The 410,428-nt window shown below is 45.6% G+C and overlaps 7 protein-coding genes, 1 long non-coding RNA gene, 1 other non-coding gene and 5 pseudogenes across 19 annotated transcripts; 8 read left to right on the top strand and 6 right to left on the bottom strand.

Annotated features, from left to right (window-relative positions):
• Positions 1–40,166: 40,166 nt before the first annotated feature.
• On the bottom strand, positions 40,167–48,041 carry LOC119043411 (uncharacterized). Of its 2 annotated transcripts, XR_005081396.2 has the most exons (4): positions 47,954–48,041; positions 44,763–44,982; positions 42,771–42,984; positions 40,167–42,671 (listed from the first exon to the last, which is right to left on the bottom strand). It is a non-coding gene; the product is annotated as an uncharacterized LOC119043411 (long non-coding RNA). The 2 variants fall into 2 exon arrangements; XR_008392312.1 differs by lacking the exon at positions 47,954–48,041 and having other exon boundaries at positions 44,763–45,082.
• A 3,702-nt stretch (positions 48,042–51,743) lies between these two features.
• Positions 51,744–189,261, top strand: FLNB (filamin B). Of its 5 annotated transcripts, XM_037137385.2 has the most exons (47): positions 51,744–52,222; positions 103,548–103,796; positions 107,988–108,085; positions 110,872–111,019; positions 124,548–124,666; positions 125,525–125,602; positions 127,123–127,285; positions 128,188–128,385; positions 130,835–130,972; positions 132,499–132,625; positions 133,599–133,735; positions 135,079–135,272; positions 136,483–136,596; positions 137,210–137,353; positions 137,615–137,738; positions 138,073–138,233; positions 138,991–139,081; positions 139,365–139,534; positions 143,878–143,995; positions 145,983–146,245; positions 147,516–148,113; positions 148,381–148,554; positions 149,373–149,535; positions 150,144–150,304; positions 152,511–152,678; positions 153,722–153,814; positions 154,599–154,722; positions 155,727–155,883; positions 156,924–157,113; positions 158,747–158,994; positions 161,457–161,528; positions 162,248–162,350; positions 163,294–163,434; positions 165,673–165,801; positions 166,532–166,705; positions 167,816–167,974; positions 168,272–168,475; positions 169,487–169,639; positions 169,733–169,855; positions 172,192–172,458; positions 173,346–173,483; positions 174,523–174,638; positions 177,681–177,813; positions 180,425–180,601; positions 185,430–185,648; positions 186,545–186,748; positions 187,635–189,261. In XM_037137385.2, exons 1-47 carry the CDS (start codon positions 51,931–51,933, stop codon positions 187,820–187,822), a joined length of 7,902 nt encoding a protein of 2,633 aa, XP_036993280.2. In that variant the 5' UTR covers positions 51,744–51,930; the 3' UTR covers positions 187,823–189,261. The 5 variants fall into 5 exon arrangements, with proteins under 5 accessions (XP_036993280.2, XP_036993282.2, XP_036993281.2 ...); XM_037137387.2 differs by lacking the exon at positions 153,722–153,814; XM_037137386.2 differs by lacking the exon at positions 161,457–161,528.
• Positions 88,858–91,247, top strand: LOC119043359 (RNA-binding protein 8A-like; annotated as a pseudogene).
• A 20,519-nt stretch (positions 189,262–209,780) lies between the features above and the next one.
• Positions 209,781–231,595, bottom strand: DNASE1L3 (deoxyribonuclease 1 like 3). The gene is made up of 8 exons (XM_037137398.2): positions 231,028–231,595; positions 226,112–226,200; positions 223,943–224,029; positions 223,229–223,341; positions 220,543–220,655; positions 217,331–217,488; positions 211,272–211,368; positions 209,781–210,970 (listed from the first exon to the last, which is right to left on the bottom strand). Exons 1-8 carry the CDS (start codon positions 231,163–231,165, stop codon positions 210,848–210,850), a joined length of 918 nt encoding a protein of 305 aa, XP_036993293.2. The 5' UTR covers positions 231,166–231,595; the 3' UTR covers positions 209,781–210,847.
• On the bottom strand, positions 231,410–238,504 carry LOC119043363 (calmodulin-1-like; annotated as a pseudogene).
• Positions 238,505–241,974: 3,470 nt separating this feature from the next.
• LOC119043362 (60S ribosomal protein L10-like) lies at positions 241,975–249,235 on the top strand (annotated as a pseudogene).
• Positions 249,236–256,018: 6,783 nt separating this feature from the next.
• On the top strand, positions 256,019–301,030 carry ABHD6 (abhydrolase domain containing 6, acylglycerol lipase). Of its 3 annotated transcripts, none has more exons than XM_037137367.2 (10): positions 256,019–256,206; positions 274,023–274,091; positions 275,198–275,341; positions 282,186–282,342; positions 286,191–286,304; positions 287,544–287,676; positions 290,613–290,770; positions 293,714–293,768; positions 293,971–294,071; positions 297,853–298,200. In XM_037137367.2, the coding sequence occupies exons 3-10, from the start codon at positions 275,223–275,225 to the stop codon at positions 297,874–297,876; spliced, it is 861 nt and encodes a 286-aa protein (XP_036993262.1). In that variant the 5' UTR covers positions 256,019–256,206; positions 274,023–274,091; positions 275,198–275,222; the 3' UTR covers positions 297,877–298,200. The 3 variants fall into 3 exon arrangements, with proteins under 3 accessions (XP_036993262.1, XP_036993261.2, XP_036993260.2); XM_037137366.2 differs by lacking the exon at positions 297,853–298,200 and adding an exon at positions 299,552–301,030 and having other exon boundaries at positions 256,025–256,206; positions 274,023–274,087; XM_037137365.2 differs by lacking the exon at positions 297,853–298,200 and adding an exon at positions 299,552–301,030 and having other exon boundaries at positions 256,026–256,206.
• Positions 294,082–297,549, top strand: LOC119043379 (60S ribosomal protein L6-like; annotated as a pseudogene).
• On the bottom strand, positions 296,258–296,362 carry LOC119043413 (U6 spliceosomal RNA). Its single transcript, XR_005081398.2, has one exon. It is a non-coding gene; the product is annotated as a U6 spliceosomal RNA (small nuclear RNA).
• A 13,645-nt stretch (positions 301,031–314,675) lies between the features above and the next one.
• Positions 314,676–323,402, top strand: RPP14 (ribonuclease P/MRP subunit p14). Of its 2 annotated transcripts, none has more exons than XM_037137364.2 (6): positions 314,676–315,085; positions 319,232–319,329; positions 319,433–319,517; positions 322,294–322,370; positions 322,777–322,855; positions 323,315–323,402. In XM_037137364.2, the coding sequence occupies exons 2-6, from the start codon at positions 319,253–319,255 to the stop codon at positions 323,369–323,371; spliced, it is 375 nt and encodes a 124-aa protein (XP_036993259.2). In that variant the 5' UTR covers positions 314,676–315,085; positions 319,232–319,252; the 3' UTR covers positions 323,372–323,402. The 2 variants fall into 2 exon arrangements, with proteins under 2 accessions (XP_036993259.2, XP_036993258.2); XM_037137363.2 differs by having other exon boundaries at positions 319,211–319,329.
• A 77-nt stretch (positions 323,403–323,479) lies between these two features.
• HTD2 (hydroxyacyl-thioester dehydratase type 2) lies at positions 323,480–324,344 on the top strand. The gene has a single exon (XM_037137361.2). The coding sequence runs from the start codon at positions 323,484–323,486 to the stop codon at positions 323,988–323,990; it is 507 nt and encodes a 168-aa protein (XP_036993256.1). The 5' UTR covers positions 323,480–323,483; the 3' UTR covers positions 323,991–324,344.
• A 6,926-nt stretch (positions 324,345–331,270) lies between these two features.
• PXK (PX domain containing serine/threonine kinase like) lies at positions 331,271–400,941 on the top strand. Of its 3 annotated transcripts, none has more exons than XM_037137311.2 (18): positions 331,271–331,479; positions 354,735–354,785; positions 357,235–357,282; positions 367,678–367,864; positions 373,901–373,978; positions 374,468–374,541; positions 375,184–375,258; positions 378,269–378,373; positions 378,924–379,025; positions 380,365–380,526; positions 380,950–381,067; positions 382,256–382,334; positions 384,902–384,950; positions 388,668–388,745; positions 389,267–389,353; positions 389,812–389,881; positions 392,454–392,513; positions 399,731–400,941. In XM_037137311.2, the coding sequence occupies exons 1-18, from the start codon at positions 331,378–331,380 to the stop codon at positions 399,940–399,942; spliced, it is 1,737 nt and encodes a 578-aa protein (XP_036993206.1). In that variant the 5' UTR covers positions 331,271–331,377; the 3' UTR covers positions 399,943–400,941. The 3 variants fall into 3 exon arrangements, with proteins under 3 accessions (XP_036993206.1, XP_036993204.1, XP_036993207.2); XM_037137309.2 differs by having other exon boundaries at positions 331,272–331,479; positions 392,451–392,513; XM_037137312.2 differs by lacking the exons at positions 331,271–331,479; positions 354,735–354,785; positions 357,235–357,282 and adding an exon at positions 357,923–358,012 and having other exon boundaries at positions 392,451–392,513; positions 399,731–400,940.
• On the bottom strand, positions 376,312–376,454 carry LOC119043418 (uncharacterized; annotated as a pseudogene).
• A 484-nt stretch (positions 400,942–401,425) lies between the features above and the next one.
• Positions 401,426–408,771, bottom strand: PDHB (pyruvate dehydrogenase E1 subunit beta). Its single transcript, XM_037137313.2, has 10 exons — positions 408,673–408,771; positions 408,528–408,581; positions 407,135–407,242; positions 406,981–407,043; positions 406,849–406,884; positions 406,428–406,713; positions 405,557–405,667; positions 403,048–403,139; positions 402,152–402,293; positions 401,426–401,934 (listed from the first exon to the last, which is right to left on the bottom strand). The coding sequence occupies exons 1-10, from the start codon at positions 408,712–408,714 to the stop codon at positions 401,789–401,791; spliced, it is 1,080 nt and encodes a 359-aa protein (XP_036993208.1). The 5' UTR covers positions 408,715–408,771; the 3' UTR covers positions 401,426–401,788.
• Between the last annotated feature and the right edge of the window lie 1,657 nt (positions 408,772–410,428).

The following is a 410,428-nucleotide window of genomic DNA, read 5'->3' as shown; positions in this document are numbered from 1 at the left end:
TTTCATAGCAAAAGTCCTCAAAACCTGTTAGTTTAGTTATCCATTGTTGTATAACAAATTACCCCAAAATTTATCAGCTTAAATAGCAAATATTTATTATCTCAGTTTCTGAGGATCCAGGAGCTGCTTAGTTGGACAGTTCAGGACCAGGGTCTCTAATGAAGTTGTAATTAAGCTATTAGCTGGGTCTGCAGGATTCATTTCTAAACTTATTCAGGTGGCTGTTAGCCTGAGGCTTCAGTTCCTCACCACTTAGGCCTCTTCATAGAATTGCTTAGAGCAGCCGGCTTCCTCCAGAGCAAGTTATTCAAGGGAGAGAAGAACACAAGGATAGAAGTTTTTTTAAACCTGGAGTACTACACCATCACACTGCCATATTTTATTGGTTATACAGGCTGACTCAGGTATAACAGGGGTAAGGATGGGGTGGCCAAGAGCATGGATACCAAGAAGCCTCAGGAACCATTGGGAGCCAGTTTGGAGTCTGGTTCCTCATCCAACCTCTCATTAGGAAATTTCTGAATTGTCGGCTGACTTGATCTTATAATATATATCAAAATGGAAAAACTAAAGAGACTTCTGTAAGAGTTACATCCTAAGGAAGAACCTTTGACCCTCCCCCTTATCTGCCTAAAGGAACTAAGATTAAAAAACCTGCTTCAGCCAAGAGAGTCCCAAAGAAGTTGGACCCAAGAAGGAACACACCAAGGCACATCATCATTACATTAGCCAAGATTAAAATGAAGGAGAGAATCCTAGAAGCAGCAAGAGATAAGGGGACAGTCACCTACAAAGGAGTTCCCACCAGACTGTCAGCTGATTTCTCAAAAGAGACCTTACAGGCAAGAAGGGGCTGGAAAGAAGTATTCCAAGTCATGAAATCCAAAGACCCACATCCAAGATGTAGGTCTATCCAGCAAAGCTTTCATTTAGAATGGAAGGGCAGATAAAGTGCTTCTCAGATAAGACCAAATTGAAGGAGTTCACCATCACCAAGCCCTTATTATATGAAATGTTAAAGGGACTTAGAAAAAGTTTCTAAGAAAAAGATAAAAAAGATGAACAGTGAAAGGACAGCAAACTCAGTTATTAACAACCACACCTAAAACAAAAGCAAACTAAGAGGACAGCTAAATCAGGAGCAAAACCATAGAAATGAAGATCACATGGAGGGTTAGCAACAGGGGAATGGGAGAAGGAGAAGGGGGGAGAAGGTACAGAAAATAAGTAGCATAGACAGTAGGTAGAAAATAGGGGGGGCAAGAATAGTATGGGAAATATAGAATCTAAAGAACTTGAGACACGTGGTCATAAACTAAAGGGGGCAATGGTGGGGGAGGGGGTGTGCAGGGTGGAGGGGAATGAAGGGGGGAAATAGAACAACTGTAATGGCATCATTAATAAAATATATTTAAAAATTAAATAAAAAACCTGCTTCAGGAAGGAAACCTCAGGATATTTACCCTCATGTATATGAACTAAGTGTGGCAGACAGGGAGAAATCTAGCAAAGCTTGTTTGTTGGACTCCCCTGTGTCCCATTGTTTCTGGCACATTTGTTTACCATATGTCTGCTCTTTCTCATCTACCAGTGAATTGCCTACTTTCCCTTTGAAGTTCCAAACCCCTGCACCCCCTTCTTAGTCCAGATGGCGTGAAGCCTCAAGAGCCCAGTGCAGCCTCTGGCCTCATATTCTTATGGAGCCCCTGCGTGTACATATGTAATACATTTTGGACATTTTCTGTTCATCTGTCTCATGTTAATTTATTAGCCAGAAGAACTTAGAAAGATGGGAGGAAAATTATTTTTTGTGTCCCATACTTTGTATCATTTATATTGATTCCAAATAAGCTGTGTAATGTCCAAAATAAGGGAATACACTTAGGAAAAGCATTTTTTTAAGATAAAGAATTATCAAGGCTGTGTATTCTCAAGATAGCTGTAATACCTAAAATTTACACTTAGGAGTTTTTATCAAGGTTTCTCAAAGTAGGCAGTTTTCTTAAATTATGTCCTTTGCCTTCTGCCACTGTGTTAAAAGCCAGGGGACAGTTTTTGTTGGTCATTCTGGGCCAGGTGTACCTCTCTTCACATCTGTGGCTCCCTCAGGGCTACTACAGGGGCTTTACTTGCTTTGGTATATCTAGAGCCTCATACAGTGCTTAACATATATTAAGATATTTGTTGGATAAAGGAAGTAGAAGCCAAGTCTTATGTGGACTTGAAGCCCTGCTTTCTAGTGGTAAGTGGTAACCACTGGTAGGTAGTCTGCTGCTGTGTCCACTGGTCTGGAATAAAATCACCCAGTGGCAGTAAATCTTTTATTACCATAAACATACCTCTGACTATGGAGGAGGACCTTATTTAAAGTATACCCTTAAATGTCACAGTGAGAAAAGCTGGACCTAGTTTTTACCAATTACCTTGTTAAAAGGTACTGAATAGGCATTTATTTATGCCCTGCCTTGTTTCTGTGTCTGGCCTAAATGGGTAACTAAAATATGGAATAACATGGTTAAAATGAACAGGGGAGGAGGAAAGAAGAAAGTAAAACGAGAGTGAGCACACAGGCCCGGCTGATGTGGTTCAGTTGGTTGGGCAATATCCTGCGAACTGAAAGGTCACTTCCCAGTCAGGGCACATGCCTGGGTTGCAGGCTGGTTCCTAATTGGGGCACATGCAAGAGTCAAGTGATCAACGATTCCCTCTCTTTCTCCCTCTCTTCCTCACTCCCTAGAATTAATTTTTTTAATTTTTTTTAAAAACAGTGAGTGTATAAAACTGAGGGAAAAAAATTACTCAATACCCCCTGCACATGTGGCTCTTAACTTTTTAGTAAACAAACCAAAAATCCTAGTCAGTTACCAAAGTCAGTGTTTATAAGAGTAACAGTAAATTTCTGAAAAGTGTGAAAATGAATCTTGCAGAGCTTTTTTTAAAAATGCATGCTATATTCCATCAAATTTTGCTGTGAACATAAAATTTCTCTTAAAAATCTATTTTTTAAAAAGTGCATACTATATGATATAAGGAATCCTGAGTATCCTCTTCAAAAGTATTCAAAGTAGATGAAAATTACCATTTATCAAAACCGCAGAAAGGTAAATGGGGATTCATTATACTATTTGCTCTATTTTTGTATATGTTTAAAATGTCCTACAATTGTTTTTATTTATTTATTTATTTATTTATTTATTTATTTATTTATTTATTTATCTATTTTGAGAGAGGGGGAAGGAGAAGGAGAAAGGGGGGGCAGAAACATCAATGTGTGGTTGCCTCTCCCGCGCCCCACACCGGAGACCCGGCCCACAACCCAGGCATGTGCCCTCACTGGCAATCAAACCAGCAACCCTTTGGTTCGCAGACCAGCACTCAATCATCATACTTAATGGGATCACTTAAGTAGCATTTTTATTAAAGTCAAGAACTGGACATAATACCCATTCTAACTCCAAATTCTCAACATTGTACCAGCCAGTGCTATATAACATATAAGAAATCTAGTATAGGGGCTGCAAAGGAAGACACAAATCTGTCATTTTCAGGTGTTGTAGAAAACCCAAGGGCATCTATCAACTATTAGTACTCATGAGAATTTAATAAAGGCTGTTCAGTATAAGATCAACATACAAACATCAATAGTGTTTCTAAATACCAGTAATAACTAATTTTAATATGTAATAGAAAAAAAGCCCATCTGATAATGATGGAAACTAAGTTCCTAGAATAAAGCTTTTAATTAATAAATAAATATGCCATAAAGGGAAAGACTCAGTGTCATAAAAAGTCAACTCTCCCAAAATGAATTTATAAGTTTAATGCAATTTCAGTCAAAATTCCAATGGGATTTTTCCTTGACTACCTGTAAAAACAACTGATATATTTATGAAAAGATGTAAAGATTCAAGAATTGCCAAGAGAGAACTTTTGCAAAAGAAAAAGGACAGACTTGCTCCATCAAATTTCAAGGCTTTTAATAAAGCTATCGTGATTTAGGATGTAGTGTTAGGACAGAGCTAGACATACCTCAGTGGAACAATAGAGCTTAGAAACCAATCAAGCACCTATGGAATCTTGGTGTATTATAACAGAGGTCATGTTATGTTATAAATCACAGAGAAATAATTCAATAAACAGTTTGAGGACAGTTGGGTTTCCATATGGAAAAGAACAAAAGCTAATCCCTATACCTTACACAAAAATAAATGCCAGGTGAATTAAAGACATAAAGCTATTAGAAAAAAAGGAGAGAGGGACAAATTATTTTATTACCTTGGTGTTGTTGGGTCAACCTAATAAAGGTAAAAATAAGTTCAACTACCTTAATGTTAAAAACTTTGTACCATAAAAGACATTTAATAAATTAGAAGACAAACTGGGAGATAATATTTGCAACATATCTAACAAAGATTATTATCTCTATAAGTAATAACAATCTGGTAAGAAAAATTGAAAGGAAAAATGGTCAAAGGATATGAACTAGGAAGTCTCAGAAAAAGAATGCTGATGGCCAATAAAATATAAAAAGATCAGGGAAATGCAAACTAGAACGCCAATGAGATATCATAAAAATTGCCATCTTTATTTTGCTTTTAATTGTGCCTGTTTTTAGATGTTTTAAATGCATCTTTACATTTAAATTTTGAAGATCTGACAATGCTAAGTATTAATGAAGGTATGGAAAAGCAGGGGTTGTTCATTGCAGGCAGGAATGTAACTTGACATGGCCACTTGGGAGAGCAATTGAGCAATATTTAGTGAAGCTGAAAATGTGTAACAGGGACCAACAACATGTTCATCGATAAGGAAAGAGCTGAATTGTGTTATATGGTTGTGATGGAACACTGTACAACAATTAACACTAATAAATGGGTTGATCCTGGAGGAAATGAGGCGTACTGGGTGGAGGGGGCAGAAGGGGAAAATTGGGACAACTAATAGCATAATCAATAAAAGATTTTTTTTTAAATAAATGGGGCCCTGGCTGGTGTGCCTCAGTGGGCTGAGTGCCAGCCTGTGAACCAAAGGGTTGCCAGTTCAATTCCCATCAGGGCATGTGCCTGCGGTACAATCCAGATCCCCAGTGGGGGGGCGCATGAGAGGCAACCACACATTGATGTTTCTCTCTTCCTCCCTTTCTCTCTAAAAGTAAATAAAATCATTTTTTAAAAAAATGAATGGATTTACAGGGAGTAATACACCAAGGCACATCATAATTATATTACTCAAGACTAAAGATGAGAGAATCTTAAAAGTGGCAAAAGGGAAGGAGAGAGTTACCTACAAAGGAGTTCCCATTAGACTATCAGCTGATTTCTCAAAAGAAACCTTTCAGGAAAGAAGGGGCAACTCATGAAAGGCAAGGACCTACATCCAAGATTATTCTATTCAGCAAAGCTTTCATTTAGAATGGAACGGCAGATAAAGTGCTTCCCAGATAAGGTCAAGTTAAAGGAGTCCATCATCACCAAGCCCTTATTATATGAAATGTTAAAGGGACTTATCTAAGAAAAAGAAAATCAAAACGAGGAACAGTAAAATGACAACAAACTCACAGCTATTAACAACCAAACTTAAAAAAAAAAAAGCAAAAACAAAAACTAAGCAAACAACTAGAACGGAATAAAATCACAGAAATGGAGATCACATGGAGGGTCATCAACGGGGGAGTGGGAGAGGAAGGGGGGGAAGGTACAGAGAATTAGTATAAATGGTAGGTACAAAATAGACAAAGGGAAGTTAATAGTATAGGAAATGGAGAAGCCAAAGAACTTACATGTACGACCCATGGACATGAACTAAAGAGGGGAATGGGGCGACTATAATAGCATAATCAGTAAAATATATATTTTTTAAATGAATGGGTTTATATGCATCAACTGCTAAAACTCAAACAACATTGAAAGACAAAAACCACTTTGTTTTCTATGTAGGAAAATTGTAACTAGCAACAGTAGAATCACTAACTTCATATATTTGCTTCTGGGGTGGTGCTGCAAGGAAAATGAGATTTAAAGAAGCAAAGGAGAAACTGAAGGGACAGCAGCTTTAACCGAGGTGATGAATGCTTTATTTCTTTTAAAAAAAGGCACATGTGGCAGAATTTAACATTTGTTTATTTGTGATGACAGACACATAGATGTTTCTTATATTGTCTTCTGTGCTTTGTATTTGAAAAAAAGAGTTCTGTCTATTTTCACGAACCAGACTGTCTCTGTAAGAGGGGCATATTTTACCTGTACAGTGGACCCTCTTAACTGTAGGAGACACCTTCCACGATCCTCAGTGGATGGCTGTAAGTGCATATAGCACCAAACCCTATGTTTTCTCCTATATTACATGCCTAAGGCAAAGTTGAATTTATAAATTAGGCACAGTGAGAGATTAACAACAATAAAAATAAAATAGAACAATTATAACAGTGTATGTAATAAAAGTTACAGTGAAGGGCTTTGGGGCCATTATTAAGTAAAATGAGGGTGACTTGAACACAAGGACTACAACTGTGTAACTGATCTGATAACCGAGTGGGCTACTAGTGACTGAGGGTCAGGGAGCATATACAGCATCAATACGCTGGACAAGGGGGTGACTCACATCCCGGGCAGAATGGGGTGGGACGGCTCAAGATTTCAGCATACTACCCAGAATGGCATGCGATGTATAACTTATAAATTGTTTATTCCTGAAATTTTCCATCTAATATTTTTGGGCCATGGTTGACCATGAATAACTGAAACTGTGGAAAGTGAACCATGGATAAGGGAACCACTGTACAAAGTGCTATGACCAAGTGTTAGTTCTCTTTGGACAGGTGTAGGTTGGATATCCAAAAATCTCTACTTTTATTTTGCTTTGTATTATGCCTGTAAAAATGAAAGCAAGAGAGAGAAAGATGTTTCAAATGCACTAATACCAGCTTTTAAAACTTTTTCCTCAGAATATACGACTGCCATCCTTATAGACAGAAGGCCATATTCCATACAGGCTTTCAGCAGCTGGGCCTCAGGCAGGCTCTGACAATTGCTGCTTCTGCAGGAGTTTCTGTGAAAGTGAGAAGGAATTACTAATCAAGGTAGATTTTTTGTTACCAGCTAAGGAGTTCACTGAGTCTGACAAGTTGCTGTTGGCCCCCTGCCTCCCAGCACCCTCTGCTCCAGGCCTTCCCTGGAACAGCGCCCTCCTAGTCTCCTGTGGAGGTTTTGGCTAGGGCACTGTTCCTACGTGAAGCGGGTGACCAGCAGTCCTGTCCTGGGAAAGGCCGTCTCCTCTGGTCTGTGCATTGGCAGTGAACCAAAGTGGGTGTTCCAGCACACAGAGGGGTCAGCTAGAAAGCGAAGAGGGCCACCAGTTGATTGTGTGACGTGCAGGACTGTTGTCAATAGCTTCCGAATTCTCAAGACAAATAAGACTTTATTATGTTCACATTCCAGATTGAAGGGGAGGAGAGAATGCACTGCATGAGTCAAACAAAGTGTGCCTGCAGGCTCTCTGTGGCCAGTGGGGCTACCAGCTGGCGAGCTCTGTTCTAGTCTGGCTCAAGTTCGTAAAGCACCTGTAGTGCCTTGTGCCAGAGTTGGGCTTTACAGAACAATAAAATGTTCCAGAAATTCCAGAGCTAAACTAGGGCTGCCAACTTCTCATTTTACCAAGAAATAACATTTTTATTTAAGAACACACATACATAGCTACTATTTACTTTCAGCATTTCATTAAAGAAAGTCCATTTCACATCTTAAAAGTGGGGTGCACTTAATAGTGGCCCCCATTTCTTATAAAATCCTGGAAACCACATTTGCTTTGGAATTGGAAGTTTTTTACATTTTTGAAAAGTAATACGGTACATATAACACTCCACAATAAAATGTAAAATTTCTGAAGTGAACCATATGAATATTCAGCTAACCGGAATCAATAAAGGCTATAAATAACTATATGTCAGTTCAGGACAGGATTTTCTGCCAAATGAGTTTTGGTGCCAAACCCAAACACCTGGTTTTCAGACCTTTTGGGACTGTGGAACTGTATCAAAAAAAAAAAAAAAAGCCCTTTAAATACACCAGCTTTCTGCAGATGTCAGCATGTGCCCGTATTTACTCAGGTCACTGTTGGCCCCTGGAGACTGCCCTAATGGTTGGACTTTTGGGAGCTGCTTATATATGCAGAGACAAGTCTTGTGGGGGTTTTTTTCTTCAGATTCTATTTATTTATTTTAGAAAGAAAGGAAGGGAGGAAGAAAGAGAGGGAGAGAAACATTGATCCTATGGGCCCTGACTGAGGACCAACCCCACAACTCAGGCCTGTGCCCTGACCAGGAATCAAACAAGCGACCCTTCCCTTTGTGGAGTGACACCCAACCACCTGAGCCACACTGGTCAGGCTGGAGACAGGTCTTTCTATGTTTCCCCACTTTCACCTGGCTCCCTCTTGCAACAGGCAGCACACGACTGCATAGGGCAACATTTTTTAATGTAACATGGTCTTCTTTGCCATGGGCATCCTAAGGGCTGGTGTCTCCAAACCTCACTGGTCCTAGTTCTAAAAAGTCTTTGCTACCCAGAACTCAACTCCTGCTTTCATGACAGCTCTTCAGTTACTGGAATGTACGTTTCCAAGCTGGCATAAGTCCCAGCACGTTTGGCTCCCTTCGTTCATGTGACATGGTTGCCTTCCATGCTGGTCTCTTCTGCACCAGCCAGCGTTGGCTCGTCAGGGTTTTCAAGAATGGCTCCCAGAAGGATCAGAACTGCAAAGCATGTGGTGGAATTGGTCAGTTCAAAACAGCTTTCCGTCCACGCATCCTGAGGGAGATTTAGATGTTTGAACAACCAAGTCATATTACTAATGGCTCGTATTGTTTCACAATCAAATGCCTTCTCCAGTGAGCAGCTTGAAAAATTGGAAGGGACGAGACTTTGCATACAGGCCTGGAAGGACAAGAACAATTTGGGCTTGTTGGGGATGCAACAGGAAGGCATTGCAAGGAAGGTGGGAGAGTATCGCGTGTGTGAGTGGTCTCATGCAGCCTGGGGGTGGGCCTGGAGGAACAGTGGGGTTTGGGAGGAGCCTGGGGAGACAGGATTTCAGGTGGAAGAAGTGCTTGAGATAGAGGGAGCCGAGCGTGCATCCACACCTCCAACCACAAAGGCTGTTCACACTTCGTGTAGGGAGGAGCCTGCGGGGCTGGTGTAAGCGGAAGGGAATTTATCAGGAGGGGACACTGCAGGCCATTCTCCTTAGAGAATTCCAAGCAGCCTTCCTGCTCTTGCCCCTGGAGGACTTTTTCTGCGACCATGCCAGGAGTCACATGTGCATAGCTTCTCTGCCCTATGAAACTCTGCGTCGAATGGCAAAGCCATGACCCACTTGCCTTTGCCGCCCTCCAGCCCCCCGCCCCCACTGCCCCGCGTTACGGAGTGGTACCTAAGGTTCCCCTTCATGTTATATGCTCCAACAGCCCCTTGCACAGATTCCAGTGTCAGGCTCCAGGCATTTACTGCATTTTTATGATCAAAGCTCTTGTCCAAGCAGGATGTTTTTCATACCGGGAAGCTTAAGAGGATCCAAAGTGACCCATGGGGAGAGGAATGAGGTGATCACCGTTTTCTCCAGCTCCTGGGTGGCATTAGCACACGAAAAAGAATTGGACCCTTCATTCAGCTTCTCTGAACACCAAGCCGATCAGCTTAGTTAATTCAGCACACGCATACTTTCTTTTCTTTGTAACTTTTTGTTTTGATCTGATTTAAAACCTAGCAGAGCCCTGGCTGGTGTGGCTCGGTGGATTGAGCACTGGCCTTTGCACTGAGGGGTTGCCGGTTTGATTCCTTGTCCTGGCGCATGCCTGGGTTGTGGGCCAAGTTCCCAGTTGGGGGTGTGGGAGAGGCCACCAAATGATGTTTCTCTCCCTCTCCCCCTTCCTCTCTCTCTGGAAATAAATACATAAGATTTTTTAAAAAATAAAACTTAGCAGACCATTGCAAGAATAGCACAAGGAACACAAATTTACCCTTCACCCAGATTCACTAATTGTTTACATTTTGCTCATTTGGTTTTATCACTCTACATATGTCTATACACACATACTTTTTTGCTGAGCTATTTGAGGATGTCAATTCATTCATCACGTTCCTTCACGTTTGTGTTCATTTCCTAACAACAGGATATTCTCTTGTTTTCTCACTTCTTGCTGGGAGTCTTGGTTTCTTGGCCCTGAGAAGGTGCGCACTGAGAACTGGAGGGTAGGAGAGGAGCAGCCCCATGGAGCCGGGCGTTCCTTTCCCCCAACTAGACCCCGCAGGGACAGAAACCCACAAGGGGGTGGGGGGAGTTGTCTTAGAAAAGTCTGCCTGCTGTTTCTGGGTGGAACTGTGAGCCGTCTCACAGCTCCAAAGCCAAGTACGATTTGGGGGGGCTGGCATCAATGAGGCGAGCCAGTCTCAGACCTGGAAGCATGTTTACTGCCCGTGCAGTGCCAGAGTCCAGGAGGAAAAGGCACATAGCTGCGTGTGTGGAAAAAGGATTCTCTTACATCTTTGCCCTCGCTGCCCCTGGTAATAGCTGCCGTCCTCGCAGCGGGCCGGGGCGCCACCTCCCTGCCATCACCGTCTGTCACAGGGGTCCTTGGATCTCTCCTGCTCTTCACCCGCTTCCCGAGCAGCTGAGATTCAGAGGCTCCCAGAAGAGCCTCCGGCAGCCTTTCACTTTAGGGTCCCCACTCTTTGGTGATTCCTGGTGGGTGGGTGGACAGGTAGGTCCATTATTATCTTTTTCTGATTATAAAATGAATACCTGCTTATTAATTTAAAAATTAACTTTAAAAATTGGAAAAGCCTGAATACAGATCGCCAGTAAGCCTCCTACAGTTCCGGTGTCCGTCCTTCCAGACCGGCTGCAGCGGGAATGAGCACAGGATGCGGCCAGGAACCCACACTCTGCTCGTGAGAACTACATGTGCTTCTGGCTTGGCCATTATTGCCTAAGTAGGGGACCAAACTTTGAGATCCATTTTCCTTCTCTATAAAATGGGATAATATTCCCTGGCTGATGTGGCTCACAGTGGATTTGAGAACCAAAAAGTCACCGGTTCAATTCCCAGTCAGGGCACATGCCTGGGTTGAGGGCTGGGTTCCCAGTGGAGGGTGAATGAGAGGCAACCACACACTGATGTTTCTCTCCCTCTCTTTCTCCCTACCTTCCACTTTGTCTAAAAATAAAATAAATAAAATATGTTTTTTAAATGGAATAATAATAGTACTTGCTTAAATAAGCTAATTCATGTTAAAGGGCTCAGTCCAATTCCTGGTTCAAAGCAATTGCCAACAAATGTTAGTTCTAAACAACAACAAAAGACTCATGCCATACTACTGTACAGCAGCCTGCTGTGTTCTCCTTACAGAAGTTTATTCATTCAACACATTCTTGTCTGAGCACCCATTGCACATTGGGCATAGTGCTATGTGTCCTGGCAAGCTAACTACAATCTTTGTCGTCTTGGAATTTGCATTCCACTGGGGGGGAGAGAAAACAGACTTGGATATCTCATAAAGTACGCCACGGCCTGGTAAGTTATCTGGAGGAAAATTTAGCACGATTCAGGAGACAGGGACACCATTGGCAGGGGCTATTTTATAGGAGGTGGTCAAAGGCCTCGGTGGGAAGGTGGCATTCGAGCAGAAGTGGGCAGGAAATGAGGGAGCTGCGTGCACATCTGAGGGGAGAGCACATCTGGCACAACAGCTCATGCAAGGGCCCAGAGGCGGGGCATCCTTGTCATGTTTGAGGACCAGCCAGGAGGCCTGTCCAGTCAGGGCAGAGTGAGTGAGGAAGACAATGTTAGGAATGGAGGTCAGAGAGGAAGCAGAAGCCCAGCTGTATCGGTTCTAAAGTCCATTCTGAGAATCGTTAACTACTCCCCTGAGTGCGATGAGGACTTGGGAGGCTTGAGGCAGAGGAATGATATGATTGGACCCTCAACAAACCTCAGTACTTGTGTTGTAGATAAAATGAAAAGCTGCATAGCTCCTCTGATTCTGTCAGCCAGCACCCCCAACTTCGTGGTCCCCGCCCCCCACGGGACCTCGCTCAGTCCACTGCCTGACGTGATGCTCCCCCTACACTCCAAGTTTTTCTGGGTGGGACTTACATCCAGGTGACATATCCAGATGCTTCCAGGCTAGACCATACATCCAATCTTACAGTAAACCTCTCCCTCTTCATAACAGCTAATGGCTACCATTGCAGCATGCAATGGTCCGCCAGCATGCACAAGGTGGTGGAGCTAGCGGGGGCAGAAGCCAGGACCCCAGCCAGTCTGTCAGACTCGCAGGGTTAGAGAACACGGCCACCCACATGGCAAGAGAGAAGGCTGAAGGAATCATGCTGGCCGTCCCTCTCCAAGCTCTCATTCTGTTGAGAAAATGTCTGAGAAAGCATTTTTGCAAGTTCGGGTAAAGCATCACACAAATATGAGAGCAGTTAGAAAGATGATTGGAGTCTTCTCCAAAAACCAGATCCCAGGTTTTGGTTTGGCTCCTGGGTTTTCAGATCGCTGCCTCCTCCTAGGCGTTGCATGTCAACCCCAGACACCTGACCTCCCCCTACAATCTCAATGCATTCCCCAGCTTCTCCTTCACTTTGTTTGAAACAAAGCAGGTCTTTTATGCAGCGAGGGGGGCTGGCCTTGCTTTGGGGAACATGCTTTCACCTCCTTCTAGTTCACTGTTTTCATACAAAATTCCAGGCGCACAGGCAGGCAAACAGACGTCTCATTCATAGCTGGTGGGCCCCCGGCCGGTGCGTTTCCCACCTCCTTCCCCTTGCCTCTGCTTCAGTCTCCTGTTGAAATGGTGATCCGCGAAAGGCTGGGGAGGCAGGCTCAGAGCAGGGCAGGTTTTGTACAGGGCTGAGGCGGGTGGCAGGCATCCCTGGGAGGCCCTGGTGTGGAGGAGGAAGGAGCCCTGCGCTGGCTTCCTCCTCCCGACTAAGAGCCCCGACTGGTTTCCAGGTTGGTTCTGCGGACTGCTAGTCAAATGACCTTGGACAAGTCACTTTCCCTTTCTTCCCTGAAAAATGTGGTTTTCCAAGTCAGTCCAGTGCCCCTGACAGCTGCCAGTTCAGAGTCGACACGTGCTAATTATGAAACTAAGTGCCTCCCCCTTCCCAGTTTGGTTAAGTTGGCACAGAGCTAAGCGTGAGGGCTCCTTGGTGGTGCCGTTAAATCATATAATGGGTTAAAAAGCCTGTCCTTGCATAAGACACACATTTCTGATATTCCACTGCTTTCCCTTCTCGGGCCCTGCACATCCCTGATTTTTGTCACTTGCAAGTAGTAAAGCTACAAACTGCACTGCGCATACATTTTTTTAGAGGCTGACATCATCGACTCCCAGCACATGGCACCACTATGCAGGCAGAGCCGGGCAGCGGGCAGCACCAGCCACATGGGTGGGGGGTGCCGGTGGGGAAGGTGTCTGATCACAAAATCCAAATTTGTAATGTGTCGCCATCTTTAGATGAGCATTAATTTGGCTCTGGTGCGCTGGAGGAGGTGTGGGTAACTGGTCTGAGGAGATTTGCTGGGCAAGTAAAGAGAATGAAAACAAACGTGCACTTTCACACAGAGCAGCCTGTCTTCAGGGTGGCGGTGCTCTGGAATTCCGGAACCTTTACTAAGTATACTTCTGTGTGTCTGAATCTTGTACAATGAGTGTGTATCAATTTTAGACCACATTTCCTAAGTCTAAGTTGCCAGCGATTGAAAGGCACCATTATTTTACACACTGCCATGAAAACAAACGGCTGCCAATTAAACTGCAAGTCACCAGCCCGTGAGACACACAGTGCTGAGAGGTTTTTGAGATGTTAAAATGTGAAAAAATGTGCATCTTAGAATTAGTGGAATGCAGCAATGTTTTTACATGAAAAGATATTTTCCATTTTGGGGGAAAGAAATGACAAGTTGCTTTTACCTCCTGCCCTCCTGTTTAGAGTGATTTCCTCAAAAACAAACAAAAAAAAAAGCCAAGGGAGTATTTGAGGATGACTTAATGTTACTTTATTTTTAACCATTTAGATGCCAGTTTCATCCCAAACCCTTTCCTAGGTGAGTTCTTGTCCCTGAGGCCATTAAGGCCTCCTGGGAACTAGTGAGAAAGGTGGTCATTTTCCAAATTAGGAAAATGATGGTCAGATTCTTGTTGCTGATCACACAGGGAGTAAATGAGGAAGATGGGACTCAAACCTGCCCACTGCCCTACCCGCTTTTCATCACATGCCTCGGTTCTGAAGGTGTCCTGAGAGAGGAGAGGTGTCCTGTCCAGTTAGCAGCTGGGCCTTCGACCGGAAGCCTTGCTAAGCACGGGATGAAGGACTGAGCGCCCAGCTCCCTGGCCCACCCTGTGCACCCGCTTGTTTCTGGTTCAAGGGGAGCTGACTTCCTTCTTGCACACTCTTTGCCAATTGGAGTGAGTCAGCCTCGGAATTGCCTGCAAGCATTTTCTCTGCCCTGCTCCTCAGATGTGGCGAGGTCCAAAGGGATTGGTTCCTCACCTGGCCCTCCACCGCTCGGCCTTGGGTGGCGAAGCTGGCTTGCCCTCCAGCTGCAAAAAAGACCAAGGCTTAGAGGGCTGTTTCCCTCCTCACACCGTCTGGGTTACTACCATCCCTGCGGAGCTGGGGGTTCGGCCTGGATTTTCCCAGGGCCTGGGACAGAGGGGTGGGCAGTAGGGACACTGCCCATCAGACAGCGGACGGGTAAACTTAAGTAACAGCTCTATGGCAAAGTATAATTTTCAGAAGGATTCTTATACAAGTATATGGTGACCACATGTCACCATTTATTTAACTCATTAATGAGGAAACCAGCAAAATGACAAAGCTGGGTGAAAAGATTTGGAAAAAAATAGTTTGCTAGGGCTGCCATAAGAAATTACCACCAACTGAGTAATTTATAATGACCAAAATGTATTCTCTCACAGTTCATAAAGCCAAAAGTCCAACATCGAGGCGTAGGCAGGGTTGGGTCCTTCTGCAGCCTCCAAGGCAGAGTCTGTCCCATTCCTCGTTCCCAGCTGCTAGTAGTTGCTAACAGTCCTTGACGTCCCTTGGCTTGTGGACACAGCACGTAATCACAGTGACTTCTTCCTTGTGTGTGTGTCTATAGTTTCCAAATCACCCTTTTCCTTATAAGGACACCAGTCCTGACTTTAGAGCCATCCTAACCCACCATGACCTCATCTTAGCTTGATTATGTTTGCAAAGAAGTTCTTTCCAAATAAGGTCATTTTCACAGGTGGCAGTGTGTGTATGCTATGACTTGAACATCTTCTGGGAGACACAGTTTAGCTTGTAGCAGCTCCCTTACCAAATTCATTTCTGATTACTCAGCAGCACAGAGCCCTGGCTGCACAGGGGCATTTTGGAGTGCTGGGAGGAGCAGAGGCACCGGCACCTTGGGGCAGCTTTGATGGGTCTCCAGTGTTTTGGGATTGAGTGTTGGCCTGTTAACAAGACTCAGGGGAAGGCGGGGCATCTCCATGGCAGAAGTCAGCACTGCACAGAGCACAAAGGGAGCCAACTTCCCGAGTTCAGCTCCCAGAGCCGCCCCCGCTGTGTGCGACTCCTCACTTCTCTTCACCTCTCTGGGTCTCAGTTTCCTCCTCTGTGCAATATGGGTGCAGTGGTACGTACTCCGTAGGACAGCACTTAGAACAGCACACACGAAGCTCTGAGTGAATGTTCACTGTTATTGTCATTATTATCCTAGTCATGCCCACACACAGACTCAAAGCTTTGCTCGTTTGGGGGTGAGAAAAGCTGTCCCACTGGAAGTACTGGAAAGTTCCTCCTCCTCCTAGGCCTCGTCATGACAGAAAAAGGAAATTTATAGTATGCCCCCAGTCTCAGGAAACACAACAAGTTCCCGATTAGGACAGAGGAGGCCTCTGTGGTTTCACCTGCCCAGGTGATTTGGAGGCCAAGGTCGGCCCAGCCCCCAGCCTTGCTTCCAAACCCACCCTGCTTTTGTGAATGAGCTCCTTTTTGGCTGCTTCCTCTGGGTCTGGTCTACTTTGGAAGGTGATTTTCCTGGTAACTTACAAGTCTGTGCAGCTGGCAGTTTCCTTTCTGAACACTTATAACCCGTGGAGAGCTTATCAGGGCCCAGAGGCAGAAACTGGGCACAAGAGCCTTTCCAGCTGGCACTGGAACTGGCCGGCCCGAGGGAGCTGGCCTCCCTAGGCCCAGCAGACACCAGGCCCTATCTGTACCTAGTGAGCTCTTCATACACTGGTCCTGGGCAAGCCGGGACCTCCTGCCATCTGATTTCAGACCTGGGGTAGCTGACATGGCCAGGCCAGGCCCTGAGTAGGACATCGCCACTGCCGCTGTCCTTATCATCTGTGGAATGAGGGCGTGGGTTGGTCGGACTGAGGAGCCCCCTATCCCCGGGCCTCTCTGACCCTCAGCTTGTGCACCTCGGACCGGGGAGGGGGCGTGGGGGGTGTCAGGCCCCACACTCTCCAGGCTCCTCACCAACATGTCTGATTTGTCCTCAAAGTCTTCCCCATCCAGGCCTGAGACAGAGCAGGTCTCTTCCTGTTTTGCTTTGTTTTTTTAAGAGAATAGAGATTTCTAGAAAAGGCAAAATTATAGAGACAGAAAGCAGATCAGTGGTTGCTGGGAGAGGGGGGGTCAGGGTTGACTGCAGATGGGCAAATGGCGTGATGAAAGTGCTTGCACACGGTCTGTGTTGGTGGTGGGGCCGCTGAGGAAATTCACTCATCACACAGTGTGTTCACTGTGGGTGAGCTCTACAGCATGTAAATTACTCTTCAATATAGCTGTTTACGATGTTAATATGTACATATATAAAAAAGAATTCCCTTAAAACACAATTGGTAAGGGATTACCACCATCTAGGTACTTGATAAAACATCCTTAGTCAATGGTTGCGGACGTGAACAAAAGTGGAGGGGGACCTGAATTGGAAGCCTTTACGTGACCTAGGGCAGGTCCAAACTGTCTGGATCTCAGTTCCCCTCTGAGACATCCTGAGTTGCTGCCCTTAGAAGGGGTGAGAGGTGCCGGGGTGACGGAGCCTCTGCCGTGATTCCCCTGCCCAGCTCTCCGTGTGCAGCAAGACCCTTTGATTGTACCAGGCACCGCTGTGAGCTTTGCCTTTGCCACAGAGCACCTCTGACTTCCTGTCTTTGTGCAGAGAATTTCCTCCCACCAGCCCAAGGCGCAAACATACAGCTGGGAACAATTGGAAAATCCGGTTGGCCTGGCTTCGTTTCCCCCAACCCCGGCCCTGTCCCTTGACCCCGACCAGAGACGCAACCAAGAGACTGCCCCAGAGAAAAGCCCTTCGCACCAAGTGGCCCGAGCACCCACTGGCCACTGACACGCGTTGCAGGCTTTCCCCTCCCCTAGCAGCCCTGACTGCTGACCTCAGCCCAGTTTACAGAGAAGATCAGAGATAAAGAGACATTTGTCCAAGGTCACAGCTGATAAGCGCTGAGCTTCCTGCTCTTTCCAGTAGAAGCCACTGGGGAAGAGGGCCAGGCCCCTTGCAGGGAGAAGCTGGACGAATTGGAGTGGTTGGCTTGTTTGGAAGTCACCTACCTGCCTCTCCTTCTTGTCAGAAATACCAGGACAGCGCAGATGCCACCTTCTCTCAAACCTCTACTCATGCACCCAGAAAGTTCCTGTACCCACCCTCCTCGGTCCTGGCAGCGGAACCCCAGAAGTGTGAGGAGTTCCCTTGTAGGGACCGTGAGGAGCTCCGTCTGGAACATGCTAGGAAGAGCCCTGGGATCAGAACAAAACCTGGCCCCTCCCCCAAGGGCAGTGGGGGACTACAGGATTCTTTTTTAAAAAAACATTTTTTCTTTTATTTTTTTTGGTTGGTGCTGTTCAAGTACATTGTCCCCATTTCCCCCCCAGCCCACCATCCCCACCTCCCACCCTCGATCCCTTTGGCTTTATCCATGTGTGCTTTACACATGTTCCTTGACGCCCGATTCAGAAGAACCTCTGCACCCCAATGTTCATAGCAGCACAATTTACAATAGCTGAGTGTTGGGTGCAACCTAAGTGCCCATCAGTGAATGAGTGGATAAAAAAACTATGGTACAGAAGGGTTCTGAGTAGGGCAGGACAAGCAGATGTGGCTTAAATAGGGTGGTTCTCGCTGCTGGGAGGATAGTCAGACAAGAGTGGGGCTGGTGGGAGGCTGGGGAGGCGGAGCCCCAGCTGCTCCTGTGCAGTGCTGGGCGGGAGGGCGAGGCCTGCCCCTCCAGGTGCTGTTCTCCTCCCTCCTCACTCTGTTCCTGTTCCTGTCCCCGTCCACCTCCCTGGGCCCCACGCGAGCCTGCCTGTCTGAGAAACCCCAGGGAGTGATCCACTACGTGCTGCGGCTTCTCCCGGGGAGGTTTTAGCTGGTTTCCTCTGGGGACAATGCCAGAGGGCTGAAGGGTGGACCGAAGGACAGCAGGACAGTGGAGAGCCCTCAGGCGGGGCTGGGAGCAGGCCTGAGGCCAGGGCCAATTATGCAACAACTGGTTACTCCAGACTGAGTCAGACCCTCCTGCTCCTATTATCAGGCCTGAGGAAAGATAAGGGGTCAGTTCCTGCACTGTGGATTCTAGGCCTTTGTTTGGGGCCGCCAGGAAGTGACTTGTGGGTTTTACTGTGTCTTAAGGAGTGGGGCTGACTCACAGGGTGGGGGCCTGGGTGTGCCAGGGGTGGGGGAGCCTGCAAACACCAGGCCCTGCGCCACCAAGCACTAACTGGAGGGAGGTCCCTGGTGCATCTGGCCTCCACACCCACCTCCTCAGCAGCCCTGGAGGATTCCTTGCCTCCCTAGTTCAGGATGGGAGGGGTGGCCTGGGGCGTCTCCTCTTTATTTTTCAAACAGAAAGTATTTCTAGAATATTGTTCCCCCAAATGTTGACTGTCTGCTAAGCACCAGACACTAAACTAAGGGTTTCCCCTATACTGTCTCCTGTAAGTTTTACACCAGTAACAACCTGGGGGGTTGGTGTATCGCTCTCCACATCTTGCTGGTTAGGAAACTGAGGCTTAGAGGGAAGTGAATTGCTCAGATTTATTCATCCAAGAGGCAGCAGATTCAGGATTCAAGCCCAGTTCAAAATCCACACATAACTCCCTTGAAAAACCCCAATACAGAGACGATAGGCAGGGCAGGGATGGGCATCAGTTTCGTGGACCCCCCAGGGCCACCTGCAGCTTCCATCAGGCCTTCAAAGGAGCCCAACCAGACCACTGCCCAGGGGATCCTGCCAAGGTGGACGTGGAGCTTTTCCAGCTTCAGTTCCCTCATCTGTGCGAGGGGATGAGAGGCTGGCCCAGGTGTTCTCTGGCAGCCAGACAGCAGGTGAGTTCATCGATGAGTAGCTGAGTGTCCCCGTGGTTGGTGGATTCCTCTTCTCAGCTCCTGGCGCTGGAGGGTGAGATAAAAGCACAGGAAATTCCCAACCCAGTGGCAGCCAGGGCCCTCTGAGTCAAAGCCATTCCAAAAAAGGGAAGGCTCTGATTCATGTCGCTGAACATCTATTTGTCGTCAGGGTTCTGCCCTGTGGGCGTTTGTCAGGCCTGAGGCTCTCTGCACACCCCTGCCTCCTGTCTGGCTACCTCCCTGGTCCTACTGGAAAGAGACAGCCTCTGGCAGAAAAGTCCCAGAGAGAATTCCGATCGGTTTATCTTGAGTCACAAGCTTCCCTGACCGTGGTCTGAGGTGGGGGTTTCGGATTGGCCGAGCCTTGCCTTGCATGCCCTTTGTTGCACTGGATCTTGTTGTGGGCCTCGGAGCAGCAGAACCGTACGGAATGGTGGGAGTCAGAAAGGGGAGAGGGGAGGCAGGCAAAAGCCAGGGGACTCCAGGGGCTAGCCCCCCAACCATCAGGCTTGTCCCTATCCTGGTTTTGCTGGGCCATTCATGTCAGGCCAAGGATTGAAGGGGCCATTCAGTGTCTTAGTTTATTTTATTTACTTACTTACTTACGAGAGGGGAAGGGAGGGAGAAAAAGAGGGAGAGAACTACCGATTGGTTGCCTTCTGCCTTCAGCCAGCACCCCAACGGGAGCAGAGCACAGAGACCCACAACCCAGGCCCTGACCAGGAATCATACTGTCACCCTTCTGGTTTGCAGGACAACACCCAATCACTAAGCTAGGCTAACCAGGGCTCAGCGTCTTAGTTCAGTCAGGAATTTTCGACCTTAGCACTGTTGGCATTTATGCCAGAGAACTCTTTGTTGTTGGGGACTGCTCTGTGAGTCTAAGGAAGTTTAGCAGCGCCTGTGGCCTCTATCTACCAGAAGCCAGTAGCATCTTCCCCTCTGTCAATGAAACAATCAAAAAAGTCTCCAGAGCTTTGTGGAATGTCCCTGGGGACAAACGGCCCCAGGCTGAGATGATCCCAGAAGCAGATCTCAGGGAGCATAAGCAGGAGTGTGAGGCGGTGAGGCTGGAGAAGGCGGCTGAAGCCCGGTGTGTTAACAGCAGGCTGTCGCGGCGGGCGACTGGCCACTGAGGGGGCCCTGGCAACTGGGAGAAAGCTAGTGCTGGCAGCTGAAAGCTGGGCCATGACCACTGACGTGCTAAATAAAGGACTATGGCATGTGGGAACACATTTAATAACGCCAAACAGAATTTCCCCCTCCTCTTCCCTTGTTTGTCCCCTTCCAGCAATATAACCATGGAAGGAAGGACTTGCCTCTGAGGAGGGTTTGCGGATCCTCCTTCAGACCCCTCTGAGGGCTTCCTTACTCCGGGGTCTTCACGTTTAAGTTCCTCTTTCCCACCGCTGCAACCATATTGGTCAGTGAGAATCCTGACCCTCCTATGTCCAGGCTGTGTGACCTCGGGCAGGTTTCTTAACCTCTCTGGGCTTGGATTCCTTCTATACAGGAAGAAATGGGGCTAATGACACCTTATACATGCTTCTGGGGGTTATGAGGCTTAACAGAAATAATGTGGTAGACACACAAGTAGCTTCACTGTCCTTCCTCCCATTAGACTGAAGGAATTTGGGAGCAACTTTCCCCTTAGCTACTCATACTAGAGCCCACAAGCACCCGTTTGCTCAAGGTGGGGTACCACATAGAGAAAGGCTGAGTCCGCAGACTGCCTAGACTGGGAGTCGGGAGCCCTGAGTGCTGCCGCCGGCTGATTGCAACACCAAGGTGGTTCTACCCGAACTGATTCTTGATCAGAGCCGGGGGTGAGAGGACAGAGTGGTGCAGCCTAAGGACCCCAGTCAAGCCTCCCCACCCCTACCCAGTGTGACTGGGGGCAAGTCCTCCACCTTTCTGTGCTTTTTCCTTTCTGAAAAATGGAGATAACTAGGAGGTCTTTTTCTTTCCAGAGGTGAACAGAGCATTACAAAATCTGCCATTTATTAAGTACCTGCTGTATGCATGTTTGTTACTGAATCGTGACAGTGTGAGGCGGCCCCTCTTGCTCTTTTCCCCATTCTACAGAGGCCTCAACTGAGGCCTAGATAAAATAAACTGTCCAACTCCTGTCAGGCGCTTGTCCATTTGACAAATATTTACTGAGCACACACTCTGCCAGGAACAGTTCCCAGGAAGACCTGGGAGCTGTCAAGTGGGAAGCCCCTGTGGGGTGGGAATGGCAGGAGCCCAGAATGTGGGTCCCTCCTTCTCTCCCCCACAAAGGCATGTCCTGGTTATTGCCCCGATAGATGCTGGGGAGAAAAATGCTCTTGGTGGGGCCTGCCCAGGTTCCTGAGGTTCCTGTCATTATGCACAAAGTCAGAAAGTCTAGGCAGGAGTGTCCAGCCTTTTGTCGTCTCTGGGCTACACTGGAAGAAGAGGAGTTGTCTCTGAACATACATTAAATACGCTGCAACCCAAAACCATCAAAACAAATCTCATGCTTTAAGCAAATTTACGATTTTGTGTTGGGCCGAATTCACAGTCCTCCTGGGCTGCACGTGGCCTGCGGGCCGCAGGCTGGACACCCCTGGTAGAGCCTGCTTGTGTCTTCCCGGCTCTTGAGCTCTGTGGACCCCATCGCCCAGCCCCAGGGAGCAGCAGAGTCTAGAACTGGAAGAACACAGGGTTTGGCGTCAGACACACCAGGGCTCAAGTTCCACCTCTGCCTGTTTCCAGCTGCCTGATCGTAAGCAAGCGACACTGTCTCCCTGTGTGCCTCAGTTTCCCCATCTGGGAAGTGGACATAATAATAGTATGTCATTGATTTGGTTGTCATGAGGACTGAAGGGGATGATCCATTTAAAGGGCTTGGCGTGCAGTAAATGCTACTAATGTTGGCAGCCCTCACTGCATGTCTGTTTTAGGTGGCCCGTGTCTGGGTCTCCCACTGGACCCAGCTGACTTCCACTCTCCACCACTCCCAGGCTTCTCTGTCTCCAACCGCTCTCCTTTGGCTGATTTAAGGTGACCTTCAGGGTCTGTTAGGGGCCTTGCATTAGGTTCCCAAGGTGGGGGCTCTCTGTCCTCTCTTATTAGGAGAGAGCATGAGCATTTTCCGGTTCCTGGACAGGCTGAGACCCTAGACAGGCTGGATACAATGGTCCTTGCATGGAATCTCATCGTAGTGGGCATCCGTTAGATGTGGCCCCTTGCTCACGCCAGATGCTGGGGCTCATGAAAGGCTTCCTTAGAGCAAGCTTGTGCCCTGGATCCTGTGCCTGTCTTCTGAGTGATGGGAAATATGCTGGGTCAGGGAAAAGGGAAGTACTGCATATGGGACATGACATGGCCACAGGAGCCACCATTGAACTATGTGTGGAAAAACACCACGTGCACCACAATGTCCACTTGCCCTTAATGCTCGGTATATACAGGTAAGTGGGTGGCTCCTCTGACTAGTACTGGACCTCGACCAGGCCTCAGATGAACAGAATTAAAATGGAAATAGTATTTGCCATATCCACACTCTCCCTTTCTTCATGGGCACCAGCCAGAATGCATTTCCCAGACCCCCTTGCTGTGAGGAGTGACCACGTGACTTGTGTTGAAGAAGTGCCAACTCCAGGCCTGGGCCCTGATAAACCTCCCCCGCACCACCACGGCCCTTGTCCCTCTCCTACTGACTCAGCTGAGAGGATTTAGAACACCTGGAAGAGGTGGAGCCACGAGGTGGAAGGAGCCTGGGCCCTTGAATGACTGCATGCGCAGAGCCCTCGCCCTGTCTCTCTGACCTGCGCCCAACCAAGATGTGAGATGGGCTGAAACTTTTAATATGATAAGTCATGGAGATTTATCCTTAATAATGTTGTCCTTAATAAGACAAGAGAATAATATGATGCAGTAATACAAGAGAATAATACTTAACTGAACATTTCCTACATGCCTGGCACTTAACCTCATAAGCCTTTATCTACAGATGAGGAAACTGAGGCACAGGGCAGCATCTGCAACTCAGGCTTGTGGTGAGGACTCAATGAGATAATGCAGGCAAGGCTCCAGTATGGGCCGAAGCCCACAGAAAGTGCTTTAGAAGTGTTCGTCGTTGTCGTGATGACTGTGACTAAGTGACCCCACAGAGACAAGAGGCTGTGAGATTGGCCTCAGTCGGGTTTGAGCTCCCCCTCCACTGTCTAGATGCGTGACCTTGGGTAAGTGTCCTTCTTTGTCTGTGCCTTAGTTCCATCCCGTGTAAAGTTCATAAGAGTTCCTACCTCAGAGACCTGGGATGAGGGTTACATGAGCAAATGCTTGTAAGGCAGGTCAGAAAATCTCAATACAATGCACTATTACTCTACCATTATTGCCATTATTAACGCACTATTTCACATATCACTTGGAATGGTTTTCTTAGTAGCAGTCATTACTGACTGCTGTCGGACTTGGGGCAGTTCAGTTCCTTTCTCTGACCTCATGATCCTCACCGGTCAAACTGGGCTTCTGGGAGACCTGCAAGATTAGTATCAACGTGGGGTCAGGTACCTGGAGGCCACTAGGTAAGTCCCAGAAGTCATCCTCCTGCCTGGCTTCCAGCCCAACATGCAGCAGGTCAGGAAGGAGTTAACCAGAGCCCTGAACTCGGCCCCTTGCTGCATTCCACTTGGTCTCTGCATTCCATACGGCCTCTGTGCAGCGCATAAATCTCTCTCCGGGCGGGTGGGAGACGGAAGGGCTGAGGTAGGAAGGAGGGGGTTGAGCTGGCCTCTACCTGTGCGCCAAATTAATTGTGCTCCCCACATCCAGAGGAATCTGGAATCCTCCAAACATGCAACAACTGCCCGGCTGCAATTTTCTGGAATTATACTGATTTCAAATGTTTTCTCTCATTATCTGTATAAATCTCCCAAATGATCCAGAAACCCAATACCTTGGCATCCAAACTTAAGTGTCCTGACTACGTTTTTCATCCAGAAGTAACACCCAGCACACATCAGAAACCTTTTGATACTTAGACTGGAAAATGTGGTAGGTGTGGGAAGAGTGGTCTTTGGTTTTTAATTAAGAATGAAAGTGGGGGTGAGAGTCGTGGTACATGTGAAGGGAGGGGGTGCTTCCAGAGCCACGAGGGCAAAGTGTAGGCACTGAGTCCCATCATGCCTGCCCCACCCCCACCCTCAGCATTCACTTCAACACATGCCATCACCCAATTCAGAATAATAAAGAAATGGCTTTATGGACCTCATAACTGTGTTACTTTAAGAAGAAACAATTCTATTTTGGTGGCAGTGTCTCTACTCTTCATTTGGGGAAATATCGAAGATGGGTGTATCATTTAGCCTTTTCTTTGCTGCATAAAGACATCACTGCAAAGCACAGTGGCTTGAGACAACAGCAATTAATCTTTCTCCTGATTTGGTGGGCTGGTTGGGCAGTTCTGGTCTAGGGCAGCTGGAACATTTGTCCCTCTCTCCGTGTGGCCTGCCATCCTGCAGGAGACCAGCCTGGGCCTCTTCCCATGGTGATCTAAGTGTTTCCGGCAGCAAGAGAGAGCAAGCCCCAGGGTCCCTGCACTTTTCAAGCCTTTGCTTGCATCACTTTAGCTAAGGATCCATTGGTTGAAGGAAGTCACAGGCTGAACCTAGATTTAAGGAGGTGAAACAGACTCCACCTCTTGATGGGATTAGCTAAAAATTGTGGTTTTATTCACTTACTTGTTTAATCCACTGGAGTCATATGGTTGTGTGTGGTAGCCTGACAGCTTGTGTCTGGGCCAAGCTTCCCATCGGTGCCAGGAATTGTTTTCACAACTTAATTTAATAGTTTGTTTTTATGAATTTATTTTGTCTTGTGAAATGGTGAATTATGGCACTTGGTGGTAGACCTCTGGTGGTGAGTTAAAATTATCTGGGGAGATTTTTAAAAAATACTAATGCCTGGGCCCACCTCCAGAGATTCTGATTTCATCATTCTTTAGAAGGTGTTATTTTTTTTAAGGATCCTTGATGATTCTAATGCACAGTGTGGCTGAGAACCGCTGATGTAATCCGTCCTGTCTGGGTCTTTGCACATGCCGTTCCCTCTGCCTGGAAGACTCAGCCAGGTCTTCCATGGCTGGCTCCTTCTCATCATTCAGGTCTTATATTCATTTCCTAGGGCTGCAATACAAATTATCACAAACTTGGCAGCTTAAAGCAATAGAAATATATTTTCTACAGTTCTGAAAGCTGGAAGTTCAAAGTCAAGGTGTTAACTGGACTGATTCCTTCCAGAGGCTCCAAGGGACAAGCCGTCCTATGCCTCGCTCCTGGTTCCTGCCGGCAGCCTTTGGCACTCCTTCGCTTGGGGCTTCTGAACTCGGGCCTCTGCCTCTATCTTCTCAAGTCCTCTTTACTCTTTGTTTTGTGTCTTCTTTCCATTCTCTTAAAAGGACATTTACTGTTGGATTTAGGGCCCACCCTAATCTAGGAGCATTTCTTCTTGAGGTCTTCACCTTCATTACATCTACAACAGGGGTGTCAAACTCACTTTCACCAGGGGCCACATCAGCCTTGCAGTTGCTTTCGAAGGGCCGAATGTAATTTCAACTTCTTATCAGTTAAGGAGTAGTTACATTTATACAGTCCTAAAATTATTTCGGCCCTTTGAAGGCAGCCACAAGGCTGATGTGGCCCCTGGTAAAAATGAGTTTGACACCACTGATCTATGATAACCTGTGTTCCAAATAAGGTCACATTCTGAGATTCTTCATGGACATAAGTTTTGGGAGCCCCGATTCAAACCACCGCATGTCTCATCCTCTTTCCTCACCATCCCTGCTAAACTAGCCCCCACCAAGTCTGTTGTCAGTGTCGTATATTCTTCTTAGCATGAATCACTGTCTAGACATATAAGGATGTATTACGTATCTCCCTCCGAGTAAAATATAAGCTCCAGTAGATTAGAGACCCTATTTGTCTAGTTCTCTGCTATATCTTTTTTTATTTTCCTTTTTTCTTTAAAATAATTTATTTTTATTGATTTTCGAGAGAGAGTGAGAAAAAGAAACAGATTTTTTGTTCCACTTATTTGTGCGTTCCTTGCTTGATTCTTGTATGTGCCCAGACCAGGGGTTGAACTATAGCCCTGGTGTATTGAAATGATGCTCCAACCAACTGAGCCACCCTGCCTGGGTTCCTCCACTTCCTAGTACAGGGCCTGGCACATAACGAACACCCAGTAAGTATGTGCTAAATAAATAAACAAAGTGTCCTTCTTCACCTTGCTTGCTAGGAAGCTCAGAGCTAAAAACGACTTGTCTCTAGTAAGTAGAGGTCTGTTCTATTTCAACCTCAGTCCTGGCCTCCTTTTACTCTCATTTTCATTTCATCTCCCCTTCCGTGTTTATTTTTAACGTATTTTATTTTGTTATATTGCATTTGGATATCTTTTTATTCTGCCCCAAATTATTATAAACTCATTCATTCTGCAAAGACTGACTGAGCCTTCCAGCTCTGCCGGGCCCTGATCCAGGCCCGCAGCCACATCAGTGAACGGAACGAGGTTCCTGCCTCTGCAGCTCATGGTCAAACGAGGGCAGGCAGACAATATGCAAAAGCACAGTAAGTTATGCAGAGCAACTGGAAGCGAAAAGCAGAGTGAGGTGTGATTATGTTTGTAAAAGGGTAAAGTTATAATTTTGAAATCCTCTAAGAAAAAGAGTATTGTTTGAGTCAGTTCATTGTGTCAGGTGTGATTATAGAATTAAGGCTACATATGAAGAGGTCCACATTTTTTAAGAGACAAAAACTGCTGTAGGGGTGAAATGACAATATCTGGGATTTGCTTTAAAGTGGTTTTTAAAAATGAAAGAATAGAGAAAACAGGGATAAATGAAGCAAGTGTGGCAGAAATCTTGGTTGAATTTGGGTGATGGGTATATGAAAATTCATTGAACCATTTTTTCTACTATTGGGTGTATTTAAATTTTTTATAAGAAAAATTTGGGGGGCCTTTTTAAAATTTACCTCTCTAACCCTTTCTGACTATATAGTTCGGTAGCATTAAGTAAAATTCATTCACTTTGTTTGGCAATCATCACCACTATCCACCTCCAAAACTTTTTTAATCCTTTTAAATGAAACACCAAATCAAATGAAATTGTCTGTAGAACACAGTATCCAGCTGGGGTGGTTTGGAACAGGGATAGAAGGAGAATAGCCGTGCAAAATCTGCAAAAAAACAGACTGGGGAGGGATCAGGTCCCAGACATTGATAGGATGCCCCCACCATCCTGCTAAAGCCACCCCCAGTCTCTGCTGGGTCTCAGGCCAGTGAGGTGTCCAGGCCGGGAGGGGAGGATCCCATGAAGTCATCCGGTCCAGCCCCCTGACTGGAGGCGGGACAGCCTCTATCAAGGCTGGGGCTGACTCACCCTCAGCTGTTTACTGGAAGGTTAAGCTGGTCCCTTCTCATCCTGCCTTCCAGGAAAACCTGGCTTTTTGGAAACCCAGGCTAGATCTTGCCTCCTCTAGCCTTGGGGGTGGGGAGAGGGGAGGAGAGGCTGGGGAAGGAGGAGGAGTTGGGGGGGGGCTGGCTCACTCTGATCTAATCACATGCTTGGAGCCAGGGAAGGTGGGGCCAGCCCTCCTCCAGCCTCCCAAAGTCTGCTGCTGTGATTTAGGGTCTGGCTTCCAGACTGAAGGAGAGTCCAGTGGGCCCCAAGGACCCACTGTAGGAAGGAACTTGTCTGCTTCCGTCTGGGGCGGGGAGCACAGCACAAACCTGTCCCCACGCTGCCATGTTCTACTGTGTGACCCTGAGCAAGTTATGTAACTGTCTGAGCTCAGTTCCCATCTGTGAAATGGTGGTATCTTAGGGTTGCTTTGATGACTAAATGAGATAACTTAATCTTTTGCATAGTTCCTGGGGCATGGGTTTCACTCAGTAAATATGAGCTAGATGGAAAGCTAACATATTTGAAGACAAAGCTCTTTTTCCTTAGGTGGTGGGGGCACCGGGCACCAGGTCAGAAGAGCCAGACCTGCTCTGGGCCGGTCTCTGTCTGGTAGTGTTCCCTGCTGACCCAGATGGGACCTCGTTTCTGGCCGCCCAGCGTTGCCAGCAACAAACACGTGGCGCCATGACTCAGATCACCTCATCGCTCTTCTCGGGGAAAGCCACCTGTCAGCAGCGGAGCGAATCTTTTGTCGAAAGGTGCCTTGTCGATGCTGAGATGGGAGGTAAATCTGTCCTCGGACAGGGAGCCCTCTGCCCACACGACCATCCCCCAGAGACACGTGGGGGGCGGGGGTAGGTTTCATCTTAAATACCCATGCAAAAAAAATTCCAAAAATGGGTAGATGGATTTGCCAGTATTTGGGTGGCAATCCAATACTTGAAATTTTGAAAAATACCATATTTTTTGGACTCTAAGACATAACCCCCAAATTTGGGAAGAGTAATGGTTGTTAATGCTGCTGTTGAGTCCTGTTCACATTTACGTTGGTGAAAGATTATGTCATTTATGTTATTAAATATTTTACCACGTTTCTTGCTTCAAAAAGTTTTTTCCTATTTTCTTCCTCTAAAACCTAGATGTGTCTTATGGTCCGAAAAATACGGTAAATGTTCAGATCATACCTTTAAACTAGACAAAAATAGACAGAACTCTAAGGAATAACTGAATTGATGTTCTGTCCCGTGCTCCACATCCTGGTACTGGAGGTCTCATAATTGGGCATCAGCTGTGTTGACCAGGACTACATAACTGAGTCAGTGAGATATGAAGCAAGCTAGCAACTTTGCCTCTGGAATGATAGCACAATTCAATATCAAGATGCTGCTGCTGCAGGGATTCCAGCCTATCCCTACTTTGGAAGAATCAGCCAACAGCCTCTCTGTTCCAGTCTTGATCCTGTTCCTTTGTTCTCCTTAGATCAGACAGGCAGAGACCTTCAGACCCTATATAGGTAGGGACCACAGGCCTTGTCAGCAGGAAGCAGTTACTGAAGACATACAGTCCTCCCTCATAGCCCCTAAAACATTTCAGGGATGGAAGTCTCTGAGGGGAAAATGGGGCAGGATAGTAAGAAGCTGGGAAAATTCCTTGACAGGTGGAATGGGGAATCTGAGACAGATAGCTCAGTGAATTGGCTGAGCAATGTACAGCCAGATATAGAAGGCCACGAGGGTGGACAGCCCTGGGTACCGATCAGTGGGCAAAACTGGCATCAGACCTCACCCCCAGGATGGCCTTTCTTCCCGTGGCATATCACTGGTCTTGTGGTCTAGACCCCCCTGACCTTTCCTCCCTAGAGATAATATCTAGTCCTCAGTTGTATTTCAGCCCCAGGCCCAGAAAAGCAGCAAAACCAGGCAGGTGACACCAGGACTAGTTGCCACGACTAATGACCCCCTACCCTAGCACCAACCAGTCAGTGAGGACCATGCCCTGAAAGGCTACACCTGGAAAAGCTGATGAATAGTCTATTGAATTGCTTTCCTAAGACCTCCCCTAAACACCCACCCTTTAAAGCCCTCAAGACAAAGGACCCAGTGCATGCACCCCTCCTGGGGACATACCTGCTCCTTTCCTTTCTCATTCTTCTCCCACAGGGGAGCATCTCCTACACTCAAAGGGACCCCGAGAGACTAGCAACCAGGGGAGCGAGGAGCAGCAGCGGCAGCTCATCCTGGGCTGAGCCCCTGAACCTGTCTCCAAGGCCCCCCTTTCTCTGACTCTCCAGTCAGCTGACAGCAGCCCTGCTGTGGCTCTTTCTCATAAGGCTTCTAGAGGGAGCGCCAGAGCAGCCCGGCCTAGTCTCTCTCCTGCTGCTGCTTCTCTCCTAGGCCCTGCCTTGTTTCACTGTTCCCAGCTCTAGTGAACGTATTCTCAAAATAAAAATGAAAAACGGGCTCCAAGTTTTAGTGAGGAATAAAATAAAACCAACACCCCTACTATAAACCTTTTTGAATAAAAGTTTTCCTTCTATGGTCTGTGGTCTCAGGAGCACTGAGGGTGATGAGTCAGCGAAGGATGGGGACAGTTCCCGCACTTCCCTCAGCAGTTCCCTTGGTGGAGGTCTGTCTGGGCCTGGTGTTTGTGTGGGCTTGGGTGGGGCCGCTTCAACGTGAGAAAATGCTGTTACTCTAGAAATAATAGAAATGGCCTCAGTGTTGTGGTTTGCATCATTTATGCATTCACTCTGGTGTCTGGGCTCTTTTTTAATGGAAATGGCTCCAAGCCCAGCGGGTCTGAAGGCCATGGTGCTAGTTGTGTATGCCACTGTCAGGAAGGTGACAGCTCGGGTGGGGAGTGTTTGGATCTCAGTTTGCCTCGCTGTAAAATGGGATGGCAACTGTTCTCTCATAAAGAACGCGTGAAAGCACTTTGCAGAGGCATGATCGGTTCAAGTGGGAGAGCTCAAAATTTTCTATCGTGGGCGTAAGGGTGTGAGTTTGGGGGTCAGGGTGGGACTAGCCCAAAGCAGCCATCCTCAAATATGCTTTGTGTTTTTGAGGGGGTGAATCTCAGGCTTTGGCTTTAAAATTCTTGAAAACTTGGTGTTCTAGTCCCTGTGGGGCGTGCATTAAGGGCCGGGTCGGCTTCCCGGGCACACGCCCTTGCAGTCAACAGCATTCTGCACTTAGGAGGGCCCAGCACTTGATTTCATGCCCTGCTGTCAAAGTCTTGAAATTCTTCACAATTTCCCAACCAGGCACCCCGCATCTTCACTGGGCGCCAGGACCTGCAAGTCATGGAGCCAGGCCTGCTGATGGCACTCTGTGTGTGCACACGAGAGGCCAGAGGGGCAGCGAGGAGGCATGAAGCCGAGGCTTCAGGGAAATGGTTCCTAGCGGGGGAACTAGACTGGGAGGAAGGACTTTCAGGAGGCAGGACATTCAGGAAGTCTTGCCACACTAAGAAAGTTGCTTATTAAATTCCTAAGAAGCCTTCAGTAAAACTTTCATTTTTGACTATGGGTTGGATTTGGTTTTGAAGGGAGAGAGTGTCAGGATTGGGTCCCGCTCCACACCCTGCTGGGGAGGAATGCTGGAAGCGTTTCTTGGGTGTGCACTGGATAGCAGCTGCCATATGGGGCGTGTTCCCCGAGAGAACAAACCAGTAAAGCGGGGCTAAAGGGCCCCACTCACTCTCCTGGATCCCTGTGCTAGGCGGGCTGAGTCCAAGCAGGGGGTCTGTTATTTCCTTGAGTCTCCATGCTCTGGCTTTTGAGGGGTAGGGGTGAGAGTTCCCAGTTGAGAGCTCAAGTCCTTTGGGTCTTTGAGGAAGGGAAATCTGGCTGACAGGACAAGAAGAGAGCTCAGGTCCTGGCCTGGGCCTCAGCTCTTGCTGTGTGTCTGACCCACTTGGAGGCTGGCCAGCCCACTTACCTGCTCTGACTTTATCCCTGGCGCTGCCCCTGGCTCGGGGCCCACAGAGCCCCGCCCAGCCACACCTCCACACCTTTGCCCCCACCTGAAGCTCCGCCCCTCAGTGCACCAGTCCCAGCCCTGCCTAGTCCTGAGTGCAGGCCAGACCTCCCCCACCTGAAGGCCTTTCCAGCTTCTCAGGGATCCGCCCATCCCTCTCTCCCAACACTCACAGCATGCCGGCTGGCACTCTGGTGTTTGCCAGGCCACTGTCTTGAGGTCCATTTGTTCTGCAAGGGTCCACGTCCACCTTGCCCACAGTCCCCATAAAAGTTCAGTGATGGACCTTTAGTGCAACTTAGTAAATGACCAAGAGTGTGGGCTCTGAAGTCAGAGACTTGAGTTCAAATCCTGGCTCTACCAGAATGATCTTGGACACCTTACCCGGAATTCCTGAGCCTCAGTTTCCCCACCTATAAGGTGAGAATGGTGTCATGGGGTCGCTGAGAGAAGGTCCGAGTGAGAGGATGATCGACAGTGGGTGCTGCTGTTATTGTTGTTGTTAGGACCAGGTATGGATGGGGGACCCTGAAGACCCAAAGATTACAGAGTGTGGCCCACACGCACTTGCCATGTTCCGGCGGTGCTCTACGCACTTTATGTAGGAGTGACCCTGTGAGGCTGACGTTATTTTCCCCGTTTTACAGAGGGGGAAACAGAGGCCCACGGTTAGTAAGCATGTCCCCACAGCACAGGTGGAGCTGGGCTTTGCATGCAGCCGCCCACCGGCTGCCCCGCCCCCACCACACAGCCCGCCCCGCCCCCACCCCAGGAAGTGCAGGTTCTTGACTTCATGCTGGAAAAATTTCACATGTCCAGGTGATTTTGAAAGTACATTTATTAAAGGAAGGGCTTTGGAGAGAAGAAGCAACAGGAGCGAGGCTCGGCGGGGCTACTTTAGCTCTCTAAACGTGTTACAGGAAAGAGGTGAGCCAAGGCCGCTGCTGTCCGCTCACTGGAGAGTCCGAGAAAAAAGGGCCTGGGGGACGGGTTGAGGGGGTTCCCTGGGGACAAGCTGCTACTGCCCACTGCTGCCACCACCCCACCCCTGCCCGCGAGTTCCTGGGGTTCCTCAGAATTTCGGAGACGCCTGTGGGGGAAGAAGCAGGGGGAGGGGAAGGCATGGGTGTGCTGCTGGGAGGGAAAGCACTTTTTTCTTTTAAAGTGAAGTTGTCATCGCGGAATCACTTCAGATCTACAGAAAAGTTGTGGAGGCTCCTCGCCCCGTTCGTGTACTGTTAGCAGGTAACATGCCATCGTGTATTTGTCCAGCGAAGAAACCGACAGTGGCATATTGCTGTTAACAGTCTCCAGACTTGATTTGGTTTCCCCTGTTTTACCACTAATGTCCCTTTTCGGTTCTGAGACTCCATCCAGGGAAGCACATGGCATTGAGTTTTCATGCCTGTCCTTTTGACAGTTTCTCGTGGACAGTCTTGAGGAGGCCTGGAAGGCATCCTGCAGAATGTCCGCCAACCTTGGTGGTGATTCTCTCCTAATAAGACTGGACTACAGGTTCTTAGAGAAAACACCCCAGCGTGACGTGCCCTCCTTATCGCATCTGTGCCGCCCCCACGACACTACTGGCCAGGCTGGCCTCGAACTTCTGGTTACGGTGGTCTCTCTCTGGCTTCTCTGCCGTGCTGTGAAGTTACTGTCTTTCACTTGCCGGACTCTACTCTGTGTAAGTAAGTCAGTAAGTCTGAGCCGCCCTCAACGAGGGAGGGCGGGGACTAGCATCCACCTCTGGGAGGAAAACTTAATGTTTCAAATCTTAATTTAATTAACTTTTTTGGGTGTTTTGTGTCGTGTGTTGCTGTCCGTCTTGTTGTTGCTTTCTTTTTATTAAAAAAATCTATGATCCTGGCTTAAAATGCAAAGGATACAGTTAAAAAGCCTCTCCCCATCTATGTCTCTAAAAATAACAATGTTACCATTTTCTTATTATTCATTCCAGAGGTATTCCATGCACAGACTGGTAAATACATATACATTTTTTTCTCCAGCTTTTTTTACACAAAGGTGGCATGATGGCCACTCGGATCTGTGCCCACCCACAGGGTTGCTTGCACTAGTGAGACCTTATAAACCACTCAGCTGTTTGACCGTGATGGATGGTTAAGAAAATTACATTACTGTTTAACGAGGGCCTGGCCACAGCCACCAGCAGTTGCACAGATAAGTGGTATCAGGAAGAGAAATATGTCAAATTAAAATAAAATTGACTGCAGAGTACGTATGATTTCTACTGAGTGGACACTATTTTTCAGGAGGATAAAGTTCAGAAGGAGGTCACAGGAAACTGTAAATCCCTGAGATAAAATGGAAGACTGGAGTATGACATTTTGCCATGTAGTACAAAAGGAAAATAAAAAGACGAGGCTACAGGCTTCGGAAAACTCAATCTTGAGAACCCTGAAGCCAGCCTGGGTGGATGGCGGGGCCCTGTCACTCTTTCCTGGTCAGGAGCTGTTTGTACTTTCTAGAAACTGTCTCCATGGATTAAGGGTGTTTGCAGTTAATTTGTATAGTGGAAATAAGAGTAGAGTAAATATCCCACAGGGGGCCACGACAGGATGTAGATTTTCCACGTCACACATTTGTGAAGCCCTGCACGACCCACAGCCCAAAGTCTAAAGTGCTGCCCTTAAGTCTGGCACCTGTTCGTTCATTCATTGACCCATTTATCCATTCATCACTTATCTATTCTTCCATCTATGTATGTACCCATCCATCTGTCATCCATCCATCCATCCATTCATCTACTTGTTTTCTTTATTCATTCAGCATTTATTGTTTGGTTGACCCTGTGCCAGGTGCAGGGATGAAGCTGTGGCTGAGATGCACACAGCCATCGGTCACCTGGCTACTGAGTGACAGAGGTGGAGTCAGAACGCAGGCTGTCTGGCCTTCACTGCAGGCTGCCCTGGATCAGGGAGACTAAAGGTGACTCTGAATTCTTGTCTGCTCTCAGAGGACAGAGGAGGTTGTATCTACAGATCATTAGGCTGAGGGTGTGGGGCCCGATGTTGGAGCAGCACCTCAAAAAAGGGTTTTTAAATTTTTTTTAAATTTTATTTCTTCATCTTTAGAGGGGAAGAGAAGGAGAGAAATGTCAATGTGTGGTTGCCTCCCATGCGTCCCCTGCTAGGAACTGGCCTGCAACCCAGGCATGTGCCCTGACTGGGAATTGAACCGTGATACTCTGGTTCACAGGCCCACGCTCAATCCACTGAGCTACACTAGCCAGGGCCAAAAAAGGTTTTTTTTAAAAAAAAATCTTAAATGAGGTCAAGGCCTATCTCAAATCCCAGGCCCTAAGCAGCTGGCCAAGCTGTCAGCTGGGCTCTTCCAGGGTTTAGAGCAAAGACAGAGCTGGGAAGGTGTTGGGGGTGCAGTATCCCAGAGCTCTGGCTGGATGTTCTAAACAACCCCATTCCCGTGGTCCCACGTCCCCACTGTGAGCTACCTGCTGGTGCCCTGAAATGGGAACCAGCCAGGGCTTCCAGTCAAGAAGGTGACGTAGGCAGACATGGCTCACCTTTTCACACAATCACGTCAAAATTACCACTACAATTTAGAACAACCATCACTCAGGAATATCAGAAATCTAGTTGAATGAAAGTCTGACAAAGACAGAATTGAAGAAACCACATCTATCCAGATTGGTCGGAGGAGCCCAGATGCGGAACAGGCTGGTTCCACATCCACGTGGATAAAAATTTAGGAGGGTTATCTCTGGAGGGAGGAGTCCCAGACCCTCATGGGGCCCCTCAGCCCGGGATTCCAGAGCCAGGAAGATAAGTCCCCACAACTTCTGGCTGTGAAAACCAGTGGGGATTGAGTTGGTGGGGGAAGCTGCTGGAGCCCTAAACAGGGGAACCCACACACGGACTCACCTACTCAGACTCACTCCCTCTGAGCTTCAGCAACTGGGGTGGCAGCTTGAAGGGCACTAGTAATACACAGGGAGAGATTGAAGTGTCTGGCATCAGGGCAAGCAGAGGCCCTTGTCGCTTTGCTGAGCCCTCCCCACACAGAGCCAGTAGGCTGGTACCATATTTGAGACTCCATCAACCTAGCTAACACTGTGTGACCCACCTTGGAGATCCATAGAGGGTCTACCCCACCCAACTTACATGCCCACTCAAGCTGCTTCTCCATAAGAATGGGTGGTCTTGACTCCTAAATCCTATCAAACAAGCAATAGCTGGCTTTAGTTAGCTCTAGTGGTAGCCAGATTAGAGTCGCAGTTTGGCTTCACCTGGGAATCTCCAAGCCCAGCACAAGTAGCAGTCATCTCAGATTGCTTTACAGCTCAGGCAGGGAGCCCCAGGCAAAATACAAGTGGGGGCTGAGCGTGGCCTGCATCACGTGGAAACCCCAGGCCCAACAAAGCCAGTGGACAGCTACAGACCATGTCAGAGCATTACCACCCTGCCCCTGCACAGCTGATCCTCCATGGAGGGCAGAGGTTGGTGGTCAGTGGTCACAGCCAGTCCCTGCAGCTGAATGGCCTGGGTAAATCCCTCCTATTGATTTGCCAACAGCAGTCAAGGCTCACCTACAAGAGGAGGGGGGACTTAGCCCACACAAAGGGTGCACATACAGTACCCAGCTTGGGTAGTGGGGGCGGGGCTATGTCACTGGGCCCTACAGGACACCTTCTATATTAGGCCACACTACCAAGATAAGGAGTCGAAGCAGCTCTACCTAATACACAGAAACAATCACAGGGAGGCTGCCAAAATGAGGAGACAAAGAAACATGGCCCAAATGAAAGAACAAATCAAAATTCCAGAAAAAGAGCTAAACAAAAAGGAGATAAGAAATCTATCTATCAGATGTGGAGTTCAAAACCCTTATTATAAGGATGCTCAAGGAACTTAGTGAGGACCTCGGCAGCATAAAAATGACCCAGTCAGAAATGAAGAATACACTAGTTGAAATAAAGAATAATTTACAGGGAAACAGCTATAGAATGAATGAAGCTGAGAATCAAATTAATGATTTGGAACATGAGGAAGAAAAAAAAAACCCAGCCAATCAGAACAAAAAGAAGAAAAAAGAATCCAAAGACATTATAGTATAAACAGTCTCTGGGACAACTTTAAGAGGTCCAACATTCACCTCAAAGGGATTCCAGAAAGAGAAGAGAAAGAGCAAGAAATTGGAAATTCATCTGAAAAAATAGTGAAAGAAAACTTTCCTAATTTGGTGAAGGAAATAGACATGTAAGTCCAGGAAGCACAGAGAATCCCAATTATAATGGATGCAAAGAGACCCACTTCAACACACATCATTATTAAAAGGCCAAAGGTTAAAGATAAAGAAAGACTCTGAAAGGCAAGAGAAAAGAAGTTAGTAGCCAGAAGGTTGCCAGATGGGAGGGGGGGAACGGGTGAAGAGGTGAGGGGACTAAGAAGTACAAATAGGTAGTTAGAGAATAGCCATGGGGATGTAAAGTATAATATAGGGAATGGAGTAACCGAAGAACTTTTGCACATGACCCACGGACATGAACAACGGTGATGGAATTGCCTGAGGGAGTGGGGGGTGCTGGGTGGAGGTGGAGAAAGGGGGAAAATTAGGACAAATGAAATAGCATAATCAATAAAATATAATTTAAACAAAAGAAATGGGGACCAACCTTCATCCTCTGTGCTGGGAGAGATATGGTGGAGGCCTCAACTCTGCTGCAGATTAGCTGGCTTTTCCCCATTTCTCAGGACTTCTCCCCATTTTCCTTTCTGAGTGCACCCCTACAGTCTAGCATTATTCATGCCCAACGTGTCTCAGAAAACTACATCAGCCTTGCCCTTTACCCAGGATTCCACAGCCTCATGGTTCATGTTCTTTTAAAAGGCCATCTTCTTCCCTGCCCTCACCATTTTACCGCCACCCCCACCCTTCCTTCCCACGCCCTTCATTCTCCTCTGCTCTGGGGAGGGAGCAAGGATATGACTGGTGTTCCAGCTGCTTGGCTCCCGCCGGGAATTCACCCACAAACACCACCTTCCTATCAGCCTCTGGGGCCCTGGGCAGCCAAGCCAGCCTTTCAACCACCTGCAGTCAAGACCTCAGCAGGACCCGTGGGGATCTGTTAACATTTCCACTCAGCCTATCCTGGACAACACCTGTATTTTGTGGAAAGTAAATGCAATTGGGCAAGAGTCACTCCTAACTGCACAGAGGGGCCCAGAAGGCTCAGGCCTCAGTCCTGGGCCTGGCCATTCCCAAGGTGAAGAGGCCACACTCTCCTAGGGATGCCGCTTTGTGTAGGCACCAGATCCTGGTCCCAAGGATCAAGGCTCCCAGGCGGGGATGGGCTTGCGTGATGTCTACAGCACATTCCCGGAGCCCACCCACATCCTTTCAGGCTGTGCCCACATCCGGGCACTTTTGCCCAATGACTTTCTAGTCACCTGGTTGCTGGTGAGTGCTTTTCATGAAGTACCTTGTTTAGTCATCACAATTACACACTCGGCTGGCACACTCAGTGGGCCAAAGGGGCCTCTGATGAATGGCTCCCTGCTCCCCAGGTAGGCCCCGTGGTGATGTGGAGGCTGATCCCCACCCATCCCTCTTCCTGCCCTCAGGGCCAGCGGCCCCTCATTAATGCAGCCTTTACGGAGGGCTTCCTTCCTTGCCAATCTCACTTCCCACCTCCCCTGCTAGTGCTTCCTGGGACCACTTCCCAATAAATGTCTTGCACTTGATTCTTGGATTGGGAGCCTGCTCGTGAGGAAACCCCGGCTAAGACAGTATCTAACTGCCAGCACTTAGCGAGCACTCTCTTTGTGCCAAGCACCATGCTCAGTGCATCACGTGTCTTGCCTCACTCAATCACGACAGCCAGCGCTTTGAGGTAGCGACCATCCTCGTTTCTCAAGGAGGCAGGAGGAGGACACCATCTCAAAGGACTCTTGTGATTATATCAGGTCCATTTGGATAATCCAGACAATCTCTCCATCTCGAGATCCTTAACTTAATCACATCCACAAGGTCTTTTTGCCAGAGAAGGTGACAGCCACAACCTCCAGATGTAGACATCTTGAGGGGCCACTGTTCTGCCCACCGTAGGGGTGACGTGCAGAGGCTCCAGCTGGGAGACCTGCTCTTGAACCAAGTTGTTCACCCTCTAACTTGCTGACCAAATAATTTAACCTCTCTGCCTCAGAGGGCAAAGGGCAGGAGGTGAGCTACCACAGCAGTTTGAGGAACCAAAAGCAATTCAGGCTGGCTAGAACATGGGTTCATGGGAGGAGTAATTTGGCCTCAAGCCCTAGCTCTGAGTCAGTTTCTGTATCTGTAAAGTGGAAATGACTGGAGTCCCTACCTCACAGATCGACAGATGTGTGCTCAGTGCACAACTGGCCATGTGTTAAGTGAGTGAGCGAACACTGAGGTCTCCAGCAGTCTCCTGTGCTCTTTAAGTTTCAGAGCGATTGTGTGTTGAGGGCCCTGCTTCCCTGTAGGATTATAGGAACTTGCAGGGATTGTCCGTGTGGCTGGGGAAAGTGCCCTCTCTCCATTCTCCCCACTGCAGGGCCTGACACCTAAGTCTGGGTCCTTTCCAAGATAGGATGAGTCTCTGCTCAGGGCGGGGGTGCACCTGCCCCACCGCGAAATCACCATCTTCCTGTCCGTGACCCACACCTCCTCACCAGGGAAGATCTCAGGTTCTGCTTGGAGAGCAGAACTAGAAAAGGGTTTTAGAGCTAGAGTCCTAGGAGCAGCCCAGGGCTAAGTGTGCTTTTATCAGTCCATTTTACAGTTGAAGACACTGGGGCCAGAGAGGTTTTCCCTGTCCTCAAAGCTGGGACCCACCAAACACAACTCAGAACTCTTTTCTTGCCCCCAAACATTGCTTCCGCCTCCTTAGCCACTTTCCATCTGGTGTCCGCATATTTTTCTGGCTGTCTTGCCCTCTGATGCCTGGATACTCAGATTCCTTATGATTACTCATCCTTGCTCTTAGGTCACAGAGAAGAATGTCTGGCTACATCTGGGCCTGTGACTCTGCTCCATGCTGCGTGAGCTGTGCGCCTGACGTCGTTCCTCTCTGGGCCTTGGTTCCTTCAACCACGGCAGTGAGGCTGGCCAAACCTGCTCTCAGACTTTCCCTGAGGACCAGGTGACGGAACACGTGCAAACACCTGAGACAGTAAGCCTCTGTCGAAGCATTCAGTGAATGGCATTTTCTTCAGAAATAGTATTTATTGTACAGTATTTCTTGCAATGAACTAGGGGGAAATGTTTCCCCAAATAAGTAAATAAATAGGACAACTTTAGAAACTATAATTTCATCTAAGGTTTTTGTTAGTTTTTTTTTTTGCTTTTAAAAAAATCCTCACACAAGGATATGTTCATTGATTTTTCTGGAGACAGAGGAAGGGAGAGGGAGAGAGAGAGAAAAAAAATTGATTGGTTTCCTCCCCTATGCACCCCGACTGAACCCACAGCCTAGGTATGTGCCCTGACCAGGGATGGAGCCTGCAGCCCTTTTGTATGTGGGTGATGCTCCAATCGACTGAGCCACCCAGGCAGGGCAATTTTTTTGGATTTTAATTTTGAGGTCTTTACCTTTGTTGGGAGAAGAGCAGGACGGGGGTGGTGAGGCAGTTAGTGTGTGGCAGGGCCGATTCTTCCTGCTGTCACTCTGGCAGATGAGCTAGTGTCAGGTCAACGCCCCCCCTCCCACCACCACCAAGAACACCTAGAAATTGCCCAGAAGGACAAGCCTGAAACTGAGAGTTCACTTTCCCCTCAAGGCATGTGCTGACTCAGGCAGCAGAGCCGCGGAGAAGCTGACGGAAGTTTGGTGTCTAGGGGTCCGGGGGACAAACACTGGAGTGTGGGGCCCAGCATAGTGGTGGCTTTTTGATAAAACTCCAGGCTGGAGGTGGGACTCTAATAACTGATTAACACATTCAGGAAGTTAGATAAGAATTTCAGCAGAAAAGTGGAAACCATAAAAAAGAAGCCAGTGGAAGTTCCAGAGCTGAAAAACACAATACTGAGGTTAAGATTTGCAGTTGTGCAGTTGTTCGGATCGCGTGCTCTGAGCTACTGCCCAGGCTCAGGTCCTGGCCCCAGCCTTTACCGTGGACAACACCGGCCCTGTTTCTTCTTCATGGGGGTGAAATTCACAAGACACACAATGAAGCATTTTAAAGTGTACAGTCCAGTGGTATTTAAAGTATTCACAATGGTGTGCTAAAGCCAGTTCTCCCTAGTTTCAAAATGTTTCCATCACATCACAGAGCACCTTGTATCCATTGCATTGTCCCTCCCTGTCCTCACCGCCCCTCCCCTAGCAGCCTCTAACCTACTGGCAGCCTCTGTGGATTTTCCTATTATGGCTGCAACATATCAGATAAAGCATACAGCACATACATTTGGTGTCTGGCTTCTTTCACTTAACATGCTTTCAAAGTTCATCCAAGTTGTAGAATGTGTCAGTATTTCATTCCTTTTCATGGCTGAATAATATTCCATTAATGTACCACCTTTTGTTTATCATTCATCCACCGATGGACATTTGAGTGGTTTCTGCCTTTGGCTAATATGAATAATGTTGTTTAAACGTTTGCATACAAGTTTCCATGTGCACATTTTCATTTTTCTTGGGCTTATACTTAGGTGTGGACTAAGTCCTTGTTTTTCAACTTTTTGCAACAGTTTTTTTTTTTGTCTATAAAATTGAGCTGGTGGTGATACCTAATACATAGGGTTATATGAAACAATTAATGCAAAGTGCTTAGCTTGATAAATGATTACTATAGATCAGATTTTGTGAACCAAGTGGGTTGTAAGCATTTGTTGACTTGTCTGTCTGCTCAGCTAGGTCACAGGTTACTGGAGGGCGGGGGGCTTCTGATGCCCATCTGTACCCCAACCCGATGCCTGGCATCCTGCTGGCATGGAGCTGGCGTTCAGTAACTGTTCCTGGAGTATTTGGAGGTGGCTCTTTCTCATACAAGGCCTTGCCTGTCCCGTAGGCTCACCGGGGCCATGGAGCGTGAATACTACTGCTCTTTTTCAACCACTGAGGAAAATGAGGTTCCTGGAAGTTGAGTTACTTAATGTTATGGACTGCAGAGAAGCAGAACCGGAAGTCTAAAACCTCAGGCAAGGGTTCATTCATTCATTCAATATCGAATATTTACTGAGCACCTGCTGTATGCCAGGCAGGTTCTAGGCAGTGGTGTCTTCATGAATTACTTGGGAAGACGATATAAACGAGATAAGTGATGTATCTAGGCGATGTGCCAAGAAGAAAACTAAGGCCAGAGAGGAGGATAGGGAGTCACCTAGGGAGGGGGGAGGGGGTTGCAGTTCCCACACAACTCATCAACGGCAGAACGGGCATTCGACCTTGGATCTGCCTGGAACTCGTGTCATGCCTGGCCTTGCCATGGTTTCCTGGGAGGTAGCGCGGTGCTTCAGAGCTTGGAGCTTGGAGGCTGCTCGCGTAACCTCTCTGGGCCTCAGTTCCTGCCTCACAGAGGTATGTGAGGGTTCAGTGCGGCGATAGATGTAAACCCTTGCTCAGTACCTGGGGCGGTTGTTGTTAGGACCACCATTGCTAGTGCTGGAGAAGTTCTGAACTCTGGAAAGCTATCTGGTGCGGACTCCCTCTGGTCCTGGCCAACTGGGGATCACGTGACTGGTCCACTGTCCAGGCCGACAGAAGTGCAGAGGAAAAACCAAACCTTTCACCTTTGGAGGACAGGGACCCTTCCAGGGCGCACGAAGTTTGGCCAACCACATTCTGATTGTTCTCAAGTTACTTCTCTAGAGCTTTTAGAGCCAACTGCTCTCCCAGTTTAGGCTGTAGGGATAGCAAAGAAAAAGGCTGGGTGGTAGCACTATCCCCTCCCCCACCCCCACTCATAAAGACCTACGCCGGACATTCGAAGGAAGGACTGACCTCCAGCTATTTTGGAAGGGCCTATCTTCTGTCAGGGGCTGATCCTGGTCTGAGTGGAGAGTGTATTTACTGGCCAAAGTCTGCTCCAAAGTAAACATGTCATCGCATTCCGCACAGCCTGTAACCTCCACGGGGAGAAGCCCTGGCCATCACAGAAGAAGGGTGGTGAGGAAAGCTCATCGGACTCCACTTCAGCAGGATCCCACTTAGTTCTCTGTGGGTGGGGGACACAGGGGAGGGAAAGAACCAGTCCGAAATAAGCTGAATGAAGAACACATTTGGTGCAGTTCTTCTCTGCAGTGGTGGGTAGGGGAGAATAGGCTTTTTAGAGGACAAACATGTTATGCAGTGAAAGAGCACGCATTTTTATGTGGGTGCGCCTATCAGCTATCATTGTTGTTTTTTTTCCACCCAGAGATGTACACCTGAAAGTGTACAATTTGATGTTTTTACACACCCACCCATGTGCACACACATGTATTCATGAAACTGTTACTGCAATCAAAATGGAGAACATGTGAATCACTCCAAAAAGTTTCCTAAAACTTTTTTGTAACCCCCCTCCCTACCCCCTGCATCCCTAGGCACACTCTGGTCTGCTTTCTGTCAATATAATTAGTTCGCATTTCTTAGAATTGTGTATAAATGGAACCATACACTATGTGTTCTTTTTTTTGCCCAGCTTCCTTCACTTAGCATAATTATTTTGAGCTTTGGCTATGTTGCTGTGAACATCAGTAGGTCCCTCCTTTGTGCTGCTGTGTACCGACTAGTCCATCGCGTGGATGTACCAGCTCATTCATCCAGCCTCCTGCTAAGGGACCTTCAGTTCATTACCAGTTTTTGACAATAACAAGTAAAGCTAAGTATGAACAGTCAAGTACAAGGTTTTTTACATCCACACATGCTTTTATTCTTTGGGAAATTAGTTAGGAATGGGAGGGCTGGGTCACATGGCAGGTGTGTATTTAACTTTCTAAGACACTGCTTTTCACAGTGGGTACACCCTTTCATATTCCCACCAACAGTGTATGTTTGCAATCATTAAACATGTAAGTCAGAAAGAAAGTCTTTAAGATAGAAAGTAAGTTCTTATAATTCTACCTCCTAATGATTGGCCTGCTTAACTGTTTACTATACATCCTTCCAAGGTTCCTTGGTTTCCTGTCCACATACAGACCCAGCCTGAGACATGGAGATGACCTGGGCAGGCTATTCATTTAGCATGCCCCCAACTTGACGTTTTAAAAACAGCTGTTCAAAATTTACTTAGGCAGGATGTAGAGAAACTGATTTTTGGTTAATTAAATATATTATTCCTCTTTCTTTTCAAAATAAAGGATTTATTACATGCATGGAATGAAACCTGTCCTTTTAATTTATCTGGAATGGTCCCCATATTGTAGTTATCCAAGCTTTGGGGGGACTGAATTAAAGGACATACGATTTGGCTTACACACTAACAAATCGCTAGGTCTTGGTGCAGCATGCAGCTCTGACCAGGGATGAAGCTGACATGACCAGAGACTGGAGAGAATTGTCACCTAGGTGGACTCTGGCGTGGTGGCACAGCCAAGAGTCGTCCCTAGTGATGGGAAGAGAATGTTCCAACTTCTCCCAGAGGGTGCCGTTTGCCTCTGACCACTGGCTAGGACAGGTGTGCCCAGTGTGGAGCCCCAGGGCACTGGCCCTGCGTCTCCATCCAGCCCAGGACTCCGTGGCTCCCTTCCAGGCTGGCACCTGGGAGGCTGCCTGGCCGCTCATCAGCTCCGCCGTGTACTAATACACATCGGCGTTCTTCGTATTTACAAAGTGTGTATACAAATTGGATCATACACATTCACGTTGGTTTGTAACTTGCTCTTCTTTTCCCCCACTTACCAACAAATTCCGAGATCTTTCCACATCAGTCTATGCAGATGCAACACAGTCTTTTAAAAAGCACCAAGGAAGGTTGTCTGCCTGACGGGTGTCCTGTCACGCAGAACTTACCAGCTTGAGTGAGGAGCACACCATCACCTTGGGGATCCTGCTGAACTATAGCTTCTGATTCGGCAGGTCTGGGGTGCCGCCGGAGGTTCTGTACACTCCCTGGTGCTGCCCAAGCTGCTGGCGGCACCATACTTGGAGGAGCAAGGCTGGGGTGCATGGAGGGGCCACCGGAGGGGGCATCTGGGCCGTTATGAACAGCCACGAACACCCAAAAGGAGCACTGGAAGGTAGGTTTTAGAGTCAGAAGGCAGAACACTGAGCTCTGGCCCTGACACTGTGTGACTGAGCTGCCAGCCGGTGCCTCCTCCCTGGCAACTCAGTGAGCTGTCACAAATGCCTCCTCTCTTTTAGATCCTGGGGGTAAAAACAGATCGTCCCTGTCCTTGAGCCTCCAAGAACAACGACAGTAATCCTGACTTGGAGAGCACTGGGGGGCGGTGGAGGAAGTGGATGAGATAAGGACGGAAAGGGCTTTGTCGCTGCGTAGCCCTGCTGCAGTTGGAAGGCAGATGGGGTTTGCAGGTGAGCTAGATAGGGTTTTCTTTAGCAGAAAAGTGCTCTGTGGCATTTGTCTGCACTTAAAAAACAAACAAACAAGCAAACAAACCAAAAACAGACCTGCTGGTAAATCTTCCAAAGAAGCCAAAGCCAGACTGGGTGGAGGAAGAAGACCCAATCATTTGCAAATTAGTGAGTGTGTGTGCGCCTGTGTGATTCCACCAGGACGTGGGTAGGGCGTGGGGCGTGCTCTGGCCAGGAGTTTCCACCTCGGACTGGGAAGGGCCTGAGGGAGTAGGTCAAGGCCCTCAGCAGGCCCTGTCTCCCTGCCCCTGCTGAGTGAACAGCACACATGTCCCTGAATGGTGGCCACTGCCTTCATTCTTTCACTGTCGCCAGGCAAACTACGTTACTGTGTCAAGGCCTGGGGCTCTGAGGGACTAAAGAGCTTAGAGACTCTGAAGTGGCCTCTGGAGTTGGTCAGAGCAGGGTTTGAACCAAAGGGACCCTGAGCCAGTGACTTGATTTTTCCTGGTAGCCTCAGTTTCTCTACTTGTAAAATGGGGTGACAATATTAGCCCCAAGCTCACAGTGTTCTTGAGAAGATTAAAAAAGATAACTCATGGCCAGGTGATGTGTAGCTCAGCGCCTGGCCCCAGAAAGTGGTGACTTGTAGGATCAAAGGAGATAATATGGAAAAATCCAAACAACCTCATTCTGAGCTCCACCTTAGCAGTGGGTGAGTAGGGTGAGTAGGGAGAGTAGGGGTCACGGCCAGTGCCTTCTCCCAGCAGCCTGCTTCCCCGCCGGCCTCACCTCATTCCAGGGAAGGGCTGACTGCTGGTCTCTGGGCCTTCAAAATGCCATTGCCTTGCACTGCCCCTTGGGGAAGGCCGGCTGCCCCCGCCCTTTTCCTGTGTGTGTTTGTGTGTGGGGTTGTCCTCCCAGCACCGCACCCACATGGTCCAGGGACCTCTGCAGGGGGGCTGGCAGTCGAGGGTGAGCCCTTCCTGCTCTCCAGGAGCTGCTGCCAGAACCAGCTCCTCTTCCCCTAACGGGTGAGAAAAGAGCAAATATTTTCATTTGCACTATGCTTTCTGGCACTTGGTGTAAAATTACAGCTGAGAAGGCCCCACCCTGGGAGAAAGATGCAACTGGGAAGGACGTACATTCATTTTGCAAGTCTTCTTTCTCCATCTCTGTTCCCTTTGGAAAGTGGGCTTCTAAATTTAGAACGCTCAGTCTCTGCTTTTTGATGGTGGCTCACAGCACAATCATGATATCGTCATCAGCATAGTAATGGTGATAACAGCAGTGTTATCTCTCAGCAGATACTTACACACTAAGTGCTAGACACACAGTTTCTCATTTATTAGAACCCCCCGGGAGTTACACTGTTCATGTAGGTTAGGTAAGGAAACGCAGTCAGGGGCAGCCCCAGGTCCCTGCTCTTAACCAGGACTATTGCCTGTTTTAGCCTTTTCATCCTGTCCCGTCTCTGTTGCTCTGTGACTTAGGCATGTGACCATACCTCTCAGCCTCAGTTTCCTACCTGCTGAATGGGGATACAACCACACCTCCTGGGGTGGTTGTGACGATTGCATGTCGGTACTTAAGAAATGGCAACTTCTATTATTATTATTTCTACCATGATGAACACCGAAACATGCTACCGCAGTAGTGGGCCCAGGATGCCCAGGTACCACAGAATGCGGGTTCACCTGGGACCCCCGTGGAGCTGGAGTTTCCAAAGTGTGATGGTGGGTTTCACATACAGGGGAGCGGTTCCCGAGTTTAGCACCCCGGCGAGAGCGTTATGGGTCTCCAGCTTATTAACTGGCTTATTTCAGTACCCAGCATGTGTCTATGCTGGGCTGTCTAATTTGAGAGCCACCAGTTGCCGAAGGCAGCTGTTGGTCTCTCGGCAATATGCTGAGTCTGAACTGACATCTATATAACATATTGATTGTATATTAAACTCGTAACTCTTTGAATATATTGGGTAGTGCTGTGGTAGGCAGTTAGACAGACAAAACAGAGCCAGGACGATGGGCCAGGTGTAGAAAGTCACCAGGGCAGGAAGTGCTGGCTGCTTAGCAACAGGCAAAACTGGGAAAACTAGGACCTCACCGCCCCAGGGTAACCTTTCCTCCCCTAGCATGTCGCTGGTCAGGTGGTTTAGCCCCCCTGACCTTTCATATCGCTGGTCATACAGTTCGGACCCTCCCCTTACCGCCCGCCACCCCCGCGGCATGTTGCTAGCCATGCAGTCGTTTCCCGTGGAGGAGGGACAAGGCCCTGGGGAGTGGTCTCATGAGACTCCCCTGCGTGCGGGCCCTTGCATGACCACTCCTTCAGGCATTAACTCTGAGGGATAAATCTAGGCCTCAGTTGTGTTGCAGTTCCAGGACCAGAGAAACAACAAAACCAGACAAGCAATGCCATGGCTGACGCCAGGGCCAGCTGCACTGACTCAGGGGCATTGACCCCCTGCCCTGGTGCTGACCAATCAGTGAAGACCACGATCCTGAAAGGACACACCTGGAAAGCTGATAAATATTCTGTTGCAATCTTCCCCTGAGACCTCCAGATAAACACCCTCAAGCAGGAGGACCCAGCCCCACTCTCCCCCAGGGAGCCGGTGGGCACCTTTCACTGTCCCCCCTTCTTCCCCACAGGAGCATGACCTTTACCTTCCTCTCTGCGAAGCAAGAAGGGCCCTACTTCTGCCTCTGTAGCTTGTTTCCTGTCCCCTTTCTTTGTGGCGGCTCACTTCTTCCTCTGTGACTTTCTAAATAAACTTTCTCTTCTAGTTTGAGTCTTGGCTCTGAATTTTTTCTTGGCTAGAACTCAAGTACGGAGGTTGTTGAACCAAGGTCTGGTCTGACTCCAACTTACTCTGATTTGCCAGAAACACTCCTGGTTGGAGCACTGAAGTGAAATGCCTGCAACCCAGGAAACTCCTTAGTCCTGGGCAAACTGGGACAGTTGGTCACCTTATTATTGGTTAAAGTCTATTATAATTAATTTTAACTGTTTAGTTTTACTTTTTAAATCATACTTAACTATTAAGTGTTATTAGACAGTTTAAAATTACAATGTGGCGCTCATTATATTTGTATTGGAGAGTGCCAGCTCTCTAAGTCTTAAACCCCAGACTATACTCTGCAAGGGGACCGAGGTAACAGTTTCCCTCCCTGAGCAACTGACCACAGAAACAGCAACTATACTTCAGCGTAAAACAAGTCCTGTGACTGGACAAGCTGTGAGAGTGAGGGGACTTAAAGGATGGGCATGATTTTCCCAGGTTGGAGGGGAGACATGAGCGCATTCTTGGCAGAGGGCCGGAGCAAAGGCACGGATGTGGAATCAAGGGAATTATTACTATATACGCACACTTGCTTGATTAGAAGAACTCTTTCCAATCCCACGCAGCTGGGCTGATTGGCAATTTGTGCAGCTTTGAGAAGTAGGCTGGCTCACAGTGCTTCACCCTTTCACCCAATGTTTATCCTCAAGTTCAGCTCGTCCCTTCCTTGGGACACCTCTGCGCATCTGCTCTGTCTTGCCAGGTCTGTGCTGATCTCTCGGGGCCGTGGCAGACTGGCGTCATCATCTGTGGGTAGCAGACATGGAGGGGAGCCTTGGCTCCTTACAGATCATAACTGGAGTCTGGGGAAAATGAAGTTAATTCCTGATTTTTCAGGGACTGCTAATTTTGCCTGGTTTCCAGCTATATTTACTGAGCGTGTACTGTGTGCCAGGCATTAAGTAGTTTTGCTTGCATTATCTAGTAACCAACCCTAGGAGTGGGGTCATCTCCATTATCTCTCTTTCCCAGATGAGACACCTAAGACTTGCAAGACCACAAAGCCAGGCCAGCCAGAATTCACACTTAAAGACAGTGCTTCTCACTTCTTTGCACATTTCCATTCTGGATGGTTCCACCAAGAGATCAGAGATGCCTGGGACAAAATTTGGAAAACAGGTATTGGGTATTTGTTAAGTGAAGGCCTTATCAGGCAAACCTGTAGAATGTTTTGGCTAAAATGCTCCCTGCAGAATGGCAACCTTGAGTTGTTCAACCCTCATCTTTTTATCAGATGTTGGTGAAGAGCCATCTGAAGACCTTGTCTGCTTCCTCTCCTAGTCTCTGAAGCCACTGGCCACCCTCCACCAAAATGTTGAGTCTCTTTCACCATCACCTCCCAAATTGCTCCGTAGAGAACTCTTAGGGTGGTTCTGATTGAATGCAGAGAATCATGGCACTCATCCTGAGGTGAGGATGTCTCAGCTCAGAGTGAAGTGGCCTGGATATTTACATGCAGAACTTATGTAGTTATTTGTGTTGAGACCTGATGAAAAGATATATTTCATAAGAAAGGGGAATATTATCACACTAGCAGCTGATGATTGAGCTGAGTTGATCACCTTAGCTGCAGTCTCCTCTAGTAAGGTGGTGGGTCCTTTGGGAGTGGTCCCATAAATCTCAATGAATGAGTTTGGGTGGAGGAGAGCAGGAGATGCCAGGAGCCTTGGGCATAGGGGAGGTGAAAATTACAACACTGTCTCTAGGGAATCTGCTGCTCAGGTTGTAAAGACAGAGCGTTGGGAACACCAAGCAGGCACTTAGGCACATTGCAGACTTTGGAGTCACACCCAAGTTCAAATCCAGCTTTGTCTAGTTCTTAGCAGTTGACCTGTAGCAAATCTCTTCACTTAATCATTAAGAAGGGAAATGAGCCTTCAAATAGTTACTGTGTTCCTACAGTGGGCCAGGGCTAGGGTGAGGTAATATACTATCCGAGGTCCTCTCTCCACCTGCCCCCTGACCCTGCCTGTTCTGAGCATTTCCACTGGGTGAGACATTTTGTCTGAACAAAGCACTTCATCATTGTATGCAAATGTCCTATTATAAAAAGGTCCAACCACAAATCTGCTTCCTTCTCCTGGGAAATGGCTGGGCTGGAAGCCTTCAATCTCTATCCTGCTATACCCTTCTTCCTCCAGAAAGCCTGCAAGCCCTCCCCCCTCCCCCCCAATCCTGACCATCGTGGAGAGTTAGGTATCCCTTGTTGAGCAGGGCTACCCGATGCTTCTCTTACAGACCTGAATTCCAGTCCTGTTTGTGCTGTGTGCCCTGAGCTAGTCACTTTGCCTCGGTTAACTCTTGTCAAATGGGGCCAAGAGAAAAGAAACTGTTCAGCACAGCTCCTGCTTGGCCCAGGGGCAGAGCGGGTAACTCATGAAATGCTAGCTGCTGCTACTCTTATAACTACTCAGCTCTTGACAGCAGAGATCTGGCCTGGCTATCTGCTACATCCCAGCATCTAGCACAGAACCTGGATGAGGACAGAGCAGGTGCTCAGTACATGGTGTTGGTAAGCAGAATGATGGTCCCCAAAGATGTTCACATCTATTTCCCAGAACCTGTAGATATTACCTTATGTGGCAAAGGGAAATTACCATTGTAGGTGGGATTATGATCGCTAGTCACTGATTTACAAATATTCTGGCCTTGGAGGATGTAGCTCAGTTGGCTGGGTGTCCTCTGGCAAAGCTAAAGGTAGCCGGGTTCAATTCCTGATCTGGGCACATGCCTGGGTTGCAGGCCTGGTTACCTGTTGGGGCATGTGTGAGAAGCACCCCTGATTGATGTTTCTCTCCCTCTCTTTCTCCCTCCCTTCCCATCTTTCTAAATAAATACATAAATTCTTTAAAAATATTCTGGATTAAGCAATTGGGCCCAATGTAATCACAAGGTTCTTAAGAGGGTTAGAGAGAGAGGTGACTTGGGAGAACCAGAGAGAGACAGAGTGAGAGATTCAGCTGACATTGCTGGCTTTGAAGAATGGAGGAAGAGGCCACAGCCAAGGAATTCAGGAAGCTTGTGGAAGTTGGGAAGGCAAGGAAATAGATTCTTCCCTAGAGCCTCCAGGGAAGAGTGCATCCTGCCAGTCCTTTGATTTTAGCTCAGTGAAACCTGTGAGGGACATCTAAGCTACAGAACTGCAAAATAGTACGTTTGTAATTTTTTAAATTATGGTAATTACTGCAACAAACGGTAATTTGTTTGCAGCAGCATTAGGAAACTAATATATGCATAGCAAATTACTCTTAATTTCTAATACTACTAAGCAGTTCGTGATAGTTCATTTGTGCTTTTCCCTCCCATTACTCTATGAACTTCTCAAGGTTAAGGAATAAGTTTGTTTTTCAGCTCTCCACTTCTGCACGTCCCCTCACTCCGGGACTGGAGTCGTCCGATACTTCTCCTTAAGTATCGGATGTCTCCCTCCTAGCTTCCTTTCCTGGAGGCGGTGAGCTCAGAGCCCTGGGTTCCAGGACGCCCTGGAGGCCGTGGAGCGCAGTGCCCGCTTTGGGCGGCAGGGGACGACCGTGGCCCGGGAACTCCCATCAGAAGGTGGGGACGGGGCGGGTCTTCGGGGCGGGTCTGCTCAGTGCGCAGGCGCAGGGCCAGACGCCCCGCGCGGCCGAGGGCAGACGGCCGCAGAGCAGACACCCGCAGAGCAGACGCGGCCGCGGATCCGGTAGCAGCGAGTTCGAGTCCCACACCCCCTCTGCTTCGGTCCTCGTTTCCTCGGCCTTTGGGCCTTCTGACCTTAGCCACCGGCAGCTCGCTGCTCATTGCGTTCTCCCCGCCGCCAGGATGCCGGTAACCGAGAAGGACCTGGCGGAGGACGCGCCGTGGAAGAAGATCCAGCAGAACACGTTCACGCGTTGGTGCAATGAGCACCTCAAATGCGTGAACAAACGCATCGGGAACCTGCAGACCGACCTGAGCGACGGGCTGCGGCTCATCGCGCTGCTCGAGGTGCTCAGCCAGAAGCGCATGTACCGCAAGTACCACCAGCGGCCCACCTTTCGCCAGATGCAGCTCGAGAACGTGTCCGTGGCGCTCGAGTTCCTGGACCGTGAGAGCATCAAGCTGGTGTCCATTGGTGAGTGTCCCGACCCGCCTGGCTCCGACTCCGGTACCATCCCTCCCCCGCGCGCGCGCTCCGGCGGAAGGCTGGGCCCCCTGCCGCGCACCCCCACTCCGCCCCGCAGCCCCAGGCTGGTCGTGCGCCCCGCGGCCGGGGGGCGTCGTTCTCCGGGGCTGTGGGGCCGCAGAGGACCTAGGTCCGCACCATGGTGCCACCCCCTGGGCAGCGACCTTGTGTGCTAGCTCTCCGCGGTGCTCCCCGCCGTGCGTCCCGGCAGTGCGTCTCTGGAGAGCTGCGGTTGGGGACTTGGGTTGGGGCCGCACGGGGTGCGGTGGGACTGTGTCATTTCTCTACACCTGGGGTGCCCCTGCCGGAGCTGGGGGACTGGAACATCTGGTCCGCTGTCCCTCGGAGTGGGGCCCTAGGCCGCTGTTCCCCGGAGCTCTCGCCCTGCTGCGCCCAGGCTGGTGCGCTCGGCCACCTCCAAAGGGCGTTGGCTCAGAGGCCCGGGGTGGAGATCTGGGGAGGGACCGTTCTCCGAGTCTGGCGCCTCCCCTCCCAGGTGGAAACCCGGACCTGGTACCCTCCCACGCCGTCCCCGGAACGGGTGTGGGCCTGGAGGTGGGCAGGGGAACCCCGGGGGGTGTGTCGCCCTCGCTCTCTCCGCTCCCCCCTCGGCTCTGGCCAGCGCCGCAGGGTGAGCCCGCGGTGGCCGCTGAAGTTGCCGTTTAGACTTGGTGGTAATGGGAACTGCTGCTTTGTGGGGACCCCAAACTAGCGAGCGCTGTCTGCCAACAGCCTCCCAGTTATCCCAGCCCTTACACATCCCGCGAGTTGGGGTGTCATTAAACCCATTTTGCAGACAGGGAGTCCAGAGGACTAAATGACTCGCCCAAGCCATGAAAGAATTGAGGGTCTTGCTGAGAATAGAAGGAAGTGGGTTGCAATGAAAGGAGACTTTGCTTTCCTCTCCCTGCCCTCCCCACACCGGGGTCTTCCTGAGAGGAGGGACGAGTCAGTGTTGAGTTTCAATCCCCCAGAGCTGGGGAGGAAGAATGAAGGTGAGGTCCCCACTAAGACCCGGGCTAGAGGATGGCTTCCAGGAAAGTCACAAGGCTGCTCAGGGTGTGGACCGTCACACAGCATGCGTGTATAGGGGACATGTATGCAGAGAGGGAGAGTGTGTGTGTGCATGTTCTGCCAGGTGAGGCTCGTGCCGGAGAGGAGTTGGCCCAGACCTGGGTCTGGGGTCTCTTCCTGAGGAAACCAGGCCAAAACTGTGACTCCTGGCAGGAAATTAGGGTGGTGGGTGTGGCCCCTGAGACTTCTCCTGCGTGAAAGGGGTTCCCTCTGGGCTGTCTCCTCCCTTCTCTCCCTCCCCCACACCTGTCCTGGCAGGTAGACCTGCTTCCTGGGTCCAGGCAGCTGCCAGCACCCAGCCAGCCTTCCCAGTCGTCAGGTGGCTTCTCTGCAGAGGGAAGCCGTGTGGCACGCTCTTATTTCCCTTTGGGGGCCCATCTTCTGTAACTGGGGGAGAGAGAACCTCAGAATTCTCTTAAGAATTCTTTCATTTGCAGAGGCTAAGTTTCCCTTCTGAGGAATCTGAAGGCCTGGCTGGGCTCAACTTGGATCCGTTCTTTGTTTTAAAAATGTGTATTTACTTAATTAACCGAACAAAGAAACTTAAAGTAAACCAGGAGTATCCAAATATGACATGAAATCGTTTTTAAAAAAACAAATGAAAAACCCAAGCCACAGCAGCAGAAAATCCTGGACTGCCTGGTTTACCAGCTGTTTACAGAGGTTGCAGCTGCTGCCGGGATGGCTTCCCACCAGGGCCGGGGACTTGAGGGTCTTGTTCTAGACTTTGTGTAGCCCCTTAGAGTTTTCTACCTAACCCTCATGATTTTCTTTTGTGAACCCACCCAGGCCACAGTGCCTTCCGTCGTCCTGACATTCCGTTGTCCTGACATTCCAGCGTTAACCTTCCCTTTCCTGGCTGTGGGCCCCGTGGGCTGTTATTGGCTGCTTCTGGATGTGGCCCTCCTCCCACCACAAGTTACATTGTTTAATTTAATTTAATTTAATTTTCTCCTTTTAAATTATTTCTTGGATCATGTTCCCCAAAGTGGCATTCCTGGGTCAAAGGGTGGGACCACGTTTATGATTCCTGTCGTTGGCTGCATGGTAGCTCTCCCAGAAAGATCTAGAAGCAAACAGGTTTTCCAGCCTCTGGAGAAGGAGGGAGGGCCAAGTGCCAGGACTCCTGTGGGGGTAATGCCTGAAGCCTCTTCCTTTTGCTCCAGGACTATTCTGGGTGATAGCCCTTCAGAAAAAAGTCCGTCCAACTCAAGTATTCGATGTTCCTCCTGCGTTGCTGCTGTGCTGGCGGTGATGCTGTCTCCAGTCTGGGGGCTCGTTAAGTGTATGCTGGCGATCACCCCGTGGTTCACCACCCAGAGCTCTCCAGTGCTTTCCTTGTCTATAATCTGTTTCAGCAAGTCCGGGGGAGCTTAGGGGCTTGCCCCAGTCCTGATGACCAAGTACTGAGGAAATGGTTGCTGTTCTAGCTGCGATTTAAGTTAGTATATTATCTCCATTTAAAGATGAGGAAACAAGTGAGGTAACCAGCGAAGGTCACTCTGCTAGTAAATGGGGATGAGAACCCAGGTCTGCCCATTGGTTGAAATCGAGCCTTCACTGACCTGCCTTCCAGTGTCAGAAACGAGTGAAATGCAGCCCCTCGCCCCTGACCAGAGAGCCCCAGTAACACCGTGTTTAAGTCTGGTTGTTGGAGTAGTGGCCGGACACCCATACTTGGAGCCTCTGGCCTTGAGCAAAGAAGGGATCTCAAGCAAGGCCTTGAGTGAGTGATAGGATTAATCCTCTGAACTGTGATGAGGGAGCCAGGAGATGAGTGTTTGTCGGGAGGTGAGCAGAATCATTTTGCATCTTCGGTCTTGTGTCGAGGCAAATTTGTTTAGAGAATGGCTGCCCTGTCTTCGCTGTGTTTAGGGGGTGGTGGGAACTTTTCTGCTACTCAGTGGATGGTGTTTTACTCCATAATCTGGGAAGGTATCCTTGAACGAATACAGAGTTTTGTATGGCTTGGATAACTCTCAGCAGTATGCATGGTGGGAATCGTTCGAGTTGTGTACACCTAGGCACCCAATTCTGAGATAAGGGAAGGTCAAAAGCCTCTAGAGGACTGCCTTTTCTGCTTCGAATCCCCCGAAGGATAATAGCCTTGGCTGTTTATTCACATTTGTGATTCGTTATAAGGTGGGCCCATCCTAGGCTCCATCCAGAAGTTAAAGATTTTCTTTGCTTTCTTGCTATATCTTGGGCAGTTCATAGTGAGGCCTCAGCATATTTAATTCTAGTTGTCTGCCAGAGCTGGCAGTTTTAGTTACTTAGTTTTCCAAAAAACTCTCTGACGTTGGGCAGCTCAGCCAACTTGGAGAAATAGGGGTCTCCCAGCTCAGGAGCGACCATCGAGGCTGCCTAGAAGTTCAGGCGCTGTGTTTTGGTTTGATCTTTTAGAAAAAAGGAGTTTTTTTCCTTCTCAGAGGATGCGGTCTTACCCTAATGTTTACCTAAAGTGCTGGTGCCAAGCCAGCACCCCAGAGCAGGCGGGGTGTGTGTTCCCAAAACCTTGGGTCACTGGGTAAAGTGTCCAGGGTGGTGGGTTACCGTGTCACTCAGCCTCTTTTCCTTCCTTTTGTCCTACCCCCACCAAAATAACGTACAAATAATCCTAAATTCTACTCCTTTCTGCGCTACCTAGCAAATGCCAGTGTGTCTTTTAGGCAATGTAGTTCAGACTCAGAGAATGCTTAAAAAGTGAGCACAATAGCCTGCTTTGTCAGAATTAACAAGTTTGGGGCCATTTCCAACAAAGTAACATGTTACTGTCCCCAGTGGCTCTTTTCCTAGTAGTTAAGAGCAGCGATTGGTTCTAAGCCCACTTGCTACCAAGTAGCTATTAAGACACTTCCCACACTTCTGTGCCTTGGTTTTCTTATCACTAAAATGGGGACAGTACCTGCTACCTCTGATAAAAATTAAACTCGTTAACATTTTAAAAAGTGCTCAGAACAGTTTGTGGCACACAGTAAGTGCTACGTGAGTGTTTGTTAAGTAAATCAGGTGCTATCCAATAATATTTGCAGAAGTCGCACTGGAGGGTGTGCACACTGAAGGACATTTAAATCTGTGCTGCTGGGGAGACCAGCTTGGCTGGCTAGTGTTAGTTCTGTTTGCTGTGGTAGGGTTATGGACTGCCCAGAGGGTGCCCCCTCCTCGGAAAGGGGTGCATGATCCCTGGTTATGTTATGGCTGCCACTGGGGCCCATTCACACCAGCTTTGTTTCGGAGAGCTGGACAGGAGCTCCGGGTGGCTGGTCATTCCAACCTCCCACCCCGTTCAGGAATCTCTGCGCCAAATCACTTCCAGATGGCCGTTGGGCCTCTGCGGACTCCTCCAGCGGCGGCGGAGCCAGCTTGCCAGTCAGCAGCCGCCTTCATTCTTGGAGAGTCTGTGCTAAAGGAGGGCTTTGATTTGGAGCCAGGTTACATCTGGCAGCAGCACCCCCTTCCCTGCTCCGGGTCCTGGTTCTGCGCTGTGAGGCGAGAGTCACTGCTTAGTTGAGGGAGACTCAGGCTCTGAGCCATTGTGTCCTGCTTGCAGGGGCTCCACGGTCAGGGGACCGCGTCATCCTGCTTCCTCTCTAAGTGGCCTCCAGGTCAGCACATACCAGGCTAGACCAGATACAGTGGAATTCAGGGTATAGACTGCCAGGATTCTAATCTCCTCTCTGCCTCCTGCAGCTGTGCAGCTCTGGTCCACTGCCTCAACCTTTCTGAGCCTGTTTCCCCATGAGTTAAACCGAGGAGAGTAATAGTTCCTACTTTAGAGTCAGTGGGAGCATTATATTGGGTTGGCCAAAAAGTCTGTTTAGTTTTTTCCGTAAAGTAAAAGACACTATTTTTATTTTCACCAATAACTTTATTAATATGGATATTTTGAGTTTGTCGGCTCTCTCCCCCTTGGTGTAATGTTGATTGTTCTCAATGTCTCGATTTGTCTCAACTTCAGCTGGTCGTCCTGACCATGGGGCATTGTCCAGTGAGAAATTTCCAGCATGGAACTGTGCAAACCACTTTTGGCATGTTTGGTCAGTCATGGCTCCTTCTCCATACACTGCACAAATCTCTTTGTGTTTCAGTTGCATTTTTACCTCTCATGAAATAGTAAAGCATAATACACTGAAAATGTTGCATATTTTCTTCCATCTTCAAAATTAGAATGACCGCACAAAAATTCACCAATTTAGGTTTTTTAAAAATGCATACTGATATGACAGCTGTCATAACACAATCTATCAAAATTGTTTCAAAGCCCTGGCTGGCGTAGCTCAGTGGATTGGGCAAGGGCCTGCGAACGAAAGGATCGTGGTTCGATTCCCAGTCAAGCCAGTTCCCAGCAGGGGATGCACGAGAGGCAACCATACATTGATATTTCTCTCCCTCTCTCCTACCCTTCCCCTCTGAAGATAAATAAATTTAAAAAATTGTTTCAAATGAAGTTAAAGACAACTAAGCACTACTAGAGCCATCATGCAGAAGGCACCATATGAACTTCTTGGCCAACCCAATATTCGATTAGGTTAAGTTACAGCATGATGCTAGCATTATCATGAATATTACTGTGCTTTTGAACTGAAGTCCTGGACTTGGTCTTGTCTTCCATATGTTCTCTGGCCAGTCCTACCACTATGCTGTCATTTGGTGTATTGGCTGTTCCCTTCCGCTTAGAACAGGGGTGTCGAACTCATTTTCACCGGGGCCCACATCAGCCTCGTGGTTGCCTTCAAAGGGCCAAATGTAATGTTAGGACCGTATGAGTGTACCTACTCCTTAACTAGGGGCACTGAGCTCTGCGCTGTGGCCGGGTGGCGTAAGGTGCGGCCCGAGGGCCTTGTGTTTGGCACCTGTGGCTCAGAACCTGTGGTGAAGATGCTTCCCACGATCTTTTTTCCTTCCTTCATGCAACAAATGCATGAAAGACCAACTGCTGGGGCCACAGGAGTAAGGAGCGTCACACCCCTGGCTGCGTTGCACGCTGCCCAGTCAGGGGGAGACCACGTAACCAGGGAGTGTCCTCAGGCTTTTAGGCACACACAGATCACCTGGAGACTGTTAAAAATGCAGGTCCAATTTAGGAGGTCAGGGGTAAAGGCTGAGCTTCTGCTCTTGTAGCCAGCTTCTAGTTGCTGCTGTCTGTGGACCAGGCTGTGAGTAGTGAGCATCAAGACCAGGAGGAGCACCTTCCCTGAGGTGGAGTGGGGTGGGTAGTCTGGAGGGCTCCTTGGAGGAAGGGCCATGTAAACTGAGACCTAAAGCCTGACTAGAATGCAGCAGGTGAACAGTTAGCCAGGTGGGCACAGGCGTAGAATTGTGTGTCAGGTGGAAATCAGAGGGGTGGTGGAGAGTGGGGGCCCAGGGGCTGGCTCACGAACTAAGCCTCCTGAGGCTGTGGAGCTGCCATGAGAGCATCTCCTTAAGGGAGCTTGGGGGAGGGTAGGTGAATCCAGCTGAAGTGGATTAACTGTAGCTTCAGTCATTTCTTTCAGTAAAAATTTGTGAATGTGGCCCTTCCTCACCTGTATGTACTTGTAAGTTATATACCTATTACCACTGTCCGTCTATGTAGTAAATACTAGTAAAGCTTAGTTTCTTTTTAGATGACAAGTTCAAATACAGGCTCTAGCTTTTCCTGTGCTCCACGGTTTTTACCTTGTGTGCCCTTGGGGTGCGTGTGCCCTGTCGGGAGGCCTCTGAGGGCCCGTGTTTCTACGTTTCCTTTTTGGTCCCCCCCACCCCGCCTAGTTCCTGTGCTGCATTTAGTTTTCACCTGTAGTTTACCTTCAGTGAAGGAGCTGGATCTATAATTATAACCCCTTCCTCCAACAGTAAATTGAATCCAATAAAAAAAATCCACTGGAATGGGCCATTTTAGTCTAAATGCGGGTTCTCTCCTGCTCTTCTAATGGTTAAAATTGCCTTTCATTCTACTGACAGCCACCTTAGTTACTGCTGTAAATCTCGTCACTCATTAAACATGCTCAATAACCACCAGATTGGCTCCACTTGTTGTATAGTAAACAATAGCACTTTCTTCTTCTGGGGCTTGGAAAGTGACCTTGTGTTTTTAAGGTGCCTCGCTCACTTTGCCTGGGAATTTGAGTACATGGTTAGGGAGAGAGCTTCTTGGGAAAAATGACTTAAGAACCAAACTGTTCTCTTCATGACTCAAGTGATAAAACAGTAGGTGAGAGTAGTTCTACATTTTATGAAGGATGGAACTATTAGGTGTTTTAATTATGCCCACTTAGATCATGGTTTTTTTGCAAGAAAAATACTGAGCTATATATTAAGTTGCTGCCCTTCTTCTAAGAACCTTCCAGTGATTGCCATAAATGGATTCATTTGAGAAGGTGTAAATAGATGGTTGCCATCTCTTCTGCAAACTGTTCGGTTATGAAAACAGTTTGATGAAATTCTACTAATGCTCATTGTCTGATTACAAAATTTACCAAAGAACTTTTGCCTTCCTTCCCTGATGCCCGCTGACCAGCCCCTGTGCAGAAGACTGCCCTCGGTCATGACTTTCTTGTACGAACTATAAGCCAAGGAACAGTTTGGTTTTTCACTTTGTCAAGACTGGCCTTAAGACTGAATTATTCTGACAGAGCTTCTGACTTCCTCTCTCCCCCATCAGAACCTGGCGCAGGTAGACAGCTTGGCAAGGAGGACACTGTCTTCCTCCTGCTTATTTCCTGACTGTTCTTGGTAGTGACCCCCCACTGATGATGCCATTTGTTTACTGAAGGTGGTGCACGCCCACCTCGGACATCACATCCTGCATGTCCCATGCCCGCTGCCTGCGAGCATTGTCCTGAGTGCCTTACCTTCATTAGTTCTCACCCTCATTATGAACCCTGCAAAGCGAGTGGCTTTATATCTATTTCCATTTTACAGATGAGAAGACTGAGGCTTGAATCTGCCTCACTTCACAGGCCAGGCACGGTGCTTGCTTGAGTCAGGCTGTATTTTTTTAATGTCCAAGTTAGGTTCCACACCTATAAAGTAAAATAGATACATTGTAGTGAGAGACGTTAGTTTGGTTTGCTTTTATTTTGCTGGAAACTTGACTCATTTGAATTAGATTAATGCAAAATTTCCTACTATAAAACAGAACTTTTTTTGGCCCATTTGCCTTATCTTTTCCACACCTAAGAGCTTTCATGGGACTTGCTCTCCAATTCTGGCGACATTTCTTTGGTGCTGGAGATACCTCTATTGCTCTTTCCCTGCCTTGTTTGGTTCCCAGGGGCAGTGCTTTCATGGAAGGTCCCTCTGTAGTAGGGACAAGCTGATGAAGGCTGCTTTGGGGAGCCAGGCAGGGTTTTGTTTGTGAGGTCTGGAAGCTGGAGGTGAGGAGGAGGTGCTCCTGGGATTCCTCCTGGCTGAGGTCCTGTGGGATTCACAGAACATGTTCGGTGGATCTAAACAATAGGAGATCTCCCGGCTTTGCTGGGAGATCCTTGGTGACAGCTAAGCTACCATTGGCACAGCTCTGCTCTGTCAGAGTGACCTCATTCTACATCCTTTCCTTTGCTACCTCTCTACGTTAACTGGTGGAGAGAGCATGTTGGGTGGTGTTTGCTGGTGAGCAGAACCTTTCTTTCCGGCTGGCACGTGGCCTTTATCAGTCTGGCAGCTCTGGCACAAGCAGCTGCTTGCTCCCCGTGCAAGGCGGTGAGGCGCTGCCTGCTCATCCTCAACGAGCTCCGTGGGCAGCCCTTTGCTCTGGACCACAGTGCTGCGCTGTGCGCGCCAGAGCTGGACTTGTGTCCCCAAGAGGGCTTCTCCTCGCAGCAGTTCTTCTGAGAGAGAAAGCTGGTCTGGCTGGCCGGTTGACTCTGCGCGCAGCTCCCCAGCAGGCGCAGGGCTGGCCTGTTGAAAGGTCTGGGCGTTAACACAACACTCCTGTTCTCCCTCTCTGAAGGCCCTTTATGCTGGCATGAATTCCTTTTCTCATGGAGATCTGAAAGCTCTTTTGACTAAATGGGTCACCTTTCTGAGTATTTTCATAAGGCTGGTCAGCTTTTGCTACACTAGACAACTTTTCTGGAATTTCCGTTCAGATATAAAGGCAACCAAAGAGGTTGGAATTATTTGGAACACAGTGTGGAATTTTGGCTTTTGAGCTATAGGGAAATGGGTGGGGATTTGCAGCAGGGACTATGTAAATTTGCTGCAGCCCATAAATTCAGATTTTAAGATTAAAAAAGGCAGGCAGCAGTCAGCTTTCATTCTGACAAACGAGAATGGCGTTACTTGTGGCCACATGCTGCCTGTGACCCAGGCAGAGAGGCGGCCTTCCGTAGAGGCTGGGGCATGAAAGGATTCTCCAGGGCCTGAATCAGATTCCTCCACCTCCCCTGCTCCCCCAAGAAAGTAACCAAGTTCTCACGATGCCGGTACCGCACTGCTGGTGTGAATCACCCCATTTCCCCTGTGTCTCACTGAAGTGACTTATCAGATATTCCAAGGAAACTAGAATTACTTGGCATTCTATAGCCTGTCGGGAACTTGACTGGGCCTGGTGGGGCCTGGTGTTTCTTGCTCAAGAACAAAGTGACTGTTCCCTGGGGGGGTTGGGGGAGGGTGGGTATAGGTCTGGGGCAGGCCCTGACCCCCAAGGGACCTCAGGTGCTGAGGAGGCCTTGGGCTCAGACCCCAAAAGGCCTTTGTGACTTGGTGGTTTTGTTAATTGAACAGAGTTCTGGGTTCTGTTTATAAGATTTCTTGTCAGATGAGGCTCAGGTTGGAAGATCATGGATGTGCTTCTGGTGGGATGGGGCCCTCAGCGGAGCCGCCAGCACCGCCTACAACCCCCCACTCCCAGGCAGAGCCCAGAAAGAGTTTTGAGAGGAGGAGCCTTGGTGGATCTTGGCTTGGGCAGTGGCTTGTCACATTCCTTATCTCCACTAAAGGAGGCACTGCTGGCTGGCCCCTGGGGACTGCCCTCTGGCCGGGAGTCCTTTACAGGAAATGATCCAGGTGTCATGTTACACTTCCTGTCGGGCATGTATCTCTTACCAGCATTGCCTCTCCTGTCCCTGTTTTTTCCTTGGCACTCCTATTTGAGATCATGGGGTGTCACACCTGAGGTTAGAAGGCTTGAGGCCCTCTTCTGGAGACCCCAGTCATCGCTCTCGCTCACCCCCGACTCCCCGCCCTGCACCATCCAGTGGCTCATCATGTATTGGTCTCCTGACTCGCCTGTCTTGCTTTCCCCGGCTCAGGATGGCTTTAGGGACAGGTGTAACTACTGTGCACCTCTGTGCCCCCGAGCCCGGCATAGGTGGGTTGAAGAATAAGATACTAAATCTGGTGCATTGATTTGTAATATATTTGCTTCCGGCAAATGCAAAGTAGTGGATCTTGGCAGCCTACAGTGTGAAACGGGAACTCGGTGTAGTGAACAGCTGGGTCTGGGGACCCACTAAAACACCTCGTTTTTGGAACAGTGATGCTGAACTTGGGGTACTTCATAGTCATTTTATGAACATCTGTGATTTGCTTTAACTGTTAGAGAACAAGGCCTTTTCCAAGTTGTCAAGCGAGGCTCAGAAAATGAGTATAAAAGGAAACCACTGAAACTCACTATAATCACAGTAATAGTTCTGCTAATAATAGTTAATGTTTGCTGAGCAATTACCAGTACCAAGCATTGTGATAAATGTATTTCAGTGATAGCTAAGTGACTACACCTCATTGTTGTAATCCCCGTTACACAGACAAGGAAACTGAGGCGCACCCAGGTCAGCCATTGAGTGTGTGGCAGACTGTTACTCACACCCTTGTCTGACCTTTTAATCCCCGAAGGAAAGCCATCAGTTCCACATGCCTTTAAAATTCACTTCTAATACAGTTTTTTTTGGACATTAGAATGTTGCATTTGTAGTATCTTATAAAAATAATTGCAAGAATGTAAAGAAATACAAATTAAAAACACATCACCTGTGAAGAATCTTACTTAACACATCTCTTTTTACTTTTAGGGAGTTTTGCTTATAGCTGCCTTTTTAAAAAAAGGTTTTATTTATTTACTTTTAGACAGAGAGGAAGGGAGGGAGAAAGAGAAGGAGAGAAGCATCAATGTGTGGTTGCCTCTCATGTGCCCCCCACTGGGGACCTGGCCTGCAACCCAGGCATGTGCCCTGACTGGGAATTGAACCGGTGACCCTTTGCTTCACAGGCTGTCGCTCAATCCACTGAGCCACACCAGCCAGGGTTTACAGCTGCCTTTTGATCAGATTGGGAAGGAGGAGGTGCATTTTCTCAGGAAGAAGACTGGATTTAAAATATTTTGTGATACCATTTTGGTCACACCAGTGGTTGTAACAAGATTCATTCTTGAGTTTTTACTGAGCTGTCGCCAACAATAAAATTGGAGGTCTTAACTGAAGCTTGTTGTGGTTTGCAAGTCACCCTTGGTCTAGAAATATGTTTTGGTGAACCACCGGGTGGGAGTATTCCAGCCACTTTCTGTCTTAAAAACTTTCAGGACCAACTTTTATTGGGACCAGGGGGTCTCTTGCTGATAGTTACTATGTTTGGTAACCATGGCAACCTTGCTTCTTGGTTGCCCCAGCACAGAAGTGCATTGACCTTTCAGTTTCTCAGCTCCATCAGCAACTTAAATATGTCTCCATGTGCCCCTAACATAGTGGTAGTTGGGCAGGTGGGTTCACCCTTGTCTGCAATAGAAACATTTAAAAGACCCTGAACAGGGGTGTCCGAACTTTTGGCTTCTCTGGGCCATACTGGAGGAGGAGTTGTCTTGGGCCACATTTTGAATACACAAACACTAACGAAAACTGATGAGCTTAAAAAAAAGGTTATAAGTAAACTTACGATTTTGTGTTGGGCTGCACTCGTAGTCACCCTGGGCCGCATGTGGGCTGTGGGCCGGGGGTTGGACACCCCTGTAAGGTCTTTCTGGTTTTGATTTTTTTGAGACTTTATATTCTCAACAGCCTTCAGGACACCGGGCCCATGGAATCATCTTGCCTTGGCCTTGTTTGAGGCAAAGGAGGTGGAACAGAAACCACTTTTGGGTGGATTGAGCCACTTAAGTGTATGGGTTAGTTAGGCCCTGCTACTTACTAGCTGGGGGACTTGGGGCAAGGGGTTCAGTCTCTGAGGTTCAGTGTCCCAGGCTACAATGGTGCCCCACTCAGTGTCACTGAAGATTAAATGGTACAGGGCTGTGAAGCACCGGGCCAGCCCTCGACAGACAGTAAGTGCCTTGTGAAGCTGGTTGTCACCTGCCTTCCTGACACTGCCTTTTCCTAACTCCTGGACCTGTGGTGCCCCCTCCGATGGAGGGAAAGTGCCCTAGGTATATTGGAAGGGAAGAGGTGGGTGGAAATGCACACAGAAATTGGTCAGATACTTCATCCCTAACGGGCTGTTTTCAGAAGTAACCTGGATTTTTGAGTAATTATCAGGTAGGAACCACAGGCCAGTGGCCTTTCCTGGTCTTCCAGCCATGCTTCCTTTGAGGATAAAAAACAGGTGTTAACTGTTTTTCTTTCTTTTAGTCCTCACCAAGGATCATTTTTATTACTGATTTTAGAGAGAGAGGAAGGGAGAGAGAGAAACATCAATATGAGAGAGAAATATTGATCGAATGCCTCCTGTACCCTCTGTGACTGGGAATCAAACCTGCAGCCTAGGTGTGTGCCCTGACTGGGAATGGAATCCGCAGCCGTTCGGTGGTGCACGGGGCAGTGCTCCAGCCAACTCAGCCGCCCGGCCAGGTCAGGTGCTGACTGTTCCTGGTGTCTTCCCTCACTTTCCCTTCTGTCCTGTTTGACTCATGGCTCTGGGTCTTTCACCAGCCCCTTTGCCTCTCCTTTCTTTCTTTGATCCTCTCTTTTTGTCTCTGAGAATGTCCTTTCCTCCCATTTCTTTCTTCCCTGGTTTTTCTGTCTTGGAAGTTTCTGTACCGCCTTCCAGGTGATATGCTTCCTCATGGGTCTGCGTCTCGGCTCTGCCCCTAGAGAGCGGGCTGACCCCAGCCAGCCGTACACCTCTAGGAGCTTGTGTTCTGTATGCAAAGGGTAGTGATAAAGTGCTCTCTGCCTTACTGAGTTATACGGTGCAGACAGAATGTGCATCAAAAGCCTTTAGCACCTGGCCATGTGCTCAGCAAATGGCAGGTGCTGCTATTGTGGTGCAGCATCAGTGTTGTTACTGTGGAGCCCCCACCTCCCACTTAACCCTTTTCAGGTCTAATCAGGGAGGTTGAAGAGGGAGCAGCCGTGCTGGAGGTGAGGCTGTGCTGACTGCCTTGTGTCCTCTCAATATGGATCGAAGGGGGCTGTATCATCTGCTCCCTCCACCTCCCACTGGCTTGTCCCTGGGCACTGCTTTCTCTCCCTTCTGGTCCTGGCCCTTTGACCTTTGGGATCATCCCAGAGGGGCTGCCTGTACCGTCTGCCAGGACCGTTGCCCTGGGTGCGGTCTTAAACCCAGCCCTGTCCAACCTCCTGTCTCAGAGCTGGTGATAATGCTTTTACAGTCGTGCTTGGAAACTGGACTCCTGGGGTCACACCCTGTACAAACAGCACTGAGGTTGCTGGGCCTGGGTGACTGGAGGAAGCTGGCAGCAGCAAAGCCTGTAGTTCCTGAGACCGAAGGGATGCAGGAAGTTGGGGGTGTGCATCATTCGCAGTTCTTTTCATGGGCACACTAGGACTAGTCTGTGTCTGGTGTAACTGCCTGCTTCCCGTGGCCGGGCCCCATGTCACATACTGCAGCCTTCGAGAGGGGTGTCATTTTTAAGTTGTCTCTTGTGGGGGCAGGGAACACATAGCACCTTTCCCAAAGGTGAAATTTGTGAGGGTGTTTCACTTGAGGAGTGACTAATGCAGATACTCCTGTTTTCAGGATAGGAAATTAGTCAGCCTGAGCGCCATTTCCCTGTGACAGGGCAAAAATTCACACATTTGCACAATAGCTTTTGTTTGGCCAGCTATTAAAGTTGACCGTCAGTTAGGTGTTATCTGTACGATCAGCAGATGTTAACTTGCTCTGCTTCCGGAGGGTCCCGAGAACACCCAGAATAAGCTGGATTTGGCAAGATTGCCAGTCCCAGGCAGAGGGCAGGACCCAGACTCTGGATCTTACCCTGGGCCTGCTTCTGCTGGCGCCTGGCAGAGGCCCCATCTCCGTCTCGCCCCGGTTTCCCCATCTGTGAAATGGGAGAACGGGCCTAGGTCTTTTCCCAAACTTTAGTCATTTGTAAAGGAACCACTGTTAAAATTTTTGTCCTAATCCCATGGCTGCCCCTTCCATTTCATTTTTGCTTAACATTTTCTCCTTGCAGTTGACTCACTTTTAAAACAAACGTATTTGAAAAGGAGACTTTGTGTCACTCTCGTAACAGAAGAAGTGGTCACTAGGTAAATCAGAGGTAATCGTAAATAAACCCAAAGCAGTGTTCTTAAATCCTAGCTAGCGCTGTTGCCTGTTCTCAGGGAGAGACCACTCTTTTAGTTTAAAAGGAGCATTAGCCAGAGAGAGAGAGGTGTTCAGAGTAACCCAGCCACACAGAGGATGGAGAAAGACATGGAAAGAGAATAGCGTCCTTTCTGTCGTGCAAAGGGTCATAGTAGCTCAGAGCAGTGATGTGTAGGTGCTTGGCCCACAGTGCTTGTGAAGCCTTTACCCAGTGCCGCTGACCTTGGGGAGTTCATGGTCACAGGAGCAGACTGAATGTAAGTGAAGAACAGGGCAGGCCACAGAAGTTACAGTAAGAAAACCACAGAGTTAAGTTCTAGAGTGTGTGTGTGTGTGTGTGTAGGGGTTGTTTAGAAAATAAATTTTTTTTAGTTTTTGAAAAGGACAATAAACCTATTTTAGTCCAGAATGATTCTAGAGAAACTAAGTATATTAAGTTGTATCATTGCCATTCTTATGGTGTTAAGACAATGGTCCATCTTAACCCTTCCTATCACGGTAACCAACCTTCTTTTCCTAAAGTCTGGTTTGAGTTTGGAGCTCGTTTGGAGTCCATGTCAATGGTAAATAGTCAAGATAAAACAATGCCTGGTAGACCCTTTACAACACTAATTTTTTTCTCTGATAAGCGTGTCCTGCAGTTTCTGTAAAGCAAGATGTACCCCTGAAATGCCTCAGGCTGGTCTCCAGGAATGAATGGTGTGTTTGAGGTGGTGGGGTATGAGGCTGCGCCTGGCTTTTCTGTCCATCTGCTAGCCTCGGGCACCACCTGCTTCCCTTGGGTTTCTGGGAGGAGGAAAGTTGTCGTTACCAGTGAGCACTTGGGAGTCAGACAGCTCTGGGTTTGAATCTGGGATTTACCGTGTGACCTAGGATTGAGTTTCATGATTACCCTGGAGCCGCAGTGCTCTCCTGTAAACTGGTGATAATCATAGTTTCTGCCTGAAAGAGTGGGTGTGAAGATTAATGAGCCAAACTCTATAAAGTACTTACCTCACGAGAGATGTTCAGGAAGTGCTAAGAGGTAATCAGTCCCACACTTTTTCAGCTTGAAGGGGTCAGGTTTTTACTACTCCAGGGTGGTAGTGAGTGAAGTTGAAGGGGCGTGTAAAATTGGGGGTTTGAGTTGATTATGCTGATGGGTATCAGGTATCAGGACATGCAGAAGAACTGTGGGATTCGGAACAAATGATGCTGCTGTGACCCCTATGATAAGGTGTATGGGTTGAATCAAGATGAGATGGACCCCAGAGGAGTGAGCCTTGGTCGGGGGTGGGAGGGGTGGCAGTCAGAATCCTTTCAGCTGCAAAGGATGGGACCCAAAACTGGTTCAGCAGAAGGAAATTGCTTGGCTCGTGTCAGTGGGAGCACAGAGTGGCTTGTGGGTTTCTGGGTCCAGCGGCTCGGTGCTGCCGTGCAGGACCCAGGGTCCTTGGGTCTCCGCTGTCTTGGTTTCAGCAGTCCTAAGGCTGATTCCTTTGTGGTTTCCCACGGCAGAGAGTTCCTGCAAGTTGAGAGATTGTTCTTTGGAATTCCTTACAAGCCAAGAGCAACTTTCCTCTCCTTATGTCTCGTTAGCCCAAGTTGGATTATGTGGCATTTTTGAACCAGTCCCCCTGGCAAGGGGGATGGATTACCCTCAGACCAGTGAGGTCTTCTGCAGAGCTGGGGTGGAGTCACTTCACTGGGGCCCCCCAGGTCCTGTTTGGAAGGTAGATCCAGACCCTGCTCAGGACTCTTTGACGAATGATGCTGGGCAGGCCTGTTGAAGGGGGTGGTATCAGAAAAGGAGGTAGATGTCCTTGGGGAGCTGGAGGAGTGTGATGAGGAAGGTGTGTGTCTTACTTACTCCAGAGCTTCTTCCTGCATCCGTCCACCTTCCCCCAGCCCCTCTGCTCCGTACACAGGGGCCCATGCCCACGCCCTCTGTTTGTCCCTGGAGTCCTGTGGCACTCCTCCCCCTCCTTCCACATGACCTCCTCCGTGCTGATGTATTGTGGCAATACTACTGACGTCAGTTGTACATCTGTCTAGGATTTATTATTTTTTTCCTAGTTAGCAGATCCACTTACATGCAATTTTTTTCAGTAATTATGTGTACCGTTTTCTGTCCATGGTTGGGAGTCTACAGGTGTGGAGGGCTGACTGGAGGCCTTGGTTTTGCCATTTTATATTGAGAACTTGAGCACCTGTGGATTTGGGTATTCTTGGGGGGGGTCCCGGAACCAGCCCCCTGTGGACACCAAGGGACAAGTTAAGTTTTGGGGGAGTTGAAAGTTACCGTATTTTTAGGACTGTAAGATGCACCTGACCGTAAGACACACCTAGGTTTTAGAGGAGGAAAATAGGAAAAAATTTTTTGAAGCAAAAAATGTCATAAAATATTTAATAACCTGTGACCCCACTCCACCGCCACCCCCCCCACCCCCACAGAGAGCCAGGCAAGCTATATTCGGACTATAAGATGTACCCCCCCTTTTCCTTCCAACTTGGGGGGTGCATCTTATAGTCCAAAAATACAGTATATGTGGAGTTATACATTGGGGGGTCAGTACCCCTAACCCCCCTGCATTGTTCAAGGGTCAACTGTATATGTTTTTGCATAGAAATGGGAAAATTACATAAAAATAGTAGGAGGAGAATTCACTTGTAGTTTCACTGTCTAGAAATAACAAAGGAATTGTTAATAATTACCTTTCATTTTTCTGTACACATGTATGGACTGTATGTAGTTGGATATTCTACCAATTAATGATAATTTTTCTGTCATCAAATATCACTTAAAAACTTGATTCCTTACAACACTGCAAAGGGTATATCCTGTAAAAATAAATTATGTCAATAAAAAGGGAATGCAGAGCAATAAAAAATGAATAAACCAGGACTCAGCTTAGTTCTGGGTCTAGTTCTCAGCTCAGCTGAGAGTAGGCTGGCTACAAGGACCAGCACCCAAGTAGAGGTACCTTTTGGGGGCAGGAGATCCCCGGTAGCAGGAGGGAAAAACTGTGAGTGGGCAGGGAAGGAAGAGACACCAGTGTCAGGGTGAATTTTTAAGGGTTCTGCTGGGGCTCAGTTCTGCTGGGACCCGCTGAGAAGTCCCTCTTGTATGCAGAGTGCCTCTGGAATTGCCCCCTGGAGAAGGAAGGACGGCAGGCTGGACGTCCCCTAGCTCCTGTGCCCCAGTGATGGAGGCATTAATTCTTTTGAATTTCCAGGCTGGGCGCCCATGCGTGTCAGCTCTGCTGCAGCAAAGAGGAAAAGAAAAGGCCTGTGCTTGAGTTGGTACGTTGTCTCGGGAAGTGATCTGAGCTGGCGCAGAGTGGCCCCTGTAACTGAGGCCGGAATCAGACTTGGGCCAAGGGAGGGTGGCTGCAGGCCCCACAGCGTCTCCAAGTGCATCTCCCTGGATCAGCTTCACAGACCAATGCTGAGCAGAAAAAGCAAATTGCAGGGAAATACATACACTATCACATTGTTATACAAACTTGCACGAATGTAATAGATGTGCAGATTTGTTCATGAGAACCATCACCAAGCTTTGGGTAGTGGCCACCTGGGGGGGCGAGTGGGGCACACCTCATGGAGGGGTGTGCTGGGCTTGCAGCTCTGCGTACCGTTTTATTCTCCAGTTGCACTGGTGGTTATATTGTATTATTTTTCTGTCCCCCCTGTTGTGTGTGTTTTTATTGGAAATACTTTCCTTATAAAAAGTGTATCTAAAATTAATGTATTACTGAGCTTAACCAGGAGAAGGAAACAAAAAGGTACCTACTTTTATTTTTTTGTTTGTTTGTTTTAAAGACAAGCTTGGGCCCAGTTTGTAAGAAAGGAAACAGATCATCCTCAAGCTGTCAGGATGATACTAAGACAAAAGACATTCTCACTTAGCAAGATTACTCCCTCCCACTCTCCAAGTATATGTTGAAACTCCAGAGCTAATTACCTTAGAATGTGAGGTCCCTCCCACTGGGTAGCTTATGAACTTGGCAGACTTGAGTTTCTTAAAGGCAAAGAGCTTTAAATATTTGTATCCAGGAACTTTTAGTCAGTTGCTTTTTGTCTAAGCAAAGGAGTATTTATTTCTCAAGGAAATATCTCAAGAGACTCCTGAAATACTGCATTGCCCTTAAAAGTACTAAAAAGCCATAGAAAGGGATGTTTCAACAGAGGAATGAACGTGATGAGAGAGTTGAATCTGAGAATGCCCTTGCATCATGGCTGAAAGCAAGCCCGTCCCCGTTGTGGTTTGGCAGTCCCTATCTAGGGGGCTGTGGTCTTGGTGTCCCAGGTCCCCAAATGTATGAGCTCAGTAGTGTTTATTTTTATTTTTTCAAAAACCATGCTATTGAGGTATAATCGACATACAACAAATGACACATTAAAACTGTAGGGTTCGAAGACGATAAAAGTAAAAATAAATAAGTGGGGTGATATCCAGCTCAAAACTTTCTGCACAGCAAAGGATTCCATGACCAAAATGAAAAGGCAACCTATGAATGGGAGAAAGTATTTTCAGGCCTTATGTCTGATAAGGGGCTAATATCTAAAATATATAAAGAACTCTTACAATTTGAGCAAAAAAAAAAAAAAAGAATCTACCTGAAAAACGAGCAGTTCATCTAAATAGATGTTTTTCCAAAGAAGCCTTACAGATACGAAATGTGCTTGACATCACTAATCGTCAGGAAGATGCAAATCAAAACCTCAATGAGATACCTACCGCCTCGCACTTGTTAGAATGGCTATTATCAAAACGATAAGAAATAACAAGTGCTGGCAAGGATGCGGAGAAAAGGAAACCCTCGTGCAGTGTTCATGGAGATGTAAATTGGCGCAGCCACTGCGGAAAACAGTATGGAGGGGCCTCAAAAAAATTAAAATTAGAACTACCATATGATCCAGCAGTTCCACTTTTGGGTATTCAAAGAGGACAAAAATACTAACTCAATATAGCCTGCGCCCTCTTTTTTTTTTTTTTTTTTTTTTTTTTTACTTTTTTTTCTTTTATTGATTCCACAGAGAAGGGAAGAGAGGGAGAAAGAGAGGGAGAGGAACACCAATTGGAAATTGAGCCCGCGACCTTTCAGTTTGTGGAACGATGCCCAACCAACCAAGCCACACTGGCCAGGACTGCCCTCGTGTTTACTGCAGCATTATTTACAGTAACCAGGACATGGATTATTTACAGTAACCATCCTTTGATGGATGAATGTGATTGGTAGTTGTCAGAGGCAGGAGGTGGAGGGTGGACAAAATGAGTGAAGAGGATCAAAAGGCACAAAATTCCAGTTATAAAATAAAGAACTCATGGAGATGTGGTTTACAACATGGCGACTATAGTTAGTAATACTACATTGAATATTTAAAAGTTGCTAAGAGAGTGATGTATTGCATCTTAAAAGTTACAACTAGAAAAAAAATTGTCACTATAGATGATGACATGTTAATGACACTTATTGTGGGGATCATTTTGCAATATGTACAAGTATTTTTTTAAAAAGATAAAAATGATCATATCCACTGAACTGAAGGTAAATCGTAAGTTCTCAACATCAGTAATGAGCCTTGTTTTCCCTATTTTGCTCTGACTCTCTGATTGTCAGAATGTTAAACAAACTACAGTTTGTTTTGTTATATATATATATATATATACATCTATGCACACATTCATTCATGTATGCAAACATTGGGAAATCATTACTGTAGCCAAGATAGTGAACATACAGTCCAGGCCCAGAAGTTTCTTTGTGCTCTGTAATTGTCCCTCTCAGTCTTCCCCGCACACCCTGCCCCCAGCCACCAGTCTGCTTTATGGCACGACAGGTCAGTCTGCCTTCATTAGAGTTTTGTGCAGTTGGAGCCATACAGTGTGTGCTCTTTTGCTGTTGTCCATCCCCCTTCACTCAGCTTAACTGCTGTGAAAGTCACCTTCTCATCGCCTGTGTCAGTGTTTCATTCCTTTCTTAGTGCTGAGCGGAGTTTCATTGCACGGATTCACCGTAATGTGTTTATACATTCTTCCGCCGATGACATTTGGCTTGTTTCCAAATACAGCCACTATGAACATCGTTGTACAAGTTTATGTGTGGACATAGTTCCTTTTTTTCTGAGTGGGTGGTTAGATCGTATGGTAGGTACGTGTTTAACTTTTTAAGAAATTGCCAAACCGTTTTCCAATTTTTCCATTTTCTATTTCTACCAACAGTGTATGAAAGTTCCATTTCTTGTACATCCTAGCCGCAAGAAGTGTTTTTTTCTAAAAGAACAGTATTTTTTAACTTGGTTGGTAAAAGCAGCTGTGGTTTTAGTCACTTTTTAATTTCTCTGTCCACCACCACAAAGCTTTTCATTTTCACTGTTAATAGATTCTGGTCCCGGCTGTCTCGGGAAGGCCCGAGGCGCACTCTGACCAGGCTGGGTGGGTCACCTGCCCTCTCTGCAACCGATCGCTGGCCAGGGTATTTCTTGGGATTGGCTTAACCTAGATCACGTGCCCTAACTGCCTACCGGCAGCCCCCAAATCTCGGACACTGGGCGAATGGCCCCCAGGGAAGCCTCTCATGCTGGACCACTGCTCCACTAGGTTGCTATTTGTTCTTCAGAACCCCCCTTTATTTTATGAAACTCTGGTGTCACTGGCTGTGGTATTATATGGCCTGTGACTTCGGGTAATCACCTCTGTCCCCTCCTTGAAGCAACATTACCTCTTCACCTCACAGGCAGATCAAAGAGGGGGAAAAAAACATGTAAATTTTAGCAAGCTTGAGGTTTCATTTAAGCTGTCTATATAATTACAAGGTGTTAGTTAACCTTAGATGTAAAATAAAATCTGACTTTAAATTTAAGTGGCGTCCATGCCTTATAAAAATACCAGGTACCTTAATTTGTGATCCTTAGTCTTGCAGACTTGTTGGGTTTCCATCTAAAGAGGGTGCAAAATGGCAGTTTCGTGAAAACAACAGGTCCTCCCATCCCCCCTTTTTATGAGAAAGAGTTGGAAGAAAGAATGAATGTGTGAGAAATCGGGGGTTTGATTGCCTTCCAGGATCCGTGTCGAAGGAGAGGAAAATGTTGCTCAGCCACAGTGACTTTCCCCAATTAAAAACTAAAAAAAGATCGTGGTTATGGGGTTTGGACTTCTGACAAAGCAGCAGCCTTAGTCGTCTTGAGTGTTATTCCAGATTGGAAGATTCTGTTAGGAGGCAAGTGGAAGCTTCGAGAATTCCTTGTCCGACAGTTAGAGTGGCTGCTCATCACAGTCCCCGCTGAGGAGGCCACCCTGTCCCCGATGAGCTGACCACGTGTGAGGTTTGGCCCAGCACAACGTCTCCGCGTGGGGCAACAACACTGCAAAGGTTTTTATTGGGAGTAACTTTCTACAGTGTTGCACTTTCAGATGAGACCATCCTTTTCTCACTGGTGATGTCAGCAGGGCCTCTGTTCCACAGAGCTTAATTGTTGTGGACCCATACAGTTAAGCCTCTTAATTAATTGACTCAAGACTTAGAGAGCAAATGTGCTTTTTAGAATAATGAGTCCGTGGCCTCAAGTGCTCCAGGCTCAGATAGAAATGGATCCTGGAACATGGACTAAGAAGAACATGGAAAAAGCACACCTGGTCCTTGTTCTGACTGTGCTCTTCATCAGCTCTGTCTTCGGGCCTCAGTTTCCTTATTTGTAAACTTTGAGCCAACCCAGAATTAGGGTTGGCAGACAGCTGGCTCTGGTGCTGCCTCTCTTCTCCCCCCGGCAGGCCTGAGGCTCTTCCCCACTGACCATGGTGCTCCATGGGGCCGTGCGGTCCTGGATATGAAACCCAGTTAAGGCCTCCATGAAACTTTGTAATGGTTTGATTTTTTAGCCTGTGAATAGCCTTCAGAATACATGACGTCCAGTGGGCTGCCGGTGTTGGCCTCAACGCTCATTCACATCAGCTGCACCGAACCCCATACTGCTGATGGCACTTCTCTCCTTCACCCCTCTGTGGCTCGGCCTTCATCTTCCCTCTGCTTGACTAGTCATTTCCCCGGAGCTCAGGAACCAATTCAGATGCCTCTTCCCTTGTAGGCCCCGTTCAAATCCCCATATAGAGTTAGCCATTTCCTCTCTGTTGTTCTCGCAGCACTGTCCACACAGGTGATCCATATAGTGGTAGTGCAATGGCCACGAGACTGTTCCTGACCACAGCCTTCCCAGAGCAGCCTCGAAGCCCTTTGGTTTTCTTTTCTTTTTTTAGATGAAAAGACATTTCATTATTATTCTGCTATATAACATAGTAGTGAGTATACTTGATTCCATTTTCTCAAATGGCAAATGAGACCCAGGGTAACATTTCTGTTTGATTACTGCAAACCTCAGTATCATCTGTCTCTTGGAGGATTCAGTTTCTTACCACGTCTGTACTATCCCCTAGCAGTGCTCAATAGTAAAGAACGTTTTGCTACATTGTTCTAGCAACACTTTGGAAACAAAGTGTTCATCTTTTTCTTTTAATCTGTTTTTCAGTACTTGATCCTGTAATAAGGATCAAGTTTCTTCATAGTATGCACAGGATCTGGCTGAGGGGTAGGCTTTGCATGTTCATATAGAATGTCCACAGAAGGAGGGTAGCAAACTATCGCCTGCCATCAGATGTCAAAGCTAGCTCCACTTTGCAGTTACAGTCATCTGGAAGAGAAGAACACGTGGATTTATGACAAACACAATGTAATTGTCATAAATCCACTGTAGGGTTGCCCTACAATGGATTGTCAGTGGATTGTCATAAATCCATTTCACGACAGCAACTACTTCTGTGCAACCCGGCTACCGCCACTGTGGTGACTCAAGATGCTTATCAGCTGGTATGGAAAAAGATGATTTGAAGAGAAAAGGCTTTTTAAAAATTGCTTCTAGGCATACCTACATTTATTTATTTTAAAAGGAAATTCTAGAACTGGATCACCAGTAGAAAACTATCACTTGCCATAAAGAGCAAGTGATTATAAAAATAAAATCAACGAAAACAGCAGTGGTAATAAATTCTTGAGACTATTGTTGGAGACTCTGAGGTTGAGGCCTGCTTAGAATCAAAATGTGGTGCTTTGTGAATCACCTCAGTTCCAGTCCCGCGGTCATCTGCTTTGTCTGTTCTGCCCCTTCCTGGGCACAGCTGCGCTCTCAGCAGGACCTAGCACCTGGGAAAAACTCAGATGTTGTTGACTAATTTGTGCTAATAGCAGCAGCCCATGTAAGTGCCTTTGCTGACTACTGGAAGTTAGAGTTGTATAAGGATTGTCACAACCATGGAGTTGACAAGCAGACATGCGTGGCTTTGGTTGGTAGAACTCATTTCTGTGCTTTGCTGCATTAGGGTTTGATAGATAAAAAAATCATATAGAAAACTGATTCCACCCTTGAGCAAATTCTCATGAAAAATGGTCTCTTGGGTCTTTGTTCTTTGCCATGTAGGGGAGGGCCCATGCTGTAGACACCCCATTTCCTAGGTGGGAAAACTCTTGCCCAGAGGTTAACAATTAACCTGGGGCTAGTCCGACTGGGTTGAAACTAGGTTACCTCCCACATCTTGTTTTCCCAGCTAGTGCACTTCCTACCAGACTTCATTTCTTCTGTAATTCAAGCTGCTGAGTGACAAAAACCACAGTGCCTAGACCGAACAGAACTAGCCTTCTTGGGCTCTGAAAATGGAAACTTATTGAGTGTTCTTTTCCTTGCTAAGGATTCAGAAATACTCTGATTTGCTCTTGGAAGGATGCCAGTAACTGTATTCTACTTTTTGCCTAGAATAGTACCCTGTTTTTGTTTTTTTTGTTTGTTTGTTTTTGTGGGTAGAAAGTCTCAGGTTTTGGCCTCAGCTGTTCAACAGCAATACCTGCTCCCACAAGGAGGTGAAATCTCACATTGTGAGGAACCGTGTAGAAGCAAGCCAGCTCCTTGGGTGCCGGGGTAGGAAAGCCCCCAGTGCTGTGCTGAAGCGTCTGACTTGTTTAGCTCTCCTGCAGGATTAGTGTTTGGTGAATAATAGTACACTTTGACCCAGGGAGCAAAAGCAAATAGGACAGCCACTGAAACTACAGGGGAGAGTGAGTAAAAAGTTACGTTCTACCCTGTGGAGCTGGCTTCTGGCCTGCAACCTGGTGGCAGTTTTACGTCCTACTCATGGAGCCATTGGCCTTCTTGTTAAGGCAGGTGGACAGCCTCCTAGTCTGTGCCTGCCAGACCTGATTGTGTGTGTGGTGGGGTTAGATCTAAGGACGTGGTTCCTTTAAAACATAGTCCCCGTCCATCCCGTTCATATATGAGAACTATGTATATCTTATTTTTTCTCTCTAAATTTTGCCCTAAATCTTTATTTCTTTTTTTAAGATCACAAAATTGACACATACTTGTTCTTTTTTTTTTTAAAGATTTTATTTATTTATTTGTTCATTTATAGAGAGGGTAAAAGAGAGAAAGAGAGGGAGAGAAACATCAATGTGTGGTTGCCTCTCACCTGCCCCCTACTGGGGACCTGGCCTACAACCCAGACATGTACCCTGACCGGGAATCTAACCGGCGACCCTTTGGTTCACAGGTCAGCACATAATCCACTGAGCTGCACCAGCCAGGGCCTTGTTTTATTTCAGTTTGATCATTATAGAAACTTAATTAGAACATTATTTGAGTGCTAACCATACATAGTGATTGGGCTCCTACCATGTACCAGGCAGTTTTTTATGCCTCATCTCAGTTAATCCTCACTGGAAGTCTGAAGAATGTTGTTAATCCCCATTTTACAGATGAGAAAACCATGGTTCCATTTAAGGTCACCCAGTGTGTAAGCCAGTGGCTGAGCCCAGCGCCAGGTCTGGAGGAACTCTGGAGACCAGAGCTCTGTGTGGTAACAGAGGATTTAATTTGATTTAGAATCATTTTACTTATATTACAATGAAGAAAAGCCATAGGATTATTCTCATTTATAAAACAATAAGGCATGTTAGCAGGGATTTCCAAAGATGAGTTGTCAGGTGTGTACATCTCTCTGAGGCAGCAGAGTGTCCCTGGATTGCTGGGTTAGTCTCTGAGCCAGAGGGTAGTAATTGGGCTAGGATGTGGCAGGTCTCGGGGTTGGGGTGGGCTGGGTGGGAGGGTTCATGTCTTTCTGTCTTCTCTTTCTTTCTTTCTTTCTTTCTTTCTTTCTTTCTTTCTTTCTTTCTTCCTTCCTTCCTTCCTCTTCCTCTTCCTCTTCCTCTTCCTCTTCCTCTTCCTCTTCCTCTTTCTCTTTCTCTTTCTCTTTCATTTTATTTATTTTTAGAGAGGCAAAAAGAGGGAGAAAGAGAGGGAGAGAAACATGGATTGGTTGCTTCTCCCAACCCAGGCATGTGCCCTGATTAGGAATTGAACCCATGATTTTTTGGCATGTAGGATAATGTCCAACCCACTGAGCCACACCAGTCAGGGCCTCCTTGCTATTCTTGAACAACCCTCTCCCACAACTCACACCACCTGTGGGACAGGCCCTGAGCTCTAAGCCAACCTCTTCATTCCTTAGGTTCCAAGTAATAGGTAACTTATCCACCCCCATTGCTTTGGTATCTTAGGCCACTTGAAAACAGACATACCTGCCTTAAATATGTGCCTCGAGCTAAACAGCTTTAACTACAGCCTTGGAATCTGCAGACCCTTGATTTAGCAAGTTGAGATTAAAGCAGTTGTGTGATTGTACAGGGTCATCTGGTCTGTGCTTTTCAAACCTACCTCACCGATCCTTGTTGGATTGTCGTTGTGGATTCCCCTAAGAGCTTGCAGCCTGTATTGACTGAGGCTGGCTGGGTGGTCCCAGCTGACAATTTAGCTGTTTAAGCAGCCCCTGTATGGGGCTCACCCAGCTGGGTTGCCCTGAATGTCTTCACGGCTTGCATTTTTAGAGTTCTGAGACTCATTAAAGGGGTTAGATTTTAGCATTCTTGAGATTCTTTCTGTGGCCAGTTTGGCAAAGCATTTCATTTCTTCAGTTTCCCAATTGACCCCATTCTTCCCCTTGCCCTTCAAGGGACTGTCTTAGGTGCAGGCCAATTTTGCATTCTTGGCAAAGCCGCCTGTGTTTGGTTTGTGTGGGTTTTCTGCAACCTGGGTTGAAAAATCTCCTAAAATCCCCAACAATTCTTGATTCATACCAGTCTGGTTTTCCAAATTGTCCTGGAAACCAGCTGTAATGAACTTGGCCTCCTCATTCACAATGGGTAAACCTCAGATTTGCTTTAGCTCCGTTTGATTAGTTTTTGTTGTTGTTTGTGCACCTTTCAGGAGCTTCATTGTCTCTAGATTTATCCCCGTTCATCTCAGGGCACAAAGCAGTTCTCAGATCTTACCCAGTTGGCTGTTTTGTGCTGAGAATGTTTATAGCCATAGCATAGTGCTATGAGGGAATTAATCTCAGGGAGCTGAGGACAGGACCATGTCCTGTTCTTGTCCAAGGTCATCAAACTTCTCTTCAATTCTCCTGATGGGGTTGGGTAGGAACTGGGGTTGGGTGCAATGTTGGGTAATTTTGAGAAAAATATGTCTTAAACTCTAACTATATAGAATAGATAAAACATATTGGTAATTTATCAGGTACCGTTCTTTTAAGTACAGGTCAGAGGAACTTAGTTGAGCTATAAATTAAATGAAAAAATTGTTGTTAGGATGGTTTTATTAAGATTTTTTCTTTAGTGGCAAGTGGTAGAAACCTATTTGAAACTACTTAAAGACAAAAGAAGGGGACTGCTTGCCCAGTAGCTGAGGAGTCCCATAGTAGGGCTACCCTCAAGTGTGGTTGGGTCCCAAGGCTCAAATGGGTCATCAGAGTTTGATCTTTCTCTTCATCTCTACTGTGTCCCCTTGGGCTTTACATGGTGGCAGGAAGGCTGCTGCCTCTATGGCCCTGTAGGCCGCCCTGAGCAAGCCCAGCGGGAAGAGAAAGATCGAGTGAAAGTGACAAGCACAAAACTCTTTCCAGCCGTTCCCATACAAAGTTCAGGATTCCCTGATTATGCCCCTTCGAATCATGTACCTAGCTCTCAGCCAACCACTGCTTAGGGTGGCCTGTCTCAAGCACCCCTCCCCCACTGTACTAGGTGGCCATCGGAAACAATTATCCGTATAAAGAACCTAACCAGCGATCCTTATCGTGGGTTCTCAGACCTAGGGCAATCCTACAGGGGCCTCAGGAAGACGGGACCAGGAAGCAGAAAGCCAAGTGTATGGCCTCTGGTTTCCCTGGTGTGTGTATCTTGTTCCCCTCTCTCTGTACACAGATTGGCTGCTCTAGTACCGCACACAGCGTGGCTGCCGCATGGCTCCTGGCCGTTTACAGTTTACTCAATCCAGCCATATGCTAGGACCTCAAAGGAGAAAGTGATTCATCTCCCTTTGGAGGTTCCACCCCAATCCATTCAGCTGTGGAGGCTGGGCCTGGGCCCTTACAGACATATCTGGGGGTGGAGCTTATTCTTGGGGAGGTGATGTAGGCTGGTGGTCCAGAAGGGACAAACGGGCGTTTCTCCTTATCTTACTTATTGTCAACAGCTTGGACGTAGCTGTTGATATAAATAGTACCTAGGGCCTCTCTCCCAAGCTAGGAAAATGTTGCGTAAAGTTCCCAACATTAAAAGTGCCCAGCTACGTGGATTCCTGCTTCCTGGAAGTCAGGCCCAGGATTAGCACTTTGGGACCGTCTGAGCACTCCTCTCTGCTTCTTCCTATAGAGTAGATGGCACTGTCCTAGAGCTATGAATGGGAATTTCCTTCTTTCAGGCCCAAGTCTGCATGGCTTCTGCTGGAAAAACCAAGTCAAAGAGTGCACTTAGGCCAAGGATTTCCCCAAACACTAATCAGCACTGATTACTTCCAGCATGTTGCCTTTGGCTTTGCAGAGAGTTTTGTCCACTGTGGCTGCAATGTCTGGCTTCTGCTGCCCAAAAGATGACAAATAAGTTTGTAGAGATGAGGCTGGGTGAGAGGGATGTGTCCTTTTGCCATCCTGAGCTTTACTAGGTGTGGAAAACCCTAATTAATTACCAGGCCTGTGGGTCATTGGCTGGCCTCTCCTCTGGCATTCTCACTGGGGTTGGAGTGGGGGCTCATGATTCTGCTTGCTCAAAGGGAATCCTGAAAGTGTGTTGGAGATAATGTCTCTTAAAATCCTTGCTCAGTGTTGAAAATGACCTTCCTTCCCCACCTTTATGTCTTTTGAATTGAATCAGAATGCTAAGGATGAGGACAGGTGCCATGTTATCAAAGCCCAAGACCACTAAAGGATCATAAAATTTTGTAAACTTGAAACTGGACCTTCGGTGAACCAAATGAAGTTTTATCATGAAGTTAAGGGAAGTTCGATAACTTTGCTGTTTTAAAACAGTGGTAAAAGACTCGTAGTTGGTCCTCAGAGAATGTCGTGGAGAAATTGGAAATACTTCCTGGTCCAGCCCTGAGTTTACAGGCTGGAAGATAAAATCTGAGGGAGGGGCAGGACGTGCTCAGGGTCACACAGGGAGCGGTGGAGGCTGGGCCGGAACCCAGGCCTCTGGCTTCGGGTCTGGGGATTTGGCTTGTTGTAATCCTGCCTGCAACTGCCTTCTGCTAGGAAGAATAAGGCAGACCTCATAGCCTAGAGGAATATATAGAATTTTTTTTAAAACACAAAAAATAATACAAGCCCAGCTTTACTGAGATATAATTCACACGCTGTAAAATTCACATCTTTAAGTTGTTCACTTTTTAGTATGTTCACAGAGTGTACAGATATCACTGCGATGTCATTTTAGAACATTTTTATCCCCCCAGAGAAACCCTGGTGCCCGGTTAGCAGTCACACCCCCCACCCCCACCCCCACCCCTGGCAACCAGCAACATGTTCCTGTCTCTGTGGATTTGCTGCTTCTGGACATTCATGTGGTAGAATTAGGCAACATGTGGTCTGTTGCGACTGACTTTTTTCACTTAGCAGAATGTTTTCAAGGTTCATCCACGTCGTATACATACTTCATTCCTTTTTATGGCCAAATAAGGGAATGTATAGGGCATGACTTTGAAAACAGAGCTGGGAAGTTTTCAGATTTTTCCTTCGCCTGGTAGGCGTTTTCCTGGAAAGCCAGTCTCTACATGTGGAGATAAAATGGGGGATTTTCTCAGCCTCCCTGAACCTGAGTAGCTGCTACTTTTCTTAAATGTTTTCACACCTGGGAGAAAAGTTGGTTTCTTGGAAGAAAGTGTGTTCTTTCTTGTATTGCCAAGAAAATTAATACATGTTAATTAACACAAACACTCAAGAACCAGAGTTGTAATGAAAATTTTTATTATATTTATTTTCTTATGTTTGACTTATGTATCATTTTTTTAATCCTCACTTGAGAATATGTTTATCGATTTTAGAGAGAGAGAAGAGCGGGGAGGGAGAAAAAGACAGGAGGAGGGAGGGAGAGAAACAGAGAAACATTGATGAGAGAGAAACATGGATTGGTTGCCTCCTGTAATGCCCTGACTAGGGATCAAATCCACAGCCTGGGTATGTTCCTTAACTGGGGACTGAACCCACAGCCTTTTGGTTACAGGATGACGCTCCAACCAACTGAGCCCCCCCCCCCCCCCCGCCAGGGCCCAATGCTTGACTTATTTAAAGTGTAATTTTAGCAATAATGTATTTTTCCCCCCCTGAAATTCACTGGAAACTTTTAACCCTACAGATAGCATGAAGGAATAGTGTAGACACTCCAAAATAACCTCCCTGTACAGTCTCCATTTCTTAATGGTTTTGGTGAAGTGCACGTTCGTGGGCCTGAGAATGTGCTTCTGCCGGAACTGCAGAGAATGCCGGTGCTCGCTGCCTGCGCACGACACGTGGAGTCGCGGGGCGTGGAGTGTTCCCTGCGCTGTAATGGATTTGCCTCTTTGCTTGTGATTAAACTCGAGTTAAACATTTTTGGCAAGTTCACTTCCAAAGGTCAGGAGTGCTTCCAACTGCATCACACACTCCAAGAGGGAAGGCACATCCGACAATTTGTCCAGCTGTCAGGGATGCGAAGTGCTATCTCTTGGTTCAGGTGGTGTTTGCCATTTGCACACACTCACACTAAAACATTACTTGCTGGTTATCTGAAATTCAAATTTAACTTTTTAGTGTAAGTATGTTCCAAATACGGCAGACAGTTCTCTCATGTTACAAGTCACTGAGTGAGACATATTTACACTAAATACTTACTGTTTATCTAAATTCATATTTAATTGGGTGGTCTGTATTTTATTTGCAAAATCTGGCGGCTCTCAGTCCCGCTGCCTGCTCAGCGGGGCCCGGGTGTTCATGTTTGCTGGGAGCGGCGTTAGCGGAAGCTCTGTCTGTGAGTGTCCTGGGAGAGCTGCCGTGGCATCTCAGCACGCTGCAGCTTTGGGTGCTGGGGAATGGTCAGATTAGGAATTAGCTAAACACGACCTCACCCCTGTGGAATGTGCTCTTGCTAGGTATTAGTGAAAAGTTAAACCTCTCTGGAGCCATTGTCAGAAGCCTGTCAGTGATGTCATTAGCTGGAAAAGCCAGCTTCCAGGCCTCAGGAAAAAGCTAGAAAGCCAGGGCTCCAGTTTTGGTAATAAATGGAAATGGAGTTTCACAGGTGGGGTGTGGAGGAATTTATTACAACAGGAAGCCTGACGGAGCCTCCCGCCTGCATGCAACCCGCAGCCAGGTCTCCGCGTTCTGACGAACAATCAGAAGCTTCTGGTGCAGCATGTGATCACACTGTTGGCCCAGTGCCTTGGAAAAATTGGCTCGTTCTCCATGGACACTTCAGGAGCTGCAAAGGGGGTGTCAGGACTGTTTTGCAGCTCTGAGTGGGGCCCTTAAATTGGGGAGGAAGGGGGGCTGATGTGGAAATTGTTCATTAGGCTGTTCAGAGTAGTTCTAGAAATGCATATTTGGTACCTGCTGGGCCCCCACCATCCGCCTGGCCTGGCCCTGTGCTGTGGGAGGCCCCTTGTGCAGAGGGAGGGAAAGTCCTCTGGATTTGGACACTGACTAAACCCTCTCTGCCTTGTGAGTTGGAAGAAATAGACGGAGCTTTACAATTTTTTAAATTTTATTTTTAAAGGGTAATTTGTTGTGCATGAGTGGGCTGTCACAGACTAGAAGGGGTCCTGACTTTACTCAAGTGTTGAGTGTGGTAACTGTAGCCATTTCACTTTATCTGAAATCTCCCATAAAACATTGTGGAAAAACGTGGGTCCAGGGCTGGGGTTTCTGGTCCTGGGCTGGGTTTTGTACTCAGGTTTCTCTGGCCTGATGGAGGTCCCATTTAAGCAGTTACCCAAGTTACTTTGGCCTGGCTGAAGTGCTAATGGCCTGCACACTTTACCAGGTGTAAAAACTCCCTGGTGAGCAGGTGAGGGGCTCAGAGCTTGGCTACAGAAGGCCTGACCTCCAGCTCACTTGGCTTTCTTGTCTAATTAGAATTTGGAAGCATTGACCCAGAGCCTTCAGGTTGGCTCACGTAATGGGGAGGCTAAAACAGATTCTCCTTAGCCCATTTTTCTTCCACATCATCCCCCTGGGGCCCCACCACTCACCTGTACATGGGCCCTGGGCAAATAGCTTGGCCTCTTGAAGCCTCTGTTTTGGCATCTGTAAAATGGGATAATATTTGGGCCTGTTGCTCACGAAATACTGCATTCAGGGTGTTTGGATATATGAGTTGTTACTCTGTGAGTGGCTGATATCAGCTGGGCACTTGGAGGAAGTCTTCCAGAGAGTTGGGCCTAATCACATGTCTGCTTTAAATATATATAATCTTCACCTGAGGACATGCTTCCAGGGGAAGGGAGAGAGAGAGAGGGAGAAAAACATCGATGTGAGAGAAACTTGGATTGGTTGCTTCTCACACATGCCCCAACCAGTACGAAATCTGCAACCCAGGCCCATTGCAGATTATTGAACCCAGGACCTTTCAGTTTACGGGACGACACTCTAGCCAGCTGAGCCGCACTGGCCAGGGCTCACCTTTGCTTTCGAGTATGCCTGACCGTTCCTCTGTCTGACCCCTCTGTGCAATGGGCCCGCTGTGGGCAAGGCTTCTCCAATGAATGACTTTTCTCTCTCGTCTACAGCAGCTTCTAACCCTCTGTGTAAGATTTTATTATAAATGGGTGTTCTTTAAAAAAAGAAAAACTGAAGCACAGTTCTCGGGAGGACCCTTCTGGCCCTCTGCTCACCACTGCAGCGTATTTATTCCAGGGGAATAGCAGCAGCATCTTTTTCTTAGAATGTGGTTTCATTCTTTTGAGAAAAGTGGCCTATTGCATCTGTGTCTGTGAGAGAGGAGGCTTGACCGAATAGCCTTGGGCGCGGTGAGTTCCCGGTACACTTGCTTTTCTCTTCCCTCGTTTACCTCTCTTGGGGTTTTTGCCTGAGGCCCATTTGCAGTTGAAGAGAGGGTTGTCCTCTTGGGTGAGGATTTTGGTGTGATCACATTCATGTGAGGTCGGGTTTCCAACAATGGTTCCGAACCCTGGCTGCATGGGAAGCTTTAAAAATTGCTGACCCCGTGGCCTGACCCCCAGGGAACACTCATTTTTGTTTTCTTTTGGGAAGAGGCAGTGCTGCTTCTTTTTCTTCTTTTTTTTTTAAGTTAAAAAAAAACCACCTTTCCAGGTGGTTCCAGCATGTAGCCAGGGTTGAGACTCGAGTGATTTCTGTGAGCCACAGAAGAAGTGTTGAGGCTTGAGAAAAATGCTGGACAAGCGAAGCCTGAGGCAGGTCCAAGGTGGTCGGCATTAACAGCAGACCAACCCTGACCTGTATGGATGGGGTCATGGGGAGAGACTCACATTATTTTACCAACACTTCGAGTATAATCAGAATTGATTGCAGTAGGGTATTTTATAGTTAGGAAAAATGGATGATGACTAGGAAAAAACACTTCCTATATGAGGGTTAACCCCTGAAAAGCCAGAATTATCTTCTGGAGGGTGGGGCCCTTGTAGTACAGGCCTCTCCACTAGGGGAGTGTTCTAGGAACCCATCTGTATCAGTGTGCCAGCTGGCGTTGTTGTGAGAGGCTGCGTTCAGCTTCAGTGATTGTTTTTCAAAACTCAGCACATTTGCCCATTTCATGATGGGTGATTTATGAGTGCAACTGGCCACACTGCCCTGAGCGTTCAGCAGTTTGTGACCCAAAACGGCAGGATCACTCTGCTCCACCCCCCCAATTCACCCCATGTAGCCCCGAGTGACTCTTTTTGTTTCCCCAAATTAAAAAAGCCCTCAAAGGGAAATGTTTTACCGATGTGGAAGAGGTGAAATGAGATGACAGAAGCACTAAAAGGCATCAAAATCAACAAGTTCAAAAACTGTTTTGAGCAGTGAGAAAAAAGTCTTGATGGGTGTGTTGCATCAAATGGAGAGTGCTTTGAAGGTGATTGAAGTTTCAATATGTAAGCATAAATACACAATTTTTAATAAATATATTCAGGTATTTTGTGGTCCCCCCTTGTATATATCAGCAGCAACTTATGACATGACTGGGATTCCTTCAGTTAAGAACTTCCAGCAGGGCGGCCACGGTTCAAAGCCATCCTTTAAACCGAATTAGGTTTAAAATGGCCCCAGCCCACTCTTGAGCTCCCTCCTCTGCCGTGTGTCTCCCTCCCGCCCTCCCTCTGAGGGCCGGTTTGATTGCTAACAATGGCTCAGTCACTGGGCACCCAGCCTGGTGAGTAGGACAGCTGAGTAAAAGGGGTTGTAACAGTGCCTCGGTCAGAAAACTGGGATAACAAATGGCCAGATTTTCTTATCTGTTCAGAGAATTCCCAGTAGCCAGAGAAACTGCAGTTTAGTGACTGTTTTGTGTGCAGCAGCCTTGACATTTACGGGGGTGGCGCTTTGTCATCTGAGCAGGCAGAGCAGCAGCCCATAGCTTCCTGGCTCTGGGGCTGGTGGATGCCTTCCGTGTGCACTGACCAAGTGACTTCAAGTGCTAGTGCTGTCAGAAAACAGGGAGCACAGCTGTTGTGTCAAGGTCATGCCCACTGGTCCTGAACGAGACTATAGGAAAGGCTGGTGCTGGAATCCCATGGCCACCATGGTGTTTCTGCACTTCCGCCCCGGCCAAGTCTAGTGGATATGCCCCCTCTACCCCCTGTGTTCACGGGGCATTCGTAGCCACCAGGAAGCTGCCATTTATATCTCTTGGCACTGTGCTGAGTGCTCGCCATTCCTGCCAGGTGTAGGCATTTTCAGCTGATTTTACAAATGAGGATTTTACCAATGCTTCGGGCAGGTGAGCTCTTATGCTGGTGGGATGGGATGTTAACCCAAATGGCTGAATCTCCCTTTGTGCTGTAGATCTGAAATCCATCTGGACTTTAGACTTTCTACTGTAATCTAGTCTCTAGCCATTAAAAAAAAGTTTTAGATAGCTTGTATTAGGTACTCAGCTATAATTAGTGTTCATTTTACACATTTAGCGCATTCTCGTTAATTTTAAAAACCCTGTGGTAGGGGTGTAGCCTTATCTTTAAAAGTCTTAGAGTGAAGGAAAGCCGACAGAACGCGTACACTAGCTGCCGTGGCACGTTTTATAGGATGAGGGTCATGATACCGCCGCCCAGAGAGGCATGAATTCCGAGCAGCACATTTCACTGGGGTGTCAGGGAAGGCGGTAGCAAAGGTGGGGTGGGTGAACAGTGCTGTATAAAGGGATGGATTCAGGAGACACAGGATGTTCTGGGCCGCAGAACTGCCAGGGCAGAAAAGGGCCCAGAGTGGGAAGTGCAGGAATGCGACAGTGCCCGGGACCACCCACTGACTGGCCCTTGGTGAGGTTGGGATCATCCACTGTGCTGTTGACTGTTGACGGGTGTGGAGAGCTTCAAAGGGGGGTGTCAAAGAGCTTCAATTTGACTGTGCTGTCCACTAGCCACATGTGGTTAGGTAAGTTTAAATTAATTAAAATTAAATAAAGTTTATAATTCAGCACCCCAGTCACACTGGCCACATTTGGAGCACTCAGTCACCATGTTGCTTGTGGCCACTGTTCTGGACAGCGTGCATACAAACAGTGCAGTCACCACGGAAAGGCCTGTTGAACGGTGGTGCTGTTAGACAGTGATGATGCTGTGCAGACTACGGCCTACGGGCCCTGTCCGGCTTTGTTTTCTCGTAAGTAAAGCTTTATTGGCACACAGGCCACACCCATTCATTTGCATAGTATCTCTGGCCACTTTCTCAGTATGATGGTATATTTGAACCGCTGCTACAAAGGCTGTATGGCCCACAAAGGCCGAAATATTTACTCTCTGGCCCTTTACAGAAAAACTTTGCCAACCCCTTCTCTATAGACCAAAGGGAACAATAGAAGGTGTGCAAGCTAGAAGTAATAGCAACGATCACATTTGGGACCTGAGAGGATAACTTGGAGGTGATAGGTGAGCCCAGTGGGCGGGGGGTGGTCATCCATTTGCAGTGACCTCCCAGGATCCCACGAAAGGTGACTGAGGCTTGACCCATCAGGGACAGTCCCACTAATCCGTGGTCCATGTAACAAAACCAGCCCATCACTGAAGTCTTTACACTCCTTGATTCTAAAAATTATGAATTGGAGCCAGAGTTCTTCACTTAGTGTGTTTTGGACCCCTTGGCTCTCTGAACACTGCATGCTTTTCTTGTGAAACAGATTTGCCCTCTTCACATAACTTCACACTTCAGCTGCCCACATCAGGATGAGTCTCCCTCTTTCTATCATCTTAAACAGAGGTCCAAATAATATGTGGGCTGTTGTATTGAAATACAATTTTCAGGAATACATTTTTGAGATATAGTAGTAAATGCACATTGGTATTAATTTAAATGTTTAGTGATAAGATCCAGTAGCAAGTCTAATACTGTCATAATTTTGATATAGTGATGTGTGGCCAACACTATAATGTGGTCGGAAAATAATCTGATTTCTTTGGTGACAAAAATCTCAAATAATACACCTGTGTTTTATGGTCTACCTTCATAATGGAAAGATATGCTACATTTTAGTTAGGGGTTACTAGAAACAAAGATTTAACATTTTTCACAACCAAGGCAAGGTGGCAGATGTGCTAGATTTCACCATGGATGGGAATGGAGACCAGAGCATCCACAAACTGAAGGACAAGTGAAGACATGGAAGGGCCACGGCTTTGGCTCCGGTGGGTCTTACGGGCAGATCTGTGAGGATTGTGGCAGTGTGGAGCAGCATGGAGGTGAACCTGGACCACAACGCCGTTGATGTTAGATTATCTTTCTCATTGCAGTCCATGAGGAAGCCACCCAAGGAGTCATTCATGACAAATTTGCAGAGTATGGGTGAATAAAAAACATTCCCCTCACCCTGGATAGGCATACAGTACCTGAAGGGGTACACTCTAGCTGAGTATGAAACGTACAAGGAGGCCCAGGCTGCTATGGAGGGACTCAGTCAATGGCCAGGATTCCGTGGGACAGCCGATCAGCATGGACGGATGTTTTGTTCAGGATGCACCCAAAGATGAGAGAGAGAGGGATGGCTAAAGACACAGCAGAGCACAGGCCCGAGGCATCGCTGATGGGTCCTCTGCTGTCCAGGTCTTCGCTCCTGAGATCCCACGGACTGTGCAGCCGTGGAGGAGTAGTGCTGGGGCGGAGCTGACAGCTCACATTCAATCTCTTACCCTATCGCTGAGTGGTTTGCTTGTTTGTCTATTTTTTTTTTTAGTTATGAGTAAATGTCCCATTTTTATTTTCTTAAAAAAAAGCTTTTAACTTTTTTTCTTATTCAAGTTCATAGATGCCCCCCACTCCACACACACATATACCTTCCTTTGCCAGAGCCCCTGACTAGACCATCAGTCATAGGAAAATGTGCAGCAATTGAAGATGGTGGCTTGTGTTGCTAAATGTCCTGGACATTTAGCTTCATAGTTGATCTTGTGGAAAGTTCCACTCTATCTACTTTGTCAGGCATTCTTTACAGTTATAGAGCATGATGCCAAAGGGGAAAGGAAGAGGTTGAATCTTGGAAGATGGCTAAAGAAGAGCCAGAGAGTGAAAGGCGGAGGAGAGGAGGGCGTTCTAAGTAGAGGGAGCAGCTTGTGCAGAGACCCGGAGGCTCATACACTTGGATTTTCTACCAGGAGCAGAAGCACAGCGGCAGGGAGGGAAGGGGGGGCAGGGTGGGGAGACGGGCAGAGATCAGCTGTGAGGGGCATCGTGACCCTGCTGAGTCTGGACTGTGTCCAGAATGCTGGGGCGTTTCAGGACCTTAGGTCCTGAACCTTTCATATCAAATACAATAAAACACACCCATCTCTTACACTTACAAAAAAAAAAAAAAAGGTGTGTGTTTGTATGTGTTGCTATAAAATAATTTGAAAGGTTTTTTTAAAAAAAATAGTTTTGCTTTTATTTGTATTTGTGCTTGGTCTTATTATTTGGTCATGATTATTTTGTAAGTGATTGATTTGCCGGCAGGCATAATGCACACTTGGGAATTCTTGATGTGAAAAAAACTAACCTGTGACTCATTTTCAAAGTAATATAGTTTTTGGGAATACTAAACTTAGTGATTAGTGGAAAAGATAAAATTTTAAATTCAAACATTTAATAAAGCATCTATTAACTTCAGTTTCTGTTTTCTTATGTCTTGGGACCGGTCCTCTCATCTGCCCTCAGGCACTTGTTTTAATGCTACTTCAAAGGACACTAATATTCTCCAGAAGATACTTTGGATAATTCGACCTTAAATCACCCTTCTCCTAAATACTTCCCTAGGCTGGGGGATTACATTTTTAGAAGAAAGCAGGCGTGGGGGTGAGAGAGACAAGCCAAAGGCACAAAATGAGGATGGCAGAAGGAAATTACGGAGGCTTTGTCTAATCTACAGCTGTTTCAGTGGCAGTGATTAAGAGACTGTAACCTGGCTACATCTGCCCTCTCAAAACGGGCCCCAACCAGCTTTCAGATTGTTTTCTGCCCTGAGGAGGAGCCTTGCCTGGGGGTGTGGGGTGGCCCTGCTGTGTCCTGAGGGAAGACTTGGGAGGAGTTTTGACGTGTGGGCTCAGATGGTGTGCACAGTAAAGAGGGCCCGACATTCATAGGTATCCGAGTGTATTTTGCGGGGAGAGTGTGGTCAAGGACCAGTCCAATTGGGTTTGATAGTTGAGCGGTGGGTGCTTATTTGGTGAGTTTATTGATTAGTGGTCGTCTGGTGAGGTTGGCGGGTTCACTGTTGATGGTTGGTTATTGATGGTGGGTGGTTGAGTAATAGATGGCAGTCACTCTCCTCACCCCCCTTTTTTCAACTGTGTGACAGGCATCATCACAGTAGGTACTAGGATTACAATGATGCTGAAGACAGAGCCTGGCCCGAGCCCTAGGACACCCACAGGGCAGGTGACCAAATCTCAGATTTGGATCCAGGACTGACTACACGGCAGTTTAGAGAGTGGGTTTCCTCAGTGCTCAGACTGTGCGGTCCATTGCTGTTATTGCTGTGTCTCTGAGTATTCTGTCCTTAAGGAGCACTAGGAATGCTGATTGGATGTGTTTGTGTTATCATCAAAATCATTTTTATTAACTTTTACTAGGTTCTCCCTCAACCTCTCATAGGAAGTTAAGAGTTCAGTGTCAGCTGGGTGAAGGTTCTGGCAGTTTCCCCTGTTCACATCATTTGATGTTCCAGTTACCCACATCTGGACGATTTCCCCTTTAATTGGTCCAAATTACTGTTTCCATCTCTGACTCTTCCCACTTGGCAGTAGTACTCTTGGAATAAAGATTTTGTCATTGGAAGCTCGAAAGCAAACCCAGGAAGGAGGAGACTGATTTTGATCTGGATTCCTCTAAATCATTGCTTGTGTTTTAAGAATTATAGTTTGCACTGGAACAATAAGAGGTTTCTTAGTGTGGTCTTTAAGTGAGTTGGTTGTCACCAGAATTTCACAAACACGTGGTTAAGGGGTGTGCTTCCCTTAGCACCCTTAATTAGGAACGATGTTTTGAGAGCCTGCTTTTATTGTCCTTTATCTGCAGAACCTGTTGATTCCAGTAGCAAGGTTATAGTTTCTTAATCACTGCCACTGAAACAGCTGTAGATTAGAGAAAGCCTCCGTAATTTCCTTCTGCCATCCTCATTTTGTGCCTTTGGCTTGTCTCTCTCACCCCCATGCCTGCTTTCTTTAAAAAAATGTAATCCCCCAGCCTAAGGAAGTATTTAGGAGAAGGGCGATTTAAGGTCGAATTATCCAAAGTATCTTCTGGAGAATATTAGTGTCCTTTGAGGTAGTATTAAAACAAGTGCCTTAGTCCAGAATAAAGTTGGGAAATGCTGTGTGGCAGGCACCCTAGGGTTCTCTTGGACACTGTCAATGTGCATGAGCATTTTCAAAGCTCTGAGAAGTCCTGCAGCTGTTTAAAATTGTTCAACTTCGTATGTCCCCAGCTTATGTGACCACAGAAATTCCAAGACTTTGGGAGAACAGCTAACATCTAGTGAAGTCTTTTCTAAATGTGGTACTTGAGATGTTATATGACCTACATTTTAAAATTGGAACAGCCATATATTTTCACACACACACACACACACACACACACACACACGTGTGTGTAGTTGATACACTAGTTGCTTTTTAATACATGTAATTCCGGCTTTCCGGCTTTAATCCTGGGTCCCTGATGGGCTAGCTTTTGTGGTCATTAGCAGATGGAATGCTCATCTGTGTTTGTAGAAAAAAATTAGTCTTAGGCAAAAAGGAAAAAGTGAGTTGATTTAAGGGGGGAAAATCCTAGTCAGTGGCCCAGGTGACAGGAAGACAGGGCCAGGTTTGAGAGCACACTCCTGAGAGCCAAGTGTGGTTGGAGCCGGGGTTCGTGCTGAGCCAGCAAGCAGCTTCCGATTCAAACACAGGACTCCTTGCACGGAGAGCTGGCCATGAAGACATTTGAGGGGCTGTCTGTGCGGTCACGGCTGCGGCTGTGTCTGGGTGATAGATACGTAGCCAGTGTCACTTTCTGGCCCTGCACTTGGACAGTGTGCCTTAGGAATGTTAGAATATGTTCCCATTTTAGCAGCAAAGCTGACCTGCTTTGTGCTTGTCTATTTATCTTACTGTCATGGCTGTTTATGGTAGGACGGGGTTCAGGGGCACGGTGATAAATCTTTTAGGAGGATGATGTAAGCCTCAGCATTTATTTCCGAATTGGCTTTGGCCGTTTGGAAAGCCTTTGTAATACCATCATGTCTATGTATGGGCCTCTTCCTTCGTAGCCTCGTCCTGGCCTCCAGGCGGAATGTTCAACAGCAGGTTCTGGAATTGGATGGCCTAAATTCCAGTCCCAGCTTCACCACTTGTGAGCTATGTGACTTAGGGCTTAGTTTATCTGCTTATCTGTTTTTTAACCTGGAAAAAAATGGGGCTAACAGTGGTACCTTATAAAGCAGCTGTGAGAATTTGTCTTGTATAACCAAGAGTCCGGGCCTTCATATCATAGGAAGAGCACTCTCAGGGTGCTAGGGAAGGGGGCGGGGTGAAGGGGGTCAGAAAGGTTTTTATTTTTTCCTGTTTGGTCGGTTGGCTTCAAAAACATGCTTAAAATGAGATGACTCCATCTTCTTGCAATGTAATCTTCAACATCTTCCACTGTGCTGGCAAGCGGTTTGAAATTGCGCAGAAGAATGCTTGTCCAGGACGCTGCATCTGGCGGAGGAATGGGAAGGCACTTGGATGGTCACTGTGTGAAAGCTGAACAAAGGGGAGCTCCAGGACAGCCTTGCAGACCTGCAAAGCCAACATGTATTTCTTTGTTGAGAGTAGCATCACATGTGGTAAAAATCACATGCAGAGTGAAAAGGCGGGAGACTGGCTGGCTCCCTCCCATTCCTCCCCATCCCCTGCTCCTCTGCCCTGTGCACTGTGTTGGTGACCAGTTTCCGTGTCTTTGAGAGGTTGTCTGTGTGTATGTGAGCCCTGTTGTGCAATTTTCCCAACCACCCCCTTACTGAAATGCAAACTTACCACACACGTTGCATTTGATCAAAATTGTCAGTCTTCCCACGTTGGGCCTGTAGAGCCTGATGAGCCATTTAGTTCAAATGAAGGGTCCTTAACATACACATTACCGTGTTTCTTTTCGGAGGCGTGTATCAAAATTTATTGTAAAAGTAATGTATGTAGTTTAAGTTAAAAAAACGCCCAACGACACGGGAGCATGAAGTAATGAAAAAAGAAAACCTACCCTTCTCCGGCGCCCCACGCCTCCTTCCCGGAGAGCCAGGGAGCACAGTCTGCGTGCAGGCTCCCAGGTCTTTTGTGCGGATGCAGTTATACCTTTTCAAAAACAGAGTTCCGTGATCTGTAGTTTTCTGAGAATTGTCCTGTTCCCTTAGTATATCACGGAAGCCTGTCTGTTCCTATTGAAACAAACACATCTTTCTCATTCTTTTCACAGCAGCCTGTTATTGTCTTCCCCGAACATTCTGTAAAGTTTATGTAAGCGTTTGTTCACGCAAAGGCATTTAAGTGGTTTTCAGTGCCCCCCACCTTCACCATTACGTTATAGTAATGAACTGCTTCCCTGGTTAAAGATCACTTTAGTACCCAGACCTCTCCCTCCCCTCATGAGAAAAAGAAATCATGTCAGGGAACTTTCTTGAATACTTTGTGTTTCAAATTGAATGTATTGACCTTGCATTTAATTTTCTGTCAGCAGTGGCCGGGCTGGGCCCCTGCAGACTGCTCAGGAATCTGCTGGAGGAGTTGGGGTGGCCTGCAGATTTTAGCAGACTGCCAGTTCATTTAGCAGCCCACTGAGCAAAGAACATCTTGATTCTATTAGCTTTAATCCTGTGTCCCTGATGGGCTGGTTCTTGTGGTTGTCAGCAGATGGAATGCTTGTCCGTGTTGGAAGGGTGAGTTCTGGGGTGTTCGGCTCTGAGCGGTCTACATCGTTCACAATGTTATTGGGACACTGTTAGTCCCCAGACTTGTGTGTGCATATAGTATTACATGCTATGATGGTAGTCATGACAGTCCCCACTGCTGTAGGAGAACCACGATCAGGTGGAATGCTACCTGCTGTCCTACCTTACAGCAGTTCAGTGAGGTGAGTCCAGTCATGACTGATCTCACAGATGAGGTGGTGAGTACAGCAGGGAGTGATCCAGCCCAGGCCCAGGCCCAGTAGGCAGCGGTGCCTGGGAGGGGAAGCTGGCTTCTCTGACCAGCAGGCAGGGCCTCTGAACTCACACTGCCTCATCACTCACTAACTTGGTGTCCCTGACCTCTGGGTTACTTGCCTACCAATAACAATTTCAGCAAGTGGGCTCCCCTTTGTTTGAGTGGGTTCAGGTCTGCCCCCGTGCCCATACGCTTTACACGTGGGTATCAGCGGGGCATCCCCCCACGGGGAGGAGCTCTGCGCCTGGGCTGCAAGAGCTCCCTTACGTTGGGTGTGTGTGCATCTGGAGGTCTCCTCCTGTAATTGCAGGGTAGAGGTCCCAATGTGGGGGTACAGATTCGAGCTTTCTGAGCTGCTACAGGGAGGAACTGTCCAAAAAGTGTCAATATGGGCAAAGTGGGGATCATGCTCTCATATCTGTCCTTTGAGAATTTCCTTTCCTCCAGCTTCATTTACTTTCTGTTGATAATGGTGAGAGCCAGCAGTTATAAATTATTTGGAATTTCCTTCAGCTCGGTTCCTTTTCAAGACTTTAAATTGAGAGTTTTGCTCCTTTTATGACTTCACAGTCTTTGGGCAGGCTGCCATTTCTGTAACAGGCGTGTCTGAGTTATAACATAAGGCAGGAGTATGGGGTAAAGGGAATGCAAACTGGTCTCTCCCCTTTCAAACCAAGGAAGTCACCTTGATCTGATTCTGTAACAAGGCTCACCTTTTACAAGTTTGCAGTGAAAGTGTGAATGCCTATCCTATTCATCATCTTTATTATTTTTTAACTTTCAGTCTTAATTATAAAAGGGGGGGTGGGAAAGAACCCCTCTGGAAACCCCTATTCCTGCATGGCATGTCCCCCAGATGCAGGGACAGGGTTAGAAGCCCTGGTTCTCGGGTCCGTGGAAGCCGAGAGAGTCAGGGTGGGGCAGTTGCTACTAGAAACGACCCAGCCCTACGGCTGCTTGGATCTTCCGGGCTCTGTGCTGTCACCTGCTGCATTTTCCTCCCAGAACTGTGGCAGTTCAGGGATGGGGCGAGGGACTGGGCAGGTAGAAGTTCAGAGGCTCCGCCTGGGCTCCCCTCCCAAGCATGACTGCTTCCTGGCCATGGTGCCTGGAGGTGTTTTTTTTTCCTGGTATTCAGTCTCCTCATCTGTGGAATGAGAGTCACATTGCACTCACCTCAGGGAGCCATATGACATAATGTGTATTCAGAGATGTAGGGAGTCTGAGTCCGGGCTCTGGCAATGAGAGAACTGGGTTTAAATTTTTTGGCAGGTGCCTCAGTGGGCCTTTGTTCTCATCTGTAAAGTGGGATTAAATTTAAAAGCCAACATCAAAGGGTTGCTATGAGGGTTACAAGAGGTGAGGCCTCTGTGGCACAGGGCGGGGCCCACAGGGGGAGGTCAGGATGACTGAACTAATGTCATGATTTGATTGCTGTTGTGCAGAGAGGAGGCGCTTAGGAATCTTTCCCACCTGATTCCTCCTGCCCTCACCTCTTCCCCCTGAGGCTTCCCGGTGGGCTGCGCATGCGTGCACAGGGTGGGCTGTGAGCAGTTTCAGGTGAGGTGGACTTTCTACGTGACAGACTGAGCTGGAGTCGAAAGGTGACAAGGACCTCGTTCCAGAGCCGGCGTTTATTATTTCAGCTGGACGTGTTCTCAGAGCAGCTATGGCTGGAAGCTCTGAGCTAGGGACAGACGCCCCCATGTGAGCTCATGCTGGGGTTTACCCATGTCACCTGGTGGCTGGACTCTGGGCTGCTCCACCCCATGCTCAGGCCGTGGGGCCCTTGTCCTGCTGGTTGCCCAGGACAACGATGTAGTAGCAACAGAATGAATGCAGGGGCCTGTGGCTTTGAGGTCAAAAACCCAGTTTAGAATGCACTGCTCGGACCACCTGGGGGTGTCTTTTTTTCCTTTTTTCTTTTACCTTTCTCACAAGGTTAGAATCCTTATTCTAACTTTTCAAGGCTTTCCCAGTAATACTAAGTAGGAAGAGGCTTACTGAGTACTAGGCCCTTTAATAGGCCCACTTTTTTTAGTCCAAATGTGGCTTTGTTGCTAGATATAAAGTAATTCTAAAAAGTGATGATTTTTTCAAAAGTGACATTGCAAAGAAAGTCCACTGGGTGATGATGCAAATTTTAAATAAAGGATGCCTCTTAACCAGAAAATAGGGTGTTTGGGATAAATTATGAAGCAGTATACCTCCGTAGTACCCTTGAGCTGAAGTCCACCAAAAACTCTATACCAAAATAAAACTATTTAGGAAATAATTTGTTCCAGTTATTCCAGGCAGAAATTGTGCAGCAAGTGAGAGAGAACAGAAGAAATAGTTGGCAAAGTAGGAAATTTGAAGTCTGAGGTTATGCATGTACAAAGAATGTGTAAGAGCCTATGGCGGAAATCTCAGGTCAGGGGTTTGGGAATGCGACTGAGTTCTGTTGCAGAGAAATCCTGACTCCTGCTCCCATGCCGTGCCCAGGCTAGACATGGCTAATCTGCACAGTGATCTTCCTTGCCCAGTCTCCACTGCCCGTGCCTTGCCCATGGCAGGCACTGGTGACCCATTTTGGCAGTCTTTTCTGCTGAATCCAGATAAGGCCTCAGAATCCTTCTCAACACACTGAGTTTTAACCTCATATGCCAAAATTACTTGCTACTTCTGGTCTACTGTATCATCCCTTGGAAAATTACTAACATCATAAGGCCTTCTGAATGGACTTTTTATTAACTGGCCCTGACATAGTGATATATAAAAATTGTTAACCCAGATAGTTCTTTGTTACTGTTGAGTAGTTCATGATCAGGAGAAGGAATTGGAGATCCTATTGACCCCAGTGCTCCAATCCGCTCCTATTTTATTGTGGCCTGTATTTGGCCTTACCCATACAAATAGGCCCATGTGACTCCAGGTCTTCAAGGCTCAGAACATCCTCTTTGCCCCAGAACAAACTCTGTGACAAAGAGATTTAAGAAGCAGTGGTTTTTCTCAGTCTTCAGGTTGGTGAGGCACCCTATTCTGGTACCCAGGTTCCTTCCATCACCTTGCCTGCCCTCTCCTAGGGCAAGTCAAAGCTAAGAGACTGTGATGTCAGGGCCCTGGCTGGCATTAGTGGGGAGAGTGTTTGGATGAGGCATACCCACTGCCCAGGGCCCCACAGTGACAGGCATGCTTCCTGGTGCACACTGTTCATTGGTGAGGCAACCACACCACCAAATTGCAAGGGAGGCAGGGAGGCGGGGTAACTGGGAAGGGTAATCTAGTAGGGAGCCACTTGCCTAGGAGGAAGGGAGGAAGGATCTGAGTGTCCTTAGCCAAGAGGAGTGAGTCACCTGGTTGTAGGTCTTGTCCTTTGTTAGTTCAGGGTGCTAGAGAGGGGCACTGATGGGGGAGAGGGGGAGCGGGAGAAGCCAGCTGGGCCATCATCGTTCCCAGGGACCTCTGGGTACCTGAGCCAAAGTGCACAGTCCTTCTTTTGCCGTATGGATAGAAGGACTATTGCATCCCCAGAAATGTGACCCCGTTCTAGGCAGCTGACTGAGATGAACCTCTTCAACATGGTCTCAGGAAGGAGTGGCATCTGGGCCAGGTTTTAACTGTGAAGCTAATGAAAGTGGTAAACTGCCCATTATTAGTTCAGGGTACTCTTTTGTTGGGACAACTGAGGCCTACAATTCGGCCATGTTTTTTTCAGGCTGGAAAAGAAGCCAGGATGGGGAAAAACTGCAAAGCCCACGTGGGCCCTGGCTGTTATGGCTCAGTGGGTTGAGTGCCAGCTTGCAAACCAAAGGGTCACTGGTCCAATTCCCAGTCAGGGCACGTGCCTGGGTTGTGGGCGAGATCCCCAGTAGGGGGCGCTTGAGAAGCAACCACACATTGATGTTTCTCTCCCTCTCTCCCTCCTTTCCCTTTTCTCTAAAAATAAAACAATAAAATCTCAAAATAAAAAAGCCCACCTGGGATGTCAGTGAGCACTGGGTCTGCCAGTGGGTTCTGGGCCCAGGTGACTGAGCTCTGCACTGTGGGGTGACCTTGGGGTGACCTTTCACAAGATAATGCTGCTGTCAGCTCACCCAGGCAGTCAAGGCTGATAGGAAACCCCAGTGCAGACTTACAGGTTACTGCTTATGACAGCTAAATTTTCACTTTTTTCTCCTTCCTTTGTCCTTTTGTCTCAAGTTTGACAGAAGCATGCTGAAATCTGTGGCAGTAAGAATTCTAGCATTTGATAAAAACCTACTGGAGGTCTGACTGCTGAAGATGTGTTATCATGTTTAGCCTTCTGAGTGGCCCTGCGCTCATGTTCCAACATTATCCCCAGTTTACAGATAAAGAAACTGGGGCATATAGGAAGTGGGTTGCTTGGCCAGGGCCCAACAGCTTGCGTGGTGGCACTGAGTCTACACCTGCACAGCCTGTACCCTGCAGGACCTGTCCTCAGTCTTCCCTGTGTGCCACATGCTGTGTGGTCTGCTAGGAGTTCAGAGGTGGCCACAGTCTGGAGCCATTGAGAATTTTGTATGCTTTTTGCGTCCACTCTACAGCAGGCAGCACCGCCTCTCAGGCAGCACTGGAGGTGAGAGGGTAGGGAGCTGTGTGTGTAGCAGCTGGTCCCCGCTACGGCCAAGGGTCTGGGCTGTGGGATCGCAGGGGGCAAAAGGACTCGTTCCTGCCTTTGTGGAGCTGACACTGAGCAGAGGAGACAGACACCACAAAGGTGATTATTTAAGCACAATTGTAGGTGCCCTGAAAGAGGAGGTCACATGGCAGCGAGGGGCGTTTAACAGGGGACCCCTTCTAGTTTTGCGGAATTAGAGAGAGAAGAGGCACTAGCCAGGTCAAGAGAGGGGTTGGGGAGAGAGTTCCAGGCCAGGCAGCCTGGGGCCAATGGTCAGAGTGGACTTGGGGGCAGCGGGAAGCCAGGAAGTCAAGCAAGAGCCAGACCCAGCCCTTGTAGGCTGCTCTTTGGACCAGATTCTATTTCAGGGAGGTCTGATAAATTATCAGTGGTTCTGTTCCTGGGGCAACTCTTGGTTCCTCTTTGGTGATCTTAGGCCATGTTGGTCGCCTGCACTGCCCAGCCCAGATGTGTCCCCTGTGCACCTACCTACCTACCTTACATGTTCTGGGCTCACATATCCTTACACGTATAGTGTTGTAGCTCAGTCTCCTCTTGGTACCAGAGAGCAGGGACTTCAAAGTCTTAAGACCTATGAATAGCTTGGCTCAGAGAAGTGACATACTGAACATTTCACCCTCCTGTTAATTCATGAGGTACTTTCTTTTGTTTTTTTTGTTTTTTTTTGCTTGCACACAACACTGCTTCTGTTCTTGGCACATAGCAGTTACTTAGAAGTGAGGTGGATGAAGCAAGCGGGGGGAGTAACATTAAGTGCCTACTGAGTGCCAGGCATTCTCTAACCCACCTAATTCTTACAGCAGCCCTGTGAAGTGTTGACCGTGATCATTTCCATTTAGTAGATGAGGAAAAATAAGGCTTAGAGAGGGTGGACAGATTGTTCAAAGTGAGGTATCTAGTTGAGCCGCTGGCTCCAGAACCTGTACTTGGAGACAGCCCTGCCACACTGCCCCTCAGTGGGTGACAGAGACAAGTGTGCAGGAACGGAGCCTGCTGCAGTCCGTTCCCCGATGGCCACACTGGGTGCAGAGTACAGCGGGCGGATGTTCCCTAGGGATGCTAGAAGGAGGTTTTTGGAAACTCCTATGCTGGAAGGTTTTCTGAAACCTCTCTTTGATTCCTGCAAAGTGGTGTGGCTGTTTCTGACCCAGTAACCAGCTGCACTGTGGCCCTTGTGTAAGCATGGCCTGCTGTCCTTACCCAGGAGAGCAGAAATGTGGAACGGAGTCTCCTCGGGCTTATCCTCCTAGGTTCCCACCCCTACCACCCTGGTAATAGCCAGGAGAGAAGGTTGGCACAGTGCACATAGTAGGTACACAGATGGTTGTGTGGATCTGACCCTCCTGAGATGAGTAGAGAGAGGTGAAAGATCACCACACCCTTACCTCGGGGGAACTTGTCCACAAAAGCGATATTTCAAAAGGCTTCTGAAGATGGCCTAAAAATAGCTGGTTTCCACCCCCATAAATGCACCCATTCCAGAATTTTGCTAAATAGAGCCTGAAGAACTGATGTGATGGAATGACGTGAAAACATTCCATCCTAGAATTTGCAGTAGCCCAAGTTAACTTTCTAGCTATTAAAAAAAAAAAAGCCTCTGCCCTCACTTCTAAGCAATGCTGGATAATTTTAAGTACTTCCAGAAGGTGGATGCGGTTTGAAGGTCAGTGTTGTCCAGAGCCTGGACTACTTACGCAGGGATTGTGATTGGTTGTGATTTGGGGGAGGAGGAGGAACTTGTGGCCGGATTCCAACCCACTGTCAATCTAAGCAGATTCTAGGAGGATGGGTTGGTGTGACGGTGTCGGCTTATTGTATTCCTGAAAGAGGCTCTGGCTGACTCTCCTGCAGAGCAGCTTCTGGCTGACCCGCTCTGCGTTTACACTGCACATAAACATCGCAGAGCACACTCAGGTCCAGAAATTTTGTGATCTGCTGTGATGGTTGGACATCGGTGCTGTGATGCTGTGTAGTATTGCATTTTGGGGGTGTCAGGAGTCTCCTATTTCATGTGGGTGGGGATGGGGGAGGCCTTTTGGGCAAGTCGCCATCTTTTTATTGTTCCAAGAGTTCGGTGAAGCATTGAACCTTTCCCTGTCAGAGTCACTTTTGGAATGAGGATTGCCGTCCCTCCAGCTTCTTAGAATAGCAGAACGAAAGTATCATTTATCCCAGTGAGACCTTAATGGGGGCTTTCCTGTTTGGACACCCACCTTGAATTCATTGGAAACAGAAGTTCTGGGCATTGTATTTTTCATAAATTTGGCTCAGACTTTTACTGGGTCATATTTCCCCCAAAATCTTTTTGAAAAAGATCCATGTCTCATTCCTTTAGACCAGCATGTTATAAGCTGGGTAAAGATAGAGCTAACTGGTTTTGTGTTTTGCTTTATGAAAGAAATCTTCAAGTTTGTATTTGAAAAACACTTAACACACAGCTCAGGGAAGTTTGAGCTTAGCAGACTGAGGCCTGTGTCTGGATGAGACTTTGGCCAGTTCGCTTCCTGTCTGGTGCAAGGCCAGGCCCCACCTGGACACCCCTGTTACCATAACATCAGTAAGCATACACGTCCCTCCACTCTATTCCTGCTTTTCTCCCTTCAGTTTGAATAAAGAAAACTGGCATGAAAAGAATGTCTGACCTGGACTTTTTTAGGATCAGTTGGTAGCACTTCAAAGACAACCTCATAATAGGACATGTGATCTAAAAAATTCAGTCATGGCCGAGGACTGCCTGCTGGAGAAATGTATGGTCTGGTGGGTGAATCCCTTGGATACTAGAGTCCTGCTCAGTTCCATGAGATTATTGCTGTTTTGTTGACCACAGGATCTCAGAAGCAGGGCTGGCTTCATGTACAGCTGTTCAGGGCTCCGTGCTTGCATTCATGCACTGCTGGTGCTGTCTTGAAATTCTCAATACTTTTTGGACAAGGGGTCCTTCATTTTAATTTGTCATTGGGCTCATGAGTTAATGTAGACAGATCTGTTTATGGGCTATTATTTGCATAATTTATTACATAGAATAACATGGGGTACCATCATTTTGAATAAGGATTGTTCAACTTTAATTGGTGTTACTAACCAGTTCATGGTAGTCTTTACTCATCCAGTTTTACATGATCAGATTTTATTATGACTGAATCTGCAGCCATGAAATTACCTTTGGTTTCTGTGGTTTGGGGTGCAGCCTTTTAAGAGGGTCTTTTCTTGTAAGAAGACATAACAATAAACAGGTTAATTAGAAAAAACAAACCATCCTTTCAGTTTTGAGTGGCATGCCATTTACTCCTTATCAGCATGTGAGTATATTTTTCATGTGGTTGTAGTTGGGCTTCATTTTAAGTTCAGTTTGGTGTGTTTCACCAACGTTCAGGTGGCTTGTGGTGGGTGGCAGGGAGGATGGGACAGGAGAGGGAGCTCCAAGATGAAGAAGGTTCGTTTTCTCCCCGGCAGGTGCTCACAGTCATGAGTGGGACATGGTGGGCTGAGGAGTGAATGGTCCTTGTCTCTTGCAAGTGAAGGACCACCAGCCATCAGAACTGGCCATGCAGTGATGAGTCGGGGTTTGTCCTGCAGGAGGATGGGATAAAGGGTCTTTCCCTGAAAGGGAATACAGGACACTGAAATTTAAAAAAGGTTTTTATTTTGAAAAATTTCAAACATACGCAAAAGTGGAAATGATAGTATAATGCATTCCCATGTACCAGTGCCACCAGTTTACAACATTTTGGAATTTACTGATTGCTGTGCTCAAGCATTTTGATGCAAATTCCAGCACTGCATCTTTCACTCTTAGGTAGTTCAGTGTGGTTCTCTGAGAGATGAGGACATCATTTACTTTCTCATGATGAGCGTGAGTCACTCTCATGCAGCCTAGAAGAATGACCAAGCCTGTGCCTCTCTCCCCAGATAGCAAAGCCATTGTGGACGGGAACCTGAAGCTCATCTTGGGCCTGGTATGGACACTGATCCTGCATTATTCCATCTCCATGCCCGTGTGGGAGGATGAAGGGGACGATGATGCCAAGAAGCAGACGCCAAAGCAGAGGCTGCTGGGATGGATTCAGAACAAGATCCCCTATCTGCCCATCACCAACTTCAACCAGAACTGGCAGGATGGCAAAGCGCTGGGTGCCCTGGTGGACAGCTGTGCTCCAGGTGAGTGCCATGGCTGCCTAAGCTGTCTTTTTGGGATGGGGGTGTGTCGGACCTAAAGGCCTTGGTTTTCATTGGGAGAGCTAGGTTTGCTGTGATCGGTGTACTTCTCCTGGTTTTAGCCCATTGTAAGATAGTGAAAGGAACTAAAAATGTCTCCATTTGTTTTTTCCATTGGCAGGTCTTAAAGGTGTTTCCACTGACCTGCTTGAGCTCTGATTTCAGTTATTTATCCCAACTCCCAGTGAAGGCTTTAATGCTGGAGCGGGCCTTGGGGTTAGCTTCTAGACTCCAAAGCCCTGCTTCTTCCCACAGTTGGTGCCTAGTTTCCCGTAGCCTTTGGCAAAAACATGTGGCCTTGTTAAGTGGCTTGGCATGAAAATCTAAAAACTTTCATTGAGTGGAAAGTACCCATTTTTATCAACCACTGGCGTGACCATATATGGCTTTCTTTGCCCTTTTCTCTCAAGCTGCTGAGAAGTAGGGCTTGGTTGGGATCCACTTGGAGCCTATTCCACCCTTCTCGGAGGGGCTGAGTGTGCCCCAAAGCAGCGGTTATCCTCCTAGAGGGATTAGATTGATGGGTAGAGTTTGCTGGGATACACTCAGCAGAAAAACCAGAGCCTGTGTTTATATGTACCTCCCGAAATGGTTTTCAATAAAAAGCTCTAATAATCATATTTTCCATTTACTGAGTGCTATGTATGTGTTGGGCACATAATACTTAATAAGCTAGTGGTTCCCAGCATGCTCAAAGCAGAATCATCTGGTGCCAGTTGGGTAGGGGAGGAGGACTGACTCCAAGCCTCACTTCTCCTCGAGAGCCTGTAAACTGGCGGCATCCAGAAGTAAGTCTGAGCTCAGCAGGGCTTCATTTCCCAGTGCCCTGTGCCCTCTGCCTTGCTTACATCCAGAGACACATGTTAGGATACTATCCTCTTTCCAGTTTAAACCTGGGGATTTTTACTCTGGTACTTCTTGTGCTTCCAAAGGATTTTAAGATAATTCTAGCTTTGGCCTTTGAACAAGTGGATTTTTTAAAATTATGCAGGATGCTAGCTCAGCCTTCTTAGATATATCCAGGAATGGGATTGTGATGTAGTTACCATACGGCAAATGAGGTCCTGCCGCCCACTGCCACCTTCTAGGCAAAATTCCAGAGGCAGAGGTTTGGTGAAAAAGGAAAAGGAGTCTTTGTTCAAAAGCTACACAATTTAGCCCTGGCCGGGATAGCTCAGTGAATTGAGTGCCGGCCTGTGAACCAAAAGGGTCGCCAGTTTGTGTCCCAGTCAGGGTGCACCTGGTTTGTGGGCCAGGTCCCCAGTAGTGGGGGGTGTGCAAGAGACAACCATACATTGGAGGAAACACTGATGTTTCTTTCCCTCTCTGTCTCCCTCCCTTCCACTCTCTCTAAAAATAAATAAATAAACTCTTTTTTAAAAAATGCCACACAATTTTAGAATGACAGCTTTCCACTTGCATTGCTCACTTAAGCCTATCAGCTAAGGCTGAAATCTTTTAACTCTTGAGTTCCAGCTTTAATCACTTAAGCCTGTCAATAAAACTCAAATCTTTAACTCTTCTCATATCATTTCCCCTGTTAGCTTATTAAAAAGGGCTTATCTATGTATTTATTTTTACTTTTTTAAACATTATGAGATTTTTAAAATATTTTTTTGTTTTTTAAAGATTTATTTATCTTTAGAGGGGAAGGGAAGGAGAGAGGGAGGGAAATATGTATGGTTGCCTTTCATGCGTCCCCTGCTGGGAACTGGCCTGCCACCCAGGCATGTGCCCTGACTGGGAATTGAACCATGATTTTCTGGTTCTCAGGCCTTCACTCAATCCACTCAGCTACATCAGCCAGGTATTTATTTATTTTTAGATAGAGGGGAATGAAAGGAGAAAGAGAGGAAGAGCAACATTGATGTACAAGAGAGGCATCAATTGATTGCCTCTCCCTTTCCCTCACTGCGTACCTGGCCCGCAACCCAGACGTGTACTTTGACTGGGAATTGAACCAGTGACCCTTTGGTTTGCAGGCTAGTACTCAATCCACTGAGCCACACCAACTAGGGCCCCCCTGTTAGTTTTTAATTACCTCATTTCTGTAAGGTTAGTTTAAAAACTAAGACAACATAAGATACAAAAGCTACATAATTATGGAAGAATGGCAGGCTTCTGTCTCAGAGTCCTTCCCCTCTAGAACACCCAAAGAAGAATAACCCTGCCACTCTCTGCCTGGCCAGACCAGTTTTAGGCTGCACCGGGAGTTCCTTCTTCCATTTAAAATACCGTCCTTTGGTTGTGTGAGGAGGCACAGTGTTTCCACCTGTGCCTCCATCTTGGCCGGAAGTCTAAAGAACTTGTGACACATGGACATAAACTAAAGGGGGGGAATGGTGGGGGAGGGGATATCCAGGGTGGAGGGGAATGAAGGGGGGAAATGGCACAACTGTAATGGCATAATCAATAAAATATATTTAAAAAATGCTGTCCTTTGAGAAATGTAAGCAGCTACAGAATGACAATCAGGCATCCTCAAGGAAGAGAAAGAGAGCCCCTCTCTGCCTTCTTTACATTTAAATCATGGGTATCACACTCCTTCCTTTTCACCGGGGGCCACATCAGCCTTGGGGTTGCCTTCAAAGGGCCCAATGTCATTTCAATTTCTTAATGGTTAAAAAGTAGTTACATTTATACCGTCCTAAAATTACTTCAGCCCTTTGAAGGCAACCAAGAGGCTGAAAGAGCCCCTGGTGAAAGAGTGTGACGCCCCTGGTTTAAATCTGGCTCTAGTTCCAGAGGTGTTCGGCTTCTCAGCCAGTCCTGTCCTAAACTTTCTATCCGTGCCTCGAGCAACCTCTTCCCTAATCCTTCCTCGTGATCTGATCAGATCTCTGTGCACCAATATTGAGACTTAAAATAGAACTGTATTTTCTTTCTTTGTCCTCTTTCCTGGCACTAAACTCCTAACACTCTTGGAATTTCCTAAGTGACAAGAGCCATGACAAGTGGTGTCTTCCAGCCACACCTGAGCTTCTGTTAATGAGGGTGGAGCTAGCTGAGAGGAGAAGCTACCAATTGGAGGATTGGGACTTTCAGTTCTAGGGTTGAGGTAATCTCTACTGGCCAGCAGTTTAATGAGTCCTGCTTGTGTAATCAATTTTCCACAAAAATCCCTGAGCTGTGGCATTTAGGGAATTTCCAGATTGGTGACTCCACGGAGGTCCTGAGGGCGTGGTGCCTTCAAGAGAGAGCATGGGAGCTCCTCACCCTGTCTCCTGGAACCTTGTCCTGTGCATCTCTTCTACCTTACTGTTCCTGAGTTGTATCCTTCTGTAATAAACTGGGAATCTAGTAAAAGTAAACTCTTTTCCTGAGTTCTGCAAGCCACTCCAGTAAATGATTAAACCTGAGGAAGGAGTTGTGGGTTTGTACCTGGTCAGTCAGAAGCCCAGGTGTCAACCTGGGCTTATGATCAGTGTCTGAAGTGGAGGGAGGGGTGCAGTCTTGTAAAACTGAGCTCTTAACTTTTGGGATCTGATGCTGTCTCCGGGTAGATAGTGTCAGAACTGAGTTAAATTGTAGAATATCCAGCTGATGTCAATCCTACACATTTGGTGACCAGGGTACAAAAGTGTAAGTATGAAAGGTCAAAAAATCCCTCCTGCAAAAAGGCACGAGGCACAAATGGTTTTACAGGCTTTGTCCATTCATTTGTTTACTTCACACCAGTAAGGAGTGGCTAACCCCCATTTTAATGCAAAAAGATAACATCCTGAAGGAGACATCTCAGCTAAGACAGAGTAGTTCCACCTCTGCGTGCTCACATCCGTGGTACTTTTTTTCCGTAAAATATATACAGATGTTCATTGATTTCGTATAGGGTTATGTCTGGACAAACCCATTGTAAGTTGAAAATATTGTAACTCAAAAATGCATTTAATATACTAACCTATTATGCTTTAAATGTGTTCAGAGCACTTACCCTACGGTTGGGCAAAATTGTCTCGCTGCCACTGTCCAGCCATCACAAGGATACTGTACTATATATCACTAACCTGGGATAAGATCAAAATTCAAAACTGAGTACGGTGTCTATTGAATATGGACTGCTTTTGCACTACCATAAGTTCCAAAAATCTCTTTAGTTGGTTAATGCTAACAGTATCTTTTGCGTTTTGTTAACAGGTCTGTGCCCAGACTGGGAATCCTGGGACCCAAGGAAGCCTGTGGACAATGCACGAGAAGCCATGCAGCAGGCAGATGACTGGCTGGGAGTCCCACAGGTGCTCATCCAGCCTGCCTGTCCCACAGGGCTGTTTCCACCCTCCAGCTTGCTCTGCAGCGGTGTGGGTGCCTCTGGGTCGGGCAGGCCATCTGACCCCCTCGCATTAGCCTTCTAAGGGGCGTGTCCCACCTTACTGAGGTCACTCATAATAATAGGTTCTCGTTGACTTAGTTGCTTATACATCACCCCAAAATCTTTACTCTTGGTCACATGTGGCAAATTTTCTAGTATTTCTTCTTTAAAAATTTGAAAGGCTAATTTTGAACACCGAACTGCAAATGAGGATCCTAATGATTAGATAGGGCCATAAGAAGTTACTAGTATTTAACCACTTTTTAACTTATTAAAAATTTTTGAACGATAATATCTTAGGAAAAAAATCACAAGACTTATGTCAATGTTAGAAACATTCAAACCCTAGAGGATTTTGTGAGTTAGTTTGAGCCAACTGATGACAATGTCCTGGAAGCGGCACCTCAATGAATTGAGGAAATGCTCTGAAAATGGCAGTTTTGCACCTTATTTTTTACATTATAATCAAAGAGGAGGCATAGAGGGTTACATAAAGCCCACTGGTGATAGAGTAGGGGGTTGGGAGAAAGCAGAAGGGGGAACCTTGGATGAAAAGGTGAAATGGTGGACACACACTTCTTTACAAAGATGGGCGCAGGGTAGTTTTATGGTCAACAATGAACCCCGGAAGGACAGCACTGAGGGGGGTTGTGGTCTCGCTCTGGTGCAATGGTTGTGCCCCACCGGTTTGGAAAAAGGGAAGTTACCTTGACATTTAAAAAAATGTGTTATCACAGATACAAAAAGACAATGGACAGGTTCAGTTAAGGTAAAGATTGACGTTTGTCAGGGAAGATTCTAGCCCAGGGCAATGACTGCTCACCTTGATTTGCTTTTAGTTAGAATGTTGTGGTTTTTTGTGTGTTTGTTTATATTTTTAACTTCAGACCATCCTATGTGGTGACCACATAAGCCTTCCCTGAGCTTGTCGGGTTTGGTATGTGGTCCCTCTGGCCCACAGTTAAACTTCTAAACAAAATCTACATCAGGATAACCTACAATTAATGAAAACGGGGGAAGAATTTGTATTGACCATAATCCTATCACAGAAATATTACAAGAGAACTTGGAAATCATGATAAGCGTTAGATACCATTTCTAGTAGCCCTTACAAGGAGTCTAAAAAGCTTCCCCAGACAGTTGGCCACTGTGATTCCCACATTCAAAGCCCTAGTCCAGAAAACTTGTGGGTAGCCAGTGCGTGGGATGGGTGACCTCGCCGCAGGCCCCATTAAGGTCTAAGTTGGTGTTCAGTGCACTGTGTAACAGGATCCCTTGGCAGGTAGGAAAACTTGCCTGTGTTTCTTTGGTTTGGCTTTGGCTTCGTGGCCCATTTCTTGGCTTTTCCATCCTCAGGAAGTGGTGTGGTATGTTTTTCATCTCTTAAAGCTAAAACCACCTCCTTCTGACGTTCATGTGATCTTGGCACTGTAAAGTTGGTGAAGAAACTGCCTAGAAGGAATGCCAGATCACCGTACTTCTCCATAGTTATGGGATAGAGTGTAAAAACCCAAATAGCTGTTTTGTTGCTGCAGGCTAATCATCAGAACGGGTTGTCGGGCGTGTGTGTGTGTTACCATGGGATGAGGGAAGCTGGATACATATGTCGTTCACCTACAATTGGTTAACCTGGGTCATGAGACAGAGTCTCGTGTTCCTTTCAGTGGCTTACCTCTTGTTGGGGCAGGAGGATTTATTGCGCTGTTTAGGGCTGGGTCAGGCGATAGAACTGAAGCCTTCAGTGAGGCAGCCTGTTTAGCGTGGGTTATAAATAACTTGACTAATATTCTTGCTACTAAGATGAATATCTGTAGAAATTTATTACCTCCCCGTGTCTTTAATGGCTCCTTACATAGAGACCTGTCTTAGCTACAGCTGCCAAAACAAATACCGTAGATTGGGTGGCTTAAACAATAGATATTGACTTCTCAATTCTGGGAGCTGGAAGTTCAAGACCAAGGTGCGAGCAGATTGGGGTTTTGGTGAGGGCCCTCTTCCTGGTGTTAGAGAGAGAAGGGTAGGTAGGCAAATGTACCGTCTAGGCTTTCTTACCTCTCTTAAGGACACTAATTCTGTCCTGGGGGCTCCATCCCCACACCCTCCCCTGTGCCTGCTCACATCCCAAGGCCCCCCCTCCGAACACCATCGCGTGGGAGGTGAGGGCCTATGAATCGTGAGAGGCCTCAAAGGCTCAGTCTGGAAGACCTCACATTAGATACGTCACTGTATCGTCTTCTCGTTTGTTGTTTTTATTTTAATTTTTTTGTTAGTAGCTGAGTTAGCAGAGATGCAGACAGTGGATAGATGAGCAAAGGAAAAAGGCCAGTTCATGTGTTTTTTTTTTTGGTAACATGCTCTAATCTCACATGTAGTTTTTTCTTCATCCTCTTCACATGACTCAGCTTATCCCCCTTGGGAAGTTTGATCAGGGGAGTGAGTGGGTTATGTTCGGGCGTGGAGGGGGAGCATATACCTCTGGAAATGACATCTAGCACCCTCTGGAGAGGGTTCTCAGCTTCCAGAGGGAATGGTGACACTTCTAAAAGGCTACAAAACACTGATCTTGGCATGTCACCTTAATGTAATTTCACTTAGTCGAGAAATGGACTCAATTTTTTATTATTTGTAGTGTTTATGAGGCTTTTGCAAAAACTTCAGTAACAATTGGAAAGTGATGTGTTCTGGCGTTCACTTACTGTGTCGTTTTTCTAGGTCATCACTCCCGAAGAAATTATTCACCCAGACGTGGATGAGCACTCGGTGATGACTTACCTGTCCCAGTTCCCCAAAGCCAAGCTCAAGCCAGGGGCTCCTCTTAAACCCAAACTCAACCCCAAGAAAGCCAGGGCCTATGGCAAAGGTAAGCACTGGTGGTGTTGGATTCAAAGATTGTCCTCTGGTCTCATAGAGTGTAATTGGCTTTGGGAGGAGGGTTCTTATAATCAAGAATGTGCAGGCTAAATCCTGGAAAACGCTGGACACTTCCTTTGTCAGCATGGGTTGTTTGTTTTTTGTTTTTTAACCTTAAGGTCCTTTTGTTTATGACCATCTTTTTCTGCCTTGTGAATCTAGGCTTTGAGAAACACTGCTGATTTAATGCGACAGTCTGTCGCTTAGTGATTTCGGTGCACTGACCCTGGGGTGAAGAAAGGACTGTTCCCATTTTTCAGAGCAGGAATCAGAGGCGTGGTCCCCTGGGGGTGGGAGGGTGGCAGACAGGATCCTGGGTCTTCTGGCTGATGATTCATTTTTCCTTTGGTTGTGCTAAAGCTGCTCAGGTTTCCAGATGGGGTGGGAGCTAATGATAACCCCTGGCAGACACTTCCTTGCTGAGACATCCTGTTTATGCAGCCACTGGGAGTGTTCTGCTCAGAGCTTTATGTTGGGTTGGAGGCGTTTTGAGACATCAGGTGTTCTGGTTGGCACCTGACTTTTAAGCACAGTAGTTTTTTGTGTGAGTTAGTTTGTATTCAGTTTCTGTTCACACTAAGTAGTACTGTGCATTGGTTTCAGGTGTACATCATAGTGGTTAGACATATCAGGTACTTGACAGGGTGGTCCCCTGATATTTCAAGTACCCATCTGGCCCCATATGTAGTTATAAAGCACACTAATTTTTAAAAAGGAGAACAATTATATTTTTGCCCAGCACGATTGTTGATAAAGATCAGCACAGCGAGATATAACTTATTCCATTTTCTGTAGGAGTGCATCGTATTTCTTAATCTTCATAATGACCATTGGGAAAATATCTGAACAAACAAAATAACTTGTATATTCTCTCCTAGAATCTACAGTTCTTACCCTCCTAATGTAGTCATTCCTCCTGCACTTTGTGTGTTGCCTGTGTGTACATACATGTGTGTGTGGTTCTTGGAATTTTTTGAAAATAAATTTCAGGCATGGTGACATTTCACGCTTGAATACATCAGCAGTGCATCAGCAGAGCACCCTCTCAGTAACCACAGTGTTCATCATCACACTTAAGACAAATTTACAAGAATTTCATATCAACTAATATCCAGTTTTGTTTTCAAATTGGCCCTAAAATTCTTCCATCTTTTTTTTTAATTTTACAAGCCAAGATCTGATTATGATTCACCGTGCTACATTTATTTGTCTTTAGACTCTTTTAATCTAGAATAATTTTTCCCAACTTTTTTTTTTTTAATGACCTTGACTTCCTGAAGAGTCCAGAGCACTCTTCTTGCAGGATGCCTCATACACTCATTTCCTTTGAAGCCGGCACGGCTGTATTTGGAGTGAGCTTAGTCTAAAGATGACCCACAGCCAGGGCAGTGGTGCTGACCCTGTGTTGTTCTCGGTGCCCTTCCCACCTGTCTTTTCAGCATGATTTAGATTAGAAGACAGTCTGATTACTCTGGGAGAAACCCACATGTGTTGGGGTCCCTTTGGCAGTGAGGTGGGGTGTGTGCAATCGTTCGTGTTACGTAGGGACTAGGACATTGTTGGAAGGTCTCCGTCCGTGTGCAGTCACTCCAAGGTCGGCGCATCCATGCTTGCTCTGAGAGTTGTACCAAAGATGGTGGCTAGAATGGGAATCTTTGATTTTAAAGGTTGTGCTTTCTAAGTGGCAACAAAACTCAAACAGCCAAGTAAATCTGTTGTCAACAAAGCTGGTTAAATGGATTGAATATAATCAAGGCATAAAATGCTTGTTTGCAATAATCTTATCACTAGCTGTCCAGTTTCCTCATTGTTAATGTGAAATGGTTTTTTATTTCTTTTTTCTGCGTTATGTAGCTGGGGAGCAAAACACCTTTTAAAAATGTGTGGATATATATTTATATATATAAATGTGTGTGTACATACATACATATATGTGTATATGCATATATATGTATTCTTTGCATTTTTGTGGTAATATATACATAACATTCACTAACTAGCCATTGTTTTAAAAAGATTTTATTTATATACCTTTAGAGAGAGGGGAAGGGAGGGAGAAAGAGAAGAAGAGAAACATCAGTGTATGGTTGCTTCTCACACACCCCTACTGGGGACTGGCCTGCAACCCAGGCATGTGCCCTGATTGGGAATCTAACTGGGGACCTTTTACTTCGAAGGTCAGTACTCAGTCCACTGAGCCACACCAGCTGGGACTGATCTAACCATTTTTAAGTATACCATTCAGTGGCATTAAGTACATTCATTGGGTTGTGTAGCCATCACCATATTCACCTCCAGAACTTTTGCTCTTTCAAACTGACACTCAGTACACGTTAAATAATAATTCTCCATTCCCCCCTCCCCTCAGCCCTTGGCAACTACTAGTCTACATTTTTGTCTCTGAATTTACCTGTTCTAGGTACCTCATATAAATATGTGGTATTTGTCCCTTTGTGTCTGGCTTCCTTACCATGTTTTTAAGGTTTACTTATGTTCTTGCATGTGTCAGAATTTCATTGCTTTTTAAAGCTGGATAGCACTCAGTTTGTATATATTACATTTTATTTTTCTGCTTTCTGTCAGTGGACATTTGGGATGTTTCCACCTTTTAGTTACTGTGAATAATGCGCTGTGAACATGGGTGTACCAAGTATGTTCTGTTGCTGTTCCCAGTTTTTTGGGTAAATGCCTAGAGGTATAATTGCTGAATCACATGGTAATTCTATGTTTAACTAATTTTTCTTTTTAAGTAGGAAAACAAAATATGGTCATTTTAGGCAACAGGGTCACGCATGAGGCCCAGTGGGTGGCAGGGGGAGTCTCACCTTGGGACATGCTTGTCCCGTGGTGAGACCATGGGCAGTGACAGTTTACAGTCTTTCCTGTGTGGCCACATAGCTTCCTTTCTGCCACCTGAACCAAGGAATAGAGAGGGTTTCAGCTTCTAGTTTCTGAAAGGTTGATGGGTTTGTTTCGTATTCTCTCCTGGATGTTTACTAGGTTGCGGTTAGTTACCAGCTGTTTACCCCTTGCTGGTTATCTGTTCATTGAGCCCTGACTCGCTTAGTCCAGTGGGCTGGAGGGGAGAGAGCAGGGCTGAGGTAAACTGGTAGCCACAAACAGGTTTTTGTGGTGGGCTTCCTCCTGGGTTTGGGCAGGCTGAAAGCATACATCTGTGAATTAAACAGAAACCCATGTTCAGTGTGAAGAATTCTCTGCACAGCGAGACTTAAACCCTCTTGGTTCTGAGTAACCATGGAGAACAGTTGTCTGCTCAGTGCGAGTGGTTCCCAGGGAATTTACAGAGTGTGGGGTGTGGCTTGGCCTCCTAGCCAACCCTGGTTAGCCAGAGTCTTGGGTAAGCTAGAGTTAGTTGTTTCTCTTGGGCTGTTGGAGTCAGGTGGAATGGGTATTTTTTAATGTATTAAGTGCATGTTTCAACTTCTTGTTAAATGATGTGATCACTCTGTAAATTTGAAGCAAAAGAAAAATGAAGAAAATAAAAACCCAACGCTTACTTCCCTGCTGCCAGCCCCACCTATTCCTTCATTCTGAGGTATTCCTTTGCAGCCTTTTCGTTGTGTTCTGTTCTGTTCTGTTTATGGTTGGAAATGAATTCCAACTATGTGTTTCCTTCCATTTGGATTTCTTATCTATCAGCGTGTGAATATTATCTTATTATATAATAATAATCTGTCAACAGCTTTCTTAAACTAAATTATTTATTGGAAAACTAATATGAATCCAGAGTGTAGTAACAAATGACCTAGTATTTTTAATAGACTGACGACCAGGAAAAGAAGAGAGAGAAACGTAGAGATTTAATGTGGCTTAGGAGACTTAGCAACCAAATATAATATATGAACCTTATGTGGATTCTATTTCAACTGACTGTTAAAAGATATTAATGATATTTATAAGATAATTAGAAATTTGAATGCTGACTGAATATTTAGCCATATTAAAGCTTTCTTATTAATTTTTTGATGGGATATTTTTTGATGTGTATATTCTAAAAATATCTTTTAGAGGTACATAGTGAAGGCTTATGGGTGAAAGATGAGGACTATCTAAAAAGTATCCAGCCATGTACTATGAAAATAGAGACATTTATTGAAGAGGGTACAAGATACAAGAAACATTGTACATAGGACAGTGACACCTTGGTCCCCTTCAAAGTAGGCACCTTGGGACCTCACACAGTTCTCCCAATCTCCATCAGATGCCCCATCACATTTTCCTGAATTTCATCGACAGTCTGAAATCTCTTCCCATTCAAAAGTGATGTTAGTTTTGGGAAAAGCCAGAAATTGTAGGGTGCCAAATCTGGGCTGTAGTGGGGCTGAGTCACCTGGCTGATTTAATGTTTTGCCAAAAAACTCCACGTGAGACATGATGGGGGCATGTTGCGTGATAATGCTACCAATCACCAGTAGCCCATAGTGGCCTTCTGAATCATCCAAATAGTTTCCATGGAGGAATGTTTAAGTTTAATGCAAAATTTATTGCAGACTCATTATCTGCTTGCTCAGTCATTTTGAATGTGATGGTCATACAGTACACATACTCACTCAATGGTGTCTGCTGCCCCCACTGACTAGTTCAGTGAAGTCATCATTCTTCATGCATGCATACATTCCAGTCCTCTCTCCTTGGCTGCTAGGTTATATTGATGTTGTGCAAACTGTTCTCATTATATTAACAATGGCAGGACTTTTCCTGGAGAGACCTCCTAGATGAGGACAAGGATGTGTGTCAGAATAACACAGGAAGAGAGTGCAGATGTGAAGCAAGATTGGCAGAAAGTTAGTAGTTGAAAGTAGCTGATAGATGCACGGGGATTCATTGTACAGTTCTCAGTGTATGTGTAGGTTTGGAATTCTCCATAACAGAAAACTTAAAAAGAAATAATAGACCTTTTGCTTCTGGGAAGATTGAGTTGAAGTACTTTTTCCAGTTCTTCCCACTAAGTACATCTAGAATTCCTGAGTATTTTATACAGAAGAAAACATAAGAAGACTCAGAAAGAGAATAAGGCAAACCAGCTAGGGACCTGGGCATCCAAGGACTGGCGCAATAATGAGTTCCTTGATTTTTCTTTTGCTTCATATATCCCAGACTTGGAACTGAAGAAGCTGAAAAGCTGGAAATGCCACTGGGCACAAACACAAAAAGCCCCAACAAAAGCCTGTTCTTTTTGGCTCAAACATCAGGAAAGGGCAGCCTAGGAGGAGAACACTTCAGACAGTCATTGCCATACTCTACAGCAAATACTTGGTCCCCACTCCCATGTACACTATCAAAGGCTAGATGGGGAGTCTGGACTGTCACCCCAGATAAGGAAGCCACCCCAGTGATGTCATTAGAGGCCATTTAGATAGTGATGAGCCATTCCTACCCCTTCCGGCCACTGGTGAGGGAGGCTTAATAAAAGATACTCAAAGTGAGGGGGACTCCCACCTCCACCCACCAGTAATGAGGAGTCCCCCTCAGTCTGAGTATCTTGGAGGTGGAATGGGGAAGCTGAACTTCTTCCCGCACGGCAGTAACTAGGCCTGTGCCCTCCCTTCCCCTGCTGAAGTGCTGTTATACAAAGGCAGGGAAAACAGAAAGTATAGATGAGACCCAGAATCTCATAACATAATACTCAGAATATCCAGGATTTGATAACAAAAATCACTTCTCATGCCAAGAACTAGTAAAATCTTCACCTGAATGAAGAGACAATTAATTGATGCCAACACTGAAGTCATTGAGATGTGAGAATGAATGATTTGATAAAGGTTTTAAAGCAGCTGTTATAAAAGAAGACTTCAACAAACAATTACAAATACACTTGAAACAAATGAAAAAATTGAAAAATCTCAGCAAAGAAGTAGAACATATAGAGAAGAACCAAATGGAGTTTTAGAACTGAAAAATACAATAACTAAAATTAATTCAGTGGATGAGCTCAATAGCAGAAAGGAAAGACAGAGAAAAAAATCATTGAGCTGGAAATGAGAACAATAAAAATGACCCAATCTGAATGGCAGAGAAATTAGACTGAAAAAAATGAACACACCCTCGGGGACGATAACCAAATACCTAACATTCATGTCCTAGGAAACCCAAAAAGCAGAGTAAAAAGAGGGTAGGGCTAAAAAAAATGCTCAAAGAAATAATGGCTGAAAACTTCCCAGATTTTGGCAATATACAGACTGAAGACATTGAGCTAAACCCAGACAAGATGAACACCCAGGAAAAAGAAGTCTACACCAAGCCACGTCTTAGACAAACTTCAAGAAACTAATCAGTAAAGGCTTGAAAGCAACAAGAAAAATGGCACTTTACCTACCAGGGAAAGATAGAATGGCAGAATTCTTATCAAAGGAAGTGGCACAACATTTTTTATACGCTGAAAGAAAAGAGATATCAACCCAGAATCCTACATCCAGGGCTAATGTTTTTTAGAAATGAAGAGGTAATCAAGACATTCTTAGAAAAAGAAAAACTAAAAGAATTTGTCACCGAGCATATCTACCCTAAAAGGATGGTGAAAGGGAAGTCTTTGGACAGAAAGGAAACAATAAAAGAAGGGATCTTGGAATAACAGGAAGAATGAACATGGTGAGCAAACACATAATAATTATAATAGACTTCCCTCAAAAACCACAAACCGCCAAAACTCAGTCCAGATGAAGTAAATAACCTGAGTGGTTCTATAACCATTAAATAAATCAGATCTGTAATTTAAAAGCTCTTAGAAAAGAAATCTGCAGGCTCAGATGATTTCACTGGAGGAAGAATTAACACCAATTCTACGCAGACCTCTTCCAGAAAATACGAAAAGGGAACACCTCCCAATTCATTTTATGAAGCTAATATTGTTGTAACCGGACAAAGACAATGCCAAACAAGAAAACTACAGACCCATATCCCTCGTGAATAATGATGTAAAAGTTATTAACAAAATATTAGGCAAAAAAAGTTAGCAAATAGAATTTCGCAATACATAAAAATTATTCATTGTGTTCGAGTTGGAGTTTATTCAAGGAGTTCAAGGCTGGCATGCCATTAGAAACTCAGTCAACACAGTCTACCATATTAACAGACTAAAGAAGAAAATCATCAGAATAAACCCATGGATAAAAGACTTATAAGTCGTGACACCATGAAAGTCCTAGAGGAAAACAAGGAGGAAAATTTCAGGTATCCCGCATAGCAGTATTTTTGCCAATAGGTCTCCTAGAGCAAGGGAAATAAAGGAAAAGATAAACAAATGGGACTACATCAAACTAAAAGGCTTCATCACAGCTAAAGAAACCATCATCAAAATGAAAAGGGAACTGATCATATGGCCAATGATACATCGGACAAGGCTTTAATTTCCAAAGTATATAAAGAACTTATATGACTCAACACCAGGAAAAGAAACAATCCAATTAAAAAATGGGCAAAGGACCTGAATAGACATTTCTCCAAGGAGAACATACAGAGGGCAGGCACATAACACATGAAAAGATGCTCAATGTCACTAGCCATCAGAGAGATGCAAATTAATATCACAGTTAGATCTCACCTCACACCGGTAAGAATGGCCATCATTAATAAATCAACAAACAAGTGCTGGCGAGGTTGTGGAGAAAAGGGAACCCTAGTGCACTGTTGCTGGGAATGCAGGATGCTACAGCCCTTGTCAAAAACTGCACAGAATTTCCTCAAAAAAACTAAAAATAGAACTGCATTCTGACTTGGCAATTCTGCTGCTGGAATTATGCCCTAAGAATCCTGAACCACCAATTCAAAAGAACTTATGCACCCTTATGTTCACAGAAGCACTATTAACGATAAAGAGTCAAGTGCTGGAAACTCGCTAAGTGCCCATCAGTAAATGAGTGGATCAAAAATCTGGTACATTTACACAGTGGAATACTGTACAACAGAAAGAAAGAAGGAACTCCTACCTTTTGTGACAGCATGGATGGATCTTAAGAATATTATGCTAAGTGAAATAAGCCAGGTGGTGAAAAAAAAAATGCCATTTGATCTCCCTATAAAAGGAATCTAATGAACAAAATAAGCTAATGAACAAAACAACCATAGGTATGGAAACATGGAACAGACAAAGTGATCAGAGGGGATGGTGGAAATAATGGTGGAAAGAAGAGGAAGGGACTAGACAAAGAACATGTATGAATGACCCACAGACATGGACAACAGTGTGGAAATTGACTGGGAGTGGCGAAGGGTTGGGTGGAGGAGGGCAAAAGGGGGAAAGTAGGGACAACTGTAATAGAAAACAATAAAAAATGATTTAAAAAGAAGAAAAATCACGTGATCATATCACTTGATACAGGAAAAGCATCTGACAAAATTCAACAGCCATCCATGATAAGAACTCAGAAAAAGAGGATCAGAGGAGACCTCAATTTAATATAAAGTAGCTGCCACAAAACACCTACAGTTAACAATATGATTAATGGTGAAATGCCAAGCACATTCCCCAAGATCAGGAATAATGCAAGGATGTCCTCTCACCACTGTTGTTCAACATCATGAGGCAAATTTTTAAAAATACATTTTATTGACTATGCTATTACAGTTGTCCCAATTTTCCTCCTTCACTCCCCTCTACCCTGCACACCCTCTCCCATCCACATTCCCCACTTTAGTTCAGGTCCATGGAAAGTTCTTTAGCTTCTACATTTCCCATACTATTCTAACACTCCCCCTGTCTATTTCTACCTACTGTCTATGCTACTTATTCTGTGTTACCCTTTCCCCCTCTCTGCTCCTCCTACTCCCTTTTGCTAACCCTCCATGTAATCTCCATTTCTGTGGTCCTATTCCTGTTCTAGTTGTTTGTTTAGTTTGTTTTTGTTTTAGGTATGGTTGTTAATAATTATGAGTTTGCTGTCATTTTACTGTACATGTTTTTTATCTTCTGTTTTTTTTTTTAAGATAAGTCCATTTAACATTTCATATAATAAGGGCTTGGTGATGATGAACTCCTTTAACTTGACCTTATCTGAGAAGCACTTTATCTGCCCTTCCATTCTAAATGATAGCTTTGCTGGATAGAGCAATCTTGGATGTAGATCCTTGGCTTTCATGACTTAGAATACTTTCCAGCCCCTTCTTGCCTGTAAGGTCTCTTTTGAGAAATGAGCTGACAATCTGATGGGAACCCCTTTGTAGATAACTGTCCCCTTTTCTCTTGCTGCTTCTAAGATTCTCTCCTTATCTTTAACCTTGGGTAATGTAATTATTCCGTGCCTTGGTGTGTGCTTTCTTGGATCCAACTTCTTCAGGACTTTCTGAGCTTCCTGGATTCCTGGAAGTCTATTTCCTTTGCCAGATTGGGGAAGTTCTTTTCATTTTGTTTTCAAATAAGTTTTCCATTTCTTGCTCTTCCTCTACTCTTTCTAGCACCCCTATGATTCAGGTATTGGAACTTTTAAAGATGTCCTGGAGGTTCCTAAGCCTCTTCTAATTTTTTTTTGAATTCTTGTTTCTTCATTCTGTTCCAGCCGAATGCTTATTTCTTTCTTCTGCTTCAAATTATTGATTTCCTTCCCTTCACTGTTGGTTCCCTGTACATTTTCCTTTATTTCACTTTGCATAGCCTTCACTTTTTTCTCCATTTTGCAACCATACTCAACCATTTCTGTGAGCATCCTATCACTAGTGTTTTGAACTCTGCATCTGTTAGGTTGGCCATCTCTTCATCACGTAGTGCTGTTTTTGGAGCTTTGATCTGTTCCTCATTCAGGCCATTTTTATTTTTATTTTTTTTAATTTTTTTGTCTTGGAGTACCTGTTACATAGTAGGGGGGCAGAGCCTTAGGTGTTTGCCAGGATGAGGTAACCCACATTGTTGCATTGTGGCGCTGTTTGTGAGGGAGAATTCAGAGGGGGAACAATGCTACTTGCTTGGCTCTCAGCCAGATTTCAGTCACTTCCCCCACTACCCACAAGCAAATTGGGCCTTTCTGGTGCCGATTCCCAGGTGGGTGTGTTTGTGTATGTTCTAGGACCCCATGGGTCTCTCCAGTGAACTCTACTGTGAGGTTGGGTGTTTCTCCTGCCTCCACAACCCCACAGGTTTTCTCAGAGGTTTTGAGGCTTTATTTCCCCATATTGGAACTCTGGGCTGTGCAGTCTGTCCAGTCTGTCTTGCTCCCCAGTTGTTCCTCCCAGTTTATCTGCACACAAATATGGGACTGCCAGGTCTCCCAGCCACTGCCTTGCCCGCCCAGGTCCTGTAGCCGCTGTCTTACTGCGAGTCTTCTCTGTCCCAGCTGCACCCCTCCTACCAGCCTGGATGAATGTTTCTTCTTTAACTCCTCCTTGGTTGTCAGGCTTCCATACAGTTGAATTTTCTGACATTTCTGGTTAGTTTTTGTTTTTAAATTTATTGTTATTCTTTTGGTGTGAGAGGAGGGAAAGTGTATCTACCTACGCCTCTATCTTGGCTGGGAGTCCAAAAGTTTCTTCCACCAACTCAATCCCTGCTGGTTTTGCAGCCAGAAGTTATGAGGGATTATCTTCCTGACCCTGGAACTCTGGGCTGGTGGGCTGGTGTGGGTTGGGGACTTCTCACTGCTGAGATATCCCTCCCAAATTTTTATCCACCACAAGTAGATGTGAGAGCAACCCATTCCATTTTTCTGCCCCTCCTACCAGTCTGGATGGATGTGGTTTCTTTAATTCTGTAGTTTTCAGACATTCATTTAACTCAATTTCTGACCTTTCTGACTGATGGTTGTTCTATAGTTTAGTTGTAATTTTGTTGTGGCTTTGTGAGGAAGCAAGCCATGTTTATACCTATGCTGCCATCTTGACTAGAAGTCTCAAATATGTAGAACTTTGGATGAAGGTCCAGAAGCAATTCAGTAGAGAGAGCCTTTTTCACACTGCCAGAGTAACTGAACATCCATTGGTTAAAAAAAACAAAACAAAACCCCTCAGTCTGAGTCTCACACTTTATATAAAAATTAAGTCAAAATCAGTGACAGACTTAAATGTAAGAGTCTGTAACTGTAAACTTTTTGGAAAAACATAGGAGAAACTTGGGGATCTAGGACAAGGTAACGTTCTTAGACTTGATGCCTAAAGCATGATACATGAAAGAAAAAAATGGTAAGTTGGAGCTTTTTTATATTTAAAACGTATAAAAGGCCCTCGCCAGGTACCTGTGGTTGGAATGTTGTTTCGATGTGTAGTGCTTGCGAGGTCATTCTCCTGTCAGGGCACATACAGGAGGCAACCAGTGAGTGGAATAATGAGTGGAACAGCAAACTGATGTGTCTCTCTCTCTCTTTCCCCTGCTTCTTCTATCTCTCTCTAGAAATCAGTAAATAAATTTTTAAAAATGTAAAAAAGCATTTTCTGTCTCTCAGAGTCTTGACACAAGGCACACCAGAAGTGGGCTGTATGTGCTATTGTGGAATTTCTCTCGGTGGAGGATGTATTCCTGGACCACCCCACGCTCCTGCAGGACAGGCTCGTTTAGCTCCGCCCTCCAGGCCACCTGGATTGCATCTCTAAGAAAATTCAAAATGTTGAGATGAAGGACCTGGGAAGGCTTTTAAAAACTTTGCAGTTAAGGGGATGAAAAGACAAGCTAAAGACTGGAAGAAAATATTTGGGAAGCACATACTCAACAAAGCATTATTATCTAGAATACATAAAAACCCTCAAAAACTCAAAAGTTAAAACAAAATAAACAAACAACCCAATTAGCAAATGGTTAAGAGATAGGAACAGTCATTTCACCAAAAAGGATATACAAATGTCACAGAAACATAAGAAAAAGATGTTCAATGTAATTGCCATAGAGCAGCAATTTTCAACTTTTTTCACTTTGTGGCACACATAAACTAATTATTAAAATTCTATGGCATATCAGAAATACATATTTTTTGCCAATCTGACAAAAAAATTCACACAACTTTGATTTATTCACGCCCAACAGCTATTGTGTTGGTTGTTGTCATTTTTCATTTGACAATCTAAGGGAAAAGAGGTCAGTGCCCCCTGGCTAAATAGTCAAGTATTGCTTTGTGTCTTGTGGCACATCAGTTGAAAATTGCAGCCATAGAGAAATGCAAATTAAAACCATTATAGACCTATCAGAATGGCTGAAGTAGAAAGTGGTAACACCGAATGCTGGCAAGGATGCAGAGAAACTGGATCCAGATCACTCATACATTGCTGGTAGGAATGTAAAATGATACAGCCACTCTAGAACACAGTCTGGCAGTTTCCTAAAAAGAACTAAACACGTAAGCCCTGGCCAGGCAGCTCCGCTGGTTAGAGTGTTGTCCCGATATACCAAGGTTGTGGGTTTGATCCCCGGATCAGGGCACATGCAAAAATCAAGCAGTTACTGCATAAATAAGTGGAAAAATAAATCGACATCTGTCCCTTCCTCCCTCTCTCTTTCCTTCCCTCTTTCTCTAAAATCAATAAAAAAAACCCATACAACTAAACATGCATGCAACTACTGTATAACCCAGCAGTTGCACTCCTTGACACTTATCCCGGGGAAGTGAAAACATGTCCACACACAAACCTGTACCTGAATGTTTATTAGCAGCTCTATCAGTAATAGACAGCTGGAAACAACCCAGATACCATTCTGTCGGTAAATGGTTAAACAAACTGTGGTCCATTCATATCATGGAATACTACTCAGCAATAAAAAGAACAAACAATTGATACAGTCAACAACCTGGATGAATCTACAGAGAATTGTGCTGGAGGAAAAAGATAATTTTAAAATGGTACATAATATATGATTTCATTTCTGTCACATTCTGGAAACGATAAAATTAGAGATGGAGAACAGGCTCGTAGGGCAGGAAGAGGATGAGGTGGGAGCGGGTGGATGTGGCTATAAAAAGGCAACATGGGGGTTCCCCGTGGGGGTCGGAATGTTCTGTATTTTAACTGCGTCAGGGTCAGTGTCCTTGGTCCTGGTACTGGAATAGAGTTTTGTACTATGGAGCCATTTAAGGAGCTGGTTAAAGGATATTATTTCTTATACCTGCATGGGAATCTCTCTCTAATTTGCTTAATCATCTCAAAATAAAGTTGAATTAAAAAAAAATTGAATGCATTTTTAACTATTTCAAGTAACACAAAGTGGTCTTTGATGAAAAATGAGCCTTTCTCTCTCCCCCACGCCTCCTCCCCGCACGCAGCCTCTTGGTGCCAGCTCCCCTGCTGGTCACACATCATTCTTCATAACTGTAGACTTCTGACTGCATTGCTCTGAAGAGTTCAGAACTGATTGTTGCTTGAATAACAAGGGCAAAACTAGGGATTGGAGCCTATTGGAGTACCTTTGTCACGGCAGTTTGACCCTGGCCCCCGTGTGGTGACTGCAGGGCTGGGTCCCACCTCCCCGTTTCCTGAAGGAGACACAGTGGGTGAGGGCCTGTGGCAGGGCCTGGCCCCGATTGTAATGTGCTTGTGCAAACCTGTGGCAGGAATCGAGCCTACTGGAAACATGGTGAAGCAGCCAGCCAAGTTCACGGTGGACACCATCAGTGCTGGGCAAGGAGACTTGATGGTGTTTGTCCAGGACCCAGAAGGGAACAAAGAAGAGGTATGTTGGAGGACGCTGCGTCCCCCGTCAGCATCCCAAGGGGCTTGTCACAGGGCCAGGGACTCTGCTTCCATGTTCTTCATTAAACCTCACAACAAAAATAGTTTTTTACCAGAAGCATCCTGAGGTTTACAGTGGTTAAAGTTGATTTGTCCAAGGACTGTGCCTTGAAAACTAATATAAATTGATACCCAAGCAAAAAAATAGTTTAATAAAAGAAAGGATATTTTTAATTTAGCAAAGGCCTCTTAGTTGAGGTTGTAGGTACGGATGGCCAGAATAGCAATAACAATACCGTACTGATACAATGCAGTAACAATGCTGATGTCCTACTCGACTCCCATCCTGACCATCCTTTGATTCCTTCCTCAGGGCCTTTGCACACACTGTTCCTTTTGTCTACTTATCTCCTTAAGACTATATTTTATTCCCAGTTCTTCGCACCACCTGGAACTCTAAAGGTGACTGGCGTATTGTCCATTTCTCCCACTGGGGCAGGAGTTCAGGCTGATTTGTTTTATTCCGGGTAACTATCACCGGACCCAGCATTTCATAAATGCTTAATGAGTATGTAGCCTTAAAGTTTAAGTTACTTGCTTTATAGTCTCTCTTGTTTAGAGAGTTTCAACCTCGAGACAATGGGGAGTCCTGACTTGGTTAAGTCTTTGTGTTACATGATGTGTGTCTGTGACTTCAGGCTCTTCCTCTCGTGAGGAGTGATCGAGTAGGAAGTAGCCATAGTCGGGACAGGTTCCTGGCCTGTCAGCTAGCTCACTGCAGGATGCCGGCTGGCATGGCACGGCATGCTTTTACTCATCCCTGGTGCCTTCTCTAACTGTCGCTTATCTTCCATCCTAGGCACAAGTGACCCCTGCTAATGACAAGAACAAGACATACTCTGTGGAGTACCTGCCCAAGGTCACCGGGCCGCACAAAGTAAGATGAGGTGTCATGGCTGTTGCTTAAACTATCTTCTGGGTTTGGTTTGACCCTTGCTTCCGCTATGTGTGGAAGAAAGGATATCTTAGAAAAAAGAGTGGTTTTCTTAACTTAACTTCTGATTTTCCTTCCTGATTATAAAAGTATCCAAGCTTATTATAGAAAATTTGGGATTCCCATGAATCAGGCTTGAGATATTAGCTAATATATTAGTTGAATTCCACTATGTTTTTTGTGATGTCATAAGACTTTTCTAACTCTGTTTAGGTGATGAACGGTTGTAGCTTCATACCTGGAGTGTAGATGCTAAGCTGTGGGCTTTGTCATTGATGCTGCCTGAGTGGTCCCCTTCCAGGTGTTCTGGAGCTCCTGGCAGCTCTGAGGCCTGAGGGTGCAGAAGGCTGGTTGACTGTAGTGGAGGCCAGTGGGCCACTCATGTACCTGGAGAATTGACGGGGATCCCGTCCCCAGGCCCTTCGTCTTGGCGACAGTTTGAGTTCTGTTTGTGTCAGTGTGCCCTTGGCCTGTGGGCTGGGGGCTGAGGGAGTCTTGTGGGAGAGTGCAGTGACCTAGGAGTCTGCCTTTAGTTGGCGAAAGCCTTCAAAAGCACACACAGGCCAGTCCCTGTGCGCCCTGCCAGGACTCTGACACAGACCGTACTCGCCACCTTGGGCGTCAGTGAATTCACCGGACTGTGGCCACAGGTTTATACCCTTAGAAAGCACATCGTGAGTTTGGGGGTGAAAATCTTGAAGAAAGCATTTATGATGTAATTAATTCATTCAATTCATATGAAAACCTAATACAATACCCCTGAAAAATTTAAAGCGTAAGAACTTTGGCTCAAGTTTTAGATGGAAATCTGTACTTTTTCTCAAATCCATGTGTCTGGGATTGATCCCTCGAAAAATACTTTGACTCTGTGTGTGAAATCCCAGCTCCTTGCGTCACATTCTAGGGAACAATGGTGTCTTCCGCAGTTTCCTCAAAGGACCCAATGTCTAGGCTCTGGATGGGGTGTCAAACTCATTTTTACTGGGGCCACATCAGTCTCAGGGTTGCCCTCAAAGGGCTGAATGGAATTTTAGGTCTGTATAAGTGTAACTACTCCTTAACTAGGGGCAAGGAGTTCGATGTTGCCGCCAGGGAGAAACAAGGTGCCGGGCTGGATAAAAAAACTTGCCAGAGTCGGCAAGTTGGCCCACAGGCCTTGTGTGTGCTACCTGTGGTCTAGAGATTCGAGTATAATAAGCATTTGTTCATATCCTACTAGAGATGCTAAACATATCAGATGTACACATTTTTAATTTGCTAAAGGCCGGAAGACCCTGACCCAGCCATTATGGCCGATGGGGTCAGGTGGGCGTCCATTCAGGCCCTTCACAGGACTCCTGGTTCCAGCCACCTTTGTGTGGGTAATCAGGAGGATGGACGAGAAGATCGCAAAGCATGTGGCTGGATTGGGTAGTGTCACTGGGCAGGAAAAAGTGATTCTATGTCATCCCTGTCACTTGTAGGTCACAGTACTCTTTGCAGGACAGCACATCTCCAAGAGCCCATTTGAAGTGAATGTTGACAAGGCCCAGGGAGATGCGAGTAAAGTCACTGCGAAAGGCCCGGGCCTGGAAGCTGCAGGGAACATCGCCAATAAGCCCACGTATTTTGACATCTACACGGCAGGTAACTGCCCCTCTCTCCACAGGTCACGCTTTGTCGTGAGGCCAGAGGTAATCCTCAGGAACCTAAAGTCTTCAGATGTTGGACCTTTGTCTTTTAAAACAAACAGCCAACAGCAAAAATAGCTTTTTTCAGTTCTCCATGCCACCTCCCATCCTTATACATTTATTTATTTATTTTTCAATTACAGTTTACATTTAACATTATTTCCTATTAGTTTCAGTTGTACAGCATAGTAATTAGACAATTATATACTTTATGCAAAGTGGTCACCCCAATATTTCAAGTACCCACGTGGCCCCATAAGTAGTTATTACACTACTGTTGATGATGTTCCCTAGGCTGTAATTTACATCCCCGTGGCTGCTCTGTAACTACCAATTTGTACTTCTTAATTCCTTCACCTTTTTCAGCCACGCCCTTCTGACAACCATCAGTCTGTTCTCTGTTTTGAATGTGTTGGTTATATTTTTAGGATTTTTCAACCTTAGTTTTTCTTCAAAATCTTACATTCGAGCTTGACTATAATGATTAATAAATGGTCAGTTTCTGTACTCACTTCTTATTTGACTGAATACATATTCCAACGAAACTAAGTTTTAAGAGTCATCTACTCAGCCAAATTCCAGCAAGATCCTGTGTGGGTTGGGCAGGGAGAAATGAATAAGACACAATTCTTGAAATGTCAGCTTTCTTTCTAGTGCAGGAAATTTTCAAAACAGAGAGAGGCGAGTTCAGTCATGACCCTCCTTCTGTGCGGTCAGAAAAGTTGTTGATGCCTTGGCGTGTCCCTTCTAAGGGCCACTGTCTCCTTTACGTGCGTTTTGTACCTGCGTTTACACTCCTTAGCAATGAACTTTCTTGAGAAGTTGACGTGGTCTCATGGAATGTTTACTCTGTCATAGGTGCCGGTGTGGGTGACATTGGTGTTGAGGTGGAAGACCCCCAGGGGAAGAACACCGTGGAGCTGCTTGTGGAAGACAAAGGCAACCAGGTGTATCGATGTGTGTACAAACCAATGCATCCTGGCCCTCACGTGGTCAAGGTCACATTCGCTGGGGACACCATTCCCAAGAGTCCTTTCATTGTACAGGTTGGGGAAGGTGAGTGCTGGAGTGGCCGACCACGGGTGCTTCTGGCATCGAGGCCAACCATGCCCACAGCTGGGCCCCTGGCCAGGAGAATGTAATGCCTTTCTGTAAGCTATGAAGTGACCCCGGTCCTTGACTTGTATGAACTCATTTCATCCTCTCCAAACACTTGTCCAGTAGAGTCATGATCCTCACTGAGAAGTGCAGGGCCGAGGTCACTGAGGAGTTGGTGTCTGTGGCCAAGGTTAGCAACAGTAGCATTGCTGGCGCCCCCTGGCCTCCACTGCCGGGTCTTTACTGGCTGCCAGGCACTTAGCACAAATGCATCTAATTGTCACATCAGCCTGTGTGTTCCCGGTGCTATTATTATTCCCAGTTTTCAGGCAGAGATCTTAGGCTTAAATAACACAAGGTACTGGTGAGTAGGGGCTAGGCATCAGTAGAAGTAGAACCCAGGCCGACCCCTTGACCACCCTGCTAAACACCCTCTGCAGCCAGAAGCTGGTATTTTTCTTTTAGACTCTTTTCCTTTTTCCTTGTTGCTCTTCCTCCCCAACCCCCATTCCCAACTCTGCGACCTTTTCTAATCAATACTTGCCTTTTCCTGTTCTGTCCTGCATCTGCGTCTGCAGACCTGACTTCCTCTTCTGAATCCTGCCTCTGGGCCAGCCTGGACCCCGAAGCTGTTGGCTTCCTAGTTGAGAACACTGGGCCAGAGGCACCTTACTTGGTAAGGGCTGGTTGGGTGGGGCTTCTGGGCCAGTTCTGTGTGCTGCCTGCAAATGTCAGCGGAGCCTGTGCTGTTTGTGGCCTCTGGAAATGACAGCCTGCGTTATCGCGGCATGACCAACCATACCCCAAGCCCACTGTCTAATTATGTTCACACAGTTCAAAATGGTGGTGAATCTGCTGGTTTGCCCCCCCACCGTTTAGCTGTATTTAGTGTTTATATGAACTGAGCAGTGACCCTTTGGGTCTGGAGATCATGGTCTATGTTCAGAATCTCCGTGAGTATTTAAACCCTCCAGGGAAGTCCTGTCATGCTATTATGACTTATTCCTGGTATAACCAACTTTTCTCCTTTTAACAAAGAAAAAGTAAACCCAGCATGTTCAGATATAAAGCTCTTTTTGATATAATGCAGGAAAGAATTTGAATGGCTTTCCTAGTCTGACTTCCTCTCACTCACAGAATACCCTTTTCATTCCTGGCCTATCTCTCCATCACTTGTACCGTATAGTATTTAATTAATAGAGGGTGTTTTTTGTTTTCTTTTTGGTTTTTTTTGGATGTACTAATCCTTCCTCCACTTAAATGATTTTATATAAAAAAAGAGGCTTTGAATCATTTTCACAATGGAAAACCAATGTTATTTGCCACGAAGTGCCACCATAAAGTTATGTTCATCCATGAACCACTAATATCATCTCTAAGTCCAAGGATGTGTGTGTGTGTCTCTTTGGGCTAAGAATGCTGTGAGGAGGAGGGACAAGTGGAGGAATTACCTTCCTTCCATGGAGTAAACTAGAGTCTCCTTTTCTGGAGTTTGTGACCCATTGTGTACAGAGAGAGAGCTGTCGAATATGCAGGTTTGGAAAGGAGAAGCCACTTAATAAACAGCATGACATTTTACCTATTAATGTCCCATTCTTATACTCAGTGAGAAGGTTGCCCATGTTGACAAAGAATTCATAGGGGCCAAGGATGTCTTTTATTAACCTTCTGATGAGCCCCACGGAACAGGAGTTTTGTGGACCTCATGTAAGGAATGTTAGAAACTACCTTTGTCCTTAATTTTTAGACTTACAACTTTAGCTTTCTTAACCTGATCCAAAAATCAAATTGAGAGCAGTGTTTATTGCTAATAGTTGCATTCATAGCCGACTGCATTCCAAGGACTGAAGTGTTTGTCTGCTTTGGCCAGCGTAGGGTTGAATGGGCTCCCCTTTTGAGCTATTGTCAGGCTCTTCAACTGGAAGAGAGCAATGCTTAGACTTTTAGAAATGACTGACCTGAAGTTTGGGACCCAGTCAGATGTTTTCAAGCTCTGCATTTTTCAAGTTGACTTTGAGAAGGTCCAGTCTTCCCAAGTCGCGGGCCCTTGAGTATAGCAGTGAGGTTTGAACAGTGTCCAGCACAAGGTCTTCACTCTCCTTCACCAGTGAGAGGAGAAATGCCAGGACTCGGCCAGTACCAGGAGCCCAGGGAATCCACGCTGTGCTCTCCAGCCTTCTTTGCCAATATAACTTTTCCCAGTCCCTCTGTGATGTGGCTGGACAGAGTTATGTTGTATCTTTATTTGCTGCCTGGTGTGCTCTCTAAACGAGACCCCTCATCTCAGTAACTGCAGCATACTTTGCAGAACAAATATTTTTTTGGCGGGTGACTCCAAGTTGCCTTGGCTTGCTCGACTCTGACTAAGGAATGAAAGGTTGAATTGATGTTGAAACTATGCTTGCAGCCTGCAATCCAAATGCCTGCCGGGCCAGTGGCCGAGGCCTGCAGCCCAAGGGCGTCCGCATCCGGGAGACTGCAGACTTCAAGGTTGACACCAAAGCTGCTGGCAGCGGGGAGCTCAGCATAACCGTGAAGGGTCCTAGTAAGTGTTCCTTTATTCCCTCATCTCAGGTGTGATTTTGGCTAAGTTGGTAGCCATGGCATATGGCTTTCACCCCATGGCCTGTTCTGACCAGTGATGTGTGTCAAAGATTTGAGGCTATCTGAGCTCCGTATGGAAGGAAGCAGTGATTAGTTAGTAATCTCTGCCCTGGTCGCAGGTGGGGACAGTGATGGCTCAGCAGACTCATACTATATTAAGGCTTCTGGGAGTAGAAAAAGCAGGGATCCACTGGAGTTTGGGAAATGTTGTCCCTGGAACAACAACCTGAAGTGGCCTGTTTTTTATTTGAGGAAACCTAGGCTCCTAGAGGAAGGGTCCACCCCAAGGTCCCACAGCTTGTAAGCATCTGGGCTGGAAGTCAAGCAGTCTTCAGAGCCAGTACTTTTCCCACTACAGGTTACATTGCATAGACTCTGACATTATGCCAATGCCCAATTACTATGATTGGTGCTCATAGAAGGGGAATTAAATTTTCTCAGCTTAAGTTTCCTTTGTTAATAAATGCCATTTGTGGAGGGGAGGCTTGTACCCTGCAACTCACTCTTGCTCCCCCTTTTAGGAAAGGAGAGAGTAAGTAGGTACAAGGACGGGTGTCCTCAAGTCTTCCCCTGGTACAGCTGAGCAGCTTGGCACTTCTAATTGCTGGGGAGCAGCCCTGGGCTTGTGGAACCTTGTGCTAGGACTGCTCTTAGCCTCTGTGTCCCCAACAGGCTGGGGTGGGGGTGTTCTGAGCTCTAGAAAGTTAATGTTTGCTGTAGGAGCACCAAGCTTTGGAGCGGGCATGGGCCCCAAGGGCAGCCACAGTTCTACACTGTTCAGACCTGGACCCAAGCTGCTTCGGGGCTGCCTTCCCTCCTGGCTTATTCCTACAGGAGCCAAGGGGGCATTTTTTCCTGACCTTGGATTCTCACTTGAGTAAATGGCTTTCCCAGCCAAACCTCAAGGCTCAACATAAAACAAGTCCCTGCCTGATAGCTTGCTCTGGAGTTAGTGGCGTAGTATCTAAAGCCTGTCTCCTTGTAGACAGCATACAAGAGCCTTCTCACTTTCATTGTCCAGCGTCATCTGAAAAAGATGTGCCAGAACACTAACCTGAAACTCATGCCAAGTACTCTTGAAGATTCATTCCCTCCCCACTTTATTTTTTGGGAGGAGGGGTGGAGCTAAGATGGGTAGGATTCTTGAAAAATTGAGATGTGGTTAGGTTTGTTTTTACGCAGACCCAGGAGGTTCAGGATCATAACCCCTCAGAACTGAGAGAGCCTACTAAAAGCCAGTTAGCTGAAAATCTTCCATTTCCCCACAATTTGAAGCAGAGATGGGTTCATATTTAACTTTGGACTAATCTCGCAGGTTTCAGCGATCCCACTCTCTTAGGCGGCTCACTTAGTTTTCCCCTGTGGTTTATGTTTCGTGGATACTGCTGCCTTTCTGTTCTTGTTTTTTGGGTTCTCCTTCTGAGCCTAGAATGGCGTTGGAAAGATGGTATTGTTTCCTTTCTGCAGAGGGTCTGGAGGAACTGGTGAAGCAAAAAGGCTTTCTGGAAGGAGTCTATGCATTCGAGTATTACCCCAGCACCCCAGGGAAATACAGCATCTCCATTACGTGGGGGGGACACCACATTCCAAAGAGGTGAGTCTCCAGCTGAGTTGCCTCTTCTCTGGAGGTGTGCCCAGCCCAGGGCAGGCTCACTGTGGTCGCTTCCTGGGCTGCAGGAGAGAAAGAGATCTGCTTTGTTGAAAACATGTTTTTTTTTTTCAGAGCAGCTTACAGACATTTGGCCTGTTCTCAAGAGCAGCAGAAAGTCACTGGTTTCGGCTGCCTTGCTTTACATCAAATGCTGGTGGTTTGGGGCTGGTGGAAGGTGGGGAAGCCCGAAGGAGCAGTAATAGAGAGCAAACGGGCCGTGTGTCTATACACTCTTGAATAAACTGAGATTCTCTTTCTTTCAATGTGTGCCTCTGCTCAGGAATGCCATGGGGGTAAAATCGGCTGTGGTTTACATTAAATCCTCTACGCGAGAGCACTCAGGAACCAAGGGACCAGTCTACAGCTTTGCTGTGTGGGCGTTGCAGTTTGCCCACCCGGTGTTTACCTGTTTTACAGCTCTCCTGGGGGCAGCTTTAAACGCTGAATAAATTAAGTTTACCTTGAAAAATGCTTGGGCATATTATATGGTTCTGAGAATCTAAGCAAACTGTTTTTAATCTCCTGCACATAAGTTAAAGCACATTCATTCACGTATGAGCTCATGCCTCTTCAACCTAGTTTTCTTGTTACAGCATAGGCAGGGTGTGGAAAAGTACACACTCTTACCTTCCCGGGCTCACAGTTTTGTGAGCCCTCCACCCAAAAAATAAATGACCAAAAAGATAGTGCAAGGCAGTGTGGCTTGAGTGCCAACCCAGTGGCCACCTGAATGCCCTGAAGTAGCATATTACTTTATATTGTTGACCTAATAATGGCTTAGGGGGGGACTTGTGTGAAGGAAGGGCTGGGCTGCAGGTAAAAGGAGCCAGCAAGTGAAAAGGGTGTGTACAAACAGCTTTTCACTGTATTTAGCCCCTTCTTTTCTTTAATGCTTCTATTTTTCCTTTTCTTTTAGCCCCTTTGAAGTTCAAGTTGGCCCTGAAGCAGGCATGCAGAAAGTCCGTGCATGGGGCCCTGGCCTCCATGGTGGGGTTGCAGGGCGGTCAGCGGACTTCGTGGTGGAGTCCATTGGCTCTGAGGTGGGGTCTCTGGGTAAGTGGAAGTAGGTGACCTGCAGCTTCTGGAGCTGAGATTATAGGGGGCTTGGGCCCATGTTAGATAAGCACTGGGGCCTGCTGTACCTCACTACCCTTTACCTCCTGGTCTCACCACCTGAGGCTGCCTCTGCATACTGCTGGGGAGTTGCAGTAATCATTTTCCTTCTGCTCTTCAGGTTGCCCTCTCCCTCATTCATTCATTCATTCATTCATTCATCAACCACTAGACTTTGAGGGCAGAGGCTTTCTGTGGATGTTGTACTTGGCACATAGTGGAAACTCAACAAGTATTATTGGTTTATCCTTAGTTTAGATGCACGAATCGATTTTTCTGAAATCAGAAATTTGGGGAGTAAATATTCTTGGGAGCATAACAATATATTTTAAATATGCATCTGATGTATGTGATCATTTTAGATCAGTGGTCAGCACTGATCTCTCTTCAAGAGGATCACATAGCAAATATTTTAGTATTGTGGGCTATATTCGGTCACAGCTCTTTGACCCTGCCGTTGTAGCATGAAAGTAGAAGTAGAAGACATATAAGCAAAGGTGTGTCGCTGTGTTTCAGTAAAACCTTATTACAAAAACAGGCAGTGGTCAGATACGGCCTACCAGCCATAATTTGACAACCTCTATTTCAGGTAATACAAATAAACAAAAAGGGGGAAATAAGAAATCACATTAAATTTTTCTTCTCGAGAGATATAAATATTTTGATATATTCTGTAAATTAGAGATAATATTACACCTTTTGACATTGTTTCAGACTTGTTCCTGTGCATACACATACAAATGTTTATCTGCCACAAAAAACGTCTGGGGCAATCTTTATATTTTTCTGCCTCAGGTAAATATAGAACATGTATTGATTTTCCATGGCTTAAATGGAATTCCATTGCATGGATATACCTTATGGGGCTTTCTAGTGATTGATTTCCAGGGTTTTACTATAACAATGCTGAATATATAACCTTGTATTTAACTGTTCACACACATCCTTGGTTATTTCCTTCAGATAAAAGCCCATATGTGGGTTTGGTGGGGAAAAGGCTGGGCATCGGTTTAAAACTTTGGTATGTGTTGCCATATTGCCAACAGAAAGGTTTGCTGGTTGATCTTTATTGTTAGACAATGTTTAAAAAAAGGCATAAAATACAGTTCTTCCATCGCTAGTGAAGACTCAGTGGGCTTGGTTTTGTGGGAAAGGGACACACACAGGTTTCCGTCTTGTGGGGAATACTTGGCTTCTAGGCAGGCTGAGGGAGTGAGTTGGTAGTAACAGAATAGATACTTTTTACCACGTGATCAAAGGGGCCCCTCCCACCCCTCCTGTAGGGTTTGCCATTGAAGGCCCCTCCCAGGCGAAGATTGAGTATGACGACCAGAATGATGGGTCATGTGACGTGAAGTACTGGCCCAAGGAGCCTGGTGAATATGCCATTCACATCATGTGTGACGACGAGGACATCAAGGACAGTCCGTACATGGCCTTCATCCACCCGGCCACAGGAGACTATAACCCAGATCTGGTGAATCAACTTGTTATATTTCTGGCTTCTCTTTTCTGGTTCCTGGCACACAGAGAGTGGCCTTGTTGAGGGATGGCTTTAAACCTTAGGGAAGAACAGGTCTGAGCTGGAATCCTGGCAGTACTACTGATGCCTTTTCTAATGTTGGGCAAGTAACTTCTTTCTGACTCCTTTTTTCTTAAAGACTTTCTTTATTAATTTTTAGAGAGAGAGAGAGAGAGAGGGTGAGAAACATCAGTGTGAGGAACATCGATTGGTTGCCTCTTGTACATGCCCCAACTGGGGACTGAACCCACAACCCAGGCTTGTGCCCTGATTGGAAAGTGAACCAGCCACCTTTCACTTTTTGACATGGTGCCCAACCCACTGAGCCACCAGTCAACACTGGCTCTTGGCATCTTCCTCTATACAATGGGAGTGGTAGTAGTGTCTGCTTTCTGCTTCCTAGAGTTTCTGGAATGATTCCAGGAGGCAACTAACATTCATAGAGGCAGCCCTTAGCCCAGTGCATGGCCCATGGAGGGGTCTCCATAAGAAGCTGTTTTCTTACACCCTGGAGCATCATATGTTAGTATTGCCACTTTCTGTAGTTATTATTTTAAGATATTCCATGGATAATGGTGTTTTTTTTCTCCTCAGCTCCCTATTTTTAAGTTAGAGCAATGTTTTCACTGTTTCCAAGAGCTTCTTTCAAACCCTTTGCAAACTGATTTGGCATTCAGTCTGAGCCAGCCTGGCCAGCAGGAGGAGACCCCCAGACCCCATGTGTGCTGCCGTTGGCCCACATGGGCAGCTGCACATAGGCTGTCTACTGGTCCTTTGCTCTCTGGGGGCTGCAGATATTTACAATGCTCTAGGTGACAAAGGTTCTTACCCCTTCAAGGGTGACATTGACATTGGGCATGGCCAGAGGGCCTTGCCCCAGTTACTAGAAATTCTCTGTGTCAGCTCAAAGGAAAGCAGGGAGCCCAGCCTAGTTTGGGGCCACGTTTTAGAGAGTTTTCTCTTTCATGAGAGGTTATGATACTGTTTTTTTTATTTTTAGGTTAGAGCCTAGTTTAGCATTTTCCTTCCTATAACTGTACTGTTACATAGGTGCTATAAAGTCAGGTACAGTTTGTCCTCCCTGTTCCCTGGTCACCAGTCTTCACATGGGGGTTTAGTTGGTGCATTACACAGAAAGAGAATCATTATTGCCCCTTTGCTCCAGGTCCAAGCATATGGGCCAGGTCTGGAAAAATCTGGGTGCATTGTCAACAACCTGGCTGAGTTCACTGTGGACCCTAAGGATGCTGGAAAAGCTCCCTTAAAGATACTTGCTCAGGTGAGTTTCCAGGGGCCACCTGTGCAGATAACTGTCAAGTGCCAAGATCCTACAATGTAATGGCAAATTGCTTGGTTCATCTGATCTTCATTTGCCTTACTTACACATTGGGAACAATAAGAATGTTTATCGTCATGGATTATGTGAGGAGTAAATGAGATTTTACATGTAAAAACAGGGTACTTTTCTTATTTTTATGATTGGATTCTGTGGAAAGAAGGCTTCATTGTTTCAGATTTCTCTTCACATGTCTTGGTGTGGCTGAAGCTACCCAGGCCATAATGAGAGGTTGGTAAACAAGGATTTGTTAAATATGTTAACTTAATTGAATTTGGCCAAAGAATTTAAATGTAGGCATTGAAATTATTAAGCATTGAATGGTCATGGTTTTTGGGCCATTTGCTCTTAATGATTAAAAATAAGTAAATGCATATAGTATTTTCCCACGTGGGTTATGGTCATTATACTGTGAGAATGTGGCATGTCATAGTCTTTCCAGGTGGTTTTATTGATTGAATGCATGGTGACTCGGCTGTCTTGGGAGGCCATGGTGGCCCTGTTTGATGAGGACAGGTGAGGGACAATTCCATTCTTAGCCCCTGCTCTTTTGCAGGATGGGGAAGGCCAGCCCATTGACATCCAGATGAAGAGTCGGATGGATGGCACCTACGCCTGCTCCTACACCCCAGTTAAACCCATCAAGCACACCATCGCCGTGGTCTGGGGAGGAGTGAACATCCCACACAGCCCCTACCGGGTAGGTTGTGAGGCGGAATCCTGGCCGTGGTGTGGAAAAGCCCTGTCCTCCTGCAGGTCTGGGTTCTGTCCGTGTCTGATAGCCAAGGCAGATACATGGCAAGAACCCGTCTTCCTCAGTGGGCCTTGAAAGATGGGGTGCCCTGAAAGGCACTATTTCCAATTGTCCAGAAGGACTATTTCCAACAATGTTAACTAACAGTGTTTTACTGGGTCCAAGTGGAGGGAAACTCGATTGCATCTTTCTCCATGTCCTTTGTAGGTCAACATTGGGCAAGGTAGCCATCCCCAGAAGGTCAAAGTGTTTGGGCCAGGCGTGGAGAGAAGTGGATTGAAGGCAAATGAGCCTACTCACTTCACAGTGGACTGTACCGAGGCTGGAGAAGGTGAGAGGGAGCGTCACCCAACACAGTGATTGCTGTTCTTTGGGGAATTAAGTTCATTTTGCAACATTTTGAGGGCAGTGAACTTTGAATCAGAAAGCCGTCTACCCGAATAAGAAATCTAATGAGCCTCTGTGTCAGTGCTGTGGTGATACCTTTGCCATCCTTTCATCCCCCATCCTTGTTCCAAAACCCTGGCTGACTACCATCCCTTTCTTGTGTTTTTTTGCTGGAAGATTCCCAGTTACTTATTTTGGAATGTTCACCTGAACTAGAAGTGATTGCTTGGGACATGCTGTGTCTTGTAAACTCGTGCTAATGAGCTGGTCTGTTCCAGGTGATGTCAGTGTTGGCATTAAATGTGATGCCCGGGTGTTGAGTGAGGATGAGGAAGATGTGGATTTTGACATTATTCACAATGCAAACGACACATTTACCGTCAAATACGTGCCTCCTGCCGCTGGGCGATACACCATCAAAGTTCTCTTTGCATCTCAGGTGTGTGTGTGGGGGGATCTGATTTCTTTCTGGCCACCTGTACACAGAATTTTCTTTTTGTTTTTTAACAATGGGGAAAGTATCTTCAGAACTCTGCTCCCTAGTTTTTCTCTCTGGCTCATTAAAACCAAGAAGGGAAAAAAAAACAACTAAAATTTTATCACTTTTTAACAGAAGTGAGCAGTGTATTTATTAGTCACTGGTTCAAAGCAGGGTTCTGGAAAGAAAGATAGGATGAGCAGTACCTAAAACAAGAAATAATGGAATCCTGGTGATTCAAATTAACCTTACATAAAAACGGGCCTTAGAAGGAAGTTCTGTTTCTAGAGATGTGGTTCTTGAGTTGGTCTCATCCAGTTAACCTGTTCTACCTCTATTCTGATAGTCTGTGCCATTCTTTTTGAAGAATTATAACCATTATATTTCTGATTGATTTCTTCCACTCTCCAAACCACAGCTCTCAGCTGTCCCTAGAGAACATTTCTCTCCCTCTGACCCCATATATTACTGTCACTTTCGGTGGTAAAGGCTCAGAGTTTTCAGATTTTCTTGTGGGAAACCTTCCTTTGGCTGTGAAGAAAATGGAGGGAAACCTGTGATGTAGGGGACCAACGCATTCATAAGTGACCCATCATGACCCTTCCCTGATGTCAGGGTGTGAAAGCCTGACACATGGTAGCAGAAGTTTGCTCACCACCTGCTAAGCTCTGGCAGTTGCTTTAGGGGCTTTCCTACTGAGACAGTATCTCTGCTACAGGAAATCCCCGCCAGCCCTTTCAGAGTCAAAGTCGACCCTTCCCACGATGCCAGCAAGGTGAAGGCAGAAGGCCCTGGCCTCAGCAAAGCAGGTAAGGTGGCAGGTGTGATGGTGTGTGTGCACGTGAGGCCGCCCTGGAGGCTCTGCAGGCCAGTGCCGTGCGCGTGGTTGGTCTGAGGCCTGGAGAGACTTACCTCCACCCAAGGCAGGTGTTCTTTCTGGGCTCCAGGTGAGTGGCAGAGTGCTGAGCTGAGCCCCAGCCCCTGTCTCTGGCCGCATTGAAGAGCAGGTGCGGATAAACCTGTCGGACCGGTTCTAAAAGTGAAACCACTCCAGCCAGGCCTGTCTCCTCACTTCATGGTTTATCTTTCCAGGTGTGGAAAATGGAAAACCAACCCACTTCACTGTCTACACAAAAGGGGCCGGAAAAGCCCCACTGAACGTGCAGTTTAGCAGCCCCCTCCCTGGAGACGCGGTGAAGGACTTGGACGTCATCGATAATTATGACTACTCCCACACTGTTAAATACACACCCACCCAGCAGGTAGGGTCTCCGCATCCCCTTCACTGAAAGCCCCAGCCAGGCCTCTTTGCTCTCAGTGCTGTGCTGGGTGCTGGGTGCTGGGTCACTTTGGAGGCCAGCAGTGTGATCTCTGCTCCCCTGTGGGAGGCGGCTCTTCCCGCTTTTTGTTCTGAACTTCTGTGAGATGCTCTCAGAAGACTGACTGGTTCTATCAGGAGGGCCTCAAGGATGCTCAAGAACAAGCAGAATGCTAGCCCCTCTCTCCTCACCCCAAACTCCCCGCTCCGTTTTGGGTCTTAGCAGAGAAATGCTTTTGAAATTCAGGACCTAATATCTACCTTTTTTATGCACATTCTTCCCATCGTTACCAGCTGCCTTTTAGTCTTTGATTAATTACTCAGAGAGAAGGAGTTTCGCCTTTGTTATTCCTTCCTGGCCTTTTAGTTTACCCTCTTCACAAGGTGTCGTTATAGGGAGTCTTTCTCAAAGTCTTTCCTCAAAGAGACAGTGTTCATCCTTTAGGCTCTCAGTTCTAAAAGACGTATTTAGAGCCCCAGATGGTCCCCTTTTAGAAAAGGCGGGGATATAGACAGGATTTTTCCATCCAGGGCTTTTTGACCTAATTCTCAGTCAGGACACATACCTAGGTTGCAAGTTCGATCCCCAGTCGGGGTGCATGTGAGAGGTAACCAATGTTTCTCTCTCACATCGATGTTTCTTTCCCTCTTTTTCTCTCCCTCCTTTCCCCTCTTTCTGAAATCAATGAGCATGTCCTCATGTGAGGATAAAACAAAAAATCTATCTCTGTACAAATTCATGTTTGTTTGTTTAAAGTTGTTTTTCCTCACGGCCACACCTCTGGGGTCTGGGAAGCAGATATTCCTGCAGAAAAAAGCCTGGAATTTACTGCTCTCGCAGCGTATTCAGAACAGTCATTCCAACCTCTGGGCTCCCTTACTTGTTGAAGAACAGAGCCCGTCACGCAAAAAATGCCATTTGCGGGAGCAGCGCGAGGTGGTGCTTTCTGTAGAAGCACTGCTCAGGAAGCGCCGCTCAGCGGGGAGCCGGCCACAGTTCAGTGCGGAGAGTGAGGGGTACAGTGCAGAGTACAGTGGGCGTGGGGAGCGCGCGGGCGGCCCCTGCTCTGGGCTCTCCACGTCTTTGGAGGCGGAGTCTTTGCTATGAGAGCTTCTCTGACACTGAGGGGGTTTCTTTGGGGCAAGTTTGTGTGTCTTGTTACAAGTGTGGCCTTTTATTTCCACGTATGCTACTTCCTGTTTTGTTTGTTTTATTTTCACTTTAATGAGGGGTTCATTATTAGTAGTGGGAAAATTAATACTTTTGCAGACAGAATACCCCTTTGTCATCAGGCTGTTCAGTGCTAAGTAGGTTATTATCTTCATGCTGATGCCTCTGAGGGCCGGTGGGCACCTTACCTCTGGGAGCACTCGCTGGATATCATCTTTCTTGCCAACACTCTGTGTTTCTTCAGACAAGGTACCAGAAAGCATGAGTGTGCACACTGGTCGAGATCACAAGGTCATAGACTCTTCTAGAAACAGTTTGAGACTCCTGCTTTACCCTGTGCCTGTATATGTTCTTGTGTTTCAGCTGCACTGCTAAAAAGTAAGTTGCAGATGTCAGGACACGTTCAGGTTTTGTTCTGCATCCCCAGAAAGGACTTTAGAACCCATTGCCCTGCGTAACCCCCGCTGCCAGTAGAACGGTAGAGGTGGTGGTCAGGAGCCCAGGTCCTGTTTTGTTGCATTTGATATGAAACTGGAGTGGGAGGGTCCGTACTGCAGAGTCACGCCAAGGTCAAGTTCATCCAGTTCTCTGAGAGCCGCAGGTTTGAAGGCTGTCTGCATGCTCAGTGGACACTTGGGGCTGTTTGTCCAAATGCAGCCCATCATACATCCAAAAAGCCTGGTGAGGTCTTGATGTCAGTCACTATCTCCAGTGTGAAGAGCTCCACGGTGCCTCTCTGGTCCTTTCTTGTTTAGAGTGAGGTTTACTGTTTTGTTATTTGGACAACTTGAAATTCTGCAGATCTCTCTCTCTGTGACGTAGAAAACAGGTTAAGTCTCTCCTTGTATTGTGGGTTCCCCAAGGACAGGGTATTATGATATATATGTGTATATGCATCCCCAGCCCTGAGCGCAGGGCCTGACACTGTGGATGCTCTGTGCGGACTTACGGCCAAGTGGCTGAATGACAGACGTTCACAGAGATGATTCACAGAGACAGTTTAAGAACTGTGGAAAATGCTGGCTCTTTGCTCCCAAGTACCTGCCGGCTGTTGCCCCCTTCTTCAGGGTCCCTGAGCCACAGCTGGCACATGCTCACCTGCCTGCAGTGGACCAGGGATGGTTGTTGCTGGGCCATCCTCTGAGCTCTTATCAGAAGGTAGAGGTCAGAGCTCTTTCTGCCTTGGAGAAGTGGACTTGTTGAGCTGGAGCTTGAAGGCCTCCTGAAGGTCAAAGTCTTGATTTTATGGAAGGGAAATCATGCAATGCCAGTTTCTCCTGAGGATTTTGCCTTCTGTGCTTTTATTTGTTTGTGGCCTCATCTGACCTCAGTTTCTCACTCCAAGCTTCCCCAAACCTCCGTTCGCGGTCAGAGAAGCTGGTGGCAGCAGTACCTGGCATGCCACCTCAGGAGCCTCTGGGCATTGAAGACTCCGCATGCTGCTCTGGCACCTTTGGGAAACCCTACAACTCACTGAGCCTTATGGGATAGCAGTCCCTCCCTTGAAGCATTAGTGCTCTTGGTGGCTGTGGTGTCACAGAGGTTTCTGGAAAACGGGGCAGTGGGTGGCTGCCCGCCCTATCTTCATCTGAGCTCTCGGGTTATGGTCTTGGGTGTGTGTGTTTTGTAGAATGAGATTAAGATCTCAGAAGCTGGCAGGGGAGAATAAAACTGCCCTGCAGTCTGAGAAGTCTCCGTGAGATGCCCGGTGGTCATCGCTCAGGCATTCCTCGCTTCTCATCCCTCAGGAAAAGCACAGGCCATTCCTCGGGTGGGCTCTGGGCAAACCTTAAAATGCTGCAGACCACTGCAGGTGTAAACCTCTAAACTTTCTTCCTCCCTCCTGTTACCTAAGGAGTTTTAGGTGGAGTTCATTTCCTGTCTTGAGTTTTTATTTTTTTATGACTGGTAATGAGAACATACTTTCTTTTACGAGATGGGGAGGCTTAACTGGAAGAGGATTTTTCCCTCTGTCCTTTGTCACTCCAGAGAGGCGGTCAGAATGTACTGGGGGTGGTGGAGAAGTTTTTTCCAGGGCGCTGGCTTAGCTGTGAGGCCTAGTCCTCAAGGAGTTAGGGGTTTGGGAGTGAGGAGTTAAGAGCTCGGGATGCACTGGCATGTCGGGAAAGCCATGGCGGCCGAAGTATCCAGTCAGTCCCTGCTCTGTTGGATCTGACGTGTACATTTTACCGTGAAGTATTACACCCTGGAGGCGGGAGCCTGTTTGTTTTGCATGCAGCACAAATAAATCCTGGGGAATCAGTCCTCGCTTCTTCATTGATACACCCAGCTTTTTTTTCTTGGCTTTCCCTGCCTTTGTTATTACAAAAGGAGTGTGAGAAGATATACGTAGGCCAAAAGCGACACCCTTTTAACACTTGATCAGTGACAGCCTTCAGCAGGGCTGAATTCCAGCCAGCGCTGGATTCCTTCCTTGCCTCTTTCCCTCCCACGTGGTCCTCTTACGTATGCTTGGACCTTCCAGTGGAGGGGGATATTAGTTGCCTGAGACAGCTGTAGTCTTTCGTGGAGCCTTGGTTTGGAGGGAGGGGCCGTGGAGAGAGGAAGCCCAAAGTGAGGGGGCCGGGACTGGCCCAGAGAGAACAGCAGCGCGTAGGGCCACGCTGCCCCTCTGCTGTCATGGGGGCTGCTAATGAGGGGGCCTGCCACGCCCGCAGACCCAGCCTGCCCTCACACCGGCAGCTGTTGTCTCCTTGACCTAGGATATGGCTTTGGCTGCTGTGGGTGTGAGGCCCAGCTCACACTTACCGGGTGGGTGATTTGGGGAAAGTGACTTTACTTCTCTGGAAAAATTGGGCTGACGGGGAACTACCCTTTATGACCGTTTTGAGATTGAATCCAGGAGATGCTTCAAAGCGCAGAGCACAATGCTCATTAAGTCGTCCTTGTTGTTACTGGTTCCTTTTATTTTATCTGACTTCTCCAGCCTGCTTACCAGAGGCCAGAAGTTTAGAAATATATGTCTGAGATGTTTTCTATATCCACTGGAATCAAATAACCCATCTCTGGGTAGGATGAAAGATCCAGAAGGCAGGTTTAAACATCAGGTTAGTATGTTGGTACCCAAATCTGTACTCCGTTTTCTCTCCTTCCAGGGCAGCATGCAGGTTCTGGTGACATATGGTGGGGATCCCATCCCTAAAAGCCCTTTCACTGTGGGCGTGGCAGCTCCGCTGGATCTGAGCAAGATAAAAATTAACGGACTGGAAAACAGTAAGTGTGTGAATGGAGGGGAGACGGGTCATCGCAGACCATCAGGAGCTGTCAGGTTCCCTTAAAAGGACAGTTCACAGAGAATCAGTTTCTGACTTAACAGACTTTGTAGCAGAACAGACTTGTTTTTGAATTGGGGCCATGCAGTGGGAACCTACTAGCCGCATAACGTCACGGAGCCTCAGTTTTCATTGTTCATACGGTGGGGATGAGGAAGGAGGCGGTCAAGAACACTCAAAGGAATATTTAGAAAATTAAATGAGCTAATAATTCAGACCCTGGCACTGTACCTCAGTAATAGCCCTCAGCAACTGCTGGCATCACAGTGGAATGTTTTCATTACAGAGAAGTTGGGCACTTTGCTTTCTGGCGAGCTTCTACTGGGCCCGCTCTCCTTGGCCACTGAATCCACACTGGGGTCAAGAGTCAAGCATAGAAGTCAGCTCCCTGGCACCCAGAAACCACAGCTGTGGGGCACCCCCTACCTCCATCCGAGTATTCCTTTAACTTGTTAGGTATCTTATTACTGCAAGCTCATTTAGTTTAAATTAGGAAAAACTGTATTAGGGAAAAATTCAAACATACAGAGGAGAATGGTATAATATGAACACTGATGTACTTACCACTCAGCTTCAGAAGTTCAATCTGTGATTATAAAATTATTTTTTTTACCCAAAAATGCATAAACCAATTTTTTATCTAAAAATATCACGGTTAAGAGTGATTCCACAAGAGCCATTACCTCCCCTCCCTACAATTAACCAAAGTTATCAGTTCATTGTCTGTCCTTACAGACGTCTGCATGTCTGCATGCAGAGAAGACGCTCGTGTCTGCATCTGCACGTACAGTTCTGCTGGCAGAAACCAGTCAGCAGTGTTTATTTTGTTTGCATCACAGTCATCCTGCTCCCCCCAGTGTCTTCAGCCCATCTTTCACTTCAGGGAGATGGAAAAACATTCTCACCCAGTGGCTGCTGGCTGGCCGCACCTTAGTGGCACATGTTCACCTGCTTTCAAGCTCACGGGGCCACATGCATACCCCTAGGGAAGGCCTCTCGTGTTCCACCCATGAGGGTCTCTCTGGGTGTTGGTGGGACCATTGGTGAGCGCCTTAATTGACTCGTGACCTGAATGTATAAGTTGTGAATGAGGCCAGCTCCCCACTCTGGGCTCTGAAACAGGAGCTTGATGAGGTTTTTTCCCTGGGGGCAGCCAGCTCAGAGCATATGAATGGTCCCTGTCTAACCCTTCACTCTGTTCCCTCATAACTCCTTTTCCCAAGACGCCAAGGGTTTCGGCTCCATACCGGCTCCATACCTGGTAAACCACAACGCCAATTAGGAAAGTCCTTTGGGACGTGGAGGCCTCCCTCCATGGTGTGGCTGCACAGTGTTCATCCAGGCAGGCCCTGCGCTGGCCTGGAGTCGGGGGATCTTCCTGGGTTGGGGTGCAAGGACTACTTTCCCAGGGCTTTTGTTTTGGCTCAAAGTCCTTTCCCTGTTTTTGTCAAATACAACACGTGGTTTTCTGTGGGCTGCTTTTTGCAAAGACCTTTTAAATGCCAGTTCTCACTTTTGCCTTCTTGGCTGCAGAATTAAATTTGCTGCCAAGAATTAGTAAATAAAACACTAGCTTATGGAAATGGTTTGTTTTAACATCAAAAGTAAGTAAAGGAGAGAAGACGGTGTCAGCTTATAACTTATTGATCAGCAGAGCCGATTGTGGAATCAAGTGAATTTAGCAAAGCCCCAGCTTTGTGATCTGCTAGATGTGGAACCCTGGATAAATTACTCAACCTTTCTGAGTCTCAGCCTCCTGTTAAAAGCAGTTGGTTACTAATAACCTCCCTAGGGTTGTGATGAAATTTAAAGGAGATGGTATGCGGTACTGAGGCCTGGTGACCAAAGTGCGTTCAGTAAATGGTAACTATCATTATTATATTAATCAACATTAAATAGTAATTAATTAGTTGGCTTACCTTTTCCAGGAGTGGAAGTTGGGAAGGATCAGGAGTTTGCCATTGACACCAAAGGGGCGGGAGGCCAAGGGAAGCTGGACGTGACGATCCTGAGCCCGTCGAGGAAGGTAGTGCCATGTCTGGTGGCGCCTGTGCCAGGTCGGGAGAGCAGCACGGCCAAGTTCATCCCTCGGGAGGAGGGGCTGTATGCCGTAGATGTGACCTACGATGGACACCCTGTGCCTGGGAGCCCCTACACGGTGGAGGCCTCACTGCCGCCTGATCCCACCAAGGTCAGCTTATGTTTTTGTTCTAGAACGCATCCCCTGTGGTCTAGTGTAACACCACACGCAGTCCTTCTCCAATCCTGGCAGACACCTTTAGGAAATCGTGTTGTGTTGAAAGTCAGTTTTCAGTGGCCGACAGTGTTCTCTTCCCTCCAGTGGAGCATGAAGCGTCCTGTGGGCAGCTGGGCCTCACCGCTGCTCCTCTTCGCTGTGCAGCAGCGCACGGGCCCCGCCCTGAGTTCTCTCCCTTCATTTGTCGGTGTAGTAACGGCACTCGCTTCAAAGTGAGCCTGTCAGGGTTGGGGAGATTGGTGAACGTGGAGGCCTCGGCTGGTGTATGGCACAGAACGAGCTCACCCACAGACATCATAGTAATTAAATATAGAAACGGGCTATTCTCATTGCTATTTCGTCCTGTAGTCCTGAATCAAGGGTGTTGGAGTATTTCCAGTGGTCCGAATGGCATGAGTCCTATAAAACTCTCTTTGTCGGTTAAATTCGAGGTGGAAGCTTTACTCTCTCCTTTGCCTCTTTTAAAATCAGTTTTTTGGTTTTTTTAAAAAATTTTTGTTAGACTTTTATTTTTAGAATAGTTTTAGGTTATAGTAGGATTGACGGAAAGGTACAGAGATTTCCCATAGGATCTCTGTCCCCACCCTCCTACATGCATGGCCTCCTGTTAGTCCCTGAGTTATAATTCATGAACCTACATTGATGCCATAATCACCCAAAGTCCAAGTGTACGTTAGGGTTTACGCTTGGTGTTGAACAGCTTATGGGTTTGGACAAATATGTAATGACATACCCACCATTACCGTTATTTTCTTTTTATGCAGACCTTGTCGAGGGAGGTGTAGTAGCCAAAGCAACAGTAAGGTCCGTGCAAACTGTTCTACAAGCACTCAGCCCGGGAAACCTGCGTGTGTTTGTGGGCTGGATGTTAGGTCTCCGGCTCTGCCCCTCAGGTTTATAGGAGCTGGGCATGGCAGGAGTGGGGGGCGTCCTGCTCTGTGTTTCAGAGGCTCACGCCCCTCCCTTTCAGGTTGGTTAGTTCACAGCCATGTCTCTCTTAGCCATGTGCAGCAGCAGCGACTGCATGGTGGCTGTAACTCAGTGGTGTGGTGAGGAGTCTGTCACACATTGGGCCCCAGGAAAAGGCCCACCTAATTGAGATGCTGTTTAGTGTTGATTGCAGGCTTGGGTGTTGAAAGCAGAACTGGCTGAGCAGCAATATTAGCATCAGGCAAAGTTTGACTTTCATTCTTTCTTCAAATAGGTGAAGGCCCATGGCCCTGGCCTGAAGGGTGGTCTTGTGGGCAAGCCTGCTGAGTTCACCATTGACACCAAAGGAGCTGGAACCGGAGGTTTGGGCCTAACTGTGGAAGGTCCGTGCGAGGCTAAAATTGAATGCTCTGACAATGGTGATGGGACCTGTTCCGTCTCTTACCTTCCTACAAAGCCTGGGGAGTACTTCGTCAACATTCTTTTTGAAGAAGTCCACATACCTGGTTCCCCCTTCAAAGCCGACATCGAAATGCCATTTGATCCCTCTAAAGTCGTGGCATCAGGACCAGGCCTGGAGCATGGGAAAGTGGGTGAAGCTGGGCTGCTCAGTGTTGATTGCTCAAAAGCAGGGCCCGGGACCCTGGGCCTGGAAGCTGTCTCAGACTCGGGAGCAAAAGCTGAAGTCTGTATTGAGAACAACAAAGACGGCACCTACGCCGTGACCTACGTGCCTCTGACTGCTGGCATGTACACGCTGACCATGAAGTATGGTGGTGAGCTTGTGCCCCACTTCCCTGCCCGCATCAAGGTGGAGCCCGCTGTGGACACCAGCAGGGTCAAAGTCTTTGGGCCAGGAATAGAAGGAAAAGGTGGGTTCCATTAAAAAAGAGGCGGCAACCCCCACCTTTATCCAAAAATGTGTACAATGCTTATGTTGTTGCTTGGCTGAGGCTACCCTGGAAGGGGCTTCTTTTTTGGTGGGGGCAGAAAGTGTGTATTAGTTTCCTGATTTTGAGAGTCAGACCAGTTGTCTGCTGTCACTGAATTGTGCCTTAAGTGCCGGCAGCCTTGGTTCTTGGGTTTGCTCCTGGGTCTGGGGTATAGGTAATGTTCTTATCTGTGTGATTTCTCTGCAGATGTGTTTCGTGAAGCCACCACAGACTTCACGGTCGACTCCCGACCCCTGACGAAGGTGGGGGGCAACCACATCAAGGCCCACATTGCCAACCCCTCGGGGGCCTCCACCGAGTGCTTTGTCACGGACAATGCCGATGGGACCTACCAGGTGGAGTACACGCCCTTCGAAAAAGGTGAGTTGACTTCTTAGACATAACACTGTTCAAAACTGTGCCTGGCCATTTCCTCCTGGTGTCTGATGACGATTTCTACCCTGTGTGCTCAGCCCGTCATCTCAGCAGAGGCCCTTGAAAAATGACAGGGAAATACAAAAGCCTTCCTCCCCAACAAGGCCACCCAGACTCTGGACCTGGCGTGCTGGCCCCACTGTTGGGCGGGGTTTAGCCTAAGCCTCATCTGAGCAGGAGATGGGATGATGTAATGAGTATTGATCATTTTCGTAATTTTTTTAACACATTGATTTCTTTCTAGAATATTCAAAATTATAGAACATTTTCAGAAATGATAAAGGCATGAAGAAACAAAATCAACATATCATATATTGTCATTACCAGGACATATGAAATCTATAGATATTCTGGTGTAGAAATGTAAAACTCTTTTTATAGATGCCTGTATATCTATTTTATAGATCTTTTTGGTTTTTGATAAGTGACTGGATGGAGTTTTCCCAAAACAGGGTAGTATGTTTAAGACTTCAATGTAGACTTAGTGGTACTTGTTTGGGGAAGAGACCTCGTGTGTGTGTCGGTTTGTGAGTGGGTAGTGGAGAGGGTTGTGTGAATGCCAAGTGAACAGAAAGCATCAATAGACAGTTTATATTTTTTAAAAAATCAGATTATATCAATATTACTGTTTTTTTAACCTGCCCTTTTCCAGTAACATGGTAAAGCATGCAGACATGAGTGCTAGATAAAAGCCTGGAGTAGAGGCATTTCCTATAAAAAGGTGACTTCTAAGCAATATGTTTTTGCTTTTTTGTTTTGAACAGGCCTGCATGTAGTGGAGGTAACATATGATGATGTGCCTGTCCCAAACAGTCCCTTCAAAGTGGCTGTAACCGAAGGCTGCCAACCATCTCGGGTTCAAGCCCAAGGACCTGGATTGAAAGAGGCCTTCACCAACAAACCCAATGTCTTCACTGTGGTTACCAGGTAAGCAAGGCCCTGGGCTTTGTGTGTTGACTCTCTAAAAGGAATAGCCCTAAGCAGTTTAACTGCTTTAAAAAAGTTTTATGGCTGTTCCTACATATGTGTAAAGTCTCCCAACTTTTGAGAGGCATTTTTTTTTATAATAAAAGAAGCATTTTGTTCTGTAGAGATTTATATTACAGAGAAAGACAAAGTATATTGAAAAGGTACCAGAAAACACTGACAATAGCAGTCATAAAACTGCTGAGCAAACCAGGACTAGATGGAAGCTCCTTAACCCAACAATGCAGAAATATATAGCCAATTTCATATTTAAGTGAAATATTAGAAGAATTCCTATTAAAATCAGTCACAAGGCACATGCCTGAATTGTAGTTGTAGTCTTAACCAATGCAATTAGATAAGAAAAACAAATGAAGGATAAACATTGAAAAGGAGGGGTCAAAGCTATCTTTATTTATATAACATCATTGAAATTCCCTGTGCGAGCAGTGTCATAGTAGTTGAGTTGGATAAATGGGAAGTTTATAGAGGGATTTTAAATGAATTTTATCAGTAGCACACTGGTATGAGCCACTAGTACTGCTTTGCTTTCTTTCCACACTTTCCAGAGGAGCAGGAATTGGTGGGCTCGGCATAACTGTCGAGGGACCATCAGAGTCGAAGATAAACTGCAGAGACAACAAAGATGGCAGCTGCAGTGCTGAGTACATTCCCTTTGCTCCAGGGGATTACGACGTGAATATCACATACGGAGGAGACCATATCCCTGGTAAGCTCTCCCTTAGAAAGGAATCTCAAGAACAGTTGATTTTGCATACCTCCCTGAATAAGAAAAATAGTCTGACATTTATAGTTGCTGCAAAGGGAGAATTTTCCTTGGGGCTGCATCTCCAGGAATATCTTAACTCCCAGTAGAACCAGGCAAAAAAAGTGTTGACATGGAGTTTTGACTAAAAATGTTTGTTCATGTGTTGGAGGACATAGTTCTTAATGTAAAGAAGAGCTGTTTCTTTACAAAGTTGAAAATCTTCACTTTATTCTGTGACTGGCTCTTATTCATCTTATACATGCATCTTGTTTTTTGTTTTTTTCAATTGACAGTCCTGGCAGATGATAAAGACACACAACCTCACATTCTTATTTATTAATTTATTTTTTGTGGGATGATACAGTATATACACTTCCTGAAAAACAGGGTTTGTCATCCTCAGAAATGTGAATATTTGGGCCGGGATGATTCTTTGTTGTGGGGGCTTCCTGGTTCATTGCAGAGTATTTAGTGGTCCATTTCGTGGCAACCAAAAATGTCTCCAGATATTGTCGTGTGTCCAGTAGGAGACAAAACAATCCCCACTTGAGAAACACTGCTATAAATGATTCAAACAGTAAAGAAATACATGACTTCAGTAATGAAGGGCTCTCTAACTTTCATGTTTCAGCAGGGGCATTTTCATAAGTTCAGTTCTGTTTCTTTAATGAAACATTTGCCACCCAATACACATCAGAAGTGGAGGTGAGTGTGCATATGGTGTGGACACAAGTCCAATGACTCTAGTGCTACTCCTGAGTCAGCCGATGCCTCATCTCAGGTGTGGTAAGAAAGAAGACAGAGTCCCACCCTGAGAGCCCTCAGGAGGAGCCTTGGGTGGGTCAGTGTTATCTTTGACCCGAAGGCTGTAATCACCCTGAGACTGACAGGAAGGGCGGGCCAAAGGTCGAACTTTCAGGGTTCTGGATTGGCTCCCAGGAAGCTGGAGTGTCCCCTGAGCACACACTCTTTCCCGATTGTGGCTGTTCCCCCCAGTCATGTGCAACTGCACACACAGTCACATTTACTCTCTCTCACACTGATCAGAAAGCACTGACATTCTGTTCAAAGGAGTTCTACTTAGGTGTTCATTTAGGCCTTAATTCATTTAAAGGAATATTCTCAAACTTATTTTTGTACCTTTTTCAATATAGATTTTTAAATTCCTATAATTACTTATCAAGAGGAATTCAGCCATGGACCTGACAGTCAAAGCTCGTGCCCTGTGGAAGCTGCTTGTCTGGGGTTCCTGGCACTAAAATTATGGTTTGACTGCTATGAAGAGAAAGGAGAGCTCAGTGACCGAACACAGAGCCATGAGTACCTTTTAGAGTTTTATGGCCCTGCAGTTCATGAGATAGGAGAGTAGAGCTCAGAGAATGTCACCAGAGGTGACCTGGTGGCTCCAACCAGGCAGGCAGCCGTGGAGATGGGCCCCTCCTGGTAGTGGACACAACACAGCTATTTTGACTTTATGGAAAGTCTAGAGAATGCCATCAGCTCTGAAATCCACCTTGCAGAAGAGGGTGAGTTTGGCCCGTGTGGCTGACCCTTGAGCTTGAAGCATTTGAAAGGTTGGCCGTCCTTGAGCATAACAACAGAAAGAGGCCCTTTTGCAGTTTTTCCATCATCAGAGAGTTTCAGACACTCTGTTGCCTCACAGAGCCAAATGCCAGCTTCTCCTGGGCCCCAGAATTTTCCCAGGCAGAGTCATTTAGTGAAATGTTGGTTGGTTTTCTTAGTGTCAAGCTTCATAGCCAAGGTGACTTGTGAAGTGCTGCTGTGAAACATTCAGCAGCCTGCTAGCTTCATGGAAATTTTGGTTGGTTAAACATCAGCCCAGTTTTTCCTGGCCTGGAACAAACCCATAGTGGGGTTATTTTTAATAAGGTATCCTGTCTTAGCTGCAGCAGCGTGTTGGTTTCCTCTGGTGGGCCACCTCTGGTGGCCCAGTTCAGGCCACCGGGTTGACTAGGATGTGCACATCAGGAAGAGGGTCTGCATGATTGATTGGTGATGTCTGCCTGGAGTGTGGATCTGGCCGTGGTGCAGAATGCTTGACTTCTGCTGTCTGGGACTTGATGTTATCTTGCTTGTTCTTGGCTGCTCTCATGCTAAGTTCAGACAATTTCAGTGGAGACTCAGAACCCCATGACCTCTTTTCCAGGCAGCCCTTTCAGGGTTCCTGTGAAGGATGTTGTGGACCCCAGCAAGGTCAAGATTGCCGGCCCTGGGGTGGGCTCAGGTGTCCGAGCCCGAGTCCTACAGTCCTTTACGGTGGACAGCAGCAAGGCTGGCCTGGCCCCACTGGAAGTGAGGGTCCTGGGCCCACGAGGTGAGTATGCGTCGTGCCTTCCCGCTGACATTCACCTGCCCGGGGTAGAGGCAGACATGACCCAGAGCAAGCACTTTGCTTTTGAGTTTGACCATGAATTTAATTTTTTTAAATTGCTTTATTGCTCCGTATTCTAGCTAAAGAATAGAAGTTTGCATTCTAAAAGTAGGCAGGCCTGTTATTCCTCAATTGGCCTACCTTTTCTGTTTATTTAATGAAGTAGTTGCCACCCAATTTATGATCTGGCTGTAAATGTCTCTCTAATTTCAGGTTTTTAGAGTAGAGAGATGAAGTGGTTAGTGTTTGGTTTCTCACATGGGTGATGGTTGTGTAGCTGCTCGGCGTGTGTGAGGTGATGGAAGTTAGTCTGGATTTGGACGGGTGGTGGGTTCAGAGGTGATGCCTCTGTTTAAAATGCCTTGGTGCTCCAAATTTCTGAAAATGACATCTTCTCAGCCCACATGGCACATGGCTTTGTCATTGTCCCTACTCCCTGGAGCAAGGGGGTCTTTGGAGGGATGGCCTTTGTTGGCAATTTGGCAGCCTGGAATCGGGGTTTGGTGAGGTGAGCAGACCACTTGGGACAAAACACTTAAGCATGTTAAAATTTGCCTTTTTTGTGTGACCCCATTTCCTCGTCTAGAATTTAAAATGTGTCATTTTCTGCCTAATTTCTTATATTATCTGGAGTTGTCCCCAGTGATGTGTTTTTGGCTTCATAGAAGTAGCCAGTAAGGAGCGGGAGTGAGGGGACTTCCTTATTTGAAGAGGAGCTTTCTCCTTGATGGATTTAGTTCAGTAGGAGGTTATGCCCCTTCAAACTCAGGGTAGAAGTGTTTTGGGGACATGAGATCATGGGGCTCAGTAACTCTGTACAACTCTGTACAATCAGAAATGAATATGAGATCATTCTGATTGTACAGAGTTACTGAGCCTAAAGACCTGTGAGTGTGTGTGCATGCGTGTGCATGGAGAAAGAGAGAGAGAACTTAGTAATGTGTCTGTGTCATGGAGATTCTTAAGTAACAGCCTTTTAATTTTAGCTGATGAGACAGATTCCCAGGCATGGCGCAGTCCCTTGAAAGCCATTTCAGAGTTCTTTAAAGGTGACCTGAAGGGTGACTTAATGGAGACAGGTTTGCATTTTCCTATTGGCTGCTGCTCTAATTTATGTAACCTAAATGCCTCTCATTGGCCTCATTCTTAAAATTGCCTGGTACCCTCCTCCTCTGCTTTGCTTAATGAGTATGCCATGCTATGGTTAACCTGCCCTGCAATTGATCCGTCCTTGACGCTTATGTTTAGAAGTGGAACCTAAAATCTAACAACCCAATGCATGCCTTGATTATACTTTAACATAATCTCCAACTGTCTCCTGCATGTGTCACATTGCTGGTCTCCTCACCCCATGAGAAGGGCACCGTCACCTGCCCCACACCTATACCCATGTGCTCAAAGGTGGCTACATGTCTTAACTGGCCATCACACTGGTTAATTTTTGCTGTTCTGAGTTCTGGACTCTATGGCCCTTTCTCAGCTCTAGAGTAAAATTCACCACATCTCAAGCATGCCTAACCAGCTTGAAAGAATATTACAGCATGTCTGCAACATGCATCTTCACCACATGCCCTCCAGGAACAAATGCGGGCAGTCTCCTTAATTATACTCTAGGTTTGACTGAGTGTACTTCAACCAGTAACAAGCTGAAGGTGTCTCTTGGGGTCATTTTTGCAACCATGAATTGGGGATCCTGTCTCCTATGATTTCTTAGGCCTCTGATTATAGCCCGCTTGCATTTATGTTACTCATCAGTGGAAAACAACAGCTCTTGGGGATGAATGTGATCCTTTTCGAACTCAACTCAGGGTGGAGTTCAGGGGAGGCCAGGTAGTCCTTCAGGTCTCTCATCTCTGCCCTCAGGCCTGGTGGAGCCCGTAAATGTGGTGGACAATGGGGACGGCACACACACGGTGACCTACACCCCATCCCAGGAAGGGCCTTACATGGTCTCCGTTAAGTATGCCGATGAAGAGATCCCTCGTAGGTAAGCTCCTGATACTTAGGGAAGGGGTCCAAACCAGACTCAAACCCACCCCTCTGCAGGGCTCGCCAGCATTTTGCTCTGGTGGCCCATTTGTCCGTCTGCTCTGCAGCTCTCGTCGAGACCTGTGTGCTCTGCACAGGTGTCAGAGCATCCTGGCCTCGGCGTCCGTGTCTCCCGCCCTCTTGTCCCTCAGCCACCTTCTTCCTTTCCGCCATTATTAACTTAAAGATAAGCTGAAATTAAGGAGTGGGGAGTTTTTGAAAAAATACAAATAATGCATTAGCTTATCAAAGTCTTCTTTCTACTGACCCTGCAAGTAATTTTCTGATTAGGGCAAAGAGTTTTACTTCCTCACTTGAGGGTCTGGTTGACAATGGCATTCTTACAAGGGCTCAGATAGAAACCTCATTCCTCGTTCATATTAATACAAAAAATACTGCATAAACTCCTCACCTCTGAGAACAGCCTTTAAGGTTTTATTTTTTTAAATCATACTTAAGGTTAAAAAGTATTACCCATAGCCCAGTATACATATTTTATTTATTTATATATATATATGTATATATATTTCTAGCTAATGGAAATATGATTTATAAATTATAGTTATGTATTACTTTACTAATAGCATATCATTAAAGCATGTTAAAAATAGAAAATAGGATGAGATAAAATATTAAAACAAATTTCAAAATTCCCTTTCTATTTTGGTGACCATTGTTTCAGCATAATAAAGTGGGTTAAATGTATTTAACCACATGTTCTCCAGACTGATTTTGGAGTTCATTCGTGCCCCTGGCATGCAACCAGGGAAAGCTGGGCTGGGCGTGATGGCTACTACCTCATAACTGTACATTTCTGCTGGACATAAGATGTTGCTAAACTCACTATTTTATCTGCTGCAGGAATCCTCTTTGCTATCCCAGTTTCTTTGTGTAACAGAGGTCAGATTTAGCAGGGTTGATGTGTGTCCATACTGACCAGTGGGTATGTGTATGTTTATCAAGTCCCTTCAAGGTCAAGGTCCTTCCCACATACGATGCCAGCAAAGTGACCGCCAGTGGCCCTGGCCTCAGTTCCTATGGCGTGCCTGCCAGTCTTCCTGTGGAGTTTGCAATCGATGCCAGAGATGCCGGGGAAGGCCTGCTTGCTGTTCAGATAACGGTATTTTTTAGTTATTTTCTGAGGTCAAACTTCACTAATAAAACCTAGTTTTCTGGCCAGGGGTAAGAACGAGGATTTTTTAATAACCAGTTTCTGACCTGGTGCCATGGGTTGACAGATTTTCCCACCAGAGCCTCAGTAATTATGTAAGAGAACATGCATGCTTGTCTGAGACACCTGAGTGTACAGCTCCAAGTACCGTGTTTTGGTGAATCCCGTGTTTTCTCTCCATGACATCTCTTCCTATGTTTTTGTGTGAAAATGTCTTAAACTACTCATTGGGTTAGGTAGGACTAAGTTCTGCTGCATATCACAGTAACCCCCAAAATAAGAGTGGCTTAAACACATGGAATTATTCTCTCTTGTTAAAGAAGCCCAGGGGCCAGGCACCAGGGTGCTGCGTGGCTTGTCAGTGAAGCAGGCTCCATCTCTCTTCTCCTCTGTCCTTAAGGTCTCCTCGTGGACCATGAGGCTGCTGGTGTCCCGGCCACATGATCCACATGGCAGGTCACAAGGAGGAAGAGAGGCAGATGGACACAGCAGGGCCTTCCAGCTCAGTCAGCTCCCTTTAACAGCCCTATCATAAGTCCCTCACAAGACTTCCACTCCCTTCATTCACAATTGCCAGAAATTTGTCACAAGTCCCATGGCCATCCCTAGTGGCAAAGGATGCTAGGAAGTGGAGTTGCGCAGTGCACCTAAGAATTAGGGTCCTGCTACTTCAGAGAGCAGGGAGAGTGAATGTGGTGATGTGCTAGCTGGAGCCTCTGCCCGCTTGCCTCCCTGCATATCAGTGGATTTGGGGCTAAAACGCTAGTTCACTTGACAAAAAAAGTATTAAAATTTGATTGCATCCATTGTGTTATTAAAGGCATCTGCAATCTTGTCTCCCTACCAAATAACCAAATTATATCATATCAGTAATTCTGACTCCTTCCACCGGAGGCACTAATTAATGAGCAAATGTGTCGATGTTTTCAATGGGTTGTTTCTACATCTTGACGGCAACACCTTAAATAGCATTTCTCTGTGATCCACAGGACCAAGAGGGAAAACCCAAAAGAGCCATTGTCCAGGACAATAAAGATGGCACGTACGCTGTCACCTACATCCCTGACAAGACTGGACGCTACATGATTGGGGTTACCTACGGGGGGGATGACATCCCGTTCTCTCCCTACCGCATCCGGGCCACACAGACCGGCGACGCCAGCAAGTGCCTGGCCACAGGTGAGTGCAGGCCGGGTCCGGAGCGCAGGCTCTGGAGTCCGAAAGCCAGGATCCAGCCCTTCTCTGCCACTTAATAGCTGTGTGATCAGGGCAGGATGCTCAACCACTCTGAGCTGCGGTGGGAGGTAGAGTGAAGATCTTTTTGAGAACATTTCAATTCAAAAACTACTTCTTCGAATCAGAGACTGTTTCATAGCGTTATTGTAAAGATTAGATGAGGTCAGGCATGAAAAATGCTTAGCCTGGTGCCAGGCATGTGGAAGCTATTATTATTGTATCACTTTGAAGTGGGTGCATTTGTTGAGATACCAACTGTGATGGCTGCTCCCATAAAATGCAAGTAAATATTCATGAGCAGATAGCTTTCATGAGCAGATAGCTTTTTCTTCAAGGTTTATTCAAGATCACTACAGGCTACCATGAGAGAAACACATTCAAGGATCTAGGTTTTCTCCTCAACACTTGAGACTTATGTCTAAGTCTCAGGAATTCCCCAGGCACATCTGAGCGTCACAGTCCCTTCCACTTCTCACAGGCGACTGTTTGAAAACCGCGGGCCCTTCCACGCTGATGCTGCGTCAGGTATATTTTAGAACATGAATCCTCACCTCTGAAGTGAAACATTTGCTTCTCTTTAAATAGAATTAAACATAGGTCCACACAGGCCATATTCCACTTTTCTCATATCTCATCTTGTTTTGAATGGAGAAAATCTGGCTTTCAGGGGCAAGCTTGCAAATGGCTCACCAAGAGCAAAACTTGAGAAATTTTCAAACACTAGCCCATCTGCCACCTACCAGGTCTGCACTATACCAGACACAGCTGGAGTGTCTTTGCTAACCTGAGGACATGTTAATATTGGGTGGTGGCTTCCTCCTCAGTCCTTTTCCCTTCCTTCACGCAGGCAGAGTCCTGCTCAGCCTGGGGGCTCCGATAAGCCTGTCCTTTCAGGGCTTCCACAGTCTGCTCCAGTCTCTCCTTCTACTTGGGTCTGAACAACATGTTCTTATTCCTTTTGCTTCTTGATGGTTTGCGCTTTTTTTTTTGGCCAATGTGCTTTTAATTTACACTTTTCTGCACTCCCTGATGTTGTGTGGATCCTGTATAAAAGGATCCACAGAGAGAATGGGCAGAGCAGGGGAGAGACTGGTTATTTGGGGACCTACGTCGAAAGCTTCCCCTAGACAGAGGCCCCATCCTTCAGAATTCAGCCACTGCCCGTTTTCTCAGGGAGTCCTCTGTGGATGCAGCTGCACTGGAATGTATCTTAGAGCTTTTACAGGACACCTTTCTGAAGAACAGTTGTTTGCTCACCTTTGTATGTACCTGGCACTTAAGAAAATGCCTACTCTGTGTTTGATGAAGAAAGTTGACTTTCGTCCCCATACCCTTGAATGCTGGCAAACCAGATCCAATGTTCAGTTGACACTCAGAGCCTGAGACACTCCTTATTTAATAAGTGGTGGGCAAAATGCTCCCTTGAGCAGTACCTTCCCCAGGTGATCTCTGGGACATCCCTGTATGTGGCTGCAGTTGATAGAGACAACATGCAAGTATGCGGTTTGTTTTTAGGTCTCCAGGGTCACTGTCCGCAGCTGAAGCTTCCATTCTCTTCTCCTGAACTCTCCTCCAGGTCCCGGAATTGCCTCCACTGTGAAAACCAGCGAGGAGGTGGGCTTCGTGGTGGACGCCAAGACTGCTGGGAAGGGGAAAGTGACCTGCACTGTTCTGACCCCGGATGGTACTGAGGCCGAGGCCGATGTCATTGAAAATGAGGATGGCACCTATGACATTTTCTACACGGCTGCCAAGCCAGGCACCTATGTGATCTACGTGCGCTTTGGCGGCGTCGATATCCCCAACAGCCCCTTCACTGTGATGGTAAGAGGACCCCTGCGCCAGAGCGCGCTGCTGTTGGCAGAAGCCGTAACAGCTGTCACTTGTTAAGCCCTGGCGAGGCCATCCTCTTCCACTTTTCTTTTTAAAGTTTTTTTTCTTAAGCAGTCACGACCTTTTAGGGTCTCAGAGGACACACGAGAATTCCAGAGACTCCTCGGCTCTAAGAATTTACCAGCTACCAAAGTATCCATCATGCTAAGGCTCAGAGACAGGGTCCTGGCTGAAGCACAGTTCAGAAAGATACACTTTGACAAAAAATGTTGTAACTAAAACATTACAATTTTTTATTCTGCTGTTCTTGCTCCTCCTTGCTCCCCTATCTCCATGGTCTGGAGGAGACAGCTGTGTCTGGAGACTTGGCTCCAGTATCTGAGGACTCAAAGTGCCTCCATTTGTGTTTTGGAAAGACTCAGGCTTTGCCCATGAAGGGAAATAGCTTGTCTTTTGAACTAGGAACATCGGGGGGAAGGGTGGGGGCTGGGGAAGAAACCATTATATACACCTCTGGGCCAAAGAATGACTCAGCTCTTGAATTTTCAATTGCAGTGACTTTTAGATCTTTCTCTGATTATTAATATCCTTCAACCACGAGAGGGGGTAGAACTTGAGAAGCATTCCCTCATTTAACCCTCAAAACAAACATTGTTGGCTCTTTCACAAAAGGTGTCGTAGGAGGGGTCGGACTCCAGTGCACTGAGCCCGCAGCGTCCGCTCTGGACAGCTACCAAGCAAGCACTGTGCGGTCCCTCACCCAGTGTCCATTGATGCCCTGGGCAGCAGCCACACTGGCTACAATGTTCATAGACCTTACTGGCCCCATGCACAGCCTCCAAAGCCCCTTCCAAGGGTTACACTCTGTGCAGCAACAGAGAAGAAAGTGAAGACTCCTTTTCAAACAGAAGCCTGCTTCTGTCTTCCGAACAGTCTACAATCTGTTGTAGCTTTTCTTCCCTTCCCATAGACCATTTTTATCTGTAAATGTGCTGGAGGTCTGGAGGCGCTTATGTCTCAGGGATGTAAACACTTGTCAACTTTTGATGCTGCTCATTTGGGAATGGTTTTCTCTTCAGGGCTGAAAGGAATACAGCTAGAAGGCTGGTGTCTTTATCTACAGAGAAGGATCCCAGCTGTAGTTTTAAGGATCTGTGCTTAACCCTTAGTAGGTTGGTTAGCATTGGGCAGGATGGAAGAGCAGCTTCTGGGCCAGGGTCGCAGCCCTGCTGGTTCAGTGAGCTAGAAATAATGGACCACCTTAGGAGTGTCTGAGTGAGAAAAGCGGTGTGAAAATGTCAAGGATCATTTTGGCAGATAAATTGGAGACCTGAATTGGGGGCCACCAAACTCATTAGGAATAAATGTCCCCTTGACCCTAGAATGCCCAAAGGATACTTTGTATAGACACACTGTCCTGTGACCGCTGCTGATGGCAGAAAGGGAAGCATTACCCGCAGTACCAGGATTGGGCCTTTATCCTCCCGTTCTGAGCTTTCGCCAACCTTACCTAGATGGACTGACTTTCTGTTCGTTGGATTGTTATGGGGAGATTCCCTGCCTCTCTCTACATTCTGGTGGCCAATGGAACATGAACACCCAGTACTGTCTTTGCAGCAAATGTCTCAAGGAGACCTGGCAGGCTAGTCCAGTTAAATGTGTCCTGCAGAAGACATGCTCAGGAAGGCATGGGTCTCGCCGTTTATCTGCTCATCGCTGTGGAGAAGTCCTGGATCAAAGGCTGTCACATGGCCATTGAAAAATCTTCCGGGCAATGTGTCCCCGAGTAGCCCAGTCAGAGGGCCCTAGAAGGGGGAGACAGGGCTGTTCCAAATCTGAAGCTCTCAAAGCTGCCTTTGTAAGTGAAGCCCCTTCCCGCAGATGACGGAGTGCTTACTTGAAAGAAGTAAATGTGGGCACGTTGGCCTTCCTCAGACGGGAGGCCTTCTCGTTCTGCTTTGTTATGGTAGAAGAGGGTACTCCTCCCTTAGCAGGTCAGTTGGATCAGGAACGTGAAGTCTGTGACTTTTAAAAAATGAATTTATAAAGACTTTTAAAACATTAACTACTGTAGACACTTAGCAAGTAACAAGGGACCGCTTGCCCAGTTGCGTGCTGCAGAGGTGACTACTGGTCGCTTTTCCTGCCTGCACAACAAACGCCTGGGCCACACCTTGCATGTTGCGCTGTGACTTGCGTGTATAGACCTGCGTCCTAGGAGTGGAGTCATGGGTTCAAGGGGCATGTGGATTTGACACCTGAAGAAAGGATGCCAGCTGGCTCTCACAGGGGTAGGAAGAAGGTAGGCTTCTGCTAGAGCAGCAGGAGCAAGTGGCTCCCTGCTCTGCAACATCGAGCAGATGGGAGGAAGCAGCCCCCAGGTTGTTCAGTCTACTGAGTAGCAGCATCCCTGCAATGTGATTCCCTACTAATCTCCATTTGCCACCAACCAGGCCACCGATGGGGAAGTTACAGCTGAGGAGGAGGCTCCAGTAAACGCATGTCCCCCTGGATTCAGGCCCTGGGTACAATTTTGGTTTTGTTTTTTGTGTTTCTGTGTTTACTCAGCCTTCATTTCAGAAGAGCTACAGCCTGCTTCTGGGGATTGCTTAAGCCCTCTGGGTGTCCTAGTCATTGGTTTCTCCCCCACTGATCAGTCCGTCACGATGACCCCTGCTTTCTCTGTAATGGGACCCACCCATGTCATCGTCTGCACTCCACAAATCGCCAGCCGTCATGTCTGTGATCACGCTGGGTGCCATTTGTCTTTGTGTTTAAAGGGAAAGATGGACAGCTGTCTTCAGCCCTCCTGCTGATTCTCAAAGCTGCCACTTGCACATTTGGTTTCTGTTCAGAGGGAAAGCCACCTGCTGCCACTTTCTGCCACTTAAAACACACCTTCTTTTCCAGACCACAAGCAACTAAACCTTTCCAGGTGGAGCCTTTGGGGACTCACAGACATTTCTGTCTCTCACTTTTTCACTTGCCTGCGGGCGCTGCTGGGAATTTTACAAGTGGGTTGACTGGTGGTTTGTTAGCAATGGGGTCAGCATGACTTCTCCACTCCCCCAGGCTCTGCTCTGGCCCCAGGGTCAGTTAGACAAAGCCCAGACAGCACTGGCAGCCACATCCTTAAATCCCAGCTGCACTGGCTTGCAAAATTCCCAACCGCTCTGCTCCCTGTAGCTTCACTAGTCCACACTGTTGTCCACTTTACCCAGTGACCACTGCTTCCTGTTTTTAGGTCACCGAAGAGGCATATGTCCCAGTGAGTGACATGAATGGCCTGGGATTTAAACCTTTTGACTTGGTCATTCCATTTGCGGTGAGAAAAGGAGAAATCACTGGTAAGCACTGTTGTGAAAGCTGTCTCGTTCTCACCCGCTCTCACTAGCTCTCCAGAATGGTGCCCGGTGGCGGTTCCACCTGTCCTCCAGACCTGCGTTCCTGATCCCAGACTCCCTGCTTCTTGCTCTAGTAGGGTCAGTCCCTGAGCCCTGAGGTTGCAGAATCTTCTCTGTATATTTGTGTGCCTCTGGAGAGGTGGTTCATTTATAATTTACATTACATGCTGGAGAGAGCTGGGGCTTCTCTCCAGGTTAAGAACAACTGTGTTTAGCCCTTGCTGGTGTGGCTGAGTGTATTGAGCATAGGCCTGTGAAGCAAAGGGTCACTGGTTTGATTCCCAGTCAGGGCACATGCCTGGGTTGCAAGCCAGGTCCCCAGTAGGGGGTGTGCAAGAGGCAACCACACACTGATGTTTCTCTCCCTCCCTTCCCCTCTGACTAAAAATAAATAGATAAAATCTTAAAAAGAAAAAAAAGAACTACTGTGTTTAGATACCTCTCAGATCTCAGGTTCCTGTTCCCCCTTTTTTCCTGCCTTCTCTTAGTCTTCCACTTTTCCAGATATGGCAGGGACACTGAGGTCCACTGTGCAAGTGTTACTTTCTCTGCCTGCCTCCTTTTAATGCCTGCTTCTCTTCGAGTTTACGCTCTACTAATCCTCTTGTAGTTTTCTCAAGTTCTGCTCAAGGTTCTAATTTGTCTTTACAAAGTAGAAAACCCTTTGCTTAGGAGTTAGGTGCTCCGTTTTGTGGGGGGAAAGAGGGACAAACATAAAGGCAAGTGCATGTCTGTCCTCCTGTTCTGTGACTTGGATGTTTAAGGCAGCAGTGAGTGCCTTGGGTCTGAAAACCTTAATTTGGAAGGCCACCTGTGGCTTTGCGCCCAGCTTCTCAGGGGAAAGCTGCTGGTGGGCTCATTGCCCTGTCTCCCTATGATCAAATAGGAGAGGTCCACATGCCTTCCGGGAAGACAGCTACACCTGAGATTGTGGACAACAAGGACGGCACGGTCACTGTCAGATACGCCCCCACTGAGGTCGGGCTCCACGAGATGCACATCAAGTACATGGGCAGCCACATCCCCGGTGAGTCGGGCTCAGTGCACGCTCTGCAGGACTCCAAGTCTCGGGAGCCTGAACTTCTGGGAGGTTTGCAGACATACAGTCAGCTGCTGTGTGGGAAGCAGTTCTCGGTGGCAGGTTGGGGAATGCAGTGTTGACGGCCCTGTGAAACTAAACAGCCTGTGGCTCCGGCAGATCCAGCTAATTTCCAGAAGGGATGATGCATCTAAGTATCCCGGGTCACAGTGCAAGCCCTTAGGTCTGTGATTATTTGTCTTTGTCACTGTGCCGACTCTGGCCAAAGGGTGAGCGAGGAGAACAATGCGAGGGACTTTCCAGCCTGGCCTGCAGAACACTCCATGGTGTGGGGGGGGCTGGGGCGAGAGGCGCTCGGGAGGAGAGGACACACACTGCCTTACTGTCACGCTGCCCTGGACAAGGAAAACCAGCTCGAGTTTCGTGTCCACCACCGACACTGTGCTACTCTTGTTCTTTTTTTAAAAAGTGTTTAAGTACTTCTCTGTTTTTTAGTTTAATATTTTGAGTAGTCAGCGTACACATAGTTTAAAAAATGATGTGGAGAAAGGTTTCCTTCCCACTCACAGCCCCTGTCTGCTCTCTCCGTGAACCTAGCTGTTGGATTTCAGAATATTTTCAAGACTACAAGCAAAGAGGAGTATAGATTTCTAATCCCTCCTCTTTTTTTACACAAACAGCAGCGTACTCTACACATGGTTCTGTCCTTGTCCTTTCTATCTGACAGTGTCTGCAGGAGGGCTTCACAGGTCTGAATAATAGAGCATCTTCTGCCATTGAGTGAACGGAGACATACTCAACCTTGCCCCTGTTGAGGAACTTAGCTTCTTCCTTACCTTTTGCTGCAGTGACTAGCCTTTCACATCCAGCACGTCACACTTGCAAAGGCATATCTATGAGATTCAGTCCCCAGGGGAGGAATTTCTGGGCATCTATCGTTTTGCTAGAACTTGCCGAATTGCCTTGAACCAGGGCCCTTCCAGTTCTCCCACTTACCAGCAATGGAGGAGAACACCTGCTTTTCTACAAATTTGCCAGTGGATTACGCTATCAGGTTTTTGGATCTTTGCCAAATTGATAGTTGGAGGAAAAAAACAGTATCTCAATGTCGCTTTATTTGTATTTCTCTTTTGAATGAGATTGAGCAACTCTCTATATGTTTAAGTACCACTTGTGTTTCTTTTTCTGTTAACTGAACGTTTGTATCCATGGCATGGTTTTTCTGTTTGGTTATTGGCCTTTGTCATAGCACTTTCTGAGAGCAATTTAAATACTGGAGAGATAAGCCCTTTGTGATAGGAGTTGCAAATATTTCTTTCGGTTTGAGTTTGCTTGTTTGACGTTTGCTTTAGTTTGTGTGTATATGTGTGCATAATATTTGTTTAAAGCAAAAAGGTATTATCTGCTTCTGCTATTTAAATATTCTAAAGATGCAGATGCAGAGAAAGTGAAAAAATGTCTTTCCCCCATTTCCCTCCTACTTCCCCTGCTGGTCTGTGTACAGATGTCTCGCTCTGTACCCACAAACATGCATATAATTTTGTTCTGTTTTGTTTTTAAAGGAATGGGATAATGATATTAATATTATATAACAATTTGCCTTTTTCTCTTTTTCATGAAACCCATTATGGATAGTCTCTCAAGTTAGTACATACGGACTCCCTGATTCTTTTTAATGACCTGAGAGCAGAACATTGTTTATTTAACCAACCCCCTGGTGTGTGTGTTTTATAGGGGGGGGGTCTTTTCCTCATTTGCATCTGACCAGTGCAGAAGTGGAAGTACTTGCACAGTGGGAGTGGGTAGGGAAGCCCGCAGTGGTATAATTCCCTCAGTGCGGGGAGGGCTTATAGGGCCTTGCATTTTAAGGGCACAGGCCAGTGGCCTTCCCAAAAGACCTTGCTAGCTGGGTCCCTCTTGTAGTGGGCCATTCCTTCACAAGGTTGTCTGTTTCCTCCTAACTAGTCAAGTTGAGCTGGTCTCCACTGCTCCTGAGTCTGGAGGAGCCTCAGGATTGTTCTTGGGTGACTTTGAAGGAGCGACAGTGAGTAGACCCCCTTGGGGGTCCTAGGATGGTGAGCTCCACCAGGTGCTCAGCCTGTGTCCTTCCTCTGAGCTGGAAATGCCACACCTGCCTCATGTTAGAGGAATGTTAAGACACTGGCTGTCCAGGGTATGCATTCCCCCGACTGAGTCCCAGTTTTGGTTTTGTTCCTGCCACCCCAGAGAGCCCGCTCCAGTTCTACGTGAACTACCCCAACAGCGGGAGCGTCTCTGCGTACGGCCCAGGCCTGGTGTATGGCGTGGCCAACAAAACTGCCACCTTCACCATCGTCACCGAGGATGCAGGAGAAGGTACTGTGCCATTTACGTGGTTCTATACTTTCAGCTTCCCATTTGGAGAGTTAAGAGGACACAATTCCAGGGTAGCTGGTAAAAATCAGACTGTTGGATGGTAGTACTTGTCTTACATTTTGTTTCATGCAAACCTCTCTGTACAGCTACTCTTTTACCCAAAACAGGAATTTCTAAAGTTTCTTGGATTCTGATTGAAATCAGATTTATGCTGTGAAATGGTTTAAGTGACTTGCACTTAACTTAAATTTAAACACTGACATTTAAGTGTTTTGGTTGATGACATTTTTGTTTCGGGTATTTTTCCATACGTGTGTATCCACAGGACCACATGGGTTATTTAGCGGCCCATTCCAGATAAAGCCCTGTGCGCATGCCCATTGTCTCTATAAAGATTTTAAAATTTGTGGTTCTCCTGGGATTTCCACAGTGGCCTCCACAGCCTGCCTGACAGCGATAGTGTGTGACGCTCTGTGTGTGGTTGACGTGCAGAGCTCCATCCCCTTTCTTGTCCAGACAGTAGTGAGACTGTCACGGTTACTTGTAATGAAGAATTTAGACGGTGGCGTGTTGTGCTGTCCATGGCTGGCCTCCATCCCTTGCCCGCAGCTCGTGTGGCCCGTTCCGGCCTGACATTCCCGGCCGTAGGGCTGCCCTGGGTGAGTTGTTATCCCTGTGGAAATAAAGACACACTCTCCCTGATGGTCCTCCCTCCTTGTTCCCATTTCAGGTGGGCTGGACTTGGCTATTGAGGGGCCCTCAAAGGCCGAAATCAGCTGCATTGACAACAAAGATGGGACATGCACAGTGACCTACCTGCCTACTCTGCCGGGTGACTACAGCATTCTGGTCAAGTACAACGACAAGCACATCCCTGGCAGCCCCTTCACAGCCAAGATCACAGGTAGGGTTGCCTTGTTCGCCAGGGAGGTGTGGCTGCCCCAACAGCCTCTCTTTGCACCAGACCAGGGGCCGCAGGCTAGGGGTCCAAGTGTAGGTGTCACAGAGACTCACTGGGGAGGTTCTGGGGGTGCAGGGTCAACTTTGGACTGTCTGCTTCCTGTCTTAGCTGGTAATCCTGGAAAAAGCACTCACACCATTTGGAGGGCCATTATTTTGTTCCAGTCTAACTCCAGCATTCAAAGAGCAGGCCCCCAGTTAGAGACATTCAAATAATACTTATTGTACAAACCCATGATGCTATGGCTGGTGTGGCTGAGTAGATTGATTGCCAGCCTGTGAACCAAAGGATCACTGGTTTGATTCCTAGTCAGGGCACATGCCTGGGTTGCAGGCCAGGTCTCCGGTTGGGGACATACAAGAGGCAAGCACAAATTGATGTTTCTCTCCCTCTCTATCTCCCTCCCTTCCCTTCTCTCTAAAAATAAATAAATAAAATCTTTTTTAAAAAAATCCTTGAGCTCAAAGATGCCCTTCAGCATCACTGTCGGATAGCTTTTCTCTCCCATTTTACAGATGGAAAAACTGAGGCTTAAAGAGACAGTGGCTTAGCCAAGTTTATATGTAGGTATTCTAGGATTCAGATTGAGGTTATCTGATTCAAAGCCTTCCTGCTAACCTCTGCTGTCCTCACTGTGATCCGATCCTGCTCCAGTATGTCATGAGGAAGAAGCACAAGATGAAGTTCTTGCCCCTGAGTGGTTGTAGCCATCTGTGAAGCAGCCGGTAGCCCTGTGTGGACCAGGATGAGTGTTTACCTGTGAAATGCCCGAGGGGATGGCGGGCAGGTGCCTTCACTGGCAAAGACTCCTTTAACAAGCGGTCCATGAAGACTCGCAGCTGCACTTCCTGCCAGCAACTAGTCTTCCCCTTCACCAGGCATGAGTAGAAGTCATGCATTGTTGGTTAGGTCCATGGGGCGTGTTTTTTTTTTTTCCACTTAACTTTTGGTAGTTAATTCTGGCTGTTCATCTGCAAGCGGCACGCGTGGTGAAGGCCCCGGAGAGCCGGGTGAGCACGTGTGACAGGAGCTGTGTTTGGGGGTGTTTCCTAGATGACAGCAGACGGTGCTCCCAGGTGAAGCTGGGCTCTGCCGCTGACTTCCTGCTCGACATCAGCGAGACAGACCTCAGCACCCTCACTGCCAGCATTAAGGCCCCGTCCGGCCGTGACGAGCCCTGTCTCCTGAAGAGGCTCCCCAACAATCACATTGGTGAGCCCAAGCTGCCTTCTTAGATGGAGCTGGGACAGTCGGGGCTGGAGATGGGGATACCTTCAGTCCTTTCTTGGGAAATAGGTCATGCCTTGGAATGTGATCTAAGAAACCTGCTGGGTCACATGTGTACATTTTGTGTTGTGAGATTGACCCCCTGCATGGACACTCTGGGGTGCTAGAAAGCCAAGGAGTCGTATTTCCATTCCTGCAAGTGTGTCTCCCTCCCAGTTGCTCTCCTTCACTCTCCTGCTCCCACCAACCCCACTTAAAACCCCAATGTGTGCCCCGGTCCAGGCATCTCCTTCATCCCCCGGGAGGTGGGCGAGCATCTGGTCAGCATCAAGAAGAATGGCAACCACGTGGCCAACAGCCCCGTGTCCATCATGGTGGTCCAGTCCGAGATCGGTGATGCCCGCAGAGCCAAAGTCTACGGCCGAGGCCTGTCAGAAGGCAGGACTTTTGAGATGTCTGAGTTCATCGTGGACACGAGGGATGCAGGTCAGTGGGGGTGGTCCCAGGGGAAAGGTCCAGTACTCGAGGGACCAGGCAGCTTCATGTTTTTATCCTACTAACTCTCTTTTGTCTCTAAGCATCCTTCAAGCTGTCTGTCCGTACACGTGCATTATCATTTAAGCCCCATGACCACTGGTAAAGTCAGTGTTGTCTTTGTTTTCTCAGTGAAGTACCTGAGGCTCACAGGAGGTTAACAGCCCTCTGCTTCTGGCGTTTGATCCCAGAGCCACTACAGCTCACAGATCTCTCTCTCTCTCTCGTTATCTCTACTCCCACCGTTAGCTTCCCAGGGTCTCCTGGACTCATTCCATTCAAAGGATGTTGGGCCAACTGGCCAAGACCTTGTTCTGCTCACAGTGCTTTTGTGGAAATGAAGAATCTCTTCCTGTTGCCTCTTTGAGGTGGTTTGAATTAGTCTGGGCCTCTCCAACCTATGCCACATCCAGTGTCTTCGTCTTCTGCCTTCTTGAGTGATTAGTGTATTGGTGACTTTTAGACAAAGCCATAGTCCCAGCGGAAGGAGAGAATTTATGGTCCTGATGGACTGATGTTCCATGTTGATTCTTCATGTTGTTAATCCTTTAGATATGTGGTCTTAGTGGTCCCCTGGCTAGACATGGGAAGCAGCTTAAAAATTCAAATTTTTCAACCCATGGCTGCCGATGAACCTGCAAGGCAGTGTATGCCATTCTTGGAAGCACGTGGGCAGTGCTTTCCCCAGTGGGTTCTGCAGGACAGGTGCCGGTGGGACAACGTAGGTATCCTTGAGAAAAGGGTTCTGTGGTCAAAGCCTCGCTGAGCAGGTTATTTCCCCACAGGGTTTCTCAAGCCTTGAACCTGCTCCTCTGCCTGAGGCTGTCCATCAGGGGACACACTGACTTTCTTTGGAAATAGCAGTGTGAATTTCCGGGGTCAAATGTCCTTTTTGCACTCACCAAACTTCCTCTTTCAAATGAGTTGCTGCTGTCAAATCAGCCCCTGGTTACTGTGTTGCAGGTTATGGTGGCATATCCCTGGCTGTGGAAGGTCCCAGCAAAGTGGACATCCAGACGGAGGACCTGGAAGACGGCACCTGCAAGGTCTCCTACTTCCCCACCGTGCCTGGCGTTTACATCGTCTCCACCAAATTCGCTGACGAGCATGTGCCTGGTACACGTGGTCCCCTCTGCCCTCTCTGGCTGGTGTGTGGGTTTGCTGCCTTGGGCTCTGGGCTGCTCACGGGGGCCTTCTTGATCCTTACAGGAAGCCCGTTTACTGTGAAGATCAGTGGGGAGGGGAGAGTCAAGGAGAGCATCACCCGGACCAGCCGGGCCCCATCCGTGGCTACTGTTGGAAGCATCTGTGACCTGAACCTGAAAATCCCAGGTGAGCACAAGGGGCTTGTGGGTCAGGGAAGTGGGTGCCATTGGAAACCAAGTCCAGGCATGGCCTGGAGAACGTACTGTGCACGTCCACCATGGGTGACTTGTTTTTTAAATTTTCAATTAATTAATATTTTAATACTTATGTTCACAGAGGTTCATTTAGGAAAACTAAGTTGTTTACCTGCTCTCTTTTTTTTCCCCAAATGAAAATAGCTTTGTTGTGTCCCATGGGGGGAATAAATGACCTTTTAGATTTTAGTTTAGTATTTGTCCGATAGAACTATCTCTGTGGGAGAATGGGCCCTGCAGAGGCCAGTGTCCGGGAGCCTTAAGCCCCGTCAGCCCAGCAGCAGCCTTCTGATTTCCACGCCTCTCTTCCTGGAGTTAGCGTGAGGGCCGTGCTGCAGGGCGGGTGGGCGGGCACCTCTAGCCCTCTGGCCATAAATTGTTCCCCAGGGGGCCAAGTTAGTCAGTAAACCCCCATGGTCTCTCTGAGGTGTGGCCCAGGTTCATTCTGCGACGAGTCCTCACAGAGAGAGGTCGTTGTGAGAGGGAAGGTTTTGAGGCTCCTCTGCCCAGAAGCTGGTGTGTGCTCTGCAGTGAGGTGCCAAAATGCTGAGGAGACGGAAAATCTGATCTTCAGAGGATGTTCATGCTTTGGTCTGGGGAGGGGGCTCTTTCCCTGCACTGGGTTTCCCCATCTTGCCTGATATGTCACGTATCTGTTTGCTCTGCCCACTGAGCACCATCTGGTGGACACAGCGTTGGTCACGTGTGAGTGTGGTGAAGCCTCATTACTGTGGTGTCCAGAAAGAATCACTGAAGAAGAGCTGTGTGGATTGTAGCCGTAAAACGTTTCTTTTTAACGAGTACCGAGGACTGCATTTTGTGTCTGGATGCAGCACCTTTCATTCAGTTTGTCCCCATTTCACACGCGCTCACTTCCATCCCTCAACTCCTGCAATCAGGGCTCCGTGACAACAGCCACGGTTTGCCCAGACTGTGGTTACCTCGCAGTGGGACTGCTGGGCGGTGAGTTTCAGAGGCGGCTGCACCTCGGCAGCCGCCCTCCAGGACCCATGGGTACCCGTGTCTCTCCTGCTTCACCGGCCCTGGGCACTGCTTTTGTTCTCACTCCAGTCAATCTGACAAAAAATGTGTTTTCAAGTTCATTTCTCTGGTCACTAGTGACAGGGAATGTGTTCATTTGCTTTACACTTCTCATTTTGCAAATGGTCTGTTCTGTTCCCTTTGCCCCTTGGATGTCTTATCTTTGTGTGGTGGAGACAGTGACCCTTTCTCTTTAGTCTTTTCTGGCTCTTGACTCTTTTTTACCCTTTTCAGTTACTTGGTACCCGATGACTCAGTGAGACTCACTTTTCCCCTTGTTACCTGAATGACTCTCTCGTCAGTTAGAATAGAGGACAGCTCACCAGCTTCCGATGTCCATGGACCCAGGCCATGCAGAGTGACCCTGTCCTCAACTTCCCTTCCTTCCTCTGTCCTCAGGGTTCAAAGTCATGTGCTGCTCAGCCCAGACCCTGTAGGGCTGGAGGGTGCAGTTTCATGTGGCCCTAGGTGATGGCATTGCTCGGTCACGCAGCATGTGGCCTGCCTGTCTTGTCTGCCCCACGTCAGTGCGAGCACAGTCCTGGGCATGGCATGAGCACTCGGGTGGAGCAGATGTCTGCTTCCAGAGTGGGGGACCCAAAGCATCGCTTTTCTGAAAGTGTGGCCTCTGGTCTTTGGTTTGCTCGAAGCTTTGCTCATGCATGGTTTCCCTTTTGCTGTTGGGACTGACGTGTGTTCACCTTTTTCTCTAAATGCATTTTGTCTCGTTACCTAGAAGAAATGCCGAGGCTTCTTGACAGTGAGGGATGGTAGCTCTTAGGTTTCCTGCCTTTACCTGCCTGTGGAAAAGAGCTCCTGCACGCATGACGATGGCCGCATGTCACCTTTGGCTGAGAACCATCTGAGCGATCATAGTTTTTACATATATGTGCTACCTATCAGCTCAGGCTCTGTTTTGAAACTGGTGGTGGGATGACCTCAGCTCCAACCAGGAAGGCTGTGAAAGTGCCCCATGGAGCGAGAAACGTCAGTGCCCCTGGGGAGTGTCCTCTGCACCAGGGGCTGGACGGGCTTGGCTCTCCCCACGCTGGCCACAGCCACCCAGGGGTTTGAGGGAGACAGGAGGGCAGGCGTCCAGCCCGAGCACCCCACACTCCCAAGCCACTCCTGCCTTGCCCTCCGCTGCTGCTTCTGCATGCCGTATTCCGCCTCTGACCCTCACTCTAACCCTCCTCTTTTTTCCCCCAACCTCTCGCTCCCTTTCAGAGATCGACAGCAGTGACATGTCGGCCCAAGTCACCAGCCCCTCTGGCCGTGTGACCGGGGCAGAGATTGTACCCATGGGGAAGAACTCGCACTGCGTTAGGTTTGTGCCCCAGGAGATGGGCGTGCATACAGTCAGCGTCAAATACCGCAACCAGCACGTGACCGGCAGCCCCTTCCAGTTCACTGTGGGTCCACTGGGCGAGGGGGGCGCCCACAAGGTCCGGGCAGGAGGCCCCGGCCTGGAGCGAGGAGAAGCAGGAGTCCCAGGTGAGTGATCAAGCAGACTCTTGAAAAGAGTAAGAGCTAAGCCTGGTGGTGTGAGCGCCCTGCGCTCTTGGCCTTGTTCTGAAGAGAAGACTTCGTATGTGGATTCTGATGGATGGTTTAAGGGGCATTCTTTAAAATAAAACTTCTCTGGTAAATGCATCCCAGAATTGCTCGTTTACCCAGTGGTAAATGAGTTTCTTACTGAGGGACTCCTTGGAGCCTACAGTTAGTTACTGTGTGGTGAGCCTTGGAGAAGAGGGGAGCAGAATCATCAAGCTGTTTCCAGAGCATCTTGCAGGGCTGATGTTCTGTAGAACATGCTGGATTTCCACAAAACCCATTGTGAAGGTCCCTACGAGTGGTGGTTGCTAGTGGGAGGCCTGTGGGGACAAAACCTAACGTTCTTATCTTCATCTGGCTTGATTTGGGTATGTTCAAAAGGTGCCCAATATTGCCCTGACTGATGTGCTGAAGTTGATTGGGTGTCATCCCACAAAGTGAAAGGTCACAGGTTTGATTCCCAGTCAGGGCACATGCCTAGGTTGCAGGTTTGGTCCTTGTTTGTGGTGCGTATGAGAGGCAGCCAATAGGTGTTTCTCTCACATCAATGTTTCTCTCCCTGTTTTTCCCTCCCCTCCCCTCTCTAAAAATAAAGAAATAAAATACTAAAAAAAAAAAAAAAAAAAAAAGATGCTCAATATTCCATGAATGTAATATAGTCAGGGGTGGTACCTAGGAAACATCAGCCATGCCCCTGCTTGAGTTCTGCTGGGGTCAGGGAAAGAGAAAAAAGGGCCATTTGTAAAAGTAACCAAGCATTGCACGTTTGGGCAAGAAGAGGGGCCTCTACCAGGCTCAGTCACTAAGCAGGTGTTTCTTTGTCTCAGCTGAGTTCAGCATCTGGACCCGGGAAGCAGGTGCGGGGGGCCTCTCCATTGCTGTGGAAGGCCCCAGTAAGGCTGAGATTACATTCGATGACCATAAAAATGGATCATGCGGTGTGTCTTATATTGCCCAAGAACCTGGTATGTATTCCAGAACTGAGTCGACATTTTCTTTTTTGTTTGAGGATGGTTAGGTTCAAGGAACATAAGCCCATTGAGCTAGCTCAAGTAAAAGAGAAATTTATCCCTATGGGCACCTGGGAGCAGCTCCTAGAAATCCAGTTGCAGGAAATGCAGCCAGGCCTCCAAGGGGCTGGAATTCTTGTTATCATTGTCTCTTGTCTTTGTCGGCCTGTCTGCCTTGTGTTTTTATTCAGCTGGTTCATTCTTTCCTCCGACCAGCCTCTGTGCCCCAACCTTGGCTGCTGGCTAGTTTTGTTGCACCAAAGACGGGCCTTGCTTAGCTTAGCACCCGCGCTCCCTTGAGCAGGAGAGTTGCACACTTTGCACCACAGACTCCTTTGGCATCTGAAGCCTGTGGGGACCATTCTCAGGACAGTGTTTTGAACTATGTAATATAAATTATGTTGGATTATAAAAGAAATCAATTGTATTATAGTGTCATTATCAAAACCTTACAGGGACAATGAGTAACATAAGAAGGCGTGCCCATCTTCACTGACACATTAAGTCTAAAATGTGGTGGTGGCCTGTTAACTATCTTAATTTCAAAATAATGAGGAGTATAAATGATATGTCAGGGTATATGAAAAACCATAAAACAATATGAACTTTATTGGTGACAAAGTCACAAGTACTTTCAATGTGCTGTGGTTTCTGGCCAACATTTCTAAAGAAACAAATGCAAAATTTCAGGTAGAGGTTGAGTGAATGCAAAGATGTAGTTTTTCCCCATTCAAGTTTTATGGATCTCCTGAGTTCTATACAGAGGCCCTTCGGGTCCCTGTGGACTCCAGTTCGGAATCTCTGCCTTTGCCCAACGAAGAAAATCATCCTGGCCCAGCCTAAGCCGGGCCCCTGGCCCTAAACCAGCCGGCCGTGGCCACGGTGAGGGCAGGGCCTCTCTGAAGGCGTTTTGACACTACGTAAAAGAAGCGGGAGGCCTCACTGTAGCACCTTCCTGGAATCTCTGAATGATGGGGCTTTCTTGTCCCCACAGGTAACTACGAGGTATCTATCAAGTTTAATGATGAGCACATCCCCGAAAGTCCCTACCTGGTGCCGGTCATCGCACCCTCTGACGACGCCCGCCGCCTTACTGTTATGAGCCTTCAGGTGAGACGCAAGGAAGCATCCATCTCCTTGGCCACAGGCCAACCAGTGAGACCCTGGACTCTTGAGGCCACTTCAATCCCCTTTGGTGCCGAGGGTCCCGGCCCATCTTGACCACAGATGCTGTCCATTGCAGGGGAGTGTTCCCTTGGCAGAGTCAGCTCCCCGCACATTAAGGCAGGAGACAGTTGGGGAAGCAAAACAGAGCCACAGTCAATAAAACACCTCCGTGTTTGGGGACAAGTTTGCTTTTTAAATATTTACTCAAGAGAAACAAAGGAGGCCTGTTAATAATTGGTTAAGGGATAAGGAGAGCTTTCAGGACAAAACTAATAGTCCAGTGATGTTGGCCTTCAATTACTGGCTTCTCTTTCCTCAAGGAAGTCAGTTGTGTTTTGTTTTATTTTGATGACTTGTTTGTAATAAGTGTGCAAGGCACTTGGCTAAGATCGTTATCAGTGTTACCTCATTAAATCCTTGCAGCCACCTAGTGAGTGGGTTTCTCTTGATCCCATTTTAAAGATGGAAAATCTGAGGTACAGAGAGGTTATGGCCACCAGAAACCAGCTAGTGTGAGTCACAGTGAGGTCTTTGTGCTCCAGAACGTGTGGTCTTAACTGTGGTCTCCTTAGTCCCCACCTGAGCTTTCTGGCAGGTGGGCGGTCACACAGTCCAACCTATTGCAGTGTCAGGAAATGCAACTTTACCTCCTGTCTTAAACAGGTCACTGAATTCAAGGTTGCATTGGAGCCATCAGCCAAACTGAGAACCACTGGGGGATGCCTCTGGGTCTTTGCTCAGGACACTGAAAAATAATTAGGTGTGTGAGCCAGGAGTAGCAGTTCAGTTGTGGAATAACACCAGAATCTCAAACTATGATTTCTGGTTAAAAGGGTTTCTAAATAGTCTTCAACTGCCTCCCAGCTTTTGAAAATCCTGGATTGATAGAAACCCGGACTCTTGACTTAGATGGCTGACATCAGTGGACCTAGTTCCTACACTTGGTTTACATCTGAGATTTTAACCCCACCCCAAGGGGAAATGGTACTGCTAGTTCTTCCAAACATGGGGACCCAAACAGAAATCGCAGCGGGACCAGGGTCTGCAGATTGAAGGGGCCTCATCCGGAGAGAACCTCGGGCTGACTGGGAACTGTGGCGTAGATGTGTTTCTTGTGTTTCATTTAAAGGCTTCTTAACAGGACTTCCTTTTGTGGCCGACTCAGCTAAAACCTTTGGAGGGAGATAAACCCAGCATTTGTTGAAGGCACAGAGCTGCTTTCATGCATCTCGAAGATCTCTTTCGGATCTTCCGAGGCATTTATCTCCCTCTTGAGGATTTAGCGACAAGCGGATTCAGGTAATGTAGCTGCTTCTGTCCAGAGGGAGCTGGTTTGCAGAAATCCTCTGCAGCAAACTTTTCTGTGGAGTCCTCTCATCACAGTTTGGTCGTAAATATTTAAATAAGTGTGCAGCAGACTGTGTATCTGTGAAGGAGGAGCGCGTCCCCGGTTCTGCCATGGTCACTTGATGCCGAGTGATATGTAAATTATTTATCAACAGTTTACTGGAGCCCTGCACAGCAACATCTGGTGCTGGTTAGGGAAGAGAGGCATGTATTGTTTTGTCTTGCTTTTGAGGCTTTTTAGAAAATTGGAGTCGGCTGGCAGTTTGTGGAGGATGAGGGGGCAGTGGGATGGGGCCAATCTGGCGATCAAAGACTCCTCAATTTTGAATTTAGTCTATACCCCAGTCTATGACCCTCTAGGGCTGTACAGCCTAGTAGAATGTTCTGCAACAATGGAAATGCCCCACAGCTTCTCTTTGAAATGTGGCTAGTGTAACCGAGGAACTGAATTTTAAGTATCTAATTTTAACTGATTTCAATCTACAGTGTATGTAGCCACATGTGGCCAGTGAACACTGACTGATGTGGGCCTTGGACCCGTGGTCTCGGCATCACTTGAGAACTTACTAGAATCCCAGGCCCCTTCCTAGACCTGCTGAATCAGAATGTGCATTTTAACGAGACCCCTGGGTGCTTTGATTGCACATGAAGTGTGAACCCTGCTGCGTTAGTGTTATCCGAGGAGTGGCTGTCCAATCAAGTTTATGTCAAAACTGCTGACTTGTAAAATGTTGCTGTTCGGGACTGGCTGATCTTAAAATATCTTAAGCACCTAAACTTCTAATCCCTTCCTCCCAGAGAGGCTGCAGTTTCCAAGACAAAGCGTGGAGTGAAACTGACCCACTGCACAGCAGAAGTTATACTTTTCTCTGACTTTTTTTTTCCTTGTGGGTACAGACAACTTCAAAATGCACATCAACAGTTAATAATAAGCTGACATTTTTTAGCCTTTCTATGTATGGGCACAGCACCTGTGCCCAATACTTTGCATAACTTCCTTTTGTCCTCACAGTGGCCCATTTTATATATGAGAGACTGAGGCTGAATGAGGTTAAACAACTTAATTATATGGCTAGGAAATGAGAGTAACCCTGGTCCTGCTGATTCGTAACTGCTGTGCAGTACCAACCATTTCCCTTGCATGGGTAACCCTTTACAAGTGTACTACATGTTCTCTCCATTTCTACTCCCCAGATTAGAAAAAAATAGCTGTACTATGAAACTTCATTCATATTACTTGAGTGTATGGTTTTGTCAGCTGCCAAGCTCCTCCTAAGGGTGGAGGGCTTACCTATCTATCTATCTATCTATCTATCTATCTATCTATCTATCTCGATGACCTGTTTGGGGTGCTGAAACAATAGTTCTCTTGTTCAAGACGTCTCAAGTCTCTAAACCCAGTAACCTCTTCCAGCCTTGAGTCAAGACAGTTTGGGTAGAAGACCATGCAGGTAGATACATGCCTCTGCTTTCTTACATTTGATGCTAGAAACGTGGAACGAGCCACCTGCGCTTCTGCTGTTGGATGTGGATGGAGACGTGCTGGGCCTATTTGCATGAGTACTGTTGCCGGGTCAGTGTGTGCCACTAAGCAGGAACCCGAGAGCCGTAACCTTGTCTAATATATTAAATTCTCAGGAATCGGGATTAAAGGTTAACCAGCCAGCCTCCTTTGCTATAAGGTTGAATGGGGCAAAAGGAAAGATTGATGCAAAGGTGCACAGCCCCTCTGGAGCCGTGGAGGAATGCCACGTGTCTGAGCTGGAGCCAGGTAAGCAGCAGGCAGGGTGTGCGCGCTCTGCACCGCGCCCCGGGAACGTTTCTGCCAGCGTGCACCTCGACAGAGGACTGGTCGGGCTCACCAAGGCCAGCAAGCCTTCCAATTCCTTCTGCTGTTGTTGCCAGACAGCGTTTCATAAATTAGGGTGTAAAAATTGCTGGGACAGACAGGGGGACACTTTGGAATTAATATCCACGCTTTTTTTTCTTCTTTCTTTTCTTTTTTTTATTTTTTACAAACATTGCTTATTTTCTGTTGTTTTTCAGATTCCTTTCACATTACAGTCATTGTGGTTTTCTTAAAAATCCATTTTTATTGTATTGGTGAACTTATCACATGAATAAGTCTTACACTCTGACCTGACTTACCTCTCAGGGAAAGATCAGTTGATGTTTATCTTCCAATTTCAAAGAGAATCCGGGTCTCCAGGATGCTTACTAGCATAAGACTTTCTTGCCTGCTGCCTTGATATATGGGATTCTCTCATATCAATCAATTTTAATGAGACATTTTGCCAGTGAATATTTATTAAGTGCCAGACTTGGCAGGAAGGTAAGGCTGAGGAAGACAGGATTCCTGTCCTCAAATAGGAGTTCAGAGTCAAGGAAGGACCCTGCCACACGCCCGTGGTATACCAGCGATGACCCTCTGTGATCACCGATGACACCACAGGAAGATTCAGAACCAAGTGCTGAAGTAGGTTAGAACAGGAAAGGAAAATGGTTTCTGCCTTGGCAAGGTCCGGAGGTCTTCTCTGAGGAAGTGACCTGACTGTGGGCCCTAAGGCTTGAGGAAGAGCCTTTTGATCACTGCCCTTATTGGGCACTTGCCGCGTGTCCTGCTACGTGTACAGTGAGGGTAGAGATCAAGGATGCGGGTTAGCAATTTGACGTCTTTCTCCCATTGGGCAGAGGGGAGAGGGCAGAAAGGAGCCTCAGAAGGCACAAATGTAGGGGATGGGAGCCCTGATGAGATCTTGGTTTAAGTCTGACCATATTAGAGAGAATGTGCTGAAATAACTGAAAGGCAGAGTGGCAAGCTGATGCTCCCAGAGTGGTCCATTTGAGAGAATAACATGAGCCGGCAGCATTAGAAATGGAGAGGGGAACTTGAGGTCAGAGAACTAAAACAATTGGTGACTAACTGGCCACAGGGAATGCAAATGAATTCAGAAAGTGTACATGTAGTTTGGAGAAAGATGATGCAGTAGCAAAACTAGGGCCGGCCAGCCATGGGAGGGCGAGGACTGGTCAAGGCTTTACAAGGGCCTTACAAGGCCTTCTGGGGAGTTTTGAAGTGTTTCCCAGGTATCCAAATAAGGATGTTTAATAGAATTCTAGAGCCACTGGGATTTAGCCAACAAGTGAAGTTTGGTATCAGACCGCCAGCATGCTGTCGGTTACAAATTATAGCACACTCAACTGAAGCCAACTCACACAATAAGGGAGTCTGTTACTGTACATGACTGGAAGATTCAGGGCCTAAGGTGGGCTTCAGCCACAATTTAGGCAGAGCCCTAAATGCCTCTGCTCCTTCTTTTGCTTTGTGAACCTCACTCTGAGACTGGCCTTCCTCATGGTGACAAGATGGCTGCAGCAACCCCAGATTTCCCATCTTCACACAACACCAAGCAAGAGAGACATCCTGTCCTCAAGAATCTTTCTCAGAAGTCTGAGATGCTCCTTTTTCAGAGGTCTCCAATCTCACCAAACACTGAACACACATGCCCGTTTATGAGTCGCTTCCTGTGGCTAGATGCCATGTCCTAACTGATGGCTTGGGGAAAGGGGGCTCTCCCCCCACCCTATTAGGTTGATCCAATCAAGTGCCATACCTGATGTGGGGGTGGGGTCACCCTCCCTTGAAACACATTGGCTTTAAGGGAGGAGAGGTAGGTTCTTAGCTTGGGAGAGTTGGGGAGAATGCAGTGTTGAAGGGTGTGGGGCAGGCAGTTGTGTGAGAGAGTGCCAGAGGAAAAGAGAAGAGGGTTTGGGTGGAGCTTTGGGGGACAGAAATTCTGAATGGGTGGATGGTAAGTAGGGAGGGAGAAGAACGGACTCCCTGCCTCCCAGGTGAGTGCTTCAAGGAGGAAGGGTGGTCAGGTAGTGCACACTAGATGGATATTCTAGGTGTCCATTTCAGTTAGTCTATTATCCTGCCTCATGCTGTGACCCACACTCACAGGTGAGAAACCTGCCTGTTCCCCTGGGGTCAGTTGCTTGCTTGGAGCTAAACTAAAGATGTTCCCATGTTAGCCCCAGCTCGAACCACCTTCTTCCCCTTCAAGTGACCAAGTAGAGAAACTTTGGGAGGAGTGAACTTTTCATAAAGGACACGCTCTTCTGAGGCAGAGGCCACAGAGGATTAAATAGAACCTGAGATTTGAATGCATTTTCCAAAGGGCTGACTGAGGACACACAAATAGGCCCATCTGGTTTTGAAATCCAACCCGTCAGGTGCCAGGCTTCCAGGAGAGCCGTTGTCTTATTAAAGATTTAAAATTGGCCATGTTACGTTGGCTTCCTGTCTTTTGTCCTCACCTCACTCAGCGGTGTCCATTTGCCCGCTTTGACTTTGTGCTTTTTTTTGCTCACTCCCCCAGATAAGTACGCTGTTCGCTTCATCCCCCATGAGAATGGGGTCCACACAATCGATGTCAAGTTCAACGGGAGCCATGTGGTTGGAAGCCCTTTCAAAGTGCGTGTCGGGGAGCCTGGACAAGCGGGGAACCCTGCCCTGGTGTCCGCCTATGGTGCAGGACTTGAGGGGGGCACCACAGGTAACATCCTACCTCCGCTTCTCGTCTGTAACTGAGCCGGCCGCAGGGACAGAGCCAGGCAGTCTCCAGGCCTCGTCTGTGCTGTTCCCAGGGACGCTCGGATAGGGCACACTTTGGAGGCTGTCCGACCTCATTTCTGTTTGTTGTTTGGAGCTTTCTTTGACTTTGCACTGAAATGCTTACATTGCAGTGAGGGAACACGGCACAGCATCATTTATTTTGAGGGTTTCTTTGCCTGTACAGAATTCCCAATGCATGTAACGGGCCTCCTGGGAGAGCCCTACCTGTTGGGGCTGTTAGTGGCCCCTAGACGCCCAGAAACACATTGAATTGGCAATGAGACCTGTCATGGTCTATCTCCTCTTTCTATTCTCTGATCCTAATAGAGGAGGAAAAAAGACAAATGGTTGAAAAATTAGGAAGTTTTTGGACTCATTACAGTTTATTTTTAAACTTTGCTATGTAGCATCCACCAACGCGAGCAACAAATGGTCGGAAACTTTCAGGAGTTTAAGATGGAACTTTATTGGCCAAAGCTTTACCTGCGCAGGGGCGAACTCTCGAGGTGTCCGGAGACACGGTGCCCAGAGACACGGTGCCCAGAGGGCTGCAAATGAGAGTTGCGCCTGGTGCTTACAGCCTGGGGTTTTTATTGGGGTGAGCAAGCAAGCAAATACAGAAGCAGACGTAGCCATTAGCTATTGGCTATCTCGAGGGAACACACATGGCTATGCTTTCTACTTGCAGCAGTGGATACTTTTCTGCAAAGACAAGGTCATGCACAGGCGGTTATCTTGTTCAGCACTCTTTGTCCTTTCTGTATTTTCTATCTTCCTTGCTGAGTCTGGAGCCTGCCTCGGGTTCCTTGTTCCTCTTGGCTACTTTTATCTAATTCTGGGCCTAACAGCTACAGATGGGACACATTCAATTGTGAAAAATTTCGGCAGCTAGGAAGTATATAAAGTGAAACTCACTCCATCTCCCTGAGGCTCCTCCCTCCCTCCATCTGGTCCAGGAAGAAATGGCTAACCACTCAGGGAGGCCCTTGGGATCGTCTCTTTGTCAGTGTTCCTTCTTGGTCGCTTGGTTGCTTAGCTAGTTGGTTCACTGGAAACATAGATATGTACTGTGGGTTTGCTTTTCTTTCACAGAAATAATCTTACGGCGGACAGCACCAGGGTGAGGAGCTTGTCCACTTAGGCTTCTCTGTAGGCAAAGTCCACAGGTGTGGGCTCACCGGGACACCGTTTGTATATGGGTGTTACTTTGGGCAGCTCCCAGGAAGGCTGCCCAGTCCCAGTTTTGACCTCGAGGCCCTTGTGTGTGTCTCCCCTGATGCAGTGAATGCGACAAGGCAGAACCACCTCCCTATGGCTGGGGGATGAGTGGCCATGGTTACTTGGGGAGTGAGTGTCTTGAGTGGCCGAGGTGCCCTCCCCAGATGCAGGAATGACTTGACCCACTGATGTGCCATCTGGGATTCTGGTCCTCAGCAAAACCACCCATGGGAGTGCCGTGACTGCTCCTGGACTCTCCCAGCCCGTCCGGCTCATACTGAACTCGGTCCGTTTTACAGATGAGGAAAGTGACACTCAGAAAGGTTGAGTCCCTCCGCAAAGCTTAATGAGCTGGGAGAGGGCAGAACCAGGAATCAGCCTTGGAAGGTCCACAACTTCCAAGCTTGTGCCCTGCTTCCTGGCCCACTTTGTGGTGGTGGTGGGGTCACAAACTGGGACCCCTCTTCCGCCAGCTGCCCTGGAACCTCTCCCAGGCAGTAGTGTAAGCATTTGGCCCCTGGCAAGCCACCCACCATCAAAGCCCAGATAGGGTCCTCCTGGCGCTTGGAGCCACAGCAAGCCTTGGTCCAGGCCCCACAGCAGCCACTGAGGTCTCCTGCAGCTGCCAGCAGCCAACACCCTCCTGCTGGGTCACACCTGCTGTGGCGGGGGCCTCTGTGCTTCCTCTTGGCTGTTCACAGGCCTTCTCGGGAGCTCAGGTTTCAGGCTGTGCTTTGCAAGCACTGGATGCTGCTGAGAGGAGCTGGTCTTGCAGGGAGACTCCCAACCAGGAGGGAGAAGTACAGAGCACGCCTGTTTCAAACCCTGTGTAAATATTGCTCTTGTCAAGGGGAAGGCCTCTTGTTTTTCTAGCCCTCCTGCTCCCAGGCCTTTTCCCAAACATCCATCCCAAGATTACACAGCTGCAGTGTGCATGGAATGAAAAGGTGTCTGTGCTCGGCTGCCGCAGGGCCTGGCATCCTGACCTTCGCAACAAAGCAAACTTCCCTGTGTTTTTATGGGTGGACCTGCTGTATCTCTTGGCTCAAGCTTTAAATGGTCTCTTCTGCAGGTTTGGGAGCAGGGGCATGTGGAGAATTTGGGGTGGGACTCTCCTGCAGAGGAGTAGAGAGGTCTGGAGTTAGACCAAGGAGTTCGAGACTCACTGCGAGGGAAGAGCAGTTTTCCTGACAGAATGCTCCAGGAACCGCAACATGCGTGAATGGAAGGGCCTCCTTCCTTCCCCACCACCTTAAAGATGGAGGAGGGCTGCCTTACACCCACATTCCACCCGTAGGAACTCAGCTGCACGCTCAGGGTGCCCCGAGATGTTTGGGGTGTCAGTGACTCCAGCTGGAGGCAGTGGTGAGGGAGCTCTGTGTACATTCTTCCCCCGCCCTCTCTCGGTAAAGTGCGTCAGCTCCACGTGGGACAGGCCTCGTGTTTCAATCCTGCTCTGCCACCCTCTAGCGGTGGGACCTCCTTCCTGTTAAATGGGAATAGTGAGGGAACCCCCCCAGCAGGTCTTCCCGGTAGCTCTCATCCTCTAATTCCTTATTTCCCTTTCCCCACAGTATCTTCCCTGCCTTTTGGGCCCTCACAGGAGGAACTGGTTTTTCTCAGGAGTGGAGCAGCTTGTTAAAAAGAGCAGGGCTTCCTTCCACAGCAGCCAGGTCTCATCTTCCCTTTAAAAATACCTTTTGCCCCCTGCCGATGTGACTCACTGGCTCGAGCTCTGGCCTGTTGAACCAAAGGGTCAGCAGTTCGATTCGCAGTCAGGGCACATGTCTGGGTTGTGGGCCAGGTCCTCCGTAGGGGGTGCGTGAGAGGCAACCACATGTTGATGTTTCTCGTTCTTTCTTGCTTCCCCTCCCTCTAAAAATAAATAAATAAAATCTAAAAATAGCTTTCCATGTCACTGTATTGCAGCTACCTCCTGGGAATGCTGTCCTGCGCACTTTGCCACTGCCCTTCCCACACACGCACTGCAGCAGCAGCAGCAGCAGCTCTCGAGGGGCCTCTAGGCTGCAGTTCAGATGCAGAGTCGAAGTGGGGCTGGGTTGGGGGAGCTGAGAGGAGAGCCTCGGGAGCTTGCAGAAACAGCTGGGTTGTGTTTGGGAGTTGCACGATAGCAGCTCCTTTGTTTTATTGATAACCAGAACAATAGTTCTTTCTCTGGTCTAGGAGCTATAATTAAACCAGAATAGTTCCCAGCTGGGGCCTGTCCAGGGCTCTGGAAGAAGCACAGCCTGCATAGGGCTGGTATGCCAAGGGTGCCCCATAGAGGGCACTGTAACAAGCATATGGCTGGTGTCTGAGCCCACTGCCCAGTGGCCCCCACAGACCACTTTTACCTGTCTGTGGACTGCAGAGAGCCTAGAGGGAGGGGGCTTTTGCAGGGACTTGGACCCAGGCAGGAACACTGCTGTGGTCATCGGCTGGCACTCCTGCACAGTTTCCTGCTGTGGTGATACAGATGTTTATGCAGGAGGTCCTCATGGGCTGGGCAAGAGGTAGGGTGTCCCGGGGCTGCAGTTAGGGCATCCAGGGCAACCACACCATCATCCAGTGGCTGAGAGAGATGGGCCTGGGCTCCGGAGCCATGCAGACTTGTTCAGATCCCTGCTCTACCTGCCCCTCTGCAGCTATGACAGGCGAGTAGCTGCACCTCCCTGAGCCTCAGTGCCCTCTGTTAGCACAGGATCTGGAGCCAGAATGCTGCCAGCGGTGCTCAGTTAGCGGCAGCTGCGGCGTTGGTCCCGTTCTTGTTGCTGGTGTTATTCACAGCAAAGGCGGGGGGAGGGGTGTGTGCAACAGATCCTAGTGGCTGCTCTGGTCTCCAGCATGGTGTCTGGGTCAGGAAGCCTGCAGGGGTGTTCAGCCTTTTGTCATCTCTGGGCCACAATGGAAGAAGAAGAGTTGTCTTGGGCGACAGATTAAATATACACACACTAACAAAAACAAAACCAAAAAATCTCATAATGTTTTCAGTAAACATGCGATTTTGCACTGGGCCGCGTTCATAGCCATCCAGGGCCTCGTGCGGCTCGAGGCCGTGGGTTGGACACCTGGCTGCATGAAGAGGAGGGAAAAGGCACTCAGATTCCTTGGCTTTTCCTAGTCCACCCAGAGGAGAAGGGAAAGGTCAGAAGGGCCCATGCTTCCCCACCTACCCTGGAGGCGGAGCTGGGCCCTGGCAGCTGAAGCTGCCCAGGCTCACATTGACCCTCAGGCTGCTCACCCTTGGCCACTGCTCATGCCCGAGGACAGAACTGGGTGTCCAGGCGGTTGGTGCTGGTGGGTGAAATGTCAGCCACACTCCTGCCTGGGCCTTGGAAAGGGACTTGCCACCCCCAGGGCCTGAGGTTCTCCGTGCCAGGATTCAGAACTAGTGCTGATGAGTGCCCACGCTGCCAAGGTGGTCCCTGTCTGAGGGATCCTGTGCGTACCCCCGTGACTGCTTCATTGCCCCTGGAGTATTCCCCAAACCCTACTTCCATTGTTGGTCCAGAACATCAACATGGTGTTTATTCCGTCTTCCTTTCTCCCAGGGATCCAGTCGGAGTTTTTCATCAACACCACCCGAGCAGGGCCGGGGACATTATCCGTCACCATTGAAGGCCCGTCCAAGGTTAAAATGGATTGCCAAGAAACCCCAGAGGGGTACAAAGTCATGTATACCCCCATGGCCCCTGGAAACTACCTGATCGGTGTCAAATATGGTGGGCCCAACCATATTGTGGGCAGTCCTTTCAAGGCCAAGGTGACAGGTAATCAAACACCCTTGAAATGACCCCCCCCTTCCCCGTCAGAATATCAACAGAGCTGTTCGATGGTAGAAACGGGATGATTTTAGATATGTTGAGTCTACTTCGAATCCTGAATGTAAGGAAATGGTAGGTCATGTAGAAGTGGGTGGTACGTGTTTGAAACTTGCAAAATAAGGAAGTAGAACAGGTGGGCAGAAGTTGAGGAAGTGTGTTATTAGATGGTTTCCATCTGTAGCAGAAAAAATGTATTTACATATTTGAAATCTCATGTAGTTGAGATTTGCAGGTCAGGGCCTGAAAAAAATGCCTTAGTTTCCCTTCACTTTAAAAATAATCACAAGTTTTTACTAAATTTATAAAAATGTGCCTCCTTCAGAACACTGGAGAAAATACCAAACAGTAAAACTACCTCACAGCCCCCATGAAGGCGGCCACTGTAAGTGTTGTGGTGAATTCTTCCCACACGTGTCTCTGTGTTTCGTTCACTGTTGTGCAGGTAGTATAGGTTCATTGCGGAAAACAGACATTTGGGTAGGAAAATCATCTCGCGTGCAGAGAGGCATTTTTGATAGTGTGTGTCCTTCTAGACTCCGACACTGCTTGTACCTGGAGTACGTTGTATGAGTGGAAATGTGTGCATGCTAGCAGGCGGCACGGGCTATGGAGGGGGGATTTCCTGGCCTCGTCAGCCAAGGGCTGACTCGTCTGCTTGCACAGAAAGCCGGAACCTAGTTAGTTGTGTGGGGTGAGACCCCAGGGGGTTTTAGAAGACATTATAGGTGTGAGACGGGGGGGGTGGTGGCTTTTGGATTCAGGTGTGGGGGCACTTGCTTCCTCTGGCTTAGAGACACACTGGGTCCGCCGTTCATGCCTCCTCCCTCCCTTCCATGTCCTAGGCCAGCGTCTGGTCAGCCCCGGCTTGGCCAACGAGACCTCGTCCATCCTGGTGGAGTCGGTGACCAGGTCCTCAACAGAGACCTGCTATAGTGCCATCCCCAAGGCATCCTCAGATGCCAGCAAGGTGACCTCCAAGGGCGCAGGGCTCTTGAAGGCGTTCGTGGGCCAGAAGAGCTCCTTCCTGGTGGACTGCAGCAAAGCTGGTAGGCAGCCCCATCCGGCTGGAGGGTGGGAGTGGGGCAGCTGAGTGCCCACTCTCCCATGTAACCCAGCCATTTGCATGTAACCATGTTATTACCCTGTTTTAAATGACTTTCTTTAGCCTCTTGATTTTTAAAAATAACCTCAAAGTAGATAGGAAAGGTGGCATTATCCTCATTACAAATAAGCCATTGGAACGAATAACTTTTTCTGCCACTAACTGCTTCAAATTTTCTTGCAGTTTGGATTTGGGTGTTGGTTTGGTGTCACTGGTCAGCTGCCTGGTCTCTGGCATCCAGCCCATCTGCACTGGGGGCCTGGGGAGCTTCACCGCTCACTTGTCCCTTCCTCCTTCCTTTCCTCCCTCCCTCCCTTCCTTAACAGCCATATGACCTTCGGAAAGTTACCAAATCTCTTTTTGAAAGTCAGTTTCCTCTTCTCTAAAATTGAAATGATAACAGTACCTTAGATAAAGTTCTTATGAGAATAGCTGAGATCAGAACAATCAACACCTGCATAGTAGCCCTTATTACAGGTGCCAAGGGCTTCACATACAATCCTCCTCTAAACCTCGCAATGGGCCCATGAGGTGGGTGCTAGTGTTACCCCACATTTACAGATGGGGAAGCTAAGATGAGGAGGCGTGAAGTTCCATGTCCAAGGTCACCCAGCTTGGAAGTGTCAGGGCAGGGATTTGAACCCACAGTGTCAAGATGTATGAGTCCTGTTCGTAATCATCACTTCTTCCACTTCTCAGGTCCCCAGCATCACAGATGCTCAACAGGCAGTACCTGGTATTATTCCTTTGGCTCCCATATCCCCTCCTCTTCCTCTGCCTTCTGGGATGCATCCTCAGGGAATGAATAACCACCTTCCTGTGCCTCCTAGGTTCCAACATGCTGCTGATTGGGGTCCATGGGCCCACCACTCCCTGCGAAGAGGTCTCCATGAAGCATGTGGGAAACCAGCAATACAACGTCACATATGTCGTCAAGGAGAAGGGGGATTATGTTCTGGCCGTGAAGTGGGGAGAGGAACACATTCCTGGCAGCCCCTTCCACGTCACGGTGCCTTAAAACGGTTCTTGTCGAATCCTGGGAGGAGTTTCTGGTGGTTGCTTTTGTTGCTTATTTGTAACTTGTTTTATACAAACTCCTCTGGCCTGTTCGTGGGTCTGAAACCTCATCCTGAAAACATTGCCATTTTTAAGTGCCTTCAGAGAGAAATCCTAGACTTGACTCTTTAGGGTTGGGCTGGGGACTCAAGAAATGCAAGCTCGTTCAATGGACTGAGCAGATCTGACCCCTTGTGGCACAGATCGTCCCCTGCAGACAGACCAAGAACACAGGCAAAGGCTGGTGTTAAAAAATGAATTGGGCACCAATCTATGAAACCAGACTTGGGGAGAGGCAGGGAAGAAGCGTAGACCCAGTTTAGGTTGTCATTTAGCAAAGTAGATGGCTTAAAACCAGCTTTGTCTCTTCCAGTGCCCCCGTTAGATAAGAAAAAGGCCTTTAGGTGGACAGCATTGTTTAAACATCTCATTACCACCCCACGATGCCCTGTGGCCTTTTTACAACATGGAGGCAGACGGTCTGGCTGGCTTCCTGCCGCCTCTGCCCTCAGTTTGCCGATTTCCCTGCCAGGGCAGGATGTGTGGCCATCTTGGCAGCCGTGTTTTTGTTCTTGCTCTTAAAAGTCTGTTTTAGCCGCTGGGTCTGAGGAAATTCTGCAGTGAAAAGCAGCCCCACACTTGCCAAAGATCCCTCTTTTTAACCAACACTAGCCCTTGTGCTTAACACATGCTCCAGCCACTTGTCAGTGTGATGAGCCTGGGAGTGCATGCCTCAGGGGAAGTCTTCCCGTGCCTGACTCCCCACACCCATCCCCACCCTGCTCGGGGCCACTTTCTGGGAAACGAGTATTCGATAGGAAGGGACGAAGCTCCTGCGGACTTTTGGTCTGAGGGGTGGGAAGGGCAGCAGCTCAGGGGCTCTTTACTGTTCGGCAGAAATAGTAAAAGCTACATGGCTGATGGTGGCTGTGTGTTTGGCTCTCACCACATGTCATCCAGATGGTTTTTGGAAAGCAATATGCAGGTGTAAGATTCCAAAAATGGGGTATAAGGCATTGCGCACACCCTCCTGCAGAACCGCTCTGGAAAAAGTTGAAGTGTTCAGGGATGCTGGCTGGCTGGCTGCGGGGCCCAGGTGTGTAGTGTGGTCTAGGCAGGCACACCCTTCTTCTGATTTGCTGCTCAGTCCTGAGGAAGTGGCACCCTGGTTGAAGTTGCCTCTGTGCCCGGGACAGGGGGCCGAGGTGGGCGACCTTCACCGAGGGTTAGCAGCTCGGGGCCGGTGTTGGCGAAAGCCCGATATTAGAAACTGGAGCGGCCCCAAGCCTCACGAGAAAGGACCACAGGCCTCGTAAACTGGGACATGGAAGTGAAACTGGAATCCAATGCCGACTGTAAATTGTATCTTATAACTTATTAAATAAAATGTTTGCTCCTTAAGCTCCCCTGGTGTTCCTGGATGCTGTCACTTCTGAATAAGTGGTTTGAGCCTGACCTACTCTTCATCCCCTGGCCAAAAGGACCCCGATTCGTGACCTGTTCTGATGTGACCCCAGCCTCTTTTTGCAGGGGGAGGTGTAGCTCCTCCCCGAGCCCCAGTGGCAGTTTATCCAGACAGGACCGGCCTGAGGCTGCGGGCACCAGCCTGAGGCTGCGGGCACCGGGAAGGGGGCGTGTGGGGAGGTTTGCTGGGACTTGCCCTGGGTAACAGTCCCACGTGATGAAACCCACTTGGGTGAAGGTTATGGTTTTAAAGAGAGAGAGAAAGCCTTTTTCCTAATTACAGGAGAGACCCTCATTTTAGGGAATTTATTCATACAAAAAGCTGTGTCACCTGTCATCCCGCCACCCTTGATCAGCAAAGAGAGGGTGTCCCCTCTCCTCCCTCTTCCTCCGCTGCTCCTTCCTGCTGCGGAGAGCTGCTTGCTGCCTGCACAGCCTGTCCCTAGGCCCTCGCCTCCTCTTCACCCAAACTGCATTCTGTGACAGCATCTATGGCGACAACACTGACTTGGGCTGCAGTGACATGCTCAAGGTCTCGAAGTTTCCATGGGACAGACCCTGGGTCCCACCTGTTTGTCCTCCGGGGAGGGAGCTCTACCCCCCTGGTTACACCTCTGCCAAAGCTGGTGCTCAGAAGGAGGGGAACCCTGGAGCCCCTGATAAGCCCCTGGCAGTTGCTGTAGTGATAGAAGTCCCAGCTGCCCCTCCCCCTGCTCCCCATTCTCCTTTGGGGTTGCAGGGTGGAGCAAAAAGCAGGGAAAATACTTTTTTTGTATCACTTTTTTTTTTAGGGAGAGGGGAAGGGAAGGAGAAAGAGTGGGAGAGAAACATCAATGTGTGGTTGCCTCTTATGTGTCCTGTACTGGGGACCTGGCCTCCAACCCAGGTATGTGCCCTGACTGGGAATTGAACCAGCAACCCTTTGCTTCACAGGCCTGCGCTCAATCCACTGAGCTACACCAGCCAGGGCCTACTTTTTTGGGGGGAGAGGGAAGGCTTTTCAAAAAAAAAAAAAAAGGGCAGGGGTGCTGCTCTGTGTTTCTTCCTGAAACTTCTTTATTGGTCAGGGTGGCGATTTGTTTACCTCTGAGAGAGGAGGGGTGTTGGAGGAGAGGGGGTTCCCCCCTGCCCCTCTGGAAGGATCAAGCACCCTTATCTGTGGACCTGGACTCCTGCAAGGTCTGTGGCCATGGAGGAGTGCAGGCCTTGCCCAGGGCGTCTGGACAGTCCCCAGAGAAGCACAGGGCGGCAGCCGTTGGTTTCTCTACCTTGTTGAAGTCTGGCTGGTTTCTGCAGAGGCAACATTTGACAGTTAACAGAGTGGACTTTGGCATCCGGTGCCTTAGGGCTTTAACATTGGCTCAGCCACTCACTGGCTTTGTGGTGGTGGGGAGGTTGCTTGGCCTCTCAGTGTGGCCCCCTCCGAGTGGTAGCCAGGATCACGTGGAATCCCACTGGGAGCTCTGCATCCCAGCCACTGCCTGCTGCTTGTTAGCACCGGGGGGCTGCGCCTGGAGGTCCCCTGCCAGTTACTTCAAAGACATCTCCGGGTGAAATCGGTGCACCTCTACTGGTCAGCAGCCAGAGCCACTGGGCAGCTCTTATCTGCCCTTGGACTGGCTGCTATGGGAACCGGCTATTGTTTGTACAAACACCTTGAAAACGGAAACTTAACCCTGGATGGCCAGGTGCCAGACTCTCTCTGACTCTGGTTGACTTTGCCCTTTCCGGTCAGGAGCTGACTGAACTGTCACTCTCCAGTGGCGACGGAGGTTAGGCAAATGCCAGATGCCGTCTGCCAGCTGCCCTGAAAGATCCTCAACCGAGGAGGTCCCGGTCCCTTCAAGCCTCTTCCTCATCAAATTTCTGTCTGAAACTCGGGGAAGCAACTCATCAGCAGTGCTGCCGAGGAGGAAACATTTAATCAACGTGTCTCTGTTTCCAATGCACTTGTAAACACTTGGGGCCTTGACCACATGTCTGGTCTTAGGACTTCAAAGGAGTCTCGAAAGCCACATTTTGATGAGTTTGGTGTAAAATGAATCAGGCACATAGGGATTTAATTTCCCTTGAAAACTGCACAGCCTGAAAAATTAGCGGAATAAAGGTTAATGGTAAAATGAGTGCTTGATTCCTGTCAGCCACCCAAGCCTGTGTTTGAAAATGGGGAACAAGATGGTTAATTTGAGTGCACTCTGGCCTTCGTGCTGGGCCAGATGGAAGCAGAGTCTGGGCAAAGGAGTGGAGTCTCTCCAAGCTTGGAGGGGAAAGGGCTTTGTAGTCAGAGGAGTCCACTAAGGAAATCTCTCCCTAGAACACATCTCGTTTAGCTCATTTTTTTCCTCCTCACAATAGCAAGTTGCAACTGGAAAAGGGAGTGAAAATGTTACATCGCCCAAGGCAAGCTTGAATTTGATTCCCCACCCCCCAGGCTTTGTCCTAAGGATGCTGCCCAAACACATGGTGGGAGGAATCTTTTTAAACAAAGGGATCCTTTTTGCTTTGTGGTAAGGCTTTTGTCTGGGCCACTGAACTCAGGAGACCAGCTCATGTGTAAGGAATTTAGGGTGGCCCCCTCACCCCTTTTCTCTTCCTCTGGAGTTCTAGCAGGCAGGCAGAAGACAGGGAATTTACAAGCCTGACTTGTGACTCACATCGAATTTTGGACTTGCTTATCTCCCCAGGACAAAGCTCAAAGATGAAAGAACCTGTGGGCCTTGTATTGCCCACATTACTCCCTTGGCCTTGACCACGGCCTTCCCAAGGCACCAGGGTGCCTCTCTGTGTTGGCGTGGACATTTCAGGGCAAAGCTGATGCTGAACCCTGGCAGGTGATCCCAGAGAAGACCTTGGCAGAGGCATCAAGCCCCGGAAATGTCAGCTTCAGTCCCAGCACAAGCAGCAGCAGAATAGCCCATTGTGTGGGAAACACGCAGAAAGCAGTGGGATGGATGCTGAATTTGGGATCCAGATTCAGGTCTGAATCCCAGTCCCAGTTCTCCCACCAGCTGGAACCCCTCAGACAGTTACCTTCTCTGGGCCTCAGTGCCCTCATCCATAATGGAAAAATAATGGGAAACTTACAGTCTAAGATTAACCTCTAGAAAGTTCATGCAACGCAACCAACCAACCTCCAGCTGGTTGGGCTAACCATTCCCCATCCAGAGCTGCTGGGAGAGGGGCTGAGTGTTGGGGAGACAGCTCTTCAACACAGAGTGGAAGGGGCATCTCAGTGTAGGGGGAGGGCTTTAGGGAAGCCATTTAGAATGGTGGTTGTAAGCATGGGTCAGTGAATTAAAATCTTGGCCCTGCCACGGCCTCCAGAACATCATCTCCCCCCACAGAAAACAATGCTTCGGTTCTCTCTCCAGTGGATTGGGGTAATGGGACCTACTCCATAGAGGATTAACCAACAGATGCATGTGAAGAGCACATCACAATGTCCAGCACATGATCAGAGTGCACGAAATTGCTACTATGGGTATAAGATGCCTAAGATGAGTCTCTGCACCGAGAGCCTCCATTTAGGAATGGGGCCAAAAGCTAAACACTGTGTGCAGGGGTCTGACACAGGGTGGACCCTGGGGATCTGAAGAAGGCTCTCCCTGTGGGCTGTGGGCTGTTCTTGGACCCGTTGGAAGGCAGCACTTTGGGGGCGCCTCTCTGCACCCTCCCACACTCCTTCCCTTGGGGAGCCTGTCTACCTTGCAGTGGCTCCACCTGTTGGTCTGTCTCCTGGGAGGGAGGACTGCTGCCCAGCTGTCATTACTGTGGTGACCACCAGGGGGTCGCTTTGGACTCTCAAACTGGGGCACCGCGGGCAGCCCCTTGGGGCAGAAGGCACAGGGTCTCTGAAGCCCCAAAGAAGGGAACGCTCACCTTTACCTTCTCGCATGCTTGGCTCCCGGACTGACTGACCACCCCGGGGGTGGGGGCAGTTTGGGTCAGGGAGGCTTTCTGGAGTGGTGAGATCAGGCCCCGCCCCAGGGTCCTACCACCCCTCAGCCCAGCTATTACAGACTTTCTTCCCTCCATCCTTCCCGACCCACCCATCTGCAACAGAGCTGATGTGAAGTACCCTCCTCATTGTGAGCCTTCTCCTGAGGGACTACTGTATGCCAGGCAATACCCCGGAGGTACACTGGAGAGACAGATACCGTGTTGGGCAAAGGCAGGCTCTCCAACGGTGAGATATTCTGTGGGTTTTGTTCGCTTGCAGCTCCGGGCACATAAGAAGGCCATCAGTATGGAAAGAATGGTTCTTGCAGCCAGTTTTTAAAATCTGGAACAAAAAGGTGTTTGCACAATTAATCAGTAACCACTGTGAGTGCTCCAAAGGAAATGTACAGACCTAGGTTGTCCCACTTAGTCAGCTGGCTCTGAATCTTCCCAAACTTCTCAAACTTCCTTATAGCCCTCATTTGATAGCTGGGAGGATGGGCACAGAGGGCAGTCTGTGTGCCTCCTTGCCTTTCAGACTTGGGGTCTCGCTCTGTAACAGTCTGGCCCCACTCTGCCTGGCCCATCATGTTTATAGTTCAGGTCTCACCAAAGAGGACCTCCTCTAGGAAGCCTTCCCTGACCACCCCCATTCCCTGCCTCGCCTTCTACCCACCCAGTCGTGAATCTGTCTGTGAAACCTGGAGGGCAGGAAGCATGTGGACTCTGTCCCTCCTCATCTGCCTTTAGTACCTGGCCTTGTGCCTGGCATAGGGTCAAAGCAAATGAATGTTTGTTGAATGAATAAATGAGGACACACCTAGCAGAGTGAAAAGGCGAGTGGCTGCAGAGCATCGTGGGTAAACTGTTTCTCACTGGTACTTAACCCTGCAGGGCCCTGGTCAGCGAGGCAGGGGGAGCTGCTGGAGACTGGTAGGTGCTGCTCTGTGCCACCCTGCCAGTGCCTCTCTCATGGTGCTTGTCACAGCCCATGGTAGAGTTCTGTGTTTGTGACACAGAACATGCAGTTTGGGGTCAATCCCGGTGCGACCATTTGACGTTGCTGAGCTCAGTTTCCTCATCTGGTAAGAAGTCTGTTAGTACGTCACTGTGAGGATTGAGTGAAATCCCTCAGTAAAACCCCAGCTTAGGACCTTGCACGGAGGTACCACCACACACCGGCCATGAGCCCTGGAGCAGGCGCATCATTTTATTAAGCTTCCATTTCCTCAACTAAAAAGGAGACTACGAGGGGCCCTGTGTTCAAAGGGGGTGATCTGAGGTATGTGGAGTGCAGCACAGTAGTGGGTACCAAGCAGGTGCTTGTTAAACAGCCACTGACACACATGGAGGTCCTCCTCCATGCCAGGCGCTGCCCCGAATTGTGACGCACTGGCCTAATGTCATTCTCTCAATACTCCTCCCCATGACCATCCTGTTGTGCCGATGAGGCCATGCAGGTATGGAGTGGCAGAGCTGTGTCTAAGGAGTTGGTGTCCAAAATTGCCAAGGCAAGCCACCCCCCAACCATGTGTCCAGAGCTTCTTGAGGGAGAAGACCAGGCCTTTCTTTGGACTCCCTTGGGTGGCTGGTAGGTACACCCTCCGGGTATGAGGCCTGGGCCCTGAGTCTCTGGGGGCAGAAAGAGGCCTCCTGCCAAACATCCTATGGGTTGTGGTGGCTCTGCTCCTTGTCTGCCTGCACTCTCCTGCACCCTACTAATGGCCCCGAGTCCTCAGTGTCTCTGGCCACTCCTCTCCAGCAGGGCCTTGGCAACCCAGGCCTCATTGGCTACACGTATCCTTGGAGACCAGACACCAGCAGTGCAAACACAGGCCTGAGAACTGTGGGCAAAATGTTTCCAACCTCCTCCAAGCCTCCCCTCCCCTGCCATGAAGGATCTGTTCACTTCTCAGAACCAAGCCTGCTGGCAGGAGCGCATCCGCAAGGAGACTGCTGCTCGAGTCTCCTGGAAGATCAACTATGGCCACCGGTACATCAAGGAGGGGCCCCTGCCCAAGAAGCGGCTCCAGCGGGCCCCCTTCAGCTCAGCCTCGGCAGTGGGGTCCTTGCCTGCCATCAGCTCCCCTGACAGCAAGGACCAGACTGCCAGAGACCAGGAAGGTCCAGGGTCAGCTCTCCAGGAAAGTAGGTGTTCAGGGCCCCCGGCCCAGGGGAGACAGAGGCTTGGAGGCCCAAAGAGCAACTCAGAGTCCGCAGGCCAGACCAAACCAAAGGACTTGGGAATGAGGCAGGTGCCCCCAAGCACCCGGCAGCTGCTCTTCCAAGGCGTCTCCCACGACGGCCAGGGCCGGGCCTTGTACCTCCGGGAGCGGCATCGGCAGAAGCCAGAGGAGAAATTTCAGTACCCGGTCTTGTCATCCTGGGAGTACGGCTGGCACGTGGGTAAGGGCCACCGCCATCCTGCCATTCCAGACCTCTGTGGGCAGGCCCGTCCCCTCCCCAGCCTCGTGCTTCACCGCCCCTCACTTGCCAGCACGCCCCCGGCTCACCGCTCTCTGAGCAGGCCAGCACGGCACACTTCCAGGCCTTCGCACATTCTGGGGTCTCTTCCCAGAATGTGCCTCCTGCCCTCCCTCTGCTGCCTTTCGCATCACCTGTCACCACTTCCGGGAAGTCTTTCGAGAGTCCTCCAGGCAGATTCGAGTCCCTCTGTGCTTCTACCACCTTTTGAGTCTGCAAGAGCCCTAGGCCCATTGTGCCACCGTCCATGGAGTATCCATCTGGCCTGGTGAGCCCAGGGCTTCGTAGTGAGCTTTAGTGAACTTGACTGATGGTCCCTGGTGGCTTCCAGCCTGGAGCAGCCTCTTTTCGGACGTGCTGGTACTATGGAATGAAAGAATAAATGAATGAACATGGACTAGGGAATGAAGTTCCCATTTGGAATCAGAAAGTGTGAGTTCATATCCTGGCTACACCACTTCCAAATTGTGCGAGCTCAACAAGAACCTTAACTTCTCTAAGTCTCAGTTGCCACATCTGATAAATGGGAATGAGTTAGTATCTGCCTTCCTGTGTCACAGGGTTTTGGGGAAATCGGGTAGGAAATCACCCTGAGAAGGAATTATCCTCACCAAAGCCCCAGGGGTGGGACAGAGGGTGATTTGGAGGATCCAGATCCTAGCTCTGCCCCAAATGCATTCGTGAGTGAACAGGCCCGGGGGAGTGTGACTCAGTTTGAAATTAGGAGGCCTGGGTCTGAATTCTGGTTTGTTCATTCATTCTTTCAACAAATTTATTGAGCACCTGACACACGTCAGACGCTTTGGCCCTGGGGTACCTCAGAGAACATGACAGACACAGCTGCTCACAGCTGGCGGCCGACGACGGATGGGTGGCGGCCGTCGGTGCTGCAGAGCAGAGCTTTGTCCGGCTCCGCCGTGCACGGGGCCACCTGCGAATCTCGTTAAATTGCAGATTCAGTTTAGGACGGGGTGAGATCCGCATTCCTAACCAGCTCTCCAAGGGCAGGGATGCCGCTGGCCCGTGGACACTGGAGCATCCAGTCTATAAGAAGGAAACCAGGAGAAGGAGAGGGAGCCCTGGGGGGCTGCCACGGGAGACACGGCGGTGGGGGGGGGGTGTCCGTCAGAGTCCCGAGTGCATCTACTCCATCGGCTTCTTCTGAGAGGGACCTGACACCCTGTGCTCACAAACAGAGTCTCAGTTTGGGCACCGTGGGGGTCTCCCCTGTTCTTCCCTCCTGCCTGGCCCGCAGCCCGTGCCCACTGCCAGGCGTGGGCCACCAGATGGAGCAAATTAAAATACAGAATGCCAAGTTACCTTTGAGTTTCAGGTAAACAATTTTCTTTAGCATATGTATGTCCCAAATAGTACACTGAAAAATTGTCCATTGTTTATCTGAAATTCAAATGTCGCTGGGCCCAGGGAAGCTGGTCCTGGGTGTCCCCTGGGTACCAGGGTGGTGCTGAGTCCAGGGCAAAGACTCTTTTCCTCTGTGGTGGTTCTGCTTGAGCCCGCGCTTACTCTGAAACATCCTGGAAGCGCCTGGCCTCATGGCCCTAACCCAGCCAGTTCAGGGGCCAGGCAGGGAACAGATGACGGGCCTTTTGTTGACCACCTCTCCAACCCCCCCAGCATAGCTACAGAGAGAAGTTGTGTTTTCCCAGAGGAAGTGATGAGCTATAGGAAAAGGGGGTTGAAGGCATTGTCTGGGCCCCAGGGGGGTTTGCCCCAAATGCCCCTTTCCATGGAGAAAGCACCAGTCTGTGCCTGGAATATAGTAAGTGCTGAACAAATGGTGATTGGCATTATTATTGCTGCTTCCAACAGGCAGGATTTGCAGCCCATGGGCATTTGGGGGGATAGTTCAGACTTGGGTAGGACCCTGGAGGTGGTCACCATAGAGCACTGGGATGGGTGGGGTGTCACCAGACAGGGGGAGCAATGTGATGAGGGGTAAGTGACCTTGGGGAAGAGATGGGGTTAAAGTCGTTAACAAGTGGAATGGTCTGTGTGCTGCCCGTCAGGACACATTTTGGCCCTTGAGCCAGAGCAGATTTCCATGCTACGCCAGGCACACCCCTTAGTTATCAGACCCTAGGGAATAATGGAGGTGCTACAGTAGAGGTCAAGGGGCAGAGAGGACAGTGGCCCTTTTTAACTACAGAGGATTTCACTGTTTTAACGGTAGCAGCTGCAGCGGCCTGTGCCTGACGACCCTCAGCCCTTTGGGTTAGGGGAGGGCTGGCGGGAGGCAAGGTGGCTCCTGCTGACCCAGGCCTTTGTTCTGTTCCAGGGGACGCCATGAAGGACACCAGGTCTTCAGTGTACTCCAGGTCCCAGCCCATCACACAGACCTTTTACATTAAAAATGGCGTCTTCCATTTTCCACGGCAAACAGACCAGCTAATGTGAACTCCCAAGAGACTGAGAAGCGGCTCCTTGCTTTCCCCTCAGTCTGTCTGGATCCTGGAGAGGGCGATGCTGCCGGTGCCGCCTCCCTGATGTGTGTGGCCCTGCCTCTGCTGAGCGTGGATGGGCACGAGTGCTGCCACGGGGACTCAGAGAGGCCCATCTGCTGCCCCTTGACTGCCCTCAGTGACCTTGCTCTTCACGGAGCGTCTGCGCACCACCTGCCACCCACAGCAGAAGTGCCTGGTCCCAGTGTATCCCAGTTTCCATGTTTACTCACTGCTCCTCTCATCCCCAGACCCTGCATGGCTTAGGCTTGCCTCACTGCTATAACAAACAGCCCCTAAATCTCAGTTGCTTAAACCAATAAAAATGTATTTCTTAAAGCACAGCACAATCTGATGTTCATGGGCCACCTACCATATACTGATCTGGGGATCCAGAGTGCCACCTGATGGCTATGCCATCTCCTAGGACCTCAGATTCCTGCCCTGAGTCCCTTACATCCAACTGGGGGACAGGGGGAGAAAGACAAAGAGCCTGGAGAGGTTGTGCCCACTCTTAACCACCTTGGCATGGAGCTGACAAACGTCACTTCCTAGCACATGACTTCTAGGTGTGAGAAAGCTGGGAGTGCTGTGGAACCAGGTGCCCAGGAAGAGGAGGAGAAAGGGTTCCTGATGCTAGCCTATTTCTGCCACTGGGCCTGCCTTGTCCTGTGGCTGATCTGGTGTGGACTTGGGCTCAGCCACCACCCTAAACTCAGAAATCCCCTCCTGTATTAGTTTGCCAGGGCTGCCATAACAAAGGCTAAAAGCCAAGCTCTCGCTGAAACCTGCAGGGCATCCTTTCTCTCCCCCTCTTGGTTTCTGTGGAGTGCAGACAGCCCTTGGCCTTTCCTGGCCTGCAGCTGTCTAACTCGGCCCTGCCTTTGTCATCATATGGTGTTGTCCCTGTATGTCAGTTGTCACATGGCCACCAGTCTTATTGGAGTAGGAGCTAAATTTACTCCAGTTACCTCACCTTGCCTAATTACATCTTTTAAGATCCTATTTCCAAATCAGGTCACATTCTGGAAGTTAGGACTTTAACATATCTCTTTTGAGGGGGATATAATTCATGCTATAATATCTCTGTCTGATAGCTAAACCTAGGTCACTGGGGCCATCGTGACAGGGCTTCCTCTTTTCCTTGGGATGCTGTCTCTCCCAGAAACCCAGCCGTGACCAGTATTGGTGCACATAACATCTCGCTGCTTCCAAGGCCTCGGGCATGTAGGGAGCTCAGAGAGTCACCCTGCACACAGCTTTTTGTGAAGCTGAAGTGCTCATGGGCACGCCTGGCTTAATCAGGGCACTGTGGCGCCCCTCCGCCCCACCCACTGAAGAGCCTCCCCCAGGGCTGGCCAAAGGAAGAACTGGGCAGACTAACTGCTCTTGTGAGAGCCACCTCCAGAGGGATTTTCCAGAGGTCTCTCCTGGTCCACCTTTTAGCTCAAAATGTGACAGAAGAGCTAAGCCACTACAAATGGACTGCCTTGCCTGGGTTTGCCTTATTGACTTTGGGAAAGTTATTGAGTGGGAAAGAGTGTGAACAGGGCCAATGTGTGCACTAGATTCTGCTGGAATTCTCACTGCTGCTGTGCACACCAGAGGTGCTTGACACATGCTGGTACCTGCCGAGTTTAATTGAATATCACATAGCCCTTTGGGTTACTCTGGGGCCATTTGATTGAACGCAACACACACTGGTGCAGCAGCTCCAGGCCAGGCTGGCCCTCTGGGGTATAAAGGAGAGAGATCTGGGAGCTCACAGCCTGGAGCGAGAAGGGCTGGGATGTGGAAAGTGGGCACCTTCGGAGCACAGAGGGCACCGAAACAAGAGTGGGAGACTTCCTGGGGGAGGTCACCATTATTTCTGTCATTTAATGAAATAATGCTCAGACAATGTCTAGCAAGTGTGGCTCTACACTTGTGAATTATATATTAATTGTTATTATGATACTCTCTATCAGCAAGTCTGCAAGCTGCTGTGAAGAGGACAGGCTACCACCAGGGCAGCCTTTCCCAGCTGGGATTTTGTACGTTAATTAAGCCTTACTGAAAACGATTTGGGTGACAATTTTCTCAGTTCTCCCAAAGACGGTGCAACGTAGCTAGCATTGGTCTGGAAGCGTGGGAGAGGGCTTGACTTGTGACAAGCAGTGGGTGTCCCTGGACGCTAGGGCTTAATTCTTCTGGGGAATTTATTTATTTATGTATTCAGTGATCAACTACATAACTACTCATTATGTACTTAGTGAGCACCTGTAAGATAATTGCAATACACAGGCCTTTTACTGAGCCTACACTGTCCAATTCAGTGGTTGTGAGCCTCATGTATCCACTGAGCATCTCATCCAAATTAAGAATAAAAGGCACACTGGATTTTGGAGGTTTTATATGATTAAAAAATTAAAATATCTCATTAATAATTTTTATACTGAATTACATGTTAAAATGACCAAATTGGTGAATATTGAGTTAAATCAAAGACTGACAAACTTTCTCTGTAAAAGACTAGATGGTAAATATTTTCAGCCTTGTGCGCCATTTGGTCTGAACTACAGAACTAGTCAGCTCTGCTGCTACAGTGTAAAAACAGTTGTGGACAGGACATAAACATATGAATATGGCTGTGATCTAATAAAACTTTATTTTTAAAAAAATGGGTGATGGGCTAGGTTTGACCTACAGGCTATAGTTTGCGGGACCCTAGATTAAATAAAACATATTATTAAAATTAATTTTACTTGTTTCTTTTTAAAATATGGCTACTAGGAAATTTCAAATTACAAATTGGTTCACATGCTGTCTGTATTGGATCTAAGCCCTTTGCAGATATTAACTCTGAAGGATAACTTTGTTACCCTGGGAGAGGGGTGTGTGTGTTTGTGTTAGAGGTGATGTGTGAAGTCCGATGACAACCTAAGCAGAGCTTGTGACACTGGCTTCTTCACTTGGCTTCTCTACTGCTGAGTAAGGAACCTAAGGGCAGACTGGTTCACAGCTGCTTCCTGGGGTTGGTTATGTGAACCTGCACCCATTCTAGGTTCCTCCTTTGACTAAAGGAAGTTACCCTAAATACCACCAGGTGGTGCTGTCGGACTGCAGGATATGGTAGTTGGTCTGATTGAACCCTGCATGGGTTCCGTCAGCCATTTGGTGTGTAGCCTTGGACTTCAATTTCTTCGGCTGTAAAGAAGAGTTATACTAGACTAGTGAAAACTTGAACTTTAGAGGCTGAGTGACCTTATATGAACTCTGACTCCACCAGGGCCACATTATGATTTTTTAAGGGCCTTAGGCACTTGTACCTTCATGAGTCCCTTCTTCCATTAAAAAAATTAAAAATTATATTTTACAACTACATTGGTGTTAAGAAAAAATATATTAATACTGTACATTAAAAATTTTCCTCAACCTAAAATTTAATTTTTCCCTTTATTATTATTTTTTAAATTTTTTATTTATTTTTAGAGAAGGGAAGGAAGGGAGAAAGAGAGCGAGAGAAATATCAATATGTGGTTGCCTCTTGCATGCCCTGCTACTGGGGACCTGGCCTGCAACCCATACATGTGTCCTGACTGGGAATATAACTGGCAACCCTTAGGTTCACAGGCCAGCACATAACCACTGAGCCACACCAGCCGGGGCTCCATTCTTATTCTGAAAGAAAATAAAACACTGTGGGCCTGAGGCCCTATGCCTGGTATACTTCATAAAGAAGTTGCCCTGGGATTGCCTTCTGGTCAAGATGGCAGCATAGAAAACACAGCTCACCTCCTCGCACAACCACATCAACATTACAACTAAAATATAGAACAACCGTAACTCAAAACCATCAGAAATCAAGTTGAATAGAAGTCTGACAACTATGAAATTAAAGAAACCACATTCATCCAGACTGGTAGTAGGAGTGGAGACACAGAACTGGCTGGTCCCAAATCCACATGAGGTGAATAAAAATTCAGGAGAGATATCTTAGAAGCAGGGAGTCCCAGCCCTGCACCAAACCCCCTAACCCAGGGTTCCAGTCCCAAGAAGATAAGTCCCCATAACTTCTGGCTGCAAAAACCAGTGGGACTTGAGTAGGGAAAAAAAGTTTTAGAGTACCAAGCAGTTCCTCTTATAGAACCCACACATGGACTTACTCAGACTCACTCCAGCACTGGGGCAGCAGCTTGAAAGGCACAGTGGCATACAAGGTGGAAACAGAAGTGCCGGGCATCAAGGTGAGAGCCGGGGGGCCGCTTTCTTTCAGACAGAAAGGCAGGCAGAGGCTATTGTTCCTTTTCTCAACCCTCTTCCCACACAGCCAGGAGGTGGGTGACTCTGAGACTCCATCAGCGTGGCTGACACTGTTTGCCCTGCTCTGGAGAACCCCAGAGCTCCATCCCACTCAATTTATGGGCCCACCCAAACTGTTAAAAATGACTTTTCCATATGAATGGCTGGTCTTGGCTCATGCTTCAAAACTTCTTACTCTCAAACAAGCAACAGCCAACCTGAGAGAGCCCCCAGGCCCCATACCTCTTGCTAAGTGGCCCCAGGCCTGGCACTTACAGCATCACATCTCCAGCTTAGACTCACAGCTTGGCTTCACCTGGGAATCTCTAAGCCCAGCACAAGTGGCAGCCATCTCAGATTGCTTTACAGCTCAGGCAGGGCGGCCTTGGGCAGAATACAGCTGGGAGCTGACCTTGGTCTGCACCACTCCAGAAACCACCAAGCCTGTGCACCCAGTGGTCAGCTACAGCTATCAGAGCACCCCCGCACTGTCCTCTCAGGGCTGATCCTCCATGGAGGGCAGAGGTTGGTGGTCGGTGGTCACAGCCAGTCCTTGCAGCTGACTGGCCTGGCTAAATCCCTCCCATTGACCTGCCAATAGCAACCAAGGCTCAACTGCAAGAGGAGGGTATACTCAGCCCTCAAATGATGCACCTCAAGTACCCAGCTTTGGTGACAGGGGAAGCTGTGCCACTGGACCCTATAGGACACCTACCACACTAGGCCACACTACCAAGACATAGAGTCAAAGCAGCTGTACCTAATGCACAGAAACAAACACAGGGAGGCTGCCACCAGGAGGAGACAAAGAAACATGGCCCAAACGAAAGAATAGATCAAAACTGCACAAAAAGAACTAAACAAAATGGAGATAAGCAATCTATCAGATGCAGATTTTAAAACACTGGTTATAAGGATGCTCAAGGAACTTAGTGAGGACCTCAACAGCATAAAAAAGACCCAGTCAGAAACAAAGGACACACTAATTGAAATAAAGAACAGTTTACAGGAAACAACAATAGAGTGGATGAAGCCAAGAATCAAATCAATGATTTGGAACATAAAGAAGCAAAAAACAACCAATCAGAAAAAGAAGTAAACAGAATGTAAAAAATGAGGTTAGTATAAGCAATCTCTAGGACAACTTTAAGTATTCCAACATTTGCATTATAGGGGTGCTAGGAGAAGAGAAAGTGCAAGACATTGGAAATCTATTTTAAAATAATGAAAAAAAACTTCCCTAATTTGGTGAAAAAAATAGACATGCAAGTCCAGGAAGTACAGAGAGTCCCAAACAAGATGGATGCAAAGAGGCCTATACCAAGACACAGCATAATTAAAAAGCCAAAGGTTAAACATAAAGAGAGACTCCTAAAAGTAGGAAAAGAAAGGCAGTTAGTTACCTACAAGGGAGTTCCCATAAGACTGTCAGCTTATTTCTCAAAAGAAACGTTGCAGGCTAGAAGGGACTGGCAAGAAATATTCAAAGTCATGAAAAGCAGGGACCTATAGCCAAGATTGCTCTAGTTGAAAAAACTATCATTTAGAATCAAAGAGCAGATAAAGAGTTTCCTAGACAAGAAAAAATTAAAGGAGTTCATCACCACCAAATCAATACTATATGAAATGTTGAAGGGACTTATTTAAGAAAACTAGATCAAAACTATGAACAATAAAATGGCAATACATACCTATCTATCAATAATTGAATCTAAAAAATAAGCTAAGCAAACAAGAAGAATGGAGACAGAATCATGGATACATAGAGCATTTTGATGGTCGCCCAATGGGTGGGGCTGTGGGGGGAATGGGTGAAGAGGTGAGGGGATTAAGAAATACAAACAGGTGGTTACAGAATAGCCCCCATGGGGATGTAAAGTACAGTGCAGGAAATGAAGTAGCCAAAGAACCTACGTGTGACCCATGCCCATCAACAGTGGTGTGGAGATTGCCTGAGAGAATATGGGATGTGAGTGGAGGGGGCACAAAGGGGATAAAATTGGGACAACTGTAATAGCACAATCAATAAAATATTATTAAAGAAAGTGAAAATATAAAAAACATAAAAATAAAAAAAGAAGTTGCCCTGGGCTCTATTCGCCAGCTGTGTGACCATGGGCAACTTTTAAAAAAATCCTCACCTGAGGATATATTTATTTATTTTAGGTAGAGAGGAATGGAGAGTGAGGGAGAGCAACATCAATATGAGAGAGAAGTATCGATCAATCGCCTCCTGTAGGTGCCCCACCTGGTGATGGAATATGCAGCCCAGGTATGTGCCCTGACCAGGAATGGAAACTGAAACCTTTCCATGTACGGGACAACGCTCCCACCAGCTGAGCCCCTGGTCAGAGCGCCCTGGGCAAATTGTTTGACTTCTCTGGGCCTCGGTTTCCTCATCTATAAAATGGAGATGCAACAGATCCCCACCGTTTTAGTGCTGTGGTTGTAATTTAGTGAGATTGTTTATAACTTGCATTCTTTGAACACAGCCTAGCAGAGAACAAGTTTTGGAAAATGGCAGTTGTTGTTATTATTATTATTATTATTATTATTGTTTATTATCTTTAAAGATATTTTCAGCTCTAACCTCTATGAAACTATTAAAATATCTCAAAATAAATTAGTTGAAAAAATTAATTGAAGTTTTCAGGGTATTTGATGATGGAAGTAAAAGAATTTCCTAATGAAGAGACAGTCATCAAGAGATTTTGCAAAAGACTGACATGTATTTTCTCCTGTCATCAGGGAGCTTAGAAAGGTGTGAACCTGGGCTTGCTCCAGTCAGCTGGAACCTGGGTCACTTGGGGAGTATGTGCCATCTGGGCAGACCCCTGAGAAAGGGATGTATGTGTAGTGTCTGTGCTCCAGGAGGGAGATTTGCATGGTGTTTTGAAGGCCATGGAAGCCTTATACCTATGGAGAAAGTGCATTGCTCTTGCAGGGAAGAGCGGCAAAGAGGGAAGAGGTGCTTTAAGAAGAAGGAACAGGATGCATAAAGGCCTGAAGCAAGAGGGTAAAGAGCAAGTTCAAGAAACCACAATGAGGTTTACCTTTAAGTGGATTTTAAGGTGTTAGTTCCAGTGTCCTGTTGCCATCCCATTTTATGTCCTTCAAATATTCTTTGAGAAACTTTAATACAACAAAGGGCACTGTTAATTTTTTAATCCCTTATTTATGCCAGCAAAAATCACTCCCTAACTTTGTTTTTAAATCCTCACCTGAGGACATCCTTATTGATTTTAGAGAGACGGGAAGGGAAGGGAAGGGAGAGAAAGAGAAACATTGATGTGAGAGAGAAACTTCCGCCTCTTGGAGGGACCCTTCTCATGTGCACCCCGTGCTCCAACCAGGGACCGAACCCACAACTTGGCATGTGTCCTGATTGGGAATAGAGCCCATGACCTGTCAGTTTACGGGACAATGCTCCAACCAATTGAGCCACACTGGCCAGAGCACTCTCTAACTTTTTAAATTAGGTATTTCCATCAGGATTTCTGGAAAAAACAAAACAAAACAATTTACTGCACAATATCTGTTACTCTTTGCTCAAATATTCTCTTTGTACTTTTTTTTTAAAGGATAACTTTATAAAAGCTATTGACTTTTTCTTTTTTTTTTGGTTCTGGGATATGTTTTTTTAACTGAAAAATTTTAAAAAATTAACATACAAAATGTACAAACACATGAGTCAATAATGGCAAAGAACTATATGTGTGAAGTGTTTTTTAAAACATGTTTAGATTTCACTGAAAAAATGTACCTCTGGCCACTGTTAACACACAGAGCAGCTCAAAACTTCAGGGATGGAAATGAGTCAGCTGCGTTCAGCGTCCCCTTCCACAGTGAGTGACCTCACTTGGCTGTGCTCAGCTGCTAATGTCTATGGTAGAGGAGCTCTAACAGGAGACCCGATAATGTCAAAATGAATATTTTTGCAAACAATCCTCTCCCCACCCCCCAAAAAGCAATGTAGAAAGAGAAACCTTTCCCTGTACGCAGAATCAAAGACAAGAATGATTTAAGGGGTCACCCATCATTAGACTTAAAGAATTTCAGCTGCCAAAATATGCATAAGACCACACTTAGTTCTCGTTGTTCCTTTTTTTAACACGAGAACTTCAAACCACTGGCTATATGGTTTTAACATTTTAGTTTCCCACACAATACTCAGTGTGGTGGATAAACAACTAATAGTGCGCAGTGAGAGATTTTGCACTAATAAAACAAACTCACACATGACGGCAAGATAATTTAAGTGACCCGACTTCAAGAGACCTTCTCTTTTTGTCCTCAATTTACATTTCCTTTTTTAAATCGGGTGTTAGCCTTTTTTGTCGATATTTGGTTCTTGGTAAAGGTCTTTTACTCCAACAAGGCTCAGTGGTGTCCCTTGAGTTTCATTAATTCCACAAAAGTTTATTGAGCAATGCCTAAGAAGACACAGCTCTGCCCTCATAGGGGCTGCACGTTGGGGACGGGGAGCAGACGGTGGACAACTAATCACACACGTATGAGGGTTAAGACGGAGCCATACAGGGCACCGTGGGAAGATGTAACCAAGGGCCCCAAAACAGACGGGAGAACTGATCGGGGAAGGCCTCCTTGACTGAGCAAGTGATGTTTAAGCTGAGTTTTGAGGAACGAGAAGTTTGCCAAGTGAATGGGGAAGAAGAGTGATCCAGGATGGGGAAGCAGCCCATGAAAAGGCCCAAAGGCTGGGGAGAGAATGAGGAATGTCAAAATAGTTTTTTGACATTACATTATTTGAAGAATGAAGAAACTGAACAGTGTGGCTACAATATATAGATGGTTGAAAATGGAGTTGGAAAGGTAAGTGAAAGCCAAAACATACAGGGCTTCATAGTTTATAGTAAGGACCTGGGTGTTTATCCAGAGATAAATGGGGAGCCATTGAGGGTTTTAGGCAGGAGGAAAGATAAGATGAAATTATAGACATCACACCCTGGTTGTTGGGGAAACAGATTACAGGGGCAACGGTGGAGGTGGTGAGACGACTGAGGAAGCTACCGATATCACTGAGCGAGAATTGGTGACGTGGGCTAGAGGAGCCCCCTTTGCCCTTGACCTGGGAAGCCTGGTGTCTGTCTGCAGCTTTGTCTCACCTACATGCAGACTTGGGAAACCAAGCAATCATTCAGCTAGAGTTGCATTCAAGGCACTCACTGTTTCCCAACCGATTTTCTCTCAAAAAATCGTGTGTGTGTGTGTGTGTGTGTGTGTGTGTGTGTGTGTACACACTCCTTGTTCCCTGGAAATTCCCTTAATTTCAGTAGCTTCCCTGAATCCTAAAGCTTGGAGCTACTGGGGCCAGTGTCTTGTGGCACGAGGTGACCCATTCCTCCTCCAGGATGTGACCGGTGGGTAACAGACATGGGCGTGCTGGCTTGTTGCAACCTTGGCCGTCAGGACCGTCGGCAGGGAGCTCTGATGGGGACACAAGGCAGCAGACGCAGGGGTGAATCTTCTCAGTGGCTCTGCTCTTCCTCATACCCACCTGGCTGGGTGGAGGGATGTGACCTCTAGTTTGTCTCTCTTTGCTTTTCAGGTTTAGTACCACCCTTTATACTTCCTTCTCCAACCCAAGGGAGAGATGGGAGCCAGGGCTGTTGCCTTGGAGGTGCTCCCTTCACCTCCAAGGCCACAGGGACAGGCTGAAGGGCAAAGGTGGGGTATTTCTGTGTTCAAGGCAAGAAAGGGCCTTTGATGAAGAAGAGAAAATAGCAAGGACTGGAAGAAGGGGCATCTTTAGTCCTCAAGGCTCACTTGCCAAAATACTTGCTGTGTTGAATGATAAAGAGGTAGAAGGCAGAAATTCATTCTAAATAATTAAATGAGAGCCATACATATCTAAACACCTAAAGTAGCCCATCCTTTAAAAAAAAAGATGTTATTTATTCTTAGAGAGGGGAAGGGAAGCAGAAAGAGAGGGAGAGAAACATCAATATGTGGTTGTCTCTTACACACTCCCCACAGGGGATTTGGCCTGCAACTGAGGCATGTGCCCTGACTGGGAATCGAACGGGTAACCCTTTTGTTCGCAGGCTGGTACTCAGTCCACTGAACCACAGCAGCCAGGTGGCTTACCTCTTAATGGAGCAAATCCTATTAATAAAAATACAGCCTCCACTTGTGAGGACTTACTAGGTGACAGGCACATGGCATTTTACATGTATTATCTTACTAAAACTTCACCTATGAGGTTGATTTCTCTTATTACTCGCATTTCACACGTAAGGAAACTGAAGGTCAGTGAGCTGCTCCATGCCCCACAGCTAGTGGGTGGTGCAGAGCACGGCCCGACGTGAGCCTCTCCCTACACCACACTGAACATCTTCTCACTGAGGAGGGCCGGGAGAGTGAGTTCAAAATCTGTTCTCAATAAATAATTAAGGGAAGAAAAATCTGGCCTCAGTCGCCTGGGACTTGTTACATTTGCAGGTTCCTGGGCTGTGACCCAGACCTCCTGAGGCCGACTCTGTGTGGGGGCAGGGGAGGGAGCCGAGGCCTGAGCATCGGCACGGTAACCGGTAACCGGTGCCCTGAGATTCTGGTGCACACACGTTTCAAACCCTCTGAACAAAGCCAAAGGTGAAAGAGTGCATACGACCGGAGTGCACTCTCCGGAGGGCCACAGGAGCTCCGTCCCGGCCAGGTGGTCCCGGGCAACCAGAGGATGTTTGCAGCACCTTTAGCTGTGGCCAGTGAGAAGAAGCCCCACTCTGTCTCCTCTTCCCAAGCAGACGCCCACAGCTCAGGTAATCTACTCTGTGCAGGGACAGAGGACGTCTGGTCACCGAGGAGGCCACAGGGTGGCAGGACCAGGTCAGAGTCATGGACAGGCTACTTAGTGCCCAGTCTACTTCCTCTGCCCCCGCCCCATCCCCCACAAGCCAGCGCAGGACTCTTGTTCCAGCCATGCTGCTGGCCTTTGGGCACAAGGATGACGTCTCCTCCAAAAAAAGTTCATTTGTGAACTGCCTGCTCGAGGAACCTCGGAAACTGGGCGTTTTCTGGGACAGCCCTTCTTTGAAGAGGGGTGACAAAAACGTTACAGATTTGCCACGTCCCCTGCCTGGGCCAAAAAGACCTCGGAAGTTGACTGGATGTGTGGGGGAAATGGTTTTCCTCACTTAAGCTGGCCCTGTTGATTTTGTTCCCTCAGATGTTACCAAATTTCAAAAATCAAGCTTATGGTCAATATTTTTATATAAAAAGCCATGTTGTCCCTTACATATTAAAGGAAATAAGCAAAGAGTGGAAACATACCCATAGTGTGCTATTTTCTGTATTTTTCAAGGTTACATGCAATGCTTATTTATGTACAGAATCTGGAAAAACGCATAAGCTGGAAAGAGGGGTTGCTTCTGAAACAGGAAAGAAGGGGCTGGGGTTGGGGTGCGTGTTCCTTGTCCCTGCTTCTTCTCTGGTGCTGCTCACGTAGTCAGCCACGTTCACACAGTGCTTGAACAAAGACAATACAAGGAAAACCAAACAGAAGTGGTCACTACACAGGACACAGGTAACATGTTGCCTTGCTGCTAGACCCCTCTGCAACTCTTTGGTCTCAGAAATATAATAAAATCCTCGAGTCTCGTGGATGAGACAGGGCACGTGGGTGCAGGGAAGAGGCAGTCCTGCTGGGCACAGTGCAAGTTGGGATGAGGATGAGTCTGACGTGATATGCCAGACATAGAGACCTTCACAGGTATGCAAAATCTCTGGGCTCTCTCCAAGTGGTGATGGGATTTATAAGCAGGGGTAGGAAAGAGGGTGGCCTGTGGTCGGAATGAAATTTCAAAGAATGACGCCAGTGGTTCCTGGGCTGGCTGAGTCGGAGGACAATTCAGAGGCAGGAGACCAGGTGGGAGAGGCCTTCATCCTTCCTCCCTGTGAGATGTGATGATGGTATGACCTCAGATAGCAGCCAGGTTCCCCAAACAGTAAATTGCCCAAATCATGGGGTTCTGTTGGGGCCTTGGCATTTCTGGTCATTTCCCACAGAACAGGATCTCTCGTGCAGACTGAAAACTGATGTTCTTCCTTCTCCTGCAGCTTCTCCACCGAGGCTGAGCTTTGGCCGTGAGAGCGGATGGGCCTCTAGCTAAGGATGTGAAGGCCCTCCTTTTGGACTGCAAAAACCCCATTTTCCTCTTGGGAGTTTCAGGGAAGGTACAAGCCCGTGTGGGATAATAGAAGGCTCTCCTCCCAATTGGGCTCAAGCTAAAAAATGAAAGCGGTGGGACCAGTCCTGTTTCCTGGGTGTGAGGAGCAGTTCAGACCTGTTAGACCTGTTACACGCAGAGGCAAGGAGGGTTAATAAAATGGTGCCCTTGTGTCTAGGAGCGGCGGCGGCGGGCCTTGCTTTTCTTCCTCGAAAAGACAGACTTTCTGCTGTTGGTGGAGACCTTTGGAGATTGTAGTTTAAATTCAACTGGAAAGTGGTCACTGACTTCCAGGGCCTGTAAGGACAAAAGAGAGATAAATTTGAGAATTAGAAAACACTCTCATTTTAGTGATGAGCAAATTCAGGCTCCAGAAGAGACGATGAAATGACCGCAGTTACAAAAGAACACACACTAGTGAGCCACGTCCTTGGATCGGCTCAGTCAGAAATTTAAGCAGGTCCTTGAATCACAGAATCATAGGCATTGAGACTCAGAGCCCAATGGTCCAATGTTGTGTTTCTAGTAATGGCCTTAAAGGGAAACTAAACCCATCTTCCCAGGATAGCGGCATGGAAAGACAAGATGGCAGCCATACCTCCTCTTCAGTTAACTTATACGCTTTCTGGAAGTCAAAGGTGCCATTTGATTTGGGCACAACTGAGCTGATGATGTCTTGTCCTCTCAGCACAATCCTACAGAAGAGGAGGGAAGACAGTCGTGTTAAGACATCCTGTTGGTTTCTAAGATCGAACCAAGGTCCACGTTTGACATCTGAAATGGACTGAGCAGCCTGGACCTTTCAGGTGGTGCTCAAGGCCTGGACCTGGTTTTAGCTTGTGAACCTTAGGACACTGCCTAAGACTGGGAAATAGGATCCATTCCTGCGGTGGCCCTGTGGGCTCCAGGACAGTGTGTCCCTATGTAGGCAGGTAGCCCTGGTGGTGGAAGAGAAGCAAACCGCTGTGTGACATGTGAACATCATACCATAGAGCAATATCCTGCATTCTAAGATTATTATTTCCTGTGCAATTATTTTTCACTTTTCCTCATTCAACTGTGGAGAAAGGTGCTGGCTTGTCTTTAAAACTCCCTAAGCTCCCATTTTCACTAAGAGATGTTATGGACTGCTCAGCCTGGTTTCAGGAGTTGTAACTACCGCCCATGGTTAATGATGAGCTAGCGACCTCTGGAATGAGAGCTGCAGGAGACAAGGCTTGTCATTGGTAGCGAATGCTGCCTCAGTTTCCTCCCTGCCCCCAAAGCTTGGTCGGAAGTCCTTGACAGGTAAGACCCCTCAGAGGAGGGGCAACCTAGGCCAGACTCGATCACTTGGGAGGCCGTCATGGAAGGACTCTGGGGGGGGGGGGGGCAACAAAGAGGGAGTGATGGACTCTCACCCCCTGGCTTTGACATAGCCCAAGATCCCAAGTTCTCTGGGAGAAGCGTTTCCTGGCTCTAATCCCCTTAAGCCTGAATACCTGACGGGAAGGGGTGCAGCTCCTTGCCTTGCTAGAGCATGTCCTGGGGGAAAATCTGGCAGCACAAAGACTTCCTGATAAATCTGTGAAATCTGCTCTGCTAAGAGTGCTTTCATTCCTATGTTAAGGGTTCGAGCAGGAAACTAAAACACTGTTCCTGACAGACTCTGACTCAGACTAAGCCCTCAGATTTCTTTGAAATGTTATCTACTGTTTGATCCTTGCCACCCTCTATTCCTGTGTATTACAACCCAATAAAAGCCCCTGGAGGAAGGGGTTCAAGACCTTTTTCCTCTGAAAAACTGGCCATCTCCAGGCCTTTTTCCTCGGAGAAACTGGCCACTTCTCCTGGCCTCTTTTTTTTAAAATATATTTTATTGATTATGCCATTACAGTTGTTCTATTCCCCTCTTCATTCCCCTCCACCCTGCACACCCCCTCCCCCACCATTCCCCCCTTTAGTTTATGACCACATGCCGCAAGTTGTTTAGATTCTATATCACCCCTACTATTCTTGCCCTCCCCCAATCTATTTTCTACCTACCATCTATGCTACTTGTTTTCCGTACCTACTCCCCCCTTCTCCTTCTCCCACTCCCCTGTTGCTAACCCTCCATGTGATCTTCATTTCTATGGTTCTGCTCCTGATTTAGCTATCCTCTTAGCTTGCTTTTGTTTTAGGTGTGGTTGTTAATAACTGTGAGTTTGCTGTCCTTTCACTGTTCATCTTTTTTATCTTCTTTTTCTTAGGTAAGTTCCTTTAACATTTCATATAATAAGGGCTTGGTGATGAACTCCTTGAAGTTGATCTTATCTGAGAAGCACTTTATCTGCCCTTCCATTCTAAATGAAAGCTTTGCTGGGTAGAGCGATCTTGGATGTAGGTCTTGGGATTTCATGACTTGGAATACTTCTTTCCAGCCCCTTCTTGCCTGGAAGGTCTCTTTTGAGAAATCCACTGACAGTCTGATGGGAACTCCTTTGTAGGTGACTGTCCGCTTATCTCTTGCTGCTTCTAGAATTCTCTCCTTCATTTTAATCTTGGCTAATGTAATTCTGAGGTGCCTTGGTGTGTTCCTTCTTGGGTCCAACTTCTTTGGGACTCTCTGAGCTTCCTGGATTTCCTGGAAGTCTATTTCATTTGCCAGATTGGGGAAATTCTCCTTTATTATTTGTTCAAATAAGTTTTCCACTCATGGCTGTTCCTCTTCCCCTTCTGGCACCCCTATAATTCTGATGTTGGAACATTTAAAGATGTCCTGGAGGTTCCTAAGCCTCTCCTCATTTTTTTGAATTCTTGTTTCTACATTCTTTTCTGTTTGGTCATTTTTTTTTCCTCTTTCTGGTCCACTCCTTTGATTTGAGTCCCAGTTTCCTTTCCATCACTATTGGTTTCCTGTGCATTTCCATTCATTTCGATTAGTTTAGCCTTCATATGTTCCTCTAATTTGTGACTAAAATCAACCAGTTCTGTGAGCCTCTTGATCACCAGTGTTTTGAACTGTGTATCTGAAAGTTTGGCTATTTCTCCATCACTTAGATTTATCGGCTCTGGGGCTCTAAGTTCTTCTTGAGCCATGTTTTGATCTGTTTGTGCCTGTTAGGTATGAGGAGCAAAGCCTCAGTTGTTCACCAGGGTGGGGCCACCCAGGTCGCTGGTTTGTGACACTGTAGGTAGGGGCGGGGTCAGAGAGGGACAATGGCGGTCCCCTCTGCCACTTCCTGCCACTGGGGCCTACACGGTCTGTCTCACCGCTCCCTCCTTCACCAGTTTATCTGCGCAGAAATGTGTGACCGTGGTCAGCCCTCAGTGAGTCCACTGCCTTGCGCCCTCAGTGGGTCCGCCCACTTCTCCACACCTGGGATCCGCCTATGGCTGCCGGTGCACCCAGGTTGCACGCCTGGGTCGGTCCGGTGGATCTTTCCTGCCCGACCCTGCTCTGCTGCTGGCTCTGCCCCTCTTACCGGTATGGCTGAAGGGTTCGTTGTTGTCAGACTTCCGTGAAGTTCAATTTTCTGTGATTTTTGGCTGCGTTTTTGTTGCTAAAACTTTGTTGTTTTTATACTTGGTTGTGGGAGGAGGCACAGTGCTTCTACACCTTCATCTTGGCGGAAGTCTCCTGGCCTCTTTTTCCTCAGAGAAACTGGCCACCTCTCCTCCCCAAACAGATTGTGTCTTGGTAGTGTGTTGCGGACCACTCTGCCTGGTTTTAGGAATCGTAACTCTACCCCCCCCATGGCTGAGGATGAGCTAGCGACCTCTGGAATTCGAGGCACAGGAGACAAAGCTTGTCTCTGGTAGCAAATGCTGCCTCAGTTTCCTCCCTGCCCCCAAGGCTTGGTCGGAAGTCCTTGACAGGTAAGACCCCTCAGAGGAGGGGCAAACTAGGCCAGACTCCATCACTCGGGAGGCCATCATTGAAGGACTTGGGGGCTGTGACAAAGAGGAAGTGATGGACTCTTGCCCCCACCCCCCCCGGCTTTGACAAAGCCCGAGTCCCCAGTCCTCTGGGAGAAGCACTTCCTGTCTCTAATCCCCTGAAGCCTGAACACCCCCTGTCTCTAATTCCTTTAAGCCTGATGAGGAGGGGTGCAGCTCCTTGCCTTGCTAGAGCATGTCCTGAGGGAAAATCTGGCATCACAAAGACTTCCTGATAAACCTGTGAAATCTGCTCTGCTAAGAGTGCTTTCATTCATATGTTAAGGGTTCGAGCAGGAAATGAGTATGTCTCCCAAAGTTTCTGCAAAACCCCCTTTCCTGATAGACACTGACTCAGACTAAGCCCTCAGACTTCTTTGAAATGTTATCTACTGTTTGATCCTTGCTGTCCTGTATTCCTGTGTATTACAACCCAATAAAAGCCCTTGGAGGAAGGGGCTCAACCCCTTTTTCCCCTTGAGAAACTGGCCACTGCTCAAGGCCTTTTTCCTCTGGGAAACTGGCCACCTTTCCTCCCCAAGCAGATCACACCATGTCTCAGTCATGTTTACTTTCATCCGTGGCACACGGGGGGACTCGTGAGGAAAGTCGCCCCCACAAAGAGAGAGAGCAGGCTGCACCTGCCAAACATTCTAGAGGCAAGAGAATTAAGGCAGAATTTAACTGATTGGTTTTCACTGGGATTATTTTTACAGTTGTTTTCAATTTATGGCAAGTGATGCTGTTCTCTTATTATAGTACTATGAAGTTTTCTTTAAAATTAATTTATTTCTATAAGAAATGAGTGAATGTAATGACAAATATGGAGAAAAACCACAGCACAGATGCTTTGCAGCGATGAGAAAAAATGGGTGCATGGTAGCTCACTGAGTTTCAGAAACATGGGTACTCTAATGGACACCAAGTGGGGTGAGGTAGTTGGGGTCTACACAGCCGACTGACAAGAGTGACAGGATGAGTTGGACTGCCAGGTCACAACCGTCCACTGAACATTCCCTGATTCCGACTGGCAGACTGGCTTCCTGGGCTGGTTAACAACATCACCTGGTTAACTCTGAATTCGCTCCACAAGTATACTCTTCACATGCCATTGGAGATTTCCTGAAGTCAGCCTTTCAATCCCAGAGAGTGAAGAAGGACAGAGTTAAGGCTCCTTCTTTTCTGACTTCTAGGTATGTGCATGGGCTGGCCAGCTGATCCTGCTAAGCTCTCCTGAGCCCAGACTGTGCATGGGAGAGGTTCAAGAGATATTTGAATACAGAACAAAGACTGGCATCGAATCCACTTCATCTTACTCCCTTCATTAAATATTTATATGCCTTTTTAAAAACCACAAACGATACCCAAATAAGAAAAACATAGAAAATTGAGAGTAGCAAAACAACAAATTAAGCTTTAAAAAAAAAACCCACAAGTCTCCCTGCCATCCTTTGGCATACATGTGTATAACACTGGGGTTCTAGTAAACACCTTATTTTAACCTGTCCGTCTACCCCACCTAATCCCTGTGAACATCTACCCCTGTGAGTCACTGGGCTTCCACCTCAGCGTTTATAGTCAGCTCCCTCTTGTGGGCCAGGGGGAGAAGAATGGGGCCACAGAAGGGACTCGACCTGCCCATGACGACACCACTGGCATGCACTTTGCTAGCAGACCTTCAGAATGGAGGGAGGTGGCAGGGAACTCAGGCTCCCGGGACTCCCCACCTTGGCTCTGCCTTCCCCAATGCTGGGGCTGTTTCCACTTTCGAGAGCTGGAGTGGTGGCTCCTGCGATAGACACACCAACCCTGAAAGCTCCAAGAGGAACAAGAGAGGTCATGGGATGGAAATGGAAGCCAGACCTCAAACTAGAGAAGTAAGAACAACTGTTGTCTTGCAGACGGCCATCTCTTGCCTCCACGGCGGCAGGCTGAGCCCTGGGAACAGAAGCTCCGAGGGGATTCCCTGCCTCTGGTCCCCGCTGTGAACGGCCAAGTCACGAGCATTCATAGGTTTCAGGCGCTCTCACCACCTCCCTCCCGACCGAAGGAGCAAAAATGAAAGCCGATTGGAAATCCCCCGAGAGATGTTACAAATACAAGAGCAAGCTATTAGTTAAATGTATATATTTGCATTTAGAAAATGCAGCAAATGCTTTAGAAGTGTAAACAACCCTAGCTTTAACTGGTCTCATTTTTAGAGTTTAACCTTAAGGAAATTGTAAGTATATGCATAAAGTGCATATATAGAATCAGAAATGTCTAAATAACTAACCCTTGGTAACATAATAACCTAGTGCCCAATCCTAAGGCCCAATGATAGGGGATTGAGTGAGTAAACTATGGCATGTCTTTGTGATGGAATAACTAACAGCAATGAATGTACTGAGCACTTATATGGCAGACATTGTGTTATAAGATTTACATACACTACTTCATTTAATCCTCATCATACGTCCCTGAGTGGAGCCCTACTATAATCTCCACTTTATAAGTGAGAAAACAGAGGCACATGTCTCTTGGTCACAGACATTAAGGGGTAGAGCCAGGATTTGAACCCAGGCCTGCCTGACACCAAAGCCCACGATTGCCACTGCTGAACTACACAGTGCTCAATGCACGAAGTCTGTGTACCGTACGAAGCACTAGGTAGAGAGGCCTGACCTCCAACTGTTCTCCATCTCAACCTTCTCATTCGACCAGAGGGGCACCTTCTCTGATGCACACTAAGCAAGGCATCAGGCAGATGCCTCCCACCTGTCATATGCGCAGTTGGTGCTCATCCTGACAGTAGTGTCCTCTTGGTCCCCGATCAGCCAAATGAACTTGGGGTCAGTCCTCAGGCGGATGTTATTCCAGGCCTTCTTGGAGACATAGTTGCAGCCTGCGTTGAAGTCGCCCATGAAAATGAAATTCTGAAAGACATGATTTGGAGCATCAGTCACCTGGTGGGCACTGTTGCCAAACTCCTTAGCTCCTAACTGCTGGCAAGGACTGCGTCTCCCATGCCCAGTGAATGATGGGTTCTGTTATGGGCTAAATCGTGTCTCTTCCCCAAATTCACATTTTGAAATCCTAAACCCAGCACCTTAGAATGTGACTGAATTTGGAAAGAGGGCCTTTAAAGAGGTAATTAAGATAAAAATGAGATGTTGTGAGCAGGCCCTAATCCAGTATGACTGCTGTCCTCAAAAAGAAGAGATTAGGACACAGAGGGAAGACCAAGGATGGGGAGAGGCCTCAGGAGGAACCAGTGCTGCTGACACCTTAACCTTGAACATCGAGCCTCCAGAAATGTGAGGAAATAAATTTGTGGCGTTTAAGCCACCCCGTTTTTGGTATTTTGCTATGGCAGCCCTCGCAAACTAATATAAGGTCTTTCTTAATTTCTTCTTGCTTTTTAAAAGAAGCAGCCATGGTTTAAAATTGAGTCACAGCTTTGATTAGTGTTTGGCAGGCGAGTGTATACAGAGGAGGGCGTTCCTAACCGGAAGGGGGGTATTTGCTGTAGTTGCCCCTCCTGTTCTTAGTCACCATGTCTTTGTAATTCAGCAGAAGCAGACGGGGATAGAAGGGGCTGGCTAATCTATTGCCTCGAATCTTTTCTCTATGGCTCAAACATATGAATGAATCAACACCTTTTGTTTCCAAGCAGGAAAAATGAACTTGGTTGGTGTGTGTGACAGCTTTCACACAGCTCTCTCTCTCTCCCTCCCTCCTATTGCCTTGAAGTTGGGGATTCTTTCCTGTAGCAATTCTGTCTGTTGAAGAAGTGGGTAAAACCTTAGGTCACCAACAGAACCATGTTATCTTGGAAGTGTTTTCCCTACAGGGCTCTTGGAACAGAACTTTAATATTCCTCAGTTCATAGGAAGTGCCAGATTTCCTGGTTTGTACTATTGTTTGGGGCTGTTGCTGACTTAAGAGTTTTCTTTAAAAACATTTTATTTTGACCTCAGTGATCATGGTTTTCCCTGACATTGATGGGCGTAGTAGAGGACAGGATGTCTTCCTTAACCCTAGAGACTACCAGCTTCTATGAATATGGGCCCAATTTAGCCCTGGCTGGTGTGCCTCAGTTGGCCAGGCATCACCCCACAGAGCGAAAGGTGGCTGGTCTGATTCCCCATCAGGGCACGTGCCTGGGTTATGGGTTTGGTCCCCAGCTGGGGATGCAGGAGAGGCAGCTGACTGATGTTGATCAATGTTTCTCTTCCTTTCTTTCCCTCTCCCTTCCTCTCTTTCTACACATAAATAGACAAAATCTTTTTAGAAATAAAATCTTTTTATAAGGCATGATTTGCTGAGCGTTCATCGTGTGCCAAGTCCAGCATTAAGTGTTTTGCAGTTTCGGTATCACAAACAGTAGGAGGTAGAAGGACGTGTAGCCCCTGTAGAAATAGGGGGAAGGGCCTGCTCTACACCACTCAGCGGGGAGGTTCGAGGGGTCAGGTCAAGAACTGAACCCCGATCTGCCTCACTGAAGGCCTCTTGGCATGAATTTCCACTCTCGTTCTCTTTTGTGCCACTGACGCCTCTCCAGTGTCCAACACGTAACAGATTCCAAATAAACTCTTGTTGAATAAATGAATCAATTAATAATTTTAGGAATGAATGAATGAGTCTTTCTCTCGACCTGATCTTTCCAAATAAGCAGTGAAACGCACCCCCTGTGTTCTGCACGCCCCAGCTCGGAGTCCACACTTCACTTGACTCATTTTGCCCTTTTTCAGCAGTGGAACTGAGAAGGAGGGCGGAGGAATTGCTGGAGTCACATCCCAGAAGGAGAAAGGAAGAGTGAGGAGGAGCCCTCTAGAGCAGGGGTCCCCAACTCTGTGGACTGGTACTTATCCGAGGCCTGTTAGCAACAGGGCCGCACGGCAGGAGGTGAGCGAGGCAGGCAGTGAAGGTTGGCATTGCCGCCTAAGCTCTGCTTCCTGTCCAACCCCATCCCCCAAACTGTGGAAAAATTGTCCTCCACAAAACCAGTCCCTGGCACCAAAAGGGTTGGGGCTGCTGCTCTTGAGCACTTCCACACTAACCTAGCACTTTCACAGACCCTCACAGACACAGGGGGTGGCACCCCTGTTTTTCAGATGAGGAAATAGTTGACGTGGAAGGGATGGTAGACGTACCCCCTTCTGTGGGAATAGCAAGCTTAGTTTGGGAAACCACCACCCCCATCCCCTCAGTCCAGGGAGGCTGGAGGAGGGGGTTAGAGACACAGATTTAGCCAATCAGAGCACCTCAACCTCCAGATCACAGTGATCGTTTCAGGATGGACAAGTGCCCCAGTCAGCACCAGTAAGACTCAACCCCAGGGTATGTGTTGCATTGGAAAGAAAATTGGCCATTTGACCTAAAGCTACTGGTGCCTTTCTTTCTATTCCAAGGGTAGAGCCAGCCTGCCACAGGAACCCACTCAAAGGAAAGGGGGGCTGAGAGGCGGCCCTGGTAACTCTGAGCCCTGGACCAGCTGTGCCTGAACTGCTCCTGGACATTTCAGTTACAAGAATCAATGAACAGCATCTCCTTTTCAAAGCCAGTTTGAGATTTCTGTCACTTGCCTCTGAAAGACTTCTGACTTCTTCGTGTGTCACTGTTCTTAACTGCAAAGTGAGGCTGATAAAAGTAGCTGCCTCATGGGTTGTCGGGGGGATTTAATAAACTTGTCCAGTGCAGCCTCAGTGCAGCCTCAGCGCAGCGCCTGGCGCCAGCTCTCCCCTCCGTGAGCGCTGGCAGCCATTGTTCTGCAGTGGGGTGTGAATTCCCGAGACCCACATGCATGCTGCCCATGCAGATTTAATGAGAAGGATATTTAGGGCTGAGGGAAGGCCTAAAATGAAGCTCAGAAGTGGTGCTGTCAGCACATGCTCTGTCCCCCTCACCCTCCCGGGAAGTCCTTCCCTCTCAAGGACCAGGTTCTGCCCCTGCTAGAGGGGAATTCAGCGGACACAGAGGGTCATCACCTCTGCCTTCCAATGGCGTCTCACATCCATGTAGACATCGGCCAGCTCATCAATCTCCTTAACGGATGTCTCGGGGGTGGTGTGCAGGGGGACAATCACAAAGTCCTTGACAGCTGGGGAACAGGAAAGAGGCAGAGGTCACACACTTTCCCTGGCAGTGTTCCAGGAACACTGCTCGAAGCAAACAGGCTGGCCTCCCAGAAGGCATGGCCTCTGTCATCTGGGTCCCCCCGTTTCCAGAGAATTCAGCCAGTGGCTGAGATCTGAGGGATCTTAGGATCACGCGGCAGCTATTTTCAGTACACGCGAGGCTCTTTTCTCCCATTCGCCGTTCACGGCTGAGGGAAAGCTGGCAGACGGGGTTCCTTGCTGGCACCGTGGGTGTTGCTATTTTCTCATTTTTTGAAAAACTATTTTCTATTCTTTTTTTTTTAAAAGCTGTTTGGTTTTTGTACTAAGGAAAAAATACTTTTTTAATAAAAAATCAGAAGCATATGAGTTTATACTCCTTTTGTAATTAGGGAAGCAAAAGCCTAAAAAAGTTATTTTAAAAAATAAAGTGGATTTTGTGGAGTGTCCGAAAATTTCTCCCAGCAGGCCCAGCAGGGGGGGGTGGAGGGAGCCCACGTGGGGCGCGTGGGCGAGCCACGGGACCGGGCCTTGCCCACATGCTAATAGCAGCAGCTGTGGCTTTCTGCACGCTTCCTTCTCGTGTTTTCCCTCACTCCGTGCCTGGGTCCCCACTCCCACTCAGGAGCTGGGTGCTGTTGGGTGTCACAGTGGGGAGCCAGGACTCAGACCTGGCAGCCTGTCTCCAGGACGTGGATCCAGCAGCCTCATCTTCCAGTCTCCTCCTCACGCCTCCACTCGTTCCCCATCTTCTTTTCTCCCACACGCCCCCAACCCCTTCCCACCTCTGACCTGTGTGCCTACTGCGCCCTCCCTCTGGGATGCCCTCTCCCCAGTTCTCGCTGACTTGGTTTCTTCGGGTCACAACCTAATGTCACCTCTCGGGAGCCATTCCTGGCCTTCCCCCACCCCCATTTAATGTGGGCCTCTCACCCTGCTAGTCAATGTGTGTTACTTATTTCCTTCATGCTCTGAAATTACTTGTTTTACTTCTTTTTGGGCCCAGTGGACCCCTGCGTCGTGAGGGCAGGCTTATCTGTCCTATTCACCCTCTTGGCTCCAGTATCTAGCACAGTACCTGACACACTGGAGATGCTAAAAAATGTTTGTTGACTGACTGACTGACTGACTGAATGAATGAATGAATGAACAAAAATATAGATAAATAGCTAACTCCTTCATCTTTAATCCTAAATATAGAGGACATGAGGAGCTTTCCTCAAACAAGAGAGAAAACTCAATAGGACATGGCTGAGGAGTGATCCCAAAGGAGAGAGGGAGGGGTAGAGAAGAGTCCAAGTGTGGAAGCTCAATACAAATAGGTTTGGTAGCAATTCACATAAGCTGAGGATTCTCTTGGAGAAGAAAGAGTCGTTAAGGGAGTGTGGGAGCGCTCTGAACGCCGCCCTGGTCAGCCAGGTGTGAATCGTGTGCGTGACAAACAGGATTATTGCACATGCTCTCTGAAGGGCGTGTCTTCCCTTCAATAGCCCCCACCTCCTCCTCTTTTCCTACTCGCAATTGTCCTGTTCCCCTGTCTGTCAACACTCTGCCTCTGAGTTAACTAACCCAGGGCAGAATTCGCTCCGGGTGTTTACATTTGTAGTTACATATGCACATATGTATAGCTTTGCATGTGTTTGTTTGGTCATTATCTGCCTCTCCTACTAAAACGTAGCTTCATGAGGATAGCAAGCTTGTCTGTCTCGTTCAGTGCCCAGAACAGAGCCGGTAGTCGCTGACACGTAGTCGGTACTGAAAATATATTTGATTCTACATAGCCCCAAATGGCAAACCAAATTTACTCTTGACTTCCCACCAAGTGTCGCATAGTGGTTAAGAACATGAGCTCCTGAGATGGTGGCTTGAGTAACAACTCTGGCTTGTCCACTTCACTAACTGCTGGGTGAACTTGGACCAGTGACGCCACCATTTTGAACCTCAGTTTCCCAAGCTGTAAAGTGGGGATTGGTAATTCCTGATTCCTGTGTTATAGGGTCATTGCAAGGAGTATAGGTGGCTGGCACTACTCAGTAATCAATAATTGTTAGTGGCTAATACAAATACAATTCTTGCTAGAGTTCCAGATTCAATTGTTTGGATTTCCTCTCTACCCCTAGTCTGTAGGAGGAGACTTATATGTAAGTTACTGGAGGGAAAATGAGACCCTGTGTTGGAGGGTTCACCTTTGCTGACCATCACTGGGATCTTTTTAAATGAAGAAATAGCTGTATTTGATTGGGACTGAGGAATTGTGGTAAATAATTTCTATCAGCCTACATCCTCCAAAGACAACAGAATTACCATTGATATTAGAATGTGGGTGCTAGGCCGGGGAGGTTTTCAGTCCGCTTTCTGAGAAGCCGGCCTGGTGCTGTCAAACAAAACCGCATCCTCTACATTCAGGTATTAGAAGTTCCCAATGGTCTTCTCCATCAAGCCTCAGGCCTCCCTAAAGATGCTGCATAAACCCTGGATCGCAGCTCACATGCAGGGCTGCTGCCCATTTCCGGGATCACTGGGAAAACTGTGGGCAATCGGGGTATATGGGGCTCACCAGTGTGGGGTGACTGGAACCAGACCACAAAGGGCTCCCTGGAAAATACATCTGCATCACCAGCCTGATAGTCATGGTAGAGGTAGCTTCTCTTCACAGAAACTAACTTTTCCCTAGAAGAGAAAAAAGGAAGCCCATCCAGCTGAGCTGGCTTTCTCTTTCTTTCAAAAAGCAGTAGTGTAGGTTCCTATGGCCTCATTCACCTCCCAACCCAAGAGCTGGAAGGCATCTTTTGCCTGAGAACTAAGTTCAGTCAACTCTCCTCAAAGGCCAGGACCCTTTGGGAGCCAAAGATCTGAGAAGCACTAGTTAATGTTAAATTGAGGTACCCACAATTTAACATTCACACTTAAAACAAATTACCAGTAGGAAGAAGATAAGAACATGAAGTTCTGGAGTGAGCTGTGCCAGGCAACTCAGGTTTCTATCCCTGGACCAGGACTTGACTATAAAGAATAAAAAAGTCCTGGACCCTTTGACCAGGCAGCCACTGAGTCAACCAACAAATTAGGTGTTAGACAGCTGCTCATGTTTTCCTAAGTGAAGGGTTGATAATTTTCACCAGTCCCAGCTTCAATGGAAATTATTTTGATCAATACTGAGAACTAGTTAGAGGTCAAAATTTGGTTTTGAAGAAAAGGTATGCATTTTGATTCAATTCATAGCTATCATTTATAAGTGAACCATGTTCTAGGAAGCACAGATTATACTTACTTGTAGAGAAAGGCATACTGTTCTTTATATGTCTTTCTTCCAAGCCGAGAGCTAATCACATAGTTGTATGTTGTGCCTCTTGAATTTCTAGAAAACATAATGGTTTGACATTGCATCTTAAAAGAAAAACATTGCCTACTGCAGAGGTTCCCCTCTCTCCAACTGCCTCCCTAGCTCCAATGGCATCCCTAAAAAGGGCTACCACTTTTATGACCTTTTTTAAAAATATATTTTATTGATTATGCTATTACAGTTGTCCCATTTCCCCCCTTCATTTGGGTCTAATAAAAAGGGCCACCAATGATTAGATGTGACATCTGCCAGGATCTTTACAGCCATTATTTCTTGTCCTTAGAAGTGGGCACTATTGTTATCCCATGTTTATCATTTGCAAGTACAAAGCTGGGATTTGAATCCAGATCCTACCTGCCTCCAAATCCATGTTGCTACGTGCCTCATGTTTTGGCCTGTACCTGTGAGATGCTATTGAGACCAGAGATGCTTTGGGCCTGAATTGGTCCCAAACCCCACTCTGGCCCATGGCTGGGCTGCAGCTCACACTTCCTGGTGGAGCATCCTTATGAGGTCACCCTATCCATGCAGCACTCCTAAGCACATCACTCCTGGTAACATTTTTGTTGGACATTCTCTCCCTCTCTGAAACCCCCAGGCATTATCTCACAAGCCCGGAACTATAATTTCAAATCAGCTACTGTTTGTGCTCTGGGGATGCAGCCGTGAAGTCCCACAGACTCTAACCCTCCCCCATCCCTGAGAATCAAACTTTATTCTCAGTGTGTTTGCCAAACCTGCTGATAACTTCACCCTGGGCAGAGCCTGACCTGGTTTTACTCCACCTGCTCACAGAGAAATCTAGGGCATGTCTAAGGCAAAGCATAGTCTCAGGTTCAGCTGGAAAAAGCAGGACTCTTTAGGGGCCAATTTAGATTCCTGGGGCTTTAGCGGCATATTGTAATGCAGATGGGCCACTGGGTCCCAAGAGTGTGGACCATGGATTCCTCTGGGCTTCCAGTTTGGGAAGGCTGGCCCTTCTCTAATTCTGGCCTGCCAAGTCCTGGTTTGGCAAACTGTTAGCAATAACTTAGCTGTGAAATGATAAGCCCCCCCCCCCCCCCCCCCCCCCCCCGGGCTAATGGCAGATAAAGGGACAAAGAGGCATGGCTCTGCCCTTGGTCCATAGGACAGTCTGGGGAGGTTTGCAAAAACTGAGACCACTGGAGGTGGGAAGACTCATTCCAGACTTTGGGGGGAGATGCCTGAGACACCTGGCCTCTCAGTCCCCCATAGCTCCGAGAACTGCCCGGAGCACTCTCAGGACAACCGAGGGGGCTCAGAATAGAGTGCTGGCTGTGGAGTCAGATGTGATCATTCTTTGAGAAAGAAATGAATCATAAATATAACTCAATGTCATTTAAAACTATTTGAGGTCATTATTTTTTATAATTTTTAACTTGTAAAATCATTCGGACTTTTGTAAAGTATTCAAATCATACAGAAGCGTATAAATAATAAAAAGGAAATGTTCCTCATGCCTTCACTGACATCCTACACAACAATCCTCCAATTATAGCCCCTCAGCCCCTCAAAGTAACCACTACTAACGGTTTGGAGCATGTCCTTCCAGTCCTTCTTCTATGACCCTCTGAACTCGAACATACTCATTCCTTTATAACGTGATGTGATCACTAAAATGGATTACTCTACCTACAATCCCGAACATTTGTTTTCAGTTGCAGCCATCTGTCCAAGCTGGACCATTTAGGTTCAACCTGTTCTGTAGTAAACATGATGTACAATGGCTGCGTAATACTCCAGCCTGTGGGCATAGCCTAATTTCCCACTGGCACTCAGTCTTTCTTTATAACAGTACTTTTCCCCTCAGCCTTTTGTCTGTTTCTTTCATTTCTCTCTCTGTCCTGGCTCCTCACCTGTTTCCCTTATTTTGCTTTATTATATTAAAGCTAGCTGGTGGAAGAGTTGTCAGGACCGTGGCTAATGGAGTTGGAAGCCCCGGTAGTGTTGGCCATGCGAACTGGTGGTTGGTCAGGGTGAGTGCCTCCTTTCACACTAAGTTCAGTTCCCTGGGGCTTTTCAGGTATCCTTGACCTTGACTTTGAACCCACACAGGGTAGGGGAGCTCGTCTTTACCCATTCAGCTTCTCCATCAGCCTGGGACAGATCATGTTGGAGCTGTCCTTGATTTCCATCACAAGGATGATGTCACAGCGTTTGATGACCTGCAGAGAAAGAATTCCCAGGTGTCTGGGGGCATTTACTACAAATAACAAAAAAAAACCTTTCTTGGGGCACTTACTGTTTTTTAACTATCAAATTGGGTGCTTAGCTAAACTAATTAAATTCTTGCCTAAAATAAGTGAAGGATTCCACGAGGTAGATACTATTACTATGTCCATTTTAAAGACAAAGAGCCTGAGGCTCTGGAATGTGGGTGAATTATCCAAAGTCACCCCATTAGCAAATGGCCGGGGCAGAATGTGAACCTATGCAATCCAAATCCAGAGCCCACAATCACACTCAGAACTTCCCACCTCTTGGTTTTGCTGGAATATGTATCATCATCATCATCATCGACAATAATAAATATTTATTAAGCCCTTAGTAAATGAAAAGTACCAGGCTGGATACTGAGGCATAATTACCATGATAATAATTATAAGAGCTGACATTTACTGTAAGCCTCACCAACCCTATGAGATGACTATGATTACTAGCCTATTCGGCACAGGAGAAAAGCTGTGTCAGAGTGACTGAGTGACTAGCTGAAAGGCACACAGCCAGTACAGGTGGTAGAGTCAGGATTTGAACTCAGGTCTGTGTGACTATAAAGTCCACCATGCTAAACTTTTAAAATACAACCCCTGCCCTGAAAGCTCATAGTCCAATGAGAGAAACAAGTGGAAACAACTAGCTACAATGAGAGGGAACTGAAATTTCTGCTAAACAAAGTCACAGCTATAGTAATGTTGAGGCATAATTAACGACTTCTGCCCGTACGTCAGGGAAAGCTCCAAGGAGGGGAGGGCACTCGAAGGCTCTGAAAGGTGGGAAGGAGCTCAGTGGGTAAAGAATTCAGGAGAAGCTCCTTTTCCATATTTATATATATATACATACATACACAAAATTGGCATCACCAAAATGAGTTGCCCATTGGTTCCAGGTATGGACTTGGAGTCAAATGGCCTTGGATTCATGTCTTGACTCTATCAACTCACCAGTGGTGTGACCTTGAGCAAGTCACTCAAGCTCCCTGAACTGCTAGATTCTTTATCTGTAAACTGAGATGATTGCCCCTCATGGGGATTAAATGACATAACAGATATAAAATCCTCAGCCCAGTCCACGGCACAGAGCAGACTGCTCAGCAAACAATGGCAATATGTATCGCACAATTCTTGTCTTGCCTTTTTAACCTGATATTACATTGTGTTTCCCCCACAGTCATTAAATATCCAGTTTTCAAATTCATTCATGACGCCTTGTTTTCTGCCCCAATTTCAGGCCGAAGGGCAGGGAAAAAATGTTTCCCTGGCTTCACTGCCCTAGGAGGAGGACCCAAGGAGGAGGGCCCCCAAGGACCCTTCCAGATCTGAAACTCAGTGAGATTTTCCTGACTCTGTTCACAGGGGGGAGGTGATTAGGTGCACTGCATGGCTAGGTGTGGGAGAATCCCAACAGGGGATATTGTGAGTGAACCTGGGGAGAGGGGAAGGGCCGGTCTAGAGAAGTCTAGAAAAATCTGGGGCAGAGAGCAGTCTATGGAAGCCTCTTTCAGCCTCTAAGCGGGAAGCAGCACAGCATGGTGGGGAAGAGTCCAGAAAGGGTCAGTCAGACTTCCTTTATGACCCTCATTCTTTCCCACACTTGCTCCATGACCTTGGGCAATTTACTTCATGTCTTCATGTTGCCTCATCTCTAAAATGGGCCTGCTAATCTAAGGGGTTGTCAGGCTGAACTTGGATACAGCATATTAAAGGCACTCCAACAATAGCACTCCAAATTAAGTTATCGTGTGCTGTAAACTCTGCAAAAAGGCGGACAGTGCCTCCCACATCCACTGTCTCACTGCCAGGGCCTTGGGGCATCCAGCGCATGGCCTGCCGTCAAAGAGCAGTGGTTGGATGAACAAGCTCTGCTCTTCAGGACGCAAACTGAAAAAGTCACAGACAGAAGGAACATCTCCCAGGTGGGACTCGGCATCTGTAGAATTGCCGTTGGTGCTTCCAGCAAACCCAAGATGGAGAAGGCAGGCCTCCCTCACTCCCCAACCTCCCCAACGAAGGCACGATGATGTCGGGCTCACCTCTGATGTGATAAACCCACTAGGAAAGAGTGGAAAAGGCATTTCCACTTGCATGGTTGAGTACACAGTTGGATGCTATGGAAGCCTGAATAAGTCACTTCACCATTCTGGGTGTCAGTCTTCTCAGTTATAAAGTGAGGGCAATGCCGCCTGCGTCATAGTATTAGATAAGTGTGTAAAGTTCCTGGCCTATAGTAGGTGCTCAGACAAGGCACCCTGTAAGTACTGCCACCCTGAGTGCCTGGGGTTTGCGTTTCACTGGAAGTGCCCTGGGTGGCTCTGTTTTCTGATGGCCTCTGTTTACAGGGTGGTTTTTGCGATGATGGGGAAGGTCAGAGGCTTCAGACATACTCGCTGTTGGTGCGATGGGCTCTCAGCCCTCCAGAACCCAGTGGGTTAAGGAAGGGGCCAGTGGTGTGCCCCCCACAATGGGGTCACCAAGGAACACAGTGTCAGCCTCCTAAGGCTATGGTGACACTTCCCGGGTGGAAGGAGTGAGGAAGGTGAGAGGAATTCAGCAGGAACCCAGGCTTCATGCACCTTTGTGTGAGGAAGTGGGGAAAAGAGTTTCCTCACGTATCAGAGTTTCCAGCTGAGCCAGGGAGTCACAGTTCTCACAGGCTTGGCATAGCTGTCTTGGCTAAAAAATAACATCCGGAAGGCCTTGGGTACCATCCCAAGGCAGGTCTGAAAGGACCGTCTCAGGAGGAAGGGAACATGCCAGTTCTTGCTCTAATCCATTTTGCCTAATAACAGCAGTGGCAGCTCTGTGTTAGTGACTGCCTGCCCTGTTGCCTTATTCACCTTGACTTTATCCAGCCAACTGGTGGTACCGGTTGTGTAAATCCATGTTAATGAGAGGCCCCAGAGGCTCAGGGAGCAGAAGGGGCTTCTCAAGCTCATTGACCTGGTTGCCAGGCGGGATCTGAACCCAGGCTCCTGGCATTTCCACTGTACCACGGTGACTCCCGGCTTTTCTAAGAAAGTAACACCCAGTCAGAGTCCTGGGAAAGGTTTCAGCGACCAGCGTCAAAAATACATTAACCTGTAGGGCAGCAATTTCAACCTTCTTCATCTCATGGCACAGATAAAATAATTACTAAAATTCTAAAACATACCAAAAATTTTTTTTTGCTGATCTGACAAAAAAGTAGGTATAATTTTGATCCATTCATACCAGATGGCTATTGTATTGGCTGTTTTTTTAAAAATCAGATAATCTAAGCCCTGGCTGGTATAGCTCAGTGGATTGAGCACAGGACTGCGAACCAGAGGATCGAGGTTCAATTCCCAGTCAGGGCACATGCCTGGGTTGCAGGCCAGTTCCCTGCAGGCCAGTTCCCGGCAGGGGATGCACTAGAGGCAACCACACATTGATGTTTCTCTCCCTCTCTCCTTCCCCTCTGAAGATTAAAAAAAAACAAAAAAACCTTTAAAAAAAATCTGATAATCTAAGGGGAAAGAGGCCAGTGCCCCTGACTAAATTGTCAGGTATTGCATGTTGTAAACATTTGTGCAGCAGCCCTGACCAGCCTTGCTCAGTGGGTGGGGTGTCGTCCCACAAAGCAGAAGGTCACCAGTTCGATTCCTGGTCAGGGCATATGCCAGGTCCTCAGGAGGTGCATATCGATATTTCTCTCCCTCTCTGTCTCCCTCCCTCCCTCTCTGTCTAAAATAAACAAACAAAATCTTTAAAAAACAAATAAAAGTTCTTGCAGCCCACTCGTGGAAAATCCCTGCTGTAGGATAAAGAGTGTGGACAGAGTTCCCAGGTACTGGTTATATTATCCAAAGTATCCGAATGGAGAAAATGACAGGGAAAGGTTGCTGGGTGGGGGAAGGGAAGGCGGAGGAGAGGAAGAAGGGGGTGGGGAGAGAAAAAAGGAAGAAAGAGAAAAATGAAGGAAGGAAAGAAAATAAGAGAGAGAGAGAGAGAAGGGAGGAAAGAAGGAAGGCAAGCGGGAAGGAGGAAAGGAAGGAGAGAAGCAAGCAAAAATCTGCACTGCACTGGAGGTTAGGAGACCAGGCTGAGCGGGCATCCCACCCACCCACCCACATGCTGTACAACAAACGTTACTTCACCTTTCAAGGCTCGTCGTCTCTACGTGGGGATTAGTATCCTCTTTCCTGAGGGTTATTAAATGAAATCTTGTATTTATGGTGCCTTACATAGATTCAATAAGCGGTAATAAGAATTATAATAGGCTCTGGCCGGCGTGGCTCAGTTGGTTGGAGTGTCGTCTCATGAACCGAAAGGTCAGGGGTTTTTCAATTACAGCACATGCCCAGGTTGCAGGCTCGGTCCCTGGCTGAGGCGTGTATGAGGGCAACGGACTGATGTTTCTCTCCCTCTGTCTCCTTTCCTCTCTCTCTAAAATCAATGAGCATGCTCTCAGGTGAGGATAAAAAAACCCAAATTATACTAGTAGCCAGTGCTTACCTGAGCTTACTGTGAGCCAGGTACCACAATATTTTACCAGTTTTACATATATCAGCTCATGTGTGCCTTGAAATAGCCCTACAAGGAGGTACTGTTATTGTCCCCATTTTAAGATGATGACAGAGAGGTGAAATGGCTATTATAATTATTGCTATCCTAATTGTTACAAAATTCCAAGCCAACTGCTACCTTCACCCAAGGCACTAACTTTAGGTCAGTTCCTCCTGAGGCTCTTCAGGTGTGAAAGCAGAGGAGAGGGTGCGAGGGGTGTGCATTGATCCTTTGGAGAGGGGAAGGGCTCACCTTCACAATGACGTCCATGACCTTCTGGTTGTCCATCTTGGTTTCCCCAAAGGACCTCACGTTGAAGGAGCAGATCCTGAGGGCCAGGGTGCTGTTGATGGAGAAGAGGAGGAGCAGGGTGGCCAGCAGTTGAGACATCCTGGCGCCACTCCCGGGCTCGGTGCACAGTGTACTGCACAGTGAGGACAGCACTGTGTGCAGTGCAGGCTCCCGGCCACCTCCTCAGGTCACTTCCTCAAGCTCGGCTGACTTATATATTAGGCCCTCAGATAACAGGAATTACTGGATTCCCTGCCACTGCTTTCACTTCTCTGAGGAACTGAAGATCATGGGTTTCATTCCTTAAGGAAATGGGCCGGACTTTTAGGAGCCCCCGTTTCTGTCACTCGGATGAGGAAATTGGCCTGCCTAATTTAGGCACCGCGTCCCCTACGAAGTCGTTCCTATCCCAGTCAGGAGCCAGCTGTGACATCAGGTCATCTCTTCTGTGGTCGTAAAAGGCGATGTACCTTTTCCTGAAAACTGGTGCACTTGCAAGTGGTCCCAAAGGGCATCTGGGGTGGTGGAACCTTCTTTGAAGTGGAGGGGCGGACAGTGAGGCTGGGACAGTGGGAAATCCTGCTGTTTTCTGCCATCACCGGGATTTGGCAGCCAGCTGCTCCTTGACACACCCAGGCTCTGATTTTGTAACCACCCTGATGGGCGTAATTAAGGTCAAGTCTAATTTGAAGGACATGATTTTTTAAGGCCATTTTGCTGTATATGACTTAACACACCAAACCCTAGCAGTGTGTTGCCAGGGAGAGCAAGTGCTGGTCTGCTAGAGTAGGTCAAGGAAACATCACTGGAATTCAAGGATAAAGGGCCAGTTAAAGCCCCTGGAGGGATCCATGATTCCACTGAGTATTATTTTAATGTTCGTGAGAGTCCTACGGGCTGGAGAAAGAAAAGTTTTGAAGGAATTGTAGGATTTTAGCCCAAGTAAACTTTTAGCCCAGATGACTTTTAGAGATCTGGGCAGGAAGTTATGAAGATCAGAAAAGCAAAAAAAAAAAAAAAGTTCAATTGAGTTATAAATCCAGGTAGGATTTGCAGACTTTGGCAAAGAAAATTCTTCTGTGAAGAAAGTACTGGTGGGTGGAGGGTACCATGAAGGTAAATACATGGTAATGGAAAAAAGTATAATAAAAATAAACAATTAAAAAATAAAATACAATCTTGACTCAGACAAAGGAACAAAAAGGGGGTAGATAATGAGCACAACCCGAAACCAGTGTGAAGGCCACTGGACCGCCTCCTCCGGAAGTCATGGGCGAATGGCCGTGGCCCCGGGAGCGCAGGTGTACTGCCAACGTACACCCAGCCAGCATCCTGAGCAAAATCTCTGACCGAGTACGCCCAGGCCTTCCAAGGGGACAACCCCAGTGAGGACACGGAAGGAAATAATGGCTCCTGAGCTCCTGGTGAGGTGGGTCTCCCGCCGCCTTCAGCCCAGGCGACGGCCAGGCCGAGTCTCCGGCGAGGGCAGCTCTGGTCAGTGGGGCGACGGCTCTCTCCCTCCGTGAACGGCGACTTTCAACCAGAGAAAAAGTTAAACGAGGCACACGTTGTTTGTATCTTTAATAAGGATTTGTACATATGTGGTATTTCCTAAGCTTGTAACATATAAGAGAGTTTGACCTAATAAGTCAAAAATCTTGTAATGCCAGCATAAAACATGCTGTCGAGGGGGTTCCATCCATTTAGATTTGTGAACTTTACTTGAAATCTAAATTTATGTACAGTTCCGGAACGCTTGTAAAAAGTTTGGGTTAATATTGTTTTATACGTTTATTAGTTGGAATTATTTAGAATTAGAATTATTTAATATTTAAAAGGGTAGCTTTTTTGTTAGTTTAGACAGTTAAAAGAACTTTACAAGGAAATAGGGTACAATTTAAACTTTAAAAAAAAAGTTTAAAATTTTTGTAAGTGGGTCCACAACCTCTTAAAAGTAATTATTTAAGTTTGCTAGATGTAAGATTACCAGATTTAACAAATAAAAATACAGAGCACTAGGTACATTTGACTTTTAGATCATTAGAATTTAATTGGGCATCTTATATTTTATCTGGCAATCCTAGCTGTACTTATAAAAAGAATAAACTGAATTTAAAAGCATGATATTTTGTAAGGCAATAACAACCCTGTTGGGGTCATGGGGAAGGTTTTATTTTAGTTCCCAGCATCCAAGAGAAGCTAACCTATAAAACAAGAGAGCAAACTGATCTGTTTTTGAATTATTAACTTCGATAAGTTAAATGTAATTTGAAAAATAAACCTCTGAAGAGTGGTTTATGCATATAAAAACTGCCCTTGAGGACTTAAAAAAAAAAATCACATGAACAGACTGAACAGATTGGCCCCGTTCTGTAATTAGCACATGCGTTACATGGAATTGGACTAAAAAAAAAAAAAAAGTGGCTGGATTCTGGTAGAAAAATTCTAAGAGTCAAATTTAACTAAATCCAAGTAGGAGCAGGGGCCTGGAAGAGGAGGGCATTTCTGTATTTCATCTCATGAAGTCCTCCCTCAAGCCCTTACTGTGTGGTGCCTCCATTTTACAGATAAGCAAACTGAGGTTCATGCCCAAGGACGCCCAGCTAACATGTGGCAGGGCTGGGATTCCAGCCCAGTCACTGTGACTGCAGACCAGCCTTCTCCGCACCAAACCACGCAAGCCTTAATAAGGGACTCTACGGGCGGGAGCGGGGAGGAGTCGAAGGAAGACCTCCAAGTTTTACTGTACATGCTGTGGTATTTGATTATTAAAAAAAAAAAACAAAAAACCCTGTACTTGTTTAGTGATTTTAAAGAAATAAGAAGTGCTAAAAGGTTTGTATTTTTTTAAGCAGGTTAAACAATGTCCATGCCAACGTGTTTTTGTGTGCAGCTGAGCCATGGGCAGCTCTCATCCAGTTCCAGGAATCATTGAAAATTGGGCCGTGCTGGCCAGCCCAGGAAAGCCGAGCCCTCCCTCATCCTTCCGCTGGGCTCTGGTGTTGAGAACTGAAGTCTCTGAGACAGTGGCCTGCAGACACCTGGAGCCCGGAGCCCGGAAGGAAAGGCAGCCCCTGGCCTGATCTGCACGGAACAGTCTGAAGTGCCCTTTCTTCTACCACCTACTGGCTATGGCTGGCGTTTCCTGGGGCACACACTTCCCAACACTAGTCTGCAGGATGCTCCTGAAAAAAGGATTGACAAACATCACTCTTGTTTGGAGATTTATAATCCACATTAAAACATTAAATGCTTTGAAAAGTCCTGTAATTAAAAAGCTGCTAAAATGTGTTGAAACAGGGTATCCTGAATTTATTGCCAGTAGAACGCTTTTCTTCATGTAATCCCATTTAATATCTTGAAAAATGTCTACTTCAGAAATTACAAGACTGAGCAAAAACAGTCAGATCCCTTCCAAGCCGTAAGCTCAAGTTCTTGTCAGTAAGTCCCCATCAAAGAGTCCCATGTGCGTCATGTGAATGGACAGAAATGCTGATCAGGAGTTCAGACACACGGCCCTGAACATCACTGGCAGCCATGGCCCTCTGTCATGGGCCCCCGTGGGAAAGGAGTCGGTGGAGGCCAGCACACTGGGATTCAGAACACCTTGGAATTTGAGGAAGGCAAGATACAGATTCCAGGGGGAATGAAAGTGCCACAAGCTGAGTCATCCAAAAGCAGCAACAGGAAACAAGAAGCCCATTGGAAAGTCCCCTCGTGGCCCTAATAGGTGTTTCCAGTGAGCGAAGCTACTCTTTGTCCAACAAGGAATGAGCCCTAGCAATAATCTTGTCATGTATGTCAGTTGCCTCACTCATCACATTTCACAACCAACTTGGGGTCAGGGAAGGTGCATTACGTAAGGTTGTGTAATTGAGACTGACTTCAGTTATGGGCTTTGACTTCATGCAGCATCTTCCACATAGGCCCGTGCCTGGATCTCAAGCGGGTCACTTTCTGAAGGACAGGCCTTGTTTGTATCGATACTCTGATTAGAACCCTTCAAAGGATCTTTATTTGACATGAAGGCCAAACTCCTCACGTGGCCTTTGCCTACCCATCTCTTCGAGGCCACATTGCTCTACTCTCCACTTCCTCCCCCACTGGGGTCCTCTCACACTGCCTACTTTTCAGTTTCCACCCCAGGGCCTTTGCACAGCTGTTTCTTCCACCTGCAGTTCTGTTGTATGCTCCCGCCTCCAGGTCTCAGCTGAAATGCTATTCTCAGAGAAACCTTGCCGCTGCCCTCAGCCCACCAGGCTCTTCCCTGTTATGTCTGTCATGGTGCCTAGTTCCTCTGTTTTGTGGCGGTCACAATGCATTATTACCTATGAGCTTGTGTGTTGTCTGGTGTGCGTCTCCCTCCCAGACAGCTCTGTGGGGCAGGGACACCTATGTGTGTGCACACTGCTTGGGACAGGTCTGGCAGATAGCAGGTGCTCAATAAATCACTGTTGAATTCCTAAGACGATGCTTTGGTTGACTCCAGAGCCCAGCTTCTCAACCACCCTGCAGGAGCGCTGAGCCAGTGGAATTCGGGTCCCTGGATAACCTAAGAAAACCCCAGGCTGCTGAGACAAAAGAAGTAACAACCACTACACAACATCTGCCTTTTGTGAAACACTGATTGCTAAGTTCCCACATAACTTCCTGACTCAGGAGCACAGAATGGAGCAGGCTTCTCAGCCTCGGCACTGACATTTTGGGCCAGCTATTCTGTTGTGGGCTGTCCTGTTCATTGCAGGATGTTTAGCAGCATCCCTGGCCTCTAACCACTAGATGTCACTGCACCCCCCCAGTTGCGACAACAAAAAATGTGTACAGACAATGACAAATGTCCCCAAGGGGTGGAAAGACCACCCCCTGTTGAAAATGCTGGTGCGGAGGGAGGTTAAAGTACACACACTTCCACTTACTGACTAGCTGATCAACCATGGACAAGTAACTAAACCCCTCTGTGTCCATTTCTTTACCTTCAGAAATGAGGATAAGACTAGCTCTTACATGATAGAGCTGTGACAGTTTACTGGGTTTATAACTAAAGGGCAGATTCAACAGAGTGTCTGGCTCTTACAGCTTCTCAGTCAGGGTGATGTTCTGTCTTTAGAATAAACTGTGTACAGAATAGGTGGCTAGCTCCATAGCTCCTTTTTACAAATGAGAAAATTGAAACAGAGGTAAAGAAGTCAGGCCCCAGCTGCTGACTATGGAGTGATATCCAAGGCAGGAATTCGGTTTCTCAGGATTGATTCCTTTGCCAGAGCTTTTTAAATAGGTACAAAATGACCCATTCACTCCAGACCTTGTCCGGCCTACCGCAAACTCTGCACTGGTTTAGCTCTTCCAGGGTGAACTAGGGTGGGGTGATACTCTGGCTCTAGTGCAGAGTTTAAGGAGTAACAAACAACTCAGTAATCAGATAAATAATATTTTAATGCAGAAATATTCATTATGAACAAAGTATAAAAATCTTAAATAAAGTCAGGACCCTACCCTGAACTTTCATGACCCTGTCTCATTCACCTCACCTCAATCCTGCCCCTGGGACCTGCAGCTCTGTGGCACCATTCTGGGCACTCTTGGAGTGGAACACCTGTTGGTCAAAGGGTGACTCCAGAGAAAACAGCGCCTTCTTCTGGCTGGTACTGAGCACTGTTCCTCTCCTAGGGAGCCAAGTTCTTTGCCCCTTAAGACAGTATCTCAGGGCTAGAACAGACTCCTTGGACACCACAATGTTTTTCACCCTGACCTCTTCATGAGACATCTAGGTTAAGAGTTTGCAAGCCTGTCAAATGATACTATTGAAGCTACAGGTTCGCCTTTTCCCCCTGGCCCAGCATTGCACTTGGGCCATTGCCTTTCTGTCCTTTCCACCTGTGAAAACATGCCCAATGACTTGTCCTTGCCTCTCTGGCATATTCTAAAGCTTCCCTTTACTATTAAGTAGGCCTTTGAAACAGGACCAAGATGGGGAGGGCTTCTCACAGCTGCTGATCAGAGGGCCTTGAGCAGGGAGCTGGCTGGCGCCTCACTGCAGTGTCTTATTCTCCTTTTAAAGCTCTAGTAGTTTCTCAGCTTCATCTTATTTATGCTTTGTTTTCTGTTTTGCAATGATTTCAAATGTGCATAAAAGTTGCTAATATAGCCCCAAACTCTTGTATACTCTTTACCCAGATTCATCAAAGAATATTTAGCCACATTTGCTTTTTCACTAGTTTTCTCCATATAAGGATTTATTTTCTGAAATGTTAAAGAGTTAGTTGGAGACATTCTGACTCTTTGTTCCTAAACACTTAAGGGTGATTTCTTAAGGACAAGTACATTTTCTTATATAACAACAGGACCATATCAAAAGCAGAAGGTTTATACGAATCATAAGATTTTTGGGGGAGGAGGTACAATTTTTTAAATTGCAAAACAAATGTACAACTTGGAATGGGTTTAAGGCAAATTGTGCCATAAGCAGATTTTCTTTAAGTGGCTAAACAAAGTTTAAAAAGCAATTAACAATAAAAGAAAATATTTCTGGTACAGGACCAGCAGTACAAAAAATAGTGTGTACGAGTACCTGGACAATACACCTGTCTTGCAATAGTGCAACTTTTAAGTACACGTTGTTGACTGTCTTACATGCAGAGTTGCAGCCCCACCATTCAGTAACAACATGCTGACAGTTCCTAAAGAAAACTGCTTTAAAAAGGCACAATCCAGACATTCCCTCATTGGACCAAGCTCACCTAAGTTCACATGTGCAGAGGGGCTTAGATATATCCAGTGTAAGCCACATGCAACATGTTACCTGATTTTCTAAAATAAGGTTTCAGGACAATGACAATAAGGGAAGAAAGTATGGAGGAATGAAGTCCTAATGACTATATAAATGCATATTTTTGACAGTAGGAGAAACATTTTACAGATAAGTTACAAAGAAAGGGCACATAAACAATTTTGTACAAGAAATGCAGCAAACTCTGTACAATGTCTTCTCTTTGTGGTCATCATTTGCACAAACTCATTGTAGTTTCCTTGACCACCACCATCAACATCTGTTTCCCTGATCATTTCATCAACCTCTTCACCTGTTAACTTCTCTCCGAGGTCTGTCATCACGTGGCGAAGCTCTGCCGCCCTGATATAGCCATTGCGGTCCTCACCAAACACATGGAACGCTTCTCTAGTTTCTTCTGCACTGCCTGCGTCTTTCATACATAGTTCTTGCCATCATTGCCAGAAATTCCAGGAAGTCAACGGTCCCATTACCATCAGCATCTACTTCACTAATCATGTCCTGTAACTCTGCTTCTGTGGAATTCTGCCCAAGAGACCTCAGTACAGCTCCCAATTTCATCGTTGTAATAGTTCCACCACTGTCCTTGTCAAACAGGGAAAGAGCTCCTTTGAGTGCTGCAGTCTGCTGTTCAGTCAGCTGGTCAACCATGCTGCAGTCGCTACCCGTCTCCGAGACCTGACTGCACAGCCACTCTGCTTGCTTGCTCCACTCAGACTCCCAGTCACAACATATTATTATTATCTAATTCACAGAACTTATAAATCTTACCAGTTACACTAACAGTGTCCTTGACAGAAATGTTTCTTCTTTCTGGTCCAGGATCCAATCCAAGACTGTGCACTGCACTCAGCGATCCTGTTTTCTTGTGTCTGCTACCTGAGCAGTTCCTTGGCTTTTCTTTGTTTTCCTATATCGTCAATGTTTTTGACCTGTACAGCCCAGTTACTTTGTTGCCTCTCCCTCAGCCTGGGTTTGACTGAGCTTTCCTCATGATTAGATTCGGGTGATATATTTTTGGCAGGAATACCACTTATCTGTCTCACAGAATTCACAGATTAAAAAAAATATTTATTTATGTTTCTACACTCACCCATGGACATTTTTTAGTTGCTTTTAGAGAGAGGGAAAGGGAGAGAGAGAGAAGCATCTATGTGACAGAGTAGCATAGACCAGGTGCTTCCTGCAGGTGCCTAGACTGCAGATCGTCCATGCCCAGACTGGGGATCGAACCTGCAACCTAGGTGTGTGCCATGACCAGAAATCATACCCACAACTCTTTGGTTCTGCAAGGTTGCTCCTACCTGCTGAGCCATACCAGCCAGGGCTCATGGGATTTCTTAAATGAGCTTCTCCTGCTGTTCTCTGAGCTGGTGACTCTGAGACCCAGGAAGCAGAGTATGATTTAAAAGCTCTTCATCATAGCAGCTAATATTTCATTAAGTGCTTTCTGTTTGAGACTGCATTTGTTGATTTGGAGAGTATTCTCTCCTTGTAACATGTGTGAGGTGTTAATGTTGGATCAAACAATAATAAAAAAATATTAGTGACTACAGGTATTAAATTGCATTGGGCCCCATATGGCACATTTTCTTTTCATGTACCAGGACTTTCTAAAAAAGATTTTAGTTATTTATTTTTTCCAGAGGGGAAGGAGGGAGAAAGAGAGAGAGAAACATCAGTGTGTGGTTGCCTCTCACATGCTCCCTACTGGGGACTTGGTTTACAACCCAGGCATGTGTCCTGACTGGGAATTGAACCAGTGACCCTTTGATTCACTGGCTGGTGCTTAATCCACTGAGCCATACCAGCCAAGGCTCATGTACTAGGTCTTGAAACCTTACTGCCACCTGAGTACTACTCTTATCTTCATCTTGTAGATAAGGAAATGTGTTGGCTGGTAGTAGTCTGGTCACTTGCCCCAGGTCAGAGCTAGGAGGCAGCGTAGCCAGGACACCAGAGTACAAGCACCTGGTCAGTTTCCTGCACCATGACTTTTATGGCACTTACTAGTGACAAGGACCCACAGTATTCCATCCCAGAACGCTGAGATAATCCACGTCCCTATCCCCCTTCCAGACTCCCAGAAATGGGAATGTTTTCTCCCTATATTCTGTGAAACCCCCTGCTTACCCAACAGTCAAGGGGCATGAGAGCTTGGGAGGCACCCCAGGCTGTGAGTAGGAGATCTCCGCAGGTTGTATGATGTTCTTTAGGAGTAAACTATTGAGTCATCACACATTGGGCAATTATTTACGCATCCATTAAAAACTATTTACATCAATCTCAAAGACAGGTGAGAAGAGCAACCAAGCAGTGACTCATGAATGACTCTCAAGGCAGGAATCCCGCTCCAAACTCATTCTGAAACTGGATTCAGATGCAGGCCCCTGGCATTCATAACACATGACCTTAAGAAATCAGCACTGGAGACTTGAAAAACAGCTCCCTGCCTGGGACTGGGGATCACTTGGCACCGTGGTTGCTTTAGGAGATTTTAATATTCGTTCGTTTAACAATTCACTTTACTAAGTATAGAGAGGAGTACAAAGATAAGCAACAGCTCTTGCCCTGGGGACTGAAAAGTCAATAAATAGGACTTACCTTTGGATTTGTGAGTTTCTGTGTTCCTGAGCTGTCGTTCCACATCCACTGGTGACAGAAATGTCATGATTTGGAATTACCAATATAAATAAATCTTGGGCTCAAAACTTCTGGAGCCCCACAGGCAGCCATTTTATCTGAACTACCAGGACTTCTCTGTCTGCAGAGTCAGGGAGGGTGACCGACCGTCTTATTCATCCAAGACTGAGGGTGTGCCCTCGGTGTAAAGATGAAGTCCTAAGCGAATCCGAATGCAAGTGTCTCCACAGCACTGGGAACAGTGGTGCAGCAGGGGACTAGGTAGTCAGGAGAGGACTACTACCAGCCAACACTTTCTTGGTTGTTTACAAATCTGGTAATACTTACAACAAGTCTATGCAATCAGTACTATGTATCTGTTTTATAAAGGTGTAAAAAGGGACTCAGAGAGAGTAAACAACTTGTCCCAGTGTAGCTTTGGTAAATGGCAGTCAGCCTCCCAGAATGCAAACCCTGTGTTCCCAACCACGACGCTGTGCTGCCTCAGAGATCACATGTGTACATGTAGTGAGATGAAGTCTCCAAACTATTTTTGAGATTAATTCTCGGAGATTGGAAGCAGATTCCTCTGAAAGCAGAAGTCAGTGGTAGTTATGTTTCCATGGAGACCAATCATATCCAACCAGGCTGTGTTCATGTGCAGCCACAAAGGAGAGGAGCTGCCTTCACTAAAAGGAGGTGCATTTTTCCAGGAAACACCCCGCCCCGTAGCAATTTCCTGAACATCTCCCAATGCCCACTCTATCATGTGAGACTTTGGTGGAGTCTCCATAGCAGTCTGCAAAATGTCAGTCTTGCATCAGCCCTAAAGGTGCTCATAAAGCACCATGGGGTACAGAGGTTAAGAACATGAATCCAGGAGACAAATCTTAACTGCACCAGTTGCTCACTGACCTGGGGCAAGTTACCTAGCCTCTAAGTCTAGCTTCCTCATCTGTTAAACTGTGGAAGTAAATAACACCCACATGCTGTGGCCGTTGTGAAGATGAAAACAAATGGGATCACGCATGAAAAGTACAATGCCCAGTATAGAGTAAGCAATGAAGAAATGTACACTAGCTACTAATTGCCATCTGCCTGTCCCATCTATCTCTGCTCTGTCCCAATGTCCATCCTGCTTTTGACCCTTTGGCCTGTCCATGACCAAACTTGGCTCCCCCTGCTCCTGGCCCCATTGGGTACCCCTACTCCCAGTTTCCAGAACCCCAACCTGGGCACCAGGACCATTGCCTGAAGGGAGACCAGCCTGTGACCCATTCATGTAGATGTGTGCCCTGCCTCTCTGAAGGAGCAAAGCAGGTCAGAGAAGACACAGAGTGGGAACAATGAAGATGCTTTATGCTTCTGATAAATTAGATCAGGGAGCATCATGATTATGGCATAATGTGATGCACATCTTTTAAAGATTCATTATAATGTTCATATTTAAGTGGCTATATATGATGGGGTGCTTAAAGGCCACAGGAGTGACACTAGGGATGGCTAAGAGGGAGAGGTCTTGGTACAGTGACATAGGTAATGTCGATGCTGATATGAAGCCGGTGAGGCATCCAGCAAGAAGCCTTGGAGAAACATGTTCTCTCAGTAAGAATTCTGTCCTACATTCTCTCTCTTTCTCTCTCTCTCTCTCTCTCACTCACACACATACACACACACACCCTGCTGGTAACCTTCACCCATTGGTTCTCGGCCTACATTTGAGATCTTCCTAATCTATTTTTCACAACTGATGTTTGACTATTCAGAGTTTTCAGGCTCCTCTAAGGACTGTGTGAGCCCAGTAAATGCTTGGTGGATGAAGAGCAATGTTGCTGGTAGCTAATATTCTGCGCACTTCCTCTATGCCAGATGCAGTGCTAACCTTGAAACGAATTCTTCAGTTTGAAGTTCTCTTCAGCTCCCGGAGGTTGGTACCGTCATCGGTTCTTCACCTGTAACTCCCATTCGCACATGAAGAAACTCAGTTTTAGATGGACAAATAGCTACCATGTGGTGGAGCTGGACATTATGAAACTGTCTTCACCGGAGACATGTTCAAGTCGCTCAGACACTTGGAGCTTGTGTTCCCTCATCTGTGCTGTGGTCTGTGGGTTTCTGCCAGCCCGGGCACCATTAGTCCCAGGCCATTACCTGCGTCCCCAGCTTCCTTGGGGTGCTGCATCTCCCCTAATCTCAGTTCGTGTGCTTCAAGTGAGGTAGGAAAAGATTTCATAAACATGACACAAAAAGCACTAAACATAAGGGATAATTTAACTAAATTAAAGTTAATGCTTGTTTGTCCAAAAACACTAAATACAGTGAAAAACCACAAACTGGGAGAAGATATTTGCAACACATGTAACTATAAACCATTAAGGCATGAATAATTAGAAAAATGGGGAAATGACATGAACAGGTATTTCACAGATGTGGATGCCTGAATGACAAATAAATAGATAAAAAATTACTCAAGCCCATTAGTCATTGACATGAAGAGTAAGATCACAAAGAGATACCATTTCACACCCACGAGGTTAGAAAAGTCAGATTGTGCCAACTATTGGCAAGATCCTGAAGATATTTTTCTACATTGTCTTCTAAGAGGTTAAAGTTTTGCCTTTTACATTAAAGTCTTTAATCTATCTTGAATGGATGGGGTTGGGGGAGGGAGCAGTGAGAAACTTGTTCAATTCCCTTTTTTTCTACATGGATAATAAATTGTCCCAGAACTTTTTTCTGAATTGTTTCTCCTTTCTCCACTAATCTGAAATGTCACTTTTACATATTTTACAATAGATCAAGTTTCCCGGTGTGTGTGGGTCGGTTTCTGTGGTTCTATTCGGTATCATTAGTGTTTTTTCTTAAAGATTTTATTTATTTATTTTTAGAGAGAGGAGAAGGGAAGGAAAGAGAGAGAGAGTGAAATATTAATGTGTGGTTGCCCCTCACCCACCCCCTACTGGGGACCTGGCCCACAACCCAGGCATGTGCCCTGACTGGGAATTGAACTGGTGACCCTTTGGTTCACAGTCTGGTGCTCAGTCCTCTGAGCCGCACCAGCCAGGGGCTCATCAGTGTTTTTATCTATCTGTACATAAATACATTCTGTCCGAATAACTATACTTTTATAATAAGTCTTGAGATTTACTTTTTCTTCTTCATTGGAAGTATTTGGTTTTTCTTGGAACTTTGCTTTTCTGTATGAAGTTTAGAATCAGCTCATCTTCTTGAAATACTATGTTGAAGATTTTGATTAAAACTGTGTCTGACTTTTTTTTTAAGATATTATTTATTTATATTTAGAGGAGAAGGGAAGGAGAGAGGGAGAGAAACATCAATGTATGGTTGCCTCTCATGTGTCCCCTGCTGGGAACTGGCCCACAACCAGGGATGTGCCCTGACTGGGAATGGAACCGTGATCCTTTGGTTCACAGGCCCACGCTCAATCCACTGAGCCACACCAGCCAGGGCAGAACTGTGCCTGACTTTTAAGGAAGCATTTCTAAATTTTATTATTTATGGTGAAATTTACTGTAGATTTTTAGTAGATACCTTGTAACTGAATAAGGAAGTTCTTTTCTTTGTTTCCTGTGAGTTATTACCATGAGGGACTGTCAAATGTTATTTTAAAATTCTGCAACTATTGACATGGTCTTATAGTTCTTCTTTAATATGTTGATGTGGTAACTACAGGAATACACAGGGTCCAGCAGAAGCAATGACTGCCTGCTTGGGTGTGGTTGGTGTAACAATATGGGTGTAATAACTTAGAGTTTTAATTTGCACATTTCACCTAAAATGTCATATGATGTGTTTGAGCATGATATTGTTATGTTACAGAATTGCACACTTATGGTTTTGTAATAAAAGGGGCATTTTTTGTGCCAGACTGTGTATTCCTTAGCATTAAAATATTATGGCTTTCCTGGCATAAACCTAACTTGATTATAGTGTATCATCTTTTTATGTGTTGCTGACTTTAATGTGCTAATATTTCATTTAGGATTTTTTACTTCTATGTTCTTGAGGGATTTATGAGTAATGTTGGTCTGATCTTGTTTGATATGGAATTTAGACTGGCATCTCAGAGCGAGCTAAGATGTGTTCTCTCTTTTCCTATTTTCTAGAAGAGCTTATAAGAGAATAGAATGATCTGTTCCTTGAAAGTTTAGAGTTGCTTCTAGGACCATCTGGGCTTAATGTTTTCCTTCAACTAAGGAGTTCATGAATTTCTTTAACAATCATAAGATTCATGTTTTTTGCCCTAGCCAGGTAGTTCAGTTGGTTACAGCATCATCCCAATACACCAAGGTTGTGGGTTCCATCTCTGATCAGGGCACCTTCAAGAATCAACCAATGAATGCATCTGTAAGTGAAACAAGTGATTCATGTTTCGTTCTTTTCCCTTTCCTCTCTGTCTCTCCAAAATCAAAAAGTAAAGAGAGATGTTTATAGTTTGGAACTGACATTTTGCCTGTGAATTAAACTTTTTACCATCATGTGGTAATCCTTTCCATCCTTAAAGCATGTTTTTGTCAGTCTGTGTTATCTAATTCAGCACAGCTACGCTAGCTTCCTTCCGGCCAGTGTTTGTCAGGTGTATCATTTTCCACACTTCTGTTTTCAACCTTCCCAAGTTTCTAGGTTTTAGGAGTGCTTCTTGAAAAACGGCCTCTTGTATTTTTAAACATCCAATATGGTCATTTCTGACTTCTAAGTGATGAGTTTAGTTAATTTACATTTACTGAATTGTTATATCTGAACTTATTTTTATTATCTTTCTTGTAGGGGAGGGAATCGCACTTTTTAAATATTTCTTTTGGGTTTATTGGTTTTGTTTGTTTTCTATTGGCTTATGTAATTCCCCCTGCCACTGGTTTGAAAGTTACAGTATATGTCTTATTTGTATTATATTAGTGCATACCATTGATATTTTACCACACATATTTAACAAAGGTGAAAGTTAATATCTTAATTCCCTTGCCACACAAATGCAGAACACTTTAATTCCATTATCTCCTTCTTAATTTATTGTTGTCCAGTATTTTAGTTCTGACTTGTTTAAATCTATAATTTTATATTATTATTGTCATCATTATTATTGTTTTCTACTGAGAATTTTTTTAGATCCACTATACCCACACCCTGGGTATAGTGGGTATAGTACCCTGGCTGAACTGAACATATTACCAATTTCTTCATTCATTATTCTTCCTTTCATTTCAATTCTAAATTGGATCATTTTCCTTCTTTCTGAAGTGCATCTCAGAAGTTCATTTAGTCAAATATTCCAGTTGTAAATTCATTTTGTTTTTATCAATATTTTATTGCAATGCTGACTATTCCATTTTCAGTCCTTGAAGATATTTTCTACAATCTTTAGCTTCCAGTGTTGCCATTGAGTAATTTGCTCCCAATCTAATTCCTTCTTTTGAGAGTAATGTCTTTTTTAAAAATCTCTAGCTGCTTTAAGTTCTTTGACTTGTGTTCTGCAGTCTTATTACAGTGTTTCTTGGCATTATTTATTCTGCTTTAGATATCTTATGCCTCCTATATCTGTGGATTCATGCCCTTTTTTTCTTACCTAGAAATTCTTAGCCACTACTACCTCAAATATGGTCTCTCTCTCTTTTCTTAAATGCTGATTAAATGGATTATAATTTTAGTCTATCCAGCATATTCTAAAACCTTTAAAAATATTTTTCATGTCATATCACTTTGTAATCTTTTCAAACATGTTTTCCAAATCTCTGCTTGATTAATCATATCTATGAGAATTCTGGGTGCTTTGCTACAGAAAATATCCTTGGAGTAGCCTGAAAGAGCGCTACTCACCTGAGACCACTCTAGCTCATTAGAGGGTTCTAATAATTATGGGACTCTAGGTTCAGCTACTTCAACTTAGAGGTGGTTAAGCTCTCCCAGTATGGTTTATGGGTTTAATGTACATATTTGGTCTTGGGACAACCCCGCATTTCACATTTATTTGCTTCTTAGTGTTCCCTACTCTTATTTTGACATATGTCAGTCCAGCAACACATGACAAAGTCTATTGTATCCAGGATAGAGGTGTTTTGAGAAGAAAGGTGCTTTAGAATATCTGGTGTATCATATGTTGAGAAGCAATTTGAATTTTAAAAGGCAAAAAGTAGGACTGTTAAGTTTTACCATGTTTTCAGCATATTCCAAATTATTGAAACAATTTTGAACCCTAATCTTCTTCCCAGATTTCTTTGATTTAAAATTTGATGGCAAGACTGAATTTTTGTTTATCTAAATTCTTTTTTTAATATCATGGATAGAGAATTAGAGTGTTAGAAAACTACTTCCACATAGACACATAGTACAGACTGACATCATCAGAGGGGTGAGGGGTTGGAGAGGGTAGCAGGCTGGGTGAAAAAAGGTAAAAGGATTTATATACATATACATATACCAGGGGCGTCAAACTCATTTTCACCGGAGGCCACATCAGCCTCCCAGTTGCCTTCAAAGGGCCAAAATAATTTTAGGACTGTATAAACGTAACTACTCCTTAACTGTTAAGGAGGTGAAATTACATTTAGCCCTTTGAAGGCAACCACAAGGCTGATGTAACCTGTGGTGAAAATGAGTTTGACACCCCTGACATATGTGGACAACAGTATGGTGATAGCCAGAGGAAAAGAGAATGGGAGGAGGCAGAAGTGGGCAAAGAGGGGAGAAACAGAGATGGGAGGAGACTTGATTTTGGGTGGGGAGTGCACTGTGCAGTAAGCAGATGATGTTTTATTGAGTTGTACACTTGAAACCTATATGGTTTTACTAACCAGTATTGCCCCCAATAAATTCAATAAAAAAGAAAATTGCTTCCAGTCCAATACTGTCATATTAAAGAAAGTTGAACCACTGTTTAACCTTCTCTGAATCCACTGGACTGTAATGTTGTATAGTCTAGATTGCTTCATCTTGCCCATAAAGAGGTAATAAAATGTTTTTTCCAAAGCCTACTGCAGTCAAGATTCTGTATGCAATTATTACAACAGTCTCCAAATCTACTTATGCTAGTAACTGAAAAATTGTTCCTTTTGTGTCATTATGCACAGTGAACCCATACAAGCTGTTGGAATATCTTTTGTTCTGGCTTAATAAGCATGTGCAGAACTTTACTAGAAATCAACACCATACTGCTTGGTGTCTAGATTTTTATATCAATCTTTCTTCCTTTTTGAAATGGGACCCTCACTTTAATTAGAGACTTCTGAAATGAATTCTTTAAGATTACCAAATATGTTTCTGAGATCATTTCTAAATACCCTTTTGGTACCTCTTGATCTGATAAACTGAACTAATTCAAACTGTTGGGTGTTCTTTCCCTACCTTTACTTCCTACGCTGGACTTTGTTTCTCTCTTTGTGATATTCTAACCTGACCAAATGGAAGTTTTTTCTTCATGATGAAGATGAAGTAAATTAGGAGACTAGTAGTTTTTATTTCCCTCTGCCATCTGTTTCCATTACATTGCACATTTTAAAAATTCATCTTCTTGATTCAAATATAAATTTAATAAATTAACTCTTTTTGCCTTTAGCATTTCACTCTCAAACATTCTAAGTATTAGTTTACCTTTTTGCCTCTTGTTAAAGGTCTAGGTTAATCTTTTGGAAATTTTGTATCACTTTCCAACTTATATACAGGTTCTTGGAAAATCTGGCTCACAGTGCTACTTATGCAGTCAGACTTTTCTCCCTAAGTCTTCCCTTTCCTTCCCATTCTCTCTGGCCCAGTGCTATACTCAGTGGGCAATTTCAATAAATTAATCACTACGGTGAATACTGTAGTTTTAGAGCCTCCTTATTATTGAATTTTTTCATGATCATATGCTGCATTTTGAAACATCTTGACTTGTTTTATGATATATTTTTATTACTTAACTCTTGCACTAATGTTATTTTTTTAAGATGTATACAGCTCATCCTGTAATTTAGACTATACTCGTTGAAGAAAGGAGGTACCTTACGTATCTTCCATAGCTTGGGTTCTATGCATAAGTGGATGCTTGATAAACATTTAATTCAGAAATAAATAACTCTCTCTCTCTTTGGGGTGACACTGAAGATCCTGGTGTTGCCTTGGGCATGCTACCCCAACCCAGTGTTAGGGGTATTGTAAGAAAAAGCTGTACCCAAAGTCTCACTTCTGCCAAGATGTCCGTGATGCTAAGATCTGCATCTTTGACCTCGGGCAGAAGGCAAAAGTGGGCAAGTTCCCACTCTGTGGCCCCATGGTGTCAGATGAATATGAGCAGCTCCCCTCTGAAGCTCTGGAGGTTGCCCGTATTTGTACCAACAAGTACATGGTGAAAAGCTGTGGCAAAGATGGCTTTCACATCCAAGTGTGACTCCACTCCTTCCATGTCATTTGCATCAACAAGATGTTGTCCTGTGCTGGGGATGACAGGCTACAGACAAGTATTTGGCATTCCTTTGGAAAGCCTTAGGATAGGACACAGTGGCCAAGGTCCATATTGGCCAAGTCATCATGTCCATCCACACCAACCTGCAGAACAAACAACATGTGATTGAGGCCCAATGCAGAGTCAAGTTCAAGTTCCCTGGCCACCAGAAACTCCACGTGTCCAAGAAGTGGGGCTTTACTAAGTGTAATGTGGACAAGTTTGAAGACATGGTGGCTGAAAAGCAGCTCATTCTAGACGGCTGTGGAGTCAAACACATCCCTAATTGTGGTCCCTGGGACAAAGGGCAGGCCCAGTATTCATGAGAATCTTGGGGCTGCCCCCTTCTTACACTTACCAATAAATAGAGAATTTTTCTGTCTAAAAGGTTAATATTTCATAGATTTCCAGATACTGGCTCTTTTCAGGTCATACTCTGCCATGTCTTTCATATTTAATTCCATTACCGGTTATAGCAGCAGGCATTTAATGGTTAGAACATAAAATTTGTGTTCAGACTATACAACTTGGTTTGGATTCTAACAATATCACATACTGGTCATGTGACCTTGGGTAGGTTATTTAACCTCTCGGGATTCCAATTTCCTCATCTATAAAATTGGGGTAATAATACTGCCCATTTCACAGAGTCACTGGAAGGACTCAATGAGATAATGCATGTAAAGCATTGAACACAAGGTGAGGCACACAGGAAAATATCAACACAATCATTAATATTTGCTTGCTCTGGACTTGTGGCCAAAATGCAGGCATAGGTAGATACACTTTTTACCAAAATAAGGACAACCAAAACAAGAAAAACAACAATTTAGAAAAAAAAATAACAAACAGAACTGACAGAAAATTGAACTGTATGGAAATCCAATGACCAAGGAGTTACAATAGACACATTCAACCAGACCTGTAGGAGAAGCAGAGAGGGGTCGTGACAAAAAAAAGCAGTGGCACTGGATGCACAAGGCAGTAAGTAGCTGACAAACCCCGGGTGCAAGATGGCAACAGGCAGACTCAGAGAGATGGTGATTGTGAAGCGGGGGAAGGCACGCAAGGTGGCTGGCTGACCAGGTGTTCCCACAATTGTGCGCAGGTAAAACCAGGCAAAACTGGGGAGCAAGACAGACCGCTCAAACCAGGGTCCCAGCGTGGGGAAATAAAGCCTCAAAACATCAAATGAAAACACCTATAGGGGTTGAGGTGCTGCGAGAGACTCCCAGCCTCACAGAGAGTTCACTGGAAAGACCCACAGGGTTCTAGAATGTACACGAGCCCACTTACATGGGAATCAGCACCAGAAAGGCCCAGTTTGCTTGGGGGAAGTGACAGAAGGGATTGAAATCCAAAAAGAGTGGAGCAAGTGCCATTGTTCCCTCTTGAACCCCTCCCCCACAAACAGTGTCACAGCGCAGCAATGTGGGTTGCCCCACCCTGGTGAACACCTAAGGCTCCACCCCTCACATATAACAGGCATGAGAAGACACACACACACAAAAAGCCCAAACGGAAGAACAGATCAAAGCTCCAGAGCAAATACAACTAAACGACAAAGAGACAGCCAACCTATCAAATGCATAGTTCAAAGCACTGGTGATCAGGATACTCACAGAATTGGTTGAATTTGGTCACAAATTAGATGCAAAAATGAAGTCTACACTAAGTGAAATGAAGAAAAATGCACAGGGAACCAATAATGATGGGAAGGAAACCGGGACTCAAATCAATGGAGTGGACCAGAAGGAAAAAACAGACAACCAGAAAAGAATGAAGAAACAAGAATTCAAAAAATTGAGGAGAGGCTTAGGAACCTCCAGGACATCACTAAATGCTCCAACATCTGAAAGAGAAGAGGAAGAGCAACAAGTGGAAAAGTTATTTGAACAAATAATGAAGGAGAATTTCCCCAATCTGGCAAAGGAAATAGACTTCCAGGACGTCCAGAAAGCTCAGAGAGTCCCAAAGAAGTTGGACCCAAGGAGGAACACACCAAGGCACCTCAGAATTACATTAGCCAAGATTAAAGATAAGGAGAGAATCCTAGAATCAGCAAGAGAAAAGGAGGCAGTTACCTACAAAGGAGTTCCCATCAGACTGTCAGCTGATTGATTTCTCAAAAGAGACCTTACAGGCAAGAAGGGGCTGGAAAGAAGGATTCCAAGTCATGAAAGGCAAGGACCTGCATTCAAGATTGCTCTATCCAGGGAAGCTTTCATTTAGAATGGAAGGGCAGATAAAGTGCTTCTCAGATAAGGTCAATTTAAAGGAGTTCATCATCACCAAGCTCTTATTATATGAAATGTTAAAGAGACCTATCTAAGGAAAAGAAGATAAAAAATATGTACAGTAAAATGACAGCAAACTCACAACTATTAACAACCACACTTAAAACAAAAACAAAAACAAAAACAAACTCGGCAAACAACCAGAACAGAAACAGAACCACAGAAATGGAGATCACATGGAGGGTTAGCAACAGGGGAGTGGGAGGGTAAGAGAAGGGAGAAGGTACAGAGAATAAGGAGCATAGGTGGCAGGTAGGAAATAGGCAGGGGGAGTGTAAGAATAGTATGGGAAATGTAGAAGCTAAAGAACTTACATGTATGACACATGGATGTGAACTAAAGGGAAGGATGTGGGTGGAATACAGTGTGCAGGGTGGAGGGGAGTGAAGGGGGGGAATGGGACAACTGTAATAGTATAATCAATACAATATATTTTAAAAATTATTTGCTTGCTCTGTGCCACTCATCACGCTGGTCCCTAGGGATATGGAGGTACAAAAGGAATTCACAACTAAGTGGGGTTGAGAGTCACCCAAACAAATGAATGAGTCATCACATATAACATGCTACATGGTATGGACGATGGAACAATGACTTTTTCACAGGTAATCAGGGAAGCCTGCAGGAAGGTGGTGTGGAGTGTACATTGGCCAGGGCGCTCAGTGGCTGGCTCACAGTTGCCTTGCAGTGAATGCTTGGAGAATGAATCATGCAAGTGGCTCATAGGCTCCAGGATGCTGTTAGCTGACATCTGAATATACGTGATAACTTGTGTTATTCATTTTTATCCTACACACATTTCCATGTGCTGACATGCCGTTGTAGTTGTTACTCATGATTCTGTCATAACTTGTGTATGATCTCTGATGGAATAGTTTCTAATATTTTCTTACTAATAGGCTAAGATTTTGAAGGTAATAAATGTGTCTTTATTCACCCAAAGAGTACCTGGCATGTAGTGAGTTCTCAAAAATGTCAAGTGAATGAATAAACTCCTTAGACTGCTGGCCCCACCATGTACTGGCTATGGGATCTTAGTTAAGTCAGTTAACTGAGTCAGTTAACTTTTCTGTGCCTCAGTCCTCCCACCTGTAAAGTGGGTTAGCATGTCTCACGGGGTGGGAGGTGGGTTATGAGAACTGAGAAGATGTATAGTGTCCACAAGGTAATAAGCGTACCTTAAACAGTAGTGGCCATTGGCACCACTCAGCTCTAATTGGTATGCTGCTGTCCTGGAGGTGTTCACAGGCATGGCAGGGCAAAGGCTGGGGTGCTCTGCTGCACCTACTGGCAAAGGAGAGGTTCCAGAACACCTTTCTAATGCTGGGGTGGGACCTGTCAGATAATAAGGAGTCTATTTGGATGACTGAAGGTGCCATTAGGAATGTGGGTGGCCCCTGGGACTGCCCCCTGGCTTCTCACCCACCCCTGATTCTTTAGTGACATAGCTCAGGGCATTGCTAATTCGGGGAGAGACTGTAGATGAGTCCCTTCATCTCCTCTTCCCTCCTCGGCTTCACTGTGAAATGGGGACTAATTAAGGCTTCTCTCCTGTCAGGCACCAGGTGGAGAAGTCACAGAGAATGGGACTCCCACCGGGGCTCAACTCAGTGCACCTAAATATAACACTAGGGGGAAGCGCTCTAGATTTTGGAACTCCAGTACCTACCTAGGAGGACCCTGAGGAAACAGGCTTTTAGTTTTTAAAAAAATACAAAGAATCGCACATTTTTAGGGTCTTGGAGAGGAAAAAATTTTATTTAAAAATTGGTTTTAAGTTTCAGGAGGGGGGTCGGGGGACTGAATAAAAGATGAAGGGATTAAGCAAAAAAACAACACCACCATATATATCACACATAGCCACAGACAACAGTGCGGAGATAGGCAGAGGAAAAGGGGGCTTGGGGGCAGGTAGAAATGGGCAGAAGTGGGGGGGGATGAAGTGGGGATGGAAAGAGACTTTGCTCAGGGCAAAGGGTGCACCATGCAGTGTGCAGATGATATTTCGTGGATTTGTATGTACACTTGAGACCTGTATAAATTTAATAAAAAATAACAATGGTTTTCAAGTTTCTAATACACCAGGTAAAGTTTATTGATGGCTTCTGGGTAGACCTCCTGGGAAGTCATTCATGCATTTCATTTACTTATTTCTTCACCCACTTAGCACTGGTCCCCTGACTGCTCTGAGCCTGCATTGTTTGTTTGTTTTTTTTTACATTTTATTTATTTATCTTTAGAAGGAAAAGGAAGGAGAGAGGGAGAGAAATATCAGTGTATGGTTGCCTCTCCTGGGTCCCCTGCTGGGAACTGGCCTGCAACCCAGGCATGTGCCCTGACTGGGAATCAAACCGCAATCCTTTGGTTCGCAGGCCTGCGCTCAATCCACTGAGCTACACCAGCCAGGGCCTACATTTTTAATTGAATGGCCCGTGGGGATTACAAGGCTGGTCAGTCCTGTTCCTGTTGCTTCTCTGGGCCTGCTGTGGGGGTTTTGGAACTGAATGGCCTGTGGGGATTACAAGGCTGGTCAGTCCTGTTCCTGTTGCTTCTCTGGGCCTGCTGTGGGGGTTTTGGAAGACGGCTGGCTTGGAAAGGTTCAAGTTTGGCAGTGAGGGGAGATAAGGCCTGGAGGTGGTGAAATTGAGCAACATGCCTTTAAATATTTTTTCTATCCTCAGCCAAGGACATTTTTTTTCATTGCTTTTGGAGAGAGAGGAAGGGAAAGAGGGAGAGAGAGAGAAACATGGATGCAAGAGAGAAGCATGTTAACGGTTGCCTCCTACATATGCTAGGACTGGGGACCAAACCCATAACCTAGGTATGTGCCCTGATTAGGAATCAAACCTGCAACCTTTTGGTTATAGGATGATGCTCCAACCAACGAAGCCACACCAGCCAGGGCTGAGCAACATGCCTTTTAATGAGTACATTTAAATTCACTGAAACTCTGAGAACAATTCCATGAAGTGTGTCAAATGCAGCTCTTGAAGTGAGTGATGAGGTGGCCAACATCTTAGAAGAAGATGCTCCAGCCCAAGCCAGAGAGGTTATCCCAAACTCTGGCTGGATTCTAGCAGCGCTGACAAAGGCATATTTTAGAGGGTGGTCATCAGTGGTCTCAGAGATGCCCCTCTGCCATATCATTGGGGCTTGTCCATGCCCAATTCTTAAAACCTAGAACCTGTCCAAGAGACCAGGCTCTGCCATCCTGGAGGACTTGTGGGTACAGGCTGGGAAGCTGCCTTTGTGGTGGATATAAATGGCCAAGAGTCTTGCTGGCACTCGTCCCATCGAGGTCTGGAATGAGAGGTAGACAACAGCCATGGACTCAGTTCTCAGAACAGCAGGAAGACCCCTGTCACACACAGTGCTCAGAACACAGTAAGTGCTCAGTAAATATGTGTTAAATGAATGCATAAACACTTTGATGGAAGAAGTCCCCACTGCAGTATGGGCCTACATGGGATTTAAGAAAAGCTTTCTGGAGGAAGTGATACTTAAGCATAGAAAAGAGGAAGGAGTAGCCAGGCCAAGCAGGAAAGGAAGAGAATTCTTGGCAGAAGGAGCAGCTCAGGCAAAAGCCCAAATGGTCTAGTTCAGCCTGGATGCCCTTGGAATACTAGGAGATGAGGCTGAAACTGATGTGGGAAGCTTTGGAAGACCTTTGTTCACCCCAAACCCCAGGTGCCCTGGGAGAACGATAAGGCCATCTGGGAAAAGCAAACAGCAGGATAGTCACAAGGACTGGGGCTAGCACCCGCACTGATAGAACTAATTTTCACATTTAGCCTTTGTATTCTGCTTCTGCCCCATAGATAGAACTAATTACTGCATTCCGCTTCTGTATCCCGCTTTGCTACATAGACAGGGAGACCCCGTAGGCTATATAAACCCCAAGAATCCTTTGTTGGGGGGGGGGCTCAGAATTTGGAGGCTGACTCCTCTGGGCCGTACACGTTAATAAACCTCATACTCCAGAATCCCTCAGTGTCTGGTTGCTTCAATTTCCCGTAACAAAAGGGTGAACCGAGGCCAGATGCTCGCAAACCTTGCTCTGAGGCAAATGAAGTAGTCAGAAAACACCACTGAATGTAATGGGTGTTACATTTTATGCTCCCCTCCCTAATTTTTTTTGCCTAGCGGGGTTTAATTGGCCTTAAAAGGAAGAAATTACCTTAGTGGGGATTTAACTAGTGGTGGCTGAAAGGCCTTTCAAGATAGCCATTTTGCCCCCAGAGCTTTGGAGTCACTACTACCCCCGCTCGGAATTCCCAGTTCTGTCCCTTATAGGCTGAAGCACTGACCAAGGCCCCCTCGCCTTCTGAGAAAGAAGTCAATTACAATGCCCATCCGTTTCTTGGATTAAATGAGATATATAAGGTAGCATAGGTTTGCTCGCCTGTGGACCTACCTGTCCCTCGCCCTTTCTCTCCAAGACCTTATGGAGCAGAATCACTGCGGCAGATAGTGCCCAGCAGGACTAATCACACAGTAGGTGCTCAGTAAATGGAACAATGCCCCCATAAATTCTAGCGTCGCATCATGGAACTGGGACGCCCCACGTGAGCTCTTTACAAGCAGGGTCCGGTGACTGGGTTCTGCCCTCTGCAACTGGGGTCGCGCAGGGAGCGCAGTAAGGGCCGGTGCTCGGGCCTTGGCTCTTGGACACAGGTTGCTGGGTTTGGGTCGTACGGGATACTTCGCCCCTCGAGTTTAACGCTCTGAGCCAGAGGCGTGGAAGAGCCGGAGGCTCTCGCCCCGGAACCCCAAGAGAAAGTGCGGAAGACGGGGAGCGGCGTTGGGGGCGGGCGCGGGCGGAGCCGGCGTCTCCGTCGGCGGACGCAGGATCACGCGCCGCGCCTTTAAGTTCATCAGAACCCTGGGCCCCGAGCTAACAGCCGCGCGGGGCCAGCACCGCAGCCGACCCGAGCCACAGTCTGTGCAGAGGGCCGGCGTGGGATCGTGAGGCAGGAGCCAGGCTACTGAAGTCCCATTCGGTGAGCGCAGATGGAGTGGGGCGAGGGTGCGCACCTGGGACATGGGGATGTCCGGGAGCGCCCCTAATGATCCAGTGACCTACCCTGCACTTCCCGATTCCCGGCTTCCTGGCCTCCTCTCAGGCGGCACTCGGGGTGAGGGACCAGCACCTCCCTTTCTGCTCTGTTCCCTTACTCCGGCATCAGCCCCTGCGCGCTCCCTTCCGGTACCGGGTAGGTCTGACATTCCCGAATCCCGGTCCCCCCACTTCCCGGGTCCAGGCTCCCTGTCTCCCGCAAAGCCCTGGGACAAGGGTGAGGACCAGTTGCGGACCTGCACCCTCTTTTTACTTCGCCTGCCCACCCGTCGAGCCGGCACCCCTTCTGTGGGCCCCTCCCACTGCCTGGATGGTTTGGAGGCTCCTGCGCACCCCACCCCAGCTCTTCCCACTTCCCGAAGAAGAGCTGCAGCTCGCCTTCCCAGATGAACTCACCTCCCGTCCAGTCCCAGACCTCGGCAACCATTAAGACCTCTCTCCCAGCCAAGACCTACCGCCCACCCCCCCCCCCCCCCCCCGCCCCCCCCCCCCCCCAGCAGCTTTTCAGCTTTTCCTTTCTCAACCGGCCTCAGTTCCCTCGCCCTTGTGCCCCCTCCTCCCCGAAGTCCTCGAGTGGGGTTGCGGGTCATACCATCCTGACAGCTGGATGCTCACTCTGCAACCCCAGCAACCCTCACCTATGCCTACGTTTACATGGGCTTCCTGCCAGTCTTGGAAATGCGGATTGTGTAATAGGGCTGCAGGTGGAGCGCTTGGAGCATTTGCACCCCTGAACCCACAGAAGAGTGGAGGAGGCCAGGTTGACAGAGTTAGGTAGAAAGGGAGGAAGAAGATGCCAGGAGGCTAGAAAGTGTGCATCCACATATATGTACCATGAGCGATTTTTGTGCTCCAGAGGCTGGATGATTAGGAAGAGGTGGCGTCTAGGACCTGAGGCCAGCATTTGCCTCACCTCTCCTCTGCTCATAAGTCCGTCAGGACTGACTCCACCTGGCTGGGAGTTTAAAAATAATGCATTGTTAATAATAGCTGTCAGAATAAGCAAGTATGGTTCTAGGCTGTGTTCTAAGCACCCTTAATGGATAACCTGCCTTACTCCTTCTGTCAGCCCCATGAGGTAGGTACCAGTGCTGTGCTTGTTTCTCAGAGAAGGAATGTGAGACTTCCGGAGATGGTCCTTTCTCAGGACTCAACACCTCCATTTGGAATCACTAGACTTATTTTTATCCAATTGTAATTAATAAATTTTTATGAACATTATTTTATAGTATGAGAAGTTAGAAAAAAGAGAAATTAATAACTGGTGTTCCCAGCACCACTTTATTTTTCTAAATTAGGTTCTCAGATGAGCAAGGGGTACTTGGTGCCTTACTCAAGGAGACTGATACCCAGAGTGGACAAGGGACTTTCTCGAGGCCACACAGGTAGAAAGTACCAGGAGTGGGACTTCCAGCAGAGATGGAGGCATAGGTAGACACACTGTACCTCCTTGCACAACCAAAAATAAGGACAATTTAGAAACAAAAACCAACCAGTACTGACAGAAAATTGAATTGTATGGAAGTCTGACAACCAAGGAGTTAAAGTAGACACATTCATGCAGACCAGTAGGAGGGGTGGAGTTCAGTGTCAGGGCAGAGAGGCGTCATAGTAAAGTGGGGGCTGGTGGACTCCGGGTGCACAAGGCAGTGGATTGTGGAGGGGTATGGCGCACAAGGTGGCTGGCAGACCAGGCAGTTCCACATTTGTGTACAGATAAACCGTGCAAAACCGTGCAAGACAGACCACTCAATCCAGGGTCCCAGCGTGGGGAAATAAAGCCTCAAAACACCAGTTGAAAACATTTATAGGGGTTGAGGTGCTGCGAGAGACTCCCAGCCTCACAGGAGAGTTCATTGGAGACACCCACAGGGTCCTAGAATGTACACAAACCCACCCACATGGAAATCAGCACCCAGAAGGGCCCAATTTGCTTGTGGGAAGCTGAGGGAGTGACTGAAATCTGGTAGAGAGTGGAGCAAGGACCATTGTTCCCTCTCAGACCCCTCCCCCACATACAGTGTCACAATGCAGCAATGTGGGTTGCCCTGCCCTGGTGAACACCTAAGGCTTTGCTTCTCATATGTAACAGGCGTGAGAAGACAAAAACAAAAACAAAAAACGGCCCCAATGAAAGAACAGATCAAAACTCCAGAAAAAATACAACTAAGTGACGAAGAGATAGCCAACCTATCAGATGCACAGTTCAAAACACTGGTAATCAGGATGCTCACAAAATTGGTTGAGTATGGTCACAAATTAGATGAAAAAATGAAAGCTATGCTAAATCAAATAAAGGAAAATGTACAGGGAACTAATAGTGATGGGAAGGAAACTGGGAGTCAGATCAATGGAGTGGACCAGAAGGAAGAAAGAAATAGCCAACCAGAAAAGAATGAAGAAAGAAGAATTCAAAAAATTGAGGAGAGGCTTAGGAACCTCCAGGACATCATTAAATGTTCCAACATCTGAATCATAGGGGTACCAGAAAGAGAAGAGGAAGAGCAACAAGTGGAAAAGTTATTTGAACAAATAATGAAGGAGAATTTCCCCAATCTGGCAAAGGAAAAAGACTTCCAGGATGTCCAGAAAGCTCAGAGAATCCCAAAGAAGTTGGATCCAAGGAGGAACACACCAAGGCACCTCAGAATTACATTAGCCAAGATTAAAGATAAGGAGAGAATCCTAGAATCAGCAAGAGAAAAGGAGACAGTCACCTACAAAGGAGTTCCCATCAGACTGTCAGCTGATTGACTTCTCAAAAGAGACCTTACAGGCAAGAAGGGGCTGGAAAGAAGGATTCCAAGTCATGAAAGGCAAGGACCTACATTCAAGATTGCTCTATCCAGGAAAGCTTTCATTTAGAATGGAAGGGCAGATAAAGTGCTTCTCAGATAAGGCCAATTTAAAGGAGTTCATCATCACCAAGCTCTTATTATATGAAATGTTAAAGAAACCTATCTAAGGAAAAGGAGATAAAAATATGTACAGTAAAGTGACAGCAAACTCACAATTATTAACAACCACACCTAAAACAAAAACAAAAACAAACTCGGCAAACAACCAGAACAGAAACAGAACCACAGAAATGGAGATCACATGGAGGGTTAGCAACAGGGGAGTGGGAGGGTAAGAGAAGGGAGAAGGTACAGAGAATAAGGAGCATAGGTGGCAGGTAGGAAATAGGCAGGGGGAGTGTAAGAATAGTATGGGAAATGTAGAGGCTAAAGAACTTACATGTATGACACATGGATGTGAACTAAAGGGAAGGATGTGGGTGGGATACAGTGTGCAGGGTGGAGGGGAGTGAAGGGGGGAAATGGGACAACTATAATAGCATAATCAATAAAACATTTTAAAAAAAAGTACCAGGAGTGGGACGTACAACAGGTCTTGGGATAGTTAATGGGTACTTGCTGGGTTTCCTGTTCTGCCCCAGCTCATAAGCCTAGGATCCTGGAGTCCCTGCCTCCCACGTTCCCTGCTTCTTTTGCTCTAACCCAGGCAAGTGAACACACATTCTTTTTCCTGCTACCTTTGCTTAGTCTATTCCCACCTCTGGGAATGCCCTCTCTGGAATCCCCGATGTCTATAATCTTACCTATCTGCCCCCTCTACAGATACTCCCCTGGTTTCTCCTCTGTCCCCAACTGAAATCTGTTCCTTTCTTCCTTGGGATCCCATAAATGGTATCCCCAACTACCTTTTACCAACATGATAGCATTTGGGAAGTTCTACTGCATTTGTCTGCCTTGTCCCTCCTAGGTGCAAAAGTGCTCCCAAAGACGTCTCTTTTTGCCTGCTGGTGGAAGCCTCAGGACAGAGAGTGGTGGGGAGTGGAGTCATTTCTGAAGTAATGATAGGCTCAGGATTTCTGAATCCTGCAACACCAAACAGACCTCACTGAGCTGCAGTCACATCACAAGGAGAATGGCTCAGCGTGGTACCTGACATTATAATTACATGTTTGTCTTTGTTCATAACCCAAAGGATTCCCACCAGAAAATCATAGTTGGGTCCAAATCTCACCTCCACCACTTGCTAGCAGTGTGGCCATGCGCCAGTTGCCTAACCTCAGCTTCTGGCAATAGCACTTGCTTCAGAAGGCAGTGGTGCCCTGGCTGGGCGGCTCAATTGGTTGGAACATCATCCCATAACTGAAAGGTGGCAGGTTCGATTCCTGGTCAGGTCACATACCTAGGTTGCATGTTTGATCTCTGGTTTGGGAATGTATGGGAGGCAGCCATTCGATGTTTCTTTTTTTTTTTTTTTCTCCCTGAAAGCAATGGAAATGTGTCCTTGGGTGATGATTAAAAAAAAAAACAAAAAAAACAAGCAGTGGGAAGATTCAATAAAATAAGGCATAGGGAGCATGTGGTAAGCATTAGTAAACACCAGATATTATAAAGACTGACTCCCACTTTGAATACATGAAAAATTGGTAAATTATTACCAAAATGCCCATACTGACTCTGTTTAGAGATGAACCCAGCAGTTTGGGCCAAGAAGAGATAAGCATTTTTTGTGCTCAGAAAGACCTATAAGGCTTTCTTCAACTCTAAACCATCCATTTTTTTTTTTTGGCAATAAGACTAGAATTGCCTTTCTATTTTTTAAGCTTTAAAAATTGCTGAGCTTTGAGTTCTGTGAGGATCTGCACACCTATAGTGAATGCATGAATACAGTGTGTGCAATTGTGAGTAATTATAAAACTTAATGATATGAAAAAAAATTCTTGTTCTTAGAGGCAACCTTGGTTTGCAGTGTGTGTTGTTGCTTCAGGCCCAAATTCAGGAGGCAAGAGGTTTGAATCAAAGGTTATCTATGAATTTAGAGGGAAGGAATGCAGGCATGAGTGTTTTCCCCTGGTAGGCTACTACCCAGCTTAGAAATCAGCTTCCTTGTCAAGGTATTTAGAATATTCTGGGAAACTAATTTGGCAGGTCGATAAAAAATGTATTTTAGAATTGCGCCTAAATTGATTCTTTATTAGCATATGTTAGAATCCCATTCGACAATTTAAACACTATTGAGTTCAGATATTTTAAGACATATCTGTTGTAAGTTTTGCAGTTCTGTAGCATTTAGTAGGCTGTCGGACTTCTCTTTGTCTCTGTGACCCTGTAGGGACATAACACGTATTATCCAATACAGTAGCCAGTAGCCACAAGGTGGCTACTTAAATTAAAATTAAGTTAAATAAAATTCAAAATTCTGTTCTTCAGTCACACTAGCCACACTCAAGGGCTCTGACAGCCACTTGGCCAGCAGCTGCTGTATTAGGCAGAACCGATGGAGAACATTTCTATTTTCACATAAAGTTCTATGGGACTAGACTGTTTAGATCAATAAGGGCATGGGAAGCTGCTTGATTGTGGGGTTAAGTTCTGTTCTTTCTGGCAATTCATCCACAGGCCAAGAAATAGAGTGTGCACAGGATATTTTGTTGTCAAGAATGGAGATGTCAATAAGTCCCCATTTGGGCTCTCTGGCTCAGTGCTTCAACGCTGCCAGGTTCAAAGGATGGGGTAGAGGGTAGAAGCAAAGGAAATGTCTGGCAGCAGTACTTCTCCACCTCTGCTGCATGTTGAAATTGCCAAGTTAACTTTTTTCTATTTAATATCATTTTTATTTTAAATTATTTTATTGTTGTTCAGTTACAGTTGTTTGCATTCCCCCCCCCAGCTCTCCTCTACCCCAGTCAAACTCACCTCCCTCTCTTGCTTCCACTCTTCCCCTTGGTTTTGTGCATGTATCCTTCATAGTAGTTCCTGAAAACCCTTCTCCCCACAGTTCCCTCTGAGGCATGCACCAGCCCACAGTGCCTGAGGCGTCATGGAAGAGGCATGAGACAAATTCACATGGACTACCGAGTCCTGTGGAGGAAAAGGGGCAGCACGGCTACTCCCTAAAGGAGGGCATGCCTCAGAATGGCCTGGCCACTCTCTCAAGGGGAGAGCGTGCTGACCCTTGCCTAGACAGGTTTTTATTGGGTTTAATTTGCAAAGGAATACAGGTACACCTCATTAATCATTGTCAGGCAGTGAGGATCAAACGATAGATAGCATACAAAGAACTATTAGGGCTTCTTCTGAGTCAGGGTCTATCAGCTAAAAGGCTACAAAACTTTGGGAAGCAAACTCATTTCCTGCTAGGACCTTTATCATTTAACTAAGAGCATTCTTAGCAAAGCAGGCTTCTCAGGATTTTACATATCCTTTCTCAGATCTGATCACTTGGGGAGCCGGCCCTTTCCAGCACAGGGCTGCACTGCCCTCTGTCATTGTTTCAGGCTTAAGTCAGGCAGAGGAGGCAAGATAGCCAAGAAATTTAGGAGACGTCTTGCAGACAGACTGAGGACTCAGGCTTCATCAAAGCTGAAGGGTGAGGGTCCATCACCCCCTTTCTTATAACCCCCCAAGTCCTTCCCTGGGGCCTCCACGTGATCGTGCCTGTCTTAGGTCAATCCTCCCTTGAGGAATTTTACCCATCATTGGCTAACCGACCAAGCACTGGAGGCCAGTTATGGAAAAAGGAGCAGAAGTGGTGCTCCTGCCAGGGAGACAAGCTTTGTCTCTTTAGTGGCTTATGGTCCAAAGGTCACTCACTCAACCTTAGCCATAGGGGGTTTACAGCTCCTGAAACCAGGCAGGGTGTTTCCCACCCCCCTTCCCTGTGGCTATTGTTAGCTTGTTCTTAATTTCAATGTCTCTGGTTATATTTTGTTTGCTTTTTTCTTTTGTTGATTATGTTCCAAATAAAGGTGAGATTATATGGTATTTGTCCCTCACCACCTGGCTTATGTCACTAAGCATAATGCTGTCCAGTTCCATCCATGCTGTTCCAAAGGGTAGGAGGTCCTTCTTTCTCCCTGCTGTGTAGTATTACATTATTTAAATGTAACAGTTTTTTGACCCAGTCATTTACTGATGTGCACTTAGGTTGCTTCCAGCACTTGACTATTGTAAATTGTGCTGCTATGAACATTGGGGTGCATAGGTTCTTTTGGTTTGGTGTTTCAGGGCTCTTAGGATAGAATCCCAGCAGTGGAATCACTGGATCAAAAGGCAGTTCCATTTTTAGTTTTCTGAGGAAATTCCATACTGTTTTCCACAGTGGCTGCACCAGTCTGCATTCCCAACAGTGCACTAGGGTTCCCTTTTCTCTGCATCCTCCACAACACTTGTTTTGTTGATTTGTTTACCATGGCCATTTTGACCGGTGTGAAGTTGTATCTCATTGGGGTTTTAATTTGTGTCTCTCTGATGGCTAGTGATGCTGAGCATCTTTTCATATGTCTCTGGGCCCTCTGTATGCCCTCCTTGGAGAAGTCTCTGTTCAAGTCTTTTGGCCATTTTTAAAATATATTTTGTTGATTATGCTATTACAGTTGTCCCATTTTTCCCCTTTACTCCCCTCCACCATCTCCTACACACATTCCCCCTTTAGTTCATGTCCATGTGTCATACATGTAAGTTCTTTAGCCTCTACATTCCTCATACTATTCTTACACTACCCCTGTCTATTTCCTACCTACCATCTATGCTACTTCTCTGTACCTTTTCCCCCTCTCCCCTCCTCCCACTCCCCTGTTGCTAACCCTCCATGTGATCTTCATTTCTGTGGTTCTGTTTCTGTTCTGGTTGTTTGCCAAGTTTGTTTTTGTTTTTGTTTTTGTTTTAGGTGTGGTTGTTAATAATTGTGAGTTTGCTGTCATTTTACTGTACATATTTTTATCTCCTTTTCCTTAGATAGGTCTCTTTAACATTTCATATAATAAGAGCTTGGTGATGATGAACTCCTTTAAATTGACCTTATCTGAGAAGCACTTTATCTGCCCTTCCATTCTAAATGAAAGCTTTCCTGGATAGAGCAATCTTGAATGTAGGTCCTTGCCTTTCATGACTTGGGATACTTCTTTCCAGCCCCTTCTTGCCTGTAAGGTCTCTTTTGAGAAGTCAATCAGCTGACAGTCTGATGGGAACTCCTTTGTAGGTGACTGTCTCCTTTTCTCTTGCTGATTCTAGGATTCTCTCCTTATCTTTAATCTTGGCTAATGTAATTCTGAGGTGCCTTGGTGTGTTCCTCCTTGGATCCAACTTCTTTGGGATTCTCTGAGCTTTCTGGACATCCTGGAAGTCTTTTTCCTTTGTCAGATTGGGGAAATTCTCCTTCATTATTTGTTCAAATAACTTTTCCACTTGTTGCTCTTCCTCTTCTCTTTCTGGTACCCCTATGATTCAGATGTTGGAACATTTAATGATGTCCTGGAGGTTCCTAAGCCTCTCCTCAATTTTTTGAATTCTTGTTTCTTCATTCTTTTCTGGTTGGCTATTTCTTTCTTCCTTCTGGTCCACTCCATTGATCTGACTCCCAGTTTCCTTCCCATCACTATTAGTTCCCTGTACATTTTCCTTTATTTGATTTAGCATAGCCTTCATTTTTTCATCTAATTTGTGACCATACTCAACCAATTTTGTGAGCATCCTGATTACCAGTGTTTTGAACTGTGCATCTGATAGGTTGGCTATCTCTTCGTCACTTAGTTGTATTTTTTTCTGGAGCTTGGATCTATTCTTTCATTGGGGCCGTTTTTTGTTTTTTGTTTTTGTTTGTCTTCTCGCCTGTTACGTATGAGGGACAAAGCCTTAGGTGTTCACCAGGGCAGGGCAACCCACGTTGCTGCATTGTGACACTGTATGTGGGGGAGGGGTCTGAGAGGGAACAATGGTCCTTGCTCCACTCTCTACCAGATTTCAGTCACTCCCTCAGCTTCCCACAAGCAAATTGGGCCCTTCTGGTGCTGATTTCCATGTGGGTGGGTTTGTGTACATTCTAGGACCCTGTGCGTGTCTCCAATGAACTCTCCTGTGAGGCTGGGAGTCTCTCGCAGCACCTCAACCCCCATAGGTGTTTTCAACTGGTGTTTTTGAGGCTTTATTTCCCCACGCTGGGACCCTGGTTGAGTGGTCCATCTTACTCCCCAGTTTTGCCTGGTTTATCTGTACGTGATTGTGGGACTGCTTGGTCCATCAGCCGCCTTGTGTGCTGTGCCCTGTTCCACAATCCACTGCCTCGCTGGGTCCACCAGCCAGTGCCCTGTGCACCCGAGTCTGCCCTTCCTACCAGTCTGGATGAGTGTGTCTTCTTTAACTCCTTGGTTGTCATACTTCCATAGAGTTCAGTTTTCTGTCAGTTCTGGTTGTTTTTTGTTTCTAAATTGATGTTGTCCTAATTTTGGTTGTGGGAGGAGGCGTAGTGTGTCTACCTACACCTCCATCTTGGGCAGAATGCCCAAGTTAACTTTTAAAAAAAGTGCTCCTGCCTGGCCTTTGCCTCAGGCCAACTAATCTGAATCTCCAGGTCTGCCACAGGAATTTCTATTTTTAAAAAGCTTTCTGGGGAGCCTGGCCTGGTTGCTCAGTTGGTTAGTATGGTCCCTATACTCCATGGGTTCTGGTTCGATCCCCAGTTGGGGCACACACAAGAATCAACCAATGAGTATATTAATAAGTAGAACAGCAAATAGATATTTCTCTTCTTTCTCTGCTTTCCTTGCTCTTTCTAAAATAAATAAATAAATAAAATAAAGTGAAAAACTCCCTGGGGGATTCTAATGTGTAGCCAAGGTTTAACACAACTGCCTTCAAAACTCTGAACTAAACAAACAAACAAACAAACAAACAAACAAAAAAACGCCCTGAGGATTAGAAGACAGTGTTTGAAGGTAGATGCAGGGTGTGGCAAAATAAATTCCTTGTCAGTTTACTGCAGTAATAAATCTAGGGCTGGAATTGAGTAGGCTCACTTCTACCAGAAGGGCTCTCAACTGGGGGCAGCTTTGCCTTCCAGGGACATTTGGCAGCATCTAGAGACATTTTTGTGTGTCATCACTTGGGGAATGGCATTCAGTGGGGAGGTCCCAGGTGCTATTAAATATCCTACAATGAATAGGACAGCCCCCCCACAACAAAGAACTATTTGGCCCAAATGTCAATTGTGCCATGGTTGAGAAGTCCTAATCTAGACATAATTTTTGCAAACCAAAGCCCTCTCTGACCTTGAATGCTGTTGCTTCTTCAAAGAAAGTGAAGGTATTCTCCTAAACCAGATCCTCAGAACCCTTTCAGTCATTTTTCAGGCTTCCCGACTGCAAAAGTCATGTAGGGTGTTGTTGTCTGTGGTTGGATGCATTTGGGGCTATACCAGAAAACTACTGATTTAGGGGGCCAGGCAACCTTTGGAAGACGTGGGCAGAGGTTCTTACACTGCTGCAGGTTGGGACCCTCTTGTTAGATAATTACCTGAAGTAACAAGCTATACCCCAAAATTAATTGTAGACTGTAATAAAGAATAAAAAAACATTTATTTGAGCAAAAGGAGCTGCAGTTCGGGAGGCGCAGATTCAGGTAGCAAGCTAAGTTGTGTTCCACCAAGAGAAGGGTGTTAGGTTGGAGTCGCTTGAGAAACCAGATGAACACAGTGAGCTAGGGAGCAGGGTTTATTAGTATGGAATAAGAGGGAAATGTGGAGCCAACCAAGGGAGGTTGGGGAGCCAACCACGGGAGGTTAAGACTCTGGATTGTTCTTAAGGCAGGGTTTTTAAGCGAAAAATTCCATGAAGGGTAACTGGTTGTGGTATCAGAGTCTGATTGGCTAGAGCTGGTTGTTGGGTGCCATTTCTGCTGACTATTGTTCTTGATACGTCTTGTCAGGCTCAAGTTAAAGTTGCATCATGTTATGCCAGAGAAGCCGACCCCAGACCCCAATCTTAGCTGGGCATCTGTTTGTCCAGGGTAGGGTCAGCAGGCATTTTCCCAGGCTACAGTTTCCCACAGTACAGTTTTCTCGCATGGTGATTTTTCATTCCTCCTAGGCCTGCCTAGGTCTGTCAGAAGGGGAGGCTGACTTTTAGAGAGGAAGTTCCTGCCCAAGTTCCCAATTTTATGCAAATAAGGTTTCCAAATTGTATGGCTTCTGATAGGACAGGGCAGGTCTGAGTCCTTTAGTAGAAGGAAGAAACCAGGGTTTTCCTACAGTTAGTTATTGACTCAGATGATGTAAATAATTGGGGCATAGAGCAGGAAGTCAGGAGTTTCTTCATGGTGTGCAGAGTACGAGGAGCCCTTGGGGGCAAATGCTCTCTAGGGTCCTAGTATTTATAAAATTTGGGCCCTTTGTTGACCATGGGGAGACCTTCTTAGTAGATAAATTCCTTCTTGGAGTTCACATTGAATGACTTTTTTCTCTAGGTCCACAGCTCTTCAACAGTTTTCCAGAAGCTGTGGCTATTTCACCGTTGGCATTGGGTATTTGCCTTGTTTATACCCAGAATAGGACTTAAGTCTTAAATATGATGAAGTTTTGCAGCTGAGCTATGGGCTAGACACTGGAAAAATAAAGAGAGCCACACAGACTCAAGTATCTGAACAGACCCAGGCACACAGCACCGCAGGGTGGGAGAGGTGTGGCGGGCTGCCCAGCACCCTCTGGGAGGAAGGCAAGATGAGCACTTGGTATCTGCCAGTCACTGCTTCGAGCAGTCTCCATGCATCATCTCATTTTGTCCCCACGCTGAGGCTCAAAGAAGTTGGGTGACTTGCCAGGGTCACATAGCTGGTCAGTGGCAGAGCAGAGATTTGAACCCAGGTATGGAACTGCAAAACTGAACCCTCAGAATGAGACAGCACAGGGACCTGGGACACCAGATAGGAGAAACGGTGGAGCTGGACCCTCCCTACTGCCCCTTGCCTGATCGAAACACCCATAAGCTGACCACAAGAATGCCACCACCCCTTTATTCTGTGCTCAAAAAAATGCAAAGTTTTATCTCCCATCTAACAGCTTGCTTCTCCAACCCCACTTTGTCTCCAGCTTATAAAAGCAGTCAAGCATAGTCATCCTGAGACAGTTCAGAGGACCTTCCCTTCTTTTGTGCTGCCTCCCTTATTAAGCTTGCACAAGCATAAGCTTAATGAAATCTATGTGGAAATTTCCATGGTGTTTCCTCCTGATTTCCATCTTGGGGAACCCAAAAACCCCAACAGTAGTAAGAGGAGGAACACTTACATACATGGGTAGTGCTGTTGTTAACCTAAAAATAAATGGCCAAAGTAGGAGGCAGCAGCCTTTGTTTGAGATCCAAAAGAATAGCTTATTCAGGAAACAGCGGTCCAGGCAGAAACCCAGATAGTTCTGACTAGGAGGTGAAGACCATGGGTATTAGTGAGAGATGGGTAACAAAGTCTAATTTTCAGCCCTGTAGTCATAACAAACAGTTGTTAATAATAAATGCTGTTTTAGACCCAGCCCAGAGGTCATCTTTCCCTGTTTAACATTCCAAAGTTCTCAGGAGGAACAAACAAGGCAGTTCCTCTGGGGTGGTAGCTCTAATGCCTCTGTAATGTGGCTTCCTTTATATTATTCCTCCCAGTTTCATAGCCAAGACTTGTTGGATGAGCTGGAGCTCACTGGGTAAGAGGGAGAAAAGCATTGAACATGTCATGGATAATAGCCATTCAGGGAAAGGAGTCCGGGTGGGGTGTGATGGAAGAGAGTGAGACTTGAGAGATGGGCAGGCGCCAAATCCTTTGTGGCCATCCACATCATGCAGAGGGCCCTTGTGATCCCCTGGTGGGATCAGTGGGTTGGGGGCAGAGGAAGAGAAGAGCCATGTGACCCTGGACAGCTTGCTTAACCTCTCTGGGTCCCAGCTTTCCATCTGGACTGAAGGCACCAAAACTATACCTCTCAGATGAGGAATGTTCATTTTGTTGGTGGCTGTAATGAACAGAGTGAAGGAATGGCCTACAGTGGTGTAGGCCAGGCAGCAGCCCTGTTGATTCACGACATTCCAGCTTATTGTTTGGCATTTACAAAGGGCCCGCCCCGCATAGTGTACGCTCATGTGCTGTGGCCAGTGCAGAGATGCTGTAAGACTTGTCTTCCAGAAGCTTGCAGCCAAGTGGAGTACAGCTGGCATTCTCATGAAAACTATGACAAAGGGCACAAATCATAAATGCCAAGAGAGAGAAGTGCTCCTACAAATTCCTGCAGGGCAGTGATTTTCAACCTCTTCAATCTTGTGGCACATGTAAACTGCTAAAATTCTGCAGCACACCCAAAAATATATTTTTTGCCAATCTGACAAAAAAATGTTAGGTATAATTTTGACATACTCACACCGAACGGCTGTTGTGTGGGCTGTTGTCATTTTTCTATTTGACGATCCAAGTGAAAAGTACCCCTGACTAAATAGTCAGGTAACGCATGCTGTGAAAATTCTTGCAGCACACCAGTTGGAAGTTGCTGTCCTAGAACATGGAGGAGGAGGTGGCGGTAACTAATGACTGGAGGGGAGGGGATAAGGTTAACTGGAGGAGATAGCTCCTAACTCTACCAGAAAGATTTGTAAAGGAGGAGATGGGGGTCTGTAGGGGGTATGTTCTAGGTAGGCAGAGTAGGGGTAAATAGAGAAAATGAAAAGCCCATTCAGGTACAGTCACCAGAGGATCAGATTATCAGTGTATTGTATCTGATTCCCTGGAGTTTCCAGGTTGTAGAAGGGAAGCAGAAGTCATCATAACAAGAAAATATTCATTAATGGACTTGCCACTCCATCATATCTCTCTTTTCAACCCTTGTGTCCAGCCAGGCTCCAGAAGCATCCACATCTTGGTCCTCTGTCACTTCCAGGTTGTTGGCCATACAACATAAACAGTGGAAGTGAAACTGTAGCTCTTGTGAAAGAGGAGGGACTTCATGAAATTAGAGCAAGGGTGTTGGAAGAACTGTTTGGATGACATATCAAGGCAATGATAGATGAGGATCTGTTAACTGATAAAGAGAAGAGGAAAGAGACTTGAAAATAAAAGAATTGGAAAGTCTTTCAGAGATCAATAAGGTTGTTGTTTTTTAAAGATTTTATTTATTTACTTTTAGAGAAAGGGGAAGGGAGGGTGCAAGAGGGGGAGAAACATCAATGTGTAAGAATGCACTCCCCCAGTTGGCAACCTAGGAATGTGCCTTGACTGGGAATCGAGCTAGCAAGAAGACCTTTAGGCTCACTGGCTGGCACTCAGTCCACTGAGCCATGCCAGCCAGGGCATCAATAAGGTATTTTTGCAAAAATGTCCTCTTTGTGGTAGCACTATCATAAGCAAATGTTAATGGGAAGGATTTATTTTACTATAAGATAATCTACCTGTGATTTATTCTTTGTTCTCAAAGAATAAATTAGCACAGGACTGCAGTTATAACCTAAAATTTTGTTCGTATTTACTATTGCTTTAAAATATACTCTTGGCTGGTGTGGCTCAGTGGAATGAGTGCAGGCTGTGGACCAAAGGGTCGCCAGTTCGATTCCCAGTCAGGGCACATGCCTGGGTTCTGGGCCAGGTCCCCAGGGGAGGCTGCATGAGAGGCAACCACACATGAATGTTTCTCTCCCTCTCTTTCTCCCTCCCTTCCCCTCTCTCTAAAAATAAATAAATAAAATCTTAAAAAAATAAAATAAAGTAAACATTTCAATTTTGGGGTTATTAGGTAAAGTTCTAAACTAAACTGTTTTACTCTTAGCTATGAAAGTTTGCATGTGGCTTGTTCTGATGCTAATTTTCCTGGGCTAGAGATCTCCTGAAAGGAGGTTCTTCTCCAAAAGAAGGCGGGGGCCAGGTCTTCCAGGGCCCTGAAGAAATCTTGTCCTGAGAGAAACCTGCTGGTTTATAACAGGGCTCCTTTTTGCCTAACACCAGCTTTGTTCCTGCAATTAGAAAATACTGCAGGTCTACTTCACCTCCTCTAGAAATGACAAAGCCCTTTTGATCCTTTACTTAGGAGTGCAGATTAGGGCATGGGCAGAATGCTTTCGGATGGCAAGCTTCTATTTTAGGCCCGCTGCTGTTGCACACTCACACAGAGGGCTATTTTAACTCCTTTCAGGCATGTGGAATATTCTCACTCATGGGATGCTTTTTCTAGCACTTTACCTTTAAGGGGTGACCTCGGCTGATGAAGCACATGCATTCACACTGATCCATATGCTAAAAGCTTGTTCTAGGCTCCCCAAAAGCGTGAAGACGTTGGGGTCCTTGGAGGTAAAGGGTCAAGCGGCTTTTGGCTTCTCTTTTCTCCAGCAGGAGACAGGCTGGTATTTCTGTAGGGTTTTCTTGATTTTAAATGTGACTTTAAGCAGGTGGTTATTTCAGATGATCACTACAGCCCACATCTTGAACCCAGAGGCTGATGTTTTGAAGGTGCTGGGCTAGGTCAGGGCAGGGCAGGTGTTGCCGGTATGATTCTTTAAAAAAAAAAATTATGGACTTTTTAGAGAGAGAGAAAGGGAGGAAGGGTTGGAGCTAAGGAAGGATAGAGGGAGGGAAAGAGATAGAGAGAAACATCTATTTGTTGTTCCACTTATTTATATATTCATTGGTTGATTCTTTTTTTTTTAAGATTTCACTTATTTATTTTTAGAGAGAAGGGAAGGGAAGGAGAAAGAGAGGGTGAGAAACATCAGAGTGTGGTTGCCTCTCATGCGCCTCCTACAGGGGACCTGGCCTGCAACCCAGGCACAGTGCCATGACTGGGAACTGAACCAGCAGGCCTGTGTTCAATCCACTGAGCTACACCAGCCTTGGCCCATGAGTTGATTCTTGTATGTGCCATGACTGGGAACCAAACCTGTAATCTTGGTGTATGGGGACAATGTTCTTACCAACTGAGCTACTAGGCCAGGGCCTTGGCCAGTATGATTCTTTTAGAAGATACCTGGCAGGATAGTGAGCCACCTGCCTCCCAGCTGAGCACCTGATTGACCTTCCTGCCTTTCCAGAGGATTGAGTGGCAGGATTGTCCACAGGACCTGCCTGGCTAGGCTGTTTCCTTGACCACAGTGCTGCCTCAGGTGACAGAAGCAGGGGCAGGGGTTGTGGGCTTGGCTGGTTCTTGAGCAGGAATCTTCTCAGGAACAAGTTGCTGGTGCTTTGGGACAAAGCAGGCCAGAGTGAATCTGTTGATTAGCACCTCTCCCCGATCCACCAGGAAGATAAGAATTTCTGATTTGTGGACCATAAATGATTCTTGGACAGATATTTTTATCTTCTATCTTGTGCTGGACTTTGACCCTTAAGGACTAAATGTCCTAAGAAGCTGACTTAACCTTCGGACAGTTATACAGGCAGGAAGACAATGCTCTAACCTTGGAGGTTATGAACCATAGAGACAGGCAGAACTCTGTCATTACTTTAATAGCTTACATTTAATGTTTTTGTATTTAATGGTTATACATTATACTTTTTAATAAGTTATACTATCATTTACTTAACAAGTTCCATTTAGGTGAGCTCATGAGTTTATTTCTAATCTCTTGTTGTAATAAATGATACTGTAGCAAATAACCTTGCAAAAACATATTTTCACATTTGTTCAGTTAGTTATAAGCATAAAATCCTAGAATTGAGGTTGTTAGGTCAAGGGTACGGGCACATCACATCGCTGCAGACTGTGCCAAAGTGCCATGTGTGGGTGGAGTTTGTTGATGGGAACATGAGTGCTACATTACATATAGCCTCATTTTCCCATGGCCTCAACAGCACAGTCTGTTATTAAACTTTTTGTCAGCATGATATTTGAACTTTGCTATTTGAACATGATAACTAGCATGATAAATGAACTTTGCTATTACCTTATAGATTTAATTTACATATTTCTTATTATAAATGAAATGGAGCATCTTTTTTATATTTTTAAGAGTCATTGGCATTTACTTTCTGGTAAGTTATTCAGATCATTTGCTTATTTTTCTATTGGATTTTATTGATGTTTATGTTGATTTGCAAGAACCCTTTGTGCATTAAGGAAATTAGTCTGCTGCCTCTGATATGTATTGATAAATTTTAGCCTTGTTTATAGTTTCTTTTCCTCATGGATATTTAAAAACACTTTATGCCGTCAACTTACTAATCTTTTTTTGTTATGGCCTCTGGTTTTATATCTTACTTAGAAAGGCTTTGCCCATGAAGGTATTTTAAGTCCTCATGTTTTCTTCTAGAACTTTCATCATTTCATTTTGTTATGTTTCACTCTTTGATCCTCTGAAATAATTCGGGATTGGTGCATTGACCCCATCCCTCACCTGTCACCTTGTCCTCCCACTGCGGGGCCCTCGCCAGCATCTCCAGCATCTCCGCTCTGTTCCGCCCTCTGTTGCAGCTGTGTGGCCTCGCCTCCTTGTTGCTCCAGGGGCATTGCTGTTCTCATTTGCACATTGGTTGCCACCTTCCTCTCATTTCTTTCTGAGTACAACTAGGTAGACCCTAACTAATCCCAGATGGAGAAGGAGAGTTTCAGCCTATATTCGAGGGTCTCAGTTAAGTTCCTAGCCCCCAGAGACTGCCGCTCTTGCAGCACCCCTCCCACCCCAGCACCCATGCTCCAAGGTTGCCTTACCTACACAGCCCTGGATCATCGTCCCAGGCTTTGTCCTCACACCACAGGTATCTTCTTTGACCTCCTTCTTTTTATTACCTGGAAAGCTCTACCCTTTATGCAGGTTGCTTAACTTGCAGGGCATGGTGACTTGAACCAGAGGTGACTGTCCCACAGGATATTGTATTTTGCGTGTGTCATAAAGGAGAGCTCTGTACCTCCAGCAAAGCTGGCAATTTTCTGGCTGTTAACATTTAACTCATATTTCCAATTATGATTTAATGCTTTGTCATTTCTTTTTTGTGATTTCAGAGTCTCGTTTTCACCTTCTGCCAGAGCCAGTAGCAGTTGGAAAAGAAGGCGGTGCTCTTTGAACAGTGGGTATGGATTTTTAAAACCATAGATTATGAAATGATGAAGCAGCAGTTTGTAATGGGCCTGGGCTCTTCTGTGAGCCCCCTTGAAACCCACCATCTGAGGTGGGTGATTTCTCCGGTTTTAGTAAGACTGGCGTGAGAGGGGTTTGGGCCCTGAAGGTTTTCAAAGCTCAGATATGCACCCAAAAGCCTCTGATGAGCAGATCTCAGTGACTTTGCCAGGAGCAGTGCTCTGACTGTGAAGGGAGTCAAGAAGACCTCGGTCTGTGGGACCGGGATGCTTTCCTGGGGAGTGTGACACTCAGATCAGCCACGGAGGCAGAGTGGACACGAGTGTGCTCCACAGGAAGGGGACAGCACGAGGAAAGACAGAACATGCAGCTGTGTGGGGCTCACCTGGGGACAGAAGTTGGTTATGTGGGGTACAGGCGGAGGTGTGGCGGTCCAGAGGTTGAGTTGGGTCCCTGAGGAGTGGTCAGAGTTTCCCAGCGCAGCCAGATCCCTAGGGGGAATTGCGGAGACTCTTCCGGCTGCTGCTGGTGGAAGAACTGCACCACGAAAGAGCAACCTCTACACAAAGCGGAGCAACAAGTGAGGACCTGGACTTAGTATGGTGGCTGAGGGACCTGTGTGGGAGAAAGGCTCCTCTCCTTTCTCCCACAAACGCACACACACGCACATTATTTTTTTTCTCCTCAACTTTTGAAAGTGAGTAGTAAATGTCACTATACTTCACCCCTTAGTGCTTCAGCAGACATCTCCTAAGAACAGGAACATTCTCCTACATGCAAAGGTAACCACACTTCCGTTATCACAGTCAAGAATTGTATCGCCATTACAGTAATATTATCAAATAGGCAGTCCTTACTAAGATTTTCCCAGTTGTTCTAACAGTTTCCTTTATAGCTGAAAATAAAACCCAGGGTCCTCTCTGGGATTCTTCACTACATGTAGTTGTTGTGCTTCTTCAGTTTTTTTAAAACAATGGCCTACTTTTGCTCTTCCTTATCTTTGTACATCCTGGGTCCTTCGCTTTTCTCCTTCCCTTTACTTCTTCACCTTTTCTCTGGAGATGGAGTCTCAGTGCTGTCACTCTCTTCGGGCCTGCAGGCACCAGCCAGCCTCGAAGAGCAGGATGGACCTCGATGTGGTGAACATGTTGGTGATTGCGGGCGGGACGCTGGCCGTCCCCATCCTGGTGTTTGTGGCCTTGTTTTTCCTGAAGCCATCAGTGCTGATAAAAATCTATTACTGGTAAGTTAACTTTATAATTGAAGTGTTCAGGGGTATCATAATGTCATCTTCTCTGTTTGTCCTTTTGGTGCCTGTTGTTCAGCATTTTATCACGAAACATCTTAAACATACAGAAAAGTCGAAAGACATCCTTTTTTGAATTTCGGGAGTGTTCCTGAAGAATTGGTGGTAGCTGCTCACCAGGTGGCTTCTTTCAGGTTTCCGATAGCATCTTTGCCCAGGAGGCCACCCTCATTGCCAAAGTCACTGATTCTTTTAAGCAAGGATTGTGTGCATGTGTGGGAATTCCTTTGGTAGTTTCATGGTCCTTGGATTCTGACCTGGTGACGGTCTGACAGGTGCAGTGATGTGCGCTGATGAATGAATTAGAAAGAGCGGGCCCTGGAGAAGGCAAACAGATGGGACAGGATGGTTTCAGATTTATTCTGAAAGTGTTCATTAGTGAAGTGGCAGAAAGAAAAAGACGTTTCCAAACCATCTGTCATTCTTGTACCACCTTTGTAATCCTTGCCCTATCTGCATGCCACCTCTCCTTTTATGGTATCTTTAGAATAAGTCACTTTTCGTAGCTTAAATCAATTTATTAAGAGCAATAGAAATATCATTACCTTTGTGAAAAGTTTGCCATACTTGCCATAAATAGTAATTTAATATAAGAAAGCAAAAATAAACAGAACACCAGTAAACAGTGTTCTTAAATTCTAGCCTAAATGTTGCCACCTGCCAAAGACTCTGCGTCTCCTTTCTCTTTGGTACAAAGTCTAAGAGGGCTGTGGAAGATGCAGCGGCCCCAGCAGAGCCTTTCTCCTTGAGGGAGCGTCTTTCTTCTTAATCAGAATCGTAACAGGTGAAAATGGAGGAGCTTTCTCATGATGTGCTTCTGGGACTTTTCATGCTACAGTGTACTCACCAAATAAAAACACCCTTCTGCCCACATCGTATGCGTAGCCCTGATGAGGGAAATACCAAAACAAACCTGGTTTGTCCTTGTGCCATAGGGAAGTGCACTGACATTTCACCCAGACTTCTGGGAGTGAGAACTGCGTCCTGCGCCTAGGGAGAAGAATGCAGGGAGTTTGGCATGTGCCCTCTATTTGCCCTCCTTTCTGGCTTCCTTTTGTTTCATTAGAGTGTGGAATTTTCCACCTGCCAGCCAGGCTCTGATCCTTGAAGAGAAGCTAATTGATCGGAAGGGAGCTTTTCACTACCTCACTCTGTCTTGGGAGGTGGTGACCCCTTCAAAGGCTCGCTCACGACCCATCTCTGCGCTAACAAAGCTGAGACGCAGGTGTGTTTAAATGCCGTTGTCCTTGCCACCCTAGCAGCAGGAGTGCTTTGGGGCCAGGGCTCCCATGTAGCCTGACATGGAGAGGCCAGAGTTGTGTGTTCCACCTGTCCCCACAGAGGCTCTGTGGAGCTCCACATGCAAATGCCATTTTTCTTAAATCAAGTTGGAATGGAGAATGCAGTTAGGTGGTGTGGCCTGTCGCCGGAGCCATGGCCGCATGCTCAGGTGTGATTACATAGAGCCTACTTCCACGCACCAATGCCAAAAGCAGCCTCTGTGCTTACACAGTCCCCAGCCCCCAGGTTCCTTGAGCATCAGGAGAAGGCTTCCGGAGTCAGAGCTGCCCCTCTGTGCAGGGGCCAAGGCACCTCCAGTTGTGGCTCTGTCGAGTCATGGCAAAGCGTTCGGTGCTGCCTACAGGAGCGGAGTCCACACCCCTGTGAAATCCGGTTGGCCATGCTCCAGGGACACTTGCAGCTTGTGCATTTTCCTGTAATATGACTTACATTTCAATTTAACGTTTCTCCGAAAAATAGCAATGAAGGATGTGGAGAAATTGGACCCCTCATATATTCTTAGTAGGAATGCAAAGTGGTGCAGCCACTTTGGAAAAGTCTTGCAGTTCCTTGAAAGATTTAAAAGAAAAGAGCTACTGAATGACCCAGCAATTCCTCTCCTAGGTATTTACCCAAGAGAATTGAAAACATATGCATATATTTGCACAACAACTCGTACGTGGATTTTCACAGTGGCATTATGCACAGTAGCCAAAAAGTAGAAACAATTGATGAATGGACAAGTATGTGGCATATCCATGTAATGGAATATTATCTCACCTTAAAAAGGAGTGAAGTATGGATGCATTCTATAATACAGATCACTTGAAAACATGCTAGGTGACATGAGCCAGACACAAAATGACAAATGCTGTGTGATTCTGCTTACATGAGGTACCTAGACTGGCCAAACTCGGAAACAGAAAGTAGAATAGAGATTACCAGGGGCCAAGGGACAGGAAGGAATGTGGAATTTTTGTTTAATGGGTACAGAATTTCAGTTTGGGATGATGAGAAGTTCTGTAAATGGATACTTGTGATGACTGACATACAGTACTGTGAATGTACTTAATGCCACTAAATTGTACCCTAAAATGGTTAAAATGGTAAAAATGGTAGATTTCACGTTATATGTATTTTACCGGAGTAACAACAGCAACAAAAAGAAGGGTGGAAATACTTTTCTCTGGGGGGTCGCCGCAAACTGAAGGAGGCAACACTTGTGAAATAAAGGCTCTGGGTGCTGGGAGCCTTTCTCAAAGAGGAGCCCCATGGGGGCTGCTTTTGGGGGCTTCAGTGACGTCTGTCCCTGAAACAGGAGAAGTTTGGCTTTCATACCAAGATTGTTCATCTGTGAAAGATCTTGTTTCTGAGACATTCATTTATCCCAATTTAATTTTTCTCTTTGTTTCTGTTCTGTATACTCACAGCTCTTTCTAAACTCTGCCTTTGTGATGTTTATGATTTGGAGGTAATTTATTCTCCATTATCCTTAAACCAAAGAAGTTGGGTTTGTTTGTTTGTTTGTTTTCCATCAGAGCCATTGGTTTTTCATAATTTTTAACTGACCTTGTTTGTAGCTTAAGGAGTCTTCTTCCCACTCTTTCATTGAGAGGATCATCTGAAATTACTGAAAATATTGGTTCTTCAACTTCTGTTTCCAAAGCCTAGATAAAGTTTTCCAGTAGATGTACCAATTAAATGAAGTACATGGATTAGTACCCCAGAGCTCTACCTGGTGATGAAGAGGCCTCAGTTTGTGAGCCTAGCTCTCGGGCCGCCTTCCCAACCCCTTCTCCCTTCACTCTCGGGCAAGTCGTGCTTCCTTATCCCCGCGCCCTTGCCTCTGCCTTCCGCATTGTCTCCCACTGCTAGGTGTTGAGTATCCAGGTGCTTCTGCAGCGTCACCTTCCCTCCAAGGTCCTTCCAGCTCTTCCTTGGTCTCATACTGCTCTTTGTGTTACAGTTGAGGAGAATTCGAAGATTATAAAAAGTTAACACAGAGAAAATATAAAGTATCCGTAATCCCCAAAGTCATTTTCTTCAATTCCTCTTTTGTTCTCACCACCTTCTCCCCTGCCTCATCTGTACCTAGTTAAATTTTTTTTTAACAGAATTGGAATCAATAGTATAAAAAAATTGGGTCCTAAGTTTTCATTTGGCATCATGCAATAAACACTGTCCCATTATTAGATATTCTTTGAAGATCTCATTTTTTTTTAAAATTCTCACCCAAGGGTGATTTTTTTAATTGATTTGAGAGAGAGAGAGGAAGGGAGAGACAGAGAGAGAGAGAGAGAAGCATCAGTGCAAAAGACAAACATTGATTTGTTGCCTCCTGTTTACACCCCAACCTGGGATCGACCTGCAGCCTAGGTGTGTGCCCTGACCAGGGATCGAGCCCGTGACCTTTTGGTGTGTGGGATGGTGCTCCAACCAGTTGAGCCATCAGCCAGGGCTGAAGACCTCATTTTTAAGAGCAAAATATTCCATTATCTGGATACATTGTAATTGATGTAATAAATTTTTTATTTATGGACATTAAGGTTAGTGCAGATTTTTTCCTAACTTAAATAACACTGTCAGACATGTTTAGAAATACTCTTTCAAGATTTCTGCTTATGTTCTTGGAACAGATTATTCCTGGAGGTATGATTACTGGGTGAAAAGGCACGAGGCTTTTAAGACCCCTGATGCTTAATTCCAAACTGCTTTCTAGAAAGGTTGAACATAATTGTTTTTTAAAAGACATTATTCTAATTTAGAAGTCCATTAAAATGCATTTCTTGTTGTAATATTCATTTCTTTAATTGAAATGAATGGTGGTGAACTTGAACATGTTTCCGATGTTTGTCAGTCATTAATTCTCTTCTACTCTGAGTAACCTTTTCATTTATTTTACTCGTGTTGAATTGGGGGGTCTCAGCATGATTCTTACCATTTTGTAAGCTTTTTATATATTAAGGATATTAATCTTTGTTGCAATTTTTTCCCTTGAATTTTGGCAAGTGGTTTATTTACAAGGATAGAATCTTCTTTATATAGTACTAGTAACTACCATTTATCAAACACTTACATGTCCTGAGCACTGAACAAAACTTTGCCTATGGCTCATCTCATCCAGTCTTTACCGTATCCTCAGTAGATGCAATGTTTCCCCTTATTATAGATTAGGTTCAGGATCACAGAGCTGATAAATGGATGGTCTGGCGTATAAGTGAATGAACAAATTTGTATTAGGTGCACAATTTAGAATCTTTAAATAAGCTTTCTTTGTCATAAAAAGAGCTTTAAGCTAGTCAATTTTGTTATATTTTTAATGTTTCAAATAGGCAACACTTTCATTGCAAAAGTGATAAAAGCCTTCTTCCCACCTCTGTTGCCTCTCCACCCACTTCTCACTGTTTTCTCTACCTCCATTCCAGATACTAACTATATTAATAGTGTCCTGTATATGCTTTTTGTATGCAGATCCAAATAGATATGAATTTATATTCTTATCTCCCCTCCGCTTGTTTTGCACAGAGGGTTAAATCCAGTCAGTTTGGGCTGTTTGCTTTTGTAAGACCTGGATACCTGTTTGGTGCAAAGTACCAAGATTCACAAGAGAGTGAATCTTGGTTAGATGATAATTTTGTACTGAGATCAATTTCAGGTCAAACACCAGCACTGCCAAGTCTTATGTAACCAACAGAAGCTGAGCCTTCAACCAGCTTCCATAACGCTGCAGTGAATGCAATCGGAGGTCCACTGCAGACAGTTCTTTAAAAGACAAGTTCTCACTCTCAAAATCTCTGGGAAAAATGCATATTTTCTGAAGACATAAAATTATAAACTTTATTGAGCTTATCTACTGGAGTGAAAATAATGTCTGCACAAAACCATGTTTGTTACTGTTAACTTCTGCACCACAATTAAAATCAAAAGAAATTTTTAAAAATTGTCAACTCCATCAAATTCACTACTTCAGAATCCATATCTTCTTTAAAATCATAGTAGCACTTCAATATGATTAAGACTCAAATGATGAAATTTGGTTGGTTGAAAACTTAACTAAACCTACATCTTTTTCTTTCTTTTTTTTAGTATAAAATTTTCATAGTTAGAATTAGCCAGCTGGACTCAGTTAAGATGATCCCAATTTTGCTGGCAATATCCAAAGCATCATAGTCGGGAGCCAGCCGAACATATGCTTTCTTCTCCTCATCAGGCCTGATCAGGGTGTCGACCTTGGCCCTGTCAATGTCATAGAGCTTCCTCACAGCCTGTTTGATCTGATGTTTGTTGGCCTTGATGTCCACAGTGAACACAAGTGCACTGTTGTCTTCCATCTTTTTCATGGCTGACTCAGTAGTCAGGGAAACTTTATGATGGCATAGTGGTCAAGCTTGTTTCTCCAGGGGGCGCTCTTCTGAGGATATTTAGGCTGCCTTCGGACCCGCAGGGAGGCCTCCAGAAGGTGGGTGATATGCAGATCTTTTTTGTGTGTGTGGCTGTGGATGCCTTTCAGCACTGCTTTCTTTGCCTTTAAAGCCTTTGCCTTCGGCTTTGGGAGGTCCAGGGGCTTCCTTCTTCACTTTGGGTCCCACCTTTGTGAAAAGGCCCTCCACCATTTTCAAGTAGATTTACAAATAGGAAAAATTGTGATTTTAGCAGAGATCAGTCCATTGGAATTGCCAACACTGAACAGCTGTTAGAGTATTAAGAGTCCTGAGATCATATGAACTGTAGGCTCCTTTAGACTGTCTTCTGGTGTTCTTTCTTCCCAGAGATTTGTGGGTGTGTGGAGTGATACTGATACGAGCAACAGCAACCTTGGTGAGAGTCCAATTCTTCATCTCCACCAGTAGAAAATTACAAGCAACACTGCCATTAAGTCTTTTGATGCTTTTCCTGGCAATTAAAGTGTCTCTGCAGGGAAGTCTCACTCCAGGACACCTGCGCTGTGCACAGCCCCAGTCCTGCCCGCATGTCCCTGGCTGCTCCCCCTAGGTTTCAGGTGTCGATGAAGGTGGTCCACCAGACCGTAGACCAACTCTCTGCAAAAGGAAACCATCTTTGTCCTGGCCTTTCTGGGGTCCTTCCCAGGCTTACTGGCAGCCATTTCAATTCTGCAGAAGCTCAACCAGTCCAAGCAGATAAGGACTAGTCAGACACCCAGTGAGATCCCACTGCTGACTCCTCCTTAGCATTGCCATTCAACTGCTAGAAATGTATTAACAAAAGGTTATTATGTGTCATGCTTCTTAAGAAAACACCCCTGTGCCCTTCCTAGTTTAGAGAGATTATGTAGTGACATATATACCACAGTATCCATGTGGCATGAATATTGGTATTCTTTTACTTAGTGCTCCTTGAGGGTGAAGCTCTGGGGGCCTCCAGAGTCAGGTATGGAGGAGGAAAGCCAGGTCTCACCTTGAGGTGAGACTGTAGAGAGGAACTGTGCCCCCACTTCTCTAGAACTTGCTGATTTGACTTGGCATATATTTTTCCTTCCCAGGTACTGGCGGCGGACATTGGGCATGCAGGTCCGCTATGTTCAGCATGAAGACTATCAGTTCTGTTATTCCTTCCGTGGCAGGCCTGGGTGCAAACCTTCCCTCCTCATGCTCCACGGGTTTTCTGCACACAAGGACATGTGGCTCAGCTTGGTCAAGGTGCAGTAGAGAAAAGTATTTCCACTTGGACATATAGTCATCAGCAATGGTAGAAAGCAAAGGAAAACCATAACTGTGGCTCAGGTTATCTTAAAACTAATATAATATTTATTAAATTTTACCAGACAGAATTTATTGAGTTGAATGTTATTTGTAAAATCTGTCCCTTAGAAATCATTTCACCTTATAAGAATTTCTTAGGAAAGATTTCTGACACTTGACTTCATCTCAGAACAGTCATTATCAGGGTTAAGCTTTAAAAAAATCACTTGTTCTTGGCCCTGGCTGGTATAGCTCAGTGGATTGAGCGCTGGCCTGCGAACTAAACAACTGCAATTCAGTCCCCAGTCAGGGCACATGCCTGGGTTGCAGGCCAGTCCCCAGTAGGGGACGCATGAGAGGCAACCATACATTGATATTTCTCTCTCTTTCTTCTTCCCTTTCCCTCTAAAGATAAATAAATAAAATCTTAAATATATATATATATAAAATCATTTGTTCTTTTATGCTCCAAGTATCTCCTCTTCCTTCCCCTACTTCTCCCTTTTGCTACCTCCTTATTTTTATTTTTAGATTATGTTTATTCATTTTCAGAGAGAGAGGGAGGGAGGGAGGGAGAAACAGAGGGAGAGAAACATCAATGTGTGGTTACCTCTCTTGTGAGGTTACCTGGCCCGCAACCCAGGCATGTGCCCTGACTGGGACCCTTTGGTGACCCTTTGGTTCACAGGCCAGTGCTCAGTCCACTGAGCCACACCCACCAGGGCCCTGTATGCTCCTTCTTCTCCCCTCCCTCATCCTTACCTCCTCTTTCTGTTTTTACTTTTTTCTTCTTCATTAGCCACTTAGAGAAGTTATCTTGATTTGGCAGCTTTCTGGGATAGCTTTCTAAATGACTCACTTTCTGTCCTGGTTTACTCAGGTGTGGCAACTTCCTTTACTTGGGAGGAGTGACCAGCTGGTGATGGTGGAGGCTAGGAAAGGTCTTGGGAGGGAAGCCTCCGGGCCTCCCACTTCAAGCAGGACCATACCTGACTGATCTCAGGGATGATCTGTACCAGAAGGAAAAGGCCCACATATCCTGCAGTTACTTGTGTCTTTATTTTCAAACTCCACTATGAGGACAGCAATCCCTGTGCCTTAACGAATCCCTCACTTCCTGTCCCCACTCCAGATAAGCCTCTTAAAAATTTTTTTTTATTGTAGTTCAATTACAGTTGTCTACATTTTTTAAATCTTTAAAAAATATTTTATTTTTGACTTCCGCCAAGATAGAGGCATAGGTGGAAGCACTGCGCCTCCTCACACAACCAAGTTTAAAAACAACAAAGTTTTAGCAACAAAAACGCAGCCAAAACCACAGAAAATTGAACTATACGGAAGTCTGACAACAATGATCCCTTCAGCCAAACCAATAAGAGGGGCAGAGCCTGCAGCAGAGAGGGGTCGGGCAGGAAAGATCCACTGGACCAACCCGAGCACATGACCCAGGTGTGCCAGTAGCCGTGGGCGGATCCCAGGTGTGGAGTAGTGGGCAGACCCACTGAGGGCACAAGGCATTGGACCCACTGAGGGCTGACCACGGTCACACATTCGAGTGCAGATAAACCGGTGAAGGAGCGAGCGGTGAGACAGACTGTGCAGACCCCAGTGGCAGGAAGCAGCAGAGGGACCACCATTGTCCCTCTCTGACCCCACCCCCACATACAGCATCACAAACCAGCGACCTGGGTGGCCCTACCCTGGTGGACACTTAAGGTGCCTCTCCTCATACATAACAGGCACCAACAGATCAAAACATGGCTCAAGAACAACTCAGCGCCCCAGAGCCGATAAATCTAAGAGATGAAGAAATAGCCAAACTTTCAGATGTACAGTTGAAAACACTGGTGATCAGGATGCTCACAGAACTGGTTGATTTTAGTCACAAATTAGAGACACAAATGAAGGCTAAACTAATTGAAATGAATGGAAATGCACAGGAAACCAATAGTAATGGAAAGGATACTGGGACTCAAATCAAAGGAGTGGACCAGAAAGAGGAAAAAAATGACCAAACAGAAAAGAATGAAGAAACAAGAATTTTAAAAAATGAGGAGAGGCTTAGGAACCTCCAGAACATCTTTAAATGTTCCAACATCCGAATTATAGGGGTGCCAGAAGGGGAAGAGGAACAGCCATGAGTGGAAAACTTATTTGAACGAATAATAAAGGAGAACTTCCCCAATCTGGCAAAGGAAATAGACTTTCAGGAAATCCAGGAAGCTCAGAGAGTCCCAAAGAAGTGGGACCCAAGAAGGAACACACCAAGGCACATCAGAATTACATTAGCCAAGATTAAAATGAAGGAGAGAATTCTAGAAGCAGCAAGAGATAAGGGGACAGTCACCTACAAAGGAGTTCCTATCAGACTGTCAGCTGATTTCTCAAAAGAGACCTTCCAGGCAAGAAGGGGCTGGAAAGAAGTATTCCAAGTCATGAAATCCAAAGACCTACATCCAAGATTGCTCTATCCAGCAAAGCTTTCATTTAGAATGGAAGGGCAGATAAAGTGCTTCTCAGATAAGATCAAATTCAAGGAGTTCATCATCACCAAGCCCTTATTATATGAAACGTTAAAGGAACTTACCTAAGAAAAAGAAGATAAAAAAGATGAACAGTGAAAGGACAGCAAACTCACAGTTATTAAGAACCACACCTAAAACAAAAGCAAACTAAGAGGACAGCTAGATCAGGAGCAGAACCACAGAAATGAAGATCACATGGAGGGTTAGCAACAGGAGAGTGGGAGAAGGAGAAGGGGGGAGAAGGTACAGAAAACAAGTAGCATAGACGGTAGGTAGAAAATAGATGGGGGGAGGGCAAGAATAATAGGGGAAATATAGAATCTAAAGAACTTGAGACACGTGGTCAAACTAAAGGGGGGGAATGGTGGGAGAGGGGTGTGTAGGGTGGAGGGGAATGAAGGGGGGGAATAGAATAACTGTAATGGCATAATCAATAAAATATATTTTTAAAATTTTTTTAAAAATTTAATTTTCTTTTAGAGAGAGGGGAAGAGGTGGAGAAAGAGAGGGAGAGAAATAATGATCAGTTGCCTCTCTCGTATGCCCCCAACTGGGGACCTGGCCTGCAACCCAGGCACATGCCTTGACTGGGAATTGAACTGGCAACCTTTCAGTCTGCAGGCTGGTGCTTAATCCCCTGAGCCATACCAGCCAAGGCCAGATAAGCATCTTCCGTATAATTAGGTATTTGTTTATTAAGAACTGATGTTTCTGAGTTTCCTGGTTAAAAGTGGCACACATTTAAACCAAAGAAGGTGTTTTAGGATAATAATTACCCCAGGAATGACACCTTAATGCAAAAAAAAAAAGTTGAAACCAAAATCAGGGTAATCAGATGTGGTTCTTAAAGAAAGCCTTGTTCCTGTGGACTCTGGAATGGCCAGGCCTGTAGGAGAACAGAACCAGCCCTTCTAGTTCCCAGTCCAGGGTTGAATGACTGGAGTAAGTGGGGAAGGGATGGGGCTAGTACCTCCCAGCTGGTGTCGAAAGTGAGAGTTGCATACCTGCTGCCCAGACCTTTGTCCCCCTTTTTCAGTCAGCTTCCCGATCCTTTTCCATCTATGTATTTATTAATCTTTGGGGTGTCTGCTTCCTACGAGGCTACTAGCAATGCTCATTCCCATCAGATGTTACTAGGGTAAAACTCTGGGTGGCCCAGGCCCATATATCCCCAGGGTTGGCTATCCAGGTTACTTGGGAAGTAGGTGTAACCTTCCCAGGAAAGTGAGCAGACATTTTCTGCCCACCACATACTGACTCTCTTGGCCTGTATGTTCTCAGTTCCTTCCAAAGAACCTACACTTGGTGTGCGTGGACATGCCAGGACATGAGGGTACCACCCGCTCTCCCCTGGATGACCTGTCCATAGACGGGCAAGTGAAGAGGATACACCAGGTAAGCAGAGCTCCACCAAAAATTGCCCAGATTGTGGGTGTTGTCCCCCATTGCATGCCCAAGCCTGGAGAACAGGTAGAAGAGTTTCATACTGGCTCCTAATGAGTCTTCAATGCATTCTGTCAAGTAATTACAAACAGAGTAGCACCCTAGTGGTATCCTTGGCCCACTACGGAGGGCCAGGGCTGATTGCAGCCTGTTCTCCTATAAACCTGTTGCAGTTGTTTGCGACGATCTGAGCATTTTCTCAGCTCTTTGAAGATGGAGTTTAGTATCTGTCAAGACCATTTGCCTAGAGTCTGTTTTTCTGATTACCAAATACATGGTGACAGCAATAGCCCTTCTGCCTAGTTGTGGAAGATGAGGAAGGTGAACTTTTATTTTGTTCTATTTCAGTATCCATCTTCAGCCCCTCTCTGGCTGGCTTTCATGGTCATGAGGCTCATGGACCATTTCAGAATGTAGTAGTCCACAAGCTTCAAATTGACATGAGATGTTTTCCCCAGACAAGGATATGTTTAATGTGTCCTCCCACCCCATGAAATTGTGTTTTGATGAGGTCAGGAAACGTGTCTCTTTGATTCTTTGTTGTATCTTCTATGATTAACTTTAGTTCCTTACACATAACAGGTATCCAGTGAATATTTTTTAGGTAACTGATGTTTATCTGAAACATCAGTGGATGGTTGGTTGGATGGCTGGATGGGCAGGTGGATGGGGAGATGGTTATATGAATGCATATGGTTGGATGGATGAGAATGACTTTGAATTAGGGCAGTAGTCAGCACACCATGGCCCATGGGCTATATTAGGCCTGCTGCCTATTTTTGTAAGCCAAGTTTCATTGGAACATAGCCATGCTCATTCCTTTATGGTGTGTCTTTAGCTGCTTTTGTGCTACAGCAGCAGAGTTGAGTAATTGCAACTCAAATCATACGGTTCATGGAACAGAAAATACTTACACTCAGGATGTTTATAGAAGAGTTTGCTGACTCACAAAATAGGAGAATCTTTGGGTTTGTGCTCATAAATAACCCCCCAGTCACTTGTGCCAGATAAAGATAAGTGCACACCTGCCTTGGGCTCTTCTGGGTAATGGACCTAGTAGAGTTCCAGACCGCCTTTCATCATAGCCCTTTTCACTGGTCTGCAGAGGCAATAGAGGCTTTTTGATCTGTAATCACTGTTGTCACTGTCTACGGCTCAATAACCAAGCATCCTTCTCGTTTGCCTTCCCAGTTTGTGGAATGTCTCAAGCTGAACAGAAAACCATTCCACCTGATAGGTTCCTCCATGGGTGGCAGCGTGGCCGGGGTGTATGCTGCTTACTACCCATCAGATGTCTGCAGCCTGTCTCTTGTGTGCCCTGCTGGTGAGTTACCAAGCTACAATGTCTCCATGAGTGACTCGAGCACAACAGAGTCTGAATCTCTGAAGGAACAGGTGGCAGTGTCTGCTCTGACTGGTTCTTAGCATCATCTTTTGTTGTGACCTTTGGAGATAGGCAATACTTTTGTGATAACTAACCAAACAACAGTTATCTGGCCATAATCCCAAGACACTGACTTATAAACTGTAGAGCCAGACTTGTTCCACAAAGAATTTGGTGGTTAATTAAAATGTGTATAGTACTTTGTAGCACAAAAATGCTTTGAAATATAGTGATAATAGTAATATCTAACATTTATTGAGCTCTTCTGAGCTAAGCTCTTTATATAGAGGTAATTCTCACCATAGTCATAACCTTATGAGGTAAAGAGGCTATTATTATGCCTCTCTTCTTTTTGGCTGAAAATTCAAAGACCTTTATTCATTACAAGGTCTTTTTTTAAAAAATCAGCAAACTTTTGTTTCTCTGTTCTCATTTGTATACATGTCAACTTGAAGTATAACATGTCCCCAGGAATCATGATCTGAAGTTAGATTTTTAAAATTCATTTTTTACATAAATTTTTAAACTTGGATGTATAATATATTAGAGAGAAAATCTTAATTTTTTCTTTTTTCCTTCTCTTGCTTCCTTTCTCTTTGGTACCTCATTGGAGTTTGACTTACATAAATTTTAAATGTACTATCTCAGTGATTTTTTACATATGTAATTATATCCAGATCAACATATTATTAGTAGGAACGTTGAGGTACAAAGAAATTACTTTAGTGCCTGAGCCAGAATAGGTACCGATCCTAGGCTGTCCAGCTGTAGAACCCAAGCTGTGACTTTTCTGGAAGTCCTTCTGTGTTTACTCCCTCCTTTGTGTGATTCATGTCCACTGTCTGCTTTACCAACTAGAACCCAGCTTTAAGTTGAACATGTGTACCTTCCACTAAAACACAGCTAAACTGGCCCTTAAAATCTTTTGGTTACTCTGAAAGTAAATAGTTTTCAGGTCTGTTAAGGACATTGAAATTGAAGTCAAGCTCCCAATGGATTTTCTCTTCTCCTCTTCCCAAGCACCATGTCTGAAATCATTTGGTCTTTTAGTAATAAAGTTTGAGAATTGGAGAAACATCCCCTATGGAAGGTTATTAGATTTTAAATCACTTATGAAAGGTCAGAGCTAACTGGCTTTTTTGAGTATATGTTCATTTGTTCAAAGAGTTTTACGCCTGAGTTTCAATTGGAAATTTAAAATTCTTTGTATGTGAAAATGGAAAGGTAAACTTTTTTTACTTTGAAAAAAGTTTACACTTGCAGAAATGTTATAAAGGTAGTACAGAGTTCCACCTGCCCTTCATCCAGGTTCCCCATTGTTAACAGCTCACATGACCACAGTGAACTTGTCACAACTGAGAAACCAGCACCGGTACGTCACTATGAACTAAACTCCAGGCTTTCCTTGGATTTCATTAGTTTTTCCATTAATGTCCTTTTTCTGTTTGAGGGTCCAGTGCAGGATACCACATGACATGTAATCGAGGATTATTTTTAAGACAGAAGGAAATAAATCATGTAATCTGCCCATCTGGCCTTGTGCAGGCCACATTATATTCCCGTGTTAGATTTGAAGGTGTTACTGAAGACAGGAGATGTATAATGTGTGGATTTCTGTAGCCTAGAATTGAGACCATTGCCTTTCTAAAATCTAGTTCTTCAGCTAAGTTATACACCTGGAAATCTGCTCACTGTTGGAAGTGAAATCGGTTTTGCCCTCCTGTGTATGCACCAGCTTGTGTGAACTGTGGCGCGTCACGCTCCAGGGTGCAGGAAACAACGGTCCATCTCTCAGAGCTTTTCGGTGTCAGCCATTGCCTGACGCTGTCCTGGAGGGAGACTGTGTGGAGGGCAGCCACTGCAGGGGGTGGCTCAGAATCAGACTTGCTCTCACCATGTTTTGTATATTAATCTCAAATGAGAGATTACTGCCCTGATTAGTATGCCTCAGTTGGTTGGGCTTCATTCTCTGAAACGAAGGGTCGCCAGTTCGATTCCTGGTCAAGGCACATAACTGGTTTGCAGGTTTGGGCCCCAGTCAGAGATCAATGTTTCTCACACTGATGTTTCTCTCCCTCTCTTTCTTCCTCTCTCCCGCTCTTTCTAAATAAAGGTTTAAAAAGAGAGAGAGAGAGATTACTAAGTGAGTCCTGGCCAAGGGGAGTAGTCGGTCCCTTAAATTCTGTTTTCTACCATCATGCATTTTGTGAGACCTGCCCTCAGTGACACAGCTGTGAAAGGGGCTCAGGCACGTCATCTCCCAGACTGATGCTTCTTAAACTATCATACAGTTAAGTCTCCTGACAGCTCTTAGAGTGCAGAGTCTGAGTCGGGAGCTTGGGGTGGGCGAGAGTCTGTGTTTCCTATCTGCTCCCAGTGCTGCGGGTCCTTGGACCACAGCTTGAGGCACCAGTCCCTAAAATATCTTGAAGGATTTTTCTGTGTTTCACCTCAGAGTGTGGTTTTGAACTTTGAGCAAGGACGGCATTACCATTTAAAAGGGAATCTGGAGCCCTGGCTGGTTTAGCTCAGTGGATTGAGCACAGGCCTGCGAACCAGAGGATCATGGTTTGATTCCCAGTCAGGGCACATGTCCAGGTTGCAGGCAGGTTCCCTGCAGGCCAGTTCCCAGCAGGGGATGCATGAAAGGCAACCACACATTGATGTTTCTCTCCCTCTCTCCTTCCCCTCTAAAGAGAAATAAATAAATAAATAAAATCTAAAAATAAAATAAACAAAAGGGAATCTGGTATAAAAAAAACCCCAGACACCTGAAATATATTGGCTCTTGGCTGATACTAGAATTTCCCTCGACAAAATGGGGGTTGTTAAGAGGGTGGATGGATTGCCAAGCAGTGTATGTTTGAACCCCACAGGCCTGAAGTACTCAAGTGATAATCAGTTCATACAAGGGCTCAAAGAAATGCAGGACTTGGCCTCTGCAGAGAAGATTCCTCTGATCCCAACCACCCCAGAAGAGATGAGTGAATTGCTCCAGCTCTGCTCCTACGTCCGCTTCAAGGTGCCCAAGCAGGTACTGTGATCTGAGCAGCAAAATGCCTGCTTTCTGCCAGAGGCTGAGGGGGCCAGCACCAGCTTCCTTCACGCACCCCTTCCCTTGTGCTTATCTCTTTATCCATCCTCCTGTGTCTGTGCGGTGTCTGCGACACATTGGGCACCGTGCTGGCCGCAGCGGTAAATAAATAACACAGAAGTGTCCCTGGGTGGACACAGGCTAGTGGGAGGCAAATAATTAAAAAGTAAACAAATTATTACAAGTTATAATACATTCTCTAGGGGAAATGAAGCTGGTGCAGTGGATAAAAACAGGGAGTCAGAGGAAGATTTAAGAATCCTCATTGAGGGAACAGCATGTTCAGAAGTGAAAAAAACGTAGGCAAGGTCAGACACTAGAAGGATCCCAGGTCAGTTGGAGCCTAGAGTACAAGGGAGAGAATGGGATGGATGACTTTGGAAGGGAGGTATGGACTAAATCAAAGGGTCTCGATTTATTTTAATCTCAGAACTACTTTATACTCTCAAAAATTATTGAAAACCCCAAAGAGCTTTTGTTTGTGACAATTATAACTATGGATCCATTTATCATATTAGAAATTAAAACTCAGAAAAACTTAAAACAGAGTCACATTACCCCTTGTTATGTAGGCTCTGAAAAACAATATGCTTTTGAGTGAATGAAAGCGAAAAAGGCAAGTAACATTTAGTATTATGAAAATAGTTTGACCTCACAGCTTCCCAAGATCCACTTTGAGAGCCACTGGGCTAGATCATGGAGGGCCTTATGGGTTATGGGGAGGAGTCGGGGTTTTCTAAGTACAGTAGGAGAACCCCTGAAGGACTGTGGGGGAGTACAGACAGAAGCAGGGAAACCCAGTAGGGTGTCCTTGTGGCTTAAAGACAATGGCTGCATGCAAAGATGATGGTGGTAAAGTGGAGCCAGGAGATCTGAAATGCTTCGGGAGGAAGAACAGAGAGGACTTAGTGGCAAACTGGAGGTGGAGGATGAGGGAAGGTGAGGAGTCACAGGTACTTCTGGTGCTTGGGTTGGATAAACACAGCATTTTCTGAATAGGAAGAGGAGAGGGAGTGTGAGTTTGGGGGACAAGCTAAAGGCTTCATTCGGGGTGTGTTAAGGTCGAGTTGCCTGTGAGGCCTCCAAGTGCTGGTGTCAAGCAGGCAGTTGGATATACAAGTATTGCCGAGGGAAGTCTGGTCCAGAGCTAGACATTTTGAGCCACCAGCCAATGATTATATTAAAGGACCTGGGTCTGCATGAGGTCATCTTGGGAAAGAGTAGAAAACCAAGAGAGGATAATCCATGGCCGAGGCTTCTTAACAGCAAATCATCTCTGTTGTGGGAGCTGGACCCTGCCTCAGGGTGCGGTAAGTCCTGCTAGGAGGCGAAAGAATGGGCTCTATTCAGAGGTTGTGAACATAGCTCAGTTAACAGGTGTATCCTGTCTCTGAGAAGCTCCGAGGACCTGATTCTGTGGTATGTTTTATCCTTGACATCCTTTTTAGTTGTGAAGCTGCGCTGATTTCCTCCCAGCACCTATCTCTTCCCAGAATAGAGTGGACAAACAGTGTTTTTTTTTTTTTATATTATTATTTATATTAGAGGGGAAGGGGGGGGGGGATTTGGGTGTTTAAAAAATTCCAAGTTTTGAGTTGTCAGGGATATGAAAATACCAGGAGAAAAGAAATGGCAGCTCCAAAGTCTTTCCCTTTTAGAAGAAAAGGCGCACCCAAGCACCCAGCCCACTGTGTCACGTTGTGTTATGATTGTCTGTCTGTCTGTTTATATCTTCTACTCTGAGCTCTGTAAGATCAGGGACTTTGTCTTAACTGCCTGTTCATCCCCAGCCTTTGGCATAGTACTTGCATGCAGTAGGTGTTAGGTATGGATTGGATGGATCAATGGCTTCAAGGATGCCTGGATAATGCAGGAATGGGGAATAGATGTGTGGGTACATGCAGGATAGGCGGATGCATGAATTGATGTATTTTCATGCATAGGTGATTTAGGATGCATGATAGATGATGGGCTGAATGCTTGGTGGCTGGATAGGAGGATGCCTGGAGGATGCAGGGATGGAGATTAGGTGGATTGGTAGATGCAGGTAGATGGATACATGGGTAAACGTATGCATATATGATTCAGAGATGTGGGAAGGATGGATGGATAGGTGGGTGGAGCAGAGGTGAGGAAAGGATGGATGGATGCAAGATGGATATGATGCATGGGTACAGAATAGATAAAACAAAGAAAATGTCTGATGCTGAGCACAGTGTGTTGGGCAGCTTGCCATTGGTCTCACCTCTGGACTTCCAGTTCTAATACTGGTTAGATTCTAGTCCTGCTCCAGAGGGTTGGTTTGGTCCAAATCAGTTATGGCTGATTTTCCCCACTTTAATCCATGCACTGGACTTCTGAGTGCCTTTAAGAGGTTCCAACCATTCCCAGGGAAATGGGAACAGTGCTGGCTGATAATGTGAACCCTGGACCCTACCTCAAGAGCCCTGAAGCAGGAGGAAGAGGAGGGCTGTGTTCTTTCTGCCATAGCCTGCTGTGGGTCAGGATCTGGGTTCAAGAGATCTGGCCTGTCCATTGCTGTAGCTTTCATAGACCTCAGCAGGGATGGAAAAGACAGTGTCAAAAAATAAGCAAGGGACGTTGGAATCCTTCCCACATTCCGAATAGTTTATTTCTTTTTTGTTTAAGAGGCTCATTATCCCCAACAGTTTAATTTTTAATAGACCTTATTCCACATTTCGATATTATTGAGCAGTTAGTTAATATTATACTATATCATGGGAATTCGGAGAACAAGGCCTTGAAAATGTTGGCAATACCATGAATATCTAGACTTTTATTTTCTTCATTGCCCCAGAGCCGTGAGAAGCCTGAAGAAATGAATCTTCTCTTGCCTTCTAACTTTGGATTATTTCTCCTTAGATTCTGCAAGGCCTTGTTGATGTCCGCATCCCTCATAACAGCTTCTATCGAAAGCGTGAGTAGCCCTGCCTTAAGCTTTGAGCTGTGACAAGTGAGGCTTTGTGGGTGGCTGGCTTTTATTTCTAATGTTCTGAGTCTGCTTTCTCGATCCCCTGAAGAGAAGTGGAGGCTGAAACTCGATGACTGCCCTGTGCTGTACAGGGGTGCCCACAGACACAGCCTGGCATTTGCTTACTTTGTTTTCTTTTTCTAAAAAGTGTTTTTGGAACTCATCAGTGAGAAGTCGAGATACTCCCTCCATGAGAACATGGACAAGATCAAGGTCCCAATGCAGGTCATCTGGGGGAAGCAAGACCAGGTATGTAGTGTGTCCCTGGGGCCCCTGTGCCAGTTATTCCAGCATCTGAGGACAAGCAGGTGGCTGTGTGGCCGGTCAGCCTGGCTGGCTGGTTTCCAATACCGGGAAGAGGTGGGATACACCCCGGTCAGGTGCCAGTGTAATATGGCAGCATCGTTCAGTGAGTCGAGAGCAACGACATTGGTCTTTTAGAATGAAAGGCAATTGTAAATCGTTTTTATAAATTATTTTTATCAAAACCATACAGTCACATGGTATAGAGAACTTTAGAGACTACAAAAAGGTTTAAAATGAAAATCCCACATCCCTATTTTCATTTCCTTGAGGCAACACTTACTGTCCTGTGTATATGAGCTTTTTAAGTTTTCTAAGGTAGGGGTTGGCAAACATTTTCTGTGAAGGGCCAGACAGTAGAATCTTTGACTGTGCAGGCATATGGTCCGTCACAACTACCCAACTCTGCTATAGTGGTGCCAGCACATCCATAGACCACATGCAAACCAATGGCATGGCGGAGTCCAGTGAACTTTTTCTTTTTAACAAAACCTGCAGCTCTCCATGTTTGTTTATAGACCGGAAGCCAGCACTTCAGTTCTTTTTCCCACTTTGCAATATGGCTGGTGCAAAAACTGAGAAGCCAGATACTAAGGAGAAGAAATCTAAAGCCAAGAAGGCTGGTGTGGGTGGCAAGGCTAAGAAGGGGAACCTGAAAGCCAAGATACCTAAGAAGGGGAAGCCCCACTGCAGCCCAAACCCTGTCCTAGTCAGAAGATGCGGCAGGTATTCCTGGTCAGCAATGTATTCCTGAAAGGCCTTGTGCAAGAGGAAGTATTCCACAGCTAAATCCAGGATTGAAAGGAAGAAGAAGGAGAAAGTTATGGCTGCTATCACTGAACCAATTTGTAGTGACAAGAATGGTGGTACCCGAGTGGTTAAACTTCGCAAAATGTCTAAATGCTACCCTACTGAAGATGTACCTCAAGAGCTGTTAAGCCATGGCAAGAAACCCCTCGGCCAGCATGTGAGAAAACTGTGGGCCCGAGTCACTCCCGGGACCATTCTGATCACTCGCACTGGGGCCACACAGGCAAGGGGGTGGCTTTCCTGAAGCAGCTGAGCAGTGGCCTGCTACTTGCGATTGGACCTCTGACCCTTCATTGAGTTCCTTGGCGTAGAATACGCCAGAAATTTGTCATCACCACCCCCACCAAAATTGGTATCAGTGGTGTGAAAATCCCCAAGAATCTCACTGATGTTTACTTCAAGAAGAAGCAGCTGCACAAACTGAGATACCAGGATGGGGAAATCTTCAACACCGAGAAAGAGAAATACAAGATTACAGAGCAACGCAAGGTTGATCAGAAAGCCATGGACTCACAAATTCTGCCAAAAATCAAAGCTGTTCCCCAGCTCTAAGGCTACCTCTGCTCTGTGTTTGATCTCACAAATGGGCTTTATTCTCACAAAATGAAGTTCTAAATTTCTTTAAAAAGATTTTATTTATTTATTTATTTTTAGAGAAAGGGAAAGGGAAGGAGAGAGGGAGAGAAATGTCAATGTATGGTTTCCCCTCGTGTGTCCCCTGCTGGGAACTGGCCTGCAACCCAGGCATGTGCCCCGACTGGGAATCAAACTGGCGACCCTTTGGTTCACAGCCCATGCTCAATCCACTGAGCTACACCAGCCAGGGCCTAAATTTCTTTGGAAAACCCTAATTACAAAACTGATCTGTTAAAAACAGCATTCATGATGCTGAGGTATTTAAAATTAAAGGCCCGTTATTTTATGAAATGTTCCTCAATTTAAGTTTGTTTGCTCCTACCGCATGATTAACGTCAGGTTATATTATATTCCGAGGCTAAAATATGAGAGTCACAAAGGTTAGATCCTCAGACACACAGCAGGGTGTTGCCTGGTTTCTTCATTGTAGGGTTACTGTTTCTCCCCTTGCACCCAATCAGCAGGCTGCGGGACGACACTCTGAGACCGTGCAGATAGAGAGACTGCTCCTCCTCAAACATTCCCTCTAGATTTACCACCCATGAGTGATTCTTGCCCAAAACAATGTTTTACATCCTTCTTCTTTTTAAGATCTGTATAGTATTCCGTCGTGTGGTTCTGCCATCATGTTTTTAATTAGTGCCCTTCTGACAATCAGGTCATTTCCAACTTTTTGCTATTTTTTAAAAAATATGGAATGCTTCATGAATTTGCATGTCATCCTTGTGCAGGGACCATGCTCATCTCTGTATCATTCCAGTTTTTAGTATATGTGCTGCCGAAGCGAGCACAGCTTTTTGCTATTAAACAGTAGCTCGTTGAGCACCATCATGCGTGTGTTTGTGGAACGTGAAAACATACCTGAAGGGCAAATCTCTAGACGTAGAATCACTGGGTCAAAGAGCATGTTTTGTCAGATGGCTTTATGTTCCTTTGCAAGGGCTGCGTAACAAAGTACCACACACACTGGGTGGCTTGAACAACAGAAATTGATTGTCTCTTAGTCCTGGGGCTAGAAGTCTGAAATGAAGGTGTCGGTCAGCAGGTTGGTCCTTCTGGGAGCTGGGAAGGGGAGTATGTTCCATGTCTCGCCCCTAGTGCATGATGGTTTGCTGGCAATCTTTGTTGTCCCTTGGCTAACAGGTGCCTCACCCTGGGTGCCATGCCTTCATCTTCAAATGGCATCCCCCTGCTCCTCTGTGTCTCTGTGTTTAAATGCCCCCTTTTTGTGAGGAGGCCAGTTTTACTGGTTAGAGACCCACTCTGTTACAGTATGACCTCATCTTAACTAATCACATCTTCAGTGATCCTGCTTCCACACAAAGTCACATTTTGAAGTACCAGTAGTTAGAACTGTAACATATGAATTTGGGGAAGACACAGTCAATCTATAATAAACCCTCCAAAGAAATACACATTTATATCCAAAAGCTCCTTTTCTCCTTCTTTTAAAAAATTTTATTGATTGATTTTAGAGAGAGGGAAACATCGATTTCTTGTTCCATTTACTTACGTATTTATTGGTTGTTTCTTGTACGTGCCCTAACCAGGGACTGAACCTGCAGCCTTTGTATCAGGCTGATGCTCAAACCAAATGAGCCACCCAGCCAGGGCCAGAAGCTCCTTTTTTGGCTTGTTTATAAAGTTATTCTCAAGTTTAATGCAAGACGAGGCAGTGAGAAAAGGCCCACAGGCAGACAGAATTACAGTGGATGTTAGAGAATATCCTGGAGTCTTTGCCGTTGAATATTATGAGGGAAGGATATTATAGAAAAGCTGTCCCCATTGAGACAGTTTCTCTAAGGTCCCCACGTGAAAGCCACCATTGTGAGCCCTGCCGGGGTGGTGGCACATACCAACTGTGTCTGCTGGTGAAAGCACAGGCAGGATGTCAGGCTGTAGCCACCAAGGCTTGTGACTGTGGGGGAGTGGAGAGGAGGCCTGGAGGAGAAGCCAGGCCCTAGCCTGCCGCCCGCCGCGGGTGCGGGTGCGGGTGCGGGTGCGGGTGCGGGAGAGGGAGCAGTGACGGCATCCAGACTGCAGCTGCCCCAAACCAGCCAGGTGTGGCCCGGCTGCACAGTGCAGAGTGAGGGTGTGGGGAGAGGAGGGGTGCTCACGTGCTCCTGGATGCAGCAGCCAAGATGCTCAAAGAAGCTTTGTATGCCCCTGAGAAGTAGGACTCAGGCTGGGCCAGTGGGAGTCATTCAATCAGAAATCAGAGGCAGAACAATGAAGGCCTTTCTTCATTGTAAAAATCCCCAAGATAATTTTTGTTTCTCAGGCACCAACAAGGAGAGAGAGCTGAGAACCCAGCACCCTGCAGAGACACTGCAGAAACTAGATCACTGGCTTTGGAGTCTCGAAGTCTGGAGTGCAGCCCTGCCTTTGCCCTCTATTAGCCTGTGACCTTGAGCAAGTCACTTGGCTGCTCTAAATCATAGGTTTCTCTTCTACTACTGGGGTGATTGTGAGGCTGAAGTCAGACAACATATAGGGTGGGGCAAAAGTAGGTTTACAGTTGTTCATATGGAAAATAATACAGTAATAAAAATGCAAGAATAAACTTTCATGTATTCACAACTATAAACCTAGTTTCGCCTTATCTCATACATGCAGGTGATCTTTCTCCAGTTATCAGAAATAAAAGGAGTTACTTATTATTCACAGCCTTTGCCTCTGATAGCTGGTTTCTGTCCAAGGTCCAGAATTGCCTCTGGGACTCTGGGAAAAGAGCCTAACATTCCATGGGCTTGCTGTAAATATAATCAGATCCTTATGTGTTCTCTGGACCATCCTGAGGGCGGAGGCTTCAGGGTCCTTTATTTCATGGCCTTTTGCTACCCAAGCTGGCTTTTTCCTACTCTGTCATCAACATTTGGTGTCACAGGCTCACCTCCAGCCAGGCGGAGTTCAGGCTCCCTCTTCTTTGGACCCCTGTAGGCCGGCCGCGGTACTGCACACCCGCAGGGGAGCTGTGTGCACTGTCGTCTTTGTGAAGGACGCCCCCTGGCTTCGGCGGTCCACTGGCACACAACTGAACCTGGCAGACCTTCCTGAGAGGATTTCTGCACACGCGTGTGGAAATCTATATTCAGTCCACCAGAGGGGGATAACCTGGGGGAGATAAACAAAGTATTTCTCTTTATGTCCCTTCTCCCTGCCAGCACAGTGCCTGCTACAAGATACCCAGAGTGCACAGAGAATGAGTGGGTAAGACGAACCCGCCAGCTGACTGCCTATACATTTAAGTCAACTAACAGATATTTACTGAGCACCTAGTATGTGCCTGACACTGTATTAGACCCTGGGGATGCAGTAGGGACCAGGACAGGCAGGATCTGCCTCCAGCATCTTATAGTGCACCTGCCACTATAACCCATTCACGGATCTCCCACCCTCTTCCATGAATTCTACTCCTCTCTGCTCCCTCAGCTTTCCGGACCCTTCCCCATCAGAACCCTTGTGACATCACACTGTTTTGTCTGATGACCTCTCTGTCTTCCCTACCAGGCCAGAACCTCCTCACAGGCAGGGCCTGTACTTTTCTACTTCAGTAATGCTGGTAGCATCCCAACTGCTGCCATTCAGTTGCAATATAAAACATGAGACATGCCTGGCTAGTGTAGCTCAGTGGACTGAGCACGGGCTGTGAACCAAAGGGTTGCCGGTTCGATTCCTGGTTAGGGCACATGCCTGAGTTGCAGGCCAGGTCCCCAGTGGGGACCACGTGAGAGGCAACCACACATTGATGTTTCTCTCTCTCTTTTTCCCTCCCTTCCCCTCTCTCTAAAAACAAATAAATAAATAAAATCTTAATTATAAAAAAAAACCCACGAGACATGCCATCACTTCTCTCAGAGAGCCAGAGCCCTAACACTTAAGTGACTTGATCCTAAAAACCAGGTCTCAGTAGGAATTCTGTCCACTGAGTGCGCCCAGGTATCTGAATCTTTTCCATGGTTTCCTTTCTTGTCTTACAGGTGGTCAATGTGTCTGGGGCAGACACGTTGGCCAAGTCGATCGCCAACTGCCAGGTAGAACTTCTGGAAAACTGTGGGCACTCAGTTGTGGTGGAGAAACCCAGGAAGACAGCCAAGCTCATCGTCGACTTTTTAACTTCTGTGCACAATCTAGAAAACAACAAGAAGCTAGACTGAGGCCTGGACTGCAGCCTGCAATCCGCACACCACATCTGCTCCCACCTCCCAAATCTGATGCAGCCACCACTTCTCAGGGATTCTGCCCCAGGGGGGTTCAGAGCACCGGCATCCCAAGGAAGCGGGTCCCCTGTCTCCAGTCAGATCCACAGAGCTTTGGGGGCCACAAAAAATCTCCAAGGTGTTTTTCACAAAAAAGGAACTCATGTGAGACAAAATAAGAAAAGCTAGCCTTCAGATCTACCAAGAAGTCTTCAAATTCATGTCACAAAGCTGCCACCTTAAACCATAATCACCCAGGACATCATTTTCTTTAAAACATTTCTTACACCCTGAAACATGAGGTATTTCTGTTACTTCAGATGTTCTTTCCTGCATGGTCAGTGGCTGTTGTAGGGACATTAGTCCCTATTCCCTGAGCCTCTCGTTTATATCTTAAGTTTTACATAGAGACGCAGTCCATTCACTGCAAGACCAGGTTGGAAAATGGCAAGCTGCAGAAAATACTTACACACGTATATATTGCTCCACCTTGGCCAGCCCTGGGAGCAGCAGAGAACATACTGACACATGGGGGCTTTAGTCAGCACCCACATGTCAGGTGTACCATGAGGGAACTCAGTGAAGAACACCTGGCAGGGTGGGTTTCCTGGGAACAGTGTGATTTTATAAATAGGACTAATGAAGCAGTAATGTTCTAAGTAAGTAATCAGATGTGAGTTCTAAGTAATCAGACTTAGAACTCAAGCACTTGAGTTCTAAGTAATCAGACACACAAGCACAACTCTTTTCCAAGTTGCTGTGTTTCTGAAAACCCTGGGGTGTAGCATACTGTTTGGTTAATGAATTCTGTGAATTATGTGGACAGTAATGTGATTGAAAAGAAGTCTAAACAACTGTAAATGACCACAGTGACATGAAATAAGTGTCCTAAGCCTAGATCAACAACATGCAGAGAGTTGCTATTTCTAAGCTCTTCATTTTGTGCAACATGGGTGGATTTTCTGTGAATTTGCGTTAAGTGTGTTTTAAAGTAAGGCTTACTCTACAGGCACTGGATAATTCCTTGAATGATTTACTAGGTTCATTTTAAGAAACCATTTTTAAATTTTTTTATGTAATTGAAAGAGTATATCAAAAACAGAGGCAAGAGTCATCAAAATTTTCCTTTTGACCCTCTTCTGTTGCATTTAGGAATCCAAAAATCCCAGGAGGTTGACTCTTCCAAGTCATTTTACAGATAATCTCTCCAGCCAAGTAATTCTGGAAATAAAGCAAGATGAACTTAAGTTTAAATTGGAATTCAGGACTTGGTCCGAATATTTTAATTTATCAGAAAAGAGTGAGGTCCTGGCTGGGTAGCTTAATGGGTTAGAGTGTTATCCTGATACGTCAGGGTTGTGGGTTCAGCTCCCCGTCAGAGCACATATTTACACAAGAATCACCCAGTGAATGTACAAATAAGCGAACCAACAAATCTATGTTGCCCCCCTCTCTCTACCCGCTTCCTCTCTCTAAAAATATTTTTAAGTGAAATATATTACAAACAAGATATGAAAATATGATGTATCAGACTTGTGGGACGCAGCTAATGCAGTGCGCAGAGGGAGTTTCACAGGCCTCTATAAGAAGAAAGGCTGAAAAATCAGTAATTCAAGCTTCCATTTTAAGAAGTTAGAAAAGAAATAGTAAATCAAAACCTAAAAAAAAAGAAATAGGAAATAGTACCGATGAGAGAGAAAATCAGTGAACTAGAAAAGCAAGTAGATAGGCATGCTACTTGTTCCAATCTCCCATCTTCACCAAAAGTTCTGAGCAGAGGAAGGTTCCGGGAGAGGGGGTTGGTCTTGATGGGTCTAGGTGGTAAGAGATGGTTTCCTCAGGGTCATCGAAGAGGCCCAGACCTGGATCAGAACCTCAGATCAGAAGCCCTGCAAGGTGGAAATAGTCAAGGGCTCAAATAGAAGACAAACTTACACACAAGGGCAGCCCCGTCAGACTGCTGTGTCTCCTGCATCAGTCATGCCTGGTGTTAACTCTGCCCTGGACAAGAAGCCTGGACTAATGGCAAATTGAGTCCCAACCACTGCCTGCCCCCCTGTCTCTTCAACACCTGCCCAGAGGATCCATCCTTCACACCCATAGGCAGACTCCAGTCAGTCGGGCTAGGAGCCCGCTTGCGATTGATTCCTGGGGCTTTCCACTGTTATTTCAGAAGTTTCTGGTGATGAACAATCCCTCTCTCCTTTCTGAGACTGTCATGAAAGGCACACACCACAGGGCCCAGCATGGTGTGGCGTGCAGGCAACCAGCTGGCTATACCAGCAGGCCCTTCACAATCACAAAAGGGGAGAGTGGGGCACATGGGGGAGCCATGCTTTTCTGCTTTGGGTTCTTCCTAGAACAGTGGGGCCAGAATTGCAAGGGCCAAGAGAGAACTTTGTAAACCTGCTTCATGGGTTTGTCACAAATGACTCTTACATGGTCTCCTCAGACTTCCAAACAATGCTTTCTGGTGGTGGAAGAAGAGGCGGGGGCTGTGTCCTGTTGCAGACCCCATCCTTTCTTGTCCCTCCCCGTGGCTCATTTGCTGGTGATCCTGAGCTGCTTGCTATTCAGCCCAGGGAACCTTTTTGATTTGTCCAAAGGAGACTTCCAGAAAGTACTGGGAGATTGTAATGTACGTCAGGCCAGGCTTGGAGACACTAGTCTAAGCGTTTTCCTTGTAGCACCTTATCAAACTCTCACACAGACCTGAGAGGTTCATATGACCTGTGCCAAGGAAACTGAGGCTTAGACCTCTCCTCCCCAAGGTAAAGCGTCTTGCCCAAGGTCACACAGGTAACAAGTAGAGTGAAGACTCTTGGTTTAGGATTGAAGGTGACTTGCAAAAACAGTGCTTTCACTGGTTCACATGAGAGCTCTCTGCCCCAATTCCCAGTGGGATCTGGTGTGGGGGTGACTTTCCTAGAAAGTCCCCCCGTGTGCCACGGATGAAAGTAAACATGACTGAGACATGATATGATCTGCTTGGGGAGGAAAGGTGGCCAGTTTCCCAGAGGAAAAAGGCCTTGAGCAGTGGCCAGTTTCTCAAGGGGAAAAAGGGGTTGAGCTTTTTCCCCCAGAGGCTTTTATTGGGTTGTAATACACAGGAATACAGGGCAGCAAGGATCAAACAGTAGATAACATTTCAAAGAAGTCTGAGGGCTTAGTCTGAGTCAGTGTCTGTCAGGAAAGGGGGTTTTGCAGAAACTTTGGGAGACATACTCATTTCCTGCTTGAACCCTTATCATATGAATGAAAGCACACTTAGCAGAGCAGATTTCACAGGTTTATCAGGAAGTCTTTGTGATGCCAGATTTTCCCTCAGGACATGCTCTAGCAAGGCAAGGAGCTGCACCCCTCCTCATCAGGCTTAAAGGAATTAGAGACAGGGGGTGTTCAGGCTTCAGGGGATTAGAGACAGGAAGTGCTTCTCCCAGAGGACGTGGGGACTCGGGCTTTGTCAAAGCCGGGGGGGGGGGGGGGGCAAGAGTCCATCACTTCCTCTTTGTCACAGCCCCCGAGTCCTTCCATGATGGCCTCCCAAGTGATGGAGTCTGGCCTAGGTTGCCCCTCCTCTGAGGGGTCTTACCTGTCAAGGACTTCCGACCAAGCCTTGGGGGCAGGGAGGAAACTGAGGCAGCATTTGCTACCAGAGACAAGCTTTGTCTCCTGTGGCTGGCATTCCAGAGGTCACTAGCTCATCCTCAGCCATGGGGGGTAGAGTTATGATTCCTAAAACCAGGCAAAGCGGTCCGCAACACACTACCAAGACACAATCTGTTTGGGGAGGAGAAGTGGCCAGTTTCTCCGAGGAAAAAGGCCTGAAGATGGCCAGTTTTTCAGAGGAAAAAGGCCTCGAGCCCCTTCCTCCAGGGGCTTTTATTGGGTTGTAATACACAGGAATACAGGGTGGCAAGGATCAAACAGTAGATAACATTTGAAAGAAATCTGAGGGCTTAGTCTGAGTCACTGTCAGGAACAGAGTTTTAGAGTTTCCTGCTCGAACCCCTAATATAGGAATGAAAGCACTCTTAGCAGAGCAGATTTCACAGGTTTATCAGGAAGTCTTTGTGATGCCAGATTTTCCCCCAGGACATGCTCTAGCAAGGCGAGGAGCTGCACCCTTCTCCATCAGGTAATCAGGCTTAAGTGGATTGGAGACAGGAAGCGCTTCTCCCAGAGAACATGGGGACTTGGGTTATCTCAAAGCCTGAGTTGAGAGTCCATTGCTCTTTGTTGCAGCTCCCCCCCCAAAGTCCTTCCTTGATGGCCTCCCAAGTGATTGTGTCTGGCCTTGGTTGCCCCTCCTCTGAGGGGCCTTACCCATCAAGGACTTCCGACCATGCTTTGGGGGCAGGGAGGAAACTGAGGCAGCATTTGCTACCAATGACAAGCCTTGTCTCCTGCAGCTTTCATTCCAGAGGTTGCTAGCTCATCATTAACCATGGGTGGTAGTTACAACTCCTGGAACCAGGCAGAGTGGTCCACAACAGTCTGGGTCCCTTTTGGCTTATCTGGACAAGGCTAGTCTGTGGCAGGTTCAGCCACAGGTCACTGAGGCCACACCTTAGGCCCTTGCTAAGGATGGTGACTCAGTTGTTCGTTCAGCAAATAGCTAAGGCCTTCCCATTGCCCAGCCTCCTGTTGGCAGAAAACAAGCTCAGCTGGATTCCAGCATCATCCTTCTAAGGGTCCTACAAGGAACAGCCTTCCCTCCTCAGTCCAGCCTTTATAACAACCGGGATGGGTGTCACGCCCTCCCTGGAAGGGCTCATTCACCAGCCAGTACCCTCATCTTTCCCCCATTCTCTGGAAATGGTCATCAGTGTTTGGTTTTCTGGAGAGAAGTTTCTGCAGTTCTGGTTGCCCCAGGGGTCAGAATTGAAAAGCAGTCAGGAGATGTGGCCCTGCTCATAGATGCCTAGGATCAGTGCAGCTGTGCCTTTGAGGGGGAGGTCAAGGCACTGCACTTCTTACCAGCCAGGGGCTTTCCCACTGCCTTCAGACAATCTTCAGATTTTAATTAAACATAAATGCTGAATGTAGGCTCCCTTAGGTAGTTTCTAATTCCTGGGTATTGATCTCAGGACAATCACAGGTTGGTTAATTAATTAACATCATTCTAAAATGATGGGTGCACTTCCATCAAAATGGAGGCCCAGGTAAACACGGCTCACCTCCTCCCACAACCACAGCAAAAATTACAACTAAACTGCAAAACAACTGTCACCCAGAATTGTCAGAAAATCAAGCTGTATGGAAGTCTGACAACTAAGGAATTAAAGAAGAAACATTCATCTAGATGGGTAGGAGGGGCAGAGACATGGAGACACAGATCCGGCAGTCCCACACCCATGTGCGGTGGATAAAAAGCAGGAGGGATGCCTTGGCAGCAAAGGATCCCAGCCCCACATCACAACTCCCAGACTAGGGTTCCAGTGCCAGGAAGACAAGTCCCCATAACTTCTGTCCATAAAGACCAATTGGGGTTGAGGCAGCAGAAGAAACTATGGGATTCTCGGGAGTCTCCTTTTAAGGGGCCCACAACAGACTTACACAGATTCACTTTCTCTGGGCTGTAGCACCAGGGCAGCAGCTAGAAGGGCACCAGTGGCATACAGGGAGAAACTAAAGGGTCTGGCATCAGAGTGAGTTGTGGGATTCGGCTTCCTCCCAGACAAAACTCCAGAGGCCAGGCAGTGGCATTGTCCCCTTTCTGAGCCCTCCCCATACAGAGCCACAGAGTGGTGACCATATTGAAGACTCGCATCAACTTGGTTCACACAGGTTGTCCTGCCCTGGTGATTACTGAAGGCTCCCCCCATCCAAGTTACCCATGTGCTTTTCTTCAATAGGTCATGCTACTATGACAGGGAGTCAAAGCAGCTCTACCTGGTACATAGAAACAAACATAGGGAGGCTGCCAAAATGAGGAAACAAAGAAATATGGCCCAAATGAAAGAACAGAAGTCCAAAATAAGAAAAAAGAACTCAACAAAATGGAGGTAAGCAATCTATCAGATGTAGCATTCAAAACACTGGTTATCAAGATGTTCAAGGAACTCACTGGGTACTCCAACAGTATAAAAAGGACTGAGGCACAAATGAAGATTATACTAAGTGAAATAAAGAAAAATGTACAGGGAGTCAACAGTAGCCAAGTGTAACCAAGAATCAAATCAATGATTTAGAACATAAGGAAGAAAAAAACATTCAATCAGAACAGCAAGGAACAAAAAGAATCCAAAAAGCAAGGCTAGGCTAAGGAGCCTATGGGACAACTTCACATGTACAAACATCCAAATCATACAGGTGGCAGAAGGAGAAGAGAAAGAGCAAGAAAATGAAAACTTATTTGAAACAATAGTGGAAGAAAACTTCCTTAATCTGGTGAGGGAAGTAGAGATTCAAGTCCAGAAAGCATGGAGAGTCCCAAACAAGATGGACACAAATAGGACCCCACCAAGACAGATCATAATTAAAATGTCAAAGGTTAAAGGTAAAGAGCGAACCTTAAAAACAGCAAGAGAAAAACATTTAGTTACCTACAAAAGATTTCCCATAAGATGCTCAGCTGATTTCTCAAAAGAAACTTTGTTTCTTTTGAAGGATTGGAGGGATTGGCAAGGAGTATTTAAAGTGATGAAAAGCAAGGACCTACAACCAAAATTACTCTATCCAGCAAAGTTATCATTGAAAATTAAAAAGCAGATAAACTGCTTTCCAGACAAGGTAAAACTAAAGGAGTTCATCATCACTAAGCCATTATTATATAAAATGTTAAAGGGACTTATTTAAGAAAAAAAAAGGAGGTCAAAACTATGAACATCAATCAAAATGGCAATAAATTCACAACTATCAACAACTGAATCTGAAAAACAAACTAGGCATCCTGGCTGGTGTGGCTCAGTAGTTGAGTGCCAGCCTGGGAATCAAAGGGTTGCTGGTTCAATCCCCAGTCAGGGTACATGCTTGGGTTGCAGAGCAGGTAGGGAGCGCATAAGAGGCAACCATGCATTGATGTTTCTCTCTTCTTTCCCCCTCCCTTCCCCTTTCTAAAAAAAAAATAATAATAATATCTTTTTAAAAAATTAAAAAAATAAAAACCAAACTAAGCAAACAAACAGAACAGAAACAGAATCATAGATATGGAGATCATTTGGAGGGTTATCAGTTGGGAGGGGGAAGAGGGAGAATGGCGGGGAAAGTGCAGGGATTTAGAAGCACAAATTGGTAGGTACAGAATAGATGGGGATGTTAAGAACAGTAAAGGAAATGGAGGAGCCAAAGAACTTATATGCATGACACATGGACATGAACCAAGGGGGGGGATTGCCAGAAGAAATGAGGGGTGCCAGGTGGAGGGGGACAAAGAGGGGGAAATTGAGACAGCTGTAATACCATAATCAATAAAATATATTTAAAAATATAAAATAAAAACAAAGAAAATGATGGATGCAGATTTTAACATCCACAGGTATAATAAGCCTTTTGCTTTGAGGGATTTCCTATACTAGTTAGAAAAGTTTTTTATTAAAAGTAGCAATTCCTTGGGTCTGTTTCAGAAATGTTTGCTGAAATACTGTTTGGCCAGGTTTGGGTACATTTCTCTTGAACTCTTAGTCTGTCTCCATGTGTCTCCGCCTCTGTCTCTCGCCTCTTCCCCACCCCTCCCCCATCTCTGTTTCATCACCCATATCTGTCTCATATCCATCTGTCTGTCTCTATCACTGATGCACACAGGCACACACAGACACACTGTCCCCTAACAGTGGGAAGTGTGACTCTTCTGATCCTTTATCTTTTAAATTTTCCAATATCATCCTTTAACCCTACAGCCTGTTTTTTCTCACCATCCACCTCTCTCTCCCCCTCCCACTGCCCCACAAGTTAGTTGATGTTCACGTGACCCCTTCATTCCCTGAAAGGAGTAAAAGAGTAGAGGCGTTAACAGGAGGAGTGGGAGTGATCACATGTAGGGCTGTGGAGATGTCTTCAAACTGCTGGCCATGAGCAGGGCCAGGGGGAGGGAGTGCTGGGGCTGCTGTCCCGGTGGCCCTGGTGCCCCCGGTGCTGTGGGGGCAAGGGATGCCGCTCTCTGGGCTGGAAATGACCAGACATAGGCCTGGGGTTGCCTGTGCCTGTGATGGGGTGAGGATCTTGCATGACCGTGGAGGGAGAGGACAGCTGGTGGCTCCTTTCAGCAACAGGACAGCTCCTGTCCCTTGGTCCCTAGAGAAACCTTTCCTTCATTAGTTTCTGGATCTTTGGTCCCTAAACCCTAAAAGCAATGACTAGGAACTTTAAGGCACATCTAAGAGGCTGCCAAGCTCTGCAGGGGACAGGAGAAGAAAGGGTTCTTAGGGGCAGAAAGTGGTACTAAGATGACAGTCCCAATGCCCGAGGTCCAAGCTGGCTGTGGGGGGTGGGTAACTTGCAGAAGGGCAACTGTTAATGGGAGGATAGGTCTACAACCTCTTACCACATCTCACAGAGCCAGATGTGACTCCCAATTCAGAAATTTTCTGACTTTAGAAAGGCATTATGGTATGTACGTCATATATTAACATGAGGCCACCAGTAGGGTCTGGGACCACCTTACGGGATCAAATGTATTGTTAAAGAACAAAAATTCAACTGAGTAAATGTGAGGATTTAATCATCAGCTTTTTTTTTTTTAAGATTTTATTTATTTATCTTTAGAGGGGAAGGGAAGGAGAGAGGGAGAGAAACATCAATGTATGGTTGCCTTTTGTGCGTCCCCTGCTGGGAACTGGCCTGCAGGGAACCTGCCTGCAACCCTGGCATGTGCCCTGACTGGGAATTGAACCGCGATTGTCTGGTTCGCAGGCCCGCGCTCAATCCACTGAGCTACACCAGCCAGGGCTGAATCATCAGCTTTATTAAGCAACTCATGAACTGGGCAGCAGCCCTTCTAGGACCTGAAGAGGTGCTGCGACGAGTTGTACAGTATGGAAAGTTTTAATGGGCAAGAAAGAGGGTGGGACTAAGAAGGTAAAAGAGTGGATTACTTCCATCAAGAATGCCTTTCCTTAGGGAAAGGTGTAGGGTTGTGGGGAAGGTTATCAGGCAGATTACTTCAGTAGTATTGATCGGGAAATTACGGACTGGTTTGTTTAAAACCCCACTCCTGGGAGAGAAGCTGAAACTGCAATTTGGTTAGTTATTAAGTTTTGCTTTGGTGACGTGGCTTAGCAAAAGTGACTCCATTTTGTCCTGTTATTTCTTTCTTAGACAGTATTCATATTTCCTCTGTGTACTGTATGAATATCCACAGTATATGGGACAAAAGCTATAAAAAGCTTTTCCTCAGTTCAGATTAAGCACTGGCACCAGATGAAGAAAAATTTGGTTTCCAGATTTTTCTTGGATTTCAGGTGTGCAGATAAAGGAGGGGAAACTTGTTCTCCCTGCTCCCTCTCTTCTGCCTGGGAGGCACTGATGTAAGAAACACCCAAATCTGTAGAGAATTTTTATAAGAGTTTATCTGAACCAAACGTGATAAGAATTGTTGGAAAGCAAGATGTCAAATGCTCCCCCGAATAGCAGTTTGCGGTTTATTTTATGCATTTGGAATTAAGGAAGGAACATAAGAAAATAACATGGAGCTGGGAGAAAGCAAGGGTGGGGGGATCCAATTACAGGATGGTTAAGAGTAGGTGCTCTCTCGAGGGTGGTGATGTCTTTGAGGAGTATTACTTCTGGCATTTCAAAGATGTGTTAACCTAGATGCATACCTTTCACTAAAAAAGTGATATGCTTGGGGCATGACTCTCCAGCATGACCCGCCCAGTTAGGAATTTATGACCAGATCACTCTGTGAGGTTACTTTCCCCTTTCTGTCCACTGAGGAGACATCTTGAGGAAGAGTCTGGTCTCCAATGTAGGAGAGGTGTGCAGATGGATGTGGTAAACAGCTCCCTCTTGTGACCATAAGGGACAAGTCCTGCTTTTTATTCAACTATGATAAAAACGAGGCCCTGTCACTTTAAAAGAAATTAAAATGAATGCTGAAAAAATGTGAGCATCTCCTCTCTACTCCAAACAGTCCCACCTTCCCCCAGCAGTCCATGGGGACACCTTCTTGTGCACACAAACACACATCAAATAAATGGTTGGTTTGGGTTTTTTTTTTTTAACATAAATTGGATCATACTGGACATTACTGTTTCCCATTCCACTCCTTGCTTACTCTTTTCCCTACCTCTCTACTTGGGGGCTCTTGTAGGCCAGAACCCACAGATACCCCAAATTCCCGTAAGGAGGATTCAGGGTCCTCCAAAGAAATTGGGGGTGTTGGGGTGTGGACCACGGATTTCCTAAGGCAAGGATCTCTGAAGTTTAAGAAAGGATCTTTGGCCCTCCAGAACCAGGCTGCCTACGGACAGGTGGTTATCCCCTCACCAAATTCTCTGTTCTGGGGCCTTTTAAAGAGAGAGGTTTCTAAAGAAAGGCTGCTCCATTATTTCAATACATTTCAGAAATGCAGGGGAGGTAAATACCCTGGCTCCGGCTCCAGCACCAGTGGGGGACGACTCTGCAGGAATGAAAGTGTCCTCACGGGGGAGGCCAGGGGCCATGGCTGCTCCCCTGGCTGAGGGGCATGGTTTGGACTTAACTTCTAGGTTTTTTTTTTTTTGGGGGGGGGGTTGTTTGGTTTTACCATTAGCCGGTGAGCTGCCCTCAGAGTCCCTGTCCCTATAGTGGGAGCTGCCGTCCTTCCCAGGTCCCCTTCAGTGAGTGCTGCACCCACCCACTCCCCCCATCTGCTAAGAGTGTTGGCTGCAGAAGGCTCACAGATGTTCCCCTTCCCAGAGAACCTCAGATGACTGGAGATGCTATGCCTCATTCTCTCCCTCTTACCTCTTAGGGTTACCAGATAAAATACAAGATACTCAGCTAAATTTAAGTTCAGGGAAACACATGCTTTTTCAGTATAAGGATATCCTATTTATTGTTTATCTGAAACTCAAATTTAATTGGGCAACCTGTATTTATTTTTTTCTTGCTAAATCTGGCACCCACTGGAGCTGGCAGTCAATGATTGACTAGGTGAGTATGAAGACTCGGCCCCTTAACCTCTGAGACTGAAAGTTTTCTCCAGTCACTTACGCTCCAGGGCTCCCATGGGTTCAAGCTAAGCTAGATGTCAGCTGAACCTGCATCTTGCTTAGCTCCTTCCTCTGCCCCATCCTGCTTCCCTTCTCCCTTATGTATTTCACGTGAGAGCTGTCTGTCCCTCCCCACCCCTGCCTGCCAAAAATAACATCCACAAAGTACCCCCATCTCAGGCTTGGTTCCTAGGAGCTCCAAAGCACTGCCTGTCTTTCTAAGCTTCCTGTTTGGTAACCAGGCTCAAGGTTGTCTTGAAGTGTTACCAGACCAAAATTCTTTTGCCTCATGCTTTGAAAGGCCAAAACTCTAAATGTCAGGGTTTGGACTAAGGAAAGTTTTGTTGATCAAGAAGATACCAACCGAGAAGATGGGAGACCTAATAGTGCCTCAAATCCATCTTGCTCACTGGACTAATTTAAGGGTTTTTAAGGGGTCGGGAGGAATATGTACGCTGAAGCACTGGTGGGGCAAGTTTTAACTGAAGAAACTTGGAACTTGGCCATTTATTGTAAAGGGACATGAATACTGGATCTTGCTGAACAATGGATCCTTGGCTTCTGAAAGGGTTCCAGTGTAAGTTCCAGTTATGTCCAGGTCCTTTGGTTCTGTGTGCATCAATAAGGGTGGGGGGGTACTTTGATTCCAGGTATAGAGGGAGGTCAAATTTCTCTCTTCTGTGCATGTGCCATCTGCATGGTTTGGGGTCTTGGTCTATTGTCTCTGAAAAGCCACTTAGTATCTCATTAAAGAGGAGGTCCCAGTCCTGCATTCACACGGAGGGATGGAATGCAGCATTTTAGGCTCTGGTGCCTCTCACCACCTTCGACAAGCGACATCCTCTTTGAGCTACTTTTTCCTTATCTGTGAAAGACAATGGTGACACTGCGGGGTAGAAATTGGGTTGACCAAAATGTGGTTAGTTTTTTCCATAAAATAAAAGACACATTTTTCATTTTCATCAAAAATTTTATTGATTTGGATATTTTGACTACGTTGGCAATCTCCTGTGTGATATAACATTGATTATTCTCGATGTCTTGATTTGATTGCTCTCAAGTTCAGCTGGTCTACCCAACCGTGGAACATCATTGTCTGGTGAGAAATCTCCAGCATGAAATTTCGAAAATCACTTTTGACACTTGGGATCAGTCACAGCACCCGCTCCATACACTGCATGAATCTTTTTTTGCATTTCAGTTGTGCTTTATTTTTCTTGAAATAATAAAACATCATATGCTGAAAATGTATATTTTCTTCCATCTTTAATATAAAAATGGCTACAGAAAAATTCACCAATTTTGGTTTTTTTAAAAATGCACACTGATATGACGGCTGTCATAATACAATCTCATGAAATTGTTTTGAATGAAGTTAAAGACAACTATGCACTACTAGAGCCACGTTACAGAAACAAACAAACAACCCAATAGGAAAATAATGAGTAAACTATCAAGCACTTGGTGGGTCTCCCTAAATGGAAACAACAGCTGCAGAAGTTTTAACTTCTGATCATTTTCGTTTCCTTTGTCCTGTCTTCACAATCCACTGACATAAGTGAATACGATTTCCATGGAGAATTGTGGCTGTGGACATAAGGGACTGCCATTCTCCTTGGGCCTCTGTCTTGCCTCCCCTCCCCTCAAAGTTGTGAATGCTCCTCACTTTAGCAAAATCCATTTGTGTTTGCCAGGCAGCTGGTTTAGGAACTCTCTCCCATTCCAGAGTGTTTCCTGGGTGCCAGATACTTTACTATTTTTTCCTCACTCTGAGGGAGATGCTACTCTTCTCTGTGTGGCAGATGAGGAAGCTGAGTAAGTGGCAAAGGGTGGACCTGCAGCAAATTTTGGCAGCTTCTAAAACCCAAGAAGCTGCCAAAAGGAAGCTGCCTTTCTTTTGAGAAAGAAAATGCCAGTCTCTGGGTCTTTGTTGATTTCCTCTACCTCTCCTTAGATCTGTAACAAGTCTTGTCTCCTCTGAGGGAAGGGAAGCAAAGCCAAAGCTATAGGACTGGAGAACATGGCCACAGCCAAGGACTGAAGCTTCAGTAAACAGTAGACAGCGGGATTTTGAGAAAAGAAATAGACAGAAGGAGACAGCAGGCTCAGGTTCAGCTGTGCAAGGCAACCCTTTGCCCCCAACCCAGGCAAAATGAGCACAACCATTTACGAACTACTGCTTTCGGTAAATATGTGTTGAGTGCCAAGCACTGGAATGCCTTGGTAAGCCAACACAGACAAGGCTCCATCCTCATGGGGCTGACACTCAAGATCTGGTAGCCCCAAGTTCTTCCTATGTACACCCTCACTCATACTGTTACTGGGGAGACTCGAGGTAGGGGACTCCTTCTCCTTGGCTCTCATGTTGCTCGCAAGAGAATTCAGGCAAGAGACAACACATATAGTGGAAATGAGATAGTAAGTTTATTTATGAAATACACTTCAGGATGAAGCTGCAAGTGGGCACCCACCTAATCTGAGTGCTCTGACTACTGGGATTTTTGGGGTTTTATGCCTGTAGCCAGCTTCTAGGTTCCCCCTCCACCTTGACCTTGGGATTAATATACAGCTTCAAAGGCTTTCTTTCCCAGATAGTGGAAATGATACATATAGAATTTCACTGCCCCCCAACCCCCTCCTATGCTATTGTGGTTTTTCTTGTGATTTTTGAACACCTTGGCAATCTTTGCTCACCAGGCTCAGAACTGCTAAATGAATGAGTGAGCCATGTCTCCCTCCCCTCCTCTGCCTTGGTTTGCTATCTACCCTGCCTAACAATACCACACAATTGGTGGTAATAAGGTACAGTGTGGAGGGCACCACTTATAGTCAGATGGCCCACTCCACCACTATAACTATGTGATTTCTGGGCAAGTAACTTAGCTTTGGGGGCCTCAGTTTCCACCTCTGTAAAATGGGGATGATTATAACTACCTTAGAATTGTGTCAGAGTTCCATGAGATAACACATGTAAAGTTTTTTTGTGTAGTGCCTTGACTCAACCCACACTTGACAAATATTAGCTGTTAACAATTTTAGTTTTTAAAGATTTTCTTATTTTAGAGAGGGAAAGGGAGGGAGAAAGAGAGAGACAAACATCCATATGCCAGAGATACAGCCATCAGTTGCCTCTCACATGCTCCCAACTGGGGACCTGGCACCCCGCAACACAGACATGTACCCCGACTAGGAATCAAACCTGCAGCCTATTGGTTTGCAGGTCGGCACTCAATACACTGAGCCACACTAGCCAGGGACTGTTAGCTGTTACTTTTAAATACAAGCACTATGTTTCATGAGAACAGAAGCTGTATCTTCTTGGGTTTCAATGAGGCGCCAGTACCTAGCACGTAACAGTACTTAATAAATACATGCACAGACAAAATTTGGCTTACATTTGGAAATGGAACCATCTGGGTCTTTTTATGTCAACCCAAACTGAATACCTACTGTGTTGAGACTCACAGAGGCACCTGGAGCGAGTCCTGTCCTCAGGAGAGCGTGACATAAGATGTACTCAGCAGAAAAGATGCTAGACATAAACTTGCTGACTGAATGCATGCACGGATAAATGAATGGCTGTGAAGACCGAATAAACATGCCCTGAGTCCGGTACCGCATGCAGGTATTTCTACACACGGCTTTCTGGTGCTTGGGCACCAGAGCGCAAAGTGGTCCGTAGGCCTCCGCCCCAGACCAGATTTCCCGCCCCCAGCCCGGAACGCCTCGCGTGGACGTCATATCCGCGACTAACTGTCGCGCATCCGGGAGGCGGGGCAGGCGGAAGCCAAAAATAAGCACCCTCGGAGTTTCTGGGGCCCAGGCTCGGGCCTCCTGGGGAAGCTCCTGGCCTTGGCGAGTTCTTGCGGTGAACAAGAGTCAGGGAGCATAGTCCGGCGTGGAGCTGGTAGGCGGAAAACCACAGCAAAGCGACAGGTTTTTTTTTGTTTTGTTTTGTTTTGTTTTGTTTTTTTTTTTGAGCGAGCTCTGTCGGCCGCGCTGGGGACGCTGGATGCGTAACCCGGGCCGCGTGCGCGAGGCGGAGGTCGCAGCAGGCTGTTGGGTAGGCCCAGCCGCGGAGCTGCTTGGGTCTCGGGACACCGCGGTCGCGGAAGCGGAGGGGAGCGGTTGCGAGGGCTGAGCGGAACCACGAGTGCAGAGCTCATGCGTCCGGCGTCAGGTGGGAGCTAAATTTGTAGCTGACATTTATCGGACAAAGTTGTGCGTGACCTGAGTGCTTTAAAAAATAGTTCAGTTCAAACATTATACATATACATACATATAGATAGATAAAGACTGTTCTGTGTTTCTTGTGACGTATACACTCTGTGGGGATGGAGAGGGGAACACAAATAATAAGAATTACATAGTTATGCTCCCGGGGCGGGGGGAGAGGGGGGAAGTGCTGTAAGAAAAGAGTAGGGCAGGTGCATGGGGTGGGGGGAGTTGCCGTATTTTATAGCCACTGGGCCAAATCGAGGGTGAGATTTGAGCAAACTCATGAAGGGGGCTAGGGAGTGAGCCACGTGGCTACCTAGAGGAGGAGTATTCCCAGAACCTGGAAATGCTAGAAGCAGGGCTCGGAGGCAGGAGGGAAACTGGTATGTGAAGAAGAGCTAGGAGGCCTGTGTGGTGGAGGGATTGAGCAGGGGAAAATGGCAGGACATGAGGAACTGTTGCTTACTTTGAATGAATCAGGAACAATTGCGAGATTTTGAGCAAAGGAATATCAATTAAAAAGGCTAACTTCAAAGGTGTTATGGCAATGACTATAGAAGAGCGAACATTTTTGTGGTGAGCCTGGTGAATTTGGGCTGCCCCTGTGTCAACCTTTTTAGTGTCAGGACAGCCTGTAGAGGGCAGTGTTGTCCTTGACCCTGAGCTCAGGCCTGTGTAGCCCTAGGTGACAGCTTAGCTTTTAAAAAAATATATCTGATTGATTATGTTGTTACAGTTGTCCCACTTTTTTCTCCTCTTTATTCCCCTCAGCCCTTCACCACACCCTCACAACAGCATTCCCTCACCTTAGTTCATGTCCATGGGTAGTGCATATAAGTTCTTTGGCTTCTCCATTTCCTATACTGTTCTTAACTTCCCCCTGTCTATTTTGTACCTAACGTTTATGCTTTTTATTCCCTGTACCTTTTCCCCAATTCTCACCCCTCCCACTCCCTCCATGAGATCTCTATTTCCATGATTCTGTTCCTGTTGTTTGCTTAGTTTGTTTCTGTTTTTGTTTTCTTAGGTTCCGTTGTTGATAGTTGTGCGTTATCAACAACTGTTGATAATTGTCATTTTACTGTTCATAGTTTTGATCTTTTTCTTTGATAAGTTTCTTTAACATTTCATATAATAAGGGCTTGGTGATGATGACCTCCTTTAACCTGAGCTTATCTGGGAAGCACTTTATCTGCCCTTCCATTCTAAATGATAGCTTTGCTAGATACAGTAATCTTGGTTGTAAGTCTTTGGATTTCATGACTTGGAATACTTCTTTCTAACCTTTCATGAAAGTTTTCTTTTGAGAAATCAGCTGATAGTCTTATGGGAACTCCTTTGTAGATAACTGTCTCCTTTTCTCTTGCTGCTTTTAAGATTCTCTCCTTATCTTTAACCTTCGGTAATGTAATGATGATGTGCCTTGGTGTGTGCTTCCTTGGGTCCCACTTCTTTGGGACTCTCTGAGCTTCCTGGAAGTCTATTACCTTTGCCAGATTGGGGAAGTTCTCCTTCATTATTTTTTCAAGTAAGTTCAATTTTTTGCTCCTCTTCTCCCTCTTCTGGCACATGATTCAGAAGCTGGAACATTTAAAATTGCCCCGGAGGTTCCTAAGCCTCTCCTCATTTTTTTGAATTCTTGTTTCTTCATTCTGGTCTGGTTGAATGTTTCTTCCTTCTGGTCCAAATTGTTTGAGTACCAGTTTCCTTCCCTTCACTGTTAGTTCCTTGTATATTTTGCTTTATTTCACTTTACATAGCCTTTACTTCTTCCTGTGTTTTGTGACCATACTCAACCATTTCTGTGAGCATCCTGATTCCCAGTGGTTTTAACTCTGCATCTGATAGGGTGACTACCTCTTCCTCGTGTACTTCTGTTTTTGGAGCTTTGATCTGTTCTTTCACTTGGGCAACATTTTTTTGTCTTGGTGCACCTGTTACATAGTAAGGGACAGAGCCTTAGGTATTCACCAGGGCGGGGCAGCCCACTGGGCTGTGCTATACTTGTGTTGTGGTGCTGAATGTGGGGACGTGGTCAGAGAGGGAGCAATTCCGCTTGCTCAGCTCTGGGCAGGCTTTTGATCACTTTCCCTGCTACACATAAGCAAATTGGGCCCTTCTGGTGTTGATTCCCTTGTGGGTGGTTTTGGGTACATTCCAGTACCCTGTGGGTCTCTCCAGCAAACTCTCCTGTGAGGCTGGGAGTTTCTGCCACTGCCACAACCCACAAAGGTTTTTACAGCCAGAGGTTTTGAGGCTTTATTTCCCCATGCTGGAACCCTGGGTTGTGCAGTCTGTCTCACTCCCCAGTTCCTTCTGGTTTATCCACACGCAAATGGTGGGACTGCCCATCCGCCAGCTGCTGCCTTGCTGCTCCTCCTCTCTGCCCAGGCTGCCTGTCTCTGCCCCTCCTAACAGTCTAAATGTTTCTTCAACTCCTTGGTTGTCAGACTTCCAGGCAGTTCAATTTTGTGGCAGTTCCGGTAATTTTTTGGTTTTAAATTTGTTGTCCTTTTGGTTGTGTGAGGAGGCAAAGTGTATCTACCTATGCCTCCATCTTGGCTGGAAGTCCTTTTTTTTTTTTTTAATGTACAGTTCATTGGCATTAAGTACACTGAAATTGTTGTGCAACTATCACTATTATCCATTTCTAGAATATTCCATTAGTCTTCACTGTTATTGGCACCCTAAGCCGCAAGCCCAATCTCATTCCCTCTTCATCAAGTAGCTGATGCCATTGAGGCAGTCAGTAACACCTAAAAAATACCCATCATGCTCCAGGCAATGAGTTAAATAATTGAGGGTTTTGTTCTCCCTGCCTTTCTAGTCAGGGGAGACTAGTGACTGGGAAAGAAGCACCAGGTAACTATTACTGTGGTCCTAAAACCAAAGATACTCTTGAACGTATAGGCCTAACACTTCTGCCATTCATTCAATCATGTGTTCAGTGAGTGTCAAATATCTGCTCTGTTGTAGACATGGTAAATATTCTTGTTTGTCTACTGGATAGGTGGATGTAACTCCTTGAGCCTGATTTGCTCTGGTGGCCATCATGGAGTGGTTGGAACTAGGCCTGATCCACAGAGGTTTTTGCAAATGCTGATCTATAGCTTTGTGGCTTTTGATAAGTCCCCTTCCTTGGTTGGGCCTCAGTTTCCTGGTTGCTTTAGTAGGGGAACCAGGTACCAAGCAAATGGACAGTGTTAAGAGATTGTATAACAAGGGAACCTAACTTAAAATAGGGTGTCAAAGAAGGCCTCCCTGATGAGGTGAACCTCTTGGGAGAGGTGAACTCAGCTAAAATGTGAAGGCTGAATAGGATCTATCCAGAGGGAGAGTGAGGTAGGAGTGGAGCCAGGGACAGGGAGTCTCTACAGGGAGATCAGCATGTTCTGGGTTCTTGAGAGTGTCAGATCTGTGAGAAGTGTCACCGAGTGCCCATTCCAGGAATTCCTCCTCAAACCCCTTGCTGTTCAAGCTCCATCTTTCCTAGGGCTGCCAGACTTGTGTTGACCTAGCCCCCAGACTGAGAAATTTTGCAGATCCAGCATGGATGGGGACAGCAGAACTACTTACCACCTCTTACTCTCCTGTTCATGTTCTGTGTTGACTGACAGTAAACAAGAAGAGGGTCTTCAGATCCAGATTTTACTTTTACCTTTTTAAATTAAGCAGCCTACCAGAGTGGTCTTGAGGGCACTCAGAAGAGGTTGGAATTTCTGTGTGCCCTTGGGCAGTTACCTGTTTTTGCCAAGCCTGGTTATCCTCTTCTTAAAAAACAGGAATAACAATAGCTTTTTACCTCATATGATCATTTTGAAGACATGACTTAAAGCATATGAAGCACTTAGCACAAACCTGGGTACCTGATAAGGAAAAATATTTGGTAGGATTATAGTATTAGAATTTAAATGAGAATATAGTAGGTTGACATATAAAATATAGAAACTTCCTTTGTGTCTGCATGAGTAACTTTAGTTTGACCAAAATTGGATGTTACTGTGCTTAGTTCTTTAAAAAAATCACATAGGCAAAATTCTCATTTAAAAAGTAAAAAACAGCGTGTACCTTGTTAATTAATTTCTAGCCCCCTTGACTCTTAACGAAGGTGTAATCAGCCTCGGAAAAGATGCCAGCCCCAGCTGCCACATACGAAAGAGTGGTTTACAAAAACCCCTCTGAGCACCACTACATGAAAGTCTGCCTGTAAGTTCAGTCTCCTCATTTCTGTTGTTTATTATAATTTTGTATGACTCTAAATAGCCTAAAATTTAATGCAATATATTTTTCTTTCTAATGTTTTTTACAGAGAATTTCAAGATCGTGCAGTTGGACTGAATGCTGCCCAGTTCAAGCAGCTGCTGCTTTCAGCCCTGAAGGACCTGTTTGGGGAGGTACGGAATCACTTGGTAGACTGAACACTCCGAAGATCTTTGTGATAAGTACTGAAAGAACACTTTTCTAAACAGTTTAAAACTTTAAAACCACATTTGAAATTTCAGCAGCCGACTTGCAGAAATGGCAAAATTTTGGTAGGTGTGTTCAATATACTTTTTTTTTAACAAGGAATTTGTTGGACAAATATTTATTTTAGTGCAGTGCTACTCAAAGTGGGGTTCAGGCTGACAGCCTGCAGACCGTCTTTTTGCCCATTTTGAAGATCTGCGGCTCACAGCAGAATGTAAATCAGCATCTCACTTCCTTTACTGAGAAAGTCTCTATATGAACAAAACTGAGCTGAACCAAACAGTGCACTTATCGATATTGTTAATTTACATTCTGATGCAGCTTTTTATCTTATCACACACCAGCATTCTGAGCAGCAGTCTTGGTCTAGCATTCACTTGAAAATGGAGTTTTGAAAGAGACCTAAGGTGCTTTTCTGAAAATATTTATTTTTCTTTTTGTAGATTTGTGTTTTTTACTTATTTTTAGAAAGAAGGGAAGGGCGAGAGAAACATCAATGAGTCTCCTACTGGGGACCTGGCCTGCAACCCAGCCATGTGCCCTGACTGGGAATTGAACCAAAGACCTGTTGGTTCACAGGCTAGCACTCAATCCACTGAGCCACACCAGCCAGGGATATTTCTTGATTCATATATTCTATCAAATCAAAATCTGCTAAGCATCTAGTCAAAATTAAAAACTTTTAATTCACAAAAGACTCAGTCAAGAGGACGAAAAGACAAATTACAGACTAAGGGAAAATATTTGCGAGCCACATATCTTGACAAAGTACTAATATATAATATCTAGAATGTATGAAGAAATCTCAAAACTCAAACAGTACAATTAAGAAAAGACCAAATGATACAATTAAGAGACATGAATAAGACATTTTACTCAAAAGGATGTACAGTTGGCAAAGGTGTACATGAGTGAAAAGCTGTTCAACGTCATTAGCCATTAGGGAAATGCACATTAAAAACAGTAAGATATCATTACATACCTAACAGAATGACTAAAATAAAAAACTGTGATAATACTAAATGCTGGTGAGGATATGGAGAATCTGAATTACTCATACATTGGTGTTGGCAATGTAAAATGGTATAGCCCCTTTGGAACACAGTGTGGCAGTATCTTAAACAGACTAAATGGGTACCTACCATACAACCCAGCAATTGCATACCTGAGCATTTATCTTTAAGAAACTAAAACTTAACATTCACACAAAAATATGTATATGCATGTTCATAGAAGCTTTATTAGCAAGAGCCCTGTAGTAGAAATAAGTGAGATGTCCTTCAGTGGATGAATAAACTATAATACATTCATACCATGGAATATACTCAGTAGTAAAAATGAGCACACTATTAATAAATGCAACAACTTGACTAAATTCCCAGAGAATTATGCTAAGTGAAGAAGCCAGTCCCAAACAGTAACATACTGGGTGATTTTATTTATGTAATTTTCTTGAAATAACATAATTACATAATCTGGAGAAACATCAGTGGTTGCGGGGGTTAGGCTGGCAGGAGGAATGGGTACGGCTATTGAAGGGTAGAAGGAGAGAGCTGGTGGTGGTACAGTTCTTTGTCGTGATCGTGCTGGTTACATGAAACCACCCATGTGGTAAAATTGCGTAGCACTATACATACACACACACGCAAATGTACAGGACCTTCCTGTACATTTTTTTGTAATCTCCTGTGACTCAAATGTTTGGAAGTCAATGCCCTGGCTGGTGAGGCTCAGTGGATTGAGTGCCTGCCCGTGAACCACAGGGCTGCCGCTCTCATTCCCGGTCAGGGCACATGCCTGGTCCCCAGTGGGAGGTGCACGAGAGACAAGCACACACTGATGTTTCTCTCCCTCTTTTTCTCCCTTGTTTATCTTCTCTCTAGAAATGAATAAATAAATCTTTAAAAAGAAAAGAAATCAGAAGTTTAAGAAAAAGCCTGGGGTGGTTAACATACAATACAATATACAGAGAATGTATTGTAGAATCATATACCCGAAACCTATATAATTTTATTAACACTGTCTTCCCAATAAATTCAATAAAATAAGATAATTAGAAATAAGTTTAAGAAAAAAATCTGTGCATCCTCTTTATTTCATGTATAAAACCTATTTCCATTAAGCAAACAGACATGGCCCCTGTCTTATGGGTTTATGGTCTTGGTTAGATGTAGTAGGCAACCATGTTGAACAGTTAATGGCAAGAATAATGAATATTATGGAAAAGGAAATATGAGGGTCCTGTATGTGAGAGACAGTAGCACATGATTGAGCTTAATCTTGAGGATCTGGGAAGAAACAATCGAAATGAAGATTTAGAGGGTAAAGAGGCATTAGCAGACCTGGCCACAGAGCTCAGCTGGTTAGAGCATCATCCTGATGTGCCAGAATTACAGGTTCAATCCCTAGTCGGGATACATGCAAGAATCAGCCAGTGGAACAACATAAATAAGTGGAACAACAACTTGATGTTTCTCTCTAAATAAATAAATAAAGCTTTTTTTTTTTTTTTTTTTAAAGAAGCGTTAACAATGTGAAGAGTTACAGGAAGAACATTCCTTCAGGAGGGAGTTATAAATAAGCATGCGCAGTACTCTAGCCCTATTAAATAAAATACTGCCTTTTTGGAGGAGAAAAGCAATTAACAGGAATAGTTATTAGAGTCCAAGATTGATGATGATAACAGCATTATTCTATACCTAGGTCGATGCCGCCTTACCCTTGGATGTCATAACTTATGAAGAGAAGACCTTGTCAGCCATCCTGAGAATATGTAGCAGGTATGAGAGACACTAAAGCATTTCTAGTATAACACGGATGAGAGACAGATGGGGAAGTAGAGCAAAAATGCTCTCTTCTGTGAATAAGAAGAGCTTTGTCATTGTGAACTCTGAGCAGCTTTTGGAAGTTTAAACTGGGGAGAGTGTGAACATTCATTTAGCAGGAGCTTAGACGCTAGAGAGCAAAACTTGTGACTTATAACTTTAGTGTTTCCCAAATGATGGTTATAAACTCAGAAATATTAGAAACATTCCTAATTCGGGTTCATTTAATTCTCTGCCTGTGATACCCTATGCTTTAAATTTTTCTCATTTAAATTAGGTTTTCTGGACTATTTCAAAGAAAAGTACTAGGGAGATGTTGCAGGGACAAATCTTCCTTAATGCTTTCTTGGTTTTTCCGCAGTGGTCTTGTCAAATTGTGGAGTTCTTTGACTCTTTTAGGATCCTATAAAGGCAAGAAATGTGCTTTCAAAGTAATTCAGGTAAAGACTGTTCCTTCACATATTCCAAACAAGGCTGAGTAGTTGATTAAACTGCTTTTTAATATGTGTTCTATTTTTGTGCTTGTATAAATCTAGTCTGGTTAATATCATCTAGCTAAGGGGGATGGGGAGGGGAATCCAGAATTTCATTGCTTCCGGGAACATTAGACAAAGCACTTTAGGTTACGTGGGAGGAGTTTTGGCATAAAACTTGGAATGCTTGTGGAAAAATCTTAACTTTTCCTTTATTGCATAATGACTAGTGCCTTATGTATTGGAATGCTCTTCCTGAGCTCATCATGACCACTTGTTTATCTAAGGCTACCTCTTAGGATGTGCATTAAGATACTACTGCAGCAGCTTGGCTTATCCTATAAAACTGGGCATGTTTCTGCATTACCCTGTGTTTCAGTGCAATTTTCTCCTGATACTGTGTCAACATCTTTCTTTGTCTTACAGGTCTCTCCCTTTCTCCTTGCATTATCTGGTAATAGTAGGGAACTAGTATTGGATTGAATAGTCCTCAATTTCAGAAACACTTCTCAAAAGTACTTTTTGGTGCCAGTACAATGTTTTAAGACTGAAGCAGGCCAAGAGCTCCTGTTGATGGAATTTGAGGGTGCTGAAGATGTTGCCAGTGATCTCCAGCCATCGTCTTTGTTGGGTTAGGCTTCAGAGAAGAATCTGCCTGAACCAACCAGTGGGAAGCAGGCAGCACTCTCAGCATATGCACATCAGAGTTGGAGACCGGGCTGAACTCAGCAGGGCCTTCACACAGAGGGATGTGGTTGCCTTCTCAGAATTAACGGGGGATGTCAATCCTTTGCATTTAAATGAAGATTTTGCAAAATGCACCAAGTTTGGAAAGACAATTGTACATGGAGTTTTGATCAATGGACTTATCTCAGCTCTCCTGGGTACTAAAATGCCAGGACCAGGCTGTGTATTTCTTTCCCAGGAAATTAACTTTCCAGCCCCTTTATACGTTGGAGAAGTTGTTTTAGCTTCAGCGGAAGTGAAAAGGCTGAAACAGTTCATGGCTGTTATTGCTGTGTCATGTGTTGTAAGAGAAAGTGAGAAGACTGTTATGGAAGGCTGGGTTAAAGTTATGGTTCCAGAAGCTCCCAAATCCTGAAATACGTGTTTAAAGATGCAAGTTCAGGCATCGATGTTACTGTTACTGAAGAGACTCTGAGGAAAATGGATTGCTGTTCTTCGACGAGGAATGGCCAGCAGATCCAGCATCTCGTATATGGGGAGGGGAGCAGGCAGCAAGGTGTTCACATGCCCGTTTTATAATTTGGCCTTGTGATTCCCACAAACTTAAGTATATTTATCATGTCTAGGTTTGTGAAATTGAAAAAATATTGGGAATGTTATCATTTAGCTAAAGGTTCTACTTTTGGGATTTCAAACCTACTTTTAGATTTTCGTTTGGATAACATAAACTTAACATTACCTCTATAGAATAAATTTCTCACTGAGTTTATAGCTAGCTAGTATTTTTATTGAAGGCAACAATAGATGTTGGGTCATATTTGAACACCTATTTTTTACCAGTAAATATTCTTGAATACTGTTCTTCAGTTTCTGGGTCAGAGTTTTTTGTAATTTGTTGCTGTTTACACCAAGATGGCATCTTGCTTAACCTTTAAGTGGTACTTGCCTTTCAGATGGTTTTCCTGCTCTCAGAGGTCTGTGTGCAGATTTGTAAACTCTTGGTCTAATCTGTAAGATGGGGGTAATAATACCACACAGGATTGTTGAAGATGATAGATACACATAGCAAAGCACAAGGCTAGCCTGTGGACGGTAGCTACAACTGTCGTTCCTTCTCTCTATGAAGAAGGTTAGAGACTTTCCAGACTTTGTAGCTAACTGGCCCACAGGTAAACAAACAGCCCAGTCTTTTAGGATGTCAACCAGTCTCTTGGCATTCTAAACCTGGAATAAATCTTGAGTGCAAAGTTTCTATTTCAGTAATCCATATTATTTTCTCCCATCCTTGAAAATATTGTGGGTTGTCCCTTTACATAAATAATATATGCTTATTGTAAAAAATAAAATTATAAATAAAAAGTATAAGGAACTCTGTGAGGTCCTGTTTTTAAGAGCTGAAGGGCATTGCAGAGAAAATGTGCCCAATACATTAGTATTCAATAGTCATCCCCACCATAGCTAACCCCTTTTTTAAGACAAAAATTTGTAATGGAACATAGATGTGGTCCACCTGAGCTCTGTGGCTTTAGATGGTGGCTCTGACCACAGCTAGATGCTTTGATCAGGAAGGTACAACCAAGTGTAATTAGTTGGATCAACCCACATTTCCTGGAAAAAGTTCTTTCCTCCTGCTGGTAGGTTAGTAACTACATTTATATTTGTTCATTAAGGGAACAATTAAATAGATTACTTGAAAGAATGATTCTAGTCACTAGAGGTCAGCGATGTGCATAAAGCGAGTATTTTAAACCTGTTTAATATTGTACCATACTCTAGTCTGTGACCAAGATGAAAGTAACCAAAGTCAACTTGAGAAGCATGGATGCCATTCTCATGAGTTTCAGAATGGGCAGCATTCACAGGCTCAGATCCACCTGAAGGTTTGCTAATAGGTAAAACACTACACATGTTGAACATTGATACAACACTGAAAAAATGGGAACTTGCACAAAATAGAGACTTGAAGCTGTATTCAAATTCTAAGAACTCATTCTCTGTGATTTAGAAGCAGTCTTGAAGTATGGATTCATAAATGGGGTGTGAAATGATAGTAATAGCTACCATTTTTTCAATACCTAATGAGCCGATTTTCTACATTAATTCTTTGAACAACTTTGTAAAGTTAATCTTACGTTGTTCCATTTTATAGGTGAGGAAACAGACTAATGGCATGTGTCTGGCCCAAGGTCATACAGTTAGTATGCAGTAGAGCTGACATTCACACAGGCCTTCCCGGCTCCAAAGCGTTTCTTTTTTCCCATTGCCCTGCGTGTTCTCATTACTAGGGCACGATCAGTTTCCATAGTAGTATCTCATGTGGCATTATGTATTTGGAAACATTCTATAGAATTTTTTTGTATTCAGAATGTTCTAGATCTTATTCCCTGCTATAGTAGTAGCATTTTCCTATATACAATTACTTTATGGCTTCCAGCTATACCTATTTCCTACTCTTTCTTTAGGCTGACAATCAGTGATTACTTGTCTTCAGAGCAGAATTACTGAATGGGTTATTCTAAAGATGAAAAGTGTGTAGGCCAAGTATGGTAGGGTTGGGTGGGGTGTCAGAACTGGCTTTTAGCTGATTTATACTGTGAAATTCAAATAGTTTCTCAAGGTCATTTCCATTTTTTTTAATGCTCCCTAGGTGTCATGGTCTTTGATCTCTGTAAATTAGTAAAAAGTTGGAAGAGACAAGTAGGCAAGAAGTTAGGGATGCTTTCCTGTAAATGACTTATTTTTACTTGGAGCCAAGATTCTCAAATCAGCTGTTAAAAGTGGCTATATGGAGAACTGATGGGTTGCCTTTTCTATTTTGAACTCTCCCTATGAGCTGCCAGAAAGAATGACTTCTAATGAAAACATGGGTGACCCTCAAATTAGGAAATCCTTTCCCAGGTAATAGAGTTGGTCTCGACTGTATGAGGTCACATTTGTACTCACGTGGAAGGGAGTACCAATGACTGACTAAAATAGCAGGCCAAACTGTGCTAGCAATTTCCACATAGGGGCATTATAAGACTGCAATTTATGCAATGTTTGGTTATCACAGGAAGATACACTCATCTTAAGCAATTTCAGCCTAATGTACTGGAAAATTGCTTAACAGATTTTTATATTCTACTAGAAACATTTTTAGATTGGTAAAATACCACTTGTTTTTCCAAGCAGCAGATGTTCAGTAACAACAGGGAGAAAGCTCCCCCCACACCCCGCATTCGTCTTGTGGACGTAAGTATTCGTCTAGAGAAACAGAGTGCTAAGTGCACGCGAGTACCTCTTAGGTAACCACAGGTTTTCATTTTGCGTTAAATTATTAGCAATTTTCTTTTATGTTCTTAGAGTATGATTCAGAGACCAATTTACTCCCAAAGAAAATTGCTATTAAATTACATTTATTAAATTTTCATATTAAAGCGTACTCTACCAGAGGTTGACTGTCACTCTGAGCAGCCGTGCTGCTCAGCCTGTCTCATATGTTGGCATAACTTATTAACTGGCTCTATCTGAGCAGAACGGGAGCACTGTGGAATTACTTTTGGGCTGCAAATGAGTATCTCCAGGGTCCCAGATGTCTTACTTCCTTTGTTCTTGGCTTGTCTTCATTTGAATTACAAACAGAGATAAGAATTCCCATCTTCAGTGAAATTTCAGGTTGGAGCAAAATCAACTAGAAAATACCTTTTAAGTTCAAAATCAGGAGAAAACCCAAAACTAATATTGACACTACATAAATAGAATGGGATTAATAGGAAGTCCCATAGTCATTTTTTAGGTTACGCTCAGCAATAACACAGTTCATATGACTTTATAAACCCTGGGAACATTCTTCTGTGATGTGATGGACAATATCCATACATAAGGGAAATAAAAATGACCAAATTTGAGTTGAATTTTTTCTCATTTTTCTATCCAGATTATAAATATTTAAAGAAATAGTCATTTTGAGTTGGGAGGTAGTGCTGCTTAGGAAGCACTGAGTTTTCCACAAGTGTCTATGATTTGATTTGTGGAGCAGTTGCCAGTTCTAGTTTTATCACTAAAACTCATCTTCAGCCAATCTGGCCAAATGTCAAGTTGTTGCATAACCTTTGGGCCATCTAACCTTTGGCAACATATAAGAATGTAAGTCTCTTTCCCTGATAGCCCTTAGTGGTAGTGTACATGGCGAAAACTAAGGTACTGCGTGCCTCATTGGTTTTGCCCAGGCCGAGAGACTGATGTGATTCAGCTCAGCTCTACATGGGGAGGGTTTCTGCAGATGCTGTGTAAGCAAATTTGAAAGTCAAACAGATGCTGAGGTACTCAGGGTTTGCAGCCTGGTCTCCAGTGAATCTAGGAATCCAGTTAAGTCCAATGTCCTCAGAGGATTAATGACAAGCACTGCTTTGGGAAGTGAAAATGAAATTATAAGGTTCACCACTGTATTTATTCTGAGGGGCATACTTCAGGCAAAAATTTCCAGGGAAAGGGAGAGTCTAGATTGAGAGTTTTTCGTTTCTGGCTTCATTCCATCAAGTATCTGGTTTCTCACTTTCAGTTTCCTTTTCCTAGTAAGGAAGACTAGACAAAGGTTATTTTATGACCTTTGCAATTCATATGATATTTCCCCCTTAATCATACAAGTAAAATATCTTCATTATAGATATTTTAGAAAAACACAGAAGAGCATAAAAATGGCAAGCATCATGATCCCACTTCCTAGACACCCTAAGTTAATATTTTGGTGTATTTTCTTCTGTTGTTTTTCCTATAAGTATATTTTTAAAACTTGGGATCATTCAGATGCATGTACAATTGACTCTTGAGCAACATGGATTAGAGACACTGACTCTCATGGAGTTAAAAATCCGCATATAACTCTTGACTCCCCTAAAACTTAATTACAGTCAACCCTTGGAATCCAAAGGGGATTGGTTCCAGGACCCCACATGGATACCCAAATTTGCAGATGCTCAAGTGCCTTATATAAAATGGTGTGGAACAGTGCATACAGTCCACCCCTGTATCTGCGATTCCCAACCATGGATTAAAAATACTGTTTTTGGCCCTGGCAGGTGTGGTTCAGTGGATTGAGTGCCAGCCTGCAAACCAAAGGGTTGCCTGTTGGATTCCCAGTCCGGGCACATGTCTGGGTTGCAGGCCAGGTCTCCAGTAGGGGGTACTTGAGAGGCAACCACACAATGATGTTTCTCTCCCTCCCTCTCTGTCTAAAAATAAAATGTTTTAAAAATACTGGTTTTGGTCCATGGTTGGTTCAGTCTGTGAAGGTAAAGCTCGGTACGATACTGAAGGCCGACTGTATATTTATTGAAAAAAAATCCATGGAAAGTGGAACTTGGCAGTTCAAATCTGTGACGTTCAAAAGTTAAATGTATTGTTTCTTTTTTATTTACTATTATATCAAGAGCATTTCTCAACATTAAATATTCTTTGATAATCTGATTATTTTGGTTAATCATTGCAAAATATTCTAATTATGATTGACTACAGTTTGTCCAATTCCCTAGTGTTAGATATACTCACTTTCACATGTTCTACATTTCCACTAATCTCTGATTATTTCCTTAGGATACTTTCCTAGAGGCAGAATTACTGGGTGAGAACATTTTCAAAGCCTTTAATATATATTGTCAAATCCCAGCACCAGGCCTATTATATGTAAGAACTCAATAAATGTTGAATGAATTAATGCCTTTCAGAAAGGTTGGACAATTTATTCTCCCACCAGCAGCATGCAAGAAGAACCTTGTCATGGTCAGTCCACATGAAAGTAGAAATGATTAAAGCAGAATTTGGGTGTCTGTGATTCTGGCAATGAAATAATCCATTGGCCTTAAAGAAATGAAATTTCTTTAAGTGAATCCTCTCTAAATGATAAATGATTTTGTTTCAATAGACTGATGCTTTTAAACACACTGGGACAGCCTGGCTGGTGTAGCTCAGTGGATTGAGCACAAGCTTGTGAACCAGAGGATCATGGTTTGATTCCCAGTCAGGGCACATGCCTGGATTGCAGGCCAGTTCCCAGCAGACACACGATGAGGTTGACGCACGAGAGGCGACCATACATTGATATTTCTCTCCTTCTCTCCTTCCCTTTCCCTCTAAGGATAAGTAAATAAAATCTAAAAAAAAACAAACAAAAACAAAAAATCCACACTGGGACAAAAACAGAATGCAGGAAGAGCTCTGATTATTTTAGGACTGAATCAAGAAGTTCCATGTTTTCCTCTTCACATCTTTATCCACTGGGTCTTAGCCCGACATCACTCTGTTAAGGCTCCGTAGCCACCTGGAGTTGTCCAACAATCCCATTAAGTTTGAGATCTGGAGAGGGTGACCTTTAGATACTGTCTAGGCATTTGCCGCGATGTCAGATTTTTGGGGGTGTTACCAAGAAACTATTCTCTTGTTGTCTGTAATGTAGAAATTTAGGGGATACAAATTTAAGAGTTAGAATCCCTCCATTATGTGAACTGAAGGGAAGAAAGAAAGTAATATCATTTGAGTTTTATTATGTGCCAAGCCCCTTCTGATCCTACTGCATTCTTCATACCAAACTTTCCATACAAGTCTATTTGTTTTACAGATGGGGAGCTAGGCTCAAAGAGGTTGAGTAACTCATTCAAGGTCTCTCAGCTGGTAAATGCCGGAACCCTGAAGATCCTGGTTGTCTAATTCCAAGTCTAACTTATCCTGGGATGCTGCCCTGGGAGATAGCAGGGTGGGTGGGATCTCTATGTGTGTGTGGGGCCGGGGGGGGGGGGGGCAGGTAGGGTTGAGGTTGTAAGGAGTGCCAGGATTGTGGCCTTGGGTTCAGGCTAACTGTGGGACAAATTTGGAGCCAAGAAGTTGGGTATAAAGTTCTCTGACTCTGGGTTTAAGGTTCTTGGAACTGGTACAGTGAGACTGAGGACCTCAAGTCTGAGGGATCTTGTTTGAGGGTTCTCAGGGTTGAAAGCCTTGTGGACTGATCTAAGAGAAGGTAGAGGCTGGGAGTCCTTGGACCAGTGCCTATTTTTTAGGATTCCCAGTTAAGTCAGAGCTTGGCCTAGAGGGTCCTGTAGTCCAAGGGCTCCGACTGTGAAGTCTAATTCTGAAGGCCCAGCTCTTAGGTTCTTGGGGTTTGAAGAGTGAGGTGCAAAAGTTCAAGTAAAACCTGAATTTGGAGGACTTGTTTTAGAAAGTTTCTGGATCTTTCAGGGTGCAGGCAGAGGGTCTACACCCTGAAGGGCTCCCCCCGGGATCTTAGGGTCCTTGGATCTGAAAGGATTGGGTGGGAAGGTTGTAAAGGTTTGATTTACAATTGTCCAGTTGTAAAGGTTTCAAGTCTGACAGTCAAAGCTTTTGAGGGCCTAACGTGAAAAGCTCAACCTGGGGATCTTTGGGCATGAGGGTACCTGGGTCACAGGGCTGAGGACACTGTGTCTTCGGATTTGAGGGTCTCTGGACGTGATGACTTAGGGTGAAGTGTCCTCAGGTTAGATGGCCAATACTAAGGGTATCCGGTGTGAGTCGCTGCTGCGAGGACCTCGGAGGGGCGGGTCCAGGGCAGCACCGACTGAGGAAGGTTGGCGTTAAGACCCCGCGGGAGGCAACGGCGTGAAGGGCGGCCTGTGATGACAGTGTTGGCGGTGGGACGGTCGGCGTTAGGACCCAGCGGGTCAAGCGGGTGGCTGCGGCGCGTGGGGCGGCGCGTGTTGACAGCGGCGGCGGCGGCGGTGCCGGGAGGGCGGCGGGAGTCGGCGCCTGTGGTTCCTGCCCCTGGTCCCGAGGCGGTGGTGGACTGGCGTCCCGGGATGGCCTTCATGGAGAAGCCGCCGGCCGGCAAGGTGCTCCTGGACGACACGGTGCCGCTGACAGCAGCAATCGAGGCGAGCCAGAGCCTGCAGTCCCACACGGTGCGCGGCCCGCCGGTCGGGCAGACGGCGCGGGGCGGCCCGGGGCCGCGGGAGGCTGCGGGCGCCGGGGCAGGGAAGCCTGGGCGGGGACCCGGTAAAGGGTGGACGGCCCAGACTAGGAGGGTTTTGGATGGCGGTGGCTCTACGTCTGGGCCCCCGGGGCCCAGGCTCTGGTCTGGAAGGCTAGACGGTGGGGATCGCAGCTCCCGGGGCCAAAGAGCGGGAGGGGCTCGGCTGTTCGCTGGAGAGCACTGCGAGTCGGGGGTGGTGTTGGGCTCCTGGGCCCACCTAGGGCCGGCCGAGTAAACTGACCATTCAGGACACTCTCATACCCTTATGCCCGCCGCCAGCCTTCTCCCCTTTGGGGCCGCTGAGTTTGCCTCCTTTCCCCGGGGATTTAAGTGGTGGGGATGAGGGTGTGCCGGGCCAAACTGAAATGGGACTTCAGAGCCTGCTTGTTTTGTGAGCTGAACGAAAGAGGCTGGGGTCTGCAGCCCCATTTCCAGGTCGAGTGCTCGGCCGAGGCACCTTTGGGGGAGGCAGTCTGGAGTCCTGCTGAGGCAGGTGTATGAATGTGCTCCTTCCTGACTCTAACCTGCTATTTAGTGGGCAGTGGTAGCGTTCATTTGAGTTTAAAATCCACTGGAGTAATATAAAGGAGTAATAGGTCCTCGTAGTAAACACAGGCAGAGTTCATTTATGTTACATACACTGTCTTTTATGTGGCTTTAAAACCATGGTTGTTTTCATTTGCCTGTACCTTTTTTGGAAAAGCACACCATACATTATAATTTGCAAGTTATAAACCCAGGAACTAGGCAAGAAAACAGGAGCTGCCAGCAGTGGGACTCTGGGAAGTAATGAATGGGAAGAGAGAGATTCCTTAAATTGTAATGTTTTGTTAGGTCACCAAAGAGATTCCTGCTCAGAAGCTTGTTTGTTTACCATTGCAGTGTGCTTGGGGTGCATCATCTGGAGGCTAAGTCCCCACAATAGCCTTCTGTTTCTCTTTTTGTTCAAGCTGTTCTGGTGACTTCAAAGAGACCTTTTATTCTGTTGTCTTGAAGTGGGACTTTTTGAACCTCAGTTTCCTCTTCTGACAGCCATGCTTTGTAGGGCTTGGATTGTTCAGTGTTCATTTCCAGTTAGGAAAATGATTGTATTTTTTGAAAGTATATTTTATTTCATTGTGTGCATCTTTAACCCTGTTCTATGGATTTGTGAGAAGGCAGTATATAGGACAGAATGTTAAACCCTCTGTAATTTGTGCTAAGGGACTATGAGTTAAGGGTTGACATTTGGGGCAAGGAGTCAAGAAAAAATTTGGGTATTAAATTAGATTTTTGTTTGATTATTGGCAAGTAAATCTAATAACCTTTTAACGAGTGGGGTTGGGTCTTTTAGGTGTTTTTTGTAATGAGAATAAAGAGAGAGATGCGTATAAATGCTGACAGATCACTTCCTGCAGGAATCGTTCCATGATGGCCACTGCCCCAAGCCATGTGCTCACCTCTACCTTAACACTGACCAGTTTATTCTGTAATTACTTCTTTAGTATTCCCTCCTCCCCACCAGGCTGTGAGAGGAGGGATACTTCTTACTCATTTTTCAGTCCTCATCTCTGGCATCTGATAAGATTTCATATGTGTTTGTTGAATGAATAAATAAATTGCAACCTTACTTTGCTTCTCTGTGTAAAATGGTAGTGATGAAAATTGGGACAACATCGTATCTAAGGCACTAAAGTAAGGGATCAGTGCTTTGGCAAGGAGGAGAAAGAGATAATAGAATTCCTTTTCAGTTGCAGAGCTTTTCTTTAAGGAAAAAAGTAAAATGCCTGAGGGTAGAGAGAATGGCAGTTCCCATAATGGTGACTGAACACAAAAGACAATGACTCACAGGAGACCCATAGAGGCAGATGTGTTGGAGTAAAAAAAAAAAAAGTAGCCTTGTCTTGCATAATTTTTGACTCTTCTATGTTCTTGTCATTTTAACTGTAAAATCTGAGACAGAAATGTTGCATCAGCCCTGAACTTTATTGAGATAATCATATGCTGATGCCAAGTTTTTGGACTATTAGTGCCTTCTGAGTGAGTCCCTTTAAAACAGGAACTGTTGGAAATTATTCTGGAAAGAGGTAGTTTTGGGGGTGGTATACAGAAGAAAAAGACACTGTTTTCTGTAGGAAGATTGAAGATGGCTTTCTGGCTTGTTAGCCAAAGGGAGATGGTGTCCCAGAAGTCAGAGGGGCATCTTCCCTTTGTAATGCCGAATCTCTGGGAAGTTTCTCCTTGGCTGTGTGAAAGAGACATACAGAGAGTATATAGTAGACAGCCTTTGAGTCAGAAGAGGCAAGAGTTTAATAGATAAGGGTTTTGACTGACACTTGCTGATCATGTGTCATTGGTCGTGGGAGTCACTTAACCTTTTTGATGTTTAGTTTTGTCATAGGTAAATGGATTAATAAATGCCTGCCTTGCCTACCTCTCAAGGTTGTTGCGATGCACAAATGAAATACTATTTATTTACTTATTTATTTATTTTTAGAGAGAAGGGAGGGAGAAAGAGAGGGAATGAAACGTCCACTGGTTGCCTCTTGTACACCCCCAAATATGGACCTGACTCACAACCTGGGCATGCGCCCTGACTAGGAATCGAAACAGCAAGACCGCTGGCAGGCCAGCACGCTCAATCCACTGAGCCACACCAGCCAGGGCATGAAATAATCTCTATGGAGTATTTGTAAAGTGCTTTCCTTCCTTCTTCTGGCTGTTCACTTCCTGGCAACATATACGCGAAAGGTTAAGCACATTAAAATATTAGTATTGCAAATAAGCTAATTTCTGTCCATAGTTTCTTTCATTTATCAAGGTGTTTTAGCCTTGGGAAACAGAATTTATAGCAGAAAATTTTACATGTGATTTGGGATTTACGGACTGGAGAGGAACATTTTTTTTTTAATTGGAAAACTGAGATGCCAGAAGGGTGAAAGGAACAAGAAGGTCACCATCAGAAAGTCATGTTGGGTTGAACACCTGGCAGAAAGGGTACAAGTCGGTTGGTGATTTTGTGCCTGACTGGTTTGAATGATTTTTCTTTTCACCTTTACAGAGCACAGTGCATTTAGCTTCAGGATATAGACCAGGCCTCTGCTACAAGGAAATGAAGCTTTTATAAAATCAGAAAGGACAGTATTTAGGAAGAGAATACTTCTAGTTAGCATTTAGGGATGGGAGGAAAGGGAAGAATTTTCCAAATAAAAGGAATTCTAGTAAAAAGCCACACAGGGTGGTTGTGGGAAAGTTTGGGAGGACTAAGAGAGAAGACAAGAGAAATGTCTAAGTTCTTGGCTATATGAAAAGGAAAACTTATAAAGTCAGTACACTGAAAAAATGCTTACGTAGCTGACATAGAAACCAGAGGACACCGAGAGTTTCGGAGAGCATCGTTATCAACTATGCACACCTGGGTTTTGCTGCTCGGTGTGCTGTGGCGTGTTGGCTCTTAATCTCAGTTTCCTCCTTTTAAAATATTCTTCTCTGAGGTTCAGCTGAATCCAGGCCCATTTTCTCCGCATTTGGTGCATTTTGTTCTTGATGAACAAAAGATGATTTTAGTGATATTTAAAGAATAACAGAAAACAATTAAATCTGTATAGAAGTAATATTACATGTTAAGATCTTTACTGAAAATGGATCTCACCTTGAACCTTTGACTTTTAGAAACTGCATTCCTGCAGTTTGTTTATTCAACAATACTCATGCATTTAACAAAAGGGTATTGAGTGCTTACCTACTAGGTGCCTGGCACATGCTGGAGCCATGGTAGAGAACTTGACAGCTCCTGCTTTCAGGGAGCCTTCGTCCTGTCAGACTCTGAAGTCTTCCATATACAGAGTGCATTTGAGTCAACCGGAATATCTACCCATCACGGCACAGCTGGTTTTGAAGTTCCTCTTATGACTTGGTACGTTGAGCTTCAGCTTCTTAATCTGTGTCCTTTTTAAAATAGTCTTTAAAACTTTATCCATATATTATCAGAGTACCTATTCAAATGTGCTGCCAAATTAGAAGACATCATTGTCTTCTGATTCTGACATTTTAAGGCAACCCAGTGCTCAAAACCAGAATCTATCTGGTCTTTTTTGTAGGATGCTATTTGGGAGTTTTTAAGAATTCCAAGGTATACTGAATACGTAAAGATTTGTGGGGTTTTTAAAAAGATGTTTGTATAGACAAATACACAGAGTGTGGTAATTAACTTGTAGCGCTTCCACATATTATAATAAAATACTAATGGTTATCTTCTGGCAATCTAATCAGTCATCTCCTGCTTGGTTATGTATTTTTCCTCACTTGTCCTTGAAACCTGTGAGGGGTGCAGTCAGAAGACTGAGTTGGAAGCTTTTAGAGACTGGTAATTTAGAGATTGTAAGTAATCTTTTCCTATTGAAGAAGATAATTTTTGGCAACCTGATTCTTAATCTTCCTATATCATCTCTTTCGAGGGGATTATCACACTAGAAAGGTTTCTTGTGGCAGGAATACAAATAAGAAGCTGTCTCTGGTTCCTAGGAGGAAATGTAGGGTCTGGGGCTGAAGTTTATTTTATCGAAAAGATAGTTATATGCTCCACTCCCTAAGGGAATCATGGAAACAACCACCTGGTGTACACAGTTTCCGTATGGATTGTGGTGTTGAGAGTGTTCAAAATACAGAGTTTGATTGAGGGCCTGAATCTCTTCATCTGGGGCAAGTTAGACAAACCATTGCAGGCAGGTAGCGGTTCCTTTTCAAGCTGCGGGAGGATTCTGGCGGCTGCCTGTGAAATCAAGTTCCTTCATGTTCCAGCTTTGGACATCCTGAAAATGGGAGACCTGACCCGAACATCATTTTGGAACTCAGAAGTGCTTAGATGTTTGGGGGTGTTGTGGGGGTGTTGTGGCAGGCTTTTTCATTCTTTTTCCCCCCTTAAACTGGAAGACTTGCTTGTCAGTGACTTCTTCGTGATTAACATGCACATGATAAGGGGAAATGAAGGTGTGACTCCTTTTCAGAGGAGATGATGGGGTTCATGGTTTTCACTTTGAAACTTTTAACTAAGGACTGCGGGGCAAATAGTTACCTTGCATAAATCTTTGGACTTTAGGAAGGGAAGAGTGTGTGCAAATTGACCATTTACTCTCCAGCTGATCTTGCTGACTAGCAAATTTGTGTTAAGTCTGGCTGCTTCTGGCTGAAGATCCAGATATCTTGTTGCTTCCTGCTTACTGAAAGAGTAGGGTTGAAAGGGAATTCGATTGTCATTGTTGTCTTCAGATAATCAAGTAGGTATTTTTTGATGACCAAGAGAGTAAGTACTCTTCTATTTATTAACATGTGAGTTTGGAGAATTCATTGCAGAGTAACAGGAGTCTTCCTGGAAAGTTTGTTTTTTTTTTTAAATAGCTTTGTAAAATGCACATATCATTCATTTAAGGTATACAACCCCATGGCTTTTAGTATATTTACAGAGTTGTTTGTCTATTACCACAATCAATTTTATAACATTTTCATTACCCTAAAAAGAAACCCCTTAGCCTTTACCTTGGAAAGTTTTATAACACTGCAGGATGCTAAACTCAGGTTATATTCTAAGCACAAGTTCTTTAGCTCTTCAGATCCAATGCCCTTAGGGATGTCATCAGAGGAACACATTTTCTATAAACGTTCATACACATTTGTATAGGCTCCCAGAACCTCGCTGACCTAAAACCTGCTCTTAGGCTGTGGATCACTGTTGGAAAAATTACTAAGAACTGTAAACTTGGAGAATTACTCATTTTAGTTGGTGAGATGTGTGTATCTAAAAAATGCAGTACACAATCAAAGATACACTACGAAAATCCTATACTTAGAACAACAGATGAATTATGTTCTGTTGGTGTGAAAAAATTGCTGTAAGTTCCAGCTCGCCTACTGCATTTGGTGTGCATGCCCAGCTGACTTACTAGATAGTGCCGGGAAGCTGGGTGACTGAGCCCTAGGCAGGGTTCCTCCTGCTGATCACAGTGTCTCTGTTCATGCGATCTAAACAAGGCTGCCCACATTTCTTTGACGTGGCTCATCAAAAACAGGTCATTTCTGCCTTCATTAATTCAGTTGAGGCTTTTTTACAGCAGTGGAAAGAGGGGATGAATGGAATGTTGGTATGGCAGAATCCTGGATGCAAAAATATCTAAGAACCACCTGCAGAGGTGAAAAGAGAACGCAGTGTTCATCGAGGGCCCTCCTTTGAGCCTGCTCTTCCCCCAGGTAACAGGTGATTCCTGGGCAGGGACTCATTGCACTCTAGTCCCACACCCATGCACACGTGCATGCACATACACTTTCCTAGTTGCAGGAGCAGAGGGAAACGAAGCCTGAATTGGTCCTGTTCACACTAGACCTCTGGTGTCAGGCCAGCATGCTGGCCAGCTGGGAGCACCCACTGACCCACAGGGAACAGCTGAGTGGCACATTGCCATGCTCTAGACATCTCTGCATTTGTCCATATAGATCTCCACATCACTCACCGCATTGTGCTAATTTATTCTATGAGGACTTCTTGAGCCCTAGCTCTCTGATGGGCACTGTGGTTGGCTCTAGGGTACAGTGGTGAGCAGCAGGGCTGCTGAAGGCGGAGAGGTGGATCTGCGCAAGGCGAGCACGCCTCGGCCCCTTCCCAGTCCGAGGTGGTTAGGGCCATGCGTGCAGCTTGCTCACACCTGTCAATGTCTTTCTCTTTGATATATATATATTTTACTTTAAATCTGGCTTTTCATGTCTATGTATTGATCACTTTCTTGATTCAATTTCAAATTATTACAGTCCTCAGCACATAGTTAGCATTCAGTAAATATTTGTTGAATAAGTGAATTTGTTGGATAAATGCAGTTATTTGAGGCACTTCCTGTGGACTGCTACTTGCTGTCTTACCCATAAGCTGGATATGGTTTTCCTTCCTGTGAAGATCCCATTCAGCTTTGGCTGAAAGTTGCAAGCATTTTATACACATGTTTTTTTCTTACTACCCTGTTTTCTATGTATGCCCTCCCCTCTAGCACAGGTGAAACTCTAAATAACTTGAGGAGAGGGACAATGCCTTAATGACCTTGGACAAGTTGCTTAATCTCTCCAGCCTCAGTTTCTTCATCTGTAAAATGGGGATAGCATGGGCTGCCACGAGGATTAACTGAATTTACATACATGGAGTGTTCTGAATAAAGCTCAGCACATAAGTATCAGCTGTTTTGTTTTGATTACCTTTGTATTTGCCAGAGCTCTGACAGCTTTTTAGTCATTTAAGTGTGTTGAATGGAAAAAGGGAAATTATTTATTGAAAAGTTTGCCTCACCCCCAACTATGAATACTTTTATTAACAAATGGAAAAAAGAAATCAGTAACATCTCAAAGAGCAACCCCCTACCCTCTTCTTTCTTTTTTACACTTGTGGACAGCCAGGCTGGAGAGAGGCAGCACAGGGCGCCCTTCGCGGCCTGCCTGGCTTCAGAGCTGGCTGTTGGTGTCAAAGGCTGCGAGGAGAGGCAGGGAAGAGGCAGGTGGGCTCCTGTAGGCTCTGCCACTGGCCTGGCAGATGAGCTCCTGAAGGCGAGGCCTGGAGGGAGGAGGCGCCTGGCAAGTGCCCGTTTCAGCTCTTCACTTCCCAGCTTTTGGTCATCGAGGAGGAACCCCAGCATCAGTGCATACACATTTGACCTCTGGCTGCCGAGTGAAAAATAAAATAGAAAGCCCGCTGCTTTGTTCTTTCCCTGCCTCTTCCCCTGCCAAGTGACCGTGCTGACACTTGTGAAGGGCTGGGAAGTGGCTGACATCTTCAGAATGCTGCTTCCTGAGAAAGAAACTGTGTTCTCCATAGCCCAGCTGACTTCCTTTCCCCTAAGGGGACGTGTACCCTGGGGTTGGACACAGTGTTCTCTGTGTCTACGCCAGAAAGCCACTAAGGTGCTGGGAATGTTAGCAAGCGCTTAATGAAGAGTCCCCTGTGTGCACGGCACTGTGCTGCGTATCAAGATAGAAAGATAAATGAAACAGGGAGCTTATATCCTTGTAGAGGTGGCAGACATCTAATCCAAAGATGAAGGAGTGCCAGCCCGTGCCGGGGAGCAGTGAGGTTGCCGTGTGAGTGGCTCTGTCAGGAAAGGCTTAATGGAGACTTGCACGGGACCTGTTCTAATCAAAGAGCATCTTTAAACAATTGGTAGAATTACTATATTTTTAGTTCTTGCCCGAGGATATACTTATTGATTTTAGAGAGAGAGGAAAGAAGAGAGAAACATCTACTGGTTGCCTCCTGTACACACCCCAGCTGGAGATTCAGCCTGCAACCTAGGTATGTGCTCTGACTGGGAGTCAGACCACAACCTTTTTGAGCATAGGACAGTGCTCCGACTGGCTGAGCCACCTGGCCAGGGCCAGAGCTGTCATTTTTATGACGGTCCTACCTTTTTGCTAACTTGTATTTTGCCATTGGCATTCCTGGAGCCTGCCTTTAGTCATGGTCCATTATGGGTGTAAATGAAATCATATATGACAAAGAGTAAAATCAATTAAAGGGCTGTGTAACGATCAAACCTTGACTAACCAACTAAATCACGAATGTACTCATTCGATCTCCATGACCCGCCCCCACCCCGCACTAAGTTCCTGAGTGCACACTTGGAGGCTCCTCAGTCTGTACTAAGTTGAAGGGAGAAAATATTTAAATGATTATTCCATTGACAGATTTTTGTTAAAAAGTAGAAACAAAACAAAAGCCTTATAGTTTTTAACGAATTAATCCTGAAACACCTCCCAGAGCCCCTTGTTGTTTATCTTGTCCTAAACTGTTGCTAACTGATCAGACACTGATTTGGGGGACCATTTTCTCAGTTCTTCCATCCCTGCTGCGTAGGTGTGGAGTTAATTTGTTACATACAGTGGAGGGCTTAGGGCAGCGCTGTCCAGTGGAAATGTCTCATATCATGCAAACCACATATATAATTTTAAGTTTTCTAGTAGCCACATTAAAAAAGTAAAAAGAAACAGGTGAAATTAATTTAAATAATATCTACTTAACTTATACCTAAAATATTAGCAACAGGTAGTTAACCTAAAAATTATTAATAATATTTTATGTTAGTCATACAAAATTTTGGAAATCATATATATTTTACAATTCCAACATGTTTAAATTTGGGCTACAGCTCAATAGCTTGGGCTGCTGTATTGGACAGCATGGATATAGACATTAGAAATAACACCCAGATAAATGGTTACTAAGGTAGAAAGAGATTCATGTTATATTAAGTAGAAACAAAGCAAATCACAACATTGTGTTTAATATGTTTACATTTTTATAAATATCCATGTTTCTGTAAATAAGTCTATAAATGTACTACTGTACAGTACAGTAGCCACTAGACTGCTTTAACTTAACAAAATCTAAAATTCACTCTCTTAGTGGCACCAGCCACGTGTGCATACTGGCTGCCATGTTGGACGTCACAGCCTTAGGCCATTACTTTCTTCAACCCCCTGAGCTGATTGAGAAAGGCTGAACTAGGGTGAGGACCTGCTAGCCCTGCAATCAGTGGGGTTTGGGGTCCACTGAGACCCAGCGTCTCCATGGTTTTTAACAGAAAGACATAGGAAAGAGGTTCATTCATTGTGCTGCTATTGTTAGATTTCAACAGGAGCATAGTGTGGGAACAAAACAACCTACTCAAAGACCTTGTTCCATTTTGGTACAACTGAAATGAACTACCATTCAAATTGCTGAGTACTCCATAAAACGGATGTCTGCTCTTGGCATGCTTCTGTGAAAATGCTCCTTTCTGCTTCTTCAGAACCTGCCTAATGTTCATCGTGGGGCTTATCTGACATGGTGAAGAGAACATTGTTTTCTTACCCAGACACAGCTTCTACGCGGTGCCCAGGTTACATTCAACCCAGATGTGTAGACAGCAGTTTGTGTGATGCAGTAGGAGGTGGGTTACAAAGTGCAGGGATGTTAAAGTCAGGAGGCTGTGGGCCGGGCGGTGTTCTGAGAACTCCGCAGCTGTATACAGGGTCTGGCAGAGGTGACACCTGCTTGAGTGTGGTTGGTAGGGTATGTGAATGTCTCGCACGAGACGGACAGTAATATTTAGGTGAAATATTGGACATTTCACCTAAAATGTCATATGGTGTGCTTGAATGTGATGTTAAGTTACAGAATTACATGCTTATGATTTTGTCATCAAAAAGGGGTGTTATTTCTGCTAGAACCTGTATATTAACTCACATTATCTCCCACCTGGGTTCTTGTCTCCACTCTGCCCCTCACTGTCTCCAGCTTCTTCCTGACTAGATGGACCGGTTCTGCCGGTTCAGCTGACCTCAGTTCATCAAAATGAGAGGGTATGTGATGTGCAGACATTATGCCCAACTCGGCAGAACACAGGAACTGCTGTGCCCTGGGTCATGCAGGCCTGCAGTGAAGTTCATTCTTATCACTTAGCCGAGTGCACTTGTGTGTTTTTTGTTAATCCTTGCCCAAGGATATGTTTACTGATTTGAGAGAGAAAGGGAACAGGAGAGACAGAAACATTGATGCGAGAGAGAGGCGTGGATCAGTTGCCACCACAACGCACCTCAGCTGAGGAACAAACCTGAAACCTAGGCATGTGCCCTGACAGTGATCATTTTGGTGTACAGGACTGACACTCTGACCGGCTGAGCCACCTGGCCATGGCAGTGGAGTGCACTTGGCTAAGGCATTGATGCCCTGGGTCCTTATAACCCAAGAGGTAGTCACACCTTCAAGTGTCCCTGGGAGATGCAATAATGTGAGGAACAGAAGGCGTAGAGTAAGTGTTCCATAGCCCTGACAGCTCCCACCTCAAGCTCTGAGGAGACACACAGCAGCATGGCGTGTGCAGTCACTAGTTGGTTATGAATTGGAACTAGTGTCTCAGGAGAACACAGCAACATTTCTAGCCTACGGAGAATAAATGTATGTGTAGTCAACCCTTCGTTATCCCTATTGATGGTGATCGGTTCCACTATAAATAATTGAAACCAGTAGGGATTTCCTAGCTTGAAACTATGAGTTGAAATCAAGCAAGGGACACTTCTTTGGGATTGTACCACCCTTGCATCAGGGTGGTACACCCTTGCAACACCAAATGTTGCACCATCCCTGGAGCAACTGGAAGGGTTAATTTATTTGACTTTCATTTTCTGGTTTCCCAGGCTCCCCAGAACAGTAAAAGTGTTGATGAGTTCGTAAAATGACCAAATGGTTCTTTGTCAAAGGAAAAAAGATGATCGTTTATATTTATCATTGATAATGTACTGTGCTCTTATCCAAGCTCAGATAATCTCAGTGCTTATCTTATCACTTAGGATTCCTTATGTTAAAGAAGCATGTTTTAAATTACATGTGTGGCAAACCAAGGAACTTTTAAAAAAATAGTTTTTCCTGATTAGAAGAGTAACTGTGTTCTTAACAATAAAAATAAAGAAAGAAAAACCTCTACTCATTCTATAATGAATGTTTATGACTTCAGAAGTAGTAAAACCTATTACTTTAAAAGAAAAGTAATATATGTCCATTGAGGATATCCTGAAAAATATAGAAAAAATAGCTAAAAGAGTTTAAACCACACATAATTTTACCTCCAGAGACAATTGCTATTACCATTTGGTGTAGTCCCTTCTTCCTGTCAAAGTTATCACAGAATTTTTTTATCCTTTTTTCCAAATTTGACATTATAGCATACACCTTTACCCATGTAATAAAAATTACTTTAGTAATATATCCTTTCATTTATTTTTTAAAAGATTTTATTTATTTTTAGAGAGAGGGGAAGGGAGAAAGAGAAGGAGAGAAAGGTTGATTGGTTGCCTCTTGCACACTTCTGACTGGGGACCAGGCCCACCCAGGCATGTGCCCTAACCAGAAATTGAATATGTGACCTTTTGGTTTGCAGGACAACATCCAACCCACAGAGCCACACCAGTCAGGGCTAATCCATCCTTTTAAAGTCTGGCATATTCTTCCACTAAATGGATAAACTATAAATAACTTATCCTTTCTCTTATTGTTGATGTCCTGATTATTTTAGGGACAGGCTTTTTAATTAGCCCCCTTTGAAAGTGGGTGTAGAAGCTGGGACAATAGATGCTGGAGTAATGGTACTCCCTGTTAGAAAGCAGAGACTGATAAAATTGTTTCCCATGTTCAAAGGGAATGGCTGCTTTTTGTTATTTTTTTGGTGTTCTTCATAGTGCTGCTGCTATCTCCTGTGCTTGCTGATTAAAGCTGCGATATAGTCTCCAGCAGACACCTTGTATTTGCTATTTTCTTAGCAGAAAAGTTATAAAGCTGGACTTTGTGTCAGATATTCTAAATATACGATTTAATCTAATATTCACCACAACCCTGTTGGAAAGGTATGATTTTGCAGGTGAAACTGAGACTTAGAGATGTTTGGTCACAAAAACTAGTAAGTGGCAGTTGAGCTTAAAATCAGTTCTCTTTATTTTTTTTTAAGATTTATTTATTTAATTTCAGAGAGAGGCCTGCAACCCAGGCCTGTGCCCTGACCGGGAATCCACCTGGTGACCCTTTAGTTGGTAGGCCAGCACTCAATCCCAAAATCAGGTCTCTTTAAATAGAAAGTTGGTGCCCTTTCCTCCTGGGGGCTTGTGCAGATGGTACGGGAGAGGGGTGCATGTTGTCTCTTGGGTAGGGGTAGGTAGAGAAATGGCCCCCCAAGAAGGAGCACTTCAGTTCTAGCGTGTACTTGGGGTTAGTGCCGGCTGAGGGCATGAGGGATGGTGTGTTGGCCACCTTAGCTTCCAGAACCCACATAAAAATTATTTCCAACCAGATTGTTGTTTGTGTGTTTAACTGTCTTTCCTAGACAGTCTCAGAGACTGGGCGGGTTTCTGAGACTGTGTTCACTGCGTCTGTTTCTACAGTATTAGGGTGTTGGCCCGAGGGATGTGAGGATTAATAAATGAAGGTTGTATTTCATTTTTAATTACAGTTTAATCGAGTCTCTAGATTTTTGAGGGTGTTTTTTTTAATTGCTTTCATGTAAGACAGAATACTGGATTCCCATCTTACAAATTATATAATTTGCTTTGGCACTATTTAAGGGTCATTGCACTGTAGAATGCTACAGTAACTGCTCTTTAAAACAGCGGCCCCCAAGCTGGCCGCGGACTGGTTTGGTCCCTGGCCTGTTAGGAACCAGGCCTCTCAGCAGGAGATGAGCGAAGCTTCGCATTACTGCTTGAGCTCCGCCTCCAGTCTCCTCCCCCTTCTCCCCACCCCACCCAGGCCGTGGAAAAACTCTTCCGTGAAACCGGTCCCTGGTTCCAAAAAGGTTGGGTACCGCTGCTTTAAAATGCTGTAAGCAGCCCTGGTGGGTGTGGCTCAGTTGGTTGAGCATCCTCCTGAAACTGAGGGGTTGCGGTTTGAATCCCCGTCAGGACACTTGCCTGGGTTGTGGGTTCATCCCCTGCCCCCACACTGGCGAGTATCCCTGGTTGGGGCACATACGGATGCTTCTTTCTCACGTTGATGTTTCTCTCTCCTCTTCCTTTCTCTCTAAAGGCAATGAGAACATGTCCTCAGGTGAGGACAATATATACATACATACATAAAGTAAAATGCTGTATCTCTTCTGTAATCATGTCTGAGGTCAGAAGAGTTTCTGAGCACTGCTTTGCAGTATTTCTCCTAGCTGGAACATCGGCTGTTTTTGATGTGCGTTTGGAGATTAGCTCCCCTGGCAGGGCAGGATCCTGTCCCACAGAGAAGAGAGTTGACTTCAAAAGGCCCAGAGAAGGGAGAAGCCCGAGCCACAGGGGATAGGGCCCTGCGTGGCCCTGCGGAGATCAAAGCCTACTCATGCTGTGTTCCTTGTTCTTTCTGTGAACACAGTAAAATCTGAAGAATTTGTTTGCATAAAGTTAAAGCACACGGTTCTATGACTCCATCAGTTAGACTTAAAATGAAATTTATTTCAGTTGAAAAGGAGATACACTTGGCTTCCCTCGCTGGCCACAATGTAGGTCAAGATAATAGTGATTCTTTAGGTGCTTTTAAAACCCTTAATGCTTTCATTGGTTTGGGGGGAGGTTTTATACATTATTGGATTGCACAGCAATTAAAATAAAACAAAGGTACATTTCAGCCCTGAAAATCTGTAGATGAGACAGCGGTATGTTATGAATATTTAGCAGAGCAAGGAGTAATTATGAATTCTACATGAGATATTAAGTACCATAAGCCACCAGGCAGGTGGCCAGGGAGCTGAGCACAAGTCCTGTGACTCTGAGAATTTCCTCCAAAATCTTGCTGTCCTTCAGGGTGATGCTGCCCACTGCCTGTGAGCTCAGCTGTTGTGCCGCGTGGTGCTGTGGGTATGGATACTGACTTCAGTGTGAGGCCTTGGGGGGTCACGTGGAGATTTTCTTGAGAGTGCTATTTGACTTACCTGGGTAGAGGTGCACGTGGAAAAGAGCAGTATGCTTCTTCTTTGCCAAAGGTGCAAGCCATCAGTCAACAAATACTCATCAAGGAATGTTTGTCATGCTTCTGCTCTTGGCCTGGCCTTGTGCTGGTTACTGTTTGGAATACAAAGAAATGTGTGATTCTAGTCCATGAAGAACTTAATCCCGTTAAAGAGATCCTCCTACTGAGACAAACATGGGGTAGAAATAGGAACAGGATTGAAAGGCTGCACTAGGTTTTTAATAGGTAGAACAGCAAAGCAAGGGGAGTAAGAAGAGGTGGTTAAATACAAAAAGTAAGAGGAGGGTTTGAGTAGAGAGAGAGGGTTAGGACAGTTTGGTCAGGTGGTAGAGAACACGGCTGCTAGGCAGAGGAGTTTGGGTTTTATCCTTGGCCAGCAGGATCTCTGAAAGGTTCCTGAGCTGGCAAGTAGCATATGTTGGGTGTCCAGCAAGGTCACATGTGCTCAGTGTTCTTTGTGGGGCTTCTTTTGGAGGAGGAAGCAGGTTTGGGAATGAACTCAGAGGAGCGGTGCAGTTAGTGGGTGGATGGACCTGCCCTTGTCACCCAGATCCACCACTCTCTAGTCAAGGCATCTGTCCTCTCACATACTCATTTTCCCAGCTGTGAATGAGGGTAATGGCTCTTCCGTGGTCACCTCAAAGGGCCATTGGCAGATCCTGCGGGTGGTGTCTGTGGAAGCCACAGCTACAGGCCCAGTGCAGGGGATCCCTTGAGGGCTTGGCATAAGCACCTAGTATGCCCAAGAAGACAGGAGAGCAGGGAGATATAGGGGTAGAAGAGACTGAGGTTTGGTGGCTGCTTGGCTAATTTGTTTTCTTCCTCTCGTGAGAAGGGTTTTATTTTTGTAGCGTGAAGCTGCTTCCTATTTAAGAGGTTTTAGAATCATGGTTCTTACCCCTGGCAGCACCATTAGAATCACCTGGGAAGTTCCAAGACCTACTAATGCCTGTGCCTCAGCCCAGACAAGTTAAATCAGAATCTCAGGACAGTAGGGTCTAAGTAGGTATCTTTGCAAAAAACTCCTCTAGGTGATGCCAGGATGTAGCAGAGTTGGGACCCTCTGCTTTAGAGGTAGAGATGTGGGAGCACTGACGGTTGCCTATAAACTACCTCTGAAGAGCTACCCCGTGTTTCTGTACTTTGAGTTTCAGAGTAAATCTGTTCTCCGTGCCAAAAGGGCAGAGAGAATTACACGGGTAAGGCTGGTTTAAAGGTTTTCTTAGGTTTTGGCTTTAGTTCTTTTAACACATTCCTTTCAAAGTCGTTTGTGTTTGTAGTCTTACTAAAGTAATTTGGAGACAGACAGACTCAAAATAAATTCTTATTTTTCTTAAAATATCACCAATCTGAGGCATCTTTGAATACCAGCCTACTGTGCAGTGGGATCTTAACTATCTTTCGGGAAGCTTACGAGACCCAAAATGCCAGGGCCGATGCCTACTGGAAGATGGCCTGCGTTGGAAGCATCCATCGCTGGGGTGGCAGTGACAGCCCTAGCTGCACAAGGTGGAGAGTCCATAGGTTAGGGGCAAACCACCCGAGTTCCACAGGCTAGTGAGGACCCCCATTTCTCATGGCTGCAGAAGGGCTCCCTCCAGGCACTGGGGGTCGCCAGCGTGACTGGCAGGCTGGAAGGTCTTAAGAGTCAGTGACTTGGGTCCCAGTTCTTGCTAGCTGTGTGACCTTGGAGAGCTCACTTCATCTCGCTGAGCTGAGATTGCCTACCCTCTAAGCAGCTGTGAGAATTGAATGAGAAGTAATGAGTAAATAGCTTAGCAAAATTCCTGGCACAAAATCAGAGTTCATTTTCCATTAATTCTTTCACTTATGTAAGAAGTCACATGGTCTTGGCAGCTTTCCAGTTTGAAGAACTTCAGCACCAGGCCACACTGACTTGCCAAAATGGCCACATGCTAGGGCTTGACAAGCAGCAACCCTGCCCCTCCAAGATAAGGGGTGTGGTGTCCTGAGGAGGAGCAGGAAGAAGGCCCTTTGGGGAAGCGGCCACAGATGGCACAGTTAGGGGGCAGGCATAGACCTGTGTGACTTAGGGTTGCCCTTCGGGGCTCTCAGCCTGCAGGGCCTTGTGGTTTATACATACGCAGGTCCTGTGCCACATCAGAGAGGGTGGCAACGTTGGGAATGAGCCGCTGGAGGATTCCGGGCTGCTGACTCCAGCTCAGGAGGTGGGGCTGACTGCCAGTGTGGGGTTTCTGCTGGTTGTCAGAGCGCTCTTTTCTGTGTGTTAACAAGAGCCACCGCCCAGTTTCCAGCAGCAGACAGCCATACTGTATTGTTTAGTTTGCAGCATTGGAGATTTGAGGTGGAAGTACTTGGTTTTTTTTTTTTTGGTCAGGGTGGATGGTGGTGTCAAGCAAACTAAAATAATTCAAATATTTTATAGTTAGGGAACAATTTGCTCCATTGGACTTGAATAAAAATATTTCTGAATATCATTTTATTTCCCATTGTCTTTCTGTGTTTGTAACCACATGGTGGATGGCACAGAGTGGGGGCTGTGGGGCTACACGGGAGTCTCGTTCTTAATGTGTCTTCGAGGGCGAAATGCAGTGGGTGCTGCTTCGAGGCTGGTGGTAACCGAGTGCGCCTTCTAAGTCAGGGACGTCAAACTCAGTTTCACCAGGGGCCACATCAGCCTCACAGTTGCCTTCAAAGGGCCGAAATAATTTTAGGACTGTATAAATGTAACTACTCCTTAACTGTTAAGGAGTTGAAATTACATTGGGCCCTTTGAAGGCGACCCTGAGGCTGATGTGACCCCAGGTGAAAAGGAGTTTGACCCCCCTGTTCTAAGTGAATGTGCCTGTGTTACAAATGCGTTTGTGGGTGGAGTACCAGCAGGTTGTGCCCAAGGGCAGATCACGACTCAGGAGGAACCTCCACCAGTACTTCACATCCTAAGCCTCCATGGACTGGGATGACCTGTGTACTCAGTGCACCTGAACCTGGTTTTCTCAACCTCTGCACTATTGACATTTGTGGCCAGATGGTTCTTTGCTGTGGGGGCTGTCCTGTGCTTTGTAGGTATTAGAAGCAGATCTGGCCTCTTGTCTTTTAGATGCCAGCAGCCCCCCCACCCCTTCCCTGTGACAATCAAAGAAGTCTCCAGACACTGCCAGTTGTCCTCTGGGGGAAGGATCACCCTTTATAGTGGCCACTGGCCTAAACATAGAGTGTCCTGGCAGAAGCTTTAGTTAATGTGTCATTTGGGGATATTACAGTCTTACATCTGCACCCAGCCCTATCTTGTAGTTACATTTTACTTTTGCCAAAAGCTTGTCCAAAACATTATTGTGTGCCGGTTTATAGCCAGGTTAAAAAGAAAAATCTAAACTAGGAACCTCCACAGGGAAGGGATGGAGTCAGACTGTACCTTTCTTATTCAGAGTTAATCCTCAGCATGAACCAAGCACAGGGATTGGAACATAATAGGTGCTTAGTAGATGTTTGCAACCGGCAGTAACATCTTTGTAAAATGCACGTCCAAACTTTCAACTCTAAAAAGTATGTAGAGCAAGTCGGCAGGTGTTTACTTAGCATCTACCAAGTGTCTAATGTTGAACTGGAATTTTAAAAAGTAATATTATTATAGTGAAGAAATGGATACTCCGAGTGATTTTTGAGAATTAACATTTCCCCCCAACTTTACTTCCAAAACCTTGTCTGTGCGCAGTTGCTTGGAATTACTCAGTTATGTGTGCTAATGTCAGCTCTACTATTAGAATATAAAAGCCCAGAAAAATTTGCCAGTAATGCAATTCTGAGAAAATTTCAAAGCTAAAGGACTGATCCAAAAATATAAGAATGTCAGATGTTATTAGCATTTGGCTTTACTACTCAGAAATAATTACATTAGCATATTGCTTCAGAGATCTGCCCCATTACACCAATCAGTTTTGAAATACTTACTTTATAACCCACATGAAACCAGCTAAGCATGGCGCCTGGCCTATCACTTCACTCATAATTGAGTGGATATTGTTGAATATTCTGGAGGAGGCAGAAATTCTTGCTTATATGGACTTTATCAGCCTTTGCTAAATCAACAGAATGAAATGACTGTTTAATAAATCTGTTTTTAAATCCAATTACCAGGTTAACAGTGCTTGCTTGGCTTTATTTTCTAAATAATCTATTTAAATTAGAATTAATTCAGTTGAAAGGATTTGTTGAGTACTGTGTTGATCAGCACTTATTGAATAGTGACCATGAATAGTGGCTAAATCATACCATCTAATGATATTAAAACAGTTCTGAGCATTTGAGGGGAAAATGTTAATATACTTTGTACGATTTAATTCATACCTTTGTTGGCAGTGAAATGACACCAGCCGTTAGACCAGTGGCGTCAGACCGGACCTTGGTTCAGCAACCTCGGTACTTGAGTTGTAGAAAGAATTCAGAGATAAGACTCAAACTATACAAGCGTTATTTAGAGAGTCAGAGGTAGAAGAAATGGGCCCAGGAAATAAGTTACAGAGGCAAAAGAAGGGTCCTTGTTGCTTAGAGTCCTCGTCTTCGGGATATGTACCTGGAGGTCTCAGACGGGGATCGCAACAGAATATTCAGCAGCTTTCCAGGTGTGTCCTTTCAGGGTCGTGGTCTCAACTGATTGGTCAGCACAGGGGCAGGGGTCATTAGTGTAGCTGGCCCTGATATCAGCCATGGCATTGCTTGTCTGGTTTTGCTGCTTTTCTGGGCCTGGAGCTAAAACACAATTGAGGCCCAGATGTATTTGATGTGGGTCAGAACCTCATTGTCCAAGGGCTTACTGCTTAAGGGCTGTTCTCCGGCCCCCTTGTTCGGTCCTGCCCTAACAGGGTCTAACCCGCATGACTAGCAACATGCCGGGGGAGGAGAGGTCACAGGAGGGTCGGGACCACAGGACCGGCAATATGAAAAGTCAGGGGGTCTAAACCAGTGATGTGCTAGGGAAGCAAAGGTCACCCTGGGGACGAGGTCCTTATTTCCCTGTTTTGCCCATTGCCAGGGACCTGAGGGTTTTTGCCCTGGTGACCTGTACCTGGCCCATCATCCTTGCTCTGCTCATGTCTGTCTAACTGCCTACCACGCCTTCATCATAAACTGCTTATTTAATTAAGAATTGCCTAGGGTGCCCTGGCCAGGTGGCTCAATTGGTTGGAGCATCATCCTGTGCACCGGAAAGTTTCCAGTTCAATTCCCAATCAGGGCACATACCTGGGTTGCTGGTTCAGTCCCCACGTGGGGCATGAATGGGAGGCAACTGATAGATGTTTCTCACATCGATGCTTCTCTCTTCCCTCCTTTCTCTCTAAAATCAATTTAAAAAAAAAATCCTTAGGGGAGGATTAAAAAAAAAGAAGAAGAATTAGCTGGGGAGGCTATTAAAACTTGTAACTCCTAGGTTTTTATCCTAGAGATTCTGATGATGCAGGGCCTGGAAATGTGTATTTTTAACACCTCTCTGCAGGGAGCAGGGAGATTTTAATGATCAGGCAGATTTGAGGGCTCACAGGATAAAGTTTTTTGCAGAATGCCATCACTGCGTATCTTTTCCACCTTTTTACTTGTTTTCTCTATCATGGCTTTTTCTAGATGACAATGCATATAAAATACAAAATTTGATCACTAACAGTCACAGGTCTTCTAGTCTTCTGACTGCTGCCACATATATCCATTGCCCAATTTCTTTCAGTGGTAAGCAGTATCTTATAAAACTATAGTACAGGTCGTTCAGATACAGAACATTGTCAGGGAAGGAAAATTTTCCTGTACCCTTTAAGGAACTTTTGGCTAGCCAAATAATCAAATTGACATGAGACAGATTAGCAGGAGAAAAGCAAATTTAAGTTTCTTAGCACGTATACTTCCTGGGATACCAGGAAGGCTGAGCAACTCACTGAAATGGCAGAAATCATCACCTTAAATATCACCTTCAGCTACAGACAGAAGATGTTGAAGATAACAGTGAGTTGTGGGAGGTCACAGGGAAAGCTCAGCGAACAGGGGTAAGGTCGTCCGTCGTGCAGACCGAAGCCTTGCCTTCAGCGCTGACAGTGAAGGCAGGCCGTGTATGCGGGGGCACTCTTACAGATGCAGACTTCCCTTACAAATGTGAATGTGCTTTACAAAGGGTAACTTCTCCTTATTCAGAGTTTCTCCCTTGTCTGCTGTTTCTTAAAATAAACCAGCCTAAAATAATCAATATCCCCAAAGAGGCATATTTTAGGGTGGCCAACTCTGCTCCCCTTCACCATCAATCCAAGCATCCCTCATGGCTGAGTCCCATCAGCCTGCCATCACGATACTGTAAACTGGGTGACTTATATACAACAGAAATTTATTTCTTACAGTCTGGGTGCTGGAAGTCCAAGATCAAGGTTCCAGCACAATCAACTTCTAGTGAGGGTCCTTTTTCTGGTTCATAGCTGGCACCTTCTCAGAGTGTCCTCACAGGGTGGAAGGGGCAGGGGATCCCTTGGAGCCCCTTTAATGTGGTACCGATCCCATCATGAGGATTTCACTCTTGTGACCTAAGTACCTCCCCAAGGCCCCACCTTCTAATACCATCATATTTGGCAATTGGTATTTCAACATATAAATTTGTGGGGACATAAATATTCCAACCACAGCACCTCATTTTGCCATTCTGTTACTGGACTAAAGGGGTCCATTTGCCTATGTACATCAAAGCCCAACAGGATACAAGCAGGAGTTTGTAGCAAAGAAAGCAAGGGTTTATTTTTAGGAAGTGGCCCACACAGAGTCACAGGTGAGCTAATGCCCAAAGACCTGGCTCCCCAGTGGCTTCCAGGGCACGGGTTATACAGGGGGAAAATCATTAGTCATGGTGACCAAGGGAGTTAGGGTCATGGTCATGGTCAGGGTCATGGTCTCTACTGATTGTTGGGTGCTAAGGTAGGGGTCAGGGTGTCATTGATCAGTGCATCTGGCCCTTCATCTGGGCCTGGAACTGAAACACAGTTGAGGCCTAGATGTTATGTCTAGTTTGACTGACACTGCCTCTGGGGTCAACAGACACGTAACTTTGTTCCTAGGATTATGTGATGCTGACTAGAACCTCATTGTCCTGAGGGCTTAATGATTAAGGGAGTGAACATGCCTGGGAAAAGGAGGCAGGTAAGTCAGGGTGCTGGATGAGGCCAGCCTAAATCAAGAGGAAAGCAAGGAGAAAATGTCATATTAAAGAAAAGTTTCTTTGTGGTTATACTTCTCTAGGCACATGTACTCTAGTATCCCACAGCCTTAACTCTTGGCAACCACCAATCTGCTCTTACCTATAATTTTGTCATTTCATGAGTGTTATATAAATGGAATTATACACAGAGCCTTCTCAACTTATGATGGGGTTACATCCTGATAAACTCATCCTAGGTGGAAAATATCCTAAGTTGAAAATGCATCTAATATACCTAACCTACCAAACATCACAGCTTAGCCTAGCCTTCCTTAAAGGTGCTCAGAACACAATATCCAAAACCACTGGCAACACAGTGTACTGTGGAGTATCCTTTACTTACCCTGGTGATCCTGGGGCTGACTGGGAGCTCGCTGCCACGGACCAGCATCATGATGGAGTTTCACACTGTGTATAGTTAGCTTGGGGAAAGAGGCAAATTTAAAGTTTGAAGTAGGGTTTCTACTGAATGTTTATCACTGTCACACCATTATAAAGTTGAAAGAAAAATAATAAATTGGAGACGTGTAGTTTATAATCTTTTGGCATTAGCTTTTTCACTCAGCATAATTCTTTGGAGATTTGTCAAGATGTTGCATATATTAATAATTTTTTGTTGTTGTTGTTGCTGAGTAGTATTCCATGCTGCGGATGTGGCAAAGTTTAACTGTTTAGCTGTTAAAGAACATCTGCTGGTTTGTTTCTACTTTGGGACTCTTATAATAAAGCTGCTATGAACATTTGTGTACAAGTTTTTGTATGAACACAAGTTTTCATTTCTCTGTGATAAATGCCTGGGGGTGCAGTTGCTGAATTGTATGATAGCTGTGTGTTCAGATTTTTAGGAAATTGCCAAACTGCGTTTCAGAATGGCAGCGCTATTTTACATTTCTACAGACAGTGTGGGAATGGTCCAGTTTCTCTGTGTGCTAGCCAGCATTTGGTGTTACCATTATTTTTGTTTCAGACATTCTGATAGATGCATAGTGATATCTTATTCTGGTCTTAATTTGCATCTGTTTGACGACTAGTAATATTTAACGTCTTTTCATGTGCTTTGCCGTCCGTATATCCTCTTGAAAGGAATGCGTGTTCTGTTATTGGATGGAGTGTTCTAAAATGCCCTGTAAATCTGTCACTTGATGGTATTGTTGAGTTCCTCTATATTTTTATAGTTTTTTTGTTTTGTTTTGTTTAGTTGTTCTGTTAATTGCTGAGTGATGGGTGTTGAAGTTTCCAACGGTAATCGTGGATTTCAGTCAATTTCTTCTTTCAGTTCTATCAGTTTTCGCTCACATACTGTGCATCTCTGGTGTTTGGTGTGTACACGTTAACGATTGCTATGTTTTGCTGGTAGATTATCCTTTTATTTTTATGTAATGTCCTTCTCTCTAGTAATTTTCTTTGTCCTGAAGTCTCTGATTTTTTCATTTATTCTTGATCTCCTGATTTGGGTGTTTTATAATTAAGGCTCTTTAACCCCTCGTTGTTTCTTTTTTAGGAATATATCATTCGGGTGCAAAGAGGAATTTCTGTAGAAAATAGTTGGCAGGTAAGCATTTTAGTCCATAGAAAAGTATTTTAAATTTTTAAGCAAAATTCTGACTTGTGGCATCTAAAAATCTGGAAAAATGAGAACATGCATAAGTATAAATTGCGTTTCTTTTAGATATAAACTTTTAGCTTTCACATGTATGTTATAAGAGATATTCTAGTCTTAGTTTGCTACCAGGGAGAGTATCTAGAACTTTGTTCTCTAGCTACACCCAGAGTAAGTAGGGTAGGCAGATTACTTACTTTGTTCCTGGTAATTCAGACCTCCTTTGAGGTCCTCTGAATTCAGACCTCCCCTGCAACTGTGGTTTGCATGGGGGAAGTTACAGTTCAGTCTACCAGGTAGGAAGGTGACACAGTGCCCTGGACATTATACAGCGTGGACACTGCATTTATGGACTGCCAAGTTCATTCATGGGCCATTTCTAGTGCTGGTTTCCTCATAGACTTAGATGGGGCTCTGCTTTCCTCAGTGGTGGCCTCAGAGAGAAACAAACTTCCTGCATAGATCTAGAGGTCCTTTCATTGGACTTGCAGAGGAATTCTGTATAGGGGCCACTTCTGTCCTGTTTTGTGATTATAATTACCTTCCTCCTCTCTCATATTATCTTGTCCTTCACAGCCGAGCTTGAGCCTTACTTTTGGTAAAGAACACAATTCAACTGAGTAAATTCCAAGACCTAACTGGCTTTATGAAGCTGTTCATGAGTCAGAAGCATCCCATCTACCAGCTAGAGAGGTGCTCCATTGAGTTGTACAAAAAAGAAGGTTTTTATAGGCAGAAAGAGGGTGGGACTAAGAAGTTAAAAGAATGGACTACTTCTGGTAAGGACAACTTTCCTTAGAAGGCTGGATTTTATCGGGTAGATTACCACACTATTGTTGATCAGGCAGTTCCAGACTGGTTGGTTTAAAATTCCATTCCTGGGAGAGGCTAAAATTGCAATTAGGATTTTGGTTTGGTGACTTGTTTTAGCAAAAGTGATTCCATTTTGGCCTATTTCTCTCTCTCTCTCTCTCTCTCTCTCTCACTTTTTAAAGATTTTTATTTGTTTATTTTTAGAGAGAGGGGAAGGGAGAGAGAAAGAGAGGGAGATAAGCATCAATCATTTGCCTTTGGCATGCCCCCAGATGGGGACCTGGCAACCCAGGTTGTATCCTCACTGGGCATAGACCTGGTGACCTTTTGGTTCTCAGGCTGGTGCTCAATCCACTGAGCCACACCAGCCAGGGCTTTTTCTTTTCTTAAGTAGTCTTTGACCACAGTAGCCCTTATTTTGTTTTTTCCTTTGCCGGAAATTTCAACCTACATTCTGTTTAAATAATTGTAATATTTAACATCTATTGAGCATTTATTGCTGGGCATTGGTTCAAGCACATTAATTTATTTACCCTTTAAAGAACACTCCTATGTGGTAATATTAGCCCCACTTTATATTCAAGAGGTAAGTCACTGGTCCAAGGTCACACTCAAATCAGCAACAGAACAGGGTTGGAATTCATGTATCCTCCATGATTAACTGCTGTGCCATATTTGCTCCCTTGCACTTACCAGGGTTAGCCTTATATTTAACTTTGGGTGTATATTTGACAAGCAGGGATAACAGCAGTATCCTTCCAGAAAAATCAACCTGATACAGTTTTTTAGGTTGGTTAGCAGCCCAGGAGATAAGTAACAGAAATGTAGACTCTTGGACCCCCACCCTTGAGCTACTGAGTTAGATTCCCTGTGGTGGGGTCCCAGGTGATCTATAGGTAATTCTTTTGCATGTTAACATTTGAGAATCATCAATAATGGTTGAAGTCAAACTATTCAAAAGCAAAATAATTTCCTTGCCCAGACCCCGAAGAGGTGGTAGAATTTGGCAATGGCCTAGTCAATGACATCAACATAACTAAGGTAGAATGTATAGACAGTGAGAGGTGGGCTGTCTACCCAAAGGGGAACTGGGAATCAGGGAGAAGGGTCGGCTCTCTGCCTACAGGTGTGAGTTGGTCTCCGGAGTGGTGGGGTCTCATCTGGGGAAAGTTTTATCCAGTCAAGGATGACATGGCCTCAAAACTGTCTACCTCCTTTTTCTTTGATTTCATGTTCAGTAAATCATGTTTGGTAAATCATTAAGTCATCTTTCCAGGTGCCTGGTTATTAATAAGAGAGATATTTAAATGACGATTTACACTGAAAAGAAATAATCATCACTTTCTCTTACCTGTTGCCGTCTTGCGAGTTTGGCTGGCATTAGCCAGTTTCCCACAGCCCGGCCAGCCCAGCACACTGCTAGGTCTGTTCTTGGGGCCTGTCAAGCTAGGCAAGTTAAGGAATAAATGTAAGACTTACTGTCCTTGGCACAAGGGCCTCGGCTCTAGAATGCCAATAAATATTAAATAAGGAAATGAAAAGAGATGGTCTTTCCTGAATTAAAATACCACTGTCTTATCTCTTATAGGTTATTAGGAGATACAGCGACTTTGATTTGCTGAACAACAGCTTGCAGGTAAATATTTTAAAGCACTAATGGCACACTGCTTGCTTGGGGTGTCTTAGAAACCAGTTGGAAATGGCAATAATGAGAACAAGAAATTAACAAATTTTCCTGGCAAAGGGAACAGATGATGTGTGGCTCTAAAAATAAACCTTTGGGAACAAATGTGTTTTGTGATCGTGACCCTGAAAGTGTGTGCCTTTGTGCCATGCTGCGTCTTTCCCGCAGTCATGCGATGTGTGTTCTCTTTTCTCACATTAGCGGTGATTGAGGGGAGCGCTGGGCTTGTTCACTGAGAGGGAGCTGGAACTGTCTCAGACTCTTTCCACCGAACTCGGCTGCATAGTCAGCATTGCAGATCAGTGCTCAGCACTAACTAGAGACTTTTTTGGTGTAACTTTTCCTTTTAAATACATATTTCTAAATCCATTTAATTTTAGTGTTCCTAATTGGTGGCCATAATGGAAAGAAGGCTGAGCTGCAGAGTCTCTCTGCGGAAACAGCCAGTGCTGGTAATGATTGAAGGGTCCTTCCTGGAGGGGCTTTAGTGCTCTAGGAAATACTGGCAGTGCCACCCATGCGTTCCCTTTGCAGATCGGTCGAGCGCTGTGGATTACTGAATACCCCTGGGCTGTGTCACAGCTCAGATTTGATTGGTGACACAAAACCCTTACTACCTGAGCCAGAGCACTTGGCTTCTTACCAGCTCAGCAAGGAGATGAAGGATGGCTCCCTTCCACTGGTGAGCTAGCCATTGTCACTTAGTCTGAGTGACCTCCGATCCTGTCCAAAAAGGACAGGAAGACTGCTGGCTAGGAAGGATTCCTTTTCATCAAGACGCCATATTTTATTGATCAGCCTTTGGAAAAGAACATTTGTAGAGTCTACACTTTAAATTATTTACAGCACTGCTAAAAGCAGGATTGTCTAATTTTACTTACAATAGAGTTGTCCTGAGTATCTGCAAACCTTTATGTAATTGTCATAGGACCATGCATTTGACACATGTTGTCTTTTAAAATTTTAATTTTAATATGATCAGTTTAAGTCTCTAGATAGAATATTGAGACTGAATTCTCATAGATGGGTTTAGTTAGTTCCATATACAGATTTTCATAACATATTCTTTACTCTCAGACAAAAGTGGGGCCTGTGATGACCTTGTAGATAAGGTACAAATGTGCACTTCATTCCAGCCATGGATATTCCCCACAAATCCCTCCAGACATCCCACAGGACATTTCCACAGTGGAGCGAGCATTTGAGAATTAACATTGAACTTACTATGAGTATTCACCCTTATGCATAAGTGAACCTTTGCCCAGTTTTAAAGAAGATGGAGTCATCTTTGTACAATGTTATTCAGCCAGAGCTGGGTAAGAATTGTGGGAGAAATACTTCTCAAAATTAAATTGCCTGTGCTCAGCTCCTGAGAATGACTGTGGGAAGGAGCGTTTTATGTCCTGTTTGTTCTTGCTCTGGGGATATAAGGTTGGATCTCTGTGACTATTTAATTATGGCCTTTTTAATATAATAGAATCTTCTTTTTGCTTCAGTTTAATTTTCCCTTTCAAAATGGGTACTTTCAATGTGCATCTTATTTCAAATGCAAATATTCATGTGTATTGATGTTGGCTTGTGTTGGGCAGGATATGGCCAGACATCATTTCAAGTGGGAGGTTTTTCTGGATCCAAGTAAACAAATAGAAGAAAGTACATACAGCTTTTTGGCAACAAAATATTGCAAAATATCTTCTATAAAACAGACCCAAAATATTCTAAAACCACAGAATAAAACTGTGACAATGATTTTCAGTGTCTGATTACCCTTCTTGACTGATAATGAGTTCCTGATGAAGAAAGAGAAATATAACACATATATGCAGAGTTTTCTTGAGTTCAGTAGGAAAATGCCTGAGTGAAAAAAAAAGCAGGATGTAAAATTATATATAAAATATAATATAATTACATGAAATGTTTAGAAAAAAGATTGGGAGACATATGCGAAAATGTTAATAGTGGTGAACCCAGGTAGTAGGATTATGAGTTACGTGTTTTTCTGATTCTTTTTTTTAAAGACTTATTTATTTTATTTTTTAGAGAGGGGAAGGGAGAGAGAAAGAGAGGGAGAGAAACATCAGTGTGTGGTTGCCTTTCAAGCACCCACCACTGGGGCCCTGGCCTGCAACCCAGGCATGTGCCCTGACCGGGAATCCAACTGGTGACCCTTTGGTTTGCAGGCCAGCCGCTTAGTCCACTGAGCCACACCAGCCAGGGCATTTTTCTGATTCTTTATACTGTTCTGTACTCTCTAAGTTCTCTGCAAATAAGCACATGTAAGCTATATGAAAAGAAAAATAGAAAAAAAGCTGCACTTTCTCTGCTCTTTATAGTGAACATATTTTGTAGTGAAGAAAAATCCCACCTTATTTTAAAGGCACCATCAAAGTACTGATCATCTAGGGCAGCGATTTTCAACTCGTGAGCCACAAGGATTTTTTACAACAGCCAACACAATAATAGCTGACCAGTGTGGTTGAATCTAAATCATACTTACTTTTTTGTCAGATTGGCAAAAAATACATATTTTTGGTGTGCTACAGAATATCAGTGATTAGTTTATGTATGCCACAAGATGAAAAAGGTTGGAAATTGCTGATCTAGGGAGACAGCATACGACAAGGAACAAGAAGGAAGCCGGAGGTGAAATGGGAGGAACTGGGTCGGAGCCCGGGCTCTGCCCCTCACCTGCTTGTCTTAGTTATTTCCTCTCTCAGGCCCCACTTTCCCCATCTGAACCAGAGGGTTGAAACAGATGACTTCTCAGGTTTGTTGTAGCACAAAAGTTTTGTTACTTGAATTTTACTGCCCATTGTCGACATAGGAGAAACTGTACTATACACTGAAGGGAAATTGGAACAAATTAAGGCTCTGTTGAGAGTGTAGAACTCCCTAGAATATTCACTGGAATATGGTTGAAGGCAGTGTGTAGACTATTAAGATCTGATACTGAAGGGAGAGATGAACAGATTCAGAGTCTGTAGGGTTTTTTTCCTCCAGACAAAAGCTAGTTTTCTTGAAACTGTGATATAGTTTGTCATATAATTTAGAGGCTTCTACTAGCCTAGCGTGGGACAGATTATGGGCTTTAGGCCCCATTTTGGTGATCATCTCCCATTTGCATTGTCACTCTGCAGGTGTTGTGAGTGGAACTTTGGGGGACTGTGTCCTTTATACAAGGAACTCGAGAAGGGAGTCCATAGGGCATGCTAAAGAAGAAAGCTGGGGAAAATGGGCCGTGAGGTGTCATGGCTCCAAGCCATCAACGTGGAGGTTTCTTGGGAAACACTGGCTTAGTGACTGTGTCACCCCATGTGCTAGTATTCTCTTTCCCTCCCTTCTGACTAGTCACTGACTTGCTCAATTTTATATTCTGAGATTGGTAAGCATTTTAGAAATTCTAGGAGAAAATTGAAATTCTAAGAGAAAGTGAGTGTATCTTGGATGCTAATCTTTTTTTAAAAGACAAGATTTTAAAATAACACGTTGCCTAGTTTTAGTACTTTTAGGAATATTTATTGTAAGATACTGGACTAGGGCAGGAAAACACCTCCAGCATGTCCAGCAGACTGATGTAGCAGGGATGCAGCGATGACCACAGCTGTCAGCAAAGGACTCTCTCACCTGATGATTGGGAAAGCTGATGGTATGTCTGGACAGATGAGTACATTTTCCTAAAGTGAAATGAAGCTTGAAAACATTGGTCGAAGTTGGGAGGTCACAAAGTTTGAAACAGATACATTATCAGATTCATTTTCACATCCCCACCATGAATGAAAAATACCCCTGCTGAGGTTTGAATCCATATGTGATATGTTATCATATGTGACTGTCCATTCTGCCTGATGTGATAGGGTCAGCTGGTGGGCAGGCAGTGTGGGCAGATGTGCTGATGTCAGTCAATGGCATTTTTAAAATCTTGGCTGAGTAGATAATCAATGTGATAAGCAACAAGGTTTTTTTTTCCTTTTCCTTTTTTAATTGAAAAAAAGTAGTAATTGAGTAATGAGAACATTCTATAGTATGAAAAAAATTAATTGATCAACTCACTCCCAGAGGTAGCCATTCTCAAGCAGATGGTGTGAGTCCTTTTAGACATTTATTTGTGTATATAGCCATATCCTGAGGTGTGCACGCACACGCACATGCATGCACATGAGGAAAAAACCTGAGGTGTGTGTCTTATTTGGCAGTACCATGGTACAGAATTCACTCTAAAGGCACTCTGACATTCTTTTATTTATTTATTTAATTGTTGTTCAAGTACAGTTTTCTGTCTTTTACTCCCAGCCTACCCACCCAGTGCCAATTCAAAAGAATTCAATTCTTTTGAATTGGTGTTTTAGGGTTCTTAGGGTATAATCCTGTCTGACATTCTTTCATAGTTGGAGAACAGGTAATTTATAATTTTCAGCCAAACTCTTCATCTTATCTAATGTCAAGTTCAAGGTCTTCACTGTTTTTTGAAAAATACAGAGTGGAGCAGGTTAACTTAGGCTTGCCCACAAGGGTGGTTTCAATTACAGCCTTGTCTGAACTCAAGGTGGCCTTCTCTTTCGACTCTGCTCTCGGTCAGTACACACACCACTCGGACCGCCCTAATCCAAGCAGGAGTGAAGAATAGCGCTGCTCTGTGAAAGTGACTTTACTCATTAAACTTTGATACTACTCTGATGCCTTGTTTTTAAGTTTGAAAAATAGACTTTAAAGTTTTACATGATCTGGAAAACGATAGTACCTTGAGCATCTGCATTTATCTTTCCTCCCTCTGGAAGCCACTCCTAAACAGTGAATCGATCTTACATGTGAGTGTACACACACACACACACACACACACACACACTCAAGGACAAATAGGACAGAAGGAAACCATAGCACAACATTTGAAGCTGAAACGCCATACCAATTAAGCAGATATGGGAAGGCAGAATTCTGGCATGGGGGATGGATAACCCCACTGGGTCCAGTTTACACCACAGAAATTCCAGAAGTTTTAGCAATTGACATCACAGGTGCTGCCTCCGGAGAGGGGCCAGGTCAAGCTAAAATCAGGAGTTCAGCCCTGACTGGTGTGGCTCAATTGGGTGGGTGTCGTCCTGCAAAGCAAAAGGTCATAGGTTCCTTTCCTGGTCAGGGCACATGCCTGAGTTGTGGGTTTGGTTCCTGGTCAGGGCATGTATGAGAGGCAACCGATCAATATTTCTTTCTAAGACCAGTGTTTCTCTTTCTCTCTCTTTCTCCCTCCTTCCCCTCTCTCTATAAATTAATTAATTAATTAATTAATTAAATCTGTAAAAATAAAATAAAATCAGGAGTTGAAAGTATGTTTAAGAAGCAGTGAGGTCCCCAGATCTTACCAATCCAAGCAAGTTAGGCCTGCCCTTCTCCCTCCCACAGAAAACTAGAAGTTTATCTTCTGGAGAGGTAATAGTCTGTGGACTGGAGAATGCGGGCACAGTAGAAAATATTTACGTAACAAACAGGAGCATGGCCCTCAGCCACCAGCCTCTCCTCTGCCCTCTTCCTCTCAGCTCCTGGAACACTGGCAGTTAGGCCTAGACCTTCTGGGCAGGAAACCAGAAGGTTTAGGGAGGGTGTCTGCCCAGGCTAAGACGAAAGAGTGAAAGACTCTCAGACTGAAGACTAAGGTCACAAGCCCTGAGGGAGGTCGTGTGATACAATAAAGCCCACAACAGCCAAGCCACAGGCACTCACCTAGAGCTTCTCATCAGCGTTTGGTGCTCTGCTCTTAAATATGAACAGACAACCCAGGATCACCAGATTCTTAAGAACATTTTAATATGAATGATAACAACTGAAACAAACAGGAAAAAAACCTTCAAGAAGCATAATATGTAGAGTAAGAAGAACATTTCAGGTACTTCAGAAAAATTCTTTTATATTCTCAGAGAGATAAGAAATTGTATTACATTTAGGGTGCTATTAAGGGGGGAGAAAAGGAGAGGACTGAGAAATAAAAAAGATGATAGTAGAAAACTGAAGGAGTTCATCATCACTGAACTATTATTATATGAAATGTTAAAGGGACTTATTTAAGAAAAAGAAGATCAAAACTATGAACAATAAAATGGCAATAAATACATATCTATCAACAATTGAGTCAAAAAAACAAACAAAGCAAACAAGAAGAACAGAAACAGAATCATGGGTGTGGAGAGTGTTTTGATTGTTGCCAGATGGGAAGGGGTGTGGGGGAATGGGTGAAGAGGGGAGAGGATTAAGAAGTACAAACAGGTAGTTACAGAATAGCCGTGGGGATGTACAGTACAATACAGGAAAAGGAGCAGCCGAAGACCTGATACGGATGACCCGTGGACATGAACGTGGTGGGGGGAACTGCTTGAAGGTGTGTGTGTGGGAGGGTGTTGGGTGGAGAGAGGCAAAGGGGGAAAAATTAGGACAGCTGTAATAGCATAATCAATAAAATGTAATTTAAAAAGATAATAGTAGAAATTAAAACTTTAGAAGGGCTGAAAGATAAAGGAAATATCCCAGAAAACTTTTTCAGTAGAAAACAAAGTTTTAACAAAGGTGGAAAAAAGGAGAGAAAAGATAAGAATAGAAGATTAGTCTAGAAGGTCTCATATTGGATAATAGGAGTTCCAGAAAAAGAAAGAAAGGACATGGCGAGGAAGAAGTAATGACCTAATACAAGGAAATACCAAAGAATGTAAGGATATTACTAGTTTCTAGGTTGAAAGGGCCCAGTACTCAGCACAGAGAAAGAAGGTAGACCCACGTAAAGGCACATGGGATTCACAAACTGGGGTCAAAGAGGCAATCCTAAAAGCTTGTGTGTTGGAGGGGAAGAATGAAGAATCTTGGAGGGGAAAAATGAAGAATCTTGAACCTTTAACCACAGCACTGGAAACTAGAAGACAATAAAGTAGTTTAAAAATTCTGAAGAAAAAAAACATTTTCAACTTCGATTCCACATCAAGATTTGCTGTCAATCAAGTGTGAGGGTAGAATAAAGACAGATTTACACATGCAAGCATTCCAGAACTTGCCCCTCTTTTAGGAAGTTGACAGGATATCTCCTCTAAAAATAGGGGGAATATCTAAGGAAAAGGATCGACATAGAAATGAGCATCAGGAGGAGAAAGACAAAAGCATCTCCAGCGATATGGTAAAGGGAGGTCCAAGGATGCCAGCAGGTGTAGGGACCATCAGTCCTGCTTAAAGCAGGATGCTGGGTTCTGGGAGATGCTCCTCAACAAGGTGAAATTAATGCGTCTCTGTAGGCGAATGTGTTGAGAAAAGGCTTAGTCAGAGAGTTCAGAGTTGAATAGAAAACTAAAAAAAGTAAACTGCCAGTTGATAGAAAGTAACCATGCTAAGAGTAGTAAGCATGGCTTTTTGGCTATAAATATTGTTTTCCCAGAGTAAACATGAGTACTACACTAAATAAAATTATAGCGCCCTGATTGGTGTGGCTCAGTGGATTGAGTGCAGCCTGTGAACTGGCATGTTGTCAGTTCAGTTCTCGGTCAGGGCACATGCCTGGGTTGTAGGCCACGTCCCCAGTTGAGGACATGCAAGAGGCAATCATTGTATCTCTCGCACATTGATGTTTCTCTCTTTCTCCCTCTCTTCCCCCTCTCTAAAAGTAAATAAATTTTAAAAAATGGTAACATAACTATATTAGAAGGATTAGGAACAGGGTGTGTATGGGGTGAGGTCAACATAGTGAAAGAGAACTTAATACTCATCTTCCATGATAGAGGATTTATAGATAATTCCTAAAAATGAAAAATCAAGATATAACAACATAAGCATCCCTTGGTGCCATAAGATTGTCTGAAAGAATTGAAGGTAGCTGTCTCTGAGGAGTGGGGGGAAATGGGTATGTCCGGAATGGATATGTCGTCTGGTGGCCGGGGGGAGGGATGTCATGGAACTGTGAATAATAATAAAAAACTGACTTTTGAAATAATGTTCATGTATAAGTTTGATAAAAATAAAAACACTTTTAAAAAAGCAACAAACAATAAGTGTTGGAGAGGTTGTGGAGAAAAGGGGACCCTAATTCACTGTTGGTGGGATTGCAGACTGGTACAACCACTGTGGAAAACAGTATGGAATTCTCTTTCTTTTTTAAATTTAATTGTTGTTCAAGTACAGTTTTCTGTCTTTTACTCCCATCCCAGCTCACCTCCCCATGTCCCCCACCTCCGTCCCATTTCCACCCCCTTAGTTGTTGTCCATGTGTCCTTTATACTAGGACTTTATACTGTGGACTTTATACACTTTATACTGTGTCCTCCTCTAAATATTTCCCCTTTTCCCCTGAAATTCCCTCCCTTCTCCCCTCTGGACACTGTCAGCCTGTTCTCTATTTGAGTGTCTTTGGTTATATTTTGCTTGCTTGTTTGTTTTGTTCTTTAGCTTCCTGTTAAAGGTGAGATCATATGGTGTTTGTCTTTCACTGCCTGGCTTATTTCACTCAGCATAATGCTTTCCAGTTCCATCCACGCTGTTGCAACGGGTAGGAGCTCCTTCTTTCTTTCTGCTGCATAAAATTCCATTGTGTAAATGTACCATAGTTTTTGGATCCATTCATTTACTGATGGGCACCTAGGTTGCTTCCAACTCTTGGCTATTGTAAATTGTGCTGCTATGAACATTGGGGTTCATAGGTTCTTTTGGATTGGTGTTTCAGGATTCTTAGCATATAATCCTAGCAGTGGAATCCCTGTGTCAAAAGGCAGGTCCATTTTTAGTTTTCTGAGAAAATTCCATACTGTTTTTCATAGTGGTTGTACCAGTCTGCAATCCCACCAACAGTGAACTAAGGACCCCTTTTCCCCATAACCTCTCCAACATTTGTTGTTTGTTGCTTTGTTTATGATGGCCATTCTGACCGGTGTAAAGTGGTATCTCATTGTGGTTTTAATTTGCATCTCTCTGATAGCTAGTGATACTGAGCATCTTTTCATGTGTCTCTGGATCCTCTGTATGTCCTCCTTGGAGAAATGTCTGTTCAAGTTATTTGCCCACTTTTTAATTGGGTTGCTTGTCTTCTTAGAGTGGAGTCATGTAAGTTCTTTGTGTATTTTGGAGATTAAACCCTTGTCTGAGGAATCATTGGCAAATATGTTTTCTCATATAGTTGGTTCTCTTTTTATTTTAATACTGTTTTCTTTAGCCATGCAAAAGCTTTTAATTTTGATGAGATCCCATTTGTTTATTCTTTCCTTTATGTCCCTTGCTCTAGGGGACATATCAGTAAAAATGTTGCTGCGTGAAATAATCTGATATTTTCTTGCCAATGTTCTCCTCTAGGACTTTAATGGTGTCATGGCTTATATTTAAGTCTTTTATCCACCTTGAATTTTTGTGTATGGTGTAGGTTGGTGCTCGAGTTTCATTTTTTTTGCACATAGCTGTCCAGTTCTCCCAACACCATTTGTTGAAGAAGCTATTTTTAGTCCATTTTATGTTGCTGCCCCCTTTGTCAAATATTAATTGACTGTAGAGACTTGGGTTTATTTCTGGGATGGAATTTTCTCAGAAAACTAAAAATGGACATGCCTTTAGACCCAGGAATTCCACTGCTAGGATTATATCCTAAGAACCCTGAAACACCAATCCAAAAGAACCTATGAACCCCAATGTTCATAGCAGCACAATTTACAATAGCCAAGAGTTGGAAGCAACCTAGGTGCCCATCAGTAAATGAATGGATCCAAAAACTATGGTACATTTACACAATGGAATTTTATGCAGCAGAAAGAAAGAAGGAGCTCCTACCCGTTGCAACAGCGTGGATGGAACTGGAAAGCATTATGCTGAGTGAAATAAGCCAGGCAGTGAAAGACAAACACCATATGATCTCACCTTTAACAGGAAGCTAAAGAACAAAACAAACAAGCAAGCAAAATATAACCAAAGACACTCAAATAGAGAACAGGCTGACAGTGTCCAGAGTGGAGAGGGGAGGGAATTTCAGGGGAAAAGGGGAAGGATTTACAGGAACTAGTATAAAGGACACATGGACAACAACTAAGGGGGGTGGGAATGGAAGGGAGGTGGGGAGCACTGGGGGGGTGAGCTGGGATGGGAGTAAAAGACAGAAAACTGTACTTGAACAACAATTAAAATAAATTTTAAAAAGAAAAAATTGTTTTATAGTTATTATGCTTAATCCAGTATTTTACGAATTCTAAGATGCACAGTTTTTTCACATTTTCATGTCACTGAAATTAGGATGCACATTAAAATCTTTGGTGTCTCAGACTGAATGAAATATGATAGCTCAGGAGTCTGATAATGTATCTTATTCAGGAATGACATGAGTATAATATAATGCTTTTTTTCTTAAAGATTGCAGGCCTGTGTCTACCTCTTCCTCCCAAAAAATTGATTGGTAACATGGATCGTGAATTCATAGCTGAGAGACAGAAAGGTCTTCAGAACTATCTCAACGTTATCACCACAAATCATATCTTGTCTAATTGTGAGCTGGTTAAGAAGTTTTTAGATCCAAACAACTATTCCGCAAACTACACTGGTAAGCAGTGGGGTCTGTGAGCGGTGGTCACGGGGCTAATGAGGCTCTGTGCTTTGTGGAAGATGAAATATGTGGGAGAAACTATTCCACCGGGAAGACGTGTACATTTGTTATAGGGTATTATTCATTCACCAGTTCTTACCTGATTGTAATTTACTGTAGGTGTATAAAAGAAAATAATTAGTTTTAACATGTTTGTAATGCCTGCCCAGAAAAATCTGGAGGAGAAGTTATTGTGTCCGTGTACTTACATTCTTGTCTTTAGTAACTTCCCTGACAGAATTGATAGTAAATAATCCATGATAACCTATACGGTAATTGCAATTGATTTGTATTTGGCTCCTTTTTGTATTTGTAGGTACACAGTGTGTCTGGCTTTTCTCAGAATTACTTTACCGCAGCAGCGACTCTAAAGGGTCCTGTCTGTGTTCCCAGGGGTTCACTGAGACCCACTCAGTGCACAACATAGGGAGGAGGTAGCTGTCTTTCAAACCTTCCACGGAACAGGGCGGAAGCCAAGGGACCGAGGTGGAAAGGACACCAGTTCCACACAAAGCTGGCATTTATTACCGGAACCCAGTGTCAGCAGCATGGGTGATTAAATATTCAATACAGTCTGGTGTGGCCTTGAAGACACCAAAGGAAACCATTGGAGGACTGAACTAATTATACTAAAACTCAAATGGTTTGTTAAAGCTAAACCGTGCTTAGATTCTTTCTAAATGGAATTCTGGGTATTATTAATAAGCCGATTTCCTCACTAAAAGAAAAGATTGTTTACATACTACTTTTTCGGTCCTTAAAAACATTGGTTTGGGTCCAGGCCAGTGTGGCCCAGGTGGTTGGGTGTCATCCCGCAAACCAAAAGGTTGTGGGTTCAGTTCCAGGTCAGGGTGCATACAAAGGGCAATTGATCGATGTTTTTCTCCTTCCCTTCCCCTCTGTAAAATCAATAAGCATGTCCTCAGGTGAGGGTTAAAAAAAACTGCTTTTAAAGCAATTGGAGGAAATTTTATTCCTCTTTCAGAAAGAGGGAAGTAGAGGCTTGCTTGTCAGACACCAAACTTTTCTGCATAATCAAATCCCCTGGGGAGATTTATAAAATTCTGATGCCCAGGCTGAACTCATGTCAGTTAAATCAGAATCTCTGAAGGTATGGCTCATGGTTTCCTTCCTCCCTTCCTTCCTTCCTTCCTTCCTTCCTTCCTTCCTTCCTTCCTTCCTTCCTTCCTTTTTTTAAATTTGTTTGTTTTTAATTGATTTTAGAGAGAGAGAGGATGGGAGGGAGGGGGGTGAGAAAGAGGCAAGGGTTTGTTGTTTCACTTATTTATGCATTCACTGGTTGCTTCTTGTATGTGTCCTGACCCGGGATAGAACCCACAACCTTGGGGTATCGGGCCTATGCTCTGACCAACTGAAATACTGGTCTCAGGCAGGCTGGTGATTTCTAAAGCTCCCCAAGAGATTCCAATGTGCAGCTGAGTTTGAAAACCACAGTCCTTGGACCTCACTATTCACAGTATGGCCTGCTGACCAGCAGCACTGTATTTGGGGGAGCTTGTCTAAAATGCAGAATTTGGGCTCCATCTCAGACCTACTAATCAGGATCTGATTTTAGCAAGGTCCCCAGGTGATCTGCATGGTCATTAAAGTTTAAGAAGCCTCACTCTTACAGGGGTGTCCAACCTGCAGCCGGCAGGCCGAATGTGGCTCAAGATGGCTATGAATGTGGCCCAACACAAAATCATAAATATAGTAAAAACATTATAAGATTTTTTTGTGATTACATATCACAATGTATTTAACGTATGGCCCAAGACAATTCTTCTTCCAGTGTGGCCCAGAGACCCCAAAAGGTTGGACACCCCGCAGGGACCTGCTGTCTTCTAATAGAAGTAGGAGTAAGAAAAATGCCTTTCCAGAATGCAGTGGGATAAAGGAAAGTTCATTTCAAATTCACATTAACTACGGGTTACACGTTGAACGCTGCATTGTTAACAAGGCTTGCATTCATCCTCTACTTGTTTTTGGTTCACCTGGGAGGGAAAGCGTCACAGGGCTGAGGTCCCCAGCACAGCTCGCATTCTTTCACAGCAGCATCGCTCATTTCATTTCTCCGTGCTGCGCCTCAGTCGTTCCCAAAATTGTCAGAGGGTGGGCTGTCTGGATTGACTTATAGTCCTGTAGCGGAACAGTAGTGAATGGTTGCTGTTTTCAGAGAGATGCTGACTTATTTCCCCCTTTGAATGAAATGTCAGGACTTGTCTTGGCTCTAGGCTGACTCACCAGCTGTGTCAGGAAAGGGAAGCTTGGGCCCCCTCCTTTGCAGCAGCTTGATTGAGCCATCCCCAGAAAGCCAGGCAGACTTGCCCAGGCTTTGCAAAACTCAGTGTGGCTCATCATCCTCTGTGTAGGAATTGTGAGGTGTTCACTTGAATTAGAAAGTCTAATTGAGAACCAGCTGTTGTACAGGGAAAATAGATGTCTCCCAGTCATGAGGGGTTGGTGTTGGGACACACACACACCCACCCACCCACCCACCACCACCACCTTCTTATTCACTTTGTTAGCAAGGTACTTCTATTGTATAAAAGCCTCACTGCTCTGTAGCCATCTGCCCAGCCCAAACCTCACACCCCCTCAGAGTAAGGGGGGTTTTAATGTCTACACAGAAGTCCGTTGGTCCAGAAATCAGTAGGCCTGGATCCTAGTCCCAGCTTTGTCAGCAGCAGCATTTGCCCTCCATGGGCTTCAGGGTCCAGGTCTATAAAACAGGAGTTGGGGGAGGGGGCTGTGGGCTGGGGAGGGTTGAAGTTCCCTTTGGTCTTAAAGCCCCACAAATCCCACGAATAGGTTGATAATAGTGAGCTCCAGAATAAAAGTATCAAAGGAGAGATTGGGGGTGGGGGATGGTGGTCAGAGCAAGAGTGGGATGCTTTGGAGAAGGTGGAGGCCCCTGTCCGGCTGTTTTCTGTGCTGGCCTCTGCTGCACCACTTCCTGTAGTAGATTAGGGACCTGGAGCTCAGCTGCACGGCTGAAAGGCTCAGTGTTTGTCCCCTGCAGCCATCCCAGGGGGCTGGGATCTAGGAGCTCAAAGGCTGCATGTAATGGGGGCAGCTGGTGTCTTCCCAGCTCAGAGTCAACGCTGTGGGAAGAGCAGAATGGACTTGAAGGCTTTGCTCTGCATTTCCAGTCTAGGGCTTGTTTATCTGCATTTATGAGCCTGCATTTCCCCCCTTGTATCTTTCAGTGCTAAAGAAAATGAGGTCAGATGCCTTCCTTTTTAGGTTTTCATGTTCTAACAGGAGAGAGCATCCATACCCATTGAACATCTATTGAACCCTTAGTTCTCGCTGCATGAAATATTTATTGAACACCTACTATGTGCCAGGTGCTAGAAATACAGCAACGCAGAAGGAATAGTCTCCCTCACCCCTACCCGGGGCACTTTTGCAGGGAGGAGACTGTGGCAGGGTAAACGTGGGGCAGCACCTTGGGTGGGGGGGGTGCAGTTTATAGGGTTGCAGATTATTTAGATCTGAAGATGGAAGGCTTCCCAGAAGAGGTGCTACATACATGGAGATCTGAGGGGTGAGTAGAAGTTGGCGAGGCTGAGAGGCAGGGGCAGTGCTCCAGGGGAGAGAGGTCTTTTCAGCCAGAGGGTCTGGTCTAGGGGAAGAGAATAGCCCTGATACAGGACAATCTGTGAGTGAATCCCAAAGGAGGGACAGGTACAGCACTGAGAGGGCACCAGGGGGAAGGGAAGGAGGGGTCCTGGCTAGGGGAGCAGTAAATTTGGACTAAGCCTCGGAGGATAGATGGGCAAGAATGGAAAATGCTGAGGGGTGGGGACAGGCCAGTCTTCAGGGACTGAGGGAGGCAAATCTCAGAGTGAAGGGAGAGTGAAGCATGACTGTTGTAGGAGACAAAGCCAGAACTAGGTTGAACATTAGGTTTTGACTTGGTAAGGAAATGGGACACCAGTAAAATCTTCCAAGCAGAGGAATAGATGCTTAGCATTTAAGTGTTTTGCCTGGGGAAGGGGGATTAATATTGGGACCGTATTAGTCATGTGATTTACTTGACAATAAATCATAGTTTAGTGGAAAGAAAATGTCCTTTCCATAATTCCCTGCCCCCTAAGGTATAAAAAGCTCTTTCCCAGTCCTCAATTTACCTTCTGTTTTGTTCACATTCCATTTGTTCCATGTGTTCACAGCTATTTCCCTGTTTCTGAAACAGTGTACAGCACATGGTAGAATATGGTCAATATTGTTGAGGAATGATTTTGTGGGGAATTATGAGTCACTGTTAGTTTCGAACAAACTATCCTTCACAGTCTCCTAGAATGATACCATACTACATTTAGAAAGTTACTTTTCATGATCCTTCTCAAAGTTGATATGAATGATTTCCACTTAAAAGAATTTCTTTTGCCCTGGCTGGATACGTCAGGTCAGCTGGTTAGAGTGCCATCCCTGTACCCCAAGGCTGCAGATTCGCTCCCTCTCAGGGCGCCTCCAAGAAGCAACCACTGAATGCATGAATAAGTGGAACAACAAACTCATCTCTCTCTCTTTTTGTCTCTCAAAATCAAAACAGCAACAAAAAAGAATTTCCTTTAAATTGTTTACATTCAAGTTATTTTGTAAATACTGAAAACATTTTATATCAACATTATTTATGGAGGAGGAACAGAGTTCCCAGTGTTGATAATGAAAATTTATATGCTTCTGTCACATCCAATCCCTCCAAATGGTTATTCACATTAGAGTAGTTAGAACAAATGTAAATGGAGTCAGTTTTGTATTTGGTTCTCACATCTTTTCTTCTTTGTGGGTGGACTGACACTTTACATATTGAATCAGTAAACAAACAGCCAGTGGGTTTTCTTCCCCGAATCTCTTAACTCATAATGTACTGTAAAGTGCATGAAAATGATGTTGCGTGCCCGGCTCTCTGCAGGATGATTTCAGATGAGGTACTTTTGACCTATGGAGAGCGTTTCTGCCCAGTCCATGATGTCTCTCCAGCCTGCCTGAAGTATAGTTAATGCTGCACAGCAGTGAAATTCCACAGCGAATCTGCAGGATTTCTGTTTGTTTTCAGGAATTGGGTGGCTTCATTTACTCACCGCATTGAGAAATAGCAAGTTACAGATGTTGCTTTTTGTAGGAAATGCAAAACCACAGTTATTTTGATAATTTTTTAATACATTGAACTTTAAAGAACTTCCTCTTCTCATTGTCTTCTTAAAAGGAGAAAACATTGTCATGATAAACGAACACAAAAGGAAGCCTGGACTTTTTCCGGTAAACAGGCAAACCATCACTTCCCACAATAGAACCATGTTGCTGCTGGACATAGATGTTTTTCTAAAACACTGGCTTTTATTTTCAGTATATATTTAAGGCTAATCGCTTCTTTGTTGGTGAAAGCTATAATTCCTTGAGGAATGAAGATGGGATAAATATCACTTGGAGAAACATTAAATGCTGTTTCAAGCTGACCTTAGAAAACATTTTGAGTTTTGTGGTTGGGTTATGACCTAGTGCATATATTGAATTCTTGGCTGAATATTTTAGAACTTCTAGTACATGAACATGTATACCCACAACATTAGTAGTAATTAATTACTTTTTTCTTTAATAAACTTTTTACTTTGAAATAATTATAGATTTACAGAAAAATGACAGTTATAGCACAGAGGGTTTCCATATGCCCCTCACCCAGTTTCCCCTGATGTTAACATCCTATATAACCATGGAACATTTACCAAACCTAAAAAATTAATGTTGGTACATTACTCTTGACTGCAGATTTTATTTCGGTTTCACTAATATTTCACTAATGTCCTTTTTCTGTTCCAAGATCCAGTCTAGAATCCCACATTGCATTTAGTCTGTGTGTATGTTTTTGTAATTAAGTTTTTAAAGGTCGTAGACTGTAAGAATGTCATTTGTAAGAAAAATATCTTAAGCATATGGTACTTTCCTGATATGCTTGACTAACGCGTTTCGGAAATGTCTTTGCAGAGATCGCCTTACAGCAGGTCTCCATGTTCTTCCGATCAGAACCAAAGTGGGAGGTGGTAGAACCACTGAAAGACATAGGTGAGAAACTGGCAAGCCCATTCTGTCAAAAAAAGATCCCAGAACTGGGTTCTTTGTCATGCTTCCCTTTATGTATCCCAAGAAAACTCTTAAGTGCAGGTGATTTCTTTTCCTTTTTGCCTTCTTACTGCTTGAGGATGCAGTTCTTAACTTTTAATACTTAGTGAATCTTGGTTGAAGTCCCATCTGAGGATTTCAGTGGTAGTAACATACTTTCAACCTGGTTTCATCATTCATTCTTCATCTTTCTATTCACTAAATCTAAACTGAAGTACTGTTTTCCTATTATTCCTGTGACTGGAGTGATTTTTTTGCCTTTTTTATTTTTAAGTTCAATCTTTACCATGTCAACATTACCAAATGCTTGTTTTACTTGCACCTATATAGCTATGGAAATATTGCCAAAGTTAATTTTTATCCCTTAGTCAATGAAGCATCAGTGGGCATAAAAATTATGTAGCTATAAACATATTTCTGCTTTTATGGCAGGTTGGAGAATAAGGAAGAAATATTTCTTGATGAAGATTAAAAATCAGCCAAAGGAACGGCTCGTGTTAAGCTGGGTAAGCTGGTTTTTTGTTTCAGTCTCATTTCAGGGACTTTAGATGGGTTTATGAGAGCAGAAATTGACCAGAGAATTAAGAAATTATATTGTGCTCCTGAGTGGTGTTATAAAGTTCTTCTCGGTCCCACATCAAAAGATAGTCATTTTAAGTCACTTTGCTTGTGCATGTAGTCATTTCAACATGATTATATTTGATCAACTAATAAACATTTGGAAAGAAATAGGAACAGTTTAAAATAGTTCTCTGGAAGCTCTTTAGGGTTGGCAGTATTGCCATTTGTTTTAAAGAAAGTACTTGGGTGTTGCTTTGTTATCTCTCACTTTGGGAGTTCTAGTGCTACACGTGGTTAATGGAATTCGATAAGATTATAGTTAAGTCCTGCTTTTTATCTGTTTATATTGTATCCCTCCAGAAAGACCTTGAGGCAGCAAGACATGGGCGATTTTCATCTTTGGTTTACATTCATATATTTGGGCAAATAAAAAAAGAGAAAGACATAGGAATATTTTAAATTAGATTTATTGAGGTGATATTGGTTAATGAAATGATATAGGTTTCAGGCGTACAGTTCTATATCTTTTTTTTTTAATGACTAAAATCAGCACCTTGGTATTTCCATCCATGTTTTTATGTTTTTAGGCTGACCTTGGCCCTGACAAGTATCTGTCAGATAAAGATTTTCAGTGTCTCATCAAACTTCTGCCTTCCTGTTTGGTGAGTACAGTTCCTGCTATGGTTGGTGTTGGTGACAGATTCACAGTGTTTTCTGTGGACAGAAAGAGCTGGATATACTCAAAAGCGTGGAGATGTTTACTGGATTCCAGTTCAGATTGAAGTTGTTCCATAGAACAGCTATGACTAGTCCCATAGATCAGAGGCTATTTAAATGGCATTTATAATACATAACCCATGAAACGTGGTACTTTGAACATAGACTTCGTATTTTAAGCAAATATCAGAATAGGAACTAGCCACTTTATTGTTGGTGAAGATGTTTATCAATGAAATGAAAAGATCTGTTTTAGCCTGAGAAAACAGAATGAATAGGGTTTAGGTAAGCTGGATGAGGGAAAGCCAGGATAACCCTTTTCCCGGCTGAGTTACTGTTCCCAAAGGCCAACCAAGCGGTCCTTAGGAAAACCTGGCATTACTTATGCTAAAACACAATTCTAACCTGAGGCCTTTGGTGGAAAAAACTATATCAATATATTTCAAAATAGATGCAGAATGTCTTCAGGGAAAGACTGATCTGTCCAGAAAACTGAGTTAGTGTTGGCGTTCTTTCCCTGTGGTCTGCGTGAGGATGTAGGACCCTGGAGTGAGTCACTCATGGACTCAGTGCAGTTATGCTGACCTGTCCAGGTGGTTGGCAAGTTTGTTTTTGAAGAAAGCGTGCCTTGTCAAACTAGTAAAACCAAGCTTTTAATGAGGGTGATGTGTAGCCAAGAAAAATGCTGTGGTCTTTGAGTTTGATTAATTGTGTGACACAAGCTGTCGGCACTCAACTCTAAATTTCTTTTAATGGGCAGGCTTTTTAAAAAGAAGGTGGCGTGGACAAGTGAAACATATTAATTGCAGAAGAGTCAGAAAACAAAGATAAGCAAAAGAAAAAAAGGAAAAGAAAACTCACCTGTAGTTCAACTAATCAGATATAACAATGTTCAGTTGTTACTGTTCTAGAATTATATATGATTTGAAAATATACATATTATTTTAAAACTTGATTTTTTTGTTAGTAGTATACAGGGAACATCTCCCCCCACCCCCCCATGTTCCCCCATTTACAATACAGAGCAGGCAAAGAGCCTGGGGTGAGGTGTGTGTAGGGTGGGTTTACTCTGCCTCTCCTCTCTGGACAGTCCGCGTGGATGATCCAGCCCCACCCCACACCGTTCTCCCAACAGGAGCCAGTCCTCATCCCAGGATTCAGAATTAGCTAAACCACAGGCCACGGACCCCATTCACCAGGGTTACTCCTGCAGTTCACCTGACACACATGGAGAAGGTGTTGATGTCCTTATCCACCTGGTCCAGAAGGCTTACCGTGAGCCTCTTTTATTGTCAACAGTGTCATTATTACTGGCTGCATGGAATTGTCATTGGCTATACCTTAGTTAACTAATCTGGATATTTGGATCACCTCCAGTTTTTGTCTCTTAAAAAAAAAAAAAGCTATTGCCCTGGCTGATGTGGCTCCATTGGAGTATTATCCTGTGAGCCAAAGGGTCATGGGTTCAGTTCCCAGTCAGGGCGCATGCCTGGGTTGCGGGTTCAGTCCCTGATCAAGGCATGTGTAGGGGGTGACCAATCAATGTTTCTCACATGGATTTTTCTCTTCCTCTCTCTTTCCCTCTCTTCCCCTCTCTCTAAAATCAATGGGCATGTCTTCAGGTAAGGATTTTAAAAAAGCCACAGTGAACAATTTTAACTAAATGTTTGTATTCGTCTTTAATTATTTTCTAGTAAAGAACTAGAATTAATCAGTAAGTAATTATAGGGAGACATCTTGAGACTATATAAACATCCCTTTCTTTATCAAACCCACTAGCTTTAGCATTTGTTGAGCTTTTCTAACCCCATCATTTCTCTTCCGTTTACTAGTTGGCAATTCTACTGTAAGGAATAGCTTCCTATCCTTCCTTCTTTATTTGTATCTGTAGAACTCAAGGATTTTTATTTTATCCCTTGGGTTTATTTGAGGGTGATGAAATGCTTGAAAATTAGATTGTATGATAGTTGCACAGCTCCGAATAGACTGAAAACCATGGAATTGTACACTGTAAACAGGCAAATCATAGTGCTATGGGAGCCGAATTTCAGTAAAGTTATTAAAATGTCACCAGCAATCATTTGGATGTGATGGTCAAGAGAAACTTCATGATCAATGACTGCATTTCCCTGGGCACACCCTTTCACCCCTCCACCCACTCAGCCCCTGCCCCCCGAATCTTTGCATAGCTCAACACCCTTGTGTTTAAATTTTCATGGTACTTCTTTGAGCTAATGGACATTGTAATACCTGTCCAGAGCCAGATGGTTCATGTAACCAAAATTTCAGGTCGTATGAATGCTTTCCTTTCAGTCCTTAATAATTTGTCTTACTCACCAAGCCACTTGGTTGACGTCAGTCCCCATCTCAGGAGGATGCTGTGAATCATCACCTTGCACACTCCAGGAGAAGGGCGGGAAGAGTCATGCTCGGTGCTTTGGAAAAAGGCCACCATCCCCCAAAATGCTACTTTTGCTTGTTTTCTGGCTGTCATGCTCCTTGGCTTGGCACAGTGTAGCAGAGTGGAATGTTAGGCAAAGCTGTGAATGAAGATACATTTTTTCTGGTCCCCACTTGGCTGTTCTAGGATTCAGATTATTCTTTACTGATTAACATAGGCAGAATATTAAAATCACTGTTCCAGAAATTCAGACTTTCTTTTTCTTCCATCACAGTTTTGCCTGAACTATGAGAAACGTGCATACCAAAATAGATGCCTTCCATGTAAAGCTGACCACATCAGTTACTCACTTCCTTTTGTCAGTATTGTTTATGTTCCTTCTCTGATCTAAAGAACAATGGAGGAGTTGTTCGTCTAATAACTTGAAAAGGCTATGTGTTCAGAGAATATGCTCACATTTGTATGTAGCTAAACTGCTGAGATGGTACTTAACTCTGCATATCCAGAGTCAAGTTGGATGCAAATAAATGTGAATTTCTTTTTTGTTTTGCCAGCACCCTTACATCTATCGAGTTACCTTTGCCACAGCTAATGAGTCCTCAGCATTGCTTATTAGGATGTTTAATGAAAAAGGAACTTTGAAGGACCTGATCTACAAGGTACTTTTGGTACAAGTTAATGGTCATAAAGAAATTCACAAGTCCCTTTAAAACCTATTATGGACACTTGATCCCTGAGGTTCCAGAAACTAGGCCCTGAGGATGTTATTTTAATTTTATTTGGAATTTATTTTGATTTGAGTGATTAAAAACTACGCAGTATAGTTAAAAAAGCGTTGCTTTTCCCACATGAGGGAAGGTTGAACATGTAATGATTATGTGTCCATTGCATTGTGGTTTGTGGTCAGTTTAACAAAGTTACACTAAACTATCTCAAAGTTGGGGAAAATTTTTTTTAAATAGTGAAAAATTCTAACAGTATAAGACTTTGGGGTTGGCTGAGGTCAAGACCAGGCACATTTTCACTGGACTTGACATGGGGCAAAACCAGGGTTAGCCTCTTTCTGTCCGCTGCACAGTCTTGCACTTCAAACACCCACCCCCGCAGTCTAGCGTCCTAGTCTCTGCAGAATCCTGCCCGTCAGGGAGCTCGTGTGCGGATGCTGACCCTTCTGCCTCTCTCTTACGTGCTCTTTATTCTTTTCCAAAGTCAAAACCAAAAGACCCATTCTTAAAGAAGTACTGCAACCCTAAGAAGATCCAGGGCCTTGAACTTCAGCAAATAAAAACATATGGGCGGCAAATATTAGAGGTAAGAGGTATTTAATTTTTAAGTTGCATTGGAATTTCACCCAGCATTCCAATATTCTTTTGGGAAAGTTTTTAAGCAATATCCCCGATAATTTAAGTCATTTGATTGTTTATGAACTGATGGCATTGTCATATTTGACCCCCAAAAGTAAATGTTTGAGACTAAGACTAATTTAGAAATACAAAATTCCAAAAAGCTTAGCTCCTGGCCTTTAGTGTCTGATTGTTAGAAACTTAACTATGTGGGTACCGACTTCTGTGTTATTTTTGGTCGATCTTTATCTTTGTGACAAAGTTCTTGATTTTATTATATATATAACTAGAGGGCTCCCTTACTGGAGTATAATTAGCATGAAAAGCTTTTACCACATCACTCTCTAAAGCAGTATTCTCCAGTCTTCTTGGATTGTGCAATGCTATCAGTGAAAACAATTTCAGGAGAACCCTCCCCCAATGATGTATATATTTAACTATTATACACATGTACTACTACTAATATATTTTGTACATTATAAGTTCCGAATGAGATTAAAAACAAAACAAATAGATCCCTGACTGGTGTGGCTTAGTGGGTTGGGCATTGTCCTGTAAACCAAAAGGTCACCAGTTTAATTCCCTATCAGGGCATATGCCTGGGTTGTGGGCCAGGTCATTAGTTGGGGGTGTGTAAGAGACATCTGATCGATGTTTCTCTCACACATCAATGTTTCTCTCCCTCTCTTTCTCTCTCCCTTACCCTCTCTCTAAAAATAAATAAATAAAATCTTAAAAAATAAAACAAAAATAAAAAGAGAAGTTGAGACATTTTTTTCCAGTCCTCAATGGAATGTCCTGGTCACCTCTGTTACTGGGTGAGCCACTTTTATTAAATGTTTGCTTCTCTTTGTGGGAGCCTGTCATATGTTTCTATCAATAAATAGCCAAATATATTCTAAGGTGATTTTTTCAGCTCAGCCCCTATCAAGCACTGACATGATAGCTTTACTCCTCTGTGCTAGAGGATTGGATTTGCTATGAAGAGGGTTTGGCCTGTTGGGGTGAGGAAGTGATTAAAGTAGAAGCTTTTGGCGTAAAGCTATTAACCCCAAGCAGACGCAGGCTGCTTCTCTATTCTGTGGAAATGAGGGATCCGGCATTGCATTTGCAGTCTCACAGCTGGGAAGCATTCAGCATCACATCTTTTTCCAGAAAAATGGATGGAGGTGGCAGTTTTCTTTAGGAATCTCCCCAGTGGACGGTTTGATTTTGTTTGAAAATACATTGACTCAAAAAACCAAAGTTTAACCTGTCTTATATCTGAATGAGTTCGGAGAATGTAACCTGTACATATTTTTAAATAGGTACTGAAGTTTCTGCATGACAAGGGATTCCCTTATGGACATCTTCACGCCTCCAACGTGATGCTAGATGGGGACACTTGCCGGCTGCTAGACCTTGAGAATTCCTTATTGGGCCTTCCTTCCTTCTACCGATCTTATTTCTCACAATTCAGGAAAATCAATGTAAGTTGCTGACAGTAATAAAACAGCAGGTTCATCTTGAGGTATAAATTATCCCTATGGCCAGACCCCTATAAGAAATGTGCACGAAGCAGTGAAAGGTACGGTTGGGGTAGGCCATACCTGTCATCTGGTTTCTCCTATGGAGCATTGCTGAATCTCCAAGAGGCTAAGCTGAAATGGTAGATGGGAGAAAGAAGGGCAGAGAGTCACTTACTGGAAGACTGTGGAGGGCAGGACCAAGAGACCTCTGGTCAGAGCAATGCCCTGTGAACTTTTACGAAAGGCTTTGGAGTTGCATTTTCACTACCAGTGAGTGGGGTCACCCTGGGCCTTGTTTCTCAGTGGAAGCTGAGGACAGGGACATTGGGATTCACAAAGCCAAACTGAAAGAGCAACGTGCCACTGCTCTCTCTTCTTCTACAGACTTTGGAAAGTGTGGACGTCCACTGCTTTGGCCACTTACTGTATGAAATGACCTACGGACGACCTCCAGACTCGGTGCCTGTAGACTCTTTCCCTCCTGCCCCATCTATGGCTGTGGGTCAGTATGGGGTTTGGAGGGGTCTTCTGGGCCCTACTCACTCACTTTCTAGGATCCAGGGAGGACCCAGAGGAAGTTGTCATGCTCTACAGCCAGAAATTCTTATCCAATTTAAAAGCTAAGCAGATCTGAGTCTTTACTTAAATGCACTTCACCGAAAATTCAGATGGCGTGCCCACCTGTCAGGCTGTCTGAAACAGAGGAATTTTTGTAACAGACATTAGAATTTTAAAAGCAAGAGCATGTGAAGAGCAGTGTGGCCAGACTGAATGAGACCTAGAAACAGAAGCCAGGATCTTGAGGGCTCTGTCAGGTGTGAGAAGCCAGACCAAGGCAAGGAACAAGGAAGCGATGGGCAGATACCTGGGAGAGAGGAACCTAGCAGGCCTAGAGCTGTGGAAGGCAGGCAGGAAAGCAGACACTGGCAAAGTGGATCCAGGAGCTCTTCCAGCAGTACCTGAGGGGCCGAGGAGAGCTGGGGGACTGGCGGGAGGCATCGCGAGGAAGGAGAGATGGAGGAACTCATATAGACTTATCCCCTCACAAGCCAGCTCAGAACTCATGGCTAGAGCACAGAGAGGGGAGGGCAGGGCGGCTCTCGGACCACCGTGCCATGAAGGTATGCGGCCCTCCACCAAGCACTAATTTTGTGTTAAGTGAGTCGGTTGAAGAGAACGGGCCCTGAGACTGCTTTGTGTGGAGTTTGAGCAGCTGAAACTGAACAGTGACCTGTGGGTAGGAAAGTCTGGCTGCTTGTGTTATTATCAGCCAAGGTGTTGGATGATGAGATATCAACAATTGGCATTTTGCGTACTGGTTTTGATGAAAAGCAGGCAAACGGCAAAATGTCCTTTGAGTTCAAATTTTTTACTTCTGTTTAGTGTTTACTTCTCTTTTCGAGAGCAAACGCTTTTATGAATGATACCTCAAATCTTCCTCCGTTTATCTTTGAAGTATACTTCGCTGTCTGTCAGCGTGTGGTTTCTAATCGCTTAGTCTGAGTCCTCGGTACATCGGTGTTGCCAGCATTCCCCCTTCCCACGTTCGCCATCTGTCTGCCCGTGAAGTTTTGACACTGTCCTGATCAGCCTACAGACAGTTGTTGCAAAGCGCTGTCAAACTCTTTATCACCAAATGGATTTGCCAACATGTTCTGTGGAACTAAACTGTGTATCTGTTCATTTCAAGTGGCCGTGTTGGAGTCTACGCTGTCTTGTGAAGCCTGTAAAAATGGCATGCCTACCGTCTCCCGGCTCTTACAGATGCCGTAAGTCAATCATACACCTTGGTTGTTATCTTCGTAACTTGCAGAGTCCGAGAGACCACTTTGCTGACAGTCACTTGCAGCATGATATCACAACCTTTCCTTGTGACCTCTCTGCTACCTTAGTCTGATTGCTCTTCTTTGACCTCAGCCTCGTTTTCACGTGTGCCTTCCTGTTGACATGAGCTTTGTGTATGTGTCCATGTCGCGGCCCCCCACTTAGGAAGTGCCGAAGGAGGGCCCTCTCAAGCAGCCGTCCTTCATGATTTGGGCACTGCTGGGCCCCAGCTGCGGCTAGTTCACAAGCCACTTGCCTTGGAGGGTCTGCCCTCTGTGAGGCGGGCAGTACGTTTATGGCCTCCCCTGCGCTTGTTTGTTCCTTTACTCACTGGGTAATGTTTATCAAGTGTCTGACAGGTACTGGCACTGGGCTAGAGGCTTACAGCTCAGGAGACATTCCCTCGTAAACAGGATTATGAATAGGTAATTAAGGTGGTTGAAATAGTGCTTTGGGGCCTTCCCTTCAGGTACATTTTCTGCCCCTTCATGGAAAGGCAGCAGGGTGGTTAAGTGGGTGTGTCTGAGGTTAGATGGACCTGGGGGTGGATCCAGCTTCAGCACTTCTTCTTTTTTTAATCTCTATTGTTGATACTATTGCAGATGTCCCCATTTTATTCCCCTTTGCCCCTCTCCCAGCCCCTGCTTCCCAGCTTCACCACTTCTACGTGGGTGACCTTGGGCAAGTTTCCTACCTAACCTCTGGGAGCTGTATTTTCTCATTTGTAAAATGGGGATAGTAACAGGCCTCATTTCAGAGGGTTCTTGGGAGGGTTTAAAGAAATGATTCCTAGTACAGTGCCTAGCGCTTAAGTGCTTATTAAATATTAGTTATGATTAATATGATTCAGCTTTTATTTTGTGAACATTCCATTCCATGTGACACACCCATGCTGTGTCTGTACTGGCTTATCGTAAACAGGTGGGGGGACAGTAACAGGGGAGACGGGAGGGAGCAGCTGGAAGTACGTCTGCCGAGTGCAGAGCAGGTAGCAGGAAGTGCAGCTTTGTAGTAGAGGGGCCGCTGCAACCGGGAGGAGCTGAGCAGCCCAAGCCTCTGCCCACGCATGTGACATTTCTCCTGTGTGACTGACACAGGCGAGCCCCTTGTCAAACCAGCCACTGTTAATAACAGTGTGAACATGGAAAAATAGGTCCAGTTAGGGAAACAACACAATTTTCACAGGCTTCTAGAACAGAATGTATTTGTAGTTAGGGAACAGCCTGTACCCACATTGATTTACTTGGGTTTATATTTCTGCCCCAAGCCCTCACATTTTCCCCCACTTCCAGTTCTAAAGTGAATCCAAATCTTATTTCCTTACTTAAGTCTTTCCACCCTGTGGGCTTCAGCCTTGAGAAGAGCACTTGGAGAGGTGTAAACCACGTGCAGTTCAGGTGTGTTGCCTGGAAATAAACACACCTGTGGCCTTGGAGGGCAGAATTAGGTCTCCATCTCCAGAACTGCCCAGGGAGCTCGGTGGGAAAAGGTTAACCCTGTCATTCCTCCTTGTCACATAGTTCCTGATTTTTAAAAAGGGGGACTGTTCAAGGAAAGATTCACAGACATTTAGTCACCATCCAAATGGCCATTTAAACTCTCCCTCTAGCCCCGGCCAGTGTGACTCAGTTGTGGTTGGGCATCGTTCTATGAACCAGAAGTTCACTGGTTCAATTTCACCACCAGTTTGAATCCTGGTCAGGGCACATGCCTGGGTTGCAGGTTCTGTTCCCTGGGGTATGTTTGAAATGCAACCATTGTTTCTCTCTTTCTTATTAATGTTTCTTACCCTCTCTTTCTCCCTTCCTCCCCCTCTCTCTAAAATAAAAAATAAAATATTATAAGTAAATAAACTTTCCAAACTGTTTTAGCCAAAACAGTTCAAAATTCCTTATGCTATTTTCAATAACAGTTTTGAAGAGAGAGTAGATATACCCTAAAAGCTGCTATTTCTTTTTAAGAGAGCATGAGAAACACTACTTTTCTTAGGAGAAAGTCACTTTCTCGTTAGATTCTAATCAAAACAATTCCTTTCCACCACATGGTTTTATTTTATTGAGCTCCAGAATAAATTTTATCCTCCTCTGGGATCAAAAAAAAAAAAAAGGAAAACTAGTTATTCTGTTCAGAAATATCTACTGTATATATAATCTGAAACAAATGGAAATAATAATATAATAAATAACTATTTGCAAAAATAGTTTTTAAGTGTAAATTAACTTACTACATAGCATGAAAAGACTTTTGCCCTTCAGTGGGGGAATAACCCCCAGTCCACAGCTGACCCAGTGCTCCTGGTAGCTGAAGTGGGGGTCTTCCCAAGGTCACACTGGGTGGCCTGAAAACTTTCCTGAGTATGTCAGTCAGTAAAGAAGAAATGGTGGGTTGGGTCAGTCCTGGGGCATGTGGGAGCTTCCTGGGCTCAAGCTGTCTCCTTCTGCTTTGATCGTCCTCTGAGAGTACACCTTTTTTGAGAAAGACTTTTTTTTTTCTCTTTTCCTTCTCTTTACAGATTATTCAGTGATGTTTTACTAACCACTTCTGAAAAGCCACAGTTTAAGGTAAAGTGAACCATATTCCTTTTGGATTGTCACATAAATAAGTTGACTTTGAAAGTTAATGCTTCTTTTAATTAAAAAAGAGAAGGTCCAGTACTTATAATAAGAAAATTTTTAAAGCAATCTAAATGTCCTATAATTAGGGGATAATTTAATTCATAGTACATCTGGTTGATAAAATGTTTTTATCTAATACAAGTAATATTTATTGAGACATCGCAGTCACGTGGAAAATGATCATTTGGGCTAATGGATAGAAAAAGCAAGATATAAATACAGTGTGTGAAAAAATACCTGTATCTAGCAGAAAGACTGGAAAAAAGTATCCTGAGAAGTAGCAGCATTGTATGGTACGGAAAGAGCAGGGGCTTTGAAATCCCCAAACACTGGGCTGCTGCCTTACTTTGCTTTTTTAATACCAGCTGTTTACGTAAGTAGGATTCCTCAGCCATGGCATTTAACATTTCGACCATAGTCCTTTGTGTTGTGGGGCTGTCCTGTGTAGTGTAGGATGTTAAACAGCATCCCTGGCTTGTACCCGCTGGATGTGAATAGTATTCCCCTACGCCCCACACATTGTGACTATCAAAAATACCTCCAACAGTGCCAGACGTCATCTAGAAAGGGCAGGGAACCAAATCACCCCCATTTCAGAGCTACTAATCTGTGGGCAAGTACCCAGTCTTTGGGTCTGTGCACTCAGTGTGTGGAGCTGATGAGCAACACCCGTCTACTGTCACTGTCATTGGACAATGGAGATCATCTATGTGAACACCTCCTCTGGGGCCTGGCTCTCCTGGGTGCTCACTGTTGGTGTGGTTTTGGGTGGTAGAGTGAAAGGTAATTCTCTTTCTCCTCTTTATATTCCCAAAGAACATGTAATGCTTTTATGATAATATTAGAGAAAAAAGGGAAAAACAGACAGAAGATTATATAGGTGACAGATGCTTTCCTCTGTCCTTTTGACCAGTTAGAGGAGTTCTGACAATAATAGCTTATTTGGATCTTAAATAGGAAATAAAAACATTTAAATTCATCTCTTTACTGAATCTCCTCAGAAAATATATTCAGCCTTGTAAATAAAAATGCTCTCCTCAAACCCTGATCATTCAGCCCAAAGATTATTATGACCTTACTGTTGCCCTAAGCGAAGAGAGTCTGTGCAGCCAGGACAAGGCGACTTTAGAAGCCAGCATTAATTTTTTGTATATACATCATCTTTCTGGAAAGATGCACAAGAAACTGGTGACACTGGTTGCATCCACAAAGGGGACCTACCTATGTGGGAGACTTTTTACTGTGTTTGTACCCTTTTACACCTTTTGACTTTGACTATCTTACATATTCAAAACTTAAGTTTATATTTTCAAAAGAATACTAGAGATCAAAAGTTCCACATGACCTGGGTATCTTTTTTCCAGGCCTGAGCTTTCACCATCATTTAAAAAACTAATAAATCAAGAAATGAGAGCTCAGAAGCATACCAGGTTATTAAGAGTATCTTTCAGCAGGAAGAAAAAGCTTAATCTTGCGAAATTCAGAAAGTAAGTCTTTGACAGAGAAAAATCCCTCTGGAGTTACAAAGTATTATAATTAATTGAATTTGTGTGTGTTCCAGTAAATTTTATATATTTAAAAACTTTTTTTCTTCTTTTTGGTGGTGGTGGTGGTGGGGTATATTTTTAAATGTTTAATCTTGATGAAAAACAATGTAAAGTTTATTCTCTTAACCATTTTTTCTCTTACCTGTTTTTAAGTGTACAGTTCAGTAGTGTTGAGTATATTCACATTGTTGTGTTGAACAAGATCTCTAGAGCTCTTTCACCTTGCAAACTCAGCCTCTAGAACAGTTGGCCCACCCCTGCCCATTTCCCAACCCCCAGCCTTGACAATCACAGTTCTACTGGCTGCTTCCACTATTTTGACAACTCTAGATGTCTTATAAGGTTGAATCATACGGTGTTTGCCCTTTTGTAACTGGCTTATTTCACTCAGCATAAATGTCCTTAAGTTTTATCTGTGTTATATAGCATGTGACAGGATTTCCTTTTTCAAGGCTAAGTGGTACTCCCTTGTGTGTCTATGCCACATTTTGTTAATCCATTTTTTTGTTGATGGATGTCTCACCTCTTGGCTATTGTGAATAATGCTGCAGTGAATGCAGGGTGTGTTTCGATCCTGCTTTCAGTCCTTTTGGATATATACCTAGAATTTGCTGGATCATATGCTAATTCAATTTTTTTGAGGAACTTGCATACTGTTTTCTGTAGTTGTACCATTTTATATTTCAACCATTAGTGTACCATTGTTCCAGTTTTTCTATATTCTCATCAACACTTGTTATTTTCTGTTTTTTTAATAGTAACCATTTTAACGAGGATGAGATGATACTTCATTGTGGCTTTGACTTGCATTTCTCTAATGATTAGAGAGGTTGATCATCTTTTCATATGTCTGTTGACCACGTGTATGTCTTCTTTGGAGATATATCTATTCAGGTCCTTTGCCCATATTTTTTCTTCGATTTTCTGGAGGGGGGGTTCTTTTTTCAGCTTTATTGTGGTGTAATCCATTTTTTGGTGACAAGTCCATTTAAAAATTTTGGTTACTTACATGTTTGTTGTTGAGTTGTAGTAGTTCTTTATATATTCTGGATATTAATCTCTTATCAGATATATGATTTCCAATCATTTTCTCCCATTCCGTAGGTTGCCTTTTCACTCTGTTCATTGCTTCCTTTGATGTGCAGAAGTTTTAAGTGTGTGATATGGTCCCTTTTTTCTACTCTGAGGGGCCCAGAGTAACTTTTGTTGCTGTGCTTTCGGTGTCCAATCTAAGAGATCACTGCCAAATCCAATCTCGTAAAACTTCTCCCTTATGCTTTCTCCTAATTTTATAGTTTTAGGTCTTAGGTTTAGGTCTTCAATCCAGCTTTGAGTTTATTTTGTGTAAGGTTCCTTCTTTCCCATGTAAATATACCATTTTCCCAGCATCATGTACTGAAGAAACTATCCTTCCCCTGTTGTGTGCTTTTGGTACCTTGTCAAAGATCATTTGAACATACACATGAGGATTTGTTTCTAGGCTCTCTATTCTGTTCCATTGATTTATAAGTCTTTTTTTTTATTTTTAGAGAGAGGGGAAGGGAGGGAGAAAAAGAAGGAAAGAAACACTGATGTGAGAGAAACATCCATTGGTTGGCCCTCATATGTCCCCAGTCCAGGAACCAAACCTGTAACCCAGGCACGTGCCCTGAGAATCAAACCATTTTGCTTTGCAGGATGATGCCCAACCAACTGATCCACGCCAGTCAGGGCCCTACCTGTCTTCCTTTATGCTAGTATCACACTGTTTTGATTACTGTAGCTTTGTAATATGTTGTGAAATCAGGAAGTATGAGGCCTTAAATTTTTATCTTTTTTCTAGATTGTTTTGGTAATTCGTAGTCTCTTGAGAGTTAGTTGAAATACTTGAAACATACATCATATCTATTTTTGTGTTTATTTTACATATTTATTGATAAGAAATGCTAATGAGGTGCATGTCGTGTTGACACCAGAAGTGGCCAGCACAGGATTCAGGTGGACAGCTTGTAACCGATTTCATTCCAGGTGCCGTCCTTCTTGATAACCAATTGCTCCTTCATTAAAACCAGGTTTGGGATTGGGGAGAAGCTTCAAATATTTTCCTCAACAGATTATGTACTTTCTCCTCTTTCAGATCCCCACAAAGTTAAAGGAAGCTTTGAGAATTGCCAAAGAATGTATAGAAAAGAGATTAATTGAAGAACAGAAACAGGTAAATTGCCTGTAGCTCCTCATGCCCTTTGACCTTTTAGTGTTGCCATTCTCTGCCTAGAATTCATGGTGATTTACTTTTAACTGACCGTTCCACAAACATTTTTTGCATACTTGTTCTGAACCAGCCTTCAGGCTGGATGCCGGGAGGCTGCTGAATCCTTCCTGTCCTTCCCTTAAGGAGCTCAGCCTGCTGGGGAAAAAATGGGTCTATAAAGGGCGGTGGTCCCTTATGATTGGGGGAGGCTGGGTCATGGTGGGCACATGTGGTTCGTGCTCCAAAGGTGCTGGCGACCACACTCATCTTTGGAAGAGAAAGAGGCAGGAAGGAACTAGGGGAGGCAAGAAAGGTCTTCACCCTTGGACGTATTCTTCTCCCAGACATCCAGACCCTGACCTTGAAGACACACAGGCTGAGCAGGGAAATATTTTACATCCAAACCCTTTGATTTGGCTAAACATGTTAGATTTTCATTAGCGTAGGATATGCGCACACTCGTGATGAATTGTGTTATCTTACAGATTCACCAGCATCGAAGACTGACAAGAGCTCAGTCTCACCATGGATCTGAAGAAGAAAGAAAAAAGAGAAAGATTTTAGCTCGAAAGGTGAGACTGCTGTCTGTCTGAATTCTTTGTGTGCGTAAAAAAAGTTCTAGATTCCATGTAGAGAGTTCTTGGTTAATGGTGCAATTTTGTTGATGACAGATTTTGTGCTATGTCTCCTTGAAAGCCAAAACTATTTGCGGATGATTGGTTTGCAGCTTTTAAAAGGGAGCTACATAATACCAGGAAACAAATGGACCATATAGTTTCCTGGCTTGCTGGGCTGATTATGGGCTGGTGTAACTGGGGGAGTGATTGGCCTGGGATAATAGTCAACATGGTTGGTTTTATTTTCCCCTTTGGTTTTGGCTTGTGACTTCTTCACTGTATTAAGTTACGTGGACAGATATGACCTTGTGTGTGGCTAGTTTAACCACATACCTAGAAAATATTTTTATTCTAACTCTCAGCATCAGTGTATTTACTCCTTCCTTTTCCCCTCTCTCTTTTTATTTTTAAAGAAGTCAAAACGATCTGCTATTGAAAATAATGAAGAACATCCAGCAAAATATAGCAACTCTAATAATTCAGGTAACTGATTATAGACTATAGTGGAGTAACAGGTCCCAGCATCCAAAGACTAGGACCAGGAGGCTGTAGTTGGTCAAGAGGTCTTGGATTCTGGTAGCCAGAGTGTAGAGTGTGATAACCAATGTGGAAAACAAAAGAATTCTGTCCCTAATGAAGGATTACGACAGCATTCATGGCTCACAGGATGCAGGGGCTGGAAGGGACCTTAGAGGTTATTGGGTGAGCCAGCCTCTTCACTAATGGCAGGACTCGATCAACCCAAGATGAGCATTATCTATGCAACAAAAACCAACCCAACTTAAAATTCAAGGCATCCTGTTTTTCAGTGGAGCCTGCGTGAACAGTAGTGACCCTAAATCCTGTCCTCTGCTCCAGTCACCACGTGGTAGGAGAATGTGCCCGTCCGTGTAAAGGAAAGGACTCAGTAGTGTGCAGGACGGCAAAAAGCATTGTTTCAGAAGGGCCGAGATGGCACAGAAAGCACTGTCCTGAGCTGGCAGTCATCACTGCCATTCCTGGCTGTCCCTCACCCGTCTGGCTTTGGGCCTTAATGTTCCCATCTTTGGAAATTAGGGCCAGATTGAATGACCTCTTGAGACCTTCTAGTTCTTATTCTGTATGAGTCTGTGAAGGAGAGTTCCACGTGGAGGAGGGGAGCGTTCATTCTAACCCAGGCAGCTTTGGCTTAGGCCTGGAAAGCAAGGGATGGGGAGGGTTTTTTTAGGTTCAGGAATAGCTACATATACCTTTAGGCAGGAAAAGCATCTTGCAGAGAGGAAGAAGCTGAAGATGCAAAAGAGAGAGTGGTGGGGTGAGGGGCCCAGAGAGAAGGCCAAGGGCTCAGCATCAAGTGCCCAGCTGCCAGTCTGTCTTGGAGGAAGCCCATCTATCTTTCCCCGGAGGTAGGAGCCCAGAGGGCAGATGACGAGTTAGAGGTGCTTAAAAGCAGAAGGAAGGGAAGATATTGAGGGCCTTCACAGTTCCTACCTTCTCAGGGTCTTCTTGGTGAAGTCAGGGAGGAGAAAACAGGGAGTGGTGCACAAGGTGGACTAGCCAAAGAATGCAGATGATGTGGGCGGAGCTGGGAGCTGGAAGGGTTGGGGAAAACTGTAGGCTCCACAAAGCCTGTGAGTGCCCACACTGCCGCCTGCAGAGTCTAGGCCAGAGAAGGGGTCAGGGGGAGCTAGAGGGAAGAGAAGGAGGGGAGGCCAGGCCCTGGAGGTCCCAGTGAGGATCCAGGCAGCCTCCACAGAGGCTGAGAGAGGAGAGCTGGAGGATGCTGGGGGCCTCTTTTCTCTGTGGTTGATGGGATAGACAAGGGCCAGTCATTGTCGTCATTAGGCTGAGACTCATGTCTGCAACCAGCATGTCTGAGTAGCAGTCATTCTGTCCAGCAGCTAATTCTTTACAAAGCAGAGAAAGCCTGCCTCTGTGTTTTCCACCTTCCTGAGGCAACTGCCTGCCTGCAAGGCTCTGTGCCAGATGCAGCCAGATGGCACCCACGAGGGGTGCCCTGGTGGAGTTTAGAAAAACAAAGTAGCGGTTGATCAGCTCCAGATTTTACTGGAATCACTAGTCTTCTCCCCATTAAAATCGATGTTAGCACTGCCAAGCAATATAAAAACAGGGTTGAGTTTTACCTCCATTGCCAGTAAAATGCCTCATATAGGGAGGTAAGAGGATATTGCAAACAGTGGAAAGGTATTCATTCAGCTGGAGGGTGGGGTGCTTAAATTAGGCATTTCTCCTCATGCCGTGTCCACGTCCACATGTCCTGTGGGCAGTGGGTGAGGAGGTGGTTGGAGGCTTCCCCAGAACAGAGTGGTTTCTCAGGGGCACGATCACAGCCATCCCCCCGGGATTGTGGCTAACCCCTCGATGGGACCTCTGTGTGGGGCAGGGGGCTTGTGTAGGAACTTCTGCCTACGTATTGGGCTACTTCCATGTTAGAGTAGCAGGATGTATTCCAGGGATTTCTGAGTACTAGGGAGTTGCTGAGAGCTTGAAAATATTTGAAATATAACAAGGTGACTAGGTCCTGAAAATACATGTCAACATATGGGAGTGTGTACATTCTTTTAATGTAAATAAGGGTATGTACTGAATTTTAAGTAAGGAAGGGCCTAGGAAGTCCACACCCTGAATAGGCTGGCCCTGTCTTATCGAATGTACCTGCTGATAAAATGGAACTTCTACATCGAGCATCGCTAGGCAGATGGCGTGGGGAACTCTCACTTCCTTTGGACTGCTCTGCTCCTCTCTGTCCCCGGTACAGCTGTGACACTGTCATTTGTCATTCATCACCCAGGGACAGTGGTTGTGTCAGGAAGAGATACCGTAGCCAGTTGCAAAGCTGGTATCAAATAAGCTGTAGGGAGCAGCCAAACCCTATCCCCTTACCCTGCCCTGGAGTGGAAACACGTGGTCATTGGTCCAGTCCCTAAATTCTTTGTTCCTCCTCAGCTTTTACCACAAGGCCCACATACCAAGCCAGTGGCGGGGCCCAGCTTGGGGCAAATTTCAGTTGTCTTCCTTCGGTCCCCACGAGTGTTTCTGTGTTTTCTCTCAGCAGGATCTGGGGCCAGCTCGCCTCTCACATCCCCGTCATCGCCGACTCCACCCTCTACAGCAGGTGAGTGATGGAGGCGAACAGCCTGCCTCCTCTCGCTCTCCACCAACAGGAGGAGGAGCAGGGCTTTCTCTTCTCAACTTGGCTCCGGACTTACAAACTCGAGTTTCACAGGAATGGAATTGTTGGTTTCAGGGTCACTAACTACCCTCTACTCCTGGCTTGTTCTCTGCCAAAGAGCCCACGCAGGGCTCCTCCAATCAGAGCGTGTCTGGGTACATGCTCCGGTGAACACAACCGTTGCACTGCTGCCCAGGGCCTGTCCTGCCTGAGCTCTGTCCTCAGGGAACCCAGTTGTCATGTCAGTTGTCTCACAAAGCAAAGCTGGTGAGATGCCTACATGTGGGAGGGAACTAAGCCCCGAGTTTCTGATTTCCCGATAGCTCTTTGTGCACTGTTCTGCTCTGCAATGCATTTAATCATCTGAATGTGCTTCTGTGACTAGCCTTTGTTTTACCTTTGTGAATTAAATCAGATACTACGAGTTCTGTTTGAAATATGTAGAAAAATTTATCTCAGGGAATACTTATAAAATAATCTCTGATTCTGTGGTGTGACCTCATAATTCTCTTTCCTCCTTTCGTTTTGAGCTAATGTCTCCTACCATTTTGTAAGCACCATAAAAACACTGGAGTACCAGTGTCTCCTGTGCTCTTAAATGAACCAGATGTTCTGCCACTCAGAGCTTGTCGCTGTGCTTGGAAGCTGTTGCAGCTGTCTGAAGGCGAGTCACTGGCTGGGGCTGCTGTATGAGATGACAGTATCACCAGCGTTAAGGTTTAAGATGGCGCCCAGGAGCCATCAAGTACATCATTGCCCGACATCTCTCAAGTGCTTCTAACTGACCTTCCTAAAAAAAAGAAAAAGACACACACACAAAACGACAAGCAAATGTAAAGGAGACTAGTTCGAACACCTTATTTCTGGCTGGTGGTCATCTCCCTGCTAGCTGAGGGTGGCTTCTGGCGGCTCACTGCAGAGCCAGCACCTGTTCTGAGTAGCAGAGTACCCCGGCTCGTGGCAGTGATGTTCTTTTCCCTGTCTGACTTTGTCAGCAGATTTTTACAAGAAAGCCCCCAAATATTGATCAAGACAGAAAATGGACTTCTTTGTCTTTTGTAGAGGTCACCTGTATGGGCTGATCAGAAATTTCTGGAGATCTACTGCCAGGTCATGTTGACCAATTTTCTAGTAAACAGGTTATTAATTTCTCGCCACTTAGACATGTTAAGGAAATCAGAGAGAATTAACCGTGAGACTTCATAAACCCCCTTTAACAAGTGAGGTGTCTGCCTAGTAGTATAGAGTACTCATCGCATGCATTATGTGTGGTCCTGGGAAGTTAATGTCAGTTCTTATTTTTAAGTGCCTTGAGGAATTCACAGTCTACTTGGATTTTTGTTGTTGTTAATCTTCTACTTACCTGTGATTTGAATAGGAGCTATCTCATAAATAGCAGGTTTGCATTAGATGAGGTGACTTTTAGAATGAGAGGAAAAGGAAAAGAGGAATCTTGTAATTAGAGTCATGTTGGAAAGACCGTCTGGAGTGGGGACAGTGGGAGGCGTGACTGTGAACGTGATAATGTCTGTCTTAAAGGAGAGTCATAAGAATTCAGAGGGAAAACATATGTGAGGCCTCAAGCACAAAACCTGGCAGAGATGAGATGTTCCCAGCAAATGTTGGCTCCTTCTTTCCTTGCTCTCCTTGAATGTTTTCTTGATAAAGTATCAACTCAGCCCCCAAAGAATCTACTCTGACCTCTGCTGGGCATTTATTGTAATGCGTGTCATAAAAATGATTAAGTAGAACTTGCCTGTCAGCTTACCGTTTGAGGCCCTGTATGGGGCACCGACAGTGAGTTTCTGACTCTGAGTGCACAGTCAGAAACTTCAGGCCTGGTTTGTAGCTCCACCACTTTCCAGCTGTGACCTTGGACAAGTAATTTCTTTAAAACTGTCTTGTAAAAGATCCTGGTCTTAACTGGGTAGATAACGCACATGACAAGGCTTTCTTTATAAGCACTAAAGTACTGTCAAGTATAAGCTAATAATACCCTGCAAAAGAATTCTAGCCTTCTTGCTTGCAGTTTATAATTTTAAGCAATAAATTTGGAGAGAGAGAGCTGACATTTTGTAGACAACCCAGTCTGTAAGAATGACTGAAGAGGGAAGTTTCATAGCTGGACAGGAACTGGAGGAGGGAGAAGAGCTTATGGGCACAGAGGGACTGAAAATGTGAGTAACAGGGTGGAGGTTTAAGAATAAACAACGTGCAGAATAATAGATGACATTGTTTAGAATATTGGAGTTTCCAGAATTTGTGTGCCAAATCAAAGTCTGAAACCCACTTTAGGCTCAAAACCTATGTCTCTAGACATAAGGATTTTTATCAAAACCTACACAGACAGAAAGCAGTCACCGTGTTTGGGATGAATGGGTAGGTGTGCCCTGTGCTGCCTCTCTGAACAGTGAGCTCTTTCTGGCCTCCTGCCCTTGCATGGCCTTCCCCACCCCCTTTCAAGCCCAAATATGTAGATTACTTCCCTGAGCCGTCAGCTGGCGTGGGTGGGGGGTGGGGCTGGGCAGTGTCCCCAGCACCCTCCCAGCTGCACTGTGCGACCTCCCCAGGTGGGCCTCACTTCCTGTAGGCGGTGGACAGACTGGTTCAGTAGGGACTTGGATTCACTGTCAGGGAAAGTGATACACTTCACATTGCACCTGGAATATCTAGACAGGAAAAATGTTTGCCTTTTTTTTTATTATTATTATGTTTTTATAGCCTTAAGTAAGGTGATGCCATTCACTGTCCAGGTCAGCGCCAGCCCTGGCCGCCTCCACGGGAGGGGCCCATACAGGCTCCTGCGCAGGAGCCTTAGACCTGCCTGTGCTCTTGCTCCTGCTGACTTTGGAAAGACATGCCGCTGTTTTAGACTGTAGAAGACTTGCTGAGTCTTCTCACTTGCTGCAAAAAGTGATGAGTTCTAATTTTTCTCCTCTCTTGATAAACTGTCCTATTTAGTAGTAAAACTAAGAATATTCCTGTACCCATTCTACTTTTCAGGGGAGGTAAAACCTTCATGGGTCTTTGAAGTGGATATTGTGCTTGTAAATAAGTAAAAATGACACCTAACTGGCTCAGGAAAAGGAAAACAAATAGCTTGAGGAAGAAGGTGACTTGGTGCCACATTAGTGTTTAGTGTGTGTGCCATGTTCTAAAAGTATCACAGTTGTGTTTACAAACCAGTGCATTTCATGCTTAAGTATCTCCCAGTTTGGCTGTGAGAATAATCAGCATTGATTCAGACTAATATTTGACTGTCTCTTACTTTTTTATTAAATGACGCTAAAATTCGAATAATGACTTGTTTCCTCTCTCTCTCTCTCTCTCTCTCTCTCTCTCTCTCTCTCTCTCTCTCTCCCTCTCTCTGCTGTTTTCAGTAGAGCATGCACCATTTTGAACGTGAATTTTCGGTAAAGTAAGCTATACTGATTTCTCTCACTTTAAAGATGCTTTGTTTCTGAATGTGAAATGGGACTTAGCACATTAGTCACTGAAGTGAACGACAAATGGGAAAGCAGATTGGACACAATTTCCTTATCTGAACTTTTAAATGAAATACAGCATCTTTAAAAAGCACCCAAGTGACTTCATTTACATTCATTTCATTTTCATTGTGATTTTCAAATCTTCATTTTCACTCTGATTTTGGTTTTGAAATACAACTAAAACCTAAGAATCAACTGTATGGAATTTTGGTATATTTTAAATTTGGAAACTAAGCTTTCAGAGTCCTGTTGCTGCAGAAATGTTGGTTCTTCAACTCAGTGGCGTTTATTACTGATGACGGAAAAACAGTCCTTTTTAAAGCATCCTTAGTGATTCTTGAATTGGGACATGAGTGCAGCCTCCTCATCTGTCTGAGGCAAAAGATGAGGGCAGTGTCTGCTGTTGGTCTGTGGCCCTGTGGCCTCCCCACCTCTCCGTGTGGACCGCAGAGGAACTCAGATCTGCACACTCCTGTAGATTGCTGAGTTGGCCCAGGAGAGAGGACCCTGAGACGTCCTTCCCACAAGGCTGGCAGGGATGCTCTGGCAAGGCGTTCCTGCCTGGATCCAACCTGTGTCCTCGCTGCAGCAGCTGGTGGCCTGTTCCAGGGCCCCGACTGGACTGCCAGGTTTCCATTTGGTTGGTGAACAGGATTTTGGGAAGGGTATAATAGTTGGCTCTTGGGGTTTTTGTCTAAGAAAAAGTGAGATTAGAGACATTAAGGCTGACCAGGTTATAACTGTAGGCAAGCTGTTTTGGAGCATCCCTCATCCTGAGTTGCTGCAGAACACTATTTTTCAAAGCTGTGTGAATCTGGTTAGTGATCACTCTGACATGGAAGGTGTCCAGTTTTGTCTGCGGCCTTAGGGATAATGGCAAGCAGAAGCCTCTTGCTGGGGAGGAACAGATTCACATGTGAGGAACAGGGGAACTCGAGCGTCCACTGTTGTTCTCAGGTTTGTCACGGGCCAAGGAGTCAACTCTGAGTTTGGCCCTTGTTACCATTCCTCCCTTCCCCACTTTATTACCAGTCTGTTGTAGCTGAAGCCCCAGTGAACCTTTAGAGGAAGCTCGTGGACCACAGAAAAGACAAAGAAAAAGATAGGCAATACAAAATTGGATGGACCTGTTGTCAGAGACTGTGAGTCCTAGGGTCTGTGCTCTTGCCTTCTCCACTGCTGACGTCCTGGCTCCTGGTCCTTCCCCACCAAGTGCTCTGAGCCTGCGAGCTGAGTTCCCATATCCTAAGTATACACATCAAGATCTGCCCTTGTTATTGCAGGCCCAGTGAGGAAAAGTGGACATCATGGGACATCAGGCCCTTTGGGATTGGTCTGGCCTTCTGTGAATGGACATCAGGGTGACCTTGTGACCTTGCTCTATACCCCTGGGTGACAGCCTCTCCTTTTGCACAGCCCTCAGCATCCTATGTGCTTTACAGACACAGGTTGCCCTGTTGCACTTGGGCTGGTCCATTTATTTATACTACCTGTGTATTCAGTTTCATTGAAAGTGGTAACAATCCAGCCTTTGCTTGGAAAATGAAGATCCATTTACTGAACACAACTCCCAATTCCCAAATGCTGTGATAGTAAATTTGCAATTCTAATTTTGAGCTCCTGGTAATGAGGCCAAAGTCAAGCGTTGGTTCCTTGTGAAGGCCAAGCAGTTTTGTTCCAGATGGCAGCCTGTACTCAAATCCAGCCCCCCCGGCCCCCGGCTCATTTCTAGCCACCCAGAACCTGGGCGGGAGGGCTGCCTGTCTCTGGATGGCCAGCTCCTTGTCTTGAGGACACTAGTGCTGTTGCAGCTCAGAGCCTGCCTTTTCATCTGTGACTCACAGACTCAGGAGTCCCTGTAACTCACAGGGACTCCTCTGACTGGCTCAGAGTACAAAGATGGAAGGCAGAAACGCTGATGCTCATCTGTACATGTGGGGCCCTGAATGTCAAGTCCAGATTCTGCTGCCCTTTTTTTGTCATTGGATGGAGGTGGGGGACATTGGTGCCTGCTCACTCCTGCAGGCTCTCTGCACTGCAGTTATCTTCATGAGCCTTCAGAGGCAGCACCCCTCCCCTGGTATTTCACTAGTCACTCTCTGAAAACCCCCTTCAGAGGAATGCTGTCACACACACTGCTCTTCTCACTTCAACACTCATTCAGGTTTAAAGTCCTTTTATCTTTATAACCCTGTGCCATAAAGCCAGGAGCGTTTTTCCACACTCCTCCTTGGCATAGAACATAATCGAACTTCATTCATTATCTGTTGTTGTATAGAACCAATAGAAATTATGTTTTGTTCTTCATGTTTATTTGTATTGACATATCATCATTTGAGAATTTCAAGGTTGCAGAGCATGAGTGCGTGTATCTGTCATTCTTTAATTTCAGCTGCCTTAGGTTTGGGTAAAGATATAAAGAAAGGTAAGTGGTTTTCTGTGAAACGTGATTTTTAACAATTGCCTGTCATGCACTTAACTAAGTATTTTATTGAAGATCCTGAACTGCTCATCCAAATAAACACAAGGGTGATTGGCATGTTTCCTTGTTAACACCACAACTCAGTAGCCGTTTGTCTAGCAGAGTATCTCCTTTGTGTAGCCCTAGGAAGAGGTAGAGGGTAAGGCTAGACGCAGATGTGGGAGTCACCAAGAGCTGCAAGGTTCATGAGAAATGGGGCAACTAACTCTGGCACAGTCAGGTTCCTTAAGGTAGGGCTTTTTCCGTACTCAGTGTTTATTTTCATTTATTCATTCAGAACTGTAAAGTTCAAGTGCCAAATGTTTGTGTGCCTGGAAGCTAAGGGAAGTTGTAGGCACCTGTCCAGTTCCCTTCTCCTTGCCCTCTAAGGTAGAGCTCAGAATTGCGGTCTCACCTGATGCTTCAGCAAAGATGTGGGGTTAGTGCAATTACATTCCGTTCCTGGACTGGGCCACGGTGGAAGGAAGGGTGCTGGGGAAAACTCCCCCATGAGCACACTGTTGCTGGGGAAAGGAAGCCCTGTGCTGGCTGTTTTGCAATGGAAGAATTATTAGATTTTTATATTTCTTTAATGCATCCTAATAGAAGATGCTTTTTTGAGACAGATGCCCCTGGGGAACTCATAACCTGGCAGGCACTAGTTCTTTGCCAAGAATACTAATTTTTCATTTTATATTAAATCACATCCTCCAAATATATGTGTGTGTGTGTTACAGCAGCTAAGAACTGTTCACCCTTGATTATTGATGTTCAGGTAGCCCAACGCTGCATCCAGATGTGTATCTTTAATTGCTAGCTCAGGAGTAGGTGGAGCTATCCGGGACCTGGCTGAAGTAGCTGATGGGACTTTCCTTTGGGGACCATTACGAAAATTTGGAAATGGTCTTAAAGCCTCATCCATCTATGTTGAGAGAATGTCACTATGTATAGTTTCATGTAATCTGTGATATTTGTTCACAGACAAGTAAGTCTTCACATGACTTATTTGGGGGAAATGGCAAACCTGAAATTCCCTTTGATGCTTCTAGCTTTCTTGTTCGGTATTTTAAAAAGCATACAGTACTGAACATCTTGGTTGTTCCAAGGGAAACCACTCGCAGCCTCCCCAGTCTGTCCTGCCCAGGACTGAGCAGAAGCATGCATGCCGGATGTTGGGAGGGGATGCTGACTGTCCCCTTTCTCCTCCACAGGGATTTCCACGTTACCTCCACCGCCTCCACCTCCGCCTCCACCACCAGCAGCTCCCTTGTCTCCTTCGAGCACAGAGGTGCCCACACAGCTCCAGCCCCAGGCTGTGAATGGCGTGAGCCGAGGGGCCTTACTCAGCTCCATCCAGAATTTCCAAAAAGGAACTTTGAGGAAAGCTGAAACCTGTGATCACAGTGCTCCTAAGATTGGCTAAAGCTTCATGTTTACACTTGGAGGGAAGTTTTTTGGTTTTTGTTTTCTCCCTGCCCACCTCCTACCACTGAAGGACTGACTCTCCTGGATGAGTTAATTGCTGAGCCAGTAGAGATATACTATTTTGCAGATGCTCATGTACAGGGCTTTTGAAGAGAGAAATATTCTTTGAGTAGATTAAAGTCAGGAGCAAAGGAATAGTTTGCTCCTTTATTACTATTTTAAAGTTGTTCATCCTCTAATGGGCATCTTTTGGGGGAAGCAGCATATCAGAATCAATATTTCTACCAATTGAAAGAAGCGGACAGAAACAATGACAATATACAGTCACAGCAGTGGATGGCCTGTGTTGCAATCCTCCCTATCCCATCAGACAAGCTCCTGGAAATGTTCCTTTCATAGTTTATTTCTCTAAAGCATTTTCTGGTTGTCTCTTAGATTCTAACTTCCATTTTTGCTACCTTAATTTCACCTTAGACATTAACACTGTAGCCTAAAGCATAGTTGTGTGGCTGAGTCAGAGAAGCAGCTGAGTTCCTCGTTTTCCGCTCAAACAGAATACTGTTGTGGTTATGGAACTCAGGGCTGCTAAAGCAACTACGATGGACTCATATAGCTCCTTCTAGTTAGAATGTATCAAACAAAAAAATGTTACCATCAGAAAATGCTCTCGCCAACTGCAAGGTATTACTCCTCAGCAATTAAGTTTGAGGTTTGTGGAGAATTAGTGTTACAACACATGAGAGTTTGGCATTTATAGAATTATGATTTTTGATTTATTCAAATACATCATCTTTAAAAGTTACTCATTTACTAGAAGGACCCTTTATCCTATGATTTGCTTAAATCCTTAAATAAATTGCACTTTAAAGGATTACAAGTAATCCATTTAAAAGTTCAAATACATCAGTGTTGGTTACTATGCAGAGAAAATGTCATTGTCTCTAGTTTCATGTAATCTGTGATAAATATGTTCACCTGTATTTTTTATTAAAATAAATCATGTGAAGAAAATGGGTTGTCTGTAGCTTGGCTACGATTTCAAATGGAAATTTTTTGTAGTAACACTTGTAAACAAAGACCAGATCCACACAGAATTTCTACCGTTTTCTTCCCACCTATCTGATCTTTCTTACCTGTTGCATTTTCCCTCTGTACTAAGAGCTGACATTCCTGCCTTGCACCACCTGTATGCCTCCACAACCAATTTAAACCTGTCTTTTCCACCTCAGCTTCTGAAGAGGGCGATGTATGCCAGGAAGTCTGTTTTTGGCAGTGAGAAAACGCCTGACAAAACTTACGCTTTAACTCTGAGGAGAACCCTGTTAGAATTAGGTATCTGAAGAGTCTGTGGACAAGTTCCTGTTGTCACTGTGATGCGGTCTAGGATCATTAACAATCAGTTCCTGATGACACTGATTTCTTAGTACAATTTTAAGACTTCCACCCCACAGTTATTTTCAAGAACATAAAAATACAATTACTCATAGTTAGGAATTCCTTTATTCCTTATCAAAACAATGTAACAGGAAATGTAGATCATATGCTATTATTTTTACATATAGTTGCCTTTTTTTGGATAAATCTTTCATCAGGATTCTGCCACTGTCACACCCTGTCCTTCCAGTGAGAGGGTACAATTTTACATTGGTCTTATTCAAAGAAACGGCAATTGTAAAGACAAAAAACAGGCATGTAGTCTCAGGCAGTAAGAATGGAGTTTTTCCACATACGAGCACATTTAAACCTCTTCCCTGTACAAAAACATTTATGTATCATAAGGTCAATCCAGGTAGTGTCAGCAAGTACTTTAAATAAATCCCAATGACTTGACATTCAAGTCCAAACTAGACATTCAGCGTTTTCTTTATTGCAAATATGATGTCTTTAACCTGAGGTACAGAGTTGTCTTCTAGAATCTTGGCATAAGGCATAGGCACGTCAGCACCGGTGACACGAACGGCAGGAGCGTCCAGGAAGTTGAATGCAGGGCCTGGGGGGGGGGGGGGAGCCTTAGCTGAGAGAGCGGCAAGAAAAGCCAGCTGCACACCAACACCCTGACACAAACAGTGTAGCTGTCCCAATACAAAAATCTAAAGGAATACTAATTACTGGGGATTGTTTCTGGTTTTGCTTTTTAAAATGTACTGCTCCCCCGTGCACCGACCCCCCCCCCCCAATGCCAAGCTGACAAATTTAAAGTCCAATACCTTCCATGATCCTGGCACAAATTTCAGCTCCTACTCCAAACTGTGGCCAGCCCCCTTCCACAGTTATGAGATGATTGGTCTTCATGACACTGGCTTCTATTGTATCAATATCCATTGGTCTGATGGTCCGCATATTTATCACCTGAACAGATAACAAGGCTTTAGAGAGCCACTGCATCATAAATATTGTCTTATTCCCACAATACCACTTTTTTTTGGTTTCCTGTAAGTCTCTGAGTCTAGGAAAATCTAATATGCCAATTCATATATAAGATGTAAGAGGGGAATTTAATTAAAACCAACATCTTTACCTCTACTATAAGTAGCTCTTGTTAAATTACAGAATTCACTTACCTCCCTTGGCTTTAACTTCCTTCTCATCAAAATAATAACTCACATTTGACTGTTTACTATGTACCAGGCACTACATTAAGTGTAATTTCTCATAACCGCCACGATGAGACGGAAAACATACTGTCCCTACCTCTCTGCTCTCTGTGGCCAGCTGTCCCTCTGCTGTTCTGTCAAAGCTCCTCTGTCACTCCATGTCTTTTGAGATTTACTGTACATAGTTTGCCCAAGTGTAACTAACAAGTGGCAGGTCCCAGATATGAAAGGGTTAGACTCACTGACTTCTAAGTTTCCCCTTCCCCAACCTCCAGCTCCGAGGTTGGATTTTTAACTTGAGAAAGCGGTACTATTCTAAAAGATCTAGAGCAGTAGGTGGTAAAAAACTATGTATTGAGAAAGCAAGCAGATTCCCAGCTTTAAGCAGGGGTAGAACTGAGTGACAAAGCAATATTTTACATCTTGTTATAGAACTCAAACTATGTCTGGGTCTTAAATTTAAAAGAAACCTTTCTGATTTTTTTTTTTAGAATTGAATGTCCACTTACCTCACATTCAATTCCCTCCTTAGACAGCACTGTTGCAGCTTCTAAGCAATGGCCCACAGGTCTCGAATGGGCAACTACAGTTATATGTGTCCCTGAAACAAAGTGGTCACAGATCAGAGGTCAGATTGAAACTAAGTTGATTTGTACAACCTTCAACTCAGCTTCATTGCAGTGATGTGAAGAATGTGGCAACCTTTTTAGAAATGAAATACAGACTTCTGGCTAAGATGGAGGCATAGGTAGATACACTTTACTTCCTTGTACAAGCAAAAGGACAACAACAAATTAAAAAAATAACCAGAACTGCCAGAAAATCAATCTGTATGGAAGTCTGACAACCAAGGAATTAAAGGAGAACATTCATCCAGACCACAACGAGGGGCGGGGACAGGCAGCCAAGGCAGAGAGGATTTGAATCAAGGCTGTGGCTGGCAGATGGGCAGTCCCACATTTGTGTTCCGATAAACCAGGAAGAAGAACTGGGGAGTGAGACAGACCACGCAACTCAGGGTTCCAGTGCAGGGAAATAAAGCCTCAAAACCTCTGACGGAAAAAACCCGTGGGGGTTGCAGCAGTGGAAGAAACTCCCAGCCTCACAGGAGAGTTTGCTGGAGAGACCCACAGGGTCCTAGAAGGTACACAAAACACCCACCTGGGAATCAGCACCAGAAGGGCCTGATTTGCTTGTGGCTAGTGGAGGAAGTAGCTGAAAGCCAGCAGAGAGCTGGGCAAGTGGCACTGTTCCCTCTATGGCCCCTCCCCCACATGCAGCGTCACAACACAGGGATGTGGGTTGCCCCCCTCTGGTGAACACCTAAGGCTCCACCCCTTACTATTTAACAGGGGTGCCAAAACAAAAAAATTGAGACAGCCAACCTATCAGATGCAGAGTTCAAAACACTGGTAATCAGGATACTCACAGAAATGGCTGTATATGGTTGCAAAATAGAGGAAAAAGTGAAGGCTATGAAAGTGAAATACAGAAAAATGTACAGGAAACTAACAGTGAAAGGAAGGAAACTGGGATTCAAATAAACAATTTGGACCAGATGGAATAAGTAAACATTTAACTAGAACAGAATAAAGAAACAAGAATTCAAAAAAATGAGGAGAGGCTTAGGAACCTCCAGGACGACTTTAAATGTTCCAACATTCAAATCATAGGGTTGCCAAGAAGAAGAAGAGAAAGAAACAGAAAACTTATTTGAAAAAATAAAGAGAACTTCCCTAATCCTGCTAAGAAAATAGACTTCCAGGAAGGAAGTCCAGGAAGCTCCGCGAGTCCTAAAGAAGTTAGACCAAAGGAAGTACACACCAAGTTACATCATAATTACATTACCCAAGATTAAAGAGAAGGAGAAAATCTTAAAAACAGCAAGAGAAAAGGAGACAGTTATCTACAAAGAAGTTCCCATAAGGCTATCAGCTGCTTTCTCAAAAGAAACCTTGTAGGCAAGAAAGGCTGGAAAGAAATATTTGAATTCATGAAAAGCAAGGACCTACATCCAAGATTACTCTGTCCACCAAAGTTATCATTTAGAATGGAAGAGCAAATAAAATGCTTCCCAGATAAGGTCAAGTTAAAGGAGTTTATCATCACCAAGACATTATTATATGAAATGTTAAAAGGACTTATCTAAGAGAAAGAAGATCAAAACTATGAACAGTAAAATAACAACAAACTCCCAGCTATCAACAACTGAACCTGAAAAAGAAAAAACACACAACAAAACGAACTAAGCAAAGAACGTGAACAGGAACAGAATCATACAACTGGAGATCACATGGAAGGTTATCAGTGGGGAGCGGGTGGGAGGAGGATGGGGGAAAAGGTACAGGGAATAAGAAGCGTAAATGGTAGGTACAAAATAGAGAGTGGGAAGTTAAGAATAGTATGAGAAATAGAGAAGCCAAAGAACATATATGTATGACCCATGGACATGAACTAAGGTGGGGGAATGATGGTGGGAGGAGGGGTACAGGGCAGAGGGGAAATTAAGGGGAGAAAAGAATGGGACAACTGTAATAGCATAATCAATAGAATATATTTAAAAACCTCAGAATTTTAACCCAGAAATGGGGCAAGTAAGTCACAGAATAAAAGGCAATTCTTTAATAAATTTTCTGTTATGAAAATTAAGAGAAAAAATGGCAGAAGCCCTAAAAGGCATCAAAATTGAGAAGTTCAAAAACTATTTTGAGCAGTGGAAAAACATCTCAATAGGTGAATTGCATCAAATGGAGAGTACTTCGAAGGTGACTGAAGTTTAAACAGTAAAAATAAACAATTAAAAAAAAATAAATACAAATCTTCTGGATTAGGATTTAGAAAAGTACAATTGTATGAGCAGGCACTGTATGAGCCATTAAGACATGACACATTCTTAACTTGAACTCATTCTATAATTCCCTTGTCAAAGTAAAAGGCAATACAGTCTAGGATGAATCTGAGTAACACAAATAGGCTGGATTACAAATAATTGTTTAAATGTACACCAAATTCTCTTACCTGGCCTTTCTATTTTGGCTTTTCCAATAGGAATCAGAAAGTCTTTTGACTGTGCTTCTGAAGGAAATTCAAAAGGAACTCCATACATCAATTCATTTTCTAGCATCACCACTGCGAAATACAAATATTTAAATGAAAGTCACACATGACTAAACATGTATACCGAACACTATCATTCCTTTTTTTTTTTTTTTGGTAGCACATTTATTAAAGCTAGGGACAGTGAAACAAGGAAGGGCTTAGAATAGAAGAAGCAACAGGAGAGCCTCGGCTGGGCTGCTTTGGCTCCCTAGAAATGTTATAGGAAAGAAATGAACTTAGGCGGGGCTGTTTTGGATCATTGGTAAATCAGAGAAAAGGGGGCTCGGAGACAGAGTCAGGGGGTTAGCCCTGGTTGAGCTGCCGTTGTCCATTGCTCCCCTCACTGCAAGTCTTGTGAGGGCGGACCCTTAGAGTTTAGAAGATGCAGGCCTTGGAAGAGGTGTGAGCATGCTCCCAGGAGGAAGAGTGTCACTATCCTTCATTCTGGGAGAAGTTTCACTGTGCTGATTAGGCAGCCCTCTGTCTATTGTGTCTAGTACCCTTGAGGATGGGTTAGTACTGACATTTGTAGTCTGGTCAAATCCTAATTTTATTTATGGAGGTTAAATCAGTGTTGTAGGTATGCAGTAAAGTCTCCTTTACCTAACTGGCCCCCATATAATCAGAAATAAGAAAAACATCTTTTACTATCTTTATGCTATTTGTAAATTATTGGCATTTTATATGATACCTCTAAGCCTAACCGAAAGCCTTTATTGGTGCCTTCCATTCAAAGGTTTCACTATAGTTTTTCAATGTTCACAAGAGAACCAAGTATTAACCTACTAACCTGGATTGTTATCCCGAATGGCTGATTTAATGAGTCCTTTTGCATCCTCTGAATTCCAGGGGCTGACTACCTTTAAGCCTGGGCAGTGACCATACCAGGCAGCAAAGCACTGTGAGTGCTGGGCGGCGACACCTGCTGAGGCACCATTAGGCCCCCTGAAGACTATGGGCACAGGCTGAAGGCCTCCCGACATGTAGTAGGTCTTGGCAGCTGAGTTTATAACCTGGTCAATAGCTTGCATAGAGAAATTGAAGGTCATAAATTCACAAATGGGCCGCAACCCAGCCTGTCAAATAAAAAACACAGATGTTAAAAAAACTTAAAACAGCAATGAAGAGGGTCACCCACTTACGACATTCAAATAATGTTTTCAAAGGTCACATTAAAAATCTCTTTGGAAGAGATTCACAAAGATTCATACCATAGCTGCACCTACTGCAATTCCAGCAAAGCCCATCTATAAAATAAAATACAAACATGAAAACCCATAAAAATTAGAACTGTGTACATTTTAACAGATGTGCCCTTGTCTGCTTTCTGGTGGAAAGCTTACCTCAGATATGGGTGTGTCTATAATCCTCTTATCCCCATATTTCTTCCATAGGCCTCGACTAACCTAAAATTAAGCATTGACCCCTTTACTTTTAAGCATGTATGGGGGCAGACAGTCACCTCAATTTTGTATAATTTTCACGTATCTTGGTTACCTTGTATGCCCCATCATACTGGGCAACTTCTTCCCCAAGCAGAAATACCTTCTCATCTCTTTCCAACTCCTCATCCATGCCTTGATTTATAGCCTCACGAACTGTCACCTGTCACAGGTATAGGGAAACTTTCAGTAAGCTACAGGATTATTTTGGATATGATTGAGATTCTCTTATAATTACCTAGGATACCTATAGCATATAATATAAAAACTATCTCTAGAACAGGTTTCTCTTTAAAAGGTCAAAGAATTCTAAAAGTAACACTTCTATCACACATAGCTAGTCTTTATTGGAGATGTTAATAAGAAGCTTACTTAACACTTTGCTGGATGCATACTTACACTTAAAAGATCTGCTTGTTGGTCAGACCAGTTCATAGGTGAAACTTAATATGCAGAAAGTATACTGGGTTGTTTTACTTCCATACTTAAAGAACTGTTAAGGAAGCCTAAATAATTTTACATATTGAGCACTCACTGGGTGCCAGGCACTACCAAATACTTTGCCTTCAGGATCTAGGAGTTGTTTTACCATATAGATTGGCAGAATGTTCTAATAAAAAAAGGGGGAGTGTCCTCAAAAAGTTCAACATAGAATTACCATATAATCCAACTATTCCCCTTAATATATGCCCAAAACAACTGAAAGCAGAAACTCAGATTCTTGCACACCAATGTTCACTGCAGCATTACTTACAAATCTAAAAGGCAGAAACTATCCAAATGTCCATCAACCGATGAATATATAAACAAAATGTGATACATACATGCAATGGAATTATTCAGCCATTAAAAACAATGAAATTCTGACACAACACGAATGAACCCTGAAAACGTTATGCTAAGTGAAAAATAAGCCAGATATAAAAGGTCAAATATTGCATGATTCCACTCACAGGGTGTACCTAGAACAGGTACAGAAAGTGCAATAGAGTAGTTACCGGGGCTAAGGGGAAACGCTGAGTTTGTGTTTAGTGGGTACTACACAGTTTCTGTTAGACATGAAGTTCTGGCGATGGCTGGTAGTGATGGTTACACAACATGGTGAATGGACTTAATATTCACTTGAAAACGGTTAATTTTGTTACGCATATCCTACCACAATGAAAATGAAAAGGGGGGTGGTCTGGGGGAAAAGTGTCAAGTCTAGTTTCCCCATGTCGCACAACGGATTCTAATGAGGATCCAGGGGATAATATGCTGCTGTTTGTTGCCGGGCCGCAGCAAAGGCAGCAGGAGCCCCAGGCAGGATGCAGGGGGGTCCATGGACTCCAAGGCCAGTGCAGCCACCCCGCACAGCGCCCACCCGCCACTGCGCAGGCGCGACCCCAGCTACCAGCCCGGGAGGAGGGGACCCGCTCCCCGCCACGGCCTGCGTCTTGGCCAATTACCTGCAGCGCCGCCGGCGCCGTCCGGTGAAAGCGCCTCCTCAGCAGTCCGCAAACCTGGCGGAGAGAGAAAAAAAAAAACGCTTAGAGGGCATGCGGGGTGGGCAGGGATCGCGCAGGGTCATAGGGTCCACGCGCCACCGCCTACCTGCGGAAGGGGTCTCCGTACCAGCCCAGACACCCCCGCCATCTTAACCGTGTCCTCTAGCTGCCGCCGAATGACAACACAGCCGGGCTGCGACGTCAACGGTCCCTCCTCCCTGCTGGCGCTGACCAATGGCAGAGCGCGGCGCCTGCGTGCCGCGTCCCTTCACCTCTCGCCGGGCTGGCTTGCCTCTTTGCCTGGGTTGGACTCCAATGAACTTAATTTTCGGTGATTTCTGGTCCCCGGGGTGCTGACCGAGGACACATTCTTGGGTGGTGTTGCTTGAAGCGCGGGGACCAGAAGTCAGGCTCCAAGGGCAAAACTCGAAGCTGGAGGGACTTTAAGACCTAGGCCAGATTTCTGCGGTCACAAAAATCCTGTGGGCACCAAGTAGCGCTTTAGCTCAGTAAATGTGTGCACATACTAGTGACAGAGAATTCAGCGTCTTATGAGCGAGTCCAGTTTTGGTCAGCACTGTCTGTCGGTTCCTTAGAATGCAAGAGCTTTCATTGACGCATTAAGCGCCTACTGTGTGCTGTGGTAAGTACTTTAGAGCTCATTTCATTCTCCCAGGAACCCTCTCAGGTAATTAGGGTTATTATCTCCTTTTCACAGATAGATAAACTGAAGCAGAGATTGTTTAAGTGAGCCAGAACTGGCTTTTTTCACTGCTTTCTAAAGCAGAAGTCTGGGTCCTGCCATAAGGAGGTTACAACAACCTGCCTTTAGAGAGGGCCTTCCTTATAGGGCCAAAGACCTGACTAGGGTAGCCTCTGGGAGCTTCCTCATTTATCTCACTTTGACGCTTGGGAGTCAAGTGGCAGGTGGGACCATAGGGGACACCATTAGTCCCCAGTCCTCCCCTAGATATTCCAAACAAAACTCTTCTGTGGGCTGCGGTCTGGCGGTGCAGCCTCAGAGTCTGGGTTTAATAATCTAGGGCTGTGGGAAACCCGTGCGGCAGGGAGTGACTGATCACAGGAGTGTCTGGTTGCTGAGTAAGAATAGAGTGTATTAAGAATACACTCTTAATTCTTAAGAATAGAGAGGGCAGAAGCAGCAGAGAGTTGGACTAGGGGCAGTTTGAAGATAAGTACAAGGGAACAGATTTGAGATTTATTTGCCACAGGAGGAAATAGGATTGCTCTGAGGGAAGGGGAAGAGCTTGAAGGTTTTGGGTGTGGGTTTGGATAGATGTTGTGTTGGGGAGCCTGGAAGTGGGTAGGAAGAGTCCATTGTGAACCAGCTAAATTTAGATGACTCTGTCATACTCTAGTTGGATATAGGAGCCTAGAACTAGAGGCTAGACAGGGCTAGAGACACAAATTTAGGAACAGCAGCATAGAGATGGCCATTAATCTCTGGGCTTTTCTGCTTCATCATCTGTGAAATGGAGAGATGTTGTATATGGTATGGAGTCAAGACCTTACAAGACTCTTCCAGTTGTTGGCAGGAAGCCTCAGCACTTGACAGACAGCCACAGCATCCCTGAGAAACTCCTGAATTTGAGAATTCCTGGGTTCTGCTATAAATGAAAATGTGTCAGCTCTCACACCACCAGCACTGAAAGATTTCAGGACTAGAATTACAAAGCAAAGGAAGATCTCAGATATAGGAACAATGACACAAAGAGAAGCCAGAATCTGGACTCTGGTCTAGACAAATGATTGTAATCTTGGGGCATATTTATGTAGAGATCTCAGGAACACTAAGTCTCCAGCTCGTCTGGCCAGCTTAGTCAAGGTGGTGCAACTCCTTA

The sequence above is a fragment of the Artibeus jamaicensis genome, unplaced genomic scaffold (genome assembly GCF_021234435.1).
Source record: "Artibeus jamaicensis isolate MK-2021 breed Jamaican fruit bat unplaced genomic scaffold, CSHL_Jam_final contig_519, whole genome shotgun sequence".
In the NCBI taxonomy this organism is placed as follows: Eukaryota; Metazoa; Chordata; class Mammalia; order Chiroptera; family Phyllostomidae; genus Artibeus; species Artibeus jamaicensis.
This window is presented reverse-complemented; position numbering and strand designations above follow the sequence as displayed.

What these genes read in the sequence shown, in the direction of transcription:
- FLNB (XM_037137385.2), top strand. Translation starts at nt 51,931, where the DNA reads ATGCCGGTAACCGAGAAGGACCTGGCGGAGGACGCGCCGTGGAAGAAG. An exon ending in GCCAGGAATAGAAGGAAAAG is followed by an intron (nt 148,114 to 148,380) that starts GTGGGTTCCATT and finishes ATTTCTCTGCAG; the next exon opens with ATGTGTTTCGTGAAGCCACC. An exon ending in CCCCTGGATTCAGGCCCTGG is followed by an intron (nt 161,529 to 162,247) that starts GTACAATTTTGG and finishes TCCTGTTTTTAG; the next exon opens with GTCACCGAAGAGGCATATGT.
- DNASE1L3 (XM_037137398.2), bottom strand. Translation starts at nt 231,165, where the DNA reads ATGTCTCAACTGCTGGCCACCCTGCTCCTCCTCTTCTCCATCAACAGC. An exon ending in TCATGGACGTCATTGTGAAG is followed by an intron (nt 226,201 to 231,027) that starts GTGAGCCCTTCC and finishes CTTTCTCTGCAG; the next exon opens with GTCATCAAACGCTGTGACAT. An exon ending in GTTCCAGTCACCCCACACTG is followed by an intron (nt 220,656 to 223,228) that starts GTGAGCCCCATA and finishes CCTGTTCCCCAG; the next exon opens with CTGTCAAGGACTTTGTGATT.
- ABHD6 (XM_037137366.2), top strand. Translation starts at nt 275,223, where the DNA reads ATGGACCTCGATGTGGTGAACATGTTGGTGATTGCGGGCGGGACGCTG. An exon ending in CTGATAAAAATCTATTACTG is followed by an intron (nt 275,342 to 282,185) that starts GTAAGTTAACTT and finishes TTTCCTTCCCAG; the next exon opens with GTACTGGCGGCGGACATTGG. An exon ending in AAGTGAAGAGGATACACCAG is followed by an intron (nt 286,305 to 287,543) that starts GTAAGCAGAGCT and finishes TTGCCTTCCCAG; the next exon opens with TTTGTGGAATGTCTCAAGCT.
- RPP14 (XM_037137364.2), top strand. Translation starts at nt 319,253, where the DNA reads ATGCCAGCCCCAGCTGCCACATACGAAAGAGTGGTTTACAAAAACCCC. An exon ending in ATCCTGAGAATATGTAGCAG is followed by an intron (nt 322,371 to 322,776) that starts GTATGAGAGACA and finishes GTTTTTCCGCAG; the next exon opens with TGGTCTTGTCAAATTGTGGA. An exon ending in GTGCTTTCAAAGTAATTCAG is followed by an intron (nt 322,856 to 323,314) that starts GTAAAGACTGTT and finishes TTTGTCTTACAG; the next exon opens with GTCTCTCCCTTTCTCCTTGC.
- HTD2 (XM_037137361.2), top strand. Translation starts at nt 323,484, where the DNA reads ATGTTGCCAGTGATCTCCAGCCATCGTCTTTGTTGGGTTAGGCTTCAG.
- PXK (XM_037137309.2), top strand. Translation starts at nt 331,378, where the DNA reads ATGGCCTTCATGGAGAAGCCGCCGGCCGGCAAGGTGCTCCTGGACGAC. An exon ending in TCCCGGCTCTTACAGATGCC is followed by an intron (nt 382,335 to 384,901) that starts GTAAGTCAATCA and finishes TTCTCTTTACAG; the next exon opens with ATTATTCAGTGATGTTTTAC. An exon ending in CTGAAAAGCCACAGTTTAAG is followed by an intron (nt 384,951 to 388,667) that starts GTAAAGTGAACC and finishes CTCCTCTTTCAG; the next exon opens with ATCCCCACAAAGTTAAAGGA.
- PDHB (XM_037137313.2), bottom strand. Translation starts at nt 408,714, where the DNA reads ATGGCGGGGGTGTCTGGGCTGGTACGGAGACCCCTTCCGCAG. An exon ending in CGGCGCCGGCGGCGCTGCAG is followed by an intron (nt 407,243 to 408,527) that starts GTAATTGGCCAA and finishes TACCTGTGACAG; the next exon opens with GTGACAGTTCGTGAGGCTAT. An exon ending in CATTCGGGATAACAATCCAG is followed by an intron (nt 405,668 to 406,427) that starts GTTAGTAGGTTA and finishes TGTATTTCGCAG; the next exon opens with TGGTGATGCTAGAAAATGAA.